This window comes from Hemiscyllium ocellatum, chromosome 28 (genome assembly GCF_020745735.1).
Source record: "Hemiscyllium ocellatum isolate sHemOce1 chromosome 28, sHemOce1.pat.X.cur, whole genome shotgun sequence".
Classification (NCBI taxonomy): domain Eukaryota; kingdom Metazoa; phylum Chordata; class Chondrichthyes; order Orectolobiformes; family Hemiscylliidae; genus Hemiscyllium; species Hemiscyllium ocellatum.
The window spans coordinates 5,844,388-6,421,103 of NC_083428.1; the positions used below are offsets into that span (position 1 = coordinate 5,844,388).

General features: G+C 44.7%; 4 protein-coding genes and 1 non-coding gene across 6 annotated transcripts; 1 reads left to right on the forward strand and 4 right to left on the reverse strand.

Moving 5' to 3' along the window:
- Positions 1-340: 340 nt before the first annotated feature.
- nr2c2ap (nuclear receptor 2C2-associated protein) lies at positions 341-24,182 on the reverse strand. Its single transcript, XM_060846420.1, has 5 exons — positions 24,138-24,182; positions 15,544-15,634; positions 7,861-7,966; positions 1,596-1,664; positions 341-1,014 (listed from the first exon to the last, which is right to left on the reverse strand). The coding sequence occupies exons 1-5, from the start codon at positions 24,173-24,175 to the stop codon at positions 893-895; spliced, it is 426 nt and encodes a 141-aa protein (XP_060702403.1). The 5' UTR covers positions 24,176-24,182; the 3' UTR covers positions 341-892.
- A 56,065-nt stretch (positions 24,183-80,247) lies between these two features.
- ncanb (neurocan b) lies at positions 80,248-354,554 on the forward strand. The gene is made up of 15 exons (XM_060846570.1): positions 80,248-80,431; positions 160,330-160,393; positions 162,881-162,960; positions 167,145-167,549; positions 177,687-177,861; positions 202,406-202,533; positions 207,959-208,252; positions 296,556-296,564; positions 314,806-314,813; positions 328,524-328,620; positions 333,682-333,795; positions 343,728-343,886; positions 346,092-346,174; positions 351,658-351,802; positions 354,361-354,554. The coding sequence occupies exons 1-15, from the start codon at positions 80,248-80,250 to the stop codon at positions 354,552-354,554; spliced, it is 2,139 nt and encodes a 712-aa protein (XP_060702553.1).
- Positions 308,689-308,802, reverse strand: LOC132829253 (U5 spliceosomal RNA). The gene has a single exon (XR_009646226.1). It is a non-coding gene; the product is annotated as a U5 spliceosomal RNA (small nuclear RNA).
- A 66,811-nt stretch (positions 354,555-421,365) lies between the features above and the next one.
- On the reverse strand, positions 421,366-427,997 carry hapln4 (hyaluronan and proteoglycan link protein 4). The gene is made up of 4 exons (XM_060846571.1): positions 427,990-427,997; positions 426,778-427,163; positions 423,905-424,207; positions 421,366-421,655 (listed from the first exon to the last, which is right to left on the reverse strand). Exons 1-4 carry the CDS (start codon positions 427,995-427,997, stop codon positions 421,366-421,368), a joined length of 987 nt encoding a protein of 328 aa, XP_060702554.1.
- A 51,899-nt stretch (positions 427,998-479,896) lies between these two features.
- Positions 479,897-505,285, reverse strand: LOC132828864 (COUP transcription factor 1-like). Of its 2 annotated transcripts, none has more exons than XM_060846035.1 (3): positions 504,575-505,285; positions 488,525-489,043; positions 479,897-481,313 (listed from the first exon to the last, which is right to left on the reverse strand). In XM_060846035.1, exons 1-3 carry the CDS (start codon positions 504,945-504,947, stop codon positions 481,039-481,041), a joined length of 1,167 nt encoding a protein of 388 aa, XP_060702018.1. In that variant the 5' UTR covers positions 504,948-505,285; the 3' UTR covers positions 479,897-481,038. The 2 variants fall into 2 exon arrangements, with proteins under 2 accessions (XP_060702018.1, XP_060702017.1); XM_060846034.1 differs by having other exon boundaries at positions 488,525-489,046.
- Positions 505,286-576,716: the final 71,431 nt, after the last annotated feature.

The following is a 576,716-nucleotide window of genomic DNA, read 5'->3' on the forward strand; positions in this document are numbered from 1 at the left end:
CAGATGTGACAACATTGAGAAATCAGAACTGATGAAAACACATCAGTAGTCATGACTGTGCAGTGTACTTCCAAGAACTCCACAGTAGTCTGATGGGTCTTTCAATTGGGCAGAGAGCTCCTGGACAATGATGATTCCTGGACATGCTTCAGAACATTAAAGCTTCTCACTGACTCCTGGAGAGGCCTAGAAGAAATTAGTCTCCAGATGATCTCTGAATGTATCTAGCAGCAATTAGCCCCTAACCGAGATATATCACTATAAATATAAATTGTCTTAAATTTACTCATAGAATTCACTGTGAGCTAAGTAGTCATAATGCAAATAGCCACATGTTTAATACCTGCTGTCAGAGAACTAAGCTATGAGGAAAGGTTAAAAACGAATGAATTCTTCAGTCCAAGAGGAGCAACTAAAAGTGGACTTTGCCTACAAAGATATACAAGATAACCAACTGCCTCTCTTTGCAATGTGAAGAAACAATAAGGAGCTTGTTGGTATGGGAGTTCTACAGCCTCTTGACCAATGGTCCACATCCAAAAACAAAATGAGCCTCAGGATTTCCTTAAGCTCTCTGATGTTTGGGGAACATTGCTGCTCAGGATATTTGCTGACAGTATACTGATCATTGAATACCAAAAGCAAATGAAAAGTCAGGTGTCCTAATTTATATTTTAAATACCAGTGATCGAGACATGTTTCCTGTAATTGTCTAATATAAAGTTCTTCAGCTCCTTCTCACTGATCCAAGGCAAGTTTCAGGCTGAATTAGCTGAAACCAGCGAATGCATTATGTTAGAGTTTATATATCATGAGGCACTGACAGGGTGTTTGGGAATTCCCAGTTCCAGCTGGTTTCTGGTTCTCCAGGCAGTGAGTATAATCAGATACATTACAATAATTTTTCACCGAGAACATCAAGATGATAGATAACAATTCTTCCGAAGAAATCTGTGCTTTCCTCAAAAATGATTTTTAATTTATCAGCAACGGATTCCTCATGGATGGAGAATCTGTGAGTCACAGATAAGGAAGAAAAATAATGTATTTGATGTAGAATAATTTAGAGAACAGCCTTCCTGTGTTCACAAAAGTAAACATTCATTCATTAAAAAGCAACCCTGGGGCTCAGCTGATGGATGAGTGGAGGAAAGCACTCTCCAGTGTTTTAAAATCACCCATAGGGCCGACCTTTAGACTGGGATGAAAAGAAATCTCTTAACTGGAAGGCTTGGGGATCTTTAAAATTCTTTATCCAAGAGAGCTGTGGATGCCCAGGGGCAGGTGCACTCAAGCCTTGGATTGGTTGATTTCTGGATTCTAAGGACGTCAAGGGAGTTGGGGAGTGTCTGGGAAGGTGGATTTGAGGTAGATGGTCAGTCATAGTCTTACTGAGTACTGCAGCAGGCTTGAAGAACTGTAAAGCCTCCCATTTCTTAAGTTTTTATTCATACTCACAGGGAAATTCACCTAGTGACCCAATGGAGTTCATTCTTCCTGTGATAGTCCTTGCCCTCACATATCTAAACACAAACAGATCTAACACAACAGTGTTGCTAAAGAAACTAATACTGCCTCAAAGTCTCTGAAGGATATCTGTAAGCAGTTTGTGTCTTCGGGGTAGAAGTCAGCTATTTTCACCAAATTGGATCCCTTTCTTCCACCTAAGAAACAGAAGTTAAATAAGTTTAGTCATGGAGTTGGTTGCAATATAAGCAAAACTATGGAAAACCGCAAGGTTATTCAGTTTTGCAGCATAAACAAATTTCAAGGTTGAGACTCTGGAGCAGTCTTGATCACTGCACTGTGGGAGCTGATGTCTTTCAAATGAGACATTAAATGGAGCTCCTATATCTGCCTGCTCAGTTGGCAGTAAATGATTCTGTGGCACTATTCTGAAAATAAGCAAGGAACCTATTAGTGTCCTGGCCAATATTTATCTCTCAATCAATATTAAAACAAATGTCTGGCCATTATCACATTGCTGTTTGTCAGAGTTTGCTTTGTGAAAATTGGTTGCTGCATTTCCTACATTACAAATAACTAAACTTCAAGAAGCATTTCAATGGCTTTTAAATACTTTGAGACATTTGGTGTTTATGAAAAGTGTCAGGTAAGTGCTTTTAGCACTGTGACATTTTCAACAACTTGCTCTGTGGATTCTTTTCACTCTAGTTATTAAAGGTGTTGAGAATTTTAGTACTATATGCAGTGTCTAAAGCTTTGTGATACATAACTCAGTGTTAAAACACTGGGATGTTCCTGCATTCCAGTAACAGGATGGGAGACGGGATTAGAGTGATGCTGGAAAAGCACAGTAGGTCAGGCAGCATCCGAGGAGCAGGAAAATCAACATTTCGGGCAAAAGCCCTTCATCAGGAATGAGGCTGGGAGCCTTGGGGATGGAGAGATAAATGGGAAGGGAGTGGCTCCCGAGGTTTTTGCCCGAAATGTCAATATTCCTGCTCCTCGGATGTTGCCTGACCTGCTGTGCTTTTCCAGCACCACTCTAATCTTGCCTCTAATCTCTAATCTCCAGTAAACTGCAGTACCCACTTTTGAGATTAGATTAGACTCCTTACAGTGTGGAAACAGGCCCTTTGGCCCAACAAGTCCACACCGACCCTCCGAAGAGTAACCCACCCCCATCTGACGAATGCACCTAACAACTATGGACAATTTAGCATGGCCAATTCACCTGACCTGCACACCTTTGGAAGGTGGGAGGAAACTAGAGTACTTGGAGGAAACTCACGCAGACACTCCACACAGACAGTTGCCTAAGGCTGGAATCGAACCTGAGACCCTGGAGCTGTGAGGCAGCAGTGCTGGCCACTGAGCCACTGTGCTGCCCTAACAGGATGGGGGAACCTACCTACAATCTGCATATCCAATTTCAATATATGGTTGTTTCTACTTTGTACAAAACAAATGAGAGCAACAGACTCCAATTGAACTGCGGTGATTGTAATGAGGTCAGCCAGGTGGACCTCCTAGAACATGAGTTCCCTGATTGGACCAGGTCAACAGCCCCAGAGAGCACTGGCTGCCAATATGTAAACAGGAGTGTGAGGGTTCTGCTCACTCCAGGACCCGCCTCTCAGCTAGCTGGGTCAGTGTCAGGTTATATGGAAGTGTAGATAAAGGGGGAGTTGGTGACTGGATACCAGCCTTCATGGGGTCGTTTCACTAAGATCTCTCTTCAAAATATGGTGCCTCAAAGTTTGGGAGAAGATTTGTAGCTCGGGTGCTCGTTGTTGTGGTTCTGTTCGCCGAGCTGGGAATTTATGTTGCAGACGTTTCGTCCCCTGTCTAGGTGACATCTTCAGTGCTTGGGAGCCTCTTGTGAAGCGCTTCTGTGATCTTTCCTCTGGCATTTGTAATGGTTTGAATCTGCCGCTTCCGGTTGTCACTAGACTATTATTCACTCGAGAGGAAGAAAAGGACAACCAACTCCCATTCCTAGATGTGATGGTACAGAGAACGGAGAATTCACCACAAAGGTATACAGGAAAGCCACACACACAGACCAAGTCCTGAACTACAAAAGCAACCACCCCAACACACACAAAAGAAGTTGCATCAAGACACTGTTAAAAAGGGCCACAACACACTGCAGTACACCAGAACTGCAAAAAGAGGAAGGAGAACACCTCTACAATGTATTCGCCAAAAACGGATACCCACGCAATTTCATCAACAGATGCCTTAGGGAAAGACAACGGAACAAGGACATGCTGCAAATGTTTGCTGGTCAAAGCACAGCAGGTTAGGCAGCATCTCAGGAATAGAGAATTCGACGTTTCGAGCATAAGCCCTTCATCAGGAATAAGAGAGAGAGCCAAGCAGGCTGAGATAAAAGGTAGGGAGGAGGGACTAGGGGGAGGGGCGATGGAGGTGGGATAGGTGGAAGGAGGTCAAGGTGAGGGTGATAGGCCGGAGTGGGGTGGGGGCGGAGAGGTCAGGAAGAGGATTGCAGGTTAGGAGGGCGGTGCTGAGTTGAGGGAACCGACTGAGACAAGGTGGGGGGAGGGGAAATGAGGAAGCTGGAGAAATCTGAATTCATACCTTGTGGTTGGAGGGTTCCCAGGCGGAAGATGAGGCGCTCCTTCTCCAGCCGTCGTGTAGTTGTGTTCTGCCGGTGGAGGAGTCCAAGGACCTGCATGTCCTCGGTGGAGTGGGAGGGGGAGTTAAAGTGTTGAGCCACGGGGTGATTGGGTTGGTTGGTTCGGGCGGCCCAGAGGTGTTCTCTGAAGCACACCTCCACACTCACTTCCCTCCAAGGCCCCAAGGGATCCTTCCATATCCGCCACAAGTTCACCTGTACCTCCACACACATCATCTATTGCATCCGCTGCACCCGATGTGGCCTCCTCTATATTGGTGAGACAGGCCGCTTACTTGCGGAACGCTTCAGAGAACACCTCTGGGCCGCCCGAACCAACCAACCCAATCACCCCGTGGCTCAACACTTTAACTCCCCCTCCCACTCCACCGAGGACATGCAGGTCCTTGGACTCCTCCACCGGCAGAACACAACTACACGACGGCTGGAGGAGGAGCGCCTCATCTTCCGCCTGGGAACCCTCCAACCACAAGGTATGAATTCAGATTTCTCCAGCTTCCTCATTTCCCCTCCCCCCACCTTGTCTCAGTCGGTTCCCTCAACTCAGCACCGCCCGCCTAACCTGCAATCCTCTTCCTGACCTCTCCGCCCCCACCCCACTCCGGCCTATCACCCTCACCTTGACCTCCTTCCACCTATCCCACCTCCATCGCCCCTCCCCCTAGTCCCTCCTCCCTACCTTTTATCTCAGCCTGCTTGGCTCTCTCTCTTATTCCTGATGAAGGGCTTATGCTCGAAACGTCGAATTCTCTATTCCTGAGATGCTGCCTAACCTGCTGTGCTTTGACCAGCAACACATTTGCAGCTGTGATCTCCAGCATCTGCAGACCTCATTTTTTACTCGAACAAGGACATGCCACAACCTAAAGGACTAGCCACACTACCATACATCAAGAACATTTCCGAACTGACAGCAGACTACTGCGACCACTAGGACTCATAACAGCACACAAACCAACAGCCACTCTCTGACAGCAACTCACCAGAACGAAGGACCCGATACCCAGCATGAGCAAAACCAATGTAGCGTACAAAATCCCATGCAAGGACTGCACAAAACACTACATAGGACAAACAGGAAGACAACTAACGATCTGCGTCCATGAACACCAACTAGCCACAAAATGACACAACCAGCTATCCTTAGTAGCCACACAGGCAATTGACAAGCAACATGAATTCGACTGGGATAACACTACTATTATAGGACAAGCCAAACAGAGAACAGCCGGGGAATTCCTAGAGGCATGGCACTCATCCACAGATTCAATCAATAAGCACATCGACCTGGACCCAATATACCGACCACTGCAACGGACAGCTGGAACTGACAACCGGAAGCGGCAGATTCAAACCATTACAAATGCCGGAGGAAAGATCACAGAAGCGCTTCACAGGAGGCTTCCAAGCACTGAGGATGTCACCTAGACAGGGGACGAAACGTCTGCAACACAAATTCCCATCTGGTGCCTTCTGATGGTGCAGAGGGTATATTCAGTGAGCAATAATACATGAAAAATTTACTAAAACAAGAGCTACATCTGTATTCTCAGGTGGCTGTGTAGAATCCTATGGGCTGGGACATTTTTCTTGATTAAAGGCATTAGGTGTACAAAATATGACAGCCAATTTCCCCTTCAATATTCTTTTTGAACTTGCAAAGCTGTGACGTAATTGATCCTTAGAATGAAGCCATTTTGCCCATTGAGACCATACTGCCTAGAGAACAATCCAATCAGTTCCATCATCACTACATGGTCTCTATAGGTCAGCAGATTTGTTTCCTTCAAGTTCCTATGTTATTTACCTTTGAAATTTGATTGCTTCCATTTGCACCACTCTCATAGAATCATAGAAATGATACAGCACAGAAGAGGGCCATTCAGCCCATCCTATCCATACTAACCTAAAGATACCCAGATGCTCTTTCTGATCCCATCTTCCTGCACATGGCACACAGCACTGCAGCTTACAGCACTTCAGGTGCAGATCCTGGTACATTTTATTTTAAAAATGAGTTTAGGGTTTCTGTCTGCACTACCAACTCAGACAGCGAAATTCAGACACCCACCACCGACTGCAAAAAACTGATTTCCTCACATGCCCTGTTTCAAGGAAAACAATCCCAACATTTCCAACCTCTCCTCATAGCTACAATTCTCTAGCCCTGGCAACATTCCAGTAAACTGTCTGTGTGGAGTTTGCATATTCTCCCCATATCTGCGTGGGTTTCCTCCAGGTGCTTCGGTTTCCTCCCACAGTCAAAGATGTGCAGGTTAGGTGAATTGGCCATGCTAAATTGCCCGTAGTGTTAGATGCATTAGTCAGGGGTTAATGTAGGGGAATGGGGCTGGGTGAGTTGCTCTTCGGAGGGTCGGTGTGGACTTGATGGGCTGAAGGGCCTGTTTCCACACGTTAGGGAATCTAATCTAATCTAATCTAACCTAAATCTTCTCTGTATTGTCTCCACAGCCATTACATTCTTCTTGTAATGTGGTGACCAGAATTGGACACAATACTCCAGTAGTCTCTCAGTGTCTTGTATAGTTTCATCATTAGATCCCTACTTTTGTATTCTATACCTCTGTCAATGAAGGAGAGCATTCCAAATGCCTCTTTTACAACCTTGTTTACCTGTACTGCTATCTTTCTGAACCTGTGCACTTGCACACTACAATTTCTCACTTCATCCAGCCCTCTCAGTGTATTTCTTTTTATTCTGTATTCCCTTTTACTGTTTGACCTCTCTAAAAGCACTAAACGACACTTATCAGAGTTGAACTCCAGCTGTCACTTTCCTGCCCACCCCACCAACACATCTGTATCATTTTGGAGCTTATAGCTATCCTCTACACTACATGGCCAATTTTTGTGTTGTCTGTAAATTTCCCAATTGTGGCCCCCAAGTTCAAGTCCAAATTGTTAATGTATAAAACAAACAGCAGGGTCGGAACACCAAGTCCTGTTTGAAGCAGCTTTCCATTTGCAAGGGCAGACATTGACCATCACCCTATGTTTCCTGTTTCTAAGCCAACTTGGGATCCAATATGCTACATTACCCTGTATCCCATGGGTATTTACATTTTAGACTAGTCTGTCAAATGCCTTACTAAGATCCACGTAGACAACATATACTGCACTTCCTGGGCAGCAAGTTCCAGATATGGTATAAACTAGCAAAGGGACCTCTATGTTTCTTTGACAAATTCTCTCAGAAAATTCTAAACACCTAGCTGAGCCCATCTACAGAATGACACAACACAGGAGGCTATTTATTTGTAATATCTCTGCCAGCTCTTTGAAAAATCTATCACACTGTTCTTTCCCCAATATTCTGTAAATTTTGGCTTCTCCAATCCATTTTCTGAGAAGTTATTGCTAAATTTGCTCCCATCGTCCTTTCAGACAGATTCCAGATCATAACCTGAACCCTTTGATTTCACTCCTGATTTTTCAGAAGAACAAGACCCAAGATAATTCAAGGTTTAATGTGTTGAGATATCAGATCTAAGGCAGGATGCTGACAGAGGATTCTACTGGGTTTCAGCAACTCAGGGTTAGAAATGCAGGTGGATCAAAGGAAAGGGTAAACTGGTGCGATTGCTGACAGTCCCTATCCAGGGCCCCATACCGTGATGTGAGGTTATGAAACAATGACAGAAAACAGGCCTTGTGGGATACTCAAATTTGTGAGAGACTGGGATGTGCCTATTTATGAGTAAGCCTGAATTTACCTTCGAGTCTGCATGACCTGCCTGTGAATCCACCTTGGAACTGCAGCTGTAATTCAGTCACCTTTACAGTCTGAGGGAACTCGAGCAACACCCACTGGGAGGGGCCCTGAGACATGGGGAGATAAAACACAGAAAGGATTACTGAAATTAACCACAAATATACACTGGGTCAGTTTGAGTCTGAAAGAGCAATGTATGTTAACAGTGCAGAGCTGGTAGAGAACAAACTGGAAATGTATCAGTTAAAGAAAGATTTACATTTCGATTGTACCTTTCGTCTTTTTGGGACGTCCCAAAGTAATTCACAAATAATTAAATAATTTCACAGTGCTGTAATCTAAGAGATGTTCACAGGCAATTTGGGTGAGACACGTCACATAAGAAGCAAACGACAGGCAAAAGTAGACATTGGGCCACTTCAAACTGATGCAGGAAGCCGAGTGAAGGGAGATAAGGAAATAGCTGGAGAACTTAATAAGTATTTTGTCAGTCTTCACAGTAGAAGACATGAGTAATATCCCAACAATTAAAGGGAGTCAGGGGGCTGAGTTGAGTATGGTTGCCATTACAAAAGAGAAAGTGCTAGAAAAGCTAAAAGGTCTTAAAATTGATAAATCTCCTGGCCCTGATGGGCTACATCCTAGAGTTCTGAGGGAGGTGGCTGAGGAAATAGCAGAGGCGTTAGGTGAGATCTTTCAAGTCACTGGAGTCAGGGAAAGTCCCGGATGATTGGAAGATCGCTGTTGTAATCCCCTTGTTCAAGAAAGGATCAAGTCAAAAAATGGAAAATTATAGGCCAATTAGCCTAACCTCGGCTGCTGGTAAAATTCTAGAATCCATCATTAAGGATGAGGTTTCTAAATTCTTGGAAGAGCAGGGTCGGATTAGAACAAGTCAACATGGATTTAGTAAGGGGAGGTCGTGCCTGACAAACTGTTGGAATTCTTTGAAGAGGTGACAAGAAGGTTAGACCAGGGAAACCCAAAAGGCCTTCGATAAGGTGCCACATGGAAGGCTGCTGAGCAAGGTGAGGGTCCATGGTGTTCGAGGTGAGCTACTGGTATGGATTGAGGATTGGCTGTCTGACAGAAGGCAGAGAGTTGGGATAAAAGGTTCTTTTTCGGAATGGCAGCTGGTGACAAGCGGTGTCCCGCAGGGTTCAGTGTTGGGGCTGCAGCTGTTCGCATTATATATTAATGATCTGGATGAGGGGACTGGGGGCATTCTAGCGAAGTTTGCCGATGATACGAAGTTAGGTGGACAGGTAGGTAGTACTGAGGAAGTGGGGAGGCTGCAGAAGGATCTAGACAGTTTGGGAGAGTGGTCCAGGAAATGGCTGATGGAATTCAATGTGAGCAAATGCAAGGTCTTGTACTTGGGAAAAAAGAATACAAGCATGGACTACTTTCGAAACGGTGAGAAAATTCGTAAAGCCAAAGTACAAAGGGATGTGGGAGTGCTAGTCGAGGATTCTCTAAAGGTAAACATGCAGGTTGAGTCCGTGATTAAGAAAGCGAATGCAATGTTGTCATTTATCTCAAGAGGGTTGGAATATAAAGCACCGTTGTGCTACTGAGACTTTAATAAAGCTCTGGTTAGGCCCCATTTGGAGTACTGTGTCCAGTTTTGGTCCCCACACCTCAGGAGGGACATACTGGCACTGGAGCGTGTCCAGCAGAGATTCACACAGATGATCCCTGGAATGGCAGGTCTAACATATGAGGAACGGCTGAGGATCCTGGGATTGTATTCATTGGAGTTTAGAAGATTAAGGGGAGATCTAATAGAAACTTATAAGATAACACATGGCTTGGAAAGGGTGGATGCTAGGAAATTGTTTCCGTTAGGTGAGGAGACTAGGACCCGTGGACACAGCCTTAGAATTAGAGGGGGTAAATTCAGAACAGAAATGCGGAGACATTTCTTCAGTCAGAGAGGGGTGGGCCTGTGGAATTCATTGCCGCAGAGTGCGGTGGAGGCCAGGACGCTAAATGTCTTCAAGGCAGAGATTGATAAATTCTATGATATCACAAGGAATTAAGGGCTACGAGGAGAATGCGGGTAAGTGGAGTTGAAATGCCCATCAGCCATGATTGAATGGCGGAGTGGCCTCAATGGGCCGAATGGCCTTACTTCCACTCCTATGTCTTATGGTCACCACAAACAACAAGCAACAATCAGAGAAAGATGATGCATTTTTCCTCACAATGGGCTGAGATGTTTGGGAACACTCTTTCTCAAAAATGTTAGGAGGATGTTGTTTGAAAATTTTAAGGCAGACATAGAAACATTCTTGATATAAGCAATGGGGTTAAAGGTTATCAAGGGATCGGTGGAATGTACAGCAATCAGATTAGCCATGATTTTATTGAATCAAGTTAGAGTGTTGCTGGAAATGCACAGTAGGTCAGGCAGTGTCCGAGGAGCAGGAAAATCGACATTTCGGGCAAAAGCCCTTCATCAGGAATGATTTTATTGAATGTTAGGACAGGCTTAAGGGGCTGAGTGGTTTACTCTTGCTCTTAAGTTGTATGTTTATAGGCTGAAGATAATTTGATTTTGATTATATTGGTTCAGTGACTGATGTTATATAGAAGATATTCTTGCAAAATTGCTGTATGACCTTTTACAGGATCTCAGATTAACATCTCTTCCAAAGGATGGCACCTCTAACAGTGCAGCACACCCTCAGTATTGCTCTTGAATGTCAAACTAGATATTGTGCACAAGCCTCTGGAGTGATACCTGGCTCTGCAAACTCCTGAGAACAGCTAGCGAGGCAATGGCTGACACTACATGGAATGACTCTTACAAATGATACTCCAAGATGACGCCAGAATAATCAGGTCTCTGAACCAAGTCGTTATGCTTTATTAAAGTTCCATATACCTGTCCAAATGGTGGCTAATATTTGGCCGGAGCTTGTCCGTTCCATCAGTTTCTTTTTCTTTTTGTTTCTCTTTTGTGTTTCTTTTTCTCTCTGTTTCTCCTTCTCGGTGATGTCCTGAACTCCTGGCCTCAGTGCAGACTTGGACTCTGTCACACTGCTCTTCCAGCCAAACATGGCTGTCTTTTGCCGGCCTGAAGTGGTCTCCTGGCCTGGTGTCTTCCCAGCCAGACGGTCTCTCGGCCCAGCGTGGTGGTCTCCACCGGCCCGTGGTTATCCTTCTGCCTGGCGTGGCCTCAGCATTAACTCCAGCCTCGAGATGATTTCAGAGCAGTCTCCCAACCTCAAGGTGAAGCCTGGTGTAGTCTGGAGGTAAAAACAATGACTGCAGATGCTGGAAACCAGATTCTGGATTAGTGGTGCTGGAAGAGCACAGAGTCAAGGCCCGTTGTGGACTGGCATTCCTTCACTATCGCTGGGAATTCCTTACCAACAACAATCTGAGGAAGCTTCTTCACCTCTCAGACTGCAGTGGCTCACCAGTACCTAACCCAGGGTGACAAGGTTGGGAAACAAATGACTCTGGCTGCAGCAGCCAATATTCCCTGAATGAACTAATTTAAAATAAAAGGAAGATGTTTAATAAAAGGATGAATGTGTGGTCCTCAGGTTTATTGAGTTAAGCTCCATATGCCAAGTCTTGCTGGAGGATTGTTCAGAATTGTGTCTTCCTAAGTTGCTCAGATGTGTGCCATGCCTTGGGCTGCACATCAATAAACCCGATTAATTATCAAACATATCAAGTTACTCACACCAACAAATCTTGGGTATTGAGTTAGGATTTGACATTTAGTGGGTGAACAGACTGCTCTTTCAAAATGCCTCAGGGTTAATTAAATTCAAAAAACAACAAAGCAACAAGAAACAACTGGTATGTGTGGGTGCCAAATATTAGCCACTGTTTGGACAGTTGTATGGAACTTTAATAAAGCATAACAACTTAGTTCAGAGACCTGATAAAAAAATACTGTCCCTGTCTTGCTATTTATTTTTCAATTTGAGGAAAATTGGCCCAGCTAAAAACATTATCTTTACAGCCTGTCTGGGCTTTTGTTATTTTAGTTACAGTCTAACTACTCATGATATAATTTGCTTTTCAGTTGAGACTTGAAGTGGGTGGAAGCTTGGCTGCTCTCTTGTGCCTCTCAGTGGCTGCTACGGAAACTGCAAAGTGCGCTGATCAGCTTCAGAATAAATCATAGAGAAGGTAGTAGTTTGGCTGATCATGGCTTTGCTGATAATTAATTATAGAGTAATACAGCATCAAAATAGACCCTTCAGCCTACAAGTCCATACTGACCATGTTCCCAAACTAGACTATTCCTATCTGTCTGTGCACAGCCTATATCCCTCCAAACCTTTCCTTCTCATGAACGTATTCAAATGTCTTCTAAATGTTACAACTGAACCTGTACCCACCACTCTCTCTGGCAGTTCATTCCACACATTCCACATCATGTCCTTTTTCAACCTTTCTCCTCTCACCATAAAAATATGCCTCCCTACGATTAAACTCTCCCAGCCTAGGAAAAAGACCCTTGTCATTCACCTTATCCATACTCCTCATGACTTTATAAATGTTAATAAGGTCGCCCCTCAACCTCCTACACTCCAGCAAAAAAAGTACCAGCCGTACTTTGAAAGAATTACCAAAAAGTTAGACTTACTGATCTACCCTTTCCCTATGGACATTAAATTGTTCTATCTTTTTCAATAACACATGTCCAATTTCTTTCCACATTTCACCATTGAAGCAGCCTTTACCATTTTTTCTGACAATACATTCCAAACTACAAGAACTCGTGTAAGAAATTAAATTCTCATTACCTCTGCTCAGGTTATTTTGCCAATTACCTCAAATATGCGTGCACACTTTGTATACTGGAACTCCTAACACTGAAAACTGCTTTCCTTTATTCATTCTTACAATATTCTTTGTAATTTTGAACACCTTTGTCAACTCTTCCCTAATTCTCATCTAAGGAGCTATGATAAGACACAGCATCAGAAAGTCACTTTGGTTCTCCCAACAGCACTATGCTCAACGTGTGAAGCGGGAGTGCTGCATGCAGTTGTCATTGACTCTGTCAACATCTAATGCCTATCTCTAATTGCCCTCAAGAAGATGGTGAGCCACCTTCTTGGTTCTTCCAGTCCACTTGGTGCAGTAAGCTTGTCAGCCTGGGAGCTCCAGCATTGATACGTGATTGGGAAGGAACAGCAATACAGTCTCAAGTCAGGCTGGCGTTTGTCTTGAAGGAGAACTTGGAGATAATGAAGTTACTTTGCGTCTGCTGCCCTTTTTGTTCCAGATGGCATATGTTATGAGTTTAGAACGGTACATGGAACGGTAGCATCTGGTACATGGAACACACTGCTGTCACCGTGCGCAGATTGTGGAGAAATTGTTGGAGCTGCTTTCATCCAGGAAAGAGGAGAGTATCCACACTCCTGACCTGTGCTTTGTAGATGGCTGAGAGATTTTGGAGACTCAGGAAGCAAGTTACTTACCTTGTAACTTCCAGTCTCTGAGTTTCTCTTGTATACAGCATATATAATATTTTACATTGTATAGCATTTATATATGGCTAGTCCAATTCAGTTTCTGTTTGATAGCAACACCTGGGATGTTGATTGTGGGTGGTTCAGTGATGTAATGCCACTGAATGCCATAGAATGATTAGATTCATTCCTGCAAGTGTGTGGCGCAAATGTTACTTGCAACGTCTCAGTACAAACGAGAATGCTGTTCAGGTTTTGCTGTCTATGGTGAAAGACCGCTTCAGTATCTCAGGATTTGCAATCAGTGCTCAATATTGTGTATCATCAGCAAACATGCCACTTCTGAGCTTATAGTGGATGGAAGGGCACTGATGAAGCAGCTGAAGATGATGGACAGAGTACACTGGAGCACTTCTGCAGCGATGTCCTTGAACTGAGATGATTGGCTTCCAATAACCATTTTCTGGATCAGTGGTGCTGGAAGAGCACAGCAGTTCAGGCAGCAGCCAACAAGCAGCGAAATCGATGTTTCGGGCAAAAGCCCTTCATCAGGAATAAAAGGGCTTTTGCCCGAAACGTCGATTTTGCTGCTCGTTGGATGCTGCCTGAACTGCTGTGCTCTTCCAGCACCACTGATCCAGAATCTGGTTTCCAGCATCTGCAGTCATTGTTTTTACCCTTTCAATAACCATTGCCAACCTCCTTTGTGCTGGTTATGACTCTGCTCGGATGCTGCCTGAACTGCTGTGCTTTTCCAGCACCACTCTAATCCAGAATCTGGTTTCCAGCATCTGTAGTCATTGTTTTTACCTTGTTATGACTCAACCCAGTGGAGAGTTTCCCCCCTGATTTACACTGATTCAATTCAGCTGCACTCAGTTAAATGCTGTTTTGACATCAAGAGCAGTTATTCCGACCTCACCGTTGGGATTCACCTTTAATCCAAGTTTGGGCCAAGGCTGTGATGATGCAGGAGCTGAGTGTGTCTGGCAGAATTGAAACTAAGCATCGATGAGGACATTATTGCTGATTAAGTTCTACTGAAAGCACTGTTGATGACCCTTTCCACCACTTTGCAGATGATTGAGAGAACACTGATGGGCAAGCATTTGACTTGATTGAATTTGCCCTGCTTTTTTATGGATAAGACATACCTGGGTGATTTTCCACACTGAATCATCCACTTGGCACTTCTGGCTAAAGAGAATTACAAATGCATGTTTTATATTTTGCAATGTTATGCTGGGTTTATCATCAAGGTGAATGGGAAATTTATGGAGCTTTCTCCTCCTGTTAGTTGTTTAATTGTTCACCACGATTCAGGATTAGATATGGCATAAGTGCACAGCTTTGGTCTGAATGTGTAGGATCAATGAGCCCTGTCTATTGCATGTTGTTTCCCCTGTTTGGCATGCATTGAATCTTGTGTTATAGCTTCACCACAAAGACACCTTTGATGCATGCTCCTGGAATACCCTGTTACTCTCCAATGATCCTGACTGAACCCCTAGCTTGATTATAATGGTGGGGGTGATAAGCTGGGCCATGAGGTTAGATATTGTGGTTGAATATAATTCTCATCCCATCTTTCAAAAGAAACATTAAACCAAGGCCCAGTTTGTCCTCTCAAGTCCCATGGGAGAGGAACAGGAGAATTACTCCCAGTATTCTGATGAACATTCATCCTCAATCAAGATCATGGAATTTTTAAGGTGAGAGGAAAAAAATTTAAAAAGAACATGAGGGGCAAACATTTTTTTTTTACACAGAGTGGTTTGTTTGTGGCATGAACTGCCAGAGGTAGTGATGGATGCAGTTACAGTTACAATATTTAAAAGACATTTGGATAAGTACAAGAATAGGAAAGGTTGGAGAGCTATGGGCCAAGCACTGTCAGGTGGGACTTGTTTAGTTTAGGATTATGGTCAGTGTGGACTGGATTAACCAAAGGGTCTGTTTCTGGGCTGTATGACTCTATTGTGATCTGATTATTATCACAATGTTTGTTTGTGGGAACTTGCTGTGTGCAAACTGGCTGCCATCTTTCCCACACTGCAACAATGACTGCATCTCAGAGGTTCTTAATAGGCTGTAAAGTGTTTAGGACATCCTAAGTTCTTAAACAGAACACAGAAATGTAAGTTTTGTTTTAGCTAAGTTCACAACAATTGACAACGCAATGTTGAACAGTCCCATGGGATTCCATTTCTTCCTGAGCCATCGTTAATTATTACCTGATCTGAATTCCAGCAGGTTTCCTCATTACGATCAAATAAGAACTTTTTTCCAAATTGCTTCACATCACGGTTAAGGACCGAACTCACTCTGTGGACAAACAAGAGACCTCAGGCTTGACAGAATTGTTCAAAAATGATAAAGGAAGGCTTGCATTTATATGAGATCTCTCATGACCTCAAGACACACCAAAGCACTCCACAGGCAATAACGTACTTTTGCAGCATGAAGTGAGATGGGACTGCAAGCTGCGAGGTTGCCCTAAAGAGGCTGGAAAGAGTTAGAGAGAGAGAGTAGATGAGTGGGTAACAAAGTGGCAAGTGAAATTTATTATGGGGACGTGCAAGGTTATTCACTTTGGTAGTAAAGACTGAAAGGCAAAATATTTTGTAAAACACGCAAAACTTGTAAATGTTGATGTTTATGAAGATGTAAGGAATGCAGATAGTTAGCATGCAGATATAGAAAGCAGTAAGCAATTGAGCTTTTTTCTAACGGGTTAGAACACAAGAATAAAGAAGTCTTGCTACAACGATACAGGGTTGTGGTAACACCACACTGTGCAGTTTTATTTCCATATTTAAGGAAGCCTTTACTTACTTTTTGAAGGCAATGCAGCAAAAATTCACTAGACTGGTTTCTGGAATGAGATGGTTATGCATTGGGCCTGTACTCTCTGGAGTTTAAATTAAGAGGTGGCCTCATTAAAACATTTAGATTTGGAAGGTATTCACTGACATCTTCAACCTCTCCCTCCTATAAGCTGAAGTCCCCACCTGCTTTAAGAAGACCACTGTCATCCCTTTACCAAAGAAAACACCTGCAATGTAATGTGCCTTACTGACTATCAGTCAGTAGCTCTGATCTCAACACTAGATACCTGATGAAGGAGCAGTGCACTAAAAATTACTCCTTCCAAGTAAATCTGTTGGACTACAACCTGGTGTTGTGTGATTTTTAACTTTGTCCACCCCAGTCCAGCACTGGCACCTCCACTCAATAATCATGAAGTGCTTCGAGAGGGTAGTCATGGCCCACATCAACTCCAGTCGCCCAGCCTGCCTAGATCCTCTGTAATCTCCCTACCAACATAACAGGTTCACAGTAGATGCCATATCCATAGCCCGGCCTTCATCCCTGGAACATCTGGACAACAAGGGCACCTATATCAGACTTCTGCTCAGGAGAAGATGGAGATTGTTTATGGAATTATACTTTGGATGCTCCAAAGGATATATTTGAGGTTCAGATAGGCAGATTTGTGGTCTCTCAGGCAATCAAATGATCGGGGGGCAGGAAAGAGAGAGTAAAGTTGAAACTGAAGATCAGGCACGATTGAACTGAATAGCAGGGCAGGTTCTGATAGAGAATAAAGGATAAAATTTTAAGAATGGGGCAAGAGCAGAGGGAATCTGGATTCCAGCACAATTGATTGAAGGTGGAAGGAAAGGTTGAGTGGTTAAAGAGGCTTTATTAGGAGGCATAGAATACAAGAGCAAAGAAGTAATGTTGAACGTGTACAAGACACTAGCTTGGTTTCAGCTGGAGTACTGCATCTAGATCAAGATGCCATTCTTTAGGAAGGGTGTGAAGGCTTTGGAGACGATGCAGAAAAGATTCATAACAATTGTTCCAGCATGAGGACATCAGTAATGATTCAAAGTTTGTGCGAAGATTTGTAGCTCGGGTGCTTGTTGTAGTGGTTCTGTTCGCTGAGCTGGAAGTTTTTGTTGCAAACGTTTCGTCCCCTGGCTAGGAGACATCATCAGTGCTGTGGAGCCTCCTGCGAAGCGCTTCTTTGATGTTTCTTCCGGCATTTATAGTGGTCTGTCCTTGCCGCTTCCGGGTGTCAGTTTCAGCTGTCCGCTGTAGTGATTGGTATATTGGGTCCAGGTCGATGTGTTTGTTGATGGAGTTTGTGGATGAATGCCATGCCTCTAGGAATTCCCTGGCTGTTCTCTGTCTGGCTTGCCCTATGATAGTAGTGTTTTCCCAGTCGAATTCATGTTGCTTGTTGTCTGCGTGTGTGGCTACTAGGGATAGCTGGTTGTGTCGTTTCGTGGCTAGTTGGTGTTCATGTATGCGGATTGTTAGCTGTCTTCCTGTTTGTCCTATATAGTGCTTTGTGCAGTCCTTGCATGGTATTTTATAAACTACATTAGTTTTGCTCATGTTGGGTATTGGCTCCTTTGTTCTAGTCAGTTGTTGTCTGAGCGTGGCTGTTGGTTTGTGTGCCGTTATGAGTCCTAGGGGTCGCAGTAGTCTGGCTGTCAGTTCTGAAACGCTCCTGATGTATGGTAGTGTGGCTAGTCCTTTTGGTTGTGGCATGTCCTCGTTCCATGGTCTATCTCTTAGGCATCTGTTGATAAAGTTGCGCGGGTATCCGTTTTTGGCGAATACCTTGTATAGGTGTTCCTCTTCCTCTTTTCGCAGTTCTGGTGTACTGCAGTGTGTTGTAGCTCTTTTGAATAGTGTCCTGATGCAGCTTCGTTTGTGTGTGTTGGGGTGGTTACTTTCATAGTTTAGGACTTGGTCTGTGTGTGTTGTTTTCCTGTGTACCCTTGTGGTGAATTCTCCGTTCGGTGTTCTCTGTACTATCACGTCTAGGAATGGGAGTTGGCTATCCTTTTCTACTTCTCTCGTGAATCGGATTCGTGTGAGTGTGGCGTTGATGATCCGGTGTGTTTTTTCTATTTCCGTGCTTTTGATGATTACGAAAGTGTCATCGACATATCTGACCCAGAGTTTGGGTTGAATTTGTGGTAGGGCTGTTTGTTCTAACCTTTGCATAACTGCCTCTGCTATGAGTCCCAAGATTGGTGATCCCATGGGTGTTCCATTGATTTATTCGTATATCTGATTGTTGAATGTAAAGTGTGTAGTGAGGCATAAGTCCAGTAGTTTAAGTATGCCGTCTTTGTTGATAGGTTCCGCCTCCTGTTTTCTGTTATGTACGTCCAGTAGGTTGGCTATTGTTTCTCTGGCTAGGGTTTTGTCAATCGAAGTGAACAGTGCCGTCACGTCGAATGAGATCATGGTTTCTTCTTTGTCTATGTGTGTATTCCTGATGGCGTCCAAGAATTCCTGTATTGATTGTATGGAGTGTTTGGATCCGCTGACCAGGTGTTTCAGTTTCTGTTGTAGTTCTTTGGCCAGTTTGTATGCTGGTGTCCCTGGTAGTGATACTATGGGTCTGAGTGGGATGTCTGGTTTGTGTACTTTGGGTAGTCCATAGAATCTGGGGGTGTTGTTGCTTTCAGGTTTCATTCTTCGTAGGTCCGCTTTGGTTATCTGTCCGTTTTTTTGTAGATTCCTTAGAGTGTTATTTATTCTATTGGTGAGTTGTGGTGTGGGGTCCGAATCCTTCATTTGGTAGGTGTTGGTGTCTGCTAGTAGGTGTTGTGCTTTTTTGATGTAGTCTGATTTATCTAGGATGACCGTCATTCTGCCTTTATCTGCTGGTAGTATGATTATGTTCTTATCATTTCTTAGTGCTTTCAGTGCTTCCCTCTCCTTGGTGTTGAGGTTATGTGTTTGTCTTTTTCTTATCATCATAGGTACGACCATTTGTCTCACTGTTTGTTGTGTCTCTTCAGACAGTCCATTGTTCCTGAGTGTGCATTCTAGTGCTGCTAGGAAGTCTGCTGTCTTGGCGTCCCTGTGGTTGTAGTTGATTCCCTTGGTCAGTATAGTTCTTTCCATGTCATGTGAGCTGTCTGTGGGAGAGGTTTTTAACCCAGGTGTGTGTTGTAGTGTCCTCTTTTTTGTGTGTTAGTTTGGCCAGTTTTTCTTTTAGTGCCGTTTTTTTGCGATGTGTTGTCCTGTTCTGTCCTATAGTGACAGCCTGTTCTATGGTCCGGGTCCGTTCATGATTAGCGGTCTTTGAAATTAACGACTTTTGGCGCGCAATTTCTTGTTTGTATTTGTGCAGTCGGTTGTGAGCGTCTGTGATCATTGCCTGGATCATCCTGAGTCCGTTCTGCTTGGCTGTTTCCCTGGCTTGTGGATTATTGACTGGTGGTCTGTACCTGACACATTGTGGAAGGATTTGATTCTTTCGGCATTCGTGTAGAAACCGGAGTTGTTCATATGTTGCGCTTAGGCGGTTAGCGCAGGATTCCCATTTCCTGGCTTGTCTCAGCGTCTCTCGCCCGTAAGTGTTCAAAGTTTGTGCGAAGATTTGTAGCTCGGGTGCTTGTTGTAGTGGTTCTGTTCGCCGAGCTGGAACACTTTGAACACTTACGGGCGAGAGACGCTGAGACAAGCCAGGAAATGGGAATCCTGCGCTAACCGCCTAAGCGCAACATATGAACAACTCCGGTTTCTACACGAATGCCGAAAGAATCAAATCCTTCCACAATGTGTCAGGTACAGACCACCAGTCAACAATCCACAAGCCAGGGAAACAGCCAAGCAGAACGGACTCAGGATGATCCAGGCAATGATCACAGACGCTCACAACCGACTGCACAAATACAAACAAGAAATTGCGCGCCAAAAGTCGTTAATTTCAAAGACCGCTAATCATGAATGGACCCGGACCATAGAACAGGCTGTCACTATAGGACAGAACAGGACAACACATCGCAAAAAAGCGGCACGAAAAGAAAAACTGGCCAAACTAACACACAAAAAAGAGGACACTACAACACACACCTGGGTTAAAAACCTCTCCCACAGACAGCTCACAGACATGGAAAGAACTATACTGACCAAGGGAATCAACTACAACCACAGGGACGCCAAGACAGCAGACTTCCTAGCTGCACTAGAATGCACACTCAGGAACAATGGACTGTCTGAATAGACACAACAAACAGTGAGACAAACGGTCGTACCTATGATGATAAGAAAAAGACAAACACATAACCTCAACACCAAGGAGAGGGAAGCACTGAAAGCACTAAGAAATGATAAGAACATAATCATACTACCAGCAGATAAAGGCAGAATGACTGTCATCCTAGATAAATCAGACTACATCAAAAAAGCACAACACCTACTAGCAGACACCAACACCTACCAAATGAAGGATTCGGACCCCACACCACAACTCATCAGTAGAATAAATAACACTCGAAGGAATCTACAAAAAAACGGACAGATAACCAAAGCGGACCTACGAAGAATGAAACCTGAAAGCAACAACACCCCCAGATTCTATGGACTACCCAAAGTACACAAACCAGACATCCCACTCAGACCCATAGTATCACTACCAGGGACACCAGCATACAAACTGGCCAAAGAACTACAACAGAAACTGAAACACCTGGTCAGCAGATCCAAACACTCCATACAATCAACACAGGAATTCTTGGACGCCATCAGGAATACACACATAGACAAAGAAGAAACCATGATCTCATTCGACGTGACGGCACTGTTCACTTCGATTGACAAAACCCTAGCCAGAGAAACAATAGCCAACCTACTGGATGTACATAACAGAAAACAGGAGGCGGAACCTATCAACAAAGATGGCATACTTAAACTACTGGACTTATGCCTCACTACACACTTTACATTCAACAATCAGATATACGAACAAATCAACGGAACACCCATGGGATCACCAATCTCGGGACTCATAGCAGAGGCAGTTATGCAAAGGTTAGAACAAACAGCCCTACCACAAATTCAACCCAAACTCTGGGTCAGATATGTCGATGACACTTTCGTAATCATCAAAAGCACGGAAATAGAAAAAACATACCAGATCATCAACGCCACACTCACAGGCATCCGATTCACGAGAGAAGTAGAAAAGGATAGCCAACTCCCATTCCTAGACGTGATAGTACAGAGAACACCGAACGGAGAATTCACCACAAGGGTACACAGGAAAACAACACACACAGACCAAGTCCTAAACTATGAAAGTAACCACCCCAACACACACAAACGAAGCTGCATCAGGACACTATTCAAAAGAGCTACAACACACCGCAGTACACCAGAACTGCGAAAAGAGGAAGAGGAACACCTATACAAGGTATTCGCCAAAAACGGATACCCGCGCAACTTTATCAACAGATGCCTTAAGAGATAGACCATGGAACGAGGACATGCCACAACCAAAAGGACTAGCCACACTACCATACATCAGGAGCGTATCAGAACTGACAGCCAGACTACTGCGACCCCTAGGACTCATAACGGCACACAAACCAACAGCCACGCTCAGACAACAACTGACTAGAACAAAGGAGCCAATACCCAACATGAGCAAAACTAATGTAGTTTATAAAATACCATGCAAGGACTGCACAAAGCACTATATAGGACAAACAGGAAGACAGCTAACAATCCGCATACATGAACACCAACTAGCCACGAAACGACACAACCAGTTATCCCTAGTGGCCACACACGCAGACAACAAGCAACATGAATTCGACTGGGAAAACACTACTATCATAGGGCAAGCCAGACAGAGAACAGCCAGGGAATTCCTAGAGGCATGGCATTCATCCACAAACTCCATCAACAAACACATCGACCTGGACCCAATATACCAATCACTACAGCGGACAGCTGAAACTGACACCCGGAAGCGGCAAGGACAGACCACTATAAATGCCGGAAGAAACATCAAAGAAGCGCTTCGCAGGAGGCTCCACAGCACTGATGATGTCTCCTAGCCAGGGGACGAAACGTTTGCAACAAAAACTTCCAGCTCGGCGAACAGAACCACTACACCAGTAATGAAACAGATTTGTAAAAAAAGGCAGAAAAGTGATCTATACAAGTAATTAAAGTTATGAGGGTTCTGGACAGAGTAGATAGGGGCAAAAAGTTCCTATTTGTGAAAGAATCAAGGATAAAGGGGCACACAAAAAAACAAAAGTCATATGATTTAAACAAAAAAGCTTTTTTCAAACAGAGAGTGGTTAGGGCCTGGAATATGCTGCCTGATAGTGTAGTCAAGGTAGGTTGCCTGGATAGGTGCACATCCAACAAAACTCAAGAAGCTTTACAACATCCAGGACAAAGCAGCCAGCTTGACTGGCACCATATCCACAAATATTCACTCCCTTCACCATGCATTGCACAAGTTCATCAAGTCTCCTTCGAAAGCACCTTCCCAAGCCATGACCACTATCATCTAGAAGGACAAGGGCAGCAGACACATGGGAACACCACAATCTGCAAGTTCCCCTTCAAGTCACACACCACCCCAACGTGGAAATATATTGCCATTCCTTCACTGTTTCTGTGTCAAAACTCTGGAACACCCTCCCTAACAGCATTAATAGTCTACCTATAACACATGGACTGCAGCTGTTCAGGAAGGCAGCTCACTACTACCTTCGAAAGAGCAACTAGAGATAGGCAGTACGTGCTGGCCAGCCTGCAAAGCCTGCAAAATAACAAAAACAAATTGAAGCTTCAAACGGGAAATCAGACCGTATTTTTGAAAAGGAAGAACGTGCAGAGCTATGGGGAGAATGCAAGGGAACGGCATTTAGAAAAAAGGTGCAGACATAATGGGCTGAATGACTATGGATAGGGATCTATATTGGGATGTGGTTGCTATGGGTTGGTATCTATATTTTGCGTCGTATTAATTCTGGAATCCATGAAGGGTCATAAAGTTTATATCTGTTTCTAATTCTATCGCTCTTATGCATTTAATCCTGGAGCCTTTTAACCTCAGCGTCAATGGTGACCACATACACACTTGCCCCAAGGAACAGCATCCAGATGAAGCCCCTCCAAGTGTAACCATGTTGTACCCTTCACATCGTTCCCCACAGCAGCCAGTCTTCCATAGCAACAAATGACAGCTTCCCTATAGATCCCAACCCACAGCAACCACAGGGATCCCCTATCCATAGCAGTCACATGGACTAGGCAAAAGCAGAGGCCTCCCCATAGCAACCACACAGGTCCATAGCAACAGGACACCTCTCCCCATAGCAGCCACACAAACCCATAGCAACCATAGACCCCTCCTCATAGAAACTGCATAGGTCCATAGCAACAGGACACCTCTCCCCATAGCAACCACACAGGTCCATAGCAACAAGACACCTCTCCCCATAGCAACCATATGAACCATAGCAACAGGACACTTCTCCCCACAGCAGCCACACAAACCCATAGCAACCATATAAACCATAGCAACAGGACACCTCTCCTCATAGCAACCATATGAACCATAGCAACAGGACACCTCTCCCCATAGCAACCACATGAACCATAGCAACAGGACACCTCTCCCCATAGCAACCACGTGAACCATAGCAACAGGACACCTCTCCCCATAGCAACCACTCAGGTCCATAGCAACAGGACGCCTCTCCCCATAGCAGCCACACGAACCCATAGCAACCATAGATTCCCTTCTCATAGCAACCGCATGCACCTATAGCAACAGGAGACCCGTTTCCTAGCAACAACTTGCATCTACGGCAACCATATGCACCGAAAGCATGAGGAGACACCTCACCATAGCAACCACGTTGGTCCATGGTAACCACATGGACCTTCGACTATAGCTTTCCCTCCATCCATCCCGCCCTCTCCAGTCTGGGACACTGCCCCGACCCTTCACCATCCCCGAGTGCCCCCTTTCCCACCTCCTCACCTGCTCCCCGTCTCCTCACACACCAACGACACCGCCATCTTGCCGGAAACTGAACCCTCACCTTCCGCTACCGTTCACGACAGTGCTGGCAACACCTTCACGACACTTTGGGCAAGCGCCGTAATGTGGATTGAAGCTGAGCCTGTCAATCAAACAAGGTGGAAGCCACAGGAAAACTTGGCATTATATCCTGACTTTAGTCAAATACTACAGAGAGGCAAGTGCTAGAGTTCAAACAACTAAAAATGTTTTAAATATGTACATGCAATGTTCCAATTATTATTACCAATTATTATTTGATGCAATGAGATTTTTTTGATTCTGTTTTGTAGTTGAGGGCAAAATGAACTAGGAACTTATGTTCAGAGTGACTTAATAGTGCCTCAAAATACCCTAAAGCATCTTACATTTCTTGAATTAAAATATAGTCACTGTTGCTATGGTAACAGGAGTATTAGCTAATTGTGCACAGCAAGGTTCTACAAATAACTTCCAGGTTAAAAAACACCCCGTCAATCAAGTTTCTCAGTATTGCCAGTCGAGGAATAAATGTTAGTTAGGGAGAGTGTTCCTGTTCTTTAAGTGGTGCCATGGGGTCATCTGCATCCAGGTAAAGGGGCAAATGGTTTTAAAAAACATAAGAACTAGGAGCAGGAATAGTCCACCTGGCCCTTCGAGCCAGCCCCACCATTCAGCAAGATCATGGCTGATCTTTTCATGACCTCAGCTCCACTTAGCCACCTCTCATGTAACCTTTAATTCCTTTACTGTTCAAAAAAAATCTTTAAGAGCACTTCATTCAAAAAGTACATCACATAAACTTTCCTGCAATTGTTGTACTGACTTAGTAGCAAAATTAAGCCCACACCTCAGACAGCGTGACTTATACCGGTACATTTCTGTACCTTTTTACTTAAAAAATGTTAAACTGGGACAAGCAGAAAAAAAAATGCATTTACGTAACACCAAGAGGAATTCCTGAAACATTTTACAGCCAATGAAATATTTTTTGAAATGAAGTCACTATTATAATGTGTGAGGTAGCCAATTTGCATACAGGAAGATCTGAAAAATAGGAATCTGATCATGTCCAGAGCTTTTGGTGAGTTTGATTGAGAGATAAACATTAGTGAGGACATCAAGGAGAACTGCTCCTCTTCGAAATAATGGCACATGGCTCTCAATGTCCACGTGAAAGGGCAGCACTCCATATTCCTGCTCCCACACTTCTTCATCCCAACACCCTCACAATCCTGGATCTTGACACAAGGTGAGATTGGAATGTTACAGTTGGGTGTTCTGTGTACCACCTCCTGATTGCCTGAGTTTTGCATTAAGGCCCAGGATGTTTTTGGGATGTTTCTTGGATCTTCCTTGACACAAGGATCAAGGGCCAATTGTATTCTTGCCTCTCAGTCAGCACATTATGCATTCAACTAGGTGAAAGTGAGCACTGCAGATGCTGGAGATTAGAGTCAAGAGTGTGGTGCTAGAAAAGCACAGCAGGCCAGGCAGCATCCGAGGAGCAGGAAAATCAATGTTTCATCGATTACAATGTACTTCCAGTGTAGTACTGAGGGAGTGCTGCACTGTCAGAGCTCCCCTTTTAAATCAGACACTAAACCAAGGTGGCACTTGCTTTCTCAGGTAGTTTTATTGTGCACAAATTGGTTGCTGCATTTCTGACATCATTGCAAGTGTGTTCACGTCAGTACTTTGCTGACTGTAAAGTGCTTTGGGATATTCTGGTAATGAGGTGTAAGATTGTCATTTTTAACTATAATGTTGCTTCAATTTTCCATTAAAAAATACAAATTGAATTTTGTTTTGTTAATGATGAGAAAAAGTTAGTGTCATTTGCTTACATCTGTGAACTTGAATGTCTAATTCGAATCCTTGTGAGTCAGAAGAAAATAGAGAGGGAGTTGCAAAATAGAGAGAAAAATGTTATGTTTCTTTCCTCATTCAAATTGATTTTTTTTAATGTCACAAGCAAGTTTGAAAGCAAGCAAAGCCTCGATGATCTAAACAGATAGGAAGGACGGGGAAGAATGGAGCAAATTTAATTCAGATTGAGTTCAACTTTTTAAATGTAAATATTAAACAGGTTAATTAGAACCGCTACAGTGTGAAAACAGGCCCTTCGGCCACAAGTCCACACCAACCCTCTGAGGAGTGACCCACCCAGACCCATTCCCCTGACTAAAAACCTACACTATAGGCAATTTAGCATGACCAATTCACCTAACCTGTACATCTTTGGATTGTGGGAGGAAACCCATGCAGACAAAGGGAGAACATGCAATCGCCCGAGGCTGGAATCGAACCCGGGTCCCTGGCACTATGAGTGTGTAGCAGTGCTAACCACTGAGCCACCGTGTTACCCCAAAGCATTATAACAAAAGAACCAAACGGTCAAGGGAAGCTGATCCAAATGAAATCAGATTGTCATCCTGATAAGAAGGCAATGTTATCATTGGATTATTAACCTGGAGACCTGGGTTCAAATCTTGCTATGGCAGACGAAATAGTTCGAATTCAATAAAAATCTGGAATCAGAAGTCCAATGAATAGATTTTGAATCACTTGTTGGAAAAACTCATCTGGTTTGCCATTGCCTTTAGGGAAGGAAACTGCCATTCTTACTTGTTCTGACTTACAAGTGACCCCAGACCCAAAGCAATGTGGTTGACTTTCAATCTCAATTAGGGATGAGCAATAACTGTTGGCCTAGCCAGCAAAACCCTCATCTGATGAATAAATGCAAAAGAAATTGCTGGTTTTGATGATCTACCAAATCGTAAAAAATTTCTTTTGTTCTAGTGAACATTCTCCCTCCCCAAAGACACCTAGGTGTGGGTGTAACCATAGAAGAATCAAAAAAAGGTGGCACTGGAAAAGCACAGTAGGTCAGGCAGCATCTGAGGAGTAGGAGAGTTGACATTTTGAGCATAAGCCCTTCATCAGGGATGTAACCATGGAAGAGTGGTAGACAGTCTAATGCTATGACCACCTCCCCCTCCCCAGCCCACTGCCTGGGCCTATTGAAGGTCACCTTAGCCAGGCTGAGGAGCAGGTCCATGAGGAGGCCCTCAAACCTGCCCATGTCAGACCCCTGTGGCCCTGGATGACAATCTGATTTCATTTTGATCAGCTTCCCTTGACCGTTTGGTTCTTTTGTTATAATGCTTTGGGGTAACACTGTGGCTTAGTGGTTAGCATTGCTACACACTCAGTGCCAGGGACCCGGGTTCGATTCCAGCCTCGGGCGACTGCATTTTCTCCCTTTGTCTGCATGGGTTCCCTCCAGATGCTCCGGTTTCCTCCCACAATCCAAAGATATACAGGTTAGGTGAATTGGCCATGCTAAATTGCCTAAACTCCCTGATATTTCAAAATCCACCTTCAAATACTTTCAGTGGTTTAGCCTCCATCATTCTGTGATAGAGAATCCCAGGCATTCATGAACTTCTGACCGAACTTCTTTTATATCTCAGTTTTAAATGAATATCCCCTTTATTCTGTAACTTGTCTCTGAGTTTGAGTTTTTCCCAGTAGTAGAAGCATGTTCTCAACATCCCTGTCAAGCCCTCTGAGAATCTTGTATGTTTCAATAATAGCACCCCTTAGTCTCCTAAACTGATGAATAAAGGCCTAACTTGTTTCGTAGCTCTTGATAAGTCAACCCCTTCATCCAAGGAATTAGCTTAGTGAATCTCTTTTGAACTGCCTCCAACATCAACACGCCCTTTTTTTAAATACAGGGACCAAAACTGCACACAGGTGCAGCTTCACCCCAATGCAGTATCGTTATAACAAAACTTATTTCTAAACTCCAATCTGCTTACAATAAAAGCCAAAATTACATTTCCAATTTTAAGTACTTGTTGCACCTGCATGCTAACTTTTTTGTGTTTCATTCAGAAGAACACCCAAACCTCTCTCTGTTTAAGTATTCACCTGTCTTTCAATTCCTCCGACCAAAGGGCATGACCTCAGACTTTCCTACATCAAACTCCACCTTCCATGTTGTTACCCCATCTCTCTAACTATTTATATCCCCTTGCAGATTCATTATGTCCTCATCACAACCCACCTTCCCATCTATTTTTATATCATAAGCAATTATGGATCCATTGCCCTCCTCCAGGTAATTAATATAGATGGTAAATAATTAAGAGCCTGGGTCTAATCCTTTTCACACCCCATTGCTTGCATGATTCCAATCGGAAAGAGACACAGAAAATCCCAACTCTGTCTGTGTTAACCAATCCTCAATCCAAGATGATTCATTGACCCCAACATTGTGAGCTCCTATCTTTTGCAATAATGTTTACAAGTGGTATCTTAACAAGTGCCTTCTGGATACAAGCCATCAGGTCCTGGCTGGTTTCAATTTTGGCTCAATAATTTGGTTATTATCTTGTCCCAAGTGGTAGAGACTGTTACAGGATCTTTCCTTCCATTACACCTTGCTTATCTGTTACCTTTGGGATGTTTATTGTATCCTTTAATCTAAATATTGGTTTCAATTATCTGCTATTACTCTGCTGCTCATTACTAATTTATCCAGTTGCATCCTCAAAGGGTCCACACTCACGTGGGGTCACAATGGGCTCAGGGTTGCACTAATACAATGGACCCTGGGGATTGGAGTTGGGATTTGTGAAGCAGACTCAATGGGTTGAATGGCCTGTATCTGATCCTATAACTGATGGTCTTCTACTGTCTAATACCAGTCTGAGGGTTGGGGGTGGTGTGAGAGTGCGGACTGAGCTGAGGAGGAACTTCTTCACCTGAAGGGGTGTGAACCTGTAGGACTCCCTACCCAGTGAAACAGTTGAGGCTGCCTCATTAGATGTTTTTAAGGTAAAGATAGATGGAGTTTTCAACAGTAAAGAAATTAAGGGTTATGGTGAGCACGTGGGTAAATGGAACTGAATCCATAATAGGATCAGTCAGACCTTACTGAATGGCATAGCAGCTTGAGGGGTCAGAAGGCCTACTCCTGTTCCTAGTTTGATGTTCTTATGATGGAAGTTTTAGAGAGAGCTGAGCAAGCAGGTGATGGGGATGTTCTGATTGAGTGGATAGTTGAAAGGGAAGAAGGGGGTGATAGTACTCAGACAGGACAAGACGAACAGGCATTAGTCAGATGAAGGCGACAGGATGAGAGTGTGACAGAGGGAAAAAGATGGCAAGAAAGCCTCTGGGACTGCATTTTCCTTGCAACCAGTACCAGCACTGCTCCCTCCAGCCCCAGCTCCAGCCCCAGCCCCAGCCCCATTAAACTTGGCTGCTTCCCACTAATGCAAGTACTTTCTGTATCCACATCAATGTTTAAGAATCTCTTGTACATGTACAAGAACACACTAATTATGGACCGTTCATATCCCAGTAACACCATGTGATGTTGTTCAATTGTTCAGCACACACCACATGCTGGAGCTACTTCCCTTTTTTTTCAAAACAGTTGCTATGGAAATGGATTGAAGACAAATCTACCATTTAGAAATGGAGGAACCTGAACTCCTGACACGTTGTGGAAGGATTTGATTCTTTCGGCATTCGTGTAGAAACCGGAGTTGTTCATATGTTGCGCTTAGGCGGTTAGCGCAGGATTCCCATTTCCTGGCTTGTCTCAGCGTCTCTCGCCCGTAAGTGTTCAAAGTGTTCCAGCTCGGCGAACAGAACCACTACAACAAGCACCCGAGCTACAAATCTTCGCACAAACTTTGAACACTAGATAATTAATCCAGAGACCCAAGTAATGTTCTAGGGACCTGGGTTTGAATCCTGTAGATCACGGAATTTGAAAACAATTAAAAGAATTGAATGGAATTAAGAGCCTAATGAAGACAATGAAACTGTTGTCAATTGTCAGGAAAAAATGCATCTAATTAAATCCTGTAGGGAAGGAAATCTGCCATCCGTACCTGGTCTGGCCTACGTGCCCTCTGGGCAATAAATGCTGGCTGCACGAGTGACACACACAAATCTCTCAAAACATAAGTGCTGAGTTGAAATGTGCAAGATTCTTAGAGCACGTGACAGGGTAGGTGCCAAAAGGATGTTTCCCCTTGTGGTACAGTTTAGGACCAGAGGATATAATCTCCAAATAAGGGATTGCACATTTAAGACAAAGTTGAGGAAGAATTTCTTCTCTCAGACAATTGTGATTTTTAAAAAAAAAGTTCACTGATGGGCTGTGGTGTGCTGGCTGGGCCAACATTTATTGCCCATCCCAGTTGCCCCTTGGGAAGGTGGTGGTGAGCTGCCTTCTTGAACTGCTACAGTCCATGTGCTGTAGGTGGGTCCACAATGCTGTTAGGAAAGGGAATTCTATCACTTACATCCAACAACCTTGACGGAATAGTGAAATATTTCCAAGTCAGGACGTTGAGTGGCTTGGAGAGGCCCTTGAAGGTGCTGGTGTTCCCAAGTATCGGTTGCCTTTGTCCATCCAGATGGAAACGGTCATGGGTTTGGAAGGTGCTGACTAAGGATCTTTGGTGAATTTCTGCAGTGCATCTTTTTTAGATTAGATTACTTACAGTGTGGAAATAGGCCCTTCGGCCCAACAAGTCCACACCGACCCGCCGAAGCGCAACCCACCCATACCCCTACATTTACCCCTTACCTAACACTACGGGCAATTTAGCGTGGCCAATTCACCTGACCCGCACATCTTTGGACTGTGGGAGGAAACCGGAGCACCCGGAGGAAACCCACGCAGACACGGGGAGAATGTGCAAACTCCACACAGTCAGTCGCCTGAGTCGGGAATTGAACTCTGGTCTCAGGCGCTGTGAGGCAGCAGTGCTAACCACTGTGCCACCGTGCCACCCACACGGTCTTGTACTATCTACTATCTTCTAGATAGTATACACTACTATTAATGAGTGTTGGTGGTGGAGGGAGTGGATGCTTGTTGCGATGGTGCCAATCAAGTGGGGGCTGCTTTGTCCTGGATGGTGTCAAGCTTCTTGAGTGTTGTTGGAGCTGCCCCCATCCAGGCAAGGGGGGAGTAATTCCATCACACTCCTGACTTGTGCCTTGTTAATTATGGACCAGACTTGGGGGAGTCAGGAGGGGAGTCACTTGCTGCAGTATTCTGAGCAGCTGACCTGCTGTTGTAGTTTGCGTGTTTTTGTGTGGTGAGTCCAGTTGAGTATCTGACCAATGGTGACCCCCGGTATGTTGACAGTGGGGGATTCAGTGGAATTTGTGATTTGTGGAATTCTTTACCTTAGCTGAGGCTGGTTTGTTAATATATTCGAGGCAGAGATAGGCAGGCTTTTAACCAGCAATGCAATCAAATGTTGTGGGAAAAGGCAGGAAAGTGGAGTTAATGATGTTCAGACCAGCCATGACCTCACTAAGTGGCAGAACAGGCTTGATGGGCTGAACAGCCTACGTCAGCTCACATGTATATGCTCCATTGTCTTTCTAGTGTGGGATATGGATCCACTTCTTTGTGACTCTGAGCTGGAAAAGTTAGCAACTGAGCCATAACTGCTATTGAATAACGGGCGAGGGGAGTCATTAGATGGGAGCGGTGCCAATTGCAGTGACAGTGGGAAGGACAGATGCGAAAAATGTGGAGAAGATTCACAAAAAACAGAATGAATCCCTGGCACGTAGAGGGTTAGTTCCAGAGACACAATAACTTGTCCTCTTGACGTTTGGAAAAGTCAGTCAGACAGACAGATGGCCTTTCCCCAGATCTCCAACATGTAAGTTAAGTAACTGAGCGAGATAGGGAGCCATGGGCTTGCAATCTGGAAAGACATGTAAAGTGTCAGGTTGACTGGGGAAGTCTTGAAAAAATGAGTTGACCTCAATTGCCTTCACTGAAGAACGACCCGCAGGCTGTGTGGGTAAAAAGTTGATCGATCGAAGACAGCAGTTTGCAGAGGAAGAAGCTGAGAGTGAGAAACCGAAATTGGGAAGTACTCCTTATTACTGCCTTGTACATCACTTCGCTTAAATTCACAACTGTCACGGGGGAACACAGTTCAACTGTTGGATGTTGTAGACTCTGTGACTAATTGATTGCAGGTTTCTGCACCTATTCCAGCTTGTTACTCTGTTAAACCTAGAGCAAGCCAGCCTGACCTTAATATTACGGTCAAGCCATTCAGCAGGCTGTCAAAAAACAATTCTTCATATAACAGATGGGGGGGAAGTTTGCAAGGCCATAGTCAAACAGCCAGGGTGTGGAAATAGTTGCTGAGCTACTTCAAAGAAGTAGCTGAAGAAGGGCTCATGCCCGAAAAGTTGACTCTCCTGCTCCTTGGATGCTGCCTGACCTGCTGCGCTTTTCCAGCAACACATTTTCAGCTCTGATCTCAAGCATCTGCAGTCCTCATTTTCTCCTAGCTACTTCAAAGAGCAAGCATAGAAGTGATGGACTGATTGGCCTCTTTCTGTAGTCTATAAGAATTCTGTCCTCAAAAAACCATTGAGGCTGGGGGGTCAATTGAATGTTTCAAGTCTTTGTGATTGCTAGGTCTTTGTTGGGTAAGGGCAATAAAAGTTACAGAGCTGATGCATCAAGACTGTGTTAAGGTACAGATAAGCATTATCTGATTGAGTAGACGCAAGAGGGCGAATGGCTTCCTCCTGTTCCTGCATTGTCTTCTTCAGAAAGTTCTGGTTGTATAAGACCATAAGACATAGGAGTGGAAGTAAGGCCATTCGGCCCATCGAGTCCGCTCCACCATTCTATCATGGCTGATGGGCATTTCAACTCCACTTACCCACATTCTCCCCATAGCCCTCAATTCCTTGTGACATCAAGAATTTATCAATTTCTGCCTTGAAGACATTTAGCGTCCCGGCCTCCACTGCACTCTGCAGCAATGAATTCCACAGGCCCACCACTCTCTGGTTGAAGAAATGTTCTGTTCTGAATTTACCCCCTCTAATTCTAAGGCTGTGTCCACGGGTCCTAGTCTCCTCGCCTAACAATTTCCTAGCGTCCACCCTTTCCAAGCCATGTATTATCTTGTAAGTTTCTATTAAATCTCCCCTTAATCATCTAAACTCCAATGAATACAATTCCTGCATCCTCAGCCGTTCCTCGTATGTTAGACCTACCATTCCAGGGATCATCCATGTGAATCTCTGCTGGACACGCTCCAGTGCCAGTATATCCTTCCTGAGGTGTGGGGACCAAAACTGGACACAGTACTCCAAATGAGGCCTAACCAGAGCTTTATAAAGTCTCAGTAGCACAACGGTGCTTTTATATTCCAACCCTCTTGAGATAAGTGACAACATTGCATTCGCTTTCTTAATCATGGATTCAACCTGCATGTTTACCTTTAGAGAATCCTCGACTAGCACTCCCAGATCCCTTTGTACTTTGGCTTTACGAATTTTCTCACCGTTTAGAAAGTAGTCCATGCTTTTATTCTTTTTTCCAAAGTGCAAGACCTCGCATTTGCTCACGTTGAATTCCATCAGCCATTTCCTGGACCACTCTCCCAAACTGTCTAGATCCTTCTGTAGCCTCCCCACTTCCTCAGTACTACCTGCCTGTCCACCTAACTTCGTATCATCGGCAAACTTCGCTAGAATGCCCCCAGTCCCTTCATCCAGATCATTAATATATCAAGGACAGCTGCCAATGCATATTATTCCTTCACACTGAACTTCCAAAGCATTCTTGCTCTTGTTTCCTCCTGTTCCCCATTTCAGGAGGATTGGACACTATTTCAGGGTGAGGCTCCATGAGAACCAGTAATTTGTGCTTGTTGTCTTCCTCTGTTCTTCATATCATAGAATCACAGAATTGTTATGGTGTCGCAGGAGACCATTCAGTCCATCGTGCCTGCAGGACATGGGAGCCTTATACGTGACAATAGAATATTTGTTCACGAGGCTGGCGAACGTGTTTGTTGAATAAAAAGTGAACAATATCTTTTCTCGAAGAATATTCACTAAGAATGTGTCAAAGGACTGACATCAGATGACATGGAACTGGAAACTGAATCTGTAGAGTTCTGACAGTTGTCTTTCTTACCACCTGTTCATAAAAACATAAAAAAATAGGAGCAGGAGAAGGCCCCTCGAGCCTGCTCCACCATTCAATAAGTGGACACTGCCCTTAATGCGGGCACCCGATCGACACAGACCACAACAGCCCAGAACTCCCAACCTCAAGTAATCCGGCAGCCTCAGCCTCCCAGCAGCGGGATTACAGGCGCGCGCCACAGCACCCATGAAGGGCTTATGCTCGAAACGTCGAATTCCCTATTCCTGAGATGCTGCCTAACCTGCTGGGCTTTAACCAGCAACACATTTTCAGCCACCATTCAATAAGATCATGGCTGATCTTTTCATGATAAACACAACTTACCCACCTGCTCACCGTAACCCCTAATACCCTTACTGCTCAAAAATCTACCTGTCTTTCCCTTAAAAACATTCAACGAGATAACTTCAACTGCTTCACTGTGCAGGGAATTCCACAGATTCACAACCCTTTAGGTGAAGAAGTTCCTCCTTAACTCAGTCCTAAACCTGCTCCCCCTTATTTTGAGGCTGTGCCCCCCAGTTTTAGTTTCACCCACCAGTGGAAACAACCTCCCTGCTTCTATCTTATCCATTCCCTTCATAATTTTATATGTTTCTATAAGAACTCTCCTCATTCCAAACAGTATAGTCCCAGTCTACTCAGTCTCCTTCATAAGCCAATCCTCTCAATTCTGGTCTCAACCTAGTGAACCTCCTCTGCATTCCCTCCAGTGCCAGTACACCCTTTCTCAAGTAAGGACTCTTTGCTTGTACTTAATAAAGTCTTTTAATGTTCATTCACCTGACTGTAGACCTCACCTCACTACAATAATCAAGTACACCATTCATTGAGTAGGTATATATCAGAAACCATGAACAGTTCTGCCCTCACCCTCACCCACCCACTTGCCCCACTTTACCCTTGGATTTTCAGGTCAACAGCAAATGCCCCAACATTAGTCTGTGAGTTTTCACCTCAGGACCCAAATGTCTCAGGGCCAACTGGATAGTCTACCCACAAAGGGAGCAGTGGCTCAGTGAGTTGCACTGTTGCTGTCCGAGTCAGAAGACTAGCTCTGGTCACCCAGTTATAGGAAGGATGTTATTAAGCTGGAGAGGGTTCAGCAGAGACTTACCAGGATGTCACTGTGTGGAAGGTTTGAATTATAAAGAAAGAATGGATGGACTGAGACTTTTTTCACTGGAGTGTAGGAGGTTGTGAGGTGACCTCATAGAAGTTTATAAAATAATGAAGGGTATTGATAAAGTTAATGGCAGGTGTCTTCCCTAGGATGGGGGTTTTCAAGACCTGGGGACACGTTTTTAAGGTGAGAGGAGAGAGATTAAAAAAAACGAGTAAATTGTTTATACAGAAGGTGGTTCATGTGTAGAATGAACTTTCTGAGGAAGTGGTGGACACAGGAATAATTACAACGTTTAAAAAACATTTGGATGGATACCTGAATAAGGAGGAATACGGGCCAGCAGCAGGCAAGTGGGACGAGTTTAGCTTGAGATTATGTTCAGCACAGACTGGGTGGATCGAAGGGTCTGTTTCCTTGCTATGTAAGTCTATGAGGGTTCAATCTCACTCCAGAGACATGAACACAACATGATTGACGTTATTTTGCAAATGGAAATATTGTACAGTAGTGCCCCTGGATTTGCAGGGGATATATTTCAAGATCTACCACAGAAGCCTGAAACCATAGATCGGAGGGAACCCATTCACTTAAATGGAAAAAGTACCTTCCCAGCAGCCCCCGGTCCCTGATTCTGGAATGTTCTATGTAATATGTAAGGGCCATGGTAAACCGCGGGTAACCGAAACTGTGGAAAACGACTCCGCGGATATGGCAGTCGCCCTGTATTAAGGCCCCACTTGCTCTCAAGAGGAGATAACACTCTCAAAACATTATTTAATGGTTCTTCTTTGTGTTCTATCCAGTGTTCACTCCTCAACCAGTGTTATATAACAAAGTGCTGTTTGGTGTGCACAAATTGACTGCCACATTATAAGGTTGCTGCAAAAATACTTCATTGGCCATGAAACACTTTGGAACATCCTGAGGCCTTGAAAAGCGTGAGATCAATGCAATTCCTTTGCTCAAGCCAAAAGGCGCTTTTAATTGGGCAGACTTTGACAACTGTTAACTTAAGTCAAAGCAAATGTTTTTTTTTAAAGTTCATTTATAACAGAAAGCAGAATTAATATAAATGCAGCAGAGCAGAAAGTCAGTTCTGAACACCGTAAATGTTGCAAGGCAACCTTTTCCATGGCAATAACCCTGAGATATAAAGTGTAACCAGTTTGAAGTGGTCACTGCAATTGTTTACTTTCATCATGGGTTTGAGGGAGACATTCCATTCAGGATTGTTGGAATTTAGTGAAATTTGACGAATGCAATTGAAGATTTGGTGGGGGTAATTGGAGGGAGAGAGGCTGTGGCAGTGCTGTCCTGGTAATTCAGATGTTCCCATGCTAATGGTGCAAAACTTGACCTACTCTTGGGAAATAAGGCAGGCCAGGTGACTGAGGTGCCAGTGGGGGAGCACTTTGGGGCCAGTGACCATAATTCTATTAGTTTTAAAATAGTGATGGAAAACGATAGACCATATCTAAAAGTTGAAGTTTTTAAATTGGAGAAAGGCCAATTTTGACAGTATTAGGCAAGAACGTTCAAAAGCTGATTGGGGACAGGTGTTTGCAGGTAAAGGGACGGCTGGGAAATGGGAAGCCTTCAGAAAAAAGATAACGAGAATCCAGAGACAGTACATTCCTGCCGGGGGAAAGGAAAGGCTGGTAGGTATAGGGAATGCTGGATGACTAGAGAAATTGAGAGTTTGGTTAAGAAAAAGAAGGAAGCATATGTCAGGTATAGACAAGATAGATCGCGTGAATCCTTAGAAGAGTATAAAGGCAGTAGGAGTATACTTAAGAGGGAAATCAGGAGGGGAAAAAGGGGACATGAGATAGCTTTGGCAAATAGAGTTAAGGAGAATCCAAAGGGTTTTTACAAATGCATTAAGGAGAAAAGGTAACTAGGGAGAGAATAGGGTCTCTCAAAGATCAGAAAGGTGGCCTTTGTGTGGAACCGCAAGAGATGGGGGAGATACTAAACGAGTATTTTGCATCAGTGTTTACTGTGGAGAAGGACATGGAAGATATAGAATGGAGGGAAATGGATGGAGATGGCAGGTAGGATTAGATTGGGTTGGGATAACTGGTCGGCATGGACGAGTTGGACCGAAGGGTCTGATTTGTGCTGTACGTCTCTATGACTTTATGACATCATGAAAGATGTTCATATTACAGAGGAGGGAGTGCAGGATGTCATGAAATGGATAAAAGTGGATAAATCCCCAGGACCTGATCAGGTGTACCCTAGAACTCTGTGGGAGGGAAGTGATTGCTGGGTCTCTTGTTGAGATATTTGTACAATCACAGTCACAGATGAGGTGCTGGAAGACTGGAGGTTGGCTGATATGGTGTCACTACTCAAGGAAGGTGGTAAGGTCAAGCCATGGAACTATAGACCAGTGTGCCAGACATCAGTAGTGAGCAGGTTGTTGGAGGGAATCCTGAGGGACAGGCTGTACATGTATTTGGAAAGGCAAGGACTGATTAGGGATAGTCAACCGGGTTTTGTGCGTGGGAAATCATGTCTCACAAAATTGATAGAGTTTTCTGAAGAAGTAACAAAGAAGATTGATGAGGGCAGAGCAGTAGATGTGATCTATATGGTTTTCAGTAAGGCGTTTGACAAGGTTCCCCATGGGAGACTGGTTAGCAAGATTAGATCTCATGGTATACAGGAGGAACTAGTCATTTGGATACAGAACTAGTTCAAATGTAGAAGACAGAGGGTGGGGGTGGAAGGTTGTTTTTCAGACTGGAAGCTTGTGACCAGTGGAGTGCCACAAGGATCGGTGCTGGGTCCACTATTTTTCGTCATTTACATAAATGATTTCGATATGAGCATAAGCGGTATGATTAGTAAGTTTACAGATGACACCAAAATTGGATGTGTAGTGGACAGCGAAGGAGGTTACCTCAGATTACAACGGGAACTTGATCAGATGGGCCAGTGGGCTGAGAAGTGGCAGATGGAGTTTAATTTTGATAAATGGGAGGTGCTGTATTTTGGGAAAGCAAATCTTAGCAGGACTTATACACTTAATGGTAAGGTCCTAGGGAGTGTTGCTGAACAAAGAGACCTTGGAGTGCAGGTTCATAGCTCCTTGAAAGTGGAGTCACAGGTAGATAGGATAGTGAAGAAGGCGTTTGGTATGCTTTCCTTTATTGGTCAGAATATTGAGTACAGGAGTTAGGATGTCATTTTGCGGCTGTACAGGACATTGGTTAGGCCACTGTTGGAATATTGCGTGCAATTCTGATCTCCTTTCTATCGGAAAGTTGTGAAACTTGAAAGGGTTCAGAAAAGATTGACAAGGATGTTGCCAGGATTGGAGGATTTGAGCTATAGGGAGAGGCTGAACAGGCTGGGGCTGTTTTCCCTGGAGTGTTGGAGACTGAGGGGTGACCTAATAGAAGTTTATAAAATCATGAAAGGCATGGATAGGGTAAATAGACAAAGATTTTCTCTGGGGTCAGGGAGTCCAGAACTAGAGGGCACAGGTTTAGGGTGAGAGGGGAAAGACATAAAAGAGACCTCAAGGGGAACTTTTTCACACAGAGAGTGGTATGTGTATGGAATGAGCTGCCAGAGGAAATGGTGGAGGCTGGTACAATTGCAACATTTAAAAGGCATCTGAATGGGTATATGAATAGAAGGGGTTTGGAGGGATATGGGCCGTGTGCTGGCAGGTGGGACTAGATTGGATTAGGATATCTGGTCGGCATGGATGAGTTGGACCGAAGGGTCTATTTCCGTGCTGTACATCTCTGTATCTCTATGACACTGGGGACAAATTGCATGATGGAATTAGTAACTCTGGAACTGAAAGCCAGTCACCATGATGGTCACCATGAAATCATCTTTCACTAATGACCTTTAGGGAAAAGTACTAACCATCCTAACCGTGTCTGGGTCGCCCCACCCTTTCTGTCCACAGATGCTGCCAGACCTGCTGAGCTTTTTCAGCAATTTCTGTTCTTGTTTCATTTCCTGTCTGGCCTACATACTCATCCAGATCCACAGCAACGAAGTTGACAACAGCACATGCATTTTTTCAAGCTAAAGAGCTATGTGGCCATCTGAAGGAACGCAAGTATATTCAAGCAATAGCATTGATCTTTCCTATGTCAATGTCACACCATGATGCGATCCTCCCTCCAGAGGTGGCGCTACAACATCTCTCGTAATGGGAGAGGTAGTTACAGCGTTAGAAGTTTACATCGAAGCTTCTGTTATAAATGTAGACGTAGGAATTACAATGCTGAATGTTGATGGGATTTTTACTCAAAGGGAACATATGGAAAAGTCGTTAATTATTCTATCCCTCGTCTCCTGAAAATGTCAACAAATGCTGAGGGATAATAAATCAAACACTGGTACTTACTCCAAACAGCTGTTCCTCATATCTGAGCCAGGTGAGCGTCAGTAAGTTCATTGACCAAGTAGGGGGTCATAGCCCAATTTGATTCTGACCCGAGACACCATCCCATCATGAATCATAGAATCCCCTCAGTGCAGGGGCAGACCACTTGGCCCATTAAGTCCACACTAACCCTCCAAAGAGCACCTCACCCACCCCTACCCTATTCTATACCTGTAGCCCTGAACTTCCCTTGGCAGGTGCACCTAGCCTGCACATCCCTGGACACTATGGGCAATTTAGCATGACCATCTAATCTGTAGATCTTTGGACTGTGGGAGGAAACCCACACAGACATGGGGAGAATTTGCAAACTTCAAACAGACGGTTGCCCGAGGGTGGAATTGAACCAGGGTCCCTGACGCTGTGAGGCAGCAATGCTAACCACTGAGCCACCCTACCACATGCTTTCTCAAATTGTGCTGGGTTCTAACAACTCGTATTCTCTACTTCAACCTCAGCATGGGTTCATTTTCACCACAAACCTTTGATCAATAAGAAATATTTTTAAAAAGAAGAATCACAGAAAACATGTGAAAATATATTTACAACAGTGTCTTATTTATTCAGATCACCATCCTTCTTCCGATCAATTCTTCCTTTGCAGAACCTGTCACATACCAGCTTTTCCTCTCTGTGTCTCACCTGCGCCGGTTCCAGCACCGCTCTCCAACTACAAACAGATTGGATTTTTGAGAGCGAGATTAATTATTCAGAAGGTTGTTGAGAAGGAAACCTCAGTGCAAAGTCACGAGCTGTTATACCATCTCAAATTCTTTCATTATGTCATCTTGTCAGAATTAGCAGTACTGTTCCAGCCTAGAACTCATGCCTGATACAAACTTCTCCGTACACTAGACATCTAAGTATTTCAATTAGATTCCAGGCAGTAGCTCACTCCTGGTTATCTGTTATTCAATATGTAACCTCCCCCACCTCCAGTTGAAACCCCTTGATCAGATTCTAGTCTGTAATTCACCATGAGGATTTTGTTATTCTATATATAAAACCCACAGATTATATTCCAGCCTGTACCTCACTCGTGTGTATCCATTATTCTGTATTAAACTTTTCTCCTGGCCAAATTGCCCCCCAATTGGTTCCGGTCCATAAATCTGGTTATGTGTTCTCTCATTTGTCAACTACCTGAGCACCCAGATTATATTTCAGCCTGTCATTCCTGACTTTCCATTGTTCTCCATAACCCCTCTCCACCCAAATCTCTCAATCACTTTGCAATCTGTAAGTCACTATTGGAAATTGATTCCTCTATAGGTAACCCTTGATTCGATTTCAGGCCGTGATTTACTCCTGGGTATCTGTAATTTTTTGTTGAGAGTGTGTTGCTGGAAAAGCACAGCAGGTCAGGCAGCATCCGAGGAGCAGGGGAGTCGACTTTTCGGGTTGGAGACCTTAATCAGGAATGAGGGGAATCGGTTCCGGTCTCGGGCTCCGGCCCCGGCTTGAAACGTTGATTCTCCTGCTCCTCGGATGCTGCCTGACCTGCTGTGCTTTTCCAGCAACACACTCTCGACTCTGATCTCCAACATCTGCACTCCTCAGGTCAGGTTGCCATTGCCTTACCACACCATAGGCAAGCTTTCTCATTACTGAGAGAGACAACTAGTAGTGATTTAATCTGAGGGTCTCCACATCTCAGGCAAGGGGAGAGGTTGAGAAGGAGAGTCCTTCATGGTGATCTCAGCCGACGTGGGAATTGAACCCATGCTGTCTGCATCACACTGTGTCACAAACCAACCTTCCAGCTAACTGAGCTAAACCGACCCCTATGTTATTCTGTGTGTAAACTACCAGAAACCTGTCAGTTGGTCCCTCATTTCTGGATATCTGGAATTTGTTTATTCCTATGTTGTAGCTTCTGTACCTCCAGAGCAGAGAGACTCTTGCTCGATGCACTTCCTCCATGAGGATGATCAGTCCTGTTGCATCTCACCAAATGGGCTGTTGCTATTTAACAACCAGGGTATCACAATGTAGCTTGTAGTGTCTTTGTATCATCCTCACCTCTTGCATTTTCACTTTGTCAAAACAGAGCCAATGTTTCAAGTTGATGGCCTGCTGATCAATTCCACACCAATGACACAGTTTCTCTTCCTGGAGTATCACAAGGGATCTACCTACTTTCACCTGAGAGGGTCTCAGTAAGACTGACCCTGGACTGCACTAGGAGCATTTGTCAGGAATATGGTTCCAAGGCTCTGCAGTGTGACTTGAAGCTACAATCCTCTGATTCCAAGGTGAAAGCAGTACTCACTTAGCCACACCTGCTAACACACAGTGAGGGTAAAGTCACTATAGTCCTACCACAACTTTGGGCTGCTCTCTCATTAGAGAGAGATGTCTGGTTCTTTAACCTGAGGGTCACCACATTTCAGGCAAGGGAAGATGTTAGCAAGGACGGTCTTTTACGGTAACCTTAACTGGTGTGGGAATTGAACCCATGCAGTTAGTTTCACTCTGTATCACAAACCAGCTGTCTAGCCAACTGAACTTTCCAATCCACAAGGATCAAAAATGGTTCCAGAGCAAAGGTTCCTGGATAACACCGTGGAGCAGGAATCTTGATGGGCTTTTCCTTTTAATTTCACAGGTGGCTCAGTGGTTAGCACCGCTACCTCACAGCGCCAGGGACCCAGGTTCAATTCCAGTCTTGGGTGCAAATGTGTTGCTGGTCAAAGCACAGCAGGCCAGGCAGCATCTCAGGATTAGATTAGACTTACAGTGTGGAAACAGGCCCTTCGGCCCAACAAGTCCACACCGACCCGCCGAAGCGCAACCCACCCATACATTTACCCCTTACCTAACACTACGGGCAATTTAGCTTGGCCAATTCACCTGACCCGCACATCTTTGTGACTGTGGGAGGAAACCGGAGCACCCGGAGGAAACCCACGCAGACACGGGGAGAACGTGCAAACTCCACACAGTCAGTCGCCTGAGTCGGGAATTGAACCCGGGTCTACAGGCGCTGTGAGGCAGCAGTGCTAACCACTGTGCCACCGTGCCGCCCACTAATAGAGAATAGAGAATTTGACGTTTCAAGCATAAGCCCTTCATCAGGGAACCTCCAGTCTTGGGTGACTGTCTGTGTGGAGTTTACACGTTTTCCCCGTGTCTTTGTGGGTTTCCTTTGGTTTCCTCTCAGAGTTCACAAAGATGTGCAGGTTAGGTGGGTTGACCATGCTGAATTGTCTCTAGTGTCTAAGGCTAGGTGGGTTATAGGGATAGAGTTTGGGTGGGATGCCCTTCAGAGAGTTGGTCTGCACTTGATGGGCCAAATGGTCCCTTTCTGCTTCGTAGAGATTTTATTAGCTTGTCTTCTTCACTGCCCCGTCTACATGTGATTCCACTTGCAGAGAACTGTGAGCCTGAACTGTAAGGTCCCTCTGCTCTACTTCATTCCTTAAGACCCGACCATTCACCATGAAACTTCTACCTTGATTTGACTTCACAAAATACAAGACTTCACACTTAGCTTTATTAAACTAAATTTGCCATTTCTTGGCCCACTTCTCCAGCTGATCAAGATCCTGCTGCAATTTCTGATAACCTTCCTCACTCCCAACGATATCTCCAGCAAACTTACTAATCATACCTTGGACATTCTCATCCAAATCATTGATTAGAGATAACAAACAGTAATGGGCCTAGCATGGACCCCTAAGCCACTCCGCTAGTCACAGGCCCCCAGTCCGATAAAGCATCCTTCCACTATTACTCTCTGCTTCCTATTATCAAGCCAAATGTCTCCTCCAGGCAGTTGGTAAACAGTTTTGCGTTCTCCCTGTGTGTTTTTTGGTAAAAGTAAGACAAAAGAATAGGGGGGGGGGGGCATGGTCGAGTTCACACAGCTAATTTTGGTTTGGCTTTCAGTGATTTGGCAGGTTTTGCTGACTGCTGGAGTTAGAAACTCAAATTCTCTGCTGTTTGAGTGAAGTCTTAGACAAAGAGACTTCCTCTTCAAAATCAAAAGGGGCAGATGTTTTCTAATGGATTTCTAACCACATGCAAAGGGGCAGCATATGAGAATAACAACCGTATTGTTGAAATGCCTTTGTCTAGTGTGTGTTTATGGGATGCTGCCGATAGTGGGACAATTAATCATTAGTGGGTAAAATTATCTTGTAAAGTATTTCAATAAAATTATGTCAATTCTTCTTTCTGATATACAGTCATAGAATGGTACAGTACAGAAACAGACCCTACGGTCCAACCAGACCATGCCAAACATTATCCTAAACTAGAGACAAGAGTGTGGTGCTGAAAAGACAGAGCAGGTCGGGCAGCATCTGAGGAACAAGAGAATCGATGTTTCGGGCATAAGCCCTTCATCAGGAATGCAATGGTTGTTTGGGCGTGGCAGTGCTGCCATCTGCTGGTCAATTCCATTTTTGGATCCAATGTCAAGGTCAGTTTCAGGAACTTGAGAACTCTCCCTTTGGAACTGGTTCAGTGAGAAATATTCAGGGAAGAAATTGGGAAATCCTGCTGTCCCAGCTAAACACGAAAATCTAATCAGGTTGTTTTTATTATTTCATGGGATGCAGGCATTGCTGACCCAGTTAGTTTTTGTTCCCCATTTCACATAGCCCTTGGAGAAGGTGGTATTTGTTGAAGTATTTGGGCTTATACCCGAAACATTGATTCTCCTGCTCCTCGGATGCTGCCTGACCTGCTGTGCTTTTCCAGCACCACACTGTCGACTCTGATCTCCAGCATCTGCAGTCCTCACTTTCTCCCAAACTAAACTAGTCCCACCTGCCTGCTCCTGGCCCATATTCCTCCAAACCTTTCCTATTCGTGTATCTGTCCAAATGTCTTTTGTTGTGAGAATAAAGTATGTTTTGATTAAAGCTTAGTATTGGACAAATTGAATCATATTTGTTAGTCAACACCTTACACTTGCCTTTTAAAAATATATACAAGTTACAGTCTAGATTTCCTCCATCATATGCTTAGGAGAGTCTGGTCTGGTCCATGACAAAGGTCAAAGATCTCCATTGATGTAAATAACTTAGCAACTTTCGCATTTCAGAAAGTTTTAATCAAAATGCAAATCTTTCTTTCAAATTTTACAAATCATGTAGCTGATGTTCAGCTTTTTCTACATTGACCAGCACCTTCCAAACCCATCACCTCTACCATCTGGATGGACAAAGGCAGCAGGTACATGGGAACACCACACCCATCAAAGCCGATCGCCATCCTAACTTGGAAATATATTGCTGTTCCTTCACTGCCGAAGGGTAAAAATCCTGGAATTCTCTTTCCTTGTGGCACTGTAAGTGTTCCTGCAATACATGGATTGCAGCACTTCAACAAATGCAGCTTCTCCAGGACTATGTGAAATGGGAAACATTAGCTAACCTGGTCAGCAATGTCTGCACCCTATGAAATAACAGAAATAAACCTGATTAGCTGAGACAGCAGGATTTCCCAATTTCTTCCCTGAATATTTCTCACTGAAGGTTTCCTCCGGGTGCTCCGGTTTCCTCCCACATTCCAAAGATGTGCAGGTCAGGTGAATTGGCCATGCTAAATTGACCGTAGTATAGGTGCATTAGTCAGGGGTAAACACTGGGGAATGGGACTGGATGGGTTGCTCTTCGGAGGGTCGGTGTGGACTTGTTGGGCTGAAGGGCCTGTTTCCACACTGTAGGGAATCTGGTCTAAAGCCGTTCCAGAGAGTTCAAGATCCTGAAACATTGGATCCAAAAATGGAACTGACCAGCAGATGGCAGCACTGCCACACCTGAAGAACCATTGCATTGTTCACAAAAATTAATTTAATTCATCCAAGGCTTTCACCTGAAAAATGTGCTTAAACTAATACCATTCTGTGTCATTTCAAAACATCCCCTTGTAAAAAAAGTATGCGATGAAGTCAAGGATTTTGTGAGAGCTGTTTGAAAGGAATTAATTCTGCTAGTCACAGAGTTTGGAACAAGGAGACAAAACATTAGAGCCAGAATCTTCAGCAAGGACATTAGAAAATATTTCTTCACACAAAGCATGGAATCATCTCCTTAAAAACTCAGCAAATGCTAACTCGGTTAATAACTTAAATTCTGAAATGGAAAGTTTTGCTGCACAAAAGTTACAGCCAGGCTGATTGGATGGAGTTGGCGACACTGCCATGATCTCACTGAATAGTGGAACAGATGGAGGGGCTGAGTGGCCTCTTACCTTTTCTGTGAGAAAGTGGAGTTTTTTTTTTTAACTTTTCATTCATGGGATGTGGATGTTGCTGGCTGGACCAGAGAGTTAAGGGTCAACATTGCTGTGGGTCTGGAGTCGTCAACTAACTTGTAAATAGAGTAGCAGGAAGATTTGACCCCACAATCATGGGTGTATAAGGAATATAATAGGGGGCTGAGTATGCAGCCTTGGGGGTTGAGGATTATGGTGGAAGAGGTCATTGGACTCTGTAGGATGATGTGTATTTGTATTTTCAGTTTTTGTCCTGAGAAGGTGTGCTAAACAGCAGGCCATTTGGTGTGGATGGACCCACAATGCTGTTTGGGAGGGAGTTCTACAGTTTTGACCCAGCGACAGTGTTGGAACAGCAATACATACTTCCAAGTCACAATAGTGAGGTGCCTGGGGGGAGCTTACAGGTGGTGGTGGTTCCATCTTGCTTCCCTTGTCCTTCTTGAAGGAAGTGGTTGTGCGTTTGGAAGGTACTGCCCAAGGAGCCTTGCTGAATTTCTGTAGCGTATCAGAGTGGTGGTGTTTGAGGGAACGAACATTTTTGGATGCTGTGATAATCAGATGTGATGCTTTGTTCGGGATGGTGTCAAGTTCTTCCTCCATGAGCTTTGCTAAATATTCCAATTCAAATATTTATCCAGTTTGAAAGTTATTGAATCTGCTGCCACCACCTGTTTGGTTGATTCACGATCCCTAGGAAGCACATTGACATGGCAGTGGTGTCCATACCTCTGAGTCAAAAGGCTTCTCCTCAGGTCCCACCAGCTCTAGCTGTGTTAACATGTCGGCACAGATTGATTCAAAATATCTGACCAATCTGTTCTGGAGGTGTGTAACAACATTTCTGATCAGGTTAATTTAAAAATATCTAGTTCTGCTCACATCAGCTCATTGTTTTTAAAACAAACTCCTCATTTCATCTTTTTTGTTTCTTTGCCAATATCTTCACTCAGTGCTGTCTGATTTTTACCCGCAATAAGCTAACCTTATTTTCACCCTTCTTTGCAGAAGGCTAGGATTTGCGGGCATTGCCTGATGGTTTATGTGATTCTGGAGTAGTTATGTGATTGCTGAACTAATATTCCAAAGGAACATAGCAGCTTCTGAATTTGTATTCAGTTTAAAACCTCTGGGATTAAAAAGCTCCCAGTGGCCGTGAATCTCTTGGATTGTTGTAAAAACACACGTCCTTTTGGAGAGAGAATGTGTCATCCTTAGCTGGTCTGGATCTATATCAGACTCTAGTCCCTGACGGAGAAGACTCATTACTGTACAATATTAGCTGAACAGCTTGGTGTGGCAATTCTGCTCATGACCTACTAGAGAAACTACAGAAAGTTGTGTGCACAGCCCAGACCATCCTGGAAGCCATCCTCCCATCCGTGGACTTCATCTACACTTCTTGTTGCCACAGAAAGGCAGCCAACATCATCAAAGACCCCTCCCACCCCAGTAATACTCTCTTCCAACCTCTTCTGTCAGGCAGAAGGTACAGAAGCCTAAACACAGCTATCAAGGAAAAAGTGAGGTCTGCAGATGCTGGAGATCAGAGCTGAAAATGTGTTGCTGGAAAAGCGCAGCAGGTCAGGCAGCATCCAAGGAACAGGAAATTCGACGTTTTGGGCATAAGCCCTTCATTCCTGATGAAGGGCTTATTCCCGAAACGTCGAATTTCCTGTTCCTTGGATGCTGCCTGACCTGCTGCGCTTTTCCAGCAACACATTTCCAGCTAAACACAGCTATCAACAGGTTCAAGAACAGCTTATTTCCTGCTGTTATTAGACTGATGAATGGACCTCTCTCATTTCAAATCTAATGTTGATCTTGCTTTTGTGTACCTTCTGTGTCGCTGTAAGCCTCACTCTGTCTAAACACCCTATGACCTGTATGTCCATTGTAATGAAGTTGAAGATGTGTACTGTACCTTTAAGAGAGAGTGAATCTGTTTTGTGCTGAGAGCTTGCAGGCACCTGTCATGTGACTGACGAGCAGTATCAGAGTGTACTGGTAAATTGAAAATAAGTAACATTTGGCTACTATGTCCACAACCATTCGAATTTAACTAATCAATTTAAATTATGCCTCACGGTACTAAAAACCAATCGAATTTGATTGTTACTGTTTTAACAACATTGAACCAATGAGACAATCCCATGTTTGGGGTATTAAAAAAACAGACATTTTGAAAGCTAGAGAGAGAGCAACCTGACATTGAGAGAGGAAGAACACAAATTGCCATTGAGAGACTGCCTGAAAAACATTCTCCATCAGAGGTAGCTTTTTCACATGAAACACTTTTGCAGCAAAAGACCAAAGATGGCCCAGGGAGATCTACAAACAAAGGAAGACAGACACTGGAGACAACAGCCACTGCCTGGTTTTGAAAAATAAGTTGCTGTAATTTTAAGAGGGGCTTTTATTGGATCAGTTTATTATTATAGAGTAGGAGGTAAATAACAAACATCGAAGAGAAAGGAGGCATAGAATTGTACATAGTTGTTGTTTAGTGTTCACTTTTAGAGTTAAAGAATAAAATTCATATTTTTTCTTTACATAGTGGAATTGGGTAGTTCTCTGTCACTCATACTTCAACAGATTACGAGGCGCAGTGAGCTTTTCCCTGTGTTTGGTTTAATTTAGCAGAAGGGTTTACTGCCCTGATGTAACATTTTGTATGATATGATCTTCCTTTACTGCTCGGAAACAAAACTTTTCACTGTACTTAGGTACATGTGGCTACAATAAATCAAACTAAATTGATGAATCTCCTGTTTACAAGAAAGCGCAGGAAGACTCCTTCAAGACAAGAAATGTTTCCTTCGAAAAGTGGCATCCCCCGTAATACATGACCATGAATGTGCCATCCTAGAGTTTATGCTCAAGACTGGGGAGTGTGTCTTAAACCCACAATCTCCTGACTCCGCCATTTGAGTAGTTGTCAGGTCAACCATCCTTCCATCAATTGAAAGCTTCAAATCTCATTCTGCTTGATCTTTATGCCTAAATCTTTTATTTTTAATTCACCCTTGGGATATGCCATCGCTAGTGAGACTGGGATTTATTGATGGAAAGTTCTGATGAAACGTCACCAGACTCAAAATGTTAACTCTGCTTTCTTCCCACGGATGCTGGCAGACTTGCTGAGTTTCTTCAGCGATTTCTGATTTTGTTTATTGTCCATTCATAGGTACCCTTGAGACGGTGGTGCTGAGATGCCATCTTGAACCATTGCAACCCTTCTCATGCAGGTAAACCCACAACGCTGTTAGACAGGGAGTCCCAAGACTTTGACCCAGTGACACTAAAGGGACGGTGATATATTTCCAAGTCAGGGTGATGAGTGGCTTGGAGGGGAACTTGCAAGAGTGGTGTTGACCTTGTAGCATTCATGGATTCAGAAGGTGCTGTAGAAGAAGCCTTGGTGTGTTATTGTAAATCGTACAAACTGCTGCCATTGTGTGTCAGTGACAGAGGGAGTGAATGTTGAAGGTGGTGAATGGAATGCAAGATAATTGAGCCACTTTGTCCTGGATGGAGTCCGCCTTATGGAGTGTTGTTGGAGCTGCACCCATCCTGGCAAATGGGGAGTATTCCATCACACTGCTGACCTGTGCCTTGTAGGTGGTGGACAGGTTTTGTAAAGGGGGAAGTCAATAGGTGAGTCACTTACTGCAGAACCTTCACCAGATCTCAATGGCAGTTAGGAACAGGTAAACAGTGACACCTTGCTACATGTCACTTTCCCAGTGACACTGACTGCCCATACAAAAAAAAAGTTCTTTGAAAAACATTCCCTGGTTTTGATCTTCATGTTGTTCTTCTCTTTGATCCTATGTTTCTAGTCAGTGGTGACCCTCAGGATGTTCTGGATCAGTGGTGCTGGAAGGGCACAGCAGTTCAGGCAGCATCCAACGAGCAGTGAAATCGACATTTCGGGCTTTTATTCCTGATGAAGGGCTTTTGCCCGAAACGTCGATTTCGCTGCTCCTCGGATGCTGCCCGAACTGCTGTGCTCTTCCAGCACCACTGATCCAGAATTTGGTGTCCAGCATCTGCAGTCATTGTTTTTACCCTCAGGATGTTGACAGTGGGTGAATTCAGCGATGGTCTATCACAGAGAGGTGGTTAGATCAAAACCTTTCCAACTGTGACTCCATTTCGAGCCCTGAAGATTGTCACACCCCCTCAGTGAATACTGAGAGAGTAGGCTGTGCTGTAGTGAAGGCATATACAGGCAAGGAGGTTTGCTATTGTAACTTGGTCTGAACTCCACAGTGGCTGTTACTAACTCAGATCTTGTGACCTTTAGCTTGCAATGCCACTTACGGTCTCGACCCCCAATTTTGGAAGTCGGTGGGATGTCTTCTCCCTTGATGTCAAAGCTGGTCCTGACTCCTGACTCCTGCACAGTGAATATTCAACACTCTCCCTTTCCCAGAGAACTCACCACAGATGGTCCCTTTCCTTTCACTCCACACTCTGTATCGAAGTCAAAACACGTCTTCCTCTCTGCTGCTTCTCACAGAAAGGAGCGAAAACCGGGAATTCTTTCCAGTTAAAAAAAAACCCTGCTCAATGAGGCTGGGGGAGTCAATTGAACATTTCAAAACTGAGATTGATGGATTTTTCAGCAGTGGAGCCAAAGCTCACACTTTAAGCGAACAAAATAATTCAGTGTTGGATGCTCTTTTCACTCTGGATTCACCATCGGCCTCACTCCCTTGGATTTAGTGCCAACATCCTGGCAGTGTGCCCCAGCTGGCAGCTTTGCATATTTCTGCTACTCAGAGAATGGAGCAGGGTAAAGTCAAACTGATTTCAATTTAGCACAGAAACGGCTTAAGGACCCTGGGGCTTCAACAGGGGCTGCAGTGAAAATTAAATCATTACAGTCTGTTTAGTAAGTCATTAGTCAGCTCTTTGCACTCCCTCCTTCTGTCTCTCCATGCCTTATTCTCTCTCTGTCTCTCTCTGTCTCTCTCTGTCTCTCTCTGTCTCTCTCAGAGTGGAGAATTTTCTCCAGCTAAGACTGAAAAGAATGGATTCTGTGACGACAATATTCTTGCAGGTCTCTATCTATCTCTCTGTGTGCAGAGAATTTGCAGTAATTACCAGTGATTAAGAATGGCCACAGACTGTGTTTGTGTGATGGGTGTTGTGTTATAGAAGTTATTCTGGATGAGGTACAAGTGCCATCTTAACTCGAGATTATTTAAAGGACTATTGGCTGGTAAAACCATCTCCAGCACAATACACCAGCAAACTCACCATGATATTCCCATCCGAATCTCAAAACCTCACCAGCAAACCCAGTGCTGAGGGCCTGGTTTTAACAGAAATTGACCAAGTATCAATATTGATTAGTTTCGTGGAGCCCCCAGTGAATTTTCTTGCGCTATGTTCCCAAACACGCCTCATTACTCAGGCACCAAATCTTTGTGGTGCCGTCTCCTCATTGTACCGTCCAGTTGGTACAGGTGGTCTCTTCTGGGTCCACCTGGGATTTCTGACACCAGTATCATCTTTAAAACCCAGTCAGGTATCCGGTCAAGCACTGGCCATCCACAGCCTTCCTGAGTAGTTCCTGCCAAGGGATCTAAGAATAAGGGGTGATCCATTCAGAACTAAGGTGAGGAAAGATTCTTTCAACTAGAGAGTTGTGAACCTATGGAATTCTGTCCCACAGGAAGCTTCTGGGGCTGGTTCGTTAGAAACATTCAAGAGGGAGCTGGATGTGGTCCTTGTGGGTAAACGGATCAAGGCATATGGAGAGAAATCAGGAGTGGGATTGCATGATAAGCCATGATCGTATTGCATGATGCAACAGACTCGAAGGGCTGAATGGTCTACGCCTGCTCCTATTTCCTATGTTTCTATATTTCTATGTCAGTTGCCCCAGCCATGTTGGGCGGAGGCAAATTGGCACCCGATATGCCGAAGGGGAATTGAGGGTCCTGGTGGACGTGGGAAATGTGTGGGCTTGGGTGTGTCCTGAGATTCCGGGTGCTTGATGCCCATGATAGAGGCTAGAGGTGCAAGTGGTGACCTAGTACCAGGTTTAACTTTCATGTTGGGAATGAACGACATCGAGTTTCTAACTCGAGGTGGCTGGGAGAATAGGAGACTGCATACCAGGGAGCGAGGTGAGCAGCATGGAAACAGACCCTTGGGTCCAACTCATCCATTCCAAACAGATACCCTAAACTAATTTAGTCCCATTTGCCAGCACATGGCCCATAGCACTAAGCCCTTCCAATTCATATACCCATCCAGATGCCTTTTAAACACAGTAATTGTACCGGCCTCCACCACTTCCTCTGGCAGCTCATTCCATAAGCCCACCACCCTCTGCTTGAAAACATTGCCCCTTAGGTCTCTTTTATATCTTTCCCCCTCACCCTAGACCTGTGCCCTCTAGTTCTGGACTCCCCCACCCCAGGGAAAAGACCTTTTCTATTTTCCCTATCCATGCTCCTCAAAATATTATAAACCTCTATAAGGTCACCCCTCAGCCTCCAATGCTCCAGGGAAAACAGCCCCAGCCTATTCAGCCTCTCCCTGTAGCTCAAACCCTCCAACCCTGGAACATCCTTGTAAATCCTTTCTGAACCCGTTTCAAGTTTCACAACATCCTTGTTTTACATAATAATGAGGACATTAGTGCATGAAAATACACCTCTCACTGCTTACTAGTGAGAATCTTGCCACTCCATCCAACATTTGATTATAAAATGGGACATTTTGTGCTCAGCATTGCGAATCTCCTCACTCCCCAAATCTCTCACGATTCTCCCAACTTTCTCACCTTTGTCAATGTCGCTCAGGGGTCAAAAATTGTGGCCTATCTCTCACTGTCCTTGACAAGGTAAGGGTGAGCTGCCTTCTTGAACCGCTGCAGTCACGTGCTGTAGGTAGATCCACAATGCCCTTGGGGATGGAGTCTAGGATTTTGACACTGAAGCAACAGTGAGGGAGTTCCCAGCCAGAATGAAGTGTGGCCTGAAGACGAGATGTCCCTTGGTGGTGTTCCCATGTTTTGGTAGAGGTTGTGGATTTGAAAAGCGCTGTTGAAGGAGGCTTGGCGTTTTGCCACAGAGTGTGGTGGTGGGCATACCGAAGAACTTTCAAAAGGTTCCCAATACCCACCAACTGTTTGTGGCTTCTCTGATGGACAGCAACTCACATGCCCTTGAGGAGCTGTGCAATTGTATAGGGTGGTGATGGAGGGTAGGAAATTAATATCCCAAGACAGGTCAGGAATGCAGGAGCTCACTAATTGCACCCTTACTCCCTAATGGGGTAAGGTTTTAATACCATGAATGGTGTAGGAATTATGACTGCCTTCCATTTTTAAAGGCATCTAGATTTGACCTAACCCTGCAAGGATCCAAGCCAGGATTGGCAGACAGCGCCAGTGCGTTGCTGAGAGGGATCTGCATTGTCGGAGATTTGGTCTTTCAAGATAAGACATTAAACCAAAGCCCTTTCTCTTCTTAAGTGAACACATCCCAAGGGGTAACTTTGAAGATCACCAGGGGAGTTGTTCCTGATCGATATTTGCCAATGCGTCTCCAGAAAAAAATAATTATCTGGTCATTACCACATTGCTGTGTGCAGGTGCTTGCTGCACAGACACTTTCAGCTTCTTTGCTCCATTGCAACAAGTACCGATTTGCAAAAAAAGGTACTGACCTCACCATAAAGCACTTTGGGACACGGTGTGGTTGTGAAAGATGCTCGGAAATTTTATTTGTTTTCTTTTTGTTTGGTTTTCTTCTTATAAAGAGCCGTGATTTGGACAAGCAGTCAGGGTCGCAGAATCAGACAGCTCAGAGAGGACCCCTTGGCCCACTGAGTCGGTGCTGACACACTACACTAATCCCCTTTTCAGTACATCGCCCACAGTCTTGGGTGTAATGACATTGCAGCTGCTCATCCACGTACCTTTTAACGGTTGTGTGCCTTCTGGCCTTTACTATCTACCCAGGGCTTTCCCACATTTGCAGTAGAATGTGCCATTCACACCCTTGAACCTGCAATGCCATTCAGTAAGATCACAGCTGACCTGATTGTAACCCCAAATCCACATTCCTGCCTTGCTCTGATAACCTGTTATCTCTCGATAACCAGCATCTGACTATACGAAGCCTCCTCCTGTGCCTTGCCTATGTCATGAACTACATGGACCACAAATGCTGGGTATCGCCCCGTCTCACTGAACGTTCCTCTCCAGCTCTGAGCAGATGCCCCAGGCACTGGTCAGGCAACTGAGCCGTCTGGCAATTAAAGAAGGGCCCAGAAATATAACAACCTGCAAACTAAATTTCAACAGCAGAAGAGCAAGCTTTGCTTACTCAGTAAATGAAAGCTCCAGAGTGCAGCATTTCTGAAAGTATAAACCCACAGCTTGTCTTTAATGAGATAAAATTGCAATTTCCGTGTAATGAGAAGGAGAAGTTCGGAGTCACCAAAAAAAAAGCAAGGTTTGCCCTTATCCAGAGTCTTTCAGAATAACCTAACAGCACTTTGTAACTCATCAAGTAGTTTCTGAAGTGTGGCTGCTGTTGTAATGCAGGAAGCACAGCAGCAGATTGGAATGCAGCAAAAACTGACAAAAAGAACCGATGCTGTGATGATATTTCGGGGATAAATATTGGTTCATTTCACTACAGAGAAAGCCTTGTTCTTCTCTGGTTTCCATCCTAAACCTAGTTAAAGAAGCTATCCCCTTATGGACAAGCCTTACTCAGGATCTGCTCAGATAAGGAGGAATGTGAAGGACACCTAAAGGCACTAAGGGCGCCCTTGTAAGAATGGAATCCAATGCTCAATTCATCGATTGCCAATTCTGACGTGCCACAGCAAGAAACCACAATGACCACCTCAGAAGACAGATACAGAATATGACCAATAGGGTCCCTACGGCGTTCAGTACTTCCCTGGAGCGGAGAAACTATGCCATTCAATTTGCAGCCTTCAATTTGTCATCGATAATGATGAACATCTTGACAAGGTCATCTCTGCACCTCCACTACTTCTCAACTTCAAACAGCTACCAAATCTTAAACAGACCATCGTTTGATTTCCTGAAGAAGGGCTTATGCCCTAAACGTCGAATCTCCTGTTCCTGCCTGACCTGCTGCGCTTTTTCAGCAACACATTTTCAGCATCGTTTGCAGCAAACTACCCAGCCTTCAGGACAACATTGACCACAACACCACACAATGCTGCCATGGCAACCACTGCAAGACATGTCAGATCATCGACATGGATGCTCCCATCACACGTGGGAACACCGCCCCTCACTGACAATGTTCTAATACACAAAAGAATGTGCTGCCTTTTTCTTTATTCATGCATGGGATCAGGGTGTCACTGGCCAGGCAGCATTTATTGCCCAGAGGGCAGTTTGGAGTCAACCACATTGCTGTGGGTCTGGAGTCACATGTGGGCCAGACCAGGTAAGGATAACATTAGTGAACCAGATGGATTTTTCCTGACAATCAACAATGGATTCACCGTCATTAGACTCTTAATTCCAGATTTTTAAAGTTGAATTTAAATTCCACCATCTGCTGTGGTGGGATTTGAAACCGGGAGCCCAGAACATTATCTGGGTTAGATTAGATTAGATTACTTACAGTGTGGAAACAGGCCCAACAAGTCCACACCGACCCGCCGAAGCGCAACCCACCCATACCCCTACATTTACCCCTTACCTAACACTACAGGCAATTTAGCATGGCCAATTCACCTGACCCGCACATCTTTGGACTGCAAACTCCACACAGACAGTCGCCTGAGGCGGGAATTGAACCCGGGTCTCTGGCGCTGTGAGGCAGCAGTGCTAACCACTGTGCCACCATGCCGCCCACATGGGTTGCTGGATTAACAGTCCAGTAGCAATACCACAAGACCATTGCTTCCCCCAACTCACCTTGCTGATTCCCATACCCTGAACTCTGGGGACAGCCACAGACATTCAGTGAGAATTCTTAGGGAAGAGTCCTCTCTCCACCCCTGCAACATAACCCCATAACTCCAGCACTGAAGTTCATTACTTGAACTCACCATGTATTGACTGAGACACTGTCACTGAGACGTGATTGAGGCTGGCTCTGGTGGCCCGAAGAAAGAGGGTGTCATGCCCATTTCTGAACAGTTCAGAACTCAAGCCCTCTCAGATTCTCTTAAGATGACTGTAAAGAAGTTAATTTCCTTATGCTAAGTGCTGGCTTGTTAGATATTTTGAGGAGGCGATTTACACTCTTTTTCTCCCTCACACTGATCTGATTAATGTTATTGTGGTGCATGAAGAAAATTTGATTGCAAACAGCCACAGGCAACAGCAAAGGAGAAGCTTGATTTAAACCGGCTGATTTTAAGCAAGATTTCATCGTATCAAATTGATCTCGAAACAAGGCTGATCTTTCAGACGGAGAACTAATTTATTACAGCCAACACTTCTTCAATATCTGCTACAGAACGCTAATTAATTTTTTATCTTTTCATTTATAGTGTGTGAAAACAATTTCTGGGAGAAAAGAACTCTCCAACTTCAGGGATGTGATGGCAAAGACAGTGCCGCTGTCATCTGATAGCATCACACTGACAGAAAAATTCCACAGACGCTTCATTCTTTGCTCAACTTCCCAAGAGAAATTTTTGTGATTTCTTTTTTTTTATTGAGTGACAAATGAGTGACTTTTTTTTATTTTGATGAGAAAGTGATGCAGGGGGAGGGGTGGAGCAAATGGATACATCTGTATTGTCATTATTGGGTCTCATTGAGAACACTGTATAGGAATAGGTTATTCAGCCCAACCACTCTGTGTCAGCTTCTGGGTTAGTGGTGCTGGAAGAGCACAGCAGTTCAGGCAGCATTATAGGAGTCGCAAAATCGACATTTCGGGCAAAAGCCCTTCATCAGGAATAAAGGCAGAGAGCCTGAAGTGTAGAGAGATAAGCTAGAGGAGGGTGGAGGTGGGGAGAAAGTAAAATAGAGTACAATGGGTGAGTTGGGGAGGGGATGAAGGTGATAGGTCGGGGAGGAGAGGGTGGAGTGGATAGGTGGACAAGTCCGGAAGAGCTTCAGGGCAGAGGAAATGACCTGGGAGTTGCAGTGGGAGAGGGACTCCCTGAGATTCTCGTAGAGAGAGGAGGAAAACCTCTTCAAGGCAGGCATCCTTGCAAGAGGATTCACACTAGGGTTAAAATCAACGAGGTAAAAACAATGTCTGCAGATGCTGGAAACCAGATTCTATCCCACCACCCTCGAGCATTTTCCTAATTTTTCCTTTAAGGTATATGCTGTGTTGGCTTCAATCACTCAGCAAGAGCAGAGATGCATTGTTGAGGTTATATAAGGCTCTTGTCAGATTACGTTTGGAATATTGTAAGCAGTTTTTGGCCCGGTATTTATGAAAGGCTGTGCTGGCCAGGGAGGAGGTCCAGAGGAGGTTTACAAGAATGATCCTGGGAATGAAGGGTTTGTCATATGAGGTTTGGTTTAAGACTCTAGGTCTGTGTGGCGTTTAGAAGGATGAAGCAGATCTGATTGAAGCTCACAGAATCTGAAGGGGCCTGGATAAAGTGGACATGGAGAAGATCTTTCCAGTAGTAGGAGAGACTAGGACTCAAGGGCACAGCCTCAGAGTGAAGGAACAACCCTTTCGAACTGAGATGAGGAGAAATTTCTTCAGCCGGAGCGTGGGGAATCTGTGGATCTCATTGCTGTAGAGGGCAAGTCATTGAGAATATTTAAGACAGAGATAGATAGGTTCTTGATTGGTAACAGGATCAAGGGTTACAGCGAGAAGGCAGGAGAATGGGGTTGAGAAACTCATCAGCCATGATTGAATGGTGGAGCAGACTCGATGGGCCGAATGACCTGGTTCTAGGTCTATATCTTATGGTCTCCTTTTCCATGTTCTTATCACACTCTGGATAAAAAACATTTCCCTGAATTCCCCATTGCATTTATTAGTGAATATTTGTGTTGATGGCCCTAATTTTGGTCTCTCCCACAAATAGAGTCATAGAGTCATAGAGATGTACAGCATGGAAACAGACCCTTCGGTCCAACCTGTCCATGCCGACCAGATATCCCAACCCAATCTAGTCCCACCTGCCAGCACCCGGCCCATATCCCTCCAAACCCTTCCTATTCATATACCCATCCAAATGCCTCTTAAATGTTGCAATTGTACCAGCCTCCACCACATCCTCTGGCAGCTCATTCCATACACGTACCACCCTCTGCGTGAAAAAGCTACCCCTTAGGTCTCTTTCATATCTTTCCCCTCTCACCCTAAACCTCTGCCCTCTAGTTCTGGACTCCCCAACCCCAGGGAAAAGACTTTGTCTATTTATCCTATCTATGCCCCTCAATTTTGTAAACCTCTATAAGGTCACCCCTCAGCCTCCACGCTCCAGGGAAAACAGCCCCAGCCTGTTCAGCCTCTCCCTGTAGCTCAGATCCACCAACCCTGGCAACATCCTTGTAAATCTTTTCTGAACCCTTTCAAGTTTCACAATGTCTTTCCAATAGGAAGGAGACCAGAATTGCACGCAATATTCCAACAGTGGCCTAACCAATCAAGTGTACAGCCGTAACTTGACCTCCCAACTCCTGTACTCAATACTCTGACCAATAAAGGAAAGCATACCAAACGCCTTCTTCCTTATCCTATCTACCTGTGACTCTACTTTCAAGGAGCTATGAACCTGCACTCCAGTGTCTATTTGTTCAGCAACACTCCCTAAGACCTTACCATTAAGTATATATGTCCTGCTAAGATTTGCTTTCCCAAAATGCAGCACTTTGTATTTATCAGAATTAAACTCCATCTGCCACTTCTCAGCCCATTGGCCCATCTGGTCCAGATCCTGTTGTAATCTGAGGAAACCCTCTTCGCTGTCCACTACACCTCCAATTTTGGTGTCGTCTGCAAACTTACTAACTGTATCTCTTATGCTCGCATCCAAATCATTTATGTAAATGACAAAAAGTAGAGGACCCACCACCGATCCTTGTGGCACTCCCCTGGTCACAGGCCTCCAGTCTGAAAAACAACCCTCCACCACCACCTTCTGTCTTCTACCTTTCAGCCAGTTCTGTATCCAAATGGCTAGTTCTCCCTTTATTCCATGCGATCTAATCTTGCTAATCAGTCTTCCATGGGGAACCTTGTCGAACGCCTTACTGAAGCCCATATAGATCACATCTACTGCTCAGCCCTCATCAATCTTCTTTGTTACTTCTTCAAAAAACTTAATCAAGTTTGTGAGACATGATTTCCCATGCACAAAGCCATGTTGACTATCCCTAATCAGTCCTTGCTTTTCCAAATACATGTACATCCTGTCCCTCAGGATTTCCTCCAACAGCTTGCCCACCACCGAGGTCAGGCTCACTGGTCTATAGTTCCCTGTATTGTCTTTACCGCCCTTCTTAAACAGTGGCACCACGTTTGCCAACCTCCAGTCTTCCGGCACCTCACCTGTGACTATCGATGATACAAATATCTCAGCAAGAGGCCCAGCAATCACTTCTCTAGCTTCCCACAGAGTTCTCGGGTACACCTGATCAGGTCGTGGGGATTTATCCACCTTTAACTGTTTCAAGACATCCAGCACTTCCTCCTCTATAATCTGGACATTTCGCAAGATGTCACCATCTATTTCCCTACAGTCTATATCTTCCATATCCTTTTCCACAGTAAATACTGATGCAAAACATTCATTTAGTATCTCCCCCATTTTCTGTGGCTCCACACAAAGGCTGCCTTGCTGATCTTTGAGGGGCCCTATTCTTTTTCTTAACCAAACCCTCAGTTCCTTTAATCATCCAGCATTCCCTACACCTACCAGCCTTCCCTTTCACCCTGACAGGAATATACTTTCTCTGGATTCTCGTTATCTCATTTCTGAAGGCTTCCCATTTTCCAGCCATCCCTTTACCTGCGAACATCTGCCCCCAATCAGCTTTCAAAACTTCTTGCCTAATATCGTCAAAATTGGCCTTTCTCCAATTTAGAACTTCAACTTTTAGATCTGGTCTATCCTTTTCCATCACTATTTTAAATCGAATAGAATTATGGTCACAGGCCCCAAAGTGCTCCCCCACTGACACCTCAGTCACCTGCCCTGCCTTATTTCCCAAGAGTAGGTCAAGTTTTGCATCTTATCTAGTAGGTACATCCACATACTGAATCAGAAAATTGTCTTGTACGCACTTCAGAAATTCCTCTCCATCTAAACCTTTAACGCTATGGCAGTCCCAGTTGATGTTTGGAAAGTTAAAATCCCCTATCATAACTACCCTATTATTCTTATAGATAGTTGGGATCTCCTTACAAATTTGTTTCTCAATTTCCCTCTGACTATTAGGGGGTCTATAATACAATCCCAGTAAGGTGATCATCCCTTTCTTATTTCCCAGTTCCACCCAAATAACTTCCCTGGATGTATTTCCGGGAATATCCTCCCTCAGCACAGCTGTAATGCTATCCCTTATCGAAAATGCAACTCCCCTCCTCTCTTGCCTTCCTTTCTATCCTTCCTAGAACATTAAGCTGCCAGTCCTGCCCATCCCTGAGCCAACACACGTTGGAGCATGTGACTGTATGAATTAGGCGCGGAAGTGAGCCATTTAACCCCTCAGCATCATGGCTGATCTCTCATAGACTATTCTGCATTCCCACCTCCCCCCAATAAACTATCATCTTCCCTTTCAAGAACCTATCCATCTGTACCTAACAAGTTAATTGATTGGTACCACATCCACAAGCATCCACTCTCTCTGATGTCCAGCAGCAGCAGTATGTGCTACCTACAAGATGCACTGCAGAAATTCACCAGGGATCGTTAGACACCACCTTCCAAATCCTCGACCACTTCCACCTAGTAGGACAAGGGTAGCACATACAGGGGTACACCGCCCCCTGGAAGTTCTCTTCCAAGACATTCACCATCCTGACTTGAACATATATCACTGTTACTTTCATGTTGCTGGGTCAAAATCCTGGAATTGCCTCCCCAATGGCATTGTGGGTCACCCTACAGCAGGTGGACTGCAGTAGCTCACCACCACCTTCTCAACGGCAACTAGGGACGGGCAATAAACGCTGGCCCAGCCAGCGACACCCACGTCCTGTGAGTGAATTTTAAGAAATACAAAGATGCTGCTTCCACTCCATTTGGAAGAGAATCCAAAGATTTTTGAGTCCACCCATTTTTTGTGTCAAAACTCAAGCAGGATTTTTGAGTCCCCTGCTCTCTGTCTTAAATGGGTGACCATTTATTTTTAAACCATGTTTTTAAACATCTCCTCCACGTTTGCTGTTACAAGCCCTTGCATTATTTTGAAGATACAGTGTGTTGCATCCTGAGTCACTGAGCTTTGCACCTCTGTCTGAAGCTCTAGCACTTTATCAAGGTTTTCTTGAGGTTACCATATGGGTGGCATGGTGGCACAGTGGTTAGCACTGCTGCCTCACAGCGCCTGAGACCCGGGTTCAATTCCCGACTCAGGCGACTGACTGTGTGGAGTTTGCACGTTCTCCCCGTGTCTGCGTGGGTTTCCTCCGGGTGCTCCGGTTTCCTCCCACAGTCCAAAGATGTGCAGGTCAGGTGAATTGGCCATGCTAAATTGCCCGTAGTGTTAGGTAAGGGGTAAATGTAGGGGTATGGGTGGGTTGCGCTTCGGCAGGTCGGTGTGGACTTGTTGGGCCGAAGGGCCTGTTTCCACACTGTAAGTCTAAACTAAATTAAACAAAACTAATCTAATCTCTTGTCAGATGCAGATTGAGTGTATATTTCTGTGGGTGCCTGTTAATGCATACTTAAAAATTGATATGTTTTTGAAGGAGAACAGGCTACTTCCTGACCAACAGTCATCCCCAAACCAGTATAACCAAAAAGCATTGATCTTGTTTTCGTTTATGGGAGCTTGCTGTGCACAAAATGGCTGCCACATCTCCCACATTGCAAAGGCGCCTACACTTCAGAAGTCTTTCATTGGATGTGTGGTGCCCTGGGAAGTTGAAAGGCACTATATAAATGCACATTTTTCATTTTGTTGCTTGTTTTATGTATTTCATACTTTCTAATCACCTGTCCAGAAATTAAATACTTGATCTCTCTATATCCCATTCGGGATGGGAGAGACATGACTTCATCCCTGCGTCAATGGCATGAACAAAAATGAAAAATAACATAAAATTTCTTCTTTAAGTGTAACTTCACTCTTGGTGAATGGTAGGGCAGTCAGAGATAAGTAACACAGAAAAAATGTTCTCGCAAAATCCTTCTGTGTGGGCCGCTCTGTACTCTTATGTGACAAAGAATTGGAAACATCAAAGGGTAAAAACCGAAAAATCTGTGGATGCTGGAAATCAGAAACAGAAGTTGCTGGTAAAGCTCAGCAGGTCCGGCTGCATCTGTGGAGAGAAATCAGAGTTTGGGTCCAGTGACCCTTCCTCAGAATTCAGAAAGGTATCTGAATATTATGCCTTACCTGTGCTAGATTAGCTGTACCCAGGAACACCTGCCTTCCTGACCCGGCCTAGCTGAGTCATGACTCCAGACCCGCACTAACACGGCTGAGTCAGAAATGCCCTCTGAGGAAGTCATATCAAATAAAGAGATGTGTTGTGAAGAGTATGCTGGAAGCACATGGTGTGTGTGTGGGGTGGGGGAGGGGTGGCATCCTACTGAAGGTAGGATCCTACTGATAAAGGCTGGGGTAACAAATATCAGCCGAATTTCTAGCAATAACCGCTCCTCCAGATTGAACATATGAGCAACAACCTATAAATGGCAAATCAATAAACATTTGCAATTTGGGATTCTGCGATGGCCCTTCTTTGATTTATTTTTCAATTTTCGTCTTTGCTTCTTTCTGATTTCTCTAATCTATTAACAGTCTCATTTAAACCTAGAGGCACAGGAGTGACTAATTAGTCTGAATCATTAAATTTCTGCTCTAATAGGAGCTTGCACAGAATGAGAGTTGACACCATAGAGTAATAGAGGTGTACAGCACGGAAACAGACCCTTCGGTCCAACCCGTCCATGCCGACCAGATATCTCAACCCAATTTAGTCCCACCTGCCAGCACCCGACCCATATCCCTCCAAACTCTTCCTATTCATATACTCATCCAAATGTCTCTTCAATGTTGCAATTGTACCAGCCTCCACCACATCCTCTGGCGGCTCATTCCACACATGTACCACCCTCTGCATGAAAAAGTTGCCCCTTAGGTCTCTTTTATATCTTTCCCCTCTCACCCTAAACCTGTGCCGTCTAGTTCTGGACTCCCCAACCCCAGGGAAAAGACTTTGCCTCTTTATCCTATCCATGCCCCTCATAATTTTGTAAACCTCTATAAGGTCACCCCTCAGCCTCCGACACTCCAGGGAAAACAGCCCCAGCCTGTTCAGCCTCTCCCTGTAGCTCAGACTCTCCAACCCTGGCAACATCCTTGTAAATCTTTTCTGAACCCTTGCAAGTTTCCCAACATCTTTCCAATAGGAAGGAGACCAGAATTGCACTCAATATTCCAACAGTGGCCTAACCAACCATGAACATCCTGAGTATTTTCTATCATTGTACAGGCACAGAACAAGATTTAACAGTCAAAATCATTTAGGGAGAAACTAGGCAAGTAGATGAGAGGAAAAGGAATAGGAAGATATGTTGATCGGGTGAGATGAACAAAGGTTGGGAGGGAATTCACATGAAGCATAAATGCCAGCATGGACTAGTTGGGCCGAATGGCCTGTCTTTGTGAGAAAACACTTTGTTACTGTTGTGACTGAGATGGGAGGAGTGCATGGTCTCTCTGGTCTCAATACTCCAAAACGTAAATGTTATTGTTTTACCAGTTATCAATATATCCAAAGATTTATTTTATCCATATCAGGCTCAGAATGAAAGCCCCCACCGCCCACACTTCTTTAATAAACAGCAATGTTATTGACTTATTGTGAAAATGGGACCTATTCAGGAAAGATATAAAGTGAATTAACACTACTTGAAATATGAGAGTATAAATATTTACCCTCTAAACATGCGTGCGCACACACACTCACTCATCAAAAAATAGCTTCATACGATCCCTACAGTGTGGAAGCAACCCTCTAACGTGCATCCCATCCAAATCCATCCTATCCCTGAAACACTGCATTTCCCATGACTAACCCACCTAACCTGCCCAATCATGGACAGTTTACTTGACCAATCCACCTAATCTGCACATCTTTGGACTGTGGGAAGAAAGGAGAAAGTGAGGTCTGCAGATGCTGGAGATCAGGGCTGAAAATGTGTTGCTGGAAAAGCGCAGCAGGTCAGGCAGCATCCAAGGAACGGGAGAGTCGACGTTTCGGGCATGAGCCCTTATTCAGGACTGTGGGAAGAAACCAGAGCATCCAGAGGAAACCCACACAGTCACAGGGGGAATGTGCAAACTCCACACAGTTGCCCAGAGCTGAAATAAAACAAAGGACTCTGGCGCTGTGGGGCAGCAGTGTTAACCACTGAGTCACAGTGCCAACCTTTGGCAAAAATTTGTTAGGTTTTGGAGGCAAAACGATATGATGTGGAATGTTCAGATGACTTAGTCTGGTGTTCTAGTATAAATGGACAGGTCACTAGATCGTATGGTTGTCTCTGGGATCTTTGCAGATGTAGTCATTGGGGAAATGTCAAGATAATCTTGCTCAAAGGCTCAACACAAGAACACTTTGATCAGTGTTTCACATCGACAAATAAGAAGGGACTTTTCAGAAACAGGAGAGCTGAGCTGGGAAGCTTCTTTTAAACAGCAGGCTGGTCTTCAAATCCAATTACATATGATATAATGTTTAAACTAACTAGCTCTTTGGCAGTCACAAGATATAAACAAGTGACTTCCAGCAAACAAATCCAATAACTAATATGTTTTCTAAGGAATGCTGTTTTTTCTAATTAAAAGGATTTTTAATGTTTTTGCAAAATTATAGAATTACAATAAAATGGAATAGCAATCTTATAGTATAACCACAGGAACAATAAACTAACTACTGTACTTTACAAAACATACGTAAAAAATCCAAAGAAAAACTACCCATACCCCAATTCAATAAATAATTAAACAGAATAAGTTAGATTAGATTAGATTGAATTAATTACACCACTCAGTGCAACTCCACTGAAGCTCCCCATCATTGGGAGCATCAGTTGGCATAGTGGTATTTATTCAGGATTCTTCCTCTCGGGGTCCCAGTCAGCCAGACTCAGTCCTTGTGGCTATACAAAGGCCCTTATCAAATAACTGATAAGTCTGCATCTATGTAATTCAATAAGGGCCGCCACATCTTATAAAAAGTTCCGTTTTCTAGTGCACCATACTTGTAAGGAGGTCTAGGGTACATGTTCCATAACTAACCAACATCATCTCAAAAGGTCTGGGGGATTATCCAAGATCCAGCTCATCAGAATGTTCTTCCTCGCACAATATGAAAGAATATTAAACAGTTTTTTCCCATGCTCATTGAAAGAAGGGAGATTCGGCAGGCCCAAGAGGTGGGATACCAGATCTATTTTGACTTTGGTTCCCAAGATCCCTTCCAAAACATTTGCTATAGCACCTCAATACCTGTGACTACAAGCAATGGGTGAGAGTACCAATGTCTGTTTTGTATTTGGAGCTCATTGAAAAGGATCCTTTTTTAAATTTCGCAAGCCACTCTTAATGCTGTATGACTTAAGAAATTCATGGTTTGGTTAAGAGAAAGAAGGAAGCATATGTCAAGTATAGACAGGATAGATTGAGTGAATCCTGAGAAGAGTATAAAGGCATTTGAGCATACTTAAGAGGGAAATCAGGAGGAAAAAAAGGGGACATGAGATAGCTTTGGCAAATAGAATTAAATAGAATCCAAAGGGCTTTTACAAATACATTAAGGACAAAAGGGTAACTAGGGAGAGAATAGGGCCCCTCAAAGATCAGAAAGGTGGCCTTTGGGTGGAGCCACAGAAAATGGGGAGATACTAACCAAGTATTTTGCTTCAGTATTTATTTGGAAAAGGACATGGAAGATATAGAAAGTCGGGAAATAGATGGCAACATCTTGAAAAAAGTTCATATTACAGAGGAGGAAGTGCTGGATGTCTTGAAACGCCTAAAGATGGATAAATCCCCAGGACCTGATCAGGTGTACCCTAGAACTCTGTGCAAAGCTAGGGAAGTGATTGCTGGGCCACTTGCTGAGATATTTCTATCATTGATAGTCACAGATGAGGTGCCGGAAGACTGGATGTTGGCTAACGTGGTGCCACTGTTTAAGAAAGATGGTAAGGACAAGCCAGGGAACTATAGACCAGTGAGCCTGATATCAGTGGTGGGCAAGTTATTGGAGGGAATCCTGAGGGACAGGATGTACATATATTTGGAAAGGCAAGGACTGTTTAGGGATAGTCAACGTGGATTTGTGCGTGGAAAATCATGTCTTACAAACTTGATTGAGTTTTTTGAAGAAGTAACAAAGAGGATTGATGAGGGCAGAGCGGTAGATGTGATTTATATGGACTTCAGTAAGGCATTCGACAAGTTTCCCCATGGGAGACTGGTTAGCAATATTAGATCTCATGGAATACAGGGAGAACTAACCATTTGGATACAGAACTGGCTCAAAGGTAGAAGACAGAGGATGTGGTGGAGGGTTGTTTTTCAGACTGGAGGCCTGTGACCAGGGGAGTGCCACAAGGATCGGTGCTGGGTCCTCTACTTTTCATCATTTATATAAATGATTTGGATGTGAGCATAAGAGGTATAGTTAGTAAGTTTGCAGATGGCGGCACGGTGGCACAGTGGTTAGCACTGCTGCCTCACAGCGCCTGTAGACACGGGTTCAATTCCCGACTCAGGCGACTGACTGTGTGGAGTTTGCACGTTCTCCCCGTGTCTGCGTGGGTTTCCTCCGGGTGCTCCGGTTTCCTCCCACAGTCCAAAGATGTGCGGGTCAGGTGAATTGGCCAAGCTAAATTGCCCGTAGTGTTAGGTAAGGGGTAAATGTAGGGGTATGGGTGGGTTGCGCTTCGGCGGGTCGGTGTGGACTTGTTGGGCCGAAGGGCCTGTTTCCACACTGTAAGTCTAATCTAAAATCTAATGATACCAAAATTGGATGTATAGTGGACAGCGAAGAGGGTTACCTCAGATTCCAACAGGATCTTGACCAGATGGGCCAATGGGCTGAGAAGTGGCAGATGGAGTTTAATTCAGATAAATGCGAGGTGCTGTATTTTGGGAAAGCAAATCTTAGCAGGACTTATACACTTAATGGTAAGGTCTTAGGGGGTGTTGGTGAACAAAGAGACCTTGGAGTGCAGGTTCATAGCTCCTTGAAAGTGGAGTTGCAGGGAGGTAGGATAGTGAAGAAGGCGTTTGGTATGCTTTCCTTTATTGGTCAGAGTATTGAGTACAGGAGTTGGGAGCTCATGTTGCGACTGTACAGGACATTGGTTAGGCCACTGTTGGAATATTGCGTGCAGTTCTGGTCTCCTTCCTTTCAGAAAGATGTTGTGAAACTTGAAAGAGTTCAGAAAAGATTTACAAGGATGTTGCCAGGGTTGGAAGTTTTGAGCTACAGGGAGAGGCTGAACAGGCTGGAGCTGTTTTTCCTGGAGTATCGGAGGCTGAGGGGTGATCTTATAGAGGTTTACAAAATTATGAGGGGCATGGATAGGATAAATAGACAAAGTTTTTTCTCTGGGGTTGGGGAGTCCAGAACTAGAGGGCATACGTTTAGCGTGAGAGGAGAAAGATATGAAAGAGACCTAAGAGGCAATTTTTATCATGCAGAGAGTGGTACGATATGGAATGAGCTGCCAGAGAAAGTGGTGGAGGCTAGTACAATGGCAACATTTAAAAGGTATCTGGATGGGTAAATGAATAGGAAGGGTTTGGAGGGATATGGGCTGGGTGTGGCAGATGGGACTAGATTGGGTTGGGATATCTGGTCGGCATGGACGAGTTGGACTGAAGGGTCTGTTTCCACGCTGTACATCCCTATGACTCTATGAGGCCCCTGTATAGAACCTTCAGTTGCATAACCTGCATTCTATGACATTCTCCCAAATGTCCTCCCATGCCTCTGACAAGATCCCTACTCCCAATTCCTGAGTCCAGATCCTGCAGAGCCGTTCAAAGTCTTTCGAGACACCACCTCCCAGTAAATGGGAGAAGAATGCTGTTTTAGAAAGTAAACAGGTTCCAATGTCTGAAGTGACCTTTATTTTTAAAAAAATCCAGCGGTTCACTTGAAATAATTAGTTTATTTCACAATCCTTCAAATCTTAAGTTCTCAACTGATTAAATGTGAAGCTTTCATAACATAATGTTATATTAAAAAGGCATGAGACCAAGTGGAGTCAAATGAAGATTTGGTTTATTTAGTGGCTGACAAGATCTCTAGATGTCAAAGAGTATTTTGAAGCCAGTAAAGTGCAGTCACTATTGCAGCATGGAAGCAATTTCTGAACCCCATGAACAGCAAGAAGATCATAACTCGATAAGATATATTAGTGATGTTGATTGAGACATTGGGGAAAATGTCCCTGTTCTTCATCCACTGAATCTTTTACTTTCACCTGAGGGAGTAGACATGCCTAAAATTTCAATGGAAAGATGTCATCCCCAGTCGTGTAGCACCTGGCCAGTGCTACACTGGCAGTATAAGCTTGAAGTCTGGCCTAAAGTCTCTGAGGTGGGATTTGAACCCAGGACTTCCTGAACCAAGAAGAAGTGAGAAGCCATCAAGATCTGACAAATGGGAGCTGGGTGCTCAGGGACAGCTATTGGCCAAAATCTGACAGGAAGTCCATGTTCTTTAAAACAGTATCTATGGCATCCATCTTAAAATGGAGAACAAGGTTACCTGAAATCAGTATGTCTGACAGCTGGAGTGTGGAGTGGTATTTTGTCATTAAGCCCCGTACTGAGGAGGTCAAGCCTCTATCTTTTCCAGGGACAGAGGTAACAGCGATGATGTTTATCAGTTATGCAGCCTCTTTGAGGTTTCTGCAACCACTAACAGAGCACATTGGCATAGCAGGGTCTCAGAAATGGACAATGCCACAGATGCAACAGGATAAACTCAGCAGTGAGCGACTGTGGTCTGAATTTACCCGACAGTGTCGACATGGGCGGAGGGAGAGGTTAGGGAATGGGGGAGTTTAATCTATCAATTAAGTGTGAGATCGGGAATCCATTTATTCCTAATCGTAGTGTCCTGAAGCATACAAGGAGGTCAGGCCTGATTGTACGATCCTTATTGAAGACTGTGTCGTATACTAAGTTGGAACAACATGGTAAATGAGTCACTGCTCTGGATAGAGCAGGCAGCCGGGCCCAGCTGGTGCAGTGCAAAGTTTCATCATTGGTAAAATATAAAAATAAAGTGCGTTCGAGCTAGTGATGAGAATAGCATTAACTCGTGACGTATTTGAGATGGAATATCACGCCACAAGTTGTTCAGGCCTGGAACTTGCTGCCTGGGAGTGTGGCGGAGGCAGGTTCAGCTGAGGTATGCAAGAGGGCGTTTGCTGATTATTTTAATAGAACCGGTGTGCAAGGGCTACAGGGAAGATGCCAGTTTCAGGCGTGGTGTTTGACCGAGACCGCGTTCTCCGTTTTAAGATGGATTCCATAGATACTGTTTTAAAGAAGAACGTGGATTTCCTGTCACATTTTGGTCAATAGTTGTCCCAGAGCACCCAGCTTCCATTTGTCAGATCTTGATGGCTTCTGTTTGGTTTAGAAAGTCCTGGGTTCAAATCCCACTTCAGAGGCTTTACTCCAGACTCCAAGCTGATACTGACACAAAGTCATAATGCTCGTGGGATAGCAGGTGCAGGCACAATGGGCTGAATGGTTTCCACCTGTGTTTGACCAATTCTGTCATCCTGTGATTCTGCAAATTGAAAGCAGCAACAGGACCAAGATGGGGGGGGGGGGGGGGGGGGGCGGAGGGGGGAGAAAGGTCTTTGCCCGCACATTTCCACAGTGGCCATGGGATTTTCTCATGGCTACCATTGAGACCATGAGGGGATTCTGCACCTACAGGCAGCACATTCAATCACACACTCCCCCGGAAACTGGTTTCGTCTGACTGCCTCCATCCCCGTTCCCCCTGTGGATGACCTCTCGGTAACCTCGGCTCAGTCAAGGCCTCAGCAGCTCCGACCAGTGAAGGGTCTAAGGGGATCGGCAGGAGGATTCAGGATGATGTGAGGAAAAGCCTTTTCACCCTGAGGCCTGTGGGTGTCTGGACTTTGCCACTTGATTAGATGCTGGGGATAGAAATCCTTGACGTGGAACCCGGACCTGAACAAATGAACATAAAAACAAGATGGGTTGAAAAGTGTGGCACTGGAAAAGCACAGCAGGTCAGGCAGCGTCCGAGGAGCAGGAAAGTTGACATTTTGGGCATAAATCCTTCATCATAAGCCCATCCCCGATGAAGGGCTTATGCCCGAAACGTCGACTCTCCTCCTCCTCAGATGCTGCCTGACCTGCTGTGCTTTTCCAGCACCACACTTTTCGACGCTGACTGTCCAGCACCTTCAGCCCTCACTTTCTCTCAGTCACAAAAACAAGATGAAACCACTCGGCCCTTTCAGCCTGCTCCCCCATTCAGTAAGGTCATGGCTGATCTGATTTTAATCCCAACTCTATGTTTGTCTTGATAATCTTTCATCCCCTTGGTCATCAGGAATCTCTCTACCTCAGACTTTAAGATATTTCAAGATTTCTGTATCCATAACTTTTTGAGGAAGGGAATCCCAAAGCCTCACACCCTCTGAAACAGTTTCTTTTCCCCCCATCTCTGTTTTAAATGGGCGAAGCCTTTGTTTTAAACTAAGACCTCTAGTTCTAGATTCTCCCACAAGAGGAAACATCCTTTTCACATTCACCCAGTCAAGGCCTCTCAGTTCTGAAGAAGAGTCACTGGACCCGAAATGTGCTTTCCCTCCACAGATGCTGCCAGATCTAGAATCATTGAACCTTTACAGCATGGATTCAGGCCATTCGGCCCGTCAAAGAGCATCCCACCCCATCCCTATAACCCTGCATTTTACATGGATATTCCACCTAGCCTGCACATCCTTGCGCATATAGGTAATTCACCATGGCCAATCCACCTAACCTGCACATCCCTGGACTGTGGGAGGAAACTGGAGCATCCAGAGGAAACCCACACAGAGACAATGTATAAACTCCAAACAGACAGTCACCTGAGGGTAGAATTGAACCTGGGTCCCTGGCACTATGAGGGAGCAGTGCTGACCACTGAGCTACTGCTGAGTTTTTTCCAGCAATTTCTGATTTTGCTTCTTCTATGTTTCAAATAGTTGCCTTTGACTCTTTAAGTTCCAGAGAATACAGGTTTGGCCTGTCTGGCTTTTCCTCACAAGGCAATCAGCTTTGTAACACCGTAACCTGCAAAGTTATGGACTGGGTGTTAGAGGATGTGATTAGAATTGGCTAGTTCATTTTCGGGTAGTGCTACAGTGAAGGGTTGAATGACTTCTTCCTGGGCCATAACCTTTCTATGATTCTGTAGATGATTGTAGAGTGTCTTCAGGTGACAATCCCCTCAGATGCTTGGATTGCGAGTTAAAATAATGAGACACTGAAGTCTTTAGGCTTCTTGAAGCAGAGCTGAGGCTCTGTTCCGTCCCATGCTCTCCTGATTTGGGGCTGTCAGTGTCACAGACCAGCATCTCTACTTCAGCAATGTTGGCTGAATATTGCGAGTGAGGTTAGCAATCGGATAATAACTGGACAGTTTGTTTCTCTGGTGTTGATGGACGAATATATGTCAGCTAGGGGATAACTCCCCTGCTTTTCTCCAAAGTATGCTGGGTGACTGACAGATCTCTCTCTGTTTGTTAATGGCATGTGGGCCCCACTGGCTAGACATTAGTATTCTGGACATTTATTTTCCAAAACATATCACCTTAAAAATGCTGATTATCTGCTCTTTATCACATTTAAATGAGCTTACTGTGAACAAATGGGTTCCAAATTTCATGCAATAGAACAGTGACTGCATTCCAAAACCATTTCATTGTTTAGAAAGCCATGTGGTCTATCACAAGGCCACAAAAGGTGCTACATAAATGCAAGATACTACCTACTCTGTCCCTGTTTTTCATGCATAGCTTCTCATTTAGATTAGATTCCCTACAGTACGGAAACAGGCCCTTCAGCCCAACAGGTCCACACCGACCCTCCGAAGAACAACCCACTCAGACCCATTCCCCTGACTAATGCACCCAACACCATGAGTAATTTCCCATGGCCAATCCCCCTGACCCGCACATCTTTGGACTGTGGGAGGAAACCGGAGCACCCGGAGGAAACCCACGCAGACACGGGGAGAATGTACAAACTCGACACAGACAGACGCCCAAGGCTGGGATGGAACCCGGGTTCCTGGCGCCATGAGGCAGCAGCACTAACTACTGAGACACGATACTGTCCATGGGCTTGCTTTAATAGATGGCAGGTGGGGGCTGAGGACAAAATTCATTCCCAACCATTGAGTGAGCTTTTCCCTTTCAGACTCCACCTGCCTGTTCTGTGTTTCCAGAATATTCTGCTTTCGATATTTTCTTCCCAGTAGGTGTCTGGTTTCTTCCACCAAGAAAACTGCTGAAAGTTGATGAGTTTTGAAATTGGTCCTGGAAAGATGATTAAAAGTAAAATTAGAAGAGTTCTGTTGCATTTTAGTTGAATTCTGCAATTCAGTCATATTATCATACATGAATATTGAGCAACGCTGGAAATTTAAAACATCTGCTGCCATTATATATTCATATTAATTCCTTTGATATTTTCCCTCTGAATAAATATCAATTTCTGTAGATGTTTCATCCTGCTTATTTGTAATCAAACATGATTTAAACTTATTTAGAAACACAGAAACATAGAAAATAGGAGCAGGAGTACACCACTCAGCCCTTTGACTCTGCGCTGCCACTCAATATGATCATGTACCAGTGTCTTGTACAGCTGATGCATGACCTCATGGCTCCAAAACTCAGTTCCTTACCAATAAACGCCAACACACCTAAAGCTTTCTCAACAACCCTATCACGTCAGTTTCTATTTGCATTCAATGTTCCCATCATGGCCGATTATCCAACCCAGTTCCCTGTTCCCACGTTCTCTCCCACACCTTTTGCTCTCTTTAGCCGAAGAGCTATATCTAACTCCTTTGTGAAGACATTCAATGCTTTTGGCCTTGACTGCTTTCTGTGCCAGAGAATTGCACAGGCTCATCACTCTCTCGGTGAAGAAATTTCTCCTCATCTCTGTTCAAGATGATCTGCCCTTTAACCGTAGACTGTGACCCTTGGCTCTGAACTCTCCGTTCATTAGGAATATCCTTTCTACATTTATCCTGTCTGGAAATTGAAAAAATAACTCAGCTTTCTATGAGATTCACCCTTATTCTTCTACACTCAAGTGGATATATTCCTAACCGATCCAGTATCTCTTTATATGTCAGTCCTGCCATCCCAGGCATCAGTGTGGTAACCCTTTGTTGCACTTTTCCATTGCCAGGACTTCCTCCCTCAGATAAGGAGGCCAAAACTGTGCACTGGATTCCAGGTGTGGTATCACCAAGGCCCTGGACCAATGTAACAAGAACCTGTTTTCTGTCAGTAAGTTAGCTCGCTGAGCTGGAAGGTTTGATTTCAGACATTTTGTCGCCATGACTAGGTAACATCATCAGTGAGGGTCTCTGGTGAAGCGCTGGTGGTATGTCCCGCCTCTCTATTTATAGGTCTTGGTTACTTATCAGGGTGGGTGATGTCATTTCCGGTTCTTTATTTCAGTCAAAGAAGGGCACCACTTTGACTGGGACAACACACACGTTCTAGGGCAAACGAAACAAAGACACGCATGAGAATTCTTAGAAACATAGTTAAAAATCACGTAACACCAGGTTATAGTCCAACAGGTTTATTTGGAAGCACTAACTTTCGGAGCACTGCTCCGACATTGGTTAATTGTGGAGAATAAAGATTGAAGGAGCAGTGCTCCAAAAGTTAGTGCTTCCAAATAAATCTGTTGGACTATAACCTGGTGTTGTGTGATTTTTAACTTTATCCACCCCAATGCAAAACTGGTGTCACCAAATCTTAGAAGCGTGGCATTCTAACCAGAACTCCATCAATAAACACATTGATTTAGATTCCCTTTTACCTTTCTTTGGTGTCAGTGTCATTGCTGGTGCTGCTTCTGTTACTGAGGCCAGTGCCAATATTAGTGCTTGTATTCATGCTGTGTCTGTACTATTGCATTTGGCCACTTTATGCCAGTATTCCAACTGGTGACCGTGCCAGCATTATTTGTAAATTGTAAACTAATTGAACATTGCTGGAAAAAAGGCAGATTTATTGGAAGCTTTTTGTCTCGAGCTCATCGGGATATTCACAAGAATACCAATAAAAAGAGGAACGACATTTACGATTCTGAATGAGAAGAGAACAGTGATAGGTTGGAAAGTAGGCTTTGATTGGTATAAGCATTGCGATGGAGAATGCACTGTGAGCATCGATTGTGTTTAACAGTGTGTGAGTGGTGAGAACTAACCGAGGATTCATTTGAGCACATAGACTGAGACACTCATTGAAATTCTAATGTGGTGGAGTTAGGAGGTGTATGCTTGAAATCGTTAACTCTGCAAATAAATGTTGAGAGTAAATATCGGATACAGTTCGACTCGGCTCAGGCTGGCTGTCTAGTAGAGAAATGCTGGTAATAGTGTTAATATTGGTGTGAGTGTTAATATTGGTGTGAGTGTTAATGATGAAGTTGGTAGCATTTGTAAAAAACTGGGACTCCTCTCGCAGCCAGTTCCTCTAATCCTATTTTCACTGCAAACTCTGATATTTCTCATCTCTGAGTACTTATTATTATTTCTTATTATTCTGATTAGCTTGGCTTCTACATCACACTCAGCAACAAATTCATTCTGAATAATTCTCAGTACGAAGGCATCTCTTTTAACCTTCTGCTTTATGCATCTGTTACTAATCCTCAGTTTAATGTTCCTTTGTTATACATTCATTGGCAATGGCTATAATCTTTCACCATTCCGTCATGCTGAACATCCATTACATTGGCCCCTTAAACCTTCCATACTGCTGTGTACACTGACGTAGCTCTCAAATTTGTTCTTAATTACCTCATCTAGTTTGCTGGATTGATATCCAGAAAGAATGCATTGTCTTATGAGGAGAGACTGGCTCAGGTGGTTAGCACTGCTGCCTCACAGCATCAGGGATCTGGGTTTGATTCCACCCTCAGGCGCTGTCTGTGGGAAGTTTGCGCATTCTCCCTGTGTCTGCATGGGTTTTTTGTGGGTGCTCCAGTTTCCTTCCACGGTCCAAAGATATGCAGGTTAGGTGGATTGGCCATGCAAAATTTCCCCTTGTGTCCAAAGAAGTGCAAGTTACGTAGATTAGCCGTGGAAAATGCAGGGTTATGGGGATAGGGTAGGGGATTGGGTCTGGGTGGGATGCTCTTCGGAGGGTCGGTGTGGACTCAATAGGCCGAATGGCCTGCTTCCACATTGTAGGGATTCTATGAGCGGGCTTTAGCAGTGTGAGGAGTGACTTGAATGAAGTGTATGAGATACTGAATGGTCCTGACCAGGTGGATGGGGAAAGGATCTTTCCTCTTGTGGGTGAATCCAGAACTGGGGAGCGCTGATTCAAAATTAGGAGTTGCCCTTTCAGGACAGAGATGAGGTGAGTTTTTTTCTGTCAGAGGGTGGTGTGACTTTGGAACTCTTTGCCTCAGAGAGTGGTGGAAGAAAGGTCATTAGATATTTCTAATGTGCAGACAGATAAATTCTTCTCAGGCCGGGTCACCAAAGGTTATTGAGGGGAGATAGGAATATGGAATATGGAATCCATTGTCTCATTGAATGAGCTGAAAGGACTACTTAACTTTATAATTCATGTGTTTGTATACATGTTTCTTTTCAATGAGCATAGGAACAATTCACCAGAATGGTTCTAAGGATGACAAAGTTCAGTGATGAGGATAGATTGAAGAAGTTAGGTTTTGTTCTCCCTGGAGATAAGAAGACTGAGAGGAGATCTGATAGACATTTTCTGAATCTTGATTGGGCTTGATAGATTAGATAGGAAGGAGCTGTTCACACTCATAAAAGTAACAGAAACCAGGGAGCACAAATGGAATAGAGAAGATAGAAGTAGGGAGGTTGTTTCCACTGGTGTGTGAAACTAGACCCAGGGGACATAGCCTCAAAATGAGGGGGAGCATGTTTAAGGCTGAGTTGAGGAGGAACTTCTCCATCCAAAGGTTTGTGAATCTGTGGAATTCCCTGCCCCTGCCCAGGGAAGCAGTTGAGGTTCCCTAATTGAATGTTTTTAAGGCAAAGATAAATAGATTTTCAACAGTAAAGGAATTAAAGGTTCTGGTGGGTGAGTGGGTAACTGGAGCTGAGACCTCGAAGAGATCAGCCATGATCTTATTAAATGGTGGAGCAGGTTCAAAGGTCCAGATGGCCTACTCCTGCTTTGTGTTCTTATGTTCACATGAGAAAGGACCAAGTATAATTGAAAAAGGAGCAAATGTGATGTCAAATGTACCTAAATATAATGAAAAGTTTTGTTTGTGAGCAGTACAGGCAGGTCATAGGAAGCAAGGACATACAGATCATATGATGAAAAAAAAACTTAGAGGCATACGGGTTACACTGGCCAGGATGTATGCGAGACAAGATCAACATTAACAAGATCAATATTATTTGCAGTTACAGAGCCCTTTCATCTCTCTAATAATGGCTGGGAAGAAGCTGTTCCTGAACCTGCTGGTGCGTGTGTTCAAGCTTCTGTATCTTCTGCCTGACAGAAGAGGTTGTAGGAGAGCATTACTGGGGTATGGTGGGTTTATCTTTTGAGGAGATTCTGAATTCTCTTGTTTATATGTTCTTTCTTTTTCTTAAAGCACCCCCACAAATGGCCAAACAGCGGTGGTGCTTATTTCTCCCCAGCAACCATGCTGTGTGTGTGTAGGTGCAGGACATAATATAGAAACATCGAGGACAGAAATCTTTAGCAATGGGTCTTTGATGATGTTGGCAGCCTTTCTGTGGCAGTGCGCTGTGTAAGTAGAGTCCATGGATGGAAGGTTGGCTTCTGCGATGGTCTGGGCTGTGCACACCACCTTCTGTAGTTTCTTACAGTCCTGGGCAGAGCAGTTACCGTACCAGGCTGTTATGTACCCAGACAGTATGTTCTCAATGGCGCACCTGTAGAAGTTGGTGAGGGTCCTGAATTTCCTGAGCTGCTTGAGGAAAAACAGGTAATGCTGTGCTTTCTTGACTGTCACAAATGTAATGCAAAATAAAAGTCTTTTTTTTGCACAGTGAGTAGTAAGGGAGTGGAATGCATTTGTTGGAAGTGTGATGGAGGTTGGTTCAATTGAGACATTTAAAAGGGCTTTGAATGGTGGTTGAGGCACACAGGGCACTTGCATTAATGCTGCCTGACCTGCTGTGCTTTTCCAGCACCACTCTGATCTGAACTCTGGTTTCCAGCATCTGCAGTCCTCACTTTTGCCTACTTGCATTTATTAGCCATGGCAGAGATCATAAGATCAGGGAAGACATGTTAGAGCTCTAGAGGACTTTGGTTTGGCCACAGCTGGAGTACTGATCTGGTGACCGCACTCGAGGAAGGATGCAATTGTATTGGAGGAGGTGCAGAGGAGATTCACCAGGATGTTGCCTGGGATGGAGCAGTTCAGGAAGAGGCTGGATAAGCTCGGATTGTTTTCTTTGGAGTGGAGAATGCTGATAGGGGCATGATTGAAGTGTGTCTAAGATTGAGAGGCATGGACAGAGTGAGTAGGAAACAGCTGTTCCCTGAGGTTGAAAGGTCAAAGACAAGGCGGTGTACTTTTATGGTGAAAGGCACAAAGTTTAGAGGGGAGTTGAGGAAAATAGACCTCACCTGGAGGCTGGTGAGAATCTGGAATGGATGGCTTGGGAGGGTAGTTGAGGAGCCTCACAATATTTAAAAAGTATAAATTTGGATGAGCAGTTGAAATGTCATAACTTTCAAGATGATAGACCAAGTGCTGGAAAGTGGATTAATGTGGATTCAGTGGAGGCTTTTTAGTATGTGCAGACTTGATGGGCCAAAGGGCCTTTTCTGTACTATAAGATTCTATAATTATTTGGATAGAAATAAAGTGCAAGGATATGGTAGAAGACCAGGAAATTGGCATTTGATAGTGATGCTCATTTAAAGAGCTGGTGCAGTTATAATAGGCTGAATGACTCCTTCTGCTCTGTAACCCTTCTGTGCTTCTATGAATCTGTATCACACTTCTCTCTAACTCCAATGCCCTTTCTGTAATGAGGATACTGAAGTTGAATGCTGTTCTTCATTCCTGTGTCAGTATGTTGTACAAACTCACTCTCATCTCCTTGGTGCTGCTGTTAGTGTCTTACACATACAATCCTCAGTCCCATCAGTCCTTTTGTTTAGAGTTATGTGCCTCCTGCAATCTTTACTTGGGCTGCGGGAGAAGCCAGTCAGCGGGAAATAGATTAAGCAATTCTCCCCCGGGACAACAGAGCAGATATTTCTCTGCATTGCTATCATCAGACACAGGCTAGGACTTATGCGCAGCCAGCAGAAATCGTGTGACGTGTTCCTGTAAAGAATTTTGTCAAAGCATAAACACTACAGTCTGGAAAAGAAATGGATGGTTTAATTGCATTGTTACTTAATGAAATGAAATTAGTTTCGGAGGTGTGGGCATCACTGGCAAAGCCAGCATTTATTCCCCATCCCACTTTGTCCCGTGAAGGTTTTAAGTTCTTTGTCCCTTGATCTGCAATGTCCTTTTCTAGTCTCTGTCTTGGATAACTTTTAGGAACAAAATGCAGAAGTGACATGTCAATACTGAAGAGATGCTGCAGTATTGGAGCTACCCTCTTTGACATGATTCTTGAACTCGGGTCCCAGTGACCTCTTGGCACGCGGTTAATATTTTGAAGGTGGGTGGGGATGGTTGGGGGGGGGGGTTACTCAGCAATTTTCCTGTCAGCGTTTACCCGTCAAACTTCACCACAAAATAAACAAGCCATCTGGTCATGACCACTCTGCTGTTATTCATGATGGAACATGAGTTGCAATGACGGTTGGTCATAGATAACAGGAGGATTAACCAGGTTGGGTCTTGTTGGTCTCATCAGAATGTGCAAGACATTATTCCAAACGATAACCTCGCTCAGTGGATCTCATCTTTTTTTCATTACGGCAATTAATTGCTTAACAAGAAGTTGAGGGAAACAATTAGCTACTTCCAATGTTCTTCTAAACTTGTAGTCGTTGGGTTTGAACTAGCTCGGCTAAACGTACCTGCCACAGGCTTGAAAGTGCTGGGAAGCTCAGCAGATTTGGCAGCATCTGTTTACATTTAGAGTTTGATATGACTCTTCTTCAAAACTGATTGGAAAATTGTATTTTCTTTTACCATTGGCATAGAAGGAAAAATTGTGAGTGGAACAGATGGTGCCCACTGCAAAAGACAGAGGGAGTACTTATGGTGGTAAAGGAGTGATTGAGATGTTAAATAGGCGTGAAAAGGAGAAAAGGGTCTACTCTGCTGAGAGCAAAGCCAACGAGACACAACCAATCACAGAGCTGGGGGCTTTGTTATAAAAATGGAGGACAAAGGTTTGAAGTTGTTGAGCTCAATGCTGAGTCCTGTTGAAGGTCATAAAGAGCCTTTACGGAAAATGCTATTCTGTTCCTCCCGTTTGCAATGAGCTTCATTTCAACAGTAGATCAGGCCCAAGAGGGAAATGTTAGCGTGTGAGTAAGCTCTTACTGAAATTGCAAACAACTGGAAGGGTCATATTTATGGATAGAGTGAACGTGTTCACAAAGCAGTCACCCCAGGCTGTGATTGGTCTTGCCAATTTAATGGAGACCGGAACACGAGCAGCAAATGCAGTAAGCTACATTGAAAGAATTGCAAGTGAAAAGTTACTTGACCTGGATGGTGGTTGGGAGCCTTGGATAGTGAGGAGAGAGTCGGTGAGTGGGGGCAAGTTTTACAGCTTGTGCTGGGAAGTGCCATGGGAGGGTGTAGGTGGTGAGGAAGCATTGGCAGTGATTAGAGGTGACCAAGGGTTCACAAAGGGAATGGTCCCTGTGCAATACTGACAGTGGAGGGCAGGGAAAGATGTATTTGATTTATGGCATCCTACTGGAGGTGGCACAAATGCCAGAGGATGATCCTTTGAATGCAGAGACTGCTGGGGTAGACGATGATGTCAATGGGAACCCTCTGTTGTCCTGGCAGCAAGGGGAAGGAATGAGGGCTGAAATGCTGGCGTTGGACATGGATGAGGCCCCTGTCAATCACAGTGGGTGGGTGGGTGGGGGAATCCTTTGTTAATGAGAAAGGGTGACATCTCAGAGGTAACCCGATGTCCAGGTGGCATAATCAGGACCAATACGACGGAGACGGAAGATCTGAGAGAATGAAGTGAAATCCTCGCAGAAACCAAAGATAGTTCGATTATTGTGGGAGAGATGTCCTGAAGTTTATTTACAACGCTTACAATTTCCAAGGCTACAGACACGTACACTTAGAGTCATAGAGATGTACAGTACTGAAACAGATCCTTCAGTCCAACTCGTCCATGCCGACCAGATATCCTAAATCAAACTATTCCCATTTGCCAGCACTTGGCCCATATACCACATAGTCTTGTGCTTACTGACTTGGCCCCATTAAACAGAGAGTGTGAGTGAGATGCATACCTTTACACAAGGACATCTGCTGTTGTAATATCATATAACTATCAAAGATACGGTCTCTCTGCTCTGGAATCTCCGTCAATATACAGCAGTAACCTTTTTGACCAGACTTTCCATCACATGCCCTAATATGGCTTTATGTGGTTTGGTGTCAATTATTTGCTGGATTATGCTCTTCGGGACACCTTGCTCTGTCATTGGCACTCTGTAAATGGAAGTTGTTGTTATTGTTACAACACTTGCACTCACATAGAAAGATATTCCCAATTGTCTGTGTGTTTATTGTCATCGCAATCTGTCATTGATCCAGATTTCACTCAGACCTATCAGCATGATGTAAAGCTGGGAAACTGCCTTTGCTGTGAAGGAATACAGAAGCAATAAATTTCATCTCAAAATCCCTCTTTATCAGAAAAATATAACTGTCCTTTTATCACTTTCCAACTGGTACTCCACAGAACTTGCTGTCATTTTAAGAATAATTCCAGATTCGAAGCAAATTCCCGGACAGAACAGAATTTGTGGACCTTGATGATGTGTTGGATTGGTTTTGGATTTGCATTTTTTTTCTTAGTGTTGAACGTTTGCTTGGGAACAAGCATTAAAACATTGCAGGTTTTTCTCTCTCTCTCTCTCTGTGTCTGTCTCAGCCCCGGAGTGTAGGTTGCCATGGTGATACAGTATCTGTTTAACTGCGGGACTGTGGGGGTTATCTACATATTCCTTCACTGTAATGAACAGAAAACCCAAAACGCTGTACAGAAAAAAAAGCCGAGAGAGTCTGGAAATGCCAACCATGCTTAACCCTGTCATAACCATCAGAAAATGCTGTCTGCATCCTCCAGCTGCTGCCTTGATTGACACACCGAGTGTTGTCTGAAATAAATTAGCGCTTATTACGTTTTGCTGCGATTAGTGATTCCTATTTTGCATTTTTGTAAGCTCCTGGTAAATGTTTAGCACAGTTTGCCCACGAATCAATCAACTAACAAACCCCCATTCCCCTCTTTACCTCCCCATCCCCCCCCCACCTCCCCATCCTCCTATCCCACACTCCCACCCCTATTTCCCATCTCCCACTCTCCCATCCCAGCCCCATTCTCCCCTTTCCACACTCCCACCCACCAGTTCCTGTTTCCCTTGCCCCATCCTTCCTTCCCACACTCCCACCCCTTACTTCCCATCTCCTATGCTCCTATCCCATCCCCATCCCCCCCTTTCCACATTCCCACCCATCATTTCCCTGACTTGCCCCCATCCTTCCTTCCCACTACCCCATTGTTGACCGTTTGACTGAAAGGAACATGCTGTTCCATGCTCCTGATGATCTCACACACATTCTAAACCATTTCCTCTTGGTTTTCTCTGCTGCAAGGGAAAGCAACCCAAATTTATCCAGCGTCTCTTCGTCGCTAAACTGCTCCACTCGAGACAACATCCTGGTGAATCTCTCCTGCACCCCCTCCCGTGCAATCACATCCTTCCTATAGTATGCAGACCAGAACGGCACACAGTACTCTGGAGCTAGCCAAGCAAGGCTCATGCTATCTAATGAATTTTCCAACCTTACAGGCGCTGGTTTCTGAATTTCTCCCTACTCCTTTTCCGGGGAGTGAGCTAGCTGTGGGGAGAAACTGGCTACCCTGGCACCACAGCATAGACTTTGAGTTACCTAGCCCTTTAAGTCTGCTCTTTCATTCAACGAGTCTGTGGTTAATATGTGATCATGTTAGAACATGTGAACTAACTCCATAAAATCCTCTTATCCCACATCCCTTAATACCTTTGGTTAACGAGAAATTATCACAGACCGGTTTGAAATTAATAATTGGTCAAGCATCAGTTATCGTCCAAACTTGGACAACTCTTTGAGCACAGAAGTGTTTTCAAATTCATTCTGGAAAGTTCTGTCTCTGATATTTAACAGACTGGGATAGTAAAACTGAAGAGAGACTGACTCAGTAAGGACTACCTTCACTTGTGTTTAGAACAATGAGGGGGAATCTTATCGAAACCCATGAAGTTCTAACAGGGCAAGACAGGAGTAAAAGCAGGAAGGACGTTCCCAGTGACAGGGGAATCTAGAACCAGGGGTTACAGTCTGAGGATACAGGGTAGATCATGTCAGACTGAGAAGAGGAGAAATTTCTTCAGCCAGAGAATGGAGAGCCAGAGAAAGCAGATGGGGCCAAACATTGAATGTTTTCATGAAGGCATTTGATACAGTTCTTAGGACTAAAGGGGTCAAAAGGTATGGGGAAAGAATGGGAATAAGACCAGAGTTGGATGATCAGCCATGAATGTCTTGAATAATGGAGCAGGCTTGAAGGGCCGATTGGCCGACTCTGCTACATTTTCTGTGTTTTTCATTTCTGTGACTATGCTCCCTGGCCTTAGAGTCTCCAACCAATGGAATCAGTTTCCCTCTACTTACCCTTGATATCTCAAAATCTTAAATAAATTCTTCCTTTTCAGCTTCTAAATTGCAGTGAATAAAAGCTTAGTTTGTTTAATCTCTCTCTGTAGCTTAACTGTTGAAAGCTGGATATCAATCTGGTTAATCTGCTTTATAAATGTGTTGCTGGAAAAGCGCAGCATGTCAGGCAGCATCCAAAGGAGCAGGAAAATTGACATTTCGGGCATAAGAAGGGTTATGCCCGAAATGTCGATTCTCCTGCACCTTGGATGCTGCCTGACCTGCTGCGCTTTTCCAGCAACACATTTATAAAGCAAATTAACCAGATTGATCGACATTTCGGGCATAAGAAGGGTTATGCCCGAAATGTCGATTCTCCTGTTCCTTGGATGCTGCCTGACCTGCTACACTTTTCCAGTAACACATTTTTCACCTCTGATCTCCAGCATCTGCAGTCCTCACTTTCTCCTAATCTGCTTTATAGTCCCTTAATGGCCAAATGTATCCTTTCCAGAGTATTGTGATGCCCAGAGCTGCTCACAGTTGCTGCTGCTGTTATCTGATTTGTGGTTTGTCTACTTTGAACTCTAGTCCTCTGGATAGGACAGTCAGCAACCATTATCCAGCTTTCTCCAAGTAACTGGTCTGATGATGCCTTGTCCACTGCCCATTGTTTGAACTCGTGCAGATACATGTGGATCCTACTTTTCCAGATGCCCAGAGCTTCATCTCTGGTAGCTACTCACAGTTTGACCCTTCAGTATGTTGTCTCTAGTATGTAGCACCTAGTTTGACTCTTCACCATGATCCTCAACTAGTGTTAGTTATTATCTCCTACTTTATGACACAAAGATGTCAACCATCTGGTTAGTGCTGTCATCTCTAGGTAGGAAGGCTGTGTTCTTTGAGTTCAATTCCAAAGCACATTCATCAAAGTTGATACTTAAGGGAATACTGAGAGAATACTGCACCGTCTGTCAGGTGAAAGGTTAAACTGAGGCTCTGACTGTTTTGTCAGGCGACAGTAGATGACTCCACAGAACCTTTTGAGCTAAATTACGACAGGTTTTGTCAGTAGCCCAAGTTGTCCCTCAGTCAATATCATTAAAATAGAAAATTTGACCATTATTCTGGAGGGGATTACACAAACTGGATTTCTCTGTAGAGAGGCAGCAGAGACTAGATGGGCCAAAGAGCTTCCAACAATGACTCCAGCACTCTATAACTTATCTCATTGCTGTTTGTGGGAACTTGCTGTGCACAAACTATGCAAGAGTGACCACACTTTGAAATTTGCATTCAGGCTCTGTGGGACTCCTTGAAGCCGGGGAATATGCTGTATAAATTCAAGCTTTTTTATGTGGTTTCTTCAGGTTCAATTTCCAGCCAATACTCATTCACATGCCTGAATTGTGCACTCCAGCAGCTGCCCCATGTGTTCGAGTTAAAAAATACATCAATAAGATTGTGCTAAGCATGGTTAGTCCTTGGTTGAGGCTCTTTCTTTTTAGATCTGAGATTGATAATTACTTACTCTTGCGTCTGAGTGGTTGATGTTGTTACTGATGAGTAACTATGCTCCTATTTAGTAAAGCTCCATCTGTCTGCATTGTTCAAATAAATCCAGCATCTGGCTTTGTGTTCTTGTTTTCCAGGTGATCCTTATTACTGTCTAACACTATTCCTGAGCAAATATAATCAGAAGCATCACTTCCCTCTATGAAGCGGAACACCATGGCTTCAAGATGCAGATTGACTTTTTTTTCTTGATGTTTATAATTGATTCAATGGCTCTTAATTTTTTCTGTTGTTGTTGCTGTTACTTTGGAGTTTTTGTTCCTCAGAATTGTTTCGTCAATCTTCCTAATCACAGGGCACGGTGCCAAAGTTAGCTCCATCAGGTTAAACCATCCCTCAGCAAACAGGGCAAATGCAATTTCAGCACACACTGAGTATAGGCTGGTACAATTACAACATTTACAGGGCATCTGGATGGGTATATGAATAGGAATGGTTTAGAGAGATAGGGGCCAAGTGCTGGAAAATGGGAGTAGATTAGGATATCTGGTTGGCATGGACAAGTTGGACTGAAGGGTCTGTTCCATGGTGTCATGGAAACAGACCCTTGGGAGGTCATGTTGTGGCTGTACAAGACATTGGTTAGGCTACTTTTGGAATGCTGCATTCAGTTCTGGTCTCCCTGTTATAGGAAAGATGTTGTGAAACTTGAAAGGGTTCAGAAAAGATCTAGGGTTGCCAGGGTTGGAGGGAGAGGCTGAATAGGCTGGGGCTGTTTTACCTGGAGTGTCGGAGGCTGAGAGGTGACCTTATGGAGGTTTATAAAACCACGAGGGGCATGATTATGGTGAATAACAAGCTCTTTTCCCTGGAGTTGGGAAGTTCAGAACTAAAGGGCATAGGTTTAAGGTGAGAGGGGAAAGGTTTATAAGGGACAACGTTTTCACACAGAGGGTGGTACGTGTATGGAACGAGCTGTCAGAGGAAGTGGTGGAGGCTGGTACAATTACAGCATTTAAAAGGCATTTGGGTGGGGATATGAATAGGATGGGTTTGGAGGGAAATGGCCCAAGTGCTGACAAATGGGACTAGATTAATTTAGGATATCTGGTTGTCATGGACAAGTTGGACTGAAGGGTCTGTTTCCGTACTCTATGACTCTATGACACTCTATCCAAGGCCCTCTTGAAGTAGTAGCCATGGAGATAACTAGCATGGCTTGTTGGTACCGAATGAATCCCCTAACCTTTCAGGCGCAGGTGTCTGATATTTGTCCTAAGCCTTTTCTTCAGAATGAATTGGAGTCTGTGACTGCTTTGGCTGCTCTACAGGGAAAGCTATTACTAACTTGGCAATGACTCACACTTGCCATTCTGTACAGATTCTTTCTTTAGCTCGGGTTAGTGGCCCAGGCATTTTATTTTAGGAAGTCTAGCTGAAGAATTAAAACCCATAGTCTGCGAGTGGAAATAAGGAGTAAATTAGCACACAACGGCAAGCTGAAGCCAAGTCTTCAGTGTCTCTAACCTCGATTCTATCTAAAACCAAAGCAGAAAATGCTTGAGAAAATCAGCAGGTCTGGCAGCACCTGTGGAGAGAGAAACAGTATGAACATTTCATGTACAATATGACACTTCAGACCTGAAAAAAGTTGGAGAGCTCTCATTCCCTCCAACAACAGCAGCCATACCTAGATGTCTGGAATTCTCTCCTTAAACTTTCTGCTTCATGACCGTCCTCTTCCCTGTAAGACCGTTCCTAATCTACCCTACCTAATTTACCAAGCCTCTAGTGACCACTCTGTCCCACATCTCACTGTCTGTTCCTCTCTAATGGAATCTATGTTCTGCTTTGGAGTGCTTTTCAGCACTAATTCAAATTGTAATGTTATCTCCTCTCTGGGAGAACACCATCACGCTATAGGCACAGATTCATTCACTGGTGAGCATTTATTTAACTGTGATCTTTGGAATGCAGAAGTGGGAAGAGCATTGATTAAATCTACAAAAACTGATTCTACTGAATGTTTCTGTGTGCATTGTCAATTTGCTGATACATTTAACTCTTCATATTGGTCACTAATCTCATGCTTTGTTTTAATTGATTTCCAATCCTAGTCATTCGAGTGAATCAATTTTCCATTCTTAAACTTCTTTCAGTTGTAAGTTTTTTCAAACAAACTAATTATGACAAAGACTGGACTTCATTGGTTGTGCATCACTTTGAAATACCCAGCAGTTCCTTCCATCCTATTGCGTTGTCTGTCAAGTGTTAACTCTACAGTGATGAAACATGCTATGTGCATTATTTTTCTTTCAGGACATTTTAAAATTTAAAATCTCCCCCTTTGTTTTTCTCGCACTTTTCTATCTCTCCCAACAGTAATGTATGCTTGGGATATTGCTGCTGCTGTCCAGGCTGTTCCTAAGAGGTTTCCACATTACTGTGGGTCTGGAATGGTATTTAGGCCAGACTGGGTAGAGGTAGCAGATTTTCTTCCCTAAAGGGCAGTCATGAGTTAGGTGGGTTTTTACAACAATTGGCAGCTTGCTGTTAGGCTTATATTTTGTTAAATTTTAATTTCATTATCTTTCCTGGCATGATCTGAACCTATATCCCCAAGATGTTAGCCTGGAATCCTGGACGACAAACCCACTGACATTACCCATCATGCCATTGCCTTCACATGGTCCCTTGGTATTCAGGTTTTGTATTTCTCTAATGCAAGACAGGGACACTGGTTCGTGGTTTGTTTTCTGCTGATAGAATGACAGACATCGAAGTTGGGACAAATTAATCTCCATGCTGTTCATTCAAAGTGTGAAACACTCTACGACTGTTGTGAGGAGGCACAAAGCTCAAGCACCTTCTTTCTGTAGCTGCCAATTGCTCGGAGCTGTAGATTGTTCGAACCTCTGAATCAGGGTTTCAAGGGCCTACTAAGGACACTTGAGCATGTCCTCCAAGCTGAAGCTTCAGTGCAGCACTTAAGGAGTGCTACAATGTTGGAAGTGCTGCCTTTCGGATGAGATATTAAACCAGGATCCCAAATGTCCTTTAAGATGGATCTTTGATGTGGGTGCCAATGTCTAAGTCATATTTATTGTTCATCTATAATTGACCCTGAGTAGGTGATGGTGAACTGCCTTCTGCTGCTATGGGGTGTAGTTACATCCACAGTGATGTTTAGGAAGCTAATTCCAGGAGTTTTGAACCAAAGCCCAGTGGGTGTGAGATGTCCCATGACACTATTTTGAACAACAGCAGGGAGTCCTCCTCGATGTCATTGTGAATAGTTTACCCTTAATAGCCGATATGAAAACAGATTAACTGTTGGTTATCATATTATTGCCTCTGAGACCTTGCTGTGCATAAGTTGGCCACGTTTCCAAAAGTACATCATTGGTGCAAGACACTTTAGCATATGGGAGATGCCATATTGCGATAAATTTTTATTAGGCATCTCCACACCGCTGTACCTGAACAGCTTGATTCCAAATTGTCTTATTTCTGAAGGAAAAACCCATGTCCAGTTTGTTGGAATGGCCTATTCTGGAATACAGTGTCCAGTTCTGGTTGCCCTGTTAAAGGAAGGATATTATTAAGCTGGAAGAGAGCGGAGAAACAATTTACCAGAATGTTGCCGGAAATGGAAGGTTTGAGTCATAAGGAGAGCTGGATACACTGGGACTTTTTTCACTGGAGATAGGAGATTGAGGAGTGATCTTGTAGAGGTTTATAAAATCATGAGGGGTATAGATAAGGTGAATAGCAAAGGTCACGTAGGGTGGGGTAGTTCAAGACTAAGTTTTGAGGTAAGAGGAGAAATATTTTAAAAAGTCCATGAGGGGCAATTTTTTTACACAGAGGATGGTTCAAGTGTGGAATGAACTTCCCGAGGAATTGGTAGATGCAGCTACAGCTACAATGTTTAAAAGACATTTGGATAGGTACATGAGTAGGAGAGGTTTGGAGGGACATGGGCCAAGCACAGGCAGGTGGGACTGTTTTCGTTTGGGATTATGGTTGGCATGGACTTGTTTCCGTGCTGCATGACTCTCTGATTCTGTAAAAAAAATTGAAGAAAAATTCCTTTGATTGTTCCTTAGATTTGACAGTGCAGGCCATTGCCGAGCTGTGAATGTACGTCTGGTGCATTGTCCACACTTTTCAATCTGAAAATCTCACACGAAATGAAGCTTTTCAAATGCTTTTGTGGGAAGAAAGCCAGAAATCAATTTAGTTTCTTGGTAATGAAGAGACCAGAAAGAATTATTAAATTTCTTCTTGACATTTTTCTTTTCAAACTCTCCTGAAACTGCAATCTCATGCTTGGTGAAGTGAGAAAAATGAGGCCTGATCCAATTAACTCAAGTTCGGGAGGGGAAAACTGAGTGAGGCTAGGATGTGGTCTATCAACCAGGGTTTTCCACCTGAACACCAGCCAGTGACCCACTCCCACCAGAAACATTTATGTACAAGTATCTAACAAGAAAAAGATTGGGTTTCTTCTAGAGGTTGAACACACCAGCATGACTGAAAGGTTTGTAGGGGCTGTTTTATTGAGGTGTCAGTAGTCTCACTTACCAGCCAGTGAGATAGTCACATAAATGCCAAATACCGCAGATGCTGGAAACCTGAAACAAACTCAGAAAATGGTGGAGAAACTCAGCAGGTCAGACACCATCTATGGAGAGAAAAACAGATAATGTTTTGAGATTGATGTACCTCTTATTCAGAACTGAAAGGTGTTGGAATTTTTTTCTAAACTTTTAAGGTGGGTGGGAGGGGGTGCAGAGGTTCAGTACCAAAGATATATGGATTATTAATCGTGGTGAAAGAGAATAAAAAGATGTTAAAAAAGGTCTAAATTAAGGTGTGGAAAGGAGACAATGGGTCCTGTATACTCCGGGCAAATAACATGAACAAGACAAGGCTGTGAGGAGGTGGGGCTAGGGGGTGAAAGAATGTAAGAAACATGGAGAACAGACAGTTTCTGAAGTTATGGAATTCAATATTAAAACCTCAAGGCTGTAGATGGAAGGTTTGTTTAAAGGACAATCTAATCAGGCAGTAGTGAGGCCACCAGCAGCCTTCACCTGAAATCAAGACCCCAGACCCACAGATGTGTTCTGACAAAAGGTCACTGTTTTTCTCTCTCTACTGATACCACCCAATTTAATGAGTATCTTTGACAATTTCTGTTTTTTATTCAGTAAATCCTACCTGTCACGAATTTCAGGTCTGTCAGAAACTAGGAATGCATGTTCTCAATGGTGCCGCTGGGGAAACCATGGCTACTGCTGTAAAGACAGGCACCTGGCTAGGCAAAGGCCAGCTTGGGGTGGGGATGGACATGAAGTTTTTAAACGATGGGACTCACAGAGAGATCAATGTAGACATGGAGTTGGCAGCAAGAGCAAGGGTGTGACTCTCAGCTGAATTCCCAATTCTCAATTCTCACAGTCCAGTTCCTTAATCAGCTAGTGAGTGCCTTTGATTCAGGGAGCTCCTTACCAGACCCCTCTCTCCCAGTGGGGCGGCACAGTGGTTCAGTGGTTAGCACTGCTGCCTCACAGTTCCATGGACTGGGGTTTGACTCCATTCATAAGTTCATAAAATATAGGCGTAGAATTAGGGCATTTAGCCCATCAAGTCTCCTCCACCGTTCAATCATGGCTGATATGCTCCTTACCCCCATTTTCCTGTCTTCTCTTCATACCCTTTTAACTCATTCTCAATTAAAAATCTGTATAATCCCTCCTTAAATCTACTCACTGTCCCAACATCCACCGCAGTTTGGGGTAGCGAATTCCACAGATTCACAATTTTTTGGGAGAAGTAATTCTTCTTCAACTCTGTTTTAAATTTGCACCCCCTTATTCTAAGACTATGACCTCTTGTCCTAGTTGGGTGAATGTCTGTGTGGACTTTGCACATTCTCCCTCTGTCTTTGTGGGTTTCCTCCAGGTGCACCAGTTTCCTCCCACAGTCCAAAGGATGTGCCAGATGGATGGGTTGGTCATGCTAAATGGCTCATAGAATGTGGAATGTGGATAAGGTGGCTAAGCCATGTAAATGCAGGGTTACAGGGACAGGGTAGGGGGTTGGGTCTGGGTGGGATGTTCTTTGGAGGACTTGATGGACTGAATGGCCTGCTTCCACACTACAGGCATTCTATGATTCTAGAGGTGACAGTTGGCTGCATGGTTTCAGCACGTCTTATGGTGACAGACCCAACTAAAGCTTCATTATTTCCAGTGGCAGCAAGACCCCCTAAGAAATGGTAATTAATTGGGCTCCTCAGAGTCCCAATTGCTGGTGGGATTGTAAAATTAACCATGGGTCTTCCCATGTGGAATGCAGAAACAGGACAGCAGTGGGGTCAAGCATGTTGCCACTTCACTTGATTAAATGCCCTTGTGTTGCCAAGCTCGTCACCAGAGAACTCTGAAGCTGTTTGGGACACTGGCTGCAGACAGTCAAATGACGGACTGGTCCATTGACAAAGTAACTTGCCAACACATACGCCTGCAGAATCTGTTATGATTTGTTATGACCACGACGCTCAAGACTATATTACAATCTGGGTCGAAAGTGTGGCATAGCGTGAAACGTCGATTCTCCTGCTCCTCAGATGCTGCCTGACCTGCTGAGCTTTTCCAGCACCACACTTTTTGACTCTGACTCTCCAGTATCTGCAGTGCTCACTTTCTCCTATATTACAGTTTGGATTCAAATGACAAGGTGAGAGTTCCAGAGGCGAGGTGAGAGTGACTGCCCAGACATCAAGGCAGTGATTGGCTAAGTGTGGCATCAGGGAATCCTACTAAACGTGAAGTGAATGGAAATCATGGCAGGATATATCGAAGGCACCAACAAACCAAGCTGTAGACCCAGACTAATCACACGGACACCCGTCATTGGCAGCAAGGCTTACACAACATAAAGGGATACAAAGTGAAGTCGAACAGAATCGTGGGCAACAGTCCATCCCTAACTGATCAGCTCAATGAATTCTATGCTCACTTTGTACAGAAGGTCAGTGAAATGATGTCACCTGTCCCAACATCCCCATATGCACCAGTACCCATGGTCACCACCATAGACATAGAATAGGTCTTCTTGAAAGTGAACTCCTGGAAAGTGACCAGCCCGGGTGGCTGTGCACTCAGATCCCTTGCAGACCAACTGATGGGAGTATTCACTAACATCTTCAAACTCTCCTTACTGCAATTTGAAGTCCACACCTGCTTCAAGGAGACCACTATCATCCCGGTGCCAAAGAAACAACATACAGTGTGCCTCAATGACTACCACCTGGTGGATTTGACCTCCATCATTATGAAGTGCTTTGAGAGGTTAGGCATGGCTCAGATCAGCTCCAGCCTCCCAGCCTGTCTTGATCCTTTGCAATTTCCCCTAACACCGCAACAGGTCCATGGCAGACACTATGGCCCTGTACTCATCCCTGGAACATCTGGATAACGATGATACCTATGTCAAGCTTCAAATCATCGACAACTGTTTCACTTCTAAAACCATAATTCCAAACAAATAATTCTAACATCTCCAAAACTCCAGGACATATGTCTCTGCTCCCCCGTCTGTAACTGGATTCTCAACTTCCTGACCAACAGACCGCAGTCAGTAAGAACATGTGACAGCACCTTCTCCACAATAATCCATAACACTAGTGCCCCTCAAGGCTGGGTTCTTGTCCCCCCTACTGTACTCCTTCTACAAACATGCCTGTATGGCCAAATTCAGTTCCAACTTCATTTCATTGAGTACAGGGGTTGGGAGGTCATGTTGCAGCTGTAGAGGACATTGGTTCTGCCACTATTGGAATACATTGTGTAATGCTGGTCTCTCTGCTATAGAAAAGTTGTTCTGAAACTTCAAAGGTTTCAGAAAAAAATTACAAGGATGTTGCCAGGTTTGGAGAGTTTGAGCTACAAGGAGAGGCTGGATTGACTGGGGCTATTTTCCTTGGAGTGTCAGATGTTGAGGGGGCGACCTAAAAGAGGTTTATAAAATCATGAGGAACATGGATAGGGTAAATAGACAAGGATGTTTCCCCAGAGTGGGTGAGTCCAGAACTAGAGGACATAGGTTTAAAGTGCGAGGTGAAAGATTTAAAAGAAACCTAATGGGCAACCTTTTCACGCAGAGGGTGGTACGTGTATGGAATGAGCTGCCAGAGGAAGTGGTGGAGGCTGGTACAATTACAACATTTAAAAGGCATCTGGTTGGTTATACGAATAGGAAGGGTTTAAAGGGATATGGGCCAAGTGCTGGCAAATGGGACTAGAGTAATTTAGGATATCTGGTTGACATGGACAAGTTGGACTGAAGGGTCTGTTTCTGTTTTGTACATTTCCATGACTCTGTGATTCTACATTTGTTGATGACACCACTGTTGTAGGTTGGATCTCAGACATCATTGAACCAGAATACAGGAAAGGTTGAGTGCTTAGGGACGTAGTGTAAAGACAACAATCTTTCCATCAATGTCAGCAAAATGAAGGAGCTGGTCATTGACTTCAGGAAGGGGAGTGGAGGGCATGGGCCTCTCTGCAGCAATGGAGCTGAGGTGAAGATGGTCAGAAAAGTCAAGTACCTGGAAGTGATGATCACCAACATTCTGTCCTGGTCCACCCACATTGATGTTACAATCAAGAAAGCAGAACAACATCTCTACTTCCTCAGGAGCCTAAGGACATTCAGCATGTCCATAAAGACTCTTACCAATCTTTATAGATGCACCGTAAAAAGCATCACAGCTTGGTGTGGTAACTGCTCTTCTCAAGACCATAAGAAATTACTGAGAATGGTGAGCACAGTCCAGCCCATCACACAAACCAGCCTTCCATCCATTGACTCTGTGTCTACACATCCCACTGCCTTGGGAAAGCAACCAACATAATCAAAGACCCCTCCCACCCGATTATACGCTCTTCACTCTCTTCCGTTGGGCAGAAGATATAAAGTTTTAATACAAATATGACCAGATTCAGGAAGAGCTCCTTCCCCGCTGTTATCAGACTTTTCAATGGCCCTCTCAAATGTTAACGTCGATCTCTCTCTCTCTAATCTCCTCCTCATCAGCTGTGACACTGCATTCTGCACTCTGTTCTGTCATTCTAATGCGCTTGGATAGTATGATCTGCCAGTTTGCACTGTACTTCGGCACACGTGACAGTAATAAATCAAATCAAACAAATCAAAAATCTCCACAGCTCACACAATGTGTTAAAAAAATCTAAAGGCATTGGCTTTGCTTGTGTAGGGAGTTTATTGACTGGAACAGTGGAAATGTTCTCTCCCCAGCCCTAGCCTTACCCTTTTTATAGTTTACCCTTAAAAGCAGATTAAATTTTGTAATCGTATTGCTGCGTTCTGTGCACAAATTGGCTGGATGTGTCAAAGTACACCATTGGCTGCAAGGTACATGAAAGATGCCATGTTATTGTCAATCTTTATTGGACACCTTCGCACCACTGCACCTGTTTAATGCAAATATCAATTCGCCAATTAACAACCTGTTTCTCGTCTCAACTTAGTTACTTGCTTTCACCACAGAGAGGAAGGTGGCCGCAGTTGTTGGAGGCCAATGATTTCAGCCAATGGACACGGTTGCAGGATTCCTTCAGCAAACTGTCCTCAGTGCAGTCTTCAGCTGCTCCATTAATGATCCTTCTCCATTATTAGGACAGAGGGGAACGTTCACTGACAATTGCACAATGTTCAGCTGCATTCATAATTTCTCAGATGGCATTGTCATGTCATCATGTAGCAGGACCTGGACAATATCCAGGCTTGGGCTGGTTATGTGGCAAGTAACATCTGTAATACACAAGTGCAGGTAATGACAGTCTCCGACAAGAAAGGATGTAACTATCTTCCCTTGACACTCAATAACATTATCATCATTGCATCCACCACTACCAACATCCTGGGTTGATCATTGACTAGAAACTGAATTGGATTAGCCACAGCGACTACAAGAGCAGAGGCTAGGGATTCTGTGGCGGGTAACTCACATGTGCCCTGAACATTATTTACAAAGCATGAGTCAGAAATTGATGGAAAACTCCCCCATTTAGGACAAAGCAACCCAGCTACAACCTTCAATGTTCACTCTCGTCAACATCGACACTCCATAGTGGGAATGAGTACCATCTACAAGATGCAATGCAGCAACTTTCATTGAGGCTCCACCTACTACAGCACCGTCTAAATCTGTCCCATCCACTACCCGGAAGGCCATGTTTAGCAGACGCATAGGAACACCAAGCCCATCAAATGCCCCCCCAAAACCACTCACCATCCTGACTTGGACCAACATCACTGCTCTTTCAGTGTTGCTGGGGTCAAAATCTTGGAACACCCTCTCAAACAGCACAGAGAGAAGCCCTACACCTCCCTGGATAGCGAGGGAGTACCACATTTCAGATATAACCTTGAAATGCGAGGACTCCTCGACCCACTCAGCTGAGAGACCCCAGGGTACTCTGCAAAAAGGAGGAGGGAGGTTAGCACCAATTTCCTGGAAAATGCTAAACCCTCAGACAAAGCTCAGGAAACACACCGTCGGGCCAGAGCTTCCTGGGAGCAAATTGGCTGACCAGGCCCCAGCATCGCAATAATGACCATCCTTCAAAAGGCACCTCACTGACTGTAAAGATGGTTGGGGGTGGGGTGGGGAGGTGGGAGAGCGTGGTGGTGGAGGGGAGAGGGGGATGCTGGTGACATTGGGGTGTTGGGAGGAAAGGCGCTATAGCAATGCAGTTTCATTTTCTTGCCCCAGGACGACGCTGGTTGAAGATTTTGGAGTATTTTCTTTTGTTCAAACTAAAAGCACCCCCCCCCCCCCCATCCAGGGAAAGAGTTTTGCCAGAGGACTGGTCGTGGGGGTAAGCGGAAGAGAGGGAGACTTGGGAGATGCTGTCCCGTCAACCCAGCCAGAATGGGTGGGGGTGGGGGTGGGGTGGGATCCCGAAAGAAGTGCGGGTGATGCTGGAAATCTGCAAACAAAGCCTGAAATTGCTGGAGAAATCCGTGCAGCTCAGGCAGAGTCCGTTGGGGAGCAATCTGAACCTGTCAGAACTACGGAGCGTTGTTCCAGTTTTCCAGCATCTCTCTTTGTGCTGGGGGGGAGTGGGTGGGTTGAGCTGTTGGAGCGCTCCAGACTCGAAGGGCCGAACGGTCGTCCTTGCGCGCTGAGCTGGAAGCTGGTGTTCAGTTAGAGGTGTCTCACACACCGCCGCGCTGCCAGGGAATCTAAGGTGGTCCCTGCCTCTCTCTCTGTCTCTCTCTGTATCTGAAAGTGAGACAGCGATCTATCCGATCCCCTCTCAAACCCTTCACTCTGTGTGTCTGTGTGAGAGGGGGAGCATTCCAAGATCCACTTTACTTTCTCTCCAAAATACATTTGCTTTTTGTGTTGCCGCGGGGAGGGGGGGAGCCAGGTTGTAAAAATTCCGAATCAAAGCCCAACATCTCGCGTTGTGGGGCAGGAGGCACTGAGACAGCGATCCGTTTGAGCACCGGATCAGCGTTGGAGAAATCCCCGGGATTCGGGATCTGTGGAGCCGACCGAGTGTGATCTTCTGCAGGTAATAGTGAAAGAAAATCAGATTTATTTCCATCGTTCCTTCTGTTGAATGAGATTTGCAGGAAAACAAAGGTGTAGAACAATGCCCAGTCAGGATAGAGAGAGAGAGAGCCAAATATCATTGTAGACCCAACCACTGACATTGACAGCCTCTGCTTAAAAGATCTGATTTCTAGAATGTTAATTGAATAGAGGGTCCCTTACAAAACGTGTCGGGATCGGTTAGTGTTCATTTTTATAAAGAGTTGTCAGAGATTGAGTTATGCCAATGCAGGGACAGTGATAGTGCGCACCGTATTATCAACTCTTCGGGTTACATTTTTCGTTCGGTTTTGGGCTGGCAGTTTTGTCAAGGGTTTGCTGTCGGGGGTGGAGGGGGGGTCTGCCTGATTCAGATCTCCAGACCTTCCCCCCCCACCCCCAGGGGCCATCCTCAACTGCGAGACGCCCGCCGGCTGCTCTCCTGAGTTACTGTGACCGTTTCTGAGGTTGACATCGCCTGATTGTGGACTCCAGCTCACCGGGAATGCAGGTTCCCCCCCCCCCCCCCCACCAGTGTCACCGTGTCAAGGGAAGGGGAGAAGCTGAGGTAGGGGCTGGGCAGAGAGGAATGAGAGAGAGTGATGGGGTGGGTGGGGGGGAGTGGGGGGAATGAATGAGACACAGGCGGAGAAGGAGAGAGAGAAATGTCAGCAGTGACAATGTGTAAAACATCAGAAATAAAAACCCAACAGGGGAACAGGAGGCGCTGGGGTCTCCCTCAGCTGGTAATATCCTAGAGGGGAAAAAACCATCATTGCCAGAGAGAGACCCTGAGAGCTACAGAAATAAAACAGAGCAGAGAGAGAGAAAGGGCTGTTTTCTCCTGGTGTCTGTCAGCCCTTCCACAGAAACTGGGTCCAGGCACCTAACAGCCTGGGAGTCCCCCTGTGACTGACAAAACTCCAGGAGGGATCAGACCAGGACCCCACAGCCCGGTTCCCAAATACACCACAGCGTCCTGGCCACACAGCTAGCAGCTCAGTGTGAGTGTGAGTGTGGCGAGATGGCACGTTCACCCGCGATTTCAATGAGGATTCAGAATGACCGGTGCAATGTGATAGCAGCGCAGCCTGAGGCCGTTCAGCCCGTCTCGCCTGTGAGAGCTCACTGTGAAAGCCTTCCAATCTCGATACTCCCCTCCCGTTCCATCGCTTTCCGCCTCATCCTCAAACATCCCCCCTTCACCTCCGCCCAAATCCTTTGCTATCATTGTTCAGCTTTCACCATCCACACACTGGGATACCTTCTCGAATAGTTTATTTATTTCTGGGTTAAAATCTGAAGGGAATGATGCTGAGGTATTTAATCATATTGCATTTAGCAGTAAGTTCGGACAATCTCTGTTATCAGCAGCCCCCCCCCCCCCCTGCAATGCTTATCTTAAGTCAATGGGGTGAGTGAAGGGCTTTTGCCCGACACGTCGATTTTCCTGCTCCTTGGATGCTGCCTGAACTGCTGCGCTTTTCCAGCACCACTGATCCAGAATCTGGTTTCCAGCATCTGCAGTCATTGTTTTTACCCCATTTAGCTCCCCACCCCAGAGACTCCCAGCCTCATTCTTGATGAAGGGCTTTTGCCCAAAATGTCCATTCTCCTGCTCCTGTCCTGCTGTGCTTTTCCAGCACCACTCTAACCTAGACTCTGATCTCCAGCATCTGCACTCATTGCTTTTGTCTAATGCTTATCTTAAACCAAGTAACCCTACTATTTTTGAGGAGATCTGGTGAAGCGTTCTCGACCTGAAATGTTACCCCTCTCTCCAGAGATGCTGCCAGACCTGCTGAGTATTCCCAATGCTTCCTGCTTTTCTTTCAGATTTCCAGCGTCCTCAGAGTTTTTTTTCTTTTGTCGTTCAGCAGTTGCCCTGGGCCTGTGTTTCTGTTCTCTGGGCAGGACTGATTAAACTGATTAAAAAGGAAGGGTGACAGACAGTGAGAGAGAACGTGATAGAGTGTGAGAGAGAGAGTGAGAGAGACAGAGAGACAGAAGGAAGGGAAAACGTGAATGAGACAAAGAGAGAGAAGGATAAAGAGAAGGAAGCAGAGGAATAGAGATGGGGAGAGGCTGTGATCTGTGATAGTGTCAGACAGAGGCAGAGAGAGAGAGAATAATAGAGGGAGACTGAGATGGAATCAGAGCAACAAAGACAGAGAGGAAAAAAGAGGGAGACAGAGCATAGAGAGGTGGGGAAACAGTAAAAAAGGGAGAGTGACAGAGAGAGAGAAGGATAGAGAGAGATGGGGAGAGAGACACAGAGCAAAAGGCAGAGACAGAGGCAGCGATAATGAAAGGGGGGAGAGAAAGAATCAGTAAGTGAGAACTGAACGGCTTCACATCAATCCCAGGCAGGAGATAGCTGATCATTTGGCTGTCTCCTTGCAGCTGCATTTCAAGGTAAATGTTTGAACTAATAACTTAAACGCTGAACATACCACCTAGCTGGTTCTGAAACTAGAATAGAGCCAAGATCAGGATTCTTCTGCACTCCATCAATTCAATGATTGTTATTGCTGTCCTGTTGCTCGAGAATCTCCCATGACATTGCTCAGGGTGAGCACATTGGCACTCCGTTTTAGCTTGACATTATACCACGCAGTTCCCAGTGCCTTCTCCTGATGCTCAGTAATGTTACATTCAGTGGTTGAACCTGAAATAAGGTAGAAAGGCATGATAAATGCCAGCTTTGTCAATCATGCCTAAACAATGGGATTGAAGAAACTTTCTTCTGTAAGGCAGAAAAAAATCAAGCAATTCCAAACAGGAGGTCACCTCGAGGCCAATTACTGTTGGTCATTCATTTCTCTTCCTTTGTTGAAAGAATCTTGGACTGTTTGCTTCTGAACATGTTGCTGTTTTACAAATAAGAAAGAAAGGCTTGCATTTATAAAGCACCACTAAAGACCAGGAGACATGCCTAAACACTTTACTGCCAATTAAATATATTTGAAGAGTATTGATGTAGTTGTGGCGTATGAAACCCAACAGCCATATTGCACACAGCAAGCTCCCACAAACAGCAATGAGATAACGACTGGTTAATGTTGATGCAATATTGATTGAAGGATAAATATAGACTAGAACTTTCAAGAGAACTTTCATACTCTACTTTGAATAGTCTTAGAGTTGTACAGCACAGGCCACAGCACATGGCCAACTAGGCCATGCCAAGTACATATCCTAAATTAATCTAGTCCCATTTGCCAGCATTTGGCCCATATCCCTCTAAACCTCTTCTTTTCATATAGCCATGCAGATGCCTTTTAAATGTTATAATTGTATCAGCCTCCACCACTTCCTCAGGCAACTTATTCCACACACGCATCACCCCCTGCATGAAAATGTTGCCATTTAATTCCCTTCTTAACCTTTCCCCTCTCACCTTAAACCTATGCCCTTTAATTTTGGACTCCTTCACCACCAGGAAAAGACCTTGGTTATTCACCCTATCTATGCCCCTCATAATTTTATAAACTTCTCTAAGGTCCCCCCTCAGCCTCTGGCGCTGCAGAAAAAACAGCCCCAGCCTGTTCAGCCTCTCCCTTTAGCTCAAACCCTCCAGCCCTGGCAACATCCTTGCAAATTGTTTCTGAACTCTTTCAAGTTTCATAACATCCTTCCTATAAAAGGGAGACCAGAATTGAACACAGTATTCCAAAAGTGGCCTAACCAAATCCTTGTACAGCTGCAACATGACCTCCCAACTCCTACGATCAATGCGCTGACAAATAAAGGCAGGTATGCCAAACATCTTCATTATTTTGTCCACGTGGGACTCCACTTTCAAGGAACTATGAATCTGCACTTCAAGGTCTCTTTGTATCATTGGATCCTTTATATTCACCTGAGAGGTTGGCAGGTTTACATTTAACTCTGGATTAGTGGTGCTGGAAGAGCACAGCAGTTCAGGCAGCATCCGAGGAGCAGTAAAATCGATGTTTCGGGCTAAAGCCCTTCATCAGGAATAAAGGCAGTGAGCCTGAAGTGTGGAGAGATAAGCTAGAGGAGGGTGGGGGTGGGGAGAAAGTAGCATAAAGTACAATGGGTGAGTGGGGCAAGGGATGAAGGTGATAGGTCAGGGAGGAGGGTGGAGTGGATAGGTGGAAAAGAACATAGATTCTGGATCAGTGGTGCTGGAAGAGCACAGCAGTTCAGGCAGCATCCAAAGTGCAGCGAAATTGACGTTTCGGGCAAAAGCCCTTCATCAGGAAGATAGATAGGCAGGTAGGACAAGTCATGGGGACAGTGCTGAGCTGAAAGTTTGGAACTAGGGTGAGGTGGGGGATGGGGAAATGAGGAAACTGTTGAAGTCCACATTGATGCCCTGGGGTTGAAGTGTTCCGAGGCGGAAGTTGAGGCGTTCTTCCTCCAGGCATCTGGTGGTGAGGAAGCGGCAGTGAAGGAGGCCCAGGACCTCCATGTCCTCGGCAGAGTGGGAGGGGGAGTTGAAATGTTGGGTCATGGGGCGGTGTGGTTGATTGATGCGGGTGTCCTGGAGATGTTCCCTAAAGTGCTCTGCTAGGAGGTGTCCAGTCTTCCCGATGTAGAGGAGACCGCATCGGGAGCAACGGATACAATAAATGATATTAGTGGATGTGCAGGTAAAACTTTGATGAATGTGGAAGGCTCCTTTAGGGCCTTGGATAGAGGTGAGGGAGGAGATGTGGGCGTAGGTTTTACAGTTCCTGCAGCAGCAGGGGAAAGTGCCAGGATGGGAGGGTGGGTTGTAGGGGGCCGTGGACCTGACTAGGTAGTCACGGAGGGAACAGTCTTTGCGGAAGGCGGAAAGGGGTGAGGAGGGAAATATATCCCTGGTGGTGGGGTCTTTTTGGAGGTGGCGGAAATGGCGGATGATTTGGTTTATGCGAAGGTTTGTAGGGTGGAAGGTGAGCACCATGGGCGTTCTGTCCTTGTTATGGTTGGAGGGGTGGGGTCTGAGGGCGGAGGTGCGGGATGTGGACGAGATGCATTGGAGGGCATCTTTAACCACGTGGGAAGGGAAATTGCGGTCTCTAAAGAAGGAGGCCATCTGGTGTGTTCTGTGGTGGAACTGGTCCTCCTGGGAGCAGATACAGCGGAGGCGGAGGAATTGGGAATACGGGATGGCATTTTTGCAGGAGGTAGGGTGGGAAGAGGTGTAATCCAGGTAGCTGTGAGAGTTGGTGGGCTTGTAAAAAATGTCAGTGTCAAGTTGGTCGTCATTAATGGAGATGGAGAGGTCCAGGAAGGGGAGGGAGGTGTCAGAGATGGTCCAGGTAAATTTAAGGTCAGGGTGGAATGTGTTGGTGAAAAGGCAAGGTAACATGTAGAGACAGGTTTCTTTTAATCAATAAAGAGAGCTTTTATTGTTATCTTACCAAGTTAGTTATTTTCTACATTGATGTACCCAATGTTCCTCACAATGATAGGTTGCATCCATTTATCAGTGATCCACATGAATGATCTGCAATGATCTCTCAGCCTCATGATCCTCAGCGGGAAGCCCGGCATGGCCTGGCGCCAGACCATGCTGTGGACTGGAAGCTAGGTGTCAGCGTGGTCTGTTTTACTGAGCATTTATTTCTGTAATGCCTGACATTTTATTTCTCCATTTTCGAAGATCTTTTAACTAAAGAAGCTGTGCCCAGGTACCCTTGTACCTAAGATGGTGGTGTTACTGGCAACGTATAAACTTTTCACTGTATTCATCCAGTATATGTGAATATAAAGGCTGATTCTGACAAGCAGAGGAAAAAAAACTTCAAGTCTAATTTTAGGAATTTCCCTGATGGCTGGCAGTGGGTAGGGTGGGCTATCTGAGCATTAGTGAAAGTTTTCCATTGATTGTAGGTCTATTTCTATGATACAGTTGCAGAGTTCCATTTAGATCCCAGTCAGTTTAGGCTACTAGACCCTAGAGATGATATAATGGCCTTGAAAGTGACACAGTCAAAATTAATCAAGATAATAAAAACCAAAAGAACTGAGGATACTCTAAATAAGAAACAAAAACCAGAAATTGCTGGAAAAGCTCAGCAGGCCTGGAAGTATCTGTGGAGAGAAATCAGAATTAATGTTTTGGGTCCAGTGAGCTGAAGAAAGGTCACTGGAATGGAAACGTTAACTCTGATTTCTCTCCACAGATGCCGCCAGACCGCTGAGCTTTTCCAGCAATTTTTGTTTTTGTTTCATCAAAATGATGCCAGGATCAAAGGGTTTAAATAACGAAGACAGGTTGCTTAGACAAGGCTTGAATTTCTGTGCATTTGGACAAGTAAAGGGTGACCCGATTGCATTGTTTAAGTTAATTAAGGAAGCTGACAGTTTAGTTAAAAACAATTTCCTCTGAGTTGGGAGTCTGGAACAAGGGAAGATAATCTTCAATTTGGAACCCTGTGAGTCAGCTGTGCTGTCCAAAGCAGTTCATCACATAACAGGCAGTGGAAATCAGGAATATTTTATTCATTCATGGGGTATGGGTACCTCTGTCTGGGCGAGCAATTATTGTCCGTCTCTCATGGCCATTTAGAAAGGGGTGCTGAAGAAGCTTCTGAGGCCGCTGCAGTCCATGTGGTGCACATACACCCACTGTCTGTTCAGGAGGATGCTCCAGGGCCTCGACCTAAAGATGAGGTCGAAACAGCGACCTTGTTCCAAATCAGGACAGAGCGTTGTGTTGGGGGCTTGGCAGTGCCTATGCCGTGGAAGAGGTTGTGTTCCCGTGTATCTGCTGCCCTCCTCCTTCCAGGGGGTAGAGGTTGCAGGTTTGGAAGATGCTGTTGAAGGGGTCAGCACTCTCTCCACTGAAAATGCAACTGTGGTCAATTAATAATTTAAAAACTGAGATTGATCGATTTATGTTTGAAAAGCTTATTAAGGATTATGAAGTTATTATAGAGATTGGTTATGATCTAATTGAATGATGGAACATGCTGAGGGGGCTGTATGACCAGCCCTTAGAACAAACAGGACGACAGGCATAAACCTATTATTTGCAAGATCTTTGCAAGTGTTTTATACTTTAGCCTCTCTGATACCTACAGATTAGGTCTATATAGACTCATTGTTGAAGAGGAAGTAATTGGAAGTTCCTGATGAAATGGATCTAGAGACTGAATTGAAACCTGACAAATATTTTGCTTTCATAACTTAGGAAAGTTGTCTGAGTGTCCTATTTTTGGCAAGGGGGCAATCAACATCTAGGTGTCTGTGAGTGGCCCAGATTGGGTTTATTCATTAAAGGTAAATGTTTTGAACATACCCTGCCCCTGGGACAATGTTCTGCACAGCAGGAATATGCTCATTCATCAAGAAGTTTAACAGCAGCCACTTGCATTAATACAGCATCTTTAACACATTAAAGCACTCAAACGAATTGCACAGTCACATATATCAGAGAAAATTTGATGTCAAGTCAGATAAGGGGGTTCACCAATAGCTACTGCAGAGTGGTAGGTTTTAAGGGATGCGAGAAAGGAAGAGAGAGAGATGCAGAATGGCAGAGATGCTTATGGAGGGAATTCCAATGAGTCAGTCAAAGGCATCACTATCAATGATGCTGGCAATTCAAATTAGGAAGGCTCAAGAATCCAGAATTAAATATAAAAATTGATTGTTTAGGATGGAAGGTGAGTTGCTTTGTGTGCTATTGGACAAAGAGTCAGAGAATTGTGCAGCATGAAAACAGACCCTTCAGTCCAACTTGTCCATACTGACCGTCCTAAATTAATCTAGTCCCATTTGTCAGCATTTAGCTCATATCCATCTAAACCTATACCTATCTAGATGCTTTTTAGATGTTGTAACTGTATCCATCTCCACCACTTCCTCTGGCAGCTCATTCCATACACGCACCACCCTCTATGTAAAAATGTTGCCCCTCAGATCCTTTTTAAATCTTTCCCATCAAATCTTAAACCTTTGCCCACCAGTTTTGGACTCATCTATCCTGGGGAAAGTGGAGAAAGATGAGTAACTGAATTGCTGTAAAATAATGGAAGGTGGCTATGTTTTCCTAAAATGTTTTCAGATGGGTGAGAAGTTCTCAACAGTACCTCTCAAGGGGAGTGGGGGGGAGGGGGCAATGCAATCCACAATCTGTAAAAGCTTTGCTAAGTGAACTTTTCCTCTACTTTGTCCAGGGGTTGGCAAGGTTTGTTATTGCAAATTACTTCACTTTGTGCCCTACCTACAAAGGGAAAAAGTTCAGGATTGCGAGACCTGAGGGAACTATGCTCAGTGCCCTCAGCCATCTGCTTGTGTCACAGCCAACAGAAACCAACTACAATTGCTTGTGTTACCTTATCTTTCACAGCCCAGTGTCTCCTGTGACTGTCTGGTCCAGCCATGACCAGCTGCTAGCTCGCTATTTTCTGTAGCTGTTCATTGGCAAGGCAGAGGTATCAAAGCAATAAAGGATTTGGAAATATTCCTTGGTTACTCCCAGAGACCTCCCTCAGAAGCTGCTGCATAGAATAGGTTTGATTCTGTGTCCTCAGTAATTGGAGGAAGATTCCATTCTTTATAGCATAATCAAAGGCAAGGAATGTTGGCAGAGGCACAAGGGACTCAGAAACAAGAAGGAAAATCATTTTTTTAAACATGCAAAATTTGCTTCTGTTGCATTTTTCTGCTGTGTAGAGTCAAACATTTTGTAACACACTGCAGAATCTGCAATCCCTTGCCATAATGGGTGGTCAGCCTTGCCTATAATTGGCCTCAGGTTGCTGTTGAATTGTAAAGAACTTGGGTAAAGCATGTTCTGAAACCCCATCAGCTCAGCCTCAACGACATAGCTCAACCCCAGACTCACCTTAATGCACCAACATCGCATTTCTGAAATTGCAAAATCAGTCACAAGTGAATGAGATTGTCAATTAGTGTCAAATTAAAGGGATTGAAACATGCTCAAAGCTCATTTCAGGCAGAGGCCGGTGACTAGACAAGCTTTTAGAGGGTGATCAAATCAATGTATTGAAGAGAAATAAAGGATTTGACAACAGAGAAAAAGGGGAAAATGTATGCACTTGCTGGGAATTAATCTAAAGACTATTAATATACATTGAAAGCAAAATATCACATGTAATGGAGATCTGAAATACAAACAGAGTAAATCAGCAGGTTTGGCAGCATCTGTGAAGAGAGAGAGAGAAACAAAGTTAAAGTGACTCTTCTTCAAGACAATATCAATAGAGATAGTCACTTATACAGTAAATCCAATTGATAATTCAGGAGAAACCTCTACATCCAGAGAATGACAGGGACTCACTGCCATAGAGAATTGTTGAAGTGAATAGTGTGCAGGCTTTTGATAGGGGGGCAAATGAGCACATGAAGCAGAAACGAGTCGACTTTGGATATGCTGACGGGATAAGAGAAAGGGGGGGTGAAAGGAGACATGGGCCATATGTGTGGCACAGTGGCTCAGTGGTTAGCACTGCTATCTCACAGTGCCAGAGACCCCGCTTTGCTTCCAGCCGTGCACTGCCTGTATGAAGTTTGCATGTTCTCCCCGTATCTGCATGGGTTTCCTCCAGGTGCTCTACTAACCTCCCACAATCCAAAGAAATGCAGGTTTGGTGGATTGGCCATGCTAAATTGACCACAGTGTCCAGCAATGTGCAATAGCCACCGGAAATACAAGGTGGTAGGGAAGGGGTGGGATGCCCTTTGGAGGTTTGGTGTAGACTTGATGGGTCGAATGGCCTGTTCCACACTGTTGGGATTCTATGGCCTGTTTCTGTAAACTCTATGTAATTAATTTAATCTTACTAGGTTGAATTTGAGGCCAGGTTTCAAAGTGAGAAGGCTGACACACTGTACCACAAGTCCCCTGAGTACTGTGCTTTGTCACAATCTTTCAGTGAAACCGTATACTTTCTGTCTCTCCCTCGCTCTTTCTCTGTACCTCCACACTTCAATGCTCAGTGAACAGCCAGTCCTTTGATCAGAGTCAGTTGTGCTATTAATAATTCTGACCATGTAGCCAGACACACTGTGAATTTCAAGCGGAAGAGAAAGAGACTCACCAGTCAAGTTATAGTTTTCAAAGAAGGCCCTACTTGTTGTTGAAAGGCCGACCTCATTCTCTGTTTGAAAAGGGAGATGACCTAGAGCTCATGGCACTTTTACCAAGGTGTCAGCTGACCAGGCCATGCTCTGCTGCCTCTTGGATTTGTAATCAACAAAAGAAGGTGCGATACACACTTCAGCATAACGATGCAGAGGTCAATATTGCTGATGAAGGGCTTATGCCTGAACCGTTGACTCTTCCTCTACTCAGATGCTGTCAGACTGGCTGTGCTTTTCCAGCACCACAGTCTTTGACTCTGACCTCAAGCATCTGCAGTCCTCACTTTCTCCTAGTCAATATTTTCACCCACCCCTTTCCAAATGGGGTTGAACCCTCCTCCAGGTGCAATTCCTCTCTAGTGGCCCCTCTGCACCCTCTGACAAATGGCCATACTTGACATGGGAAGTTGGACAGGTGGGCGGGAAGATGATGTTAAAAGCAGCGGACGGATAGCGTGGGCATCGAAAGGTGAAGGTTGACCCTGCCAGTTCACTGGGAAACATTGGGAATAACGCCACTTTGACAACAACCCCGATTGAGAAAGGTTAAAGGTTTCCCTTTCCATTACAGCCCTCAGGATGTTTCGGGATACTTTACAACAGGCAAATCGCTCACAACAAGGCCCAACAAATAGTGAGGGAGTGATTTGTGTTCAACGATAGTGTTGTAACACGAAAACAGACCCTTCAGTCTAAATGGTTCATGTTGACCAAGGTTCCCAAATGAAACCAGTCCCATTTGTTTGTGTTTGCTGATTGAGTGAGAAATAACGGCCCCTTTTCTTTTCTCTAATGGGTGTTGAGATATAATGACTTACAACACTCTGAGTAAATAAATTTCTCTTTACTTCAGTCTGAAATGGTTGGCCTATTATTCATAGAATCACAGAGAGTCATAAAGGCACACAGCATTGAAACAGGCCGTTTGGCCCATATCCCTCTAAACCTTTCATATCCATGTACCTGGTAAGTGTCTTTTCAATGTTGTAATTGTACCACCTCTACTACTTCCTCTGGCAGCTTATTCCATATGCACCACCCTCTGTGTGCAAAAGTTGCCTCTTGAGTCCGTTTTTAATCTTATCCCTTTCACCAGAAACCCACGCCCCTCAATTTCTGGATTCCCCTACCAAAGGGAAAAAACCTTTTCTATCCACCTTATCTATGCCCTGCATGATTTTATAAACCTCTAGATGTCACCCCTCAGTCTCTGATACTCCAGGGAAAAATGTCCCAGCTTATCGGGTTCTCTATATACCTCAAACCTTCCAGTCTTGTTAACATCCTTATAAAGCTTTCCAGTTTAATAGCATCCTTCCTATAGCAGGGTTACCAGAATTGTATGCAGTACCCCAAATGTGGCCTTACTAATATCTTGTACAGCTGTAATAATGACATCCCAACTCTTGTACTCAATGCTCTGATTGATGAAAGCAAGCCTTCTTCACCACTCTGTCTGCCTGTGATACCACTTTCAATGAATTATGGACCTGCACCCCTAGATCTCTCTGTTCAACAATATCCCCGGGGTCCCACCATTAGCTGTGAAAGTCCGGACTTGGTTTGTCTTACCAAATTGCAACACCTCACTTTATCTGAATTAAACTCCATTTGCCAGTTCTGCCATTCTGAGACCTATAATGCAAATTCTTGAGCTTCCAGCATCTAGTCTGGCAAACCCCTTAAGAATTTTTATCTGTTTCAGTAAGCTTACTGCACACTTTTCAAAATGCAGGGGAATATAGACCTTCTGTACTCAATGTCCTCTTGTAGGGCAGTTACTCTGCATAACAGCCTTCATTGCAATTCCTCTAAGGCATCTTTGTTGAACAATATACCTATCTCCATCCAGGAGAGACAATCTGTAATGGCTGATTCTATCTGACACTCCCTGCTTGAAACCAGAACATTGAAGCCAATTGTAATATTCTCACACCCTCCCTGGTGAATTTAATCAAAATGCAACTTGTATTTATATGGGACACTTAATGTAGTAAGACACCTTAGGTGCTTCAAATCAAACTTAATCAAGCAATGGGTTTAACATTGGCCCACATATTGACATCCTTCCACTTACGCATGGGATCTAGGCATTGCTGGCTGGGCCAGTGTTTATTACTTGTCACTAGTTGCCCTTGAGAAAGTGGGGGTGAGCTGTCTTCTTGAACCGCTGTAGTCCATGTGCTGTAGGTGGACCCACAGTATCATTAGGGAGGGAATGCTAGGATTTACATCAAGCCATAGCGAAGGAACGGTGATATATTTCCAAGTCAAGATGATGAGTAGCTTGGAGGGGAACTTGCAGGGGGCGGTGTTCCCATTTACCTGCTGCCCTTGTCCTTCTAGATAGAAGTGGGTATGAGCTTCAAAACTTCAAAGGATCCTAACTGAATTTCTGCAGTGCATCTTCTCGATGGTACACACTGCTGTCAGTGGTGGAGGGAGTGAATGTTTGTGGGCGTGGTGCTGATCAAGCAGATTGTGTTTTCCTGGATGTTGTTAGATCTTACAGCAGGTGATGAAATGCTTCAAAATGATCAAAAAGAAAGATTTTAGAGAGTATTTCTGAGAGTAACGAGAGACAGAGATGGAGACATTTCGTGAGAGAACCCAGAGCTCAGGGCCCAGGAACAACCTCCCATAGCACAGCAATAAAAGTTAAGAATTCATGATGGGGCCAGACTTCAGATGAATTGCAATAAAGTCTCAGAATTGTGATTGCGCTGTGCATTGCTCACGAGGACTTTGCCTCCAGCAATTGACCCAGCAAGGGAACAGGTGAGGCAATTTCATCTATTCAACTACAAATTCAAAAGATCGACTTCATCTGCAGACATATCCGGCCTGTCTCTCCTGGAGTTGTCATCAGTAATCATTTTGATGCCAAACTTTCCAGAAATTAATTAATTTATTCACGTCCAAGACTTAATTAGCTTTATTTTGGGTTCATTGGATCAGCACATAATCACAGAGTCCTCAAGGAAAGACTGTAACTGTAGGGTCTGCATCTTGACACACCATTTCTGAAAGCAGAGGACTTATATTGTCTCTACAAAAGAATGAATTTATCTAACACACAGTCTAACTGCATTTGCAGGCATGGGAGAGCTTACCTGAAACTCATCCTTGGAATATAGCCTCTAGCCAGGCTGGTGTTTATTGTTCTTCCCCGGTTGCCTGAGGCCTGTGAAATTGAACTGCTCCAGTTCATTTAATTAGAAACAAAAAAACAGCAGATGCTGGAATCTGAGGTAGACAGGCAGGAGGCTGGAAGAACACAGCAAGCCAGGCTACATCAGGTGGAGAAGTCAACATTTCAGGTTGACTTCTCCACCTGATGTGGAGAAGGGTGGAGCCCTTCCTCAGGACTGGAGGTGGGGGTAGGGAGAGCTGCAGATAAAAGAGGTGGAGGAGGAGGGTTTAGTTGGAGAAAGGGTGGAATGGTGAGGTGGTGAGAGGTGAACACAGGTGGAGGGTACGACCTGGCTGGGAGCTGGAAAGATGAGTCGGTCAGAGGAATAGAATGGTGAGTTCTCCAATTTCAAAAAACCTCCCTTCCCATCTCCCGACTCCCTCTACTCAGCTAAAGCCTTCCCCCATCCCGCTTTTATCTGCAGCTCCCCCTACCCCCAATCCCCATTCCTGAAGAAGTTTATACCCGAAACGTTGGCTTCTTCACCTTCTGATGCTGCCTGGCTTAGTGTGTTCTTCCAGTCTCCTGCCTGTCCATTCAGTGTATGTAGACCCAAAGAGCTGTGAGGGAGGGAGTTCCAGAATTTTGGCTCAAATACACTGAAGGAACTGTTTGCCGAGCCGGGAATTTGTGTTACAGACATTTCGTCCCCTGTGTGGGTGACATCCTCAGTGCTTGGGAGCCTCCTGTGAAGCGTTTCTGTGATGTTTCCTCCGGCATTTGTAGTGATTTGAATCTGCCGCTTCCGGTTGTCAGTTCCAGCTGTCCGCTGCAGTGGTCGGTATATTGGGTCCAGGTCGATGTGCTTGTTGATTGAATCTGTGGATGAGTGCCATGCCTCTAGGAATTCCCTGGCTGTTCTCTGTAAATTCCCGGCTCGGCGAACAGAACCACAACAACGAGCACCCGAGCTACAAATCTTCTCACAAACTTTGAACACTGAAGGAACATCGATATATTTCCAATCCTGAATGGTGAGTGGCTTGGATGGGAACTTGCAGCTGGTGGTGTTCCCATGTATCTGCTACTCTTCTCCTTTTAGGTGATGGAGATTTCAGATTTGAGAGATGCTGTTGACGCAGCAACTTAACTGTTCTCTATCTGATCAGTGGTGGGCGAGATGGAGAGAGAGAGACCTTCATGTCATGTGGTGGAGGAATGGAAAGCAAATCCTCATCTGTAGGAATATTTGAAACCCAAACCACCACATTTGTGAAATGCGCTTGAGTTACCTCTGATCAGTTAATGAAAGTAAAACCATCAGGGGCCTACATGTGATAAAAGGGGGAAGTGATGGCCTGGTGGCATTATTTTTAGACTATTAATCCCGAAACTCAGGTGATGTTCTTGGTCGCTGGGTTTGAGTCCCACCTCGGCAGTTGGTGTAATTTTCATTCAATAATGATCTGGAATTAAGAGTCTAATGACCATGAAATTGTTAATGAATTTTGGAAAGAAAACTTATCTAGTGTGCTATGGGACTGGTAATCAGCCATCCACACCTGGTCTCGTCGACATGTGACTCCAGACCCTCAGCAAAGTGGTTGATTCTTAACCTTTGGCCAATATAGGAATAGACAATTAATGATGATCTAGTCAGAGATGCCTGTAAATTAATTAAATGAAATAGGATACTGTGGACGATCGACACCATGAATGAATGAATGGTTTCATTCAGTCAAGGAAATGAAACCAGGGGATTCAATGGTTCTTGGGGTAGGGGAGGGGTCTGGGCATCTGGTTCACAGACGTTTTAAGTCCCTTCTAATTACCTTGTCCCAGGGACCACAGTTGGCATGTGAGCCTGGTGAATCAGTGATCATAGATTCTCACAATCATAAAGGACTAGAGGAGACCACTCGAGTCATTGGACTGAGTCCCTCGGTAAAAATGACATGAGAAAAGTTCTTTTTATGTGATTGTGATGAAGGCTTATGATATATTATCATTATCTTGGAAGCTTAAATTCTAAAGTAGACAGAACCATGTATAGTCGAGAGTGTGTTGCTGGAAAAGCACAGCAGGTCAGGCAGCATCCGTGGAGAAGGAAAATCGACGTTTTGGGCATCAGGATTCCTGATGAAGGGCTTATGCCCGAAACGTTGATTCTCCTGCTCCTCGGATGCTGCCTGACCTGCTGTGCTTTTCCAGCACCATATTCTTGACTCTGAGCTCCAGCATCTGCAGTCTTCACTTTCACCTCGAGTCATGTATAGCTTTACATTATTTTGTATTCCTCTACTGTATGTGGGTTAGGAAGGGAAGAACATAATTTTAATTTCATTCTTGAGTTCTGAGAGTGATGCAGTATTATTTGGAAACGTGTTCACATATATTTAAATGTTTGTTTTTACAAAAAAACAACCCTTGGTGTGAATAGTTCTCTCAATGGTGTCACTTCTTGACTTCCTGCCTCCAACCTCCCATAGTACATACTCTCAAATTGTTTCATACTGCTTTAGAAACCAGGGGGAGAAGAGTTAAAAAAAAATCAGACCGCTGCCTTGCAACAAGGTGACCTATGACTCAGAGACAAAGATGGCAAAACAAATTATTTTAGAGAGAAAGAAAAACAGAATAAATTACAACAATAAAGCTGTGATCCATCAAGCCAGGTTTGACTCTGGGATTTGACTTTTCAGTGATTGGTTTTAGCTGGGAGTATGACATGATGAGTCATAGTGATCCGGGACACACTGCCTGAGAGGGAGGGTAGAAGCAGATCCAACAGGGACTTTCAAAAGAGAACTGGATTAAATACTCAGGGGTCATAAACATTGTAGGCTATCGAGAAAGTACAGGGGCGAATGGAATAGACTGATGACTCTAATAATGAGTTAGCACAGGATAGTGGACTGAATTATCTCCTACTATGCTCTATTAGATATTCTCTAATCAATGCAATACTATAATACAGTGCAGCACAGGAATAGGACCTTTAGTCCATCAAATCTATGCTGATTCCTAATTAGAGTCATAGAGTCATAGAGATGTACAGCATGGAAACAGACCCTTTGGTCCAACCTGTCCATGCCAACCAGATATCCCAACCCAATCTAGTCCCACCTGCCAGCACCTGGCCCATATCCCTCCAAACCCTTCCTATTCATATACCCATCCAATTGCCTCTTAAGTGTTGCAATTGTACTAGCCTCCACCATATCCTCTGGCAGCTCATGCCATACACGTACCACCGTCTGCGTGAAAAAAATGCCCCTTAGGTCTCGTTTATATCTTTCCCCTCTCACCCTAAACCTATGCCCTCTAGTTCTGGACTCCCCAACCCCAGGGAAAAGACTTTGTCTATTTATCCTATCCGTGCCCCTCATAATTTTGTAAACCTCTATAAGGTCACCCCTTAGCCTCCGATGCTCCAGGGAAAACAGCCCCAGCCTGTTCAGCCTCTCCCTGTAGCTCAGATCCTCTAACCCTGGCAACATCCTTGCAAATCTTTTCTGAACCCTTTCAAGTTTCCCAGCATCTTTTTGATAGGAAGGAGAGCAGAGTTGAACGCAATATTCCAACAGTGGGCTAACCAATGTCCTGTACAGCTGCAACATGATCTTATTTAGAGCTGCTACTTATTGTCCATTTGTGGTTTCCATCCCTCTGTTAGTCCCCTGTTCATGTGTCAGAGATGTTATATACACCTTTAAAGTAGGTGGGAACTAACTCCATGCCTCCTGTTTCAGAGGTATGGACATTATCACTGCACAGTAGCCCTAAAATCAAGAGTCACTTCATCACCAGCAATTCATAGAATCATAGAATCCCTACAGTGTGGAAGCAGGCCATTTGTCCCATCGAGTCCACTCTGTCCCTTCTAAGACCATCCCACCCTGACCAATCCCCCCATCCTATCCCTGTAATCCTGCATTTCCCATGGCTATTCCCCCTACCCTGCACACTCTTTTAATGTGGCCCATCCACCTAACCTGCACACCTTTGATCTGTAATTCACGTCAATGTTTCTGCCTGGGTTCAAACCAGGGCCATTTCATGTGTGAAATGAATGCAATAACCACTATAGAAACAGAATATAATATTTGGCAAACTATCACTCGGGTCAAATTGATTTGTTTTCAATAAAATCATTCAGAGATGTCATTATGCAACTTTGGAGCGGGTGGGATCTGACCTTAGGTCTCCTAGCGTAGAGGTAGGGACACTACCACTGCACCACAAGAACCCCCCCTCTCTGCTGCATTATGCTGTTGTCCTATATCTATTCTAGCTGTTTGAAACAGCCATTCGCTAACCCACTGTTTCATCAATGGGCTAGTGGGATCAGGCCTCTCGTTGTTCAGCCATTGCCTGATGCACCAGTGCACAGTATGGCCTGGGTCACTAGCCGGTGACTGAGAAGGTGGAAAAGCCTTCCAACCCTGGTGTATTTTTTATATATTTATTCTGCGGTACACAAATGTCCCATACTGAAGAATCTGACTTTGCTTCAATGAATGGGCTCACTATTAAGAAGGCTCAACACAGAAGGAACACTTTGATTAATGATTTTGGAAGTTTATCTCAAGGCAATCATGCTTCTTGTTGAACTGTTCCCCAGTATAGATTAATTCTCTTATTTTTTGCATTCCAAGGTATATTGTGTGAAGCTTTCCTTAAGCATAACTCAATCGAACAGCAACATTTGAAGCAATTTCCTTGAGCTTATTTATTCCACATCAGATAAAAGGAATTGCTTTTTATAAAGAGTGTAATTTTGTGTTTCTGTCTGCATTCTGGGTTGTTAAGAGCTTCCTGTATTTTTCTGTCACAGACTCTTTTAAGAATTTGAGATGGAATTTTGATATTTGGAAATCGGTGCATTGTAGTGGGTGAGGAACCTGACAGGATGAGCTTTATGGGAGAAAGTGAGGACTGCAGATGCTGGAGATCAGAGCTGAAAATGTGTTGCTGGAAAAGCGCAGCAAGTCAGGCAGCATCCAAGGAACAGGAGATTCGACGTTTCTTGGATGCTGCCTGACCTGCTGTACTTTTCCAGCAACACATTTTCAGCTCAGAGTGAGCTTTATGGACAAGTTAAATCAGCTAGTCTCTAAGTGAGAATTGCCAACTTTGGTTGGACCTGATGAAGGGCTTTTGCCCGAAACGTCAGTTTTCCTGCTCCTCGGATGCTGCCTGACCTGCTGTGCTTTTCCAGCACCACACTAATCTAGACACTGTTTATGGAGGTGTCATTTCCTGACTCCCTGCCTCCAACCACCCTCCATCCCACACTCTCCCCATCATGCATGCCAAGCACACCCTGCCTTCATCCATTGCCAAACTTCTCTCCCACTCAGGGCGAGTTGCTAACACTAAATGGTGATGCTCCTGGAGATTTTGGCATGTGACCTCTCACTTCTTAACCCACCCCCCCTCCATCAATCAAACAACATATTTTCCAATCTCTGATGTTTATGCCATCAAGAAATAAATAACATGTCCAACTTTTAAAATTCTTTTTGATTTGAAATGCACCAACACATTTTCTCTGGGACGTTGCTCATTGTAGAGTCCAGGAGAATTGCTTCAGGGCATGACAAACAGATGAAGACCTTTGGAAGGTGCTGTGGGTTGGAGCTGGCTGGCTTGGGGAGTATGGAAGTGTGTACATTTGGGCATGATTGGGGTCAAATGTTGGGTAATATTGATGGATAAATGTCCCATCAATATTCCAGGAGGAATAGAGCTCAGATTCCACAGAGTAAAGTTAAATCAGAAAAATAATTCCCAAGTAATACTTGGAAATGTATGCACTAGATCTCCAGTTTAAACTATCTAGAGTCATGCATCGTTCACCAGTTTAACTAATCTTTCTTTCTGGGTTCCTCATGAATTCGAATGGTTCGCAGAGTTTTTCTGTGCTTTTTTTTAAATCGTTATTCCTGGGATATTTGTGATGAGTTCAAGAGAAGGATGGGAGAGGGAAATATCCAGATGAAGAAGTACACCTGAAGAGGCCACAGGGTTGGGGTGGGGGAAACAGGACAGTCGCAGACCCAATCTCTCAGGTAGGGTTCCAGAGGAATCTCAGCATTCAATAAGAGTCGTAGAATGCATACAGTGTGGAAGCAGGCCATTCGGCCCATTGACTCCACTGTGACCTTCCTCCCAGACCCACCACCTTACCAGTCAACCTCATATTTCCCATGGCTAATCCACCTGCATATCCCTTGACACTATAAGGCAATTTAGCATGGCCAGTCCATGTAACCTGCACACCTTTAGACTGTGAGAGGAAGCCAGCCATTCGGAGGAAGCCCACACAGACACTGGGAGAAAGTACAAACTCCACACAGACCATTACCCAGCTGACTTCTTTTTCATAGCATCATCAGAGCCACAAAAGGAGGCTATACAGTCCATGAGGTCCCTATTGGTAGTACGTGCAAACTCTGCACAGATAGTCACCCAAGGGTAGAATTAAACCCAGGTCGTTGGTGCTGTGGGGCAGCAGTGCTAACCACTGAGCCACCAAATCCCACAACTGAGTCATATCTTTCTGAGAGGAGGGACAAAAGGGCTAATCAAATGTTGTTGGGAGAAGGGATGCATTTTGAAGACTGGGTGGAGAAAGGAGTACAAACGAGTTTCTCCATTTAGCAACAATAGGTTTCAGAGAAGAACTGTTAGAATGATAGCAGGGATGAAATAGTTGGGAGTGTGAACTGATAACCAGTACAAGTGAGGACGTCTGGGGTGATAGGGTCTCTGGCCACAGTGAAAAATGGGATCAATCATCCATCTGCATCACCAAAGAAGTTTAAAGATTGAGAAAGAAACAGAAAAGGATTATAAGGATACAGTCAAGTTGCATCCAGAAAGAGAAAGAGAGAGATGGGGACAACAATTAGATTTAGAGACAGAGAAAAAAGACTGAGTGGGAATTCTTAAAAATCTCCAACAACAATGCACAACCTGAAGAAACGAGACTTTAAATTTTCACTTTCTGGGCTAAACAATGATAATCATGATCATGTTGTTAAGTGCTAATTATTGTCACTTGTTAAAATTTGGTGATCACTTTGGTGATTTTCATGGTTTTGTGTAAATGCAGCAACTTAATGAAAATCAACAGGGAGGCTCAGGGTAAGACAGCAGCATCTGCAAATTTGCAGATTCTTCCCACAAAAAATAGTGATGCATTAATAACAATTGCATATTGTTATTATTTTCCGAAACTCTGAATCAGTTTTCTTGTTATATAATGTATGTATCTATAAAGAAAAATGCTGATTACTGATGCAAGTCACAATCTTTGTTCAGTCTGAACTTGACAACTTCCTGGAATCCAGGTTGGACTTTGGGTTTTGAGATAAACATTTTAATCAGTGTGTGTTATGTATCATTCCATTTCTTGTTTGGATGGAAGGGGAAATTGGATGTAATGTATCTAACCCCGAGCTGTACCTGTCCTGATTGAGTTTTATGGCCAATGTTGGGGAGTTTTACATAATGTTTACTTATTGTTTACTTACAGTTTAAAAAAGTAGAGGGAGCTTTACTCTGTACCCAACTCCGTGCTGTACCTGTCCTCGGACTGTTTGATGGGGATAGTGTACAAAGAGTCTTACTTTCAGTTTAAAAGAGTAGAGGAAGCTTTCCTCTGTTTACAGCCAAGTGTTGTCACTGTCCTAGGACTGTTTGATGGGGTCAGTACTGAGAAACTGAAAATGTGTTGCTGGAAAGGCGCAGCAAGTCAGGCAGCATCCAAGGAGCAGGAGAATCGACGTTTTGGGCCCGAAACATCGATTCTCCTGCTCCTTGGATGCTGCCTGACCTGCTGCGCCTTTCCAGCAACACATTTTCAGCTCTGATCTCCAGCATCTGCAGTCCTCACTTTCTCTGTATTGAGAAAGCTTTACACAATATCTAACCCTGTGCTGTACCTGTCTCTTTGATTGGGACAGTGTACAGAGAGCCTTAATTTCAGTTTAAATGAGTAGAGAAAGCATTGTATTCAGTTTAAAAGAGTATTGGGATCTTTGTGCAGTGTCATACACGGTGATGTACCTGTCTTGGGAATGTTTGATGGGGTCAGTGTAGAAAGAGCTTAAATCTGTATCAACCACTGTGCTGTTCTTGCTCTGAGAGTGTTTGATGAGGACAGTGTAGAGGGGGCATTACACTATATCTAATTCTGTGCTGTACCTGTCCTGGGAATGTTTGATGGGGACAGTGTAGATTGAGTTTTACTCTGTATCTAGACCTGTGCTGCATCTGTCTTGGGATTGCTTGATGGGGACAGTGTAGAACGAACATTACTGTGGTCGAAATGTTTTAATTCCTAGGATGAACATTGCTCAATTCATTAAAGCAAAATGCACACCAACTGATCTCCAGAGTTGATATTAAATTCACCTGACGCAGACTTATAACTAGGCGAAAGTGAGGACTGCATATGCTGGAGATTAGAGTCTTTATAACTCCTGAATGAGTTCACTGCTGAAGATTCAAAGTCACACAATTACTTACACAACTTCAATATCTTGAAAGATCAAGGTGAGGAGATCATTGAGTCTGAGCTGGTACGAGAGCCAATACTGAGGCTGTGTGTGAAAAGCAGAATCCAAGATGAAGCAAGAAAAGACAAGTGGTACTGGGATTCTAAAGAACAAAGGAAGGTCTTTGGTAAAGGTAACCTTTAATTGTGAGAGTAATGTTGAGGGAATGCATCAAAGACTAGACTTCATGTTGTGTTCTGCTTCCCTGGAGTGGTACGACATAGAGTTTGAAGAAGAGGACAGCCTGAAACTTTGCAAGTGGAAGAAAGACTGAGAGAGTGGAGCAGGCAACTCCACTGGGTGCAATTATACTCCAGAAAGTGCCATTGCCTCACTCAAATAAAACAGGGCATGTTAGAAATCTGCAGAATGCCAATCTGCATCAAGGGACAAAAAAGAATTAGTTCATTCCTCAGGTCTGATTCCTTTCACTGAGACCCAAATACATTCTTCTATATATTTAATCAGATGCTGTCAGGATCTTCTGTGATGTAAGCTGTTGACGCTGCATCGCTCCTCGTTAACTGTGTTGGTCAAATCGTTCTCGACATTTTTTTTCCCAGCTGATGAAAAAAATAATTTGAGTAAAAGACAGAGATTGTGGAGAGGGTTGATGAGGGTGGAAGTGGAAAAAATCGAATCATAATTCATAAGTGCATTTTGAATTGCTAACAATTCCTTTTGTTTGATGTTTCTGTTATTCTGCAAAACGGTTACAAAGCAGAATCACAGAATTGTTACAGAACAGAAAGAGGCCATTGTGTCTGCGCCAGTTCTCTTACCTCGTGTCTATCTCCTGGTTTTTCTCAATGCCTTAACTAACATCCTCTCCGAGGCCATGCTGTGTAGGAGGTGAGCAAAAGCAAGGTCAACATGAGGTTTGAACTTAGACAAGTCCATTCAGCAGTCTGATAACAGTGGGGAAGAAGCTGTTCTTGTTGGGGTGTGTGTGTGTGTGTGTGTGTGTGTGTGTGTGTGTGTGTGTGTGTGTGTGTGTGTGTGTGTGTGTGTGTGTGTGTGTGTTCAAGTTTCTGTATCTTCTCCCTGATGATAGGGGTTGGAAGAGAGTTTAACAGGGATGGGAGGGGTCTTGGATGATGCAGGCATGTAGATGGAGTCCATTGATGGGAGATTGGCTGCTTGGAAGGGATCTGGGGAAAAGGAACATGGGTGGGTAAGATATCTTAAAATTAGATCCATCTGTTACAAGCATCACAAAAAAAAACAATGACAATTTGGTCACGTTGTAGGGGGCTGAGTCATATAAAAAAAGGAAAGCAGTAGAGGACAAAAGAATACTATTGTTCTCTTTGGTTGGTTGAGGGTGTAGGTTTGATATCCAGATGTTTCATTACTTGGCTAGGTAACATCATCAATGGTGACCTCCAAGTGAAGCGAAGCAGTTGTCTCCTCTTTGGTTGGTGTTGTTAATGTAGTGAAAATATTCCGAGGTGATTATAAAACAAACTTTGACTCTGGGAAAAGACCATAAGACATAGGAGCAGAAGAAACCCAGAGAGCGGTGAGTCTGGGGAAAGTGGTAGAGGGCAAAACATTAAGCGTTGTTAAGAGGGAAGTGATAAAGTGCTTGCGGCTAATGAAATCAAGGGATATAGGGGGCATGGATTAGAATATTGAGCTCCCCCTCCCCCTCAAACCCCCACCTCTAACCCATCTAACCCTCTAACTTGGCACTGCAAAAGATGTAAAACCTGCACCCATACCGCCCCCTCTCATCTCTGTCCTAGACCTCAAAGGATCCTTCCACATCTGGCAGAGATTACCTGCACATCCAAACACCTCATCCACTCTGTCCATTGCTCTCGATGTGTTCTCCTCTACATTGGGGAGACAGGACACCAACCTGTGGAATGTTTCAGAGGACATCTCCGTGCCATATGCACCAAGCAACCCCATCACCCTGTGGCCAACCACTTCAACTCCACCTCCCACTCCGCCAAGGACATGCAAGTCCTGGGCCTCCTCCACCGTCAAATCCTAGCCACCTGATGAGTGGAGGAAGGACACCTCATCTTCTGCCTTGGAACCCTCCAACCACATGGGATCAATGTTAATTTCACCAGTTTCTTTATCTCCCCTCTCCTTGTCTTATCCCAGATCCAACCTTCCAATTTGGTACCACACTCTTGAACTGTCCTACCTGTTCACCTTCCTTCCCACCTGTCCGCTCCACCTTCTGCTCTGACCTATCACCTTTACCCCCACCTTCAACTACCTACCACATTCCTGGCTAACTTCCTCCAGTCCCACCCCTCTCCCATTTATCTCTCAGCCCCCTTGCCCCTAACCTCTCCCAACATTCCTGATGAAGAGCTTACACTGACTGGCTGTTTTTCCAACACCATACTTTTGACTCTGACTCTCCAGCATCTGTGGTCCTCACTTTTTCCAATTGGTCTCGAGGATCAGCCATGGTCATATTGAATGGTGGAGGAGGCGTGAGGAGCCCCTATCGTCTATATTTCTATGCGATGTAGACCATTCAACCTCTCAAGTCTTCTCCATTATTCACGCACATCTGTAATCCTTAACTCTTCTTCCCTGCCCTTTCTCCAATAAGATCAAGAATCACATGACACCAGGTTATAGTCCAACAGGTTTATTTGAAATCACTAGTTTTTGGAGCACTGCTCCTTTATCAGGTGCTAGTGAGGGAGGAAGACTTTTTCAAATAAACCCATTGGACTATAACCTGGCATCGTGATATTAGGCCTTGTCCAATCCAGTCCAACACTGGCACCTCTTCCTCATTTTCTCCAATAACCCTTGATCCTCTTACTGTTTATAAATCTGTCTATCTCAGCCTTGAATATAATTAGCAACCCAACTTCTACAGCGCTCTGCAGTAAACGTAAAATTATGTTATTTTAAAAGAGTTAAAAAGAAAGGGGCAAAGCTTACTTTTTAAATAGGCTCCAATTGTAAACTAGGTTTAAAACTTGCGTGATGTGATCTTTCCAGAGAGAAAAATAAATCTGTCCTTAATTCACTTCTTTAAGGTGATCCCTCTTGTTAGAGGACTGTGTCCAGGCTGATATTTAGACCATTAACTTAATTTGCAAAGTCTTTTATTTTAATTCCTTTTCCTTCTCTAAACGAGTTGGACATTCTGCCCTCCACAGTTTCTCTGCACAGACTTGTTCCCTTGCTGAATGAAACAATGAGAACCATCTTCTTCTACTGAAATAAACCCTCACAAGAAAAAACAGTTTGAAGATTTTTCTAAGCCTCAGGTTTTTCTTATGCAGAAGTTGATTTTAGGATGGGAGAGAGGATGTTTCAATGAGGATACTGAAGGAAGGAGGAGAGAGCTGGAGAGGCTCAGCAAGTGAATTTGGAAACTTAAACATGGACATTTGAAAGTTCAACCATTAATGGGTGGATTGACTACAATCAGGGCAAGTGAGCAGAATTGAAGGAACACCAAGAGTCAGGTCTATAGACTGTAAGAAATGGGAACTGGAGTAGGCCCTTCAGCCCTTTAAGTGTGTTCCACCAATCAATAGGATCATGGCTGAATCAGCATTCCTCATGTCCACTTTTCTGCTGTTTCCTCATAATCCCTGATTCCCTAACAGATCAAAAATCCAGCTCCTTGTGAGGTTAGAGCATTTGACAGAGATAGGGATGGGGTAAGACCATGGAGGTGTTTGAAAATAAGGGGTAGAATTTGAAAATAGGACCGTGAAGGAAATACATGGGCACAGAATGAGACTATTTGACACTGTAAGGTGGTTCTACCACGTAATAAGATCACAGCTGATCTGAGTCTTATTTCCATTTCCCCAAGCTCTGCTTAATGTCCTGTGATAATTAGACTGAACAAAACTCTATCAATCTCAATCTTGAGATTACCACTTGATCTCTAGAATCTGTGGCACTTGGAGATGCCTAATTCTGACTCCCTTGGTGCAGAACAGATTGTTACTATCAATAAGAGGGATCAAAACCATTTTAATGAAGTGAAGTTTTAAAGACCGGGTAATACCTTTGGAAAGTGGAGTTAGCGAGATGCATTGGATCCAGGATAAAGATCTGGCAGATGTGTTTACTCAATATTTCACACCGCCTCCATCAAAGACAGCTGTGTAGAAAATAAATCAAGTTGTGGTTGAATTATAATTTACACGATATACCTCGGTTAATGAAGCAAGAATGGAAGCTGTAAAGGGGAATTGTGGTTTACATTACATAAGATTACATTAAATCAAAGGTCTGGAAACAATGCATTTCACTCAAGAGGTTTAAGCCAGGCATTAATGTTCCTCCATCCAAGTCTATTAGCATATCCTTGTCTTCTCTCCTTTGAGTTTCCCTTTAAACACATTTACATGATTCATGCTAACTACACACCTGAGTAATGAGCTCCACACTGTCACCATTCTCTGGGTCACTCTCTGTATATATTTTCTAATCTGCCTTTGGCAGACTGAGAAAGAGTATTTGAGGTGTGGCTAATGTTGTGCCTTTATTTAAAAAAGGCTGTAGGGAGAAGTCTGGGACCTACAAACATGTGACCCTGACATAGGTGTTGGAGGTGATTCAGAAAGATAGAATTTACATGCATTTGGAGAAGCAAGGGCTGATTAGGGATAGTCAGCATCTCACAAACTTGATTGAGCTTTTTGAGGAAATAACCCAAAAGATAGAATCCCCACAGTGTGGAAACAGGCCCTTTGGACTAACAAGTCCACACCAACCCTCTAAAGAGTAAACCACAGACCCATATTATCCAATATTTACCCCTGACTAATGCACCTAACCTACACATCCCTGAAACACTATGGGCAATTTAGCATGGTCAATTCACCTGACCTGCACATCTTTGGACTGTGGGAAGAAACCGGAGTGCCCAGAGGAAACCCACGCAGACATGGGGAGAATGTGCAAACTCCACACAGACAGTCACTTGAGTCTGGAATCAAACCCGGGTCCCAGGCGCTGTGAGGCAGCAGTGCTAACCATTGAGCCACGATGCCACCCAGATTATGAGGGTAGAGCAGCAATTGTTGTTTATATGGATTTTAGTAAAGCCTTTGACAAGATCCTACATAGTAGAATAATTAATAAATTATTAATAATTAATAATGGAATTCAGGGTGAGCATGCCAATTGCATGCAAAATTGTCTTAATGGCAGGAGATAGCAGTGGTGGAGGTTTTTTTTCAGACCGGAGGTCTGAGCTCAGCGGTGTTTCCCAGGGTTTGGTACTGGGTCCACTTCTGTTTATCATCCATATAAGCAATTTGGATGTGACTATCAAGACATGGTTAGTACATTCGAGGACGACATCAGTATTGGTGGTATAGGGGACACTTAAGAAGGTCATCTAAAATTACAAAGAAATCTTGATCTCGGGGACATTGGGCTGAGGCGTTTATTTTGGATAAATGTGAGATCTTGCATTTTGGCAAAACAAAGAAGGGTAGGACTTGTACAGTTAATGGTAGGTTCCCTCGGTAGTGTTGTAGAACAGAGAGATGTAGAGGTTCAGGTACAAAATTCTTTGAAATTTGCATCATGGGTGGACAGGGTGGTTAACAAGGCATTTAGCACACTTGTCAACATTGTTCACACTTTTTGAGTGTAGGAGTTAGAACATTATATTGAGGTTGTGCAGGACATTGGTGAGGCCTGATCTGGAGTACTGTGTGCAATTCTGATTGCCCTATTATAGGAAGGATACTATTAAAGTTTGGGAGAAGATTTGTAGCTCGGGTGCTCGTTGTTGTGGTTCTGTTCGCCGAGCTGGGAATTTATGTTGCAGACGTTTCGTCCCCTGTCTAGGTGACATCCTCAGTGCTTGGGAGCCTCCTGTGAAGCGCTTCTGTGATCTTTCCTCCGGCATTTATAGTGGTTTGTCTCTGCCGCTTCCGGTTGTCAGTTCCAGCTGTCCGCTGCAGTGGTCGGTATATTGGGTCCAGGTCGATGTGCTTATTGATTGAATCTGTGGATGAGTGCCATGCCTCTAGGAATTCCCCGGCTGTTCTCTGTTTGGCTTGTCCTATAATAGTAGTGTTGTCCCAGTCGATCTCATGTTGCTTGTCATCTGAGTGTGTGGCTACTAAGGATAGCTGATCATGTCGTTTCGTGGCTAGTTGGTGTTCATGGATGTGGACCGTTAGCTGTCTTCCTGTTTGTCCTATGTAGCGTTTTGTGAGGTCTTTGCATGGGATTCAATCAATAAGCACATCGACCTGGACCCAATATACCGGCCACTGCAGCGGACAGCTGGAACTGACAACCAGAAGCGGCAGAGACAAACCACTATAAATGCCGGAGGAAATATCACAGAAACGCTTCACAGGAGGCTCCCAAGCACTGAGGATGTCACCTAGACAGGGGACGAAACGTCTGCAACACAAATTTCCAGCTCGGCGAACAGGATATTATTAAATTGGAGAAGGTTCAAAAAAGCTTTACCAGGATGTTGCTGGGTATGGAAGGTTTCGGATATAAGAAGAGGCTGGATAGGCTGAGTCCTTTTTCACTGGAGCGTAGGAGGTTGAGCTTATAGAGGTTTATAAAATCATGAGGGCTATAGATAAGATGAATAACAGGGGTCCTTTCCCTAGGGTGGGGGAGTTCAAAACTATGGGACATATTTTTCAGGTGAGAGGAGAAAGTTTTAAAAAGGACATGAGGCGCAATGCTTTTAGACAGAGAATTGTTTGTGTGTGGAATGAACTACCAGAAGAAATGGTTGATGCAGGTACAGTCACAACATTTAAAAGACCTTTGGACAAGTATGAAATAGAAAGGTTTGGAGGGATATGAGCCAAATGCAGGCAAGTGGGACCAGTTTAGTTTGGGAAGATGGTCAGTGTGGACTAGTTGGATGGAAGGGTCTGTTTCCATGCTGTATGACTCTACAGCTCTCTGGTCAGAATCTCAAATCAGAGACGACGGTCCTGCTTACCAGGGCAGCAGTGATTCCAGTGCACATTAACCCTTCAGAGAAGTGGACATGCTACAGCAGTTATCTCAAAGTGTTGGAGAATTATGAATGGTGTCGTTGTACGATCCTCCAAAGCTGAGCTCAAGAATGGCGGACCAACAGCAGTGTGCTCTCCCTGTCAAAGGGTGTGGGCGTTAATCACTCACAAACACATTCTGCCAGGCAGAGCGGACTGTTCATGTGCCTGACACCAAACCCATAAATCAACCTGCTTTTTTTGGAACTCTGTGGACACTCTGGGCAGGACAACAGAAATACTTTTGGGATATTCCCAAAGCCTTCCTGAAATGATCAGACATTTTTGACTGAGTCACAAAGGATACTGGCCTGCAATGGGCCAATACGGTGAAGGCTTATTTGGGAAGGTGCCAAATATAATGCCAGGAGCATTATTCAAAGATGGCAGTGGAGCGAGTGTGCAAATCTCCAAATATTCCATCTCCCCAATCCCTCAAGCACCAGCTGGCCCCAGTTATGGTGGATTCTGGAGGTTCCACATGGGATTTATCAGCTATTTCAGAAGCCACTGAACTAGATTGGAAGCATCCTCAATCTTATGGGATCACCTAATAAGGAAAACCTTCTGAGTAAAGAAGTTCCTCTAGAATTTCCAATTACATTTTGTGGTGACTATTTGATATTGGGAAACAAACTATAAGGAAATAAACTTGCAGGGCTATGGGGACATAATGCAGGAATGGATATAATGGTTTAACCATACATCTTCAACCTTCTCAGCTGGAGAGAAAATTTTCGTCTATTGAGCCTCTCCTCATTGCTGAATCACTCCAGCTAAGCAATGTTCTGGCAAATCTCCTCTGCACCTTTCCAATCCCCTCACATTCTTCTCATTATGGTGCGGTGACCAGAACTGCACACAATATTCCATAAAGTATATATAAAGCTTTGTCATTAATCTCCTCGTTATTGTATTCAATGCGTTGCCTAATAAAATCTAGTATCCCATATGCTTTCTTATCCACCTTATTTATCTGTCCTGATGTCTTCTGGGATCCATGGCCATGCACATCAGTCTCCCCGATCCTCCATACTGTCTCAGGTCCTGTCATTCAGCATGCATTCCCTGGCCTCATTAGACGTCTCAAAATGTATCACCTCATAATTTTCAGGATTAGATTCCACTTGTCTCTGTACCAGCCCATCTGACCAGCCTGCAGAAATCTTCCTGAAGTGAAAGGCTTTCCACTTTGCTAATTACCACATCACCAATTTTCAAGTTATCTGGAAACGTATTGATCATGCCTCCTACACTCACGTCTTGGTCATTAATGTATGAGACAAACAGCAAGGGACCCAGCTCTGAACCCTGTGATATACCACTCCCCACAGACTCCCAGTTGCAAACAACCTTTGAACATCATGATTCATGGGTTCTTACCTTCTTGACCAGCCTGCCATCTAAGACCATGTCAAAAGCCTCACTGAAATCCACGTAGACTCCATCAACTTCATTACCCTCATCTATACACCTTCCCAAAAAATTAAGTTCTCCCTTTGACAATGCCAGTCTGACTATCCCTGATTGACCCTTGCCTTTGCAAGTCTCTTCTTCACCCCAGACTCAAAATGTTAGTTGTTTCTCTCTCCACAGATGATGCCAGACCTGCTGAGTTCCCCCAGCAGTCTCTGTGTTTATTTGAGATACATCTCATCTGGGCCTAGGCGTTTACTCACTTTTAAGCCCATTAAAACTGCTAATAACTCCTCCCTCTCAATGTTAATTGTTCAAGTACGTCATAGTTTCCCTTGCTGATTTTTATACCTACGTAATGTTTCCCTACAATGAATAACTAAATAAATGGTTGCTGATTATTGCTCATTGAAACTTCTTATCAATAATGCTCAAGAGTTAATGAAAACTCCAAAAAAATGGTCTTGGGAATGAAGGAATGGAAACATTAATTAGCTGCCTTTATAACAGTTTAGGTCAACATTAACACAAACACATAAACAAGGTCTAGAGATTTATTTGTCAGCTGTTTAAAATGTAGGCAAGGAGTGTGGGACCCCCTTATTAGGGCGCATGTGTCGTACTGGTGGTATCCCTTCCTCTGACCAGGTCCCGGTCTAATCTGTTCCAGAGGTGTGTCATTAGGAAGTATGCGGGACCATCATAAATCTCTGATGGTGTGATCTCTGATGGTGTACTCATAGTGTCCCCACCTCTGAGTGAGGAGGTCAGGGCCAAGTCCCACCTCATGCAGAGGTTTGTAAATAACATCCCTGAACAAGGTGATAAGAAAATATCAATGGAAACATCTCAAAGAGACCCTCACAGGTCAGGTTAGATTAACATTTCTGCTGTTTGAATGTGTCTGGAATTGCATTCTGTCATTTTAAGGTGGAGAACCAATAATGTTGATGTATCATTATTAAAGTGAAAATGAATTGACATTGAGACAACAGTGTGAAGTAAGGTATGGGATTTATATATTTGGGATTTTTGAGTTTTGAATAAGTGGCATATGAGATTTTTGTATGTTTGAAGGTGTTTAATGATTAACTTGTACATAATTCTGTCACCATGGTGATTTCTCTTAAAACACAGTATTAGAGAGGGACTTTCTAGAGAATGTGGGGCTTTATTTACAACTGGAGAGTTTATGGGTGAACAAAGTTAACGATATAATGCATTGAGCTTTCAGATAGAAGATTCTGGAATCTTTTGGGACTAGGGAAATATCGATAGCTTTGAAAAAGGACTTGCATTTATGTAGTACTTTGAAAAAAATATTTAATATTTTAAAGGACTTTACATCCAATGAAGTCATTCCAAAGAGTTTTTACCTTTACAGCAGTGACTATACTTTAAATACAATACTTTATTGGTTGTAAAGCATTCAATAATTTTGAGAAGGTGCTGTATAAAAACAATAAAAACAAATGGCACTGTGGCTCACAACGCCAGGGATCCAGGTTCGATTTCAGCCTCAGGCAACTGTCCGTGTGGAATTTGTACATTCTCCCCGTGTCTGTGTGCATTTCCTCTGGGTGCTCTGGTTTCCTCCTATAATCCAAAGAAATGCAGGTTAGGTGGATTGGCTCCAGGAAATTGCCAATACTGTCCAAGAATGTGCAGGTTGGGTGGATTAGCCATGGGAAATACAGGGTTATAGGATAGGGGGTGAGCATGCTCTTTGGAGGGTTGGTGTGGACTCGATGGGCTGAATGGCCCAGTAGGAATTTTGTGAATTCTTTCCTTTGACTTCTCATCAAAGGCCTCCAGAGTTTGAGCAGACATCCACTTTAATGTGACCTGTGATACAATGCAACTTGAAATTTTGGAATGCAGTCGGAACCCAGGGAGATCTGAGATCCTAGACATTACAAACACAATGAAATGTAGAACAAGTCTATGTATGATGTCTCAAAAAACAAGCATTGACAGGACTGTTGCAGATGGCACTCAAGAGGTTGACAGCTAGTGACAGTTTGTGAACAAGGTACAGGCAATAAATTTACATTGAGTTCATAGCCAGGAGCCAGGAATATAAATTCTAATGCAGGCTCGAGTCAGAAGTTGTTTTGCTTTGAAATGTACACTGGATTGTGCTGGTGTATAAATGCTATTACTCCCAGGAGGATGAATGGCCCAGATTATGATGATGCCCATTTACCTGGGTGTCCCTGGATGATGTGCCAGCTGTAGGCAGCAGGTGTCTGTGTCCTGATGAAGAATGTTAGCACAAGGTGGGTTTCGGGTGAGAGAAAATGTGGTGTTGGCTGAAATGCAGAATATTTCTTTGATGGGGAGAGATTGGGATGTGCAAAGTGATCCGGGTGTCCTTGTTTATAAGTCACTGAGGACTAGCATGCAGCAAGTGAATGGGAAGGCAAATGCTATGTTGCACAGAAACACAGAAAATAGGAGCAGGAGTAGGCCTTTCGGCCTTTTGAGTCTCTTCTACCATTCTATATGATCATGGCTGATCATCCAACTCATTCCCCTCTCCCTGCTTTCCTCCCATACCCTTTGATCGCTAAGAACTGTATCTGACCCCTTCTTGGAAATATTCAATAGTCTGCTCTCAACTGCTTTCTCAACAGAGAATTCCACAGACTCTCCATCCTTTGGCTAAAAATATTCTCCTCATCTCAGTCCTACATGACCTACTCTGTATCTCTTAGACTGTGACCCTTGGTTCTGGACTCTCCTTTCTGAGTTTACCCTGTCTAGTCCTGTTAAAGTTTTATAGGTTTCAATAAGACCCTCCCTCATTCTTCTAATGTCGGACTTCATTGCAAGAAGATTTGAGTTCAGGAGCAAAGATGTCTTGCTGCAGTTGTAAAGGGCTGAAAATGTGTTGCTGGAAAAGCGCAGCAGGTCAGGCAGCATCCAAGGAGCAGGAGATTCGACGTTTCGGGTATAAGCCCTTCATCAGGATTCCTGAAGAAGGGCTTATGCCCGAAACATTGAAGCTTCTGTTCCTTGCATGCTGCCTGACCTGCTGCGCTTTTCCAGCAACACATTTTTAGCTCTGATCTCGAGCATCTGCAGACCTCACTTTCTCCTTGCAGTTGTATAGGACCTGGTGATATCTCAACTGGAGTGATGTGTGCAGTTTACCTGAGGGAGGAGATATATTTGACCCGTAGTGCAATGGCGGTTCACCAGACTGAATCCTGGCAGGTGGGATTATTTTATAAGGAGAAATTGAGGAGACACTGCTTGCATTATCTAGAGATTAGAAGGATACGAGATGATCTCATTGAGTATATGTATGAAATAAAGACCTGGTGAGGACTTGTTTAGACAAAAACCTTGAAAGGAGATCAAAAGAATGTCTTGCATTTACACAGCACTATTTACAATTACTAAATATCTTAAAACACTTTACATCCAATGGATTAATTCCAAATAGTTTCCTACATCACTAACAGTAACTTCACTTTAAAAGAAAAACTAGAGATTATTGGGTATCTGTTTTGCTCCATTTTAAAAATCACACATATATTAATGATTTCCTGAAGCGCTAACTGCTGTGATAGAGAACAATGGAACTGGTGTTTAGCACGGCAGCGTGAGCAATGATTCAGGCTGAACCCACATCTGCCACTTATAGAACAAGCTTCAGCTGAAAGGCCAGTCACTTGGAACAAACAGGGAACAAGACTTATCTTTTAGGAAAGACGACCCAATCTACACTCTCAGACCTTTAATCCTACCACACTGAACATCTTCATTTGCTCCCTGACCTGCTTCAAAACTCATCCCTTGTGCCACACTCTCTGTGAGTGTTGTGTTGTCTAAATGATTCATCACTGGTGCCCTGCCCATGCTGAAGAGGGACAGGGAGAGAAACCATGGGCCTGACCAGGAGCTGCTTGTGGCCCCAGCCCTGTCTCCCTCCTTGCCTGCGTATAGAGGTCTCTCTCCTGAGCCAAGCACAGTGACCCCATTCTTGACCCGAGCTAAGTAGGTCAGATCCACCCCCACCAAACCTGAGCTCTGTGCGTACACTAAAGACCTGGGCTCTAGTTGTTGGACCCTGTCTAGGGTCTTGACATTATTTATCTAGTGACCTTCTTCAGAACTGGGCACTGGAATCAAAATGTTAACTCTGCTTTCTCTCTCCATAGATTTTGCCAGACCTGCTGAGTTTCTCCAGCAATTTCAGCTTTTGTTTCGGGATTCCAGCATCTGCAGTTCTTTGCTCATTTTAGTGATTGTCCCATTTATCCAGTGACTGACATCGGTTTCTGTAATAGGTTCCACCCTATTACAGACCTTTCTTTTTTCTCCTTTTCTTCAGTATTCCCCTTTTTGACTTTCTTCAAATCCATTTCATTTCTAACCCTCTTTCTCTCTCATTAAATATTCAGATTTCCATTCAGCCCAATGAGTCCACACCGACCCTCCAAAGAGCATCCCACCCAGACCCAGCCTTGCCTAACCTTTCTCTGTAACCAAGCATTTACCAGGTAACCCACCTAGCCTGCACATCCCTGGATGCAATGGGCAATTTAGCATGGCCAATCCACCTAACTTGCACATCTTTGGACTGTGGGTGGAAACCGGAGCACCCGGAGGAAACTCACGCAGACACGGGGAGAATGTGCAAACTCCACACAGACAGACACCCAAGGCTGGAATCGAACCTGGGTTCTTTTCCAAGGAGTCATCAAAGCCACAAAAGGAGACTATACTGTCCATGAGGTCCCTACTGGTTGTCGACAGAACAACCAAATCAATCCTGATCTCCTGCTCAATCCCTGTAACTCTGCAAAAATGTCCAGATTACAGTGGAGGAAGTGCTGGATGTCTTGAAATGGTTAAAGGTGGATAAATCCCCAGGATCTGATCAGGTGTACCCAAGAACTCTGTGGGAAGCTAGAGAAGTGATTGCTGGGCCTCTTGCTAAGATATTTATATCATCGATAGTCACAGGTGAGGTGCCAGAAGACTAGAGGTTGGCAAACCTGGTGCCATTGTTTAAGAAGGGTGGTAAAGACAAGCCAGGGAACTACAGGCTGGTGAGCCTGACCTCAGTGGTGGGCAAGTTGTTGGAGGGAATCCTGAGGGACAGGATGTACATGTATTTGGAAAGGCAAGGACTGATTTGGGATAGTCAACCTGACTTTTGTGCGTGGGAAATCATGTCTCACAAACTTGATTGAGTTTTTTGAAGAAGTAACAAAGAAGATTGATAAGGACAGAGCAGTAGATGTGATCTATATGGACTTCAGTAAGGCGTTTGACAAGGTTTCCCATGGGAGACTGATTAGCAAGGTTAGATCTCATGGAATAAAGGGAGAACTAGCCATTTGGATACAGAACTGGCTCAAAGGTAGAAGACAGAGGGTGGTGGTGGAGGATTGTTTTTCAGACTGGAGGCCTGTGACCAGTGGACTGCCACAAGGATTGGTGCTGGGTCCTGTACTTTTCATTATTTACATAAATGATTTGGATGCGAGCATAAGAGGTACAGTTAGTAAGTTTACAGATGACACCAAAATTGGAGGTGTAGTGGACAGCGAAGAGGGTTACCTCAGATTACAACAGGATCTGGATCAGATGGGCCAATGGGCTGAGAAGTAGCAGATGGAGTTTAATTCAGATAAATGCGAGGTGCTGCATTTTGGGAAAGCAAATCTTAGCAGGACTTAAATACTTAATGGTAAGGTCCTAGGGAGTGTTGCTGAACAAAGAGACCTTGGAGTGCAGGTTCATAGCTCCTTGAAAGTGGAGTCGCAGGTAGATAGGATAGTGAAGAAGGCGTTTGGTATGCTTTCCTTTATTAGTCAAGAGTATTGAGTACAGGAGGAGGTCATGTTGCGGCTGTGCAGGACATTGATTAGGCCACAGTGTGCAATTCTGGTCTCCTTCCTATCGGAAAGATGTTGTGAAACTTGAAATGGTTCAGAAAAGATTTACAAGGATGTTGCCGGGGTTGGAGGATTTGAGCTACAGGGAGGCTGAACAGGCTGGGGCTGTTTTCCTTGGAGCGTCGGAGGCTGAGGGGTGACCTTATAGAGGTTTACAAAATTATGAGGGGCATGTACAGAATAAATAGATAAAGCCTTTTCCCTGGGTTCGAGGAGTCCAGAACTAGAGGGCATAGGTTTAGGGTGAGAGGGGAAAGATATAAAAGAGACCTAAGGGGCAATTTTTTCACGCAGAGGTTGGTACGTGTATGGAATGAGCTGCCAGAGGATGTGGTGGAGGCTGGTACAATTGCAACATTTAAGAGGCATTTGGATGGGTATATGAATAGGAAGGGTTTGGAGGGATATGGGCCGGGTGCTGGCAGGTGGGACTAGATTGGGTTGGGATATCTGGTTGATGTGGACGGGTTGGACCGAAGGGTCTGTTTCCATGCTGTACATCTCTATGACTATGACTCTATGTTTATTTGCCTGTCCTATTCCTAACTGTGCACAGGAAGCTGGCTTAGACCTTATTCTGGTTGATAGGCTACTTTAGTTGTAGGCAATCATGAAAGCTGGTTCAAGAAATGAAACTGGGTTTCCTTCTGTCATAGGCATTGGAAAACCAGCAAGTTTCAATGTTCCTGTAGTATTGTGGACCAGGCAATACCACAGAAGTTTTGGATACTCCTATTCTATCATTTATAGACATTTTAGATAATTACAATAATAAATTATTCAAATTCAAACATATGAATTCAGAGCAGAAGTTGGCTATTTGACCCCTCAAGCCTGTCTGTCTCTCAATAGGATGAGACTGATCTGATATCCTCAACTCTACATTTTTATCTACCCGAGATAGCTTTTGTCCTCCTTGTTAGTCAGACATCCGTCTCTCTTCCATAAAACTATTCAAAAATATTTCACCATTGTCTGGAGATATTTTAAAGACTCACACCACTCTGTGAGAAAACATTTTTCCTCATATCCATGTTCAAGATGGAAAGACTTCTTATTTTTAAACATTGTCCACTAGTTCTCGATGCTGTTGATCACAAGATGATATAAATATATGTTTGTTCACCTTTCATTCTTCTAAATGCTATTGGGCACAGGCCTAATCAGTCCAACCCTTCACCATAATGTCCTGGGAAATTATAGTTGTGCTTGAATCCTGACAAATCCCTTTAATTTCAAATGTCCGTTGAGATTATACATAACGAATGGAAAAGGTTTTCATCCATTGGGAATCTGAGCAGTGCGAATGAATAAGAAGGCATTTGGTCCTTTGAGAATCTACAAAAGAGAAAAGAATGGGAGTGAATGGGAAAGGCTTTATTTTAATTGGGTAGCATGGTGACACAGTGGTTAGCATTGTTTCCTTATATTGCTCGGGTCGCAGGTTCAATTCCTGCCTTAGACAATTGTCTGTATGGAGTTTAGACATTCTCCCCATGACCGTGTGGGTTTCCTCTGTGTGCTCCAGTTTCCTCCCACAGTCCAAAGACAGGCAGGCTAGGTAGAGTAGCCAAAGGAAATGCAGGGTTATAGAGATAGGGTAGGATACTCTTTGAAGGTTTGGTGTGGACTCAACAGGCCAAAGGGCCTGCTTCCACACTGTAGAGCTTCTCTGAGCCTGTATGACAGGAGTGAATGGGAAAAGGTTTGTTTTACAGGGAATCTATAGAAAGAGAATAGATGGGAAATGGTTTGATTTCTTGGAATCATGAGGAGAAGAGTGAGAGTGAGATGTTTGAGTTTTTTGGGAACTTTCACAGCGGTGGGAAAGAGGATTAGCCAATTATGCGCATATAAAATAGTACAGAATTGGAAGAAGCTTGGTGTATTCAAATCCAGCACATTGTATGAGGTGCCCCCTTTCTCAAGTTTAGTGCTTTAAAATATCTGCTCTTGAGGAACTGCTTAGTGCCATTTCATCAGCAATACAAAAACTGATGGCTTTATTACTTTTGTGATTGGATGAAATAGTTCTCCTTCAGAGCTACAGGGTAAATCATTTTCCACTTTCGGCTGAAAAATGGCACCCAGGGCAATCTTCTCCTTGCTACTACACAATGCTTGCTCGTCCCCTTGGCGATTAATGCCATATTCTCAGCAAACGAAAACAGATTGCCACATTGAGTGGTGGTGCATTGAAATATTTCCCTCATTGCATGAAGAGCAAATGAGATTCTGTCAATAATCAGGATTGCAAACAGTTCAGCTATTATCTTCTGAAGCCTAAAAGCTTTTCAGGGAGACAACGCTGTCAGATGGCTGAACAGATAATTGAGGAGAAGTACAAACCACAATTATTTCATTTTATAAAATGTTAAGCGAGCTGAGACTGTTGCTGTTTGACAATTGTGGGTCTTCTTTTTTTCATTTACAGCATTCCAGTCTGGTTCTGCCCTTATTTTTACATAGTAACCAGGGGCCTAGTGTACTGTGTATTTGGGATGTGTGCAGATTTCAATCCCAGGAAGCCTGTGAAGTGCGGACGTGAAAAAAAAAATCATTTTCATAACATTTATTTGCTGGCGAGGCCAGCATTTATTGTAATTTTGATCAACCTTTTCAGAGATGATTTGAGACACCTTCAGAGCAAATGAGATTTAAAATCATAGAGTCATAGAGTCATACAGCATGGAAACAGACCCCTTGGTCCAACCCGTCCATGTTGACCATAACCCAAACTAAATTAGTCCCACCTGCCTACTCTGACCCATATCCCTCCAAACCTTTCCTATTCATGCACTTTTCCAAATGTCTTTTAAATGTTGTAATTCTGCCCACATCCACCACTTCCTCAAGAAGTTCATTCCCCATGCAAACCACCCTCTGTGTGAAAGATTTGTCCCTCATGGCTTTTTAAAATCTCTCTCCTCACACCTCAAAAGTAGTCTTGAAATCCTCCATTCTAGGGAAAAGATAACTACTATTAATGCCATCAATACCTCTCATTATTTTATAAATTTTATCAGGTCATCTCTCAACCTCCTACTCTCCAGTGAAAAAAGTCCCAGCCTATCCAGCCTTTCTTTATAACTCAAACCATCCATCCTCGGCAACATCCTGGGAAATGCCTTCTGAACCCTCTCCATCTTAATAATATTGTTCCGATAACTGGGTGACCAAAACTGGACACAGTATTTCAGAATATTGTGATTATGTGAATACTATGAATTCCAGAATACCTTACCCCAGAAAGAGTGACATGGTGGCTCAGCGGCTAGCACTGCTGCCTCACAACACCAGGGACCTGGATTCGTTTCCAGCCTCAGGCAACTGTCTGTGTGGAGTTAGCAATTTCTCCCCGTGTCTGTGTGGGTTTCCTCCCACAGTCCAAAGATGTGCAGGTTAGGTGAATTGGCCATGCTAAAATTGCTCATAGTGTTCAGGGATGTGTAGGTTAGGTGCATTAGTTTAGGGTAAATGTAGAATAATAGGTTTGGGGAATGGGTCTGGGTGTTTTAATCTTCAGAGGGTCAGTGTGGACTTGCTAGGCTGTAGGGATTCTATGATTTGGAATAGGCCTCACAGTATCCCATACAATCTCAACATACCTTCCCAACTCTGATACTCAAAGGACTGAGCAAATAAGGCAAATGTGCTGAACTCCTTTTAACCACCCTGTCCATATGTGACACAAACTTCAAAGAATTATGTATGTGAATCCCTAGCTCTCTCTGTTCCAAGAGGTCAACAACATGGAAACACGCCCTTTTTCCCAACCTGTTCATACCAAGCAGTTTTCACATTTATTGAAGTCCCATTTGCCTGTGTTTGGTCCATATCCCTCCATACCTATCCCATTCATGTAATTATCTAAAGGTTTCTTCAATGACAAAACTGTACTGACTTCCACCTCTACCTCTGGCAGTTCACTCACCACCCTCTTTGTGAAAACATTGCCTCGCTGGACTCTTGTATTTCTCTCCTCTCAGCGTAAAACTGTGCCCTCTCATTTTAGACTCTGCGTGAACACAGACCTTCTAACCTTGAGGTAGGGACACCACCATTGCATCTCAAAAACCAGGCCCAGCATTCATAACCTATCCCTAAACCCCTTAATTGCTCTAATTGGATCAGAGGCAGGAACAATGACTGAGATATAGCTTTCTAAACTAAAATTCATAGTGAGAGGTGATGGTCTGTTGGCATTATCGCTGGACTAGGGTCCTGGTTACCTGGTTTGGGTCTCACCATGTTGGATGGTGGAGTTTGGATTTAGTGCAGGTCTAGAATAGGGAGTCTAGGTAGCCTGTGAAACCATTCTTCAGGGAACCTACCTGGCTCACTGATGCTCTTTACGGTGAACTGTTGTCTTGGCCTGGATTGGCCAGCAGGTGGGTCTAAACCTCACAGCAATGTGATTGACACAAAAAAACTCATTAAGGGAATGTTGGTGTCAGTGGTTTGCTAGCATTTGTTGCTTGTCCTGAATTACCCTGAAGGAGGTGATGATGAGCTGCCTTCTTGAACCCCTGCAGTCCATGGGCTGTAGGTAGACCCACAATGTTGTTAAGGAGGGAATTCCAGGATCTGAACCCAGTAACAGTGAAGGAATGGTGATATATTTCCAACTCAGGATGCTGAGCGGCTTGGAGGGGAACTTGCAGGGGTGGTATTCCCATGTATCTACTGCCCTTATCCTTCTAGGTAGCAGTGGTTGTAGGTTTGGAAGTTGCTGTCTAAGGAGGCTTGGTGAATGTCTGCATGCATCTTGTAGATGGTACACACTGCTGCTACTGAATGTCGGTGGCGGAGGGAGTGAATATTTGTGGATATCGCGCCAATCAAAGAGGCTGCTTTGTCCTGGATGGCATCAAGCTTCTTGAGTGTTGTTGGTGACAAGTGGGGAGTATTCCATCACATTCCTGACTTGTGCCTTGTAGGTGATGGGCAGGTCTGGGGAGTCAGGAGGTGGGTAACTTGCTGCCAGGTTCCTACCTCTGACCTGATCTTGTTAGACACAGTCGTTGCCTGGCAGGAATGTTATTCGTCACTTGCCAAGCCTGGACCTGGTCCATGTCTTGTTGCATTTGGACATGGATTGCTTCAGTATTTGAGGAGTCATGAATGATGCTGAATGATCTTAAAGCAGTCCCTAAACTAAAACCTGAAAGAGGAAGGTGCACTCCAGTAGGCTGGCGTAGATGGGAGGTTAAAATAATTTGTACCTCAAACAGCTGCAATAAAGATGATTAACTAACCATTTATCTCATGACCATTCAAGTAAGCAAATTGGCTGCCGGTTTCTATCATTGCAGCGTTTCAAACAAATATTCTACCGGCTGTTTGCTGCATCAGGGTGTACTGAGGATATGAAAAGTGCTACATGAATGCAAATTTTGTTCTCCCTGTGTAATCCTTGGAGTTTGCCCCTCCATATACTGTTAGCAGACACACTGCCCACAGTATATGGCACCTTATGGAGTTCCCAGTCTGCAGATCCCATTCTCTAAAGCAGCCTAAAGAGAATTTGCAACTTTAATCTGACAGCGACAATTCAGCTGATGCAAAAGTGTAAAATAAAACATTAGTGTCCTGCTGACAGGCCACTGACTTGAAGTGCTAACTCTCTCCCCACAGACGTATCGCGATCTGCGAAGTACCTCTCTTCCTTTCTCATTTAAAAAGGAACTTGTATTTTCACAGCACCTTTCATTAGCTCAAGCCATCAATTGAACACTTTACAGTCATACAGTACGGAAACAGGCCCTTCGGTCCAACTCGTCCATGCCAACCAGATATCCTAACCTAATCTAGTCCCATTTGTCAACACATGGCCCATATCCCTCCAAACCCTTCCTATTCATATACCCATCCAGATAGCTTTCAAATGTTGCAATTGTACCAGCCTCCACCATTTCCTCTGGCAGCTCATTCCACACACGAACCACCCTCTGTGTGCAATGAAGTAGTTTTTAAAGTGTGGTCACTCCTGTTTCAGCATGGGAAGCATGACAGCCAATATGAGCACAGCAAGCTCCCACAACCAGTTAAAGAAACTAAACATCCAGATTATCCTAGTGTTTTATTGGGGGACATGCATTGGTCAGGACACTAAGGAAACTTTCCCTGTTCTTTTCTGTAATAGTGACTTGGATCTTACGCATTCACTGCTGAGGGTAGACAGGGCCCCAGTATTGAGTCTGACTTGAGTGACGGTACCGCTGACATCGTAGTGATCCCTCAGTACTGCGTGAGAGCATTGGCTGAGATTTTGTGCTCACATCTCGGAGGCCCATGAGGCCACACTCAATGCTGACTACATTTCACCGAACATTCTTTTCTGCTTCTCTATTCCAATTTCGGGTGTAGCCTATAGTCACTGATGTGAAAACAGAAATGTCAGACTCCAGTTCTGGCTGATGGAAAATGCATCCATTTGGATCAAAATTACTGAGAGTCGGCATAAAGATGCTTCTATTTGAAGGCATTAGGAAAAATTCTTAACTCAAGAAGATGCAAAGAAGATTGACATCTGTCCTGAGACGTAATAATTACAGGTGAAGTTCTTTGGAAGATGAAAGGCTGAGAGTTGACTTAATCAAGCTCATTAAAAGTCTGCAAAGCTTTGATCGGGTAGACACACAGATGAGGTTTCCACTTGTGAGGATGCCAGAAGTAGGGACTATATTTGTTGACAGACATGAGCAGACTATAAGAATTGGGGAGTTAGTACAGGAAGGAGAGGGTAGTTGGTGGTGGTGGGCAATAAATGCTGGTCTACCTACAGCAAATGGACTGCAGTGGTTCAAGAAGGCAGCTCACCCCCATCTTCACAACAGGCAACTTAGGACGGGGCAATCAAATGCTGGCCTCGCCAATGACACCCATATCCCATGAGTGAAGAAATGAATCAATAAGGCCAGCGATGCCCTTTTCCCATAAATGATTTCAAAAGGTCAGCTACGTTCATGTTAATTGGTGGAACATATTCCAATACAGGGTTCCACTCATAAGTCAATTTGTTCTCAAATGGGGACGCAATGCAGGACAACAAATGGCGAACCCTGTATTCTCAGACTGTGACCTCTGGTTCTAGACTTCCTGGATAGTTGGGAACATCCTTCCTGCATTTACCCTGTCTAGCCTTGTTCAAATTTGATAGGTTTCTATGTGAATTCCCCCTCCTAAACTTCAGCGACTATTGTCTGGACCAATTCCAGTCTTCCCTTGTACGTCATTCTGGAGAGGTTCTGCTCAACGACTTGAGATCCCATTCTTGGTGTCCTCCCTCACTGTCGCCACCTGCAGCTGGAGGTCCAGTAACAAACCACTTTACCCAGACAGAGGAGGGAGTGTGGGACTCACTACCACAAGGAGTGGCTGAAATGAATAGCATTGATGTATTAAAGTGGAAGCTTAGGTAAGCACAAGAGAGAGTGGGATAGAAATGAAGGCTGAATGCGTGAGCTGAAGAGGGGTGGGAGCCAAGAAGCTTGTGATGAATATATGGAGGAGTGAGGAAGAAGGTGGGAGGTAGTTCATGAGATGGCTCACCATTTTCAAGGGCATTGTGGATGGTCAATGAATACTGGCCAGAGAAAACAGCAAAGAATGGCCTGCTAATTCTATTTGATTCTGTGTAACATTCACTGACCTGTCAAAGATTAAGATGGAATAAACAAAGGCAGTTGACTGTTGCCTCTCACCATGAGCATGCTTGGCAATATTTAAAATTAAAAGCAGTCAGCAAAGATTGTAAACCCAGAGTTTGGTCTGGATATGGATTTAATTGTGCTACGTGCCCTGCATCTGGGATAGGTAGACTTTAATTAGGCAGTATTAAATTTCTTCCTAAAAATGTTTCCAGTAGTCTCTTCCCTCAGGCTAATGTACAATTCTGTCCCCACAACACCCACACCATCATGGCCACTCCTCCCAACAATGATTAGTTCAAGTTAAGGAACCACTTTTCTTGAGAAATAATAGCGTTAGTGCCAAAGTTTTCAAAGACTCTTTATTTTGAGTTGCTGGCAGGGTCTTCGAAGTTTGCTGCCAGGGAGCTGAGTGTTGTCTCTGTAACAGTGAGATGACACGCTGTCAGGATGTTGTGTACGGGTATTGCTCTGAAGTGTCAGGATACTGACTTCCCAACTGGATACCAAGTTACGACTCACAGCCTCGACAAACAGAGAGGTCCTCCTCCCTTTCAGTTCTTCAGCTTCCTTTCCTCTTCATCTGAAGGCAATGCAGAGCTAGTTACAACGCCACCACCAACAGAGATCTGACTGAGCAGGAGAGAGCCTGGGGATCAATTTCCAGCTCACCTCCACATCACACACACACACACACACACACACACACACACACACACACACACACATTACAGTCACCTGTTCCATATGCTCACACACACGACATACATACAACCAATACATGAGTCCATTACAGACACACATTTTAGGCAGGGAGAAAGTGAGGACTGCAGATGTTGGAAAAGCACAGCAGGTCAGGCAGCATCCGAGGAGCAGGAGAATTGACGTTTTGGGCATAAGCTCTTCATCAGGAATGAAGCTTGTGGGCCGGGATGGTGGTGGTTGGGTGGGGTGAGGTTGCTGAGAGATAAATGAGAGGGGTGATGGGTCTGGAGGGGGTGGATGCTACCTTCCCATAAGCTCTGCTTTTGCTCAAAACGTTGATTTTCCTGCACCTCAGATGCTGCCTGACCGGCTGTGCTTTTCCGGCACCACACTCTTCCACACATTTCACACACATACACAACAGGCACACACAAACACATGCACCGATTACACATACATCACACACACATAATACACACTAATTACACACACCCATTGTACACACACATAGTACACGTGCATAACACACACAATTACACACACAAATAACACGCATGCCTAGAACATACTCATCCATTACCTCCCTAAGGGCATTGTGGGTCTATCAGCAGCACATGTACGCAGCAGTCCGAGAAGGCAGCTCACTCCCACCTTCTCCAGGGTGACGAGGGACAGCAATAAATGCTGGCCCACATAGCGACACCAAAGTCCCACGAGTGAATGAAAACAACATACAAACGCCCATTACATACAATACCACACACACATAGAACATAGAACAGTACAGCAAAGGAACAGGCCCTTCGGCCCACAATGTTGTGCTGAATATGACAGCAAATTAAACTAATCCCTTCTGTTTGCTCTTTATCCTTATCCTTCCTTTCATTGCATATCTATGTGTTTATCTCAAAGTCCCTTAAACACCCTTATCGTATCTGCCTCCAGCACCATCCTTGGCAGCAGGTACCAGACTCCTACCCCTCTCTGTGGAAAAAAACCTGCCCCTCATACCTCCTTTGAACTTCCTCCTCCCACCTTAAATGCATGCCCCCCAGTTTTAGACATTTCAACTCTGACCATCAACTCCTTGCACACACAAACATTACATAACACACAGAATATACATACAAGACACACCCATTACATACATGTACATAACACACACAAACACAAATGGACTACACACTTGACACACAGTCACAGATGTGCATGCACTCCCATTATCAGAAATATGTAAACACAACTCCAACATTCTCCCCCATACAATGTCTCTCTCTCTCTCTCTCTCTCTCTCACACACACACACAATCTCACTCATGTACAAGTTTTCACATACACACACACACACACGCAGTCTTTCACAGTTACACATGGACACACACGCACACAAAATCTGACAAGTCATCTCTGTCACATATGCAGACATGTGCACACACACATACTCAGATGCATGCAGTCTCTCTCTCCCTCACGCACGCACACACACACACACACATACTCTGGCACATGTAGTCTCACACATGCAGAAATTCTCACATACACACACATGTTCTGACACATGCAATTTTTTCAGCTAGACACACACACACACAAATTCATGCAGTCTGTCTCTCACACACACACACACACACACACACACACACACACACACACACACACACACACACACACACACACTCTAACACAGGCAGTCTCACACATACAGAAATTCTCACAGGCACTCACATCAATACATCATTCCAACAAGCCTCAAAGTTAATCTACATCAGGCAGTCATTTAATGTGGATTTTCCATGTGGAAAACCCTATAAAAGTACATATTTTATGCAAGCATTTTGAGGTTTCCATCTGCTCTGGAGGTAGAGCTTGATTGGGAGTTAGGCATTTTCACTCGACCGTGGCATTTTGATGGAGTGGGAGTGTGTTCTGTTCCCAATAATACAGAATCGGATACTGTGGTTTGCCGATCTCTGGGAAGTTTGACTGTCCTTAGTCAAGATTTGGAGATGCTGGTGTTGGACTGGGGTGTGCAAAGTTAAAAATCATACAACACCAGGTTATAATCCAACAGGTTTAAGTGTGCTTCCAATTAAACCTGTTGGACTATAACCTGGCGTTGTGTGATTTTTAACTTTGTCCTTAGTCAAGGTAGCATTCCTTATAGCATTGCTGGATGGAAGCAAGCAATTGTGGCTCTTGCAAACTAAAAACAATTTGAATTTGATTGCTGCTTGGTGGAACTAAAGTGATGTTAAATCTTCATTAAAACACTGGATGGAAGAACTTCATAGCACTGTGTTAATGCTCAATTAGTAGCATTGGAGCACACCCACTGAGATGGGTTATTCTGTGTCAATTCTTTCTGGAGATGAACTGCGTTGTTCAGGATTCTTTCATTCCTCGGAATTTCTCTTTGCTTTCAACGTTTAATGTCCCATTAAATGAACCACTTTACCAGCGTCTCGTTCCATTTTCTCTTCTGAAGTTGCTGTCTCTCTCATCACCCTTTGGCAACTACCAACTCATCTGGGCAATTCAACTTCTGAAAGCATCAACAAATTTGCCCTCAGCTGATGCCAGCCTGTGGTAGAGGTTGAAGTCACACACTCCCCAAAATATGATTGCCCCTCCCTCCTTGGTAGTCGTACCCAAAATAGCTTTCCTAATCCCCTCTGTCTCAGCACCTTTAACTGGTAAGGACTTCCTCAAAGCCAACTCTCACCAATCAGTGTCTGTCTATCCTCCGTGAGTCATCTTAGGTAGTGACTCTGAGTGAGAAAGGAATTGAGTGGTAGGGAGAATGTAGGGTCACAGTGACTCCCAAAACTCTCAGGGAGATGGGACAATTGTATTTTTGGGAATAAATGTGACTCCAACCTCTACTACAGGTTGGCATCAGGCGAGGGAAAAATTGGTGAAGCCTTCATCAGCTGAATTACCTGCTGATTCCCTCTGCCTCATGACAGGCAGGAAGAATAGTTAGGTGGTAGATAAAGTCACCATAGTCCCTTTCAGTACGGAGACAACCTGGTGACTTTGTCCTGAAGGTCATGTCCCCTCAGGTGAGGGAAGAGGTCAAAAATACCTTCAAAGTAGTCTCAGCCAACGCAGGAATGGACCCTACGCAGCCGCTCTGCATTGCAAACCAGCCTTCCAGCCAACTGAGCTAACTGACCACCTCTCTGGAGACTGCACTCCTGCATTGTGGATAGTGTCTGGGGGTAGCTACACATCCCAGAAAGAGGAGCGATGATCTAGAGAAAAGGAAAGAGGAGAGGTTGAGATTGGAAGCTGATGATGACCATCCCCTTACAACAACAACTTCACATTTACAAAGCACCTTTTTACTGCTGAAAGAAGTTTGCAGAATGGGCATCACAGCAAAAAAGACTGTGCCATTCAAGGAGATTTTAGGACGGGGGACAAATGCTTGATGAGGTGAGTTTTAAGGAGTATCTTACAGGAGGCGAGAGTTGAAAAGGTGGAGAGGTTTAGAGAGATAATTCCCAAGCTTAGGGCTTTGAGAGTGACCAATGGCAGATTGAAGAGAAGGGGATACGGAAGAGGCCAGAGGTTGAAGGCGGTCAGAGGTGTGTTGGAGGGTAATGGGCCTGTCTCAGACTGGGGGTGAACTGAGCTGTTTGCCCTATACTTCTTGTCACAGAATGTTTGAAGTAACAGCAAAGCTGTCGCCACTGCTGTGCTCCCTGCCATTTTCTCTAGTTTGCTTTGGGAAGGTCAAAGTATGTGATCATTACTGAAGGAGCAGTTCTCTGTCGCTCTTCATTCACAGGGATTGACATCAAATTGGATTTCAGTTGCAAGGCAGTAGATCAAGTGCCGAGAATCATCAATATTTGATGGCTAGTCACTTTTAGCCAAGAAATACGAGCGCTGGTCTCTGCTGCAGGGAAAAAGAATTCAACAGCGGACAATACATTCTGTCTCAGAGAGAGAGAGAGAAAGAGAGAGAGTACTTCTTAATTGACTAGTCTGTGCGATGAATTTGTAAACGGCATCTTCTTCGGAAAGTACTTGCATTTAAGTAGCACCGTCCATGGTCTTAGCGCATCGCAGAATGTTTTATATCTGACAAAATGCTTTTTGAAACGTTGTTGCCACTGTAATGTACGAAACGCAGCAATCAATTTGTGAACAGCAAACTCCTCAAAGCAATGATGAAATAATCTCCAGGTGGCCTCTCCTTTAGCACTGAATCTGCATAACTATAAGATATAGGAGCAAACTTAGGCCATTCAGCCCATCAAATATGCTCTGCCACTCAATCATGCTGTTACATTTCTCAAACCCACTCATAGAATCCCAACAGTATGAAAGCTGGCCAATCGGCCCATCAAGTCTGCACCGCCCCTCCAAAGGAAGAACATCCCACCCAGACCCACCCCCTTCACTGTATCCCTGCATCTCTCATGATTAATCCACCTAGCCTGCACATCCCTGGTCACTATGGATAATTTAGCATGGCCAATCTACCTAACATCTTAGGATAGTGCGAGGAAACTGGAACACCCAGAGGACACCCATGTAGGCACATGGAGAGCATGCAAACTCCACACAAACAGTCATCAGAGGTCGGGATCGAACCCAGGCCCCTGGCACAGTGAGGCAGCAGTGCTAACCATGGAGGCAAAATGCCACCATTCTTCTGCTTTCTCCTTGCAATCCTTGACCCCCCTTACCAACCAAGAAACTACCTGTCTGTCTTAAAAACACCGAATGGCTTGGCCTCCACAGCCCTCAGTGATAGTGAATTCCACATAAAAACATCTCTGGCTGAAGAAATTCTTCCTCATGTTAGCTCTAAAGAGTCATCCTTTCAGCCTGAGGCTGTGTCCTTGGGTTCTAGTCTCTCCTACCAGTGGAAACATCTTCCTCACACCCACTCTATCCAGGGCTCTGAGTATTCTGTATATTTCAATCTGATGCTCCCTCATCCTTCTAAACTCCATTGAGCGCAGACCTAGAATTCTCAACTGCTCTTCATATGAGAAGCCCTTCATGTAAACCTCCTCTGGACGCCCCCTCCAATACAAGCACATCCTTCCTTAAATATGGAGGCCCAAAGTCCCTATAATATTCCCGAATGCAGTCTGACCAGAGTCTAATACGGCCTCAGCAGGACATTCTCTGCTCTTGTATTCTAGCCCTCTCGAAATGAATGCTCACACTGTATTTACCTTTGTAAGGGCCCAGTCTCTTATCTATGTGGCCTCTTTTTAAGATCCTTGATCTAAGTAAAGTTTGGGGTCTGACGTTTTGGTAAGGACTAAATTGAGAAACTGGGCAGTGATGAGTCATGTAGATGATAGGGTGAAGATTTTTCAACAGTACCAATAGCTGCTGGTTGAAGAGAAAAATTTTGCACAGAGCCTTATTCCTGATGAAGGGCTTATGCCGAAACACTGACTCTCCTGCTCCTCGGATGCTGCCTGACCTGCTGTGCTTTTCCAGCACTACACTCTCGACTCTGATCACCAGCAGCTGCAGTCCTCATTTTCTCCTCAAGGGGCTGAACGGCCTAACCTGCTACTTTTCCTTGTGGTCATATGTTTTTCTCTTATGGCAGAATCTACAACTAGGGGTCACTGTTCAAAAATCTGGGGTTGCCCTTTTAAAACAGAGATAAGGTGGATTTTTTTTCTCTCCCAGAGGGTCATGAGTCTTTGGAACTTTCTTCTTGAAAAGATGATGGAAGTAGAGTCCTGGAACATTCTGTGGCAGAGATAGATTGATTCTGGTTGAGGGCAATGGGGTGAAAGGTTATCAGGATAAGCAGGAGTGCAGGTTTTATGTTACAATCAGATTGGCAATGACCTCAACAGGGTAGGGATTAGGCCACTTTTGGAAAACTGTGTACATTTCTGGTCTCCCTGCTATTGGAACAATGTTATTAAACTTGAAAGGGTTCAGAAAAGATTTACAAGGATGTTGTCAGGGTTGGAGATTTGACTATAGCGAGAGGCTGAATAGGGTGGGGCTGTTTTCTCTGGGTGACCTTATAGAGGTTTATAAAATTGTTGGGGGCATGAATAGGACAAATGGACAAGGACTTTTTCCCAAGGGTGGGGGAGTCCAAAATGAAAGGGCATAGGTTTAGGGTGAGAGGGGAAAGATTTAAAAGGGACCTAAGGGGCAACTTTTTCACACAAAGGATGATGTGTGTATGGAATGAGCTGCCAGGGGAAGTGGTGGAGGCTGGTACAATTACAACATTTCAAAGGCATCTGGGTGGGTATATAAATAGGAAGCATTTGGAGGGATATGGGCCAAGTGCTGGCGAAGGAACTAGATTAACTTAGGATCTCTGGTCGACATGGATCGAAGATTCTGTTTCCGCGTTATACAATTCTATGACTCTATGACCTAATTGAATGGTGGACCAGGTTGGAGGGGCTGAATGGCGTGCTGCTGCTCCTATTTTGAGTGTTCGTATGGAGCATGAACAATGTCTGTCCTTCTCTCTTGGGCAATGCAAGACAATTTGCTGATAGGGTTGGATTCCAAACCTATTCCCTTGAGGTTAAAATAACATTATTGATTATGGGCACTTCAAAAGGGCAAGACAAAGGTGTGCAGTTTAGGTGAATTGGCCATGCTAAATTGCCTATGGTGTTCAGGGATGCATTAGTTAGGAGTAAATGTAGGGGAATAGGTTTGGGTGGGATACTCTTTGGAATGTTGGTGTGGACTTTTGGCCGAAGGGCCTGTTTACACACTGTAGGGATTCTATGATTGCAACAAGAACATGTCGTAATATTCAATGACACTGATAAGGAGACAGCCAGCTGAAAACAGACAGGCAAATATAATGTCTCAAGCACTCACATTCCTTAGTCTGGCCACCTGTCTCATCCAGCACTTGCAGTGCTTCTGTTTTCCCTGTACTGGGATCAACATTAATCTTCACTACTTTTTGTCTCACCTTGTCCAGTTTGGGTACCCTCTCTCTTGTTTATGGCATCTAATTGGATGACCATTCATCCATTAGGGCATGGTATTGATGCAAGTCAAGGTGAGGGTTTGGTTCAGTATAGAATCAAGTGATTGAACATTGAATATAGCTAATTCTGTTTGGTGGCTTAAAAAACTTCCAGCAGGACCTTCAGTCACTGACCGTAGCAGTAAAGTGGGTGGCACGGTGGCACAGTGGTTAGCACTGCTGCCTCACAGCGCCTGAGACCCGGGTTCTATTCCCGACTCAGGCGACTGACTGTGTGGAGTTTTCACGTTCTCCCCGTGTCTGCGTGGGTTTCCTCTGGGTGCTCCAGTTTCCTCCCACAGTCCAAAGATGTGCGGGTCAGGTGAATTGGCCATGCTAAATTACCCGTAGCATTAGATAATGGGGTAAATGTAGGGGTATGGGTGGGTTGTGCTTCGGCGGGTCGGTGTGGACTTGTTGGGCCGAAGGGCCTGTTTCCACACTGTAAGTAATCTAATCTAAAGTACCTTGTATTTGATTAACAATTGTTTTGACTGTAATACATGACCCCCAACTCCCACCTTGTCTAGAAAATTCTCTTGCCCATCAGGGTAGCATGGTGGCTCAGTGGTTAGCACTGCTGCCTCACAGCGCCAGGGACCTGGGTTCAATTCCATCCTCAGGTGACTGTTTGTGTGGAGTTGTCACACTCTCCAGATTTCCTCCAGGTGCTCCAGTTTCCTCCCATATCACAAAGATGTGCAGGTCAGCTGGAGTGGCCATGGGAAATGAAGAGTTACAGCGATGGGGTGGGTCTAGGCAGTATCTTCTTTGGAGAGTCAATGTAGACTCGATGGACTGAGTGGCCTGATTCCACATTGTAGGGATTCTATGATCAGAGGTCTGGTCTCAAGATTACCCGATTAGAGAAATCCAGTCTAATTTATCAGAATTCTCCCATTTTCAGAGGGATCATGTGTCTCTGTTAAGACTCAGTAACTTCATCTGTGAACCTTTCTTTGAGCTTGACTGAGAAAAGACTAGGTGGGGGGGGGGGGGGGGGGGGGGGGTGGAGTGGGGAGAGAGAAGCTTCATTACACCAACATCCAGAAAAATTTTCATTTATATAACAGCTTTCACATGGTGGAAGTGTCCCAAGGTGCTTCACAGTAATGTTATGAAACAACATTTGACACCAAGCCACACTGGAAGTAGAGAGTGACCTGTTAAAGGGGTGAAGATTGTCTTCAAGGGGGAAGGTGAGGTGTGGGGAGAGAATTCCAGGCTTTAGAGCTCTGGCAGCCTGAAGGCATGGCCAACACTGATGGAGTGATAGTCATCAAGACATTCCTGACTGATCACTGAGATCTGGGAGGCCATAGGACTGGAGGGAAGTGGAGGAAATGAAAGGAATTATAGAGTTAGGAGGGGTAGAATGATGAAGAAAATGAGAGAGATGGAGAGGGGGTACAGACTCATTTTTTTAATCTGATGTGTATCTTGTACCCAATTCCACTGGGTTCTCGACAATGGAAGAGAACGTAGACCAAGCGGACTCCTCTCATCTGTCCAGGAGCACTGCGCCTTCTATTCTAAACTGAGCTGAGGTTAACAATGATGAAACTGGGCACATCCTCTACATGCCAATGTGAACTGTTATGGAAGATAGTGACTTTCAAGGCTGTGGGAGCTTGCTGAGCACAGATTCGCAGGCCCGTTTGCCACACTCCTCCATTCCTACAGACTGACACCACTGGAATGAGGTTTGCTTTGTAGTTTGCTTGCAGTGCAACAGCAAATACAATCAGGCAAAGCAGCACTCTCACGTCCTAATCCCACTCTGAATGTCAGGGGAGACACTACAATTGGCTTCAGCATAAGTGCTGGTTCCCATTGAGCAACCTCAGCTACTCCCAGAGGCTTTGGATAAAGATAGGTTCGGGCTTGAATATGATGCAGACCACAGTCAACCATCCAGTCATAGAGTCATAGAGATGCACAGCACAGATACAGACCCTTTGGTCCAATTTATCCGATCCGACCAAATATCCTATATTAATCTAGTTCCATTTGCCAGCATTTGGCCCATATCCCTCTAAACTCTTCCTATTCATATACCCATCCAGATGCCTTTTAAATGTTATAATTGTACCAGCCTCCACCACTTTCCCTGGCAACTCATTCCATACATGCACCACCCTCTGTGTGATAAAGTTGCCCCTTAGGTCCCTTTCAAATCTTTCCCCTCTCATCTTAAACCTATGCTCTCTAGTTCTGAACTCCCCTAACCTGGGAGAAAGACCTTGTCTATTCACCATATTCATACCCCTATGATTTTATAAACCTCTATAAGGTCACTCTTCAACCTCTGATGCACCAAGGAAAATAGCCCTGGTCTATTCAGCCTCTCCCTATCGCTCAAACCCTGCAATCCCAGCAAAATCATTGTAAATCTTTTTTGGAAGCTTTCAAGTTGAACAACATCTTTCCAATAGGAAGGAGACCAGAACTGAATGCAGTATTCCAAAAGTGGCCTAACCAATGCCCTGTACAACCGCAACATGACCTCCCGACTCTTATAGTTGAAAATGTGTTGCTGGTTAAAGCACAGCAGGTTAGGCAGCATCCAAGGAACAGGAAATTTGACGTTTCGGGCATAAGCCCTTCATCCCGACTCTTATACTCAATTCACTGACCTATAAAGGCAAGCATTCCAAATGCCTTCTTCATTATCCTATATACATGCGACTCCACATTCAAGGAGCTATGAACCTGCATTCCAAGGTTTCTTTGTTTGGCAACACTCCTCAGGACCTTACCGTTGAGTATATTAGTTCTGCCCTGATTTGCCTTCCCAAAATGCAGCACCTCATACTGTCAACATTCACAATTGAGTGATTTAATGTCACGTGTACTAAAGTACAGTGAAAAGCTTTGTTTACAAGCAGCACAGGCAGATCATAGTAAGGAAGGACATACAAATCAACAGATTTAGACAAAGATCTACAGGTTACACTGCACAGGGCGGAAAAGAGAGATCAACCTTAATAAGATCAGCATTATTTGAAGTTAGAGAGTCCATTCAATAATCTAATAACAGCCGGGAAGAAGCTGTTCCTGAACCTGATGATGTGATCAAGGTTCATATTAGAAACAGCCATATGGTTATTGGATACGTGTGGGATTGGCTGTAAGTGAGGCAGCGGTGGAACAGTTTTATTGGAAATATCTCCAGGAAGCAGCTAAATGGCCTGTCTGCTCCAAATTGATGGAGGAACAGGGTCGCTCTCTCTTCACCACGAGATCTCCAATACCCCAATGAGCAGCTAAATCACGTGACATTGTAGGACAGAATTAGAATTGTGCTGTTTCCATCCATAAATCAAGTTCACGCCTTCCTGTCTTTCCCCATAGACATTGTTAAAATCTGGCAGTTTAAGGGCACTTTGTGTTTTAAAAACATTGGCTTTGCATGTTTAATTAGCTGGCACTGAGCATTGGGAGACTCTGGAAATTAGTTAGATTAAGACCCATTTCTTAAAATCTAGGGCCAACCCCCAGTTAAACATAGTCACTGGAATGTACTTCCTCACTCTCTCTCTGACTATGTTTGAACTAGAGATTCAAGTGACTAATATCAAGTTATCACTATCATTAAGTTTGACTTTGTAGCTGTCATTATGACCAGGTTATATACCTTTTCTTTTGGCAAGTAACATTTGTGCCACACAATTGCCAGGCAATGAACATCTTTAACCTGTCCCTTGACATTCAATAACATTACCATCACTGAATCGCCCACTATCAACATCCTGGTGGTGACCATTAACCAGAAACTGAACTAGACTAACCATATAAATCAGTGTCTCCAAGAGCAACTCAGAGGTTAGGAATTCTGCCTAGGAATCCAGTGACCTCCTGACTGCCCCCAAAGCCTGTCCCACCATCGACAAGGCACTAGTCAGGAGTGTGATGGAATATTCCTCACTTGCCTGGATGAGTGCAGCTCCAACAACACTCAAGAAGCTCAACACCATCCAGGACAAAGCAGACTGCTTGATTCAGTCATATCCAGAAACATCCATTCTGTCCACCACTGAAGCTCTGTATGAGGAGCGTGTTCCATCTCTAAGATGCACTGCAGAAATTCACCAATTTTCCATAGACAGCACCTTCCAAGCCCAGGACTATTTCCGCCTGGAAGGACCAAGGGCAGCAGACACATAAGGGCACCAGCCCCTGCAAGTTCCCCTCGAAGCCTCTCACCATCCTGACTGGAAATATATTTCCATTCCTTCACTGTTGCTGGATCAAAATCCTGGAATCTCCTTTACAGCATTATGGGTAAACCTACAGCAGGTGGACTGCAGCGGTTCAAGAAGTCAGCTCACCACCACCTTCTCAAGGGCAACTGGGGACGGGCATTAAATGCTGGCCCAGCCAGTGATGCCCAGGTCTCATGAGTGAATACAATAAAAGACCACCCATACCTTTGATTTTAAGGAGATCTTCTCCCCAACATAGAACATATGGCCATAAGATATAAGAGCAGAATTAAGTCACTTCTCTCAGAGTCTGACCTACCATTAGATTATGGCTTCGCAATCCCTTTCCCCCACCTTCTCCTGTAAACTTTGATCCCTGGAATATACAAGAAACCTGATGGGGTTAGGCACTGAACATCCTTGTGTCCCCTTGGAGGGTATTAGACTTGTCTACAAAATTGTGCGAGGGGCGGCTTTGTATAAATAATTCCTAACAAAGTCAAAACACAAAGTTCTCTGTGTAAACCTGAGGGCATCTGCTGCCTGTGTTGGAACTAGTAGTTATGTCTGCTCTCCTGACACCCCTATGCCCACTGACCTATTTCGATTCTCTGCTGAATAGTATCTTGATCTTCAAATTCACATCTTTGTCTGAAAATCCCTCCATTGTCTCACCATTCTGACTGTCTGGATTCTGCTTTAGCCCCAGTAACTCTCCAACATCTCCTTGCTCCTCCAGTTCTGGTCTCTTCCTCATCCGTATTTAATTTGCTTCCCTGACAGTGTCACTGCTGCCTGGGTCCAGTCCCTAAACCCCTCTGCCTTTCTAACTCTCTTCTTCAAAACACTATTGTAAACCCATCTTTTTGAATACGTTCTTTGGTCCTCTGCTTTCACGTCTCTTTTTGTGTGTGTTGGTACTAAATTTTGTCCGGCAGTCCCTGGTGAATGGGATTATTTTCCACACCAAAGAGGCAACAGAAATACGAGTTGTTGCTTGGAAGCAGGAAAGACTTGCATTTGGATAGCACCTTTTATCACCTCAGTTCCATCCAAAGCACTTTACAGTGAATGAAATGCTTAGAAAATGCAATTGCTGCTTTAATGTCTGCTACACAGCAGCAATTTGCACACAGCAAGCTCCCACAAGGAGCAAGGTCAGATAATCTGTTTCTCATTGTGTTGGTCAAATGGTAAGTATTGGCAAGGGTACTTAGGAGAAATTCTTTAAAATAGTACAGTGGAATCTTTCATGTCGGTCTAATGTCTCAGCTGAAAGGCTGTTCCTCTACAATGCGGAACTGGAATACTAGGATCGATACAGGAGTGGGACCCATCTTCTTCTGATTCTGAGTACTCAGTGCTAACTTCACGCAGCCATGGCTAATATGGCACAGGATGAGCCCATTCACCCCATCGTGACTGTACCAGCTTTTTGAAACAGGGGGTCCCACTCCCCTGTTCCTCTCCCAAAGTCCTACAAATTTCTTGTGTTGTGCATTGATGCAATTTCCTTCCCGAAAGTTATGATTCAATCCGTGCTCACTGTCCTCTCACTAAGAATTCCAAATCACAGTAATTCACTGTTCAATAAAATAAAAATCCTCATCCTGAAGGATAATTAAATGGAAGGTCTAGAATACTAGTTCTTTTCTACACAGAGTCACAAAGTCATTAGGGGAACAGAAGGAGGCCATTCACCCATCAAGTCCGTACTGGTTCCCATTGTCTGCTTAGTGACCCAAAATGTTCATTTTCCTCAATTGTCCGTCCAATTTCCTTTTGATATCATTATCATCTCTGCTTCCTCCCACCACACCCAACGTGTCACAATCTAGAGTCATAGAGTCCGACAGCACAGAGACAGGTCCTGTGGCCCGATCAAAATGGCCATCCACACTAACCCCATTTCCCTGCACTTGGCCCATATCCTTCTAACCTTTTCCTATCCATGTATTTGTCCAAATGTTTTTAAATGTTGTGACTGTACCCACCTCAACCACTTCTGCTGGCAGCTCATTCCATATGTGTACTGCCCTGCTGTGTGAAAACGTTGTCCCTCAGGTTCCTTTTTATTCTTTCCCCTCTAACCTTAAACTGATGCCCTCTAGTCCTTGATTCCCCAACCCTGGGAAAAGACTGAGTGCATTCACCTTATCCCTGCCTCTCATGATCTTATACTCATCGATAAGCTCCAGGTTCTTACCATTTGCTGCTTTAAAAAGAAAGATCTTCCTCATTTACCTGCCTGCATTTATTACCCAAAGCATTAAATTTAGGTGCCAATAGGAACAGCTCTGCTTCGTCTACCTTATCAAAATCTATCATGATACTCTACCTGTCAAAATCTATCATAATTCCCCACATTATCAAAATCTATCTCGTTCAAATCATCCCTCAATCTCCTTTGCTCAAAGCAGAACTAATATAACTGCTCTAACTGACCCCTGTGGCACTGCACTAGTTACAGGTTACCATTCTAAAAATGCCCTCTTTATCCCAACTCTCTGTCTTCTATTAGATAGCCAATCCTCCAAAGATGCAAATATATGACACCCAACACCAGGCGCTCTTGTCTTATTAAGTAGCATTGTGTGTGATACCTTATCAAACATCTTCTGGAAATCCAAACTGTTTGCATCCACTACTTCTTCTATACCTAACCTTCTTGTTACCCCCTCAAATTAGTCTAAAACACTTTCCAGACATGATTTCCCTTTATGAAATCTTGCTTACTCTGCGTGATTATTTTACATAATTAATGTTCACCTCGGCCTCTCTTTTTCCTTTCCATACATTTAAAGAAGCTCTTACTGTTCATTTTCATATTATTTCTTATTTTACCCCCATAGTTTATTTTCTCTTTCTCTTTCTCAGTCTTTTAGAATTAGAATTAGAGTCCCTACAGTGTAGAAACAGGCCCTTGCAGCCACACTTTCAAAGAATATTCTGGAAGCACTCCATGTTAGGTGGTGTTTAACACCAGGACCATGTTAAATAAACATCAACCAACACTTATTTTGTAATTTTTTTTTATATAAGTGAAAGAATAATTTGATGTAAGCAAATGCTGAGGGGATTCTTTGTAGATTTCTATTTGAATGAACTCCAAGCATAGTGGCTGCCATTAACACATCCAAAGTGTTAAGAACAGAGGTTCGACTCATTATTCACAATGGGGTACAGGTAAGATCTTATCAAACAGTACTCAGTCATGCTACACAAAAGGAAGATTTTGTAACTCTCTCCCACAAACTGCAGTGGATGTTAGATCATGGGTCGGCAATGGTCATATTCTGTGATCACTACATTATGAATCCAGTGACTCAGGCAACGTTCTGGGGACCTGTGTTTGAATCCTGTCATGACAGATATTGGAATTTGAATTTAGTTTTAAAAATCTGGAATTAAGATCGTAATGATGATCCGTTGTCAATTGTAGGGAATCCAATCTATTTAAAATAGAAACAGGCCCTTCGGCCCACCAAGTCAGCACCGAGCCACTGAAGATCAACCCACCCAGACCTATTCCCCTACCCTATATTTACCCCTGACTCATGCAGCTAACCTCCACATCCCCGAACCTGCACACCTTTGGATTGTGGGACCAAACTGGAGCAAACCCATGTATACACGGGAAGAATATGCAAGTCCCACACGGGCAGTCGCCCAAGAGTGGAATTGAACCTGGGTCCCTGGCACTGTGAGGCAGCAGTGCTAACCACTGAGCTACCATGCTGCCTGGCCCCCCTTCTTTTGTTGGCTTCTGAAAATTTACCAGTGTATTGTTAATCTTTTCTCATATGTTTTTCCTTTCAATTTGGTACTATTCTTCACTTCCTTGGTTTGCTCGAGTCACTTTTTCCTAAGTGAGCCCCTCAATAATCATTTGCTTCAATCCCTTCACTCTAAAACCCCTGTGGTACCGAAAGCAACTCTCCCACCCAGATCCACCTTATTCCCATAAACCCGGATTTCCAATGGCTAGTGTACCTAGCCTGCACACCTTTGGATGTAGGACTAAGCAGGAGTAGCTGCCAGATACCCATGCAGACATGGGGAGAATGTACAAACTCTACACGGACAGTCACCTGAGGCTGGGATCGAAACAAGGTACCTGGTGCTGTGAGGCAGCAGTGCTAACCACTGAGCCAAGAGAACAGCACACAAGCTATCAAGTTTGGCAATGAGTATTTGATCATCAGTGTGTACCTGTTCTGACAATTGACCATCCCACTTACACAGCTGGATGTACAGCTCAGTTGGCTGGATTGTGATGCAGAATAATGCCAACAGAGTGGGTTCAATCCCAATGCCGTCAGAAATCACCTTGAAAGAACTTCCTCCTCAACCTCCCCCTCACAGGAAGCGTGTTGACCCTCAGGATAAACATCAGGCTGTCCCTCTCTCTAATGAGGGAGTGGGACTCTGGTGACTGAAATAACTCCAGAAAGGCCAGCCTCCGTCACCAAATCTTGCTTTATTTACACGGGGAGAGTCCTTGACACTGATCAAGCTGTCAGAGTGAACAGAACCTCTGACACTCCTGTTTAAATCTGTCAGCCAGGGCTCCCTGATTGGACCAGGTTAACAGCCCCAATCAGGGAACTCAGATTCTATTATATCCACCTGCCTGACCTCATTACAATAACTACAGAGACGTAGGTTTTTCTCTTGAAAATAAAAGGTTTAATTCCTGCAGGGAACCCGTCCACCATCCCCCACCCTCCCTTAGGTCAGCTGATACACAGCTTAGCAAAATGTTGAACCTGCAAGTGGTTAAGATTTGGAACACTCTGTGGTGAATAGACTTCAACAGAGGAATTAAATAAATATTTAAGGGGGAGAAAAGAGATCATGGGAATGAAGAAGGGGAGAGAGATTGTTCTTTGGAAGATCCAATATAGATTGATTGGCTGAATGGCCTGCTTTAATGCAGTCCTGTTCTGTGATCCTATTGATAAGCTTTTGTTTGTGGTTTATTTGGTAGCTTTCTCTCGTTTCTGGGACACATGTTTCTGGGTTCCAGGCCCACTCCAGGACACAGTCACAAAACCTCAGAGGCTGGGGGTGTGTGGGAAAGGTGGGGGACAAGTGTGGGGGTGATGTGTAGGGGGTGGGGGAGGTGAGTGGAGTGGGGAATGTGAGGGACAGGTGTGGGGACGGTGGTGTGTGTGGGGAAAGTGGGACTGTGTGGGGATGGTGAGGGGGGTGTGTGGGGAAGGTGGGGGAGTGTGGGGAATGTGGGGGGCAGGTGTGGGTATAGTGGGGGTGTGTGGGGAAGGTGGGGGTGTGTGGGGATGGTGGGGGTGTTTGGGGAAGGTGGGGGCAGGTGTGTATAGTGGGGGGGGTGTGGGGAAGGTTGGGGTGTGTGGAGATGCTGGGGGTGTGTGGGGAAGGTTGGGGTGTGTGGAGATGCTGGGGGTGTGTGGGGAATGTGGGGGTGTGTGGGGAAGGTGGGGGTGTGTGGGGAAGGTGGGGGTGTGTGGGGAAAGTGGAGGTGTGTGGGGAAGGTGGGTGTGTGGGGAAGGTTGGGATGTGTAGGGAAAGTGGTGGTGTGTGGGGAAGGTGGGGGTGTGTGGGGAAGATGGGTGTGTGTGGGGAAGGTGGGTGTGTGGGGAAGGTGGGGGTGTGTGGGAAAGGTGTGGGTGTGTGGGTAAGGTGAGTGGAGGTATGGGTCATGGTCAGTGGGGTGATAATGTAGGGATGGAAGTGGAGAAGTGGGGTCCATCCAGTAAAGAGACCCACCTTTTCACCTGCTTCCCTCCTTGTGGACAATTCCAGTTTTCCCTTGGATGTAAGAGCAGGACAAAGGGACCAAATCTTAAAATTAAAACCAGACCATTCTCAGGGAGAAAATGGGAAACACTTCCTCACACAGATGATGGTATAAAGGATAGACTGGAATAGTTAGGTCATTATTTTGATCAGCACAGATGTGATGGGTCAAAGGGCACTTTTTTCCCATGCTGCACCTCTATAACTCTGACTCTAAGAATATAATTCTCTCTCATGAAAAGCAGAAGATATGAACTTAATTAACGTGTTAACAATTACAAATCTGAGGTTGATGGATTTTTATTGGACAATGGTATTAAGAAAAATGGAAACTATTTGAGAGAGGCAGTGATATATTGGCAATGAAACTGAACTCACGTTCGAGAGACCTCAAGGTATTCCCCTGGGGACATGATCCAAATTGTATCCTGGAAGTTGCTGGAATCCAAATTCAATTAGCAACCCTGGATTTAAAAGGTCATCTTAGAAATGGTAACCATCAAATCCAAAACAACGAATCACGGATGCTGGAAATCTGAAACAAGAACAGAAACTGCTGAAGAAACTCAGCAGGTCTGGCAGCATCTGTGGTGCGAAAACAGAGTTTATATTTTGGGTCCAGTAATTCTGCTTCTGAAGAAGGGTCACTGGGACCTGAAATGTTAACTCTGCTTCTCTCTCCACAGATGCTACCTGACCTGCTGGGTTTCTCCAGCAATTTCTGTTTTTGTTATAAAAATTCATCTGCTTCACTCATGCCCTTGAAGGAAGGACTGTGCGATCCTTATCTGCTGTGGTGTCCATCTGGTTCCTCTGGAGAGGTCTATCAAGCCATTCATTTTAATTTCAATTAAAGATGGACAACAAGTAATGTAATTATATATTATATTAGTAAGCTGGAGCGGGTTCAGAGGATGTTGCTGGGAATGGAGGTTTTGAGTTGTAAGGGGCGGTTGGATCGGCTGGGACTTTTTTCACTGGAGTGCAGGAGGTGACCATACAGAGGTTTATAAAATTATGAGGGGTAGGGAAGGTTGGGGGTGTGTGGGGAATGTGGGAGTGTGTGGGGAAGGTTGGTGTGTGGGTGGGGGGTGATTTCAAGACTATTTTTAAGGCAAGAGGACAAAGATTTTAAAAAGACATGGGGCAATATTTTTACATAGAGAGTGGATCATGTGTGGAATGAACTTCTGAGGAAGTGGTGGATGCACTTAAAGTTACAATGTTTAAAAGACATTTATACATGAATAAGCAAGTTTTGGAGGGAGATGGGTCAAGTGCAGTAGGTGGGACTAGTTTAGTTTGGGATTATGGTCGGCATGGACTGGTTGGATTGAAGGGTCTGTTCCTGTGCTGTGTGACTCTATAACAATTGTTGGTTTTGCTAACTTCTCAGTCCATCAAAGAATTAAAGAAACACACCTTTCCATCCCTTACCCATTACTACTGTTGGCTCAAAGGGCCAAATGGCCTATTCCTACGCCTATTGTCTATTGTCTACTTGCCAACTGCACCCCCATGAGAGAAAAGCAAATAGATGAAGCTAAGATACAGGTTGGCTGAGATCTCATTAAATGGTTTTGAGGGACTGAATGGCCTCCTCAGTTCAATGTTGTATCAGAACATTCCTGATGCTGCTTGACAGGCTGTGCTTTTCCAGCACCACACTTTTTGACAATGTTGCTGATAGTCCCGTGTAACTTAGCCCAGGGACAACTCCTATCAGTTCCCAGTTACTTATCCACAGCACAAAAAAGTATCCGAAATTTGGCAGTTTGATTTGGAAAGTCCTTAAGACTAGTTGGCAGGAGACCTGGGAATGTCAACAGTGATGGATTGGAGATTTTCTATTGAAGGTGCTGTTGGCACATGAAGGGTTGGAGTAAAGGCACTTTCTCTCTGTGCGACGGGAATTTTGTTTGTTGATTATTTCTGTGTGAAATGTACACTTCACTGGCAAGAGCCCTTTAAATGCTTTTCCAACCACCCTTGCCACGCTATTAATATGCCAATCGTACAACTTTCATTGTCAATTCTCCTGGTGTCTGCACATAAATCACTAGATTTATTCAATTCACTTTCACAAGTCACTGTGCTGGAATTGAACTCTAGAGTCTCGAGGTGATGGCTCCTGTACTGTGGCAATGTTGTGCCCTGACTGGGTTTTGTAGATGTGTTTCCCACAACAGCAGACAGGGGAAAACTGTTGCCAGTGAGGATCTAGAATGAGGACAGGGCACAGATTGAGTCAATTGACAAAAGAGCAATGCGCCATGGGGAGGACCACGCAGCGAGTGGTTGGGAAAGATCGCATGACAGTGTGGAGAAGCTGATTTAATCAAGGCTTTTAAGGTGGAATTGGGTCATTGTCTGAAAAAGGTAGGTGGGGAGGAACCTGAGAATGGCACATTCTTCATTTGGAGAGCCAGTGCACAAATGATAGGCTGAATTCTGCCCTCCATCAGTTCTCTGATTTCTCTGATTTTATTCAGACGATCCCAGTAAAGAGCAGAAGTGCCTTGCTTCCTTATTCCAACAAAGATACGACGGAGGCCGGTATCAAATAAAAACATTTGTTGCCTTATTCCTCCAACGTGATGCCCTATGATTTTTGGTCTTCCATGAACAATGCAAAGAGAATCATTCTGTCATTATTTCTGTATACTGTCCCTTCCTGTTGGGCTGAATGGCCTTTCACCCTCAGGTAGCAGGCCTCCCCATGTTAATGTTTCAACCTGCCCTCTAACCTGTACTCAAAAAGGCATTGATCCCTCCAGTAATACCCTAATTCTTCACCTATAACCCCCTTCCGATACCATTCCTAATCCAATCACCTGTCCTTCTCCAGGATCCGAGTGTAGATTTAGCACAACTTTGGCAGGACAGACATGATGGACTGAAGGGCCCTTCTATACTTACAATTCTATGAGTATCCTCTTGACGTCATTTCTAATCTTGCCCTTCCCTCCAATACATAGAAATATAGAAACATGGAAGATAGGAGCAGGAGGAGGCCATTTGCCCTTCGATCCTGCTCTGTCATTTATCACGGTCATGGCTGATTGTCCAACTCAATAGCCTCATCCTGCTTTCTCCCTGTAACCTTTGATCCCATTCGCCCCAAATGCTATATCTAGCCACCTCTTGAATACATTCAATATTCTTTACTCAGTGAGTAATAGGCACGTGGAACGCACTGCCTGCAACAGTAGTAGACTCGCCAACTTTAAGGGCATTTAATTGGTCATTGGATAAAGATATGGATGAAAATGGAATGGAACACCATGGGCCGAAAGGCCTGTGCTGTGCTGTCATGTTCTATGTTCTATACTAGCATCAACTACTTCCTGTGGTAATAAATTCCACAGGCCTCCCACTCTCTGGGTGAAGAAATGTAGCCTCATTTCCGTCCGAAACGGTCCATCCTGAATCCTCAGACTGTGCCCCTGGTTCTGGATACACCCACCATCCTCTCTACATCTGCCCTTTCTCGTCCTGTTAGAATTTTATAAGTCTCTATGAGATCCCTGCTCTTTTGTCTGAATTCCAGTGAAAACAATCCTAATCTAATCTACCTCTCCTCATTTGTCAGTCCCACCATCCCTGGAATCAGCCTGGGAAACCTACTGTCCCATTAGGAATGGCGACAGATTGCATCGCTACTTTGTGAACTCTTATTGTGACACAATGCATGTAGGTCATCAGAAATTGCTTGGTGTATACGTATATACTCCAATTTATTGTATAATCTGTAGTTGTGTTTTCAAATTCCACTCTCTGTACAGCCGTCTGAGATCCCCGCTCTCGTCCAATTACAGTGTCACATGTATTCCTGATTTGAAATGACTCCAGAATTAATCACCATATCTCCAGCTGCCCAGACCTTGAACTCTAAACTTTGCTTGACTTTCACCATTCAAGCAACTTGCTACTTATTTTCCCAAACATTGGGCATCCATTCTAATATCTTCTTCTCTGGTGATATAGATACAAGTGCGTGTGAGCGTGTGTGTGTGTGAGAGTGAGTACGTGTATGTGCGTGTGTGTGTGCATGTGAGTATGTGTGTGTGTGCGCATGTGTGTGTGTATACATGTGCGTTGTGTGTGTGAGTGTGTGTGTCTGTATATGCGCATATGTGTGTGTGCGTGCGAGTGTATACACGTGCGCGTGTGTGTATGCGCGCGTGTCTGTTTGTGAGTGTGTGTGAATATGTATGTGTATGCGTGCGCGCACGTGAATGTGAGTGTGTGAGTGTGTACATGTACATGCATGTGTGTATGTATGTGTGAGTGAGATTGTGCGTGTGTTTGTGTGTGTGCACGTGCATGCATGTGTGTATGTGTGAGAGTGTGTGTCTGTGTGTTTGCGTGCATCTGTATGTGTGGGTGTGTGTGTGAGTGTGTGAGTGAGAGTGTGTGTCTGTGTGGTTGTGTGCGTCTGTATGTGTGGGTGTGTGTGAGTGTGGGTGAGAGTGTGTGTCTGTGTGTTTGCGTGCGTCTGTATGTATGGATGTGTGTGTGTGTGCGCGCGCGTGTGCATGCAGTGAGTATAATTGAGCCTGGTCTGGGGTTTACTGCACAACATTAAACTTGGCCAAGATGGGTTCCTGGTTTCAATATGCTAATGGGATCAGGGTTGAAATAGTCCAATTTTTCATTTGACCTGGAGGACTGGTTTTCTTAAATATGGATTTCTGATTCTCTCAAGAGATCACGTAACTTTTGGATGGAAATATTGTGATGAACTGAGTAACACAGTGTTGTTGGACAGTCTGCATGGTCTTTTCCTGTTTGACATTGCCTCAAAATGATTCAGTTCCCACAGTGAAGTTATGACCAGCAAGCCGTTGTTGCAAGACTTTAAAATATTTATTGTGTGGTGTCTGTTTCACAGCTGTGGAGGTGGTGAGGGAGGAATGGGAGGGGAGACGGGGCAGGGCTAGTGAGAGCTAACTCACCGAAGTGAATGCCAGTTCTGTAAGCAACTCTTCATAGAACCCTTTAGGAATAATCACCAGAGGAATTTTCTCTTTCTTCTTTCAGGTTAAGCATGCTAATCGTGCCTCTTCACATTGGCTGGCTCTGTCTGTGCTTGGCTTCTGCTGCATCTCTACACGAGACAGGTAGGTTTATGACTTAGGCCTTTGGAGGATAAATTGCAAGCAATCAAAGGGATATTCAGTTCAATGCACACCTCTGATTAACTCAGACAATACTGGCACATTTCCATGGAGACAGGCAGATTGGCAAGGGTCCAGCCTTAAGAAAGAAACTGCATTTTTCTGTGGCATGTCTCTCAACCTCAGAATGGTCTTTATGGCTAATAAGATCCTTCTGAAATATGGACAGGACTGTAGTGCAGGAACTGCAGTAGTCAATTAGCTCAGAGCAAACTCCTACAGGCCAGGACAAACTAAATAATCACTTAATCCCTCGTTACAGCATAGTTATTTACCTGGATATGAAGAAACTCTACTTATCGGGGGAATCGCTAACAATTGGAGAGAGCAGGAGTGCATCAGTTCAGCTTTAATGTCTTGTCCAAAAAGATGGCATCTCTAGCAGTATTGCTTTCCCCCAGCACTGCACCACAGTATCAGCTTGCATCAGGGGATTTAATTCTCTGGATTTGGCACTGAACTTCCTCTGTCCTGAAGAGGAAAGGGCAGGGTTCTCCCTGGAGTCTCCTTTAAATGTTTGTCCCTTACTACCAGAGAAACCTTGAGCTGGTCATTACCACGTTGCTGTTTGTGGGAGCTTACTGTACACAAATTAACAGCTGCCTTTCCCAAATTACAACGGTGACCCCACTTCAAATCGTTATTCATTGGCCGTGAAGCGATTCGAATTGGCCCACTCTTGTGAAAGATGCTAAACAAATGCAAGTTTTCTCTTTTATGTAAACCTTTGATCAGGAGATTTTCTGAAGTTCCAGCAATTACCTACTGACAGATTAAAAAGTGAAACCGGTTCTGTTAATACTGAATTAAGTAGCCTTGAATATACGAAGAATTTATAAGTCTGTACAAAATCTAAAGATCCACAGAAAGGAACAGCCAAAGATTGGCATTAAAGCTTAAACGCTGATTATTCAGCCAAGGAAACTATCCACTCGATTCTAAGGTACAGTTTGAACTTTAGTGAAGCTAATAGGTTTGCCACAAGGAGTTAGCGTCAGTTATGAAAATGGACTAATCTGACAGGGATTATAATGAGCTGGATGACACTCCCCAAGATGATGCTGTTGGATCCTCAATGTCCGTTCCAGGATTGCAGTCTTATGACCTCTTGTACTTTCTGCCTTACACAATAATCACAAACCTCTCTGATTTCACAGCATTTTGCATTACGTTCCCTGATATTAAATTACATCGCAGCTCAATGCTTTAGCTCTTTAAACCTCAGTTAGCTTCAGTTGGCAGCTTGTCCATTCTGCCTTATCCCTGGTGAACAGTGAACTGTCCTGGCTTCCCTTGCTCAGTAACTGTGCAGCTTATCAACCTGTTAACTTGCTGATAAAGCATCGTATCAATTGGCATGTCTGAAGTTGGAGGAGACCACTGACCCTCTAGTTCCACAACGTCAAATAAAAATACTTTTTCAAGATGACCATTTAAATACTTTACCTATCTCATGATTTAAACAAGATCTATCAACTCGGTTTCTTAATCAACACCGTTACTGGTTTAATATCAAAACAAAGCCTACTCAATGAAGATGTAAAATTTGATTAACATACACAGTAATATCGAGTCAAAAAGTGTGGTGTTGGAAAAGCACAGCAGGTCAGGCAGCAACCAAGGAGCAGGAGAATCGTCATTTCAGGCATATGCCCTTCATCAGGAATGTGGAGGGGGATGCGAGTTGAGAGATAAATAAGGGGTGCTCATCCCCCTTCCCCCTCCATGTTCCTGATGAAGGATTTATGCCTGAAACGTTGACTCCCCTGCTTCTCGGATGCTGCCTGACCTGCTGTGCTTTTCCAGCGCCACCCTTTTTGACTCTGACTTCCCCAGCATCTGCAGTCCTCACTTGCTCCTATACACAGTAATATAGAAGTGTAACTGTATAGCCCTCTAAATATTTCCCAAAACTCACACCACAAGCACTCTTCAGAATAAGAGGGAGTAAAAAAAAAATTGTTTTGTAGACATTGGCTTTCTGAAAAAATAAACACTTTGGCTAATGGGTTATTCTTGAAGGCAAACAAATAAAGTGTTGAATGTTCTGATGTTGTTCTGATGTTCAGACAATGTGGTCAGGTCATGGTGTCTGAGAGGTCCTTGCAGATACAGCTTGATCAGGAAGTACATTTTTGAGATATTCATTCAATCGCTCTTTCAAGACATCAGTGTTTCCTCTGAGCTGATATAGAGGGTCTCTTTTCAGAAATGGGAGGGATCTACTGGGCAGCCTGTTCTTAGCAAGTTTTCCTCCAACTCCCCTTACTGTTAACAGCTTTCCCTCCACCTCAACCAGATGTAAACAAGAACATTCTCAAAGCCAGTCAATCTTCAAAACAGTCCCAGCAGAATCTCTATCAAAGCAAGCAGTTATCATCAATCATGTAATATCTAGGAAGCCTTATTAAAATTTCTCCAATCTTCACCATGACCTTTCAACAAACTCTTTTAAAGAAACCAATCCAGGTACGCTCACAAAATGTGAAATAAATCAATTTTCCACAATCCTTCAAACAATATTCAATATGAAGCAACTTCATAATACAATCAATGTCCAATTCCAGCTCATTCTTTAAAAAAATAATGGAATCTCTTTCCTGATATATTAGATCTGGATCTTAATTACATTTACCCACCTTTGTGTTATAACTTTTCCCTTACAAAAACCTATTCTTTAACAAATCAGTTGAGTTGGTCATGTGGAAACAGTGTTTTGAATTCACTCCTTCCAATATTTGTCAGTCTGTGCAGATATGATGAGCTGAATGCTCTTTGTAAAGTTGTAAAACTCTATGATTTCTTTGAAACTGTCTAGATTTAATTTGAAGATTCTGCCCTCTTGTTCTGATTTCCATCCCACCTGTCCCCAAAGAAAGACAAAATTAACATGTTTGAATTGTCTTTCTCATTGACTGAATCTCTGAAGCCAAACCATGGACTCCTCATATGCTGAGGCTAAGATGATTAATCCACCACTTAGTAACATCCAGCATTGTTCATGTCCTTCTGCAAGTACGAAAGAAATTTGTACTGAGGTCTCATTTGCTGGAAAACTCTGCAGGTCTGTGAAGAGAGAAAAACATAAATAACGTATTAGATCAGAACACTTCACGTTTGGAGGTTGACTGTGTAGGAGCACTGAAACTGTTTAGCAAGGACAATGATGGTTCAGTTTAAACATTTCAGTTAGATCACCCTCACCCAACCAAACTCAAAGAAACGCAAGACAGGTTTATTCTATCCTGGACCCATAAGGTAACCCTCCCAGACCAATACACCTTTCATGAGGCCCTGAACTGCAGGGGGTTGTGAGCTTCAACACTGTTCCTCCAGTTGGAGGCAGGTCCAAGGTCACCTGGAAACCATAGACATCTCCAGAGGATGGGCCACTGCCGTCATGCCAAGATCCTAGTGATAGTATCTTCGAAAGCTGGCAGGTGAATTCAAGGTGCTTTCCCTAACACCACATCCAACCCCACCCCCACTCCTCTAGCCTGCCCCCTCCCAGTTGGGGAGATAGTCTACTTTTAAATGACTGTTCTGGAGGAATGCTCAGGGCCAAGACTGCAGTAGCTTCAGGAGTGACAGAGGCAAGCCAGGAAGATGGGAGAGAATCCTGCATTTTAAAAATGTTGACCGTCTTGCTTAGTCTCGGGTGAAGGCTCACTTTCAGAATGTCTGACCAGGTGAAACCCATAAAATTCTAACAGGACTGGACAGTATAGATGTAGGAAGGAGCTTCCCAATGACTGGGAAGTGGAGAACCGGTGGTCACAGTCTAAGGATATAGGGTAAGCCATGTTGGACTGAGATGAGGAGAAATTCCTTCACACAGAGATGGTGAGCTTATGGAACTGACTACCACAGTAAGCAGTTGAGGTCAAAACATTGAATGTTTACAAGAAAAAGATACAAATATATTTTGGAGATAAATAGGCTGAAAGTTATGGGGAGAAAGCTGGAACAGGGAATTAAATTTGAAGAGGAGCCGTGATTGCATTGAATGGAGGGGTAGGTTCAAAGGGCTGAATGGCCTATTCCTAATCCCAGTTTCTATGTTTCCATGTTTTTTGTTCGATATGTAAATTGCCTTTCTTTTGGCCAAGTGTTTATTTCTCCTTCAGCACCTACAGGGGACGATGAGAAGATAGTGAACATAAAGAAGGTCCAACATCTGCCGGTGGTCAGGGGATTATCGGACTCAGCACTCCTTCCCTGTGTCTTCTCCGTGCTTCCAAACTCGGCCATTGACCCTTCATTGCTCCCTGACCCCCCGCGCATCAAGTGGACTAAAGTCTTGCTCGACGGTGGTAGCCGGAAGGAAATCCCTGTGCTGGTCGCCAAGAACAACACGGTGAAGTTAAACCCGGCCTATCAGGGCCGTGCCAGCCTGCCTGGCTATGGCCCCTACCACTACAATGCCAGCCTTGAGATTGTCTCTCTGCAAGCAAGCGACACAGGCATCTACCAGTGTGAAGTGGTTGTGGGGATTGATGATGAGCAAGACACAGTGCCTCTAGAGGTTCTGGGTAAGTGGAGGAAATGTAGTTAGGGCAGAGTTCTTTAATGGCATTTCGCCCATCTCTAATTGCCCTTGAACTGTGTTTTTGTTCATTCATCCATGGGATGAGGGCATCGCTGGGCCAGGCAGAATTTATTGCCCATTCCAAATAACCCAGAGGACAGTTAGGAGTCAACCACATTGGAGTCACATGTAGGCCAGACCAAGTAGGGATGACAGTTTCCTTCCCTGAAGGGTATGAGTAAACCAGATGGGTTTTTCAGACAATTGGCAATGGATTCATGGTCATCATTAGACCCTTAATTCCAGATTTTTATTGGATTCAGATTTCACCATCTGGCGTAACGGGATTTGAATCTGTGTCCCCAGAACATTACTTAGGTCTCTAGATTGACAGTCCAGCAATAATACCACTCGGCCATCACCTCTCCTCAATGGTTATCCATTTCAGAGGGCAGTTAAGAGTCAACTGCATTGCTGCAGATCTGAAGTCACAGTAGGCCAGACCAGGTCAGGGTGACAGACTTCTTTCCCTCAAAGACTTTAGTGAACCAAATGTCTTTGAACAACAAGTGATGATAATTTCGTGATCACCGTCACACATGGGTAGGTCTAAATCCAGCTTTTTAAAATCGACTTGGGATTCCTCTAGCTGCCAAGGTGGGATTTGGGCCTACAGGTTTCTATATTAAGAGTACAACGACATTACAGTGAAATGAGGGCAGAGGAGGTTCAACAGACTAGGATGGCAGGTTTGTTGGATGAGGAGAGATTGGGTCAACTTGTCCTGGAATCACTGGAGTTTTGAAGACTGAGAGGGGATCTTGCATAAACTTCTGACAGGACAGAAAGACTGCCTGCACAGATGCCATTTCCCCCAGATTGTGGTGTCCAGAACAAGGAGCCAAAATCTCAGGATACACAGTTAGCCATTTCGGACAGAGATGTAAAGAGACGTCTTCACTCTGATGGTGCTGGAACCTCCTGCCTTAGAAGGCTGTGGAAGCAAAGCACATTGAATATATTTTGAGAAATAGATACATTTCTAGAGGTTAAATATGTCAAGAGGGCATGGGGAGAGAGCAGGAATGTGGCGTTGAGATAGAGAATCAATCATGGTGGAATGGATTAATGGTCTAAATGGCTCCTATCTCAGTTCCCCACAATGCGCTACAAATATGTAGAACAAACCAGAGGCACTCCTTCAATAACAAACAAAAGAGCTCACATTTATCTAATGCCTTTCACAACCTCAGGATATCAGAAAGTGTTTTGTATTTGCAGTGTCCTCACTGTTGTAGATGAAGGTATGGGAATCGAGCTGTGTAGAGCTAACTCCCCGAAACAACAATGAGATAAAGTCCGAAGTCACATGACACCAGGTTATAGTCCAAGAGGTTTATTTGAAATCACAAGCTTTCAGAGCAGCACTGTCGGACTATAACCTGGTGTCATGTGACTTCTGAGTTTGTCCACCCCAGTCCGGCATCAATGAGACAATGATCACATCACATCTAGTGACATTAGTTGAGGATGAAATATTGACTAGGTCACTTCCCAAAATGCTTCAAAATCTCAACATGGGACTTAGCTTAACATAACACTCTAAGAGACAGCTCCTCTGACAGTGCAGCACTTCCTGACTACAGCAGTGGGACTGACAGTGTAGAACTTCTGCTCAGGTCTCATACCTAAAATCCCTCACTCAGACAGTGCTACTGGTGGAGCCATGTCTGCCACCCAGCCACGGTGTGGCTCACCACTGAAGACAATGAGCAGCTCCAAAAGGAACAGATAATGTCAACCTTGGCTTTAGGTGGGTTGGACAGGGAGGTGGGACACCAGGCAGCAAAGAGATCTTGGGGAAGAATAAATTCTTGCAAGCGATTCCAAAGCTGTAAAGATTCTTGAGAACTCAAGCCTTCCCTCGCCAACCAATTTGGGAAGCTGCCAATCTCCATTGCTCTCATCCTTAGAGGATCTCAGTAATGACCAGCCGAATTGGGGGGTTGCTCTCACACTCCTCCTGATGGCTGGCCCCAGAATAACATGATCATGTCCCTCTGCATCACTAAATGAATGGACCATTGACCTTAAAGTCTGGTCGAAGATTTGTAGCTCAGGTGTCCGTTGTTGTGGTTCTGTTCGCCGAGCTGGAAGTTTTTGCTGCAAACGTTTCGTTCCCTGGCTAGGGAACATCATCAGTGCTGTTGGAGCCTCCTGTGAAGCGCTGCTTTGATGTTTCTTCCGGTATTTATAGTGGTTTGTTCTTGCCGCTTCCGGGTGTCAGTTTCAGCTGTAGTGGTTTGTATTTGGGGTCCAGGTCCATGTGTCTGTTAATGGCATTCATCCACAAACTCCATTAACAGACACATGGACCTGGACCCCACATACAAACTACTACAGCTGAAACTGACACCCGGAAGCGGCAAGAACAAACCACTATAAATACCGGAAGAAACATCAAAGCAGCGCTTCACAGGAGGCTCCAATAGCACTGATGATGTTCCCTAGCCAGGGAACGAAACGTTTGCAGCAAAAACTTCCAGCTCGGCGAACAGAACCACAACAAGGGCCATTGACCTGATCAAAAATCCTTGTAGGTGCAGGATCCACAACACTGACAATTGCTCTGACACTCTGCCCAGTGGTGTCGTCAAGACTTGACTAGGCCCATCCATACACAGTTCAGTGAGGCGCCAATAATAGTAGACAATAAAGGTAAAGTCACCATAGTCATACCAGACCACAGCGCTGCTCTCCCAATAGAGAGAGATGCTTGCTGGTGGTTTAACCTGAGGGGCACTGTGTCTTGGACAAGGGGAAAGGTTGAGAAGGAAAGTCCTTCATGGCCAGTGCTGGGATTGAACCCATACTATGTCACAAATGAACTAACTACCCCCCCAGTAATTAATAACCCTGTGCTAAATTGGGGACTTTAAAGTCCTGACTAAAAATATTAAAACTCTGTAAAATTCTTCCCAGAGAAGGAGAGGTCAAAATGAATGACTGCTCGTGAAAAACCTCGTGAGGTGTAAGGGGAGCTGCCACTCCCACCCCCTTTATCTGCAGCTTCCCCCACACCCACCTCCAGTCCTGAAGAAGGGTTATACCCGGAACATTGACTTCTCCACCTCCTGATGCTGCCTGGCTCGCTGTGTTCTTCCAGCCTCCTGCCTGTCTGCCCTGGATTCCAGCAGCTGCTGTGTTTTGTCTCCATCGAAGATGAAGTGCCCCCACGCCCACCAACCCTCCACATTCCCTCTAACACTGACGCTCAATAACAGCAGTGTGTACCATCTACAAGATACATTGCAACAATTCACCAAAGCTCCATTGACAACATCTTCCATTTCCACAGTCTCTGCCTGGAGAAATAAAGTGGATGAGAACATCATCATCTTCAAGCTCCCCTTCAAGTCATTCACCATTGTGGCTCGGAAATATAGCGCCGTTCCTTCAGTGTCGCTGGATTAAAATCCTGGAACTCCTTCTCCAAGGGCATTGTCAATCTTCCCAGGGCAGGGGGACCGCAGCGGTTCAAGAAGGCAGCTCAGTGCCGCCTTCCAACGGGCATTTCTAAAGACGAGTGATGAGACCTGGACTCGGCAGCAATGCCAACATCTCATGAATGAATTTAAAATGTATTGCTCCCCTCCCTGTAGTCTTTGCTGTCTCTGTGAGGGGTAGAGGGGTGGAGAGCAGTGAAATTCGACAGAAAAACTGGGAACTTTGCTCCCTCTGTCTTCATCCACACAAGTCCTCATTCCCCCTATCCCTTCCCTATGCTCGCTGGTCTATGTTGATTCTGAACCTGGCAACACCTCGAGTTCAGATTTCACAGCCGGGTTTTCAAATCACTCCATCCTTTAATCTCCTCTGGGCCTGCTGAGGTGTCAGCACTGCTCTGAATCTGACACATCCCCAATTCTTACCACTCACAGTTAACGGCTCAAACCTCAAGCCCTGGAATTCCCCGGCAGCTTCCATCCTTTAATACCTACCTTCAAACCTACCTCTTTGACCAGATGTTTAATCACTGATCCCAAAACCTCTTCACCTGTCTTTGTGTAAATATTTTCTTGGTAACAGTCTTTTGAGGCACATCAAAGCCACCACATTCAAGGCACTAAGTAAATTCCAACACAAACAGAAATTGCTGAAAAAGCTCAGCAGATCTGGCAGCACCTGTGGAGAGAAATCAGAGTTAATGTTTCAGGTCCTCAGTTCTGAGGAGGGGTCACCGGACCTGCAACGTTAACTGTGATTTCTGTTCACGGATGCTGCCAGATCTGCTGAGCTTCTGCAGCAACGTCTGTTCTTGTTTCTGATTCACAGCATCTGCGGTTCTTCCAGATTTTACTAAACAAATACTGGTTCCTGTTTTTGCTCACTGACCGGTTGTTTGAGGTGGCACAGGGTTCGATCACTCAGCTCCAGACCCTGAGGAAAACGGTGAGCAGGAGAATCTTGCACACAGTCCAAAACTCCAGCAACTTCCACCGCACTGACTCGAAAGAGTTAACAGTGCTCAGTAACCATAGCGACCAGTAATAGTAACTCACAATAATAGGCTGGGCCACATTCATCTAAAGATTGCATGTTCTATCTGCCCTGATTGAATGACATGAGAAAATAATGTACACTTCAGAAGCATGAGTGGTTAATGACCTTCTTCCTAACACCTTGACATTAGATTACAGCTATGTGGTCCCTGCTTGGTGCCTGCTGTTATTTATAAAATATGGTTTCTGTTCTATGTGGGTGTTGTGATCGGCTCTCTATTGCAACTGACTGGCAGCTGCCAGTGTATTCTGTGGGTATGGGACATCGTGACGGGACTAATAAATGCCAGTCATTACTGCAACCACAACGAGAATTAACCTGCAGCTGGGTAGCAGTGGGTTCTGTGTCTCTGTGTTCAGGAACAAGAAGCCGGTACACTGCCTCACTTGTTGTTTAAATCCATCTCAGGATGACCCAAAGGGCGGTCATTATAGGTAACGTGGCACAGCAAGATCCCACAAATAGTACACTGATGGTGACTGGAGGATTTGCTTCGTTAAGAGAATAAAACTGACCGGCACCTGGGGAATACTCTTCCTCGGAGCGAGTTATTGCAGAAGCTGGAATCTGAACTGGAAACAATGAATGTTGGAGACCACAGCGGGTCAGGCAGAGTCCACGGGTGCTGTGATCTCCAGTATTTTTTATTTCCAGTAAACCCCTCCTGCTGATTTTCAAAATGGGTGCTGCTGGATTATGGTTTTCATATTTCTGCATCCACCTCCCCCAGCCCCGCCCCACCCCACACACCCAGAGTTCAGATAGGATTACAGCGCTGTCTCCGAACGTTCACGACCTGCCTTTATATAGCTCTTTGAACATAGTAACATGTTCAAGGTTTGCGTAAAGATTTATAGCTGGGATGTTTGTTGCCATGGTTGTGGGAATGTTCACCGAGCTGAGAAGTTGACTTGTAGACATTTTGTCCCTTGTCTAGGTGACATCTTCAGTGCTTTGGAGCCTCCTGTGAAGCGTTGCTGTACTGTGTCTTCTGGGATTTATTTGGTTCTTTTCCTGCTGCTTCTCGTTGCTGGTTCTGGTTGTTTACTGCACTGGCCGATATATTGGGTCTCAGTCTTTGTGCTTGATGATGGAGTCTGTGGATGAGTGCTGTGCTTTGAGGAAGTTCCTCTGTTTAGCTTGTTCTATGATGGTTGTGCTGTCTCAGTAGAATTTGTGGTCCTTGTCATCTGTGTGTGTGGCTACTAGAGACAGCTGGTCATGACGTTTCGTTGGTGTTTGTGGTTGCGGATTGCTATTTGTCTGCCTGTTTGCCTTTAGAGTGTTTCCTGTAGTCTCTGCATGGAATCCTGTAAATTACATCAGTCTTAACATGATAGGTATCGGGTCTTTTGTTCTGGTGAGTTGTTGTCTGAGCATGGCACTCATCCATGGGCTCCATCAGTCAACACATAGAGCTTGACCCAATATACCAGCCACTACAATGAACTACCGGAACCAGCAACCAGAAGCAGCAGGAACACAGGCAAATAAATTCCAGAAGACACAGTACAGGAGCGCTTCACAGGAACCTCCAAAGCTCTGAAGATGCCACCCAGACAGGGGACAAAACATCTGCAAATCAACTTCCTAGCTTGGCAAACATACCCACAACCACAGTAATACCATGTCCCAAGGCGCTCCAGGGGAGTGCTATCCAATTACATTTGACACTGAACTACATGAGAAATTGGAAATGATGATCAAAAGGTTTGGTCAAAGGACTTCTAAAAGGGAGAAGAGAGGGTGGAAGATTCAGGGCCAATGCACCAATGGTGGAACAATTAAGATCAGAGACATGAGGTTTAGTCTGGATTGTTTCCTCAAGATTCAGGAGAGGGACTGGAACTTGAGATTTCCAGCTTGCAAAGGATTTCTCCCATAAGGTTCTTTGCTGGTTGCTGTCCTCGTGTGTAGTAGTGTTGCAGGGACTTCCATGTGAGCATCTTCAGTATCGCTCAGGGTCCCACCCTGAGGGTGGATGGGTTTACAACTCGGTCAGACACTTCACTTTGAGAGCTCAATGAACCCTGGGTTCTCTCTGCAGCTTCACCTTGTGGGCAGGGGATCTCTAATGAGCCTCTGTCCACTATCTGCCTTCACCCCCTGCCTGTCCCCACTCTGCCTCTTCATCGTCATGACGTTTACCTGTCCCTGAGCCCTGCGCTATAGAATGGAATAGAGTAGCCTTTATTGTTCATATTTTACAGGTGCCACTTTCCCAGCAGCTCAGCTCAATCCCTCTCTATGAAGCAGACATACATCTCTCTCTCTCTCTCTTTCTGCAGGCATAGGCAGGTTTGAAAATCAATAAGAGGCTTGCTCTGTCCATTAGTTCCTTGCTCCCATGGATTTTTTCACTTTAACTGCTCTATTTGTTTCCATCAAACATTATGGTGTCACTGGTGAGAAAGGCCTAGCTGAAGGGGTGACAGCAGTCAAGTCCATTAAAAATTTCAGGAGAACAAGCCACTGTCACAAGAACCAGGAGCAGGAGGAGGCCATTCAGCCCCTCGATGCTGCTCTGCTATCTAACAGCATCATGGCTGATCTCACCTTGGTTTCAACTTCACTTTCCTGTCCATTCTCCATAACCCTTCAATCCGTTACTCATTAAAAATCCACCTGTCTCTTCCTTAAATTAATTCAATCTTCCAGTCTCCACCGCACTCCACGGGAGTGAATTCCACGGATTCATGACTGTTAGAGAGATGTAATTCCTTCTCATGCCTGTTGTGAGTCTGCCACTTCTTTTCCTAAACCTATCTCGTTCCAGACTGCCCTACATGAGGAAGCATCCTCTCCATGTCCCCATTTGTCAATCCCCTTTAGCGTCTTATACCCCTCAATAGATCTCCTCTCATTCTTTTAAGTTCCAGACAGTATAGGCCTAAGCTGCTCTTTCTCTCTTCATAAGACCAACCCCTCCTCTCTGGATTCAATTGGATGACCCTCCTCTGAACTGCCTCCAGTACAACTACATCCTTCCTCAAGTATGGAGATCAAAACCGTTAGCAATTCCTGTCACAGAAAAACCCCGAGGGTCTGATAATTATAACTTCCCACCTCCCAGAAACAGGCTCCCCGTTGTTAAATAAACAATTAAATACTCAAACCTTGATGGTGTTCTCAAGTCTAACCATTAACTGTGACACAAGAATTAATGGTTAACAATAATAAATTTCATTTCTGTAGTGCCTTTCATGTAAAGATTGTTAAAAAAAAGTCCCAGTGTGTTTCAAGCATGTGATGTCAGAGGAAAAGAAAATCTCACAGAGGGTGTCAGGAGATTCTGGGGCTGGGTAATTGGAAGCTCAGGCAAAGAGGTACCCCTTTAGAGTAACTTGAAACAGGAGAGAGCTGGAGACGTTTGGAGAGGGAATTCCAAAGAATCAATGCATGTTTATTTTAAACGGTCACTGAACAGCGAAAGCCAGTATCACCAGGTGACTCTACGCAGTGAGGGCGGCAGGCAATTCAACCAAATTAGGCATCATATCTCAGAGGTCATCAAGGTCACTGGCAGGAGAATAAACTTTGGTCAGACCACATGTGGATTCTGTTCATAGCACTGCAGTCCATACTATAAAGAAAGGACTGCGATGGGGATTGTAGAGTGTGTGTGTGTGTGTGTCTGTAGAGTATGAGATGTTAACAGAATAGTTGATGATGTATAATGATAATCTCAGTGTCACATGGTCATCTGGAAGTTCTAGAAGAGGGGAAGAAGCTCCAACAGAGTCTAGGACAATGTGTGTGTACACCAGGCAATACATCGAGAGTGCTAAGGAAAGCCCTTTCTTGAACTCACAAAGCAGTACCAGGGAGATTAAAGTCACTTAGTCTCCCTACAAGACTAAACCATGTAGGCCATAAACACTGGCATAGAGTCATAGCACAGAAACAGACCTCTCGGTCCATCTCATCCGTGATGACCAGATGTTCAGTATTAATCTTGTCCCATTTTCCAGGGTTTGGCCCATTCCTGATGATGGGCTCCGGCTTGAAATATCGATTTTACTTCTCCTCGGATGCTGCCTGACCTGCTGTGCTTTTCCAGCAGCACACTCTCAGCTTTGGCCCATATCCCTCTAAACCCTTCCTTATAATGTACCCATCCAGATGCTTTTTAAATGTTGTAATTGTACCAGCCTCTACCACTTCCTCTGTCAGCTCTTTCCATACATGCACCACCCTCTGAATGAACAAGTTGCTCCTCAGGAACCTTTTAAATCTTTCCCCTCTCACCTTAAACCTATGCCCTCTTGTCTGTTTAACCTATCCATGCCCCTCATGATTTTATAAACCTCTATCAGGTCACCCCTCAGTGTCCAACACTCCAGGGAAACCAGGCGCAGTCTACTCAGCCCAAACCCTTCAACCCTGGCACCATCTTTTCTGAACCCTTTCAAGTTTAACAACATCTTTCCTATAGCAGAGAGACCAGAACTAAACGCAGTATTCCAAAAATGGCCGAAACAATGTCCTGTACAGCTGTAACTTAACACCCAACTCCTATTCTTGATGCACTGACCAATAATGGCAAACAGACCAAATGCCTTTTCACTACCCTGTCTATCTGCTATTCCACTCTCAAGGAACTATGCACCTGTACCCTAGGGTCTCTATAGACCTGATGGGTCAAATGATCCCATTGTGTTGTTAATTCTATGTAACTTTACAATACATTGGAGAAGGTGTAAAGTAATATTCATAAGGATGGTAGCAGATCATATTTGGAGCAGTTGGACAGGCTGGGGACGATTTCTTAGAAAGACTGAGGGATGATGGAGGGAGTTAGTGGGATATAATGTTATGGGCAAGACCAAACCTCATGGCCATCAATATAGGATATGGAAATCGAAACAAGAATTCAGAAGAAATGTCTTTACCCAGAGTGGTGAGAATGTGGAACCTGCTCCCAAGGAGAGAGATTGAGACAGATAGTGTTTGGGAGATAAATGATTGGAAGGATATGTTGACAGAGGGGGATGAAGTGGGTGGGGTTGAGGGACAGGCTTGTACGGAGCATGAACACCAGAATGCACCTGTTGGGGCAATGGTTTGTTTCTGCATTGTGTGTGAGGATGTGGTCGTGACCATGTCACTGGGCTAGGAGGTCAGAGGTTCCAGCTTGAGGGGACATGGGTTCAAATCTCACCACAGTAGCTGGTGGAATTTAAATTTAATTATTAAAATCTGAAATGAAGAGCTGGCCCCATGGGAATTATCAGCAACTAGTCCACAATGCCCTTGGGGGAAGAGGATGATCAACAAATACTGACCTCACTAACATCACCCACACCCCGTACAGGAATAAAGGAATAAAACATTCTGGGTAACTCTAAGTTTATATTGCTCATTTCTTCCCAACTGGTGGATTTACCCACTGAGGGTTAATCCCCTGGTCAAACCTCCCTCTTCTTGAACTGATTAAAATGAAAGTCTGTCACCGCCCCCTCCCCCCAAACATGTGGTGAAATTCCCTGGGATTTTGTGTGGATAGTGTTTTAGTCAGAGTCTTTGCTTCCTCACCTCAGCTCTGTGTTCCGTTCCGTCTTCCTCTCTCCCACTCCAGGGGTGGTGTTCCATTACCGTGCCGCCAGCAACAGGTACTCCCTCACCTTTGAGGCTGCCTCACAGGCCTGTCTGGACAACTCAGCGAGGATCGCCAGTCCCCAGGAACTACTGGCTGCATTCCAGGACGGCTTCGACCACTGTGATGCTGGCTGGGTTTCTGATCAAACTGTCCGGTGAGCAATGAAAACTGCACACACACACACACACACTCACTCCTCACACACACTCACTCAATCCTCACATATACTCACACACTCACTCACTCCTCACACACACTCAATCAATCCTCACATACACTCACACACTCACTCACTCCTCACACACATTCACTCACTCCTCACACACACTCACTCCTCACAGACACACACACTCACTCACTCCTCACACACACTTACTCCTCACATAGACACGCACACTCACTCACTCCTCACACACACTCACTCACTCCTCACACACTCACTCCTCACATACTCACTCAATCCTCATATACACTCACACACACACTCACTCACTCCTCACACACACACTCTTCACACACACTCCACACACACACTCACTCCTCACACACTCACTCACTCCTCACACACACTTACTCACTCCTCACACACTCACTCCTCACATACTCACTCAATCCTCATATACACTCACACACACACTCACTCACTCCTCACACACACACTCTTCACACACACTCCACACACACACTCACTCCTCACACACTCACTCACTCCTCACACACACTTACTCCTCGCCTAGACACACACACTCACTCACTCCTCACACACTCACTCACTCCTCACACACACTTATTCCTCACATAGACACACACACTCACTCACTCCTCACACACACTCATTCCTCACATACACTCACACACTCACTCACTCCTCACACACTCACTCACTCCTCACATACTCACTCAATCCTCATATACACTCACACACTCACTCACTCACTCCTCACACACACACTCTTCACACACACTCCACACACACACACTCACTCACTCCTCACACACTCACTCACTCCTCACACACACTTACTCCTCGCATAGACACACACACTCACTCACTCCTCACACACTCACTCACTCCTCACACACACTCACTCACTCCTCACACACACTCATTCCTCACATACACTCACACACTCACTCACTCCTCACATATTCACTCAATCCTCATATACACTCACACACACATACTCACTCACTCCTCACACACACAATCTTCACACACACTCCACACACACACTCATTCACTCCTCACATACTCACTCACTCCTCTCACACACAACCTTCACACACACTCCACACACACACTCATTCACTCCTCACATACTCACTCACTCCTCTCACACACAACCTTCACACACACTCCACACACACACTCATTCACTCCTCACACACTCACTCACTCCTCATACACTCACTCACTCAATCCTCACACACATACACTCATACACTCACTCACTTACTGACACTCACACTCACTCACACTCTCATTCATTCACTCACTCACTCATACACTCACTCACTGACACTCACACACACTCACTCAGACAGACACATTCATAAAGTATAACAAACTAACAGAGACAGGTACACACAGACACACAGAAACACAAAATGACAGACACACACAGGTACATACAGACATAAAATAACACCCACCAAAACATACTGTAACAAAATCAGACAGAAACATATACACACAATAACATACACATGAACATGCACCCAGATCTAAACACACATGGACACATACACATGGATACACACAGATAAACAGTCACAAGGACGCAGACACACAGTTATGTTTTACCTGCTGATTATAGTTGTTATACTGAGCTAAACAGTATTAGAATAACGGCCTCTCAATATCAAAACAGCATGAAGAAAATTCAGGATTTGCTAAAAGGGCCATGTGTTCTTTTCTATAATACCCAGCTTCTACTTCTGCCTCTCCATCTCCTCCTTGTTCCCGGTTTCTCACTGTGTGTCCCTGGGATTTACTCCGTAGGACAGTGCTGAGAATTCCGGATTAGTGGTGCCGGAAGAGCACAGCAGTTCAGGCAGCATCCAAGGAGCAGCGAAATCGACGTATCGGGCAAAAGCCCTTCATCAGGAATAAAGGCAGTGAGCCTGAAGCGTGGAGAGATAAGCTAGAGGGGGGTGGGGGTGGGGAGAAAGTAGCAGAAGTACAATGGGTGAGTGGGGGAGGGGATGAAGGTGATAGGTCAGGGAGGAGAGGGTGGAGTGGATAGGTGGAAAGGGAGATAGGCAGGTAGGACAAGTCCGGACAAATCATGAGGACAGTGCTGAGCTGGAAGTTTCGAACTAGGGTGAGGTGGGAGAAGGGGAAATGAGGAAACTGTTGAAGTCCACATTGATGCCCTGGGACTGAAGTGTTCCGAGGCGGAAGATGAGGCGTTCTTCCTCCAAGCATCTGGTGGTGAGGGAGCAGCGGTGAAGGAGGCCCAGGACCTCCATGTCCTCAGCAGAATGGGAGGAGGAGTTGAAATGTTGGGCCACGGGGCGGTGTGGTTGATTGGTGCGGGTGTCCCGCAGATGTTCCCTAAAGTGCTCTGCTAGGAGGCACCCAGTCTTCCCAATGTAGAGGAGACCGCATCGGGAGCAACGGATACAATAAATGACATTAGTGGATGTGCAGGTAAAACTTTGATGGATGTGGAAGGCTCCTTTAGGTGAGGGAGGAGGTGTGGGCGCAGGTTTTACAGTTCCTGCGGTGGCAGGGGAAAGTGCCAGGATGGGAGGGTGGGTTATAGGGGGGTGTGGACCCGACCAGGTAGTCACGGAGGGAACGGTCTTTGCGGAAGGTGGAAAGGGGTGAGGAGGGATATATATCCCTGGTGGTGAGGTCTTTTTGGAGGTGGCGGAAATGTCGGCGGATGATTTGGTTTATGCGAAGGTTGGTAGGGTGGAAGGTGAGCACCAGGGGCGTTCTGTCCTTGTTACGGTTGGAGGGGTGTGGTCTGAGGGCGGAGGTACGGGATGTGGATGAAATGTGTTGGAGGGCATCTTTAATCATGTGGGAAAGGAAATTGCGGTCTCTAAAGAAGGAGGCCATCTGGTGTGTTCTGTAGTGGAACTGGTCTTCCTGGGAGCAGATATGGTGGAGGCGGAGGAATTGGGAATACGGGATGGCATTTTTGCAAGATCTAGGGTGGGAAGAGGTGTAATCCAGGTAGCTGTGAGAGTCGGTGGGTTTGTAAAAAATGTCAGTGTCAAGTCTGTCGTCATTAATGGAGATGGAGAGGTCCATGAAGGGGAGGAAGGTGTCAGAGATGGTCCAGGTAAATTTAAGGTCAGGGTGGAATGAGTTGGTGAAGTTTATGAATTGCTCAACCTCCTTGCGGGAGCACGAGGTGTCGCCAATGCAGTCATCAATGTAGCGGAGGAAGAGGTGGGGAGTAATTACGGAAGATCAACTGTTCTACGTAGCCAACAAAGAGACAGGCATAGCTGGGGCCTATACGGGTGCCCATGGTTACCCCTTTGGTCTTCCTGTCGGCTCTTTGTGTAGAGGGTGTCAGATGACAGCGTGATAACTGGACTTGGGTAGGGTCAAATAGTCAATAAAAGTTCAAGGTAGATAACTTGAATGCATTTCAAATTTGACAGCACAGTAAAACTAAAATTCATCGCTGAATAAAATGAAGTTGTTGGATCTGACTGATGAAGTGTAGACTGTTTTTCCAGATTCCATCCACAATGTCTGAGTCACAGGAATTCACAAGCACATTAAACATTTCTGTCAGGACATCAGACAGAGCACATATATTTGTATAGTGCTGCTCTCAACCGCCTGATGTTTCAAAGTACTATACAGCCAATGGAATTTTAAAAATTTGAAATCCAGTCTGAGAGTCGTACAGTATGGAGACAGGACCTTAGGTCAAACTAGTCCATGCCTGTCACTAAAGAATCCCACAAAAACAATGTGAAAATGATGGAATAATCTAATTTTGCCACAATGATAATTGAGGAGTAAATTGATGAGGGAGAATTCTCTTTGCCCTTTGTTGAATGAGTGCCCTGGAATCTTTTACATCTAACCAAGAGAGTGGATGGAGCCTCACTTTAAGGCCTTTACTGGAAGAGATTACCGCTGATTGTGCAGCAGTCCTCCAGTACTGCACTGGAGAGTCAGCAGTGATCTCTGTGCTCTAGCCCCAGATTGAGACCCTGGTGTCTCAGAGGCGAGAGTGCTACCCACAGGAATTACTAGAAGGAGTAGGCTGGTCAGTGTTTGAACCTGCTCTACCATTGGCTGGCTGCTCTGATTGTGATCAGCTCCACATTCCTGATTCTCCCCCAAACTCTCGTCAATCAAGCATTTTCCTAATGCAGCCTTGAATACGTTCAATGACCCGGACTCTGTTGCTCTCTGAGGAAATAAATTCCACAGTGTAACACCCTACTGAGAGAGAAAAAATAGCTTCTCCTCATGTTCACGAAGCCCCTGTGTTCTGGATTTCTCTGGAATGGGAAGCATTTTCTATGTTCTCCGGGGAGAACTCTGTCTGCTCTCTTGGTTGGATGTAATGGACTTCACAGGATTGATTCTTCTCCCAACACTCACTTTCCTGCTCTATCCACATCGCCCAAGATCCCTTTCGTGTGTAAAATCTGCCAGTCTTAGTCTTGGAAATAACTCAATGACTGAGCATGTACTGCTCTCTGAGATAGATCATTCCAAAGGTCCACATTGCTCTGTGAAAGGTTTTCTCCTTATCTCAGTCCCAAGCCGAGGTGGCCAATGCCTCTGGCCAAGTAGTTGAGAACCCCTGGCTACCGTTCTGGAGATGTGGGTTTGAATCCCACCATGGCGGATGGTGAAATGGCTGGAGTAAACTGTTAGCTTCATGGCAATCATGTGACCCTCGGCAATAGTGTTCAAAACCCTTCTGGTTCCTCTTAGGGAAGGAAATCTGTCATCCTTACCTAGCCTGGCCTACACACGACTCCAGACCCACACCAATATGGCTGACTCTTAACTGCCCTCTGGGTGATTAGAGGTGGTCAATAACTGTTGGCCCAGTCAGTGACATGCACATCCCATGTTTAAATAATAAATAAATAAATGAGACTCTTTATCGTGAGATTTGTGATCCTTAGTTTAAAACCCTTCACCCAGGGGGAACAGAGTCTCTGAAGTTAATTTGTCAAGTGTTTTTCTCTACACATCCTGGATGATCAGATTCCCTACAGTGTGGAAACAGGCCCTTCAGCCCTACGAGTCCACGCCGACCCTCCGAATAGTAACCCACTCAGAACCATTTCCTTCTGACTAATGCACCGAACACTATGGGCAATTTAGTGTGGCCAATTCACCTGACCTGCACATCTTTGGCATGTGGAAGGAAACTGGAGTACCCAGAGGAAACCCACGCAGACAGAGGGAGAATGTGCAAACTCCACACAGACAGGCACACGAGGCTGGAATCGAACCTGGGACCCTGGTGCTGTGAGGCAGCAGTGCTAACCACCGAGCCACCGTGCTGCTCGCTTTTTTTTTCCTAAAATTGATTCACAGAATTTAATTAATCTAGTGGGTGGCACAATGGCGCAGTGATTAGCATTGCTGCCTCACAGCACCAGGGTCCTAGGTTCGATTCCAGCCTTGGATGACTGTCTGTGTGGAGTTTGCACATTCGCCCCGTGTCTGCGTGGGTTTCCTCTGGGTGCTCCAGTTTCCTTCCACAGTCCAAAGATGTGTGAATTGGCCATGCTAAATTGCCTGTAGTGTTAGGTGCATTATTCAGAAGGATTACTGTTTGGAGGGTCGGTGTGGATTGGTTGGGCCAAAGGGCCTCTTTCCACACTCTAGGGAATCTAATCTAATGTACTAGGAACATTGAATCATGTCCCTTGCTGCACAATCCTTGAGGTTGCAGACACTGATTGTTAGGTTAGACTCCCTGATGTACCAGGCGATCTTCAGACACTGGAGAGCAGATTCCTTCAGCAGTTGCCCCGCACTGGCATGGTTCTGAGTTAGGTCAGGGTTTAAAGAAACGCGACTTGGGAAACAGCTCATCCCTGACTGCCATCATTGTATCCAGGTTTACTTCTGACATGGTGAAAAATCACTGTCTTTTCGATGAAATACAAAACCAGCTCAGGTGGATGTAAAACTGTCCAAAATTTATTTTGAAGAAGGACACAGAATCCCTATAGAGTGGAAGCAGACCATTTGACCCATTGCGTCCACACCAACCCTCTGAAGAGCATCCCACCCAGATCTACCCCTCCACCCCTACCCCAGCATCTCCCATGGGTAATCCACACAGCCTGCATGTCCCTGGATACGATGGGCAATTTCCCATGACCAATACGCCTAACCTGGACATTTTTGGACTGCGGGATGAAGCCAGAGCATATGGTGGAAACCCACGCAGACATAGTAAGAATGTGCAAACTCCACAGACAGTCACCCGAGGCTGGAACCGAACCTGGGTCCCTGGCGCTGTGAGGCAGCAGGGCTGCCCCTGGGAAGTTGTATTTATGAACCACATTAAGAATCCCCATTATCGGCAGGATGAGATTGCATTGGAGAGGGTGCAAAGGAGATTTACCAGGATGCTGCCTGGGCTGAAGAGTTTCAGTTATGAAGAGAGATTGAACAGACTGGTGTGGTTTTCCATAGACCAGAGGAAAGAAACTGAGAGGGGACATAGAGTCATAGAGGCATAAGCATGGAAACAGACCCTTTGGTTCAACTCGTCCATGCTGATCAGATACCCTAACGTAATGTAGTCCCTTTGCCAGCACTTGGCCCATGTCCCTCTAAACCCTTCCTATTCATATACCCATCCAGATGCTTTTTAAATGTTGCAATTGTACCAGCCTTCACCACTTCCTCTGGCAACTCATTCCATACACGTACCACCCTCTGCGTGAAAAAGTTGCCCCTTCTGTTCCTTTTCAAAACTTTACCCTCTCACCCTGAACCTATGCCCTCTAGTTTTGGACCCTTGTCTATTTACCCTATCATGCCCCTCACGATTTTATAAACCTTTCTAAGCCCCTCCGACTCTCCAGGGAAAACAACACCAGCTTATCCAGCCTCTCCCTGTAGCTCCCACATGTTTGAGGTGTATAACATTATGAGGGGCATAGACTGGGTAGATAGGAAGGAACATTCCCTTTGATGGAGGGATCAGTGACCCTGAGACATTGATTCAAGGTAAGGGGCAAAAGGTTTAGAGGAGATGTGAGGGAAATATTCCTTCACCCAGAGGGTAGTGGAAGTCTGGAACTCATCGCCTGTAAGGGTGATAGAGGTAGAAATGCTCAGAACATTTAAGAAGTATTTAGATGTACAGTTGCGATGCTGTATGTCTGAGAGTTGGAAAATGGGATTAGAATAGTTAGCTGATTGTTTTTAATCAGCACAGACTCAATGAGCTGAAGGACCTTTTTTAAGCTATGGATCCCTGTGACTCTAGAGTAAAGTCTATGTAGTCGAATCAGACCCTGGAGCTGCTCCGTCATGAGAGAAAGAGAGACAGACAGACATCTGATGGGTCACCACGCTCCACTGTGCAGTGGCACGGTGGCTCAGTGGTTCTCACTACTGCCTCACAGTGCCAGGGACCTGGGTTCAATTCTAGCCTCGGGTGACTATCTGTGTGGAGTTTGCACATTCTCCCTGTATCTGCGTGGGTTTCCTCCGGGTGCTCCAGTTTCCTCCCACAGTCCAAAGGTATGCAGGTTAGATGAATTGGCCATGCTAAATTGCCCATAGTGTTCAGGGATGGGTGAGTTAGATGCATTAGTCAGTCGAAATATAGTGTATTAGGGTAGGAAATGGGTCTGGGTGGGTAACTCTTCAAAGGGTTGGTGTGGACTTGTTGGGCCGAATGGCCTTTTTCGCACTGAAGGGATTCTATGATGATACCTCAGGTGAGGGGAGACATTGAGTAGGAGAATCCTTTATGGCAACATTAGTCAGTGCAGGAGTTGAACCCGTACTATTGGCATCACTGCCCAGAACTAAACCAACTACCACCTAATACAGCTAACGTAACCATTTATCTCTTTGCTCTGTATCCCAGAGAGAAAAAACAGTAATACTTGGAAATGAGCATACTGGTCAAACTGGAGCACTGTCCTGAGGTGAACAAGACAGCTCCTGCCAGTGTGTGTCTTTCGCAGGTTTTACTGGGAGCTTGCTTTGTGCCAGTCAGCTGTTCTTAAAATAGTGGTCACGCTTCAGAAAAATAATTAACCGGCTGCGATGCATTTTGGGATGTCCTGAGACAGTGAGAGGTGTTGGGGGCGGAATGGTGGCTCAGTGGTTAGCACTGATGCCTCACAGTGCCAGGGACCCAGGTTCGATTCTGGCATGGGGGGACAGTCTGTGTAGAGTTTGCGCATTCTCCCCATGTCTGCGTGGGTTTCCTCCGGGTGCTCCGGTTTCCTCCCACAGTCCAAAGATGTGCAGGTTAGGTGAATTGGCCATGCTAAATTGCCCATAGTGTTCACGGATGTGTAGGCTAGGTGCATTAGTCAGGGGTAAATATAGAGGAATGGGTCAGGGTGGGTTACTCTTCGGAGGGTCAGTATGGACCCGTGGGCTGAAGGGATTCTATGAACTTTCATCAATGCAAACTCCTTTCTCATGTGGATACTGAGAGGAGGCTAATGCAGAGAATGTGAAATGCCAACAATCCTGCCTTTTGGCTTGTGATAACAGCTCAGTGTGCCCAGCTCAGTGCATTGTCTTCCAAAACACTGGCATGGAAAATTCACCACTGAGTGCCAGGTTTGTATTGAGTTGCGTGGGTAATGGGATGCAGTGGGCATTGGGTGAGGTGGCATTGTCAGATGATCCTGGCAATGTGGGGCTGGACTTGCTCACATTGTTATTGACGGATGTTTGAGGCCAGATAGAACTGGGAGCAGATGATGGTTATATGTTAATTGAGGGTAATTGAACTTGATCGGGCAGTATATATCTATACATAAGGAATGAGTAATCAGTAATTAGTGTTGTTGGAGTTGATGGTGTGTGTGTTGGAATAAAACCAGGAGGGAAACACAAACTAGGCCAGGACTCAGTGCAGCCAGCATTTTAGCCTCTGGTGTTAAATTCTGCATGACTTGTAGATAGAGGCTGTGTCTTTTGCCAGGCTGGGCACCCCCTCACCAGCCCACAAAACCCCCAGGAGATACAGTGAAATAAATATTCAGCACAGACATTAGCTCTTCTTCCCTTTAGGGACTGTGTTGGAGCAACACTTCTTAGAGATCAGTTATAAATTCCAATTAAAATATAAACTTTGCTCACCTTCCTATTTAATGAAACTAATTAACAGGACAATGCAACAATTTACTCCAAATAAAAATACACAGTGTTAGAAATTGCCTCCCCACAATGCTGCTCATTTCCATCATGGTTTCAATTTTTAATCTTCTTTTGAACTCTCTGTTCTACAGTGAATTAGTTTTATTTAATTCCCCATTCTGCTGCACTCCTGCTGTTTGGTTTCTGCTTCTCCCTCTCTCATCTTCAGCACCGACTCACTGTAATTAATCCCAAACTGGACTTCACAATATCTCAGGCCTTTGGCTGGGTTTTGCCACATCAAACCTTGCAGAACAGAAACTTTCTTCATTCTTGATGTCTCTGCATCGTTATAGAGAGAGATGAAGCAGGCACCAATTAATCTTCACTGAGTTGACTATGGTTCTTCTCGGCTGATATCCAATTTGGATCCTGTTGGCTCAGCAAACAATGCTTTCATTGAGTCTTACTGTGAGGCAATGAGGAATTGTTGGCTGGACTGAGATCTGTCAGTGTCAACTCACGACCGTGTTCCTCTTTCCCTTTCAAGAGAACAGAAGCCGTTAGAAGGCAAAAGAAAGGAAGGCAAATCCTGGCAGTGCCACAAGGAAGGGTATTGGGCACTGACTGAACGTCTTTTCCAACTGAAAAGTCAATGTACAATGGTCTGAATGGCCTCTCTCTGTGCTGTGTCACTCTCAGTTGTCAGTGGACAGTGTTTTAAAATAGGGAGCAGGAGGTTTAGGGAGGATTTGAGGAAAAGTCTTTTCCACTCAGACGTTTGTGGATGCCTCAAACTCATGTCCTAAAAGGCTGGTAGAGGCAGGAATCCTCAAGAGATTTAAGATTTATTTAGATGAGTTGAAACACCACAGCACATAAAACCAAATGTTGGAAAATGGGATTAGATTAGTTCGATGTAGGCCAGACCACATAAGGAGGCAAAATCCTTAACCCTAAAGAACATTAATGAATCTGATGGGTTTCTAAAATAATAATTGATACTGTCATAATTAGTGAGACTGGATTTATATTCTATCATTTTTAATTAGTTTAGTTTAAATTCCAGAAGCTGCAGTAATGGGGTTTGAACCTGTCCCCATCAAACCTGGACCTCTGGATTATTAAACAAAAAGAAGAAGGTTCTGAAGGAGGGTCACTGGACCTGAAAAGTTAACTCTGCTTTCTCTCCACAGATGCTGCAAGACCCGCTGAGTTTTCCCAGCAATTTTTGATTTTGCCTCTGGATTGTTAGTCTAATGATACTACCACAATGCCTCCACCTCCCCACCCAGGCTTATCTTTTCTTCATTGGCGAGTGTTTCATTTTTGTATCTCATTCTCCACCTCCCGACAAGACAATTAACAACAACAACAATGTTTCTAAAACACCTTCAGTGAAATGTCCTGAGGTATTTATATGATCGGATATAATTCAAAACCAAGTCACTTAATGAGGCATTGGGTCAGGTGAGCAAAGACCTTGCTTTGAGTAGACAGCTTTCAGGAATTATTGGAAAGGGTAATGGGGAATCTGATAGGTTTACAACAGGAATTCCTCAAACTCATAGCCTCATGAAAATGCAGCTACCAAATGGTGAAGCAAATAAAATAGGAATGCTCCCTAAAGACAACTTAGCTGAGGGGGCATCGTTGAATTCCAACAGTGTGGAAGGAGGCCATTTGGCCCATCCACATTAACTGTCCTAAGAGTGTTGCGCCCAGACCCACCACCTCACCCTACCCCTGTAGTGTGCAGGCTAATTCACCCATCCTGCACACTATGGGAAATTTAGCATGGCTAATCTACCTGGACTGTGGAAGGAAATCCAAGCAGACACGCGAGAAAGTGCAAACTCCACAGTGAAATTGCTAAAGGAATGCAATATAAAAGAAAGGAAGTGTTGTTACAACTGGACAAGGTATTGGTGAGATCCCAACTGGAATATTGTGTGCAGTTTGGTCCTCTTACTTGAGGAAGGATGTAATTGTGTTGGAGACAGTTCCGAGATGGTTCATTCGATTAATTCCAGAAATGAAAGTCATGTCTTATGAGGAAAGGTTGAACAGTTTAGGCCTATACTTACTAGAGTTTAAGAGGATGAGAAGAGATCTAATTGAGGTATATTAAGGATTTGCCCCTCCCCTGAGCTGTTGTGATCTTCAGGTTAAACCATCTGCAGCTGTCTCTGTCTAAGAGAGAGCATAGAATCTCTACAATGTGGATGCAGGCCCATTGAGTCCACACCAAACCTCCAAAGAGCATCCTACCCAGATCTACCGTCCCACCCCCTTCCCTTGTAACCCTGCATATCCCATGACTAATCCATCTAGCCTGCACATCCCTGGGTACTATGGGTAATTGAGCATGGCCAATCCACCCTAACCTACACATCTTTGTTATGTGGGAGGAAACTGGAGTGCCTGGAGGCGACCATGCAGACACGGAAGAATGTGCAAACTCCACCCAGACAGTCACCCAAGGGCGTCCCTGGCACTGTGAGCCACCATGCCGCCCAGTGGTCTGGTAAGACTATGGCTTTATTAGATGCTAAATGAATTTGACAAAGTAGATGTAGAGTAATGTTTCCTCTTGGAACAATTCACAAACACACTTAGATCATTCATTAAAATGAACTTTCCTCCATCACTACTCCTTTTTGTGTTATTAATGGAATGGGGGCATCACTGGCTAAGCCAGTATTTATTATTCAGAAGGCAATTCAGAATCAATTGCATTGTTGTAGATCTGGAGTTACATGCAGGTCAGACTGAATAAAGAGGACAAATTTCCTCCCCTCAAGGACATAGAGTCACAGAATCCTACTGCCCTTTGCCCCAAACTGGTCCATGGAAACCAAAATGGCCAACCACACTCACCCCATTTCCCTGCACTTGGCCCATATCCTTCTAAACCTTTCCTTTCCATGTATTTGTCCAAATGCCTTTCAAATGTTGTTAATGTACCTGCCTCAACCGCATCTGCTGGCAGCTCACTCCATATGCCTACTGCCCTCTGTTTAAAAATGTTGCCCCTCAGGTTCCCTTTAATTCTTTCTCCTCTCACCCTAAACTGATGCCCTCTAGCCCAACCCTGGGAAAATACCGAGTGCATTCACCCTATCTGTGCCTCTCATGATCTTATACACTTCTTTAAGATACTCCCTCAGTCTCCTACGCTCTAAAGAAAAAGGTCTTAGCTTGTCCAACTGCTCTCTATAACTCAGATCGTTGAATCCTTGCAACATCCTTGTAGATTTCTTCTGCGCTCTTTCCAGTTTAATAACATCCTTCCTGTAGCAAGTTGACCAAAACTGAGCACAGTATTCCAAATGCAGCCTCACCAATGTCCTGTACAACTGCAACATAACTTCCCAACTTCTATACTCAGTGTTCTGACTGATGAAGGCCAGTATGCCAAAAGCCTTCTTCACTGCCATGTCTACCTGGGACTTCACTTTCAGAGAACCATGTACCTGAATTCCAAGGTCCTTCTATTCGACTACACTCGTTAAGGCCCTACCATTCACCATGAAATTTCTACCTTGATCTGATGCAAGACCTCACAATTATCTATATTAAACTCCATTTGTCATTTCTCAATCCACTTTCCCAGCTGACTGAGGTCCTGCTGCAATAACTGTCCACGATACCGCCTATTTCAATGTCACCTGCAAACTTGCTAATCATACCTTGTACATTCTCATCCAAATCATTGATCTAGATAAAAAAACAACAAGGGGCCCAGCATCGACCCTGAGGTACTCCACTAGTCACTGGCCTCCAGTCTGACAAACAGCTTTCCACTGTTACACTCTGCTTCCTCCCATCAAGCCAACTGTCTATCCAGTATGCCAGCTCCCCCTGGATTCCATGTGATCTAACCTTCCAATGCAGTCTGCTATGTGGAACCTTAGCAAAAGCCTTGCTGCAATCCATGTAGACTATGTCTACTGCCCTGCTCTCGTCAACCTTCCTGGTCACTTCATCAAGGAACTCTATCAAATTTTTGGGGCATGATTTCCCATGCACAAAGCCATGTTGACTGCTCCTAATCAAGCCCAATCTTTCCAAATGCATGTATATTTTATCCCTCAGAATCTTCTCAAGTAACGTCCCACCACAGATGTTAAGTTTTATTGGGCTATAGTTCCCAGGTTTTTCTTTGCAGCCCTTCTTGAATAAAGGCACAGCATTCGCTACCCTCCAGTCTACCGGTACCTTACCTGTGGCTAACGATGACACAAAAATATTAGCCAGGTCCCTTGCAATTTCTTCTCTAGCCGCTTGCAGTGTCCTTGCACATATCTGGTCAGGACCTGGAGACTTGTCACCTTCATACATTTTAATAGTCCAACACCTCCTCTACTGTGATGTCGACTGTCCCCAAGATATGATCACTAACTCACCTAACTTCCCAATTCTTCATGTCTTTCTCCACAGTAAACATAGAGGAGAAATATTCATTTAGGACCTCACCCACCTCCTGTGATTCCACACATCCATGTCCACTATGGTCCTTGAGGGGTCCTATTCTCTTCCTAGTGACTCTTTTTTCTTTAATATACTTAAAGAACCTCCTTGGATTCACCCTGATCTTCATAGCCAAAGCTATCTCATGGCTCCTTTTCGCCCTCCTGATTTCCTTCTTCAGTAAACTCCTGTATCCCCTTTTTACCTCCAGCGATTCCCTTGGTCCCAGCTGCCTGTATCTGAACCATATTTCCTTCTTGTTTCTGGTCAAAGCCTCAATATCTCATCATGCAGGATTCCTTATTCCTGCCAATCTTGCCTTTCACCCTCACAGGACCATTTCAACCTTGAACTCTAACTATCTCACTTTTGGAGGCCTCCCACTTGCCAGAGGTCTCTTTGCCTGCAAACAAACTCCTCCAATCAGCCCCTGCATGCTCCTGCTTAATTCCATCAAATTTCACCTTGCCCCAATTTAGAACTTGAATCTGTGGACCAGTTTTGTCCCTCTCCATAACTATCTTAAAATTAATAGAACTATGGTCACTGGTCTCAAAGTGTTCCCCCACTGTCACTTGTCCTGCCCTATTTCCCAAGAGTAGATTGTGTATTGCCCCTTCCTGAATGGGACCCTCTAGATACATGATTCAACTCGATGTATTTTCACAGAAGTCCAGCAGCTTGTTGGTCGCTATTACTAATGGTTCTTCAAGGTTGATTTTTGTTAAATGATTTTAAAATTCACAACTGTCAGGTTGAGACTCAAACACATTGCAATGGGGACTTGTCCAGATCTTAGCATCAATGAAACAACCACTATGTAACTTCTCCAACAGAGTGCCTTTTGATCATCCACCTGTCTCTCAGCAATCCTTTGGTAAATGGTTTGATTTTAACAGCGGGTGTCAGTCACAGAAGCAGCTGTTGTCATGTGCAAGAAGCATAGAAAATTAAGCAAGAAAAATGCAAAATTTCCCAATAAAGTCCCAGATTCCAAACAAGGACAAGCTGTTTTGTTTTCGCAAAGACAAAGTAAGTCATCTCGGAGAGTAGAGCTGAAAATGTGTTGCTGGAAAAGCACAGCAGGTCAGGCAGCATCCAAGGAGCAGGAGAATTGACGTTTCGGGCATGAGCCCTTCCTCAGGAATGATCTCCAGCATCTGCAGTCCTCACTTTCTCCATCTCGGAGAGTAAGCTGCTTTCATACTGCCTCATGATAAAGTTAAACATTGCCACCTCTCTAATCCAAACTTTTAGGATTGAGATTTTACCAGATTTTGGAGTTTTCTGGATTATGGAGTGATGTTAGAATTCCAAATGACAAGCGTGTGAAATGGAAAATGCCATATTAACCTGAAACATAATACATTGATAAACATTACAAAGAAAGAATAAAAATTGTTTTGCTCATCCAAATATTGTATCGCCTGCTCCCAAAGTATTTTACTAAACAGATGCTGTGAACTGTTTTGGAATTTAAAGAAAAATCCTGGAAAACTGGTAATTTTTGTATGACAACTTCCAGACCAGAGAGATTACTGCATATCACTTCCTTGAATTTTTGCAATAAAAGGATGAGAACCAAATTGGAAGTGTATATTTTTTGGCACTTTCAGTCTCCAATCATAACACTTGCTTCAAGCTAATGATAGCTTTGGAATGTGCAATTATGTAAAATTAATAGCAGGTTTGGGATGTGAAATGGCAGATAATTTGATTTCACCTCAATACCCTATAATCCTTACGAATACATCTCCCTCCCCACAAAAGAGTGATTCCAAATGTGCAATCACTTCTTTCAGTACTCAATAATTCTCTTACCTCTTTGTTTTGAAGGTGCAGCATTTTCTTAGGGATGTGCCCAGGGGATCATTTGTTTTTCCTCCATTTTCCATCTGTCAGAGTTCCCTGCATTGGAAGTTTGATCAAGTCCCTCTCCAGTGCTGGAGAGAAAATGTCTTGGCCTGTACTCTGCTGCATCCTGTGGGAGTGTCACATTGTTGGAACTGCTGGGCAACACTTTAAACGGAAACACCCATCTGCTCTCTCAGCTCTAAGTGTAAATAAATCTCATGGCATCATTGCATAGAAGAACACCCAGTTTTCCTTGATGCCCTGGGCTGTAATTTATCCTTATGTCAGGCCCTGGAAACGGATGATGTGGTCATGATAACATTGCAGTCTGTTGATTTTGCTGTGGACATATTCATTTTGCAACATTACAAATGTGACTATACTTCTGATGTACAAAAACAGAAACTCAGCAGGTCTGGCAGCATCTGTGGGAAGAAAGCAGAGTTAACTTTGTTGAGAACTGTGGGTGGCCAGGAGAGTGTGGTATTTACACTCAAGCCAAAATTGGAGGGGAGAGGGGTGGGGAGAGGTGAGTGGATATTACTTTTTATTAGCTACTGACCGTCCAAATGAAGAGTTACTGGACTCGAAATGTTAACTCTGCTTTCTTCCCACAGACACTGCCTGACTGTTGAATTTCTCCAGCAATTTCTGTTTTTGCTTCAGATTTCAGGCATCCACAATTCTTTGTTTTACTTCAAAGGTACAGACTTGGCTGTAAAGTGGGCTGGGACATGCTGAGGTTGTAGAAGGCTGGCTGGATATTACATGCACCCACCCGGTTGTGTTGTTGGTGGGGAAGGAGAGGGATGCATATAAAATCGGTCAGACAGCCAGTCCACTACCCTCACACCCACCCTGAAGCTCACCCTCCAACTCAGAGGGTGGACAGGTTCCAAGGTTGGCTTGGAAATAAATAAAGGATGGTCAACTAGGCTTGTTTGATGCTCAGTTAAGCCCAATATTATAGTGTTCACCCCATGAAAAGATTGGCAAATGTGAAAAATGGTGAGAATAAAGGGGTGCTGTCAGATGGAGATTGTAGATTATAGAATCCCTACAGTGTGGAAGTAGGCCATTCAGCCCATACTGCCCCCACTGAAGAGCAACACTCCCCCCCTCCCCCACCATCACCATAGCCTTGCATTTTCCATGGCTAATTTAAATATCCTTGGATGCTACTGGGCAATTTAACGTGGCCAATCCACATGACCTGCATATCTTTGGATTGTGGGAGGAAATCGTAGCACCCAGAGGAAGCCCATGCAGACACAGGGAGAATGCGCAAACTCCACACAGACAGTCACCCAAGACTGGAATCGAACCCAGCTCCCTGGCACTGTGAGGCAGCAGTGCTAACCACGGAGGTACATGACATCCAGAATCCCTCCACCCTGCCAGGTAGTACCCTCTTTATTCTGACCCACATATACATGAAATCCATTGTCCCATGTCCCTCACCATGGGGATGCTGTAGGTGCTGACCACTCCGGAGGGTGTGATATCCCATTTGCCCTCAACTGAGTGGTAGAAGTCCCGCTGTCCATCAGATGAGCTCAGCCACAATGATTTACATCTTGGGGGGGTAGACTTGCTGTTGGCCTGTTGGCATTTCTTCTGGGTGGGTGCCAGGTGAGGGGATGGCTGACATCTTCTGCATCCAGAACTTGTGCCCCAGCAGCTCTTATGGAAGGGGGTGATAGTGACTTAGTGGTCATGTCACTAGACCAAAGTAAGCCAGGACACTAGTCTAATGCTCTGGGGGCATTGGCCTGAACCTGACCACGATGAAATCTGAAATCAGTAAATCTGTAATCATGACCATGTTGATTATAATAAAAACACCATCTGGTTCGCTAATGTCCTTTGGGGAGGGAAGTCTGCTGTCCTGACCCAGTCTGGCCTACACGTGACTCCAGACCCACAGTATTGTGGCTGGCTTGAACTGACCTCTGGGCAATAAATGTTTTCTGAGACATGTCCATATCCCATAAATGTAAAAAAAAAGCCTCTGACTTTTGAGGGGAAATGGGGAAGGAAGGTTTAGTTTAATTTTATTGGTCTAAGGTTGTGCCACGTTGTTGTGTATATAATCGATAAAAACAATCCTGGATTCTTCTGTTCCATCACATATTGATGTTGAAAGTCTAGAAGTAAATGTAATCTTCAGTTCCTGGAGGCAGTCAGAGAGGTCGTGAGGTCACATATTTGGGTGGTTGGTTTACCCGAAACACGACTTGGGTAGTGTCTCCCACCCATCCTCCTCCTCTAACCAAAAGAAAAGCCCTGTGTGTCGGTTGATAAGGTGACAAGGTTTTCTTCTATGTTTCATTTTTCCAGCGGTCTGTTTAGGAATTTAGAATAGTGGGAATGGAGGTTAGGGCAGTTGAATTTTCCTCCTGCAGGATGTGGGAGGTAAGGGTCACCTCTAGTGTCCCTGCTGACTTCATTTGTGGGAAGTGCACCCAACTCTAGCTCCTTGAGAACCGCGTTAGGGAACTGGCGCTGGAGCTGGATGAACTTCGGATCATTTGGGAGGTGGAGGGGTTTATTGAGAGGAGTTACAGGGAGGTAGTTACTGTCAGGGGTAAGAAAGGGAACCGGCTGGCAGTACAGGGATATCCTGTGGTGGTTCCCCTCAGCAACAGGTTTTGGATACTGTTGGGGCAGACGACTTACCAGGAGTAAGTCATGGGGTACAGGCTCTGGCACAGGGTCTGTCCTTGTTGCTCACAGAAGAGCAGAGCTTTAGGCATTGGGAACTCCATAGTTAGGGGTACAGAGAGGAGGTTTTGTGGGAATGAGAGAGACTCGCGATTGGTGTGTTGCCTTCCAGATGTCAGGGTTCATGATATCTCTGATTTTGTTTTGGGATGCCTGAGGGGGGAGGGGGAGCAGCCCCAAGTCGTGGTCTACATGGGCACCAACAACATAGGTAGGAAGAAAGGTGGGGTTCTAAGGCAGAAATTCAGGGAGCTAGTGTGGAAGCTTAGAGCTAGAACAAACAGAGTTGTTATCTCTGGTTTTTTGCCTGTGCCACATGCTAGTGAAGTGAGGAACAGGGAGAGAGTGGAGCTGAACACGAGGCTACAGGGATGGTGCAGGAGGGAGTGTTTTGGATTCTTGGATAATTGGAAATCTAGCAAGTTTTGAGAAGATTTGTAGCTCAGGTTGAGGTGCTGGATGTAGGTTTGCTCACTAAGCTGCAAGGTTTATTTTCAGACATTTCGTCACCATTCTAGGTAACATCTTCTGTGAGCCTCCGGATGAAGCACTGCTGGTGTTTTCTGCTTTCTATTTGTATGTTTGGGTTTCCTTGGTTTGGTGAAGCCATTTCCTGTGGTGACATCATTTCCTATGGTGATGCCATTCCCTGTTCTTTTTCTCAGGGGGTGGTAGATGGTGTCCAAGTCAATGTGTTTGTTGATAGAGTTCCGGTTGGAATGCCATGCTTCTAGGAATTCTCTTGAGTGTCTCTGTTTGGCTTGTCCTAGGATGGATGTATTGTCCCAGTCGAAGTGGTGTTCTTCCTTATCTGTATGTAAGGATACTAGTGAAAGTGGGTCATGTCGTTTTGTGGCTAGTTGATGTTCATGTATCCTGGTGGCTAGATTTCTGCATGTTTGTCCAATGTAGTGTTTGTATAGTTCTTGCAAGGTATTTTGTAAATGACATTAGTTTTGCCTGTTGTCTGTATCGGGTCTTTCAAGCTGGTTTAGTGTGTTGGTGGGTTTGTGGGCTACCATGATGCAAAGAGGTCTGAGTGCTCCTGCAGTCACTTCCAGGATGACTTTGATGGAGGGGAGAGTGGGATTTTCTGGAGGGGAGTTTCTGGACGCGTTTTGTCTGCTTGTTTGGGTTTGTTGCTGAGAAATCGGCAGATTGTGTTCATTGGGTATTCATTCTATTTGAAAACACTGTGTATGTGATTTTTTTTAGATTAGATTACTTACAGTGTGGAAACAGGCCCTTCGGCCCAACAAGTCCACACCGACCCACCGAAGCGTAACCCACCCATTCCCCTACATTTACCCCTTACCTAACACTACGGGCAATTTAGCATGGCCAATTCACCTGACCCGCACATCTTTGGACTGTGGGAGGAAACCGGAGCACCTGGAGGAAACCCACGCAGACACGGGGAGAACGTGCAAACTCCACACAGTCAGTCGCCTGAGCTGAGGGTTTTGTTTTCACCCAGAGGCTGACGAAATCACTGCCTGGAAGGGTAATGATGTAGGAAACTTCACAACCTTTAAAAAGCACTTGGATGAGCACTTGAGGTGTCATGACATTGAAGGCTATGGGCCAAGTGGAACTAGTGTATATTTAATTTAGTTTTGGCAGTACACCCTCAATGGGCCAAAGGCCTTTTCTGTTCTGTCTACTGCAATGATTAACAGATACCCAGGAGTGAGTTACAGAGTGGACTCGAACTGGGGAAGTGGTGAAGTCATAAGGTGGGGGTTGGGGGTAGGATCAAGGAAAACCTTAAGGTCTTCTATAGGTATTTCAGGAATAAAAGAATGACTATAGTAAGATTAGGGCCAATCAAAGATAATAGTGGGAAGTTATGTGCGGAATCTGAGAACATAGGGGAAGCACCTAACGAATTTATTTTTGTAAGTATTCACATTGGAAAAGGGCAATGTTAATGGGAATATGGAGATAAAGGCTACAAGATTAGATGGGATAGTAGTTTAAAGTCTGGTTGAAGATTTGTAGCTCGGGTGTCCGTTGTTGTGGTTCTGTTCGCCGAGCTGGAAGTTTTTGCTGCAAACGTTTCGTTCCCTGGCTAGGGAACATCATCAGTGCTGTTGGAGCCTCCTGTGAAGCGCTGCTTTGACGTTTCTTCCGGTATTTATAGTGGTTTGTTCTTGCCGCTTCCGGGTGTCAGTTTCAGCTGTCGTAGTTTGTATGTGGGGTCCAGGTCGATGTGTCTGTTGATGCATGTTCTTGCCGCTTCCGGGTGTCAGTTTCAGCTGTAGTGGTTTGTATATGGGGTCCAGGTCTATGTGTCTGTTAATGGAGTTTGTGGATGAATGCCATGCCTCTAGGAATTCCCTGGCTGTTCTCTGTCTGGCTTGTCCTATGATGGTAGTGTTTTCCCAGTCAAATTCATGTTCCTGGTTGTGGAACATGGTCCAGGAACATGACTTTGACTGGGAAAACACTACCATCATAGGACAAGCCAGACAGAGAACAGCCAGGGAATTCCTAGAGGCATGGCATTCATCCACAAACTCCATTAACAGACAAGTGGACCTGGACCCCATATACAAACCACTACAGCTGAAACTGACACCCGGAAACGGCAAGAACATCCATCAACAGACACATCGACCTAGACCCCACATACAAACTACTACAGCTGAAACTGACAGCCGGAAGCGGCAAGAACAAACCACTATAAATACCGGAAGAAACATCAAAGCAGCGCTTCACAGGAGGCTCCAATAGCACTGATGATGTTCCCTAGCCAGGGAACGAAACGCTTGCAGCAAAAACTTCCAGCTCGGGATAGTAGTTGTCAAAGAGGAGGTTTTAGCAAGTTTGGAAGATCTGAAAATTGATAAGACCCTGGGCCAGATGGGAATTATCCTCATATTCTCTAGGAAGCCAGAGAGGAGATTGCAGAGCCTTTGGCTTTGATCTTTATGTCCTCATTTTCAACAGGAGTAGTGCCAGAAGACTGGAGGATAGCAAATGTGGTTCCCTTGTTTAAGGCGGGGAGTCAGGACAACCCTGATGATTATAGCCCAGTGAGCCTTACTTCGGTTGTGGGTAAGGTGTTGGGACAGGTTATAAGAGATAGGATTTATAATCATCTGGAAAGGAATAATTTGATTAGGGATAGTCAACACAGTTGAAGGGTAGACCATGCCTCATTAACCTTTCTGAGTTCTTCGAGAAGGTGACAAAGCAGGTGGATGAAGGTAAAGCAGTTGATGTTGTGTATATGGATTTCAGTAAGGCGTTTGATAAGGTTCCCCATGGTAGGCTATTGCACAAAATATGGAGTTTCGGGATTGAAGGTGATTTAGTGGTTTGGATCAGAAATTTGTCAGCTGAAAGAAGACAGAGGGTGGTGGTTGATGGGAAATGTTCATCCTGGAGCTCAGTTACCAGTGGTGTGCTGCAAAGATCTGTTTTGGGGCCATTGCTGTTTGTCATTTTTATAAATGATCTGGAGGTGGGCATAGAAGGTTGGGTTAGTAAATTTGCGGATGACATTAAGTTATGCAGAGTTGTGGATAGTGCTGAAGGATGTTGTGGGTTACAGAGATTATAGATAAGATGCAGAGCTGGGCTGAGAGGTGGCAAATGGAGTTTAATGCAGAAAAGTGTGAGGTAGTTCACTTTGGAAGAAGTAACAGGAATGCAGAGTCCTGGGCTAATGGTAAAATTCTTGGCAGTGCAGATGAACAGAGAGATCTCGGTGTCCAGGTGCTTAAATCTCTGAAAGTTGCCACTCAGATTGATAGGGTTGTTAAGAAAGCATTTGGTCTGTTGGCATTTATTGGTAGGGGGATTGAGTTTTGGAGCCATGAGGTCATGCTTCAGCTGTACAAGACACTGGTAAAGCTGCACCTAGAGTATTGCATACAGTTCTGGTCACCGCATTTTAGGAAGGATGTGGAAGCTTTGGAAAGGGTTCAGAGGAGATTTACTCAGATGTTGCCTGGTATGGAAGGGAGGTCTCATGAGGAAAGGCTGAGGGAACTGAGGTTGTTTTTGTTGGAGAGAAGAAGGTGACTTAATCTAGACATTTAAGATAATCAGGGGGTTAGATGGGGTGGACAGTAAGAGCCTTTTTCCTCGGATGGTGAAAGCTAACATGAGGGGACATAGCTTTAAATTGAGGGGTGATAAATTTAAGACAGATATCAGGGGTGGTTTCTTTATTCAGAAAGTAGTAGGGGCATGGAACGGCTTGCCTGCAACAGTAGCAGATATGCCGATGTTAAGGACATTTAAAGACATGGGGATTGGATACACATACAGGTAGTAATGGAAGGGTGTAGGTTAGATGGGCATCAGATCAATTTCACAGGTCAGCACAATATCGAGGACCGAAGGGCCTGTACTGTGCTGTTATGTTCGATGTTCTATGTTCTATGTTCATAAAAGCTCAGGTTTATCACCACAAGATTGAGGCTCAGACTGGATAAGGCAACCTTTGTCTGAAAGGCAACATTTGGTTTCTTAATTTATAAGGTGGAGGAGTTTTTAAAAAATTCATCCATGGGATGAGGGAGTCACTGGCTAGGCCAACATTTATTGCCCAGAGGACAGTTGAGAGTCAACCACATTGCTGTGGGTCTGGAGGCATATGTGGGCCAGACCAAGTAAAGATGGCAGTTTCTTTCCCGAAAGGTTGTGGGGTTGTCCCAACAATTAACAAAGGTTACATGGTCATCAAAGGTTTCACGGGTGGCACAGTGGTACAGTGGTTAGCACTGCTGCCTCACAGCGCCAGAGACCCGGGTTCAAATCCCGCCTCCTGTCTGTGTGGAGTTTGTGCATTCTCCCCGTGTCTGCGTGGGTTTTCTCCGGGTGCTCCGGTTTCCTCCCACAGTCTAAAGGTGAATTGGCCAAGCTAAATTGCCCTTGGTATTAGGTGTAGGGGAATGGGTCTGGGTGGGTTGCTCTTCGGAGGGTCGGTGTGGAATTGTTGGGCCGAAGGGCCTGTTTCCACACTGTAAGTAATCTAATCTAATTACAGACATTTATTGAATTCAAATTCCACCATCTGCTGTGGCAGGGTTAAAGTCCAGGTTCTCAGGATGTTACCTGGCTCTCTGGATTAACAGTCCAGCAATACTATCACTAGGCCATTCCTCCCCCAGGCTTCCTTTACATAATGTTCTGCCACATAAGAAAAAGGTTCTGTAAATATGGATTTAAATGGTCATGGTGTTCTTTATTCATGAAGGAAATACGCAGAGAAAAAATGAGGTACGAAGGTAAACTGGCCAAAAATATAAAGGAGGATAGTAAAAGCTTTTTTAGGTATGTGAAAGGCAAAAAAATGGTTAAGACTAAAATTGGGTCCTTGAAGACAGAAACAGGGGAATATATTACAGGGAACAAAGAAATGGCAGAAGAATTGAATTGGTACTTCAGATCTGTGTTCACTGGGGAAGACACAAGCAATCTCCCTGAGGTAACAGTGGCTGAAGGACCTGAACTTAAGCGAATTTATATTTGCCAGGAATTGGTGTTGGAGAGACTGTTAGGTCTGAAGGTTGATAAGTCCCCAGGTCTACATCCCAGGATACTGAAGGAGGTGGCTCGAGAAATCGTGGATGCATTGGTGATTATTTTCCAGAGTTCAATAGATTCAGGATCAGTTCCTGTGGATTGGAGGGTGGCTAATGTTGTACCACTTTGTGTAAAGGTGGCTTAGTGGTTGGCACTGCTGCCTCACAGCACCAGGGTCCCCAGTTCAATTCCAGCCTTGGGCGACTGTGTGGAGTTTGCACATTCTCCCCATGTCTGTGTGGGTTTTCTCCGGGTGTTCCGGTTTCGTCCCACACTCCAAAGAGGTGCAGGTCAGGTGAATTGGCCATGCTAAATTGTCCATTGTGTTAGGTACATTAGTCAGAGGGAAATGGGTCTGAGTGAGTTACTCTTTGAAGGGTCGTTGTGGACTGGTTGGGGCTGAAGGGCCTGTTTCCACACTGTAGCGAATCTAATCTAACCTAAGAAAAGGTTTCTTCATCCAAACCTACTCAGAAGTCTCTGTGCTGCCAACCTCACTGGAATCTTGTGAATACCTTCACGGAAACACCCGCACCATCCAAACCCACTCTCCCCACTCCTGCTCCTCACTACCAGTTGTCTCGAGAGAGAGCAAGTAAGACAATGGTGATTTTTATCATTGCTCAATAGCTGCCAACAGATCGGGCTAGGTGGTTGGAATGAATTTTCAAACCCGTTGTACTAAAACATGTGAGAGTTGACATGTGCTTTATACTTTATCAAGAAATGAACAGGTCCTGATCAATGTGGAACTGCACTGAGGTGAATTATGGAAGTTGAAGATTAAATTTGATCAATTTATCTTTGACAGATATCCGATTAGGTCACCAAGGCCTGGTTGCTATGGAGATAAATTTGAATACCCTGGCATCAGAACGTATGGAATTCGAGATCCTAGTGAGCAGTATGATGTCTACTGTTACATCAAAGAACTTAAAGGCAAGTCAGAGTTTTTGCTTAGTTCAAAAATGGTGAGAAATCAGGTCCAGGAGCTTGAATATAAAGCATTCCATTTAATTCTTCTGTGCACATTGACACCTCCGGCCTCCTGTCTTGTTTGTCTTTATTCGGACATTGGGTGTGGGCATCAGTGACAGGAACAGCATTTGTTTCTCATCCCTAACTGCCCTTGAATTAAGAAGCTTGTCAGGATCATTTCAGAGGAACAGTTAAAAATCAACAACAGTGTTATGAGTCTGGAATCACATGTAGACCAGACCAAGGTGGGGACAGGTCCTTCTCTTAAGAGCATTAATGAACCCAATGGGTTTTTACAACAATTGCTGCTGGATGTTATCGTTCCTGTTAGCAAGATCAGCTTTGTACTGCAGATTTATTGACTGAATTTAAGTTTCACCACTTGCTATGGTGGGATTTGAACTCATTTCTCCAATGCATTAGCCTGGGTTTCTGGATTACTTGCCAATGACATTCATACCACTACATCACTGTCTCCCCCAGGCACTGCAAATAATGCAGCCATTATTTTGATATTTTGGTCGGGAGATATTGCTACATGGATGTTAAGAAAAATAATTTAGTTATTGGGAAGGGAATGTGCTTGTTATTGGGTGTTGTACTTGGGGAGTGTTTGGAGCAATCAAGGAGAAAGATGCCAGAAAAGAGCAATAAAATCTGTCACTTTTATTTCCAATGTTCAATTCCTCTTATTTAGCCATTTCACACCTAACTTTGAGCTGTAATCACCTCCGTGCACTGCTGATCTTGTCTTTGAAGCTTAGACAAGCCACTTGTACATGCCAGCTGTTTGTTTTATAGAATTCCTATACTGAAGGAGGCCTTTCGGCCATCAAGTCCACTCCGAACAGTGTCCATCCCAGACCTATCTCCCCAACCTATCTTTAGAACCCTGCATTTCCTATGGCTAATCCACCTAGCCTGCACATCCCTGAACGTTATGGGCAACTAAGCATGACCAATCAACCCTAACGTGCACAGTTTAAGACTGTGGGAGGAAACCAGAGCACCCGGAGGAAACCCACGCAGACACGGGGGGAATGTGCAAACTCCACCCAGACAGTCACCTGAGGTTGGAATCAAACCTGGGTCCCTGATGCAGTGAGGCAGCAGTACTAGCCACTGAGCTGCCATTCTGCCCTGGATGGGACCTGGAAAGTGCTGTTGGACTGTACGTGTGGTGTGGTGACTTTAGTGGTTCCCCATTCCGACTGGGATAGTAAGTTGTTGTGAGACCTCCACTCTGTCTCATTACCAGACTGCTGACATCCATCTGCAGCTCTGTCTGAACAAGGCCAGGCTGAGTGTGAGATGACAAATGCTAACTATTACAGAGTAAAGGGGGACAAATTAAAATGCACCACATAGTGTTACTCAGATGAGAAAGAACTTTATTTACTTAGCACCTATCAAAATGGCAGGACAACACAAAGCATCTCACAGTCAGTGAAATACTTCTGAATAATGGTCAGCAGTGTAATATGAGCAACACCGTAGCAAATTTGTACACAGCAATTTCCCAGAAATAACACCGATAGCAACCGAGAAGCTGTTTTCCTCATGTTTATTGATGAATACGTATTGTCGGGGTGAACTCTCCATCTTCCTAATGGGGCAGTTTTTACATTTATCTTGTCCTGAGGGAGTACAAGGGACTTCAGCTTGACACCCTTTTCGATTGGTGACACTTCCCTTAACACTGCACTAGAGTGCGAGTCTAGATTATGGGGGATTTGCAGACTGCACCTTACTTGTAATCACAACTGCAGTGCAATGTGTTGTAGCTGTCCTGAGACAATTTGACTGACCAAGGTGCTGACCTGTCACTGGTCAGCTCACAGATAGACACCCACCATGTGAATGAGGGCCACCTCCTACCCCCTCTCAGTCTGGGGAAGTCAAATCCAAACAAGCAGCATGTGTTCACTCTTAAGCTTCAAGATAATGAAATGTTGATCAAAGACTCTCTGTATCATGTCAATTGGATCAGAGGGCTATGTGCCTTAGTGCACCCAATCACAGAAGCCTGATATTGGCTGAGAGTGATTTTCTTGACAAGAAATCATTTCACATCTGCCTGAAACTATCGGCCCTAAATAAATCTCATAATTACGTCTGATTGGTTGGAACATTCTCACTTCTCAGCAAAATGGTTACAGGATGAAGTTCCATTTCAAGGGCTTCAACCAAGACCCGAGGCTGGGGGAATGTTGCTCTGTCAGACACTTGGTAGGACATGGACAGGACATTATACGGAAGCCCTGTCCACACTAGTGATTCCATGAGGACAGTTTTGAAGAGGTATATGAGAGTCTTCCCAGTGTCTTGGTCAATGCTTATCCCACAACCGCTATCATTAAAACAGTTCATTTGCTTGTCATCCTTTTTATGTTTGTTGGATCTTTCTGTGTACAAATTGGCTGCTATGTTTTTCTACTGATTTTTATTCATTCATAGGACATGGGGCTGGCTTGCCAACATTTATTGCCAGTGTCTAGTTGCCCTTGAGAAGGTGGTGGTGAGCTGCCTTCTTGCACCTGAACATAGAACATTGAAAAGTACAGCACAGAGCAGGCCCTTTGGCCCACGATGTTGTGCAAGGGTTAATCCTAATGTAAAATAAAATAACTTAACCTACACACCCCTCAAATCATTGCTATCCATGTGCATATCCAGCAGTCGCTTAAATGTCCCTAATGACTCTGCTTCCACCACCACCGCTGGCAACGCATTCCATACATTCACAACTCTCTGCGTAAAGAACCTTCCTCTGACGTCCCCTCTATACCTTTTTCCTAATATCTTAAAGCTATGACCCCTCATACCATTCAATCCTGCCCTGAGGAAAGTCTCTGGATATTGGCTCTATCCATATCTCGATCAGGTCACCTCTCTTCCTTCTTCTCTCCGGAGAGAAAAGTCCGAGCTTAAAGTCCAAGATGTGGATGATTTGGAGAGAGTGTCGAAGAGATTAACCAAGATGTTGCCTGGTATGGGGCATTTTAGCTATGAAGAAAGGTTAGATAGACTGCATTTGTTTTCACTGGAGCGCAGGAGGTTGACGGGGGGGCGACCTAATAGACGTTTATAAGATTGTGAATGGCATGGATAGACCAGAAAGTACGAGGCTTTTTCCTAGGGTGGAGGGGTCAATTACACAGGTTCAAGGTGCAGGGAGGATGTTTAAAATAGACACGCGAGGCAAGTTTTTAACGCAAAGGCTGGTGAGTGCCTGGAATATGCTGCCAGAGGAGATACTGGAAGCAGAAACACTGCTAGCAGCATTCAAGAAACACCTGAACGAATACATGAATAGGAAAGGAACAGAGGATCCTGTAAGTGAAGACATTTTTAGTATGGAAGGGGAAAATGTGTCAACTCAGGCTTGGAGGGCTGAAGGGCCTGTGCCTGTGCTGTATTGTTCTTTGTTATTTGCTCATTGCAGTCCACCTTGTAGTCCGTATGCTGTTGATAGACCCTCATTGCTGTCAGGGAGATAATTCCAGAGTTTTGACCTAGCAACGCTGAAGGAACAATGGTATATTTTATTTCAAAGAAAGGTACAGAGGAAGGACAGTTAGTATTTTGGGTCTCATGACCCTTCTTCAGAACTGAAACATTAACTCTGCTTTGTCTCCATAGATGAGGTGCCGAAATAGCTCAGTTGGGAGAGTGTTAGACTGAAGATCTAAAGGTCCCTGGTTCAATCTTGGGTTTTTATCAGAAACTTTATGGGTGGAACGGTGGCACAGTGGTTAGCACTGCTGCCTCACAGCGCCAGAGACCTGTGTTCAATTCCCACCTCAGGCAACTGACTGTGTGGAGTTTGCACATTCTCCCCGTGTCTGCGTGGGTTACCTCCGGTTTCCTCCCACAGTCCAAAAATGTGCAGGCTAGGTGAATTGGCCATGCTAAATTGCCCGTAGTGTTAGGTGAAGGGGTAAATGTAGGGGAATGGGTCTGGGTGGGTTGCTCTTCAGAGGGTCGGTGTGGACTTGTTGGGCCAAAGGGCCTGTTTCCACACTGTAAATAATCTAATCTAATGATGTCCGTTTTTCCAGCAATTTCTGTTTTTGTTCCACCATCTGATATGGTGGGGTTTGAACTCAGGTCCCCTGGTTTGTCTGGGTCTCTGGAATTCTAATGTACTGACAATATCACTAGAATGACTCATCATTGCCTCCCTCATTACACCAGTGAGTACAATTCAGAAGTAATTAATTGGCTGCAAAAACCACGCTCTGGGGTGTCCTGATGTCATGAGAGTTGCAAGAGAAATTTCTTTCTCTTGTAAGCATGATTTAGTGTCATTAAGTCAGACAGTCATTATGGCCCAGGAACAGGTAATGAAGTTCATCAATTTCTGACTCAGTGTGGAAAGTTTTGACAATTGTTAGTGATTTCTGGGAATGAGATATTGTCAGGTTTTAATACAGGGACCTTGAATTTTATATGCAAAATTTCTTTATGTCTTCCAATGATGTCAAACAAGACATTCTGAGACATTCAATCCCCCTACCAAACCTGCAATTTGGGATTTTTAATTGGTTCACTTATGTGCATGGCATCATTGAAAGACTTCATACTTGTTAATCTGTACAACATGTTCTGTACAATCATCACTTTCCAGTGGCCTTCCTGTAGACCAGGTAAGTCAGTTCTCAACATCTTCACCAAGGCCGGAGTCCCAGCTTGGGTCCAGCCTGCTCAGCATTGATCAAATCCTGTAGTGATGGCAACAGGAACTGAGCCAGTGATTGCACAGTACAGTGATCTGATCTCAGTTGTCCCAAGCGAGAAGCCTTAACAGTAATTAAGGACATCTGTTTGCTTTTTTAAAGCATTGATCTTACATCCACCATGCTCTTACGGAGGGAATTCAAGGATGTTGTCCGAGCAATGATAATGGAACAGTGACATATTTCCGAGTCAGGAGGTTGAGTGCCATGGAAGGGAACATGTGGGTGGTTGTGGTGTTCTAACGAATCTGCTGCCCTTCTCCTCCTAGAAGGTAGAGGTCATGGGTTTGGAGGGTACAGTTGAAGGAACTAGGGCGAGCTGCTAAAGTACATCTTGTAGGCGATAAGACTGCAGCCACTCTGTAGCGAATAGAGTGAACATTTCCCCTGCAGAAAAAATTATTTTAATAACTCCCCTTTAAGAGAATTCCTTTGCTTTCCAATAACAGAAAATGAAAAAGAACATCAAGCTGTGACTCCATTAAGGGCTCACACACCAGACGGCCCGTGAGTGAAGACTGGGAGATGCCCGAAGGCCCATATCAGTCAGATAAAGTGGCTCTTGCGATGTACGAAGAGAATATCCTTCTATTATGTCAAGTATTAGTCGCTACAATGACTGACAACCCCTCTTCCTCTGTTCACAGGCAATGTATTTCATGAGACGACCACTCTGAAATTGAACCTGACTGAGGCTATGCATCAATGCCAGATGCAGGGAGCTGAACTAGCGACTGCTGGCCAACTGTACATGGCCTGGAGTCAGGGCTTCGATCAGTGCGACGCTGGCTGGCTGGCAGATGGCAGTGTGCGTTACCCCATTAACATTCCTCGAAGAAACTGCGGCGGAGATATGCCGGGCGTCAGGACGGTTTACCAACTCCCAAACAGGACGGGGTTTCCTGATGCTGGCTCAAAGTATGATGCCTACTGTTTCAGAGGTACGACTGTTACAGCAATACACTTGTTATATAGGTACGACCGTTACAGAGATATACTTATTATATAGATAGGACTGTTGTAAAGATACACTTGTTATATATGTACAACTGTTATAGAGACACTTGTTATATAGATAGGACTATTATAGAGATACACTTGTTATATAGGTACAACTGTTATAGAGACACTTGTTATATAGATAGGACTGTTCCAGAGATACACTTGTTATATAGATAGGACTATTATAGAGATACACTTGTTATATAGGTACAACTGTTATAGAGATACACTTGTTATGTAGGTACGACTGTTAAAGAGATACACTTGTTATATAGGTACACAGGGGCAACATTTTCACACAGAGGGTGGTACGAGTATGGAATGAGCTGCCAGAGGATGTGGTGGAAGCTGGTACAATTGCAATATTTAAGAGGCATTTGGATGGGTATATGAATAGGAAGGGTTTGGAGGGATAGGGGCCAGGTGCTGGCAGGTGGGACTAGATTGAGTTGGGATATCTGGTCAGCATGGATGGGTTGGACCGAAGGGTCAGTTTCAAGCTGTACATCTCTATGACTCTATGACTCTAACTGTTATGGAGATACACTTGTTATATAGGTAAGACTGTTATAGAGATACATTTGTTATATAGGTATGACTGTTACAGAGATACACTTAGATTACTTACAGTGTGGAAACAGGCCCTTTGGCCTAACAAGTCCACACCGACCCGCCAAAGCGCGGCCCACGCAGACCCATTCCCCTACATTTACCCCTTCACCTAACACTACGGGCAATTTAGCATGGCCAACTCACCTAACCTGCACATTTTTGGATTGTGGGAGGAAACTGGAGCACCAGGAGGAAACCCACACAGACACGGGGAGAATGTGCAAACTCCACACAGACAGTTGCCTGAGGTGGGAATTGAACCCGGCGCTCTGGCGCTGTGAGGCAGCAGTGCTAACCACTGTGCCACCGTACCGCCCACTTGTTATGTAGGTAGGACTGTTATAGAGATACATTTTTTCTATAGGTAGGACTGTTGTAGACATACACTTGTTATATAGGTAGGACTGTTATAGAGACGCTTGTTATATAGGTAAGACTGTTATGGAGATACACTTGTTATATAGGTACGACTGTTACAGAGATACACTTGTTACATAGGTAAGACTGTTATGGAGATACACTTATTATAAAGGTGCGACTGTTTTAGAGATATGAATCAAAAAGTGTGGTGCTGGAAAAGCACAGCCAGTAGGCAGCATCCGAGGAACAGGAGAGTCGGCGTTTCGAGCATAAGCCCTTCATCAAGAGCTTTGTCTTTGAATAGTCCTTCTCATAATACTGTCCCAATATTTGACACACTCTCAATTCCAATTCCACCAGTGCGGCACAGTGGCTCAGTGGTTAGTACTGCGGCCTACCAGCACTAGGGACCCAGTTTCGATTCCACCCTTGGGCGGCTGTCTGTGTTGAGGTTGCACATTCTCCCTGTGTCTGCGTGGGTGTGCACTGGTTTCCTCCCGCAGCCCAACGTTGTGCAGGGTAAGGTGGATTGGCCTTGCTCAATTTCCCATGGTGTCTAAGAAGGTGCAAGCTCGCTGGGTTAGGCAGGAGTTGCGGGTGCAGGGGTGGGTTTGGATGCTCTTCAGACAGTTGATAGGGACTCGATGGGCTGAATGGCCTGCTTTGACATTAGAGATTCTATGACTCTTTGATTCACTTTGGAAGAGTTCGAGTTCCACTTCATAGACTTTGAGCCAGCTGCAGGGCAACAATATTTCATTGTCAGAGATGCCATCTTCACAACAGTCTTAAACTGCAGCTCCATGAAGGTCACTATTGCCCTCACATTCCAGAGAGAAAGGAAGGGAGTTAAACCTGAGGGTCACCACACCTCAGGCATTGGGGGTAGTTTGACTTCAGTCAAAGTGGTGACCTCATGGTAACCTCAGCCAGTTCAGGAATTAAACTCTGCTGTTGGGATCTCATTTGCCATCCAACTAAGCTTTGCATCTTTGTTAACTTTTGAGGTGGATATTTAAGATCCTGTGCCACACTTAGACTAGAGGCAAGTGCATTTATCCATTAAACATCATTAGAAGAGATTATCTGGTCATTAACATATTGCTTACGGCAACTTGCTGGGAGCAACTTGGATTAAAGAAATGATTAAACCTCGTGAGTCGATAAAGTACTTTCTTGAATTAAGATGGGAAGTGCTGGAGAAACTCAGCAGTTCTGTGGAGAAAGAAACGGAATTAACCTTTTAAGTCCAGTGACCCTTCTTCAGAACTCATTTAAGTCCTTTCTTGAAATGCTTTAGAGAGTTCCAAGTTCATGAAATGTGCAATATTGATGCGAGCTAATCTATTTACTCAGATGTCCACAATGACTGGTGAAGCAAGTAGGGCGGTGTGGAATATTGTGGCTGCTGGAATTCTGAAATAAATGTAGACAATGCTGGAGAAGCTCAGTAGGTCTGGCAGCATCTGTGAAGAGAAAGAGAGAACAGAGTTAGTGTTTTGACTCTGGTCTGACTCTTCTTAAGAAATGAAAGATGTTGGAACAGAGGTTCTTTTTTGTACTTTTGATAGTGGCAGAGCAAGAGCCGGAGCACAGATGGTGTACAGACTCAGTCCAAAAGGCACAACAGTTGTTAATTGTGGGGAATGAAAAAGAGCAATGTACAAAGGGAGATATTAAAGTGTAAAAGGAAGAGGATTAGTCCTGTCTATTAAGTACAAGGTAAACAAGACACAAGCATGATAGATCTGTGGGTGAGGGGACAGGGGAGACAGAATGTAAGAAAAATGGAGAATGGACATAATTCAGTTAATTTCTGAAGTTATTGAATTCAATGCTGAGACAATGTAGAGTCCTTTAGTTGAAGTTATGTCATATTCTTAGCAAAGTGGAACATAAGATGCCATCCAACAATGGAGTCTATTCCACCCTTCAATCAAGTCATTGCTGATCTGTTTCTTAACTCCTTCAACACTCCTTGATCCATAAACTGTTAGTTATCCTCAAAATGAAACAAAAACTATAAAAGCTGGAAACCGGAAACAAACACAGGCAATGCTGGAGAAACTCAGCAGGTTTGGAAGTATCTGTGGAGAGAGAAACAGAGTTAACGTTTCAGATCCAGCAACCTTCTTCAAAACACAACAGACCCACTTTGAAAAAGGGTCATGGACGCAAAATGTTAACATTGTCTTTCTCTCCACAGAAGCTACCGGACCTGATGAGTTTCTCCAGCACTTTCTGTTTCTGTTTCCTTTAGTAATGTGGCCATATAAACATCCATCACTTTAATTTTTTAAAATTTCAGTTGGCTTCCAGCTTCAAAGATGTTGTCCGTAAAACATCAGAAGGGAATTAGGCCAATTAATGATCAAGTCTGCTCCACCATTCAATGAGATCATCTCAGATCTGATCATCCTCAATTCTGCTTTCTGCATTTTCTCCATTATATTTGATTCCCTTACTGAGTAAACATCTGTCTATCTCAGCCTTGAATATAGTTAATGACCTATTCCTCTACAACCCTCTGTGATAAAGCATTCCACAGATAATCATGGGGGAGGCATAGATAAGGTGAATAGCAAAGGTCTTTTCCTCAGGGTGGGGAAGTTCAAAACTGGAGGAAAGTGAGAGGAAAAAGATTTAGAAGGGACCTGTGGGACAATGTTTTCACGCAGAGGGTGATTTGTATGTGGAATGAGCTCCCAGAGGAAGTGGTAGATGCAGATACAGTTACAACATCTAAAAAACGTTTGGACAGGAACATGAATTTAACAAGGTTTAGAGGGATATGGACCAAATGCAGACAAATGGGACTAGATTAGTTTGGGAAACTTGGTCCAACTTGAACTAGTTGGACCGAAGGGTCTCTTTCCGTGCTGTTTGACTCTGTGACTCTATTCCCTGCTCGCTCATGGATACATAGCAAATGGGACCAGTTTAACTTGGGAAACATGGTTGGCATTGCTGAGTTACACCAGGGTCCGTTTCCGTGCTGTGTGACTCTATGATTCTAAATTCCTCCTCAACTCTGTCTTGGGTGGGCAATCCCTTATTCTGAGATGGTAACCTCTGTTCCTAGATTCTCCCACAAAGGGAAACAGCCTCTCACACTCACCCTGTCAATTCCCCAAAGAATCTTGTGTCTTTCAATAAGGTCGCCTCTCCTTCTTCGAAATGCCTAAAACTAAAGGCCCAACCTACTAAACATCTGCTTATAAGACAGTCCTCCAAACCTGGGATCATTCTAATGAACATTCCCTACACTGCCTGCAATGCTAGCTCAGGGGTGGCACGATGGCTCAGTGGTTAGCACTGCTGCCTCACAGCGCCAGCGATCCGGGTTTGATCCCAGCCTTAGGTGACTGCCTGTGTGGAGTTTGCATGTTCACCCCATGTCTGTGTGGATTTCCGCCAGGTGCTCTGGTTTCCTCTCACAGCCGTAAAGCTGAGGAGATCAGGAGGATTAGCCATGTTAAATGTAGTGTTACTGGGATGGGTTAAGGGCATGGGTCTGGATGGGATACTCTTTGGTGGGTCAGTGTGAACTTGATGGGCCAAATGGCCTTCTCCCGCACTGTAGGGATTGTATGATTCGATTTTTTCTCAGATAAAGGGTCCAAAGCTGTTCACTGTATTCCAGCTGTAGTCTGATGACTAAACTGATCACAGTTATTACTGGTAACATGTCACCAGAACATGTACCAGTTAAGTATATTGGATTATCTGAATCATCATGTACACCTGGAATGTTCTAGAATTTAGTGCAGCTGTGTTTTGTATACAGTGATGGATCTTGCTGCAAGTTCATTAATTGCGGACTGTTTATTAACTTTAAAGAAAATGCTTTCATCCTGTTGTACAAAACCACAACTGAGGAAAAGAGAACCAAGCCCTGTTTGGGCATTGGTACAGTTTAAAGCTGGGTTCGGTTTGCTAACCTTTCCTGATGCTGCTGGGCTCTCTGGGAATCAGAGATTACACTCTTGTACATTGCTATAAGTAGGTCCAGAGGTAAAGCTGCCATCGTCTGCCAAACCATTGGACTGTTCTCTTATTGGAGAGAAATAATCCATGGTGCCTGAGAGTCGCTGGAACTCGGGCAGGATGAAAAATTGAGATGCAGAGTCCTCAGCTGGTGCAGGAATTGAACCACTGCTGCTTTTTTTTCTCTATTTCAAAGGTTTATTTTATTCATAAGAAAGTCTTTATGTACCTGAACATACATAGCCACTATAGTAGTTCAGTTCTGTACAGTCTTTACATATGGAGAAGAAACAAACCCGAGGCATTTTTTAATTGTGCAAGATAATATTTACATGTATTTGAGGCACCAGGAGAGTCCAATAACTGAAACCGTATTAACTTGATTGTACATTGGCCGAGATGTTACTCTGCATTAGGCTTCAGACTGGTTTCACAGGCCAAAGGCCTGTACTGCGATGTCATGTTCTATGTTCTATTGCAAACTAGGCATCTGTGCTAACCAACCCCCCTTACAGAGAACTCTCCTTCTCAACCTCACCCCTTACTGGAGGTTTGGTGACCCTTAGGTTAAACCAGCCCCAGTCTGTCACGAGGTCAGCCAGGTGGACCTCATAGAATCTGAGAGACTGGGGCTGTTAGCCTGGTTCAATCAGGGAGCTCTGGTTGACAGACATAAACAGAAGTGTCAGGGGTTCTGTTCACTCTGAGAGCTGGTTCTGAGGAAGCTGGATCAGTGTCAAGGACTGTCCATGTGTAGATAAAGGGGGACTTGGTGATGGGATACCAGCCTCTCTGGAGTTATTTCAGTCATCCCTCTGTAGTGAGAGAGCAGCTGTATGGTTTAACAAGACTATAACAACTTCTACAAATCTAAAGGACTGATTAAGGGATCATTAAAAGAATTGGTTTTGATTTTCTTCAAAAGTTTGTCAGATATTACAAGAGATTGGAGGCTTTTTAATGACAGTCAAACATAGGCCAGGTAGTTCTTTCCATTCTGAAGAAGGGTCACTGGTCCTGAAACATTAACCCTGCTTCCCATCTTCACGGCTACCACCAGACCTGCTGAGTTTTTCCAGCAATTTCTGTTTCTGTAACTCGTTGTTTTCCTGATTGATATGATTGGTCCACCATGGCAATGCACATGTCAAGTCACCAGTCTAAGGGAGCGCGGTTCAGTTGGGAGTCACGTAGTGAACTCCTCCAGAAAATGTCCAACCAGAGTGGGTAACACTGACCTGGCTCAATGAGAACATCACTACTCTCAGCTCAAAGGGTTGGAAATGGCCACTGCTGTTCCATAACCTCTATGCATCGTAAGAACATAACAACCAGGAGCAGGAGTTGGCCATTCAGCCCCTCGAGGGTACCCTGTCATTTTGAATGATAATGGCTGATCTCACCTTGGCCTCAAACTGACCTTCCTGCCTGATCCCCATAACTCTTCAACCCTTTACTAATTAAAAATCTGTATTTATGTTTACTCAATGTCCTAACATCCACATGCTCTGGGGGAGTAAATTCCACAGACTCATGGCTTTTTCAGAAAAATAATATCTCATCGTCTCTGTTTTTAAGTTGCTACCCCTTATAGTAAAACTATGCTCTCTCTTTCTAGATTGGCTCAAATCAGGAAACATCCTCTCTGTTTGTCAATAATTTAGTATCTTATATACATCAATTAGGCCTTCTCGCATCCTTCTGCACTGCAGAGGGTATAGGCCTCAACTGTTTAATCATCGATCTCCAGTATCACTTGGAAAGACCCTTCAGGAGATTTTGAAGGCTGACACTCAATGATTCTCGCTTTTCCATTGCAGCCAATAGGGAAGTGTCCCGGTTGCCCTCTCCCTCCATCAGGAATCCAAAATGTAGCTGGGAATCTGTAACACAAACTCTATGCTGTCTGCCGATTCTTTTTGGCTTATTTAACATGCTGGGGGGGAGGGGGAGTCAGGGGGTGCGGTGTCGGGGGGAGGGGGGGGGCCTTACCCCAACGTGACTCCATATCAGGGTTCCAGGGATGGAACAAAAACAGAAATTGCTGGAAAAGCTCAGCAGGTCTGGCAGCAGCTGTGAAGAGAAATCAGAGTTAATGTTTCATGTCTGGTGACCCTTCAGTAAGGTAGGTTTGAGTGGGATGCTGTTTGGAGGGTCGGCGTGGACTCGATGGGCCGAATGGCCTACTTCCAAGTTGTAGGGATTCTATGGTTCTACCTGGTCTACAATGGGTGGCATGGGGGGGCTCAGTGGTAAGGAATGGTGCCCACAGCGCCAGGGACTTGGGTTTGATTTCACCCTGGGGCGGCCATCTGCGTGGATTCCCTCTGGGTGCTCCGGTTTCCTCCTGTGGCCCAAAGATGTGCAGGTTGGGTGGATTAGCCATCGGAAATGCAGGCTCCCAGGGATGGGATGCACTGCGGAGGGTCGGTGTGGACTCGATGGGCCGAATGGCCTGCTTTCACATTGTAGGGATTCTGCATTGTCTCAACTCTATTTTTCTTTATATGCTTCCTTTCACAAGAGTTGTCTGGAACTTACAGCACAGGAACCGAAAATTCGGCCCAGCCGATCTGTGATGGTATTTATCCTCCACTTGAGCCACATGCTGCCCTCCCTCATTGACCAGCCTGTCCTTCTGTCACTTTCTCGTTCATGTTTATCCAGCTTCTTCTTAAAGTGTATCTATGGCTTTAGCTCCAACTATTTCCTGCATTAGCAAATTTGATATTGTTTACACTTCCTGGAGAAAGAAATGTCTTCTGAATTCCTGATTGATTATATCAATGATCATCCCATGTTTTTCAACCTCACTCCCTCCCCAACCTTTGGGCAGAATCTTTGCGTCCCAATGGTGAGAAATTGGGGAGAATTGTGTGAGGTGGACAGTGAAGAGATTCCTGACTTTGGGAGCAAGAAACCCCACTGTCTAACCCAAAAGTGTTGAACAACAATTGGCATTGTCACTAGCGATCAGTAAGAAGCCTATTGCATGCATTAGCATTTCAGGGGAGGCAGTGGTCTAGCAGCATTGTCGCTACCCTATTAATCCAGAGACCTGGGAACATGGGTTGAAATCCTACCACAGCAGTTGGATGAACTTGAATTCAACGCAAAATCTGGAAATTAGAGTCTAATGATGATTATGACACCATTATCGATTGTTTGGAAAAACTCACCTGGTTCACTAACGTTCTTTCCGGAAGAAAATCTGTTGTCTTGACTAGTCTGGCCTACATGTGACCCCAGACCCACAGCAATGTGGTTGCCTATTAACTACACTCTGGGCAAAGAGAGATGGGTCATTGATGCTGGCCTAGTCAGGGACACATGCATCTCATTCATGCATTTTTAAAACTTCCCTGTGGAAATGTCATCCTACTGCATTGATTTCCCATTTTCCCATCCACCAGATAGGAACCATGGGCGGCCATTCTCAACATGAGTGTCAGAGCGGGTACCTGGCAACTCCAGACCTTTCCAACAGCTCGGGCCACACTCCACAGGCAGCTAGGGTACCTCCCCTCACCTTCAGCAGGACCTCTAGGTTCCATCACGAAAGCAAGGTGCCAATGGTCACCATGCTGTTCACCATGGGGTGGCAGGGTGGCTCAGTGGTCAGCACTTTTGCCTCACAGCACCAGGGACCCAAGTTTGTGTCCTGCCTTGGGTGATTATTTGTGTGGCGTTTGTACATTCTCCCTGTGGCTGTGTGGTTTTCCACCGGGTGCCTTTCATAATCCAAAGATGTGCAGGTTAGGTGGATTGGCCGTGGGAAATTACCTATAGTGTTCAGGGATGTGTAGCTTAGGTGCATTAGTCAGGGGTAAATGTAGAGTAATAGGGCAGGGGAATGGTTTGGGTGGGTTACTCTTTGGAAGGTCAGTGTGGACTTGTTGGGCTGAAGGATCTGTCTCCACACTATAGGGATTCTATGTTCTGGGGCAGGTTGACCAATTTTACCAGGACAGCTGTGCTTGGGGCCAGTGCTTGACAGGATGCATGGCTGGGATTTAAAGATGATGTTAGTGCCAGGAGTACCTGCCATTTCTGTCATGAGCAGTGCGGAGAGTGGGAGAATGTGAAGAGTGGGGAACCATGTAGATCCAGTGAGATTACATAAGATTTTGGGAAGATTACACAAGAAAGGGATTTTTGGATTTGGAGGGAGTGCAATGTAGGTTTATAAGAATGATACTTGGACTTAAGGGGTTAGGTTAGGAGGAGTAATTATACAAGTTAGGCCTGTTTTCTGTAGAGTTGGAAGACTAAGGGGTGATCTTGTCAAAGTCTTCAAGATATAAACAGGAAAAGACAGGGTAGATAAAGATAAACTATTTCCACTGTTTCGGGATTCTAGAACTAGGGGGCACAGTTTGAGAATTAGGGCCAGACAGATCAGGAGAGATATTAGGAAGCACTTCTACACACAGGGTGGGAGATGTTTGGGACTGTATTTCAACAAGGGCAGTGGATGCTGGATCTGTCGGTAATTTTAAATGTAAGATAATGTTTTGGTAAGGAAAGGTGCTAAGGGATAGGAGCCTAATGATGGTATGTGGTGTTAGACCATAAATCAGCCATATTCTCAATGAATGTGGAACAGGCTCGAGGGGTTGAATGGCCTGCTCCTGTTCTTATGTTCCTATTACTTGCTGGGGCTCATGGAGAGAAACCCTCTGATAAACTTGCCAAAAAATAACACGTTGCTGATTTTTGGTGAAATTCAGCTCTTTGTCCATCCTATCATACCTAATAATTTCTAAGACCTCACCAGGTCACCTCTCTATGTTTCCTTTTGAAAAGGAATGGGCCACAGCCTGTTCAACTTTTCCTGATTGGTGCAACCTTTCAGCTCTTCCCTACACACCAGCACTAGCTCTGAACTCAGACCAGCACTAGCTCTGAACTCAGACCAGCAGGATCCACATATCCTGAGCCATTTTACCTCCGTCCTCCCCACCTCCTGGAACACACTCTGGAACAGCTTATCTGCATTTTCCATCCAGACATTTAGTGGGAATGAGGAAAGGTTGTCTCCTCTTTTACATTGGGATGTTGAAGTGTCTTCCCTGTGTGAGATTGACAAAGAAAAGATGGGCATTGCTGGCTGAGCCAGCTTTTATTACCCAGAGGACAGTTAAAAGTCAATCACATCATGTTGATTCTGGTCTCATGCACTGACCAGGTAAGGACACCCTTCCCCAAAGGACGTTAGTGAACCAAATGGTTTTCTCCCCCAACAATGGAATCATGATCATCGTTTGACTCTTAATTCCAGATGTTTTTAAAATTGAACTCCATTTCCACCACCTACTCTTATGAGATTGTGAACCCATGTCCCCAGTCTCTGGGTTAATAGACCTAACAATAACAGCATCGCTGGCTAATAGTTGACACCAGAAGTGGAGAGACAGAAGGGGTGAAAGAGTGAGTATGGATCCTGAAGACAATCATCAAACTTGGCATGGTAACTCTGTTTTTCTCTCGCCTCAGACACTGCCAGACTTGCTGAATTTCTCTAGCACCTCCTAATTTCTCTTTAGATTTCTGACACCTGCAGTATTTTGCTTTTAATTATGTATATGTGTGGGAAGGGGGTCATGTTACTTTGACCTCTTGCACATTGGCTGTCTTCCACATTGCAATCAGCTGTTAGGGAGAGATGTAGTGGGTGAGGGCAGTGGGAATAGTGAGGATCATAGTGACATCAGACAGCTTGCCAGGAAGCTACAATTTGAACGTTTACGAGTGAGTAAGTGTAACCAACAGATCAAAGGCTTTGTTAATTGGCACAGTTAATCTTCCTGGCTGCTTATACGTTTAATCAAAGCAGCATTCTGAAACCCTGAGGCAAGAAAGATTACAACCGGCAGAAGCTTTCTCTTAATAATTCTTTGAAATATTTAATGTAGACTTGCATGCTCATTGTGCAGCGACATCAAGCAAGATGAGCTGTGTGTGGGGTGATGATATGGGACCCATCTTCCATATTGGCACGGGTCACTGTCAATCACTGGCACCATACCCTTGATTTTGACGTGTCTTGGTTGAGTTATCCGATGCCAGTACAAACTTGTTTGGTTGTTGTCAAAGTGTAGGATCCCATAGTATTTTATTTTAATGGAGATATCCTTCTGCAATTGGGCTCTTGTGTAGGTGCTATCACACCTCCCAGCTTCGGAGAGGTGAACGGAAAAAAAGATTCATGTTTATGTTGTGCCTTTCATGACTTTAACAGTGTCCAAAGTACCTTACCATCAAATATGTATCTCTGTGGTGTTGTCACTTGTACTTTCAGGAAATGCAGTCAGTTTATGTCGAGTAAGTTCCTCCAAGAGGAATATATTTAGAGTAATCTTCGTTGGGTGTTTGTTATATATAGGTTATGGAACTATAAACAAGGAACAAGATGAGGCCACTCAGCCCTTTGAGCCTGTTACCCCAGTCAATAAAATTGTGGCTGAGCTGACTTTAACCCAAGGTCTGCATTTCTCCATATCCCTGTAATCTTTCACCCCCTTGGCCAACGAGAATCCATCTCCCTCTGCCTTAAAAATATTTAAAGATTCTGCACCCACAGCCTTTTGACAAAGGGAATACTTAAAACTTACAACCCTCCTAAGACAAAAAAGGAAAACTTCCTCATCTCTATTTTAAATAGGTGACCACTTAATTTTAAACTATGAGCTCTAGTTCTAGATCCTTCCTCAGTTCACCTGGCGAAGGGGCAGTGCTCCGAAAGCTTGTGATTAAGTAAAATGTTAGACTATAACCTGGTGTCATGTGACTTCTGACCTTGTCCACCCCAGTCCAACACTGGCACCTCCACAAGTTTGGTTTCCTCTCACAGTCCAAAGATGTGTAGGTTAGGGTAAATTGGCCATGCTAAATTGTCCATAGTATTCAGGGATGTGTAGATTAGGTGCATTATTCAGGGTAAATGTAGGGAAATGGGTCTGGGTGGGATACTCTTTGGAGGATTGGTGTGGATTTGTTGGGCCAAATGGCCTGTTTCCACACTGTAGGGATTCTATGATATTTCAATTAAGTCACCTCTGATTCTTCTAAACTCCAGAGGGTACAGGTCTAGCCTTTTTTCTTAAGGCAATCATTCATTCCAGGTATTAATTTAGGAAATCTTCGCTGAGCTGATTCCAACTCTTTAATGTCCTTCCTTAAGGACATTGACTTGCACTGTATGCAGTACTCCAGATGTGATCTCACTAATACCCTGTATAACTATAGCATAACCTCCCTACTTTTGCATTCAATATTCCTCTTGTAACGAAATGTATTCTACTGGCTCTCCTGATTACTTGCTGCACCTGCACACTAACCTGTGATTCATGCACTAAAACAAATAGATTTCTCTGCATCTCAGAGCTCTGCAACTTCTCACCATTGAGATAATATGATGTTATTTATTCTTTCTGCCAAAATGGACAATTTCACATTTTCCCACATTATACTCCACTTGCCAGAACTTTGCCTACTCACATAGCCTATCTACATTCCTTTGTAGCTTCCTTATATCACTTCCACAACTCACTTTCCTACATCCTTGCATTATTAGCAACTTTAGCGGATAGAGTCACAGAGTCAACAGACCCTTTGGTTCAACTTGTCTGCCCTGATCAGACATCCCAATCTGACCTAGCCCCATTTGCCAGCATTTGACCCACATCCCTCAAAACCCTTCCTATTCATGTATCCATCCAGATGCCTTTTAAATGCTATATTGTACCTGCCACTGACTGCTCATTCCATACGTGCACCTCCCTCTGCATGGACAAATTTACCCCTCAGGTTCTTTTTAAGTCTTTTCCCTCTCACCTTAAACCTATGCCCTCTAGATTTGGACTCGCCTACCCTGAGAAAAAGATCTTGGCTAATCATCCTTTTATAAACCTCTATAGGGTCACCCTTCAGCCTCCGAAGCTCCAGGGTAAAAGTGCCCCAACCTATTCAGCCTCTCCATGTCGTTCAAACTCTTCAGGCTGAGCAACATCCTTGTAAATCTTTTCTGCACCCTCTCAAGTTTCACAACATCTTTCCTATAGAAGGGCAACCAGAATTGTACACAGTATTCTAAAAGTGGCCTTACCAATGTCCTGTACAGCCACAGCAAGACATCCCATGCTCAGTGTTCTGACAAATGAAAGCAAGCATGCCAAATGGCTTCTTCAACATCCTGATGAAGGGTTCCTGCCCGAAAAGTCGATTTTCCTACTCAGATGCTGCCTGACCGCCTGTGCTTTTCCAGCACCACTCTAATCTTGACTCTAATCTCCAGCATCTGCAGCACCCACTTTTGCCTTCTTCAACATCCTGTCTACCTGTGACTCTACTTTCAAGGAATAATGCATCACTAGTTCTCTTAGTTTGGCAACACTTTCCAGAGCCCTACCATTAACTGTAGAAATCTTGCCCTAGTTGACCTTACCAAAATGCAACACCTCACATTTATCTATATTAAACTCCGTTTGCCAATCCTCAGCCCATTGGCCCATCTGATTAAGGCACTCTGAGATAATCTTCTTCACTGTCCACTATCCACCTATTTTGTTGTCATCTGCAAACTGACAAATCATACTTCTTATATTCATATCCAAATCATTTATATAAATGATGAAGAACAGTGGACCCAGCACCGATCCCTGGGGCACACCGCTGTCACAGGCCTCCAGTCTGAAAAGCAGTCCTCCACCACCACCTTCTCTCTCCTACCTTCAAGCCAATTTTGTATCCAATTGGCTAGATCTCCTGGATCCCATGTGATCTAATCTTACTAAGCAGTCCATAATATGGAACCTTCTTGAATGCTTCGCTGAAGTCCACATAGACAATGCAAGTGTTCCAAATGGCTTCGAGGAGAAAGTGAGGACAGCAGATGCTGGAGATCAGAGCTGAAAATGTGTTGCTGGAAAAGCGCAGCAGGTCAGGCAGCATCCAAGGAACAGGAGAATCGGTGTTTCGGGCATAAGCCCTTCTTCAGGCTTATGCCCTTCTTCCCGAAGAAGGGCTTATGCCCGAAACATCGATTCTCCTGTTCCTTGGATGCTGCCTGACCTGCTGCGCTTTTCCAGCAACACATTTTCAGTTCCAAATGGCTTCTTCAACATCTTGAAGGTGCTGCCTTCATCAATCTTATTTGATATATCTTCAAAAAACTCAATTAAGTTAGTGAGACATGATTCCCCATGCACAAAGCCACTTTAATTATCTCTAATCAGTCCTTGCCTTTCCAAATGCTTATAAATCCTGTCCCTCAGAATCCCCTCCAACAACCTACCCACCACTGACATAAGGCTCTCAGGTCTACAGTTCTCTCACATTTTCTTACTGTCTTTCTTAAATAATGGTACAACAATAGCTACCCTCCAATATTCTAGCACCTCACCCGTGGCTGTTGATGGTACAAATATCGCTACTAGGGGCGCAGAAATCTCTTCCCTAGCTTCGTACAATGTTCTGGGAAACACCCGATCAGGTCCTGGGGATTTATCTACTTTTATATGTTTAATTCCTCCAGCACCTCCTCTTCTGTAATGTGGACACTTGTCAACACATCACTACTTATTTCCCCAAGCACTCTACCTCCCTGTCACTCTCCACAGTAGATACTGATGTGAAATATTTTTTAGTATCGCACCTATCTCCTGTGGTTCCATATATTGTGACAGTGCTGTCACTTTAATAAGGTCATTTTGTCCTTGGGTTTTTTTTAAGAGAAGGAGCTGAAAATGTGTTGCTGGAAAAGCACAGCAGGTCAGGCAGCATCCAAAGAACAGGAAATTCGACGTTGAGAGGTTGTAAAGGTAGAGGTGCCAAAATGTCTACTTTAACAATGGCATCAGAGTGGCCAGTTCTCCCAGTTCAGGTTTTTTCTAGTTTGATTTAGTTGTAACAGGGAGAAGCCTCTGCAGCGCAGACAAAGGTTCCAAGCTTCAGCAGATGCTTCTTGACTGACTGCTTTCTGGAATCTCTCCTGCCTGTAAGAACTTGTGTTTGAATGTACTTTTTCCCAATGGATGTGTTCTGGGGATGTAATGGGAATTGGAATAGCTCCTTAGTTCAGTTGCTGTGTTGCGTCAGGTAGGTTACCTTAAATTCTGTTTTCTTTTGTTCATGTTTCAACGGTAGTGTTTAAATCAACTCTGTTTTGTTTAAAGCTGAGTGGTTTGACCAGCTGCATCACACCTGGAATATCCACTTCATATCTGTCTTTAAAATAAGAAAAAGTTAGGGGGTCTGGGCTACCTTCTTAAAATATTTTGAGGGGTTCTGGCTTGGTCCATAACAACATAGGCAGCCACATTAATTTTTAAGGGACCTTATTCTCTCCCTTGTTACTATTTTGTCCTTAATGTACTTATAGAGTCTCTTTGGTGTCTCGTTAACTCTATTTGCTAAAGCTATCTCATGTTCCATTTTGTTTTCCTGATTTCTCTGCTACTGCCCTTATACTCCTCTAAGGGTTTACTTGATCCTAGCCATCGAGATCTGATATATGCCTCCTTCGTTTTTCTTGACAAGAACCTCAATTTCTCTAGTCATCCAGCATTCCTTACACCTACCAGCCTTGCCCTTCACACAAACAGGAACATACTGTCTCTGAACTCTCATTATCTCATTTTTAAAGGCCTCCCACATCCCAACTGTCCCTTTACTACAAATAGCCTCCCCCAATCAACCTTTGAAAGCTACTGTCTAATACCGTCAAAACTGGCTGATTTCCAGTTTAGAACTTTAACTTCTCGATCAGTTCTTTTCCATCACTATTTTAAAACTAATAGAATTGTGATCACTTGTCCCAAAGTGCTCCCTTAGTGACACCTCACTCACTTGCCCTGCCTTATTTCCCAACAGAAGGTAAGTTTTTCTCCTTCTCTAGTAGGTACATCCACGTATTGAATAAGAAAGTTTTCTTGTACACACTTAACAAATTCTTCCTCATCCAAGCCTTGAACACTATGACAGTCGATGTTTGTAAAATCCCCTACTATTTCAATCCTATTATTCTTACAGAAATCTGAGATCTCCTTATTTATTTGCTTCTCAATGTCTTGCTGACTGGGTGGGCGGCACGGTGGCACAGTGGTTAGCACTGCTGCCTCACAGAGCCAGGGACCTGGGTTCAATTCCCGACTCAGGCAACTGACTGTGTGGAGTTTGCACATCCTCCACGTGTCTGCGTGGGTTTCCTCTGGGTGCTCCGGTTTCCTCCCACAGTCCAAAGATGTGCAGGTTAGGTGAACTGGCCATGCTAAATTGCCCGTAGTGTTAGGTAAAGGGGTAAATGTAGGGGAATGGGTGGGTGGCAGGTTGGTGTGGACTTGTTGGGCTGAAGGGCCTGTTTCTACACTGTAAGTAATCTAATCTAAAAGACTATTGAGGGGCCTATAATACAATACCAGCAAGATGATCATCCCTTTCTTACTTCTCACTGGATGATCTTCCAGGAATATCGTCCCTAAGTACAGCAATAATGTTAACCCGAAACAAAAATGCCACATTTCCTCTACTCTTGCCTCCTTTTTAATCCGTTCCTATAACATCTATACCCTGGCACATTAAGCTGTCCCAGATGCTGCCTGACCTGCTGTGCTTTTCCAGCACCACTCTGATTTAAACTCTGGTTTCCAGCATCTGCAGTCCTTACTTTTGCCTACATTAAGCTGTCAGTCCTGTCCATTCCTGAGCCACATTTCTGTAATAGCTATGATATCTCAGACCTGTGTTCTAAAACATGCCCTACATTCGTCTGCCTTTCCTGTCAGGCCTCTTGTATTGAAGTAAATGCAATTTAATTTACTAGTCTTACCTTATTTTCTGCCATTCTGTTGTCTGACTTAACCATTAGACTTGCTCTGCTTATCTATTGTACCAGCCTTGGCTTTTCCTTATTTCTCACTATGGCTTTGGCTCCCCCCACGAGTGGCAGTAACAAATTTCCCTGCAAGGGTATTGGTCCCCTTCCAATTCAGATGGATCATGTCCACTTACACAGGTCAGTTCTATCCCCGAAGAGATCCCAACTCTCCAAAAGTATGAATCCTTGCCCTCTACACCAGCTCTTTGGCCATGCAATTCATTGTTTCCATTTGCTATTCTTAATCTCACTAGCACGTGGCACTGGTAACAGTCCAGACATTTCTACCCTTGAGGCCCTACTTTTTAAGCTGCTGCCTAGTTTCCGATATTCTTATGCACAGCCTCCTCTCTTTCCCTACCGATGTTGTTGGAACCAATGTGCATAATGATCTCCTGCTGGTCATTTTCCCCTTTCAGAATATTCTGCAGCCTCTCCAAGACATCCTTGATCTTGGCACCAATGATGCAACACACCATCCTGACGTCTCTCTATCAGCCACAGAAATGGCTCTCTTTGGTCCCTTCACCCCTTCGCCAGGGTATAGATGTTATAGGAACGGATTAAAAAGGAGGCAAGAGTAGAGGAAATGTGGCATTTTTGTTTCGGGATAACATTATTGCTGTACTTAGGGACGATATTCCTGGAAGATCATCCAGTGAGAAGTAAGAAAGGGATGATCATCTTGCTGGTATTGTATTATAGGCCCCTCAATAGTCTTTTAGATTAGATTGCTTATAGTGTAGAAACAGGCCCTTCAGCCCAACAAGTCCACACCAACCTGGAGTTGAGGCTCCAGCATTGACCACTCACGTCATTCTGCCAGGCTTTGTTAGGAAAGGAAATTGAGAAGAACTCCCCTCCCTTTACAAAATAGTGTCACAGGGTGTCTCACATACATCAGATGGGGAGGGGAAGGAGATCGGGCTTCAGTTTAGCAATTTGGCCGAAGGACAACACCTCCAACAGTGCAGTACACCTTCAGTCCTGCTCTGGTAGTGCTGGCACACTGTAATCCCTTAGTGAGGCTTCTACATGCTGACTCAGAAGTGAGAACACTGGGGGGCCACAGCTAATGTTCAAATGCCACTGAGCAAGGTCTTTAATGGAACAATTAATTGACTCTCTTTGACTTCAATGGTACATGGAGAATGAAAACTAAACTAAAAGGAAATGCTGCTGGAAGACTGACTTTCATATACGACAATCACCAGTGTCTTTTGTTCCCTTTAACATTTGACATCAGTTTCAGACCGAGTACTTTGTAAAGTTTATGCCAGTTTATCTTTATATTCTAATCCTGCAGGTTAACCACTTTGAATGAATGTGCAGTGCAAATTACTGATAGATTTTGCAAAATATTTAACCACAACAAAATGGAGGCTTTGAGGGTCTTGGTGCACATGGTAGTGTCCCTCTGATGAAGAAGGTCCAAGTTCATGCTCAGATTTGTGCCATAATGCATCAGAACATAGTGAGGGTGATACAAGAAGAAGTATCACATGGTGAGTAGTTAGGGTATGGAAAGCACTGCCTGCAAATGTGGTGGAGGCACTTTGATTGAGACATTCAACAGGAGTTAGATGGCTATTTGGATAAAAATGGTGTGCAGGGAAACGGGGAAGAGAGTAGGAGATTGGGCACTAGGTATTAGAACTAGTACAAGCACAGTGGACTGAATGGCCTCCTCCTACACTGTAGTAATTCTGTGAGCAGGCTGGTTAGAATAGCCTGGGCTGTCATCAGTCAGGATTGGAGGTTGATGTACAAAGGAAGGAAGTTAAGACCAAACCAATTAACTCTTCGTCCAATCATATTCGGTTAGCGCCAATAGTCACATATTCTCCTTTAGAGCCTCCAGTGAGTCACATCCAGTGCATCCCTCTCTGTCTTTCTCTCTGTCTCTGTCTCTCTCTAGTAAAAAGTGAGGTCTGCAGATGCTGGAGATCAGAGCTGAAATGTGTTGCTGGTCAAAGCACAGCAGGTCAGGCAGCATCCAAGGAACAGGAAATTCGACGTTTCGGGCCAGAGCCCGAACCCTAACCCTAACCCTAACCCTAACCCATTCCTGATGAAGGGCTCTGGCCCGAAACGTCGAATTTCCTGTTCCTTGGATGCTGCCTGACCTGCTGTGCTTTAACCAGCAACACATTTTGAGCTCTCTCTCTCTCTCTCCCCCCTGTCTTCATCCTGATCTGTTTCTCTTTGTCTCACCTGACTTACTCGCTTGGTACTCAATCATTCTTTGTGCGTGGACAGCGAGCAGAATGAATGTTTTGATTCAAGTGACTCTTCTTTAGAGCTGAGTTGGACTTGTGTTCTGAAGAACCGGTCACTGGACTTGAACCATTAACTCTGTTTCTCTCTCCACAGATGCTGCCTGACCTGCTGAGTTTCTCCAACTCTTTCTGGTTTTGCTTCATATTTTCAGCACCCGCAGTTCCTTTGTTTTATTTTTGTTCTTTGTGTGCATTTGGGAGATTCTTCCAGGAGAAGGATGCACCACGGGAAAGACTGAAGGCTCATGATGTTTCCTCTGGCATTTATAGTGATTTGTATCTGCTGCTTCCGGTTGTCAGTTCCAGCTGTCCGCTGCAGTGGCCGGTATATTGGGTCCAGGTCGGTGTGTTTATTGATTCAATCAATAAGCACATCGACCTGGACCCAATATAGCGGCCACTGCAGCGGACAGCTGGAACTGACAACCGGAAGCGGCAGATTCAAACCACTACAAATGCCGGAGGAAAGATCACAGAAGCGCTTCACAGGAGGCTCCCAAGCACTGAGGATGTCACTTAGACAGGGGACGAAACATCTGCAACACAAATTCCCAGCTCGGCGAACAGAACCACAACAACAACAAGCACAACTACTGAGATTTATGTAGCTCCTTTAACGAAATGAACCATCCCACGTGCTTCATGGGAGTGTTATAAGACAAAGAATGACATCAAATGGTCCTCCTGCTATCGGAAAGGTCTTATGAAACTTGAAAGGGTTCAGAAAGGATCTAGACTAGATTAGATTAGATTCCTGACAGCATGGAAACACATCGTTTGGCTCAAAGGTCAATACCAACCCTTTGAAGAGTAACCCACGCAGACCCATTTTCGTACATTTACTCCTGACTAATTTACAAGGATGTCAGGATGGAGGATTTGAGCTATAGGGAGAGGCTGAATAGGTTGGGGTTGTGTACCCTAGAACATCGGAGGCTGAGGGGTGACCTTATAGAGATTTACAAAATCACAAGGGGCATTGATAGGGTAAATAACCAAAGTCTTTTTCCTGGTGTAGGAGAACTGGAGGGCAAAAGTTTAAAGTGAGAGGGGAAAGATATGAAAGGGACATAAAGGGCAACTTTTTCACACAGAGGGTGGTGCATGTATGGAATGAACCGCCAGAGGAAGTGATGGAGGTTGGTATAATTGCAACATTTAAAAGGCATCTGGATGGGTATATGAATAGGAAGGGTTTAGAGGGATATGGATCAAATGCTGGCAAATAGGACTAGATTAATTTAGGATATCTGGTCAGCATGGACAAGTTGAACTGAAGGGTCATCCTATTGTACATTTCAATGACTTTACGACTCCATCAAGCTAGGTAAGGAGATAATCAGGTGACCAAAAACTTGTTCAAACATTTAGATTTTAAGGAGTGTCTTAAGGGAGGGAAGTAAGGTAGGGAGGGAATTCCAGAGCTTGGGGTCTGGGCAATTTGAGACACAAGCAACCTGATGGAACAACTGAAATTAGGGAAGTACAGGTACTAAAGGCCTGTACTGAAGGTGACATATATACAGATAAAGCCCTGCTCTGATTATCCCTCACCTTGAAGTGCACAGGTTCAGCCCACATCCTGCTGAGAAAAGAACTTGGAAAATGCATTTACTTAGTGCTGATGGTATTGTCACATATTGTCCTTTAGAGCCAGCAGTGAGTCAGTTCCAGTGCGTCTCTCTCTCTCTCTCTCTCTCTCTCTCTCTCTGTCTCCCCTGCCATTATCCAGTTCTTTCTCTCTTTGCCTCACTGACTCACCTGCCCTTCAAATTTGCAAATCGAACGTAATCAAATGATCAAATATCTCTGCATTTGCCATTCAAGCCACAGAAAAGTGCAAACCTGGTTTCACCACAGTCTTTAAATCATTGGGAACAGCTGTGTTTAGTAATAGGCCTGAGGTGAGTGTGAGCAGCGATGAGGGGTGGCTAATTAACTCAGGTTTGCAGCTTTGAAACCACATGTCTGTGGGAAACATAGAGACTCGAGAGATTTAATGGGGCAAAAAGATACTTTCAGAGACACAAAGGCAGTGGGCATGAGGCACAAGGCCATGAAGGGCAAGTGCAAGGTTACCTTGCTGACTCAGTAGCTAGAAACAGTTGCTATAAGTGATGGTCGTCACCTGCAAATTGACTGGAAATGCAGCTAGACACCTTAATTGGAAGGTGATAGGTGTAGGCATCCATTAAATTGCCCAGAGCAGAGGAATGGGATTAATTGGTTTGCAATACCTAGCACAGGCATTGAAAACCAAGCAGCTTTTCCAGGGATAACATTCTATGATGTTATTTGTTTGAATATGTCTTATAGTCACATAGATAATTTGGCCAGTTTTAGAATTGGATTCCTGACTGCTGCACCTCGCCCTGTGAGAGTGACCAAATGAACTATTCACCTTTACAACAACAGGATTTTGCAAGGCCCTGGTTAGACTACTTACTGAGTTCCGTGTTCAGTTTTGGTTACCACACCTTAAAAGGTGTGCAGCAAAGTTACCAGTTCTCCAAAGGTTAGGTTATGAGCATTCCTTTCATGGGATGTAGGCATCATTGACAAGATCAACATTTGTTGACCATCTCTCAAGCCCAGCTTCCTAGGGCCCTTCAGATGGATAACATTGCATTTGTCTGGAGTTATGTTATCATAGAATCCCTACAATGTGGAAACAGGCCATTCAGCCCACATTGATCCTCCAAAGGTCATTCCACCCAGAACCATCCCCTTACTCTATAACGCTGAATTTCCCATGGCTCAACTACCTACCTTACACATCTCTGGACACTATGGGAAATTTAGCATTGCCAATCCATGTAACCTGTGCAGGCTTAAACTGTGGGAGGAAACCAGAGCACCCAGAGAGAATGTACAAACTCCATACAGTCAGTTACCCAAGGGTGGAATTGAACCTGGGCCCCTCATGCTGTGAGGCAGCAGTGCTAACCACTGAACCACCGTGCCACCCAGATGACACCAGGTAAGGATGGATGGATTTCCTTCTCCAATGACTGTTAGTGAACTAAATCTGCTTTTAAACAAGGATTGTTCAGTGAGAAACTACATACATTTCAGATCTTTATTATCTGAATTTCTATCAGTTTCTGAGGTGGGATTGAAACTGTAGCTTCAGGTCATTAAACTGGATCTTTATCTTACTAGTCCCTCATCTTTACCAATAAATCCCCAAAATAAATTGTACAGCATGGAATTTCATACAATAGAATGGTATTCCCACAATTGTGGAAGGCAAAGGGGAGATTTGATTAAGGTTTTAGGGTTTAGAATGAATTTGATCAGGCAGTAAGTGGTTGGGGGTGAGAGTGGGGTGTGAGGTGAGAAAATCTCGGAAAAGGGAATAGAATAGAATCAGAATAGCTTTAATTGTCACATATACTTAATGAGTACAGTGATAGGTTTATACCTCACCAATTACAGTGCTGATGTAGATACAAAAGTACCTAGCTTCTTTAATTACAAGATCTTAGATCACAGAGAAATAAAATGTCTAGCATTACCGAAATAAACGTTCAGTTCAACAGACCACGCTGGCACCAAGCTTCCAGTCCGCACCAGGCCTTTGCTTTACACTGTGTTGGCAAAATGCCTATAGGAGGCTGGAAGGTCACCTCACCATACCAGGAGGCTCCTACGGGAGGAGGCAGCTGCGCCAGGCTGGGAGGTTGGCCTGGCAATGCCAGGACACCCCTGTGGGTGGCCAGGAGGTTGCCCTGCCAACACCAGAAGGCCCCTATGGGCAACTGGGAGATTGCCCTGCCAATGCCAGGAGGCCCCTGTGGGCGGCCGGTAGATTACCCCACCAATGCCAAGAGGCCCCTAGGGCTGGCCGGGAAGTTGCCTCGCCAACGCTAGGAAGCCCCTGTAGGTGGCCAGGAGGTTGGCCAGCCAATGCCAGGAGGCCCCTGTGGGCGGCCGGGAGATTACCCCACCAACGCCAAGAGGCTCCTACGGCTGGCCGGAGATCGCCTCGCTAATGCCAGGAGGCCCCTGTAGGCGGCTGGGAGATTGCCCTGCTGATGCCAGGAGGGTGGATACAACCTGTAAATCTGAGCCTCGTCAATCAGGAGAGATGTTATAAAACATTTCTTCACACAAAGGCTGTGGAACTCTGCCACCAAAAGCAGTAGATGTGAGCCCACTTAATTCTTTAAAATCTGAGATTAATGGATTTTTGCTCGACATGGGTATTAAAGGAATTGGATGCATGTGATTATATAGAGATAAGGTATAGCTATAAGATAGTAAGGTAATGGCAAGCTATGATCTCATTAACTGTGACAGAACAGGCCTGAGGTGCTGTATAGCACCTTCTGTTCATATATTCCCATTGAGTTCGTAATATCTTATTTTCTGACTCTGGTGTTTCCCAGTGATTTCCATATCTCAGCACTGCTGTCTGTTTTCCCATTTAATGCTCATCTCATCTTCATATGAGAATGGTTTTTGTGTGAAGTTGCAAGCTTACGGAAGCATTGCAAATTCTGTTCTATTTTCAGACATTGCTTCATCGAATGTCACGGAGCTTCACTGGTGTGTTTGTTGTTTCCTTTTTATTTCTACACCTCGCATTCTGCCTCTCGCTGGGGTTAAAAGCTTCATGTGGACAATTGATACAAAGGACTTTATCCAACCAGCTGATTGTCAAGATTTAAATGGAAAATCAATTCATTTGGAGTGTGGAAATTATTACCCAAATGGATTTGATTTAACTAAAGAGCTTGTGAGGTCCTTTCAGAGAGTAATTCAATGTGGTGTTGTAATATAGTTAGATATAACCCAGCAGAATTTTCCTACATGGTAGGGATTCTGGATTTGCAGAGTATTTTGTTTGATTCACTTGTGGGTTACAGGCATTGCTAGCTGGTCAACATTTATTGCCTGTCCCCAGCTGCCCTTGCTAAACCATTTCAAACAGCTGTTGAGAATCAACCACATTTCTGTGGATCTGGAGTCACATGTAGGCCAGACCAGTTCAGAAGGACATTAGCGAGCATGATGGTTTTTTAATGACAATGTTTCATGGTTATCATTAGATTCTTAAGTCCAGATTTTTTTTGTGTGTGGAATTCAAATTCCACCAACTGCTGCAGTGGGATTTGAACCCAGGCTTCTGAGTTGCTGAGTTTCTGGATTAACAGTCTACACCAGCCCAAGGCCTCCCCACATTTTGTAGTTGGTATACAATTCTGCCATTACGTGTTGGTGATGAGGGAGTGAATGTTGAAACTGATGATGGGGTGCCAATCGTCACTGATGTATCGTGGCAACAGTGTGTACAATTTACAAGATAACAGCATGTACCAACTACTGGATGAATTGCAATAGGCTCCTTAGGTAGCATCTTCCAAACCAGCAATGTCTACCATCAAGGACAGCAGATAGATGGGAATACCACCACCTACCAGTTTCCATCCAAGCCACTCACTATCGTTGACTTGGACAATGCTGCTCCTTCAAGTGTTGTTGGGCTATATTCTGAGGGTTAGGTTAGTGCTTGCAAAATTTTGATCCACTAATGATGAAGAAATTATCAATGCACCTCTAAGTTTTGAAAATGGTCAGTTTGGAGGGAAACGTGGAGGTGATGGTGCTCCCACTGCCTAGGACCTTCAAGGAGAGGTGATCTCATTGAAACATTCGGGTCTCTGACAGGGCGTGACCAGGTAGACACTGAGAGGTTGTTTCTCACTGGCTGGGGACTCAAGAACATGGGGACATGGGTTCAGGGTAAGGGGTCAGTCATTTAGGACTGAGATGAGGAGAAATTTCTTCACTCGAAGAGTTGTAAATCTTCACAACTCCACCCTGGGAGAGTTGTGGATGCTGAATCAATACCTAAGGCTGGTGTAAACAGACTCTTCCATGAATTGGGAGATATGGGGAGAGAATTGGAAGAGAGAGCAAATGAGACAAGAAGGCATAGGAGGTTTAGGCCAGTTAAAGCACAAGGGAGTTTGGCAAGATTGAGAGACATATATTTTAATGCATTTGAGTCTGACAACCAGGCAGATGAGTTGAGAGCACAAATTAAAACATGGGAATATGATGTCATTGCTGTTACTGACAAAGGGTTGGTGGGGGGGGGGGGGGGGGGGGTGTGTGTGGGGAGGCAGGATTGACAGCTCAATATTCCAGATTCTGGGCCTTAAGCTGAGACAGGGAAGGAGGTAAAAGGGTGTTGCAATATTGATCAGGAATCAATTACAGCAATAAGGAGGAATAACATCTTAGAAAGCTCCTCAACTGATGCCACATGGGTCGAACTTAAAAACTAAAAGGAGCAACGAGGTGGCTGGGCATGTCCTTTAGACATTCAAACAGTTTGAGAGAAATAGAAGAGCAGACATGAAGATAAATTGCAGAGCAGTGAAAAAGTAATAGGGTGGTGATTTCATCTTCCCAATATTAACTGGGACTGTCATGGTGTGAAAGGTTTAGAGGGAACAGAATTCTTAAAATACATCCAGGACAGCTGTTTAAGCGAGGACACAGACAGCCCTACAAGACAAGGGGCAATTCTGGACTTAATTTGAGTTAATGAAGCTGGGTTGAAATATCTGTGGGGGAATATTTTACAGACAGTGATCATAACTCTGTTAGATTCAAGATTGGACGAGGGAAAGGATGGGTCTGCAATCAAAGTTCAAAACTGGGCAAAGGCTGATTTTAATATGATTGGGTATAATTTGGCCAGAGTCTACTGGGAGCAGATACTTGCAGGCAAGTCTATGCCAGAACAGTGGGAAATAGAGAGTGTACAGGGCCAACATTTTCCAAGAAAGATAAAGGGTGGGAGCAACATGTCCAACGAACCTTGGATATCAAGATATACATGGGATTGGATAAAGAAATAAAGGGAAGCCTATGGCAGATATCAAAGGCTCAAAGAGCAGAAGCCCTGGAGGAACTTTGAATATATAAGACAGAACTTAAAACGGAAATTAGGAGATCATAAAAGATGGCATGAAAATAACGTGGAAGAATAATGGGCAGGTAAAATAGAGGATAAACCTAAGTTATTTTACAAATATATTAAAGGTAAAATGACAGCTAAAGAAAGAGTAGGGCCCATTAAGGAAACAGTGGTAATTTGTGAGTGGACTTGGTGGACGTAGCTGAATGAATACTTTGCATCAGTGTTCATTAGTGAGAGGACAATGTGGCGATAGAAATCAGGGAGAAGGTCTGTAACAGTAGAAATTAGCATAGACAGCGAGAAGGCTGTGAGTGGCCTGGAATGCTGTGAAGTAAATCTCCAGGGATGGATGGAACATCACAGGCTGTTAATGGGAGGAAATAGCGGGGTCACTAGCAATAAGTTTCAATTATCTCTGGCCACTGGAGAGATGCCATGGACTGAAGGAAGGACAGCCAATGTGGTACCACATTATTCAGGAAAGGAGCAAGGGATAAACCAGGTGCCCATGGACTAGTCAGCCTAACCTCAGTGGTCTATATCCCATGCCAGTACATCTCTTAAATCTGCGAACTAAAACTATACACTGTGCTCCAAATGGAACCTCATCAAGACTCTGTAAAGTTGCAATAAGACTTACCTATTTTTAAACTCTGAACACTTTGCAAAAAAGGGCAAAATGCCATTTACCTTCTAATTACTTGCTGCACCTGCATGCCAACATTTTGTTGGGAAGTGGAACAGGATTGATGGGCTGTGTGGTCTTTTTTTTTCATATTTCTCATGCTCTTATGTAACAGATGCCATGGATTTATGATCTTGAGCAAACAAACAATAGACTCCATTTTGGGGCCAGGTTTAGAGTTAACCGCACCAGTGTGGGAATGACCAAGAATGGGTAAAGACAATAGGTTTCCATCCCAAAAGACCATCAGTGAAGCAGTAGGGTTTTCTTTGACAAGCCAACGAATCAGAGCTGAATTTGCATGCTTCCTTCTGTCAGTAATATTATAAAAGTCATGAAGATGGGTCTAATGGGATAATTGATTCCTGATGGATCTTGATGTCAGTATGAATCAATGTCTTCAAGTGAGGAGTGGAAGAGATTGCTGAGAAGGTGCTTTCAAAGTTGGCATTAGGGTTGTTTTTAACACTGACATTTGCAATTTTGATTCACTGTACTGAAGACTCGATTTGACTCGTATTAACGTCACTGACAACGACAACATTGGGGGATGAATGGAGTTATCGAGGACCCCATTTTAGCTCAGAAAAGATACTTACATTTATGTTGCACCTCCCATGACCACTGGGTATCGAACAGTGTTGAAGGAGTTTATAAACTGCAGTCACTGTTGCATTATGGGAAATGCAGCAATCAATTTGTATTTAGCAAGATCCGACAGGTGTAATAATCTATTTTTGCGTTGTTGATTGAAGAATAAGAGAGCAGACAGAGTCTCTATTTACCCTAAGAATGACTGGGGGGAGTCAGGGTAGATTAAGGCAATAAAACTGAAAAGTGTGAATAGTTCCTTCTGGAATTGTGTCTCCCAATGTTAAGTTGCTTTGTTGATCTGATGCTGGGTCAACTGACCCAAGCTGACATTTGGGGAGGAGTCAGTCCAGGTCTCATCTCATAATGAGGATCCAATCTAGTTGTAATCCAGAACAACACTTGTTATGGAAACTGTGCCTCCCCCTTAATCCAGGTCTCACCCATAAGAGGAAGGACTTTGTGTCAGAAGGGTTTTAGTAGTCTCTGTGGGTTAGGAAGAGCGAGGTGTTTCTACAAGCCTCACAGGACGTTCTTTGATGACGTCTTCTGGAACCCTATTCCCTTAATTAATGCCAGATCCCCGAAAGTCTTCTGCTCCCAACCACTATCACAGGGGAAAACAGAGTCACCAGAACCGATGTGACCTCTCACCACCCACACTGTCCACTCCCAGCTGCCCACGTGCCAGTTAGATGGGCAGCTGCCAAGCCAGGCTCAGCTGGAACTGACCAAAGTGTAAGGAGCTGTAGCCTGACTGATGGGGCTCAGTGATAGGGTTCAGGTTTCCTTAATTCCTTCTCTCTTTGTAAACTGCTTCAGGAGCCCGGGTGATTCTCCCCTAACCTCTCCCTCACACATAAAATCAGGGCAGAGATTCCAGAGTCATAAGCCATCACTACTGAAGTTGTAGAAGCTACAATATTAATTTTTATTTTTTGAATTCCTAACCAGCTGGTGATGCACAGCCATCCACAAGGCAAAGGGTGAATCTTGAAGGAGCTTCTGCGTTTGAAAATTCAGAGCGACTGATCCCACAACTGTCTGCGGCACAGGGAGGGGACGAAAGTTCAAACACAGCGACGCCTATTTCAGGCAAGCTGTCCTTCAAAGAATGGCCCTTACTCTCTGGGACTGAACTCACTGAGCTGTCAAAGCAAGTGGAGGAACCACCATCCCATAATCTCACTGTCACACAGCAGACAGTGCAGGAACATCTGGAGCGACGCACCCCAACAGCTGATTCAGAGCAGCCCCATTTCTCTGGAAACGACTCTTCACTCTCCATTCACCCAGAGGAACACAACTTAAGCCCAACTGCCTCCAGCAATTTAGCCCCAGTCAACAGCAGGAACTCTTCTGGTAATCTGCTGGATGTGTTAAATGAGCTGGACATTTCTGAAGGAAGTGGACTGGACTATAGTGGTGACCACTTTGATAACTCAACCAAGGGAATGACCTTGGCTAGTTATACAAGCCCAACTGTGACAGCTGAGGAGCCAAAGGAGGAAGTGTCTCACAATTCCAGTGACCTGATTCAAGCAAGCCCAGCTCTCGTAGCACTTGACGTTGTGACCAGTGCATTTAATCCAAAAGAGAAAGCCAATGCAACACAAGGTCAAACATCTGAAAGACAGCCAACACAACAGCCAGAGTCCACTATTCTCAACAGAGCGTCTCCTGGCATTTCAACGCCTTCAGCTTCCTCTGATTCAGATGGATTCCATCTGCAAGCTGTTACTGTGAGTTTATTGGCTAAAGAGATGAAATCGGACATTGTTGTTATTGGTGAATCCAATGAGTTGCCTCCACCAGGGCCAGAGCCTATGTCCAAAAATGAGCTTGACACTGACTGGGAGTTCTTAGGGAAACAATTCTTGAAAAGCAAGGCAACTGAAGTTATGACGATTGAACTTTCCAACCAGCAACTTGATAATCTACCCATCATCGAACCTGAAACAACCGAGAGCACTATTAAAGACACAACTGTAGTTACAGAGCAAGTCTTAACCAGTGCATCACAAGCGTCGTTGTATATTCCGACTCCTTCTCACATTGTGACTGATCCAAAGGCATGGCTGCAAGGTGCCACAGGTAAGTACATTCTCAATCACATAGTTGTTGTTTGTTCTACTTGAACATTCAGTTTTGGACAACTCTGGCCAAGAATGAATAGAATAAGGGATGTTGGTACTTAGTGTGCCTTTCATAACAATTTAGGAAATATTGAATCATGAATATGCATGAATATTGGAAATAGCTTGAGGTACAATTATTGCATGTGTACACTGCCTTCAAATGAATTTAGCTTTAAGGTTACTGGGTGCTGTGAGTAAACAATACTGTGACTCTGCCTGCCAGTTACTCTATTGAGGCCTGCACACAGAAGTCAGTTAATCTGCCCTAATGATTGCTTCATAACTTGTGATGTGATTTACTGTTTTAATTAAACTAACCTACAGAGTTAATCAATCCAAGGCAATTGACTGAGTAGACCCTTACCATTAAGATGGCACAGTTTACACTTTGGGCAGCATAGGGCATTTATGGTGCAGTGGTAGTGCCCCTGTCTCTGGATCAGAAGGTATAGGTTCAAGTCCCACCTCCTCTAGAGGTGTATCTCTGAGCATGTTGATTAAGAATACCTGCACTGTGGATGGGATTGGCAATCTAGGTGCAGTTGAAATTGTACAAACGTTTCCTGAATAAGTTAAGCGTCAAGTTTCTCCCAACTTATTTTTATAACCATGACATCAAACCTGATGTGACTCTGCAATCAATCATAACTTTTGCTGTTGCATTGAAATATTTCCTGATATATTTAAGAGTACAGTTGTTTCTTCCGCGTAATTGAAAATGGGTTTACTGCAAAAAATGAATGATTTTGCTAAATCGCTGGTCTCTCACCTGTGGGTAACCTGATTTAAAATCAGTAGCATTCAAAGGAGTGATTCAGAACATTTATTAGAATCTCGCTGAAAAAAACAGGCATTTTCTAACATTTTTCCACTTGTGCTAATCAGGACAAAAACAAGAATACCAGAATTCAAACAATGATCATAATTTATACTACAGACGATAAGGATGCTGATTCGTCGGCAAGTTGACTCTGAGTGGCCAAGCTGTTGTTGTGGTGAAATTTGAATTACCCAGGAGTCTGGGGAGTCTCTATTTTCAACATATGATGTGGAGATGCAGGTGTTGGACTGGGCTGGACAAGGTCAAAGATCAAATGACACCAGATTATAGTCCACCAGGTTTATTTGATATGAAACCTATTGGACTGTAACCTGGAGTCGTTTGATTTTTGACCTTGTCCACCACTATATCAAATAAACCTGTTGGACTGTAGTCTGGAGTTGTTCCGTTTTCAATGTAGCACACCTTGGCCAATCAGAGTTGACTTTCCAAACAGTCAACAGGGAAATCTTGGGTTTCTAAAGAGGAAAGGCTTAGTCTGTACTTACTGGAATTCGGAAGAATGACAGGTGATCTCATTGAAACACATAAAATTCAAAGGAGACTTGGTGGAGGAGATGTTGTAAGATTATTTCCCCGTATAGGGAATTGAAAATTAGGGAGTACAATTTAAAAACGATGAATCTCTCATTTAAGATAGAGGTCACAAGGAATACCTTTGAAATTTGAGGCTGAGTTAGGCAGGTTTTGGATCTATAGGGAAATCCAGGGTAATGGGGGTTGAGTACAGCCAGATAGTAGAGTTAAGATCACCATCAGATCATCGAAGATCTTATTTAATGGTGAGGTAGGTGGCTGAATCACCTACTCCCATCTCTAAAATTGTAATGGGTATTACAAAGGGAGATAGATAGACCTGATGAGAGGGCAAAACTGTGTCAGATGGAGTTCAAAGTAAGCAAATATGAAGTTGTCCATTTTGGACTGGAAATGGATTGATCAGGGATTTTCCAGTTAAACACAGTGAATAATCAAAAAGGTCTTCATGTCTGTAAGTCTTCAATATATCATGAATTGGTGCAGAAAGTAATCAGGAACGCGAATGGAATGCTAACCCTTATATCTGGAGGATTGGAGTACAAGGGTGCAGAAGTTGTGCTGCAGTTAAACAAAACCCTGGTTAGTCTAAACCTAGAGTCTGTGAGCAGATCTGGGCACCACTCCTTAGGAAGGACATATTAACTTCAGAGGGTGTACAATGTAGGTTTACATGAATGTCAGCTGGACTTCAGGAGTTATGTTATGAGGAGAGATTATACTCAGAGAGTATTAAGGGTATGGAATGCTTTACCTACATCGGTAGTAGATTCGCCAAGTTTAAGTGCATTTAAGTTGTCATTGGACAGGCATATGGACGTACATGGAATAGTGTAGGTGGGATGGGCTTCAGATTAATATGACAGGGCGACACAACAGAGGGCCGAAGGGCCTGTACTGCGCTGTTCTATGTTAAATTAAGCCTGGTTTTAACTTGAATTTAAAAGGTTAAGGAGTGATCTGATCAAAGCATTCAAGATATTAACAGGAAAAAAAAACATGAATAGATTAAGATAAACTATTTCCACTGATTGGACATTTTAGAACTAGGGGCACAGTCTGAGATTTAAGGTCAGACTGTTCAGGAGAGATGTTAGGAAGCTCTTCAACACACACAGGCTGGTAGATGTTTGGAACCCTCTCCCACAAATGGCAGTGGGTGCTGGATCAGTTGTTAGTTTTTAATCTGAGACAGATGCATTTTTGTGGTTATGAGCTGAAGGCAGTTAGATTGAGTTAGGCCACAGGTCAGCCATGATATCATTACATGATGGAACAGGCTTGAGGGGATGATTGACGGACTCCTGGTCCTGTGTTCCTTTCTGTTTCTCTGTATCCGACACACAGTAGGCAATATTATTATTGCTGAAACTTGAACAACAATCTGCAGTTACATAGAACCTTTCATGCAACAAAGTGTCCCAAGGTCCCAACTGAGACAGTGAAGCTCATATGAGGTGAGTTTCTCCAGTGTATTGATCAATATTTACTTACCAACATGATCAATCAGCCTTTAATGTTATTGGTGTGTGAGAGAGCTTGCTGTGTGCCAAGTGGTTGCCTGTTTCCTATATTGTGACAACTGCAGTGCTGCTGGTGAGTTACACTTCCCTCAGGGAATCTGAGTTGCTGCGTATTCGTTCACCTGCATCAATAGTGATTCTAACTCCAACACACTTTCTCAAACACACACTGATCAGCAATCTCTCTCAATCTTACTTCCTGCCTTTGGTGTCCAATGGAAGGTGATTCTCAAACTGTTTGGCCAACCCACTATCCTCCCCAGGGGCTTCAGGTTCTGTAGCTGGACTCAAACCCAGGGCTTCTGGTTCAGAGCAGGGGCAGCACTCACTACAACATACCTGCCTCTCCTGAAAGCTGGTGCGACCTCCTTGATTTTTAAGGATCTGTAAATCTTTGTGGGGAACATCATTGAGAGAAGCAGTCTCTGATTTCCCTACCTCCATTGGCGGTTCCCATCTCTCACAATGTCAGTGCTAGAGGGTCTCCTACTGGTAATCATGGAAACTCTACAATGCAGAAATATGCATTGAATATGCACCGAACCTTCGAAAAGCATCATGCCCAGACCTAGCCCCGACCCCCTCCCTTGTAATCCTGCAATTACAATGCACCTAATCTGCACATCCCTGGACACTACGGGGCAAATTAGCATGGCCAATCCACCCTAACCTGCACATGCCTGGACACTACGGGGCAAATTACCATGGCCAATCCACCCTAACCTGCACATTCCTGGACACTACGGGGCAAATTAGCATGGTCAATCTAGCAACCTGCATATAGAATCATAGAGGTTTACAGTATGGAAACTGGCCCTTCAGCCCAACTTGTCCATGCCACCCAGGTTTTACATTAAACTAATCCCATTGCCTGTGTTTGGTCCATATCCCTCCATACCTATCCCATCCATATACCTGTCTAAATGTCTCTTAAATGATGAATTTGTATTCACCTCTGGCAGCCTTCTCCAGACACTCACCATTCTCTGTGTGAAAGAAATGCCCCTCTGCACCCTTTTGTATCTTTCCCCTCTCACCTTAAACCCATGTCCTCGAGTTTTAGACTCCCCTCTCATGGGCAAAAGCCTTTGGATTGTGGGAGAAGACCTGAGCACCTGGAAGAAACCCACACAGACACGGGGAGAATGTGCAAACTCCACGTAATCACCCAAGGTTGGAATCAGACACTTTGATCTGCGCTGTGATACTGTGATAGTGCTGACCACTAAGCCACCATGCTGCCCAATCTTGAGAGACCATCCACCATTCTTAATTGGACAGGGCTCCCAGAGGCACCTTCTTATAAAGCAACCCTCTGTTCCTCGATATAGCAGGCCAACATTCCTTCCCAGAACGGGATCAGCACCCAGGAACAGGCTTTGAATCCCCTTGAGTTCAATTACACGTTGGCATTTTCTGACCCTTTAAGCCATGTTGCAGAGGTCTATCGGCCTCCTTTACTCTAATCCAATAGTCACTCATTGGTACATCTATCACTGTAGTCGAAGAGTGTGGCGCTGGAAAAGCATTGCAGGTCAGGCAGCATCCAAGGAGCAGGAGAATCGATATTTCAAGCATAAGCCCTTCATCAGGAATGAGGCTTGTGGCCCAAGGGGGCTGAGAGATAAATGGGAAGGGAGGGTGGGGCTGGGGGAAGGTATCTGGGAATGCGATAGGTTGATGAAGGTGGGGTTGAAGGTGATAGATCAGAGAGGAGGGTGGAGCATCTATTTTTGTATTTAATCAACCTTTTACAGAAGGTAGCAATGGCTTAAAGTATCTCTTCAATCACAAGTACGTTCCTGAGACCATAAACATGCCTGAAAAGGGAGGCCTACACAAATATTTACACTTTAAAATTACTCATTTCTAAAAATACTCGAGTCATGACACCTCTGAATTCTACTCAGATTGCTGTGTTGTCAGAGTTTGAATTTTTTTCCAATGTAAGCCTGCAAATGAATAATAAAAAAACAATTATTGTCAAATTGATCCACCAAAGGCTTACGGATGACACAGATGCTTTTTCATGAGTGTCAGAGGATCCTCTCCGGGACTGAGCTTGCATCCTGGAGGGACGAAATAGAAACGGGGTTTATTTAATGGTCAGTGTCCTGTCTGGATGGTGGGGAATACTGATTAAAGCACAGGATTTTCACCATGGTCCCTGTCTTTGCATGAAAGCAGACTCCTTGCTCAATGCTCTCGGAGTGGGAGAACCCATCAGAGGTCCAATCAGCGGGTGGCATAGTGGCTAGCACTGCTGTATCACAGTGCCAGGGATCTGGGATCGATTCCATTTTTGGGAAACTGTGTGGAGTTTGCACATTCTCCCAATGTCTGTGTGGGTTTTCTCTGGGTGCTTGGTTTTTGTCCCATAGTCCAAAGGTGTGCAGGTTAGGTGGATTGGCTGTGCCAAGCTGCCCTTAATGTCCAGGGTTGTGCAGGCTAAGTGGATTGGCCGAGGGGAAGGCAGGGTTACAGGGTAGAGGAGTGGGTCTGAGTATTGATGAGGGGGCAGTGTGGAGTCGATGGGCTGAATAGCCTGCTTCCACACTGTAGCGATTTTACGAGGTCTTCAAGTTCGAGGTGGTCAGTCAACTGCAGAACAGGACATCGAACAGAGAAGGTGTTGCAACAAAAATCTGCTCTCTTGGCCGTTAAAAAAAATTCTGATAAAGGGAGAAATGGGAAAAGCAGCCAGGTCACCATTTTGGGAATTGGAAAGGATAAAGGAATGCCTGGGCAGGCAACTGAATGCCCACTTGCAGAATACCCTCCTGCTGAGCTGGGAAGCTAGAGATTGACCGGCAACACACTGGTTGGTCATAGAGTCATAGAGATGTACAACATAGAAAACGGCCCTTCAGCCCATCATGTTCGTGCCATGCAAAAACAGCCAGCTAATTATTCTAATCCCATCTTTTTATATAGAGTTACAGAATCATACATGATAGTAACAGACCCTTCGGCCCACCTTGTCCGTGCTGACAAGGTTTTCTAAACTGAACTAGCCCCACTTACCAGCCTTCGGCCCATATTCCTCTTAAGCCCTTCCTATTCATATACCCATTCAAATGCCTTTTAAATGTTGTAATTGTACCACCTCGACCACTTCCTGTGACAGCTTGCTCCATACACACACCAGATCCCTCAGATGGCCCCTCAGATCCCTTTTGAATCTTTTCCTTCTCATCTTAAATCTACACCCTCCAATTTTGGACCTGCCCACTCCCTATTTACCCTATCGATGCCCCTCATGATTTTATAAACTTCTTTAAGGCTACCTCTCAGCCTCCTATACTCCGGGGAAAACAGCCCCACCCTATTCAGCCTCTCCTTATAACTGAAAGCCTCCAGTCTCAGTGACATCCTGGTGTATCTTTTCTGCATCGTCTCCAATTTAATAACACATTTCCTGTAGAAACAAGTCCTAAAGGTACCATTAATTAGGCCCTGAATGAATCTGATTGCTTCTGTACCTTGCTGGGCCTGAAAATGCTCACCACTCCTCCCCACATCACAGTGGTCCTTGCCAAGTACAGTGGCTGCAATTAAACACACTGCCTTGCATGGCACATTTGGCAACCACTTACCCTCCCCCCAACCCTTCTGCCATCGTCAGTTCCTGCAAAGGGAGACATGGAGGTATGTGGCTGCAAAAATTCAGCTCTTGATCTCAGTTTGCTGACCCTTCTCTGCCCAGTGAGTAGGTCACATGGCCATCAGCTGGCCATAAGACTGGCTTTGGCCATGAGGCATGTTCTACTGTAACTGATGGCTTTAGCTGCTCCTGTCCTACAGTTTTCAGAAGGAGAGATGCAGAGAACTGGAAAGAGAACAACCAGAAGCCGTGGTTAATTTTCTTACGTGTCTATTATTCTCTGAACTTTACTTCTAATCATCATCACATCTCATGAACCAAAGCCAGCCAACATCGCCTCCTGATTGAAACCCCTCACCGAATGATTTTCCACAATAAAGTGAAGTCAATCATGACACGAAGCAGGAGAATTCACAGTAAATCACATGTAATGGGATCATGGTTCAAATCTGTAAATGTAGTTAAAAACCCAGTAAGGGAGCAGCATGATAAATGGCACAGCTATAATCCTGAATTTACAGAAAGGAAATGAGACAATGCCAGTCATAAATCTGCCTATGTCCTTTCCACAACCTAGATCTTGAACAGAAGATTCCCAGTTGTCAAACACTTTTAAGTCCTTCATGTTTAACAAATTAAGACGTTATCATTGAAAGAGAAATGGCCTAATCTTCAAATATGAAATCAAACGACTCCATTTCCTCAATAATTAATTGTCCATTGGGCTTTGTAGAGAAAGAGATTTAATGGGCTTAACTGACACACAGGGTAAATGACATCCTCACTTCATGGATTTATTCAACTCTTGTTTTCTGGATGAGCTGTTAACTCCAGCATTTGAAAATTCCTCAAAAGAACTAGAAACCAAATGCATGGGAAGGTTAGGGTTCATGAGAAGCCATACACCGTTCGAATGTTCACTTGATAAAATATACAATGTGACAAACAGTCTTGAGACAGAATACCCTAAGGTAGCTGGTGACTTCACCCAGGCCAAACTCAAGAATGTGCTACCAAAACACCACTAACAGATTTCGTATCCCACCAGAGGTCTGAACATTCCTGACCATTGCTATACAATCATCAAAGATACCCAGCACTCCATTGCTCATCCTCCTTTCGGAAAATCAGATCACAGCGCTGTGCCCCTTCTCCCAGCTTACAACCGCACATTGAATGTGAAGATCAAGTACAGAGAGCAGTGCAGTGCTGGTTGACGCAAAGGAAGGGTTTCTACGGGACTGCTTAGAGTCAGTGGATTGGTCCACATTTAAGAATCCAACAGCCAACCTAAACGAATATGCCACTACCGTCACAGATTTCACAAGTGAGTCAGCAGACTGTGTGTGAAAAAGTTAATCATAATGTTCCCCAACTGGAAGCCATGGGTGACCCGGGCAATCCACTCCCTGCTGATGTCCAGGTTTGAGGCATTCAAGTTGGGTGACCCTGACATATACAGGGACTCCAGGTACAACCTTCACAATCAGAGACACCAAGAGGCAATAGCAAACTTAGCTCGAGATGCAGACTAACCACACGGACACCCGTTCTTTGTGACAAGGATTACATGGTGCAACACATACAAAGCAAAGTCAAACAGAATCATGTGGGACAGGACATCTCTACTCAATGAACTCAGTGCACTGGAAACCAATTCTTGTTTCTCACAAAACTGCCACTTAAAAGTAACGTCAAAAAATAAAACAATTCCAAACGAAGGCTTTGATGAGGTGAGCTCTTGTCAGTCATGTCGATCTGGAGGTCACCAAATGCATGGAGAGTGTTTTTTTTACCAGAGCAGCATCCGGTCTGTTAGAGGCTCACATTCAGAATAGACAAATAGATTCACATCTCCCAGCCTGGGAATCTGAAGCAATGCTCAGCCATTCTAATAATGAGCTCTAAAGAACAGCTCAGCAAAATCTCAGAATTGTACACTTGCAGGTACAAACCATTTTGTTTTAGAATCCCATGATCCAATCAAGAAAATCCATGATGCAAATGTTAACTTTCTTCTGGTTCCACAATCCTTTCTGCCTTGGTACTGTCCGATAGGTTCTGTACTTCTTCCAATCAAAGATTCTGCAGAATCCACACCTTTCCTTCATTTGCACCATTCTCCTGCATCTGCTAGTCTTCCTACATCCATAATGTTACCGGGTTCTAGAGTCATTCCCACCAATGAAACACGTTGGGATTTGAACTTGTGTCCACAAAGCATCAGCCTATGATGTTATCATTGCCCCACTGATCTCCCCATGTTATTGTCTACAAATGCGCTTATCCAGCTTCCCCATCTCAAATGCATCCATGATGATTATTTCAATTTCTCCATCAAGAACAAAGAACAAAGAACAAAGAAAATTACTGCACAGGAACAGGCCCTTAGGTTCTCCAAGCTTGCATCGATCCATATCTTCTATCTAAATCTGTCATCTATTTTCTAAGGATCTGTATTCCTCTGCTCCCTGCCTATTCATGTACCTGCCTAGATACAACTTAAATGACACTATTGTTCTCACCTCTACCACTTCCACTGGCAAAGCGTTCCAGGCACCCACCACTCTCTGCGTAGAGAATGTTCCCCTAAACATTTCCCCTCTCACCTTGAACTCGTGACCCCTAGTAATTGAGTCCTCCACTCTGGGAAAAAGCTTCTTGCTATCTACCCTGTCTACACCTCTCATGATTTTGTAGGCCTCAATCAGGTCCCCCCTCAACCGCCTTCTTTCCAATGAAAATAACCCTAATCTACTCATATCTAGCACCCTCCATACCAGGCAACATCCTGGTGAACTTCCTCTGCACCCTCTCCAAAGCATCCACATCCTTCTGGTAATGTGGCGACCAGAACTGTATGCAGCGTTCCAAATGTGACTGAACCAAAGACTTATACAATTGTAATACAACCTGCCAACTCTTGTATTCAATACCCCATCCAATGAAGGAAAGCACACCTTGACCACTCTACTGACCTGCATTGCCACCTTTGGGAACAATGGACCTGAACACCCAGATCTCTCTGTATATCAATTTTCCCCAGGACTTTTCCATTTACCATATAGTTCACTCTGGAATTGCATCTTCCAAAATGCATCACCTCTGCCATTTCTCTGCCCAACTCTCCAATCTATCTGTATTTTTCTGCATTCTCTGACAGACCCCTTCACCAGCTGCTACTCCACCAATCTTAGTGTCATCTGCAAACTTGCTAATGAGGCAACTTACACATTCCTCCAAATCATTATATTTATCACAAACGACAGTAGTCCCAGTACAGATCCCTGTGGGACACCAGTGGTCACAGGTCTCCATTTTGAGAAGCTCCCTTCCACTACTACTCTCTGTCTCCTGTTGCCCCACCAGTTCTCTATCCATCTAGCTAGAACACCCCGGATCCTACGCGACTTCATCTTCTTCATCAGTCTACCATGGGGAACCTTATCAAGCGCCTTACAGAAGTCCATGTAAGTGACTTCGACAGCCCTTATTCTCATCAATCAATACTGTCACCTCTTCAAAGAATTCTATTAGGTTTGTAAGACATGACCTTCCCTGCACAAAACCTTACTGCCTATCACTGATAAGCCCGTTTTCTTCCAAATGGGTATATATCCTATCCATTAGTAACTTCTTCAGTAGCTTCCCTACCACTGACGTCAGGCTCACTGGTCTGTAATTACCTGGATTATCACTGCTACCTTTCTTAAACCAGGGGACAACATTAGCAATTCTCCAATCCTCTGGGACCTCTCCTTTTTTCAAGGATGCTGCAAAAATATCTGTTAAAATCCCAACTATTTCCTCTCTTGCTTCCCTCAGTAACCTGGGGTAGATCCCTGGGGACTTGTCCACCTTAATGCCTTTTAGAATACACAACACTTCCTCCCTCCTTACGCCAACTTGACCTAAAGTAATCAAACATCTATCCCTAACCTCAACATCGCCATGTCCCTCTCCTTGGTGAATACCAATGCAAAGTACTCATTAAGAATCTCACCCATTTTCTCTGACTCCACGCATATCTTTTCTCCTTTTTCCTTGAGTGGGCCAACCCTTTCCCTCATTACCCTCTCGCTCTTTATATATGAATAAATCCTGTTCGCTAAGGATATCTCATGACCCCTTTTAGCAGTCTTCATTCCTCGTTTCAAATTGGTCCTACATTCCTGATAGGCTTCCAAAGCTTTGTCTGTTTTCAGTCGCTGAGACCTTGTGTATGCTTCCTTTTTCCTCTTAGCTAGTCTCACAATTTCACCTGTCATCCATGGTTCCCTAATCTTGCCATTTCCATCCCTCATTTGCACAGGAATATATCTCTCCCAAACTCTAATCAACCTCTCTTTAAAAGCCTCTCACATATCGAATGTGGATTTCCATTCAAACAGCTGCTCCCAATCTACATTCCCCAGCTCCTGCCGAATTTTGGTATTGTTGGCCTTCTCCCAGTTTAGCCCTTCCTTTAGGACCACACCCGTGTTTATCCATGAGTATCCTACAACTTATGGAATTGTGATCACTATTCCCAAAGTAATCCCCCACTGAAGCTTCAACCACCTGGCCGGGCTCATTTCCTAACACCAGGTCCAGTATGACCCCTTCACGAGTTGGACTACTTGCATACTGGTAAGTGATTTCCTTTTCATCACTTGTCTTCATTTATATAGCACCTTTTAGCAAGGTGCTACACAGGAGCAAAAGTTCACCCATGAGGAGACATGAAATTAAATGACTGAAAAGTTCGTCAAAGGAGAATACTTAAAGTCGTGTCTTAAAGAAGGAGACACCGAAGTTTAGGGAGGGAGTTCAAAAGTGACGCCCTGTGGTGAGGAAATTAATATCAGGCATGTTCAAGAGTCCAAAAAATTTGAAATGGAAAAATGAGATGATTTATGGTTAATTTTAGCAAGAGTTAGATAGATATTTTTTCAACAAAGGAGCTTCACTTACATAGACATTCATTGACCACACCCAACTCTGTCCTCAAGGACAAGTGAGAGTTACACCCAAAATGTCGATTTCTCCACCTCCTGATGCTGCCTGTTCTTCCAGCCTCCTGCTTGTCAACTCTGTCCTGAGGCAGTTGGATCCTTAAAAAGGTATTGGAGAGCACTGGTATCTCAGAGCTTGTGCAATTGGAAGAGATAGCAACAACGTTTCTCTTCTAGCAGTTCACTGGCCATGGAGTTTAACCTGTGACCAAACACCCCACTGGGGTCCTCTAAAATGGGGATGCTTTTGTAGTCCAGCTGGAAGGATATCGACCAACCAGGAAATGCCTTTTTCCTCCAACAGCACATTGACTGACACGATCTGTGAAGAGAAATCAGAGTCAATGGGCATGAAACGTTAACTCTGATTTCTCTCCACAGATGGTGCCAGACCTGATGAGCTTTTCCAGCAATTTCTGTTTTTGTTTCTGGTTCACAGCATCCATGGTTCTTTCGGTGTTTATTTAGTATATTGATTGATTTTGGTTTTGATTTTATTCTCATGTATGTTCAAAGGACAGGAGAACAGTGAAAAGGTTATAATATTGCCATGCACAGCACCATCTTAGGTACGGGTACCTAGCAACAAAATCTTAAGAACAAGCTTGAACAAAAATGGTGGCTCAGTGGTTATCACTGCTGCCTGACAGCTCTAGGGGCACAGGTTCAATTCCAGCCTCAGACAACTGTCTGTGTGGAGTTTGCACATTTGTCCTGTATCTGTGCTGATTTCCTCCCACAATCCAATGACATGCAGGGTTAGGTGAATTGGCCATGCTAAATTGCCTCATGGTATCCAGGGATGCGTAGGTTAGTTGGATTGGCCATGCTAAATTGTCTCATGGTATCCAGGGATGTGTAGGTTAGTTGGATTGGCCATGCTAAACTGCCTCATGGTATCCAGGGATGCGTAGGTTAGTTGGATTGGCCATGGGAGGTGCAGGATTGATGAGGCAGGGTGTCATGTGTGGACTTGTTGGACTGAGTGGCCTGTTTCCACACTTTAGCGATTTAAAAATTAAATATTGCAATAACTATAGTATAGCATACAAAAATATGGTTTAAGGCTAGGCATTTGCAGATTGATCATCAACAGTTTAGTTCTCCTTATCAAAGCAATATTATAAACTGGCATTGGAAGCTATCCAGAATAGGATCACGAGATTAATACTGGCTATGAAGCGATTTGATTTGATTCATTTATTGTCACATATATTTAGTAAAAATATAGTGAAGAGTGTAGTTAAGTGTTGCCGCTCTCCAGTCTCATCTTAAAATATGGAAAATAAACAAAAACACAGAATACAGAGCCAGAAAAATAAAACTATAAAGTCCATCTTCTAGACTTACCTCAGTCGCGTGAGGGGTGCACTTTGGAACAGCACCTGCTTCTGGATCAGCCATGGGCTTGGATCCAGGCTTCCCTGCCCCGATGCCTCGAGACCCAGCGGCTACGCCGATGGCACTGTTATAGCCACACTTTGCCACGCTTCACAGTTACCACTCTCTGGTGCCATCCCACGTCAAGGAAGGCTGAAGGGCTTATGCCCGAAACGTCGAATCTCCTGCTCCTTGGATGCTGCCTGACCTGCTGCGCTTTTCCAGCACCAACTCTGTCACCCTGAGCTCATGCTGGGCCTACCACACTGATGCAGCCGCCACGAGGTCTGAGCTGGGACCAGACTCACCACCATCACAAAACCATAAGATATAGGAATAGAAATTAAGCCATTCGGCCCATCGAGTCTGCTCCACCATTCAATCATGGATGGTAGGTTTTTCAACCCCATTTTCCTGCCTTCTCCCTGTAACCTTTGATCCTCTTGGCAATCAAGAACTTACCCATCTCTGTTTTAAATGCACTAAATGATGGGGCCTCCACAGTTTTCTGTGGCAATAAATTCCACAGACTCATCGTGCTCTGGCTAAAGAAGTTTCTCTTTATCTCCGTTCTAAAGGATCTTCCCTTACTCTAAGGCTGTACCCTCGGGTCTGAATTTCTCAGGCACTCAGGCTTAGCCTTGGAGCCGGGGCCTTGGCTTACCAGGAGAGATTGAGAGGTTGAGAAGTTTGAGTCTGTACTCATCGGAGGTTAGAAGAATGAGAAGAGACTTTATTGAAACAAAGAAGGTTTCTAGGGAGCTTCATAGAATGGATACAGCAAGGTTATCTTCCCTTGTGGCTGAAAATGTGTTGCTGGTTAAAGCACAGCAGGTTAGGCAGCATCCAAGGAACAGGAAATTCGACGTTTCGGGCCAGAGCCCTTCATCAGGAATGAGGAGAGTGTGCCAGGCAGGCTAAGATAAAAGGTAGGGAGGAGGGACTTGGGGGAGGGGCGATGGAGATGTGATAGGTGGAAGGAGGTCAAGGTGAGGGTGATAGGCTGGAGTGGGGTGGGGGCGGAGAGGTCAGGAAGAAGATTGCAGGTCAGGAGGGCGGTGCTGAGTTGAGGGAACCGACTGAGACACGGTGGGGGGAGGGGAAATGAGGAAACTGGAGAAATCTGAGTTCATCCGTTGTGGTTGGAGGGTTCCCAGGCGGAAGATGAGGCGCTCCTCCTCCAGCCGTGGTGTTGTTATGTTCTGCCGATGGAGGAGTCCAAGGACCTGCATGTCCTCGGTGGATTGGGAGGGAGAGTTAAAGTGTTGAGCCACGGGGTGGTTGGGTTGGTTGGTCCGGGCATCCCAGAGGTGTTCTCTTCAGCGCCTCATCTTCCGCCTGGGAACTCTCCAACCACAAGGAATGAACTCAGATTTCTCCAGTTTCCTCATTTCCCCTCCCCCCACCTTGTCTCAGTCGGTTCCCTCAACTCAGCACCGCCCTCCTAACCTGCAATCTTCTTCCTGACCTCTCCGCCCCCACCCCACTCCAGCCTATCACCCTCACCTTGACCTCCTTCCACCTATCACATCTCCATCGCCCCTCCCCCAAGTCCCTCCTCCCTACCTTTTATCTTAGCCTGCTGGACACACTTTCCTCATTCCTGATGAAGGGCTCTGGCCCGAAACGTCGAATTTCCTGTTCCTTGGATGCTGCCTGACCTGCTGTGCTTTAACCAGCAACACATTTTCAGCTCTGATCTCCAGCATCTGCAGACCTCACTTTTTACTCGAAGATATCTTCCCTTGTCGGGCAATCTAGGACCAGAGAGCATAACCTCAGGTTATGGAGGTCACCTGCTTAAGACAGAGATGGGAGAGATTTGTTCTCTCAGAGAATTGTGTATTTGTAGAATGCTTACCAGGGGACACTGGGGAGGCTGGGTCATTAAGAATATTCAATATTGAGATAGAGAGATTTTAATTCAGAAAGGGAATCATGGGTAATGGGGATAAAACAGGAGAATGGAGTCAAGGGTTATCAGATCAGCCATGATCTTATTAAATGGCAGAGTAGAGTTGATGGGCTGAATGGCCTACTTTCTGTTTCCCGTGTCTTATGGTTTGGCCACGTTCCTGGTGCACTTCCATTGCCACTGAGTTCCAGAATGGAATGTGAAACTGGAATTGCTGGTTTGGATGGAAGGCACTACCCAGTGCACCATAAAAATTCCCGAAGGAGTGAAGCAACGAAAGGATATGAAGTTTAACATCGAGGTGTAGCTGAACTGGGCACCAATGTAAGTTGATGAGCAAAGGGGTGACTGGCAAATAGGATTTGAGTTGTATTGTTTGCAAGTTGGGATGCAGACATTAGAAAGCAGCATTCCTGTAAGTCTGTGCTGAAGGTACTCTGTCGAAGACAAATCTGTGACTCACACTCGATCTCACTCTGATGTCTGTGAATGTGTTACACCTCTCTTTAACCAGCCTTCAGCAACCTTCAGTCGATGAAGATGTAAATGAAATACATGCTGTCTATTTTTAGCTGCAGGGTCTCAGAAAGTCCCTTGATATTGAAAGGGAGCGGGATTCCCACTGTGACCAGAAGGCTCGGAGTGACTGAGTATATTTTTCATAGAATCATACAATGTCATGTTGGAACAGGAGTAGGCCATTCAGCCCCTCGTGTCTGGGCCACCACTCAATGGGATCATGGCTAATTTGTAGCTTGACTTCATATACCTGCGTTTGGCCCATACTCCTTAATACCATTACTTAACAAAAATCTACCTATCTCACGCTATTGGTGGAAGCCATTTCCAAACCTCTCCCACCCGTGATATGTGGAGGTACTTCCTAGCACCTCTCCTCAACGCCCGGGCCCTAATGTTTCGACTCAGATGGGCATGGCAGACAATGAGGTTGTTCAACCCCTCGCGCCTGGTGTTGGCTTCCTGCTAGTCCTGCTCTCCTGTCTTTTTTGCAGCAGCTCTGTAAATCTTTTCATTTCCATTAACTGTAAAGTCTCTTTTGAGAGTCCCAATTGAATCTGCCTCCACCCACCACAAGCTCAGCAAGTGCATCCCAGTTCCTGCATCAAGACCCTTCCCCCATCATTCACACTGGTTTCTCTGCTCTTCTCCTTAGACCAGAGCATCTAGTCCCCCAACATTTCATGAAAGGGAACAGCTTCCCCTATCTACTCTGTGCAGACCCCTCCTCGATCATATCTCCTCCCAGACCTCCTTAAGGAGATCAACCCTAGCTTTTCTGATTTGTATGATTGAAGTGCGTCATCGCAAAGAGTTTTCTCGGAGACATTTTCTGCACTGCCTCCAATACCTTTGCATCCCCTCCTCAGGTGCAGTGCTCAGAATAGGACACAATGGGCTGATGTGACATTTTTTTAGCTAAGTGTGAGCTGCCTTGAATTTTTTGGAGATTTTCTCACCAACGGGTTCAACAAGATGTCTCACCTTATCTTTCCAAACCCCCCCCTCAATAACTATGAACCATCTCCTCTCAAGTAATTCTATCCCCATTTGACAACACACTGTTCCTGGAATAATTCACCATTCACTGGGTATTTGCCAAAGGATCACCCAAACCATTTTTAAAAGGCCACAGTGCCTTCTGGATTTCTCTTGGCAATCTGGCACCTACAACGTGATGGTACAGCAGACACCAAGCCATACTGACAGTCCCTTGCATCTAAAGCCCCATTCTCACATCCAAGTCACCAGGTCTTTATTCACTAGGTACAGACACCCATCCATAGTTAGCCCTCTCCAACTCACTGCTCCTCTGTCCCCAGTGCCCACTGGACACCAGCATCTTTTTATGGTCCAGTAGGGCTTACATCAAATTCAGAAAAGCAATCAGACAATTCCAAACATCAGCGTTTACGGATAGCCACCAAATTGTAGATTGGAAGGAGTTACAGGTCTGGGAATGTGAATTTGAACACCCACAACTTACTCTTTAATGTGTCTGAACATTGAATGAGAATCAGATTGTGATTCTTCTCCCCCCTTCACCTCATACACTCATGTGTAAGCAATGGTCACTTAGGTGAGGTGTTTAAGGTTATATTCTTTACCTCAATTATCAGTAAAGTTATGACAGAAGCTGCAGATATTGACATGAAATCACCTTCTCCTGTCATCATCAATCACTCGCTAATGAATTTGGGATTGGGTCCTGAGGAATTTCCGTGTCTCTGGTCATGGGATCTGTGGGTTCTTGCAGCTAGAGAGTTTGATCCTGGAGCCACATCTCTGACTACACATTTATTGAGGTGTTCCAAGGAGGTGGAAGAGGTCCTTGACCTCAGGAGCGTTGGCTTTCCTTTCCCTGGTTCCTTTTACATGCTTTCCCTTGCCGAGCAGTGTTCTGAAAGAATTGTGTCCCTTCAGACGGAATTGCCTCCAAGTCAGTTTCTTCGATACACGGGTCACCTACACACTGCCATCTGTGTTACATTTCTCAAGAAATGCCTACTTTGTCCTTGTCTCATTCAGGTGTTTTCCTTGAGTTGGGTAAAGAAGGTTTTTGTTGGTAGTTGGAACTCAGGCATCCTAAGCGTGTGGCTGGTGCAACAGCCTCAATGTTGGTGCCATCTGCTGCTTCAAGGACGCTGATGCTGATATGCCTGTCCTCCTAGTTAATGCGGTGAATCCATCACAAACCGTATTGATGGTACTTCCTCATTGTGTCTAACCTGCAATCACTACCTTCAGACATGTAAAGATGAGATTCTTCAATGACCGTCACATCGGTGTTCACACCAAGATCCTTGTATCATGATCCAGGCTCTTTCCTGATGAAGGGTTTATGCCCAAAGTGTCAATTCTCCACCTCCTTGCATGCTGCCTAACCTGCTGTGCTTTTCCAGCACCACACTCTCAACCTGTGTATCAGGCAGTCATTGTTCTGATTCTCGATATAGCTCCAAAACTTGGACTGCCTATAGATACTACTTCAAGGTCCATAAAATGGAGCATCAATGCTGTTTACCACGCTCCCCCATTTCCGTTTTATATAAAAAAAGTCCTTTGCTATTTAAGGGCTGAATCTTACTTTCTTTGTACTAAGTGCAAGTTGCATTGAATTTTCTTGGAGGGCTTCTTGCAAGGAAGCCTGGCGAGTTTTCTCATCATACCTCACCAACTCACTGCGTTAACTAAATTCCACTGCTTATGTGTGTCTCATGGTGGATTTCCTCTCCAACTTGCCACATACCAATCCCTGAAAAACTCCCCACCCGGGACAAAACTATGCTATGATGTTCCAAACAGCAACTCAAGCTCCATTCAGTCCCTCCAGCCCGAATTGCTGCAGTTGTCATATCTCAAGATTAGATTAGATTAGACTTACAGTGTGGAAACAGGCCCTTCGGCCCAACAAGTCCACACCGACCCGCCGAAGCGCAACCCACCCATACCCCTACATTTACCCCTTACCTAACACTACGGGCAATTTAGCTTGGCCAATTCACCTGACCCGCACATCTTTGGACTGTGGGAGGAAACCGGAGCACCCGGAGGAAACCCACGCAGACACGGGGAGAACGTGCAAACTCCACACAGTCAGTCGCCTGAGTCGGGAATTGAACCCGGGTCTACAGGCGCTGTGAGGCAGCAGTGCTAACCACTGTGCCACCGTGCCGCCCACGGTGGGAGAAGATTTACAAAATCTTCAAAGGGGAACAGAGAATTCCACTGGGTCTTACTATATAGCACCATTCCCGTGTGAGGGAATTTTCTCTGTGACTGAACAGAGCTGTGTTAAAATGATAGATGATGTTGCTACAAAATCACTCCCAAAGCACTGCCTTTAACTGCAACTGAATCTAACAAATGCAGTTATTTGGGGGTTCATGAATATTGGAATCCTAGCTCTGTTCATAAATTGTAGCGATTTGTCCTGTTTCAGAATGACTACATAAAACATGTCTCTCTCAACTGCCTGATGCTGACGTTCACTGCAGTACAATCTATCTTTACCCATAGCCCAAGTACCTACACAACAATGGAACCTTAATCCATTCTCTCTCACTCCAATCCCACCCACAAAATAGTGGCACATTGATTAAGACTATATTTAATGGGCATGACTGAGATGGTTGAGGATGATACAAAAAATGATCAATGTAGTTGTTGATCAGGGCTAAAGCTATAAATATAGGAAGGTATCAATGGACTGGCAGAAAAATGGCAAATGGAATTGGATATGGGGAAGTGGGATGGGAGACAGCAAGTAAGTCAAGGGACTACAGAATGAATGGAGAATGTTAAACTGTAGAGGAACCATGGAAACTTGGAGCACATGTCCACTGATGGCAGCAGGGCAGGTGGTGAGAAAAGTTTCCAGGATTTTTTGCTTTACTAACTGAAGCTCAGAGTAGAAGAGCAGTGAGGTTTTATTAACATTTCCACATAGGATCAAGGCATCCCTGGCAAGTACAGAATCCCTAGCATTCGATTAACCGAATTTCGGATTATCTGAACAAGATCGCAAGGACCCGATGCTTGGCTAACTATATTATCCGGCATTCAATTAGCACCACCCGAGTCTTTCAGATAATCGAGGTTCCTCTGTATCGCCCACCCCAATTTGCCCAAAGGGTGGCTAAGTGTCAGTCACATTCAGGGCAGGCAGTGGTATTGAGGTAATGGTATTGGGTTGGTAATCCAGATTCCCAGGCTAATGTTTCAAGGACACAGGTTAGTATCTTACCAGAGCAGATGGTGAAATTTGAATTCAACTTTTTGAAAATGTGGAATTAAAAAGTTAGTGATGTACTTATTCTGTGAATTTCCATCTAGGGCACTAGTGCCCCTGGGGGAAGGAAAGATGTCTTCCTACTTAAACATAGAGTCATAGAGTCACACAGCACAGAAACAGACACTTCAGTCTAACCAGTCCAGGCTGAACGCAATCCCAAATCGAGCTAGTCCAACCTGCCTGCTCCTGATCAATATTCTGCAAACCTTTCTGATTCATGTAGGTAAAAACAATGACTGCAGATGCTGGAAACCAGAGTCTAGATTAGAGTGGTGCTAGAAAAGCACAGCAGGTTAGGCAGCATCCGAGGAGCAGGAAAATCGACATTTCACACAAAATCCCTTCATCAGGAATCCTGATGAAGGGCTTTTGCCCAAAACGTCGATTCTCCTGCTCCTCCGATGCTGCCTGACCTGCTGTTCTTTTCCAGCACCACTCTAATCTTTCCTATTCATGTGCTTATCCAAACGTCTTTTAAACATTGTAATTTTTCCCACGTCCACCCCTTCTTCAGGAAATTCATTCCACACAAGATCCACCATTGGCATAAAAAGTTTCCCCCTCGTGTCTTTTTTAAATCTCTTTTCTCTCACCATAACAATATGCCCCCTAGTTTTGAAATCCCCCTCCCAGGGAAAATACACCTCCCATTAACTCTATCTATAACCCTCGTTATTTTATAACTTCTACAAGGTCATGATTCCAGTCCCATAGCAATGTGGAAGGAGTCAACTACCGTCTGAGCAATAAATGCTGGGTTGTTCATGAGTGAATAGAGAAAGAGATTGCTTGTTGATCTGGAGTCACAGATAGGCCAAACCAGGTAAAAGTGAGCAATTTCTTTCCCTGAAGGTGGGATTTTATTTTATGAAATTGATGGTGGATACACAGTAGGTTAGCTTTTGATTCCGGTGGTTCATTAATTCAATGCAACAATATGTGGGATGGAGTGCAAATATTGGTTTTCATACAGTAACAATGTAGGGCAGATAGGGTGCCATGTTCCATTCACTGAAGCCTGGCAGTGAAGGACGGAATTACAGGCTTGTTTCACTTGCTTTTATAAACCTTTACTTAAAGAGACAGTTCCTTCCCTCGCCACCACCGAATCAGTCTACTCCCGTTTATAGAAACATAAGAAGCAGTTAGTGCATCCAAATAAAACACAGCTAATATAGGGGGTAGGGTAATGTGGGGGAGCAAGAGATATTTGCTCAATGAGGTATCAGTAGAACTGTTTCAGTAAATTAGATGGAGGCTTAAATGATATGAGAAATTTGAGCTGTCAACAGCTTCCATTCATACTGAGTAAGTGGTAAATGTTTTCAAAGGTGCTTCAGTTAACTGTGCTCCACCTCCTCTCCAGTTAACCCCATTGATGGTTGGAAGGTTACTGCTCCATGGCTCTTTTCACTGTGGTGCAGAGTGAGGAGACAGCCCCTGAAGTCTACCTCTGCTGTTGGTGCTCCTCAGACTGACACATTAACCACTTAGATAAACCTCTTGACCTGACAACCCCCAACTCCAGAGGCAGAATTTCGATTGATTGATCTATTGTTGTCACTTGTACCGAGATACAGTGAAAAGTGTTTTGTGTGTTATACAGGCAGATTGCACTATACAAAGTGCATCAGGGTAGCAGAACATAGTGCAGAATACAGTGTTACAGCTGCACAGAAGGTGCAGAGAGAGAGAGAGAGAGAGAGATCAACATTAACATTTGAAAGCCTGTTCAGAAGTCTGATAACAGCGGGGAAGAAGCTGTTCTTGAATCTGTTCATAAGTGTATTCAAACTTTTATACAACGAGACTCACAGATTTGGCTATGATCAAAGGTCATTTTAAAGCAAGAGGTTTTAATGGCTGACTTACACATGGAGAGAGAAAGAGAGGGAGAAAGCGATTGCTAGGTATGTGAACACTATTTAGCAATTCAAGATAATCATAGAATCACGGAATCATAGATGAGACTCTTTGGGCCATCAAATCTGATCCACCAAAATAATTACTAGCCACACTAGTCCCACTTTCCTGCACTAGGCCCATAACCTTGAATGTTATGACTCCTCAAGTGTTCATCTAAATGCCTTTTAACAGCTCTGAGACTTCCTATCCCAACTACCCTCCCAAACAGTGCATTCCAGATTGCCACCACCTTCTGGGTGAAAGTATTCTTCCTTAAATCCCACTAAACCTCCTGCCTTTCACTTTAAAATGATGCCCCCTTGTTATTGACCCTTCAACTAAAGGGTATAGCTGCTTTTCATCCACCTTGTCCATACCCCTCACAGTCTTACACCCCTCAATCAGGCTTTCCCTCAGTCTTCCGAAAGAAAACAACCCAAGCTTATCTCCATCATTAAATTGCTCCATCCCAGGCAGCACCCTGGTGAGTCTCCTCTGCACCCCCTTCTGTGTAGTCACACCCATCCTATAGTGGGGAGACCAGAACAGCACGCAGTACTCCAGCGGTGGCCTCACCAAAGTTCTGTACAACTCCAACATAATCTCCCTGCTCTTATAATCTACACATGATGAATAAAGGCAAGTGTTCGGTATGCAACTGGTCGTAATGCTATCAGGCCTTAGAGGAGGCTTCAATGATCATACAATGTAGGGGTAATGTCACTAGGCAGGTAATGTGGCACAAAAGAGAAAGTGAGGACTGCAGATGCTGGAGATCAGAGTCGAGAGTGTGGTGCTGGAAAAGCGCAGCAGGTCAGGCAGCATCCGAGTAGCAGGAGAATTGATGTTTTGGGCATGAGGTTCTTGATGAGGGGATTATGCCCGAAACATCGATTGTCCTGCTCCTCAGATGCTACCTGACCTACTGTGTTTTTCCAGCACCACACTCTCGACACTGGTAACCTAGTACCCCAAGCAGGTACTCAGTGAGACTATGGTTTCAGATCCCACCATAAAATTGAAGTCCCACTTCATAAATTTAAGACAATAAACCCTTCTGATGCCCCAGTGCTGCCTTTTAGATGAAATGTTTAAATGGAGGCCCTCTCTGACCAATAAGAGAAATCCTGGCCGCTGAATCAGAAGGTGCAGGTTCGAGTCCCACCTGATTCAGATGTGTGTCATAACGAGCCTGAACAGGATCATGAAAATAAAGATAATATCAATCTGATAACAAATTAATGAATTAAATTACAAGCAAATTCACACTGTAAGCGGTATATATTTTTAAGGGCTGTTCTGGTGCAGCAGTACTGTCTCTATCTCTGGACCAGAAGGGCTGGGTTCAAATCCTACCTGTCCCAGACGTTGTCTGTCCCTGACTGGATTGATTTTAAAGAAGTAGCTACATTATTGATATCCCGTATGTGAAAATAAAATTAAAAAAAGGAGTATTTCGAAGAAAGCAGCAGCAGCTCTCTCCTATTGTCCTGGTGAACATTTATCCTCAATCATCGCCATTAAATTGACTCATTATCATGCTGCTGTTTCAGAGGCCTTGCTGTGCCCAAATTGACTTGGATTGAGAAGGTTCTGTGTGACACCAGGTTGTCATCACAGTGGAAGATTTTTGAAAAGATAAATCTGAAGAAACTATTTCCACTGGTCAGTGGCGTATGGGCTCAAATTCAAAGTAATTGTTAACAGAATAAGGGACGGGTTGAGGCACTGATTTTTAACACAGAAAATTATAAGCACCTGGAATGCCTAATGAACCAGAAATGAGAGAGATTGCAGACTGCAGAACAGAGGGATCTGGGTGGCCTGGTACGTGAATCACAAAACCAATTATTGCAGCAAATGATTAAGAGGGTAAATGGAATGTTGCTGATTGCAGACGGACAGAATATATAATGATAGAAATATTTTGCTGTTGTCGTGCAGAATGTTGGGAAGGCTATATCTGGAGTACTGTGTATAGTTTAGAACTAATATAAGCCATAGAGTGCAATAAGAGGCCATTCAGCCCATTGAGTCTGCACTGGCCCATGAAGAACATCCCGACCACACCCACCCCAATATCCCTGTAACCCTGCACGGGGCATTTAATCATGGCTAACCTTGATTACACCGAACCTTACACTTTCTTTGCAAACTGTGAGTCAATTTATTTTTTTAAGTATGGTAACCCACCTGACCTGCACAGCTTTGGACTGTGGGAGGAAATCAGTGCACCAGAAACCAGAAGCCAGCTGCATACATAGACAGATTGCAGTACGTGCAAACTCCACATAGACAGATGCCAGAGGCCTGAGGCTGGAATTGAACCCGGGTACCTGGTGCTGTGAGGCAGCAGTGCTAACCACTGAACCACTGTGCTGCCCATTTTCCTTTTAAATAAATGACATAACCATGCCAGAAGCAGCTTTACGAAGGTTCAGTTCATTGATACCTGCGATGAGGGTCAGGGTTCACGTGTGATTGTGGGGCGGCACTGCTGCCTCACAGCGCCAGGGACCCGGATTTGATTCCAACCTCAGGCGATCACAGACATTCCCCCTGTGTCTGTGTGGGTTTCCTCCGGGTGCTCCAGTTTCCACCCACAATCCAAAAATGTGCAGGTTAGGTGAGTTGGCCATGCTAAATTGCCTGTAGTGTTAGGCGAGGGGGTAAATGTAGGGGAATGGGTCTGGGTGGGTTGCTCTTCGGAAGGTCAGTGTGGACTTGTTGGGCCGAAGGGCCTGTTTCCACAGTGTAGGGAATCTAATCTAATCTAAGTTAGGCCTGAGATGAGGAGAAGTCTCTGCACCCAGAGAGTGGTGAAATTCTCTGCCACAGAAAGCAGTTTAGGCGAAAACATTGAATGTTTTCAAGAAGGAGATAGTTTTAGGGTTAAAGGGATCAAAGAGTGTGGGAGAGAACGTGGGAGCAAGGGACTGAGTCGGATGATCAGACATGATCCTATCGAATGGCAGAGCAAGCTCAAAGGGCTGAATGGCCTATTCCTGCTCCCATTTTCAATGCGTCTTTGTATATTTGAATATAATTGTAACATTCAAGGTTTGTGCGAAGATTTGTAACTCGGGTGCTCGTTGTTGTGGTTCTGTTCGCCGAAATGGAAGTTCTTGTTGCAAACGTTTCGTCCCCTGGCTAGGCGACATCATCAGTGCTCTGGAGCCTCCTGCGAGGCGCTTCTTTGATGTATAGTGGTCTGTCCTTGCCACTTCCGGGTGTCAGTTTCAGCTGTCCGCTGTAGTGGTTGGTATATTGGGTCCAGGTCGATGTGTTTGTTGATGGAGTTTGTGGATGAATGCCATGCCTCTAGGAATTCCCTGGCTGTTCTCTGTCTGGCTTGCCCTATGATAGTAGTGTTTTCCCAGTCGAATTCATGTTGCTTGTTGTCTGCGTGTGTGGCTACTAGGGATAGCTGGTCGTGTCGTTTCGTGGCTAGTTGGTGTTCATGTATGCGGATTGTTAGCTGTCTTCCTGTTTGTCCTATATAGTGTTTTGTGCAGTCCTTGCACAATAAAAATACCATGCAAGGACTGCACAAAACACTATATAGGACAAACAGGAAGACAGCTAACAATCCGCATACATGAACACCAACTAGTCACGAAACGACACGACCAGCTATCCCTAGTAGCCACACACTCAGACAACAAGCAACATGAATTCAACTGGGAAAACACTACTATCATAGGGCAAGCCAGACAGAGAACAGCCAGGGAATTCCTAGAGGCATGGCATTCATCCACAAACTCCATCAACAAACACATCGACCTGGACCCAATATACCAACCACTACAGCGGACAGCTGAAACTGACACCCGGAAGCGGCAAGGACAGACCACTATAAATACTGGAAGAAACATCAAAGAAGCGCTTCGCAGGAGGCTCCAGAGCACTGATGATGTCGCCTAGCCAGGGGACGAAACGTTTGCAACAAGAACTTCCAGCTCAGCGAACAGAACCACAATAATTGTAACATACAATGGGGAGAGTTCCACAGAAACTGAAGCTTAAAGATATTTCCTGAGCTTGTCTTTTCCTTGACCACTCTGTCCTGAAATCAATTCTCACTGTAACCCTAAAACCGCACACCTGAATGTGCACATAGGTTTCCGTACAGGGAACAGAATTCGTATTGCCTTTTCTGCCTTGTTTTGTGGTACCCTCGTCCATGACTCAAAGGGTTTTGTGGGTTCAAGTTCCAGAACTCAACAACCCAGGCTGGCATTCCTAGTGCTGTGCTGAGAATGTTCTGGAATGAAGGAGATGCCACCTTTCAGGTAAAAAGCTCAAACCAATGCCCTTTCAAGATAAAATGTATAAGACCCTATGACACTCTTACAAAGGAACAGTTCCAAGAGGGAATGGGGCATTGTGGTGCTATCACTTGCTTTGAAATCCAGAGACCCAGGCTAACATTGTGGGACAGTGGGTTCAAATCCACTGACGGTGGCTGGTGCAGTTTAACTTCAATAAATAAATATTGATTTGAAAGCTAGTAGCAATGACTGTGAAACCATCATTAATTTCTAGAAAAGAGAGAGTGTTGCTTTTTATTTGTCATTTCTATGATATGCAACTGATACAGTAAAAAATGAGACAGCGTTCCTCCAGGACTGAGGATGCTAAATGGACAGCACAAACTACACAATTATACACGGCATAAAGTGCATAAGAAGTGCAAAACACGTAAGTTACAGTGTAACAGAGGAATGATAAATAATAGACATTTTTCTTGCAGTAATTCACAGTCATGCAGAGAGTTTCAGATGGGAAAGAGTACGATCATACTGTGTTAAGGAGATGATGGCTTGGGGGAAGAAAGTGTTGCACAGTCTGGCTGTGAGAGACTCCGGTATCTTCTGCCAGATGGCAGGAGGGAGGAGAGTTTGAGTGAGGGGTGTGTGGAGTCTTCCACAATACTCTTAGCTTTTCGGATACAGCATGTGGTGCAAAATGTCTGTAATAGAGGGGAGAGAGACCCCGATGATCCTCTCAGCTGTCCTCACTATCCGTTGTAGGGTCTTACAATTCAAGATGGTACAATTCCGGAATCTGACAATGACGCAGCAGCTCAGGGTACGCTCAAGGAACCCTCTGTTGAATGTGGTGAGGATGGGAGGGGGGTGTGGTTGGGAGGTGGGCTTTCCTCAGTCTGTGCAGGAAGTAGAGACACTGCTGGGCTTTCTTAGCTACAGAGCTGGTGTTGAGGGACCAGGTGAGATTCCCTATCAGGTGGAAGCCAAGGAATCCCGTGCTCTTCACGATCTTCACAGGTGAGCCGTCGATGTCCAGCGGAGAGTGATCACTCCTTGCCCCCCCCCGATGTTAACAACCATCTCTTTCATTCTGTCCACGTTCAGAGACAGATTGTTGGCTCTGCACCAGTCCGTAAGCTGCGGTGCCTCCTCTCTGTATGCTGACTCATCGTTTGTGCTGATGGGACCCACTACAGTCGTGTCATCAGCAAATTTGATGATGTGACTCGAGCTGTTGTGTGTCAGCATGGTGAACTCTATGGTAACTGTAGTGGACTGAGTACACAGCCTTGGGGGGCGCTTGTGCTCAGTGTGATGGCTTTGGAGATACTGTTCCCAATCCGGAATGACTAAAGTCTCCCAGTCAGGAAGTCCAGGATCCAGTGACAAAGGGAGGTATTTAGGTCCAGCAGACTCAGCTTTCCAATCAGGTGCTGAGGAATGATGGTGTTAAATGCAGAACTGAAGTCTATGAAGAGTAGTCTGTCAGCCAGGGCTCTCTAATTAGACCAGATTAACAACCCAGTGAAAGATTTCCAGCTGGCCAATGAGATCCACCTCGTTCCAATCTCTACAGGAAGCGACTCAATATGTAACTGCAGACCCAGAGAATTGTGGTTGACTCTTATTTGTCCTCTTGGGCAACTCAAGATAGGCAACAAATGCTGCCTATTACCACGAGACAAGTCTGCCATCCTTACCTGGTCAGGCCTATGTGTGACTCCAGACCCACAGCATTGGGGTTGACTCTTAATCACTGTCTGAAATGGCTGAGAAAGCTGTTAAATTCAGGGGCATTTAAAAAAAAAATGCTGTATAGTATGTGAACATTGCTGGGCAAGGAATTGAAACCATTTCAAAGGTCAGTTAAGACAATGTTGTGGTTCTGCTCGCCGAGCTGGAAGTTTTTGCTGCAAACGTTTCGTTCCCTGGCTAGGGAACATCATCAGTGCTGTTGGAGCCTCCTGTGAAGCGCTGCTTTGATGTTTCTTCCAGTATTTATATTGGTTTGTTCTTGCCGCTTCCGGGTGTCAGTTTCAGCTGCAGTGATTTGTATGTGGGGTCCAGGTCGATGTGTCTGTTGATGGATGTTCTTGCCGTTTCCGGGTGTCAGTTTCAGCTGTAGTGGTTTGTATATGGTGTCCAGGTCAATGTGTCTGTTGATGGAGTTTGGGGATGAATGCCATGCTTCTAGGAATTCTCTGGCTGTTCTCTGTCTGGCTTGTCCTATGATAGTGGTGTTTTCCCAGTCAAATTCATGTTGCTGGTTGTCTGAGTGTATGGCTACTAGAGATAGCTGGTCGTGTCGTTTTGTGGCTAGCTGATGTTCATGGATGCGGATTGTTAGCTGTCTTCCTGTTTGTCCTATATAGTGTTTTGTGCAGTCCTTGCATGGTATTTTGTAAACTATGTTAGTTTGGCTCATGCTGGGTATTGGGTCCTTTGTTCTAGTGAGTTGTTGTCTGAGCGTGGATGTTGGCTTGTGTGCTGTTATGAGTCCTAAGGGTCGCAGTAGTCTGGCTGTCAGTTTTGAGACGCTCCTGACGTATGGTAGAGTGGCTAGTCCTTTTGGTTGTGGCATGTCCTCGTTCCTCGGTCTATCTCTTAGGCATCTGGTGATAAAGTTGCGTGGGTATCCGTTTTTGGCGAATACCTTGTATAGATGTTCCTCTTCCTCTTTTCGCAGTTCTGGTGTACTGCAGTGTGTTGTGGCCCTTTTGAATAGTGTCCTGATGCAGCTTCGTTTGTGTGTGTTGGGGTGATTACTTTCATAGTTTAAGACTTGGTCTATGTGTGTTGGTTTCCTGTGTACCCTTGTGGTGAATTCTCCGTTGGGTGTTCTCTCTACTAACACGTCTAGGAATGGGAGTTGGCTATCCTTTTCTTCTTCTCGTGTGAATCGGATTCCTGTGAGTGTGGCGTTGATGATTCGGTGTGTTTTTTCTATATCTGTGTTTTTGATGATTACAGAGGTGTCATCAACATATCTGATCCAGAGTTTGGGTTGGATTTGTGGTATGGTTGTATGTTCTAACCTTTGCATAACTGCCTCTGCTATGAGTCCCGAGATTGGTGATCCCATGGGTGTTCCGTTGATTTGTTCGTATATCTGATTGTTGAATGTAAAGTGTGTGGTGAGGCACAGGTCCAGTAGTTTAAGTATGCCGTCCTTGTTGATAGGTTCGGCCTCCTGTGTTCTGTTATGTATGTCCAGTAGGTTGGCTATTGTTTCTCTGGCTAGGGTTTTGTCAATTGAAGTGAACAGTGCCGTCACGTCGAATGATACCATGGTTTCTTCTTTGTCTATGTGTGTATTCCTGATGACGTCCAAGAATTCCTGTGTTGATTGTATGGAGTGTTTGGATCCGCTGACTAGGTGTTTCAGTTTTTGTTGTAGTTCTTTGGCCAGTTTGTATGCTGGTGTCCCTGGTAGTGATACTATGGGTCTGAGTGGGATGTCTGGTTTGTGTACTTTGGGCAGTTATGCAAAAGTTAGAACATACAACCATACCACAAATCCAACCCAAACTCTGGATCAGATATGTTGATGACACCTTTGTAATCATCAAAAACACAGATATAGAAAAAACACACCGAATCATCAACGCCACACTCACAGGAATCCGATTCACACGAGAAGAAGAAAAGGATAGCCAACTCCCATTCCTAGACGTGTTAGTAGAGAGAACACCCAACGGAGAATTCACCACAAGGGTACACAGGAAACCAACACGCACAGACCAAGTCTTAAACTATGAAAGTAACCACCCCAACACACACAAACGAAGCTGCATCAGGACACTATTCAAAAGGGCCACAACACACTGCAGTACACCAGAACTGCGAAAAGAGGAAGAGGAACATCTATACAAGGTATTCGCCAAAAACAGATACCCACGCAACTTTATCACCAGATGCCTAAGAGATAGACCGAGGAACGAGGACATGCCACAACCAAAAGGACTAGCCACTCTACCATACGTCAGGAGCGTCTCAGAACTGACAGCCAGACTACTGCGACCCTTAGGACTCATAACAGCACACAAGCCAACATCCACGCTCAGACAACAACTCACTAGAACAAAGGACCCAATATCCAGCATGAGCCAAACTAACGTAGTTTACAAAATACCATGCAAGGACTGCACAAAACACTATATAGGACAAACAGGAAGACAGCTAACAATCCGCATCCATGAACATCAGCTAGCCACAAAGCGACATGACCAGCTATCTCTAGTAGCCATACACTCAGACAACCAGCAACATGAATTTGACTGGGAAAACACCACTATCATAGGACAAGCCAGACAGAGAACAGCCAGAGAATTCCTAGAAGCATGGCATTCATCCCCAAACTCCATCAACAGACACATTGACCTGGACACCATATACAAACCACTACAGCTGAAACTGACACCCGGAAACGGCAAGAACATCCATCAACAGACACATCGACCTGGACCCCACATACAAATCACTGCAGCTGAAACTGACACCCGGAAGCGGCAAGAACAAACCAATATAAATACTGGAAGAAACATCAAAGCAGCGCTTCACAGGAGGCTCCAACAGCACTGATGATGTTCCCTAGCCAGGGAACGAAACGTTTGCAGCAAAAAACTTCCAGCTCGGCGAGCAGAACCACAACAACGGATACCCGAGCTACAAATCTTCAATCAGATTTTAAAGTTAAGACAATGGTTGTAGAATAGTCATTAGACTGGCTTTTAATGACAGATTTGGAGGACTATGAGCCAAGTGCTGGTGGGTGAGACTAGATTAGTTTGGGATCATGTTTGGCATGGACTGGTTGGACCGAAGGGGCTATTTCTGTGCTGTATGCCTCTAAGACTGTACGGTCATTATCATGTTGCTGTTTGTGGGGGCTTGCTGTATGCAATGTGTTGTTGTGCTTGCTATGCTATGACAGAGACTGCACTTTAAAAGTTATAAAGAACTAGAATGTCTTGTGGTAGCAAAGGGTGCTACAGGAATGCAAGAGAAATTCTAATGAGTGACAGAAATATAAAGAAGAGGGAAAGAAAGGGGCTATGCTGACTGAGTCAGTGAGTGAGTACATGGACTAATTGGAGCAAGCAGTATGTTTTTGGCTCGTGCTATGTTGAGATCCCAGACAGCACAATCCTTTGATGCATCTTCCAGTCAGAACTGCCAGAGAGGGACCATTTTGAAAGCTGTTGCCATGGTTACCATCAAAATGGGAGCCATTTACGTTGGAGGTTGATGTCGAATTGTGAATTTAGAACTGCTGAACTGGAGAGAGGGCTTTAGGTAGAAGTAATTCTCATTTCTGTAATTGTAATGAATCTTCAGTGGTGTAATGAGATGAGATAGAAAGCGATGGAAATATGTGCTTACTGGAGCAGAGAGATCCTATTTCGTGAAGTGTAACTGATTTAACATCTACATATTAATTGTGACACAGTAGAAGTATTCACAACAAGTACAGCCCAATCTTACAGGGATAATGGATAGTGGCAGTTAAGTCAGATGACAAATTCCCAATACTTTATAGAATTGATTGGATGGACATCTTCTAGATGTGATGTTAAACTGAAACCCTATCGACTATACCCCTCACCCCTACCTTGAGAAGTGGTCATTATGGATCATAAAGCCTTATTTAAACAAAGAATAAGACAGCTAATACCCCTATCTAAGAGAGAATTAATTACATTGCTAAAGCATTGTACATTTGGAGGTCTTGTGCCTAGTGCCTAGCATTCCTATGTCTAAGAGAAAGTGAGGACTGCAGCTGCTGGAGATCAGAGATGAAAATGTGTTGCTGGAAAAGCGCAGCAGGTCAGGCAGCATCCAAGGAGCAGGAAAGTTGAAGTTTTGGGCTTAAGCCCTTCTTCAGGAATGAGGAAAGCGTGTCCAGCAGGCTAAGATAAAAGGTAGGGACAAGGCACTTGGGGGAGGGGCGTTGGGAGTGCAATAGGTGGAAGGAGGTCAAGGTAGGGGTGATAGGTCGAAGTGGGGGTGGGGGGAAGAGGTCAGGAAGAAGATTGCAGGTTAGGAACACCTTCTATCCCGACCTCAAATTTACCTGGACCGTCTCAGACACCTCCCTCCCCTTCCTAGACCTCTCCATTTCTATCTCAGGCGACCGAATGAACACGGACATTTACTATAAACCGACCGACTCCCACAGCTACCGAGACTACACCTCCACCCCCCTCGCCCCCTGCAAAAACACCATCCCATATTCCGAATTCCTTCGTCTCCGCCGCGTCCGCTCCCAGGAGGAATAGTTCCAATACCGAACAACCCAGATGGCCTCCTTCTTCAAAGACCGCAAGATCCCCCCGGATGTGATCGACGATGCCCTCCACCGCATCTCCCCCACTTCCCGCTCCTCCGCCCTTGAGCCCCATCCCTCCATTTGCCACCAGGACAGAACCCCACTGGTTCTCACCTACCACCCCACCAACCTCCATATACACCGTATCATCCTCAATCATTTCCGCCACCTCCAAACGGACCCCACCACCAGGGATATATTTCCCTCCCCTCCCCTATCAGTGTTCCGAACAGACCATTCCCTCCATGACTCCCTCGTCAGGTCCACACCCCCCACCAACCCAACCTCTACTCCCGGCACGTTCCCCTGCAACTGCAAGAAATGCAAAACTTGCGCCCACACCTCCCCCCTTACTTCTCTCCAAGGCCCCAAGTGATCCTTCCATAACCACCACAAATTCACCTGCACCTCCACAACATCATTTCCTGCATCCGCTGCACCCGATGTGGCTTCCTCTATATTGGGGAGACAGGCCGCCTACTTGTGGAACGTTTCAGGGAACACCTCTGGGACACCCGGACCAACCAACCCAAACACCCTGTGGCTCAACACTTCAACTCCCCCTCCCACTCCACCAAGGACATGCAGGTCCTTGGACTCCTCCATCGCCAGACTATAGCAACACAATGGCTGGAGGAAAAGCGCCTCATCTTCCGCCTAGGAACCCTCCAACCACAAGGGATGAACTCGGATTTCTCCAGTTTCCTAATTTCCCCTCCCCCTACCTTGCCTCAGTCAAATCCCTCGAACTCAGCACCGCCTTCCTAACCTGCAATCTTCTTCTTGACCTCTCCACCCCCACCCCACTCCGGCCCATCACCCTCACCTTGACCTCCTTCCATCTATCGCATTTCCAACGCCCCTCCCCCAAGTCCCTCCTCCCTACCTTTTATCTTAGCCTGCTGGACACACTCTCCTCATTCCTGAAGAAGGGCTCGTGCCCGAAACGTCGATTCTCCTGCTCCTTGGATGCTGCCTGACCTGCTGCGCTTTTCCAGCAACACATTTTCAGCTTCCTATTTCTAAGGCAAGTCCCACTCCAAGCCTTGATAAGGGTGGTACGTTGGCTCAGTGGTTAGCACTGCTACCTCACAGCACGAGGGACCTGGGTTTGATTTCAGCCTCGGGTGACTGTCTGTGTGGGTTTCCTGCAGGTGTTCTGGTTTTTTTTCCACAGTCCAAAGATGTGCAGGTCAGGTGAATTTCCCATCGTGTAGGCTAGCTGCATTAGTTAGGGGTAAATGTAGAGTAATAGGGTAGAGGAATGGCTCTGGGCGGGTTACTATTTGGAGGGTCGGTGTGGACTTGTTGGGCCAAATGGCCTGTTTCCACACTGTCGGGATTCTATTCAACATTTGATAGTTAAGGAAGGTGTTTATAAATCCCCATCAAACAAACCGAGCATTTACCTGAGGATGTTAAGAGCAGGTATGATTCCTTGTCGGCCATGAATTGCTTAGGGATTCTAGAACTAGGGGTCACCCATTTCAGACAGAGATGAGGATTGTTTCTCTGTGAGAGGATTGTGAGTCTTTGGAATTCCATTTCTTGAAAGGCACTGGATTGAGAATCTTTTAATGTGTTTTAAGGCAGACATAGATAGATTCTTGATTGCCAAGAGTGTGAAGATTATTGTGGGGTATATAGGAATGGAGAGTTGAGGTTAAAATCAGATCAGCCATGATGTTATTGAATGGTGGAGCAGGCTCAAAGGGCCGAGTGGCCTTATCTCGTTGCTTGTTCATATGGAGCATCTACCATTACTGTCCAGGCGCACATGTCAGTGTGTACGTTGTCATTGCAAAAGAGACACCTTGGAGAGGTGGACAGCAATTGGCCCAGTTAACTGGATGGCTGATGGGGATGGGATTGGTTCCAGCACCTCAGTGTACAATCCCTGTTCCAGTTGGGCAGCGTTTGCAGACCGATCTCCTTGCTTTACCTGTGGGAGCGATCATGGCAACTGTGGGCAGAGGCAGAGAGCTCAGAACTTACACCTTCAATTACCTCAACACACCCTAAAGTGTCTTTATCAACAATAAAGTAGTTCTGAAAATTGGTCACTGTTTTATGGATTGCAGTGGTCAATTTGAGCACAGCAAGCTCCCACAAGAAACGTAATATTCTGATTTTATACTGATGTTATTTTTAAGGTTGATTGAGGGATGAACATTGGCTGGGACACTGGCTCCTGCTGTCTGACAAAGTAATGCCATGTGATCTTTTACATCCATTTGGGAGGGCTGATGGAGCTTCATCAATGTCACAAAACACCTCCAACAGTGCAACCTGCATCTGGCTGGCCGTGTCCCTGTGCTTGGTTCTCTGAGTAGGAGTTAAACACTTGGCTCCCTGACTCAGAACCACAGAGTGCTATGGCTACAGCTTTAATGACAATAGAACAGACCCAATGATTGATGTGAACAAAATAAATGAATTGATTATTCATCTTGTTGCTAGATTGTGAAGCCTAGTTGGGCACCACAAGGTTTATTAAATCCAAATTATAACTAGTTAAAAATCACACAACGCCAGGTTATAGTCCAACAGGTTTAATTGGAAGCACTAGCTTTCGGAGCGACGCTCCTTCATCAGGTGATTGATCACCTTTGTACACCCCAGTCCAACACCGGCATCTCCAAATGAAAACTATTACTAGGCAGAGATGTCTCTAAGAGATGAGACCAAGGTCTCTTTATAATTCCAAGCTCTTCCTCCCTTTTCCTGACTGTATTAACCTTCTATATATTCAATATAAGTCCAGGCAAATACTGGATTGGTTTATCACCCATGTAGGTTAAATTGGAATACAGGAACATGAGGAGGCCATCAGTCTCTCAAACCCATTCTGCCATTAAATGAGATCATGACTTATATGTGGCCTTTGGCCTATATCCCTTAATGTGTTTGCTGAACAAAAATGGATCTATCTCAGTTTAAAATTAACAATTGACCCAGCATCCACTGCCAGTTGTGGAAGAGAGTTCCAAATTTCTCCCACCCTTTGTGTGTAGAAGTTCTTCCTAACATCTCTCCTGAACGATCTGGCCCTAACTCTCAGACTATGCCTCTAGTTCTGGGATCCCCAAACAGTAGAAATAGTTTATCTTTATCTACTCAGTCTTTTCCAGTTAATATCTTGAACACTTCAATCAGATCATCCCTTGACCTTCTAAATCCTGGAGAAAACAGGCCTAATTTGTATAATCTCTCTTGATAATTTAGCCCCTGAAGTCCAGGTATCATTCTTGTTAACCTTCATAGTACTTGCTTCAAGGGATTTTTGCCTGCGAAGATTTGTCCATCAAATTGTGGGGAAATGGAAGACAGGATAAACAAGCAAAGGTCCCCATTCCACACAAAGTTTATCCTCAGCTTTCTGAAAGGGATGGTGAACTTTTTAACCAATTGGATCAGATAGGCATAGGTTAAACTTAGTTTTGTTCATCTTTTGGAGCAGTTCAAATTTCACAGGTGCAGAGGACATGAGCAGAGTGACAGAGCAAGAACTGGAATATATATCCGTGAGAAGGAGCCACAGGAGAGGTAGAAATTGGCACTGATATTATCTCAGGAAGGTTTCCTGTCAGCTGGGGCCCAGTGGGAAGCTCTCACCTCTGAGTCAGTAGGTTTTCAGTTCAAATATCCTGTGTGGCACTAAATCCTAGCTGACATACGCACAGTAGCATTTAGGGGATGTTACATAGCCTGGTATGCCATCGTTTGGGAGAGATGTTAAAGCAAGTTCATCGCTGTCCACCAACATAGAGTTAAAAGATCCAACAAAATAATTGCAATGGAGAGAATCTGACCATCTATCCTTAATATTCACCCTAACCATTGCTGAATCTGCTACAAGCAACATCCTGGAGGGTCATCATTGACTGAAAACTGAACTGGACCAAGCTGTGAATACTGTAATGAAAAGAGCTGGGAAATCTGCAGCGGTTAAGTCACCCCCTGACTCCTCAAGGCCTGTCCACTATCCAGAAGACATAACTCAGGAGTGGGATGGAATAAACTCCACTTGCCTGGATGGGTTCAGCTCCAACAACACTCAAGCAACTTGATACCATCCAGGACAAAGCAGCCCGCTTGATTGGCATCCCATCTTCCATTTAATCATTGACTTCCTCCACCACTGATGCACAGGGCCAGCAGTGTGTACCTGTTACAAGATGCACTGCAGCACAGGAACAGAAGTAGGCCATTCGGCCCATTAAACCTGCTCTAGCAGAGAAGACTGACTGAGTTTGACCAATCTCTTTTCATACGACTATCTCCCCATCCTGAGAATAAGTTTGGTGAACCTTTGTTACACCCCCCTTGATGGCACTAATATCCATCCTGAGATAAAGAGACCAAAACTGGATACAGGTTGTTCTGCTATAACACGTGTTTCATTCATGTGAATTCGCTATAACACAATTAACGAATTGGAGGTCACTGTTTCTATACTGTGAACTTTTAAAGCATGTATTGGTTATAATGCAAGCCCGGCCCCATTAGTTTAAATGGTGTTGCTATGATGCGGTTTTCTTATAACACGAGATTGCACAAGAACGGAACTACTGTGTTATAGCAGAACCGACTGTACAGTACTCCAGGTGCAGTCTAACCAAGCTTCTACACAGCTGTAGCAAGATTTGACGACTCCTGTTCTCAAATCCTCTTGTGTTTAAGGCTAACCTTCCATTAGCCTTCTTAACAGCTCCATGTTAGCCTCCAGTGACTTATTGACAAGGACCTTTGGTGCATCTATACTTTCCAACGTTTCACCATTTAAAAAATAACCCACTGCACCTCTGCTGCTCCTGCGTACTGTTAGGTCGGGGTAATTCAGTACTGGGGTGCCTTAGGTTGGGGTTAAACAATGTGCTATTAGTACTACAGCAGACATTGTTTAACCCCAACCTAAGGCACCCCAGTACTGAATTACCCCGACACCCCAACAGTACGTAGATCATCTCACATTGTTCCACATTCTGCCACATTCCCGCTCAATCATTAAGTCTGAAAATTCTTCCTGAAGCTGTTTTGCCACTTCCACAGATCACCCACATTCCCACTGAACTTTGTATCATCTCCAAATTTGGAAATTTTACAATTGATTCTAGCATCCAAATCATTGATGTATATTGTGAACAGTTGGAGTCCAAGCAATGATCCTTGCCGTACCCAGTAGTCACAATCTGCCAACACAAGAATGATCTATTTGTTCCAAATCTCTTGTTTGTTTCTGTTAGTCAATCCTTCATTCATGCCAGTCCATTACCTCCTATCCCCTATGCTAACCAACCTTCTGAGGGGGATCTTAACAAAAACCTTCTGCAACTTCAAGTATATTATGTTCATTAAATTCCCATCAGCAATTTTGTTAGCAAAACCCTCAAAAATCTTCCACATTGCCAAACATGATTTTCATTCACAAATCCAAGCTGATTGGGCACAATCAGATCACCTTTATCAAACTGTCCATTTATCCTTTACGGAAGATTCTGGCATTTTCTCTCCAGTTGGTATAAGGCCAGTGGGTTTCTGACTTCTGTTTTGCCCATTTAGAGTCATAGACTCATAGAGATGTACAGCATGGAAACAGACCCTTCGGTCCAACCTCTCCATACTGACCAGATATCCCAACCCAGTCTAGTCCCACCTGCCAGCACCTGGCCCATATCCCTCCAAACCCTTCCTATTCATATACCCATCCAAATGCCTCTTAAATGTTGCAATTGTACCAGCTTCCACCACATCCTCTGGCAGCTCATTCCATACACGTACCACCCTCTGCGTGAAAAAGTTGCCCCTTAGGTCTCTTTTATATCTTTCCCCTCTCACCCTAAACTTATGCCCTCTAGTTCTGGACTCCCCAACCCCAGGGAAAAGACTTTGTCTATTTACCCTATCCATGCCCCTCATAATTTTGTAAACCTCTATAAGGTCACCCTCAGCCTCCGACGCTCCAGGAAAAAAAGCCTCAGCCTGTTCAGCCTCTCCCTGTAGCTCAGATCCTCCAACCCTGGCAACATCCTTGTAAATCTTTTCTGAACCCTTTCAAGTTTCACAACATCTTTCCGATAGGAAGACCAGAATTGCACACAATATTCCAACAGTGGCCTAACCAATGTCCTGTACAGCCGCAACATGACCTCCCAACTCCTGTACTCAATACTCTGACCAATAAAGGAAAGCAACCCAAACGCCTTCTTCACTTTCCTATCTACCTGTGACCCCACTTTCAAGGAGCTATGAACCTGCACTCCAAGGTCTCTTTGTTCAGCAACACTCCCTAGGACCTTACCATTAAGTGTATAAGTCCTGCTAAGATTTGCTTTCCCAAAATACAGCACCTCGCATTTATCTGAATTAAACTCCATCTGCCACTTCTCAACCCATTGGCCCATCTGTCAAGATCCTGTTGTAATCTGAGGTAACCCTCTTTGCTGTCCACTACACCTCCAATTTTGATGTCATCTGTAAACTTACTAACTGTACCTCTTATGCTCGCATCCAAATCATTTATGTAAATGACACAAAGTAGAGGGCCCAGCACTGATCCTTGTGGCACTTCCATTGGTCACAGGCCTCCAGTCTGAAAAACAACCCTCCACCACCACCCTCTGTCTTCTACCTTTGAGCCAGTTCTGTATCCAAATGGCTAGTTCTCCTTGTATTCCATGAGATCTAACCTTGCTAAAGAGTAAAAAATGAGGTCTGCAGATGCTGGAGATCACAGCTGCAAATGTGTTGCTGGTCAAAGCACAGCAGGTTAGGCAGCATCTCAGGAATAGAGAATTCGACGTTTCGAGCATAAGCCCTTCAGGGCTTATGCTCGAAACGTCGAATTCTCTATTCCTGAGATGCTGCCTAACCTGCTGTGCTTTGACCAGCAACACATTTGCAGATCTAACCTTGCTAATCAGTCTCCCATGGGGAACCTTGTTGAACACCCATTGTGTGGGTGACCTTTGCAATCTTCGAATTTGCAGGAATCATTCCAAATTTCTATGGAATTTTGGAATCTCTATAGCCAGTTCCTTCAGCATTCTGAGATGTAGACTATCAAGTCCTAGGGATTCTCACCTGTCACTTGGATCTCTAATTCCGGTTGATTTCTTAGACCTTCCTCAGTGAACTGCAACAATTCACTGAGGCTCCCTAGATAGCACCTGCTGACCCTTAGAAAAAGACAAAGGCAGAGTACACCAATGTTCTTTAGGTGCATACTTAAGGAAAATAGTTGATCCTGACGATCTGGGTTTTGCAAAATTTGACAGTGTTACTGGACATTCTGTTAAATTTGAGCTGATAACAACAAATGGTGGAGATCACAGCCAGTCTGGCAGCATCTGTGGAGAGAGAGCAAGTTAACGTTTCGAGTCTGGAAGACTCTCTGTCAGCTCTGATGCTGCGTGACTTGCTGTGATCTCCAATATTTTTATATTCTCTGTATAGATTCCAGCATCTGCAGTAACTTGCTCCTGGTAAATGTAAGCTTCATTCCTGGGCTGAGGACCAGTTGCCATTGACTGAAGCAACAAACATTGTAGAGCTGGGATTCTGCCGCGTGTAACTGGAGTTACTGTAAAAATTCTAAAAATGCTACAAGTTACTCAACAATTCAAGCGGTGCCAGACAGTTGAAAAAGATCACGACAACAATCTTTACTTTTGGGCCTCTACTCATATCCCAATTTCAAATTGCTTTGGAGAGTGACTACCCTCCAAGAGACCAAAGGAGTAGCCAATGAATAGCAGGACATAAGGTTACTGGAAGGAACAGAGAGAGGCTTGTCCATAGATCCATGAAGGCAGCAGGCTAGGTTAATAGGGTTGTTAAGAAGGCTTGTGGGACTCTTGCTTTTATTCAGTTGAAGCATAGATTGTAAAAGCAGAGAGGTTATGTCAGAGTGTACAGCACTTTTGGTCTGGCTGAATTACTGTGTGCAAGTTTGGCCTCCATACCATCAGCAGGATGTGATTGCGCTGGAGGGTGTGCCATGGAGATTCACCAGGATGTTGTCTGGAGTGGAGAACTTTAGCGATGAAGAGACGCTGGATAAGCCCAGGTTGTTTTCTTTGGAGCAGAGAAGGTAGGGGATGGGGCGGGGAGGGGGTGCGGGGTGCTCCTGACAGAGGTTTGTAAGATGATGAGGGACAGGATGAATGAAAAACACTTGTTTACCTTCGTTGAAGGTTCAATAATAAGGGGACATAATTTTAAGGTGAAAGGCAGAAGGTTTAGAGGGGGTTTATGTTCCTGTTAGAGTGATAGGTAAGGCTGGTAGGATTAAGGAACAATAGTGAATAAAGGTATTGACATTCTCATAGAATCCCTACAGTGTGGAAATAGGCCATTCGGTCCAACAAGTCCACACTGACCCCTCCAAAAGGCAACCCACCCAGACCCATTCCCCTCTATTTACCCCTGACTAATGTACCTAACCTACACATTCCTGAACACTGTGGGCAATTTAGAATGGCCAATCCACCTAACCTTCACATCTTTGGATTGTGGGAAGAAACCGGAGCACCCAGAGAAAACCCACACAGACACAGGGAGAATATGGATTAGTGGTGCTGGAAAAGCACAGCCGTTCAGGCAGTATCCGAGGAGCAGTAAAATCGATGTTTTGGGCAAAAGCCCTTCATCAGGAATACAGGCAGAGTGCCTGCAGGGTGGAGAGATAAATGAGAGGAGGGTGGGGGTGGGGAGAAAGTAGCATAGAGTACAATAGGTGAGTGGGGGAGGGGATGAAGGTGATAGGTCAGGGAGGAGAGGGTGGAGTGGATAGGTGGAAAAGAAGATAGGCAGGTAGGACAAGTCCAGACAAGTCATGGGGACAGTGCTGAGCTGGAGTTTGAGACTCAGGTGAGGTGGGGGAAGGGGAAATGAGGAAACTGTTGAAGTCCACATTGATGCCCTGGGGTTGATGTGTTCCGAGGCGGGTGGTAAGGGAGTGGCGGTGAAGGAGGCCCAGGACCTCCATGTCCTCAGCAGAGTGGGAGGGGGGAGTTGAAATGTTGGGCCACAGGGCAGTGTGGTTGATTGGTGCGGGTGTCCCGGAGATGTTCCCTAAAGCTCTCTGCTAGGAGGCGTTCAGTCTCCCCAGTGTAGAGGAGACCGCATTGGGAGCAACGGATACAATAAATGATATTGGTGGATGTGCAGGTGAAAGTTTGATGGATGTGGAAGGCTCCTTTAGGGCCTTGGATGGGGGTGAAGGAGGAGGTGTAGGCACAGGTTTTGCAATTCCTGTGGTGGCAGGGGAAGGTGCTAGGATGGGAGGGTGGGTTGTATGAGTCGGTCGGTCCCACAGCTACCTAGATTACACTTCTTCCCACCCTATCTCCTGCAAAAATGCCATCCCGTATTCCCAATTCCTCCGCCTCCGCCATATCTGCTCCTAGGAGGACCAGTTTCACCACAGAACACATCAGATGGTCTCTTTCTTTAGAGACCGCAATTTCCCTTCCCATGTGATTAAAAATGCCCTCCAACGCATCTCGTCCACATCCCGCACCTCCGCCCTCAGACCCCACCCCTCCAACCATAACAAGGACAGATCGCCCCTGGTGCTCACTTTCCACCCTACCAACCTTCGCAAAAACCAAATCATCCACTGACATTTCCGCCACCTCCAAACGGACCGCCAAGGATATATTTCCCTCCCCACCCCTTTCTGCCTTCTGCAAAGACCATTCCCTCCATGACTATCGAGTTGGGTCCACGCCCCCCTACAACCCACCCTCCCGTCCTAGCATCTTTCCCCTGCCACCGCAGTAATTGCAAAACCTGTACCCACACCTCCTCCCTCACCTCTATCCAAGGCCCTAAAGGAGCCTTCCACATCCATTAAAGTTGCACCTGCACATCCACTAATATCATTTATTGTATCCGTTGCTCCCGATGCGGTCTCCTCTACATTGGGGAGACCGGACGCCCTCTAGCCGAGCGCTTTAGGGAACATCTCTGGGACACCCGCACCAATCAACCACACCGCCCTGTGGCCCAACATTTCAACTCCCCCTCCCGCTCTGCCGAGGACATGGAGGTCCTGGCCCTCCTTCACCGCTGCTCCCTCACCACCAGACGCCTGGAGGAAGAACGCCTCACCTTCCGCCTCGGAACACTTCAACGCCAGGGCATCAATGTGGACTTCAACAGTTTCCTCATTTCCCCGCCCCCCCCACCTCACCCTAGTTCCAAACTTCCAGCTCAGCACTGTCCCCATGACTTGTCCGGACTTGTCCTACCTGCCTATCTCCTTTTCCACCTATCCACTCCACCCTCCTCCCTGACTTATCACCTTCATCCCCTCCCCCATTCACCTATTGTACTCTACGCTATTCCTCCCCACCCCCCACCCTCCTCTCATTTATTTCTCCACCCTTCAGGCACTCTGCCTGTATTCCTGATGAAGGGCTTTTGCCCAAAACATCGATTTCGCTGCTCGTTGGATGCTGCATGAACTGCTGTGATTTTCAAGCACCACTGATCCAGAATCTGGTTTCCAGCATCTGTAGTCATTGTTTTTACCGCAGGGAGAACGTGCGAACTCCACACAGACAGTCACCTGAGGGTGGAATCAAACCCAGGTCCATGGCATTGTAATCAGCAGTGCTAACCACTGAACCACCATGCTGCTGGACTAATTCTGGTCAAGAATGAAAGGGAATCATTTTTTGATATGGACAATAACGTTCAAATGAATCTCTTGAATAGTATAAAGAGTGCAAAGGAAGATCAGGAAGGCAAATATGCAATAGCTTTGGCCTGTGAGATTAAAGAGATTCTACAAGTACGTTAAAAGTAAGAGAGCAACTAGAGAGAGAGTAGGGCCCCTTAAAGATCAAAGTGGTGGTTTTTGTGTTGAACCTTATGAGATGGGAGAGATAATAAATGAATATTTTGCATCAGTTTTTACTGTGGAGAAAGAAATGGAGGCGAGAGAACGCAGGGAAATCAATATTGATATTTTGAACAGTTCACATTGCAAAAGAGGATGTGCTGGAGCACTTGGAAAATGTAATGGTGGATAAATCTCTGGGACCTGATCTAATGTATTCCAGGACTTTGTGGGAAGTTAGGGAGGAAATTCCGGGGCCCTTTTCAGAAATATTTGTATTATCTACAACTACAGGTCAGGTGCCAGATGATTGGAGAGAGGTTAACTTTGTGCCTTTGTTTAAAAAGTTATGGAGGGAGAAGCCTGAGAACTACAGACCTGTGAGTCTGACTTCGGCGGAGGGTAACTATAGATTGTGAGTCTGACTTCGGCGCGAGTAAGTTGTTGAAAGTGAATCTGAAAGTTAGGATTTACATGCATTTGGAGAGGCAAGGAATGATTGGGGCAGACAGCATGGCATTGTGCGAGGGAAATCATATCTCACAAACTTGACTTGAGTTTTTTGAGGAAGTAACCAAAAAGATTGATGAGGGCAGAGTGGTAGACGTGTTTACTTGGACTTTGACAAAGTTCCACGTGGTAGAATAATTAGTAAAGTTAGATCATATGGGATTCAGTGTGAACTTGCCAATTGGATTTAAAGTTGGCTTAATGGCAGGAAACAGAGAGTAATGATGGACGGCTGTTTTTCGGACTGGAGACGTATGACCAGTGATGTTCCGCAGGGATGAGTGCTGGGTCCACTTCTGTTTATCATTTAAATAAATGATTTAGATGAGAATTTCAAAGGCTTTGTTAGTAAGTTGGTGGTGTAGTGGACAGAGAAGAAGGTTATCTAAGATTACAGAGGGATCTTGATCAACTGGGTCAATATGCTGAGGACTAGCAGATGGAGTTTAATTGGAAATATTGCATTTTGCTAAAACAAATAAGGGTACGACTTATATGGTTAAAAGTAGAACCTTGGGTAGCGTTGTACAACAGAGAGACTGAGAGGTTCAGGTACATAATTCTTGGAAGTTTGTGTCACATGTAGACAGCATGGTTAAGAAAGCATTTAGCACGTTTGCCTTCATTGCTCAGATCCTTGAGTACAGGAGTTGGGAAGCCATGTTAGATTGTACAGGATATTGGTGAGGCCTCTTCTGGAATACTGTGTCCAGTTATGGTTGCCATGTTATAGGAAGGATATTATTCAACTGGAGAGGGTTCAGAAGAGATTTGCTTCGATGTTGCTGGGAATAGAAGGTTTGAGTTATAGAGAGAGGCTGGATAAGTGGGACTTATTTCACTGGAGCATAAGAAGTTGAGGAGTGATCTTATAGAGGTTTATAAAATCATAAGGGATATAGATAAGATGAGTGATGGATGTCTTTTCACCAGGGTGCTGCAGGAACAAAGAGTTGTCAGCTAGCCTCCTGGACATACTGTGGAAAACTAAAAGAATAAATAATCTGTTGAGATTATCTACAATGATATGAAAATGGTTTCGTGTGTCCACAGAGAAGAAACGGCCAGAAAACCACATTCCACAAGAACAGAAAGGTAACCCACACAGTGAGCTAGTATGATATTGAAAAGTAGCCAGGCCAAAGGACCAGCGAGATCACATTATTTTAGCAGCAACAGCATTCCACAATCACAATTTTGAGTGTTTGACAAAAGCCAAATCCTTGCTTCTCCTCAGGATGATTATTGGAAAAGATACACCAGGGACCTTTTGACATTGCCAGGGTATAGCCAGGGTTCAGTGAGCAGTGTGGTAGCCAGAGATATCAAAAGCTAGCTCATTGTGAAATCAGCAATTAGACAGCACTGTTGAGTCTAGAAAATACTCCTGTCATCACTGAAGGCAGATCAGAAGAAATGTCTGTGAGATGAAGAAAATACTGAGAACGAGAAGGAGCAGTACAACCCACTTGAGCAGATCCTTCAATCTTCCATTGCTTATCTCCAAACAACTAAACAGTCAATACCAGTGCTCGAGGTAATGTTGAGTGAGGAGCGGTCTTTCAGGAACATTTCTGTGAGCCCTAAAAAAGTTTACTTCTTCAGTCCGAGAAACCACAGTGGGTTATTGAAGACATCTAGCCTCACCAACAACTCAGGGGTCATGAGGTGAATATGGCACTCTGGGAGCCAGGCCAACATCCACAGAGAAAGAACAAAGTTAAGAAGAAGAAACTGTCTGGTCTAAGCTTCCAGGAAACTGCAAAACAAAGCCTACCTCTTCCAATTAAAATGTGATTGTTCGATCCAGAGATCCAGGTACTGCAAGGAAGACATGTTTTGTTTTATTTCAACAGAGGAACTGTCTTTCTGGGAGGGAGTTCAGGAAATGGAGGTTCTCCATCTCAGGTAATGGAGCAGCAATAATGCGAACAAAGAAGAATGTTATTTGGAAGGATATCTGAGATAGCATAGATCTTCCAGTGGAGGTAGGGTCAACAGATGAGGCCCTGAGTTAACAGTCCACTAGCAAGAAATCTACCATTCTTCAAACTCAGGGTGGAATGCATTTTGTGAGGCCTTCAAACTGCCTTCATCTGTGAAATCTGAACTTTGGAAGGGAAATCTTATAGTGGTAAATGTAACGCGTTTATTAGCATTGTATAATGGGTTAACTATGGGGAAAAAAGGCTGTGGGCAAGACGCATAAGGTCATGGTTCTGAAGAGGTTAAACGTCTTGTTACATGAACCCTACCCATTGTACTGATATCGCCCCCAGTCTTTGGGGGATAAATGGAGACTGAGGTGAATTTCACATTCTTTAAAACATTTTTCAGAGAATGTAGGTACTGCTTTTGGTGGGAGAAGATGTATTTATACCACCTCCCTATGGTCCTAGTATCTGCACCTGCCAATAATAGTGTAACATTTTGCTATTAGGCAATAAACTTTGTTATCTAAGGACTGTGTTTCCTCTGTAGACGCTCTGCAGTGGTATACCATCTACCACTCAGTTTTAGATAGGTTTGAGATAAAGCAAAGGCAAAGGAAGATTGGAAGCAGTGAACTACCTGAAACAACCCTCACCCATTACCACATCCTGGGAAAGGTGGCAAATATGACAAGCTAACAGGACTGGTCATCAGAAAAACACCCGTGCTATCACCTTCTCAGTGCAGTGGTGGATGGGTAATGGATGCTGGGTCAGCCAGTGATGCCTAAATCCCTGAACAAAGTTTTAAAAAGGTGAAATTTTCCTTAGTTTTCATTTGCCTCTCAGTAACCATCAGTTAATGGTCATTATCGCATTACATAGAGTCATAGAGATGTACAGCATGGAAACAGACCCTACGGTCCAACCCGTCCATGCCACCCAGATATCCCAACCCAACATAGTCCCACCTGCCAACATCCGGCCCATATCCCTCCAAACCCTTCCTATCCATATACCCATCCAAATGTCTCTTAAATGTTGCAATTGTACCAGCCTCCACCACATCCTCTGGCAGCTCATTCCATACACGTACCATCCTCTGCGTGAAAAAATTGCCCCTTACGTCTCTTTTATATCTTTCCCCTCTCACCCTAAACCTACGTCCTCTAGTTCTGGACTCCCCGACCTCAGGGAAAAAAACTTTGCCTATTTATCATATCCATGCCCCTCATAATTTTGTAAACCTCTATAAGGTCACTCCTCAGCCTCCGACGGTCCAGGGAAAACAGCCCCAGCTTGTTCAGCCTCTCCCTGTAGCTCAGATCCTCCAACCCTGGCAACATCCTTGTAAATCTTTTCTGAACCCTTTCCAGTTTCACAGCATCTTTCTGATAGGAAGGATACCAGAATTGCACACAATATTCCAACAGTGGCCTAACCAATGTCTTATACAGCCGCAACATGACCTCTCAACCCCTGTACTCAATACTCTGACCAATTAAGGAAAGCATACCAAATGCTTTCTTCACTATCCTATCTACCTGCGACTCCACTTTCAAGGAGCTATGAACCTGCACTCCAAGCTCACTTTGTTTAGCAACACACCCTAGGACCTTAGCATTAAGTGTATACGTCCTGCTAAGACTTGCTTTCCCAAAATGCAGCACCTCGCATTTATCTGAATTAGACTCCATCTGCCACTTCTCAGCCCATTGGCCCATCTGGTCCAGATCCTCTTCGCTGTCCACTATACCTCCAATTTTGGTGTCAACTGCAAACTTACTAACTGTACCTCTCATGCTCGCATCCAAATCATTTATGTAAATGATAAAAAGTAGAGGGCCCAGCAGCGATCCTAGTGGCATCTCCACTGGTCACAGGCCTCCAGTCTGAAAAACAACCCTCCACCACTACCTTCTGTATTCTACCTTTGAGCCAGTTCTGTATCCAAATGGCTAGTTCTCCCTTTATTCCATGAGATCTAACCTTGCTAATCAGTCTCCCATGGGGAACCTTGTCGAACGTCTTACTGAAGTCCATATAGATCACATCTACTGCTCTGCCCTCATCAATCTTCTTTGTTACTTCTTCAAAAAACTCAATCAAGTTTGTGAGACATGATTTCCCACGCACAAAGCCATGTTGACTATCCCGAATCAGTCCTTGCCATTCTAAATACATGTACATCCTGTCCCTCAGGATTACCTCCAACAACTTGCCCGCCACCGAGGTCAGGCTCACCAGTCTGTAGTTCTCTGGCTTTTCTTTACTGCCCTTCTTAAACAGTGCACTACATTTGCCAACCTCCAGTACGGTTTGTGATGGCTTGCTGTGCAGAAATGGGGCTACCGTGTCTCACGAGGACAATAAGTATGATTCAGAAAGGACTACACTGGCTATAATACTCATTGTGTCATCCTGAGGTCATGAAAGAAGCTATACAAATGCAGTATGTCTTCTTTCTGTATTTGCCTGGAAAACATTTGCCTGACCCTCATTTTAACAGAAGGTATCATCAGCAGATGCTTCAACCATCTGCACTAAAATAACAGAGGACAGAGCTTGATGCGAGGGTGTTTCAGATTTGTATGAAGCTATCACTAACCACAGTCTCTACATTGATCTGTCTGTGTGTGACTGTAAAAACCTCCATTACAATCCCTTAGCAACTCATATGATTCACAAAGAACTTGCAGTTCACCAGCTTAAAAAAACGAAGTTGATCCTATGGGACTTAATTAACTTCCAAATCCCTTCAACTCTGAGCACAAATCTCATCAGTGGCTTCACTCTTGTACAGTTGGGTTGTCCAATGGAACAGTTCAGGTGAACCTACTAAAGGGAAAGCATCCTCATTATTGTACAAAACATATTCCCATTGATAGAGGAAGAAGTAAACTTTGTCCAGAATGCAAGCTATTAGCAGCAGATGCCTCTGTTTTATTTTTGTAGCAATTATAGAATATCTGAATCAGCAGGAATTCTTGTTCAGCAAGATGGATGTCAATTTACACTGTTCCTTTAATGTGGCATAACTTCCCGAAGTCCTACACAGAACCATTATCAAACAACAAATTTGACAGCATCCCATATCAGCAGCCATTAGGGTACATGACTCCATGACAGCTGAGAAGTGGCATAGAATCCATACAGAGTGGAAACAGGCCATTTGGCCCAACAAGTCCACACCAACCCTCCAAAGAGTATCCCACCTAGACCCAATCCCCTACATTTCCCATGACTAATACACCTACCCTACACATTCCTGGATACCACCGGCAATTTAGCATAGCCAATTCACCTAACTTACACACCTTTGGACTGTGAGAGGAAACTCACACAGACACGGGGAGAATGTGCAATCTCCACACAGTCACCTGAGGCTGGAATTGAACCTGGGTCCCTGGCGCTGAGGCAGCAGTGCTAACCATTGAGCCACTGTGCTGCCCTTAAAGGCATCTAAAAGGAGAAAACAGATACCAAGGGTCTTATCTCAGAGAGAATTTCAGGGCCTGGAGTCCAGACACCTGAAGGTATCGCCAATGAAAGGTAGAGCAATGAAAGTCTAGGCTGCACAGGGGACCAGGGTGGACAGAGAGCTGTGGGCCTGGAAGAAACTCCAGACCCAGGGATGAATGAGGTCACAGAAGGATTTGAAAACAAGGGTGAGAATTTCAAAATCAAGGACCAGGAGACAATCTAGGACAGGGACCATGCATTGATGCTTGAATGGGATTTGATTTGAGCTAAGATAAAGGCAGCAGTGTTTTAGATGACCTTAGGTTTTCCAGTGTGGAGTAAGGGAGCTCGGCCAGTAGGGACCTTTCTGGAATCTGGTCATGTCTAGAGTTGAATGGTGTGGTGACTCAGTGGTTGGCAATGCTGCCTCACAGTACCAGGATCTGGCTTTGATCCTAGCCATGAGTGACTGTCTGTGTGGAGTTTGCACATTCTCCCTGTGTCTGTGCGGATCCCCTCCGGATGCTCCGGTTTCCTCCCACAGTCCAAAGATGTGCAGGTCAGGTGGATTGACCATGCCAAGTTGCCTGTAGTGTCCAGGGATATGCAGACTAGGTGGATTAGCCATGGGAAATGCAGGCTTATAGGGTAGGGGTAGGTAGGAGAAAGTGAGGACTGCAGATGCTGGAGACCAGAGTTGAAAAATGTGGTGCTGGAAAAACACAGCAGGCCAGGCAGCATCCGAGGAGCAGGAGAATCGGCATTTCGGGCATAAGCCCTTCTTCAGGATTCCTGAGGAAGGGCTTATGCCCGAAACGTCGATTCTCCTGCTCCTCGGATGCTGCCTGGCCTGCTGTGTTTTTCCAGCACCACATTTTTCAACTTATAGGGTAGGGGCGTGTGGCTAGGGGGGATTGGTCTTCAGAGGATCAGTGTGGACTCAGTGGCCTAATGGCGTGCTTCCACCCTGTAGGGATTCTATGATTTTAGAGGTAACACTGATGTGAGCTTACAGCAGCAGAGGGAGGCGGCGATGAGCAACTAAGGCAGGTGGAAACAGGTGACTGTGGTGGTGCATCTGATGATATGATGTGTATGCCCCTTTAAAAAGGCATGTCCTAAACTACTGTCCACCGTCATCCACGTTGACAGAGTGCAATGTATCAGTCCCATGTCTTGAGAGTTGTCTGAAGCAGCAGTGACCGAGACCAGATATACTGTACATAATCTCCCCGTGAACATTATCCGTATTTATCTTATCGTCAAATTGTTATTTCTCCAATCCTTGTGTTTGATGGGTAGTTCTACATCAGAAACAAAATAATGGAAAGGTTCTAGGATCGGAAATTCTGCTCCAAAATCTGTATTTAGCTCTTTGTGGGAATTGACTGGGTTGACTGGTGAAGCCTCCTGACCCCGGCAGGAATTACTCCTCGTTGCCTGGGTGCTCAAAATATTTGCGACCAGAAGGAAGTGGCAGGTGGGAAGCGAGAGTTATTGGCAGGAAGACAGAATTGGTTCTTTGGGTAAAATTGTGATGAGGACCTTTTGGGCAGGGCCTCCCATTTGGAAAAGTGATGGGTTCAGGAATTATAAGAGCCTAAACGTTTCTAGTGAGGCCTAAGGATGACTCTTGCTGATCCAGACTCTACATTAGAGTGGTGCTGGAAAAGCACAGCCAGTCAGGCAGCATCCGAGGAGCAGGAAAATCGACGTTTCGGGCAAAAATCCTTCATCAGGAATTCCTGATGAAGGGCTTTTGCCTGAAATGTCGATTTTCCTGCCCCTTGGATGCTGCCTGACCTGCTGTGCTTTTCCAGCACCACTTTAATGTAGACTCTGATTTCCAGTATCTGCAGTCCTCACTTCTGCTGTCTTGCGGCTCCAGACCCCACATGGAATTAATTTTTAAGAATGTGAAAGCATACCTAATTCTCTGGCGAACCTCACTTTGAAGGCCTCTGGAGTTACAAGTGAGGATCTCAGATAAAAACCTGATGATGTCAATAGGGGCTGGTCTGTAGCATCTTGCTGTTCAGATTGTTGCCTAGAGACTAAGTTAAATGTGAACTCTGCGGTAAGGGAGGGAATGTGATAATCAACAATCCCTGGTGATTTTAATATCTCTCCCATCTGTTTGTTATCAGAGGGAAAGTCTTAAAATAATCCCCTTTACTGTGAGTATTGGAAAGATATACCTCAATGTCTGAGTAGTCAAAACTGAAAAGAATTGTTCTGTTATATTGAACCTAGTGGTCAATATTTCTTCATATGAGGTTTGGCTTTATTAAATTATTAAAAGACGTTCAATTCTGGATATATTGCTTGTTTAATGAGGCAGATGGGAAATAAAACTCATAATAGTTATCCTGGTAAGTATACAGTTCTGAGTGATAGCTGCTCAGGAATGTATCAATGATTACCCTTTGGTGTCCACCACCCTCTGATCTCAATCTAGGCTGTCAACTCTGATTGGACATATTCCTGGAGGGTTTACCAAATCATCATTAAGTCTCAAACAAGCTTTTCTTTCCAACAATGAATCTATCAATGGGTCCACCATAAATGGAAAAATAACATAACTTCTCACTTATTCTCTGATTTTATTAATAATTTGTTTGAAATAAGTTCTCTGATTCTAGAGTTGCTTGCAGCAGCTCCTGAGAAAATTATTCTTCAATTTGTGGAGAGTCCAAGACGATGCTAGACGTTCGGTAGCCCTTTTTCCAAAGATGATGTTGGGGAGCTGGTGTTGGACTGGGGTGGTCAAAGTTAAAAATCACGCAACACCAGGTTATAGTCCAACAGTTTTATTTGGAAGTACAAGCTTTTGGAGCGCTGCTCCTTCATCACATGGACAACCACCCAATGAAGGAGCAGGGCGCTCCGAAAGCTAGTGCTTTCAATTAAACCGGATGGATTATAACCTGGTGTTGTGTGATTTTTAAGTTTCCTAAGATGGACACATTCCCCTCAACTCCTGATGGGATTGGACTGTGTAGTGATTAGAATTTGGGCCAGAGTGGTCTCATTGACTAATGGGATTCCTGATTGGGTTTGTTAACCGGGGCCAATCAGGGAGCCATAGAGTCATAGAGTCATAGAGATGTACAGCATAGAAACAGACCCTTCGGTCCAACTCGTCCACGCCAACCAGATATCCCAACCCAATCTAGTCCCACCTGCCAGCACCCGGCCCATATCCCTCCAAACCCTTCCTATTCATATTCCCATCCATATGCCTCTTAAATGTTGCAATTGTACCAGCCTCCACCACATCCTCTGGCAGCTCATTCCATACACGTACCACCCTCTGCGTGAAAAAGTTGCCCCTTAGATCTCTTTTATATCTTTCCCCTCTCACCCTAAACCTATGCCCTCTAGTTCTGGACTTTCCGACCCCAGGGAAAAAGCTTTGTCTATTTATCCTATCCATGCCCCTCATAATTTTGTAAACCTCTATAAGGTCACCCCTCAGCCTCCGACGCTCCAGGGAAAACAGCCCCAGCCTGTTTAGCCTCTCCCTGTAGCTCAGATCCTCCAACCCTGGCAACATCCTTGTAAATCTTTTCTGAACCCTTTCAAGTTTCACAACATCTTTCCAATAGGAAGGAGACCAGAATTGCACACAATATTCCAACAGTGGCCTAACCAACGTCCTGTACAGCTGCAACATGACCTCCCAACTCCTGTACTCAATACTCTGACCAATAAAGGAAAGCATATCAAGTGCCTTCTTCACTATCCTATCTACCTGCGACTCCACTTTCAAGGAGCTATGAACCTGCTCTCCAAGGTCCCTTTGTTCAGCAACACTCCCTAGGACCTTACCATTAAGTGTATAAGTCCTGCTAAGATTTGCTTTCCCAAAATACAGCACCTCGCATTTATCTGAATTAAACTCCATCTGCCACTTCTCAGCCCATTGGCCCATCTGGTCCAGATCCTGTTGTAGTCTGAGGTAACCCTCTTTGCTGTCCACTACACCTCCAATTTTAGTGTCATCTGCAAACTTATTAGCTGTACCTCTTACACTCGCATCCAAATCATTTATGTAAATGACAAAAAGTAGAGGGCCCAGCACCAATCCTTGTGGCATTCCACTGGTCATAGGCCTCCAGTCTGAAAAACAACCCTCCACCACCACTTTCTGTCTTCTACCTTTGAGCCAGTTCTGTATCCAAATGGCTAGTTCTCCCTATATTCCATGAGATCTAACCTTGCTAATCAATCTTCCATGGGGAACCTTGTCGAACGCCTTACTGAAGTCCATATAGCCTTGCTGATTTGATCTCTCCCAACCAAGTGGACTGTTCATAAAATCCTAAATGCATGTACCTACAGTTCACTGTGCTTTTGATTGCTAACTAACTTAAAATAATGGAGAAAGGGCAACTAGAACTGGACACAGAACCCCAGAAGAGGCTTCACCAACCTCAATAATGGCAAAGTCAATGTAGTAAGGGTGGAGGTGAGTCATATTCTTAAATTGTTGTGGTCTGAACTGAAGGTCCTTTTACAATGCTGTTAGGTAAGGGTGCTCTGAAGTCTGAATCCAGTGACGATAATACTAGATACATAATTCCATTGTAAAAACTCACCAAAGCTCCCTTGACAGCACTTTCAAAATGCACCACACTCTACCATCTAGAAGGATAAAGGCAGCAGATACATGGGAGCACCACCACTTGCAAGTTCCCCTCCAAGACACTCACTGTCTTGACTTTGAAATATATTGATGTTCCTTCAAAGCTGCTGAGTCAAAATCCGGGAACTCCCTTCCCAACAGCAATGTGGATGTCGATATACCTCATGAACTATGGTGGTTCAAGAAGGCAGCTCATCACCAAAGGTATCCTCTACCCACCCAGGTCTCATACCATCTGTGAATAATAAAGAAAAAGACGTGTTTTATCTCCATTAGTGTATGATTTGGAGAAGAACACGAAGTCAATGAAATTCCCATGCAGTTAATGCTCATTAGAGGTAGAGGTTGTGGATTGGGAGATTCTGTTGATGAAAGTATCCAACTTTTAAGGAATTGGAATTTTAAGGTTTGATTCTTGCATGGGTCAGTTCAAAATTAACTTTGGTTCATGTTTCCCACCTACAGGACAACCTGGAAGAGAAAGTTCCTCTGTCCACCTCACCAATGAGAAGGATGGGGAGCAAGTCATCACACCACTCAGTGGGAATGATCAGGATGGTTCAAAATTCAAAAGGGCTCATGAGGAGCTTTGGCTGCGAGAGAGACAAAGTCATAAAACCGAGAAACCATCTTTGACAGAAACAACTGAAATAGCCACAGTCAGAAACGAAGAGAGCAATTCTTCAACCCAAGAGTTGGAAAGTTCCAGAAATATTGCCACAGTGACAAACAACTCAAGCACCAGTACTGTAGGTAGAACTTACTTAGAAATGGTCACTGAAGCTTCTGGAGATGTGGTTCCCAGAGAGGATAAAGAATATCTTTCAGCAGTGACTAAGCACACAAATATGTACAGGAAATTGGGAATCTATGGTCAACACCAAGAAGGAAATAATTCTCAATCTTCAAATATTAGCAACGAGGCATGGGAAGAGCAAACTGCTGTTTCATTGCTGCTACCAAACATCAGCAGGCACAGAATTCCTCCTGAGGAGAATAGAACTACAGGCAGTGATGAGGGTGAGAAGCCATTGGCTGTGGTAGGTGTTACACATGGGCTGAAGGACCTTCAGCCTCACACTGTCACAGATTACCCGGGTGGAGAATTCTCTGAGCTGTCCTCAGTTCCAGTGAGACCCTGGACAGGGTATGTAGGCCTCCTTCAAGAGGGAACTGGCACCTTGGCAACTGGTGACCTTGGAGGAAGTGGCGATGGAGAAACGATTTTCCTAAACCAGCACCAGGCCGGTTCAGATGCTGCAGAGAATCATTCGGGAACTCTATCTGGACATGAGAGTGACCCAGAAGAAAGACAGACTTCAGCAGACAGTGTGCCAGACCCCCTCAAAGCTTCTGAGGAGGAACTCCAAGAGAGGACATTGGCTTTTGAGGGACACGTTAAACATTCAACACAGCCCACTCTGCATTCCACAGCACTCATTGACACCTCAGTGCCAAAAGACAATGAAGAACATCTGACAGAAGAAACAGAGCTGACATATTTCATAATGCCAGAGAGGGAGACAGAGTCCCTGAATGGGTTGAATGGAAGTCAGCCACTTGGCAAACAAATGCCCAGCACTGTTCAGTCTTCTTTAGTGAATACAACAGATGGAAATGAAACAAGCAGTCAGCCACCTACAAAGAAACTGATGCCTTCAAATGAAATTGAGCAAACGATGAATAAACTGTCTGAAACAGAAAGAGAAGATATTATATCAGTGACGGGTGCCTCAGGAATTGGATTATTATTACACAGAGAAAAATTCCCTGAGGCCCACAGAGACCACTCAAAATCAGTAACATTTGCTTCTGGCAGTGCAGTGCTTGCTACTACATCTACTGAGGTAGGACAGGGGCCATTACACTCAACAACGTCAAATGTTGTTAGGAATACAGAGATAGTGTTGACAAGTGTAACAGGAATGGTTGACAGGAAAGAAGGCACAGGAGTATCTGGCCTGAGTCCAACAGCCAAGTCAACTGCACACGTTGTCAAGGAAACTGAGGAAGCAATACCTGCAGTTACAATGTCATCCATTACTCAAGATTCACATGCAGAATTGGAGCTTCCCAGAACAGTAGCCATCACAGCAGAACAGTCAATGGTGCCAACTGTCTTAGGCACAGTCGGATTAGCAGAGGAGGAATTGCAGAGATTGGAGAGGCCAGAGAGAGCTGGTGAAGACACTGCTTTCACAGAAAGCCCAGCACTGTTCACTTCCATTCCCTTTCCCACCCCGTTGCACGATCTGAACTTGTCTCATCATGAATCCATGACTGTTGATGAAAGCATGGAGCACATGATTCCGTCTGTGCCTCACGATGCTGAAACTCTACCCTCAGAAACGCGGATATCTTCACCATATGAAGAAGCTGATGGATCGGGGGGAGCAGAGCAGATATTAGTCACCACTGACCAAATGTCTGAAGATCCGACCGGGTCAGCCTTGGAGCAAGAGAAAGAAAGTTCAGCAGTAACTCCATCCATTGTTAGCCTCAATGACTTGGACGAAGGACTGGTCTTTCCAATAACAGGTGAGGCTGAATGTATTTATTCATTTATTCACTGTCACTAGCAACAGATATAAATGCTGGGCCAAATATCAGACTCCAGCTAAAATATTGTGTCTATTTCTGAACAACTTCTGTGGAAAGAGAAGGGGCCTTAGAAAGGGTTTGGTCTATTAGGAGTCAATGCAGTAAGGGTGGATGGAAAGGGCTTTCTCTGGTGAAATTCTGTATCATGAGAATAAGGTTTGTTCTTCCTGAATTGTGGAAGGTGCTAGCAAGCACTGCCTGCAGGTACGGTGGAGGCATTCAAGAGGGACTTTGGATGATTATTTGGATAGAAAGGGTGTGTAGGGATATGGGGAAAAGGCAGGAGATTGGCACTGGGGGATAGAACCAATGCTGGCAGAATGGGCTGAATGGCCTTATTCTGCATTGTTACAATGTGAATCTTTGTAATGGGCATGGTTTGGAAAAGCAGTCAGACTCACTACGATGCACTATTCGTTCAGCTGCAATATTGCATCCAGTGCTAATCGCAACATATTAGAGAAAACAAAACAAAAAGAGAGAACTCTGGATACTGGCAATCAGAAAGAGAAACAGAAGTTGCTGGAGAAGCTCAGCAGGTCTAGCAGCATCTATGGAGAGAAATCAGAGTTAACATTTTCGGTTGAGTGATCCTTCTTCAGAACTCCTTTCCTGTCCTGACATTAGGGAGGATGTCTAGGCTGTGGAGAAGAGTATAGAAGAGAATTACTTAGGGCTCTTGTGGTACTGTGGTAGTGAGTTTGTGGGGTCAGAAGGTCTGGGTTCAAGTTCCGCCTGTGATGGAGGTGTTGAATGATGAGTACAAGCAGGTTGATTCGAACATGTAGGAGAGAATTACTAGATTCCATCCGTTACCTTAATGCTGTTACCTTGCACTAATGATGCGACCGCCATAGTGTTTCCTGATTTATTCTATCACAGGGCAGGTTAAGAGCGTAAGGAAAGAAGTAGCAGATGGAATATGAAGTGGGAAATTGTGAGGCTTTACACTTTGGTTGGAGGAATAAGGAGGTAAACTATTTTCTAAATGGGGAACTGGCTTCAGAAATCTGAAGCACAAAGAAACTTGGTTCTCGTTCAGGATCCTCCTCAGGTTAATATGCAAATTCAGTGAGGAAGGCAAATGCAATGCTAGCATTCCTTTTGAGAGGGCTAGAATACCAGACAGAGATGTACTGCTGAGCCTGTATAAGGCTATGGTCAGACTATATTTGGAATATTGTGAGCAGTTTTGGTGCCATATCGAAGGAAGGCTGCACCTTGAAGGGGGTCCAGAGGAGGTTTATAAGAATGATCCTGGGGATGGGGCTTGTCATACGAGGAGCGATTGAGGTCTCTGGATCTGTACTCCATAGGGTTTAAAAGGATGAGGGGGGGGATCTGACTGAAACTTACAGAATACTGAGGGGGGTGGACATGGAGACAATGTTTCCACTCGCAGGAGAGACTAGGACCTGAGGGCACAGCCTCAGAGTGAAGGGACAACTCTTTAGAACTGAGAAGAGGAGGAATTTCTTCAGCCAAAGGGTGGAACTCATTGCTACAGAGGACTGTGGAAACCAAGTCATTGAATGTATTTAAGACAGGTTCTTGATTACTAAGGGGATCAAGGGTTACAGGGAGAAGGGAGGAGAATGGCGTTGGGAAATGTATCAGCCATGATTGAATGGTGAAGCACATCCAATGGGGGCCAAATAGCCTAATACCGCCCCTATATCTTGTGGTCTTACTATAATCATATGGTCTATCAGAACCTATCAGGATGTGAAAATAGTAATGGTATTGCCCCTCATTGTTCCCTCATTAATGCCTTAAGAAATTGGAACAGGAGTAGGCCATTCGGTCCCTTGAGCCTGCTTTGATAGGATCATGGTTGATCTGGCATTCTTTACACCCACTTTCATGCCTTTTCCCTGAATCCTTGACCCCCTGACCGATCAAGAATCTCTCTATCTCAGCCTTAGATAAGCACAAGGACTCTGCACTCATAGCTCTCTGAATCCCAAAGACTCTGAACTCCATGAGAGAAGAATTTCCTCCTCATCTCAGTTTTAAATTGCCATCCCTTTATTCTGAGGCTACGCGCTCTCGTCCAAGATTCTCTCATAAGGGGACACATCCTCTCAGCATTTACCCTGTCAAGCCCCTTAACAATCCGATATGTTTCAATGAGATCACCTCTCAGTCTTCTAAACTCCAGTGAGTAGAGTCCCAACCTGTGCAGCCTTTGATCACAAGACCAGCCCTCCTTACTGGGGATCATCCTGGTGATCCTTCTCAGTGATTATGTACTGAGACTACACAGATTGGTGTTGTCCTCTGGGAATCTCTCTGATCTTGGGGTGATGGGGTGGTACAATGGCTCAGTGGTTAGCACTGCTGCCTCACAGCGCCAGGGACTGAGTTCAATTCCAGCCTCGGGTGTCTGTCTATGTTGAGTTTGCACATTCTCCCCGTGTTTGCGAGGGCTTCCTCCAGGTGTTCCAGTTTCCTCGCACTATCCAAAGATGTGCACTTTAGGTGAATTGGTCATGCTCATTCAGGGATGTGTAGGTTAGGAGCATTGGGGTAAATGCAGTATGGGGTAGGAGAATGGGTCTAGGTGGGTTACTGTTCGGAAGGTCATTGTGGACTTGTCGGGCTAAAGGGCCTGTTCCCAGAATGAAGGGGTTCAATGATTCTTGGTACATAGCTATATTCCCAAGTCCCTGATAGTTCTCCCATGCATTGCTTAAATTCATTAATCCATACAGCAATGGAGGAGGCCATTCAGCCCAGCATAGCTGTGTAAGCACTTTGAAAGAGCAACTCAAGCAGCTAAACTCATAAAACTGGTTGAAACAAGCAGCAGAAGAATAACTCATAGCAAAGTGCCCATTGGTTCCTCCTCCCATCAGTTCCTATTTCCCATTGAGCCGGGACATCTTGCTGTGCAATTTAATTTCAAACCAGAGACAGAAATATCTGGGAGGGGCCGGAGAAGCAGCTGGTTCGCTTGCTCCTCTGCCGCTATGTGCAGTGACCCGACAAGGGTGAGCCTGTCCTGGCGATGAAGCACTGCGCAGCGCCACATTAATGCAGGGTCAGACTGTCATCATAACGTGTGGTGAGAGGAGGGGAAATGCCACCCTCTGTAGCGTCCAGCTGTTAATGGCAGAGCCAGAACTCCAAAGTGGGCAAGACCATGACAGCAGGCAAGCCCCCAGGCTGAGGCCTGATAATGCCCCAGATCCAGACCAGGGAGGGGGGGGGGGTGGTCGGGGGGTTTGGGGGTATGAAGACAAGGCCACCTTGGGATGCAGGATGGGGAGAGGGAGGTCTGCCCGGGTTTAAACTATCGGCTGGTCTGGGGCAACCGGGCAAGGAATGCCCTCCAAAGATTGGAGCCCCTTCATTCTGCAATTTTACAAACTGGTAAAAGCATGGGCTACTCACTACCTGCCCATGCCAAGCATGTTATGGTATCAGCAGTGCAATATTGGGGTCAGTCCTTAATTATTTATTTAGAAACAGTGGAGATGCTGCCAATTTCGTTGCCAGTGCACTGAGCTCAGAGGTACAGGGGAAGGTGACAGTTTGGGCTCCCACCCCATTTACACATGGCCCCTCCTGAGACAATCCAAGAATCATAGAATCCCTCCAGTGTGGAAGCAGGCCACTCAGCCCATCAAGTCCGCACTGACCCTCCAAACAGTATCCCACTTCCCTATAACCCTGCATTTCCCATGGTTAATCTACCTAGTCTGCAGATCCCTGGACACTATGGGGCAATTTAGCATGGCCAATCCACCCTAACCTGAACATCTTTGGACTGCGGGAGGAAACAGGCGCACTCAGAGGAGACCAACCCAGACACGAGGAGAATGTGCACACTCCAGACAGACAGTCGCCCTAGGTTAGAATTGAACCCAGGTGCCTGGCGCAGTGAGGCAACAGTGCTAACCACTGTGCCACCATACCACCCCCGAAATTACTCCATGGAGCATATAATATCCAGCCCCAGAGAAATGAGACAGCAAAATGTGACTGAGAATCAGGACATCCGTGAATCCGTTGAAACCCCTAATTTGCCAGCTCAGTCTCTTTGATCTCTGTTGTCAATCTCACAATTTAATTTTCACAGGATTAAGAGGTTTCAAACGCTTTTTCTTTCAGCCATTGATTCTTCAAAGAGTCTTGACAGTTTTATAGTGAAAAGGAGGCATTTTAAGAAATTGGAAAGTTATCACATACCATCTTTGTGTTTTACAAATTACAGTGCTGCTGTTGTGTTCTCTGCTTTTGTAAAGGGTATGGTGCATGAGCATGGAAATGCCATAGTTTGGCGTTGAGGGGATATGAGCTGTCATCAGGGCTGAATGGGGAGGAGCATGGTTTGGTGTGGGGGAGGTGCTGGAGCGGGCATAAGGCTGGTGGGGATGTAGGATATAATCTCGCAGTGGAACAGTAGGCAATATATTGGTGAGTGGGGTATAGTCTGGGTGAATGAAGGGCTATACTGATGGGTCCATGGTATTAGGTCGAATGGATAGGGCATGGGGACAGCAAGAGTGGGTAAGGGATATGTGAAGGGTGAGGACTTTATGGCTTTTTTATTTTGTTAAATTAGTACAGAACTCAACTACTCACAAACATACTTCCTCTATCAATGTTCAAACCTGCTGTCACTGAGCCATCATGTCTTAAGTTGCCTTACTTTTTTTTTAACCCTCTTTTTAGTCTTTATAATGTCCTGCATGGTGGGTCAAAGCCTTTCATCCAGTTGGTGTCATGAGCAAAAATGGTTCTGTGTACTTTAAGACTTGAACATACAGCCTGAAATTCTCAGAACCTCTTGTCCTCACTCTACTGAAGTTTGCAGGATTTCAGAAACCAAGATTGTTGTCACATAGTACGTTATTAAGAAGAAGGGATACTGTCTCTGTACTAATGACCAAGAGACCAGGCTAATGTTCTAGTGACATGGGTCTTGTAGCAGGGCAGGTGGTGACATTTGAATATAATACAATCAAAGGGTCAGCTCAATGTTTAGCACTGCTGCGTCACAGCACTAGGGTCCCAGGTTCGATTCCACCCTTGGGTTGCCGTCTGTGTGGAGTTTGTACATTTTCCGTGTGTCTGTGTTGATTTCCTCTGAGTGCTCTGGTTTCCTCCCACATTCCAAAGATGTACAGGTGAGGTGGGTTAGCTATGAGAAATGCAGGGTTACAGGAATGGGGTGGGTCTGGGTGGGATGCTCTTCAGAGGGTCGGTGTAGACTCGATGGGCAAAATGGACTGTTTCCATGCTGTAAGGATTCTAGAATTAAATGAATTTATTCTAATGGTGACTACTGAGAAAGCAAACCAATCCAGTAAATTAATGTCCCTTTAGGGAGGGAAATCTGCCATCCTTACCTGGTCTGGTCGACATGTAACTCCAGACCCACAGCAATGAGGTTGACTTTTAACTGCCCTGTGAAATGACTCACTTGCAACGTTGACTTCTCCACCTCCTGATGCTGCCTGGCTTGCTGTGTTCTTCCAGCCTCCTGCTTGTCAACCTTGGATTCCAGCAACAGCAATTTGTTTGTCTCTAACCTTGAAATGACCCAGCAATCCATTCTGTTCTTGGGCAATTGGGCAGCAAATACTGGCCTTGCAAATGATGCCCAAAACCCTTATAAGAATAAAGAAAAAAAAACTCTACAAGGGCTTGTCCTTGTTAGAAATGGATTTGATATTCATGGATCTGTGCACTCGTGAGGTTGACCCTGGATATGATTTTCTCTCTACCATTGTCCCTATGGAATGCACAGTACTTGTGGATCCATTGGGATGGATAGGAGATTTCCATTCTATTACTATCCACAGGAGAGCCAAGCCCCATTCCCCAAACAGAAATAGAGTATAAAGGCAGGGAGGTGTTGCTGCAACTGTGCAATGCATTAGTGAGACTGTACGTGGAGTATCGCAAACTGGGTTGGTCCCCTTACTTGAGGAGGGATTAGATTAGATCACTTACAGTGTGGAAACAGGCCCTTCAGCTGAACAAGTCCACACTGACCCGCCGAAACGCAACCCACACATACCCCTACATTTACCCCTTACCTAGCACTACGGGCAATTTAGCATGGCCGATTCACCTGACCCGCACATCTTTGGACTGTGGGAGGAAACCGGAGCACTCGGAGGAAACCCACGCAGACACGGGGAGAATGTGCAAACTCCACACAGAGTCACCTGAGGCGGGAATTCAACCCGGGTCTCTGGCGCTGTGAGGCAGCAGTGCTAACCACTGTGCCACTGTGCCGCCCACATTGGGGACAGTTCAGAGAAGGTTCACTCGATTGATTCAGAGAGGAAGCGTTGGTTTTATGAAGAGAGATTGAGCAGATTAAGTCGAGAATGAGAGGACATCTAATTGAAGTGTACAAGATACTAAAGGAGTTGACAAATTGGACACAGAGAGGATGTTTCCCACTGTGGGCACTCTGGAACAAGAGATCATAGAATTGGGTAGAATTCACCGCTGCAGAGTGTGGTGGATGCTGGGAGATTGAGTAAATTTAAGAAGGAGATAGATGGATTTTAATAAGTAACTGGTTGAAGGTCATGGAGAGAGGGCACGAAGTGGAGTTGAGGCTGAGATGAGAACAGCCATGATGGTATTAAATGGCAGAGCAGGCTCGATGGGCTGAATGGCCTCCTCCTGCTCTGAGTTTTTGTGTTCTTATGAGACATTCTGGTTTCATTCTCCCTCCCAGACATGAGTGCTATAGTAATTCTCAGTAAAGCTTAGCCCCTCACAACTTACCCTTCTGTGACCAGCCTTCAAGATCTCTGCACCAATTCTGGCATCTTACAGATTTCGGATTTTCATTGCTGCACCTTTGATGGGGCTGTGCCTTCAGCTGTTTGGTTTCTAGCATTGAAATCCCTTCTCTGCCTCTCAGTGCTCCTTTAGACCTTCCTGAAGACCTCTGTGTATGACCACCCTTCCAGAAGCCTGTCCTAATACCTCTTCAGGCTGAGTTATTCCAGCGTTGTCTGTGTTTGTTTCTGATATCTTGCTTGCTTCAGTGCTTGATAATACCCTTGTGTTTGGTGGTGGGTGCCTGGAACACGTTGCCAACAGAGGTGGTAGAGGCTGGCATAATGGTGTCATTTAAGGTGTATCTTGACAGATAAATGAATGGACAGGGAGCAGAGAGATACAGAGCCCTGGAAAATAGGCGGCAGGTTTAGATAGAGGATCTGGACCGGTACAGGCTTGGAGGGCCGAAGGGCCTGCTCCTGTGCTTTAATTTTCTTTATTCTTTTTTTGAAGCACCTTGGGATGTCTTACGCCTGAAAAGGTGCTATGTAAAGGCAGGCAGTTGTAGATCCATGTCTTCACGATTACTTGATTTAAAAAAAATGCCTTCAACAAATTGATGTGACAGAAATTGACTGCCAAGCAATTCAAACAAGGCCTCGTGATTAATAGCGGTGAGAAACCCTCACCAAGGTCAGTCAAAGAGAAATTCTCCGGGCCATCTTTCTCCAGGACTTCCATCCCTCAGCCTTGCCCATCTGTCTATCAATGCAGGCCTGGATATTTAATGTCATTTTGTTCATGACCCTCAGGCCTGTTGTCCATTGAATGCTCTCAGGTTCCTTATGAGACTTGCTGTCAAGCTGTGATAGATGCAGGGCAATTATAATGTAAATCAGAAGAGATGGCAGATACGGTGGGAATGAGAGGAAAGACGTTGGCTTCTAATGCATTTATGAACTTTTACATAAATCTACGCCGCATTCCCTGTTTCGACAACCTCAGTCTTTTTCCTGCTCCTCCAAACACAATCAAGCCACAATTGGTTCAGTGTTTGCAGAGCAAGAATAAGTTTTAAAATGATCTTATCACCGATGAAAGAGGAATGTAATTATTTCGGTGTCTGACACCTTAATTTGCCGTGAAGAAATAGATGTCACAGGGACACCCGGCTTGTGCGTTACAATGGAAAGCAAACAGTGCACCGTGAGCAGTGAAACCACACAGGAATACAATATTTCACACCGACTTCAAACATCAGGAGAAAGAGGAGCGAAGATTGCAGCGACCAACACGCTGTGGCATCTAATACAAAAGGGTAATATTGACATTTTCATAAACCCAAGGGTGGACTCTTCAGCTCCCTTGAGTTGGCGAGTAGGGCGAATCATGACATTAGTTGGCTCCAGAGAAAAAACTCCCCTCTTCTCCCCAATCCTGTACAGACAAGAAAATCCATGGGTGACTTTCGGGATGTTTTTCTGATCCAGTCCAGACATGTTATTACATAGAATATGGAACAGTACAGCAGAGGAACGGGGCCCTTCGGCCCATCATGTTGTGCTGAATACAATACCAAATTAACCTATTCCCTTCTGCCTGCCCTTGGTCCATGTTGCTCCAGTCCATGTATATCCATGTGCTTATCTGAACGTTCCTTAAACCCCCCTATCAGACCTGTCTCCAACTCCACCCCTGCCAGACTCTGGGTAAAAAACATAACCCTCACATCTCCTTTGAACTTTCTCCCTCTCACCTTAAATACATGCCCCCTGGTTTTAGACATTACAACTCTGGGAAATAGATTCTGACCGTCAAACCCATCAATGCATAATTTTATAGACTTCTATCAAGTCTCCCCTCAGCCTCTGCCGCTCCAGAGAAAACAACCAGAGATTTTCTAGCCTCTCCTTCCACCTCATACCCTCTAATCCAGGCAGCATCCTGGGAAAACCTCTTCTGCACCCTCTCCAAATCCTTCCTGTAATGCAGTGACCAGAATTGAACACAATACTTTAAAAGTAGTCGAACCAAAATCTTATAACACATCTTTGGAGCAAGTGGGGCTCAAATCTGGGCCTCCTGGCTTAGAGGTAGGGACGCTACCGTTGCATTACCACACCCCTCAAATGGGTGATTTTTTTTAACATGCCAGCATTTAAGTCCCTTAATTAATGGCCATAAGAGGCTTTGACTTACCACCTCCTCAGTCACCTGCCTCCCTCATGGATAAGAAGGATGGCTATTTCCTCAATCTGTTTTCCAGGCTGGCGTGGGCCTGTAAATGATCCAAACTGGGAACAGTCATGGTGGGCAAATGGACTGGCCTCTGAAGGTTATTTCCCATCCTTGCCTCTCACCTTCCGGACTCCTTTCTTCTGATGAACACCACAAGGTTGGGATAAGTTGAGAAACCAGTTAAGAATGATCAGAAAAAGATAGAAGTTGGGGTATGAGAGAAAGTCAGCAAGGAGAGGTGATTGTCTAGTGGTATTATCACTGGACTGTTACGTCACACTGTAAATTTTTGCTATAAATTCTGCGTCTTACAATTGTGTCCTCCACTATCACCTGATGAAGGCGCATTGCTCCGAAAGCTAGTGTGCTTCCAATTAAACCTATTGGACTATAACCTGGTGTTGTGTGATTTTTAACTTTGTTCACCCCAGTCCAACACCGGCATCTCCAATTCAGTCACCTAGACCTTATGTATGCTTCATTTTCTCTCCTAACTAGTCTTATAATTTCACCTGTCATCAATGGTTCCCTAATCTTGCCATTTCTATCCCTCACTTTCACAGGAACATGTCTCTCCTGAACTCTAATCAACTCTCTTTAAAAGCCTTCCACATATCAAATGTGGATTTACCTTCAAACAGCTGCTCCCAATCCACATTCCCCAGTGTCTGCCCAATCTCGGTATAGTTGACCTTCCCCCAATTTTGTACTCTTCCTTTAGGACCACTCTCGTCTTTGTCCATGAGTATTCTAAAACTGAATGAATTGTAATCACTATTCCTAAAGTAATCCCCTACTGAAACCTCAACCACCTGGCCGGGCTCATTCCCCAACATCAGGTCCGTTATGACCCCTTCCTGAGTTGGACTATTTACACACTGCTCTAGAAAACCCTCCTGTATGATCCTTCCAAGTTATGCTCCATCTATACCTCTAACACTAAGTAAATCCCAGTCAATGTTAGGAAAATTAAAATCTCCTATCACCCTCACCCTGTTGCTCCCACATCTTTCCATAACCTGTTACATGTTTGTACCTCTATCTCATGTTCGCTATTGGGAGACCTATAGTACAGCCCCAACATTGTTACCACACCCTTCCTATTTCTGAGCTCTGCCCATATTGCCTCACTACTGGAGTCCTCCATAGTGCCCTCCTTTAACACAGCTGTGATCTGCTCTCTTATAAGGTGACCTTATAGAGGTTTATAAAACCATGAAAGACATGGATAGGGTAAATAGACAAGGTATTTTTCCTTAGGTGGGTGTGGCCAAAATTAGGGGTCATAGGTTTCAGGTGAGAAGGGAAAGATTTAAAAAGGACCCGAGGGGTAACTTCAGAGGGTGCTGTGTGTAAGGAACATGAGAAAGTGGTGGAGGCTGGTACAATTATAATATTTAAAGGCATCTGGCTGGGTAAATGAATAGGAAGGAATTAGAGAGATATGGACCAAATGCTGGGAAATGGGACTAGATCAGATTGGGATGGCTACTTAGCATGGATGAATTGGACCAAAGAGCCTGTTTCGATGTTGTATGACTTCATAACTCTATGATATATTGTGGGGTTGGGTTGAGGGGTGGGTCTGGGCAGTATGCTTTTCGAAGGGTCAGTGCAGACTCAATGGGCAGAATGGCCTCTATCTGCACTCTAGAGATGCTATGATTCTAACTATAAGCTGACAGGTAAGGCATTCGACAAGGTTCCCCATAGGAGACTGATTAGCAAGGTTAGATCTCACGGAATACAGGGAGAGCTAGCCATTTGGATATAGAACTGTCTCAAAGGTAGAGACAGAGGGAGGTGGTGGAGGGTTGTTTTTCAGACTGGAGGCCTGTGACCTGTGGAATGCCACAAAGATTGGTGCTGGGTCCACTACTTTTCGTCATTTATATAAATGATTTGGATGCGAGCATATAGTTAGTAAGTTTGCAGATGACACCAAAATTGGAGGTGTAGTGGACAGCGAAGAAGGTTACCTCAGATTACAATGGGATCTTGATCAGATGGGCCAATGGGCTGAGAAGTGGCAGATGAAGTTTCATTTAGATGAATGCAAGGTGTTGCATTTTGGGAAAGCAAATCTTAGCAGGACTTAGACACTTAATGGTAAGGTCCTCGTGTGTGTTGCTGAACAAAGAGACCTCAAAGCATAGGTTCATAGCTCCTTGAAAGTAGAGTCTCAGGAAGATAGGATAATGAAGAGGGCATTTGGTATGCTTTCCTTTATTGGTTAGAATATTGAGTACAAGAGTTGGGAGGTCATATTGCGGCTGGACAGGACATTGATTAGGCCACTTTTGGAATATTGCGTGCAGTTCTGGTCTCCTTCCTATCGGAAAGAAGTTGTGAAACTTGAAAGGGTTCAGAAAAGATTTACAAGGATGTTGCCAGGGTTGGAGGATCTGAGCTACAGGGAGAGGTTGAACAGGCTGGGGCTGTTTTCCCTGGAGCGTCAGAGGCTGAGGGGTGACCTTATAGAGGTTTACAAAATTATGAGGGGCATGGATAGGGTAAATAGGCAAAGCCTTTTCCCTGGGGTCGGGGAGTCCAGAACTAGAGGACATAGGTTTAGGGTGAGAGGGGAAAGATATAAAAGAGTCCTATGGGGCACCATTTTCACTCAGAGCGTGTTACATGTATGGAATGAGCTGCTAGAGGAAATCATGAAGGCTGGTAAATTGCAACATTTAAAAGGCATCTAAATGGTTGTTTGAATAGAAAGGGTTTGGAGGGATATGGGCCAGGTACTGGCAGGTGGGACTAGATTGGGTTGGGATATCTGGTCAGCATGGATGGGTCGGACTGAAGGGTCTGTTTCCATGCTGTACACCTCTATGACTCTGTGACTCGAAGTCTTTGTGCCTGATACATCCTGCAACTAAGTAGAAGTAGCTGTTGAGGTGGTGGATAAATTAGGCATGATTTTCCAAAATCCTGTCGCTCCTGGAACAGGCCTATTGGATTGTAAACTGCAGGTATGGCAACTTTGTTTAGGAATGGAAGGGGATAAAAACACCAGAAAGCAGTTAGTCTAACATCCATCATTGCTGGGAAGTACTGTTTATTATTGAAATAGTAGCTGGACATTTAAAAAAATCGTAACACATTCAGACGGAGTCAATTTGATTTGAAGAAGGGGAAATTTATTAGTTTGTTGAGGATATAACAAATAGCATGAATAAAGAGGAACTCATGGACATGGTGTGTTTATATTTCTAAGGGCATTCAATGGAATCTCTCACTCAAAGGTACAGTATCAGAGCTCATGGTGTTGGGGTGATACATGAGCATGGATAGAAGATTGACTGAGAGGAAACAGACTGCTGAATTGAAAGGAAATTTTCAGTGCTGCAGGGATTAATGCTGGGGTCTTAATTGTCGAAAAATCTATGTTAATGACTTGGATGCAGATGCAGATCGAGTTGTAGCCTATTTTGCTGAAGATGCAAAGCTAGGTAGGAAAGCAACTTGTCAGGAAGACACAAAGTCGACAAGTAAGGGACAGAGATAGGTGCAGTAACTGGGCAAAAGCTTCGACAGAATATAATATTGGATAATGGATGGTTAGCAGAAAGAATAGAAAAGTAGAGTATTAGTTAAACAGAGAGACATTGAGAATGCTATGGTATAGAGGGATCTGTGTGTCCTTGTACATGAATCACAAATGCTAGCATTCTACGAACAAATAACTAGGAATGCAAATGATTGCAAAGAGGAAGGGGTACAGAGTCATAGAATCCTTATGGTATAGAAGCAGACCATTCCGCTCATCAAGCCCACACCAACCTTCTGAAGAGTTGCCTACCCAGACCCATCCCTCCTATCCTGTGCCTGTAATCCTGCATTTTCCATGGTTAATCAATCTACTTGCACATCCTTGGACTCTGGGAGGAAATCGGAGCGCCCAGAGGAAACCCACGCGGACACAGGGAGAACATGCAAACTCCACACAGACAGTCACCCAAAGCTGAAATTGAGCCAGTTCCCCTGGTGTTGTGAGGCAGCGATGCTAACCACTGAGCCACCATGCTGCCCCCAATGTGAATTTCTTCTACAATTGTATAAGGGCAATGGCACCTGGAGTACTATGTACACGTTTGGTCTCCTTACTTATGGAGGGATATATTTCAATGGAAGTTGTTCAGAGGTTCATTGGGATGATTGTTGGGATGAAGAGGCTGTGTTATAAGGAAAGGCAGACTGGAGTTTAGGGAAATGAGAAATGATCTTACTAAAACAGATAAGATTCTGAGTGCGCCTGACAGGGGAGGATGCTTTTAGGGAAATCTAAAACACCAGGCCAAGTTTAAAAATAAGCATTCTTCCATTTTAGGATGGAGACACGGAATATATATTTCTCTTTTGTGACATAAATATTTGGAATTCTCTTCTGCTGAGAGTTGTGGAGACTGGGTCATTGTATATCGTCAAGACTGATCAGACAGATTTGTGATTGACAGGAGAGTCTAGGGATGTGAGAGGACAAGCGGGAAAGGGGATCCAAGCCACAATAGGGTCAGCCATGATCGTACTGACTAGGTGAGCAGGTGCAAGATTTGAATGGCCTCCTGTTGCTCTTGTTTTTGAGATCTTAAGAAGGACAAATACATCATTTAAATGGAAACACCACCCTTTCTGGTTTCTCTTCTGAGTCAAACATCATTAAATAGCAGAGGTTAAAATGTTTGTTAACGGAGTCCAATCGTTTACTCTTCTAGTCAGAGTAATATTGCTTATTTGCACATCAAAAACTCTAACTCCACTGGTTCCTTGCTCCCCATATTTATGCATCTGGTTCCCACCCAATTAACCCTAAATTAGTAGCCATTCATCACTCATTCCCGAGGTCCATTTAGTCTCAGGTATCCCTGACAGACTTCACTAGATGACAACAATCTTCATCTTGACATATATTGCTGTTCCTTCATTCTCACTCTGTCAAAATTGGAGGACTCCCTCTACAGGAACATAGGAACAGGAGGAGGCCATTCTGCCTCTTGAGCTTGTTCTGTCATTTAGTGAAATCATGGCTGAACTGTGACCAAACTCTATACAGCTGCCTTTGGACCATGTCTCTTAATATTTTTGCTTAGCAAAAATGTATCTATCTTAGATTTAAAATTAATGACTGATCTAGCATCAACAAAAATTTCAAATCATTACCACCTTATGTGTATTGAAGTGCTTCCTAACATCTCTCCTGAACAGTCTGGCCCTCATTCTCAGACTATCCCCCTAGTTCCAAAATCCCCAACCAGTGGGAATAGTTGATCTTTATTCACCCTGTCTTTTTCTGTTTTCCTTCCTAACATTGCATAGGGAGTATCTTCATCAATGGGATTGCAATGATTCAAGAAGGAAGCTCATAAACCCTTGTGATAGGTATTTAGAGATGAGCGATAATGGAGATTTTGTGAGATATGCGTACCTCATGAGTAAACAAGTAAAAACATGCAAAGATGAGTTGAGAGGCTAAGCATTTGAGATTCTGGAAATGGTTTAGTTGCAGTAGACAATAGAATGAGGAGGTTTGGGAAAATGTGAATGTGGATTCAGGGGAGGAACATATAGTACAAGTTATCTGGAACTCTGATGGACTGACAGCAGAAGCTGTAAATGAGCATTAGACAGGTTTTAATCTATTTTGATGGTGCCTTTTGAAATAACTCCCTGGAGGTCGGTGTCCCGTCACCAAGTCCCCCTTTATTTACACGGGGAGAGTCATTGACCCTGATCTCGCTCCCTCAGAGCCAGCTCTCAGAGTGAACAGAACCTCTGACACTCCTGTTTTTTTTTTCTTTTTTTCCTACAAAAGCAGGGCCACAAAAAATTGATTCAAACTCTGAGTGTTCCTCTCCACGGAAATCTTTAGTAAAAGGCGAAAGATTTATACGATCTGAAGAGAAACCAAAGTATACTGACACTCCTGTTTATATCTGTCAGCCAGAGCTCCCTGATTGGACCAGGTTAACACCCCCCAATCAGGGAGCTCACATTCTGTGAGATCCACCTGGCTGACCTCACTACAATCACTACACATTTCACAACCTCAGGCAGCCCAAAATTCCTTCCAGCCAATAAAGTCCCTTTTGATGTGTAACCAATGTGGTAATTCAGGAAACACAGTAACTAACTTGTGCAAAGTCCCCAAAACAGCAATGTGCAATTATGTGGAAAGACATAATTTGTGTTCTGATGTTGACAGATAAGCAGAGGCCAGGGAGCACCTCTCACTTTTCTTTATGTACTGACTTTGTTGCTTTTATATCAATCCAAAAGATGTTTGATTTCAAGTTCCATCTGAAAGATATCAACTCCCGCACTGCAGCTCTCCCAAGGCAGCTGTGGAAGTGTCAGCTCTGATTATGTGAGCACGTCTCTGGGGTGTGTACACCCGATCTTCATGAATCAGAGATGACAGAGCTCCTCAGCACTTATCTGAGGTGGGCATTTGTCCATACAAGATAGATTGTAATGGAGAGCGTGTGTGTGAGAGAGGGAAAGAGAGAGAGAGAGAGAGAGAGAGATTAGAAAGGGGTATGGAAAATAGATTGCTTTTCAGAAAATAAACTATCTTTGTGTTTCCTGACTACAGAACGTGAAGATCAGGTGCAACATTCAGCTCATTGTAATTATGGAAATGCTGAGTGCCAGCGTGTGAACTAGTGGAATTGCAAGGGTGGGGGAGGAGAAGGCTGGGAGGGGTGGGGTGGGAGGTGGGAGGTGGGGAGATTCCATTCGCCTTTAGCTGCCAAATTTCCCCTAATGAGCAGATATAAATGTGAACAGGGAGGAGAATGTGGCACCACTCAGAATGCCACCTCTCCTTCACAATCTATTGAGGTGCCCATTCTCTCCATGGGATTCATGGTATATTGATGACTCATTAACCAGATGAGTGCCATTGCAGCAACTGCAAATATTTAGCACCTTGTTAAAACAATATTAAAAGGAATGCAAACTTTCACTGGGAAACCAACCGCTGAAGCGTTGCCCTTTTTTTGCCATTAGTTATCATTTTGCATTCTTTATGAATGAGATGCCAAAGGTTTATTAAAGATAGAGCAAATGAGTTTTATGGAAACCTTTTATAATAGCTACTGGGGCTTGTTAAACATGAAACTTGAGCAAAATATATTCTTTGGACAAGCTCAGCGAGATTGATTAAACAAACAGCAGTTCTACAGTGTAACATTACACATCTGCTCCTGCAGCCCTTGTGTGTACACGCTGTAATCACTGTGAAATTTTGTAGGCATGCTGCTCAGCTTATTAAGTCCTTTGAGCACTCTCTGATGGTTTCGTTTGGGTGAAGAGACATTCGAACTGGTGCCAGAAGATCCCAGTTACAAAGCTTGTGCTATTATCACAGACACCATCAGGCAGTTAGGTTGAGACAATTTAACCGGAGTACCCTGGGCTAGGAAGGGAAATTCAGTCTGGGCCTCCAAATCTGATTAATATCCCTGTCCATAAAGTGCCTTCTGGGGCTAGATACAGAATACTTTCAGAGGCTATCAAACAAAGGTAGATGCAGAGTATCAACTAATATCCGTTTTCTCACTCAGCTTGTATTTTTCCCCATCCCATAACCTGACTAACTCTTGCACAGAATAAAGGTTTCTCCTTTCAGTCTCCAAAAAAAAGATTATTCCAAGCGTCAATTCTGGTTTGATGTCAGCTGGAACTCAGGATTGCCCTCAATGGATTCAGGCTCCTCTCTGGAGCCTCAAGGAGTTCCTCTTGGCTAGCGCTCCCAGCACCGTGCAGTCTTGAGTGAGTGCTGCACTGTCAGAGATCCTATCTTTCAAATCAGGTGACCATGAAGAATATGGGTGGTCTGGTTGCTATCCTCCTGATGCTGCCTGGCCTGCTGTGTTCTTCCGACCTCCTGCTTGTCTACCTTGGATTCCAGCATCTGCAGTGTCCTTGTCTCAAACGATATTTATCAAAATCGAAGCTGGAAAGGAAGATTCCGAGAGTGCCAAAAATCAAAGAGGATGGAGTTAACTCAGCGTAGGAGCAAATTACTGCAGATGCTGGAATCTGGAGATCCCCGCGGGTCAGGCAGCATCCGTGGAGAGAGAGCAAGTGAATGTTTAGAGTCTCAATAAGTCTTCATCAGAGGGAGTTAACTCAAGCGGTGGAGTGAAGGATAAATGTGAGGCCAGATCTGATGTAATGTTGGAGACCAAAGAGGAATGTGAATGAGAAGATGAGAATTTTAAAATTGATGGACAAGGATTTTGATCATGCTCACTATCAGTCTCCACTAGTAACTAAAAGATACAATTTTCTTTATTCACTTGGGAAGCATAGACATCACTGGTTGGATCAGCATTTGTAACTCGTCCTTTATGAAGGTGGTGGTGAGCTGTCTTCTTGAACCACTGCAGTCCATGTGCTGCAGGTAGATCCAGAATGACCTTATAGTGAGGGAGCTCCAGAGTTTGGACCCAGTGACGGTGAAGGAACGGTGATATCTTTCCAACTCAGGACGGTGAGTGGCTTGGAAGGGAACTTGCAGGTGGTGGTGTTCCCATGTATCTGCTGCCTTTGTTCTTCTAGATGGAAGTGGTCAAGGGTTTAGAAGATGCTGTCTCAGAATCACTGGTGAATTTCTACACTACATCTTGTAGGTAGTGCACACTGCTGCTACTGAGCACTGGTTGTGGATGTGGCACCAATCTAGTGGGCTGCTTTGTCCTGGATGGTGTCAAACTTCTTGAGTGTTGTTGGAACTGCACCCATCCAGACAAGTGGGGAGTATTCCATCACGCTGCTGACTTGTGCCTTGTAGATGGTGCATAGACTTTGGGGAGTCAGGAGGTGAGTTGATTGCTGCAGTATCCCTAGCCTCTGACTTGCTCTTGTAGTTGCTGTGTTTACGTGATGAGTCCAGTTAAGTTTCTGGTCAGTGGTAACTCCCAGTATGGTGATAGTGGGGGATTCATTGATGCTAACACCATCGAATGCCAAGGGGTAGTGATTAGATTGCCTCTTATTGGAGATAGTCACTGCCTGGCTTTTGCGTGGTGCATCTATTATTTGCCATTTTTTCAGCCCAAGTCTGAATATTGTTCAAATCTTGTTTAATTTGAATATGGACTGCTTCAGTGTCTGAGAAATTGTGAACGGTGCTGAACATTGTGCAATCATTGTCAAATATTCCCACTTCTGACCTTATGATGCTGGGAAGGTCATTGAAGAAGCAGCTGAAGATGGTTCAGATGAGGACACTACCCCGAGGAACTCCTGCAGAAATGTCCTGGAATTGAGATAACTGACCGTCAACAATAACCACAACCATCTTCCTATGTGCCAGGTATGACTCCAACTACCAGAGAGTTTGCCCCCTGATACCCATTGATTTCAGTTTTGCCAGGGCTCCTTGATGCCACACTTGGTTGAATGCAGCCTTAATATCAAGGGCTGTCACTCTCACCTCCCTCTGGAATTCAGCTATTTGTCCATGTTTGAACCAAGGCTGTAATGAGGTCAGGAGCTAAGTGGCCCTGGGGGAACCCAAACTGGGCGTCACTGAGCAGATTATTGCCAAGCAGATGATGCTTGATAGCACTGTTGATGACGCCTTCCATCACTTTACTGATGATCAAGAGGAAACTGATGGAGTGGTAATTGGCCAGACTGGATTTATCCTTCTTTTTTCTGTACAGACCATAACTGGGCATTGTAGGGTAGATGCCAGTTTTGTAACTGTACTGGAACAACTTGGCTAGGGGAGCAACAAGTTCTGGAGCACAAGTCCTCAGTACTATTTCCAGAATGTTGTCAGAACCCGTAGCCTTTGCAGTATCCAGTGACTCCAGCTGTTTCTTGATATCATGTGGAGTGAATTGAATTGGCTGAAGCCTGGTATCTGTGATGCTGAGGACCACTGAAGGAGGGCGAGATAGATCAAAAAACTTAGCACTTCTGGCTGAAAATTGCCACTAATGCTTCATCCTTATCTTTTGTGCTGATGTGTTCATCTCTTCCATCATTGAGGATGGGGATATTTGTGGAGCCGCCTCCTCCAGCGAGTTGTTTAATTCCCCACCACTATTCATGGCTGGATGTGGCTGCAGAGCTTAGATCTGATCTGCTGGTGGTAGGATCACTCAGCTCTGTTATCACTTGCTGCTTATTCTGTTTGGCATGCAGGTAGTCCCATTTGGTAGCTTCTCCAGGTTAACACTAAATTTTTAGCTATGCTTCGTACTACTCCTGGCATGCCCTCCTGCACCCTCAATTGATCCCTTGGCTTGATGGTAATGGTTGAGTGGGGGATATGCTGGGCCATGACGCTACAGACTGTGCTGGAGTACAATTCTGCTGCTGTTGATGGCCTACAGTGCCTCATGGATGTCCAGTCTTGAATTGCTAGATCTGTGTGAAGTCTGTCCCATTTGGCACTGTGATAGTGCCACACAACATGCTGGAGGGTATTCTCAACGTGAAGGTGGAACTTTGTTTCCACAAGGACTGTGCGGTGGCCAATCTTACCAGTACTGTCATGGACAGATACATCTGCAGATTGGTAAGGATGAGGTCAAGTATGATTTTTCCCTGACTACCTGCTACCAGTCTCGGACCTGACCAGCTCAATCAGTAATGCAGCTGTCGAGCCACTCTTAGTGGTGGACAGTGAAATCCCCCAGTCAGAGTATAGTTTGCACCCTTGCCACCCTCAGTGCTTCCTCCAAATGGTTGTTCAACATAGATGTGGGAGGTGGGTCTGGAGTCACGTGTAGGCCAGACCAAGGAAGGACGGCAGATTTTGCTCCCTTAAGGACATGATTGAACCACACTGGCTTTCCCCTACTCATCACCCCCCCCCCACCCCCCCCACCCCCCACCCTCCCCCGGCAATGCTTTCATGGTCATCATTAGACTCTTAATTCTAGATTTTAATTGAATTCAAATTTTATTGTCTGCTATGGTGGGTTTTAAACCCATGCCCGCAGGACATTAGTGTGGGATTCGTGATTACCAATCCAGTGACATTATCTCAATGCTACCTTCCCCCATTAAGCTTTTTGATGTCCTTTTCTAAAAGATAGGACTTCAGTCATGAGTGTGGCAAGAATGTGGGACTTATTGCTGCTCAAAATGGTTGAGGTCAGAATTCACATGACACCAGGTTAAGTCCAACAGGTTCGTTTGAAATCACAAGCTTTCAGAGCGTAGCCCCTCGATCAGTTAAAGTAGTTGGGGCATGGTTAGGCATGGTGTCTCTACCAGGGGGCATTGGGAATGAAGGTGGGAAGAGTTCATATTAGAAGTTACTTGTGTGTAATATCAACACTAGCGTGAATCCGAATGGCCAGCTTTCTGTGCTAATGTCTCTGACATTCTTTGTAGCCCAAGAATTTAATAGAAGATTAATGTTCAAAGAATGAATTGAATACTGCACTGAGTGTAGGCGTCTGACGGTCATTCTTTCATTTAAATGAAAGACCATCTTCATTCAGTCGTGTGTTGAATGCTCCTCAGGTGATGAGTTATCATTTGTAGAAGTGAAGCTGTAACTCACTGTCACCCTGTGAAATGTCTTAACTTTATGGGAAAGTTGTGACCTTAATATCTGTGAGATGAACAGGGAATTCGTAATGGGGAACATTAAGACCTGCAGTTTATTGTAAGAAAGACAATTGTACCAACCCTTCAGGGACTGCAAATCTCCTCAGAAAGATAAGGAGAAAATCAAATGTCTGGATTTATCAACTGGTATTAGACTGCTAGAGGTTTGCTGCAAATTAATGACAAAGACCAGCCTGAAATTGCATTACTGTGAGAAACTGCATTCTGCTTTACTTCCACCAGTCCCTGACCAATCCACATCTCCCAGTCACTGAACCTTGGTATGAGGAGGGGATGGCTCTGATTGTGTTTTCGAATGTTGTAATTGAGGGGAAGGGTGCAAGGTAGGGGTGGGAGTTCAGGGGTGAGGGGAATTTGGGTGGGGTAGGGTTGGGGACCCATTGGAGAACTGATGCAAAGGGATTATGGCCTGGCGGCATTACAGCTGGATTATTAACCCAGAGACCAGGGCAGGGTTCAGGGGACCCTGGGTTTAAATCCTGCCATGGCAGATGATGCAATTTGAATTCACTAAAGTTCGAATGATAACCACAAAACTTTTGCCAATTCCTTGGAGGGAAACCTTCTGGATAGCTAATGTCCTTCAGAGGAGGAAACTGCCACCCCTACCTGGTCTGGTGTACATGTGACTCCAGACTCACAGCAATGTGGTTGATTCCTAACTTTCATCTGGGCAATTAGGGATGGGGGAATCAAGGCTGACCTTGCCAGCAATGCACCCTAGAAAATAAACAAGCCCTTTGTGCCTGGCCCACCATTCACTGTGATCATGACAGAGGAAACTTCAACACAACCTTCCGGTCTGCTGTCCAAACTCCCTGAGAGACGAGGAATCTATCTATCCCAACTGGCCGTATTCAGTAATGCAGCAAGGTGGCTCAGTAGTTATCACTGCTACCTCACAGCACCCAGGGACTTGGGTCCAATTCCAGTCTTGGGTGACTGTCTGTGTGGAGTTTGCACATTGTCCCCGTGTCTGCATGGGTTTCCTCCCATTGTCCAAAGATGTGCACACTAGGCGGAATGGCAATGCTAAATTGCCTGTGGTGTTCAGGGATATGCAGGCTAGGTGATTAGCCATGGGGACTGCAAGGTTACTGGGATAGGCAAGGAGGCTGCAAAATGGAATTGGACAGGTTGGGAGAGTGGGCAACGAAGTGGCAGCTGGAGTACAACGTGGGAAAGTGCGAGGTTGTGCACTTTGGTTGGAAGAATAGAGGCATGGACTATTCTCTAAATGGGGAGAAAATTCAAAAGTCTGAAGTGCAAAGAGACTTGGGAGTTCTAGTCTATGATTCTCTCAAAGTAAACTTGCAGGTTGAGTCAGTAGTCAGGAAGGCAAATGCAATGATGGCATTTATTTAAGAAGGACTTGAATATAAAAACAGGGAGGTCCTTCTGAGGCTGTGGTCAGACCACATTTGGAGCATTGTGTGCAGTTTTGGGCCCCATATCTTAGGAAGGATGGACTGGTCCTGGAGAAGGTCCAGAGGAGGTTCATGAGAATTATCTCAGGAATAAAAGATTTATGTATGAGAAATGTTTGAGGACGCTGGGTCTATACTCGATAGCATTTAGAAGAATGAGGGGAGATCTTATTGAAACTTACAGAATAATGAACAGCCTGGACAGAGAGGATGTTGGAAAGATGTTCCCATTGGCAGGGGAAACTAGGACCCGAGGACACAGCCTTAGAGTAAGACCTTTTGAACGGAGATAGGGAGAAACCTCTTCAGCCACAGAGTGGGGAATCAATGGAATTCACTGCCACAGAAGGCTGTGGAGTCCAGGTCATTGAGTATATTTAAGATTGAGATGGATAGGTTCTTGATTGTCAAGGCGATCAAGGGAAACGAAGAGAAACTTATCAGCCTTGATTGAAAGACAGGGCAGACTCAATGGGCTGAATGGCCTAATTTCTGTTCCTATGTCTTATTGTCTTATGGATAGGTAGGGGTAGGATTCTGCTTGGAGGGGCGATATGGACTCAATGTTCCAAATGACCTGCTTCCACACTGCAGGGATTTTATTCTATGATAAGCTTCCAATTATTCCCAAACTCCTGAGTGAAGAACTTCCTCCTCATCTCAGCCCTAAATGATCACCCTTTATCCTGAGTCTGTGCCCCATGTTCTTGATTCTGCAGTTAAGAGGAGACCACTTCTTAGTATCTACCCCTTTGTAATTTTCAATGAAATCACCTCCCATTTGTGGGAAGCTGGAGTCAATAGACACATGGACCAACAGATTCAAGGACAGCTTCTTCCCCGCTGTTATTAGGTTGCTGAGTGGGCCTCTCAACTTTCAAATCTAATACTGATCTTGCTTTTTGAGAACCTTCTTTGCAGCTGTAGCTTTGTATCTCTCGCTCTGTTAATCACCCTGTGATCTTTGTGCTGCCCGCAAAAAAAAGATCCATTATTCTGAGGTGCTCATGACAATAATCAATCAAATCAGTAAAGTCATCAACACTGAGAGTACTGCTATCTCATGAGAGAGAGAGAGATGACTGGTTGTGAGTTTAATCTGAGAGTCACCCTGCCTCAGGCGAGCGCAGCGGTTGAGGAGAGTCCTTCATGGTAACTCCAGCCAGTGCAGGAACTGAACCCACGTTGTTGGCAGCATTCTGCTTCACAAAGCAGCCATCCCAGCTGACAGCCTCCTGACCGTGATGTAGTGGTAATGCCACTGGGTTTGTAATATTCTGGGGACACACGTTCGAATTCCACTGTGGCAGATGGTGAAACTTGAATTCAGTAAAAACCTGGAATTAAAAAATAAGCTAATATAATCATGAGCATTATAAACCACTGTCAATTATCATTTAAAAACTTTTGAATGAAAGCAAATTGAAGCAGATTTTGGAAATCTTAAACACACATGGAGAATACTGGAAAAGCTCAGCATCTGTGGAGAGAGAAACAAAGTTAATGTTTTGGATCCAGTGACTCTTCTTCTGAATGTCCTGAAGGAGTCATGTTGATCTAACACTAATTGTGTTTCTCTCGCCACATATGCTGCTGGACCTTCTGAGTTTCTCCAGCATTCTCTGCATTTGTGTCATTAGAATTCCATATGGTGCCCTTTAGGGAAAGCAATCAGCCATCATTACCTGGTCTGACCTGCCTGTACATGACTCCAGACCCACAATAAGGAGGTCATGTTGCAGCTGTACAGGACATTGGTTAGGCCACGTCTGGAATGTTGTGTGCAATTCTGGTCTAGGAAGTTGCTTTAGGAAGGATGTTGTGAAACTTGAATGGGTTCAGAAAAGATTTACAAGGATGTTGCAGGGTTGGAGGGTTTGAGCTACAGGGAGTGACTGAATAGGCTGGAGCTGTTTTCCGTGGAGCTTCGGAAGGCTGAGGTTTATAAAATCATGAAGGGGCATGGATAGGATAAATAGAGAAGGTTTTTTCCCCGGGGTGGGGGAGTCAATGAACTAAAGGGCATAGGTTTAGGGTGAGAGGAGAAAGATATAAAAGAGATCTAAGGGGCAACTTTTACACACAGAGGGTGGTATGTGTATGGAATGAGCTGCCAGAGGAAGTGGTGGAGGCTGGTACAATTACCGCATTTAAAATGTATCTAGATGGGTATAGGAATAGGAAGGGTTTAGAGGGAAATGGACCAAGTGCTGGCAAATGGGACTAGATTAGGTTAGGATATCTGGTCAGCATGGACAAGTTGGACTGAAGGATCTGTTTCCGTGGTGTACGTTTATGACTTTTTATGATTGACTTTTTACTGTCGTCTGGGCAATTCGGGATAAACGCTGACCCAGCAGCGATAAGTGCATCCCATGGATGAATAAAAAAACCTCCATGATTTACCAAAGAGCGTAGGCCCAGTGTGCTCAGCCTCACATCATGGGAAAACCCTGCATTCTCAAGTTTGAAACGAATGGATTAAGTCTTGCACCAGTCAAGTTTCTTTGTTGAGTTAATTGTTACTTCTTCAGTTATGCTGACACCTCAGGTTTGAGCTGTAACACGGTGTGTGGCACCGAGATTGGCATCCTGCGTGAACCCATTGCAGCCAAAATATCAAGGTGTTGTGAAGATCTTTTAACTTGCCAGTTGTTACCAGTTTGTTGCCAGCGAGACAGATGGCTTTGTAACAGAACCGTTTCCAACTAATAAGATGTGACTAATGGTTTGAAAATTAAATGCAGATGGGCCCTGCTTGAGATAGCTCTGTAGGTTTCATTAATTATAAATTACCCCTCTGCACTTATTCCTTTTCCGAATGAAGATGCCAACACATCATTTTCTAAATTTGAACAGGATCCTTTCTTATTGCTGTATTTGCAATGAGCATCATGTAAGGTATGTCCAAGTGAATCTGCATCAGAGATCAAACAAAGAGTTGGATCGCCCCACCCCCTTCACCAAACCAACAATCCATTATTGCTTTGAGACAATGAGGAGTGCAGGTGCTGGAATCCTGATGAGAGGTTGACAAAGCACAGCAAGTCATACAGCATCTGAGGAGCAGGAGTGTCAATGTTTCAAGTTGAAACCCTTCATCAGGGCTGGGAAGGGGAAAGGGAGCTCAGAAGTAAATAGACGGGGGAGGGGAGGATAGGGCTGGAGGAGGGGTAGGTTGGATACTGGATGCAGGCAGCGGGTTATTGTGATTGATCAGTGGGAAGGGTGGAGCAGATTGTGAGTGGGAAGATAGACCGTCAGGTCAGGGAGGTGGGAAGGACAGGGAAAGGCTGGATATGGGATAAAGCTGGGGGAGGAGCATCTCTGAAGCTGGTGAAGTTGATGTTGAGGCCATTGAGATGTAACCTCCCCAGATGTCCATTTTCCCACTCACCTGTCTGCTCCACTCTTCCCACTGACCAATCACAATAACCCCCGGCCTGCGTCCACCAACCCACCTACCCTTCTCCCAACCCCACTACCTCCTTCTATCTATTTACTACTGGGCTCCCTTCCCTTTCCCCAGTCCTGATGAAGGGTTTTGGGCTGAAACATTGACTTTCCTGCTCCTCGGGTACTGTCTGACCTGCTGTGCTTTTCCAGCTTCACATCGTTTGGTTTTATTGCTGCTGTTTTTTCGAAGTTCTAAATAGGCCTCACTAAGGGGTCAGCCATGGGTTTGTAAAACAGGACCTGACAGGCCAGCACAGGCATGATGGCTGAATGGCCTTCGGACTGTGCTGTCTGACTCTGAGAATCAGAAACCAAACTAAACTCCTTTTATTGTCAGTCATCGTCAGCATGCAGGCCTCTCCTCCTGCTCCTTCTAATTCCTGCCTTGAATCATTCGGCTTTCTGGCACCATGTTCCCTTCAGAGAGAATTCAGTTGAAAGGTCCAGTGAAGGGGCAGAGGCTGCTGGTCATCTCTGCTCTCAGTAGCTGCTGGCTTGCCTGTCGTGGAGACTTTCTCTCTGAGCTGAAGGGACCAGCTTTAATAGACCGTTAGCAACATATGACTCTGGGGTCAGTCGGATTCCATCATTGGATAGTGATGGAATGAGGGCCATATGTTTTGTCCTTAAAACTGAGATTTACAGGCAAGATCAGAGTGGTGCTGGAAAAGCACAGCAGGTCAGGCAGCATCCGAGGAGCAGGAAAATCGCGTTTCGGACAAAAGCCCTTCATCAGGAATGAGGCTGGGAACCTTGGGGGTTGAGAGATTTACAGGCATCAGTGGCCCCATCTGCTAATTACCGTGAGCTAAGGGGTTGGGGGGGGGGTGGTGGCGGGGAGGAATGTCGGTTAGCTCAGTTGGCTGGATAACTGGTTTGCGATGCTGAGTAATGCCAACAGCGTGGGTTCAATTCCTGTACCAGCTTGGGTTACCATGAAGGATTCTCCTTCTTAACCTCTTTTCCTCACCCTCAGGTTGAACCATCACCTGTTGCCTCTTTAATAAGACAGCAGTTCTTAGGTCTGTGGCAAATTTACCCTCACTGTTAGTAAGCAGGTGTGGCTAAGTGAGTACCTCTCTCACCCCAAGTCAGATAATTGTAGATTCAAGTCCCATTCCAGAGCTTGATGCTCAGGTGTGCAGTGGAACCCCGTCCACGCTCACCCCTGTCCAGACGGAATTTCACATTGGCTCCAAGGTCCCGTACTTCCCGCGGGAACCTGTGCCCCACAACCTGAGCTGCCTCCGGAATTTTAATTTTGCCCCTTTTAGGGACATAAAAGGGCGGGCCCTGTATCGACTACTGCTGCACACCGTCCACCTCTTCTTCCTCATCCACCACCCGGACACGCCTTGGCGTGCCCATTTACCACTGGGCAGTGGGGATCTCCAGTGGAGGGCTCTCTACGCAGGAGTCCTCCCCCTTTCTCTTGGGGATCTGGGGTGGAGGGTGCTGCATGCAGCAGTCCCCTGCAACCGCAGATTGTGGTGGTTCACGGTCTCCCAGCCCAACTGCTGTTGAGTCCATAGACCATGTATATATTGGGTGTGGGTGCTTGCCTTTTTGATTTTTTACAAAACCTTCTTCTCTGTTTTTGGTTGCACTTCAGTCCCACGCTCCTGATCTTCAGGCACCAGGTATGGAGGGGTGAGGGCAGGTCTGAGGATCTCCTCGTGGGTCTGCTCCTGGGCCTGGTCAAACTGGCCATAAGCAGGTCCAGGCAGCGGGCCGTGGAGGGGTCGTTAGGGCCGACTGCCTGCCCCTCTTCTGCGGTTACGTTAGAGCCCGGGTGTCCTTGGAGAAGGAGCATGCGATGTCCACCAACACCCTGGAACTGTTCAGGGAGAGGTGGGCACCACAGGGTATGGAGTGTATTATTTCCTCCTCCAATTATATTTTGATTTAATCCCTGCCCTCCCCTTCACTGTTTGATCACACAGCATTGCCCTTTGATGTGAAGGGCACTGCTTGTCAATGGCCACTTGGGTGTTTCCTTTCTTTCTGGTGGTGGGAAATAAAGAATTGTACATCTTGTGTAAAAGCGAAAAAGAAGAAAGAGTAAAAATAAACAGGAGATTCAGAGTCTCCTCGGTTCAGGGACAGACTCTGAGCTGGCTGGTTACAGCCCATGTACTGTGCACATGTAAATAAAGAGTGACTTAGTGACAGGATAGCTGCCTCTGTGCCGTTGTTTCTGTAGTGAAGAGAGCTGTAGAGACTTGATCATGAAGAAAATTCCAGACTGAGGTAAGCAGATGTTTAATCAGCAAGGGGAATCAATGGTTGTGTGGAAAGGTCAGGAAAGCCGAGTTGGTTATTGGATCAGCCGTGATCTCATTGAATGGCAGAGCAGACCTGTAGAGTCATAAAGTCACAGAGCTGTACAGCATGGAAACAAACCCTTCGGTCCAACTCGCCCATGCTGACCAGATATCCTAAATTAATCTGGCCTCATTTGCCAGCAATTGGCCCATTTCCCTCTAAACCCTTCCTATTCATGTACTCATCCAGATGCCTTTTCAATGTTGTAATTGTACCAGCTTCCACCACTTCCTCTAGCAGCTCATTCCATACATGTACTGCCCTTTGCATGAAAGAATTGCCCCTTAAATCCCTTTTAAAGTTTTCACCTGTCACCCTAAACCTATTCCCTCCAGCTCTGGACTCCCCCAGCCCAGGAAAAAGACGGCGCGGTGGTCCAGTGGTTAGCACTGTTGCCTCACAGCGCCAGAGACCCGGGTTCAATTCCCGCCTCAGGCGACTGGCTGTGTGGAGTTTGCACGTTCTCCCCGTGTCTGCGTGGGTTTCCTCCGGGTGCTCCGGTTTCCTCCCACAGTCCAAAGGTGTGCGGGTTAGGTGAATTGGCCATGCTAAATTGCCCGTAGTGTTAGGTAAGGGGTAAATGTAGGGGTATGGGTGGGTTGCGCTTCAGCGAGTCGGCGAAGGGCCTGTTTCCACACTGTAAGTAATCTAATCTAATAATGGCCTACTCCTGTTCCAATGCCTTAGGTTTCTAAACACGAATGCTGTAGGCAAGCTGAATATTTTCTATTTTGGACCTCCAGAATTTGTTATATATTTTCCTTTTGTAATAAAGTGCTACCTAGTGTCACAATTACATTTACCCCTCAACTGGGGAAGTGGCAAATGGTGATAATATCACTGGACTAGGAATCCAGAATACCAGCCCAATGTTCTGAGGACTTAAGACTCAGATTCCCTTGTGGCAGATGGTGAAATTTCACTTCAAGAAAAAAAGGTTCAGAATAATTCTCTGGAATATTGGCGCCTCCACTAAGTTGAGAGTAGATCCAACCTCTGTAACCATTGTCAGTTGTCATTAAAAACCCATCTGTCTCACAAATTACCTTCAGGGAAAGAAATCTGCCATATTTAACTGGTCTGGCTTATGTGTGATGCCAGACCAACAGCAATGTGGTTTTCCCTTAACTGCCCTCTGGGCAATTAAAGATAGACTATAAATGCTGGGGGACCCATGAACAAATTAAACAAAAACATGGTGTGAGAGTTTAAATAGACATTTATATTATTGTTGGTCATGAAAGTAGTTAGTTTGGAAGTTCAGACTAGAACTGTTTGGTTAAAACCCTGAGGTGGTTATTGAAACTGTGAAAGTCTAAACTCAGTTGTTTGTAGATTGGAGGAAGAGGCTGTCAGATTCTCGAGAGTGGAAAATGAAGGTCCAGCTAGGTCAAACCTATCAATGTGAGATCTTGCTGTGGCTGAATTGGCCTCCTTTAAAACAGTGACTGTAATTCAAATACATTTCAAAGGCTCTGAAGGGCTTTAGAGCATCTCCTGGGCATGAATGGTCCTGGAAACACTCAGCTTCTGCCTTGCTTTCTGAAACATCGTTTCGAAAGGTTGTTCTTGGACCAGTGCCAATTCAGTTGATCTCAGCAGAGGCTGCTGCTGGGATTACCCTCCATGTCTTTGAGGTACGGAGAGGAAAATCAGCCAGTGTCCTTATTCCTTGTGGATGGGTGACCAGGGATACATCAGGTGGAATCCACTGGGAATGTGTATGAATCAATAAGAGTGTGAGCCAGGGCTGCATTTTTGCTTCCATATTCACATGCAGCATGTTTGTATGTGTGCAGCCATCATCATGTGTACATGTCAGGCAGTGCGTGCAGTGAACACATCTTTAACAAGAACACACTGTGTATTTTTAAACACATCAGCCTTATGGAACAAGCCTGTCACAGTCGGAACTGTGATAATTACACAATTAACAGTCAAGTTACCTGCATGTTGTTCTGATAATGCTATTCGGAGTTTGTTCTGTGCCTGCTGTACAGATGTGGCTCTAGCTCCTTGATACCGAGAAGCAGAGAGTATGCTACTGGCATACTTGTGCCTCTTTCACATTTTAAGGAGGGCTGGAATATTGAACATGGGCCAGCAGGGGTTATGCTGCTTTTGTTTTGCACAATAGGTTTCATTGCAATGGCTCCTCACAGGCCTGAACAGCTGAATCCTTTCATGGCTGAATACCTGAATCTCTGGAGCTTCCAGTTAATCTGCAGCAATAACAAGTGCACAGTTGGTAAATGGATCAAGATCAATGCCCATCACTCAACGACTTCCTCAGTGCACCTCTTAATGACATCAATTCTACTGTGCACATAAAATGTACTTTCTGCATTTGTAATTATCTGTTGTTTCAAAATGTAATGTTTTGTTTGGCCTGAAATTGTCAATATTGAGGAAATCTATAAAGTTAATATATAATGCTCAGGAGAACATCCCTGACGTTCACTATTAAAGGGAGAAGGACATGCATTTTCACACTGCCTTTCAGGACAACTTCACATGGATTGTATTTTACATCCTAAATCTCTTTTTCTGCTTTATTTGTGTCAGCATCACAGACTAATCACTGCATTCTGCTAACATTGATGTCACTCGTGCTGATAAACCAGACATGAGCTACTGAAATTATAGACCGCTGAAATTAAAGCTTTTAAGTGGAAATAATCGAAAGATGGGTCTTGAAGATTTGAAGTAATGGGCTGCGACTATTTTCTTTGGCATCTTCAATGTTTCAGTGTGACAGTGTCAATGGGATGCAGGTTTAGGGTTAGGAATAGTGAGTGAATGGATAAGCTGTGGAACTGACTCCCTCAGAAGCTATTAATATTGCATTGTTCGAAGGCAAATTTTTCAGATCTCTTTCAGCAAGTAATGTTTTGGGATATTAATAATTCGAGACGTTACAAGTGGCCAAGGTATTTGTTGGAGAAACAGAAAGCTGTGGAATTTTGATTTCTACAATGACATCACATGGCATCCATACAGCCTGGAGGCCATTCAGTCCTTTGGAACTATGTTAAGATCAAGCTGATTAGTTCCACTCCCCATGTATCCAATCAATAATTTTCCACACCCCTATCACATTGATCTTTTGGCATTGCACCCATTGGAAGAAAGGTCTTCCAGTCAAAAGAAAGATTGTCAACATCGTGCTTTACTGTGAATTTGTGACTGATTGGCAATAGAGAAGCTGTTTGAGGTGTCTCCCCTGCATTTAGATAGTGCCTTTAACATAATTCAACATCCAAAGGTAAATTAGATGCAGATAATCATGATCTGTCAGTGATACACGGGAGGAGATATTAAGGACCCAAACCTTGGCTCCAACTCCTCTGTTCTTCATTCCCAAGCCAGATCTCATCTCTCCACCTTCTCCTTCAACCTTTACTGGCCAGACACTTGGGAATCATAGGATCCCTACAGTACGGAAGCAGGCCATTCAGCCCATCGAGTCCACCCTGACCCTCTCCGTACCTCAATTGTGTCTTAATTGAGGAGCAAGAGATAGCAAGACAGGGCGGGTTAGAGAGTGAATTACTGAGTCGGGAATTGGGTTAACTGAAAACATGGTCACCACTGGTGGAGCGATTAAAATCAGGGATGTGCAAAATGCCAGAATGAGAGGAGAGCTTGGAGAGTTGTCGTGTCAGAGGAGATTACAGAAGCATGAACAGATGTGGGGGGATTTGAAAACAAGGATGAAAATTTTCAAATTGAGATGTTACCTGATCAGAAGCTAATAAACGACAGCGTGCAAGGGAGTGATGGGTAAACGGGACTTGATGTGAGTAAGAATATGGACAGAGAGTTTTTAGGTGACACCCAGACATTTCAATCCATCTCAAAGGCAGAATGTGGGGATGCATTAGATAGAAGTAACAAAAACAAACAAATGAAGGTTTTGTCAGCAGATGAGCTGAGGGCACTGTGCCCTTTCCATACACAACAATTGCCATGCTGACACTATGCCAAAGCATTCACTTCTGGTCCCTCCAGCTGCTGCCAAGCACAGGCCTCAGAGGTCTACACAGCAATGGAGAAGGGAACCCCAGACAGGGGGAGGGTAGGACAGACGTGAAAGTCAATCTGCCAATCTCCCTTCCCACCTATCTGCTCCACCCTCCCCTCTGACCTATCACCTCCACCCCCACCCCCATTCACCTATTGTACTCTTTGCTACCTTCCTCCACCCTCACCTCCGACCTATCACCTCCACCCCACCCCCATTCACCTATTGTACTCTTTGCTACCTTCCTCCACCCTCACCTCTGACCTACCACCTCCATCCCCACCCCATTCAACTTTTGTGCTCTTTGCTACCTTCTCTCCACTCCCCCTCCCCCATTTATCTCTCCACTCTGGAGGTTTCCTGCCTCTATTCCTGATTAAGGGCTTTTGCCCAAAACGCCGATTTTCCTGCTCCTCGGAAGCTGCCTGACCTGCTGGGCTTTTCCAGCACCACTCTGATCTAAACTCTGGTTTCCAGCATCTGCAGTCCTCACTTTTGCCAAGATGTGAAAGTCAGCAATCTCAGTGACAATGTAGACTCGTCAATAAAAGGTCAAATATCAAACTAAGCCTGGTTAAACCTCAGAAGGCTGCAGCCACTAGCGAGGGAATGGATTTTTCATTGGGAGCAGGCACAATGACTTTGTCTTCCAAATATTTAATGGGAAATAATTTCTACTCATCCAGTCCTGGGTGTGGATAGGAAGTCTGATATTTCAAAGTGAAAGAGAAGAGGGGCCAGGAGATATATCCTTGGGACACTCCAGAGTGGACGGAGCGAGGAGTTGGAAAGGAAGCCAATGCAGGTGGTTCAAGGAGAATAGTTCAGGACTAAAATCCATGGATGTGAGATGAGGGAACAAGAAGCTGTTTCCTGTTTCACTGTCGATTTTATTTGAAAATACCGACAAGTTAATTACAGTCAGCATTATTTGGTTAGGATATAGATAATAGTCTTTTTTGTTTATATATTGAGTGAGGTAGAGAAGGGTGTCTTCACTTTAGGATATGCTCATAGTTCTACAGCTTTAGGATAAGGAATGGGAGATTGAAAACAGAGATGAGAAGGAATTACTTCTCTCTAATGGTCATGAAGCCGTAGATTTCACTCCCTCAGAGTGCATTGGATAGTAGGACACTAAATCAATTTAAAGAGGAGATAGACATTTTTAATTAGTACCAGGTTGAAGGGTTATGGAGACTGGGCAGGAAAGTGGAGTTGAGGCTGAGATGAGATCAGCCAGGATGGTATTAAATGGCGGAGCAGGCCCAAGGGGCTGAATGGCCTCATCTTGGTTCGTATCTTCTCTCACGCTTTTGGATAACATGAAGGATGGGCAGCAGGTCAAAGTGAAAGAGAAGAGGGGCCAGGAGATATATCCTTGGGACACTCCAGAGTGGACGGAGCGAGGAGTTGGAAAGGAAGCCAATGCAGGTGGTTCAAGGAGAATAGTTCAGGACTAAAATCCATGGATGTGAGATGAGGGAACAAGAAGCTGCCTCTTCCTGTTTCACTGTCGATTTTATTTGAAAATACTGACAAGTTAATTACAGTCAGCATTATTTGGTTAGGATACAGATAATAGTCTTTTTTGTTTATAGAAACTTACTTGGTCATCAGTTGGTTCCCTTGTGTTTAAATCAATACTAAATGCATTATGTTTAATGATTTCATTCCTATTAGGATTAATTAACATGTTTGAACTGCATAAATTCAACATCATTTGCAATCAATTGTGAGTGTTCATTTCATGCATTTTTCATGACCAGCACTCCTCTGATCTATCCTCTCCTCGTTCTCCTCAGCTCCAACTACTCTGATCTTCATTCCCAAGCCAAATCTCATCTCTCCATCTTCTCCTTCAACCTTTCCTGGCCAGACACTTGGGAATCATAGGATCCCTACAGTACGGAAGCAAGGCATTCGGCCCATCGAGTCCACACTGACCCTCCAAAGAGCATCACACCCAGACCCAACCTATCCCAGTAATCTTATATTCTCCATGGCTAACCCACCCAGCCTGAACAATTAGCATGGCAATTTAGCATGGCCAATCCATCTAACCTGCACATCTTTAGATTGTGGGAGGAAACCGGAGCACCCAGAGGAAATCCACGCAGATAGAGGGAGAGTATGCCAACTCCACATAGACAGTTGCCCAAGGGTGGAATTAAACTCGGGTCCCTGAAGCTGTGAGGCAGCAGTGCTAACCACTGAGCCACCATGTTGTCTTTGCTTCCCATAATTTTTTCCATCCTCTCACAATCTGGGCTTTTAACCTCCAATAATATTTTTGATTTCCAATGGCCCTGAAGACCAAGGTTGGGTCATGTAATTGAAAGTGTGGTAACTGAGGAGGCATTTGACCCTGGTTATAGAGGTAGCAAGGCAGAGGGGCTTTCAGGGAGACCGGTGGCGGGAGGGGGGAAGGGGGGAGGGGGGAGTTGGGGGGTGGTGAAAGTCTGGGAAGCGCAGAGGTGAAGGATCAGAGGGGAAATATGAGTCACAGATCAGAACAGACAAGAACAGAAATGGACTCTTGCTTACAGTCTTCATCATACAACAAAGTCATCAATTTTCAGTTCTGAATCGAAAGTGCTCAGGTGTTCCCAGTGAACCAGCCAACAATATTTGTCAAGTAAGAGGATGGTAAGACTGATGGGTTGACTTTCAGATATCATTGTGAGCCATACTAATCCCACCAGGTTCAACTCTCACCTCTTCTCTGACAGTGCTCTGCTTCTCACTAACTAGTTATCCTTTTGTTTCCCTGACATCCAGAGGGGTCAAACCCTTGCCAGACAAACCCGTGCCTACATGAGGGAACCTGTGTATCCAACAGGACCGTCTACACCTGCAACTGTGTTCCGGGATTTACTGGAGAAAACTGTGAGATAGGTGAGGCACTGAGTGAAACATGGGAGTGGGCAACTTGCAACGTATCGTTAAACATCAACACTTTCCCTGCAACTACATGCCACTCAGTGGTTTGGAGTCCGATTTCTTGCCTTAAGACATTGCCATTGCAGAGTTATTTCCAAAATCTTGATTACTTCTGTAAAGTATCCCCACCAGGATATGAAACAAGGGCTCAATATTTAATGACCTTATCCTGAACTTGTCTCTCCTCTCCTCAGAACATTGAATTGGGCTCAGAGTAAAACTTTATGAGAAGGTTTTGTGATGCAGTGGTAGTATCCCTATCTCTGAAAGCCTCGACTCAAGTCCCACCAGCCTCAGAGATGTGTCATAGCAAATCCAAACGGGTTGACTAAAATAACTAAAGCTTCTTGAATATGTCCTGCATTATGTTACCCAGATATTTCCAAGAACCTTAAATCTGTGTCATTTGATTGCTGGCCCTTTCTATGGGCAAGGCGAGAGTGAGGACTGCAGATGCTGGAGATTAGAGTCAAGATCACAGTGGTGCTGGAAAAGCACAGCAGGTTAGGCAGCATCCGAGGAGCAGGAAAATCGATGTTTCCTGATGAAGGGCTTTTGCCCAAAACACGATTTTCCTGCTCCTTGGATGCTGCCGAACCTGCTGTGCTTTTCCAGCAACATTCTAATCCTTCCGATGGGCAGATGTGTTTTTACTTGTTTACTTTGTCAGAACCCTTTATAAAACTCTTGACCACAGTCTCGAAGTGTATAATTCTACCACCAACCATAGAACTGGCAGGATAGCATTCCATGTTTCTACAATCATCTGTATTTGGGGAATAAGAAACAGAAGAGGGTATTTAACCCTTATTCAGTCTAATCATAGCTGACCTTTGACTGAATTCTATGCTCCCACCTATGCTCCATATCCCTAAATCCCTTCGTGAACAAGAATCTGACAAAAATTAATTATTGTCTCTTGGTGAAGAGAATTATAAATTTCTGTCACTCTCATGTGTCAAAGACTGATCTTTGTTCCATTCCTTAATGGAACGATTACAATGGGTCTGTAGTCCAGACCAGGTAAGAATGGAAGATTTCCTTCTCTAACAGACATTGAGTCATAAAGTCAGAGAGATGTACAGCATGGAAACAGACTCTTTGGTCCAACTCGTCCATGCCGACCAGATATTCTAAATTAATCTAGTCCCATCTGTCAGCATTTGGCCCATATCTATTCATATACCCATCCAAATGCCTTTTAAATGTTGTAATTGTACCAGCCTCCACCACTTCCTCTGGCAGCTCATTCCATACACGTACCACCCTCTGTGTGAAAAGGTTGCCCATTAGGTCCCTTTTAAATCTTTTCCCCATCACCTTAAACCTATGTCCTCTAGTTTTGGACTCCCCCACCCCAGGAAAAAGACCTTGGCTATTCATCCTATCCATGCACCTCATGATTTTATAAACCTCTTTAAGGTTACTCCTCGGCCTCTGACGCTCCAGGAAAGCAGCCCCAGCATATTCAGCCTCTCCCTGTAGCTCAACACCCCCTCAACCCTCCTCAAATCCTTGTAAATCTTTTCTGAACCCTTTCAAGTTTATCAACATCCTTCCTATTGCAGGGAGACCAGCATTGAATGCCATATTCCAAAAGTGGCCGAACCAATGTCTACATGACCTCCCGATTCCTATACTCAATGTGCTGCCTGATGAAGACATGAGTCAATCAGATGAGATTTTACAATGATTAATAATGGTTTCATGGTCGCCATCACTGAGATTAGATTTGTATTTGGGATTTGTCAATTGACCACTACAAGTTACGGTGGTGAGATTCTAACCTCAGTCTCCATAGCTAGGCCTCTATTTCACTAGTCCAGTGACACTACCATCCCTCTTGCCTTCTAGACAATGTAACAGCACAATGAAAGCAAAATACTGCAGATGCTGGAAATCTGAAACAAAAACAGGAAGTTCTGGAGAGACTCAACAGGTCTGGCAGCATCTGTGGGGACAGAAGCAGAGTTAACATTTTGAACCCATTATGACTCTTCCTTAGAAAGTTCTTTGGCATACCTTTACACCTGAGTTACTTTGTGGTGTGTACTCCACATTTCTGTTAACACAATACCAAAGAAAGCTGAGGGAATTCCCAGTCAAGATCAGAGTGGTGCTAGAAAAGCACAGCAGGTCAGGCAGCATTCGAGGAGCAGGAAAATCGACGTTTCGGGCAAAAGCCCTTCATCAGGAATGAGCCCTGCCTGATGAAGGGCTCCTGCCCGAAATGTCGATTTTCCTGCTCCTCGGATGCTGCCTGACCTGCTGTGCTTTTCCAGCACCAATTTAATCTTGATTCTAATCTCCAGCATCAGCAGTCCTCACTCTCGCCTGAGGGAAATTTCAGCCTATCTTCCATCATATGAATTTTTTTCAGAATTTCATCACAATTACTCAGATAACTGTGAGTAGCAGCACAAAGCATCACTCAAATTACTGGCCTTCCTTTACTCCTTGTTTACTTTTAACGTCTTTCTGCTGCTTCCCTGAGATAATCTCTCTGCACCATCAGCAGCTTTTTGCCTCTGTGCAACTTGTTAAAAGCTTCATTTTCAGGCTGTTAAACCCATTATCTGCTCCTGAAGCCTGTTCCAATGACTCCTAACTTATAAAGTGCTCTCTTCATTTATTTTAGATGCTCAGAGAAAAAGAACCCAAAGTTTTAGCTCCTTCGCTTGTGTAGGGGGAAGAAAAAGGAAATGGCATTTGCAAAGCTTTTTTTTAAATGATTTCCAGAAGGCTCAGTGTACTTTCAACTAATGCAGTATTTTTTGATGCATTGTCACTGCTGTAATGTAGGAAATATAGCACTTAAGATGCACGTAGTAAACTACCACAGGCAACAATGTGATAATGAACAGACAATGTATTTGATCAGTGATTGAAATTGAGAGATAATTATTGACGAGGATACTGGTGATAACTGTTCTTTGAAATAATGCTTCTGCATCCATTTGACGTGGTCCGTGCTTCAATATCTCATGTGAGACACAGCACCTCTGGCAGTGCAGCACTCCCTTGGTATTGCACTGGATTCCTGTACTCAAATCTCAGGGCTATCACCTGAAACCACTAACTGACTCCGAGAAGGGCAGAGATGTACCCATTGAAGTTTTTGTGAAGATCTGTAGCTGGTTGGATTCGTCGTTGGTCTGTTTGCTGGGCTGGTAGGTTTGTTGGCAGATGGTGCAGCCCCTTTCCGGGTAACATCCTCAGCGATGTGTTGCCTCCCGTGAAGCGCTGCCGTACGGTTCCTGTTTGAATTGATGTGGTTCTGTTTGAGCTGTTTCCGGTTGGTGCCTGGGTCTGGTTTTCCATTGAAGTGGTTTGTATATTGGCTCCAGGTCAATGTGTTTGTTGATGGAGTCCGAGGGTGAGTACCATGCTTCCAGGAATTCCCTTCCTGTTCTTGGCTTGGCCCATCCTGACTTCGTTGTGTTGTCCCAGTCCAACTTGTGGTCCTTGTTGCCCTTGTGTATGGATTCCAGGGAGAGCTGGCCATGTTGTTTAGTTGCTAGTTGGTGTTCATGGATGTGGGTCACTAGCTGTCTGCCTGTTTGTCCTACATAGTGATTAGTGCAGTCACTGCATGAAATGGGAAACTGGTGAGTGGCTGAGTGTGGCTGTCGGTCTGTGTGCTGTCAACATCCCTAGTGGTTGGAGCAGTCTGGTGGTCAGTTCTGAGATGTTTTTAATGTTTGGGAGAGTAGCCAGTGTTTTGGTGGGTGTCTTGTCTTCTTGGCATTGCTTATCCGCCAGGTATCTGCAGGTGAAGCTGTGGGGGACGAATGTAATTTACAAAAATCCCATGCAGTGACTGCACTAATCACTGTGTAGGACAAACAGGCAGACAGCCAGTGACCCACATCCATGAACACCAACTAGCAACTAAACAACATGGTCAGCTCTCCCTGGAATCCATACACAAGGGCAACAAGAACCACAAGTTGGCATGGGACAACACAACGATCTCAGGATGGGCCAAACCAAGAACAGGAAGGGATTTCCTGGAAGCAGGGCACTCACCCTTGGGCTCCAACAACAAACATTTAATTGTAAAAAGGCTAGTGCGGCCGCACTTGGAATATTGTGTACAGTTCTGGTCTCCCCATTACAGAAAGGATGTGGAAACACTGGAAAAGGTGCAGAGGAGATTTACCAGGATGTTGCCTGGTCTGGAGGGAAGGTTTTATGAGGAAAGGCTAGGGTCTGTTCTCATTGGAGAGAAGAAGGCTAAGAGGGGATTTGACAGAGACATACAAGATGTTCAGGGAATTATATAGGATAGACAGTAAAAGTCTTTTTCCCAGGATGATGATGTCAGCTTGTCCAAAGGGGCATAGCTACAAATTGAGGGGTGATAGATTCAAGGCAGATGTCAGAGGCAGGTTCTTTATTCAGAGAGTGGTAAGGGTGTGGAATGCCCTCCCTGCCAATATAGTTAACTCAGCCACATTAGGGAGATTTAAACAATCCTTGGATAAGCACATGGATGATGATGAGATAGTGTAGGGGGATGTGCTTAGATTAGTTCACAGGTTGATGCAACATTGAAGGCCAAAGGGCCTGTACTGCGCTGTAATGTTCGATGTTCTATGTTCGAACACATTGACCTGGAGCGGATATACAAACCACTTCAATGGAAACCAGACCCAGAACCAACCAGAAACAGCTCAGACAGAATCACATTAATTGAAAGAGGAAGCATACAGCCCAGCTTCATAGGAGGTAAACATCACTGAAGATGTTACCCAGAAAGGGAATGCCAACAAACCTACCAGCTCAGCAATCAGATCAACAATGAACGTACTCATTAAAATACTGTTTCAGAGAAAAAGAGGAGTCAGTCCTGGTGAAAGATTCTGACCTGAAACGTTGACTCCCCTGCTCCTCTGATGCTGCTGTGCTCTTTTCCAGCTCCACTCTTTATCCACTCTGACGCTCCTGCATCTGCCCTTCTCGCTATCTCCCATTAAGATACTGACAACCTACTGCAATGGTTTTATTTTCCAGATATTGATGAGTGCCAATCCAGTCCCTGTGAAAATGGTGCAACCTGTGTCGATGGAATCAATTCCTTCACTTGTCTCTGTTTACCGAGCTACGCTGGCGGGTTGTGTGAGGAAGGTAAGGCACTTTTCCAACCAATCACATACTTCCATGGCAATCCCTCCCTGAAGCTTCATATTGTGGAAAACCTGACCTGTACTGACAGTAAGGAGGTCAGCCAGGCGGACCTCAGAGAATATGAGTCGGAGCATATTACTGCAGATGGTGGAGTCTGTATGGAAGACAGCAATTACTGGAGATCACAGCCAGTCAGACAGCATCCACGGAGAGAGAGCAAGCTAACATTTTAGTTATGATGAAGAGAGATCTCAATTTGAAATGTTAGCTTGCTTCCTCTCCGTGGATGCTGCCTGACCTGCTGTGATCTCCAGAATTTGTTTTTCTAATAGAATATGAGTTCTCGGATTGGGGCTGCTAATCTGCTCCAATCAGGGAGCTCTGGTTGACAGATATAAACAAGAGTGTCAGAAGTTCTGTTCACTCTGAGAGCTGGCTCTGTGTTAGAGTCCAGGTCATGTATTGCATACGTGTAAATAAAGGGTAACGTGGTGATGGGATACCAACCTTTGTGGAGTTATTTCATGACCAAATGGTGCTTGAGTCCCATTTCCATTGTGTTTTTTAAAATCAAATCCCCATGTTGACTGCCACCTCTAGATTCTGTTGAAATCCCTTGTTTAATATCTCCGTGCTCTCTGGACTGACATCTCCTCTATTACTGCTCCCAGAAACCCAAGGCCATTCAAAACTCTGCTTCAGTGTTGGAACTTGTGTGGAGTCCCATTCGTCTGTCACCCCATTGAGTCGCTGCTCACCTCTGCCTCACCCTTGTGTTCAATCCCTTATGGTCTTGGCTGTCTCTCTGTTGCTGTAAACAGCCCCCAAAACAAAACCCAGGGGCAATAAAAACAGCAAAATGCTGAAGAAACTCAGCAGGTCTGGCAGCACCTGTGAAGAGAGAAGTAGAGTTAACATTTTGAGTTCTGGTATGACTTGTCCAGAACTCATCTGTATTTCACTCATATTTCCTTTGCTTGTTTACTTTGCATGTTCAGTGTTATAAATCAAAAACTTAGGAGGATGTCAAGTGGACGGGGATCGAAGGTTGCAGCTTTTGGGTGCACTACAGCCTTGGAACATGGAGAAGGAATTAGAAGCCCATTGGTGATATAGTTAAAAATCTCCCAACACCAGGTTACTGACCAACAGGTTTATTTGGAAGTACACGCTTACGGAACACTGCCGCTTCGTCAGGTAGCTAGTGGGGCAGGATCATAAGATACAGAATTCATAGCACAAGATCATAGTGTCATGCAACTGATGAGATATATTGAACAAACCTAGATTGCTATTAAGTTTTTCATCTTTTAGAATGAGTTGCGGATTTGAATAAACCTGTTGGACTATAACCTCATGTTGTGTGATTTTTAACTTTTTCCACCCCAGTCCAACACCAGCGCCTCCTCATATTGGTGGTGGACATTCCTGGGGCAGAAGGTTGTGATGAAAGTCTTATCCCATTGCAGATTCTCCACAGGAGATACCTAAATCCAGACAAGGGGATGGGAAGACACGTCCCAGAATAGTTACAGCACAGAAGGAGGCCATTTGGCCCATTGGGGCTCTCTAAATGAGCAATTCAACTGGCGTCATCCTAATGCATTCTTTCCATCACCATCTATATTCTCCATTTTGAAAGTCTGCCTCCACCATACTTACAGGCAGCACCTTCCAGACCCTAACCCCTCTCCACTTGACAAAGCATTTTGCTCGGGTCCCTTCTACTACTTTTCCAAGGACTTTAAATCTCATTCTGGAGCTTATTATGAGGGTGAGCTGTTTCGCCCTAATGCCCTACTCTGTCTGGATTTCTTATGATTTAAAATCCCTCTTTCGAATCTCCTCTCAAACTCCCGTTCTCCAAGTCAATCTCAAAGTCTCAGACCTGGTTAGCTCCCAGATCCGTCAGGTCCTCAGTGAGGAAGCTCCTGGCTTCCCTGGGCTCACGCAGAGTAGGAGTTGAAAACCCAGGTGGCAACAAACCTCACAATCTCACTGATCCTTTTATATCTTCAACATGTCTCTTTAGGTTGATCTGGTCATTGTCTGGGCCTCAGTCAGTGATAGACTTGGTGAGTTTATGTTGGGAAACAGGTTTTTCTGACGCCACCTGACCCGAACTTGCTGCTTTCTTGGTTAAATTTCCCAACCCAACATTGGAATAAAAGAACGACAATCCTTTGTTTGCATAGCACTTTTTGTTACCTCAGGATGTCCTCTCAGGACTTTAGAATGTTGTTTGCATCAGAAATCGCTGAGAATTAGACTGTGTAAGGCACTATTCCTGACTCCTCAGATACCAAAGCAGTCCATGTCTGAACATGGCCACATCTAGGCTTGGGCTGATTGCTGGCAAAGCCTAGATTAGAGTGGAGCTGGAAAAGCACCACTCCTGATGAAGGGCTTTTGCCCAAAACATCGATTTTCCTGCTCCTCAGATGCTGCCTGACCTGCTGTGCTTTTCCAGCACCACTCTATTCGAGACTCTGATTTCCAGCATCTGCAGTCCTCACTTTTGCCTGCCTGATACCTGGCAAATAACATTCTCTCCGCACAAGTGACCATTTCCAGCAAGAGAGAATCTAATCATTGTCCTCTGAGATTCAACGGTATTGCCATCTGTAAATTTCCCACTGTCAACATCCTGGGGGCTATCATTGACTAGAAACTGAACTGGACCAGCTATGTATGAACTGTGGCCACAAGAACTGGTCAAAGGCTGGGATTTCTGTGAAGGTTAACTTACCTCCTGACTCCCTAAAACCTGTCCACCATTTACAAAGGACATGACAGGATTGTGATGGAATACTCCCCCCTTGTATGGATAGTGCAGTTCAAATCACAGTCAAGAAGCTTGACACCATCCAGGACTGGGATTGTGATTGGCACCACGTTTAACAGCTTCAATGTTTGTTCCATCCATTACAGGGTTTACTATTGAGTCCACAAGAAGATCAGCCGCAATCCTATTGAATGGCTGATCTTGATCGCCTACTCCTGCTCCTAGTTCCTCTGGTCTTATCTACAAGTTGCATTCGAATAACTCGCCAATGTCCCTTCAACACAATTCTATAATCTATCTAGAAAGGCAAGGGCATCAGGATTAATATTCTAATTGCATCAAGCTCCATCCACTCTGATTCTGTCTCACAGTCTTTGAATGAAAGTACTTGATGTTAGCACAAGTATATAAAGGGAGCAGATGTATTCTGTGCAGCTGCCTCAGTAATTATCTCTCGTAAATTTATGTAAATTTTTCCTACTGCCATCACAATAAGTGATCTTGTTACATAAAACAAGTGCCTCTTCTGTTTAGACTCACCAGTGGCTATTGCTGTGCCACATAATTAGACAGGCCCTAGACTTGGCATAGAGAAATGAGGGAGGGCTCTTGTGGTGTGGTGGGTAGTGTCCCTACCTCTGCACCAGGAGGCTTGAGTTCAAGTCTCACTTGCTCCACAGGCGTGTGTAAGATGTCTGAACGGGTTGATCTTGTGGGTGAGGGATTGGCGGCAGGAGATGACACAAACCAGAATACCACAGGCTGACAACGTAGTGCCAAAGAATGTGGCATATAGCTACCAGTGTCGTAGAGTCATAGAGATGTACAGCATGGAAACAGACCCTTCTGTCCAACTCGACCATGCTTGTCAGATATCCTAAACTAATCGAGTCCCATTTGCCAGCATTTGACCCATTTCCCTCTCAAACCTTCCTATTCATATTCTCATCCAAATGCCTTTTAAATGTTGTAATTGTACCAGCCTCCACCACTTCCTCTGGCAGCAAATTCCATACACGTACCACCCTCTGTGTTAAAACATTGCCCCTTAGGTCCCTTTCAAATCTTTCCCCTTTAACCTTAAACCTATGCCCTCTAGTTCTGGATTCCCCGACCCCAGGGAAAAGACTTTGTCTATTTATCCTATCCATGCTCCTCATAATTTTGTAAATCTCTATAAGGTCACCCCTCAGCCTCCACACTCCAGAGAAAACAGCCCCAGCCTGTTCAGTCTCTCCCTGTTGCTCAAACCCTCCAAACCTGGTAACATCCTTGTAAATCTTTTCTGAACCCTTTCAAGTTTCACAACATTCTTTCCTATGACAGGGAGGTGGAGGGGGTGGGGTCGGGTGGAGGGTGTTGGTTATAATTTTTAATCAACCTGTTCAGAGATGTTATGACATACCTCTGGTGCAGGTGAACCTGAAACTGGATCTACTAGCTCAAAGGAAAGGACACTACCACCATGCTACGAGATATGAAGAATACCAGAGCTGCTGCAGCTGCAGCGAACAGGCTGATCCAGTGATGCTGACAGTGCAGCACTCCATCAGCACTGTCCTGGCTATGTCAGCTTAGATTGTAAACTCTGGCCTCTGGAGTGGTCCTCGAACCCCTGGCTCAGAGAGGAATGAGCCAAGGCTGTACCGTTTTGCTTTGTTGGCGTCAGTTGGAGTCAGTGAGGAAGGGTTAATGTGAAGAGTAATCCTGGCGGGGACTGCCACACACTACAGCTGCAGCAGCTAATGGAGCGTGAGGCATCAATTACAGAACTGGGTTTTAAGGATAGTGGAAGCAGCAGTTAGAAATGAGATAGTCTGTCATCTCATTGAGAAAGTGCTAGAGCGTGACTACACAACTGCTTAGGCTGGGGGAAACTGATTACTGATTGCAGAGATACTGTCCCCGGTAGCCTGCGGGTAGGAGAGAATGGGGACAGAAATGTCAGTGTCGGGAGAGAGCGAGAGAGAGACAAACAGAAGCATAGGAACAAGAGGAAACCATTCAGCCCTTTAAGCCTTGAAATAACTCCCATCACCACGCCACCCTTTAGTTACACGGGGAGAGCCCTTGACATTGATCCAACTTCTTCAGAGGCAGCTCTGAGGGGGTATAGAACCTCTGACACTCCTGTTTATATCTGTTAGCCAGGACTGCCTGATTGGACCAGGTTAACAGCTTCAACCAGGGAACTCATATTCTATGAGGTCCACTTGGCTGACCTTGTTCCAATCGCTACGTCAGTATCCACCAATACTCTGAAAACCTTTAGAGAGATGACAGCCCTCGGCCTCTCCAATACCATTTTGATTTCCTCCCTTCCCATAACTCCTCACCTTTTTTTGTGATTTCTTTTTGTTATGGTGACACTGCCCCTAGTGGGCAGTGCTGTTAATTGTTGATTGTTTCGTTGATTAATTGTTTGTAACTTGTTACTAGTGTAATTAGTCAAATGGGTGGGTCTTCAAAAAAAAAGAGCTGAATTTTTCATGTAGTGTCCATCATAATGTGTGTTTCTTCGAAGTGTGGTCACTGTTGTAATGTAGGGAATGCGACAGGAAACAGGGAACTCAGATTCTATGACCCCCACTTGGCTGACCTTGTTACAATGACAACAAACCTGCATTGCTATTTGAAGTGATCACGGCAAATCTCTGTCCTGACCTTAGTTCTGTGTCTCTTTACCTCCTGTTCTGCCAGCGTAAGGATTGAGACATGATGTAGGCAGAAGCAAGAAATGGCGTGAGGTAGACACAGAGAGAGGCCAAGGGATGGAAACCTTTGCAGTGAAGGGTAGGGGAAAACGAGATGAAGGAGGGAAAGAAAATAACTGACGAATGGATGAATGAGACAGAGAGAGTGAGGAAAGGAAAATAAAACAAGTGAAAGATCAGGAATAAACAGTTGAAGGAAATGTTGAGTCAGTGAGGACACACATGGCTGAAGATTGTCAGTGTATGGCAGTTAGACGAACAGATTAATGGTAAAATCAAGGACTGCAGATGCTGGAAACCAGAATCTAGATTAGAGTGGTGCTGGAAAAGCACAGCACGTCAGGCAGCATCCATGAAGCAGTAAAATCGATGTTTCAAGCAAAAGCCCTTCATCAGGAATACAGGCAGAGAGCCTGAAGGGTGGAGAGATAAATGAGAGGAGGGTGGGGGTGGGGAGAAAGTAGTATAGAGTACAATAGGTGAGTGGGGGAGGGGATCAAGGTGATAGGTCAGGGAGGAGAGGGTGGAGTGGAAAGGTGGAAAAGACGATAGGCAGGTAGGACAAGTCATGGGGACAGTGCTGAGCTGGGGTGAGGTGGGGGAAGGGGAAATGAGGAAACTGTTGAAGTCCACATTGATGCCCTGGGGTTGAAGTGTTTCGAGGTGAAAGATGAGGCGTTCTTCCTCCAGGCGTCAGGTGGTAAGGGAGCAGCGGTGAAGGAGGCCCAGGACCACAGATTAATGGTTTGAGAGATTCTAGATCTTCCTCTGACACAACTCCTTTAGTGAATTAGTTTCATCAGGATAGCTCACAGGTCATTGGGATCAGTGCAGTCCTCACTAATGAACAGTCTGCCCCTTTCCAGCTCTATGTTTTTTTAAAAAGAAATTCCTTTTTATCCAAATCAACATGTTCAGAGATGTTATTACTCATCTCTGGGGCAGATGGGACTTGAACCAGGGCCTCCCAGGCTGGGAATAGGAGCACTACAACTGTGCCACAAAAAGGTCTATCCCTTTCTGCCTCTACTTCTGACCTATAAATAATATCCAGCTGTTCTCGCGCTGCTTGGGAATATGGGACTGAAAATGGCCACAGGCTGTGTGGAGTGGAGGAATTAGAATTGCTCTGAAGCTTACATCTTGACCATGAAGATGTCGCATTTGCATTAAACCCCAAATGGTTCACTCTGCTTCCAAGAAGGAAAGCTGCTGTCCTTGCTTAGCATGGGCCTAGACGTGACTCCTGTCCCACACCATGCTGGCTGACTCTCAACAGAAAGTGCACTCCCCAGCATGTCACCTCGCTATATCTAACCAGCTCCAGTAGTTCAAGAATTAGAGCCGCAGGCATCTTCTGGCACAGGGAATGGGCGATACCCATTGCTGAAAAATCAGCGATAGAGGAATGGGAGTGAAGAGGAGAGAGTGAGAAAAAACACACACCTTGAAAAGTCAGTCCATGGACTGAGCGCTTATCATTCGGAATGGATTTCCTTGGGGAATTGATAGGCCAATCAGATTGCGATGGAAAGGGAGCCTGGTTGGAACATGTACAGTTCGTTCTGCTATAGCACGACAGTTATGTTCCTTGTGCTGTAGAAGATCCCGCTAGGGAAGACCCGCTATACCTGTTCAGTAGAACATTCGCGTTATGTGCACAACGTCCACAATTCACCAATCACGTAATAGCCAATTTGCGCTGACGAAACACGCGTTCTAGCAGAGTGACCTGTAACTCAGAAAGTATGACCCCAGAGAGTTCTGTAGATTATCTAAGCTGGCACTGTAAACTTCTGAGCCAGTACATCATAGGGGTGAAAATGTTAATAGCTTTCTCCTAGGAAACTGCAAGCAGTCAGCTCATCTTATAGCCTATTACAGAACCTATTAACAAACACTTATCATCACTCTAAAGGTCAGCCGGTTTATAGCAGAGATACACAAACAGAATGTGCAACACACTCTCCCACCGTCCTTCAGTAAATATTCACAGTGTGTTGGTTAGAAATGAGGTATCAGTCCTTCTTCCCCAATCAAACAGAAGCTGATTTAGCTTATTCTTGTTTTATGTACTGTGTTCTGCAAACAACTCAACTGATCAATACACGAGGGACAGTGACTGAATGAAGAATGGCTTCTCCTTGCATGGCAATAACTCTTAATGCTGTGTTTATCCTTGACACGTCATCATTTATGCCTTGCCATTGCACTCTTGATTTTAGAATTCTCTCTCCTCATTCTTCCCAGCATTTTGTCTTCCTAAATTCTTGCCCATTTTGTTATAGCCTGAAACTATTCCACCCCACCCTCCCCTCCCAACCCCTTACAGTTGCTCTTCCATCAATTTGTTTTAGGATGCACTACCCAGTCCTGTTTTCCTGTTATCACTTACTATGGTAAGTTGTGATTTGGAGATGCCGGTGTTGGACTGGGGTGTACAAAGTTAAAAATCACACAACACCAGGTTATAGTCCAACAGGTTTAATTGGAAGCACACTAGCTTTCGGGGCGACGCTCCTTCATCAGGTGATTGTGGAGGGCTCGATCGTAACACAGAATTTATAGCAAAAATTTGCAGTGTGATGTAACTGAAATCATACATTGAAAAATTGATTGTCTGTTAAGTCTTTCATCTGTTAGAATACAGTGATAGTTTCACTTCTTTCATGTGTAAATCACAAAACCTTTTATTAAAAGTTGCATTCTCGGGTTAGTTGTTAACAATGGTGATAGCTAGACAATATGTTGAAGGTGTTAGCCCCCTGTGTTCTCTGTCTATGACCTGATGTTTAGATTGATTCTAATCTAAAAAGTGAGATAACAGAGTTTGACATAAATTCATGCAGTTTTTGAGCTCAGAGTTCTACATGAATGTATGCAGTTTTTGAGTAAAGTGCAATGTAACTCTGCAAGTACAAATTCACCCCACAAAATATATGTGTGCATGTGGGTCTTTGTCTGTCTGTGTGTGTGTGTGTCTATCTGGGTACGGCACAACAATCAACAGACAGGAGGATTCCCTCCCAGTTGGGGAACACTTCCAGTGGTCCAGGACATTCAGCCTCGGATCTTCGGGTGACCATCCTCCAAGGTGGACTTCGGGACAGGCAGTAGAGGAAAGTGGCCGAGCAGAGGCTGATAGCTAAGTTCGGTACCCATAGGGAGGGCCTCAACCGGGACCTTGGGTTCATGTCACATTACAGGTGACCACCATTGCACTACACACACACACTCTCACATACACATACACACACTCTCACATACACATGGATACAGGTACACATAGACGCGCACACAGACACCCACACCCACCCTTATAGACACACACACTCCCACACTCACACATGCACCCCCCTCACAGACTTAAGACACTCTGCACTCACTACACACACACACACACACACACACACACACACACTTTCTCACACTCACAACCCCCACCCCAGACAGACAGACAGACACACACACACAGACAGACAAAGACCCACATGCACACATATATTGTGTGGGGTGAATTTGTACTTGCAGAGTTATATTGCAATTTGCTCAAAAACTGCATACATTCATGTAGAACTCTGAGCTCAAGAACTGCATGAATTTATGTCAAACTCTGTTATCTCACTTTTTAGATTAGAATCAATCTAAACATTAGGTCATAGACAGAGAACACAGGGGGCCAACACCTTCAACATATTGTCTAGCTATCACCATTGTTAACAACTAACCCGAGAATGCAACTTTTAAAAAAAGGTTTTGTGATTTACACATGAAAGAAGTGAAACTATCACTGTATTCTAACAGATGAAAGACTTAACAGACAATCAATTTTTCAATGTATGATTTCAGTTACATCACACTGCAAATTTTTGCTATAAATTCTGTGTTACGATCAAGCCCTCCACAATCACCTGATGAAGGAGCGTCGCTCCGAAAGCTAGTGTGCTTCCAATTAAACCTGTTGGACTATAACCTGGTGTTGTGTGATTTTTAACATTGTAAGTTGTTATGTCAACATTTTCCCATTTAGTTTGCTTTGACAGCCATCATGGTGTATTTACATGCTCTGGACACTAGGTGGCTCTGCACAGCAAATTGTCTTCCTGGTCTGCCATTGCCTTGTCAAGGACAAATGGAGGGAGGGGGTGCATTGGTTGGCATTGGTTTGTGATGCAGAGTGATACCAACAGCATGGGTTCGATTCCTATACCCAGCTGAGGTAACCATGAAATAGTCTCCTTCACAATCTCTCCCTTTGTCTGAGGCAGGATGACCCTCAGGTTAAACCACCACCAGTTGTCTATTGAGAGAGTGGATCCATGGTCTGGTAAGACTACGGTGACATTACCCAAAAACCTACCCATCAACTGCGAATGGGCGAGACCACATTGAAATTCTCTGCTAATGGATTTGAATTCTTCCTTTGTCATCAGATACGGAGGGATGTGATCACAACTGGCAAAAGTTCCTGGGCCATTGCTATCGATACTTCTCCCACAGGCGCCTGTGGGAGAACGCAGAGAAGGATTGCCGAGGGCATGGGGCACATCTTGTCAGCATTCACTCAGCTGAGGAGAAGGAGTTCTTAAACAGTGAGTCTCCCAAAGTCAAGGTGTTATTACTGGTGGGTGGCGTCACGACATTGGGTACAGGGTTTCCAACTTGTCAGAAACACCCTGCAGCCTCGAGGAATTCATGAGCCACCTTCAGGCTCATCATGTGAGGAAACTCTGGGTAAAAAGCCCAGGTGGGACACAAAGAAAATATTTTGCGCTTTTGTTGAACAACTAGAAAGCGACTGGTGAAAATTGGAATGTCTATTTCACTGAGGTGACGTGGGTTGGACAGGTATGGACAAGATGGCAACTGGAATACAAGAATACCCCAAACAGAGTTGTTCCACAGCCATACGGACCAATAAGAGTTCTGTTAATATTTCAGAAACCCAGGTGTTTCCAAAGCCACAAGGCTGTCAGGGTAAGAAAACTGGTGAAGTGAACAAAAAAACAAATTTCATGGCTTTGAACCATTAAATCATAGAGTCAGAGGGAGGCCATTTGGCCCTTTACACCTGAGATCAATGTCGCTTTTAATGTCTCTTCAAGAAAGGAAATCTGCCATGCTTTATCTGGTCTGGCCTACATGTGACTCCAACCCCAATGGTTTGACTCTGAACTATCCCCAATAATGGCCACTCAGTCCAGGGATGGGCAGCGATTTCTGGTCTTGATGTGCTGTATTCCATGAAAAATAAAGAAAAGATTGTTTTGTTCCAGAAAGCAAGTTGGTAAAGGATGAATCACGAATCAATCTTTAGACACTTCTATAAATATTTATTTTGGAGCTTCACATTATAAGCATCAGGCTCTGTATCCAACAAGCACGATTTTATTCTTAATTCTGTCCATTTGGTTATGGTCCCAGTGATTTCACATCTAATGTCCATGACCTACATAGAATTAATCACAATTCAGATAGCAATAGAGCGATGAAATTGGTGCAGCCCCCCTGCTGACTCCCTATGGCCCTGCAATGTTTTCATTATCAAAATCTGTGTCTAATTCCATTTTGAAAGTAACTATTGAATGTGTTTCTTTTGTACAGCTCACCCAGATCAAAGCAACAAGTTGAGTTTAACAAAAAAAATTCTCTTGATCGTCTTTCTTTTTATTTTTTTGCCAAGTGCTTGAATTAATGATACCAAACTTCAGATTTTACGGACGGTAGGTTGTTAAAGGGTGGAAAATTTGACGGGGATGGAGAACTGCAGAACGTTGAGACTGCAGATGCTGGAGAGTCAAAAAATGTGCTGCTGGAAAAGCCCAGCAGGTCAGGCAGCATCCAAGGAGCAGGAGAGTCGATGTTTCGGGCATAAGTCCCTCATCAGGAATGACGAAGGACTTATGCCCGATACGCCGACTCTCCTGCTCCTCGGATGCTGCCTGACCTGCTGTGCTTTTTCAGTGGCACACTTTTTAACTCCAGAACTTTGTCAGATTTTTGGAGGAAAAAATGAATTAAAGTTGGGGACAAAGTGACCGAGAGATTAAACGTAGGAAGGAGAGTGACTGGTTTCACTGAGCTATGATAGTGTTGGAGATGGAGGTCTGGCTAAGTTTTGTGAATGGAACATGGGTGTCACTGGTAAGTAAAAAGTGAGGTCTGCAGATGCTGGAGATCACGGCTGAAAACGTGTTGCTGGTCAAAGCACAGCAGGTCAGGCAGCATCCAAGGAACAGGAAACTCGACGTTTCGGGCCAGACCCCTTCATCAGGGCTCTGGCCCGAAACGTCGAGTTTCCTGTTCCTTGGATGCTGCCTGACCTGCTGTGCTTTGACCAGCAACACATTTTCAGCTGTCACTGGTAAGACCTGGATTTGTTGCACATCCCTAAATGCCCTTGAATTGAATGGCTGAGCCATTTCAAAGGCAGTTAAGAGTCAATAACACCGGAGTCCGGAGTCACGTGTAGACCAGAAAATTACTTTGCCAATAGGTATGAATGAACCAGATGTAACCATGTATGGTAATGCCTGTTAGCTTCACAATTGCCATTATCTAGTCAACTTTCAATTTTAAGAAATGAATTGAATTTCCATCAGCCACCACTGTGGGATTTGAACTCATGTTCCCATGATATTAGCTCCAACAATACTGGCACAGTTACATTACCATATCAGTACACGTCCTGTGCTTAGCCAATCTGGCATTTGCCTCTGAAAATATGAAGTTTATAACAAAACAGGCTTAGAATGATGTTCTTAGTTCTTGAAGTTCTGTGTCTGCCTCAATTGTAGGTCTGGGTCGGGAGTACGCTTGGATTGGCCTGAATGATAGGACGATTGAGGAGGATTTCCAATGGACTGATGGCTCTTCATTGGTAAGTCAAGATATGATCGACTGAGATCAGCTTTAGTCAAAGCCTCCTTGATTGTTGGCACAATGAGAAATTGAGAACGGAGGACTGGGCAGAAAGGGATGAAGATGGTGATTTGAGTTGCAATGTTTCTATCATCTGCAGACACAAGCAAAAGTCAAAGATGACAAGGCCATTTGGTTCATCCAAGTTTATGCTTTGGTCTTGGCTCACTGGTAGCCCACTGACGTTTGTGTCTGCTTATCACAGAATCCCTACAGTGTGGAAACAGACTATTAGACCCAACAAGTTCACACCGACCCTCCAACAAGTAATCCCCCTAAACCCATTCCCCAACCCTATTTCCGGTGCATTTTTTTCAAGGGAAGGTAGACAGATAAGAGAACTGGAAGTGACATTACCCACCTTAAGAAACCAAGACCTATAAATAGAGAGGCGGGACATACCACCAGCACTTCACTAGAGACTCTCACTGATGATACTCCCTAGTCATGGTGACAAAATGTCTGAAAGCAAACCTTCCAACTCAGCAAACTAACTGACATACTTATATTTTGGGAATTTGTAAATAGGTGTAAATGTCCAGAGTAATGGAGGGGGAGTTAGACCATAGGGTCATTGGAGCAGAAGTAGGCCATTCAGCCCATTGAGCCTGCTCTGCCTTCAATGAGATCAAGGCTGATCTGATGATCCTCAACTCCACTTTCCTACCTTTTCCCCATAATCCTTGGTTTCCCTTCTCCTCCTTAAACAGCTGTCTATCTCAGCCTTGATTATACTTATTGAACCAGCCTCCACAGCCCTCTGTGGTAAAGATTTCTACAGATTCACTCCCCTCTGAGAGAAGAAATTCCTTCTCAGCTCTGCCTTAAATGTGAGACCTTTTGTTTTGAGATTATGCCCTCTTGACCTGGATTTTCCCACAAGGAGAAACAATTTCTCCACAGTTACACTGTCCAATCCCCTGAGAATCTTCAATGTTTCAATAAGGTCGCCTCTCATTCTTCTGAATTTCCAATGGGTACAAACCCCATCCACTCAACCTGACCCCTTAAGGCAGACTCTCCATACCTCAGCCTAGGTTCAGCTGAGAGCACCTTCTCTGAACTGCCTCCAATGTCAAATATCTTTCCTTTCATAAGTGGTCCAGACTGTTCACAATATTCTGCCTTTGGTCTGAGTTGTGCTTTCTATAGTTTTAGTAAGATTAGATTACTTACAGTGTGGAAACAGGCCCTTCGGCCCAACAAGTCCACACCGACCCGCCGAAGCGCAACCCACCCATACCCCTGCATTTACCCCTTACCTAACACTACGGGCAATTTAGCTTGGCCAATTCACCTGACCCGCACATCTTTGGACTGTGGGAGGAAACCGGAGCACCCGGAGGAAACCCACGCAGACATGGGGAGAACGTGCAAACTCCACACAGTCAGTCGCCTGAGGCGGGAATTGAACCCGGGTCTCTGGTGCTGTGAGGCAGCAGTGCTAACCACTGTGCCACCGTGCTGCCCGTAAAACCTCCCTACTTTTATATTCCATTTCCTTTGAAATAAAGACCAACATTCTACTTGCCGTCTGTGTTAGCTGCTGAACGTCGACACTAGCTTTCTGTGTTTCTTGGACCAGGGCTCTCAAATCCCTTTGTTCTGTAGCTTTCTGCAGTATTTCCTCCAATAAAATAATATTCAGCTCCTCTATTCTTCCTGCCGAATGCATAAGCTCACATTTCTCCACGTTATGTTCTATTCATCTCCTCACTATCCTATCTGCACCTCTGTGTAGGCTCCTTGTGTCATCATCACCACTTGCCTTCCCACCTATGTTTGTGTCATTCTCAAACATGGCAATCATACATTCACTTTCCAAGTCATTAGTATATTGTAAATCAATGTGGTGCCAGCATTGATCCCTTGGGCACTCCATAAGTCAACAGTTGTCATCTTAACCCTCTATCTTGTATTTGATGGCCAATCATCTATCCATGTTAATATGGACCATCTGTCCAAGGGCACACACTGTAAAAAATTGGTTTGTCGGTCTTACTGAGGTGAGGGTGATTTCCCAGTTAGAAGCTTCCACTGGTATTATCAAATAATTACAGGTTTCACTTCAGTCCCCTCCATTAACTTGCCTCTATCCCAGCCTCAGAGAAACAGCATCCACTGGAATGATCTTTTGTCCATTGCCCATATGAGTCATTCTGTGGCTACTCTGAATAAGATTGACAATGGGCACCCAGTCAAGGAGAGGGGAGAACCTCACTAGGAACTCATTCATCTATCTCTGAAAGTTTTTTAATGTGAGAAGTATCCTTGCCATGGATAGTGACCCTTGGTAAGAACGTGAGTGTGGGGTCTTCATGTGGGGAGGCTGCTGTACCACTATCACATGATTCGCATTGACCAGGAAACTCTCCCGCTCTCACGGGCTGCCGTTGGCACATTGGCTGAATTTGCAGGTTGGTAATGAACCGGTCTGGCCAAATCATGAACGCATCTCCACAACCTCCGAGTCTGGAGTGGATCTTAATCTAGTGTTTTTAGCTTCAAGGCAGTGACACTGCACACTGTGCCTCAAGGTCTCCAGAAATGGAGTTACAGACTGATCCAAACCATTGGGTTCCATTGGATTTGGAGTCAGATCCCAAAGCTAGGGGACCTGTACAAACACACCAGCCAATTCCAGTTTTCCATGAGGTTGCAATAGGTGAGGTTTGCAGATGGATATTCCTGGATCTGTGCACACTCATGTTCCAGAGACACCCACACGTGTTCTCTGCTTGTTTCTACAGGGTTGGTCATTTGGGTATTTCTATCTTGGAATTAAGTTAAATCTTGGGTCACAATGGACAGAGTGCAAATGTGAGGGGCCTATTGACTGTTTTGTGAATCTCTGCAGCCTTGTATTTCTGAAAATAAAAATCACAGGTTTCCCTGAAAGTGGAAAGGTTTTGAAATACTTGCTTTGGTTGTCAGCTGAGTGAAGCTGAGCTCCTGAGGATATTTCCTGACTACGGATCATATCGATTTTCACCTTAGCTTTGATGTCTCTGATCACAGAACGAGGTTGGATGGGAGCTGGAAGGGATCTGACACTTCAGGGAACTGTTCGACCTCATGCTTGAACACAGCGTTAGGGCAGGAGTGAGACATGACCAGCTTCTTTATGTTCTTTGTGCACAATTTGTTAAAAGAATCACGTAGCACTCAAACCAGAGGGGAACCACATGATTGTTCATCTTACATTCCCAGACCAGGGACTGAAACAGAACATTTTCAACAAAATAAAAACTGAAACAACTGTGGATGCTGTAAATCAGAAGCAAGAACAGAGATCGCGGGAAGCCTCTGGCTTCCTCTGTTCAGAACTGAGGAAAGGTCACTTGACCCGAAACGTGAACTCTGATTTCTCTGCATAGTGCCGCTAGATCTGCTGAGCTTTTCCAGTGATTTCTGTTCTTGCTTTTTCTTCAACAGATTGTTTTTCCCTCACTGTCCAGTTATCACCACAATTTATTTTCTTCATTCCACCCTACCAACAACAATGAGAAATATGACCAGGTGTCGACCACCTGATGTCCCCAGCCTGCACTGCCATGCAGGAAGGCAATGGCTGATCTATGTTTGTCCTAATTTCACCTGCCTGCCTGTCTCCATAACCCCGACTCCATTGTCGTTCAAAGATCTGTCCATCTCAGCCTTGAATATATTCCATGACCCTTACTCCACTGCTCTCCCTTTCCTCAGGGGCTGCTGTGATTCTATGATATGCCCCAGTCTGTGACCCCTTTCTCTGCCCCAAAGCACAAAAAGGAAAACTTCCGTTCCTCCATAGCGTCCTTGCTATGTGTAAACCAGGGTCAGAAGAAGTCACCTAAGAGGAAACTGCAAATTCCCCAGCAACCCCCACAGCAATTTCCTTCCTTCATTCCACTGAAAGTGCCAGTACTGGCTGAATGGGGTGTTTCAGGTTACTTTGTAACTGCAAACCCTAATCCTCAAGGTCATCTTCAACATTACAGATCAAGAAGCATGCTTCAGTTAACCCACTCTCATCATTGTCGGGCATAAGGACAGGGGTGGCCCTTCATCCCATCCAGCATGTTCTATTATCCAATTAGATCATGGCTAATTTGTGTACTGATGCCATCGACTGCCCTCACGCTGTAACTCTCCGTACCTTTACCTAAGAAACCCCAGCTATCCCTGTTTTGGAATTGTCAATGAATATCCCATCCCCTGCAACAGGCAGCATCACTGCCACCCACCAGGTTCCAGAACATTTTGGGGGGAAACAGTTCCAGCTTTCCACTACCCTTTGTGTAACCAGGTGGTGATGCTACTGGGCTAGTAATCCAGAGCCCCAGGCCAATGTTTAGGGGACGTGAGTTCGAATCCTACTAAAGAGTAAAAAGTGAGGTCTGCAGATGCTGAAGATCATAGCTGAAAATGTGTTGCTGGTTAAAGCACAGCAGGTCAGGCAGCATCCAAGGAACAGAAAATTCGACGTTTCGGGCCAGAGCCCTTCATCAGGAATCATCACGAATCCTACTAAAGGCAGGTGCTGATATTTGAATTTAATAAAATTCTGGAAGTAAAATCCGCTTTAATCAGGACCATTGCCATAAAACCCTACTTGGTTCACTGATGTCCCACCTGGTCTGGCCTCCATGTGACTCCAGACCCACAGCAACATGGTTGCTTCTTGCCTGCCCTCTGGAATTGCCTCACAAATCATTCCGATGTGTCAGTGTTACCTGGGTCCCAAACAAGTTCGAATTTTACTTTGTGTTCTGGACTCCACCCTATCAGCACCGCCTACCCAACAGCCAGGTCACCTCTCTGCCCCATCAATCTGAACCACGCGGCTCAAATCACCCGTTCATCTTCTTTACTACAGGCCTAATCTAAATGACCTGTCCTTATGGGATCCCCGTGTATTTGATAATGATCAGAAGTAGGAACCTTGGGCAATTTTCCTCTCTTACTTAGAAAGTAGGAGCTAAAGTAGGCAATTCAACCCTTTGATCCTGCTCCACTGTTCCATATGATCATGAAAGATCATCCAACTAAATACCCTGTTTCGGCTTTCTCTGATCCCTTTGACGCTAAGAACTATATCAAACTCCTTCTTGAAAACTTCAATGTTTTTGGCTTCAAACACTTCCCATGGCACAGAATTTCACAGGCTCAATACTTCCTGAGTAAAATAAGTGACTCCTCACCTCAGTCCTAAATGGCCTACTCTGTATCCTTGGACAGTGCACCCCTGGTTCTGGACTCCCCAGTCACGGGGAATGAAGGACTCTTTGTAGCGAAGATTGTGTTACAATGGCTTCCAGGGCTGAGATCTGCCATCTTGGTCTAAACAAGGGTCGAACTTGGACGTTTCCTGGCCTGTGCGTTGAGTCATTAATAACTGAGATTGAGAGTTGCGGATCCACAATTTTAACTAATTTTCATCTTTTTTCTCATCTCTCCAAGCAATATGAAAACTGGAGGGAAAATCAACCAGACAGTTTCTTTGCTGGAGGAGAGGACTGTGTGGTCACTATCAAACATGAAAATGGGAAGTGGAATGATGTACCGTGTAACTATAACCTGCCCTACATCTGTAAGAAGGGAACAGGTAAAGGAAGAGAAGTCTATGTAATGTATTGAACCATGGCCTTCCAAGGGAACGAGTGATGTCCTGTGGGTTATGGAGAATACGCCTTTAATGAGCTTCACAATGTGTTGTAGTATATCAAGAGCATTTCTTCATGATCTTTGCAAAGAGCATTACTCTAGACAGTGGTAAGAGCACCAAAGAAATGTTGCAGTAGCCCCCTGGCAATTTACCCAACCTCAATCTCAGTAAATCCCCATACTGGACATCCCCAATGTTCCCACTGTTGAAAGATAGTTTCTTCCAAGGCACCTAAGTGAAGGATCAAGATTGGGAAATGTAAGGTGAAGGCTGTGGCTCAGTTTGTCACAGACTTGCCTCTGTATCAAAGTGTTGAGGGTTTGAGTCCCACTCTGGAGTTTTGACCTAGAATTTAGGCAGCAGGTCTTGTGGGGTGTTGTCCCTCTCTTCAGGTGAATACAGAAGACCTCAAATATTTGAAGAAGACCAGGGTTTTCCTTGTGGCACCCTGGTCAATAATTCATCGATTCATACACAGCAGAAAAGGCCCTTTGGCCCATTGAGTCTGCACCAACAAATGCAACCACTAAAGGCGTGCTCGTCACAGTTTCCTGCACATGTTCCATATTCCTGAAAGTAATGTTATTTGAAGTGTTCTTCCAAAGATTTTTTTAAAGGTCATCAAGTGTCCGGCCTCCACTACCTGCCCAGGTACTGCATTCCTGATTGCCACCACTTGCTGAGTGAAATCGTTTTTCCCCCAAATCCCCTCTGAGTCTCCTGCCCCTTACTCTAAAACTATGTCCCCTCGTGATTGACCCCTCAACCAACAGGGAAAGCTGCTCTGTGTTCATCCTGTCTATACCCCTCATGATCCTATATATCTAATGATCCCTCAATTAACACCAAAGCAGATTTGTGACTGTTTATCTTGTTGCTATTTGTGGCATTTTACCTTGTGCAAATTCACTTTCATATTTCAATACAATAGTGACTGACTTCAGAAAGTAATTCACTGGTTATAAAGTGCTTCAGAATGTATATAATGAAGTAATTAGTGTATTCAGGAAAAACGTTCTGGAGGAGGTACTCAATAACTAGAAGACAGAGATTTAAAATAATTAGCAAAGGAGTTCGAGAAGATTTTGTTTAACGCAGCGAGTTGTGACAATGTGGAGCACACTGCCTGAAAGGGTGGTCAGTATTGAATGCTACTGTTTGTGGTCAGCCCATGAGTGGTTTTCTCCACTAACAAGATACTGCTGAAAGGACGTCTCACTGACAGCATAACTGAGTAACATGGCATATAGGTTTCAGTGCCAGTGTGATGCCAGGTACTGAGGTTGTACAACCCAGCAACTGGTGATCCTATCAAGCATGTCCCTTTAACCGTTCACAGTGGGCAGCAGATGATTGAGGTAACACACCTCAGAACACCATGCCCAACATTACACTTCATTCTGCTGCTGAACAGCGTTCACTAACATGCCCTCTTGTGGGGCATTCTAGGACAAGAGGTCATAGTTTTAGGATAAGGGGGAGCAAATTTAAAACAGAGTTGAGGAGAAACTACTTCTCCCAAAGGGTTGTGAATCTGTGGAATTCACTTCCCCAAAATGTGGTGGATGTTGGGACAGTAAGTAATTTTAAGGAGGAGTTAGACAGATGTTTGATTGGTGATAGGTTGAAGGGTTATGGGGAAAAGGCAGGAAAATGGGGGTAAGGAGCATATCAGCCGTGATCGAATGGTAGAGCAGACTTGAAGGGCCGAATAGCCTAATGCTGCTCCTATAGCTTATGACCTTATGAACTAACTAATCCTGACTGCACTAAGAATTGCACCAGAAACCTATTTACAATTATCTCTCAGGGACATGCCTGCTAGGAACTACATATATTCCTGTACAGGATTCTGTTCTGTTCATGGAGAGTAATTTGTTGATAAGTTGCACCTTTATCAGTGATTGCTTTTCTCATCATAATCTTCTGACCATTCAGGGTCTACCTGTTTTGTCTGAGTTTAATCAGCTTAGATTGGCAGTTAGTAGTTCTTGCTAAATCTTCACGGTTCAACCAATCAGCTCCTTCCTCTCATGCTGTATAAACTGGTGCTCCATGGCTAAGTTTGGTTTTCTTGCATTTCAGTCCTGATGAGTGCAATTCGAAAAGCTTTGACTTTATGTTTTTTACTAGCAATATTCAAGTTTTTTCTCAGTAAGAACTTCAATATTTGAAGTGTGATTAATGTAGAAAGCAGATTCAATGGTAACTTCCAAAAGGGAAGTAATGAAAAAGGAAAATTACTCAAGATCAAAGTGAGAAAGAGAAACCAACGACATATAGCAGACACACAATGGGCCAAATGGCTTCTTTCATTGCTGTAAGATATTTTGAGCCCACAATTTTAGCGAAAGCAAGGAATGGTCATTATGTTTTGAAACATCAGGGATGAAGTGGCACAGGAAATAACAACAAATATTCAGTTTTTGAATTTGATTCAAATCATAAATGAAAACCCACTGGGCTACATAGGAATAACTCTCTTCCTTTTCTGTCAGTGCTGTGTGGTCCGCCCCCAGTTTTGGAACATGCTGTGACACTTGGAAGGAAGAAAGCTCGTTACGAGATCCACTCGCTGGTCAGGTACCAGTGTGAGGATGGTCTTATCCAACGTCACATCCCGACCATCAAATGTCACAGCAATGGGAAGTGGGACAAGCCGAAAATCCTCTGTCTTAACCGTGAGTGTTGAACAACTGCTGGCCTTTGCTGGGGTAGAGTTTACCATGGTGTTGATTGGAGGGTACCCTGCATTAATGGAGGGGGGGGGGGGGGTGAGGGGAGGGAGGGAGGTGGATTTGGGGTCTGAGAGTTCAGAACACAACATCTGCAGGAGACCACAAGAGGAGGTAGTTAGGTGCTGGCTGCTCCGAGCCTTATTGGGAAATAAGAGGCAGACACTTGGTCTGCAGGGTTTTTCAGGAACCTTTCCTGAACTCTGCGTTAGTATAGGTGGAAAATCTGTGAGAGAAACAGTGTCAATGGCCATTCTCAGATGCCTTTCTGAAGGTCAGCTTTTTTAATTCATTCATGAGATGAGGGTGTTGCTGGCCAGGCAGCATTTATTGTCCATCCCTAATTGCCCAGGGGGCAGTTGGGAATCAACCACATTGTTGTGGGTCTGGAGTCACATGTCGGCCAGACCAGGTAAGGATGGCAATTTCCTTCCCTAAAGGACATTAGTGAACCAGATGGGATTTTCCTGACCCTTGACAATGATTTCATGGTCATCATTAGACTCTTAACTCCAAATATTAATTGAATTCAAATTCCACCATTTGCCATGGTGAGATTCAAACCCAGAATAATTGACTCCAGAATATTACCTGGGTGTCTGAATTAACAGTCAATGGATAATAGACAATAATAGACAATAGGGGCAGGAGTAGGCCATTCTGCCCTTTGAGCCAGCACCACCATTCATTATGATCATGGCTGATCATCCTCAATCAGTATCCTGTTCCTGCCTTATCCCCATAACCCTTGATTCCACTATCCTTAAGAGCTCTATCCAACTCTTTCTTGAAAGTATTCAGAGACTGGGCCTCCACAGCCTTCTGGGGCAGAGCATTCCATACACCCCCCACTCTCTGGGTGAAGAAGCTTCTCCTCAACTCTGTTCTAAATGGCCTACCCCTTATTTTTAAACTGTGTCCTCTGGTTCGGGACTCACCCATCAGCGGAATCATGCTTCCTGCCTCCAGAGTGTCCAATCCTTTAATAATCTTATATGTCTCAATCAGACCCCCCTCAGCCTTCTAAACTCAAGGTTATACAAGCCCAGTCAGTCCAATCTTTCAGCATAAGATAGTCCCGCCGTTCCAGGAATTGACCTCGTGAACCTACGCTGCACTCAATCAATAGCCAGAATGTCTTCCCTCAAATCTGGAGACCAAAACTGTGTACAATATTCCAGGTGCGGTCTCACCAGGGCCCTGTACAGCTGCAGAAGGACCTCTTTGCTTCTATATTCAATTCCTCTTGTTATGAAGGCCAGCATGCTATTAGCTTTCTTCACTGCCTGCTGTACCTGCATGCTTGCTTTCATTGACTGATGTACAGGAACACTGAGGTCTCTTTGTACTGCCCCTTTACCTAACTTGATTCCATTGAGGTAGTAATCTGCCTTCCTGTTCTTGCCACGAAAGTGGATAACCATACATTTATCCACATTAAACTGCATCTGCCATGCATCTGACCAATCACCTAGCCTGTCCAGGTCACCCTGTATTCTCCTAACATCCTCCTCACATTTCACCCTGCCACCCAGCTTTGGGTCATGAGCAAATTTTAATACCTTCATCCATATCATTAATGTATATTGTAAAAAGCTGCGGTCCCAGTACTGATCCCTGCGGTACCCCACTGGTCACCGCCTGCCATTCCAAAAGGGAGCTGTTTCTCACTACTCTTTGTTTCCTGTCAGCCAACCAATTTTCAATCCATGTCAGTATTTTGCCTCCAATACCATGTGCCCTAATTTTGCTCACTAATCTCCTATGTGGGACTTTATCAAAAGCTTTCTGAAAGTCCAGGTACACTACATCCACTTGATCTCCCTTGTCCATCTTCAGAGTTACATCCTCAAAAAATTCCAGAAGATTAGTCAAGCATGATTTCCCCTTCATAAATCCATGCTGACTCTGTCCTATCCTGTTACTGCTATCCAGATGAGTCATAATTTCATCCTTTATAATAGACTCCAGCATCTTTCCCACCACTGAAGTCAGACTAACTGGTCTATAATTCTCTGTTTTCTCTCTCCCTCCTTTCTTAAAAAGTGGGACAACATTAGCCACCCTCCAATCTGCAGGAACTGATCCTGAATCTATAGAACATTGGAAAATAATCACCAACGCATCCACGATTTCTACAGCCACCTCCTTCAGTACCCTGGGATGCAGACCATCGGGTCCCGGGGACTTATCAGCCTTCAGACCTAACAGTTTCTCCAACATCATTTCCTGCCTAATATAAATTCCCTTCAGTTCAAATCCTTCAGCCACTATTACATCTGGGAGATTGCTCGTGTCTTCCCCAGTGAAGACAGACCTAAAGTACCAATTCAACTCTGCTGCCATTTTTTTGTTCCCCGTAATAAATTCACCTGTTTCTGTCTTCAAGGGTGGAGCAGGTCAGGCAGCATCCAAGGAGCAGGAGAGTCGACGTTTTGGGCATAAGCCCTTCTTCAGGAAGGCCCGAAACGTCGACTCTCCTGCTCCTTGGGTGCTGCCTGACCTGCTGCACTTTTCCAGCAACACATTTTCAGCTCTGATCTCCAGCATCTGCAGTCCTCACTTTCTCCTCTGTCTTCAAGGGCCCAATTTTAGCATTTTTTTTTTCTTTTCACGTACCTAAAAAACCTTTACTATCCTCCTTTATGTTTTTGGCCGGTTTACCTTCATACATTATTTTTTCTTTGCATATTTCCTTTTTAGTCATCCTCTGTTGTTCTTTAAAAGGTTCCCAGTCCTCTGATTTCCCACTCATCTTTGCTATGTTATACTTTTTCCCTTTTGTCTTTATATGGCCCTTAACTTCCCTCCTGAAAATGTGTTGCTGGTTAAAGCACAGCAGGTCAGGCAGCATCCAAGGAACAGGAAATTCGACGTTTCGGGCACAAGCCCTTCATCAGGAATGAGAAAATTCGACGTTTCGGGCACAGGCCTTCACTCATCAGCCACAGCCACCCCTGCCTCCCCTTCAGATCTTTCTTCCTTTTTGGAATGAACTGATGCTGCATCTTCTGCATTATACCCAGAAATACCTGCCATTGTTGTTCCACTGCCATCCCTGCTAGGGGATTGCACCATTGAGCTTTGGCCAGCTCCTCCCTCATAGCTCCAAAGTTCCCTTTATTCAACTGAAATATTGTCACTCCTGATTCTACCCTCTCCCTTTCAAACTGCAGATTAAAGCTTATTGTATTGTGGTCACTACCTCCTAATGGCTCCTTTACTTTGAGGTCCCTGATCAAATCCATTTTGTTACACAACACCAGATCCAGAATTGCTTTCTCCCTGGTAGGCTCCAGCACCAGCTGTTCTAAGAATCCATCTCGGAGGCATTCCACAAACTCTCTTTCTTGGGGTCCAGTACCATCCTGATTCTCCCAGTCTACCTGCATGTTGAAATCCCCCAATACAACGGTAGTAATATCTTTACGACAGTCCAATTTCAGCTCCTTATTAAAATTACACACTACAGCCAGGCTACTGTTTGGGGGCCTGTAGATAACTCCCATTAGGGTCTTTCTACCTGTAGAATTTCTCAGCTCTATCCATACTGACTCTACATCTCCTGATTCAAGATCCCCCGCGCAAAGGGCTGAATATCATTCCTTACCAACAGGGCCACCCCACCCCCTCTGCCCGTCAGTCTGTCCTTACGATAGCACGTATAGCCTTGAATATTCATTTCCCAGGCCCTGTCCACTTGAAGCCACGTCTCAGTTATCCCCACAACATCGTATCTGCCAATTTCCAAATGAGCCTCAAGCTCATCCATCTTATTTCTAATGCTTCGTGTATTCATATATAATATTTTAAATTTGTTACTCCCCTCACCCTTTCCTATCAATCCCTATTTCACCTGACCTTACGGCATTATCCTGTTTTGAGTTTTCTGTTCCATTGATTCCGTTGTCTTTCTTGCCTTCTCTTGTTCTAACTTTCCCTTTAACTTCCTTCTTAAATTTCCAGTTTGTCCCCTCCCCTCGCTATTTAGTTTAAACACAGCTGTGTTGCAGTGGCAAATCTACCTGCCAGAATGCTGTTCCCTCACCTATTAAGGTGCAACCGACCCTCTTGTATAATTTATCCTTACCGCTAAACACACCCCAGTGATCCAAGAATTTAAATCCTTGCTTCCTGCACCAGTTCCCCAGCCACAGGTTCAAGTCCATTATCTCCTTGTTTCTGTCCTCTCCAGCCTGAGGAACTGGAAGCAAACCGGAGATAACCACCCTGGACGTCCTGATTTTCAGCCTACTTCTGAGTTCTCCGAAGTCCCGCTGTAGTATGTTCCTCCTCTTTTTCCCGACATCATTTGTGCCAATATGCACCACCACCTCTGGCTCTTCACTTTCGTCCTTGAGGATTTCCTGCACTCTGTCTGCGATGTCCTTAATCCTGGCACCAGGAAGGCAACACACCATTCTCAAATCCCGCCTGTTGCTGCAGAAACCCCTTTCAGTCCCTCTCACTATGGAGTCCCCTATTACTGCTGGCTTCGAGGTAAGTACTTAAATAACATCCACTCACCTTCCCAACAGCCTCTGCGCTCCGACTTCACTTCCGCCCAGCTCCCGCCGTTCTCTGCTGCAAAGAAAACAGTCCAATGATAATACCAACAGGCCTTTGCCTATCCTAATATGCCCCAGAGGCTGCAGTGGGTGATCAGGAGAACATGCAAGCAACCCTCAGGTCACTTATGGTAGCTTTACATATTGCAGGAATATCAATGCGGGAATACATTTCAGCCTCCTCACAAACCACAGCTAAAGAAATAAATGTGTGCATTAATCATAGGGAGAGAATATATTTCCATTTCTTAATCCAAAACAGGCATTTGGTTTTTCAGATGTAAATTTCCACATCCTCTTCATTAACTTTCTTTTACACACAAGCAAGGCTCTCTCTTTGGGAGTCCTATTGTCTGTCTGTCATTGACTCTCTTGCTGTCTCTCTGCCTACCTTACTCTCTGTATCTGTTGCTCTCTGTATGTCTCACCTCTGTAACTCTACTCTTTGTATTGCTCACTCAGTATCTCTTGCTCTCTGTAACGCTCACTCTCTGCATCTCTCGCTCTCTGTATCTCTTGCTCTCTATATCACTGACTCTCTGTATCTCTGACTGTCAGTATTGCTCACTCTCTGTATCTCTCGCCCTCCGTATCGCTCACTCTCTATATCTCTCGCTCTTTGCATCTCTCACTCTCTGTATCACTCATTCTCTATATCTCTCAATCTTTATATCTCTTGCTCTCTGCATCTCTCACTCTCTGTTTCTCTTGCTCTCCGTATCACTCATTCTCTATATCTCTCACTCTCTGTATCACTCATTCTCTGTGTCTCTTGCTCTCTGTATTGCTCACTCTTGGTATCTCTCACTGTCAGTATTGCTCACTTTCTATATTTCACATTCTCTATATCTTGACACCTCTGTATCTTGTGCTCACTGCCTATCTGGATCTCACAATCTTTGTATCTTGCACTCTCCAAATCTCTTGCTGTCTGTATCTCTTGCTTTCTATATCTCTTTTTCTCTGTAACTCTCTCTCTTTGTAGTTTTCATTCTCCACCTATCTCACTCTCTGTATTTCTGACTGTCTGTATCACTCCATGAGGTGAAACTCGCAGGGAGTAATGTTGCCATTCATTTGCTGCCCTTGTCCTTCCCAATTGTAGAAATCTAACAGATGCTATTAGGCAAAGGAGACTTGCCAAGTTGCTGTAGTGCATCTTGTAAATGGTACACACTGCTACCAGTATGCATTGGATTGTGGACAGAGTGAATGTTGAAAGTGGTGGATAGGGTCACCAAACAAACAGGCTTCTCTGTTCTGAACGGTGTTGAGCTTCCTGAATGTTGTTGGAGCTGCATTAATCTAGACGAGTGGAGAGTACTCCATCACCTGCCTGACTTGTGTCTTGTAGATGGTGGACAGGCTTTGGGGAGACAGGATGCAAGTTACTCCCTCCAAAATTCCCTGCCTCTTACCTGGATGTGATCCAAGGAGATTTGGAGATGAAAGCTGAACCTTCTTCCCTAGGACCATAGAATTAAGCAATTCATTTCCCCACCAGTCCTTGCTCAATAATCTCCAAAATTAATAAGACTCAGGCCCAATATGTCCCATTGTCCGTACCTTTTTAATTCTATCCAACTGAATGCTATGTCCCTCAGTGAAAATTAACCCATCCACCATCTTTTATTCTTTAATAAGGCAAGTCTGAAGTGAAGAGAAATAGGAATTCCAACTGGGGATAAATATTTAATTGGGGATGCAAATGTGCGCAATTGCAACTTGTAAAGTTTTAAAGCTGCCTCATTTAGCATCTGTGGAAGAGCAGCCTGCTGAGAAACTCTGTCTTGACTTGTTCAGAAACAGGAATGTGAAACCCTAATTGCTTCCTGTCGATTCTGTGATGAATGGGAACCTGCCATATTTTGCAGCTGCCTTGTGCTGAGTCACTCAGTTCCCAGTCAGATGGATAATCAAACTGGGAGTCCCGATACCTCCCGCATTGTGTGTGGTGACCACTGTCAGGCCACTTATGTTAGATTAGTTTATTTACAGTGTGGAAACAGGCCCTTCGGCCCAACAAGTCCACACTGACTCACATCCCACCCATACCCCTACATTTACCCCTTACCTAACCTAACCCCATGACCAATGCACCTGACCTGCACATCTTTGGACTGTGGGAGAAAACCAGAGCACTCAGAGGAAACCCACGCAGACACGGGGAGAATGTGCAAACTCCACACAGTCAGTTGCCTGAGGCAGGAACTGAACCCGGGTCTCTGGCGCTGTGAGGCAGCAGTGCTAACCACCGTGCCACCGATACTGTGGCTTACTCCCAACTGCTATCAATTGCTTCGCCAATACTACCAGAAACTGGTGATGCTCTCTCTCTCTCTATAACATTGCTGTTAGTGGGAGTGTGCTGTGTGCAAATTGGTTGCTGTGTTTCCCACTTTAGAATAGTGATCGTAGTCTGAAAGTACAGGTGACCCCCCGTATCCACGAAATCATTTTCCATGGATTCAGTTACCCACAGTTTACCGCAGTCTGAACATATTACATGGAACCTTCCAGAACCAGGGACCAAAGGGCTGCTGGGAAGGTAAATTTCCCATTGAATGAATGGGTTCATTCCTATCTGTGGTTTTGGGCTTCCCCGGTAGGTCTTGGAATGCATTCCTCCACCCTCCCACCCAAGGCACAGGGGGACCACTGAACTTCATCAGTTATGACATGCTCTGGTCCTATGAATAAATCTAGTATTGGGAAAAGTTTAAGGGAGGTGATGGTCTCATGTTAACATCGCCAACTGCTAACCCAAAACTTCAGGTAATGTTCTAGGGACCCGCGGCAAATAGTGGAAGTTGAATTCAATAAATAAATCTGGAATTAAGAGTCGAATGCTCTCTATAAAACCACTGTCAATTGTAGGAAAAACCCATCTGGTTCACTAATGTCCTTTAGGGAGGGAAACTACCATTCTCACCTGGTCTGGTCTACATATGACTCCAATGTGGTTGACTCTTAACTGTCCTCTGGGCAATTAGGGATGAGCAATAAATGCTGGCTCAGCCAATGGTGCACTCATCTTGTGAATGAATACAAAAAGCCTTAGTGTCCAGATTCAGACATCACCGTGTAGCTTGGGACCAACTTGTTTGGGGGTTCCTGCTTACTACCTACAAGGCCATGTCCCAGCAGTCTCTTGTTATAAGTGCTCAAGGTACTTCATCTGTGTTTTCTAACAACGTATATTCCACCTCAGCATCTGTCCCGTCAAGCTCGAAATTTCAATTAGATCACCTCTCAGGCTTGTAAACACCTTATGATGTAGAACCCCTACAGTGCATAAAGAGGCTATTTGGCCCATCGAATCTGCACTCACCTTCAGAAGATCATCCCATTCTGACTCCTAACCCTGCATTTTCCATGGCTAACCCACCTAGCCTTCTCATCCCTGGACACTAAGGGTAATTTAGTGCAGCCAATCCACCTGACCTGCACATCTTTGGACTCCAGGTCATTCAGTCTCTGCTCATTGAATAGCCCATGTCCTAGGAATTTAGCCAAGTGAATTTTCATTGCAAATATCAAAGAGGCAGGTCAAAGGCCTGGGGCCAGGTGTCATTGCTCTTACTTCTTCCCATCGTACTGTTTCCTGGAGCCATCTGAGAGAGTGGGCACGAGGCCTAGTGTTGGACATCTGCTAATTCCTCAGCTTGAGTAACCATAACAACCCATCCTGTATACACATTGGTCCACTTACTGACTTCTCCCTGTGGTTAAAATGTTAACAAGAAGGGTGGGCATGGAGAAATAGTTCCTCTGGTGCAGGAGAGTCAAGAGCAAAGAGACATAATCTCAAATTCAGAGCTTCTCTGTTCAGGAGGGATCAACTTTATCACAGATCACATCCTGAAACAGTGGAATTCTCTGCTCCTCATGGTTGTGGACGGCTGAGTGACAATTGTAGCTTTGAAGGCTGAGATTGGCAGGTTTTCACTCAGTAAGGGTATCAAGGCGTATAGAGTAGACCTCCTCTGACTGAACAGCACAGTCGGACAGGTTTGAGGGTTGAATGATTTCCTCTGGGTCCCTGTTTCCTTATTTCCAGCTTTACATTGTACACTGTGTATTGCAGTCTGCATTTGAAAACCAAGCCCCTTGGATCCCTCATGGAGCAAAGGACACAAGATCATTTTAAGATTTGGGAAGAATCATCTCAAATGAATGTGAATTGTGTGATACATTTCAGTGAAACATGCAGTAATTAGAGGGCTTCGGTTTCTCAGTCATAGTACTCAGGAGAATGAACCTTAAACTATCCCAGTGTTCAAACTGAGACAATAAAGTCAGGTTTCATATGAGCCACTTGTTGGTTTTGTGTCTTTGGCAGTTATCACTCACCATTCCAATCTCAGGCATTCACTGTACGTTTTTGCAGAAAGTCAATTGAACAAAGGCTGAATTTTTAATCTATGCGGCTGATGATTAGTTGAAACTCCCAGCTGGCTGGGGGTTTCTCTTTGCATTGAGTCTCAAGATGTGATACCACTGGCAAAGCCAGCATTTAATGCCCATCCCTAACTGCCTAAGTACAACGGATAGCCTCAATCAGAAGTAGCTCACTTCAGACTGAGATGAAGTAGAATTTCTTCATTCAGAGAGTGATGAAGCTTTGGCCCTCTCTAACCACTGAGGGGACAGGCTCAATCCTGGAGTACCTTCAAGACAGACATCAATAGATTTCTAAATGTTAAAGGGAGCACAAGGATGGTGAATGCTTGGAACTCCCTTCCACAACTGGCAGTGGATGCTAGATCAGTTGTTAATTTTAAATCTAAGAGAAATGCATTTTGTTTAGTAAAGCTGTTAAGGGATATTGGGATAAAGCCAGATGATCTCATTAAATGGTGGGACAGACTCAAAGGGCTGAATGGGCCTACTCCTGCTCTTATTTTCATATAAAAGGTGATAGTACAGGAAAATAGTGTTGAGGTAGAATGAATTCTGAGGAAGGGCTCATGTCTGAAACGTCGATTCTCCTGCTCCTTGGATGCTGCCTGACCTGCTGCGCTTTTCCAGCAACACATTTTCAGCTCTGATCTCCAACATCTGCAGTCCTCACTTTCTCCTTGAGGTAGAATGGTCTAACAACAGCAGAGCAGGCTGAAGGGGCTGAATGGCCTGCTCCTGCTCCTATATGCCTAATCCTCATGTTCAGTCATTTCAAGTTCCAGTTGATAGTCAACCAGACTCCGTGTGAAACCGGAGGCACATATAGATGCAGGCGCGATAAGATTAGTGGGCTTCTGTTCCCTGTATGAATACTGTGAACCATTTAGGTTTTTACAGCAATGTGAAACCCCCACAGTCAGTTTTGCTAACACCAGCTTTATTCTCAAGTAAAACAGTTCAACGTTGATACATGATTTGTGAATATTTTTGTGAGGAGATTGAGTGGACACTTAGTTGTAATGATGGGTGAACCCTGTAGGAAGTTAAGGTTCAGGATTATTATGAAAAAGGTAGAGGGATGGTGAAAACAAGGCCTATTTATACACACATTTTATTAGGTCACAGACTCAATAATAAAAGTGTTTTAACTGAGCCAGAAGCAGCTGCAACATTATTTCGAGAATTAATCCAACTCCTTGAAATGGAGAGAAATCCAGCAATGTGGGGAAAGGCAGACAAATGGAATTAGAGTGAGTAGACAGCAGTTGGGAGAGACGTGAAACTTCTTGGAAATAATTCTACTCTTTGGTCCACTTCTAATTTCAGTTTTCTCTCTCATCCTTTGCTCTCCAGCCACATCCGGTAACCGCAGATCACGAAGGCATCAGCATAAATCCAGCAGGAAAGACAAGCGAAAGCACAAAAGGAACCTGGAGTTGCACCAACTGGATATGAAGCCCTTTTACTGAGCAGACCAGAGAGCCTGCCAGAGTTACCAGGGGGGGATCAGGATTGCCACTTCACATACTGAAATCTTACAAAATGTTTCATTTCGAACACTACCCCTTCAGGGGAAGGAAGGGGTAGATTTTTTTAGTTTCCGAGAATTCTGTCACGTATTTTTCTAAAAAAATATTGTGGGGCTTAAAGATAAACCTTTTCGACTGACAGGCAGTGGTTGTGAAATAAGAACAGTGATTAAGGTCACTGAAGTAACAGCAAACTTTTAATCTCAATTGTAAACGAAAGACTATCCCGTAAACTTTTACTATTGGAAAAGGCACAATAGTACTTCCTGTTAACTGATTTACTAGATTATAAATGAGGTTGGTTTAACAAAACAGACACTAGATTGATTATAGGCCCTGTTCGACACTTCCCCATGTAACTGCACTGTGCCATGCTAGTAACAGAAACATTAATGTATTTGCCATACTCTTTCTGAACTTGTTAAACTCTGTTAATTGAAAACAGGTTAACACTTGCATTAAATAACAGACAGAGAGATTTTGTACAAATGCTTTATTGGGTTTTGTTACTGGCAAATGCTCCAGTTAAAGCCAATTCCTAAAGGAAATGTCAGTGGCTTGATTTTCAATTGGGGGGGTTAATTGTCCATGTCAAGGATTAATCACAGTTGAGCCTTGTCCTGTGTGGAGAACATCCAAACACCCACTTCCCCAACGGAACTCAATGGAATAGTCAGTGGCATCAGCTCCTACTGAGCCCAGGAGTCACTAACTCAGCACTGACCACTAGTTAAAACTCGAAATCTCCTGATTTTGTGTGGGCCAATCATATATTTATCCATCAAGCCATTGAAAGAAAGTTCTTTCTTTCATTGCTAGTCATGGAAAGTAAGGATTGGACTCTAGTCAGAGAGGAAGGGATGTTAATAGGATCCCGAGAAATAGGCAGATGTTCTGCTCAGTGACATTGAGCTTAGCATTTATTCATCTTGCAGCTTTGTGGATTTACCCTCATGACCACAGGTAAAGGTACGTTTTTGTTTTTGATATTTGGAATGTTAATTAGGCATTGTTTCCTACATAGGATCTGAGGTTTTCCCAGACAGGGAGACTGTGGAGTCAAAGAAAAGCATAAGAGGTGCCCACTCTGCCCATTGAGTAACTCATGTGTTTTGCAAGCCCAATTTAACTAATTCCATTCCTCAGTCCTTTGCAGGTATCCTTGCAAACACTTTCCCATCCTTCACTGACCTGACTTCCTTTCGAAAGTCACGATCACATCTGCCTCCTACTACCCTTTCGCGATGCCAGGTCATGGTCAATCTAATCACATGATGCATCACATTGACCGCACTTTGTTCAAGTCAGTGAATAGCTAGTTCTGCCATCCCACTCAGGCAGAGCTGAGCTTCGGAATGTGGTTGCTCCGAATTTGCCAACTCCGCTCTTCCAAGATGTTAAATCACGTGACCGCCTGCCTCCCAGCATTCCGCCCCAAGTCTTCTCCCATTGGCCCCCATTGAGAAAACAACAATCACCCGACTGGATAATTCTTGATTGTCACTCAGGATGCAGCTAGCAAATAGGGCTTTTGTGGTACAGAGGTAGTGTCACTATCTCTGAGGCAGGAGGTCTTTTACCTGTCACAGAAGTGTGTCACAACACAACTGAACAGTTTGATTGGAATGTGTACGGGAATGTGCTGGTGTGCTTTTGGGACTCTTGTACAGATATTGGTGAAGAGTTCCAGGTTCAAGTCCCACTTGCTTCACAGGTGTGTCACAGTGCTTCTGAACAACTTGATTAAAAATTCTTTCAGCCAACAAACAAAAAAGTTCTAACAAAAATCACGCAATTCTTTAACATTGGTTTTGATACCGTTCTCCTATTGCAGTTGATTTGGTTTGATTTGTTATTGTCACATGTACCGAAGTACAGTGAAAGGTTTTGTTTTACAGGCAGATCCTGCAGGGTTGGCAACTCTTGAGCTTGGAGGTCTGCAGATGCTGGAGATAAGAGATGAGAATGTGTTTCAGGAAAAGCACAGCAGGTCAGGCAGCATTTTGCTGGAAAAGCACAGCAGGTCAGGCAGCATGACCTGCCTGACATACTGTGCTTTTCCAGCAACGCACTCTCAACTCTTGAGCTTGGGTGGCAGGACCATACGAACCTTGTCCCAGGTCCCTACTTTCCAAGCCAAATCTTCATGCCTGCCTTCAGAATCCAGGTTCACCATTCGTTAGTCAACAAGCACAGTAACTAGTTAATGGCAGGTTCATAGTCAGTGCTGGGTAAAAACAATGACTGTAGATGCTGGAAACCAGATTCTGGATTAGTGGTGCTGGAAGAGCGCAGCAGTTCAGGCAGCATCCGAGGAGCAGTAAAATCGACGTTTCGGGCAAAAGTCCTTCAGTATTCCTGATGAAGGGCTTTTCCCTGAAACGTCGATTTTATTGCTCCTCGGATGCTGCCTGACCTGCTGTGCTCTTCCAGCAGCACTAATCCAGGATCATAGTCAGTGCTTACTGCTTTCACTCTGTCAGATTGCAGACTGATGTTTAAACACAATGGGACCACTGCCCTATGTTTGTTCATGCTCCTTCACCCTGAATTTTACACTGGACACAGACCTCAGAAGTTACTGGTCCAGATCTCAGACTCGGGTGTAGAGTTTTGCGGAATATGTTTCTCTAACGTGGATTTCTCCCCCTTCGCCCCGTTCCAAAAGCTTTCTTATGATTAAGAATGATTCATTTTGGGAAGTCAGATGGGCTGTTGGCTTTTATTTCAAAGGGAATGGAATAAAAAAAAGGGAAGTCAATTACACATGATACACGTAATACTAGCCAAACCACAATTAGAACACTGAGACCAATTTTGGTCCCCTTACATAAGGAAAGAAATTATTACATTAAGTACAGAGAAGATTCACTGGGCTGCTATAGGGTTTGGAGGGACTGTCTGATGAAGAGACTTTGTGTAGTTTGGGCCTGTACATATTCGCGTTTAGAAGAATGTGAGGTGACTTTAAAGACAGTAAAGATTCTTAGGACTCTTGGGCTGATGTGGAGAGGTTGTTTACCCCTTTGGGAGAGTCTAGGAACAGAGGGCATCATCTCAGAATAAGGCGTCACTTATTAGAGACAGAGATGAGGATAGGGTAATGAATCATTACCATCGAGGGTTGTAGAGACCGTGTCATTAAGTATATTCATGGTTGGAATAGATGGATGTTTAATCAGTAAGGGAATCAAGGGTTATGGGAAAAGGTTGGAAAATAGAGTTGAGGATCATCAGATTAGCCATGATCTCATTGAATAGTGGAGACGATGCATTGAAACATGGAAACCAGGAGCAAGAATAGGCCATTCGGCCCTTCGAGCCTGCTCCACTATTCTATCTATCTCAGTACAATATTCCTGCTTTCTCCCTAGACTTCCAATGCCTTTAAAACCGGAAAATGTATCTATCTCTTCCTTGAATATATTCCGTGACTTAGCCTCCACAGGTTCATGAATCTTTAAATGAAGAAAAATGTTCCCATCTCTGTCCTCAATGGGTTACCCTGGATCCTGAGACTCTGCTCCCTGGTTCTAGAGGTCCAATCCGGGCAATTACCCACTCTGCGTCTAGTTTGTGCAGCCCTGTTTGAATTTTATTTTGCTCAATGAATACATGGCCCAATTTGTTCCTATGTTTGCGAGTTTTGGGAGGATTTATTGCTCCAATGTGTTGACGTCCCATATGACTATTATCAGCTGAAAGGATTTTTTTTAAGGTGAATAGTCAAGGTCTTTTCCCCAGGGTAGGGGAGTCTAAACTGAGAGGGTATAAGTTTAAGGTGAAAGGGGAAGATTTAAGAGCAACCTGAGGAGTAATGTTTTCACACAGAGGAGTGTGTGTGGAATGAACTGCCACAATACCATTGTGATATTTAAAAGACATTTGGGCAGGATAGGAAAGGTTTCAAGGGATCTGGGCTAAATGCAGGCAAATAGGATGATTCAGTTTAGGAAACCTGGTCAGCATGGACAGGTTGGGCCAAAGGGCCTGTTTCCATGCTGTACGACTCTGACTCTATGACTCTATTCCAGAAAAAGATAAATATTTCCAACCAGAACCACCTTTAAAATGGGAATCTTACTTCTCTGATTTGACACCTGCTGATTATTTTTGAGTTTAAGCAGAAAAAGATGGTAACTGTAGTCAGTAAGACAGGGCTCTGGGGGAGAGGGGTTACTGAGTAATGCTGTAATTAACCAGAATGCAGCAGTCTGTACTTTTTCCACTGAATAGGAAATGAGAGGCTGTTCCACCATGCAACAGTTTACCTTCATAGAAACCCTACAGTATGGAAGCAGGCCATTCAGCCCATTGAGTCCTCACCACCCCTCTGAACAGCATCCCACCGAAACCCAGTCCCTCACTTTATCCCTGTAACCTTGCATTTCCCATGGCTAATTTAGCCAGAACATCCCTAGACACTATGGGACAATTTAGCATGGCCAATCCACCCTAACCTGTACATCTTTGGATTCTGGAAAAGCCTGGGTAGACACAGGGAGACCGTGCAAACTCCACACAGACCGTTACTCGAGAGTGGAATCGAACCTGGGTCCCTGCAACTGTGAGGCAGCAATGCTAACCACTGAGCCAATCTGCAATCTTTGGGTTTCCACCTCCTCTGGCCAGGGAACTGCATCACTGGTCACCTCCGCCATTGCTCCCCGTCCCTGATACCCACTGACTGGTCCTCCCTCCCCATCCTCACAGCCCATTAACTTCTTCCTGGTCATCTTTACCTTTAATTTATTTCTACCCTCCAATAGTTCCATGTCATCCATTCAGCCTTGTGAGCTGTTCGTTTAAAGTATTTCTACTTCAGGTTAGGTGTTCAGATTGTTTTCTCTGACTGTGTTGAGCCTGACTTGCTGAGTTGAGATGTGGGCAGGAGGCTGAGGTGGGGACACTCTCACCTCTGAGACTGGATTGCTGAGTTTACAGCAGCATCAGGGCACACACGAACTCTGGCCTTACTGTCAGCTCCAGGAACGAGGGGGCACGCCAATGCACGCTTGGAGCTGCTGTCTTTCAGATGGAACTTTAAATCAAAGCCTGGCTTTGGGTAGTTGGGTATAAACTAGCCTTAGAGGAGGAAGTGGGGACTGCAGATGCTGGAGATCAGAGCTGAAAATGTGTTGCTGGAAAAGCGCAGCAGGTCAGGCAGCATCCAAGGAGGATGCTGCCTGACCTGCTGCGCTTTTCCAGCAACACATTTTCAGCTATAAACTAACCTTTAGCATTAATGGGAAAAAAAATCAGGGAATTCTCCCCGTTGTCCTGATCAATATGTATTCCTAAACCATCATGCGAAAGAAAGCAGATGAACAGATAATGATCTGATTTCTGTTGTGGAAATTGTGCGTGGAATGTGCATCATTGGCTGGAAGGTGCTTTCGGATGTCCTGACATTGTGAAAGTTGCTACATAAATGAAAACCTCCTTCATGTTTAAATTTCTGAGTTTGTCTGAGCCTCTTACGTCAGCCTGTTCTGGCTGCGGGTTCCACCTTTTCTTTCCGACTTCACTCTGCATTCGGGTCTCCATATGTTGGATTAATGTTATGCTTTTCTACTAAGAAGCAAGATGTCCCTAGTCTGCTGAACTGTGCTGTGTCTGATCAACAACCCGAAAGGACCAGCACATTGAGGCCTTTTGATTTCTGAGCGTGATGATCGCAGTTAATTTGTATCAACTCCATCTCCCCAACTTCACTTAATACACCTGTCGAAGCAACAAAACCTCCCTATCTCAGGTTTGCAACAGTCTATTGATCTCCCTGCCACCCCCAGCCTCAAAGACATAGAACATGGAATTGTACAGCACAGGAATGGGCCCTTCGGCCCACAATGTTGTGCTGAACACGACTCCAAAATAAACTAATCCCTTCTGCCTGCCCTTGGTCCATATCCCTCCATTCCACGTATATTCATGTGTTTATCTAAAAGCCCCTTAAATGCCCCTAACATATCTGCCTCCACCTCCACCCCTGGCAGTGCATTCCAGACACCTACCACACTCTTTGTAAAAAACATGCCCCTCACATCTCCTTTGAATTTGCCGCCTCTCATCATAAATGCATGCCCCTTAGTATTAGACGTTTCAACTCTGGGAAAATGACTCTGACTGTGAAACCATATCTATGCGTCTCATAAATTTTATAGACTTCTATCAAGTCTCCCCTCAGCCTTCGCCACTCCAGAGAAAACAACCCAAGTTTTTCCAGTCTCTCCTTATAACTCATACCCTCTGACCCAGGCAGCATCCTGGTAACCTCTTTTACACCCTCTCTAATTCCTTCCTGTAATGTGGCGACTAGAATTGAACGTAATACTCGAAGCGCATCCTCACCAAAGTCTGATAAAGCTGCAACATGACATCGTGACTCTTGTACTCAATTCCATGACCAATAAAGCCAAATATGCTGGGGGTGGCATGGTGGCTCAGTGGTTAGCACTACTGCTTCACAGCGGCAGGGACCAGGGTTCAATTCCCACCCTTGGGTGACTGTCTGTGTGGAGTTTGCACGTTCTCCCCGTGTCTGCATGGGTTTCTTTGGGTGCTCCGGTTTCCTCCCACAGTCCAAAGATGTGCAGGTTCGGTAAATTTGACCATGCTAAATTGCCTGTAGTGTTAGATGCATTAGTCAGGGGTGAAAGTCGGGGAATGCGTCTGGGCTGGTTGCTCTTCAGAGGGTCAGTGTGGACTTGTTGGGCCTATTTCCACACTGTAGGGAATCTAATCATATGTCTTCTTTCCCACCCTATCTACTTGCATAGTCACTTTCAGAGAGCTGTGGACTTGAAGGAGAGAGTTTTAGATTGTCACTCCTGTTCTGTGCAGAGTGAAGTGCTTCCTGACACCACCCCTGAATAGACTGCTGTGAATCTCAGTTCTTGTTTCTCACCTGCTACTCGCAGCCATCTGCCTCCTTCCCTCCAGGTGATGTACAAAGAGATTGAAGAACTGTTATCAGAGTTTTGAATGGACCTTTTTCATGGTAGTTCTGCTCTCTCTCTCTCTCAGCAGCTGTAACATTACATCCTGCACTCTGTTCTGTTACCCTGGTGCACTTGTACAGTATAATCTGCCAGTAAAGCACATAAGACAACACTTTTTTCACTGTACCTTGGTGCACATGACAATAATAAATCAAATCAAATCAAAGTAGGTTCTCCCAATTTATCAACTCCTTCTCTGAACTTCAACTCCTCAAATTGCTCTGTCGCTTAATCTTCACTGTTGAAGACAGGGGAGGCAAAGGCCTAGTGGTACAACCACTAGTCTATTAATCAAAAAAAACCCAGCTGATGTTCTGGGGCCTCAGGTTCAAATCCTGCCATTGGCAGATGGTAGAATTTGAACTCAATAAAGAATCTGAAATTAAGGGTCTAATGAAGACTGAATTGTTGAATGACAGGGGAAACCCCATCTGGTTCGCTAATGTCCTTAAGGGAAGGAAACTGCCATCCTTACCTAGTGTGGCCTATATGTGACTCCAGACCCACAGCAATATGGTTGACTCTTAATGGCCCCCTGGGTAATTCGGGCTGGGCAGTATATGCTGGTCAGCAATGCCCTCATCCTATGAAAGAATAAAAAAGGTATATTTTGTCTCTGGTTTTGTACAGGTCTGTGCTTCCCTTTCCAGCTGGTTGTTGGTTTCCCTGTGATCTTTGACGCTCCCTTCCAGCAATCAGGACACATGGTAATGTCCGTGCCACCTGAAACCCGCAGCTTTGACCCCAGTCACAATGCTCCAGGATTCCTCCTGCTGCCAATCGCTGGCTTTACTGTAGCTGTTACTGCTCACTGAATCACAGAATTGTTACAGCACAGAAGGAGGCCATTCAGCCCATCATGCCTGCACTATCTCTTCAAATAAGCATCATTTACTTGTGCCACTCTCCAGCTACATGCCCATACCCTTTGCAGGCTATTTCCATCCAAATGCTCCTCCTGAGTGCCTCTGTTGAACCTGCGCCCCCCACATTTCCAGGCATTGCATTCCAGACCCTAACTACTCGCCGAATGTAAATGTTTTTCTCACATTCCCCTTGCTTCATTCACACATTACTTCAAATCTATGCCTGCTTGTTCTTGTTCCTTTCTATCTACTCTGTCCAGCCTGCTCATGATTTTGAAAACCTTTATCAGGTCTCCTCTCAGCCACCTTCTCTCCAAGGAGATCAGTCCTACCTCCTTCAGCTTACCCTCATTGGTGAGGTTTCTCATTCCTGGAACTCTATGTGTAAATCACTCTCCAATGCAATTCCTTTGATTTGATGGGTACACGTGACCATAAATCAAACTAAGTACAGTGAAAAGCTTTGTTTGCAAGCAGTTCATAGTAAGCAAGAGATCATAGGGTGAAAGAAAATTTGAGTAAAAAGTGAGGTCTGCAGATGCTGGAGATCAGAGCTGAAAATGTGTTGCTGGTTAAAGTGCAGCAGGTCAGGCAGCATCCAAGGAACAGGAAATTCGACGTTTCGGGCACAAGCCCTTCATCAGGAATGAGGAAAGTGTGTCCAGCAGGCTAAGATAAAAGGTAGGAAGCTTTTGGATCTTTGATGATATTGACAGGCTTTCTGCAGCAGTGAGCCATGGGATGGTCTGGGCTATGCACACAACTTCCTGTAGTTTCTTATGGTCCTGGGCAGAGCAGTTACCGTACCAGGCTGTTATGCACCTGGACAATATGCTTTCAATGGTGCATCTGGAGAAATTGGTGAGGGTCCTTCTGAACATGCTGAATTTCCTGAGCTGCCTGAGGAAGAGGAGGCTTTGTTGTACCTTTTTGACTGTTGCATCTATGTGGGAAGTCCAGGGACAGGTTGTCAGTTATCATTACTCTGAGGAACTTAATGTTCCCAACCCTCCCCATTGATGTAGGTGGGGGTGTGTTCTCCTCCTTTGTTTCAGTAAAATTAAACACAAGAGATTCTGGTTTGTCCCTATCTCCCAACACTGTGCTGAGACTAACAAAAGTGCTGGGATGTGGGTTAGCTGATACGATGGGAGTAGGAGCCAGGATTGGGGAAATTAGGAGGATATGAAGATGAAGTGGGATGAAGAAGATATAGAACGAGGCTTATGAGGAGCATAAAGACCAGAATGCATCGGTTGGGCCAAATGGCCTGTGAATGGAATAGTGTCAACAAAGAATCAAGAAGTTCCCCTTTAAAGGGAAAAACTAATAGACCATTAACATTGTAAAAAACAGCAGAAACCTATCAAATGATACACTAATACGAGAGGCTGGTTAGCTCAGTTGGCTGGTAGGCTGGTTTGCACAGCAGAGTAGTATCGACAGTCTGGGTTGAATTCCCACATCCAGCTGAGGTTACTGTGCAACCTCACCCTCACACGAGGCGTGATGACCCTCAGGTCAAACTCACCCCCGGTCACCTCTCCATACTGAGAGAATGAGACGATGGTGACTGGATTTACCATCTTGACTGTGCTCTCCAGTCCCTGCAGGAGCCAAGGAAGGCCAAAGGTTGGAGAGCTGCAGGGAAAACAGAAATTGCTGGAGAAACTCAGTCGGTCGGGCAGAATCTGTGGAGGGAAACATTTGACGGAGTGACCCATCTTCAGAAACCAGGGAGGTGGCAGTTCTCTCTCCCTCTCTCTTCCCCTCCCCCCGCCCCCCCAATCCAGGGAACAGTACCACTGTACCACGAGGTAGTCTTTGATGTGCCTCCCTCGGCACCCTCAATCTCATCCTCTACTCCCCCCACTGAAGGCAGCTGGAGACACCTACAATCCTGTTCTGTGTATTTTGAGCTATGTATAATAGGATGAGAGATGCGATCGGAGACAGGAACAGTGAGGTTGTTTCCACTGGCGGGTGAAACTACAACTAGGGGACACAGCCCCAAAATAAGGAGGAGCAGACTTAGGAATGAGTTGAGGAGGAACGTCTCCACCCAACAAGTTGTGAATCTGTGGAATTCGCAGCCCCGGTGAAGCAGTTGAGGCTGTCTCGCTGAATGTTTTTAAGGTAGAGTTGAATAGTGAAGGAATTAAGGGTTAAGGTGAGCAAGTGGGTAAGTAGAGCTAAGTTCACAAAAGGATCAGCCACGATCTTATTGAATGGTGGAGCAGGGACAGTTAGCCTCCTCCTGCTCCTAATTCTTATGTCCTTCTGTTATGTGCTTAAACTCATTTTGTGTTTTGCATAAACAGGTTCCATTTAGTGAATGCCGATGAGGGTTATAAATCACGGGTATGAAGCAGGTACTGATTCTCCTCATGCCCCAGGCTGCCTTGCCTTCAATGTTCTGATACCTCACAAAATCTCACTTTAAGATAAGCCGGAAAATGGTTGTGAGCAGTTGGACTTTCTAACCGCCTGACGTTGCTCAGAGATGCCAAGTCGGTCATTCAGTGGAAGTTGAGTGTGTGGAGGAAGGAGAAAATGATACAAAGATACTTTAATAAGGTAACATGAAGGGAGGTTGATGTGGAACATAAAGACCGGCACTGATCAGATGGGCTGATTGGCCTATTTCTGGTTTGTATGTTCTGTACTTGGAACAATGGACTGAAATCAATGAATCCTGTTTATATGTTTTTAATTTATTCTTTATTTACTAGAGGTCATTTTCTAAACAATATTGCACATGTTGGATAAGAGCCCAGGCTTGTTCCCCTGTTGTTTGTTACTGAGTAACTTCAGTAATGGTAAAGGGGTGGTCAAAGACAGGTTAATGACACTATTCCCAATGACACTTACTGAAAGGGGATAAGGGGGCTCGGTTGAGGTTTGCTTGTGATGCCAACTCATGGTTGATTAGCCAGGCAAACACTGACTGATTCCTCCCCCTCCCCCACACTTGAAGAAAAGTAATCTTGTTGAGGCACTGGTGGGCAGTCAGTGCTGGGTTAAGGAAAGGGTGAGAAAGGGTTCTACTTCAATGATGAGTAAGTAGGCATCCCTTAATATGTGAAGCCCTAGTTTGGGCTTCATGGTGGCTCAGTGGTTAGCACTGCTGCCTCACAGCATCAGGTTCCAGGTTTGATTCCACCCTCGGGCGACTGACTGTGTGGAGTTTGCACATTCTCCCCGTGTCTGCGTGGGTTTCCTCTGAGTGCTACAGTTTCCTCCCACAATTAGCAGGTTAGAGTGAATTGGTCATGCTAAATTGCCCATAGTCAGGGGTAGATGTGGTGAATGGGTCTGGGTGGGTTACTCTTCAGAGGGTCGGTGTGGACCTGTTGGGCTGAAGGACCTGTTTCCATACTATAGGGAATCTAATCTAAAGGAAAAACTACTGCAGTTGCAGGAAATCTGAAATAAAAACAGGAAATACCGCAGAAATCCAGTAGGTCTGCCATTATCTCTGCAGAGAGAAACAGAGCCATCGTTGTGAGTCCAGTATTGAGTATTCTTTGGACTGGAGGAGCCCAATTCTTCTGGCAGGATTAGGGTTGGGCCACCAAGTGGAATCAGCAAGATTAGTGAAATTCTTAACAGGCCTGATTGGGCTGTTGGTTGCTCAGGGACATTTGAGTAGCTGCCAGACTGAAAGGATTCTCCCATTCGGCCTGGGTACATGAATACCAACATTCTCCGTTTCCCAGGTAACTAAACTGAGCTTGTCCTGAAGCTTCCATAAGACCATTTTGGAGGAGCAGACTTAAGCCTTCCGGCCTGTTGAGTCTCCTTCATCATCTGATCATGGCTGGTATGTTTCCCAATCCCATTCTCTTGCCTTCTCCCCGTAACCCCTGATCCACTTACTAATCAAGAACCAACCTATCTCTGTCTTAAGGACACGCAGTGACTTGGCCTCCACAGCCCTCTACATCAATGAGTTCCAAAGATTCACCACCCCCTGGCTTCTAGTCGGTTCTCCCTACACTCTGGGAGACTGTACCCCTTGGTCCTAGTCTCTCCTACTTGTGGAAACATCTTTTCCACGTCTACTCTATCCAGGCCTCTCAGTATTCTGTAAGTTTCAATCAGATTCCCACTTTGCTCCCCACCCACCATCACCACAACACCCCACCCCAACCCCCCAACCAACACCTCCCTCCCCCCGCCCCCCCACCTCCTCACCACCTCCAACGACATCCTTCTGAAACTACTAAAGATAGTAATTAATCTTCAGGACAAACTGGCAAGAAAAGGAATGTGATTGGTGTTGAAAACTGGATTTTACTTGAATGTTCTTTGAACTGTTTAAATGATCAATTATGAAGAACTATGGAACGTCGGGGATGAGATCACAGCATGAAGATCTTCAAGAATACAGGCAGCTGTCAGCAGTGACCCCCCTCCTTCCCTGACCCCTGAGTCCCCTCTCCCTAATTACTAGCCATTCATCAAAGCCCCTTCTTCACCTTCCCCCTCCCGTATCCCACAGTCACTCATAAATCTGATCAGGAATTTGGGAGGAATTCCTTTGCCCAAAGATCAGTGAAAAAGTGGAATTAATTGGGGCAGTCACTGGTTAAAGAGTTTGATGATGATACATTGAATGGGAAACCAGAGAAGCAGACAAGGGTTAGCATTGGAAAAGACTGGAAAACTGCGTTGCTGGGATACAATGAAGAGAGAGTGGGAAGAGTCTCATGAGGAATAGGAACAGCAGGTGGACCGAATGGCCTGTTTCTGCACTGTAAATGCTTTGTAAGACGTTAAAATGGAAGAGTGCTGTAAACTGGGGTCACTGGTGTCATCACAAGACGAGAATTCTATTTGTAAAGTCCTTCTCAGCAAATCAATGAACCTACATTTCACGAAATAACGTAAATTCAAGGTCGAGACTTTGAAGCTGAGTATTTATTGCAGCGACTGATGGTTGCCATGGCAACTCCGTCTCATACAACCACCAGCCAGACGTTTCTTTACTTTACAGCAGTTGCTGTCATCCTGTGTCCTACTGGCCGACTTACTCTTCTCCCTAGACCCCTCACTACATCCCTTCCTCCCTCGTCCTGCCAGCTCTCCCCCATTGTCTCCTATGACTATCTCGCTGGAAGCCAGTCTATTGCCCTCCCCATTTCCCACATGCCTTGCTCCCCCCAGTTTTCCATCCAAAGTCTCTCTGCCTCGGGAATATGTGGAGTGAGAGACAAGGAGAGAAGCAAACATAGAAATTTAGCACCTGGGCTCCATCTGCAAATGTGGATGTCAAGTCAATAACTGTGACCATTGATCTAAAAGTGACCAAATACCTTGGACAATTGATGAGTAATCAATGAGCTCCAGTACAGGTACATTATTGTTGACATTCCAATCACCTAAGAGAGAACAAAAATCTCCTTGCTCCTTTAATCAGTTCACACCTATGGAAAGTCGATACCATATTCAGTTTAGATGGGCAGAAGTATTTTCTAAAGGATCTCTTGATACTAATCAGTATTCAAACCAACCAGAGTGTCCAAATGAACAAGAAATATGGGTGCGCGAATTAGCTGCCCTACGTGACAATGATGACAATATTTTGAAAGTACTTCATTGGCTATGAAGCACCTTTGGGGTTCCCTGAGGTCACACAGTCTTACAAGCCCTTCCTTCCTGGATATTGGAGAGTGAATTAATCAAGGATGTTGCGTTTTACGGCACTTGTTTTTGGTTGTCTGGGTGGGTTGAGGTTTCCATGGAATGAGGGGTCGTGTCAATTGTTGCTTTAATTCTGTTCCTAGAAACTCGTGAGAAGGAAATTCTAACAATTAGCAACCAACAGGCACACAACCAGTGTGAGAGGGAAAGAAAAACAGTTTTATCTTAGTCGAGTCTAAAATGGAGACTGTAGTGTTTCCTGGATCATCCCTAACATAGAAAGCACAGTCTGATCCAAAACCCAATGGTTTAAAGCCTGACTGATGACCCAAATTCTAAAGTCCCACATCTCTTGTAGCTTGGTGACTACTGAAGAATGGGTTCGCGTGTTATGTTCATGTCGATGGGAAATTCCCATAAGTTGTGTGTGTGTATCACAACAGGTTTGTCCCAAATGGAGAGCATTTTCTGAAATTCACCGAACACACACTTTAAGGGTTGCTCTGAATTGGGAAAAATATTGATCCTCATTTCTGTTATTTTTTGGAGTGTTATTGCATTGTAGTGTTAATATTTCCAGGTGTGTTTGTGTTAGTCAGTGTGCTGTGAATAATCTGCATTCTGGGAACCTTGTGTTTTTATGTACTGAACTTTGGTTGTTAGAATAAACGATTTTTAAAAATGGAAACTGTCTTTTCTTTCCAACTCTATGTGCTTGTTCAGATTTAGATTTAGGTTTAGCTTTAGACTTTTTTTTGTCCTGTGTACTCAGGCGCTGGATACAGTGACAAATCGACAATGTCACTACAGATGGCACCATCTTAGGTACAAGGTACCTAGGTACAAAATCTTCATTAAAGAAGTAGAACATTAACGATATAAGTTACAAAAAGGTTCAGCAGTACAGTCTTCTCAGTATAAAAGTGGAAAACAAAATTAAAAGGTCATACATTAAGCCATGGGCCTGCAAATGCTCTGTGTTGGGTTTTACCCAAGAGAACTGGCTTTCCCCTATGCTGAGCATGTTCACCCATGCTGGGCTAAGACCTGCCCATAATTGCCTGCCTCCTTTGCCAATGCTGCCCCATCTTATGTGAGGGGGCAGGGCCCAGTGCAGCTGGCAGAATTTAAATTCAATTTAATAAATCTGGAATATAAATCTAGGCTCAGCGATAAAGACCATGATACTCCCCAACAGTTGTGGCAACAAATGCTTGTATTGCCAGCAATGCCCACATCCCAGGGAAAGAAAAAAGACAAATAAGAGAAATGGATAAGGAGGTAATGGCTGGAGCCCCAAAATCACGTCACCTAAAAGGAGGCCATTTGGCCCATCATTGTCAGAGACAGAAAAACTGCAGATACTGGAATCCAAAGTAGACAAACAGGAGGCTGGAAGAACACAGCAAGCCAGGCAGCATCAGGAGATGGAGAAGTCAATGTTTCGGGAATTAACCTTTCTCCAGCACCCTGGAGAGAGCAGAGTTGTACACGTGGCTGCAGGGATGGTGCAGGAGAGATGGTTTTGGATTCTTGAATAATTGGAGCTCATTCTGGGGAAGGTGGGACCTCTACAAACGGGATGGTTTTCACCGGAACCAGAGGGGTACCAATATCCTAGGGGGAAAATTGTTAATGTTCTTTGGGGAGTTTAAACGAATGCGGCAGGGGGATGGGAACCTGAATTGTAGCTCCAGTGTACAGGAAGTTGAGGGTAGTGAGTTAAAAATCACTCAACACCAGGTTATACTCCAACAGGTTTAATTGGAAGCACACTAGCTTTCGGAGCGTTGCTCCTTCATCAGGTGGTAGTGTCCTGATGAAGGAGCGTCGCTCTGAAAGCTAGTGTGCTTCTAATTAAACCTGTTGGACTATAATCTGGTGTTGTGTGATTTTTAAATTTGTTCACCCCAGTCCAACACCGGCATCTCCAAATCATGAGGGTAGTGAGGTCAGGGATAGATTCACAAGGTCATGTGAGGGCACCGGCAATCAGGATGTTGGTTTGAAATGTGTGTACTTCAATGCCAGGAGCATCCGGAATAAGGTGGGTGAACCTGCAGCATGGGTTGGTACCTGGGATTTCGATGTTGTGGCCATTTCAGAGACATGGCTAGAACAGGGAAAGGAGTGATTGTTGCAGGTTCAGGGATTTAGATGTTTCAGTAAGAACAGAGAAGATGGTAAAAGAGATGGGGGTGTGGCATTGTTAGTCAAGGATAGTATTACAGCAGCTGAGAGAATGTTTGAGGACCCATCCACTGAGGTAGTTTGGACTGAGGTTAGAAACAGGAAAAGAGAGGTAACCCTGTTGGGAGTTTTCTATAGGCTTCCAAATTGTTCCAGGGATGTAAAGGAAAGGATATCAAAGATGATTCTCGATAGGAGCGATAGTAACAGGGCAGTTGTTACCGGGGACTTTAACTTCCCCAATGTTGGCTGGAAATACTATAGTTCAAATTGTTTAGATGGGTCAGTTTTTGTTCAAAGAATGAAGGAGGGTTTTCTGAAGTATGTAGACAGGCCAACAAGGGGAGATGCCATATTGGATTTGGTACTGGGGAATGAACCCGGCCAAGTGTTAGATTTGGAGATAGGTGAGCACTTTGCCGATAGTGACCACAACTTAGTTGTATTTACCATAGCAGTGGGCAGGGATAGGTATATACCTCAGAGAAAGAGGTATAACTGGGGGAAAGGCAATTATAGTGTGATTAGGGAAGATTAGGATGCATAGAATGCGGAAGGAAACTGCAAGGGATGGACACTCTTGAAATGTGGAGCTTATTCAAGGAACAGCTACTGCAGGTCCTTGATAAGTATCTACCTATCAGGCAGGGAGGTAGTTGTCGAAAGAGGGAGCTCTGGTTTATTAAAGAGGTTGAAGCTCCTGTCAAGAGGAATAAGAAGGCTTCTGAGAAGATGAGGTACGCAAACACAAGTGTCATGACGTACTGATGTTCTACCTGTCCCCAGTTTTGTGAAGGATGGGACTGCTCGTGCTGCCGTGGAACATGCCCAGCCCAGACCCTGCCATGAACCGCCGAGAGACCAGGCCCAGCGTTTTTGATCTTACTTCAGATTTCTAAAATTGGATTTATATTTTACTTCTGAGTGAGATAATCCCATCTGAATCTCTGAGATTTGCAAAATTAATCTTAATTTGAAACAAAAGGATGAATTTATAGACTCATTTCTTATGTAGAACATAGATCATAGAATGTTACAGCGCAGTACAGGCCATTCGGCCCTTGATGTTGGGCCGACCTGTGAAATTGATCTGATTTAGGTCAAGAGTGTGTTGCTGGAAAAGCACAGCAGGTCAGGCAGTATCCAAGGAGCAGGAGAATCAATGTTTCGGGCAAAAGCCCTTCATCAGGAATAGAGCCTGGTGAAGGGCTTTTGCCCGAAACATCGATTTTCCTGCTCCTCAGATGCTGCTTGAGCTGCTGTGCTTTTCCAGCACCACTCTAAGGTAGTGGAGGCTGGATACCTGACAACCTTTAAAAGAAATTGCCTATCTTTGACACCGAGCTGAGGTGGGCGATGGCTCAGGTGACTGCAGTCCTTTGTCATGTGCACCTCCTGTTCACCCACATCAATCCAGTAGGATCCCCTTCCTGCAGAAGCTCCTATTGACCGGCATTCCTTCCCCCACCTTCTTCACAGTCATCCTGACCATGTTCCAGACAACTGGCCTGGAACACGAGCACCTAAGGGGGTGATTGCTCTGGTTAGCTGTACACCGAATTGATGTGAGGGCAATGCCAGCATAAAGATCCACCAATAACAGCTCAGCTCAACTGGCTCCCAATTATCGTGAAATCCTCTGATGAATTGGTGGAATGAACTGCCAGAAGCAGTGGTAGATGCAGGTAGACTTACAATATTTAAAAGACACTCAGACAGGTACATGAATAGAAAAGATTTAGAAGGATATGGACCACACACAGGCAAGTGAGTAGATTTAGTTTGGGAAACTTGGTTGGCATGGACGAGTTGATCAAAGGGTCTACTTCTGTGCTTTACGACCCTCTGACTTGCAAATCAGAGCTTACACTTGGTATGAGCCAAAAGGCTGTGAGCTGTGGCTTGGAAAGAGTTAATAAACATAAGCTTTTGATGACCAGGGAGTGTGTGGCAGAAGTTTGAAGTTATACTGCTTTCAATTGGAAATGAGTCATTGGAAAGGGACCAGGTATGAATCCACGCCCTAAACCACGGTGGCACAGTGGTTAGCACTGCTGCCTCACAGCGCCTGTAGACCCGGGTTCAGTTCCCGACTCAGGCGACTGACTGTGTGGAGTTTGCACGTTCTCCCCGTGTCTGCGTGGGTTTCCTCCGGGTGCTCCGGTTTCCTCCCACAGTCACAAAGATGTGCGGGTCAGGTGAATTGGCCAAGCTAAATTGCCCGTAGTGTTAGGTAAGGGGTAAATGTAGGGGTATGGGTGGGTTGCGCTTCGGCGGGTCGGTGTGGACTTGTTGGGCCGAAGGGCCTGTTTCCACACTGTAAGTCTAATCTAAACTGAATGGAAAGTAAGTACTAACATACACCTGTAAAGTCCTGTCTGGTTAGGTATTATTTATAAGGTAAGTGAAGTTCCCTGAGTTACTGCATGAGAATGTCTCTTGTAGTCATATTGGTTAAAGTTTCCAGTGAATAAATTAATATTGGAATTTGAGTTTAGTTGAAAAGACCCTTAGAACCTGCTGTGAACAAAACTAAGGTTAAACCACAGTTGGAGTGCAATGTTGACCACACTTGGATTACGGTGTTCAGTACCAGTCACAGCACCTTCCAAAAAGTATACTAACTTTTGTCTGAGTGTGTGAAGGTTTAAATTAATTACGGACACCAGAAGTTAAATTAAAAGGGGTAATTGGGTTTGTATTCCCCAGAATTTAGAAGATTAAGGAATGATTCCACTGATGTTTTCATGGTATAAGGGAAAGCAGTAAAGTGAATAACAATAAACTGATATCAAATCTCAGTACGGTGGATGCTGGAAATCAAATTAAAAATGAAAATATTGGATGTGCACAACAGGCCTGATGAAATCTGTGGTGAGAGAATATTTTTAAGGACAAAATATTTGGTGCAAGATTCATTAATCTGAACACTGGTGGAAGCTTGTGCCTTCCCTTTGGAGAATTTTGTCATTAAAATCAATTCTAATTAAAATTAATTGATCATTAGGTGGCCTCAATCCAAATCTGATTATTATCGCACCGCTGTTTGTGCTGGGAGTTTGCTGCGCAGAAATTGGCTGCTACCCTACCTGAATTACAACAGTCACTAAACTGTGAAAGTATTTCATTGGTTATAAAGCACCTTGAGACATCGGATGACTGATTATAAAAAGAACGAAAGAAATGTAGGTCATTAATTTTTATGATTGCGAGGAATCCTAGGGAAATTCCATCCAAGACCTGCAATATTATTTTACTGAACTTGCGCTATGTATTCTACTCATTGTGGAACCCCCTATTTAATGATGGTTCAGCAAAGTGCTTCAATGCTTTCTTTCGTCTCCACAATATTTTTCTCTCCCACCTGGATAAGATGTGGTTTAGCACAAAACTAAATGGCATGTTCTCATTTCAATCAACAATGGAATTTGTGCGGAGTATGATGGGTATGGGAAATTTTCACTGGAATAAAAGTGGCTGGTAGGTCAATACAGATCCTGAAACCTAGGCTGTTTGTGAGGACAACATTTTTCTATAATACTGGAGTAGATCACTGCCGGTTATAGTCATGTCGGTTTTAGTGATGGTAGCGATTTGAGATGATGATTTAATAGCACAATAGAAGGTGAGGAGTGTACTAGAGCACATTGTTAAAGTTGATTTCTCTTTTCCAACCAGATTGATATCAAATCTGGTGACATAAAAGAAACTGGATCAATAACTGCTGAGAAAAGGGGTTGAGTTATTAGAAATATTGATAAATCTGGCTCATACAAACCTTGTGAAGAGAGTATGGAGACTCTGGATCAGTTTGTAAAAGTCAATAACAACATATCACATTTATACAGCACCTTTAACATGGTCAAACATCCCAAGGCACTTCATAGGAGCGACCAAATAAATTTGACACCAAGTGATACAACAGGATATTAGGCAGAACACAGGATATAAGAAATACTTTTAAAGGGGAGTTTTTAAAAAATTCATTCATGGGATGTGTGCATCACTGGGTCTGCTCCATGCTCCTCTCTGACCTATCACCTTCTTCCACCTATCGTATTCTCAATTACCTTTACCCTACCGCCACCGCGCCCCCCCCCACCCCCCATTCATCTCTCAGTCCCCGGCCCACAAGCCTCATTTCCTGATGAATGGCTTATGCCCGAAGCGTCAACTCTCCTGCTCCTCGGATGCTGCCTGTGCTTTTCCAGCAATACACTCTCAACTCTGATCTCCAGCAGCTGCAGTCCTCACTTTCTCCATCACTGGCTAGGCCAGTAATTATAGCCCATCCCTAAATACCTCAAGGGCAGTTAAGAGTAAACTACATTACTGTTGGTCTGGTGACACATGTAGGCCAGACCAGGTAAGGACAACAGATTTCCTTCCCTAAAATACATCAGTGAACCAGATGGGCTTTTCTGACAATCAACAATGGTCTCATGGTGATCATTAAACTAGATTTCCTTAAAATCCTATTCACATTCCAACACCTGCCATTGCTGATTCCAAACCCTAGGTCCCTAGACATTACTTGTGTCTCTGGATTAATAGTTTAGTTATCATACCATGAGGCCACAGCCTAGAGAGGGGACAAATTTAGGGAGGAAATTCCAGAATTTGGGGCCTCAACAGCTGAAGGCATGTCAGCAATTAAACTGTGCAAGAGGCCAGAATTGAAGGGATGCAGACCTTTTGGGCTGGAGGAGATTGGTAAGTCCTGTAGAGATTTGAAAGCAAGATTTTAAATTAGAAGTATTATTTGAGGCACGCTCAGAGTCTGTGCAGGAACAATGGACTTGATGGACTGAATGGCCTCAACGTGTTCTATGTTAAAGCACTGTGTGACTATCTGAAAATGGCAACCACTGAATGGGTCCAGTTAGATGACCATTGTAACATTGACAATAAGATACTGATCAGCTGTGGAGTTATGTTGGGTAGACAGACAGGAGGCTGGAAGAACACAGCAAGCCAGGCAGCATCAGTGGGTGGAGAAGGATAACACCTGAAACATTGACTTCTGCACCTCCTCATGCTGCCTGGCTTGCTGTGTTCTTCCAGCCTCCTGCTTCTGTACTTTGGATTCCCAGTATCTGCAGTTTTTTTTGCCTCTAACCAAGTTATGTTGGGAACAAATGGGAGGGAAGTGTATCACAATCTCAGTGATTCTATTTTTAAACTCAAAAGCCTCTTAAGACATCAAGCAAAGTTCAGGGGAAGAAAAGAAATGGAGCTAGACTTTCGGTGATGCTGTGCCTGGTTCTCTTACAGACAACGTGTGACTTGAGGTCCAATATAGCAGGTGGATAGCCCACAATGAACATCGAAAGATCCACAGGGAGAGCTGGTACTGATACACTATACACTATATGAAAGCCTTGTTGAATGTGTAGATGAGGGGAACTTAGATTTGTCACCAAACTAGCATGGTGGCCCTTGAACCTTCCCCCAAACCATCTTGTGGTAGATTTCTCTGGAAAGTGATTGAAATATCAGGCTGGTTAATCCTTCTTTCTATCACTGCTATCCCCCTCTCTCCATGCCCTCAATCTCGGGAAAGCTGACAGCTGATACCTTACAGAAAGGATGAGGTACAGAAGAGATTCATGAGGATGATACCAGATTGTAACTGCACTGTCACCTCTCCAGTCCGGAATGCTTGTCACCAAGTCATTGCTGGATTTCGGAATCTTCTTGATTATGCAATAATGCTGGAATGCTTAATCCCAAATTAGCATAAAAACAAAACAATAAGTCTATTCTCTACATAAGCCCTCCCTCCCCTCTTTGTCTCATCCTATCAGCTTTATTTTCTGTAAAGGGCTCTCTCATGTGTTAAATTGTATTCATAATATTAACCTCATCCATAGTCTCACCACTCTCTGGAAAGAATAGGTTTCCTTGAACTCCCTATTCGATTTATTAGCTATTCGTGCCCCTTAGTTCTGTTATCTTACCAGAGAAATATTCTTCCATATATCTACACTGCAGAATCTCTTGACTGTCTTAACAACCTCTGTCAGCTTACCCTTTCTATCTTCTCCTTCCTGTTTCTCCTTCAGCCTTTGCCTGTTCTATTTTCTCTGATGCACTATGACCACTTCAGCCCAGTTGTTCAGAAACACCAGCTGTCCAGAAATTACTTCAGCAAACTGAAACATTTTCTTGATGTCATCAGCATCATTTTAATACCAAAGCCTGCTTTCTTTTTATGTGTGTAGGCTTTTTTGGGTTGGCTTTCTCACCAACCCAAGAAAACCTAAACACATAAAAAGAAAGCAGGCCATGCCACTAGTGCTTCATCTGGAGGCTCACTGATGATGTGACCTAGCATGGTGACGAAACCTCTGAAAACCAACCTTCCAGCTCAGCGAGCAAACCTATATCTAGAACTCTATCTTATGTTTTCACTTCCAAAGTATGGTATTAAAATGATGCTGATGACATCAAGAAAATGTTTCAGTTTGCTGAAGTAATTTCTGGACAGCTGGTGTTTCTGAACAACTAGGCTGAAGTGGTCATAGTGCATCAGAGAAAATAGAACAGGCAAAGGCTGAAGGAGAAACAGGAAGGAGAAGATAGAAAGGGTAAGCTGACAGAGGTTGTTAAGATGGTCAAGAGATTCTGCAGTGCAGATATATGGAAGAATATTTCTCTGGTAAGATAACAGAACTAAGGGGCACGAATAGCTAATAAATCGAATAGGGAGTTCAAGGAAACCTATTCTTTCCAGAGAGTGGTGAGACTATGGATGAGGTTAATATTATGAATACAATTTAACACATGAGAGAGCCCTTTACAGAAAATAAAGCTGATAGGATGAGACAAAGAGGGGAGGGAGGGCTTATGTAGAGAATAGACTTATCGTTTTGTTTTTATGCTAATTTTATTTTTATATTCTTGTTGTTTTATTAGCATTCTCTCAGGAGAATATTTAAACATTCATAGGATACGCTGACTGGGCCAGTATTTATTGCCCTGTCCCTAATTGCCCTGTGTGTAACAGTCAGCCACATAGCTGTGGGTCTGGAGTCACATGTAGGCCAGACCAGGTAAGGACAGCAGATTACCCTCCCTGAAGGAAGTGAATCAGATGGGCGCTAACATGAAATGACAATGGTTACTCGGTCGTTATTTGGCTGACTTTGGATTCTAGACTTTTATCAAATTCAGATTTCACCATCTGCTGTGCCCGAAGAATATTGTGATGTGGAGGTGCCGGTGTTGGACTGGGGTGAACAAAGTCAGAGGTCACACCACACCAGATTATAGCCCAAAAGGTTTATTTGAAATCACAAGCTTGCGGAACACTGCTCCTTTGTTCTGATGAAGGGGCAGCGTTTTGAAAGCTTGTGATTTCAAATAAACTTGTTGGGCTATAACCTGGTGTCATGTGACTCATGACTGGAAGTATTTATCTGGATTTCAGGATTACTAGTCCAGAGACATTAATCTATGGCAACACCTCCCCATACTGTCTCATCTTTCAGTTGATCAAAACACTTGCCTCATTAATTGTGCCATTTGGAAGTGGGTTGGGATCTGTACTGTCTAACTGCTGGAGGAATCCAGTGTAGGATTGATCCAATTTTAAATGGAGCACATTTGCACATGGAAGGGTCAGACAGCAGCTGGACCTGATGGTGAGATCCTAATGGACCCTGATTAAATACAGGGGCAAAATCTTGTAATTACATTCCCCTGATTTCTAATTCCTAAAGCAATCTCACTGAGGCTTGGGTTAGCTGTTCTTTGCACAGGTCTCTTGGGTGAATATTGAGTTGGTTTTGTGCGGTTTTTACCAATCAATAAACATTGAACACATCAACAATATAAATGCTGAGTTTGTCACATTGGACTGAGAGAGCCACCTGTGACATTGTACCTAACTCCAATTCCAATTGATCTTTTCACAAACGTCATTCCAATGTTGACCTTGGAGGGTGAAAGTGACAGAAATACTCTCACCCTGACCTGTTTGAGGTTTCTTTTGTTATCCAAATTGAATGATATATAAATAACTTCACTCTAGTTCAGAATAAAAGGTTATTCGCTTCTTTTGTCAGTCATTTTAAATCTGTTCCATCTTGTCCTCGATTCTTTTTGTGAGTGGGAAGAGTTTCGATTCAATTCAGCTCACTCAGGACTTTAAAAATTTCCAGCAGCACTCCTTTACCTTTCTCTCCAAGGAGAATTGTCCAACTTCTTCAATTTATCCTCATAACGAAGTTTCTCATTCCGGGAGCCATTCTTGTAAACTGTTTCTGCACTCACTGCAATGTGTTCCCAGCTTCCCTATAAAGTGGCGCCCAGCACTGTACACAATACTCCAAGTGATATCTAGCAAATATCTTATTAAAGTTCTACATCACCTCCTTGTTCCTGGACTCAATCCACGATTACCAAAGCTGAGGAAAATGTTCTTATAAATGGTACTGAGGTCAAGAGCATCAAGTTCCAATGAGTGAAAAATCTGTCCTGGTCCATCGATGTCGATGCTAAAGTCAAGAAAGCACATCAATACCTCTACTTCCTCAGGTGGCTAAGGAAAATTGACATGTCCACAATTTTTATAGACACATCATAGAAACTATCCCATCCAGATGCATCACAGCTTGGTACAGCAACTATTCTTTCCAAGACTGCAAAATTCTATAGAGAATAGAGAACACAGCCCAGTCCATCTCACAAACTAACCCTCCATCCATTGACTCCATCTATACTTCCAGCTGCCTCAGGAAAGCAACTGACATTGTCAAACACCTTTCCCATCCTGGCTGTGCTCTCTTCTACTCTGTTCCATCGGGCAGAAGCTAATGTTTGAAAACACACACCTACAGATTCAGAAACAGTTTCTTCCCTGTTAACACACTTATGAATGGACCTCCCATCTGCTAGAGGTGATATTTCTCTGCACATTCTTTGTAGCTGTAATACTATATTCTGCATTCTGTTCAGTTACCCTGGTGTACTTGTGTAAGGTACAATACGTCTGGATTGCATGTGAAAGCACACTTTCCACTGTATTTCAGTACATACAACAATAATAAATCAAATCAAATCACCTGTCCTGTCATCCTTAAGGATCTGTGCACATATATACCCAGCTCCCTCTGCTCCTGCACCCACTTTTTAATTTTACCCCCACTTTAGTGTTGTCTTTCAATATTCTTCCGATCAAATTGCATCACCTCACATTTCTCTGTGTTGAACTTTAGCTGCCACCTATCTGCCTACTCCTCCATGTTTATGTGCTTTCAGAGTTTCCTCCTCTGACACCACATCCTGGGCAGCATCTTCCTCCTGGTAAAGACAGATGCAAAGTATTCATTTCACATCTCAGACCCGCCCCTTGCCTCCGTTTGTTAGTCCGTTTTCTAGTCTCTCATTAGCCCAACATCCTCTCCTTTTACCTCTTAACTATTTATGTGCCTGTAGACGACTTTGAGATACTCCTTTATGTTAGCTGCCTGTCTTTTCTCATCATTCCACATATTTGTTTTCTCACCTCCCCTCTGAAGCTTCTGTATTTGTCTTGGTTCTCAGTTGTCATTTTCTACCTGACGTGTGTCTTGTGCATATTTTGTTCCTTCTTTCTCTTTAGTTTATATCTCCTTTGTCACTGAGGGAGCTCTGGAATTTGCTGCTCTAGCTTTCCTGGTTGAGGGAATATTACTTCAGCTGTATTTGAGCCATCTGCTCGTTGACGGTAACCCACTATTCAGATACAGTTTTTCCCATCGCCCTCTTGTTTCAGTCAGTGCTGAGCCATTGCCCCATTGACATATCTTTTCACCAACTCAAATCAAAAAAACTTCATTTATATAATGCCGTCCCAAAGCACTTTTTAATACAGCCAAGCAAGAATCCTGAAATGGAATCATCGCTCTCACGTGGAAGCAGAGCAGACGATGTTTACACCACAATCTCCCTCAAAGAACAATAAGTAACATGTCCAGATAATCGTTTTTTTTTTATAAAGTTGGTTTGAGAGAGAAATATTTCCCTGGAGACTGGAGAGAACCTCCATGCTGCTTGTGTGAATTAATGGGGTTTGATCTCTGCATCTGAGTTAGTTGGAAATGGTTTTCTGTTCCTTCAATTCCGGGAAGGTTTTATGGAAAGGAGGACTGTCTTTTTTTTTTAAATTAATAATATTTTTAAACTTAATTGTCCATTTTGCCACAATTGACTGTTGCTTCTGCTTTCTTGATAGGGTTGATCTGATGAAATTGGTAAATCAGATTTATAAGTCTCAGCACATTGTTTTATGCTTTGTCCTTTCCGAAACCATTCCATTAATCAAATCGGACAGTTTATACGCTGCTGCTGTTAGTGTTTTGTGAGTTTAATGCAATAGAATTCAACCAGATAATCAGAACTGCTCCCAAGTAAAAACCGAAATAAACTGTGGATGCCATAAATTAGAAAGATATCCAGAAATTGCTGGAAAAGCTCAGCAGGTCTGGCAACATCTGTGGATAGAAATCAGAGTTTGGGTTTTTTTCAGATTAGGTTCCCTACAGTGTGGAAACAGGCCCTTCGGCCCAACCAGTCCACATTAACCCTCCGAAGAGTAACCCACCCAGACCCATTTTCCTCTGACTAATGCACCTAACACTATGGGCAATTTAGCATGGCCAATTCAACTGATCTGCACATCTTTGGACTGTCGGAGAAAACTGGAATACCTGGAGGAAACCCACGCAGATATGTGGAGAACGTGCAAGCTCCACACAGAGAGTCACGCGGGGCTGGAATTGAACCTGGGACCCTAGTGCTGTGAGGCAGCGGTGCTAAACACTGAGCTACCACACGAGTGACCCTTGCTCAGTTCTTCCCCAATTCTGAGGAAGGGTCACTCAACCTGAAACGTTAACATAGAACATAGAACATAGAAGGATACAGTGCAGTACAGGCCCTTCGGCCCTCGATGTTGCGCCGACCGAGTCCTACCTAACCTATACTAGCCCAATAACTTCCAAATGCCTATCCAATGCCCGCTTAAATGAACATAAAGAAGGAGAGTTCACCACTGATACGGGCAGGGCATTCCATGAACTCACAACCCGCTGTGTGAAGAATCTACCCCTAACATCTGTCCTATACCTACCACCCCTTAATTTAAGGCTATGTCCCCTAGTAACACCTGACTCCATTAGCGGTAAAAGGTTCTTAGTATCTACCCTATCTAAACCCCTAATCATCTTATACACTTCTATCAGATCTCCCCTAAACCTTCTCTTCTCCAATGAGAACAGCCCCAAGTGCCTCAGCCTTTCCTCATAAGATTTTCCTACCATTCCAGGCAACATCCTGGTAAACCTCCTCTGCACTCGTTCTAAAGCTTCCACATCCTTCCTATAGTATGGCGACCAAAACTGCACACAATACTCCAGAGGAGGCCTCACCAGAGTCTTATACAACTGCAACATGACCTCAGGACTCCGGAACTCAATTCCTCTGCCAATAAAGCCCAGTACACCATATGCCTTCCTCACAGCACTATTTACCTTATTTAACTCTTATTTCTCTCCACAGATGCTGCCAGACCTGCTGAGCTTTTCCAACAATTTCAGAATTACTACCAGTTGTTCACTGAGTTAGCCTTTGGTGGGAAGCTGACATGATTCTGAGAGGTATTTTCCTCCACACTTTCCAATCTGGAGACACGATATAGGATGGAACCAACACTCACTTCGAAAACATCTCTGCCAATTCCACAAAGACAGTAGTGAGAGAGTAGCCAAAGTCTGATGGAAATCGATTTCATAATTCATTCTTGAGATGTGGGCATCATTGGCAACACTGGCATTTATTGGCCAGTTGTCGCTTGGTAACAGTGAGATTTGTGGTTCAACTGTTTGTTTGACAGCTGCACCAGGAGTTACGTGTAGCGAAGGGCAGTAGCTTTCCTTCTTTGAGGGAGATGAATGAAATTATTAGGTTCCTAATAATGGTTGGACAATTCTATTGTTAGTCACCAAGGCTCCTTCGACAGTGCATTCCAAATCCACACCTTCTCATCTCAAGAAAAACAAGGGCAGCAGGTGTTTGGGAGCACCATCATCTGCAGCTCCCCACTAAGCCATGCACCGTCCTGAACTTGGAACTATATCGTTGTTCCTTCACTGTAGCTGTGCCAAAATCATGGAAACTCCTCCCAAACAGCATCATCCCTACACCTCAAGATGACAACTGTAACCCTATGCAGGTGGAGTAAGCCCTTCACCAAGAGAGTGGGGAGCCTGCGGAATTCTTTGCCAGAGAAAGCGATTGAGGCTCAAACCTAGAATGTTTTTGAGAAGGAGTTAGATATAATTCTTAGGACCAAAGGGGATGGAGAGAAAGTGGGAACAAGGGACTGAGTTGGTTAAGCAGTGGCAGATCAGGCCTGAAGAGTCAAATTGTATACTCATGCTCCTATTTTCAGTGTTTTGAACCTTCTCCTGGAACTGGCAATAAAATACTGGCCCAAACAGCAGCTGCTCGAATGATATATTGGATAAAACACACAGGAGAAAAACTGGAAGGATAGCTATCCAACATCTGGTGACTCAGTCTGTTCAAGGGAGATGGTGGTGGAAGTTAGAAAGCTAACTACCAAATGCTCCCTATTGTAGCATTTAGCATAGTCTGAAGACATCCCAATTTGCTTCATTATGGCTCAGGTACCTTCAAAGTGTGGCCACTATTGCAATGTAGGAAAGGCAGGAGCCAGTTTACAAGTACCAAGACCTGACAATAATGAAATCAACACATAATCTATTTAGATTAGATTACTTTTTTTTAGATTAGATTATTTACAGTGTGGAAATAGGCCCTTCGGCCCAACAAGTCCACACCGACCCGCCGAAGCGCAACCCACCCATACCCCAACATTTACACCTTACCTAACACTACGGGCAATTTAGCATGGCCAATTCACCTGACCCGCACATCTTTGGACTGTGGGAGGAAACCGGAGCACCTGGAGGAAACCCACGCAGACACGGGGAGAACGTGCAAACTCCACACAGTCAGTCGCCTGAGTCGGGAATTGAACCCGGGTCTCAGGCGCTGTGAGACAGCAGTGCTAACCACTGTGCCATCTCTACCTGGAGAGTCAGGAGCTGAGGTGTGACTTTATCGAGGTTTATAAAATCATGAGGAGCTCGTATAGGTGAATAGCCGAGATCTTTTCCCTGGGTAGGGGAGTCCAAAGCTAGAGGGCATAGCTTTAAGGGGAGAGAGAAATGAATTAAAAGGGACCAAAGGGGTAACTTTTTCACATAAAGGCTGGTGCGTGTATGGAATGAGCTGCCAGAGGAAGTGGTGGAGGCTGGTACAATTACAGCACTTAAAAGGCATCTGGATGGGTATATGAATAGGTAGGGTTTAGAGGGATGTGGGCCAAATGCTGGCAAATGGGACTAGGTTAATTTGGGTTATCTGGTTGGCATCCACAAGTTGGACTGAAGCGTCTGTTTCTGTGTTGTACATTTCTAAGAGTCTATGACTTAGTGATACTGTTCAAACACTGGATAATGGGTCTAGGTCTCAGATCTGAATTCTCTTTTGCTCCTCATAGAAAATGAGATGATGAACTTGCCTCACATGGACAGACAGTAATTGATTTTATGAAAATAAAGATTCTGTTAGACAAAGAGACATCAAAAGCGCTTCTAAATTGCCTCTCCAATTCTGGACGGTGCCACTAATAGCCTCTCAGCTGCATCATGTAAGTAAGAAGTTGGTGTAATGTGGTTGATTAAATATTAATGCTATGCAGAGTGAGCACCGCATCTCATTAGATCTCCACCACCCCTGATGTTCTGTGGGATGCAAATATATGTGCATGAATTTACATTGTTTAACCAAATGCTCAGGCGAGCATCCCTTCCATTCAGCAGTCAGCTGCTAGTATTTATCTGAAGCTGTAATGGGATACACTTTAAGGAATTTGGAACAACATATTATTTTGAGGATTAAGTGGACAGGATAGATTGTTTTACAATGTGAAAAGGGGTGAGAAAATAATTTCTTGAGAGCTGAGGTTTTTAAGATTCCAACGCTGATTCTAGCTCAAATGATGAGCAAACACATTGAAGCATCCGATGTTTGAGGCAAGATTACAACTTATTGAGGAGAGGTTTGTGTTTTAAAGTCCCCCTGGTTTTCCATTCTCTTTGCCTTTATATTCCACCTTCTTGACTGCTAGCCATTTCAACTCCTTGTCCCCCAAAGACATGTCCACCCTGGGCCTCCTCCACCATCAAAATAAGGCCACATGCAAACTGGAGGAAGAACACCTCACCTTCACTTTGGGAGCTTGCAACTAACGTAGAATTAGGCCTTAATGTAGAATTCACCAGCTTCTAAATCTCCCCACACCCTCCCCCACCTCATCCCAGACCCAGCCATCCCTCTCCACCCTGCCCCCTGAACCTAATCTAACCTAGCCTGTCCATCTTCCTTCCCACCTATCCGCTCCACCCTTCCTATTGACGAATCACATCACCTCCTACCTGTACCCACCTATCGCCATCCCACCCACCTTTCCCCCCAGCCCCACTCCCCGCCCCATTTATTTCTCAGCCCCCTCCCCTAATGTGTGATGAAAGGTTATGACCTGAAACATCGACTTCCCTTCTCCTCGGATGCTGCTTGACATGCTGTGCTTTATCCAGCTCCACACTTTATCCACTCAGTTTCACCAGACCAACAAGTAATGTTCCTTGACAGGGAATTGTATTCCCTGGAACTTTGGGATCCTCTTCTTGGGAAGAATGCATTGACCTTGGGTTGGGAGCAATACACATACTCCAGAAAGACCTCAGAGCTGGAAGGGTTAAATGAAGAAGCTGGGTTACACAGTTTGAGCTTGTGTACCCTCCCAATCAGAAGATGAAGTGATCATCCCTTTGTCTTGAAATTAAAAGCTAACCCCAGTAATGATGACCATGAATTCATTGTCGTTAAAATCCCATCTGGTTCACTACTGTCCTTTTTTGGTCAGGCCTACTTTTGACTCTAGACCCACAGCAATGGCCTTGACTCTTCAGTGTCCTCTGAAATGGCCTGAACAAGCTATTCAGTTTAAGGGCAGTTAGAGATGCGTAAAAATTGCTGGCCTAACCAGTGATGGTCTCTTCCCATGGAAGATTGGCTGTAAATCATTGAAACCCTACAGTCTGGAAACAGGTCCTATGGCCCAACAAGTCCACACCAACCCTCCAAACAGCAACCCACCCAGACCAATTCCCTTATATTTACCCCTGACTAATGCAACTAGGCTGCACATCCCTTCGACACTATGAGCAATTGAGCACGGCCAATCCACCCTAACCTGCACATCTTTGGATTGTGGGAGAAAACTGGAGTACTCAGATGAAACCCATGCAGACACGGGGAGGATGTGCAAACTCCACACACCCAGTCGCCTGAGGATGGGAACGAACCCAGGACCCTAGCGCTCTGAAGTACCAGTGCTAACCTCTGGGCCACTGTGCTGCATTTCCCACTGACCAATCATAATCGTCTTCTAGCCGCATCCACCAATTGGATGAGGAGTTTCACATGGTTAATGGGTCAAGAAAAATATTTCCTTTGGTGGGGAGAGGGCAGGAGAAGTTGCACAAGTTGGTGTTGGTGCCTCCTGTGAGAACAAGCTTCTTTTCTGGAGGCCACACCAAGCAATGAGCAAAAACCCTGGGGCAGAGCCTGGTCCTTCTGGTCCCCTCTGGGGCGGTACGGTGACTCAGTGGTTAGCACGGTTGCGTCACAGCGCCAGGGGCTAGGGTTCAATTCCACCCTTGGGTAACTGTCTGTGTGGAGTTTGCACATTCTCCCTATGTCTGCATTGGTTTCCTCCCACAATCCAAAGATGCAGAGGGTCAGTGGATTACCATGGTAAAAATTATCCCACCGTGCCCATGTGCAGCGATGTGCAGGTAAAATGCGGGGTTATAGGGATAAGGTTGGGATCTGAGTGGATTCTCTTCACAGAGGGTCGGTACAGGCCCAATGGGCTGAATGGCCTCTATCCATAATGCAAGGATTCCATGATTCTTCATTGTTCTTCATTGCTCAGCATCACCACTGAGGAGGCTCCCAGCTGCGGTCTAACATCACTGACAGAGCTAGTAGTGTGATGGTGGTGAGGGAGCAGGCGGGATTGTGGGGTAAGGATTGTGCGAGAGGAGGGTGGTGAGGGGAGTCAGCAGTGAAGGCATGGGGAAGGGAGAAGAGTACTGTTGCCTTTCCACAAGTGAAGAATTGAACACAAGAAAGCCCATGCAGAAACTGACAATGGTCCTCTGCAAGTGTTGAAAAGTGAGGCACTGGATTAGAACAGCAGGGCAGGCAGCATCCGAGGAGCAGGAGAGTCAATGCTTTGGGCATAAGCCCTTCCTCAGGAGCATTCCTGAGGAAAAGCTTGTGCCCAAATCATTGACTCTCCTGCTCCTCTGATGCTGTCTGACCTGCTGTGCTTTCCCAGCAACACACTTTTCGACTCCAACTGTTCAGCATCTGCAGTCCTCAGTTTTTCCTAATGGTCCACTGCAAGGCAAGTCCCCAGTCCAATGTTATGAGCAGTGGGATGATGCCCTTCCATTCAAAGTTAATTGCCCTCAGAAGAGGTTCAATTGGTTCACAAACCATTCCCAGCACAAACTTTAATTGGGCAGGAAGAGGAGTATCACTAGACCACATCAATAAATAATCCCCATAACCAAACTGATCATTATCTTAAATTTAGACATTGGGCAGGAAACTCCCATTTAAGGGTCTCCTCCCATAGCCAGTGGCTTCTGACCAAGGATTTTGACGCTATGAGACAGGAAGTTGCAAAAGTTGATTGGAACAGACTGTTTGCGAATAAAGTGACAACTGGCAAGTGGGAGGCTTCTTAAAGTGTGATAATGAGATTTCAGAGCCATAATGTTCCTGAGTGAAGCGTAAAGCTGATAAGGGTAGGGAACAATGGATGAGTAGAGATATTGAGGCTCTAGTCAAGAACAAGAAGGAGGCATATATCAGATGTAGACAACTGGAATCAAGTGAATCTATTAAAGAGTATAAGGGCATTCTTAAGTAGGAGATCAGGAGGGCGAAAAGGACAGCCTTGTCGATAAGGTTAAGGTTAAGGATAACCTACAAGTACATTAAGGGAAAAAGAGCAACTAGAGAGAGAATAGGGTCCCTTAAAGATCAATGTGTCTGTCTATGTGTGGAACGACAGGAAATGGGAGGGATTCTAGACGAGTAATTTGCTTCAGTATTTACTGAAGAGAAAGACATAGAAGCTAGTGAACTGGATGGGTCATTGAATAAGAAGAGTTTAGAGGGATATAGCCAAATGTTGGTAAATAGGACAAGGCCAGACTGGGATGGCAGGTCGGAGCAGATGGGTTGGACCAAAGGGTCTGCTTCTGTGTTGTATGAATCTATGATTCTATGACTCTATTGACGTTTTAAAAACAGCTCAGAAGAGGAAATATTGGAACATAAAGGTAGATCCAGGACCTGATCAAGTTTATCCCCCAGGATATTGTGGGAATTTGGGGAAGAAATTGTAGGGCCCTTAGCAGAGATATTTGTATCATTTATAGCCATGGGTGAGGTGCTGTAAGACTGCAGGATGGCTAATTTTGGGTCTTTATTTTAGAAAGGCTGTAAGGAGAAGCCTGGGAACTATTGACTGGTGTGGCTGAAATCAGCAGTGGGTAAGCTGTTGGAGGGGGTTCTGAGATGGGATTTACATGCATTTAAGGAGGCAAAGATTGATTATGGATAGTCAGTGGGAAATCGTGTCATACAAATTTGATTGAACTTTTCAAGGATGTGACCAAGTACATAGATGAGGGCAGAGTGGTGGACATTGCCTCCATGGACTTTAGTAAGGCCTTTGACATGGTTCTGCATGGTCTACTGGTTAATAAGGGATTCAGGGAGAGTTTGTCAATTGGATACAAAATTGGTTTGGCGGTAGTGACAGAGGGTGATGTTGGAGGATTATTTTTCAGACTGGAGACCTAGAGAGCAGTTTTGGGTCCACTGCTGTTTGTCATTTTTATAAACAATTTGGATGAGAATATTGGAAGCATGGTTATCTGAGATTACAAAGAGATCTTGATCAACTTTTCAATAGAATAAATGAGTTTGAGGGGGGATCTGATTGAGGTTTATAAAATCATGAAGGGTATAGACAGGGTGGATAGAGACCAGCTTTTTCCCAGGGTGAAGGATTCAATAACGAGAGGTCACGCTTTCAAGGTGAGAGGTGGAAAGTTCAAGGGGGATACACGCGGCAAGTACTTCACACAGAGGGTGGTGAGTGTTTGGAACGCGTTGCCAGCAGAGGTGGTTGAGGCAGGCATGGTAGATTCATTTAAGATGCATCTGGACAGATGCATGAGTAGGTGGGGAGCAGAGGGATACAGATGCCTAGGAATTGACCGACAGGTTTAGACAGTACGTTTGGATTGACTCAGGCTTGGAGGGCCGAAGGGCCTGTTCCTGGGCTGTAAATTTTCTTTGTTCTTTGTAATTGAGCCAGTGGGCTGAGGAGTGGCAGATGGGGTTTAATTTTGGATAAATGTGAATTGTTTAGTTTTGGTAAAACAAACAAGGACAGGACTTACACAGTTAATGGGAGGGCCCCAGGGAGTGTTGTTGAACAGAGAGACCTAAGGATTCAGCTGCATAGTTCCTTGAAAGTTTCAGCGCAGGTAGACAGGATGGTAAAGAAAGCACTTAGGCTAGATTCCCTACAGTGTGGAAACAAGCCCTTCGGCCTAACAAGTCCACACCAACCCTCCAAAGAGCAACCCACCCAGACCCATTCCCCTACATTTACCCTTGACTAATGCACCTGACACTATGGGCAACTTAGCATGGCCAATTCACCTAACCTGCACATCTTTGGATTGTGGGAGAAAACTGGAGCACCCGGAGAAAACCCACACAGACACGGAGAGAATGTGCAAACTCCACACAGTCAGTCACCCGAAGCTGGAATTGAGCCCAGGCCATCTGGTGATGTGTGGCAGCAGCGCTAACCACTGAGCCACCGTGTCACCCATTTGGTGCACTTCCCTTCATTGCTGTATTGAGTATAAGAGTTGGGACATCACATTGCCATTGTAAGAGACGTTGGTGAGGCCACTTTTGGAGTACTGTGAACAGTTCTGGTCACCCCGCTACAGGAAAGTTATTGTTAAGTTGGTGAGAGGGAAGATTTATGGTGATGTTACCAGGACTGGATAGGCTTGCAGTTTATTCACTGGAGCATAAGAGATTGAGGGGTGATGTTATAGAAGTTTGTAAAATCATAAAGAGTATAGATAAGGTGAATGGCAGATGTCTTTTCCCTAGGGCAGTGTATTTCAAGACTATGGGCATATTTGTAAGGTGAGAGGAGAAAGAGTTTAAAAAGACATGAGTCTTCCAAAAAAAAACTCAAACTAGATTTCCATTCCAGATTTATCGATTGAATTAATATGCCCCCTACCAGTTAGCTTGTGTGTCTGGGTTAATCATCCAATGACATTAACATTGTGTTACTCTCTCTTCCCCCCAAAACTAATGATCTATGTAGCAACTTTCCCCTCCGAGTCACATAAACAGAGATTTGAGCAAGTGACCAAATTATCCAAAGTCATTGGCATCAAAAAGTGTGCTTTGAAGGTGCAGCAAGCTGTCCAGAGGCAGAGGGGTTTAGGACATCAATTCCAGAGCTTCAGTTCAGTTGAGGAATGTCTGCTCGTGATAGATTGCTGAAAATCAGAACGTGGGATCAACAGGAATTGAAGGAATGCAGAGATCTCGAAGGGTTGCAGGAATAGAGGTAGGAAATATCCGTAAACAAGAATGATAATAGTATATAAGCTGGGGCCACTGGCTAGAAAACAGTAACATCAGTCTCAGTTGGCACATGAAATTGCTTCTTCAGTGCTTTGTTGGTTGCATTGCTCAGTCACAATATATATTAAACTATCCACCAGCGATGATAAAGTAAGCCTAACTGTGCTTGTGTGAAGATGCTGAGGGACTCCTAAGCTCTGTTTGGATCCTCATACAACAAAGGATAAATCAAAGCAGGCATAGTAGGAACAGGGATGGAAAGTTGGGATAGGGATGGGAGAAAATTCCCCATGTTCCCACAGCTGGCACAGCTGCCTCACAGCACCAGGGACCCAACTTTGATTCCACCCTCGGGTGACTGTCTGTGTGGGATTTGCACATTCTCCCAGTGTCTGCGTGGGTTTCCTCCGGGTGCTCCAGTTCCCTCCCATTGTCCAAAGATGTGTGGGCTAATTGGATTGGCCATGTTAAATTGCCCCTAGTATCCAGGAATGTGCAGGTGGGGTTGTGGGGAAAGGGTTGGGTGGGATGCTCTTTCGAGGGTTGGTGCAGATCAATGGGCCAAATGGCCTTTATCTGTACTGTAGGGGTTACATGACTTGTTCTGCCATCTTGTGACCTGCTGCTAATTGGTTTGTGGGTATGAATGAATGTGCACTTCAACGTTTAAGAATGATGCCCACCAGAGTCCAATATCCTTCACATACAAGGTCTGGACTTCTACATCGAGTCTTGCAATTAAATAACACCTTTCAAAATTTGAGGATGTCCCAAAGAAAATGTAGAAAGGTTAAAATTATGGGTTCGACCCCAGCCTCGGGTGATTGACTGTGTGGATTTTGAATATTCTCCCAGTGTCTGTGTGGGTTTCCTCTGGGTGCTCCAGTTTCCTCCCACAGTCCAAAGATGTGCAGGTTAGGTGAATTGGCCAGGCTAAATTGGCTATAGTGTTGGGTGCATTAGTCAGGGGTAAATGTAGGGAAAATGAGTCTGGGGGGGGCTTACTCTTCAGAGGGTCGGTGTGGACTGGTCGGGCCGAAGGGCCTGTTTCCACACTGTAGGGAATCTAATCTAATCTAATCTAATCTGGATGTATTTTACCGTTGTCTTACGTGAAGGCTAGTGTCATGGTATCTGGCTCCTGTGTTCAGCTCTGAGACAGAGCTCGCCATTTAATCACATTCATTGATTCAGTAAAGCACCGAAGGAAGTCACTCATTCATCAAATCTTTGTCGGCGCTCTCAAAAAGCAATCCTCTTAGTCCTGTAGCTCGTGTTTCCCTTAAACCCCTGCAAATTTTAGTCAGTAAAGGAATCACCGGCTATGGGGAAAACTCAGGAAAATGGAGTTGAGGATTATCAGATCAGTCATTATCTCAATAAATTGTACAATAGACTTAATTCTTGCTCAAGTATTTATCCGATTCCCCTTTATAGACTAATGTTGAATTTATATCCAACAACCTCCAGGCAGCACATTCCAAGTGCTAATCACCTTGGTATAATAAGGTTTATCCACATGTAACCTCACTCTGTGTCCTCTGGAAGGCTATTGGGAACCCCTTTTCTTTCCTCGATTCCATCAAGCCTATTCTAGCTTTCACTGGTAAACAACCCAGCTTCTGCAGACTCTGCATATAACTGTCATCTCATCCCTTAAACCGTTCTAATGAACCTCTTCTGTACCATCTCCGAAACCATCCTGGCCTCTCTAACGACCACCCCAATGCGCACTATTCTCATTGTCTATTGAACCATTCCCTTTTTCAAAGGTTTATCTCATTTCTCAGCTCAACACACATCACTATCACCTGAGGCAAGAGGGAAAAGAAGCACCAGGCAGGTAATTCCCGGGTAATTAAGTCGAGAGGAGATGGTGGAATCTTGTTGACAAGGTGATAACACATGAAAGATTAGATTTCAAACTAGCAAGGCTATGGTACCAGGAGAATAACTGCACTTGGCACGTGATAAAGTGAGCACCAATGAACATCAGCAATTGCACATACTGCTGGAGGATTCCAGTTAAATTGTTAATGAAATGAAGAGTCATTTTCTTGCACTAGACTCTGTTTGGCTCAGATAAGTTTTCAATATTTACTAACCAACCTTTGTACATGATGTGTCACAGGGCTGGTGCAGATAGCACTTGAACCCAGGCCTCTCAGTTACAAGGTCAGGACACTACCACTGTGCCACAAGAACCCCTCAGCACCTGTTTTCAGTTGCCCTGATTAGGGCATGGTCTGATGGCTCAGTGGTTAGCACTGCTGCCTCACGGCGCCTGGGACCCGCAGTCGGTTCCAGCCTCGGGGTGACTGTGCGGAGTTTGCACACTCTCCCCGTGTCTGCGTGGATTTCCTTCATGTGCTCTGGTTTCCTCCCACAATCCAAAGGATGTGCAGGTTAGGTAGATTGGCCATGCCAAATTACCGTAGCGTCCAGGGATGTGTAGGCTAGGTGAGTTAGCCATGTGAAGTGTGGGTTTATGGTTAGGGGGGATTGATCTGGGGTGGCGGGAAGCTCTTCCGAGGGTTGGTGCGGACTTGATGGGCTGAATGGCCTACTTCCGCAGTGTAATGATTGTTTGATAGTACAGTCTGTATGGGTAACACTCACTCACTGATTTGTATTTCTCATTTATGTGGTCCACTGTTTTCACTTAACATTGTCCTACTGACCCTCAAATTCCTTTATCTGTGGAATTCCTTGCCCAATGAAGCAGTTGAAGCTACTTTGTCGAATGTTTTTAAGGCAAAGATAGATTGTTGAACAGTAAAGGGGTTAAGGGTTATGGTGAGCGGATGAGTAACTGGAGCTGAGGCCATGATCAGCCATGATCTTACTGAATGGTGGAGCAGGCTCAAGGGGCCAGATGGCCTACTCCTGCTCCTAGGTCTTATGTTCTAATGTTCTTTATCATCTGCTCTCATCCACTGCACTCCCTCTGCCTCATGGTAATGGTTACAAACTCCTCCAATCCTACAATCTTCTGAGGTCTCTCTGTGATCCTCCAATTCTGACGTCTTGCACTTCCTCCAATGTTCATAGCTGTGGTATTGATGGTTGTCCCTTTAGTTGTCCAGACACTAAACTGTGGAAATCTTTCTGCCACGTTGCTGTCTCTACCTTCCCTTCCCTCCTTTTTTAAAATGTTCTTTAAAATCTTTGACGCGGTTTTGGCTGCCTGACTGAAATCTCTCTGCGGCATGGAGTCAAATTCTATCTTGCGAATATTCAAGGCACTATATGATTGCAGGCTACAGTTGTTATCTGCTGCCTCCCTTGCAGGCATGGAGATAATCTCTGACAAGCTTTGCTGTGAAGCAGAGATGCTGGCTTTTCTGTTCCATATTCAGGCTGTAATGGGTCTAAGGATAATGTGCCTAGGGAGGTTAACACATCAGTGAAATACAGCTGGAGACTCTGGATGGACGAGGTGGAGAGGAAAAGACCATAGTCTGACTCAACACAGTTTTACCCTTGGTTAATTAATCCTCGCTGGAAATGAAAGGTTGTGAAAGGAAGCTGCTGACACACACAAATTGCACAGGACTTCCACAGGCAGCACGGAGAAATACCTGACAATGCATTTTTGTCAGAAAACTGCACATCGCTCATTGATGGAGAGCTGTTGGTGGGAGACAGTTAGTGATTAATAAAGAGTTGCAGTCAGGGCAATTGGCAGAAATGCCAGAGGTAAGAGATGAAGAGAACACAGTGAATCATCCTGAGGGGAATATGCTGCTGGAAAGGATGGTACAGGGAATTGTAAAAGAAAGCTTTTGTCTTCTTTTAAAAAGCAAGAGTTTAATCAAAGATAAAGAGGTAAATTGTATTTTGGGTGCTTCCTGACTCAGGTGGTGACGTACTCTCAGTACTGTCCCGCAGACATCAAATTTCTTAACCCCTGTTCATGAAGAAAGTGCTGTTCTCTGGATGGTGAATTGATTTAACCCTTGATTTGATTTATTGTAGTCACATGTACCTAAATACAGTGAAAAGCTTTGTTTTTTGAGCGGTACAGGTGATCGTAGAAAACATGGGCATACAGATCATAGTTACAAATCACACAACACCAGGTTATAGTCCAACAGGTTTATTTGGAAGCACTAGCTTTCAGAGGTTGTGGAGTATAAGATCGTAGGACACAGAATTTATAGCAAAAGTTTAGTGTATGGTATAACTGAAATTATATATTGAAAAAGACCTAGATTGTTTGTTAAGTCTCATCTTTTAGAATGGGCATGTTAGTTTCAGTTCTTTCATATGTAAATTCCAGAACTTTCTTAAAGTTACATTCTCAACATTAACATTAAGTGCCATGTTGGCTCAGATAATGCATTGAAGGTGTGAGGTGCCCTGTGTGAGACTGTCTGTGCCCCAATGTTCAGACTGATGCTAATCTAAAAAAGGGATTTACAGAATCTTACATGGATTCATGCAGTTTCTGAGCAAAATGTAATTCTGCAAGTACAAATTCACCCCACAAATTTATATATGTGTGTGTGTGTGTGTGTGTGCACGTGTGTGTGTGTGTGTGTGTGTGTAAAGGGCAATAGGTCTGTAGGAAGGTGCATGTGTGTGCATATGAGAGAGAGCTTGTGTATGAGAAAGTGTCTACGTGAGTGTATGGATCTGTAGGTGTGTGTGTGTGTGCGCGGTGTAGTGCAATGGGGTCACCTGTAGTGTGCCATGAACTCAAGGCCCCAGTTGTGGCCCTCTCCATGGGTACCGAACTTGGCTATCAGCCTCTGCTTGGCCACTTTGCACTGTTGCCTGTCCTGATGTCTGCCTTGGAGGATGGTCACCCAATGTCAAACGTCCCAGACATTGAGAATAACTCTCCTTTGTGTTTGAATTTGTGTGATCTTTAACATCAAGCCTGGGAACTGGCTCTTTCCTTCCATTCGATCATGGAAGGATCCTGACCAGGATCTCCCCCTTGTCACAGTTAGAAAGGTAGATCCTTTAAAGATCAGGTCCAGCATTAATTGAGAGCAGGTAATCCTCATGACATCGCTGAGCTGACAGATTAGAAAATATCAAAATCTTTGTTCACAACCAAAAGACAGGGCTATTATGATAACATTCTGGATTAGTGATGCTGGAAGAGCACAGCAGTTCAGGCAGCATCCAAGGTGCAGCAAAATCGACATTTCGGGCAAAAGCCCTTCATCAGGAATAAAGGCAGTGAGCCTGAAGCGTGGAGAGATAAGCTAGAGGAGGGTGGGGGTGGGGAGAAAGTAGCATAGAGTACAATGGGTGAGTGGGGGAGAGGATGAAGGTGATAGGTCAGGGAGGAGAGGGTGGAGTGGATAGGTGGAAAAGGAGATAGGCAGGTAGGACAAGTCCGGACAAGTCATGGGGACAGTGCTGAGCTGGAAGTTTGGAACTGGAGTGAGGTGGGGGAAGGGGAAATGAGGAAACTGTTGAAGTCCACATTGATGCCCTGGGGCTGAAGTGTTCCGAGGTGGAAGATGAGGCGTTCTTCCTCCAGGTGTCTGGTGGTGAAGGAGCGGTGGTGAAGGAGGCCCAGGACCTCCATGTCCTCGGCAGAGTGGGAGGGGAGTTGAAATGTTGGGCCACGGGGTGGTGTGGTTGATTGGTGCGGGTGTCCCAGAGATGTTCCCTAAAGTGCTCTGCTAGGAGGCGCCCAGTCTCCCCAGTGTAGAGGGGACCGCATTGGGAGCAACGAATACAATCAATGATATTAGTGGATGTGCAGGTAAAACTTTGATGGATGTGGAAGGCTCCTTTAGGGCCTTGGATAGAGGTGAGGGAGGAGGTGTGGGCACAGGTTTTACAGTTCCTGCGGTGGCAGGGGGAAGGTGCCAGGATGGGAGGGTGGGTTGTAGGGGGGCGTGGACCTGACCAGGTAGTCACGGAGGGAATGGTTTTTGCAGAAGGTGGAAAGGGGTGGGGAGGGAAATATGTCCCTGGGGGTGGGGTTTTTGTGGAGGTGGCGGAAATGTCGGCGGATGATTTGGTTTATGCGAAGGTTTGTAGGGTGGAAGGTGAGCATCAGGGGCATTCTGTCCTTGTTACGGTTGGAGGGGTGTGGTCTGAGGGCGGAGGTGCGGGATGCGGACGAGATGCGTTGGAGGGCATCTTTAACTACGTGGGAAGGGAAATTGCGGTCTCTAAAGAAGGAGGCCATCTGGTGTGTTCTGTGGTGGAACTGGTCCTCCTGGGAGCAGATACGGCGGAGGCGGAGGAATTGGGAATACGGGATGGCATTTTTGAAGAGGTAGGGTGGGAAGAGGTGTAATCCAGGTAGCTGTGGGAGTCGGTGGGTTTGTAAAAAATGTCAGTGTCAAGTCGGTCGTCATTAATGGAGATGGAGAGGTCCAGGAAGGGGAGGGAGGTGTCAGAGATGGTCCAGGTAAATTTAAGGTCAGGGTGGAATGTGTTGGTGAAGTTGATGAATTGCTCAACCTCCTCGCGGGAGCATGAGGTGGCATCAATGCAGTTATCAATGTAGCAGAGGAACAGGTGGGGAGTGGTGCTGGTGTAATTACGGAAGATCAATTGTTCGCCGCTGTTATGATAGCATCTCTACCACTAGTCCAGGAGTCCAAGTTGATAGGCCCTTGCCTGAAATGTCGATTTTCCTGCTCCTCGGATGCTGCCTGACCTGCTGTGCTTTTCCACAGTAATAACACAGTCAGTTCTACTATAAAGCGTCTTTTGTTAATGTGAATTGGCTGTAACGCGGTGCATAAGGAACGTAGTTTCTAAAATGTGAATTTGTAAAACTTGTGTTGACTATAATGCAATTAGATCACCAACAACTTTAAGTGTTATTTGTATTGTGAGATTTTTATGTAGTGCGAGATTGCAGGAACGCGACTATCACATTTTAGAAGAAATTACTTGTACATCTGAAGAGGCAATATTGTGGTAGTGTCCCTACCTCTAGGCCAGGAGTCCTGGGTTCAAATCCCACCTACACCAGAGGTGTGTAATAACATCTCTCAACAGGCTGACTGGAAAATGTATAAAGCCAAAATAACCGATTTCTGCCTCTGATGTAAATTGTTATCTGAATTTAGTGATTTGGTAGTTGGTAGAAAAAATCCCAAAAGGACTGATTTTGCCTTTTGGGAGAGTGAGGCTGGAATACAGTAACTCCATCACTGACATCATTCTGATTTAACCCCTCTCTTGTTTTCCCAACTATTTGAATATTTTTATGGTTGCAAAGAACCTTGCCAGGCAGTGTTTGTTAATTGTTACTATTTAGTTTAACTGTTAATTTGGTGATGGGTTTTCAAAAACTAAAGAATTGATTTCACCTTTAAGAGAGAGATGGGCACTGTAGGGGCTGGTAGGTAATATTCCCTCCTAGGACACTGCTTTAATGCAACACCCTCCCTCTCTTCTCTAACCCTTCTGTTATTTTTGTGATGTTGTTCAAGAAAGTATGTTCCTGTCAGGGTGAAAGGGAAGGCTGGTAGGTATAGGGAATGCTGGATGACTAAAGAAATTGAGGGTTTGGTTAAGAAAAAGAAGGAAGCATATGTCAGGTATAGACAGGATAGATCGAGGGAATCCTTAGAAGAGTATAAAGGAAATAGGAGTATACTTAAGAGGGAAATCAGGAGGGCAAAACGGGGACATGAGATAGCGTTGGCAAATAGAGTTAAGGAGAATCCAAAGGGTTTTTATAAATACATTAAGGATAAAAGGGTAACTAGGGAGAGAATAGGGCCCCTCTAAAGATCAGCAAGGCGGCCTTCGTGTGGAGCCGCAGAAAATCGGGGAGATATTAAATGAGTATTTTGCATCAGTATTTACTGTGGAAAAGGATATGGAAGATGTAGTCTGTTGTGAAATAGATGGTGACATCTTGCAAAATGTCCAGATTACAGAGGAGTAAGTGCTAGATGCCTTGAACCGGTTAAAAGTGGATAAATCCCCAGGATCTGATCAGGTGTACCTGAGAACTTTGTGGGAAGCAAGAGAAGTGATTGCTGGGCCTCTTGCTGAGATATTTGTATCATCGATAGTCACAGGTGAGGTGCCAGAAGACTAGAGGTTGGCTAACATGGTGCCACTGTTTAAGAAGGGCAGTAAGGACAAGTCAGGGAACTACAGACCGGTGAGCCTGATGTTGGTGGTGGGCAAATTGTTGGAGGGAATCCTGAGGGACAGCATGTACATGTATTTGGAAAGGCAAGGACTGATTCGGGAGAATCAACATGGCTTTGTGCATGGGAAATCATGTTTCACAAACTTGATTGAATTTTTTGAGGAAGTAATGAAGAAGATTGATGAGGGCAGAGCAGTACATGTGATCTATATGGACTTCAGTAAGGTGTTCGACGAGGTTCCCCATGGGAGACTGGTTAGCAAGGTTAGATCTCATGGAATGCAGAGAGAACTAGCCATTTGGATACAGAACTGGCTCAAAGGTAGAAGACAGAGAGTGGTGGGGGAGGGTTGTTTTTCAGACTGGAGGCCTGTGACCAGTGGAGTGCCACAAGGATTGGTGCTGGGTCCTCTAAGTTTTGTTATTTACATAAATGATTTGGAGGCGAGCTTAATAAGTACGGTTAGTAAGTTTGCAAATGGCACCAAAATTGGAGGTGTAGTGGACAGCAAAGAAAGTTACCTCAGATCACAACAGGATCTTGACCAGATGGGCCAATGAGCTGAGAATTGGCAGATGGAGTTTAATTCAGATAAATGTGAGGTGCTGCATTTTGGGAAAGCAAATCTTAGCAGGATTTATACACTTAATGGTAAGGTCCTCAGGAGTGAAGCTGAACAAAGAGACCTTGAAGTGCAGATTCATAGCTCCTTGAAAGTGGAGTTGCAGGTAGATAGGATAATGAAGAATGCGTTTGGTATGCTTTCCTTTATTGGTCAGAGTATTGAGTACAGGAGTTGGGAGGTCATGTTATGGCTGTACAGGACATTGGTTAGGCCACTGTTGGAATATTGCGTGCAATTCTAGTCTCCTTCTTACCGGAAAGATGTTGTGAAACTTGAAAAGGTTCAGAAAAGATTTACAAGGCTATTGCCAGGTTTGGAGGATTTGAGCTATAGAGGGAGGCTGAACAAGCTGGGGCTGTTTTCCCTGGAGAGTCGGAGGCTGAGGGGGTGACCTTATAGAGGTTTACAAAATTATGAGGGGCATGGGTAAATAGGCAAACATTTTTCCCTGGGGTCAGGGAGTCCAGAACTAGAGGGCATGAGTTTAGGGTGAGAGGGGAAAGATATAAAGGAGACCTAAGGGGCAACTTTTCACACAGAGAATGGTATGCGTATGGAATGAGCTGCCAGAGGAAGTGGTGGAGACTGGTACAATTGCAACATTTAAGAGGCATTTGGATGGGTATATGAATAAGAAGGGTTTGGAGGGATATGGGCCGGGTGCTGGCAGGTGGGACTAGATTGGGTTGGGATAGCTGGTCGGCATGGATGGGTTGGACCGAAGGGTCTGTTTCCATGCTGTACATCTCTATGACTATGATTTGTTTAAAACAGAACAGCTGCTTTTGCAGAGGGTCCTGCTGGACAGAGGTAGTGACCCTCCCTTTGAGCAAAAAAGGCCTGGGTTCAAATCCTACCTGCTCCGGTGGTGTGGTGTAACACTTCTGAACAGAGTGGCTAAAAATAGTTTAAGAGCAGATTTCCTTGCGGGGTATCTGAAATAACTCCACAAATGTTAATCTCAGGTCACCAAGTCCCCCTTTATTTACAGGTGGAGAATCTTTGACGCTGATCCAGCTCCCTCAGAGGCAGCTCTCAGAGTGAACCGAACATCTGACATTCCTGTTTATATCTGTCAGCCAGGGCTCCCTGATTGGACCAATCAGAGAACTCATATTCTATGAGGTCCACTTGGCTGACCTTGTTAGAATCGCTACGTCAGTATCCACCAATACTCTGAAAACCTTTAGAGAGATGACAGCTCTCGGCCTCTCCAATACCATTTTGATTTCCTCCCTTCCCCTAACTCCTCACCTTTTTTTGTGATTTCTTTTTGTTATGGTGACACTGCCCCTAGTGGGCAGTGCTGTTAATTGTTGATCGTTTAATTGATTCATTTTTTTGTAATTTGTTGCTAGTTTAATTACTCAAATTACTTCAAAAATAAATAGCTGAATTCTTCATATGGTGTCCATCATAATATGGGACGGCACGGTGGTACAGTTCTTTTTCTCTGCGCTTTGCTTCTCTGTAGGCTTGAGCCTAGTGATGATAGTTACCTTTCCTTTTCAGTTGAATGTTAGAAGCCTCCTACTTTCAAGCTGTCTAAGCTTCACTTCTCTTTTTTTTCTCTCTCTCTCACCTTCTACACCGTGTGGGCGGCACGGTGGCACAGTGGTTAGCACTGCTGCCTCACAGCGCCAGAGACCTGGGTTCAATTCCCGCCTCAGGCGACTGACTGTGTGGGGTTTGCACGTTCTCCCCGTGTCTGGGTGGGTTTCCTCCGGGTGCTCCGGTTTCCTCCCACAGTCCAAAGATGTGCGGGTCAGGTGAATTGGTCATGCTAAATTGCCCGTAGTGTTAGGTAAGGGGTAAATGTAGGGGTATGGGTGGGTTGCGCTTCGGCGGGTTGGTGTGGACTTGTTGGGCCGAAGGGCCTGTTTCCACACTGTAAGTAATCTAATCTAATAATGTGTGTTTCTTTGAAGTGTGGTCATTGTAGTAATGTAGGGAATGTGACAGGAAACATGCACACATCAAGATCCCACAAGATGGTGACCAGGCCATCTTACTTTGGAGTGTTTATGGATCAGCCTTCCTGCTCTACTTTGGAATATTGGTCATGGGATATTTTACATTCACCTGAGAATGTGTTCTAAGGTTAATGCTTTGTCTGAAATCTGGCAGTGTTGCACTGCCTTAGTACCACACCGGCAGTGTCACCATGGACGTCCTACGTGATCTCAGTGTGAGCTTTGGACTTCAACCTTCCTGGAACTGGCTGAGGGAGAGGGGGGAAGAGAGAGAAAAATGTGTACAAGATTCTTGTACACTGTTTGTTCAGGAAAACTGAGTTGGTGAACGTTGGATGCAAATGGAAACTGACTTGATTGTGATGCTCTTCACAGTCAAATAGTCTCCTGTGCCATCCATTGTCCCATTGTGCTTGTGCAGAGTGACCATTTGGGGGATATGGTGATATACTGAGCAGCTGCACCCCAGGGATTGTTTGCAAGAGTCCTTAACTGTTTGCTGGAGACATTGATGGTCTAGATGTGAATGTAAGAGATAGAGTCAGAAAGATCCCAGTTGACATAACAGCAACAGTGGTAAACAGCAACAAAGAAAGCTAAGTCTTCAGGTATAGGTGGGCTGGATAGTGGCAAATGGAATTTAAGGTGGGAAAGTGAGGTGATGCAATTTTCTGGGAGTACTCAGAAGAACACAATGAATGGTTGGACCCTAGGACTAAGAGGATCAGGAGATTAATGTGCATTTCCTTGAAGGCAACAGGATGGGGTTGTTAAGAAAGCATTTGGGATAATTGCCTTTATTGGTTGAGATATTGAGGTTATGACAGAGCTTCAGTTACACCACAGCTGAAATACAGCATGCAGCTCTGGTCACCACACTATAGGAAGGGTGTGATTGGATGAGAGAGGGTGCAGAGGAGATTCATCGGGATGTTGCCTGAGCTGTAGTGATTCCACTCTGAAGAGAGACTGGACAGGCTGGAGGAGAGAAGATTGAGGGGCAACCTCGTTACAAAGTCATGAGGGGCATTGGCGAGGTGGAAGGGAATTATCTTTTTCCCTTAATGGTGGAGTCAATTACCAGGGGGCATGGATTTAAGGAAAGGGACTGGAGGTTTTGAGGGATTGGAGGAGAATTTGTTTTTCACTTGTGGATATTTGAAACTCACTGTCTGAAAGGGTGGTTGAAATAGCAACACTCACGACATTTAAGTATTTACATCAACCATGGGCCAAGTGCTGAGGAATGGGACTAGAGTAGGAGGATGCTTCATGATTGCAATGGACATGATGGCCCAATGGGCATTTTGTTACCACACTGAAACACTGTATGACACTTGACTTTAAGTGGCTACTTAATTTGCCAACAGTGGAGAGAGAGAGAGAGAGACCTTACATTTACAACCAACTGGAGTAGACACCATCAACTTGACTGTACATATAGAACTTTTTATTTTACATAGCATTTGAACCAACCACCCTCTATTTATTGGCATCCAATAGCTATTCCCCGTTTTACAGAAATGTATATCATGCATTTCAGAATCTTCAATATATTTAATATTCATTTACATAATAAATAGATTTTAACAATATATTAAGATGAGGCCATCATCTAATAAAATAAATATTTGCATTTTTATAGTGCCTTTATGACCTCACTATGTTCCATGACATTTTACAGCTGCCAGCATGCTTCTAAAATGTAGTCATTATTGTAAAATGAGAAACAGCAGCCAGTTTGCATATGGATATCTCCCACAAACAGCAATGAGATAATGACCATGTTAACTGTCCGGGTTGATGTTGGTCTGACAAAATTAGACAGGGTAGATACAGGAAGGATGTTCCTGACGATTAGTGCACCTAGACCTAGGGTAACGGGGTACAGAGTAGGCCATTCAGGACTGAGGTGAGCTTCTTCCAGAGTGTGGGAAGCCTTTAAGGAGTTAGACATTGTTCTTACGGCTAACAGGGATCAAAGGGCATGAGGGAGAAAGCAAGATCAGGGGACTGAGTTGGATGATGCCCCATGATTATAATGAATTCAGAAGTCACACGACGGGTTTATTTGAAAGCACAAGCTTTTGGAGCGCTTACCCTTCAACAGGACAAAGGGGCAGTGCTCTGCAAGGTTGTGATTTCAAGTGAACCTTTTGGTCTATAACTGGTGTCATGTCACTTCTGACTTTGTCCACCCCAGTCCAATACCGGAATCTCCACATCATCAGAACGAATGGCAGAGCAAGCTTGAAGGGCTGAATGGCCTACTCCTGTTGTCTATGTTTCTAAGGTTGAGAGATGACTATTCTCTGGGATTCTGGAGATAGTTCCCGTACTCTTCTTTGATCTAATGCCATGGCATCTTTCACATTCAGATATTAACATCTCATCCTCCCTCTGACTCCCTCAGCAAGATGGTGTGAAGTGTTGCCCTAGATTGTTATGCTTAATCTTCCAGGGTGAACCTGAAACCTTCGAGGGTCCTGGTGTGACCCTGAGATGACATGCAAATGGCACAACAAATCAATGCAAGTATATCAGAGTCACTTAAGGTCTACCCAGAATTGAACTGGCAGAAGCCCAACTCAAGATCAGACCCCAGTCTTCTCCTTTCACACCTAGCCCTGACCCAAGCATGAATGGTTTCTCCTTTCCCCAAGACCAATGTGTTGAGATGAAGGTTTCTCACCCAGTCTGTGGTCCCAACCAACTCTTTTCCGCTTTCCTGAGTCTTTTCTCTTTTTTTTGACACATGTTCTAGAAAGGATTTGGAAGGGACAGAGGTGGTTTGTTTAATACCAATTATACCATCATGAGGGTGACCTTGTGGTCTTAACTCATTGGACAAAGATCTGATTTCATAGCTTTTCTATCGCACAGCAAGAGGCCGCTCAGCCCATTATGACTGTCCCAGCCCAGAGTAGAAAATAGCAGTTATCCATTTAGTCCCTCAGCTGTAACCTTGCAGGTTCAAGTGCTTCAGGTACAGATCTGGGTTCCCTTTTAGAAATCATTTCTTCATGTTCTATCTTAAATCCCTCCTTAAATCTATGTCCCTTATTAATTGACGTTTCTGTGCTTTGGAAAATGGGAATTTCATGCCTAATTCTCTCGCAGCTTCTCATAATTTTGTCCACCTCAATTAAGTGTGCAGGTCAGGTAAATTGGTCATGCTAAATTGCTCAATAGTGATAGGTGCATTAGTAGGGGAATGGGTCTGGGTGGGTTACTCTTCGGAGGGTCAGTGTGGACTTGTTGGGCCGAAGGGCCTGTTTCCGCACTGTAGGGAATCTAATCTAATCTAATCAGCCTCTTTGGGTACCCCAGCCTACCAGCTCTTTCCTCACAGTTACAGTTATCAAGCCCTGGCGATATTCATTATATTTGTCTCCAAAATCAATCATTTTGCAAGCAGAATCTATTTAAAGTAACTGCCTCTTGTTTGCCAAAGAAAATTTCTTTTGACGTCCGACCACACTGGATATGATCTCATGAGATGAGTTTGTTATCGAAAGTTGCCTTGACAGACAGCCCTGCCCAATTCCTATTCCACTCTCCAGCTCTGATCCTCTGTCTTTGAGCAATTATTCTGCCCTGAAACCTCTTTCACTTGTCTCCACTTCAAAGAGAAATATCTCATCTCATCTTTTCTCCCATCGAAAACCAGGGGGACGCACTTGATTGGCTTGATTCCTATGTTTTTGTCAAAAAAAACTCAAGTTTTCTCTTCAAAACAGAACTGTCACTGGCTACCCACAACACAGTGAACATGCTGCTCCACCACACTGACCCAGTCCAGGACTGGGAAAATCATGGACACAGCAATGTTTACCCTTCCCTTTACTGGGAGACACTGTTAATGAAATTTGATGACTACAGAAGCAATTCTTTTTCCTGCACATAATCCATGAAACATTTCCTGTTCACCCACATTCCCTGAAGGTTAGCCCCATGATAAATATTGCTACAAACATTCTATCCGAATTGTACAATGTTCCTAATTTTGGAGTTCCTTGTGTAAATATAACAATAAAATATTATATCTTTTTCAAATTTATATTATTCTATTCAGCCCCACCTTCACAACATAGAAAAAATTCAGAGCATTAATCATGTCTCTTCATTCATTTTGCTGTAATATTATATACTCACAGACCCCTTAGTCAGCACCTTCCAAATGTATAACCTCTATCATCTCAAAGGGCAAGGGCAGCAGATACATGGGAACACCATGTGACAGTGACAGTTCTGGTTTGAACAAAAACTTGAGGTTTTTTTTGACAAAACCATAGGAATAAAGCCAATCAAATACATCCCCCTGATTTCCAATGGGAGAAAAGATGAGATGAGATATTTCTCTTTGAAGTAGAGACAAGTGAAAGAGGTTTCAGGGTAGAATAATTGCTTGAAGACTGTTGAGACAGATCTTCTGTCCCCGTGTTCGTTTGGAGGAGAGAGACACCGGGTCTGATTAAAAGTATAAACAGGTTTAATGAGAGAGAATCGTACACAGTACAGTGAGGTGTCTAGCTCACTGGAGAAGGCGCGTTCTGCCTATAATTTTAATTTGTCTATCCTTTTGTTCTCTCACATTCCAGAGTTACATCCTTATTTGGTAAAATGCAGAATTTTAGTATGTCATTGGTTCTCACCTGATAACATTCTATTACCTCAGTTTGAGCTACGTGCATTTAGACACGGCTCCAATGTCCTGTTATCTCTCACCCTCCCTGGGGCCTCTTCAGGCTATGCCATCAGCTTTTCAGTCTGTTCTTAGTGTAACATAATGGCTTACTGTTGTCTAGTGAAGCTAACAAGTTCCAGACTTGCTAATACTATCTTACGTGAGCACTACCTAACAATAAAGTTTCTTACACTACCTAACCTTAATAATGGATCCCAACAAGACAGAGGATCAGAGGTGGAGAGTGGAATAGGAATTGGTCTCCTACATACCACTCACCATCCTAACTGGGAATACATCACCGTTCCTTCACTGACGCTGGGTCAAAATCCTGGAGCACACCTGCTTGTGGCACTGTGGGAGTCCAAACACGAGCTGCCTCAGTTCATGAAAGCATCTCACTACCTCCTTAGGCAGGGGCTGCTAGGGAAGTGCAATAAATGTTGGTCCAGCCAGTGACACCCACATCCCATTAACAAGTAAGGAAAACCACCAGCTTCCCCGTCCAATATTCTTTTGCAGGGTAGAAAAAAATGGATAGTAGAAGTCTAATTTCTGAATAGGCTAAGGAAGGAGATCACTTTGATCTTTGTTCACACCAAGCACCCCCAGGTCATATCTACAGACCATTAGGTGCAGTGAAGCCTTCCCTGCTTCCATAATGTACCTTGATCCCAAGATGAACAGGGCTAATATTTTAGGAATATATGTTCAAATCCCATGTGAGTAGATTAGATTACAGTGTGGAAACAGGCCCTTCGGCCCAACAAGTCCACACCGACCCTCCAAAGAGCAACCCATAGAGACCCATTTCCCTTTGAATCATGCACCTAACACTACGGGCAATTTAGCATGGCCAATTCACTTTTCCTGCACATCTTTTGACTGTGCGAGGAAATCGGAGCACCCGGAGGAAACCCACACAGACACAGGGAGAATGTGCAAACTCCACACAGACAGTCACTCAAGGCTGGAATCGAACCTGGTTCTGTGAGGTAGCAGTGCTAACCATAGAGCCACCCCAAAATGCAAGAAGGCCCCAGGGTGAATCAAACTTACAACACCTGATTTACAAGGCCAGTGCTCTAACCACTGGCTATAGAGCCACCAATAAAAAAACTGCTCAAGTGTAGGGAAGGTGCTTGTATAAAAGGGGCACCCAGATTCGGGCTGGGGACCTCTTGATCTGCAGTCAAATGCTCTACCACTGAACTACATGTAAAAGCAATGACAAACCCTGACAACAGCACATCCTTACCAACTTGGCTAGTAGGGGGGAATTGAACACACGGCCTTGGCGTTATTAGCACCAAGCTCTAACCACCTGAGCTAACCAACTCACTAATTGGTTGAATTCAATTTCAATTAAGATAACATGAAATAGAATGTTTGTGTCAGTAATGGTGACCTGAAACCATTATCAATTGTTATATAAATCCATCCCCAATGTCTTTTAGGGAAGGAAACTAATGTCTTGTGGTCTGACCTACATGTGACTCCAGACCCACAGCAATGTGGTTGACTGTTAACTGCTGTCTGGGCAATTAGGGATGGGCAATAAATACTGGCCTAGCCAGAGACACCCTCATACAATGAAAGCATCATGAGAAAAATCCCTTGTTTCTTGCCCTACCCCACCAATGGCTCTCTCTCTGAGTAAATCAGCCAGTGGCTGATGGGTCAGAGGCTTTGCCTGTGTGTAGGAGTCACACTCAATGTGGATAAGTTTTGGTTTCTGCATAAAATGCACCTCTGCACCTGCAGCTACAGACTCGAGAGATTTCCATCCCATCAGTCGGGGGAGGGGGGGAGCTGGTATTCAAACCCTGACACTATGAACTTCGACTGACTGAACTGGTCCTCACCCTGAACAACTTCTCTTTCCAATCCTCCCACTTCCTCCAAACTAAAGGAGTTGCCATGGGCACCCGCATGGGCCCCAGCTATGCCTGTCTCTTCGTAGGATATGTGGAACAATCCATCTTCCGCAACTACACTAGCACCACCCCCCACCTTTTCCTCCGCTACATCGATGACTGTATCGGCGCTGCCTCGTGCTCCCACGAGGAGGTTGAACAGTTTATCAACTTTACCAACACCTTCCATCCCGACCTCAAATTCACCTGGACTGTCTCAGACTCCTCCCTCCCCTTCCTAGGCCTTTCCATTTCTATCTCGGGCGACCGATTTAACACAGACATCTACTATAAGCCGACTGACTCCCACAGCTACCTAGACTACACCTCCACCCACCCTGCCCCCTGTAAAAACGCCATCCCATATTCCCAATTCCTTCGTCTCCGCCGCATCTGCTCCCAGGAGGACCAGTTCCAACACCGCACAGCCCAGATGGCCTCCTTCTTCAAGGACTGCAGATTCCCCCCCAGACGTGATCGACGATGCCCTCCACCGCATCTCCTCCACTTCCCGCTCCTCCGCCCTTGAGCCCCGCCCCTCCAACCGCCACCAAGACAGAACCCCACTGGTTCTCACCTACCACCCCACCAACCTCCGTATACAACGTATCATCCGCCGTCATTTCCGCCACCTCCAAACGGACCCCACCACCAGGGATATATTTCCCTCCCCTCCCCTATCAGTGTTCCGCAAAGACCACTCCCTTCGTGACTCCCTCGTCAGGTCCACACCCCCCACCAACCCAACCTCCACTCCCGGCACCTTCCCCTGCAACCGCAGGAAATGCAAAACTTGCGCCCACACCTCCTCCCTTACTTCTCTCCAAGGCCCCAAGGGATCCTTCCATATCCGCCACAAGTTCACCTGTACCTCCACACACATCATTTACTGCATCCGCTGCACCAGATGTGGCCTCCTCTATACTGGGGAGACGGGCCGCCTACTTGCGGATTGCTTCAGGGAACACCTCTGGGACACCCGGACCAACCAACCCAACCACCCCGCGGCTCAACACTTCAACTCTCCCTCCCACTCCACCGAGGACATGCAGGTCCTTGGACTCCTCCATCGCCAGAACATAATAACACGACGGTTGGAGGAAGAGCGCCTCATCTTCCGCCTGGGAACCCTCCAACCACAAGGGATGAACTCAGATTTCTCCAGTTTCCTCATTTCCCCTCCCCCCACCTTGTCTCAGTCGATTCCCTTGAACTCAGCACCGCCCTCCTAACCTGCAATCTTCTTCCTGACCTCTCCGCCCCCACCCCACTCCGGTCTATCACCCTCACCTTGACCTCCTTCCACCTATCACATCTCCATCGCCCCTCCCCCAAGTCCCTCCTCCCTACCTTTTATCTTAGCCTGCCTGGCACACTCTCCTCATTCCTGATGAAGGGCTCTGGCCCGAAACGTCGAATTTCCTGTTCCTTGGATGCTGCCTGACCTGCTGTGCTTTAACCAGCAACACATTTTCAACGAAAAGTAATGAGACCTGTATCCTCTACTCAGTTCTCTGGACCCACCTTGCCTTTCCTGGAGCTGCTAGGTACAATTCGTTAGAGGCAAGTTACCACCTGATGACCCCTACACTCAAGACCAGACAAGAATTTAATTTAGGAGCAAATTACTACAGATTCAGGAATCTGTACTGAAATCACCAAATACTGGAGATCACAACGGGTCAGACAGTGTCCATGGCGATAGAGCAAGCTAACGTTTCAGCTCTGATGAAGAGTCATCTAGACATTAGCTTGCTTTGTCTCCGGCCCGCAGTGATTACAAGAATTTAACTTCCCCAAAACTGTTTTGCCTTCACTGAGCTAAAGTCTGGCTCTCCCTACTGGTACGCACCGGCTGCTATTTGGCTACTTGAGATAGGTTAGCCCAGTCTAATCCTCTCAACAGCTTATGCCTGTCCATCTGCACCTGACTGGGCAGCTGATTGGATGGCAATCTGGAACAGTTCCAATGCTTATCTGAGGTCATCTCGCTCGTATACCTGAGGGGGATCAGAACAGTCACAGACCAATGGATTTTTCACTGTGCCACCTAGTCCATATTAGTCAGTCACTACACACAGACAGTACGTGCAAAATTGAATATTACTATTTGATATCCCTCTGGTTAAACTTTCAGCAGAGATTTTACTGCAAACAGGTGCCCCCTGTTCATAGCAAACAACAAACACAGAGGATGCTGGAGAAACTCAGCAGGTCTACGGAGAGAGAAACAAAGTTAATGTTTCATGCCCAGTGTAAGTCCTCAGAATTGTTATTTTTACAGTTCCTGAGTCTCCCTCTCCAGTTCTGAGGAAAGGTCACACTGGATTTGAAACATTCATTCTGTTTCTGTCTGTCTCCATCAATGCTGCCAGATTTGCTGAGTTTCTCCAGCAATTTCTGAGCAGGTAAAGGCAATTCACTTTAAGGTACATTAAACTCCAGCCCACTGAGTGGCTAATTACAGACTGAATTTGTAGCATAGATACTTTACTGCTCCCTCTGAAATGATGGCGTTTAAACATTTTGAAAATTTCACATGATGTTTTTAACAGCATGCACTATTTATGAAGAATAAATAGAAACTAGAAGCGCCCTGATATTTTTAAGATATGATGGTATATTTTACATTCCTATAACTGTAGCCTGAGATTGCATAGGGAAGTGGCTCATTCCTCAATCAGATACAACTTTTGCTTTCAAACCTTTGTTATTCTGCCCAAACACCTTTCTCCCCTTCCAACTCTCACTCTCTTTCTCCCTCTCCCACTCTCAGTGTCACTTCCTCTCATTCTCACCCTCTCACTCTCTCCTACTCTCATTTTCACCCTCCATCTTTCAATCCCACTCTCACTTGCACTCTCTTTCACTCCCTCTCCCATTCTCACTCTCTCTAACTCTCCACCTATCACTGACCCTTCTGTTTCTCACTCTCTCTCTTTTTGTCTCCCTCTCCCTCTCTCTGTCTCTCTCTGTCTCCTTCTCACTCCCTCGCTTTCTGTATCCCACTTCCCTGCTCTCTCTTCCATTCACTCTTTATCTCACCTCCTCTCTCTCCCTCCCTCCTTTCTCTCGCTCTCCCTCTCTCTCCCTCTCTCTCCCATTCATTCTCCCCCTCTCTCCTTCTCTCTCCCTCTTCTCTCTCTCTCCCTCTCTCTCCCCCATTCTCTCTCTCCCATTCACTCTCCCCATCTCTCTCTTTCTCTTTCTCTCTCCCTCTCTCTCTCCCCCTTTCACTCTCCCCCTTTCTCTCTCTCATTCTCTCTCTCTCACACATTCACTTTCGCCCCCTTCTCTCTCCCTCTGACCTCCTCTTTCTCTCTTCCATTCAATCTCCCCCTCTCTCTACCTCTCCTCCCTCCCTGTCTCCTTCTTCCTCTCACCCCTCCCTGTCTCCCTCTCTCTCTCCCTCTCTTTCATTCCTTCTTTTTGAAACAGTAGACCCCGTAGAGCCGTCGCTTCTTGTCGGGGAAGCCGAAGCTGCGGACCCCGGGTTCCTTGCCGCCACACTTGTCCCGTGGGTTGACGATGGGGTAGCGGACACTGCCATCCTGTAACCAGCCAGCCTGGCAGCGGTCCAGTAACTGCAGCTTCCAGGCTGCATACAGCTGACCCACCTTGGCAATGGTCACCCCGTGTTTCTCACACGCCTTCACCGCCTCTGCATAGTTCAGCTTCCGATAGGTCCTCAGGAAATAAACTTTACCTTCACCAGAAACAAGCACAAACATTACAAAGTCTCATTAACGTGTCTGAATAAACCATCCTTCATAGTTCTTGTACAGTCTCAGACTTTTTGGAGTCACAGTACGTGGAAGAATGAATTGCAATCGTATAGCGCCTATCATGAGGCTGTCTCCCACTGCCTTTTTTAGGGAAAATAACAGCCAATTTGAACACAGCAAGCTCCCACAGACAGCTATGTGATAATGAGTCAATTATTTATAGAGTCATAGAGATGTACAGCATGAAAACAGACCATTCAGTCCAACCTGTCCATGCTGACCGGTTATTATAACCTAATCTAGTCCCATTTGCCAGCACCCGGCCCATATCGCTCCAAATACTTCCTATTCATAAACCCATCCAGATGTCTTACAAATGTTGTCATTGTACCAGCCTCCACCACTTCCTCTGGCAGCTCATTCCATACACGTACCACCCTCTGCGTGAAAACGTTGCCCCTTAGGTCCCTTTAAAATCTTTCCCCTCTCGCCTTAAACCTATGTCCTCTAGTTCTGGGCTCCCCCGACCCCAGGGAAAAGACTTTGCCTATTAATCCTATCCAGGCTCCTCGTGATTTTATAAACCCCTATAAGGTCACCCCTCAGTCTCCGACACGCCAGGGAAAACAGCCCCAGCCTGTTCAAGCTCTCCCTATAGCTCAAACCCTCCAACCCTGGCAACATGCTTATAAATAGAGTTATAGAGTCATAAAGATGTACAACATGGAAACAGACCCTTTGGTTCCAACTCATCCATGCCGACCAGATATCCCAACCCAATCTAGTCCCACCTGCCAGCACCCGGACCATATTCCTCCAAACCCTTCCTATTCATATACCCATCCAAATGCCTCTTAAATGTTGCAATTGTACCAGCTTCCACCTCTGGCAGCTCATTCCATACCTGTACCACCCTCTGTATGAAAATGTTGCCCCTTAGGTCTCTTTATATCTTTCCCCATTCACCCTAAACCTATGCCCCTCTAGTTCTGGACTCCCTATTTTATTGAGGTGAGGGCTGAAGGACTAGTATTGAGAGCTCACAAGGAGACGATCCAGTTGGAAATTGTAATATTTGACTGTTGGCATTCTCCTGGAAGGGCTGGACAAGGGCATAGCTTAACATGACAACCAACAGCCTAGTGCTTTTGACAATGCAGCACTCCCTCAGTGCCAGCCTACATCATACACTCAGCATTCTGGACTTAACCTCATAACATTCTACACCCAGAAGGCGAGAGTTCCACCTGGAGTGTGAAGGGTTAATACTAAAATATGTAAAGATTTTACATCAGTCTACAGTGATGGAGGAGATCATGACAGCCTCCTGCTAAACTAATAAATAGCTTGAAGAATGTTTAATAACATTTTGACTTATACCAATAGCTGACCTTACAGCAACCTGTACCTCTCCTGGGACCAAGATGACAGCCCCCATTGCAGGTTTCTTGAACAAAGTGAATGTAAATCCTCCTTGAATTGTTTGCGTCACATTTCACCGACATGTGGCAGGCACTGGGACCTTTGGTGAAGTACTGTGCAGAGAGTAGTTTTGACTACTGAAGAGATGGGAGGCTACACGGGACATAGACAGGACAGACAGGAAGGAACTTTTCCCCTTGGTGGGGGGATCAATATTTGGGGGCATATAACATTAAAAAAAAACATTTGGACGGGTACATGGATAAGAAAGGTTTAGAAGGATATGGGCCAAATGCAGGCGACTGGGACTAGTTCAGTTTCGGAAGTCTGGTCAGCATGGACAGGTTGGGCCAAAGGGCTTGTTTCCGTGCTGTATGGCTCGAAGACTTCTCCAAGACCCACTGTAATGCTAATAGAGTTCCCACAAGGCACAACTAAATGCCCAACACTGCGGCTCATTAGATTAATGATAGGACTTTAGTGTCATGGGTTAGTAACTGTGTTTATTTTCCCTTTCACATGGCACCACTGGCAAGACCCATTCCTAACTGAGAGACCATTGTAGGGGGACAGTCAAGGAGGCTACTGTGGGTCTGCAGTCACACAGACTGGGTAATCACAGCAGATTCCCTTCCACGAAAGGACATTAATGAAATAAATTGTTTTGTTTTAACAGCAATTGCTGATTGTTTCACAGACATCATTACAGAGACTAATCTTCTAACTCCTGATTTGTTAACTGAATTTGAATTCCATCCGTTGCCATGGTCGGGGGGTTAGGCCTATATCCCATAGTATGACCTCTCACCTTTCAGGTTGGAGGTGAAACAGAAAGCATCATATCGCTCATCATCTTTGTGGCGGTAGCCGTAGTTCCGAATGCCAGCGGTCTGCTCCGATCTGCCACACTGAAGTCGGGGCTTGGAAATCGGGTACTGGACCGATCCATCATCCAGCCAGCCTGCGTTACACCAATCCAATCCCTTCAGCCATGCCTCGTGCAGCTGCTCATAAGAGGCCAATATCCCATCCTGCTCCTCACACGCCTTCTTAGCATCTTCAAAGTTTAACGTGTAACGCCCCAGCCTTGGATGGTAAGGAAACACCACACCTTTAATTGAATTAAAGGCACCATTATACAGGAGGTAGGAACAGAGGGAAGGGTATTGGGTACTTTGGATTGCCTGGGCAGGGGACTTCAATATTTAACTACAAGGAATCTCCCTACAGCATACACTTGAAATCCCCTCAGAACATATATGTCATAGAATGGTCAGGGATTGCCTATATACGCATCCCCACCTGAATTTCATTGTCAAATTGACAGGTAATTCCCTATCACCCAGGGCTCATTTTTAACCTTCTCCCTCGAAGGAAAATCTATAAATGTGCAAATGACACATGCCGTTGTGACTTTATTTTATTAACCCGTGAGACATAAGCATTGTTGGCTGGATCAGGATTTATTGCCCATGAGAAAGTGTTGTTAGGGTGAACTGCTGCAGTCTACATGCTGCAGTTGGATCCATAATGCCCTTGTGGAAATAAGTTTAGCATTTTAAACTAAAGGAACAGTGATATATTTCCAAATCAGGATGCTGAGCCCCTTAGAGGGGAGCTTGCAGGTAGTGGTGTTCTAACCTATTTGCTGTCCTTGTCCTTCTAGAAGGAAGTGGTTGAGGGTTTGGAAGGTGCTGTCTCTAGATTCTGTGGCAGTGCATTTTGTAGACAGCACACGCTGCTGCTGCTGAGCATCGGAGATGGAGGGAGTGAATGTTCGGGGATGTGGTGCCAATCAAATTGGGGCTGCTTTGGCACAGATCTTCTTAAGTGTTATTGGAGCTGCGCCCATCCAGGCAAGTGGGGAGTATTTCATCACACTCCTGGCATGTGCCTTATAGATGGTGGACAGGCTTTGGGGGGTCAGGAGGTGAGTTACTTGCTGTGGTTTACTCCTAGCCTCTGATTTGCTCTTGTAGCCTTTGTGTTCATATGAAGAGTCCAGTTGTGTTTCTGGTCAGTGCTAACCCCCAGGATGTTGATAGCGGGCAATTCAGTGATGGTGTAATGTCATTGAATATCAAGGATTGGTTGTTAGATGATCTCTGATTGGAGATAGCCATGGTTTGGCATTTGTGTGGCATGAATGTTATTACCAATTGTGTACACCTCAGAATGGAACAGGATTGCATCAGTGTGTTAACTTCCCAGAATTCCTGCCTCTTTTTCCTTTGTCATTGCTCTGGGCCACGAACCAATTCTAACCCCCACGGTATCTGGGGCAGGGGTCGGCAGTGTCATACGACGTATACCTCAATTGGCTGACAGCAATGGAAGCTTTGAGACCCTCACAGATCAATTAGCCCAGGGCTGGATGTAATGTATGAGAAACAACAACTTGGGCCCACCACTTGGTTCTTTAGAAAGTGTAATGAAACATTGAACTGTGTCAGTAACTGGACCACAGATTGGGTTAATTGAGGTTTGCGTGAATGAGTTCAATTGAATTGGCAAATGATGTTTGTCACTCTGCTGTTTAAGGAAGGTGAGAGAGGGAAACCCGGAATTACAGACCAGGCAACCTAACTCCTGTTGTCTATAATTAAAAGTAGATGACTGAACACACTTTGAAGTTTTGCAGCTGATCATGGATTTGTAAAGGGTAGGCTGCGATTAATGAATTTGTTTTAGCCTTTTGAAGAAGTGCCTGAAATACTGGAGAGGGGAACGTTACAGAAAAAAGCAAAACACAGATGCTGTAAATCTGAAATAATAAAAACAAAGAAATAATAAAAACAAAGAAAAACTCAGCAGGTCTGGCAGCATCTGTGGAGAGAAAGAGAAAGAGTTAATGCTACAAAATCCGATCAAGTCTGCAGAACAGAGGACAGTCAGACTCTATTATGAGTATCTTTGGATGTTATCGCGATGAACATCCTGAAGTCATTTGCTGAAGTCATTGTTAGCTCACATTGAAGCTCATGGAATTGACAGCCACTTTTTGAATTGGTTTGTACAGTTGTCTCCCAGATCAAATCCCTTAATCATTTTAAACACTCTGATTAGATCACAGCTCAATCTTCGGAACTTGTAATTACTTCTGCTGGTTGAATAGTCTGGGATGAGGGGGGGGTGTTAATGAAAATTTGGAGCCAAATCTTTCCAGTTTGGGAACCCCTATTGTGTACAAGGAGTGGGTAGACAATTGGAACTCGATTGTGTAAATGACAATTGATAATAAATCGATGGTTAGTTTTATATCTGATTGATAGATTCCTGTTGAATGAGATGTTCACAAACCATCCTGGCTTGGAGTAGTACTGCCAACCCTCAGTGTGGCTGGGTCAAAATAATGGCACTTCCTCAAGCATTGTGGATCTATCTTCTGAATGGGCCTCAGTGATTCAAGAAGACAGCTCACCACCCACCTACTTGAGGACAACTGGGGACGGGCAATAAATGCTGACTCAGCCATAGCCCACAAATGAATGAGCAAAGCTGGATATATGCAGTCAGGTCACATGTTAACGCATTATCTCATTGAAGGGTAACACAGGTCGAAGGACTGAATGGCCCCTTCATGTTCCTTTGATTTTATATCCCTATCCTTTTAGTCTGTGGTTTGGACTAAAGAACAGTAAGAATAAATATCAGTCACATGGAATTGAAATAAAGGTGTACCTTCCAGGTTCAGTTTGACAATTCCTGTATCATCCTCAAGCTCATCTATGACCTCACATTCATACCGTCCGTAATCCTGCAGGGTCACGTCCTGCATGATGAGGGATGCATCGCCATCTCCATCGCCTTGTAACCACACCCTGCCCTTGTATATCCCAAAGGCTTTCTGGATCCTGCCCAATGCCACAAAGACGTCGCTGCTTTGCAATGTGTCTGATTCCTTGGTCCACTTGATGCGGATCTTCTCGGGGTCCTGGCTCTCTGGCTCATAGTGGTACCTGCAGGGCAGGATGATGGAACCTCCACGGTGAGTGAGCACTTTCCCTGGGGCAGTCTGAACCACCACGAGGCCACTCTCATCTCCTGCAGATACATGGATCACAACTCTTCATGTCAGTTGGCAAACAGACTAAACACAGAGAAGAGAGGCAGGAGGAGGCCATTCAGCCCTTCCACTCGCCTCCAGTTTCAACATGCTCCTCAAACTCAGTTCTTTACTCCCACTTTTGCCCCATCCCCTCTGATCCCTTTAGCCCTAAGAACAGTTTCTAACACCTTCTTGAAAACATTCTGTGTTTTTACCTCAACGACCCTCTGCAGCTGAGAATTCCACAGGCTCAACACTCTCTGGGTGAAAAAATTTCTGAATCATAAAAGGCCTACCCTTTAAACTGTGACATCTGGACTCCCTGATCATTGGAACATCTTTCCTACATTTACGCTGAGAAAAATTCTTGGGAATTAAAGACTGCAAATACAATTAACCGAAGAATATGAGAATACCTAATCAGAGCTCAAAGTGCAGTATACATTATCAGGACAGGCTGACACTCCCCACAATGTGGAATCAGGCCATTCAGACCATCAAGTCCATGTAGACCTGTTGAAGGGTATCCCATTTAGACCCACCCCCCCTATCCCTTTAACCCTGCACTTTCCATGGTTAATCCAACTAGCCTACACATCTCTGAACACTATGGGCAATTTAGAATAGCCAATCCACCCAAACTGCACATCCTTGGACTGTGGAAGGGAACCCAGACAGGCATGGGGACAATGAGCAAACTCCACACCAACAGTAGCCCGAGCCACCATCCACCCCTAAACTGAGGGAGTGCTGCGCTCTGTATAAAGGGGCTTTGTCTGCCCTCTCAGGTAGCTATAGATGATCCCACAGCCACCACTTCCAAAGGCAAGCAAGGCAGTGCTTACCTAGACATTATCGATCCTTCAATCAACATCAGGAGACAGTAAATGATTGTGTCATCAACACATCACTGTTTGTGGGATCTTGCTGTGCACAGTTTGGTTACTGCAATTGGCTGCATTAGAATACCTCAGAAAGTAGGTCATTGGCTGCAAGGTGTTTTGTGATATTGTGAGGTTGTTAGGAAGTCCTATACAGTATAAATGCCATTCTATTCCTCCCCTCCCCCAATGAATAATTTATTTTTGACTTGTTGCCAAATTGGGAACACTGATTCTCTCCCGTCCCATTAATCTGCGAATTTTCCGCCAATTTGGCAAGACACCAGGCATCATGGTCATTTCCCATTGCTGTTGAATCGTACATTAAGAATCTTACATGTAGTACCTTTGCTTAAATGAAGAATAATACATCTCAGGAGGAATTATAAGGCAGCCATCAGATTATGGGGTTAAGAGGATATCATTAATCACCCACGCTAAAATCAAGATGTTTCTCGTTACCTGACCTGGGATTTCAGCCCTGAAATTAATTTTGATGTCTTTACTCATTATTTCAGATGCTATTACGGTCCATGGTTTGTTGATATTTTGATCAGATTTTTAAAATGAGTAGTAACTGACAGAACCAGTGCAATGGAAAGCTCTCCATTGTGTAGAAAGATAAAAGTAAAGTTGCTTGAATCTTACTAGATCGTAGGAGAGACACAACTGGTGGTGTTTTAACCTCGGAGTTAGTACAGCTCAGGTGAGGGGAGAAGATGAGAAGGAGAGTTCTTCGTGGTCACCTGAGCCAGTGCAGGAATTGAACCCACACTGTTCATGTTACACTGCATGACAAAGCAGCCATCCAGCCAACTCACCCTAACTCAAGCCCTCCAACCCTGGCACCATCCATGTAAAAATCTTTTCTGAACCCTTTCAAGTTTAACAACATCTTTTCTTTGGCAGGGGGATGACCAGAACTGAGTTCAGTATTCTAAAGGTGGCTTAACCAATGTCCTGTACAGCCACAACATGACATCCCAACTCCAGTACTCAATGATATGAGCAATGAAGGCAAGTTATACCAAACACCTTCTTCCCAACCCTGTCTACCTGTGACTTTTCTTTCAAGGAACAATGAACCCGCAACCCAAGGTCCCTTTGTTTAGCAACACTCCCCAGGGCCCTACCATTAAGTGTATGAACCCTGCCATGGTTTGCCTTACCAAAATGTAGCACCTCACATTTACCTACATTAAACTCCATCTGCCACACCAGGGGCCCATTGGCCATCTAATCAATGTTCGTCAGCTCAATTGACTGCGTGGTTAGTTTGTGATACATAGTGAACACCAACAGTATGGGTTCTAACCCTGTCCCAGCCTGACATTGTGTGACGTGTGGTCACCCTCAGGTTAATCCACTATTGATTGTCTCTCTCATCAGGGGGAGCTGTCTTCTGGAACTATGGTGACATTACTGCTACTAGAATTAGCTGGTCCCAGAAATGGTGACTATCACTGGTTACTGTAAAAACTCACCAGGTTTATTCCTATCTTTTTGGTTAGTCAGTTCTCCTTACCTGGTCTAGCCTACATGTGACTCCAGACCCTTGTGAAGAGGATGTTAGGAGATTACAGGGTGACCTGGACAAGTTAGGTGAGTGGGCAGATGCATGGCAGATGCAGTTTAATGTGGATAAATGTATGGTTATCCACTTTGGTGGCAAGAACAGAAAGGCAGATTACTACCTCAATGGAATCAATTTAGGTAAAGGGGCAGTACAGAGAGATCTGGGTGTTCTTGTACACCAGTCAATGAAGGCAAGCATGCAGGTACAGCAGGTAGTGAAGAAGGCTAATAGCATGCTGGCCTTCATAACAAGAGGAATTGAGTATAGAAGCAAAGAGGTGCTTCTGCAGCTGTACAGGACCCTGGTGAGACCACACCTGTGTGCAGTTCTGGTCTCCAAATTTGAGGAAAGACATTCTGGCTATTGAGGGAGTGCAGCGTAGGTTCACGAGGTCAATTCCTGGAATGGTGGGATTACCTTACACTGAAAAACTGAAGCGACTGGGTTTGTATACCCTTGAGTTTAGAATTCTGAGAGGGGATCTGATTGAGACATATAAGATTATGAAAAGATTGGACACTCTGGCAGCAGGAAACATGTTTCCGCTGATGGGTGAGTGCCAAACCAGAGGACACAGCTTAAAAATACGGGGTAGACCATTTAGGACAGAGATGAGGAGAAACTTCTTCACCCAGAGAATGATGGCTGTGTGGAATGCTCTGCCCCAGAGGGCAGTGGAGGCCCAGTCTTTGGATTCATTTAAGAAAGAGTTGGATAGACCTCTCAAAGATAGTGGAATCAAGGGTTATGGAGATAAGGCAGGAAGAGGATACTAATTAGGAATGATCAGCCATGATCATATTGAATGGCGGTGCAGGCTCGAAGGGCTGAATGGCCTACTCCTGCACCTATTGTCTATTGCCAGTGTAGTTGACCTTGACCTGAAATGGCTGAGTGTGTTGATGGATGACAAATGCTGGCTTTGCCAATGAGTCCATGTCCCATGGGAGTGTGAAGATTAAAAACTTGATCATTAATGACAGGGAGCAAGTACCTTTGGCTCTGGAAGGGGAAAAGCCAGCAAGGCATCATGTCAGATTGCTGTCCAGAGATATCAACTGCAGATATATTGATAGATAAATTCTCAGACAAAGACACCCACCCCATCATTGCCTCAAAACTCCACAGGAGATGGCATCAGGTTTGTTTTTCCCATTCACAGAATGTGGGGATCACAGGCTGGGCCAGAATTCATCGCCCCTCCCTAACTGCCCAGGAGAAGGTGCTGGCAGAGATCTACCTTCTTGAATCACCACAGATTGTATTTTAGGTTTTTTTGAGACTTTCTAGCTATTGATACAATCGAATGGTTTGCAAGGTCATTTCAGAGTCAACCACATTGCGGTGGGTCTGGAGTCACATGTAGGCCAGACCAGGCAAGGATAGCAGATTTCCCTCTCTAAAGGACATTAGTGAACCAGATGGGTACTTAGAACCATTGTTTCAAGGTTATCATTTGACTTTTAATTCTGTGCTAAATGGGATTTGAACCCAGGTTCTGAGTTCTACTGGATTACTAGACCACCAATAATACCACCATGTGATCACTTCACTATCAGGCTGCATGTAATTAACAAATGAATCACCAGTGAGAAAATACAGCAGCAGGCCATTCAGCCCATTTAATCAGATCTCCAATCATGGCTGATCTGTCCCTCTATAACATTTACCTGTTTTTCACTGTTCCCTAACGACCCAACAAAAAGCTATTGCTCTTACTCCAGAAAATTGTCATATAATTGGAACTTAACTGCCAGCTGAGCTGAATGGCCTTTTCCCTGATATTAATGCTGTAAAATGCCAAATAATAGTGTCCCTGAAATTCTGGTCTAGTGTATCCCCATATGAAGTAGCTGCAGCATTGTCTTCAGCTGCCTGAGCTCTGGAAATCCCACCTTAAACATCTCTGCCTCTCTAGACAAAAGATGGAAAATTATAGGCCAATTAGCCTAACACCGGTTGTTGGTAAAATTCTAGAATCCATCATTAAGGATGAGGTTTCTAAATTCTTGAGAGAGCAGAGTCGGATTAGATCAAGTCAACATGGATTTAGTAAGGGGGGATCATGCCTGACAAACCTTTTGGAATTCTTTGAAGAGGTGGCAAATAGGTTAGACCAGGGAAACCCAGAGGATGTGGTTGATCTAGACTTCCAAAAGGCCTTTGATAAGTTGCCAATGGGAGGCTGCTGGGCAAGGTGAGGGCCCATGGTGTTCGAGGTGAGCTACTGGTATGGATTGAGGATTGGCTGTCTGACAGAAGGCAGAGAGTTGGGATAAAAGGTTCTTTTTCGGAATGGCAGCCGGTGACAAGCGGTGTCCTGCAGGGTTCAGTGTTGGGGCCACAGCTGTTCGCATTATATATTAATGATCTGGACGAAGGGACTGGGGGCATTCTAGCGAAGTTTGCCGATGATATGAAGTTAGGTGGACAGGCAGGTAGCACTGAGGAAGTGGGGAGGCTACAGAAGGATCTAGACAGTTTGGGAGAGTGGTCCAGGAAATGGCTGATGGAATTCAATGTGAGCAAATGCGAGGTCTTGCACTTTAGAAAAAAGAATAAAAGCATGGACTACTTTCTAAACGGTGAGAAAACTCGGAAAGCCAAAGTACAAAGGGATCTGGGAGTGCTAGTCGAGGATTCTCTAAAGGTAAACATGCAGGTTAAGTCCATGATTAAGAAAGCGAATGCAATGTTGTCATTTATCTCAAGAGGGTTGGAATATAAAAGCACCGTTGTGCTACTGAGACTTTATAAAGCTCTGGTTAGGCCCCATTTGGAGTACTGTGTCCAGTTTTGGTCCCCACACCTCAGGAAGGGCATACTGGCACTGGAGCGTGTCCAGCGGAGATTCACACGGATGATCCCTGGAATGGTAGGTCTAACATACTAGGAATGGCTGAGGATCCTGGAGTTGTATTCATTGGAGTTTGGAAGATTAAGGGGAGATCTAATAGAAACGTATATGACTTGGAAAGTGTGGACGCTAGGAAATTGTATCCATTAGGCGAGGATACTAGGACCCGTGGACACAGCCTGAGAATTAGAGGGGGGTAAATTCAGAACAGAAATGCGGAGACATTTCTTCAGCCAGAGAGTGGTGGGCCTGTGGAATTCATTGCCGCAGAGTGCAGTGGAGGCCGGGACGCTAAATGTCTTCAAGGCAGAGATTGATAAATTCTTGATGTCACAAGGAATTAAGGGCTACGGGGAGAATGCTGGTAATTGGAATTGAAATGCCCATCAGCCATGATTGAATGGCGGAGTGGACTCGATGGGCCGAATGGCCTTACTTCCACTCCTATGTCTTATGGTCTTATGGTCTATCTCTCTCCTCTGTTAAGATTCTCCTTAAATCTTTGCTCTTTTTGGTCCCTAGCTCTAATATCTTCCCGAGCGGCTAGATGCCTGGTTATGTTTGTAAACCACTTTGAGAAATTTTGCAACGTAAGAGGTGCTGTATACCATGAAGATTTAATATCTCAGAAGTGGAGATCAGTGACAGGTTACCCAAGCTGCGGTCATTCAGATCTGAGATTTTTGAAAGAGCTGCAGTTCAGAAGCAGAGCGAGTGCCATTTCCCCCCTCACACAGCATCATGCAGAAGCCAAAAACTCTTACGAGCTTCATTTCTGTCTCACCTGACACATGCACGCTCTGTCTGGTTCCGATGTCATTGTTCATGAGAGAGAAGGCCGGACTCAGAAACATCAAGAGAATGATGTGGCAGCAAAGCCAGTTTCTCCAGGAAAGCTGAAGAAATAACAGATATTTTAATTTTAATCCCTGAAGATCTTTCAGGACAGAATCGTTTAGGTGGCTGTTTTTGACGAGTGCAGATTCGATGGGCTGAAGAGCCTTTTGTCTGTGCTGTGCACTTTCAAATCTATGATATGGTGAAAGGACTTATTGTACTCATTCCCTGTGCCTGCTCTGGGCATAAGAAACAAGGAAACACGTAGAATTCTAAACTCCCTGAACAAATGGGGCTGGGGGTGTGCAGCATTCATAATGATAGAGTTTTAAACCACAAAGGCTGTTAAACTGTGGTGGTATAATAGTAACGTCAATTGCTTAGTAACCTGGAGGGTCCATATAAATGCTCTCAGGGGCATGGGTTCAAATCCCATCACAGCACTTTGTGGAATTTAAATTAATCATAGAAGAATCCCCATAATGTGGGACCATTTGGCCCATTGAATCCATGCCAACCCTCTAAGAGCATTCCACCCAGACTCACCCCATCTACTCTATCCCTGCAACCCTCCACTTCCCAAGGGTAACCCACCTAGCCTGTGCACCCTAACCTGCCCATCTTTGGACTGTGGGAAGAAACTGGAGCACCCAGAGGAAACCCACACACAGCAACGGGGAGAATGTCACACAGACAGGCCTGTAAGGGTGGAATTGAACCCAGGTCCCTGGTGCTGTGAGGCAGCAGTGCTAACCACTGAGCCACCGTGTTGCCCAAATTAATAAAATCTGGGATTGAAAGCTACCAGGACATCTATTATTGTAAAATACCTGTCTGGTTCACTGATGTCCTTGAGGGTAGAGATGCCATTCTGAACTGCTGTCACTCAAATCCAGGAACGACAGCCAATCTGCAAGTGCCCTTTGAAGTAGCCCCAGAAGCCCATCAATGCAAGGATAATTTGGGAGGAACAACAAATGCTGGATTTCCCCAGAGCCTTTGGAGGTTCTTGTTAGAAGCTGTTATGAAAACTGAACCTCAGGGGTGTATTGACTGGCTCGAGTTAGCTCGCTGGGATCAAAGAGTTTCATTTGGAGTGGGATGGGGGATGAATTAAAGGCTGTGGGATGAAGGGAATTTAACTGCAACAGAAGCACAAGAGAAAGGATAATGGACCTGACACTTCCAGCGCAAACAGTACTCACTTCCTGTAAAGTGCCCATTCTCACACTCCCCATGTGTCAGAGCTGACTGTCATAGTTGACCCACCCCACTCCTACCTGTCACACTCCGACTTGTCACTCACTGATATCTCACATTCTGACCCCTCACACATCATGTCATTGCAGGCCTATACATTCAATGATGTACTTTTGCAGTGTTGTAATAACCTGATGTAACACATGGCTGCGCTGTCCAGTCATGTGGCATGCTAACATTGATAAAAAGATATTCACAGTCATGGAGGGAGTGTTCAAGTCCTGGTCTCGTTCCCAGCAAAACTTTCAATTTCTTCACACTGCAAGGAAAGGCCATGAAGATCCCAGAGACAGTGATCAGCTGAAGCCTCAAACTTGCACATAGCAATGAGAATCATAAAGCAGATGTTCCCAGTAAGGGTGGCGTTTCCCATGCAAATGAATGTTTTAAGTTCAATTTGTTACCATTTCCAGATTTCCAGGATCTTTCCATCTCCTCCCTTCGAGCTGTCAGGCATGGAATACTGAAATCTGCACTGGCTGTTTCTAATTATTTTTATTTAATCTTGATATTTAATAATTTCATTTTTAATTAAAGATTCTAATTTCTCCTCCACCACAGATGTTCAGCCACTGGTCTGTAATTAGTTAAGTGGCAGTTTCCCTTTTTTTTTGAACGTACTGATGATACTGGCTTCTCTCCAATCCTTTGGTACATTTCCATTCGTAATGCAACCCCAGATTATCATTTTTGCAACATCTGCAGTTTCTCCTGCCTTTTGCTTCCTGCTCTTCAGATCTATCCCATCAAGTCCCAGCAATTTTGTCTTCTTTGGCCCACTAACTAACTATTTGCAAAATCTTCCTTCCCACCTGCTGTGTGCTAATCTGGAAATTACTCCATAAAACTCACTACCTTTAGAGGAATACCATGTCTTACTAATTATATGCAACCTCTCTCAGTCTCGCAGCCCTCTGAGATAGCCTCAAACTCAGCACATTCAGTTCATCGCTTCTGTACCAACCAACAAAGTTCTGACCATACCAATCCCATGTTAATCTTGGTCTATAGCCCTGGAGACTATGGCAGTATAAGTGTATATCCAAATTGTGCATCAATGCTATGATGATTTCTGACTCGGTCAGTCTGTCAGACACTGAGTTCCAGTTCCTCCCGCCCCAAGGGTGAAAATAATTTCTTCCTAATTTTGGAATGGCTTTGGAATACAGATCTGGAATTTGAATTTGGAATATGAATTCTGCTATAATGCACATTTCGTCAACACAAATTCACTGCAACACGATTAACAATTGAGGGCGCTGTTTCAAGAGCGTAAACTTTTAATACATGCGTTGGCTTTAACGTGATTACATTGCCAACACCTTAAGCACTGGTTCTAAAGCACAATTTCTGTACACTGCGGGGTTGAACCAGAACACAACCATCATCTTATAGAAGAACTGACTGTACTAGGTTCAATTCTGGTCTCCCTGCTATGCTCGAAAGGGTTCAGAACAGATTTAAAAGCATGTTGTTAGGACTTGAGCTATAGGGAGAGGCTGAATAGGCTGTTTTCTCTGGAACGTTGAAGATTGAGAGGTGATCTTATAGAGGTTTATAGGATCATGAGGGACATGGATAAGACGAATAGCTAAGGTATTTTTTCCCAAGATCTTTTTATTTTCCAGGGGAGTCCAAAACTTGAGGGCATAGGTTTAAGGTGAGAAGAGCAAGTTTTAAAAAGGACCTAAGAGACACCTTTTTCATGCAGAGGGTGGTGAGTGTATGGAATGAGCTGCCAGAGGAAGTGGTGGAGGCTGGTACAATTACAACATTTAAAAGGCATCTGGATGGGTATAACAATAGGAAGGATTGAGAGGGATATGGGCCAAGTGCTGGCAGATTGGTTTGGGATATCTGGTTGGCGTGGAACAAGTTGAGCTGAAGGGTCTGTTTCTATGCTGTATGACTTTATGACTCTAATTCCCCTCTTACCTTTAAATCTATGACCCCCTGGCTATTGAGCCCTCCACTAATGGAAAAAGTGCCTCCCTTTCCACCTTATCTATATTCTCCGGTATCCCATTGTGGATCTACCTCTAGTATGTTGACTGCAACAGTTCAAGGAGGCACCATCTCCTGCAGGTCAAGCAGGGACAGCCAATAAATGCTGGCCCAGCCATGAATGAATAGAAATACAAGCCCACCTTAAATATCCACTTCCTCCACCACTGGGACTCAGTGGCAGCAGTGGACACCATTTACAAACTATACTGCAGTAACTCCTTCAACAGCACCTGCCATCTCTACCACTTAGAACAGTGTTCCCCAAATCTTTTTCCAGCCATCATTCCTTCACAGATAAAAAACTGCAAGGACCAGTCGGCGAGAATTGATCAAGTGGAAAGGAAATGAAGAAGACCTGTGAGAGCAGGCAGATACTGGAGAAAAGACCTCGGGTTTCAGGGCAGGGCGCAGAGCTCAATGGAGGGCCATTTCTACCTTGGAGCTCACAACTCCAAAATCTCAGCTCACCATCTCACTTGGGCTCCCAATCTCTACTTCGAATCCTACATGGACAAGGGCAACAGATATATGGGAACACCATCCCTTGAAAGTGCCTCCCCAAGCCTAACTTGGAAATAAACGCCATTCCTTCGGTGTCACTGCGTCAAAATCCTGGAATTCTCTCCCTAAGGGCATATGTGGGCATCCCTTACACCTCAAAATGTTGCAGTGGTTCAAGAAGGCAGCTCACTATTACTTTCTCCAGGGTCACTTAGGATGGGCAGTAAATGCAACATCCACCTAGATTTCCTACAGTGTGGGAGCAAGCCACTTGGCCTATCAAGTCCACACCAATCCTCCAAAGAGCATTCCATTCAAACCCATCTCATAGCCTATAACCTTGCATTTCCCGTGGCTAACTCACCGACACTATGGGGCAATTTAGCATGGCTAATCCACCTAACCTGCACATCTTTGGACTGTGGGAGGAAACCGGAGAACTCAGAGAAAACCCACACGGACACAAGGAGAATGTGCAAACTCCACACAGACAGTCACCTGAGGCTGGAATCGAACCTCTGTCCCGGGTGCCACTGAGATTACTCTGAAGGTTTAATAAAAAATGTGAAGTTCAGATAGAAGAACTGTTATGATTATCATTAAGGAATGCCAAACTACCTGATGGGCCGAACTCCTGGCCCATTGAGTTTGTTACATCAGGGCTTCTTGAAGGAGGGCTGCTGGCGTGGGGTGGGGATGCCCCACTGGGCGAGTCACAGTCAGAAAAATTTCGGAAAGAGTGCTCTGTATCCCAATTCTCCTCCTCTTGGAAGATGCTTCCTAAAACCTACTTATTCCTAGACATAACCCAATGTCGAATATTGTCGGATGATGCTCCTGGAATATTTCACTATGTTAAAATATTTTATAACTTGAAGTTACTGCTAAAGTTAAAGTACCTTTCAAAAAAAAAACAGAGAGCTGATTTTTAATGCCTGGCAATTTTATTTCTCCAGTGTGGCTTTAACCATGGCAATTTCAGGGTCATTCTGGAGTCTAACATCTTTAACTGGGGTGTTACATCTTGCTGATTGGATAACAGAACACTGTACTGTACATACTCAGCAGGTCAGGCAGCAGCTGTGGTGTGAGAAACAGGGTTAATGTTTCAGGTCAATGATTCTTCATCAGGCCTCATTGAAGACAGATCTTGTTTTATTCAAGGTAAAACAAAAATGCATTTGCAGGATCTAGGCTCCCAGTTGATGGTTTGTCTTCCAACTGGCTTTCCTGCCTGGACAATCTGGATTTGATGCGCCAAATGGAACTTTAAGTGAACTTATTGATCAAGCTGCAAGGTCTCCTTGTGTATTTGTGCACGTATAAGAGTGACTGTACCTGGGCACGTGTGTGAGAGTGAGTGTGTGTGTGAGAGAGTGTGAGTACATCTCTGAGTGCACATGTGTGTGAGAACATGTGAGTGTGAGTACGTGTGTGTGAATGTGAGAGCATGCGAGTGTATGAGAGTGTGTGTGTCTGTGTATGTGTGTGAGATTGAGTGTGTGTGTGTGTGTCTTATGTGTGTGAGAGTGAGTGTAAGTATATCTCTGTGTGTCTGTGTGTGACAGAGGGAGTATATCTGTGTGTGTGTGTCTGTGCGTGAGTGTGAGCATGTGTGAGAGAAAGTATATCTGTGTGTGTCATTGTGTGTGAGAGAGAGTATATGTGTGTGTGAGAGTGTGTGTGTGTAGCGTGTGTGTGTGCCTTTGTGTGTGTGTGTGTGTGTAGCGTTTGTGTCTGTGCCTGTGTGTGAGTGTGTGTGTGTGTGTGTGGGTGTGAGTGTGTGGGTGTGGGTGTGTGTGTGTGTATGTATGTGTATGTGTCTGTGCCTGTGTGTGTGTGTATGTATGTTTATGTGTCTGTGCCTGTGTGTGAGTTTGTGTGTATGGGTGTGGGTGTGTGTGTATCTGAGCCTGTGTGTGTGTGTGGGTGTGGGTGTGTCTGTGTATGTGTGCAAGAGTGAGCGTGTGTGTGTCTTATGTGTGTGAGAGTGAATGTAAGCATATCTCTGTGTGTCTGTATGTGACAGAGGGAGTATATCTGTGTGTGTGTGTGTGTGTCTGTGCGTGAGTGTGAGCATGTGTGAGAGAGAGTATATCTGTGTGTGTCATTGTGTGTGAGAGTGTGTTGTGTGTGTGTGTGTGTGTGTGTGTGTGTGCCTGTGCCTGTGTGTCTGTCTCCTGAACTATTTGCAGTTCACATTGGTTCACAGTGACACATGAAGCTGTGTGTCTGAAACACGGCCATGTCTTTAATGATCTCACAGACAGCTGCACTTTCCTAAAGGGTAGCTGAATGTATTTGCTGATTTATATGGTATTTTCCATCTCTCTGATCGACAGGATGATAGAAAGGATTGACTAATCACAGAGCTTGGCATGACTTCCTGTTTTCAAATCCCACTCTCTGCTCTTTCTGAGGATCTGACTCAGAAGTGGTGGTGAGATCATAGGAGCACCTCCCATCGAGTTTTACCTTGTGTTTTTGGACAGTCTGTCTGAGGTGAACACAAAGACCACTATCTCGCCCCCTCCTTCGGCTGGCTCTGTTTCGAAGAGGAACTGGCCAATTCCCTGCTGTATCCTGATCAATATTTATCCCTCACCCGATATCAGATAATCTGATCATAGGCACATTGCTGTTTCCAGGAACTTTCCTGTGTGTAGACTGGTTGCTGTGTTCCCTACCTCACAGCGGGGGCTCGGCTTCAGAATGTACTACAGTGGCTGTAAAGTGCTTTGAGGTGTCTGGTGGCAGCGAGGGTGCTATGGAAATGCACAGTGTTTTCTTTCTTGCAACAAACTCACTGGAACAACCAAGCTGGAGAAACTCAGCAGGTCCAGCACAATCTGTGTGGAGAAATCACTGTCTAATGTCTTTCTGCCAAAGTACAGGTGGTGATGGCTAGCACGAGGGGCATAGCTTTAAATTGAGGGGTGACAGATATAGAACAGATGTCAGAGGTAGTTTCTTTACTCAGAGAGTAGGAGGGGCATGGAACACACTGCTTGCAACAAGGGCATTAAATGGTCATTAGATAAACATACGTAGAAAATAGAATAGTGCAGGATAGATTGGCTTCAGATTGGTTCCACAGCTCGGCACAACATCGAGGGCCGAAGGGCCTGTACTGTGCTATAATGTTCTATGTTTCTATGTACAATGGGGTCCGTTCAGTTATGAGACCCTCCTGGTGCCTCGATTTTTACGTAAATATTGTCCTGCGTCAGTTTTTTTCTGCAATTGCAGGCAATGCCACATTCCAATGTTCATTTGCTCTTCGCGTGCAGAGACTGTATAGAACTGCTTTGTAGAGTCAAAGAGTGATACAGAACCAGACCATTTGGCCTGACTTGTCCATGCTGACCAGATTTCCCAAACTAAGCTAGTCCCATTTGCCTGCATTTGGCCCAGAAACCCTTCCTATTCATGTACCTGTCCAAACGTCATTTAAATATTGTAACTGTATCCACCACTTCCCCTGGCAGTTCATTCCACACACAAACCACCCTCTGTGTGAAAAATCTGCCCCTCAGGTCCCTTTTAAATCTTTCTCTTGTCAGAGAAAATATGATCCCTCGTTTTGATCTCCCCGACACTTGGGAAAAGACCTTTGCAATTCACCTTATATATGCCTCTCCTGATTTTATAAACCTCTATAAGGTCACCCCTCTCAACCTCCTATACTCCAGGGAAAAAAGTACCAGCCTCTCTAGCCTCTCCTTCTAACATGAACCCTCCAGTCCTGGTAACCTCCTGGTAAATCTTTTATGAACCCTCCCTCTCCAGTTTAATAATATCCTTCCTATAGCAGGGTGACCAGAACTGATTTATTATGTCACACGTACCGCAATACAGTGAGAAGTATTGTTTTGAGTTCAGTACAGGCAGATTAGAACATAAAAAGGCAATTGAGGAATACAACGTTACAGCTGCAAAACAGATGCACAAAAAGCACGATCAACATTAGGTTTGAAATTTGAGAGGTCTGTTCAGATCTAATAACAGCAGGGAAGAAATATTCCAAAATGGGCCACACCAATGTCCCGGACTGTGAATGGACACAAAGATTTTTTATGAATAATATGTATTATTGTAATAAAAAGATCTGTGGAGAGAAAGTGGTTAACATGTTGACCCTTCTTCAGAACTAGAAGCAGCTTGGGAAAAGTAGTATTGAAGCTGATGAAGCAGTGTTGTAGGAAAGGAGGGAGCAGGGAGCTACAGGCACAGTGCTGACTTCCTGCTTTCAGTTAAACAGTTAACACCTTCATGGCCTCAACAGTATAGATCAAAAAGAATCTGCATTCGAGCCCTCGCTGCCAATTAAATTAGCACTGTGATTTGCCATCGGTGGCTCAGTGGTTAGCACTGCTGCCTCACAGCACCAGGGTCCCAGGTTCAATTCCAGCCCTGGGTAACTGTCTGTGTGGAGTTTGCACATTCTCCCTGTGTCTGTGTGGGTTTCCTCCAGGTGCTCCGGTTTCCTCCCATAATCCAAAGTTGTGGATGCTATATTGGTCATGCTAAATTGCCCATTGTGTTAGGTGCATTAATCAGAGGTGAGTGGGTCTGGATGGGTTACTGTTCGGAGGGTCGGTGTGGACTGGTTGGGCCGAAGGGCCTGTTTCCACACTGTAGGGAATCTAATCTAAAATAATCTAAAAACTCAGATGTTTCAGCAAAGGACTTTTGAAACAATCGGTTCAATAAAAGCTGTTATGGAATTATTGTGATGGATGGCACGGGAACAATTATGGACAAAAAGGAAAGTTTAGAAATTCATGGATTTACATCAGCTACTGGTCAGACTGAGAACGGTCCCAGTTACAGCATTGTGATGAGATATTGAATCTGCCAACTTTGCCAATTTGGGAAGGGCATAACATGGTGAGTAATCATGGTGCTGCTGTCTCCAGAGCATAAGTTTCAGCCTTGGTTGAATTTTCCCTGGGGAAGAGAGAAGAGAAAGGATTTTGTTTCTCTCATTATTGCTGAATCTTTTGAAAGACAGAACTTGCATTTATATAGCACCTCTCATGACCTCCAGTGTTGCCTAAAAACAAAACCTTTGCTTTGAGATGTAGTCACTGCTATAAACATGGCAACCAATTTATGCATGGTAAGATTGCACAAATGAGACTGCTGCATTTTGGAGGTGCAATGTTATGCTGAGACCTTGCTTTCTCTTGTCGCTGAATGTGAAATACAGACGATAGGAGTAGGAGTAGGTCATTCGGCCCTTCGAGTCTGCTCTGCCATGCTATCGGATCACGGCTGATCATCCAACTCAGTCCGCTGTTCTTACTTTCTCTCCTAGAATCTTTGACCTCTCTAGCCCTAAGAACTATTTCTGACTATATTTTAAAGACCACATTGTCTAATCTTGGAGAAGGGTAACTCCTTTACTAATGCATTGAAACATTGGCCTGGATTATGTGATCACGACTCTCCATTGGACCTTGGACCCACAAACTCTGGCTCTCGTTGTTGAACTGTAAGTGGGCAAGAGGGGAAAGAGGATAGGAAAAGACGTCATTCTCCATTTGATTAGCGAAGGAGCCCATTTGTGGCTAAGCCTGTATTCCCAATGTGGCAGGTACAACAGCTGGCATTCAGTAATCTCTCTGGTCCATCGATGCCAGCTGACCTTATGGATGCAGCTGGTCCCATGGCTTGGTGCTATATCGAAACCCCTTGCTCCACAGCCCACTGCACTGTCTTACTGTGGCCACCACTTGGCATCTTCTGGCTGGGGTACAATTGAAATTGATAGCCTTGCCATGTGGCAGTCACAGGTAGTGCCCTGCAAAGGTGAGAATTTGACTCACTCAGGATACCTGAGTTGGGGGAGTCATAGAGTCATAGAGACGTACAGTGCAGAATCAGACCCTTCGTTCCAACATGTCCATGCTGACCAGATATCTTAACCTATTCTAATCCTGTTTGCCAGCATTTGGTCCATATCCCTCTAAATCCTTCCTATTCGTATACCCATCCAGATGTCTTTTAAATGCTGTAATTGTACCAGCCTTCACCACTTCCTCTGGCAGCTCATTCCATACACGCACCACTCTCTGTGTGAAACAATTGCCCCTTATGTCCCTTTTATATCTTTCCCTCTCACCCTAAACCTATGCCCTCTAGTTCAGGACTCCACCACCCCTGGAAAGAGACTTTGTCTATTTTATCCCATTCATGCCCCTCACGATTTTATAAACCTCTATGAGGGTCACCCCTCAGCCTCCAATGCTCCAGGGAAAACAGCCCCAGCCTGTTCAGCCTCTCCATTTGCTCAAACCTTCCAACCCTGGCAGCATCCTTGTAAAAATGTCTCCTGCAGCCAACTCTCCCTCTTCTACAGAACCCTCTCACTACTTGAAGGAAAAATTCGATTACAGAAAATGAACCACACAGCAGCAGGCCATTCAGCCCAACTGGCCCATGCTGGTGTTTATGATCCAAATGAGCCTCTTGCCACCCTGAAGATTCCTGAAGAAGGGCTTATGCCCGAAACGTCGAATCTCCTGCTCCTTGGATGCTGCCTGACCTGCTGCGCTTTTTCAGCAACACATTTTCATCTCTTACCACCCTGCACCAGCATGGCTTTCTATTCCTCTTTTTCATGCATTAATCTCCTTAGATGCGTCTTTTTTATTCCTCTCAAACACTCCCTGGCGTAGTAGGGTCCACTCTCTCACCATTCTCTGGATAAACAGCTCCCTCCTGGACTCCCAATTGGATTTATTAATGAATATAGAACATAGAACATAGAACATAGAAAAATACAGCGCAGTACAGGCCCTTCGGCCCTCGATGTTGCGCCGACTGATGCCTACCTAACCTACACTAGCCCAATAACCTCCATATGCTTATCCAATGCCCGCTTGAATGACCATAAAGAGGGAGAGTCCACCACTGCTACTGGCAGGGCATTCCATGAACTCACAACTCGCTGAGTAAAGAATCTACCCCTAACATCTGTCCTATACCAACTTCCCCTTAATTTAAAGCTGTGTCCCCTAGTAACAGCTGACTCCATACGCGGAAAAAGGTTCTCACTGTCAACCCTATCTAAACCCCTAATCATCTTGTACACCTCTATCAAATCTCCCCTAAACCTTCTTTTCTCCAATGAGAACAGCCCCAATTGCCTCAGCCTTTCCTCATACGATCTTCCTACCATGCCAGGCAACATCCTGGTAAACCTCCTCTGCACCCGTTCCAGTCCTCCACATCCTTCCTATAGTTATGGCAACCAAAACTGCACACAATACTCCAGATGAGGCCGCACCAGAGTCTTATACAACTGCAACATGACCTCAGGACTCTGGAACTCAATTCCTCTACCAATAAAGCCCAGTATGCCATATGCCTTCTTCATGGCACTATTTACCTGGGTGGCAACTTTCAGAGATCTGTGTACATGGACACCAAGATCCCTCTGCTCATCCACACCACCAAGTAGCCTACCATTAGCCCAGTAATCCATCGTCTTGTTACTCCTACCAAAGTGAATGACTTCACAGCTACATTAAACTCCATTTGCCACCTTTCTGCCCAGCTCTGCAACTTATCTTACACTGGTGGCCATAGCTCTGCTCATGCCAACCGGCCAATTGGGAACATCGTCTCGAACAAAGCAGTTGTGTTGCTCAGTTGTTGTGTCCCAACTGTGGGCCTGAAACTCTGAATCAGACTCCCACTCCTGGATTTGTTGCCTTGGAAAGTGCATTCATGAATGATGGGGTCAAGCAAGTGGATTGTCCGCCTCATAGCGGGATGTGAGAGAGGGAGAGATACTGGGTCAGCCGTCCTGGAGAAGGCAATAGCAAACCACTACTGGACAGGGACTGAAAACCTGGATCCTTCCAATCCAGCTCCATGACCCAACCCTTGGAGAGGAGGATGAGAGGATGGACGGACAGACAGGTGTCCACCCTATCAGACACTTCCTTCATCTCACAGATCTCCATCAAAGTGTGAGCCGTCAGTCTGCACTTTACTAAGAAAAGGAGTCCCAGGCTAGTCAATAAAAAGCTCTGAACAAGAGTCACAGAAACAGGAAGGAGTGCAGATGCTGGAAGCCAGAGTTAACAGATGCGAGACTGGAAAAGCACAGCAGGTCAGACAGCATCTGAGGAGCAGGCAAGTCAACGTTCCGAGCTGAAACACTTCGTCAGGACTGGGAAGGGGTTTTGGCTTCAAACATTGACATTCCTGCTCCTCGGATGATGCCTGACCTGCTCTGCTCTTCCAACTTCACATCTATTGACTTTGAAAACGAGACATATTGGACCAGTGTTCTCTCTCCACAGATGCTGCCAGACCTACAGAGTTTCTCGGAATTTGTTTCAGATTTCCAGCACCCACAGCATTTTGTTTTTACACCAGCTGGTACAATCTACTGCTGTCTGTAACCAATCACAATGGAGCCAGCCCATCTCTCAGTCTGAAATGAGACTCTTGGCATTACAAGGAGCTATACTGAGGAGCTTCAATGTTCACACTGATGAAGGGTCAATGGATGCAAAACGTTAAATCTGCTTTCTCTCCACAGATGCTGCCAGACATGCTGAGTTTCTCCAGAAATTTCTGTTTTTATTTCAATTTTTACACCACACTGGGTTGATTAATATAATCATGATGGTCATGGTCAACACAAAGGTGGGATGTCAGGTAAAGGATGGGATGGGGGATGGAATAAGGGACATTACAGTAGACCTGATCATTCCTACACTAGATGGGTTGGGGGGTTGGGGGGAGAAGGAGAGGAGGACTGGTTTAATATCCAGCAGGGATTCTTCACCAAATCTAAGTCCACCACATTCTAACAGGAAAGGCAGGGATGGAGATTGGGATCCATCTTGCACCCCTCCCCCATCCTTTCCCAAAGAGGGTGCCAACAGCAGTTGGCTTTGCACATGCCGATCTGGCCCCTGGGGCAGGGCTTGGGCAGGACAGGGGATCTGCAGAATAGGACATCCAGCAAGGATCTGCCCAGATCCCAGGAAGGGGGAGGGATCCAAAAAAAAACCAATGACCCAGGAATAGAAATGGGAGCAGGCAAGAGCTGGAATTAACGGCACAAAAGGAGGCTGCACCTTTTAGCAAGAGCCCAGCAACACTTCAGGATAGGAATGCAGACAGAGGCACAGTTTGAGAAGGACTGCAGTGTCTGCTTATGCAGCTTGTCAAGGTTATTGTTACTGTGCCCTGTCAGATGATTAATGCACCAAAACGGTCTCACAGACTGTAAATATAGACAGCAGGAACTTACCATCTCCCCTTTCAACTGCAAACACAGTAGAACAGCAGGTACAATCAGAGAAACTTAAATGGATCTCAACCATGAGCCCGTCTGGTTAAGAGGTTCTGCAGACTCTCTCTCTCTCTCTCGCCTCTTTCTACTTCACACTCTCCCTCTCTGTCTCAATCGCCAAATGCTGACGTGAAATTAAAGGTCTAATCGGAGCTTTTCTCACAGTCAGCAAACCTGCCAAGCTGAGGTAGGAAACAGCTCATTATTAAAGCAGAAAATGGTGCAGTGTTGAGAGGGGGAGAGAGAGAGCAGCCGCAAGGAACAGAGACACGGGTAGATTCTGAGCTTGTGTTCAGCTCAGGATTTCTGCGACTGAGTTCAGCTGTAGTTGCTAAAGTGCTGGATAATGAGCACATGCAGAGCTCCAAGCAGAGGATTGGGTTTGTGTTCTATTAGCCCAAGGTGTGTTACAGCATAATGCACTGTAACGCACTGTCTTGTTATGACAAACGATCAGAACTCTGAAGTATTTATAAACCTTTCTTTCTGCTTTTAATTCCAGGATGAGTTTTTTTTAAAGAGAACCACCACAGTTATAAAGAGAAACCTGTGGATTTAACGCCAGAGACTGTCTTCCTATGTGAAGCCAATGCAGCTGTGAAGAGTCAGAGAAATTTCAAACATTGAGTGCCTTATGAAGAAGAAATAATGAGGGGTTGGCAACACCCCCTCCACATTCCCCTCCCTTTTCCACCCTGTCTCTCTGTACATGGCCATGTCTGACAGACACACTTGCTTCATCCTCCAATTAAAAGCTGACTGTAACACCAGGCTGTGTCTGTTCTTGGCCAGATGTCTTAGCAGGAGGACTAGAATGCTGTGAGAGCTACAAAATTGATAACAGTCACTTAAACACCCCTGCACTGCAGGTTAATCAAAGGATTTTTTCAAACTCTCACTCTGAGTGCTGCCAGTCACTCTCACTCTCAAAGGCACTAGGGCAAAGGAATTTCAATCAGCTTCAAAACCAAGCATCTCACAATTGACTGCTCATCTGTCAATGTCAATGCAATTGATATATCTAGTAATAGCCACAAAGTCTTCATATCTGCCCTTCACGCATAATTCAGAGCCTGGGAAGGGATCAAGTTAACTTTCATCACAACCAACCAGGGGGCTAGGTGAATAACTGAGGGGAGCCTGTACACCCCCCTCCTCACCTTGGAACTTTATGGTCTAGGGTATTCAATCATAACAAATTTGGGAATTTCATTCCAGGTATTGGTTGTAACAGATCTGAATGTATTACAGAGTAACATACTGTCTGGAAAGTGTTACAAAGTAATACTGTATCTGGAGTGTGTTACCGAGTGAGTGATACACTGCCTGGAATGAGTTACAGAGTAATGCTCTGTCTGGATTTGGAGAGGCCGGTGTTGGATTGGGGGATACAAAGTTAAAAATCACACAACACTACGTTACAGGTTTAATTGGAAGTACACTAGCTTTCGGAGCGCTGCTTCTTCATCAGGTAGTTGTGGAGGACACAATTGTAAGAGACAGAATTTATAGCAAAAGTTTACAGGGTGATGTAACTGAAATTATACATTAAAAATACCTTGATTGTTAAGTCTCTCATCTGTTAGAATGACCATGATAGTTTCTTTCATGTGTAAATCACAAAACATTTTTAAAAAAGTTACATTCTCAGGTAAACTGTAACAATTGGTGTCAGCCCAGATAAGATGTTGAGATGTTGAAGGTATTAGCCCCTGTGTTCCCTGTCTTGCCATAATGTTTAGACTGATTCTAATCTAAAAAGAAAGTTCACAGAGTCTTACATAGATTCATGCAGTTTTTGAGCAAAGTATAATGTAACTCTGCAAGTACAAATTCACCCCACAAAATATATGTGTGCATGTGTGTGTGTGTGTGTGTGTGTGTGTGTGTGGCTTTGTGAGACTCTGTGAGAGAGTGTGTAAATGTGCGTGTGAGTGTAAAGGAGTCTAAGTCTGTGACAGGGTGCATGTGTGAGTTTGGGAGTGTGTGTGTCTGCAGGAGTGTGTGTGAATGTTTGTGTGCATGTCTGTGTATAGGTGTGTCTGTGTGTATGTGTGTGAATAGGAGTGTGTGTGTGTGTGTCTGGGGTGGGGGGTTATGAGTGTCTGTGAGAGAGACTGTAATGTGTGTGAGTGTAAAAGGGGGTCTAAGTCTGTGAGAGTGTGTGTGTGTGTGTGTATAGCGCAATGAGGTCACCTGTAGTGTGACATGAACCCAAGGTCCCAGTTGAGGCCCTCCCTATGGATACCGAACTTGGCTAACAGCCTCTGCTTGGCCTCTTTTCGCTGGTGCCTGTCCTGAAGTCCGCCTTGGAGGATGGTCACCCGAAGGTCCGAGGTTGAACGTTCTGGACCGCTGAAGTGTTCCCCAACTGGGAGGGAACCCTTCTGTCTGTTGATTGTTGTGCAGTGCCCATTCATTCATTGCCGTAGCCTCTGCTTGGTTTCCCCAATGTACCATGCCTCAGGGCATCCTTGCCTGCAGTGTATAAGATAGACAACGTTGGCTGAGTCACATGAGTACCTGCCACGTATATGGCGGGAGGTGTCCCCATGTATAATGGTGGTATCCATGTCCACACTCTGGATGCTTTGTCTGGAGTGTGACAATTGGAGTGTACAGGATTACGGAATAACACGGAGTACAGAGTGAGTTACTCTGTCACTCTGTACAGTAACACACTGTCTGGATCATAAATCTGGTAAAACCATAAGAAATAAGAACAGGAGCCGACAGTTGGGCTGCTCGGATTTGCTACGCCACTTGATAGGATCATGACTAATCTGACATTCCTGCTGTCTCCCCGTAACCCTCAATTCCCCAACTGATCAAGAATCTATCTCCCTCAGTCTTAAAAATACACAAGGACTTTGCACCCAAACCCCGCTCCCCCGTCCCAGCTCTCTGCGGCAAGGAGTTCCAAAGATACACAACCCTCTGAGAGAAGATTGTCCTCCACACCTCAGTCTTATATTGGTGCCCCTTTATTCTGAGACTACACCCTCTGGTCCTAGACTCTCTCACGAAGGGAAATGTCCTCTTAGCGTTGACCCTGCCAATGGTTTGCCCAAAACATTGATTCTCCTGCTCCTTAGAAGCCACCTGACCTGTTGTGCTTTACAGCATCACACTTTCAACATTGATCTTGTCAAGCCCCTTAAGGCATGTTTCAATGTGATTGCCTCTCACTCTTCTGAACTCCAGTGAGTAGAGTCCCAACCTGTTTAGTCTTTGATCATGGCACAATCCCTCCGTACCATTGATCCCAGTGTGTTACAAGAATCACCCACTGACTGGAGTAAGTTACAGAGAAATGCACTGACTAGTTTGCTTTTGTCATGAGCAGACTTATGTAAACATCTTGCTTAATCAAAATGATTAACAAGTGTAGTGAAAAGCTGAGACCTGGGACAGAACCCTAGGAGACATGCCCCAGTGCCATCTTGCCAATTTGATACAAACCAGCTATTCCTGCTCTCTCTGCCCACACAATTCTCCACCCATGTCATAAGGCCACCTCCAGTTGCAGGCTGATTATTGCCAGCAGTTTCCAACTGGAAGACTATAAAATACAGGTAATGTCTTAGTTACCTCTGATCAAGACAGAGATACAACCAGGTTCATGAGACAGAGACAACTCGCTGACTCTATCTCTTTAAGCAGCAATAGCTTTCTCTCAAGTGTTCAGTCTGAAGACAATCCTTTTTCTGATTTTGTAATTTTCAGGTTCTTTTCAAGTCTTTCCCAAAACTGTTGGTACCATGTATACCAGACTAGAAGGAAGGAGGCAATCAGACATCATTGCAGGAGAGTGCAAAGTGAAGGAGTTTTCATTTCCCATCAGAAACCTCGCCATTCCAATTCAACAGTCAACACTTATCCTTAAAAACAACTATCCATGCCAACTCTGACCCAGGAGAAAGTGAGGACTGCAGATGCTGGAGATCAGAGTTAAAAGTGATGAAGAGCTTAAGCATCAATTCCCCTGCTCCTCGGATGCTACCTGACCTGCTGTGCTTTTCCAGCAGCACAATTTTCAACTCTGGCCTAACCAGCCAACACCGTCTTCTCATTCTGTAGAAACTATTATGAGTGAGGAAAGAAAAGCTTCAATTCTAGTCTCTTTTTAGTGACGTTTAAGTTCTGTACTAACAAGCATCTTTATTGACTATGAAGCACTTTGGATATTGCCATGGTGTGAAGAGGTGCAATAGAAATGCAAGGCTGTGTTTCTTTCAAATAATATTGCAACTCTGCCAGCATTTCATTGGGTTGCTCACTTTCATAGCTTTGTGTAGTCTCTTGGACACATGAAAATAAAAGTGTGATTCTCCCTCCATGACCAGGGGCCTCCTTGTGAGGTTTCTTGATTCTTTATTCCAGCAGCTAACAGCCAGAGCTCAGCAGAAAACCATCAATAATATAAAGCATATCCTGTCACCCTGTCAAACAATGGGCTGTTTTGCTGCTGAAATCTTAAAATTAAAAATCATGGAAACTCTTGGGAGGCCATTTGGTCCATCCTGTCTGTGCACACCTTTGGAGAGTTGGATGGAAGCAGACTAGACATTAACGGTAAATATTTTCACGTAGTCAGCAGACTGTCTCCACTGCAATCTGATCCAATGCAGCTAAAATATCACAGTCAGAAGTCATGTGACACCAGGTTATAGTCCAACAGGTTTATTTGAAATCACAAGCTTTAAGAACGCTCAAGTGTCACCTGACAAAGGAACAACGCTCCAAAAACTTGTGATTTCAAATAAACCTGTTGGACTATACCCGGGTGTCATGTGACTTCTGATCTCGTTCTGATCAGTCAACACTGGCACCTCCACATCATCTATAAGATCGTAAAACAAAGGAGTGGAAGTAGGTCATTCAGCCCATCGAGTCCACGAGAGCACGGCTGACCTGATAATCCTCAACTCCACTTTCCTGCTTTTACCACCGTTCCCCTTCATTCCCCACCTGATTAAAAATCTGTCCACCTCAGCCTTGAATATATTTGATGACCCAATCTCAACAGCTTCATAGGATTAAAAAATTCCTCGGATCGACTCCCCTCTCAGAGAAGGAATTTCTTGTCATCTCCGCCTTAAGTGTTCAATCCCTTCCTCTGAGAGTACGCCATCTGGCCATAGCCTGTCCCACAAATGGAAGCAACAGTTTCACATCTCCCCTTGTCAAACCCCCAAGAATCCAGTGTGTTCCACTCAGGTCACCTGTCAGTCTCCTAAACTCCAATGAACATAAGCCCAACCTACTCAACCTCTCCTCATGAGACAGACCTGCCAGACCAAGTATCAGTCTTGTGAACCTTCTCTGTCATGTTCCAATGCTGGCGTAACTTTCCTTCGATGATGGGTCAAGAACTGCTCCAGTTATGATCTGACTCATGCCTTGTATAGTTTTAGGAAAGCTGAAAATGTGTTGCTGGAAAAGCGCAGCAGATCAGGCAGCATCCAAGGAACAGGAAATTCGACGTTTCGGACATAAGCCCTTCTTCAGGCTTATGCCCGAAACGCCGAATCTCCTGCTCCTTGGATGCTTGACCTGCTGCGCTTTTCCAGCAACACATTTTCAGCTCTGATCTCCAGCATCTGCAGTCCTCACTTTCTCCTCAATAGTTTTAGAAAAACCTCCCTCTTTTTGTACTCACTCCATTCCCTTTGAAGTAAAGGCCAACGCTTCATTTGTCTTCTCTGTTACCTGATCAACTTGGATGCTAGCTTTTTATGATTCATGCAGGACACCGAAATTCCTCTGTGCTGTAGCTATCCTTTATGATCAACAGACATTTACCACATAGATGAAGGACTTATGCCTGAAACATCGACTCTCCTGCTTCTAGGATGCTGCCTGACCTGTTGTGCTTTTCCAGCGCCACCCATTTCAAATCTGCCATTCTACGCTACCTATGGTAAGCCACTAACAGTCCCCTGCTAACAGCTATTTAGCCTTCTAGCAAGATCATTACCCACTTCTTTGTCTGTCCAACTGTTCTTCTCTCTCTTTGGGCTCTATCCCCACCTATCGTTTACTCCTGACACCCTCCCTTATCATATGAACCAATATTTTCCTAGCCACCAGCAGTTCTGAGGGAGGGTCACTGGACCTGAAACATTAACTGATTTCTTTCTACAGATGCTGCCAGACCTGCTGAACTTTTCAAAGATCAACATTATTTTGAAAGTAAGGAGGAGCGATGGGATTTAGGACCACTGCCTCGGATTAACATCCCTCTAAGGAGCCAGCAACTCAGAGAGTGTAGCACTCCCTCAGTACTGGCCCTGGGTGTCATTCTTAATGAGTTAACGAGGAGGAAGATTGGAAACAGTGAGGGTAATAAGGGGGGAAGGGCAATTAGCCATAAATCTGTAATTAGCAAGTGATAAAGCAGCACTATTGCTCACTGTACTGGCCTTGGCAGAGTGACAGCAATTCTTAGATGCTCTGTTGGCCTCCTGCAATATGCAAGCTCAAGGTTTAAACATGTCGGGGTCCATTTCCTGAGGCTTGTCGATTAAATGGCATTCTTATCTGCCCATCTTGCCGCTCAGCACTAATCCCCACGGCTGTCTCAAAGACCATCACTGTTAACTGCCCAGCTGATGCGACTTTAATTGAAGTCAGCAAGAAGTCATTTGCTGGCTATCACTGCAGGGGAAATAATGAAAGCTATTTACAAGCAATTTCTGTGTAGTTTTGAAGTATCATATTTCTTTCTATCCCCGCCCCTCCCCCCGTCCCCTGAAGCTGATGGACCAGTAACACTGGAGGCTGGTGCTGTTTATCCAGTAACTCACTGACCATGAGCAGAGCACACTGTCTAGCCACAAGAGACACACTCTTCGAGTCAATGCTTTCGTAACCGAATGTTTTCTCCCTCATAGAGATGCCTGCATTGATACACACAGAGAAACAGGAATGCCATCATATACACCCACACTGATATATACACATTCACACAAACACACACTCAAATATTTATACCCTCACATACAGATTCACATACATGGGCAAAATATACACAATGCACATGATATGCACAGACTCATTTATGTGAACTAATGTAAACAATACACACCCACACAGTCATATACACATAGGCAAATACCCACACAGTCATATACACATAAGCAAATACCCACTCCTGAAGTAGGGCTCATGCCCGAAACGTCAATTCTCCTGCTCCTTGGATGCTGCTTGACCTACTGCGTTTTTCCAGCAACACATTTTCAGCAAATACCCAAACAGTCATATACACATAGGCACACACCCACACAGTCATATACACATAGGCACAAACCCACACACAGTCATATACACATAGGCACACACCCACACACAGTCATATACACATAGGCACACACCCACACAGTCAGATACATATAGGCACACACCCACACACAGTCATATACACATAGGCACACACCCACACAGTCAGATACATATAGGCACACATCCACACACAGTCATATACACATAGGCACACACCCACACAGTCAGATACACATAGGCACACACCCACACAAACATATACACATAGGCACACACCCACACACAGTCATATACACATAGGCACACACCCACACAGTCATATACACATAGGCACAAACCCACACACAGTCATATAAACAAAGGCACACACCCACACACAGTCATATACACATAGGCACACACCCACACAGTCAGATACATATAGGCACACACCCACACACAGTCATATACACATAGGCACACACCCACACAGTCAGATACATATAGGCACACATCCACACACAGTCATATACACATAGGCACACACCCACACAGTCAGATACACATAGGCACAAACCCACACACACACATAGGCACACACCCACACACAGTCATATACACATAGGCACACACCCACACAGTCAGATACATATAGGCACACACCCACACACAGTCATATACACATAGGCACACACCCACACAGTCAGATACATATAGGCACACATCCACACACAGTCATATACACATAGGCACACACCCACACAGTCAGATACACATAGGCACACACCCACACAAACATATACACATAGGCACACACCCACACACAGTCATATACACATAGGCACACACCCACACAGTCATATACACATAGGCACAAACCCACACACAGTCATATAAACAAAGGCACACACCCACACACAGTCATATACACATAGGCACACACCCACACAGTCAGATACATATAGGCACACACCCACACACAGTCATATACACATAGGCACACACCCACACAGTCAGATACATATAGGCACACATCCACACACAGTCATATACACATAGGCACACACCCACACAGTCAGATACACATAGGCACACACCCACACATTTTTCACCATCCGTATTTTCACCATCCCTCCAGACCTCCCCCTCTCTGAGGATGAAAGATTAGTCCTCAGCAGAGGCCTCACCTTCATCCCCCTACGCTCCCGGATTAACGAATTCATTGAACAATTCTTCCGCCGCCTTCGCCTCCGTGCCTACTTCTTCAACCAGGACTCCCGCCCACCCTCTGACGACCCCTTCTCCCGCCTCTGACACACCCCATCCACCTGGACACCCCGTGCTGGCCTGTTACCCAACCTCGATCTCTTCATAGCCAACTGCCGCCGCGACATTGACCACCCCTCTCACCCACTCCAACCTCTCACCCTCGCAACGTGCAGCCCTCTACTCCCTCCGCTCCAACCCCAACCTCACTATCAAACCGGCAGACAAGGGAGGCGGGGTGGTAGTTTGGCGCACCGACCTTTACGCTGCTGAGGCTAAACGCCAGCTCGCGGACACCTCCTCCTACTGCCCCCTTGACCATGACCCCACCTCCCACCACCAAACCATCATCTCCCAGACCATCCATAACCTCATCACCTCAGGGAATCTCCCATCCACCGCCTCCAACCTCATAGTCCCACAACCCCGCACCGCTCGTTTCTACCTCATGCCCAAAATCCACAAACCTGACAGCCCCGGCCGACCCATTGTCTCAGCCTGCTCCTGCCCCACTGAACTCATCTCCCAATACCTCGACACGGTCCTGTCCCCCTTAGTCCAAGAACTCCCCACCTATGTTCGGGACACCACCCACGCCCTCCACCTCCTGCATGATTTTTGCTTCCCCGGCCCTCAATACCTTATCTTCACGATGGACATCCAGTCCCTGCACACCTCCATCCCCCATCATGAAGGCCTCAAAGCCCTCCGCTTCTTCCCTTCCCGCCGAACCAACCAGTACCCTTCCACTGACACCCTCCTTCGACTGACTGAAATGGTCCTCACTCTGAACAACTTCTCTTTCCAATCCTCCCATTTCCTCCAAACTAAAGGAGTAGCCATGGGCACCCGCATGGGCCCCAGCTATGCCTGCCTCTTCATTGGTTATGTGGAACAGTCCATCTTCTGCAGCTACGCTGGCACCACCCACCACCCACCACCTTTTCCTCCGCTACATTGATGACTGTATCGGCGCTACCTCGTGCTCCCACGAGGAGGTTGAACAGTTCATCCACTTTACTAACACCTTCCACCCCGACCTCAAATTTACCTGAACCGTCTCAGACTCCTCCCTCCCCTTCCTAGACCTATCCATTTCTATCTTGGGCGACCGACTCAACACGGACGTTTACTATAAACCGACTGACTTCCACAGCTACCTAGACTACACTTCTTCCCACCCTGCCTTCTGTAAAAACGCCATCCCATATTCCCAATTCCTTCGCCTTTGTCGCATCTGCTCCCAGGAGGAACAGTTCCAATACCATGGGCGGCACGGTGGCACAGTGGTTAGCACTGCTGCCTCACAGCACCTGAGACCCGGGTTCAATTCCCGACTCAGGTGACTGACTGTGTGGAGTTTGCACGTTCTCCCCGTGTCTGCGTGGGTTTCCTCCGGGTGCTCCGGTTTCCTCCCACAGTCACAAAGATGTGCGGGTCAGGTGAATTGGCCATGCTAAATTGCCCGTAGTGTTAGGTAAGGGATAAATGTAGGGGTATGGGTGGGTTTCGCTTCGGCGGGTCGGTGTGGACTTGTTGGGCCGAAGGGCCTGTTTCCACACTGTAAGTCTAATCTAATCTAAAAAACCATACAATCCAGATGGCCTCCTTCTTCAAAGACCGCAATTTCCCCCCAGACGTGATCGACGATGCTCTCCACCGCATCTCCTCCACTTCCCGCTCCTCCGCCCTTGAGCCCCGCCCCTCCAATCGCCACCAGGACAGAACCCCACTGGTCCTCACCTACCACCCCACCAACCTCCAGATACATCGTATCATCCTTCGTCATTTCTGCCACTTCCAAACAGATCCCACCACCAGGGTTATATTTCCGTCCCCACCTCTATCAGTGTTCCGGAAAGACCACTCCCTCCGTGATTCCCTCGTAAGGTCCACAACCCCCACCAACCCAACCTCCACTCCCGGCGCCTTCCCCTGCAACCGCAAGAAATGCAAAACTTGCACCCACACCTCCCCCCTCACTTCCCTCCAAGGCCCCAAGGGATCCTTTCATATCCATCAGGAATTCACCTGTACCTCCACACACATCATTTACTGCACGTGCTGCACCCGATGTGGCCTCCTCTACATTGGGGAGACAGGCCGCCTACTTGTGGAACGTTTCAGAGAACACCTTTGGGACACCCGGACCAACCAACCCAACCGCCCCAAGGCTGAACACTTTAACTCCCCCTCCCACTCCGCCAAGGACATGCAGGTCCTTGGCCTCCTCCATCGCCATACCATAACAACACGACGGTTGGAGGAAGAGCGCCTCATCTTCAGCCTAGGAACCCTCCAACCAAAGGGATGAATGCAGATTTCTCCAGCTTTCTCATTTCCCCTCCCCCCACCTTACCTCAGTCCCAACCCTCAGACTCATAACCGCCTTCTTGACCTGCAATCTTCTTCCCGACCTTTCAGCCCCCACCCCCTCTCCAGCCTATCCTCCAGCCCAATGCCCCTCCCCCAAGTCCCTACTCCCTACCTTTTATCTTAGTCTGCTTGGCACACCCTCCTTATACCTAATGAAGGGCTTATGCCCAAAACGTCGATTCTGCTGCTCCTTTGATGCTGCCTGACCTGCTGCGCTTTTCCAGCAACACATTTTTAAGCACACACCCACACAGTCATATACACATAGGCACAAACCCACACACAGTCACATACACATAGGCACACACGCACACACAGTCAGATACACATAGGCACAAACCCACACACAGTCAGAAAACACAGACACAAACCCACACAGTCAAATACACATAGGCACACACCCACACACAGTCATATACACATAGGCACACAACCACACAGTGAGATACAAAACGCACATACCCACACAGTCATGTACACATAGGTACATATCCACACATAGTCATATATACATGGGCACACACCCACACAGTCATTTTCTCATAGGTACAAGCCCACACACAGTGATATACACATAGGCACACACCCACAGAGTCATATACACATGGGCACACACCCACACAGTCATATACACATAGGCACAAACCCACACAGTCGTATACACATAGGCACAAACCCACACACAGTTATATACACATAGGCACACTCGCACACAGTCATATACACATAGGCACACACCCAGACAGTCAGATGCACATAGGCACAAATGCACACACACAGTCATATACACATTGGCACAAACTCACACACAGCCATATACACATGGGCACACACCCACACACAGTCAGATACACATAGGCACAAACCCACACACAGTCAGAAAACACAGACACAAACTCACACAGTCAAATACACATAGGCACACACCCACACACAGTCATATACACATAGGCACACAACCACACTGTGAGATACAAAACGCACATACCCACACAGTCATGTACACATAGGTACATATCCACACATAGTCATATATACATGGGCACACACCCACACAGTCATTTTCTCATAGGTACAAACCCACACACAGTGATATACACATAGGCACACACCCACAGAGTCATATACACATGGGCACACACCCACACAGTCATATACACATAGGCACAAACCCACACACAGTCATATACACACACTCATACATACAGAGGGACACACTCATAAATGCCAAGGGATATGCACACTCAAACAAACACAGAGAAACTTGCACACTCATATACAAGTAAGCACACTCACATACTCATATACCCAAAGGGACACAGTTACATACACACAGGTACAGTCACAAAATTTTATGCAGGTACATAGTTTTATATACACACACACACACACATGCACACACACACAGTCATATACACACAGCAACACACACACACACACACACACACACTCATATACATGCGAAGACACATATTCATGTACACAGGCTCACTCATATACTCATACACAAACAGAGACATGCAAAATACATCCCCCCACACACAAATCCTCACACACAACCCGACAAATACAAACTCACAAAGTACTTTGATTTCCTTGGTTTTGGAACAATGGTGGAGTTTTATTAAATAAACCCTGTACCTGTGAAGTGTATGTCATGTATGACCAAACTAACACATGGTTCAGACAGTGACACTGTAGCAACATCAATGACTAGTCAGTGATTGCAATTGGACAATGAGACAGCAAATAGAAGCCCCAAATTCCCCCTAAGGTGGATGTGAAAGATCCCATGTACATAAGGACAGTTGTTCCCAGTATTCTGGGCTATTATCCTTTGACAGGCAGGAAAAATCAACATTTCAGGCAAAAGTCCTTCATTATGAAGGGTTGATTCCTGATGAAGGGCTTTTGTCCGAAACATCGATTTTTCCTGCTCCTCTGTTGCTGCCTGACATGCCGTGCTTTTCCAGCACCACTCTAATCTTGACTCTAACCTCCAGCATCCACACTCCTCACTTCTGCCTATCACTCACCTTCCACCCTACAAACCTTCGCATAAACCAAATCATCTGTCGACATTTCAGTCACCTCTAAAAAGACCCTACCACCAGGGATATATTTCCTCCCTCACCTCTATCCAAGGCCCTAAAGGAGCCTTCCACATCCATCAAAGTTTTACCTGCACATCCACTAATGTCATTTATTGTATCCGTTGCTCCCGATGCGGTCTCCTCTACATTGGGGAGACTGGGCACCTCCTAGCAGAGCGCTTTAGGGAACATCTCCGGGAGACCCGCACCAATCAACCACACCGCCCTGTGGCCCAACATTTCAACTCCTCCTCCCACTCTGCTGAGGACATGGAGGTCCTGGTCCTCCTTCACCGCCGCTCCCTCACCACCAGACGCCTGGAGGAAGAACGCCTCATCTTCCGCCTCGGAACACTTCAATCCCAGGGCATCAATGTGGACTTCAACAGTTTACTCATTTCCCCTTCTCCCACCTCACCCTAGTTCCAAACTTCCAGCTCAGCACTGTCCCCATGACTTGTCCAGACTTGTCCGACCTGCCTAGCTCCTTTTCCACCTATCCACTCCACCCTCTCCTCCCTGACCTATCACCTTCATCCCCTCCCCCACTCACCCATTGTACTCTCTGCTACTTTCTCCCCACCCCCACCCTCCTTTAGCTTATCTCTCCACGCTTCAGGCTCACTGCCTTTATTCCTGATGAAGGGCTTTTGCCCGAAACGTCGATTTTGCTGCACTTTGGATGCTGCCTGAACTGCTGTGCTCTTCCAGCACCACTAATCAGGAATTAGAAACCAAATGCTTCTCACTATTTGTGACACAGAGTCATAGTCATAGAGATGTACAGCATGGAAACAGACCCTTCAGTTCAACTCATCCATGCTGACCAGATATCCTAACCTAATCTAGTCCCATTTGCCAACACTTGGTCCATATCCCTCTAAACCCTTCCTATTCATATACCCATCCAGATGCTTTTAAATGTTTTCATTGTACCAGCCTCCACCACATCCCCTGGCAGCTCATTCCATACACACACCAGCCTTTTGGTGAAAACGTTGTCCCTTAGGTTCTTTTTATATCTTTCCCCTCTCACTCTTTAGTTCTGGACTCCCCCACCCCGGAGAAAATACTTGTCTATTTATCCTATCGATGCCCTTCGTGATTTTATAAACGTCTGTAAGGTCACCCCCTCAGCCTCCGACGCTCCAGGGAAAACAGCCCCAGCCTGTTCAGCCTCTCCCTATAGCTCAAGCCCTCCAAACCTGGCAACATCCTTGTAAATCTTGTCTGAACCCTTTCAAATTTTGCAACATCCTTCCGATAGGAAGGAGACCAGAATTGCACGCAATATTCCAACAGTGGCCTAACCAGCCACATCATGACCTCCCACCTCCCATCTCCCATAATCAATGCTCTGACCAATAAAGGAAAGCATACCAAATGCTTTCTCCACTTCTTGCTGTTTATAAAATGACAGTCACATTTTCCACATTACAGTAGTGAGTACTCTTCAAAGGAACCTGTCGGGTTAAAGTGGAAAGAACAGGGACAGTGTACTCAGACAGACAAGATGGGCTAAAAGGCCTCCTCTTCTACTATCTCAGTCGATGACTCTAGTTCATTCGCTGTAATGTCTTTTAGGGAGTACTGAGGGATTGAACCGTTCTTTTAGAAATGTGCGGCTTTTGTCCCTAACAGTTAGGATTCTCTGAAGATTAAACACTGACTGAATGCCTTTGTTTCTGTGTAGACTCTGTGCAGGCACTGAAACAGGTTGGTCTACAGCACCATCGTGTGGATCAATGGCTGAGGCACCACATACTCCACGTCAAAAGGAAGCTGACTGCTACTGAGTTTCCGATGGCTAGGCAGTGGTTATTCCAGTCTCGATGGGATTTGTGTATAGAGACCCTGTGACATCGCCATCGGAGCACATTCCAAACAAATTCCCTGGAGATTGAATTTTCTGCTGGGCAGTCCCTCCAGGTCTGGAATCCTGTCCACTTCAATCAGAGATTGTTCTGATGAAACAGAGTGAAATAGTTACTCAGGAGTTAAGACTATTAACCACAGATTCAGTTATTCAACTGACACCTCACTTATCTAACTAAGACCCACACTCCCCCACAAACCCCTTACATACACATACAGACCCCATAAACAGCCCCTCCGCAGACCATATACACACCTCCCCATATACCCCTTACATACCCCGCAATAGACCCCTTACACATCCCCAACAGATCCCATACACAGCCCCCACAGACCAGATACAGAACCCCCACATGCTCCTTACACATGCCTCACATACCTCCATAGACCCCTTACACACCCCACAGGGCCCTGACACAACCCCCACACACAGATGCCTTACACGCATTCCACAAACCCCTTTAAGAAATAAAGTTATTAATTTTTACTTTAAATAGTTCTCGGCCTCTTGAATTTTCACAGATTACTGTGCAGGTTAAATCACCCACAGACCCCTTATCCACCCTCTACAGATGCCTTACACACCCGCATAAACCCCTTACCCACCCCTCACAGACCTCTTACCCACCCCTCACAAACCCCTTACCCACCCCTCACAAACCCCTTACCCAGCCCCCACAGACCTCTTACCCACCCCTCACAAACCCCTTACCCACCCCTCACAAACCCCTTACCCAGCCCCCTCAGACCTCTTACCCACCCCTCACAAACCCCTTACCCACCCTCCACAGACCCCTTACATGCACCCCCTACAGACCCCTTACCCACCCTCCACAGTTGACTTTTACACCCCCACAGACCCCTTACACATTGCCCCACATACTTCTTATACAATACCCCCAAAGACCCATACCCAACCTCCCACAGACCCATTACATTACAAACCCTTTACACACTGTCCCGCAAACCCCTTATACATCCCCCACAGCTTCATTACATACCCCCTACAGACTCCTTTCATGCCCCCCCCAACAGACTCTGATCCCCCATCCCGCTGGACCTGTCCTAATTAAACCCCAACCTCCACTGATTGGGTCCATCCACCCACTACCCAACCCCCACCTCCCTGGATATATCCTAATTCAACACCCACCCCCACCAGACAAGGACACCTCCCCCATGCTCCGCGAAACCTGACCCAAACCCCCACCCCACCCTCACTGGGACCAGAGAAGATCCCCACCCCCACACATACACCCAGCAACCCCACCCTGCCTTTCCTGGCCCTGAGCTAATCCTCTACCCCCTGCTGTACCTAGCCCTGGCAGTCCCAACTCAAACCTCCTGGAGCTGATCATCCCTCAACCCCCCCAAAGCCTGACACCCATCCTTCCCCACCCCACTGCTCCCAATCACCCTGAACCACCATAAACATTGCATGACTAACCTGGCCCACCTGAACTCCAGCAGCTGCCCCCGTCCCATTAGATACCACGAAGAAAGTGAGGACCGCAGATGCTGAAGAGTCAGAGTTGAAAAGTGTGGTTCTGGAAAAACACAGCCGGTCAGGCAGCATCCGAGGAGCAGGAGAGTCGACGTTTCAGGCATAAGTCCTTCATCACACCTTGCCCAGGTAGTACCCTACTCATCTGGTACCTTCACCCTATACATCCAGTACATTTCACAACCTCAGTTGGCACAACCATAGCATTAATCAGCCAATAAAGCATTTATTGAAGTGGAGTCACTAATCTAGAGGTAAAAGATAAATTCACCATTGTCTTACCAGACCTATAGGACTGCTCTCTCATTAAACTGGTGGTGGTGTTGACCTGAGGCAAGGGGTAAGGGAGACAAGAAGAATGCCTTGTGGTAAACTTGGCTGGTGCAAGAATTGAGCCCTCACTGTTGGTAATTGCTCTGCATTGCAAGCCAGCCATCCATCCAGCCAACTGAGCTAACCATTTCTTGAAGCAGGACCTAGAGCCTAAATTACCTGCTGACACTGACACTGAATTACAGAAGTGTTATGGTGCTGAAGGAGGCCATTCAGCCCCTGTGCCTGCACTGGCTCATTAAGTGAGCATCATTATCTTGTTTCCTGATGAAGGGCTCTTGCCCGAAACATCGATTCTCCTGCTCCTGAGATGCTGCCTGACCTGCTGTGTTTCTGCAGCAACACACTCTCGACTCGTTATTACATTGTACCAACCTCCTGCTTTCCCCCCATACCCTTGCACATTGTTTCTGTGCAAATAATCCTCCAACGCTCTCTTGAATGACCCAGGTGATATGCTCATGTGAAGTGTTTGATTAAGCTTGTCTGATGACAGATCTTAACACAATGTTTGATTTCATTAGCCTGAGGATGAGCTGGTGAGTATGACTGACGCTTGACTCTCTGCGAGAAAATCCTGGAAAGGAGTCTGGACATGACATTTCTAGCTATGACTACATACAGACTGAAAGTTTTGTAAAACTTGCAGATGTTTTAAGTCATGTAAATAAACTGAATTTCGAATTATATCTTCATGAATCTGAAATATAGCAATGGAATCCAAATGTGCATCTCAAAGAGCCAAAACATAATACTTTTGCACCTGTCCCTGTAATGTTTCTTGTATCGATTCCTCAATTATTTCAGCTCAATGAGTCCCACCACATGCATCCTGTGTGACTCAGTCACAATGGCTGATTGCTCACCAGAGTTTAGAAGAATGAAAGATGATCTTATTGAAACATATCGGGTTCTTACAGGACTTGACAAGGTAAATGTTGAGAGAATGCTCCCCGTTATGAGAGAGTCGAGGACCAAAGCAGATAGTCTCAGAATAAGGGGCACTAATTTCAGACTGAGATGAGGAGGAATTTCTTTCAGAGGGTTGTGAGTCTTTGAGACTCCTTTCCACAGAGAGTATCGGAGTACCTCTAGGAAAATTAACAAAAAGTGAAATTCACAATTGATCTTGGAGGAACCTGTTTGGGAGAGGTCACAGCACAGAAACTGATAAGTGAACAGTTTTTAAGTATGGCCTTGCTGTAAGTCTGCAGTAGTGAGTAGAGTGGGGTCTTTCTTGATTATATGTTTTATTGTGATATGTACATCCCTTGATTAAACTTAAAAATATAAGCCATAAGTATTAAGTTAGCCTGGAGTAGAATTTTGTAGAGGAATAAGACAGTGCTATTTTCTGGGTTTGCAGAATAGAAGAAGCAACAATGGCCTTCAGGAGAGTGATATGCTCTTCATGTCAGATGTGGGAGTTCAGGGAGAGTTTACGCGTTACTGAGGATTATATCTGCAATAAATGCCATTGGTTGCACATCCTATCAGATCGAATGGATTGGTTGGAGCGATAGTTAGAGGCAATGAGGAATTTACAAGAGCAAGGGAGTGTGATGGATGGCAGTTACAGGAAGGGGGAAAAGTTGCAGGTACAGACACTTCAGGAAAGGTAAGAGAGGTAGGCAGGTAATGCAGGAGTCTTCTGTGGCTATCCCCATTTCAAGCAAGTATGCTGTTTCAGAAAATGTAGGGAGTGATGGATTCTCAGGGGAATGTAGCACGAACTGCCAAGTTTCTGGTATCGAGACGGGCTCTAATGTAATGAGGGGTACGTCGAGTTCCAAGAGATCTATTGTGTCTGGGGACTCTCTAGTCAGGGGCATAGACAGACATTTCTGCAGCCAGCAGCGAAAAATCAGAATGGTGTGTTGCCTTCCTGGTGCCAGGATCAAGGATGTCTCAGAGAGGGTGCAGAATGTTCTCAAGGAGGAGAGGGGCCAGCAAGAGGTCATTGTCCACATTGGAGCCAATGACATAGGAAGAGAAAAAGATGAGATTCGGAAGGGAGATTACAAAGACTTAGGCAGGAATTTAAAAAGGAGGTCCTCGAGAGTAGTAATATCTGAATTACTCCCAGTGCTACGAGTTAGTGAGGGCAGGAATAAGAGGATAGAGCAGATGAATGCATGGCTGAGGAGCTGGTGTATGGGAGAAGGATTCACATTTTTGGATCATTGGAATCTTTTCTGAGCTAGAGGTGACCTGTACAAAAAGGACGGATTTCACCTAAATTGGAAGGGAACTAATATACTGACAGGGAGATTTGCTAGAGCTGCTCGGGAGGATTTAAACGAGTAAGGTGGGGGTTGTGGGTAAGGTGGGGAGGATGGTGAGAGACCAAGGGAGATAGTGAGGAAAGAGATCAATCTGAAACTGGTACAGTTGAGAAAAGAAGCAAGTCAAACAGTCAGGGCAGGCAGGGACAAAGCAGAGAACAAGGTAGGACTGATAAATTAAACTGTATTTATTTCAATGCAAGAGACCAAACAGGGAAGGCAGATGAACTCAGCGCATGGCTAGGAACATGGGACTAGGATATCATAGCAATTATGGAAACATGGCTCCGGGATGAACGGGACTGGCAGCTTAATGTTCCAGGATACAAATGCTACAGGAAGGACAGAAAGGGAGGTAAGAGAGGAGGGGGAGTGGCATTTTTGTTAAGGGATAGCATTACAGCTGTACTGAGGGAGAATATTCCTGGAAATACTTCCAGGGAAGTTATTTGGGTCGAACTGAGAAATAAGAAAGGGATGATCACCTTATTGGGATTGTATTATCGACCCTGTAATAGTCATGGGCAGTTGAGAAACAAATTTGTAAGGAGATCTCAGTTATCTGTAAGAATAATAGGGTGGTTATGGTGGGGGATTTTAACTTTACAAATATAGACTGGGACTGCCATGGTGTTAAGGGTTGGGATGGAGAGAAATTTGTTAAGTGTGTACAAGAAAATTTTTTGATTCAGTATGTGGATGTACCTACTACAGAAGGTGCAAAACCTGACCTATTCTTGGGAAATAAGGCAGGGCAGGTGACTGAGGTGTCAGTGGGGGAGCACTTTGGGACCAGTGACCATAATTCTACAGTTTTCAAATAGTGTTGGAAAAGGGTAGACCAGATCTAAAAGTTGAAGTTCTAAATTGGAGGAAGGCTGATTTTGACAGTATTAAGCAAGAACTTTCAAAAACTGATTGGGGGCAGATGTTTGCAGGTAAAGGGACGGCTGGAAAATGGGAAGCCTTCAAAAATGAGATAATGAGAATCCAGAGAAAGTATATTCCTGTCAGGGTGAAAGGAGAGGCTGGTCGGTATCGGGAATGCTGGATGACTAAAGAAATTGAGGGTTTGGTTAAGAAAAAGAAGGAAGCATATGTCAGGTACAGACAGGATAGATCGAGTGAATCCTTTGAGTATAAAGGAAGTAGGAGTATACTTAAGAGGGAAATCAGGAGGGCAAAAAGGGGACATGAGATAGGGTTGGCAAATAGAATTAAGGAGAATCCAAAGGGATTTTACAAATACATTAAGGATGAAAGGGTAAATATGGAGAAAATACTGCCCCTCAAAGATCAGCAAGGAAGCCTTTGTGTGGAGCCACAGAAAATCGGCGAGATACTAAACAAGAATCTTGCGTCAGTATTTACTGTGGAGAAGAACATGGAAATTATACAATGTGGCAAAATAGATGGTGACTCTTGAAAAATGTCCATATTACAGAGGAGGAAATGTTGGATGCCGTGAAACGTATAAAAGTGAATAAGTCCCCAGGACCAGATCAGGAGTACCCGAGAACTCTGTGGGAAGCTAGAGAAGTGATTGTTGGGCTCCATGCTGAGATATTTATATCATTAATAGTCACAGGTGAGGTGCCAGAAGACTGAAGGTTGGCAAACGTGGTGCCACTGTTTAAGAAGGGTGGTAAGGACAAGTCAGGGAACTATAGACCAGTGAGCCTGATGTTGGTGGTGGGCAAGTTGTTGGAGGGAATCCTGAGGGACAGGATGTACATCTATTTGGAAAGGCAAGAACTGATTAGGGATAGTAAATGTGGCTTTGTGCATGGGAAATCATGTCTCACAAACTCACTTGAGTTTTTTGAAGAAGTAACAAAGACGGTTGATGAGGGCAGAGCAGTAAATGTGATCTACATGGACTTCAGTAAGGGCTTCAACAAGGTTTCCCATGGGAGACTGGTTAGCAAGGTTAGATTTCATGGAATACAGGGAGAACTAACCATTTGGATACAGAACAGGCTCAAAGGTAGAAGACAGAGAGTGGTGGTGGAGGGTTCTTTTTCAGACTGGAGGCCTGTGACCAGGGGAGTGCCACAAGGATCAATGCTGGAACCACAACTTTTCATCATGATTTGGATGTGAACATAGGAAGTGTAGTTAGTAAGTTTTCAGATTACACCAAACTTGGATATATAGTGGACAGTGGAGAAGGTTAACTCAGATTACAATGGAATCTTGGTCAGATGGGCCAATGGGCTGAGAAGTGGCAGATGGAACTTAATTCAGATAAATGTGAGGTGCTGCATTTTGGGAAAGCAAACCTTAGCAGGTCTTATACACTTAATGGTAAGGTCCTAGGGAGTGTTGCTGAACAAAGAGACCTTGGAGTGCAGGTTCATAGCTCCTTGAAAGTGGAGTCACAGGTAGAAAGGATAATGAAGAAGGCATTTGGTATGCTTTCCTTTATTGGTCAGAGTATTGAGTACAGGAGTTGGGAGGTCATGTTGGGGCTGTACAGGACATTGGTTAGGCCATTGTTGGAATATTGCATGCAATTCTGGTCTCCTTCCTGTTGGAAAGATGTTGTAAAACTTGAAAGGGTTCAGAAAAGATCTACAAGGATGTTGCCAGGGTTGGAGGATTTGAGCTATAGGGAGGGGCTGAACAGGCTGGGGCTGTTTTCCCTGGAGCGTCGGAGTCTGGAGGTGGGTGACCATATGGAGGTTTATAAAATTATGAGGGGCATGGATAGGGTAAATACACAAGGTCTTTTCCCTGGGTTGGGGGAGTCCAGAACTAGAGGGCATAGGTTTAGGGTTACAGGGGAAAGATATAAAAGAGACCTGGGGCAACTTTTTCACACAGAGGGTGGTACGTATATGGAATGAGATGCCAGAGGAATTGGTGGAGGCTAATACAATTGCAATATTTAAAAGGCATCAGCTTTGGTATATGAACAGGAAAGCTTTGGAGGGATATGGGTCGGGTGCTGGCAATTGGGACTAGTTGGGCTGGGATAGCTGGTCGGCATGGATGATTTGGACCGAAGGGTCTGTTTCTGCATTGTACATCTCTATGACTCCATGGCTCTGTGGGGGCAGAGTCCATGTGTACATTTAAGGCTGAGATCAATAGATTTTTGGTTAGTTGGGGAAACAAGGATTGTGGGGAAAAGGCATGAAAGTGGACAAAAGGAATGTTGGACCAGGTATAAACCCAGTGAATGGCAGAACAGGCTGAGGGTCCAAATGGATTACTTCTCATCCTATTTCTTATGGTCTTATGGTCATTAGTGATTTGTTATTTGTTCTGCCAAATTCATAGGAACATGACTCACTGACTGCATGCCTCACAAAAGAAATCATGATGTTGTTCGATGTTCCAATCAGAACATTGTCCACAGACACTGTTCTCCTGCATGAAAGTTACAATGTGGTTGTCAATGTTAGAGTTTGTGCTTGATCAAATATTCAGGTTCTCTGGTGCTTTTGCAATAAAGCTATTTGCTTTTCAAATGACCACGTGGTTTGGTAACAAAATATTAATGCTGTTTGTCAGTTGTAAAGACTGTTTCTTTTTTGAACCAATGGTCTAAAATGAATAGTTGAATTTAGAATTCAGATGGAAAGTGTGAAGGTAAAATCTCATCCCAAGGTCTTTGTTTAAACAAGGGAGACTGCAATATGATGAGGGAGGAGTTGGCTAAATAGACTGGAAGCAAAAAACTTTGTGGTGGGACAGTTGACGAATAGTTGAGGAATTTCAAAGCAAATTTTCACAGGGTTCAGTGAAAGTATATATCAGCGAAAAGGAAGGACTGTAGGAAATGGGGCAATCTGCCGTGGGTATCTAAAGTCATAAGGGAGGCTATCAAATTGAAAGAGAAGGCATACAAAGTGACCAAGATCAACGGGAAACTCGAGGATTGGGAAAACTTTAAAAGTCAACAGAAATCCACAAAAAGAGCGATAATGAAAAGTAAGATAGATTATGAGAAAAAAAAACTAATACAGAATGTAAAGACAGAAAGCAAAAGTTTCAACAAATATATAAAACAACAAAGAGTGGCTAAAGTGAACATTAGTCCTTCAGAGGATGAGAAGGGGCATTTAGTTATAGGATATGATGAAATGGCCGAGGCATTGATCGGTATTTCGTGTCGGTCTTCACAGTGGGAGGACACTAATAACATGTCAGTAAATGACAAAGAGACGAAGGTAGGTGAGGACCTGGAAACAATCATTATCATGGAAAAGGATAAGGAGCTAAGGACAGACAAGTCTCCTGGCCCTGATGGAATGCATCCCAGGTTACTAAACGAGGTGGTGGGGGAAATAACAAGCGCACATGTGGTAATTTCACTGGAGTCTGGAGCAGTTCCAGCAGATTGGAAAACAGCAAATATGATACCACTGTTTAAAAAGGGAGGGAGACAAAAGGTGGGGAATTATAGACCAGTTAGTTTAACCTTTGTAGTGGGGAAGATGCTTGAGTCTATTATCAAGGAATTCCTATGGGAAAGATGTTGTGAAACTTGAAAGGGTTCAGAAAAGATTTACAAGGATGTTGCCAGGGTTGGAGGATTTGAGCTAGAGGGAGAGGCTGAACAGGCTGGGGCTGTTTTCTCTGGAGCGTCAGAGACTGAGGGGTGACCTTATAGAGATTTACAAAATTATGAGGGGCATGGAAAGGATAAATAGGCAAAGTCTTTTCCCTGGGATCGGGGAGCCCAGAACTAGAGGGCATAGGTTCAGAGTTAGTGGGGAAAGATATAAAAGAGACCTGCGGGGCAACTTTTTCACATAGAGGGTGGTACGTGTATGGAATGAGCTGCCAGAGGAAGTGGTGGAGGCTGGTACAATTGCAATATTGAAGAGGCATTTGGATGGGTATATGAATAGGAAGGGTTTGGAGGGATATGGGCCGGGTACTGGCAGGTGGGACTAGATTGGGTTGGGATATCTGGTCGGCATGGATGGGTTGGACCGAAGGGTCCGTTTCCATGCTGTACATCTCTATGAGTCTATGATTCTATAAATAGCAAGGCATCTAGGTAGAAACTGTCCTGTTGTGCCGATGCAGCATCGGTTCATGAAGGGCAGGTCATGCTTAATTACTCTTTTGGAATTCGATGAAGACATCATGAGCACGGTGGACAATGGGGCCCAGTAGATGTGGTGTACCTAGATTTCCAAAAGGTATTCAGCGAGGTGGTGCACTAAAGGCTGCTGCATAAGACAAAGATGCATGGCATTATGGGTAAAGTATTAGCATGGCTAGAGGATTGGTTAAGCAACAGGGAGCAAAGAGTGGGGATAAATGAGGGCTATTCAGGTTGGCGATCAGTAATTAGGGATCAATTATTCACAATTCACATCAATGATTTGGAGTTGGGGACCACGTGTAGTGTGTCAAAGTTTGTGGATGACACTAAGCTGAGTGGTACAGCAAAGTGTGCAAAGGACAGTGAAACTTTGCAGAAGGACATAGATAGTTTAAGGGAGTGGGCAAAGGTCTGGTATGTGGAGTAGAATGTTAATAAATGTGAAGCCATCCATTTTCAGTGGGAGTAACAGTTAAAAAGAGTGTTACTTGAATGGTCAGACATTGCAGCGTGATGCTGTGCAGAGGGACCTGGGTGGCCTTGTGCATGAATCACAGAGAGTTGGTCTGCAGGTGCAACAGGTAATTAGGAAGGCAAGTGGAATTTGGTTCTCTGTTGCCAAAGGGATTGAGTTTAATAGCAGGGAGGTTATGGTGTAGCTGAATCTGGTGCTGGTGAGGCCTCACCTGGAGAACTGAGAGCAGTTTGGTCTCCTTCCTTGAGAAAGGATGTGCTGGCACTGGAGGGGGTGCAGAGGAGGTTCACTGGGTTGATTCTGAAGTTGAGGTTGTTGGCTTCTGAGGAGAGGCTGAGTAGACTGGGATTATATTCATTAGAATTTAGAAGAATTAGGGGTGAACCTTATAGAATTAGAATAGCCTTAAAATTATGAAGGAAATAGATAAGAGTGAGGTAGAGAGAATGTTTTCACTGGTGGGTGAAACTAGGACAACAGGGTATAGACTCAAAGTTAGAGGAAGCAGATTTTGGGCTGAATTGAGAAGGAACTTCTTCACCCAGAGGGTTGTGAATCTATGGAATTCCCTGCCCAGTGAAGTAAGTGAGGCTTCCTCAGTAAATGTTTTTAAAGCTAAGGTAGATCATTTTTTGAACAGTAAAGGAATTAAGGGTTATGGTGAGAGGGCGGGTAAGTGGAGCTGAGGCCACGAAAAATCAGCCATGATCTTATTAAATGGCAAAGCATGCTTGAAGGGTCAGATGGTCTACTCCTGCTTATAACACTTATGTTTTTGTGAAATGAGAAAGAACTGTTTTGATATACAGGGTTTTACTAAGGTGGTTGCGTGATTTGAACATCAGCAATTTGATACCTACTGTGAACGCTATCTCTGTAGCTATGGGTCCCAGCAATGTGCTGACAAACTGGAGCTCAGGGCTTATTTACAAAGTGAAATTGGTTGGTGAGAACCAGGAGCCAGTTATCAATGACAAAGATCATCTGCCTGTCAACAACAGGGATTGGCTGTCAGCTAGCTGAACAGCTTGGGTTGTGAACAAGATAAACAGAAGCTAGACAAACTCTGGAGAAAAAGAAAACACAGACCTGCAGCAGTGAAAAGCACTCTGTCTCTTAATACTCTTCAGTAAGTCACTTTAAAACTGAATAAAATCAGCTTACTAACAGTTGCTGCATGTTGCAACTTTGAATTAAATAAGTCAGGGGCCTTTCACAAGGAAAACAGCCACCCTGTGCCTTTTACAAACCAGTGGAAGCACTCAGTGAAAAGTAAATCGATGAGATACCAAGCTAACTGATCTTCATCATAGAATCCTTACAGTGTGGAGGCAGGCCATTCAGCTGTCAAGTCCATACTGACCCACCTCCATATCCTATCCTTGTAACCCTGTATTTTCTATGGCTAATCCACCTGACCTCCGCACCTTTGGATTGTGGGAGGAAATGGGAGCACCCAGGAAAATTTAATGCAGATACAGGGAGAATGTGCAAACTCCACACAGTCGCCTCAGGCTGGTATTGAACCTGTGTCCCTGACACTATGAGGGCAGCAGTGCTAATCACTGAGACCAATCTTGTGATCAAAGACTATAGAACTTCTCAATTTTTCAAGTGTTCTGTCTGCCCATGTGTTTTTTCCCCACTTACATTTGTCTCTGGGTGTGTATATGTGTGTGTTTGTGTGTCTGTGTGTTTGTACATGTGTATGCATGTGTGTGTGTGTGTAAATGCACATGTGTGTCTGTATGCATGTGTGTGTTTGTGTGTCTGTGTGTGCATGAATGACTACACATATGTGTCTGTGTGTGCATGTGTATGTTTGTGTGCGCGTAAGGGGGAATTTTTAAAGGGGAGAGTGAGCTTAGAGTTTTCTTTAGTAGTGTTACGTCATCTGCTCATAATTGTACCTGCAGCTAGAATCTAATTAGCTGTAATAAATAGTGGTTCTTTATAAGCATAGAAACCTGGATTTCTATTAACCTGGATCTGAAAATCATGTAGTTTGAGAATTTGCAGATTTATTTTACAACCTTTACCTTCTGTGATAACACTGAGATTAGTCGGACTTGATTTCCAGTGCATGACCTCACTGAGCTTGATAAACTAATGGCACGAAGATTAACACGTTCATCAATGCAACAAATAGAACTCACTGGGGCACCATGACAACATTGTAAAGACCAGTAAAGGCCAGTGACCATGCCTCAGTAATAAGGTGCCACTGGTGAAGGGTCATCAATCTGAAATATCAACTTTGTTTCTCTCTCCAAAGGTGCTGCCAGACCAGCTGAGTATTCCTAGCATCTTCTGTTTTTATTTTGGATTTCCAGCATCTGCATTTTTTTGCTTGGAACCCCAATGTCAAAAGGTGATGCCTTGTGCTAGTTCCTTGACCAACGGTGACCCTGTGAAACCATTTTTCCAGCCGTCATTTCCGCAAAAGTGAACCTGGACTATAAAGGAGTCGAGGGTCTGATAATGAAACTTGATCCGAAAATAGAAATTGAAATGTGATTTCTAGCTTATTCAAAAATCCAGTCTCTTCCATGTAAGGATTCTTGGGGTTGTGTGGTCCTTAATGTGGACAAGTCTTAGCACTAACTGTCAGCCGAGCTGAATTCTTTCAACAGCACCTTCTTGGTGTAATTACTTCTGAAACGGGAAATGAGAATGAGTTTAATTATTGTTTTATAAAGGATGATTTGAAAAGGTCAAACTCCTTAGATTTAAATGTTTGTACGTGTCGAACAGCATCTTCTGATCTGAGCAAAGCAGCTGTGACATTTCAGCTCTATAGATCATGCCGTTTCTTTAATTAAAATAAAACACGTTAACAACAAACGGAAATTGAGTAAGAGTGTGAGAAGCAGGGCGAGACTGCAGGTTGTCTACAATATTCTTCACCCGGTGAGCGAGACCTGCCAACGTCACTTCACCAACGAGCAGGTGGCTGAGGTGTTCTTTACATTAGTGTCATGGCTTGGCCCTGCCTCTGGAGTTCAGTTCCCTGTGTAACTGTGGGAAGGTTGTACACTGATAGTAACACCTCAGTTGATGGCCTCTCTGTTCATCTGGCCCCACTATCATAATACGATTGAACAATTCAATGGTCATTTGGTTTAGTGACCATTGAGAATGTGACAAGGTGACCAATTCTGTCATCTGGTGTGGTGTGGTGTCACAAAAATCATGTGATCTGCTGTCCAAATGGCCATAAAGTCCCTACAGTGTGGAAGCAGGCCATTTGGCCCATTCAGTCCACACCAACCCTTCAAAGCACATCCCACCCAGACCCAGCTCCATACCCTATCCCTGTAACCCTGCATTTCCCATGGCTAATCCACCTAGCCTGCATATCCCCAGACACAATGGGCAATTTAGCACAGCCAAATGATCTAATCTCCACATCTTTGGACGGTGAGAGGAAATCAAAGCACCCGGGTTGGCTGGGGGGAGGGGGTGGAGAAGGGGTGGATCCCACACGGACACCGGGAGAATGTGCAAACACCACACAAACAGTTGCCTGAGGGTGGGATCGGACCCAGGTCCCTGGCGTTGTGAGGCAGCATTGAGACACCGCATTGCACCTGGAAGGAGGGTAGGTGATTGATGAAGCAGCTGAAGATGGTTGGGCCTAGGACAATATTCTGAAAAACCTCTGCGGAGATGTCCTGGAGCTGAGGTGACTGACCTCCAACAACCATAAACATTTTACTATGTGCCGGGTATGATTCCAACAAGCGGGAAGTTTGCCGCCTGACACCTATTGACTCCAGTTTTGCTTGGGCTTCATGATGCCACACTTGGTCAAATGCAGCCTTAATGTCAAGGGCTGTCACTCTCACCTCCCCTCTGGAATTCAGCTCTTTCATCCATGTTTGAATCAAGGCTGCAATGAGGTCAGGAGCTGAGTGGCCCTGGGGGAACCCAAACTGGCATCACTGAGCAGGTGCTGCTTGATAGCACTGTTAATGGTCCCTTCCAGTACTTTACTGATGCTGGTGAGTAGACTGATGGGGTGGTAATTGGCCAGGTTGGATTTGTTCTGCTTTTAGAGTACAAGTCATAACTGGGAATCTTTCCACATTGTAGGGTAGTGTTGTAACTGTACTGGAACAGCTTGGCTAGGGGAAATGACAAGTTCTGGAGCGCAAGTCTTCAGTACTATTGCCAAACTGTTGTCAGGGCCAGTAGACTTTGCAGTATCCAGTGTCTCCTACTGTTCCTTGATATCACTTGGAGTGAATTGAATTGGATGAAGACTGGTCTCTGTGATGCTGGAGACCACTGGAGGAGGATGAGATGGATCATCCACCCGGCACTTCTGGCTGATGAGTGCTGTGAAAGCTTCAGCCTTATGTTTTACACTGATCTGCTGGGCTCTTCCATCATTGAGGATGAGGATATTTGTGGAGCCTCCTCCTCCAGTAAGTTGGTTAATTGTCCACCACCATTCACAGCTGGATATGGCAGGACTGCAGAGCTTAGATCTAATTGGTTGGTTATGGGATTGCTTAGCTCTGTTTTCACTTGCTCCTTGTGCTATTCGGCATTCGAATAGCCCTGTTTGGTGGCTTCACCAGGTTGGCACCTCATCTTCATATGTGTCTGGTGCTGCTCCCGGCATGCCCTCCTGCACTCTCCATTGAACCAGGATTGATCCACTGGCTTGATGGTAATGGTTGAGTGGGGGATATGCCGGGCCATGAGGTTACAGATAGTGCTGGAGTTGATGGCCCAGAGTGCCTCATAGATGCCCAGTCTTGAGTTGCTAGGTCTGTTCGAAGTCTGTCTCATTTAGTACGGTGATAGTGCCACACAACACAATGGAGGGTATTCTCAATGTGAAGGTGGGACTTTGTCTCCACAAGGACTGTGTGGTGATCATTCTTACTGATACTGTCATTGACAGATGCATCTGCAGTCGGCTGATTGGCAAGGATGAGATTAAGTATGTTTTCCGGTCACCACCTTCCACAGAGCCAGTCTAACAGTTATGTCCTTTCGGATCTGACCAGCTCAATCAGTAATACTGCTGCTGCGCCACTCTTGGTGGTGGACAGTGAAATTCCCCACCCAGAGTATATCCTGCACCCTTTCCACCCTCAGTGCTTCCTCCAGATATTGTTCAATTTCGAGGAGCACTGATTCATCAGCCAAGGGACTTGGTACTCAGCAGGATGTCTCCTTGCCTGTGTTTAACCTGAAGTCCGAGTGAATGTTGAAGGAGCTCCCTCCAAATATATCCCACTGTGCCTCACCTTTGCTGGGTCTGTCCTGTTGGTGGGACAGGACATATCCAGGGGTGGTGATGGTGGGGTCTCGGACAGTGTCTGTCAGGCATGATTCCGTGAAGTGTGATTATGTTAGGCTGTTGCTTGACTAGTCTGTGGGACAGCTCTCTCAATTTTGGCAGGATGTTAGTGAGGATGACCTTGCAGGGTGAACAGGGCTGTTTCTGCCGTTGTTTTTTCCAGGGCCTAGCTCAATGCCAGTGGGCTGTCTGGTTACATTTTCTCGTTGAAACTTTGGAACGTTTGAGACAACCAAATGGCTTACTTTTAAAGGGCATTCTTGTGGTGGAGCAGTACTGTATCTAATGCCAGATCGAGAGGCCCAGGTTCAAGTCTCACCTAGTCCAGAGCTTAGATTAGATTACTTACAGTGTGGAAACAGGCCCTTCGGCCCAACAAGTCCACACCGACCCGCCGAAGCGCAACCCACCCATACCCTTACATTTACCCCTTACCTAACACTACGGGCAATTTAGCATGGCCAATTCACCTGACCCGCACATCTTTGGACTGTGGGAGGAAACCGGAGCACCCGGAGGAAACCCACGCAGACACGGGGAGTACGTGCAAACTCCACACAGTCAGTCGCCTGAGTCGGGAAATGAACCCGGGTCTCAGGCGCTGTGAGGCAGCAGTGCTAACCACTGTGCCACCGTGCCACCCACAGCTGTGAAATAACATCTCTGAACAGGCTGATGAGAAAAATTGGTTAATATAACGTATGTTTATAGGACACAGTCTGGGCAGAGTTAGAATATCCCAAAAGGAGAAAGAGTCTTGAGAGCTCATGAACATACAAAGACAGATTAGTCCTTACATCTTGTAACTATATGTCAGAGCCTGATATATCGATGACAGGAGAGATGTAGAAAGGTTGTTTCCCCTTGTGGGAGAGCCTGGTACCAGAGCCCATAATCTCAGAATCAGTGGCTACACATTTAAGGTGGAGATGAGGAGGAATTTCTTCTCAAGAGGTTTGTGGATCTGTGGAATTCTTTCCTGCAGAGGGCTGTTGAGGGTCATTAAATCAGAATCCAATTTAATCAGGATTCAAGGATTACGGGGAAAAGGTAGGAAAGTCAAGGATTGTCACATCAGCTATGATCTCATTGAAGGGGGTAGCAGACTCGATGGTCTGAATGGCGTTTGCATCTTATTGCATTAAATGATGAAGAGGCTTGATGGGCTGAATGGACTACTCCTGTTACTTGGTCATGAATAATAATCGCTGCTGCAAATGTGTTGCTGGTCAAAGCACAGCAGGTTAGGCAGCATCTCAGGAATAGAGAATTCGACGTTTCGAGCATAAGCCCTTCATCAGGAATAAGCTGTAGAGGGAGGAAGAGAGCTTCTTCAAGGAAGGCATCCTTGTAAGAGGATTCGCAGTAGGTTAAAATCTACGAGTAAAAAATGAGGTCTGCAGATGCTGGAGATCACAGCTGCAAATGTGTTGCTGGTCAAAGCACAGCAGGTTAGGCAGCATCTCAGGAATAGAGAATTCGACGTTTCGAGCATAAGCCCGTGTCTGCGTGGGTTTCCTCTGAGTGCTCCGGTTTCCTCCCACAGTCCAAAGCTGTGCAAGTTAGGTGAATTGGCCATGCTAAATTGCCCATTGTGTCAGGTGCATTAGTCAAAGGGAAATGGGTCTGGGTGGGTTACTCTTCGGCGGGTTATTCCTGATGAAGGGCTTATGCTCGAAACGTCAAATTCTCTATTCCTGAGATGCTGCCTAACCTGCTGTGCTTTGACCAGCAACACATTTGCAGCTGTGATCTCCAGCATGAATAATAATCAAAATGTTAATGTGAGATTTAAAAGAAACCATTCAGCAAGGTGTAATTTAAGAGTTTTTGCAGTGAGACCAACACTAAATAAAAATGCAAATTTTCATCAGTTCAGAAAATTTGACTGTGTGGAGTTTGCACGTTCTCCCCGTGTCTGCGTGGGTTTCCTCTGAGTGCTCCGGTTTCCTCCCACAGTCCAAAGCTGTGCAAGTTAGGTGAATTGGCCATGCTAAATTGCCCATTGTGTCAGGTGCATTAGTCAAAGGGAAATGGGTCTGGGTGGGTTACTCTTCGGCGGGTCGGTGTGGACTGGTTGGGCCGAAGGGCCTGTTTCCACACTGTAGGGAATCTAATTAGAATGCCTCAACAGTGCCCCCTCTGGAGATGCACAGAATTACTGGCAGCAGAATTTGTTTTTGATATTTTAAGAGAGTAGGAATTAGGAGCAGGAATGAGCTGTACAGTCCTATCAGACTGCTTTACCGTGCAATAAAAACCTTGGCTACATGGACAGGATGTCAACTTCATTTCCCTGCCTGCCCCCCCAATATTTCTTGACTCGCTCTGTTATCCATCAAAAATCTATCTAACTTTTATCAGTTAATAAATTCAATAGGAGAAAGTGAGGATTGCAGATGCTGGAGGTCAGAGTCAGGAATGTGGTGCTGGAAAAGCACAGCAGGTCAGGTAGCATCAGAGGAGCAGGAGAATCAACATTTTGGGGGTAAGCCCTTTGTCAGGAAATTCAATAGCCAACCTCCACTGCTTCTGGGGAAGTCATTCCAAATAGTAACAACACCCTCCGAGAAAAAATATGGCAGCTTCATATTAAAAAGGGAGATCTCTTGTGCTTAAACTGTGACTGCTAATTCTAGTCTCCCTCACAAGAGGAAACATCCTCCTGTTATCCATAATATCAAGACCCCTCAGGATCTTGCACATTTCAACAAGATAATCTCTTATTTTGCCAAAGTCCAAGGGCTATAGGCATAAACAGTTTCTTCATAAGCCCTGCATTCCAGCAATGTGTTGAAAGAACCTTCTCTGAACTCTTTCTAACATGATCATATAAGGAAACAGGCTGTACACAATATTCCAAATGTGGCCTATACAGCTGCAGTTAAACTACTCCATGTTCATATTTTTCTATTCCCTTTGCAAGAAACAATCCACTTGTTTTCCTAACAACTTTGTGCATCTGCCTACTAACATTCTGTGATTAAATCATAGGTCAATGTGAGGCAATCATTATTCTTGCACCATCACTTTTGATCAAGTAAAGATGAGGCAGATTAACATTTCCACCATCATGGACAGTAGATTCCAGGTCAGTGCTTCCTGATGAGGCTTTTTAATGACAGGAAGTGGTTTTTGCCTTGCATCCATCTCCCTCCTGTTGACAGTGTTGAGATTTTTGAATTTTTCCACTCAATATGTAAATCACAGGGCATGGATAACATTTATTGCTCATCTCCAATTGTCTTCGAAGTAGGTGACTTCCTTTTCAGAGGTTAGTTAAGGGTTAACTATATTGCTGTGAGTCTGTAGATCCCACTTGGAGGGGTGAGATTTCCTTTCTACAAAGTGAACCTTATGGGTCTTTACACCAATTGACAACAGCTTCATGGCAACCACCTTAACTTTGAATTCCAGACTTATTAATTGAATTTAAATACCACCAGATACCACAGTGGGATTTTAACCCATGTCCCTGGAGTATCTGTCCGGGCTGCTCGATTACCCCGTTACGTTACTACCTCCCCCAGGTATCAGGAACTGTTTCTGCTGACAGCTGTTAGCTGCACACACATAGGAATCCATTCTCTTTCTCCCTCTCCTGGCCCTGACAAGTAGAGGTGGGCAAGTCAAAAGACTCAAAATATTTTATTGCAACAAGACAGTCAGTTAAATCAGGAGGCTATGTCACACAAACTAGAAGGTACAGTTAAAGGATACACTCACAATGAATATGATGCTATTGTTCAATATCAGGACTAGATTTTGAAAGGTGACTCTGAAAGGAGCTTCAGGAGGATGTGAGCTGTAGGAGATGCAAGCAATTTGACCAGAATTCTGAAATATTACAGCACAGAAAAAATAGGCATCCTTCCCACCTCAACTGACTAGTATGGGGTCTTAATGTGAATCTATTTCATTGCTTCTTCCTTAGCATTGCTTTCATTTTGAAATACTTCTCCAATTGCTTTTTAAACAATGCTGCAATCTCAATCCTTTGTTTCCTTCTTCTAATGTCTGGGTGTGTACGTGGGAATTGTGAAGTGCTCCTCAAGGTTGGCAGGGGCAGGTTGGGACAATGAGGAGGGAAGTGACAATGTGACATCCTCCACCTTGGAGTGCGTTATGAATTAAAGACTGAGTAATCTAGTCCCCTTCCAACACTGCTCTCAAACGTCACCAAACGTGTGCACAACCAAACACTGCCCACTTCTTTAACATGCAGCCAGAACTTCTTAATTATGTGATTCCACTGAAGGCGAGACTTGCCCATTTGTTAAATCAAATCGCTGCATGAAATCTGATGCCTCTACCTTCCCAGTGGTTCTCTCATTTTGGATCAGGAGCCTCCAGGACCTCTGTCCACTCAACCAATCCTCATGAGTGAAGGAAGACGGTGACTTGGGTAGACAGCGCCGGGGTCAATCCTACACTCAATTGGGTCTGGATACCTTCTCCTGAAGCCAGAGGACAGTCTTCAGGCTGAATATTTCCCTCATCCCAACCTGGGGTTGGTGTGGGTATGGGGCGGCCGGGGGGGGGGGGCACACAATTCACAAGCACCTCTGCCTGTAACATCTCATCATCCAGGAACAGCGACTATTCCATGAAACATTATCACATTTTGGCGTAATGTCTTTTCGCAAACAAAAAAAAAGCAAAGTACTCATTTAAATACTGCATCCCAGGATCTAGTTAGTGCCTGAAGTCAATTGATCCAGTTTAATCTCACGTATGCTAGATGGCATACTTGGCAGCGCCCAGTAACAGTCTAGTTGGAGCCCGTTAGGAATCAGGCTCATCATTGAGTTGGCATGTAAGGCCAGTTGAAGGAACCTCCAGACAGGAGCATGTCTCTGATTAGGGTCTCGATGGGTGTCTTGCCCACCAGCCTCATGAAGAAGAGTTGTCCAATGAGGGAGGCCGGCACTGCCCGTAATGCCGGGAGTCGTAAGAGCAGCTTACCAAAGCGCTGGGGCTGCGGAGGGTACTGACATCGTACATACTCAGCCAGCGACTCCTGAACCTTCTCCTGCAAGCTCTCAATGTGTGCAGGCTCGGAGAGACCGGAGGCGTCTGGCAGAGAGAAGAGGAGAAAGAGACATGTTTGAGTTCAGAAACAGTTTTCTACATCACAAAATGAACCAACAGTAGAGTCTGTGATAGGGTGGAGGGTAGGTAAGTATTTCACAAATTCCTCTCTTTGTGCTTTCAATTTCATAGAATCCCCACGGCGCAGAAGCAGCCTGAAGGCCCTCTGAAGGACATTTCACCAGATCCAACCCTACCCCTGTATTTTCCCATAGCTAACCCAACTAGCCTGCACAGCCCGAGACACTAAGGGGCAATTTATCATGGCTAATCCACCTAACCTGCACGCTTGCGGATTGTGGGAGGAAATCCACACAGACGTGGGAGAACGTGCAAACCCAACATAGGTAGTTGCCCGAGGTTGGAATTTTACCCAGGTCCCTGGCACTGAGAGGCAGCGGCGCTAGCCACTGAGCCACCACATAGCTGTCATCCAAAAGCGCAGGCAATGTGCCATTCACACCTTCTCCAGACACTGTTGATAAATATAATGGTGCTGAAAGGGTTAACGGTGAAGCTGCTACTGAAGGTTAAGCAATGGCTTGGTCATTGAGTGGGTTGGCGACACAGTGAGATTCAGCCTTTAGGTTCCATATTTAACTTACACCTTTCCACTTTGTGCCAGGTCATGGGTGATTTTGTGGGCTGCAGGAGACCGTTTTCCATGTTTACTTGTGATTATTTTACAGCCCCTGATTAGACTTTTGTTATAAGAAAGGGACCACTTTTGAAAGGTTGATTAAACTTCAATGATACCCTCAAGCACTCATTGGTGAAATGCAGCACTCCCAGAGACAGCTGGGAATCACTGGCCCATGATGTGGAGGAGGAGGAGCATCCAGGAAGGAGTTGAGAACCTCGAGACTCACAGTCAAGAAGAAATGGAAGCCTGGCAAAGGAACACGCTGCCACACCAACTCCCACCCACCCCCTTCCCATGACCACCTTCAGATCCCAGTGTAACGGAGCCTGCGGCAGCCACATCAATCTGTACAGCCACCTATGGACTCATCCTGAGAGTGGGAGGGAATCATCCTCGGCTATGAGGGACCACCGATGAAGATGCTTCAGTCCCATGCGCCTGATCTTTGGGAATCCAGCACAGGGGTGAAGATGGGCATCTTGGGTTTCCACTAGGGCCTGGCCAAGGTGGTCATAAATAGGTCCTGATACCACCATGGATTGGAGATGAGTAGTTGAGTGCAATCTGCCCCAGGATGTTGTTGGAGACAGCACATGCGGTGCTTGGCCTTCCACAATGGATGGGGAGCCCATCATCCCCTCTCAAAACCACATCTTATTCTCAATTCCCTTTGCCATTTTGACATTTGTCAGAGGCTATCAATCTTGATTTACTTTTAATTGGATGGGTTGGTTGTATTTAATATAGAAGAAAAGAGATTGGTGGCAATTCCCTACCCAATAGGGAAGCAATGGTCCCTTGGTATTATCACTAGACTATTAATCCAGACACTCAACAATGCCCTGGGGGCCCAGGTTCAATTCCCACCAGGGTGGGATTTGAATTCAGTTTATGAGGAAATATCTGATAATCGTTGTTGAAACAACCCATCTGGTTCACTAATGTCCTTTAGGGAAATAAATCTGCCATCTGTACTTGGGCTGACCTACATGTGACTCCAGACCCACAACAATGTGGTTGACTCTTAACTGCCCTCTGGGCAATAAATGCTGACCTAGCCAGCAACGCCCTCATCATGTGAACAAATTTTAAAACAACTACAAGCTCCCAGTGTTTGGGGCCACAACTTACAACAAAAACAGCGTGTTCCTTTCCTTGTCTCATTACCATTCCATGTCTCATTTCCATTCCATCTGGGCCTTGCACCATAAAACCTTTTGTCATTTAAGGATGGCAGTAGTGTAATGGTGACCATTAGCATTCCAAGACTCCTGGCCAATGTTCTGGGAAAATGGGTTCAAATCCCATCTGAGCAGATGGTGAAACTTGAATTCAGTAAATTCTGGAACAATGAGCTGGCTCAATCGCCAGTCGGAAAAGTTACCACAATTTTACCAGACCATTGGGCTGCTCTCTCATTACAAACAGACGCCTGGTGGTGATTTAACCCGAAGGTCACCACACCTCAGGCAAGAGGAGAGGTTGAGAAGGAGGGTCCTTCATGGTGACCCCAGCTGGTGCAGGATTTGAATCTTTGCTGGCCCACTCTGCATCACAAACCAGCCATCCAATCGACTCAGCTAACCAACTCCTTCCCCCCTCCATACAGGCATAGGAATCAGGCCACTCAGCCCCCGGGCCCACTGTACCATTCAATATGATCGTCACTGATTGGATTACTCCACATTCTGGCCTATCCCGATAACATTTCACTCCTTGTTTATTAAGAATGTATCCATCATTGCCTTAAAAATGATCACAGACTCTGCTTTTGAAGAAAGTTGTGACATATGCATCTATTGGTCATGAGACGATCATTTATTCTCAGGATGGGTGTGATGTTGACACGTAGACATTCCCAGCTGCTCACAGCGAACAATCATTTTTTCAATTGGCTTTACATGGGAACTGGTTCACTCAGACATTCCCCAGTGCTGCGAAGAATCAACCAAAACTAGAAAAGGGTTGCTCAGCATGGACTCGGACTCCCAGCCTCCTGCCTCACCCCAGGCCCCAACTCCCGGCCTACCACTCCCGTCCCCCCACCCCAGGGCCCCTGACTCTGTCTGGAGGTTTCATCACATGACCTCAGTCCCACTGTCCTGCTATTGGTCAACCTGTATATCTATCCTGAAGATGACAGCCTTCCGACAGCCAATTAGGGAGTGAGTAGAACTTCCAGTCATTTCCTGACTGTTAGTATTCCTTCCCCATAGTTGGATAGCAAATAAACAGAACTATTCAGTGGAAATTATAAAGCAATTTTCCTGAATGTCTTGATGCTTTTTTTCTTTGGGATGTTCTCTCACCCGTGGTTCGGATTAGGATTTGATTGGTTAGGGGGTCAGGCTTTAACTTCTGGGTTCTGCCTCCAGGTCATTCCCAAGACTGGAGTGACTTGTTGGCCTGACTAAGTAGTGAGTCCATAAATGAATCAGAATCATATGAGGATTAGTAGTCGTATTACAGAGGCCGAAAGATAGGTGATCCACTGGAATGAATTCAAATTGCACCATGCTGCATAGTTGAAAATGTGTTGCTGGAAAAGCGCAGCAGGTCAGGCAGCATCCAAGGAACAGGAGAATCGACGTTTCGGGCATAAGCCCTTCATCAGGAATCGGGTTATGCCCGAAACGTTGAATTTCCTGTTCCTTGGATGCTGCCTGACCTGCTGCGCTTTTCCAGCAACACATTTTCAGCTCTGATCTCCAGCATCTGCTGACCTCACTTTCTCCTCCATGCTGCATAGTGCCAACCTGGTAGTGACACTACACAGTTACGTCTGGAGCAGGGGAACCTCACAATATCACCCCTTTGCTGCTGTCTTTAAGGATTCTAGTACCTCTCCTTCCTCTGACAGGGCCATACGCAGTGTCCTGCACCTCTGCTGACTGACCACAACATACAAGCTGGGTGGAAATGGTCTGTGTTGCACCTCACGATGATCTGTTCAATTGCTCACCATGAAGCTCAGTGTCCTGAATGGAGCAAAAAATGTTGAGGGCTGAACAACCTCAGTAAGGCTGGTCTGTGCTAAAGAGGTTCAGGACCAGCCAGGGCCCATTCACCTCCACCCCCTGGGCCCTCAGTACAAACCTTTTAAAAACTCATGCATGGATTCGGGGCGAGGCCAGCATTTATTGCCCAATCCTAATTGCCCAGAGAGCAGTTAAGGGTCAACCCCATTGCTGTGGGTCTGGTGTTACATGTAGGCCAGACCAGGTAAGGATGGCAGTTTCCTCTCTCCCAGATAGTCTCAATGCTCACTTTGTGCAGAATTTTGGCAGAGGTAACACCTATTCCGACAAGTCCTGACGAACCTATCCCAACAGTCACTGCATCAGAGACCAGATCAGTTTCCCTTCATGTGAACCCAAGGAAAGCGATGGGACCAGATGGAGTACCAGGCCGTGCACTCATGGCATGTGCAGATCAACTGGCAGAGGTCTTCTCGGACATCTTCGACCTTTCCCTGCAGCAGGCCGCTGTCCCGGCCTGTTTCAAGAGGCCAACATCATCCCTGTTTCTAAGGAGGCTCATGCAGCATGTCTCAATGACTACCACCCAGTGGCCCTTACCTCAGTGGTCATGAAGTGCTTTGAAAAGCTGGTCATGGCATTAATCAACTTCAGCCTCCCCACTACTCTTGACCCACTCCAACTTGCCTATTGGACCAATACCTGATGAAGGGCTTTTGCCCGAAACGTCGATTTTCCTGCTCCTCAGATGCTGCCTGAACTGCTGTGCTCTTCCAGCACCACTAATCCAGAATCTGGTTTCTAGCATCTGCAGTCATTGTTTTTTCCTATTGGACCAATAGATCCACGTCAGATGTCATATCACTTGCCCTTCACTCCTCCTCAGCTATTCTTGGTGTCAAGATGTTCTATGTAAGAATCCTACTCATTGAAGACTGAACTGTAGTCAACACTATTTCCCCTCGAGACGGATGACTAAACCTAGTGATCTTGGACTAAGCCCCACTCTCTGCAACTGGATCTTCAGTTTCCTGACCCACAGGCCACAATCAGTGAAGGTTGGGGACAATATTTCATACTCAACACTGGAGCCGCGCCCCACCCCAGGGGTGTGTACTCAGCCCCCTAATATACTCACTGTATACCCACGACTGTATCGCCAAATACCAGACTAATGCTATTTATAAGTTCGCTGATGACACCACCTTAGATTGTCGAAACTCAGATGGCGATGAAACAGAATACTGACGGGAGATGCAAGACCTGGAAAAAATGGTGTACTGAGAACAACCTAGCTCTCAATGCTGGCAAAACCAAGGAACTCATTGCTTATTTTCGGCGGGATGTTACTCATACCCCCCCTACACTAACAGCACAGAGGTGGAATGAGTGGAGAGTGTCAAGCTCCTGGGAGTGGTCATCAACAACAAGCTTTCTTGGACCCTTCATGTGGACGCACTGGTTACAAAGGCCCAATGTCTCTTCTTCCTCAGGCAGCTGAGGACATTTGGCATGATGTTGAATATCCTTGCCAACTTTTATAGGTGTGCCATCGAGAGCATTCTGTCTGGATGTATCACTACCTGGTCTGGGAACCGTACCATTCAAGATCAGAGACTGTTACATAAAGTGGTGAACTCAGCCCGGACAATCACAAAGGCCAACCTCCCATCTATGGAATCCATCTACCAGGCCCGCTGTCCAGGAAAGGCCGCCAGCATTCTCAAAGATCCATCCCACCCTGGCAATGTTTTTCTACAACCTCTACCATCGGGGAGAAGGTACAGAAGCCTGAACATACGCACCAGCCGGTTTCGTAACAGTTTCTATCCTACTGTTGTTAGAATACTGAATGGACTCATGAACTCTTAGCATTTACCTGTACCTGTGTTTTTGTTTTTGCCATTATTTACCTATTATTTGTTTATCTATGCTATTTAACTCTGTTATCTGCCTGTATTGCTTGTAACTCAAGGCTTTTCACTCTGCCTTGGTACACGTGACAATAAATTCAATTCAATTCAAGATATCAGTGAACCAGATGGGTTTTTCTGACAATTGGCAATGGAGTTGTGGTCATCATCAGACTCTTAATTCCAGATTTTTAAAAACTGAATTGAAATTCTACCATAGCAGGATTCAGACTTGAGTCCCCAGAACATTATCTGCACCTCTGGATTAACACTCCAATGATAATACCTCTAAGGCTATCACCTTGTCCTTATGCCCTTGTGGACAGACACAATCAGTAATTGCACCTTCCTGCTGAGAGTTCCCCTCTACAGATGGAGTGGTGGACTCATCAACTGAAACTCAACAAATGAGGACACTGTTGTAGGGCTCTGAGTCGTGAACTCTCTGAAAGAGGTGAAATAACGGGGACTAGGTTCCTGGACCAACAATTCAGGAAGCTGAAACCACCTGGTGTAAAAAAAATAAGCAGAAAGAGTTGGAGAAACTCAACAGGTCTGGCAGCATCTGTGGAGAGAGAAACAGAGTTAACATTTCTTCAGATTTCACATTTCCAGCACCTGCAGTATTCTGTCTGCCTCCCCTTCTCTCCCTATCTGGGCTCCACCTCCAGCTGTCCACTCACTCCATTACCAACCCTCTGTCCCCCATCACCAGCATCAATACCATCCTCCTTGCTACTCCCAGTTCTGAAGGGTCTCAGGACTTGAGATGTTAACTCTGTTTTTCTCTCTCCATAGATGCTGCCAGATCTGCTGAATTTCTCTAGCAATTACTGTTTCTGTTTGTTTCAGATCACCAGCATGTCCTTTGTTTTATTACGTCTGCTGCGTTTTGCTTTTGTTTGAAACAGATTTGAAACTGGTACCGAGTTCAGATTTGAGCACAGCAGCTGAGCAAACTCAGTGAATTAATCAAAAGTATAAAGCTAGTGTCAGTAACAACAAACGCGGAACTTGTGGACTGTTGTAAGTCAGTTACAGAATAAAATATGCTGTCCTTTCCCAGTTTACCCTCAGTTACAGAATAAAATATGCTGTCCTTTCCCAGTTTACCCTCAGTTACAGAATAAAATATGCTGTCCTTTCCCAGTTTACCCTCCAGACCCTCAGCAATGTGAGTTTTTCTCGGAAATGGTCCAGCAGTCCGTTCATTTGTATTCAAGCAGGTGACTCGCCAACACTTTCTCAAGGCTAGTTAAGAATTGCTAATACAGGTTGGTCTTGTTAATGATGTCCACCGCCCATGAATGAAGATGATGAAAAATGCAGTATTTAATGGCAATTATTGAGGCCAGTTTCTTATTGCTTACATATCTCCACTTTAAAAATCAACCCTGTCATGAGGGATTGTGAACTCTCATCATCTCTAAGTGATGATGTGGATGAGCCGGTGTTGTACTGGGGTGTATAAAAATAAAAATCACAACACCAGGTTATAGTCCAACAGGTTTATTTGGAAGCACACTAGCTTTCGGAGCGACGCTCCTTCATCAAGTGATTGGACTGTAACCTGGTGTTGTGTGGTTTTTAACCATCTCCAAGTGGCTCATACAGAATCCTGAGCGTCACAACAACACAGCAGTCCCTCTGATCGATACTAACCTGGCGTGTACAGGGCAATGGCCTTCAGGCAACTGTACTCTGCAGAGTCGACCTGCAAAACCTTGAGCTTCTCCACCTGGTCCTGGAAGATTCGGATCTGGTCCATGAAGCTAACCACTCGATCCGCAGACATCTGCGTGGAGTGGAGGCCAGCGGCTGCCAGGAGGGGAGCCATGTGAAGGGGGAGGGACGACTGGGCAGCATTCAACACAAACAGCTCACTCCAGCTCAGCCGCAGCAGTGCCACCTGGTCGGAGATCTGTAGCTCATGGAAGAACGGGACGTTCCTGGCCCACTCCACGGCGCTGAACAGCAGCCTGGCTGCCAGCTCACAGATGTTGTCAATGCTCATGAGGTTGTACTGGCTGCAGTGGGTACTGAAGCGAGACGTGGGGTACGGCTCTGCTCTCAGCAGCAGGGAGATAAGTCCCGAGATATTGCCTCCATTCAGGTGGTCTCCCCCAGACAGCGAGAGCTCCCCGGGGCTGGCCTGCGCTGGTGGAATCCTGCCACGCTGGACTGCTAATGGACACAAAACATAAGAAATCAATTAGGATCAAAGTGATGGAGAAGTGACCAACGGCCAGAGGGAAACACAGAAATAGCTGTGTAAATATTGTGATGACTGTGGTCTGACCAATGGCTACTGCTCAGCCAATATCACAAAAAGTTGGCTCATCTGAATGTTGCTGTTATCAGAGCTTTTGGGAGCTTGTTGTGTACAAATTGACTTCCAGATTTCCTACAACAGTGAGTTCAGTTCGCTCCTATTCCTCGAGCTTTAAAAGGTGATAAAGAAATGCAAGTTCTTTCATATTGTCCTGATAGTACAGTTACCCACCACCCAACTCCCAAAGTCTATCCACCATCTACAAGGCACAAGTCAGGAGTGTTGGGGATTACTCCCCACTTGCCCAGGTGGATACACTTCCAACAACACTAAGTAGCCCATTCAATTGATACTTCATTCAATACCATCAGTATTCACTGCATCCATTACCAATGCACAGTTGCAGCAGTGTGCGCCATCTTCAAGATGCACTGCCAAAAGTCACCAATGCTTCTTCAATATCACCTTGCAAACCTGTGCCCTGTATCACCTGGAATGACCAGGACAGCAGATACATAGGAACACCACCCTCTGCAAATTCCCTTCTAAGGCGAAAGTGGCTACTGCAGATGCTGGAGGTTAGTCAAGATTAGAGTGATGCTGGAAAAGCACAGCAGGTCAGGCAGCATCCAAGGAGCAGGAAAATCAACGTTTCAGGCATGAGCTCTTAATTCCCTTCCAAGCCACGCACCAGCCTGCCTTGGAAATATATCACCAATCACCAGCCAATCTCGTGCCATACGGCAATATTGCATCCAATTGGAGGCATCTAACTTTAGGAATGGTGTATGAAAGGGAATAGATCCGGCTGAGAGGAACTTCAGTTGTGAGGACAGACTGGAGAAGCACAGGTTGCTCTTCTTTGGAAAAGTTCAGAAGAGACTGGATACAGGCATTCGGAATCAGGAGGAATCCGCACAGACCAAGTAGGGAGCAATAACTTCTGTCAGTGGAAGGAACGAGAAGCCGAGGGCATTAACTTTTTTAAATTCTAAGAGGCAAAAGCAACATCACTGTGGTATAGCAACAAGCTGGAATCTGAAAGGCACTACCATAGAAACAATGGAAGCAAATTGAAAAGGGAATTGGACCAGTATCTGAAGAGAGAGAGAAGTCTACAAGGTTAAACAGAAAGGCAGAGGACTGGAACAAGATAAATTACTTTTACTGTAGATGCACCAAATAGCTTTCTTCTTTGCTGTAATCTGTCAATGATTCCAAAAAATCTGACAATGCAGCCAAATTTAGGGTGTCTATGAGCTGGGGTGAAGTGCATGGGCGGCACGGTGGCACAGTGGTTGAGACCCGGGTTCAATTCCCGCCTCAGGCGACTGACTGTGTGGAGTTTGCACGCTCTCCCTGTGTCTGCGTGGGTTTCCTCCGGGTGCTCCGGTTTCCTCCCACAGTCCAAAGATGTGCGGGTCAGGTGAAATGGCCATGCTAAATTGTCTGTAGTGTTAGGTAAAAGGGGTAAATGTAGGTGTATATGTGGGCCGCGCTTTGGCGGGTCGGTGTGGACTTGTTGGGCCGAAGGGCCCGTTTCCACACTGTAAGTCTAATCTAAAGTACTGAATAATACCTTTGTATGATCATTATTTGAACAAAAAGGTATTTAAAAATGAAAGTAAGTTTTTGGCTTTAGTCCTGCAATTTTTTATTCTTGAAAATGTCAGAAATTAGTTTTGAACAGCAAGATCAAACAGCATTTCCAAGAAAACATGTGATTTAAGCTGGACGATGAGAAAAGCCAGCTGGGGAGATAATTTCAGAAATGCCTGCTCAGTGGAGGTTTTTCTCAATGATCTACAAAACTGAGGGGCCAGGAACCAGAGGGGAGTTGCACTACCAAAGAAAGTAACTCAGCCAACAGAAGGGCAATTGAGTTTGACAGCATTCAGGTCATTAGTGAGGGGAAGAAGTCTTAATCTCTTTTAGCAGGCTTAATGATTTTTCTTAAAGTTCAGTGAGAAATGTTAACGAGTTAGCATGTCTCTAGGTGTCTCAGGAAGGGATAGGGAGAATCACATCTGGCGAATTTGCAAAAGGCACTGAAAGAAAGCACTTGTGACCATTGTTTGTGAAGTAAGAGAGCACAAGGTGAATTTAGGAGGGATACCTCAGTGGGACTGAGCGTCCATAAAGAACTCTGCTGGGAATATGGTCAAAACTCTATTTTTGCTGTTTCTAATGAAATCATTCCAAACTGATGATATTTATGACTTAGTAATTTTAGCTTTTTTGTATGTGTAATAATTTTTTTTGTTAAAAGTACATTGACAGACTGTTGTGAATATGTTCTGTTATTGCATGGCATATCAAACTAGGCCTCACTCTGGGATCTGACTTGTCCAGTACTACCATCAGCTGGGACCATAACCTTTGCTATAGAAACAAGCACAATGTTTGTTGTGTGATGCCATTCCTTGACTGCTGAGATGATGTTAAGTTGATAAAAAGATCGACAAAATACCCTGGCCAATCAGCTGAGAATAAAAGAAAGACAAGGCATGGAAACCATGTGATTTCAGCTCATGCTTGGACCAGTTTGCTTGAGGTCACATGACTGGGTTGATGGCTACAGACGGTCAGAACATATTTTATTTCAGTTGGGGGGAGCAACTGAAAAATAGATTGCACAGCGGATCTTTCCAATTCCTGAAGCATCTTTGTGGTGAATCCAGTGTGAAACTTGACAATCTTCCCAAAGTGTAGCTGGAAGACTTCTCAGTACTATGTTTCCTGCGCAAGCTGGGTCTATCAAAATCTCTGAGACATCTGCCATGTCCGAGCATGCCACAGTGTCAGACCAATAGCCATCCGAACATTCTGTCTCTATATTTTTGTTTCTGTCAAGAACTTAGCATGATCTTCCAGAGTGGATTTCTCTGAGAGAAATCTAATGTTTTTGTCCATTTTATTTGTTGTGCGCTTGTATCTGGGATAATTAAAAGGTAAACTTTTTTTTTAAAAAAGATACATGATGCAAACTGTGGGATTTATGTGTACAATATTTTTGGTACTCGCTGTAAGCTTGGATTTCATGTTTTGCGTTAGCAAGCAGTGGAGTTTTCTCTGTATCTGAAGTTGGTAATTAGCTTTTAAATATTTCTGTAACGACAGCAATTTCTTTTAAAAATTGTGTTCAAAGCCTGACTGTAGAGTGAACTCTCGTAAATTTTTGGTTATTTTAGATTGTTTGTGACCAGCATAGAATGTCTGGAATATTTTTTCCCTCAGTTTAAAGGAACTGTGCTTAGCTGAAAAGAAACTTTTCATTTCAGTTTTGACTCTGAGTGAGTTAATTCTGAGAGACAGGATGGGATATAAAGGAGTGCTCGAAGGAAGGGAATGGTAGAGATGATGAATTAGACTACACTTGGAATGAAGAGTTTGTGTTAGTCCCAGACCAGGAATATTGCATGCAATTCTGGCCTCCATCCTATTGAGAAGATGTTGGGAAACTTGACAGGGTTCAGACAAGATTTACAAGGATGTTGCCAGGGTTGGGGGTTTGAACTATAGGGAGAGGCTGAATAGGCTGGGGCTGTTTTCCCTGGAGTGTCAGAGGCGGAGGGGTTACCGTATAGTGGTTTATAAAATCATGAGGGGCATGGATAGGGTAAGTAGACAAGGTCTTTTCCCTGGGTGGGGGAGTCCAGAACTAGAAGTTTAGGGTGAAACGGGAAAGATATAAAAAAGGTTTAAGGGGTGACGTTTTCACACAGAGGGTGGTACGTGTATGGAATGAGCTGCCAGAGGAAGTGGTAGAGGCTGGTACAATTGCAACATTTAAAAGGCATGTGGGTGGGTATATGAATAGGAAGGGTTTACAGGGAAATGGGCCAAGTGCTGGCAAATGGGACTAGATTGGGTTGGAACATCTGGTGGCATGGATGAATTGGACCGGAGGGTCTGTTTCCATTCTGTACATCTTTCTATCAGAACAGTTAGGATTAAAACCTTAAAACAGAAAATCCTGTACACTAAAGGTCAGGTGTGTGATAGAAAGAACAAAGAACAATATAGCACAGAAACAGGCCCTTCGGCCCTCTAAACCTACGCACATGCTTATGTTTTACCCTTCCATTCTAAAACTGATTTCACTTACAGGATCCTTATTCCCTTCCTATTCATGTGTGTGTCCAGGTGTTTCTTGAATTGTCAGTCTTTTGTTTAAAGCTATCCCCAGTTCTAGTTTTGAAGTTGAAGTCACAAGTGACTCAAACCTACCAAAGCAGTAGATAGTTAGGGATCCCTCCAATTTTCTTAATAGTTGTACAGATCTCGGAGGCCTGCACATGGCATTGAACTGCTTACAACTTCTGGATCATGCCAATTATCAGTCACGGAACATTGGAGCAGCCGCACGTGTGCAGTGAGGGGGGAACGTCGATTCTGGTGCGAGTATTATACACGTGGTATTTGGGTGCTGTATCAGGACAGGTATTCAGGGTACTGCACAAAAGCTGTTTGTTTCTTTTTGATTTAAAACAGAATGTTTTGTAATTAGTGGGTTTATAGTTTTACTGTGTTTAAAATCTTTGAATTTGTATTGTAATTAGGGAGTTTGGATTATTCTCTTTTATCTTCACTCCTTTTGTAATAAACTTCACTTTATTGTTAAAGCAAAACACACAGCATTGCAGGCAATGTCTCAGCAACAGATCACTTTCTTCAAAATAAAAACATGATTTATCAAGCCAGATTCTTGACTGGAAGTAAACATGTCCAGTAATAACTTCTGCAAGAAAACCTGAAGTTAAGTGCTAACCTAATGGTGACCATGAAATCACCGTTGAACTTAGTGAAAATCCACCTGGTTCACTCGTGTCCTTTAGAGAAGGACATCTGCCATCCTTAACTGGTCTGGCCAACACATAACTCCATAAGAACCAGGAGCAGGATGAGGCCATTGACCCCATCAAGTCTGCTCCACCATTTAATACATCATGGCTAATCTCATTTCAGTCTCAACATCACTTTAACTCTTAACTAATTAAAAATCTGTCCATCTCAGAGATGGACAACATGGAAACAGACCTTTCAGTCTAACTCATTCATTCAAAGCAGATATCCAAAATTCATCTCGTCCATTTGCCAGCATGCGGCCCATATCCCTCTAAACTCTTCCTATTTATGTACCCATCCAGATGCCTTTTCAGCATTGTCATTGTACCAGCCTCCACCACTTCCTCTAGCAGCTCATTCCATACACGTACCACCCTGTGCAAGAAAAAGTTGCCCTTTAAGTCCCTTTTAAATCTTTCTCCTATCACCTTAAACCTGTGCTGTCTAGTTCAGGATTCTGGGTAATCCAAGATGGAGGACAGGGGGAAAAAAAAAGTTTTTCTGGATCTCCTTGAAATTATTCAGTGTCCTAGTGTAGACTGCACTTGGGGAGGGGGAGGGGGAGGGGGAGGGGGAGGGGGAGGGGGAGGGGGAGGGGGAGGGGGAGGGGGAGGGGTGAATTCCACGGAGAGAAATAATTCCTCCTTATTTCTGTTTTAAATCTGCCAACCCATATTTTAAAACCAAGATGCCTTATTCCAGATTGGCCCACAAGGGAAAACATCTGCTCTACATTTGGCAATGCAGCTGACTCTTAACCGCTCTCTGAAATGGCTGAACAAGCCACTCAGTTCAAGGGCAAACACAGATGGGCAACAAATGGCAGGTCTAGCCAGTGACACCCTTGCTAAAATAAATAAAACTCCACGGGAGTGTTGTCAAACAAAATTTGACTCATCTTTTTCAATGTGACTATGCTCGGGCTGGTCGGATTGAACCAGGTTGACAAGAGGCAACTGTTTGTTTGTGCAAAGCTCTTCCAAAGCCTCCATCCCCCGCTCTCCTCCTTCGGCCACGGAAGGAGATGTTCAGCCAGATCACCAAGAGCTTGGTCAGTGAGGCAGGTTGTAAGGTGTGGCTTAAAAGAGGAGGAAGCATTAGCGAAGCAGACACATTTTGGGAACGGCTTGTGAGAGTTTATTATCAACAAACAAGCATCAGTGTGACTCTCATCACCTTGGGTTGAATCCGGGGAATGCAAGACCACCGATGAGGGGATGTGAATTAAAACTCATTACTCCAGATCTCCATCCTCAATAACCCATCTCGGGCTTCCTGCAGGATGCAAGACTGCGGATATAAAGCTGGGTGTTAATGAGGTTGGGATTGGGAAAGGCAAAGGTCTCTAAGCTCAATTTCCCCTCCTGTACTGTACAGGAAATCCCAACACTCTGCTAATCAGTGGTAACAGAGACTATATGCTCTCAACCACAATGTTAGGATGAAGCTGCACTCAGAAAAAGGGGCAAGTCCACTAAAGATTAATGTAAGAACGAGGAGCAGGAGTAGGCCATCTGGCCCATTGAGCCTGCTCGGCTATTCAATAAGATCATGGCTGATCTTTTCATAGACTCAGCTCCAGTTACCTCCCCCCTCACCATAACCCTTAATTCCTTTATTGTTCAAAAATCTATCCATCTTTGCCTTAAAAACAAAACAAAAAAAAGCCTCGACTGTTTCACTGGGCAGAGAATTCCACAGATTGACACAGATGGAGATGAGGAGGAATTTCTTCACTCAATGTGCTAGACTTTTGAAATTCTCAATTCCAGATGGCTTTAGAGAGAGTGCACATCCAGGAAAAATCTTCATCGGGTTAAAATCTTGAAATGCTAGGGCTGTACGTAGCCCTTAATCAAAGATATGTTCTTAAAAAGATAAATTTCACAGAGCCAAAACATCTGCAGGTGTAAATTCAGTTGCAAGTGCTGAGGAATGTAAAATTAGCAATGTCACAGAAATGCAAGAGAGACAGTGACTTGAGATAATAAGATGGCTGGTTGTCCATCTCCCTCCCCTCATCATTATACACAAAATAAAGAGGCTATAAAGGCAGCTTTGGCAATGTTAATAGATTGTGGTGGACCAGATGTGTCTAGCATGCTGCTGTGGAAGTCACACCCTCATAACAATCAGAAAGCACTCATGCACTGCAGGTAAAGCAAAGATCACATTCTCTTATGCCGAGTGCTCTACAAACTAGTTAAAATGGAATCAGGACAAAATAACTTCAACCAGCTATAAAATCAAGATCAAAAATTTAACTGCTAATGACCAGAATAACCCATAATAGCCACAGAGCACTTGGTGAACAATTCAGAGACTATTCCATATGATTTTTTGTTTTACTTTTTGGGCTAACTTCTTAATTCCACTCATGTTCGTGTGTTTTCCTAATATTTCTCCTCAGGCTTTGAGCGTGACTGACCATCTTAAATTATTTGTCACCTTAATTCTTAGCATACTCAGGACTATTTAGCAAATATTGTCCAATCTCAAAATGACACCTAATGTTGGACACTGTATTTTCAGTTTTGTAAACACAGGCTGGTTCGATACAGCTACTATCATGCTTATTGCGAACTGACAAAAGGACTTGCTGTTTGATGAAATCACGTAGTCTTTGGTACGTATAGACTACAAAACCTGCAACACACAAGCAGTGAAACTGATATACCACATTTGTGTGACAGGCAGAAAAGGTTTAATGGCGATGTTCTGTTCATGACAAACTCCACTCTTGTTGCTCCTACACAGCAGCAGCATGAGACAACTAGCTTTACCCTGTTGCTCAAAGGTTTGAGATACCTGACCCTTCCAGGGCACTCTGTTGTAGGCTGTGCACTTTCGCTACTTGTGGATTTGTATGATGTACAGCAAGAAATGAACTGACCAGGGTCACTATTATCTCACAGGATGGTTTGGACATTACCTACTTCAGCATCAGATTTACAAGAGTTGAAAAAGGCTCTGGAAAAGCACAGCAGGTCAGGCAGTGTCTGAGGAGAATCAACATTTCAGGCATAAACCTCTGCAGTCCTCACTTTCTCCAGGTTTGTATATGAGCCTTATTTATGAAGTTTCCTGGAAGTTTATTGTGTGTATAAGAGTGGAAATGTACATTGAGCAGTAGAGGAAGGATAGCTGTAGACAGCAGTAAAGAACCCTTGGCCAATTTCTCATTTAGTACACTTGAGTGCTCTCTTTAAAAGGTGAATTTGAGTGTTGTATGGACCTCATTAAGATGCATAAAGATATTCTTACGTGCAGCCTGTGCGTTAAAAGAGAGCAAAGCATTAGCTATGCAATGGAAAATGTTCGGGCTAATAGGTTAGGCATCCCTCCATCGGAGATCCATTTCTTGTGGAAACTGATATAGATCTTAGCCTCAATAGGAACCCACAGCCGTACCATTTATTTGGATGTACATGGTGTCATTAAAACTGAATTGGTCTGAATGGTAGAACCTTGTAAACAGGGCCCAAGATATCCAGTCACTGTGCAAACTTGATGTTGAAATAGGGCAAATACTGCAGGATGACGTTACCCAGATCCGATCAATTCTTGCTGCATCACGTAAACTCAAAGATCCTAAAGCCCTGAAAACTGCCTAGTCTACCTCAGACTGCCCTGGACGGGTAAGGTATCTTGATGCTTAGAGCGACGGGTGAAGCTAGCGGTTTCATGCTGCTACTTGAACACTAGTGATGTTCACAACTAACTACACACTGCTGCCCAATGGTTTGCCTGTCATACAAATAAGTCATGTGGGATATGAATTTCAATGTGGGTGTAATGCCAGGTTTGTAGGCAGTTTGGGGAATTGTATCAAATAATATGTACCTTCAGCTGATTGCAACAGCTAAGGTACTGGTTGTATCTAGCTTAAACTGAAGACAGGGTGTCCAACATTAGATGTGACTCTGATTTGACAACAGTTGCTAAATAATCCTGAGTGTGAGAAGAATACATTTGGCAACTCACTTGCAATGCACGGCATTTGTGTACACTGGTAGCTACGTATATTAGCACAGGGCACTGTTCATTGCAGATAGCAAGAACACGTACACCCTGTGTCTGTTTCAATTTAACAAAATGGGCAATGGCCATTCGCTGGATCATTATGCAGGGAAACGTCTTGACCAATCAGAACCAACTTGTCTGGTTTAAACTGAAGTAAAGATTGGCAGTTCACCGTCAGTCATCATCCAACTGCTGCATTCACCATGGCAACAATCCTACCAATCAGAACAACTGCCAACAAATTAACACACTCTGCCCTTTGTACAAAATGTTCCCCTGTCCATCAGTACTCTTGTGAAATTTCTGATGAGTGCAAAACAAAAAACTTTGACAAAATGTGTTTTTTCCCCAGTGATATACAGGCTCTCTACCACCATATGACTAGATTTTGTGATAATGAGGATATGGGGATAGTGGAGAAAATGTGGTTGAAGTGGATATCTGCATGAATGGTGTAGCAGGCATGATGGGCTGAATGGCCTACTCCTGCTTTTATATTCCATGGTCCTGATGACTGTGAGCCAATTGGGTGCATGGTCCTTTCTTGGGTAGACTTGGATTAGAAAGCACTTCCTTCTGCTATCCCACAACCAATAGGTTGGGTCCTAGTGTGGTGCTGAGACAGTTTCCCTACGCCTGAACCAAGAGATCTGGGTTCAAGTCCCATCAGCTGCAAAGGTCTGAAATAACATCTCTGAACAGGTTGATTAGGAAAATAGGTAAAAAGCTAAGAGAAAGTACAAAAGTTGAAAACAGGAAGAGAGTAGCCAGGAGATGGAGTGAGTTACCCCACAATCCTCTGAGGGGGTATGATGCTAAGCAGAAGAACTGCCCAGAACAAAATCTTGCAAATGGAACATCCTATTTGGGAAAGTAGCAGTGGCAATTAATCAAAGAGAATATTTAACTTTGTTTTTAAGGCAGCTTTCTTTTAAGAAGCATTCAACTGAATCAGGTTATGTAAAAATTTAAAAAGGTTCTTCAAAGTAAAACAAAGCTTGACCCCTCTTCACCTTTGATCAAATTAATAATTAACTTCATTCGCTTTCAGAAGTATTTAATTTCCTTTCAGAGGTTACACCAGCCTGAAAGCCAATGGCCTCAGTACAGGCAGGGAGTTAGTTTACTTTATTGAATCTCATTCTCAGGCTTTCCATTTGGAAATGAAAACAAATTGAATTCAAATTTCTGTTAAAAGTTTATGGGTTTATTTTCAATCCTGTCGGATTGTCAAATATTTAATTTATTTTTTAAAATATTGAGGCCGGCCAAGAGTGTCTAATTGTTATGTTTTGTGTCAGCAACATATATCCCCAGGTCAGGTACCAGCATTGATTAGATACAGAGTACAACTTCCTCTACACTGTCCCCCATCAAACACTCCCAGGACAGGGACAGCAGGGGTTAGATACAGAGGAAAGCTCCCTCTACACTGTCCCCCATCAAACACTCCCAGGACAGGGACAGCACGGGGTTAGCTACAGAGTAAAGCTCTCTCTACACTGTCCCCCATCAAACACTCCTAGGGCAGGGACAGCACGGGGTTAGATACAGAGGAAAGCTCCCTCTACACTGTCCCCCATCAAACACTCCCAGGGCAGGGACAGCACGGGGTTAGATACAGAGGAAAGCTTTCACTTTAAAAGAGTAGAGTAAGTAAAGCTCTGCTGCACTGTCCCAGGGCAGCTACAACTCATCCGATTCCTCGGTTGATATCGCTACTTTAGCTCCCTTCTTGTACAGCCCACCAGCACACTCCGAGTTATTGGACTCACCGAGAATTATAGAATCTCTACAATACAGATAGTGGCCATTTGGCCCATTGAGAATGTACCACCCCATCCTTACCCGCATCCACCATCCCCATAACCTCAGATTTCCCATGACCAATCCACCTAACCCACACATCCCTGGACACTATGGGCAACGTCACATGGCCAATCCACCCTAACCTGCACATCTTTGGACCATGGGAGGAAACCGGAGCACCCGGAGGAAACCCACGCAGACACAGGGAGAATGAGCAAACTCCACACAGAGTCACTTGAGGTTCGAATTGAATCCGAGCACCCGATGCTGAGAGACAGCGGTGCTAACCCCTGAGCTACCAGACAGAAAGCACCCACAAAACATGTACGATGTGAGTGAATGTTCCCCAACAATTTCAAAGAAGGGGGAGCAATTGCAGAATGGAAGAACCTAAAAATCGTCAGATTGATCCTTCCAGGTGTCAGTAATTCTCAATTCTGTCTGAGCAAAGTTCACGTACATAAAACCCATGTAATATAAAACTCCAGCAGTGATGTGAGAACTTATAATAATCCTCTTAAGGTCAAAATAGCAGCCTCATGCCCTGTGTCTGGAATGGTGAGTTGGTATCAGGTTTCTACATCCTGTGAGAGAAATGGGAGCTGAGAGAGGAATCCAACAATAAAGGGAGAACAGAAAGAATAAAAACAGGTTAAAATGTTAAAACAAAAACTGTGGCAGCGAAAAGAAAAAGAATACAATGGTAAGAGAGAGAATGAAAGTGAAAGAGAGAACATAAAAGGAGAGAAAGAAATAAAAGTAAAAGAGAAAGTGAGAGACATAAAGAAAGAAAGGAAGCAGTGATGTAGTGACCTATGACATTTGGACTCGTACCTCTTTAAAATATGCTAACTCCCGAGAGCAAGCTGAACAATCTCTCCCCTTTACTCATCGTAAGTAATGGTTTAACAGACTTAATATCCAACCTAAATCCCACATCTTAAATAAGTTTAAACAGAAAGGGGTCACATCCTGTGACACAGACCACTCTGTGTGAAGCATGGACTTAGGAATTTTTCTGTAATTTACACTCCTGCAGAAAGCATGTGGCTGATAGATTAGTGGCTGGATTTTGGTCAGGAGACTGTGGATGGAGGGGCGGGTACAGGCTGCTCTGAGGTCAATGGCACATTGACCCCTGAGAGAGCTGAAGGCCCCAGGGAACGCTGACAATCAAGCTTTGCAGGCGTGAATGCACCCAGTGTTACAACACAGTTTGTGAGTGACTGAGAGAGAATGTGTGTGTCTGTTGTGTGATGTTTGTGTCATTGAGCGTGTCTGTGTATGTGATTCTATATTTGTGTTTATGTGACTGATTGCATGAATGAATCTGCCTGTGTATGCATGATTGAGTATAAGTTTGAGTGATTGAATTCACGCATGTATGTGTGTGATCGAGTGTGCATGTGGGTGAGTGCATCTTTGTGAGTGTGATTGAGTGTGTGTCAGTGTGCCTGATTGAGTGTGTGTGTGCAACTGAGTGTAGTGAGTGTGATGGAGTGTCAGTATATGACTGTGTGTAAATGTTTGTGATTGAGTGTATGCATCAGTGCGTGCAATTGAGTGTGAGCGTGTCAATGCATCTGATTGTATGTCTGTGTGTAAATGCTTGTGAGATTGAGTGTGTGCTCCTGTGTGGGTGTGCATAAATGCTTGCGATTGTGTGTGTGTGGCAGTACATGATTAAGCATATGTAACAATACATAAAATTGAGTGTGTCAGTGCGTGTGATGGAGTGTGTGTGTCTCAGTGCGTGAGATTGAGAGTGTGTATCTCAATGTGCTTGATTGAGTGTTAGTATAAGCTTGGCAGTGCATGTAGTTGAGTGTGTGTGTCAGTGTATGTCATGGAAGGCGGCCCAGTACAAGTCAGCTTCTGTGTGAAAGGGACAATTAATGTTCCGTTTTTTTAAGCAACTTCAGTCAGAGGGGCCTTTTGTAGCTTTGAATTAGCAGGAATGATCAGAGGGAAAGAAAAACATTTTAATGGAACTTGGAGAAAAAGTGAAATATCTAATGATGGGCTGATGCAGCCTGGAAGAAGCAAAGATGGAACTGAGGCAGACAGAGTCGGAGAAATTAAGTAGAAGATCTGGAAGAAATCCAGAAAACAAAGAACAGACACAGGAACGAGTAAAATATTCAGACTGATAATCCACTTCCTCAAGACAGCTGATATTCCAATAAAAAACACAGGAGAGACAAAGGCAAGAAAGAAGCAAAATTAGATTTATAAGGAAAGAGAGGAATGAGAAGAAGGACAAGACAGGGGAAGGTTTTGATGGTCAATACAGATAAAATACAGAGGAGAGTACGCTGAAGAGAGAAAGGAGGGAGAGATGACAGAGACAGAGACTTCTGAATGAGGGTGTGAAGAGAGCAGGGTCAACAGTGTCACATTGTGAAGAGTAAGCCATGTTCCAACTTGCTGAGGACAAAAGCAAACCACAAGATGAGTACAGGTACGGGAGTGGATTACTGCTGAACTGTTTACTCCACCCAATCAGCTGAATACAGCTACTTTAAGATACTATTGATAATAATATTTTAGTAATTATTAAAGAAAAGTTTCTCTTGCAATCAAGGTCAAAATACACAACAAGCCTCTAATCTAACATCAATATAGAATGTTGGGATCTTATTTGTAGGCTATTCCTTGGAGAATTGCCCTCCACCTCCTTGTCCAACTGGCAATCCTTCTCAGCAAAAATTTTGATGTGACATTTAATGGGGAGTGTCTTCACAGTGAAGCAGGGACTTACTTCACCCGCTGCCCACACACACAGATACACAGTTACAAGAAGCACACGGATATATACAGGCACACGCAGATCCACACGGACATTAACAAGTATGCAATGGCACATGCACGCACCAAAACTGTAATGTTCGATTTTTGTAATCCTCAAAGACTGACGCCAATGATCAAGTTTGATGGAAAGAAGTGGCTCAGCCAAATTAATCCTGCACAATCCAAACCTAAAACCAAGCAACTGTTTGTAGCTTTGCATCAAAGCTATTGTGTGTTTTACATTAAATCCTGTTATCCCTGCAATATTTATTGACTCACTTACTTTAATATCTTGGAAGATGTTCCTTCCTTCCCTATCAAATATATCCAAACATTACACATAAATATATAATCGGCTTTGACATTGTTAATATTTACATCAAATCACTCAATCAGGAGAGTGATGCTAAAGTCAAAATGATGTGACACAGCAGCTAACTATGTTCGACAATTTTACCTAGCACTCTAAACATATCCAACTTCAGTCCTCCTTTAAATTATATGTTTGTTCATAAAGAAGGACTTTCAGAATCAGGATTTGTCCACTCCATGTTTGATTTGGTCTTAGCTGCTCCGCCTCTGCCGCCAATTCACTTTGGAAAAGGCCCCAACAACTCTGATATCTCCAGTAATATATCTATGTCTCGCCGAGACAGGTTACCACCTGTACCAAGTGTTTGCATGAGTTTTGTGGACTCAGTCAAGCCTGTAAGAGGGGGACAAGGGCTCACTTACTGTGAGAGAAATGCAAAATACTACAGACCCTACAAACAAGAAGAAAAAACAAAATGTTGGAAATACTCATCAAATCAAGCAACTGTTGTGGAGAAAAAAAAAATTCATGTTTCAATTCAATGGTGACCTTTCATCTGAATTTTAAGATGAAAGGCTATCGAGTTAAATGTTAATTGTTTCACTCCACAGAAGCCAACTGACCTGCTGAGTATTTCCAGCAGTTTCTGATTTCATGTTTGCTATGTGACACTTTGTCCACAGCACCTGCAAAGTTTGGCTTGTTGGAGATGTGTGTACTCCGAGTAACTCCTCATGCACCATCTCCCGTTATATTATCTATACTTCAGCCAGCCTCCCCATGCACACTCTAATTTCCCCTTTTATGCTATTCCAGTCCCAGTAGCAGAGGGAGCTTCTCCTCCACCATGGGGTCTCTTCACTGTAATCAGCCTGAAGAGACAGAGAGGGGGAGAGGTGGGGGGGAGAGAGAGAGAGAGAGAGTGTTTCTTGTGGTTGGTAAACTGCAGGTGACTGTCTCTTCCCTGACGGTCTCCAAAGCCTGGTGAGCAGACAGGACTGACACTGGAACACAAAGGACAGGCGATATTGTCCAGGATCCCTCCTCTCTCTACAACAATACCATCTCCCCCCAACACACACAAGTGCTCACACATGCAGACACCTGCCCTCACACAAGCACCCAAAAGCACACACTTGTATAAACTTGTATAGACACAAACATTTGCACAGATTCACATAAACACACAGATGTACACTTACAAATGCAAAAACTTAAATGCACACTCACAACAAACACAGATGCACACGCTTACACGTAGATGCATACAATTACTCACAACTAAATACAGATGCACTCTCACAAACATACAGATGCACACTCACAACAAACACATACACAGATGCACACACTCCTAAATACATACACAGATGCACACAATTACACACCCACCTAAATTACACGCACTTATACATACGCACAGATGCACACACATAAACACACGCGGATGCACAGTTACACACACACCTACATGCACACGCAAACACATGAACTAATACAAATACTGGTCACACACACATTTAAATGCACCCAGTTGCTTACACGCAGGTATAATAACATACTAGTGTGAGGTTACTGAAGTCGGACCCTAGTTTGACAAGGAGCCCACCCCTCCGGGATGTCCTGTGGTCTCCTTCTGAGAGGAGCGGGCACCTACCTTCTCGCTTCATGCCCACTTTGAAGCACTTTCGGAGGCGGCAGTACTGGCACTGGTTCCTGTGGTGCTGGTCAATCTGACAGTCCCGGTTTGACCTGCAGGTGTAGGAGAGGTTCCTCCGGATACTCCTCTTGAAGAAGCTCTTGCATCCCTCGCAGGTGAACTGGCCGTAGTGTTTGCCGCTGGCCCGGTCCCCGCACACCACACAGTCCACCTGGACCGCCTGGTCCCCCAGCTCCGGCTCACTGCCGCCGGTCTGAGAGGAGGATGGAGCCGGGCTCTCCGAGGATTCCTCGCCGCCGCCGCCCCCGTTGTGGGGGTACAGTTTGGGTTCGTCCCGGGATTCTCCCCAGTCGCTGGAAGCCATCGCCATGACCCCCTCCCTCCCTCCCTGCCCTCCTTCACCGGGAGAAAGGGATCGGGAAAGAGTTTGTGAAAAGGAAATAGAGTCAAAAAAGCTGGGGGTGTTGGAGGGAGGAGGTGCCCCGGGAGGGAAGGGGGAGCGCTTTGGGGAGGAGGGGGACAGTATGAGGGGGGTTGCCAGGCCCTCCCCTGGTCAGTGGCTCAGCGCCGGCAGCGGGAGCCTCTCCTCTCCTCTCGGCCTCCCCTTCCTGCGCATCGTGATCCCGGCTCCAGAGCGAGCGACCAGCCGCCGGCTCCCCGCGGGGTCCGCTTCCCGGCCCCGAGGGCTCTCCCTCTCCTTCCCCCCCCCCCCCCCCCCCTTCACCCCCTACCCCCGGGACTCAACAGACCGCAATCACTTCGCGACCAAACCCGGCCCGGCTCCCCTGCCCATCTCTCCCGGCCCCGGGGGACTAGAGCGACGGACAATACACTCAGACAAAAATACACTCCGCCAAACTCCCAAAGTTTGTTTTGGTGGAGATTTCCTTCTCCCCCCTCTCTCTCTCCCCCCTCCCCTCTCCCTCTCCCCTCTCCCTCTCTTAAAACCCCCAATCCGCACTTTTTCGTGAAGATTTTTCTTCTGTCTCTTTCCCCTTCCTTAAAACTTCCCCACCTTTTCGTAGAGAATTTCTTTCTCCCCTTCTCTCTCTCTCCCCCCTTCCTTAAACACCCCACCTCTCCACCTTTCGTAAAAATTTTCCTTTTCCTCCCTCTCTCTTTCACCCTTTCCTTAACCCCCCCAACTTTTCGTAAAGATGTTCCTTCTCCCCCCTCCTCAAAACTCCTCACCCCACACCTTTTAATAAAGATATTCCTTTTCCCCCTCCTCTGTCTCTCTCTCTCTCCCTCTCCCTCCCCTCCTTCCTTAAAACCTCTCACCTTTTCGGTTCCTCAGAAGGGAAAATCTTCCCCCTCTCTCCAGCCAAAAACAAAATCCAACCTGGGCGACTGGGATTGTATTGGGAGGGAGGGAGACTGAACAAGGAAGAGACTAGGCAAAAGTTACTGGGAGGAGGGGGGGGGGGGGAATAAATTGAAAGATTCTAAACTGGAGGATGGGAATGAGGGAGGGAGAAAGAGGGCGAAGATTCAGCAAAAGTTACTGACACAGTAGGGAGGGATTGGAATAAAGGGTAAAAAAAAATCCTAGCTTTAGGATGGGAGGGAGACGGTGGTTGAAAGACTCGGCAAAAAGTTACTGACAGGGAGTTGGAGGGGGGGGGAGGAAGCAGTGTGTGGAATAAAAGATAATGGGGGGGTGGTGGGAGTTGGAGAGAGGGAGGGCGGAGGGAGAGGTCTACAAGAGGTTATGAGGGCGATTTGGGTGAATGGAAGAGAGCTGGGAGTCAGTGACTGCGTGTGTAGCGATTTGACAGAGCGATAGAAACTGAGCGGTTACTAGGGAAACGACTGCCTTAAAAGGAGCGTGGTGTCCAGGGAGCCAAGAGTGGGAAATGTTGCTTGTATACAATAGAGTTCCACTTCTGCTCTCCAAGTAAAGGCGTGCAGGCCTTGTTCACCCCCCAGGGGAGAGAGAGAGAGAGAGAGGGGAAGAAAGAATGATTGCACAAACTTTACAAAAGTCACTTTGAATAGATAGCAGAGCCATAGCAACAGAGTTCAAAATGAGACAAAAAAAATGAGTGGGTGAGATTTCTGGCGACCACAATAGAAGAGGATAGAAATCGTGACCACACACAGTCAGACAGGAAGCAGAGGCTACATAGACCATTTGCAACTTCCAAGATAATTGTCAGCGAAAAAAAAGATACTTTGCGGATTTTGGTTTGGTTCCTGGATTGTCCGGAAGGTGCCCGTTCCTCCAGGGGGAGGTACAGAGGCGGTTTGACACTGGATACCACTAGGGTTTGAGTTAATAGGGTTTGTTAAAATTAGAGGTATTTAGGATTAGGGTAATTTCTAGTTCGTTGAGGTTAGGATAATTTAGTGGTTTGGTTAGTATGTTTCATTAGGGTTAAGGTTAATAGGGCTATGAAGGGCTCAGAAATTTAGCGTTGGGGTTATTTAGGATTAAGCGAAAGTGAGGACTGCAGATGCTGGAAATTGGAAAAGTACAGCATCCGAGGAGCAGGAAAATCGACATTTCGGGCAGAAGCCCTTCATCAGGAGTGAGGGTAGGAGCCTCCAGGGTGGAGAGATAAATGGGAGGGGGTGGGGCTGTGGAGAAAGTAGCCAATAATACAATAGGTGGATGGGCGTGGGGACGAAGGTGATAGGTCGGAGAGGAGGGTGGAGTGGTTTGGTGGGAATGAAGATTGGCAGGTAAGACAGTTCATGAGGCAGTAAGGCAGTGCTGAGCTGGAAGGTTGGAACTGGGGTAATGAGGGTGCGAATGAGGAAACTGATGAAGTCCACATTGATGCCCTGGGGTTGAAGCGTTCCGAGGCAGAAGATTATTTAGGATTAAGGTTATTTCCAGTTCGTTGAGGGTAGGATTATTTTGGTTTATGCCAAGATTACAGTGGTGCTGGAAAAGCACAGCAGGCCAGGTAGCATCCAAGGAGCAGGAAAATCAACCTTTCCGGCAAAAGCCCTTCATCAGGAATTCATCAGCCATTCCTGATGAAGAGCTCCTGCCCGAAACATCGATTTTCCTGCTCCTCGGATGCTGCCTGACTTGCTGTGCTTTTCCAGCACCACTCTAATCTCCAGCATCTGCGGTCCTCACTCCCACCTTATTTAGGTTTATGATTACTAGAGTTCATTACGATTAGAGTTATTTAAGGTTAATGTTACTCGGGCTAATTGGGGCTCAGATGTTTAGCTTTGGGATTATTTAGAATTAGGGTTATTTCAGGTTTAGTTAAGATTCCCTACTTTGTTGGAATTGGCATTATCTAGGGATAGGGTTACTGGAGTTAGTTAGGGTTAAGGTTTGGTTCATTAGGATTAGGACTATTTTGGGTTCATGTTATTGGGATTAATTAGGGTTTGGGTTTTGTGGGGTTTACGGTTAGATTTATTTAGGATGAAGGTTGTTTCAAGTTTATTGGGGTTAGAATTGTTTTGGTTCAGGGTTACTGGAGTTAATTCAGGTTAAAGCTGGTGGGATTTGAGTGACTAGATTCCGGGTTTTGATTAGTAGGGTTCATTAGGGTTAGGGTGATTTTGGCGTTTGTTGGGGTGAGGATTATTTAGGTTTACTAGCGTTAGGGTTATTTGGTATTAAGTTTATTTATGGCTAATTAAAGTTTGTGTTACTGGGGTTCGTTGGGGACAAGCCCAAAATGGTTTCCCTGGATACCGCTGACCCGTCTTTGTGATCCATTCTAAACCACCTCCATTCCAAACAGCTGCTAACTCTGATTGGCCAGCAAACCTTGGTCATCTCCACCCTCCAGGTCCCACGCCACAGCTGATTTCTTACCTCAGTCCTATTTGTCTGCCTTGTTTCTCTTCCTCTAAGGGAGGAAACCCATCTCTGTTTTAAAGGCAACTTCTTCCTGATGTCCTAGACACTTCTTCTTCAATAAACATCTGGTCCTGATCACATGGGACCTTGCTGAACATACAATGGCTGCCCTGTTTCCTATTCTACAATCTCTGTTTTATTCTGGAATGGGTTAACACATTCTTTGCTTCTCATGAACTGATTGGTAGACAGACAGGAGGCTGGAAGAACAAAGCAAGCCAGGCAGCATCGGGAGGCTGGACAAGTTGACATTTTGGATATAACCCTTCTCCATCTCCTGACGCTGCCTGGCTTGCTGTGTTCGTCCAACCACTTGCCTGTCTACCTTTGATTCCAGCATCTGCAGTTTTTTTTTGTCTTCCTCATGAACTGATTGGCTCTCTAGGCTATTTGAGAGGACAGAGTCAAAAAGTGTGGTGCTGGAAAAGCGCAGCCAGTCAGGCGGCATCTGAAGAGCAGGAGAGTCAATGTTTCGAGCATAAGCTCTTCATCAGGAATGTCATATGATGAAGGGCTTATGCTTGAAACGTCAACTCCCCGGCTCCTCGGATGCTGCCTGCCCTGCTGTACTTTTCCAGCACCACATTTACTGACTCTGATCTCCAGCATCTGCAGTCATCCTGTTTCAGAGGACAGTTAAGAGCCAACGAGATCACTATGGATCTAGAGTCACACGTAGGCCTGACTGGGTAAGGATGGCAGATTTCTGTCCTTCAAGGAAGTGAATCAAATGGGTTATTTTTTTACAATTGACTGTGTTACCTGGTCACCACGAGACATGCTTTTCATTCCAAATTTTACTGAATTGAATTTTCATCATCTGCCTTATGGGATTTGAACCCATGTTCCCAGATTATTATCCTGGGATTCTGGTGTATCAGTCCACATATATGTGATTATATGAGGTAAGAGAGGGAGTAAGACATCTGACCTCTTGAGTCCGCTCTGCCGTTCAATAAAATCATGGCTGATCTTATTATTCCACATTTCCCCCGATAGCCTTTCATCCCCTTGCTAGTTAAGAGTCTGGCTAATATTGCCTTGAAAATAAGTCCAAAGAATTTGCTTCCACCACTTTCCAAAGGCTCATCCTCGCTGCAAAAATTTCCTTAATCTGCCTTAAATGGGTGACTCCTGATTTTTAAATGGCGTCCTCTCATTCTAGATTCTCTCGCAAGAGGAAACATCCTTTCCAAATCCCTGCCAACCTGTTTCTATCAAGTTATCTCCAATTCTTTTAAACTCGAGGTGGAGGTGGGCCAGTGTTGGACTGGGGTGGACAAAGTCAGAAGTTGCACATCACCAGGATATAGTCCGACAGGTTTATCTGAAATTTGAAAGTGAAGTGTGACCTGATGAAGGAGCTGCGCACCAAAAACCTGTGATTTCAAATAAACCTGTTGGACTGTAACCTGGTGTTGTGTGACTTCTGATATCTTTTAAATTCCAGTAGGGACAAACCTAGACTGTCAAATCTTATCTTGTAAGCCAATCCACCCATTGCAGGTCTAGTAATACCTTCTCTGATCTATTTCCAACAGATTTACATCTTTCCATAAATGAGGAGATTAATATTGTACATAATACTTGAGATGTGGCCTCACCAATACCCTGTGTACCTGGAAAATAACATTCCTGTTTTATTAAATTCCCCTCACGATAAACAATAACATCCTATTGGTTTTCCTAATTACCTGCTTGGACTACATACTAGTCTTTTGCGAGTCATGTACTCAGACACAGGATCATTCTGCATCTCAGAGCCCTGCAGTCTCTCACCATTGAGATAAGACAGTTTAAATATAATTCTTCCTGCCAAAATGGAAAGTTACACATTTTTCTGCATTACAGCAATGATTACATTTCAAAGGCATATGTTTGACTGCGAACCAGTGAAGGTACCAGGGTTGGACACGGATGGATATGCTCAGAAGTCACACCCCACCAGGTTCGAACTCAGCAGGTTTATTTGAAGTCACAAGCTTCTAAAGCTCTGCCCCTTCTCCAGGTCACACTTCACCTGATGAAGGAGCAGTTCACTCCGAAAACTTGTGATTTCAAATAAACCTGTTGAACTATAACCTGTTGTGATGTGTGATGTCTGACCTTCAACATCCTGAATAATACGATAAAAATGTAATTTTAAAACTAATATTCACAACTTGAAAAATGGTATCACTTAAAGGTACAGGGCACGTATGTTACAGTCTGCAAACATGAAAACCACTGGGCTTGAAATAGAAAAGTTAGGATGGAGTTTGAAGTTATTTTTTTGATCTCAGGTTGTAGCTGCTGGAGACACATGGGATGCAGTGCTGCAGATGCATGAGGCCCAGTTGTTTCAATGTCAGAATGATTGAGGCGGCTGCCAAGTTAATGAAGAGTCTGTGGATGAATGTATCTGTCATGAGCTCAAAAAAGGATGAATGGTGGCCAGGATATTAATGCCTGTTCTGGGCAAAAGTGACCAGTGGGCCAAGGAATGGCAGGCAGAGTTTAATTCAGCTCAATGTGAGGTGTTGCATTTTGGTACGACAGGACTTACACAGTTCATGGTCAGGCTCTGGGGAGTGTTATCATACAGAGACACTGGGGGTGAATAGTTCCTTAAAAGTGGTATCACAGGCAATCAGGGGGGTGAAGGAGGAATTTGGTACGCTTGACTTCATCAGACATTGCATTGAGTACAGGAGTTGGGATGTCACGCTGCAGCTGATATTGGTGAGACCACTTCTGGAGTACTACGTACAATTCTAGTCGCCCTGCTACAGGAAGGAGGGACAACTTAACTGGAACAATTGTGAAAGGATGTTACCGAGACTGGAGGATGGGTTATAAGGAGAGGCTGTATAAACTGGGATCTTTTTTCCCTGGAGCATAGGAGGCTGAGGGGTGACCTTATAGAGGTAAGAGAATCATGAGGGGCATGGATCGCCAAGGTCTTCACCCCAGGGTGGGGAAGTCCAAAACTAGAGGGCGTAGGTTTAAGGTGAGAGGGGAAAGAGGGGCAGGCACACTAGATTCATTTAAGATGCGTCTGGACAAATGCATGAGTAGGTGGGGAACAGAGGGATACAGATGTTTAAGAATTGACCGACAGGTTTAGACAGTACATTTTGGATTGGTTCAGGCTTGGAGGACCGAAGGGCCTGTTCCTGGGATGTATTTAAAAGGGACCTAAGGGGCAACTGTTTCACATAGAGGCTGGTGTGTGTATGGAATGAGCTGCCAGAGGAAGTGGTTGAGGTGGGTACAGCTACAACATATAAGAGATATTTGGACAAGTACATGGAAAAGGAAAGGTAAAGAGGGATATCGGCCAAATGCAGGCAAAATCAACTAGTTCAGTTTAGGAAACCTGGTCAGCATTGACATGTTGGGCCGAAGGGTCTGTTTCCATGCTGTATGATGCATTGGGCAGTGCACTGATGCCTTTAATACTGATAGCTGCAAATCCCACGGAAAAGCTAATTCAGGTGATCGCTTGATCACGCTGGTTGACAACGAGGCCTCATTGAGGTTCTGTTGGGAGAACTTTCTACTCATCTTTCCAAAGCAAATGATATTTCAGAAGAGAATTTTAACTCTGTTTGCCAGTCAGATAGCAAATTTAAAATTAGTGAAGCTTTAATTGACAATTAGCGAGTTTTGAGAAGATTTGTAGCTCAGGTTGAGGTTCTGGATGTACGTTTCCTCGATGAGCTGGAAGGTTCATTTTCAGACATTTCGTCACCATACTAGGTAACATCTTCAGTGAGTCTCCAGACGAAGCACTGCTGTTGATTCCTGCTTTTATTTATATATTTGAGTTTCCTTTGGCTGGTTATGTCATTTCCTGTGGTGACATCATTTCCTGTGGTGATGTCATTTCCTTTTCTTTTTCTCAGGGGGTGGTAAATGGGATCCAAGTCAATGCTTTTGTTGATAGAGTTCTGGTTGGAATGCCATGCTTCTAGGAATTCCCATGCGTGTCTCTGTTTGGCTTGTCCTAAGATGGATGTGTTGTCCTAGTCATAGTGGTGTCCTTCCTTATCCGTATGTAAGGATATTAATGAGAGTGGGTCATGTCGTTTTGTGGTTAGTTAATGTTCATGTATCCTGGTGGCTAGTTTTCTGCCTGTTTGTCCAATGTAGTGTTTGTTACAGTTCTTGCAATGTATTTTGTAGATGACGTTAGTTTTGCTTGTTGCCTCTATAGGGTCTTTCAAGTTCATTAGCTGCTGTTTTATTGTATTAGTGGGTTTTGTGGGCTACCGTGATGCCAAGGGGTCTGAGTAGTCTGGCAGTCATTTCTGAGATGTCTTTGATTGACAATCTTAGAAAAATGTATTGCAAGATCCTGGGGAATCTTTGAGAAAGTGCCTGTAATTGCATCGCTTTTTAAAATAGCTAGCAGAGACATAAAGGGCCAAATGGCCTCCTTCTGTGCTGATTCTGTAATCTGTGTCCCACAGTTTTGGTAATCATTGACTTTAGTTGTTTAATATAAGTTTATATTAATGGGGGCAGGAACCCACAGGCATTTTAAGGGCCTACCCAGTGACATTCCCATGAAAACCGCTGTGATAAAAGTTCACAATATTTCATTATTATTTGAGAACGTAGATTCTAAAATGGATGAAAAATGGATTTTAATTTTCAGTTCTGTGATGGCCAACTTTGTTCTTTTTAAAAGGGTCAGAATATCTTTGGATTGGGTAATTAGGCAAAGTCTTTTCCCTGGGGTCGGGGAGTGCAGAACTAGAGGGCAGAGGTTTAGGGTGAGAGGGGAAAGATATAAAAGAGACCTAAGGGGCAACGTTTTTACACACAGGGTGGTACTGGTATGGAATGAGCTGCCAGAGGAAGTGGTGGAGGTTGGTACAATTGCAACATTTAAGAGGCACCTGGATGGGTATATGAATAGGAAGGGTTTGGAGGGATATGAACCGGGTGCTGGTAGGTGGAACTAGATTGGGTTGGGATATCTGGGTGGCATGGACGAATTGGACTGAAGGGTGTGTTTCCATGCTGTACATCTCTATAACTCTATGTGATTTCAGCGAATTACTATGGCATTTGCTGATTGAAAGTTATCAACTCAGAGCAAGAGGGAAGGGGAGATGCAAAATGGGGGAGGAGGAGTCGAAGCGGGTTCATTCAAAGAGAAGCCGGCAGCAGACGTTCTGTTAGTAGTGGTTTCCAAAGAGTCAGATTGGGTGGCATGGTGGCGCAGTGGTTAGCACCGCTGCCTCACAGTGCCAGGGACCTGGGTTTGATTCCAACCTTGGGTGTCTGTTTGTGTGGAGTTTGCATATTCTCCCCGTGTCTGTGTGGGTTTTCTCCGGGTGCTCTGGTTTACTCCCACAACCCAAAGATGTGCAGGTCAGGTGAATTGGCCATGCTAAATTGCCCATAGTGTTAGGTGCATTAGTCAGAGGGAAATGGGTCTGGGTGGGTTACTCTTCGGAGGGTCGGTGTGGACTTGTTGGGCCGAAGGGCCTGTTTCCACACTGTAGGGAATCTGATCTAATCTAGTCTAATCTTAAAGAAATTGCGTCTTGCTGAAAAAGAAATCTCTGGAAGCTGAAAGCTGTGGAGAGCAAGGCTGTTGAAGACATGAGTTTTAGGGAATTATGGTCAAAAAGTGTGGTGCTGGAAAAGCACAGCAGGTCAGACAGCATCCAAGGAGCAGGACAGTCGATGTTTCAAGTATAAGCTCTTCATCAGGAATGTGGAGGAGGGGGCCAAGGTGGCTGAGAGATAAGTGGGAGGCGGTTGGGGCTGGGAATGTGATAGGTCGGGGCGGAGGGTAGAGCGGACAGATGGGCAGGTCAAGAGGGCGGTGCCGTGTTAGAGGGTTAGATCTGGGATAAGGTGGGGGAGGGGAGATGAGGAAACTGGTGAAATTGACATTGAGCCCAGGAGCTTTTCGAGCACCACATGTTTTGACTGTGATCTCCAGCATCTGCAGTCCTCACTTTCTCATTTTAGGAATCTCTATTAAGCAGTAATAGTGAGCTGAGTCAGTAGCTTTTTTTAAAGGACTTTAGGAAAAACATTAATTACAGAAAATGGGAATGTTTATAAACTTGCTGAAAGGGAAACTGCTTTCAGCCATGCCAGTGGGTAAAAAGCTGTAGTGCGGAGATAGGAATGACCCTTCACTAATGTTTGAATGTATAGAATGTTATTGCTGGGCGTGAATTAATCGAATCTTTCATTTTGATATTTGTAATGAGCTTGTTCCACTATTTCTTGTACAGTGTAATAGGATTCAAGCTTTTTTTACTTTTGTTCTATAAAAGTTTTATTATTTTGTTAAAAGTACATTGGCAGCCTCTTGTGAATATTTTCAGTGACTGAGTTCCAGGGTCAGCAAAAGTAAGCGTGGTGGTCTGTCAAGATGTTAAGGAGTTGCTCCAAGTTTATTTTTAAATCAACCTGTTCAGCGATGTTATGACACACCCATAAAGCAGGTAGGACTAGAACCCAATACACTTGGCTCAGCAATACAGGGACGCTACCACTGTATCACAGGAGCCCTCTCACTCTCCATTCTGAATTGTCCAGTACTGCCATCCACTGGGATCATGACTCTGCTCAACAGAGTGAAACCATCAGGAAAGAAGAACAACAACATAAATTTATATAGCAATAGTTATGTAATAAAACTCCAGAAAGTTCTTCAGGGAGACAACATCAATCAAAATTTGACACCGAACCAAATAAAGCGATATTAGGACAGCAGGGCTCAGTCAAAGAGTTGGAATTTAAGCCCGGCTTCAAAGGGGGAAAGGGGTGGGGGGAGGTGGGGTGGGGAAGGGGGCAAGGCAAGGTGGTTTGATAGGTGGACAAATTTGGCAGAGGGGGATTTCAGAGGTCATGGCCCAGGCAGCTGAATGCCAATGATAGAGCAATGAAAAATCAGAGTTGCACAGGAACTTGGAATTGGGGGAGGCTGGTGGAGGGAACTAATGGGGCTGAAGGAAGTTAAGGAAACATGGTAGGTAGCAACAGCATGATGGAGAGAGGGTAGAATTTCAATATAAAAAGAAAATGTTCCAATCATGTTGTCGCCAGGCCAACTTATCCTGGAATCCCTACAGCTTATGCCCGAAACATTGAATTTCCTGTTCCTTGGATGCTGCCTGACCTGCTGCGCTTTTCCAGCAACACATTTTCAGCATTTGGCCCATTGAGTCACTCTGACCTTCCGAAGAGCATCCCACTCAAACCCATATCCCTATCCTATCCCCATAATCCTGAATTTCCCACGGCCAATCCACCTAACCTGCATATCCATTTACATTGAACACAGGGAATAATAAAGTGTACAGGGGCAGAATTTCAGAGTTTACCATGAGTGACAAAGCAGTAACTTATAGTGAAGTAGATTCTAGATTTAGATTTCAGTTTTATTGTCAGATGGGGGCGGCACGGTGGCACAGTGGTTAGCACTGCTGCCTCACAGCACCAGGGACCTGGGTTCAATTCCCGCCTCAGGCGACTGACTGTGTGGAGTTTGCACATTCTCCCCGTGTCTGTGTGGGTTTCCTCCGGGTGCTCCGGTTTCCTCCCACAGTCCAAAGATGTGCGGGTCAGGTGAATTGGCCATGCTAAATTGCCCGTAGTGTTAGGTAAGGGGTATGGGTGGGTTGCGCTTCGGCGGGTCGGTGTGGACTTGTTGGGCCGAAGGGCCTGTTTCCACACTGTGAGTAATCTAATCTAATCTAATGTACTCAAGTATAGGAGTACAGTGAAAAGTGTATAATGTTGTCACATGTGATGCCATCTTGGGTGTAAGATACCGAGCTGCAAAAAGACTGAGGTACAAAATAATACGATAAATGAGAATTAAAGCGTTAAACAATTACTTCACAAAAAAGTAGAAAAATAAAGATAGTTAATATTAAAGTCTTTCATATTTTAAACTAGAAAAATAAAGATAGTATTGGGGGCAGGATATGGGGGTTTGTTACTGGGTTGGTGATGGGGTGTAGGGGCACAGACGTGGGGGTGAAAAACAAACAAAATACCAAAAAAAAATGCTGCTGGAAATTTGAAACAAAAATCACTGAACAATCCTGTACTGAAGCAGGGTCACGGTACACGGAGCATTAACTCTTGATTTATCTCCAGGGGTGAAAATAGGGTACCTCAGTGAAGATGGGGCACATTAACAGAAGGAGATAAAGGACGAAATGCTTTGGCTGCAATTTTCCAGGAAGCTTCAATGATCAAAGTGTGTGAGGGACCTTATTGGGAAGATGATCTGTGCTGTGAGAGGACCAGAGTAAACTCACCTCCTGAGGGGCTGGTCTAATAGATCAATGCAGTCTGTTCAAACTGGTGCGGTCCTAACGAATGATTAATAATGTGGAGAGAGATCAGCTCCCACCACTGGGAGATTCACAGAGCAATCAAAACAGAGAGAGAGAGGGGGAGATTGGGAAAGACTGGGTGTCAATCAAACTGCTGAGGAGCTGGCAACAGTCAAATGCACTGGGCTGGGCGAGAGAGTCTGTACTTGCAATTCAAACACTCTAAACAGCATCTCCAACATCTGAAATCACTTCAGGGCCTTGAAAGTGTAACACATACATCCCCTTTTTTAAATGAGGGTTTATCAACATGGGCCCTTTTTCATTGCAGGGATTCTGCTTATTATAGAACCTCCTCCATATATGATTTGGAGATGCCGGTGTTGGACTGGGGTGGACAAAGTTAAAAATCCCACCACACCAGGTTATAGTCCAACAGATTTATTTGGAAGCACTAGCTTTCGGAGCACTGCTCCACCTGATGAAGGAGCGGCGCTCTGAAAGCTAGTGCTTCCAATTAAACCTGTTGGACTGTAACGTGGTGTTGTGTGATTTTTTTAACTCCTTTATGGAGAGTGCTTTGTTGTTTTAAAGTTACAGGGGCCAGCAAGTGGACCTCTTAAAGGCACAGACCACTTCTACATGGGGAAGGGACAGGTCAAAAACATTAGGACTCCTTGTGAAGATTAGGAAGCAGAGTGCACAGGTTTAGGGTGAGAGGGGAAATATTTAAAAGGGACCTAAAGTGGGGGAGGGGGTGTGTGGTAGGGGAGCGACTATTTCGTGAAGAGGGTGGTGCGTGTATGGAATGAGCTGCCTGAGGAAGTGGTGGAGACTGGTACAATTACAACATTTAAAAACCACCTGGATGGGTAAATGAATAAGAAAGATTTAGAGGGATAGGGGCCAAGTGCTGGCAAATGGGACTAGATTAATTCAGGATAGCTGGTTGACATGGACGTGTTGGGCCGTAGGGTCTGTTTCCGTGTGGTACATCTCTATCACTCTGTTCTTGTCAAGAGTGGGAGAGAATATGTCCTTATCAGAACTCCTCTTAAAGAGGGAGAACACCCCTTTTTTTTGCATTCAGCAAGTCTCATTGCGATGACCATTTTGGAAGAGGGTTTTGCGATCTTTGCTAGGGCAGGGCTTTATCTTGGGGAAGGGAGGGAGTCATTCAAAATAAAGTGGCATTCAGCTTCTGATGCCTGTCCAGTGCAGCCCTTGATTCCCTGAAGGAGCTGAAGAGAAGATCAGATCTGATTGCGATGCCACCCCAGTCGAATAGGCTCACGGGACCATTGCCTTCTGAATGATTATTCGGGAGGAGACGCCGGGAAGCCCTAATCCCCAGCAAGGAAATGGGAGAGGGATCTTGCTTTTCTATAAAATGAAAGCAAACTGAATCTCACGTGAAGGGTTAAAGACTCTCGCTGCCTAATCCAATAATTATAACATCAGTGTCAAGAGGCGCTTTCTGTTTGACACGTTGCAAGTTTACTGGGTGAGGGCTGAGGGGGGATGGTGAGACGGTGACCTTTCATCTTCCACCTCTGGCATTTGTGACCCTTGAGCTGTGTCCTGCATGATCCCTCATGACCACGGGAATAACATTTGACCTTGTTTAGTCTGCTGCCTGAGCCAGAAACGTGAGAAAGGACAAAAGGGGAGAGATGTTGGGACCCAGACAGTTATTAAACTGACAAAAGGGCTTCAGTGGCAGCACCTGTTGTGGTGCTCACCCCAGCAGCTCGGTGTCAGTAGATCGAACGTCAATCTAATTTAACACCTAACATCTGGATGCTACTAATCCAGACCACACGAAATATAGAATTCTTGCTTCTCAACTAAACCGTGGCAATTCTTTTGTCCTGGAGAGCATCTGCAGTGACAGTGTCTGGCTGCCTCAGGGCTATGAGAAATGGAGAATTTACTGTGTTTCCACACTTGGTAAAATTAGATTCCAGATAGCTGAGTGTATCATTTTTTGATAATACAACCCCAACCCCCACCTTATGACTTCACCACTTCCCCAGTTCGAGTCCACTCTGTAACTCACTCCTGGGTATCTGTTAATCATTGCAGTAGACAGAACAGAAAAGGCCTTTGGCCCATTGAGGATGTACTGCCAAAACTAAATTAAATATACACTAGTTCCACTTGGCCCATAGCCTTCAATGTTATGACACCTCAAGTGCTCATCCAAGTGCTTTTTAAAAGTTGTGAATTTTCCTACATCATTACCCTTCCAGGCAGTGATTTCGTCAGCCGCTGGGTGAAAACAAAACTCTCAACTCAGGCCATTGTCTGTGTGGAGTTTGCACATTCTCCCCGTGTCTGCGTGGGTTTCCTCCGGGTGCTCCGGTTTCCTCTCACAGTCCAAAGATGTGCGAGTCAGGTGAATTGGCCATGCTAAATTGCCCGTAGTGTTAGGTGTAGGGGTATGGGTGGGTTGCGCTTCAGCGGGTCGGTGTGGACTTGTTGGTCCAAAGGGCCTGTTTCCACACTGTACAGAATCTAATCTAAAAAAAAACTCCCCTCTAAACCTCCTCCCTTTCGCCTTAAAAGCATACCCCTATGTTATTGACCCTTCAACTAAGGGGAACAGCTGCTTTCTATTTACCCTGTCCATGCCCCTCATCATCTTATGAGCCTGTATCGGGATCCTCCCAACTTTCTAAAGAAAATAACCCAAGCTTATCCAGCTTCTCTTCATAGCTAAGTTGCTCCATCACAGGCAACATCCTTGTGAATCTCCTCTGTAGTGCAATCACATCCCTCCTATAGTCCCTGAGCACCTGAATTAGATTCTAGCCTGTAAGTAACTCTTGGGTATCTGTTATTCCATATATAAACCCCCTGAACCCCTTGATTAGATTTCAATCTTTCACTAACTCCTAGGTATCTGTTATTCCATATATAAACCCCTTAATTCCTTGATTAGATTTCAGTCTGTAACTCAATCCTGGGTATGTTATTCTGTATATAAACCACCCTGAACCCTTTGATTAGATTCCAGTCTGTAACTAACTCCAGGTATCTGTTATTCTACAATAAACCTCCTAAACCCTTTGATTAGATTTCAGTCTGTAACTCAGTCCTGGGTATCTGTTATTCTGAATATAAACCACCCTGAACCCCCTCAATTAGATCGCAGTCTGTAACTCACTACCAGGGATCAGTCATTCTATGCATAAATCCCACCAAAGCCCTTGATTACATTACCTCTTTCCCAGATATCTGTTATTCTACATATAAACCTCTAAAGCTCTTTGATTAGATTACAGTCTGTAACTCACTCAGAGTATGTTATTCTGCAAATACTGTAATTCCCAGTCTCCAATACTGAGGTTTTCAATTAGATTCCAGTCTGTAACTCACTCGTGGGTATCTGTTATTCTATGTATAAACCCCTTCTATTAGATTTCAATCTGTAACTCACTCACTATTATTTTATATCACTGAACTGGTGTAAGACCGAAGGAAGCCATTCACTCTATTGTTTCTGCACCAGCTTTGAGAGCATTTTGACTTTGTGCAAATCTCCTGCCTTTTCCCCATGACCTTGCACAATGTTTGTATTTAAATAATCATCTAATTCCCCTTTTGAACGTCTGAATTCACCTTTACTAGCAAACCTTCAGGCAAGGATTTGCAAACGTGAGCCACTTGCTGGGTGAAAAAGTTGTTTTTCATCTCACATTTGCTTTTTTTTGCAAAACACTTTAAAACTGTGCCCTCGGGTCTGGAATATATAAACCTCCTGGGACTCTTCAATTAGATTCCAGTCTGTAACTCACTCCTGGGAATTAGCTTTCCTATATATAAAACACCCCTAGGATGCTTCAGTTAAATTCCAGTCTGTAACTCTCTCCTGATTTTCCGTTATTTATGAACAATCCGCCCAAATCTATCCAATCAATAACTTTTTCCTCAATTTCCTTATTTTGTACAAAACTACCTGCTATTCTCTGATGTTCACTTTCCTTCCCCACTTTACCCTTTCATTTTTTGCCCCCGATGTTTGAGATTTATTCACCCTGCGGGTTGGTGTTTTGGAAGCAGAGGTGTCTGTTCTATGACCACTGAGCTAGCAAGAGCAAGTTTGACGAGTCTCTCATTCTCTGGCAGCAGACAGCTGAATAACAGCTCCCACCTGACAGGACTGAAACTGCGATTGATTATAAATAGATTTCTAATTCCTGAACATATTTATAAATCAAATTGTCAAACTTGCAGTTTTTTGTTGGCAGTGTACTTACAACTGAAAGAAACAGTACATCTTAATGAATTTTCAATAAATCATTTGTTGCAGTAAAGTCAATTTTAATGGCCTCTATTTGACTGGGGGCAGGGTGAAGTTTGACTGAAAGTCACACCCCTCCACCACCCCTATCCAAATCACTGAGATCCTCCAAATCTGATTCTAATTGCTCAACATTGGTGACAATACTTTCAACTGCTGGGGCCTTAAGTTCTTAAATTCCCTTCGTTAAATCTCTTTGCCTGCAATGATTTGTTTCTTAAATCTTCCCACTTGCACCAAGTTCTTGGTCAGCTGTCCAGACCGTTCCCATTATATCAATGTATATTTGGTAATCGTGTCTGTGAAACACATTGAGAGGTTTTACTCATGTAAAGGCAACATAAAAATGCCAGTTGTTGTTGTAAGCATCACCCTCATGCTCTCTTACTCCCTCATGGAGGATTTGCGCCAGTTTTGAATTGTGTAATTTGGAGGCAACGTTTAGATGGTGCTTTCCACAGTCCCAAGACATCCGAATGCACATCACAGTCAGAGTGAGTTTCTTTGAAGTGCAGTTACTGTTGTAATAGGCTAGTTCTCTCATTAGTGAGAGATGGCTGTTGGTAGTTTAGCCTGAGAGTCACCATGCCTCAGGCGAGGAGAGAGGTTGAGAAGGAGAGTATTTCTTAGTAACTTCAGCCGGTGTGGGAATTCATCCCACACTCTTACCTGCTGAGGAGGTGGGATAGTGTTGGTTAGTTCACTTGGCAGGCCAGCTGGTTTGCTAAGCAGAATAATGCCAACTGTGTGATACTGACTGAGGTGACCATGACAGGCTTTCCTTCTCAAACTCTGAGGTGTGGTGAGCCTTGGGTTAAACCACCACCAGTTGTCACTCTCTAAGGTCTGGTAGGAGTACGGAGACCTCACATTTACTATTGTAAAGAAGCAATTGTGATGGCCATTCTGGGTCAGTGACTTCTCACAAATAGCTATGCTGCAATGATCAAATAATCTGTTTCTGTGATGTTGATTGAGGGTTAATTATTAACTAAGATACTGGAGAGTACACCCTTGCTCCTCTGCATTGGGATATTTAATGTTGTCTTGGAGCTGAACCTTGGTTTCATGCCTCATTAGAAAGATGACATCTATGACAGAGCAGCACTCTTTGACACTGGAGTGTCAGCCTGGAGTTCGTGTTCACATCTTGGAGTGGGAGTTGAACCCACAACCTTCTGAACTGTCTGTTTACTTTGAGCACGCTGTGCCTAATTTGTGGAGGTGTCAGCTTTGACTCAGTAGCTGCCTCTGAGTCAGGCGTTCTGGGTTTTAGTCCAAGTGCACAGCACAACATCAGGGCTGACATTTCCCAGTGCAGTGCTGAGCAGGTGCTGCACGGTCACAGATGCTGCCTTCCGCAATGAAGTGCTAAACTCAATCTCAATGTGAACACAAAAGCTGCCACAGCCACAACTTCAAATGAGATGGGAGGAGTTATTCTTACCATCCACCCCAAAGTTTATCCCTCGTCAACATCCCTACAGGTGTCGTGGTCAATCGTTTTGTTTGTGGGATCTTGCTGTGCACAAAATGGCTGCTGTGCTTCCTTCATCATGATATTGAATACTTCAACACTTCAAAAAACAATTTTATTGGCAGGCAATGTTTGGTGATGTTTTGTTGTTAAAGGAGCTACGTAATTCCAAGGCTTTATTTATTCTCTCATGTCAAAGCCACCTTTTCCAAACTGATCACTGCCTCAGTCAGGTAGGCCTGACCTTCCAGAGGTTTGTAAAGACAGCACAAAGCATTTAAACTGACAGCGTGTTTCCCAATCTGACTGCCAAATGGGAAAAGAAACATCATCGATCTCAGCTTGTCCAAACCTGGCCCAAGGTCTACGCATGAACCCCGTGTCTATCAGAGTGGAACGAGGGGTCAATGGAAACACGGCCTAGTTTGTCTAATTCTCGAGCCCTCCCTGTGCCAGGACTGGTTCACATATTTACACAATGAGCTAACAGCGACAGACTAACTTTTACATTGAAAAAAAATTCAAAGTGAGGAGTTTGTGATCATATTTTTCCTTTTGCAAATTGTTTTGTGATTTTGGGTGTGATTATAACTGGCAGAGGGTTTAACCACAGGCAGTGTTGGCACAGCCAACCATCAGTGTTACAGAAAAAAAAACATCTCAACGAACAGCATGAGGAAATGTGCCAATACCCCACGATGAAAATGATAAAAATGAAGCAGGCGTTTGACAAGAGAACTTGCCAAAAAGCTGCCACTGCTTCATTAGAATGTGCACTGCCACAGCTCCCAGGACTTTACACAACTCAGGAACCTTCTATCCTGGGAAAGTGGTTCTCAACATGAAGAGGTTGCGAGCGACTGAGAAATGGGGGATGGGTCAAATCCTTGGAGTTAAGGACTGCTGGAAACCGGAAAGAAGAATCTAGAAACTTGCAATCAAACATGTTTACGTTTCAATTTTCTTGCAATGGAGCAGGACTAGTTTAAGAAGATGAGAAGTAGGTTCCTCGTAAATGAGCTCTCAGCCGAAGGTGCTGTTGTGAAATGCCTTGCGATATTTGATAATGGTAAAAGGGCTACAAAAATTGTTGTTGTTATTTTGTTTCTTTAATTTTCTTCCTATTTACCTTGGGACAGGAGGAGGCCATATAATTCCTCAAGCTGTTCCGTAATTACATTAGATCATGTCTGTTGTGTGCTTCAGTCCCATTTTCCCCAATATCACCGACTTAAAGGAAGTTGTATTGTTCAGGCTTTAATAAAAACCAACTAATATTTGTAACAATTGAAATGAGATCAGCCAGGTGGATGTCATAGAGTGTGAGTTCCCTGACTGAGACTGTTAATGTGGCTCGAAAAGAATCTTGATGAAGGTATTATGCCCGAAATGTCGATTCTCCTGCCCCTCGGATGCTCTCTGATCGGCTGTCCTTTTCCAGAACCACATACTTGCCTCTTATTCTCCAGCATTTGCAGTCCTCACGTTCTCCTGGCTGCTGGTCCAATCAGGGAGCCCTGGCTGACAGCTATAACCAGAAAATTGTCCCCCTCCAACTCTATTTTGATTTAGTCCCTGCCCTCCCTTTCAAAAAAGGAAAAACAAAACAAAAATGACCAGAAACTTGTAACTATAGTGATTGTAATGGGGTCAGCCAGTTGGACCAGTTTAAGACGCCCAGTCCGGGAGCCCTGGCTGACAGATATAAACAGGAGTGTCAGGGGTTCTGCTCAATGTCGGAGCCAGCTGTGAACTAACTGGGTCAGTCTCATGTGCTATGAATCTGTAAATAAAGGATGACTTGGTGATGGCATACGGGCCTCTGTGGGGTTATTTCAATAAAATCAAAGCATCTTTGGAAGGACACTGGACAGGTGACCAGGAGTGGGTGAGGGGTATGATTTTAGATTGCATTACTAAGGATGAGATTATGGAGTAATTAGAAGCACACAGAAAATAGGGTGGAGTCAGCATGGCTTCCTCAAGGGTAGGTCATGCCTGACAAATCTGATAGAATTGCTAAGCTGGTGGTAGAGCGGTGGCTTCAGTGACGTAGTATCCAGGGGACCCCAGCACAATGGTCTGGGCACACTGATTCAAAGCCCACCACAGCAGCTAATGGAATTCCAGTCAGGGAAACGGCAGATGGATTTTAATCTGGAGACGTGTAAGGTGATGCATTTTGTGAAGTTAAATGCAAAAGGAAAGTGTACATTAAATGGCAGGACCCTTAGGAGCATTGATGGATCTTGGAGTCCAAGGTCATAACTCTTTGAAAATGGCAACGCAAGACAATAAGGTGATTAAGGCGTATGGTACGTTTGCCTTCATTGGTTGGGGCACTGAGTATAAAAATTGGCAAGGCATGTTGCAGGTGTATAAATCTTTAGTTAGGCTACTTTTATAGTCTTGTGTACAGTTCTGGTCACTGCAATCATAAAAAGGATCTGGAGGTTTTGGAGAGAGTGCAAAAGAGGTTTACCAGGAAGTTTCATGAATTGGAGCGTATTAGTTACAAGGAGAGGTTGGTCAAACTTGGATTGTTTTCACTAGAGCATCAGAGGCTGAGGGACGACCTGATAGAAGTGTATAACAGGTAGGTGAATTGACCGTGCTAAATTGCCCATTGGTGTCAGAGGTGTATAGGTTAGGTGCATTAGTTAGGGGAAACGTAGAGTGATAGAGTAGGGGAATGGGTCTGGGTAGGATACGCTTCAGAGGGTCAGGCTGGGCCGAATGGCCTGTTTCCACACTGTTGGGATTCTATGAAAAGGGCATGGATAGGCTGGATAGTTAGAATCTCTTTCCTGTGGTGGAAATGTCAAATACTAGGGCACAAAGGTAGAAAGTGAGAGAGGGAAAGTTTAAAGGAGAAATGCAAGGCAACGTTTTTTACACAGAGGGTGGTAGGTGCCTGGAAAGTGCTGCCAGGAAAGGTGGTAGAAGCAGATATGATTGCAAGCTATCAGAGGCATTTAGATAGACACATCAAAAGGCAGAGAACAGATGGCTATGGGACATGTGCAGGCAGATGGGATTAGCTTGGAATGGCATCATGGTTGGCATGGAAATAGTGGGCTAAGGGGCGGTTCCTGTGCTGTACTGTTCAATGTAATTCTTGGAGGAAGTAATGAGCAAGTTAGACAAAGGAGAGCCAGTGGATGTGATCTACTTCAATTGCCAGAAAGTCTTTGACAAGGTGCTGCACAGGAGACTGCTAAATAAGATAGGAGCCCAGTATTAGGGACAAGGTACTGGCATGGATAGAGGATTGGATGACTGGCAGCAGGCATGGAGTGAGAATAAAAAGGTCTTTTTCAGATGGCAGCCAGTGACGAGTGAAGTTCCACAGGGGTCAGTGTTGGGGCCACAACTATTCACATCACACGTTAACGATCTGGATGGAAAACTGAGGGCAATGTAAGGTTTGCAGATGACACAAAGATAGTTGAAGGAGCAGGTAGTGTTGAGGAAGTGGGGAAGCTGCAGAAGGACTTGAACAGGTTAGGAGAATAAGAAAAGAAGTGGCAGCTGAAATACAACGTGGGAAAGTAAGAGGTTACTCATGTTGGCAGAAAGAAAAGAGGCATTAAATACTTTCTAAATGGGGAAAGGCTTGTAGGTAACGTTCATCCTTTGGATGAGAGTGGCAGGTCTTTAAACTTTGTGAGGAGCTGATGAAAGGAGTTGGGTATATTGTGAGCAGTTTTGGGGCCTTGGAGGGGGTCAAGAATGATTCCAGGGATGAAGGTGTTGTTGAGGACTCTGGGTCTGTACTTGATGGAGTTTAGAAGAATAAGGGGTGGGATTTGATTGAAACTTACAGAATACTGAGAGACTTGGATAGTGCGGACATGGAGGAGATATTTCCACTAGTAGGAGAGATGAGTACCCAGGGCACAGCCTGAGAGTGAAGGGATGGAGAAGTGAGATGAGGAGAAATTCCTTCAGCCAGAGGGTGGTAAATCTGAGGAACTCACTTGCTGCAGGAGACAGTTGAGGCCAAGTCATTGAGTGCATGAGATAGAGATGGATAGTTCTGGATTAGTAAGGGGATCAAAGGTTGCAGGGAGAAGGAGCATGGGGTTGAGACACACATCAGCCATGACCAAATGGCGGAACAGATTTCAATGACCAAATGGCGCAACTCTGTTCCTATATCCTGCAGTCCTATAGTCTCATCTGCTGTTACAGAGAGTGAACACTGGACAAAACCTTCTCAAATCAACTGAAGCAAATTTAAAGTTTACACTAATGACTCTTTAAATGATGGAATAGATTTTCTGCATTCATGCCTGCATCTGATTGCTCATAAAAAGTTACAGACATGTTTACTGGTTTTGGACATCTTCCCGGTGAATATCATCTTGAAGTAGATGAGAGAGTGAGACCAACTCAGCATCAGCTGAGGAGAGATCCAGCTGCCCTCAAGGCCAGCCTGAGGAGTTGGAAAAGAGGGGAGTAATCACGCAAGTGATTCCTACTGACTAGGACCTGCCAATGGAGCATTCTTTACCATCCTGGATGCAGGGAATGGATACTGGGATTGGATGGAAGCAGCAGTCTCCTCCACTCTGGACACTCTTTCACAGATACAGATGACTGCTGTTTTGCTCTAGAGAATGTCGAGACTGACAGCATGGGTCAGAAAATAATCTCCCCAGAGTGGAAGCTATTGTAGATGATTTTCGTGGAGTGGAAGCTGTTGTGGATGATTTGATGGTCTATGGATATAGAATACTGTGGAAGTAACGATCGCAGACCACAGTCAGAATCTAGTGAGACTTTTAGAAATAGCTCACCTTACCTTGGAGCTAACCAAAAAAAAATCTGCAATTGAAAATGAACAAAGTACATAGTTAATGGGATGCTGCCTGGCCTGCTGTGCTTTGACCAGCAACACATTTGCAGCTGTGATCTCCAGCATCTGCAGACCTCATTTTTTACTGACAGCAAAAGGAATTCACTCGGATTCTGATAAGGTGAGAGCTGTAGTGAAACATACAGCACCCAATCGATGTGAAAGCAGTGTGTTGATTTTTTGGATTTGTGTGAAGCACTGTGTGAAGTGCTGTCATTAGAATGTGAACATCTGTGGAGCTCACTTACAGGATGTGTCGTGGTACTGGGCTCCAGAACGTGAAGCAGCCTTCACTCATTGTGCTGACAATGTGAGTGATGACGTCACCCTGCAAGGTGATGTGGGAAGGACAGTAAATTGCAGATGCACTTAGGACACTCATGATTAGATACTTGACAAACAGTCAACAACAACTTGCATCTGTATCTTTAGAAGATCGAAATACTTGAAAGATTATGTATGCGATGCACGTGCAGTGGTAGGCAAAAGTCGGACTGACTAGAACCAAGTTTTTTTTTATTGTGATGAAATTCCTTTAAGGATCACGTACTTTGAATAACTTTAGTGCATATGTTGTTTTTAACAATGCGACTTGCCATCGTCATGTGAGCTATGATGTGGTCACTTTCCAGATGGAGGCATGAACGCAGAATCATCCCAGCACATGGAATGCTGGTTATCCTGTAGTTTTTAACCCTGTTGCCAATGGGCACATGACTCTCGATCTCCCTTGACCAGTCCCTCATGATTCTGAATACCACCATCAAATCTCATTTATCTTACAGCGTGTCATCATTAGCAATGAAAGTCAGATTATTAAAAATACCAGAATCAAACAGCACTGAATGTATGTGTGAGTCAGAAAGAGAGAGAGTGTGTATGTGTGTAAGAGAGAAAGTGCACGTATATATGTGAGAGAGAGAGTGCGTGTGTGTGTACATACAGTATATGCATACATTTGTACAGCAAAGCCATGTTTTAGAGTCATAAAGGTCTCCAGCACAGAAAAAGCCTCTTCAGTCCATCATGTCCGCACCAGTCAAAAACAGCCACCTGACTATTCTAATCCCATTTTCCTGAACTTGACCGATAACCCTATAGGAGAAAGTGAGGACTGCAGATGATGGAGATCAGAGCTGAAAATGTGTTGCTGGAAAAGCACAGCAGGTCAGGCAGTATCCGAGGAACAGGAGAATCGACGTTTCGGGCATGATCCCTTCTTCAGGAATGAGGAAAGTGTGCTAAGATAAAAGGCGGGGGGAGGGACTTGGGGGAGTGGTGTTGGAAATGCGATAGGTGGAAGGAGGTTAAGGTGAGGGTGATAGGCCGGAGTGGGGATGGGGGCGGAGAGGTCAGGAAGAAGATTGCAGGTTAGGAAGGTGGTGCTGAGTTCGAGGGTTGGGACTGAGACAAGGTGGGGGGAGGGGAAATGAGGAAACTGGAGAAATCTGAGTTTATCCCTTGTGGTTGGAGAGTTCCTAGGCGGAAGATGAGGTGCTCTTCCTCCAGCTGCCGTGTATGCCTTGACAATGGAAGTGCACCTCTAAATGCTTCTTCGATGTTACAGGCAGTGAGTTTCAAATTCCTGCCATCCTCTGAGTGAAAAAAGATTTCCTCAAATTTCCTCTAAACCTTCTGCCCCTTACCTTAACTCTGTGACCTTGGTCTTTGATCCCGCCATGAAGGGGAAGAGTTTCTTCCGGTCTACCCACTCATGCCCAATGCGTAACCACTTGGTAATCCTGGCTCTGTTCAGCACTCTGAAGTATGCACAGTGCCATTATCCAGGCTGCTGGTGGTTGCCGTAGCCAGACCAAGTGATGGTGTCGGTTCATCAGAGCTCTGCTGTAGTTCTCAACTCTCATCATTTACCTGCAGTGACTATCCAGATGGTAACTATTGGCTATTTAAAAATGGAAAATCAGAAGGAGAGGGTTGAGTGAGGAATCTGGGACAGGTTTGGAAAGCAAGAGGCCCATGATTTCTGTCATGTTCCATGGATCCCTACAGTGTGGAAACAGGCCATTCAGCCCTTTGAGTCCACACCAGCACCCTCCGAAGACTCTAACCCAGACTCAAACTCCTACCCTATAACCCTGCATTTCCAATGGCTAACCCACTTAGCCTGCACATCCCTGAACACTATGGTCAATTTAGCCTGGCCATCTAACCTGTACATCTTTGGACTGTGGGAGGAAACCCACACAGACACGGGGAGAACATGCAAACTCCACACAGATGGTTGCCTGAGGCTGGGATCGAACCTGGATCCCTGGCAGTGTGAGGCAACAGTGTTAACCACTGAGCCACCGTGCTGCCCCAAATGCTTTACTTGCTTTACATTTCATAATGTGAGTACAGGTAGTTCTTTTATAACACAATGGTTGTGTTCTTGTGCAGCTTTGCATTATAGAAAAACCATGTTTTAGAAACAGCGCTTAAAGTGTTGGCGACGTAATTGCGTTACAGCCAATGCATATTTAAGACTTCGCACTTTTGAAAAAATATCTCCAATTCACCAATTGTGTTATAGTGAATTTGTGTAAATGGAACACACATTATAGCAGAACGACCTGTATAGTGAATGTGATAATGTGAATCTCTACTCACTGTGTTTGTTTAAGTAAACCTGCATGAACTGTTATAACCAGGGATGGAGGATACACAATTGCTCGGGTCCCACTCCTCCACATAACACAACATAAAATCAAAATATATTTCCCAGTTACTGAGATGGATAATTAAAAAGCTGATCTAAATCAGGTCTTAAATAAAAGGCTGGGTTGACATTTTTCTTTAATAAATGTAATTATTGATTTATTATCAAGACATAACCTACTCCATGAAGATGTAACAAATAGTTAACACAGATACCTAGTAAAATGATACTATGAATGGTCATCTCTCTAACTAACCCAAAGCACACATTCTTCAGAAAAAAAAGCAAAATAAAACCTGAATTTATGTCTGCAGGGATTCACTTAAAAAACACTTTCTGATCATCATGATTATTCTTTAAGGCAGAAAGGATATGATGCCACCGTTTCCAAGTCTGTCATTCCAATGTTATGGCATGTGTTGTCAAATCACCAAACACCCAGAATTGTCTCTGGAGTCTTGGCAGACACAGCTTGCTCAGGAAAAAAAAACAATATTGACAAATTCTGTCACTCTTCCAGAAGAATACATGGGTTTCACATTAAACAGAACAAGGGATTTCTTTTCAGAAACAAGATAGATCAGCTGGGCAACCCAACCACACAGTGTTCTTGTTCCTCAAATGAGGAACAAATAATCAAGGCCCATTTAAGAGACGGTCCCGATTCAAACAGCCCCAGTAGAGAGTACAGTAAAGCAAGCAGTAGTTGCCAGTAATAATAAATCAAAGAAGTCTTGTTACAAAAGACAGTGACTCACCAATGACGTTTTATTGAAAAGAAACCACTGCAAGTATTTTCACAAAACTTAAAATCAATCCATGAAGTCTTCAAAAGTTAAAAGCCTCCAAATAATATCAACAATGAGACATCTTCATAACAGAACTCAAAGAAAAGTAAACAAATACCACAAAACTATGAGAAGCTTTTCTATTACCATGAGTGCAGACATTCTGTGGCTTCAGACACATTCTTTTTGTAAATAAACTCTTTGTAAATAAAGAAACTGGATGCATTGTTCGGAGATGTGCCAAATGACCAATGTGTCTCCCAATGTGGATGACCCTTGCCTGACCCTGATCCACTCTCACTTGTTCTGGTTCCCCTTCTCCTGTGAGAGATAAGGGAGAGTTTTAATGATTGCGTTGAACGGTCTTGGCTTTACGGCCTCCTATAGCTGGTAAATGGCGAATGGAAAGGGAGGGGGGGACGGGGTGAGGGGTTGAGGCTGGTATCATTGGTAGACGTGTGAGGATTGGATGGTGTCTCTGAATGCTTGACGCTGGGCACCGTGTCAGGGGGCGTGGTTCTCTGTGAGGGGCTCACTGAGCAGAACGAGAAGTTGTTTCCAAGCTAAAACAGAAAATGTGCTGGAGAAACTCAGCAGGTCTGGCAGAATCTGTGGAGGGAGAAACGGAGTTAATGTCTTCAGTCTAATACGATTGTTTCTCTCTTCACAGATGCCACCAAACTTGCAGAGTTTCTCCAGCACTTCCTTGTGGATTTCTTGCATCTGCAGTATTTTGCTGTTGTTTGGGAGGTTATAGGACCATAGAATCCCTACGGTATGGGAGCAGACCATTCCTCCCATTGGGTCCACACTGCCCCTCTGAAGAGCATCCCACCCAGACCCACCACCTCCTTGTAACCCTGCATTTTCCATGGCCAATCTACCTAACCTGCATATCCTGGACTGTGAGAGGAAACTAAAGCTCCCAGAGGAAGAAAGTGCAAGCTTCACACAGACAGGCGCCTGAGGGTTGAATCAAATCCGGGTCCCTGTCGCTGTGAGGCAGCAGTGCTAACCACTGAGCCACTGTACCGCCTATAGGATGGTCATTTGAAGTTGCATTCACTGACCTTGACCAGCCACAAGATTTCATTGAATGCTTTATGCAGTCTGCTGTCAGGTTGTCAGTCTGGATTTCAGGAGTTGGTCATCCTGGCCAGCTACTTGATTGCTGAGCCTCGGAAAGATGGCTTTCCTCATCCTGGCAATCTCCAGTCACTGCATCCGGGAGGTTCATAGCATTGTTCCAGCACGGCACGGGACATTCAGCCAACCCTGCCTACATCAGCTCGCCAAATCCGTCATTTACTCAGTACCATTCTCCTGTGTTCTCCTCGTAACACTGCTCATTCCTCCTCTTCGGTTAATGTTTCAATTTCCTTTTGGAAGCCTTGATTGACTCTGCCTTCACCACACTCTCAGATGGCACATTCCAGATCTGAACTACTCGCTGTGTTCTTCCTCATGTCTCCAAAAGATTTTCCTCACGCCTCCAAACTCCTTCTCTGACCAATTACCTTAACCATCTACCTTCTGATTTGCAATCCTTCTGCCAATGGTAACAGTTTCTTGAACCTACTCTGTGTAGAATCTTATGATTTTGATCATATCTCCTCTTTGCCTTCTCTTTTCTGAGGAATGCCGACTCGGTTTCTCCAATCTATTGATGCCACTGAAATTCCTCATCCCAGGATCCATTCTTACCAATCCCTCCTGCTGTCCCTCTAACACCTTCGCATCTTTCATAAAGTTTAGCAGCCAGACCTTCCAGCTAACTCTCAATCCAGCATTATATACAAGTCAGTCAAAAAGGCCTCAAAATGTAAACTGTTTCTCTCTCCACAGATGCTGCTAGACCTGCTGAGTTTCTCCAGCAAATTCTGTTTTGCTTCAAATCTTTAGCATCTTTAGTTCTTTGTTTTATTTTGATGTTTAACCCCTTTGCTCTTGTACTCTACCCTTATTATAAATTTTGATAAGGCTTTGTGTCCCCCTCGCCTAAGAATCAGTCACCTTAAAGACATCTAGCAGTACATCTCCCCCCCCCCACCACTCATGTGTACACACACACACACACGAACCAACATATATACACACAAGACATACACTCACAGATAAGCACACACAGACACATACACACAGACACACATATACACACACATGTTTGCTATTGGTCCTCCTGCTGACCATTCAGAGACTCAGAATTAAATGTTGCACTCAGCTGAACACCACAATCATCCAAACTGAAAAGCAGTACGAAGTTTGTGTTCTTTCAGCATCAATGGGACTTCACACAAGTACTCACTGACCAAGCATTGGTCACAGCAAACCATTCAACAGTCCTGTACGAGCGAGTTTACAGCTGCTATGCATTTATGGGCATGTAGAGGTTTTGGAGGAATGCGTGAGTTTCTTTCTGCAGTTTCTCTGAGTGTGTGTGTGTTTGTATGAGAGAGAAAATGTGTGAGTGTGTGTGTCTGTGTGTGAGAGAGACAATGTATGAGAGTATGTCTGTGTAGAGGGGGAGTGGGAATGTGTGTGTGAGTGTGTGTGCGTCTGTGTGTGTGAGAGAGAGAATGTGTGAGAGTGTGTGTGAGGGAGAGAGTGAGCGTGTGTGTGTCTGTGTTGTGCGTGTGTGTGTGTGTCTGTGTGTGGGGGAGGGAATATGTGTGAGAGTGTGAGTGAGGGAGAGAGTGTGAGTGTGTGTGTGAGGGAGAGAGTGTGTGTGAGTGTGTGTGTGTGAGAGTGTGTGTGCATCTGTGTGTGTGAGGGAGAGAGTGTGTGTGCATTTGTGTGTGTGTGAGAGAGAAAGTGTGTGTGTGTGTGTGTGTGTGAGAGGGAGAGTGTGTGTGCGTCTGTGTGTGTGAGGGAGAGAGTGTGTGTGAGTCTGTGTGTGTGAGGGAGAGAGTGCGTGTGTGTGTGTCTGTGTGTGAGGGAGAGAGTGTGTGTGTGCCTGTGTGTGTGAAGGAGAGAGTGTGTGCGCGTCTGTGTGTGTGAATGAGAGAGTGTGTGCGTGCGTCTGTGTGTGTGTGTGTATGTGTGTGAGGGAGAGAGTGTGTGTGCACCTGTGTGTGTGTGAAGGAGAGAGTGTGTGCGTGCCTGTGTGTGTGAATGAGAGAGTGTGTGTGTGCGTCTGTGTGTGTGTGTGTGTGTGTGTGAGAGAGAGGGAGAGAGTGTGTGTGCGCCTGTGTGTGTGTGAAGGAGAGAGTGTGTGCGCGTCTGTGTGTGTGTGAGAGAGAGAGTGTGTGCTTCTGTGTGTGTGAGGGAGAGTGTGTGTGTGTGTATGAGAGAGAGTGTGTGTCTGTGTGTGTGAGGGAGAAAGTGTGTGTGAGTGTGTGTGTGAGAGAGAGAATGTGTGCATCTGTGTGTGTGAGAGAGAGAGTGCGTGAATGTGTGTGTGTGAGAGAGTATGTGTGAGTGTGTGCATGAGAGAGAGTGAGCGTGTGTGTGTGTGTCTGTCTTGTGAGTGTGTGTGTCTGTGTGTGTGGAGGAGGGAATATGTGTAAGAGTGCGTGTGTGGGAGAGAGTGGGCGTGTGTGTGTGTGTCTGTGTTGTGAGTGTGTGTGTGTGGGAGTGAGTATGTGTGTGTGAGGGAAAGAGTGTGTGCGTCCGTGAGAGTGAGAGAGAGAGTGTGTGTGTGAGAGTGTGTGTGTGAGGGAGAGAATGTGTGAGTGTGTGTGTGTGTGCGAGAGAGAGTGTGTGCGCGAGTGTATGTGTGCGTCTGTGTGTTTGTGAGGGAGAGAGTGTGTGTGAGTGTGTGCGTGTGTGAGAGAGAGTGAGTGTGTGCGTCTGTGTGTGCATGAGGGAGAGGGTGTGTGTGAGTGTGTGTGAGAGAGAGTGTGAGAGTGTGAGTGTGTGTGTGTGGGGGGGGGAGGGAATATGTGTGAGAGTGTGTGTGTGAGAGAGAGAATGTGAGTGTGAGTGTGTGTGTGTGTGGGTGGGAGGGAATATGTGTGAGAGTGTGTGTGTGTGAGAGAGAGAGTGTGAGTGTGTCTGTTAGTGTGGGGGAGGGAATATGTGTGAGAATGTGTGTGTGAGGGAGTTAGTGTGTGTGTGTCTGTGTGTGTGAGAGAGTGGGTGAGTATGTGTGTGAGAGAGAGTGTGTGTGCGTCTGTGTGTGTGAGGGAGAGTGTTTGTGAGTGTGTGTGTGTGAGGGAGGGAATGTGTGTGCGTCTGTGTGTGTGAGAGAGAGTGTGTGTGAGTGTCTGTGTGTGTGTGTGAGGGAGGGATTGTGTGCGCGTCTGTGTGTGTGTGAGGGAGAGAGTGTGTGTGCGTCTGTGTGTGTGAGAAAGAGAGAGTGTGTGCGTCTGTGTGTGTGTGAGGGAGGGATTGTGTGTGAGTGTGTGTGTGTGTGAGGGAGAAAGTGTGTGTGCGCAAATGTGTGTGTATAAAGTTTTTTCTCTGTGTCTGTAGCTCGAGTTTTTGATTCTCTGCATATGACTGTGTACAGATTATAGATATTCACACATCAGGAATGGAAAATGAGAGAGAGTGAAATGACTGCCCTGCTGGGCTGCGATGTGACATTGAGGGCCGAGGTGATGCTTGTCTATTCATGCAGTGAGCGCAGGCTGATACTTTCACATGAGGTAATATGCCAATAATATACTATCAGTAACTCACCAGGGTAGCACTTTGTCCGTGAGCAATCCTGTTTGTTCACAAAACATTGGCTTCTCTGATTCTTTAGTTTGAATTTTTCAAAGTGTCAATTGTGGAGTCATCGCGATGACTGTCCAAATCAACAAAAGGGCCGTGCTCTGCTCTTTTAATCATTTCTACTTTCTTCTGATCACTTCAACATACGCAGGCTCCATCTGCCAGTCCCAACACCCTCGTATCAACTCAATCTATTAACTCAAATCCCTGAGAAATATGTCGGAAAGGTGAAAAATTGGAAAGCATTAGCACACCATGATTCCCTTATGGATATTATTATCAGTTCATTTATAAATCTTGGAAAAGGTTAACTCTTCATCGTCACTAACACACAGCGACCAGAGGAAATCTTCTCTTGTGTCCACAGTAACATTAACTCTCTTTCTCTCTCTCTCCCTCACACACCCATTCAGAGGAACATTAATCTCTGAATGATGCTGGTTGTGTGGAATCTTTTAACTCCGTCCTCCCTGCAGTACCTTTCTGAATACCTCCTTGTGTTCCTTCAGGAAAGTTAGTGACTCTCACCTGTTTTATTGATGGACTAGACGCACTGATTTTGCTGATCTCTTAGAGCAATATCACAGTGTTATCACAGCGATATTACAGTGACATTACAGTGATATTACAGCAATGTTAGTGATATCACAGTGATATTACAGTGACATGACAGCGATATCACAGTGTTATCACAGCGATATTACAGCAATATCACAGTGATATCATAGCGCTATTACAGTGATATCACAGCGATATTATAGCAATATTACAGCGATATTACAGTGTTATTACAGCGATATTACAGAGACATTACAGTGCTATCACGGCAATATTACAGCAATATCATAGCGTTATTACAGTGATATCACAGCGATATTACAGCAATATTACAATGATATTACAGTGTTATCACAGCGATATTACAGTGACATTACAGTGCTTTCACAGCAATATCACAGCGATATCACAGTGATATCATAGCACTATTACAGTGATTTCACAGCAATATTACAGCGATATTACAGTGATATCACAGCGATAGTACAGTGATATTACAGTGATATCACAGCGACATTACAGTGATATCACAGCGATAGTACAGTGATATTACAGTGATATCACAGCGATATCACAGCGACATTACAGTGATATCACAGCAATATTACAGCAATATCACAGTGATATTACAGTGATATCACAGCGATATTACAATGATATTACAACAATATTACAGCAATATCACAGTGATAACACAGCGATATCACAGTGATATTAGTGATATTACGGTGATATTACAGTGATATCACAGCAATATTACAGTGATATTACAGTGATATCACAGTGATATCACAGTGATATTACAGCGATATTACAGTGATATTACAGCGATATAACAGTGATATTACAATGATAATATACGATAGCTGGTCGTGTCGTTTCGTGGCTAGTTGGTGTTCATAGATGTGGATTGTTAGCTGTCTTCCTGTTTGTCCAATGTAGTGTTTTGTGCCACTAGCCACGAAACGACACGGCCAGCTATCCTTAGTAGCCACACATGCAGATGACAAGCAACATGAATTCGACTGGGACAACTCTACTATTATAGGACAAGCCAAACAGAGAACAGCCAGGGAATTCCTCGAGGCATGGCGCTCATCCACAGATTCTATCAATAAGCACATCGACCTGGACCCAATATACTGGCCACTGCAGCAGACAGCAACTGACAACTGGAAACGGCAGAGACAAGCCACTATAAATGCCGGAGGAAACATCACAGAAGCGCTTCACAGGAGGGTCCCAAGCACTGAGGATGTCACCTAGAAAGGGGACGAAACGTTTGCAACAAAATCTCCCAGCTTAGAGAACAGAACCACAACATATTACAATGATATTACAGTGATATCCCAATGATATCATAGTGATATCATAGCAATATTACAGCGATATTGCAGCAATATCACAGCGTTATTACAGTGATATCACAGTGATATCACAGCAATATTATAGTGATATCACAGTGATATTACAGTGACATCACAGTGATATTACAGTGACATTACAGTGATATTACAGTGATATCACAGCGATATTGCAGTGACGTTACAGCGATATTACAGTGATATCACAGCGATATTGCAGTGACATTACAGTGACATTACAGCGATATTACAGTGATATTATAGCGATATCGCAGCAATATCACAACGATATTACAGTGATATTACAGCGATATTACAGCAATATCACAGCGTTATTACAGTGGTATCACAGTGATATCACAGCGATATTACAGTGATATCACAGTGATATTACAGTGACATTACAGTGATATTACAGTGATATCACAGCGATATTGCAGTGATATCACAGCGATATCACAGCAATATCACAATGATATTACAGTGATATTACAGCGATATTACAGTGATATCACAATGATATCACAGCGATATTACAGTGATTTCACAGCAATATTGCAGCAATATCACAGTGATATTACAGTGATATCACAGCAATATATACAGTGATATTACAGTGATATCACAGTGATACTACAGCAATATTACAGTTATATCACAGCAATATCATAGTGATATCACAGTGATATTACAGCAATATCATAACGATATTACAGCGATATTACAGTGATTTCACAGCGATATCATAGTGATATTACAGCGATTACACAGCGATATTGCAGCAATATCATAACGATATTACAATGATATCACAGCGATATATACAATGATATTACAGTGATAGCACAGCGATATTACAGCAATATGACAGGGATATTACAGTGATATTACAGCAATATTACAGTGATATCACAATGATATTACAGCGATATTGCAGTGCTATTACAGCAATATTACAGTGATATCGCAACAATATCACCGTGATATTACAGTGATATCACAGCAATATTAAAGTGATATTACAGTGATATCACAGCAATATTATAGCAATATCAGTGATGTCACAGCAATATCGTAGCAATATTACAGCGATATTACATGATATCACCACGATATCACCGCGATATTACAGTGATACCACAGCGATGTTACAGTGATATCACAGTGATATTGCAGTGATATCACCGTGATATCACAGTGATATGACAGTGATATCATGGTGATATCACAGTGATATTACAGAGGTATCACAGTGATATCACAGAGGTATCACAGTGATATCACTGTGATATTACAGTGTTGTTTGTGGAATAAATATTGATGAGCAAATTACGGAGACTGTCTTCAAACAGATAACCTTTCCATCCACATTAGAGGTTACAAGTGCCCCGATTAATCATCTGATCTGAGAGACAGCATTTCTGACAGCGCAGCACTTCCACACTATTGCACTGGCTCAGTTTTCAATGTTCATGTCCTAGAGTCAGATTTGAACCCAGAGCAGAGAGGTGAGAGTGTTTCCACACAAGCCCTGTCTCACACTGAAAGCTGGGGAGCATGGGAGAAATAACTCCACAGGAGCCGGTATTCCCTCACCAAGTCACTCTTTATTTGATTTGATTTATTGTTGTACCTGAGTACAGTGAAAAGTTTTGTTTAGTGTGCAGTACAGGCAAATCATAACATACAAAGTTCATAGGGTGATAGAACAGAGTGAGGGATACAAAGCTACAGCTGCAAAAATCAAGATCAACATTAGATTTGAAATTTGAGAGGTCTGTTCAGAAATCTAATAACAGTGGGGAAGAAGCTGTTCTTGAATCTGTTAGTCCGTGTGTTTAAGCTTTTGTGTCTTCTGCCTGATGGAAGATGTTGGAAGAGATTATAACCGGGGTGGGAGGGGTCTTTGATATTGTTGGCTACCTTTCCAAGGTAGTGAGGAGTGTAGACAGAGTCAATGGATGGAAGGTTGGTTTGACAGAAGGACTGGGCTGTGCTTCTTATGCTGAAAATGTGTTGCTGAAAAAGCGCAGAAGGTCAGGCAGCATCCAGGGAACAGGAGATTCGACGTTTCGGGCACGACCCCTTCTTCAGGAATGTGCTTCTTATGGTCCTGGACAGAGCAGTTGTCGTACGAAGGTGTGATACATCAGAATAGAATGCATTCTATGGTGCATCTATAAGAGTCTTTACAGACATGCTGAATTTCCTTAGCCTCCTGAGGAAGTGGAGGTGTTGTTGTGCTTTCTTGAACTTAGCGTCAGTGTCATTGGACCAGGGCATTTGTTGGTGACCAACACTCATGGGGATTTGATGCTCTTGACCATCTCCACCTCAGCCCCATTGATACAGACGGGGTGTTCCCGCCACTTCACCTCCTGAAGTCAATAGACAATAGGTGCAGGAGTAGACCATTCTGCCCTTTGAGCCTGCACCACCATTCAATATGATCATGGCTGATCATCCTTAATCAGTATCCTATTCCTGCCTTATCTCCATAACCCTTGATTCCACTATCCTTGAGAACTCTATCCAACTCTATCTTAAATGAATCCAGAGACTGGGCCTCCACTGCCCTCTGGGGCAGAGCATTCCACACAGCCACCACTCTCTGGGTGAAGATGTTTCTCCTCATCTCTGTCCTAAATGGTCTACCCCGTATTTTTAAGCTGTGTCCTCTGGTTCGGTACTCACCCATCAGTGGAAACATGTTTCCTGCTGCCAGAGTGTCCAATCCTTTCATCATCTTATATGTCTCAATCAGATCCCCTCTCAGTCTTCTAAACTCAAGGGTATACAAGCCCAGTCGCTCCAGTCTTTCAGCGTAAGGTAGTCCCACCATTCCAGGAATTGACTTCGTGAACCTACGCTGCACTCCCTCAATAGCCAGAATGTCTTTCCTTAAATTTGGAGACCAGAACTTCACACAGTACTCCAGGTGTGGTCTCACCAGGGCCCTGTACGGCTGCAGAAGAACCTCTTTGCTTCTATACTCAACCCCTCTTGTTATGAAGGCCAGCATGCTATTAGCCTTCTTCACTACCTGCTGTACCTGCATGCTTGCCTTCATTGACTGGTGTACAAGAACACCCAGATCTCTTTGTACTGCCCTTTACCTAAATTAATTCCATTGAGGTAGTAATCTGCCTTCCTGTTTCTTGCCACCAAAGTGGATAACCATACAGTTACCCACATTAAACAGCATCTGCCATACATCTGACCACTCACCTAACCTGTCCAGGTCACCCTGTAATCTCCTAACATCCTCCTCACATTTCACCCTGCCACCCAGCTTAGTATCATCAGCAAATTTGCTAATGTTATTACTAATACCATCTTCTATATCATTAATATACATTGTAAAAAGCTGCGGTCCCAGCACTGATCCCTGTGGTATCCCACTGGTCACTGCCTGCCATTTCGAAATGGAGCCGTTTATCACTACTCTTTGTTTCCTGTCAGCCAACCAACTTTCAATCCAAGTTAGTACTTTGCCCCCAATACCATGTGCCCTAATTTTGCTCACTAACCTCCATGTGGGACTTTATCAAAAGCTTTCTGAAAGTCCAGGTACACTACATCTACTGGATCTCCCTCATCCATCTTCAGAGTTACATCCTCAAAAAATTCCAGAAGATTAGTCAAGCATGATTTCCCCTTCATAAATCCATGCTTACTCTGACCTATCCTGTTACTACTATCCAGACGTGTCGTACTTTCATCCTTTATAATAGACTTCAGCATCTTTCCCACCACTGAGGTATAATTTCCTGCTTTCTCTCTCCCACCTTTCTTAAAAAGTGGTACAACATTAGCCACCCTCCAATCCGCAGGAACTGATCCCGAATCTATCGAATTCTGGAAAATAATCACCAACGCATCCACGATTTCTCGAGCCACCTCCTTCAGTACCCTGGGATGTAGACCATCAGGCCCCGGGGACTTATCAACCTTCAGACCTAACAATCTCTCCAACACCAATTCCTGGCAAATATAAATTCCCTTCAGTTCAGGTCCTTCAGCCACTGTTACCTCAGGGAGATTGCTTGTGTCTTTCCCAGTGAACACAGATCTGAAGTACCAATTCAATTCTTCTGTCATTTCTTTGTTCCCTGTAATATATTCCCCTGTTTCTGTCTTCAAGGGCCCAATTTTAGTCTTAACCATTTTTTTGCCTTTCACATACCTAAAAAAGCTTTTACTATCCTCCTTTATATTAGTGGCCAGTTTACCTTCGTACCTCATTTTTTCTCTGCGTATTTCCTCCTTAGTAATCCTCTGTTGTTCTTTAAAAGCTTCCCAGTCCTCTGTTTTCCCACTTATCTTTGTTATGTTATACTTTTTCTCTTTTAACTCTATATGTTTCTTAACTTCCCTCATCAGCCATGGCCACCCATGCCTCCTCTTAGGATCTTTCTTCCTTTTTGGAATGAACTGATGCTGCATCTTCTGCATTATACACAGAAATATCTGCCATTGTTCCTCCACTGTCATCCCTGCTAAGGTATTGCACCATTGTGCTTTGGCCAGCTCCTCCCTTATAGCTCCATAGTTCCCTTTATTCAACTGAAATATTGTCACTTCCGATTGTACCCTCTCCCTCTCAAATTGCAGATTGAAGCTTATTTTATTATGGTCACTACTTCCCAATGGCTCCTTCACTTCGAGGTCCCTAATCAATTCTGGTTCGTTGCACAATACCAGATCCAGAATTGCCTTTTCCCTGGTAGGCTCCAGCACCAGCTGCTCTAAGAATCCATCTCGGAGGCACTCCACAAAGTCTCTTTCTTGAGCTCCACTACCATCTTTTGTTTTGCTGACATTGAGGGAGAGATTGTTATCTTTACACAGCACTACCAAGCACTCTATCGCTGTCCTGTACTCTGTGTTTGATATCCAGCCTATAATACTGGTCTCATCAGCAAACTTGTAGATGGAGTTAGCATGAAATTTGGCCACATGGTCATATGTATAGTAAGGGGTGAGAACGCAGCCTTGTTGGGCCCCGAGATGGGGATTGGCGTGGAGGAGGTGCTGTTGTCTATCCTCACTGATTGTGGTCTGTGGGTCAGGAAGCTGAGGATCCAGTTGCAGAGGGCGGAGCAGACACCGAGGTCACGGAGTTTGGGGATTATAGTGTTGAAGGTGGAGCTGTAGTCAATAGGCAGGAGTCTGGCGTAGGTATCCTTGTTATGCAGGTGTTCCAGGAATGATAGCACCTGCCGTGGACATGTTGTGACGGTAAGTGAATCGCAAGGGATTGAGTTCATAACTAACCTCTCGAAGCACTCCATAATGATGGAGGTCAGGGTCATCTGACTTTGACATTACATGCCTAGTTTTCAGGAGGCAATGTATTTCCTGGTTCATCCATGGTTTCCAGTTGGGAATATATGGATTGACACATTTGCTAATGCAATCCATGATGGTGGTGGCATACCCATCTAGACTGGCCACTGAATTTTTGAATATGGATGAGCCCACTGATTCCAAGCAGTCCTGCAGAAGCTTTTCCACTGCCTAAGACCAGCTTTCTGTACGGGATCCACACGGTTAACCTTCTGCTGGGTAGGATGTGAGGAGGAGCACAGTGATGTGATGTGGATGGGGTATGGAGCAGTAGGCAGCTTTTATGATTGTGTAGCAGTGGTCCAGGCCCACTGATAGGGCAGGAGACAGGTTAATGGTGTTTTGGCAACACCCTCTTGAGGGTGGTCTGGTTGAAGTCACGATAAATAAGGCCTCAGGGTATTCTGTTTCAAGACTACTTGTCAAGTTGTATACTTCATCAAATACACCATCCACTTCCCATGGGGTGGCAATGGTAGACTGCTGTCAGGATAACAGAAGTGAACTCGTGTGGGAGGTCGTATGGACAGCATCTAACTGTGAGATATTCTAGGGGAGCAGTAACTGGCCACATCTGAGCACCAGGAGATGTTGATTAGGAAGCAGACCCCCTCCCACCCTTTGTCTCCCTGAGGGCACTGTATGGTCCATGTGATGTATTGAGACACTCTCAGGTTGTAAGGCACAGTCAGGTATAGCAAGAGTAAGCAGTGTCTCTGTAAAATATAGCACACAGCAATCACTCAGTTTCCTCTGGAGGACAAGTCTAGCTTTACGTTCATCCATTTTATTCTCAATGGCTTAGACGTTGGCCAGGGGTACACTGGGAAGAAGGGACTTGAAACCACATTGTTTCAGTCCAACCTGCAGGTCAGTGCATCTCCCACAATCCCTGCCATCGGTGATGGATGTCAACTGCTCTGGGAGGTAAGTGAGCTTTGACACTGATCCAGCTCCCTCAGTGGCAGCTCTCATAGTGAACAGAACCCCTGACACTCCTGTTTATATCTGTCAGCCAGGGCTCCCTGATTAACCCAGGTTAACAGCCCTAGTCAGGGAACTCAGATTCTATGAGGTCCAACTGGCTGACCTTGTTACAATCCCTCCCTAGGTCCAAGGACATAGACTGGTTCTTACCTTTTTAGCTCATTCCGGGGTGGTTTAGCATTGGGTTATATTCCTCCGACTCTGCCTTGGATAGCTCGTTTCTTGTGCCTGCTGTGTCTCAGAAGAAATTAATTCTATTCATGCGGCAAAGGCATCAAGGTGGCACCGGGTCCATCTCAGATTCCGAGGTTTCTTCAATGCTGGACAGAGAGGGAGAGCCATGGGCTCGGGAACAATCGGAAAGGCTGGGGCATGTTTTACTCTCGCAGTGTTTGTGAGTTTGCAGCTTTCATGTGGTCCACGTGCTTGTTCAGGACTGTCACACCTACTCAAACCTTATATGTCACTGGGCCTGACAGCACGCTGACCACACCCCTTACTCATGCAGGGCTATTCCCATGATTCCTGCATCAAACTTGACCCCCTCAAGTGTCTCTGTTGCTTAGCAGAGTCTGGTGTCTGGTTAGGGTGCTCCTGATGTCATTTCACCCTCTGCCCCAGGTCTGGGAAGATCAGATTTAACCTGGTGCAGAGTCTTCTCCCCTTTAGCAACTCAGCTGGAGCTATCCCTGTGTTTGCCTGAGGGGTGGTCCTCCAATCAAATAGAAACTGGGACAGTTTGATATCGAGTGAAGCTGTAGGCTGGTTCTTTAAGGCTGCCTTCAAAGTTTGGACAGCCCTTCCTGCCTGACCATTGGATAATGGATGATATGGAGCCGTACGTATATGACAAATACCATGCCACTTTAGGAAAAACTTAACTCTGTTACCAACACTTCCAGGAGCCTGTGTATTGCAAAAGATGGTTGCAGTTTATCTATCATCGCCCCCATGTGTGATGAATGAACTCTGTGCATGTCCAGCCATTTTGAGTCCACAATGACCAGGAATGTTGGTCCAGCCTTGTTGACATGTAACCGAGTCCAGGGTTTACCCAGCCATTCCCAGGAACGGGGTTTGGGGGGTGGGGGGAGGGTTACGGAGAGGGTTGTGGGGGAGCTGCAGACACTAATTTCTGCCAGCACTGCTCCACCAATGTTAGCATCGAATCCTGGCCACCAGACATAACCTCTCACCAACATTCTCATTGTGGAAACCCCCAGGTGACCCTGGTGGAGTTCAGTCAGCACCTGGTAGTGATCTTTACTCAGGACAATCCCTCTTGCTCCCCATGATTATACACCAACCTCGACTGCCATCGGATCTCTCTGAGTCCAAAAAGTCAAACCAAAGGTCCTTTGGTTTGCCCCATTACCACCAGCTGTTTCAGTTTGCCCAGGATCAGATCTTACTGTGTCTGAAGTCTGATAGCGCCAGTGTGGCTGGAAGTGTATCCAGAAAATGTCAAACCATTTCAGTCTCTTCCCGTGGCAGTACCACCCAGGGTGTATCTGGCAACTGGAGGTGGCTCACTGTATTCGTATTTGTTACTGGACAATGTTCCAACTTGTAATTACACACACACACACAGAGTTAGGGTCAGCCACTGAATTCAGCCTGAAACTATGGGCAGCACTGCCTTGTTTTAATCAAGTAGGACCCTAGCATGGTTTGTGGTGCATCATTATTACAAAGTTACATCTATAAAGGTATTGTGGGAACTTTCTGACTCCAAATATGACTGCCAAGCCTTCCTTCTCTATCTGGGCTCTGCATTAGCCATACACTGTTGGGTGTTCCTCTCCATTGGGCCAGCTGTGAGCTACCCCAATGTCATACAGGGTGGCATCTCACCTGAGATCACCAACACCTGAAAGAATGATTGTTGTTTCTTCACTTCCCTGAAAGCTATGCCTTGGCTATGTGACTGTTTCCAAGATTTACCCTTTTTCAGGAGATGTTGCTAAGATGCCAGGATGGAGGCCAGCTTACGTATGAACTTTTTGTAATAATTCAGCAGCACGAGGAAAGCCCTAAACTCTGGTACAGATGTGGGAGCCTCTGATCGCTCTCACATTATCTTCTAATGGGTGCACCCTGGTTTTGTCTGTAGCCCAACTAGGTCACTTGGGGTGCCTGGGACACACATTTTATCCATCTAAGGCATACACCTGGCTGGGTGAAACATCTGAAGACAATGTCCAAGTTTTCTCAAGTGCTTCTTATTGATCTGCCCTGTTATTAGCACCTTTAGAAAAACATATACATAAATGCTGACCTGCTGTAGACTTTATAAAATGTTCTCCATCATCTGCTGAAAAATTGCACAGGCTGATGATACCTCAAATATATTGGTACAAACCCTAATTGGCCAGAGGGCACTTAAGAGTCAACCATGTTCAGACCAAGTTAAAAATCGCACAACACCAGGTTATAGTCCAACAGGTTTAATTGGAAGCACACTAGCTTTCAGAGCGACGCTCCTTCATCAGGTGATTGTGGAGGGCTCAATCGTAACACAGAATTTATAGCAAAAATTTGCATTGTGATGTAACTGAAATTGTACATTGAAAAATTGATTGTCTGTTAAGCCATTCACTCTGCAAATTTTTGCTATAAATTCTGTGTTACGATCGAGCTGCCTCACAGCGCCGGAGACCTGGGCTCAATTCCCGACTCAGGTGACTGACTGTGTGGAGTTTGCACATTCTCCCTGTGTCTGTGTGGGTTTCCTCCGGGTGCTCCGGTTTCCTCCCACAGTCCAAAGATGTGCGGGTCAGGTGAATTGGCCATGCTAAATTGCCCGTAGTGTTAGGTAAGGGGTAAATGTAGGGGTATGGGTGGGTTGCACTTTGGCGGGTCGGTGTGGACTTGTTGGGCCGAAGGGCCTGTTTCCACACTGTAAGTAATCTAATCTAATCTAATCTAATCACCTGATGAAGGAGCGTCGCTCCAAAAGCTAGTGTGCTTCCAAATAAACCTGTTGGACTATAACCTGGTGTTGTGCGATTTTTAACTTTGTCCACCCCAGTCCAACACCGACATCTCCAAATCATGTTCAGACCAAGTTAGGATGGCAGATTTCTTTTCCTAACTTACATCGGCGAACCAAATCGTTTTCTTCCCCGAAAATTGGCAACGGATTCATGGTCATCATGAGAATCTTAATGCCAGATTGCCATTGAATTCAAATTCGACCAACTGCCTTGATGGGATTTGAACCCAGAGTCCCCTGGACATTGCTGGTGTCACTGGATAAATAGTCTCATGATAAAACCATTTGGCCATCACCTCGCCTGGCCCTGAGCGAAACCAATAAAATTTGATCAGGTCTGGACCAGTTAGATGTAGGAAGGATGTTTCCAATGGTGGGGGAGTCTAGAATCAGGGGTCATAGTTTAAGGATAAGGATAAAACTTTTAGGAATAAACTGAGGGGGAATTACTTCATCCAGAGAATGGAATTCATGATCACAGGAAATGGTTGAAGCCAAAACATTGAATGCTTTCAAGAAGGAGGTAGATGTAATTCTTGTGGCTAAAGGGATCAAGGAATGTGGTGGGAGGGCAGGATTAGGGTATTGAACTCAGTGAGCAGCCACGATCATATTGAATAGCAGAGCAGGCTCGAGGGGCTGAATGGTCTTCTCCAGCTCCTCTCTTCCAAGTTTCTATGGGAGGGAGAAGATGTTGGCTCTTAACTTGGCAAGGTGGAGAAGGTCACTGATGTTCTTCCTACCACACTGGATATCTCTCCACATGGCTGAGACTGCAGAGGAACCAGGAGAAAAGATAACATTCAAACCATGATAAAGGCCATTCGGCCCATTGGCGCCACTCCTACAATAGCAAAAACACCAAATTTACTTTAACACAATGCTCTTCATATAAGTGCTAATGAGCAAAATTTGACATGAGGGTGGTTAGTAGGGCAAGAGACAGATTTGCCAATTGTGATTGGATCCCAATCCTGGAGGTTTTATCACATGACTTGCCCTCTCTCTCCATTCATTGGCCAAAGCATGTCCATCCTTGTGATGCATTGCCATTCTCACCAATCAGAAAGCCAAAAGACTTGTTACCAAGTTGTTTGATGTTGGCTGTCTGCCATATGGCCTTGTCTCTTGTGTATTTTATATATTTTATGTTTACTTGAGAGAAATGTTCAACTAAACAAAATTATTTTTTAAATGACCCTGTAATTTTTTTCCTGGGTTACAGACAGCAGTATCTTGGAGATTTGCCTCCAATACCTGGTTCCCTGGTCTACTCCTGGAGTCTTTGACACCCCATCAGGTGTTTGGAAAAGCTTCGTTAAAAGAGTTTGTAAAAGCTTTGGTAACGCGTAGATTTTATTGCAGATAAAAAGGAGGAGAGAAAGAGAAAAGATGAGGGATGAAATCCCAGAACCTCAAGCCCAGGTATAGCTCACGACACAGATGTCAATGATGAGCGAGTGCAATCAGATCTGCTTAAGAACCCAATATTAAACTAATGTAGAGATCTCGAGACAGCTGTAGAGCTGGAAGATGTTATAGAGGTAGACAGGGGTGTGGCTTATAGAGTCTAAAAAACAAAGATGGAAAGGATGAAATCAAAAGTATATCAACTCTGGAAAAAGGTATGTGAGGCAGTCAAGGGGTAGATTTAGAATGGCTGAAAATGTGTTGCTGGTCAAAGCACAGCAGGCCAGGCAGCATCTCAGGAATAGGGAATTCGACGTTTCGAGCTCCTGATGAAGGGCTTATGCTCGAAACGTCGAATTCCCTATTCCTGAGATGCTGCCTGGCCTGCTGTGCTTTAACCAGCAACACATTTTCAGCTGTGATCTCCAGCATCTGCAGACCTCATTTTTTACTCGTAGATTTAGAATGGACTTAGTCTGGTCTGCCTGTCCGCCCAAGTTATATAGACAGATTAATGATGAGAACAATTCTATGGTGATCAGTTTTGGTCCCTGTATCTCAATCAGGACCTCAATGCATCAGGGAGAGTAAAGATAAGAAGATAGGTACAAGATAGATCCAAGTCTCGGAGGATACAAATGATTAAATTCACTCATAAAAAAGATATTTAGAGTAATGGAAGTTTCAGAAGAGCAGGTTTCGCAGTTCCAGAGAGTACACGTGGAGTTGGACTGCTGGAGAGTGGAACTGATTCCTGTGTATTAATAACTGTAACAGTTACATGAAAGAAGGTGTTCCATCCTGAATCTCTCTCTGTCTATTAACTGTTGAGAAAGGGGATTTTGTGGTGACACAGAGATATTAACACAAGTTTGTTTATTTCCACTGGTTTCTGGATTCATAGGATCCATGAAATTAAAAAAGCAGAATGAGGCCATTTGGCCCTCTGCACTTGGACTGGTTCAGAAAGAGCTGTCCAGCCAAATCTCACTTGCCAGCACCTGGTCTGTAGCCCTGTAGGTTATGGTACTTCAAGCACATGTACGAGTGTTTTTCACAAGCTGAAAGTTTCTCTACTTCCACCTGTTCAGGCAGTGAGTTCCCTGCAGGACATCTTTTAGACATCTACTGTACCCAGTTATTGACCTTTCTGCTTGTCCTTTGTAGCACCCCATCCAGACACAGGATCACAGAATTGTTGCTGGAAAGTCAGAGGCCATTCAGCCCATCATGCCTGCACCAGCACATTATTACCTAATGCCAATCTCTTGCCAATTTCCCAAAACCCCTGCAAATTATGTTTATCTAAATAACCTTCCAATGCCCTCTTGGATGTTTTAATAAAACCTGCACCAACCACACCTCTAGGCAGTACATTCCACATCCTAACTACTCACTGTGTGAACACCGTTCTCTCACACCACCTTTGCTTTTTGTGCTGCTTATTTTAAATCTATGCCTCTTCTTGTTCTACCTTTTACAAATGAGAACAGCTTCTCCCTATCTACTCTATTAAGCCCACTCATAAGAACATGAGAACGCAGAACAGGAGTCGGCCATCTGGCTCCTTGAGCCTGCTCCACCATTCAATAAGATCATGGCTGACCCTTTCGAGGACTCAGCTCCAGTTATCTGCCATCTCACCATAACCCTGAATTCCTTTACTGTTCAAAGATCTATCTTTACCTTCAAAACATTCAATGAGGCAGCTTCAACTGCTTCGCTGGGCAGGGAATTCCACAGATTCACAACCCTTTGGGTGAAGATGTTCCTCCTCAGCCCAGCCCTGAATCTGCTCCCTTTTATTTTGAATATATACCCTTTAGTTCTAGTTTCACCCACCAGTGGAAACAACCTCCCTGCTTCTATCTTACCTATTCCCTCGTGAAAACCTCTATTAGGTCTCCTCTTAGCCATCTGTCCAACGAGTGCAGTCTGGATGGCACAGTGGTTAGCACTGCTGCCTTATAGCACCAGAGATCCAGGTTCAATTCCTGCCTCAGGCTGGAATTGTGGAGTTTGCACATTCTCCCTGTGTCTGTGTGGGTTTGCTCTAGTTTCCTCCCACATATTGGTACAAACCCTAAGATGTGCAGGTTAGGTGAATTAGCCATGTTAAATTGCCTGTAGTGTTAGGTATAGTTGGTGTGGACTTGTTGGGCTATAGGGCCTGTTTCCAACTATAAGTAATCTTAAAAAAAAAATTTTTAAATCTATTCTTATGGCTAAGGTTTCTCATCCCTGGAACCATTCTTGGAAACCGTTTCTGCACTCTTTCCAATGCTTTCACATCCTCCCAATAATGTGGCACCCAGAAACATACACAATATTCCATCTGAGGCCTGACAAGTGTGAGGCGATGCTGATCCTTTAACAGGCCTGTGCTGTCCTTTTGTTTCAGGAGTGCTGTCTAGGGCAGAGTTGCTGAAATGTCTGGCTTGATCTACTTGAAGAAGCTTTCAAGTTTTTAAAACAACACTTGCACAATGAAAGGAGAGTGGCCAGTTCTCCCAGCTCAGCGTTACTCTGGTTTGGTTTGGTTTGGGCTTTGGCAGTCTGGCTGTTCAGAGAAAGCAGTCAGTCAGTTTGTTTGAGGCTGCTGGTCCAAAAACAGTTACATAGAAGACGGTGTTCCATCCTGAATCTCTCTGACATCCCTCTCTCCCTGTGTTTGATTTTACCTTTTTTTTAACCAAGGGGTGTTTATGGGGGTTGCTGCAAGGATTTGGAACAGCATCATTAAGTTGGGTTAGAATCGATTGGGTTTTCAGGTAAGTTATATTATTCTATTTTCTGTTTTCTTTTGTTCATGTACAAATAAATTCTGTTTTGTTTAAAACTAGCTGCATCACTCCTGATACATACACTCTACACCTGCTTAAAACAATTAGAAAACTTTGGAGATGGGCAACCTTCTTGAAATGTTTGAAGGTGGTCTGGCCTGGTCTGGCCAAGTGTCTTATAGGTTCTAACTTCTACAGTTCTCTCCTTAAAATTCTTCATTTCTTCACTTCTTTCTCCTCCGTTAAGTCATTTCTTGCTGTTGGACCAAGCTTTTGACCATGTGTCCCAATATCTTCTTTGTTGACTTGTTCCAATGTTGGTCTGACTAAACTCCTGTGTAGTGCCTGTGATCATTTAATGTGCTGTATTAGTGTGAGTTACTGTTGATGAATTGTAAATCCAGTTTGGCCTTTGACACTGAGATGTTTCAGGTACAAGTGCCTGCTGCTATTTGTTCCAATCTGTGTTACCCGAAGATCATTTACACTGAAATCTATCTTTGCTTCTTCAGCCCATCTGCATCATCCATCCCAGTCCATTCTGGGTTTCCCTCACACACTAATCGCTTGTGGCTGTTTATCTTGAACAATATTACCACCAGCGAGGATGGGACAGTGCTCAGAGTCTGTGCTTCTGAGGATCAAGTGGCAAACAGGCAGCAAGTCTTATTGTAGTGCAGCTGAGGAATTGCTATAAGGAGATCGGCTAAGGGACGATAAATGACATGAAGAAACATTTTGTAAAGCAGCAGTTGTGAATAGATGGAATACACGGTCTGGAAGTGATGTGACAGCAGAATCAATGACTTTCAAAGTGGAACTGATGAGTGTAAGAATCAAGAATCCACAAGATATAATTTGTTTAGGATGGTATAGAAGTCTTCTGGAAATAGCTAACGTAACGTTGGTTTTCTCTCTCAATGCACTCTGAATATTGAGGTCAAAATGGATACCTGGGAGTCTTCTGACTTCCCATTTCACTCCTTATCGATGCAAGTGTTTAGAAAGGGCCAGGAAATTGCCCTCAGCTTAAAGTATATTAAAAAAGCTGATCTCAAACTGACTGATGCACAGGGAGGTGGACAAGGGGTGACCACCTTGGGGACTTGGGTGTCAATTCTTGGTTAGAAACGCTGGAGGAAGTCACTGAGTCCAGGTAAGCTACCACCAACTCCATCATCATCATTAAGGTGTGCTCAGAGACTGGGGGTAGTCCTCAGGCAGCAACCTTCTTCATTTAGAAGATGGACCAAGGAAGATGAAGAGATATCAGGGAACGGGTTCCTAACATATCAATGAGACTGCAAGGGGCTGCCATCTCAAGCTACTGAGATTGACTGCTCTACATTCCTGATGAAGGGTTTTCACCTGAAATGTCGATTTTTCCTGCTCCTCAGATGTTGCCTGACGTGCTGTGCTTTTCCAGCACCACTTTACTCTTGCTGTACATCAGACATCCATTTGTCTGCTGGTATCAATGCAGTGTCTGTAATTGTCATGGGCTTTGTATACTTATCCTATCTGTGGGGCTATTGGATCATATCTAGATGACTGTTTCTTAATAGATGTAAATAAACTACTTTAAAATTATTTATGTATTATTGATAGTCTATCTGTGGCTACCCATCCCAAAATCTTACAGGGGGAATATTTGCAGAGATGAATACAGTAGAGTGACACTTATTGGAAAGCTCTTTCAAAAGGCCAGCACAGACCTGATGGGCCAGATGGCCTCCTGCTTTGCTGCTGTGAGTGGAGCCATCTTTATAAACATCATTTGATTTTGTCTTTCTCTCAGCTTATGTTGGACTCACTCGGGTATCTGCAAACATTCGGTAATCGCAGAGTAATAACTGCCAGAGCAGACGCCATTATGTCTGGCCACCTGAGCTTCATAATTGAGACGTTACAGGAGGATGACCTTGGTCACCTGCTCTTTGACATTTGAGCTCTGACACTTGACCTCTCAGAGCTCAAGAGCAGCCATTTGACGTTTGCAAAATGAATTGTAGGCAGTCTAGCCATTTAATAGCTTTGAGGATATTTGGGTTTTAATCACCTCAGGTTTGGGACCAGATTCACCTTTGACCCTGTGTCCTGTTGTCTTCCAGATGAAAAATGGGAGCTCCTTTCAATTTCACAAAAACCCAGATGTCTGTTCGATAATGTGATCAATCAGGATGAATATTCACCCTGAATAATCATGAGATAGCAAAGAGTGCAGCATTTTCCATTTTGTCTGTCAGCCTGAAGCAGGTCAATATTAATTAATGTTTTGAGCCTTACTTACATCATCTCAAAGCTGCAAGGTCCCTCTCTGCTGAGTTTATTTTCTTGTCTGTTTGAAATTGACTTCAATGTTCCCCCAGTGATGGCTCAGTCACTCAGTATCATGTCTAGTGTCAAAATCTGCCAAATAAAAAGGCAGACTTGCATTTATATGACAACGCCAGATGTCTTCCAGTGATTTTCAGGCAGCCGAATTCTTCTTAACATGTTATAACATGGGGATACAGTAATATGGAGATTTTAAGAACCCTTTGGCCCATCCTGTTTCTGCCAGTCACTGAGTTCCTATCTACTCTGATCCTAACGCTCAGGCTGAAGAGCGTATGCTTGTAACGTCATCTCTCCTGCTCCTCGGATGCTGCCTGACCTGTTGTGCTTTATCAGTGTCACTCTTTTTGACTCTGATCCCCAGATGCTGCAGTCCACACTTTTTCTGTAGCCGTGTATGTTGTTCAGATGCTGATCTAAATACTTCTGAAATGTTGTGAGTGTTCCCACCTCTATCACCCAGTCAGGTAGTGAGTTCCAGTTATCCCCCACCTTACCCTATATCCATGCTCCCCGGTTACTGATGCCTGAGCGAGCAGGAAAGCTTTCTTCCTATCTATCCTCTGAGTACCCTTCGTAACGATGTACACCTCAACCCAGTCACCTCTCAGCCTTCTCTCTCCTAGGACAACAACCCCAGCCTGTCTAGTTTCTCTTCTGAATCTCTCCAGCCCGGGCAATATCCAGGAGGGTCTCCCTCTCTCCAGTGCAGTCACATCCTTCTATAATGTGGGGAGTAGAACTGCCTACAGTCCTCCAGTTGTGGCTTAACTAACATTATCCACGGTTCCAGCATAGGCTCCTTGTTATGGAACTTAAGATTGCAATTAATAAAGGCAACTAGCCCTTGTGCCCTCTTAACTGCATTGACCACCTGTCCTGCTGCCTGCAGGATTTATAGACATGTCCACCAGCCAGGTCCTTCAATCGTCTGTATCTCCTTGGATCTTCCCATTCATTTGTACTCCCTTACCTTGGTGGTTCTTCCAAAATGCATTACGTCACACATTTCAGGAGTAAATTCCATCTGCCACTGCTCTGCCCATCTGACCAGTCTGTCTATATTGTCCGATGATATAAGGATTTCCTCCTCATTTTGAACATGCCACCACCACAATGTTTGGGTCATTTACGAACTAACCGATGACATCCCCTACATACATGTCTTGATCATTAATGGAGCTAGCATTGCTCCCTGTGGTACAACAGTAGACATAGGCTTCCAAATGACAAAACCAACCTCTGTCTGTCACCGTTAGCCTCCCACTAATGCAGAGATTGCAAACATTGAGGTTCTGCTTTTTCAAGCTGCTCCCGAACCCCCTAAATCCTTGCCGCTGGAGCTCACCCCTCTTTGTATCTACATCGTTGGTCCCAATGTGAACCCTTCCCTTTCAGAATGCTTTGCAGCCATTCAGAGATAGTCTGGCCCTGGGGAGATAATACACCATCTGGGGGTTGGTGGGGGGGGGGTGGATGGAAATCTGCAGCCACAGAAGTGCCTGCCTATATCCGTCGGTACAGAGACCCTGTCACCAATGTTCTCCCTCTCTTTCTGCCCCCACCTTGTGCAGCTGGGCTCTGACTGCACTCCCCAGAGCAACCCTTCACCCTCCTCCTTTTCCAACTCAAGAAAACTGCTCTTCAAGTGTTTCCCTGTCTTTCCTAGCTGCCTGCCTCCCTTCTCCTGGATGCTAATCACCAATTCCTTCCCTACCTGCTCTTCCCTAAGCTGTGGGGTGACTGTGCCCAAACATGTGCTGCCTGCATAACTCTCAGACTCCCACATGCACTGCTGTATCTCCCGGAGAGATTCGATCTCCAAACCCCAGTCCTCAGGCACGTCCTGCTGAGGGGGTGGTACCTGCAGCATCCAGGATTTCCCACATACTGCAAGTTCTGCACCACAGACACCTCAGCACTCTTGCTCAGCCTTTGATTAAAACACGGTTCACCTAAAATCAGCCAAGTCAAAAATTATCTACATTTTTAAAAGTTAGAATCCCCCACCTTCCTTTAACGCAGCTTTCAAGTGCAGGAGAACAGTAGCTCAGTGGTTAGCAATGCTACCTTGTACAGCCAGGGACCTGGGTTCAATTCTACCCTTGGATACCTGTATTTGTGGAGTTTGCACATTCTTCCTGTGTCTGTGTGCGAGCTCTGATTCCTCCTGCTGTCCAAAGACCTGCAGGTTAGGTTGGCTTGGCCGTGCTAAAGTGCCCAGGGGTGTGCAGGCTGGGTAAGTTAGCCATGGAAAATACAGGGTGGGTCTGGATAAGGTGCACATTTGAGTGGTCAGTGTAGACTTGATGGGTCAAAAGGTCTACTTCCACGCTGTAGGGATTCTATGAAAACAACTTCTGCACTACCTCCCAATCAGAACTCTACTTTGCAATGAGGTCTTTTCAAATTCTGGTGGATTTTTCCATTGATTGGATCTTCAGGCTTTTATGGAGAGGTTGTGCTGCTTTGCTTCACTCCCACATTTACTCGACTTGTGCCACCTCCAAATTCTACAGCTGGAGGGGGTTTCAAACCCATGTTCCCTTTGGAATACCAGTCCACTGTTTACCCTCTCCCCAGGACTTACAGTAATTAGTTGCACACAGTAAGTTATTCTATACAGCACTGGGCTGTGTTGTCACCACATATTTTTTCGACTGCTGGCTAAAAACAATTAATAAAGATATTGCTTTACACCAAGGAAGCTGGGGAAGAATAAGTTTGCAGTTTTGGAAATAAGTTACAAGAACACATTCAGAGTTGCATCCTCAATGCTACCTTTTTTCGAGCAGTGGGGGAGAAGTCTAATACCTGTAAGTGTGTGTTCACGATAGCTTCACCCAGAGACAGGCTTTCAATTGGTTTTCCAATTTTTGTAAGCTCAAGAGAGCTCAGCATAGTAACAAGCATCTGATTGGTTTGTGGTCAGGTGATTACGTGTGTTGACAGGGGTGGCCTAGTCTAGTGGACTGCTTTTGTAAAATATTTTGTTAAATCCAAACCTAGAATCACAGGGTGGAGATTTGGAGATTTTTCACTTGTTTCAATAAGTTTCAGCTCTTCGTCTTAAATCTGTAATTGTCTCTGTGATCAAATAAAGTCACCATAGTCTCACTAGACCAGACAGCTGCTCTCTCATTAGACAGAGTTAACTGGGGGTGGTTTCACCTGAGAGTCACCAGATCTCAAGCAAAAAGGAAGGTTGAGCAGGAGAGCCCTTCATAGTAAGCCCCACTGGTGTGGGAATTGAACCCGCATTGTTGGTATCACAAGCTAGGCGTCCAACCAACCTGAAGAAGGGCTTATGCCCGAAACGTCGAATCCCCTGTTCCTTGGATGCTGCCTGACCTGCTGCGCTTTTCCAGCAACACATTTTCAGCTCTGATCTCCAGCATCTGCGGACCTTACTTTCTCGTCCAACCAACCCAAGGTAACTGACCCTCAGGTGGCCTTAAAACAACACAATTCTTTCCCCTCATTCGCTCTATGGAAGAGTCTCTTTCATGTGAATTCCACTGTACTTTCTTGTGTCTTCCACATGGTGGCAGTGTCACAACCACAATGTCTGGATCTCTCAAGGAAGCTTTTGTCAATTCTTTGTGCTCTTCGAGAAATCATCACCTGAGGCAAATTAAACCTGAACCAGTCCGACCCGCTCTACAATGTCTGTCATCGGTGTTGTCAAAAGATGTTAGATTCATCGATTAACTGAAGACATGTCAACAATGATAAAACCACAACAACAGTAACAAATTTAATAGCAACTTTTTTAACGTTAAACATCACATAACACCAGGTTATAGTCCAACAGGTTTATTTCAATAAATCAAATAAACCTGTTGAACTATAAACTGGTGTGGTGTGATTTTTAACTTTATACACTCCAATCCAACACTGGCATCTCCAAATCATAACTTTTTTAAAAGAACAAAAAGTTCCAAAGTTCCTCATGGGATCTCTTTCAAAAGCCCAGGAGGTGATGGCCTAGTGGTATTATCATTGGATTGTTAGTCAAAAGACCAGGTAATGTCCTGGGGGTGCTGGTTCATAACCCTGACACAACAGATAGTGGAATTTGAAATCACTGGAAGTATGATGATGATTATGAAACCAGTTTTGGAGGGAAAACCTGTCGCCTTCATTAATTCCCTGATCTGGTCTACATGTGACTCCAGACCCACAGCAATGGGGTTGACTCTTAACAGCACTTAGGGATTGGCTGGCCAGCAACTCCCTCATCTCATGGATGAAGTCACATAAGGAGGTAGTCTCATGGCAGCCATGTGAACTGGCCAAGCAAGACCGTCAATGTTTTGTTTTTAAGTTCGAGTTGTTGATGGGACATGGGCGTCTCTGAGTGGGCCAACATTTATTGCCCACCTCCCATTACCCTTGAGGAGGTGGTGGGTGGTGAACTGCCTTCTTGTCCTTGGGGTGTTGCTACCCTGACAGTCTGTGGGAAAGGAAGCTTCAAAAGGACCACCAATTGTTTAAAGGGATGAGACGCCAAGCTCTGGCTTGGAGAGTGTGGGTGGTCGGTAAATACCGATCCGGCTGCTCGCAGCCTGAGAGTACATTAACAAGATCCTGGATTGAGACTAGCTAACCTGATTTTACATTTTACAGCTGTGTTTTATCCTCTTGATATTTATATTAATTTCACAGTACATCGATAATTAATTACTCCGACATTAAACATGATAACCGCAGTTAAATATCACTTCACAAGCTGCAATAAGTGGTACATTCCAAAAGGTATTTGAATGTTAATTAGCTCATAATAAAAATAAACTCTCTTTTTTCCCCTCAGTTATTTCACTTTCCACAACACATAGGAGCAGAAGCAGGCCATTCAGCCCATCGAATCTGCTATCTAATGAGATTATAGCTGATCTGATAATCCTCAACTCCATTTTCCTACCATATCCTCATGAATGATGGAATGTTTTCATTGAGAGACAGAGATAAATCATTCCCTTTGTTGAGTGGGTCAATATTTAATGGTCACAGATTTCAAATCATTGGCAAAATATCTGAATGGACATAAGGAAATCCCTTCCCCTCCTCAGAGAGCTGTCATGGAGGAGGAAGCTGATTCCATCGATAATTCTAAAAGGAGGACCTTGGTTAGGCCACTTTTGGAATACTCTGGTCTCCCTTCAGTCCAACTCGTCTAAGCCAATCAGATATCCTGAATTAATCTAGTCCCATTTGCCAGCATCTGCCCATATCCCTCTAAACCCGTCCTATTTATACCCATCCAGATGCTTTTTAAATGTTGCAATTGTCCCAGCTTCCACCACTCCCTCTGGCAGCTCATTCCATATCCGTACCACCCTCTACATGAAAAAGTTGCCCCTTAGGTCTCTTTTATATCTTTCCCCTCTCACCTTAAACCTATGCGCTATAATTCTGGATTTGCCGACCCCAGAGAAAAGATCTTGTCTATTTATCCTATCCGTGTCCCTTATGATTTTATAAACCTCTATAAGGTCACTCCTCAGCCTCCGACGCTCCAGGGAAAATAGCCTCAGCCTATTTAACCTCTCCCTATAGCTCACACCCTCCAACTCTGGCAACATTCTTGTAAATCTTTTCAGCACCTTTTCACATTTAACAACATCCTTCCAATAGAAGGGTGACCAGAATTGCACACAGTATTCTAAAAGTCATGATGTGGAGGTGCCAGAGTTTGACTGGGGTGGAAAAAGTTAAAAATCACACAACACCAACAGGTTATAGTCCAACAGGTTTATTTGGGAGCACTAGCTTTTGGAGCAACGCTCCTTCATCAGGTGGACAACCACCTGATGAAGGAGTGGTGCTGCGAAAGCTAGTGCTTCCAAATAAACCTGTTAGATTATTACCTGGTGTTGTATGATTTTTAACTTTATTCTAAAAATGGTCTCACTGATGTCCTGTGCAGCTGCAACATGACATCCTAACTCCTGTCCTCAATAGGCTGACCAAAACATGCCACCTTCATCACCCTGTCTACTTGCAATTCCACTTTCAAGGAATTATATACCTGAACCCATCGGTCCATAAGTTCGGCAATATTCCCCTGGGCCTGACCATTAACTGTATAAGTTCTGCCCTGCTTTGCTTTTGCAAAATGCAACACCTCACATTTATCAAAATTAAATGTCACTCACCACTCCTCGACCCATCTGTCCATCTGCTGGTCTTGTACTCGGAGATAATTTTCTTCATTGTCCAATACACCATTTACTTTGGTGACATCTGCAAACTTAATAACCATGCCTCCTGTATTTACATCCCAATCACTTATACCTATTCAGGCAAGTGGGGAGTACTCCATCACACTCCTGACTTGCCCTTGAAGATGGTGGACAGGCTCTAGATAGTTAACATGGGAGGCACTTGCTGCACAATTCTGGTCTCTGACCTGCTCTTGTAGCCACAGTAGCCATAAGACTAGTCCTGAAAATGTGTTGCTGGAAAAGCGCAGCAGGTCAGGCAGCATCAAGGAGCAGGAGAATCGACGTTTCGGGCATTAGCCCTTCTTCAGGAATGAGAAGAGTGTGCCAAGCAGGCTAAGATAAAAGGTAGGGAGGAGGAACTTAGGGGAAGGAGCGTTGGAAATGCGATAGGTGGAAGGAGGTTAAGGTGAGGGTGATAGGTCGGAGTGGGGTGGGGGCGGAGAGGTCAGGAAGAAGATTGCAGGTTAGGAAGGTGATGCTGAGTTCGAGGGTTGGGACTGAGACAAGGTGGGGGGAGGGGAAATGAGGAAACTGGAGAAATCTGAGTTCATCCCGTGTGGTTGAAGGGTTCCTAGGTGGAAGATGAGGCGCTCTTCCTCCAGCCGTCGTGTTGCTATGGTCTGGCGATGGAGGAGTCCCTCTGCCCAAAAGACTAGTCCTGTTGAGTTTCTTGTCCAAGGTAACAGCAGGATGTTGACAGTGAGGGTTTCAGTGATGGCAATGGCACTGTATGTCAAGGCCCATTGGTTTTATTCTCTCTTTGAGATGGTCATTGTCTGGCATTTCTGTGACATGAATCCATGTGATTGACCCTGATTTGCCAGTGAGAAGAGTAAACTGTAAGGTCCAGGTACATAAATTTAGTTTATATTTGAGTTTGGAGAGTTGGTGAATCATCCATTAAGGAGTTTAAAATGACAGAGTCTCAGAAATTTTAACCTTCAGATTTCCAATTCAAACTCCAAATTAGACCCTGAAGTCTCAGGACTGTGTGTCATTTGGAAAACTGCCTTGAATCATGCAACAAGATGTGAGTCTTCAGCATTGTTCTGAAGAAGGATCACTGGACCCAAAACATTTTCTCTCCACAAATGCTGCCAGACCGGAACTGAACTGAATTTTATTAGATTTACTGTCACATGGATGTAGATGACTTCAGTGGGAAGTTTACAAGTCACCACCTATTGCACCATCTTAAGTACAAAGATACTTAGACACAGATCCTTCAGTACTACTGAGATTTTCCAGCAATGTCTGTTTTTGTTTCAGATCTTCAGTATCTGCTGGTCTTTATTTATATTAAGGTACGGTAGTGGTGAATTGAGTTAATAATCCAGAGTCCCAGGCTGATTCTTTGAGGAGGTGACCAAGCATGTGGATGAGGGTAGAGCAGTGGATGTAGTGTACATGGATTTTAGTAAGGCATTTGATAAGGTTCCCCATGGTAGGCTTATGCGGAAAGTCAGGAGGCATGGGATAGAGGGAAATTTGGCCAATTGGATAGAAAACTGGCTAACGGGTCGAAGTCAGAGAGTGGTGGTGGATGGTAAATATTCAGCCTGGAGCCCAGTTACAAGTGGAGTTCCGCAGGGATCAGTTCTGGGTCCTCTGCTGTTTGTAATTTTTATTAATGACTTGGATGAGGGAGTCGAAGGGTGGGTCAGTAAATTTGCAGATGATACGAAGATTGATGGAGTTGTGGACAGTGAGGAGGGCTGTTGTCGGCTGCAAAGGGACTTAGATATGATGCAGAGCTGGGCTGAGGAGTGGCAGATGGAGTTCAACCCTGCCAAGTGTGAGGTTGTCCATTTTGGAAGAACAAATAAGAATGCGGAATACAGGGTTAACGGTAGGGTTCTTAGTCAGGTGGAGGAACAGAGGGATCTTGGGGTCTATGTACATAGATCTTTGAAAGTTGCCACTCAGGTGGATAGAGCTTGTAAGAAGGCCTATGGTGTATTAGCGTTCATTAGCAGAGGGATTGAATTCAAGAGTCGTGAAGTGATGTTGCAGCTGTACAGGACTTTGGTTAGGCCACATTTGGAGTACTGTGTGCAGTTCTGGTCGCTTCACTTTAGAAAAGATGTGGAAGCTTTGGAGAGGGTGTAGAGAAGATTTACCAGGATGTTGCCTGGAATGGAGAATATGTCGTACGAGGATAGGTTGAGAGTTCTCGGCCTTTTCTCGTTGGAACGGTGAAGGATGAGGGGTGACTTGATAGAGGTTTATAGATGATCAGAGGAATAGATAGAGTAGACAGTCAGAAACTTTTTCCCCGGGTACAACAGAGTGTTACAAGGGAACATAAATTTAAGGTGAAGGGTGGAAGGTATAGGGGAGATGTCAGGGGTGGGTTCTTTACCCAGAGAGTGGTGGGGGCATGGAATGCGCTGCCTGTGGGAGTGGTAGAGTCAGAATCATTGGCGACCTTTAAGCGGCAATTGGATAGGTACATGGATGGGTGCTTAATCTAGGATAGATGTTCGGCACAACATCGTGGGCCGAAGGGCCTGTTCTGTGCTGTATTGTTCTATGTTCTATGTTCTATGTTCTATGTTCTATGATTCTGGGGATATGGCTTCGAATCCTATAATAGCTGAGAGTGAAACTTCAATTCAATAAAATCAGAAATCTAATATTGACACCTAATGCTGACCATATAACCACAGTCCTTTATCATTTTAAAAGAAATTCAACAGGTTCATGAATGTCCTGGAGGGAGAGAAATCTACCATCTTCACCTGGTCTGGCCTCGTTTAATAGAAACCTACTTCTCATCTTCTTAAACTAGTCCTGCTCCATTGCAAGAGAGTCGAAACGTAAACATGTTTGATTGCAAGTTTCTAGATTCTTCTTTCCGGTTTCCAGCAGTCCTTAACTCCAAGGATTTGACCCATCCCCCATTTCTCAGTCGCTCGCAACCTCTTGATGTTGAGAACCACTTTCCCAGGATAGAAGGTTCCTGAGTTGTGTAAAGTCCTGGGAGCTGTGGCAGTGCACATTCTAATGAAGCAGTGGCAGCTTTTTGGCAAGTTCTCTTGTCAAACGCCTGCTTCATTTTTATCATTTTCATCGTGGGGTATTGGCACATTTCCTCATGCTGTTCGTTGAGATGTTTTTTTTCTGTAACACTGATGGTTGGCTGTGCCAACACTGCCTGTGGTTAAACCCTCTGCCAGTTATAATCACACCCAAAATCACAAAACAATTTGCAAAAGGAAAAATATGATCACAAACTCCTCACTTTGAATTTTTTTTCAATGTAAAAGTTAGTCTGTCGCTGTTAGCTCATTGTGTAAATATGTGAACCAGTCCTGGCACAGGGAGGGCTCGAGAATTAGACAAACTAGGCCGTGTTTCCATTGACCCCTTGTTCCACTCTGATAGACACGGGGTTCATGCGTATACCTTGGGCCAGGTTTGGACAAGCTGAGATCGATGATGTTTCTTTTCCCATCCGGCAGTCAGATTGGGAAACACGCTGTCAGTTTAAATGCTTTGTGCTGTCTTTACAAACCTCTGGAAGGTCAGGCCTACCTGACTGAGGCAGTGATCAGTTTGGAAAAGGTGGCTTTGACATGAGAGAATAAATAAAGCCTTGGAATTACGTAGCTCCTTTAACAACAAAACATCACCAAACATTGCCTGCCAATAAATTGTTTTTTGAAGTGTTGTCAATATCATGATGAAGGAAGCACAGCAGCCATTTTGTGCACAGCAAGATCCCACAAACAAAATGATTGACCACGACGCCTGTAGGGATGTTGACGAGGGATAAACTTTGGGGTGGATGGTAAGGATAACTCCTCCCATCTCATTTGAAGTTGTGGCTGTGGCAGCTTTTGTGTTCACATTGAGATTGAGTTTAGCACTTCATTGCGGAAGGCAGCATCTGTGACCGTGCAGCACCTGCTCAGCACTGCACTGGGAAATGTCAGCCCTGATGTTGTGCTGTGCACTTGGACTAAAACCCAGAATGCCTGACTCAGAGGCAGCTACTGAGTCAAAGCTGACACCTCCACAAATTAGGCACAGCGTGCTCAAAGTAAACAGACAGTTCAGAAGGTTGTGGGTTCAACTCCAGGTTGGGCCAGGTTTGGACAAGCTGAGATCGATGATGCTCCTTTTCCCAAAGGGCAGTCAGATTGGGAAACACACTGTCAGTTTAAATGCTATGTGCTGTCTTTACAAACCTCCAAAAGGTCAGGGCTACCTGACCGGGTCAGCTACACTGACCTGAATTTAATAGAGGAGTCTCAGGTGCCATCAGGGCATCTGGAACCTGGAAGGAATAGACAGGAAAACTGGCATACTGGCCTGATTCACCTTGTACACTGTAAATGTGGAACCTGCATGACCAGTATATTTCTTTCCAATTCCCACCATCTCATACTGACTTCTCCCTTTGGGAAGTTAACAGGGTTCTCAAAGGGCTCAGCTGACCACCATTACTGACTGGCTGACCAATGATCAGAACTGACCCATGGATCCCAACCAATAACATGACAGGAGTGGGATTCAGTGCAGGAATATCAGCATCAGCTGATGGAAGGTGGTGCCACTTAGAGCTGGTAGGATTTCAGGATTCTGACCCATCTCAGTGAAAGAACGGCCGTATAGCCACAGGATGGTGGGTGGCTTGGAGGGGAACTTGCAACTGTCTGGTGGCTTGCGCCTCCTGCTGGAGCTGTGAATTGGTGGGTTCTGCACCAGGGAATTGTCTTTCTGTTTTCACCTCCTACACTGTACTTGGATGTAGCATTGTTACTGAATGTTTAAGAGCCCTTGCCTTCACTCTGGGATATTAATGTCCCTCTGGCCCCTTAGCTCTCCAATTATTGTTTATTGTTTATCCACCTTCCAGAGCTGCCCACCTCTTCTCAAAGTATTTGCTTCTCTCGCTGAAGCCCTGGAAGTCAGATGATGAATGAGGTGTTGTGTGAAATGCATCCATTTTTAATGGACACATTTCTGAAGGCAGTGTTCCCCATGTGTCTTCCATTAGATTCACAAAGCACTGGAACATCCGGCTGTGAACAGTTTGAGTCGACAATCACGGGTTTGACTGAGGCCTAAGTGAGCTTCCAGCTGCCTGTGGTCAGCACTGTTCCCAATTTGTCATCAGTAACACTCCCCGCTCCCACCATGAGTCCCAAGTCCAGAACTACAGGTCACAGTCCAAGGATAATGGGTAAGCCATTCAGGACTGAAATGAGGAAGAAGTTTTTCAGTTGTGAACTTGTGGAATTCTCTCCCACAGGAAGCTGTTGGGACCAGTTCATTAGATATATTCAAGAGGGAGCTGGACATGGCCCTTGCAGTTAAAGGTGGGGGTGGGGAGAAAGCAGGAATGGGATATTGAGATTGCATGGTCAGCCATGATCATATTGAATGCTGGGTCAGGTTCGAAGCTCCGAATGGCCTACTCCTGCTCCTATTTTCTATGTTTCTATATTTGATCATAGCAGATATGTTTCTCAGCCTCATTCCCCTGCCTTCTCCCCATAAACCTCAATCCTCTTACTAATCAAGAACCTTTTTCTCTCTGTCTTAAATACAATCAATGACTTGGCTTCCACAGCCCTCTGTGGCAGAGTTCCACTGAGTCACCACCCTCTGTCAGGACTGAGATGCAAGGAGCTGGGAGGTCATATTGTGGCTGTATGGGACATTGGTTAGGCCACTTTTGGAATACTGCATTCAATCCTGATCTCCCTGCTCTAGGGCAGATGTTGTGGAACCTGAACGGGTTCAGAAAATATAAACAAGGATGTTGCCAGGGTTGGAGGGTTTGAGCTATAGGCAGAGGCTGAACAGGCTGGGGCTGTTTTGCCCGGAGCGTCGGAGGTTGAGGGGTGACCTTACAGAAGGTTTTAAAATCATGAGGGGCGTGGATAGGATAATTAGATAAAGTCTTTCCTCTTGGGTAGGAGAATCCAAAACTAAAGGGCGTAGGTTTAAGGTAAGATGGGAAAAATTTAAAAGGGATTTAAAGGGCAATGTTTTCATACCAGAGGGTGGCACGTGTATGGAATGAGCTGCCAAAGGAAGTGGTGGAGGCTGGTACAATTACAACATTTAAAAGACATCTGGATGGATATAGGAATAGGAAAGGTTGAGAGGGATACGGGCCTGGTACTGGCAAATGGGACTAGATTAATTTAGGATATCTGGTCAGCATGGACGAGTTGGACTGAAAGGTCTGTTTCCATGCTGTACATTCCTATGACTCTACAAATCCTCACGGGTTACTCTCTGTCACTGCCCGCCATGTTTTCCATCTTCCCTGGCTTCAATAAATTCTACTCAATAGAAATGTGTTTGTGTCAATGTTGTCCCAGACTGTCTACTCATTGACTTGGGTGGGATTGGAGTTTACTCATGAGTAAAGGTTGGATGGACAAGTTGGGTTAAAGGGCCAGTTTTCATAAACCTCTAAGATAGGCTGGACCACATCCATTGAAGGTAAGGAGAAGGGTAATGATCTTATTAAGATGTGTAACATCGAGAGGGTGGATACTGACAGGATGTTTTCACTTGTGAGATAGACTGGGACTAGTGGACACATTTTAAAAATGGGGAGCCTCCCATTTAAGATGGGGTGAGGAGAAGTGGTTTCTCTGACCTTTGGCAGTCTCTTGCTACAGGGTGATGGAGTAATTGAATATTTTAAAGGTGAAATTACAACCCTTGTCAGTCAAGAATCTAAAGACATCTGTGATAAATGATGAGTTAGGGCCTTAATCAAATCAGCCGTTCTCTTATTGAGTGTTCTTAACTTGTATGTAATATTATAACCCAGGGTGAATTAGGCAACTGTTCATTATTAAATGTTGCTTCCCTTTGAAGCACTGTGCTGGCTTCTACCCCCCAGTGATGCGTGTACCAAAGAAGCAATGATGATGTCATGTCTTTTTTTAATCTTTTCACAAAAATTATGGAATCAATTGACATTTAGACACAGCTAGGATCCTTTAGTGTGGACAATTATATCTTCTCTGTTTGATTTTCTGGACTTTAGCTCCAGACTTAGCTCAGCACTGTCCTCCGACTCCTTTAAACTGATATTATCGTTAAACTGCAGCTGCAGCCTAACCTTCATTGATCAACCTAACTTGATTGCAATTAAATATCTTATTTTGTTTCTTTAAGCTTGTATTAACGTTGCCAATGAATATATGAACATTTTTGTAGAAACCTTTAAGACTGAAATGTGTAGGTCTCTGCCATATGTTTTTTTATTATTGTCATTTTAAAAAAGAATTGCACCACTTAGTGTATTGTATTTTTGCTGAAGTGTAAAAGAAGATTCTGGTAATTATTTCACCGAGCCCTCATTCAGACGAGCAACTTCCTTTAGTCTCATTTGGTATTTGTTCTGAATCAGCAACAAGGAATTCCATCAGCCATCATCCAACTGCCCTTTACTTGTGAACGACAAATAATCTGACTAACTCATCATTTTATTCCTTACCTTGATGGAATAGTTAAAGGACTCTTGGCAGACCAGAATTTACCAATACTTTCACAAGAGACAACAAGCATGGGTGATCACTGGAGAGGATGTGATGTAAGAGGAAGTGACATCAGTGCTGGTGATGTCAAGGGGAAAGTGATGTCATGACATCAGGTGATGTAATGGAGATCATGTGATTCTGTGGGTGAGTGACATCATGGATATGTAATGGCATTTGGCCATGTGAAGCCATGAAGACATGTGATGTCATGAACAGGTGATGGTCATGGGGTAGGTGATGGTCATTTGATAATCTGATGTAATTGGATCAGGTAATGCCAAGAGGCAGGTGCTGTCTCAGGATAGATGATGTCATGGGCCAGGTGATGTCATTGTGTTATTGGGGCATGGAGCTTCATGTGAACTTTCCAATGATTACTCTCCTCCGGCCCAAAGCAAAACAATGAACAAAAAGAACACCAGGAATACATAAATCAGGAAGGGCACTCAAGCTTAGCAACAGTAATGATTGCAGCCAAACAGAAACATCACCTACATTGTACAAAGCATTGGGAAACATTGCTGATTGTGAAGGAGAATAAAGGGAAGCAGATTGTCTGATTGAGGGATGGTGAAAGGACAGTGACACTCTGATACTTTTGGTTTGGAGCGAAATCCTGAAAAGATCGACATGTATCCCACCTGGTAAACCTTCTCTGGACTGACTGCAATGCTGGTGTAACTTTCCTTAGATAAGGGGCCCAACACTGTTCATGGTATTCCATGGTGCTCAAGGTCTGATCAGTGCCTTGTATAGTTTTAGTGAGACCTCTGTACTTTTATTTTGTTTACCTCCTCTATTACCTGCTGAATGTTGATGCTAGCTTTTTGTAATCTACGCATGAGGACTTTCAAATCTCTCTGTGCTACAGCATTCTGCAGTCTTTCTCTGTTTAATAATGTCCAACTCCTTCCTCTATCCTTCCTGCCAAAATGCACTTTGTTTTTATTCATTCCTGGGGTGAGAGTGTCGCTGGCTGGGCCAGCATTTATTGCCCAACTCTAATCGCTCAGAGGCCAGTTAAGAGTCAAGCACGTTGCTGTGGGTCTGAGTCACATGCAGGCCAGACTGGGTGACGTTGACAGATTTCCTTCCTTGAAGGACATTAGTGAACCAGATGGGGTTTTTTTCTGTCAATTGACAATGAATATATGGTCACCATTATACTCTTGATTCCAGATTTTTTTTTGTTGCATTTAAATTCCATCATCTGCAATGGCAGGATTTGAAACCCCTACCCCCCGAACATTATCTGGATCTCTAGATTAACAGTCCAGCAATGAGAATACTGGGCCGTCCCCTCCCCAACATTACTGTTTTCTATTCCATTTATGAAGTTTCCTTAGAGAGCAGATGAGATTGAGAGGGGACATGATTGAGATGGACAAAACTATGAGAGGGACATAATAGGGTGGACAGGAAGATGTGGAGGGGCTAATGACCAAGGGGCAGAAGTATTTTATTTTAGATTTAGATTAGATTAGATTCTGCAAACAGGCCCTTCGGCCCAACCAGTCCGCATCGACCCTAAGAAAAGTAACCCACCCAGACCCATTTCCCTACCTAACACTATGGGCAATTTAGCATGGCCAATTCACCTGACCTGAACATCTTTGGACTGTGGGAGGAAACCGGTGCACCCAGAGAAAACCCACACAGAATGTGCAAACTCCACACAGACAGTTGCCCAAGCTTGGAATTGAACCTAGGACCCTGTGGGGCAGCATTGCTGAGCACTGAGCCACCGTGCCGTCCTAAGGTAAAGGGTGGGAGGTTTAGGGGAGATGTGAGGGAGAACTATTTCACCCAGAGAGTGGTGGGAATCTGCAGCTCCCTGCCTGTAAGGGTGGGAGAGGCAGAAACCCTTATCACATTGAAGAAATAATTAGATGTGCACTTGTGATGTCAAGCTGTTCAAGAATATGGGCCAAATACTGGGAAATGGGATTGGAATAGTCAGGTGGTAATTTTTGACGAGTACAGACGTGATGGGCTGAAGAACCATTTTTTAATGCTGTGGATCTCCACGACTACATGATTCCAAAATACATCTCCTGGCTCTTTTTGAAGTGAGTCAAAGAGTGTGGTGCTCTAAAAGCACAGCCGGTCCGGTCAGTCAGCGTCCACGGTGCAGGAAAATCGACCTTTCAGGCATAAACCCTTCAAGAGGAGTGAGGTTTATGGGTCATGGAGGCTGAGGAATAAATGGGAGGGCAATGGGGCTGGTGGGGGGGGTGGAGGTCGCTGGGAATGTGATAGGTAGATGAAGGTGGGAGGGTGATGGTGATAGGTCAGAAAGGAGGGTGGAGAGATAGGTGGGAAGGAAGATGGACAGGTGGGACAGTTCAAGAGGGCAGTGCCGAGTTGGAAGGTTGGGACTGGGATAAGCCGGGTGGGGGGACAATCCAATGACAGCCCAATATGCCAAATATAATTGTTCCTCATGAGAGCAAACTGATCTTCATTGGCTGGTGCCCTCTACATGAAAGGAAAGGTGACCGAAGAAGGTAGATTCATGATCAGTCTGGAATTAAGGGTTACAGGGAAAGGACAGGAATGTGGATATGTGGGATGTTGGATCAGCCATGATTCCATTAAATTGAGGGGCTGAATGGCCTACTCCTGTTACTATTTCATTTGAGTTTATGGAAATAGATCTAGCTGTGATTGGCGGACAGCTGGGACTGTCAGTAATGGACACTTTCTCATTATGGAGGCATCCTTCTAAGAAACTCGAAAGACGACTCTCCATTTCTGCTCCATGAACCATTCCAAGACACGGGGAGCACTTGGCCGACTCGGTTGCCTCTCTCCAGTTCTCTCTCAGAGAGAGCTCGCTGCTCCTTCAACCATTTCCACAGCTTCAGGGTGAAAAGGCGTGCAGAGAGTGGGTAAACACTCGGTCTCTCCCGCACAGTGCGGCGTTCGGTTTCCATTTGTCACCTCGTGCTTGAGAGGGAAGTGGAGAGCACCTGAAATGGGAAACACAGTGAAACTGCTGACCCTGCTTTGTGTTTGTTTCAGTGCTATCTTTGTGAACCAGGTCGGGCTGTGGATGATAATGACGAGTGCAGTAGCCTGTGGGATCATTCTGTTTGCCTTGTACAGGACATGTGACCCTGTTAAAGCTGGACATGTTACTGCACCTGACCAGGTGAGTCCAACCAACAGTGACAAGGCTGAAGGAGGCTACGCAGGGAAGAGGATTGCAGTCGTACTTTCATCAGAGAGGGCCTTGTATTTATCCATCAGCCCGTCCGCATTCAGCACAGACTTCCTTCACCTCAGGCCCGGTTTGTTAGGTAAGAGGTAATGGGTCAAGGGGTAAGGTGGGGAGAGGATGAGAGAGGACCGTTCCATGAATTTCATCTTCTGAGGGCTGGCAGCTGCATGATGGGCTGAATGGATTCTATGCTGCAACAGATCAATGGATCTATTGTCAATTCAAGCCCACTTTCAACTTGAACCTCCCCTTTAGACCTTTACAAAAAGTTGTGGCAAAGGATGCTGCCCTGAGTGTGACCTGGGACAAGGACATTACAAATCACGGATTCTGCACCTAAAATGGGAGTGTGTGTGTGTGTGTGTGTGTGTGTGTGTGTGTGTGTGTGTGTGTGTGTGTGTGTGTGTGTGTGTGTGTGTGTGTGTGTGTGTGTGTGTCTATATTTGAAGATGTACGTTTGAATGTCTGTATCAAAGTGTGTGTATGTGTGAATCTGTGTGTGAATTTCTGTGTGAATGTGTGTGTGTGTGTGTGTGTGTGAATGTGTCCACATTGTATGTATATCTGTGTGTGAATGTTTGTGTTTGTAGATGAGAATGAGTATGTGAACATGTATGTAAATGTGTGTTGTAAATATGTGTGTCTATGCATGTGCGCGCGCAAGTGTGTGTGTATAAAGTTTTTTCTCTGTGTGTCTGTAGCTCGAGTTTTTGATTCTCTGCATATGATTGTGTACAGATTATAGATATTCACACATCAGGAATGGAAAATGAGAGAGAGTGAAATGACTGCCCTGCTGGGCTGCGATGTGACATTGAGGGCCGAGGTGATGCTTGTCTATTCATGCAGTGAGCGCAGGCTGATACTTTCACATGAGGTAATATGCCAATAATATACTATCAGTAACTCACCAGGGTAGCACTTTGTCCGTGAGCAATCCTGTTTGTTCACAAAACATTGGCTTCTCTGATTCTTTAGTTTGAATTTTTCAAAGTGTCAATTGTGGAGTCATCGCGATGACTGTCCAAATCAACAAAAGGGCCGTGCCCTGCTCTTTTAATCATTTCTACTTCCTTCTGATCACTTCAACATACGCAGGCTCCATCTGCCAGTCCCAACACCCTCGTATCAACTCAATCTATTAACTCAAATCCCTGAGAAATATGTCGGAAAGGTGAAAAATTGGAAAGCATTAGCACACCATGATTCCCTTATGGATATTATTATCAGTTCATTTATAAATCTTGGAAAAGGTTAACTCTTCATCGTCACTAACACACAGCGACCAGAGGAAATCTTCCCTTGTGTCCACAGTAACACACACACACACACACACACAGACACCTGCACACACACCTGCGCGCGCGCACACACACACTCTCTCTCTTTCTCTGAATGTTGCGGGTTGTATAGAATCTGTAACTCCCTCCTCCCTGCAGAATACCTCCTTGTGTTCCTTCAGTAAAGTTGGTGTCTCACCTGTTTTGTTGGTGCACTGATTCTGCTGATCTCTGGGAACAAATATTATACCAGTTCACAGATATTAGTTGTAGATATTACATCCAGAAATTGCTGCATTCCTTGCCAGACTGTTCCAGCCTGGGATTTGCCTGACAATGTGGAAAAAACAAGACAAATTCAATCCAGCTTATTACTGCTCCATTGGTAAAGTGACGGATGGGATTGGGGAAGGTGAAGCATTTCCCCCATGTGGTATCAACAATCTCCATCAAGCTAGAGGTCAGTGGGAATCAGTGGGGGAAATGATTGGATTCATACCTGGCCAAAAGGAAGATGGTTATGGTTCAGAGAACATCACAGCTCAGTACAGGCCCTTTGACCCTCAATGTTGTGCTGCCCAGTGAAACCAACCTGAAGCCCATCTAACCCACACTATTCTATTTTCATCCATATGTTTATCCAATGACCATTTAAATGCCCTTAAAGTTGGCCAGTCTACTAGTGTAGGAAAAAGTGAGGTCTGCAGATGCTGGAGCTATTCCTGATGAAGGGCTTATGCCCGAAACGTCGAATTTCCTGTTCCTTGGATGCTGCCTGACCTGCTGCGCTTTTCCAGCAACACATTTTCAGCCCCAGTCTACTAGTGTTGCAGGCAGTGCATTCCATGCCCCTCCTCCTCTCTGAGTAAAGAAACTACCTCTTGCATCTGCCCTATATCTATCAGCCCTCAATTTAAAGCTATGCCCCCTTGTGCTTGCCATCACCATCTGAGGAGAAAGGATCTCACTGTCTGCCCTATCTAACCCTCTGATCGTATTACATGCTGCTGTTAAGTGGCCCCTTCACCTTCTTCTCTCTAACGAAAACAGTCTCAAGTCCTTCAGCCTTTCCTCATAAGACTTCCCTCCAGACCAGGCAACATCCTGGTAAATCTCTGCATGCTTTCCAATGCCTCCTCATCCTTCCTATAATGCAGTGACCAGGACTCTATGCAATACACCAAGTGCAGCACCAGAGTTTTGTACAGCTGCAACATGACCTCATGGCTCCGAAACGCAATACCTCTCCCAATACAAACTAACACACCGTATGCCTTCTTAACAACCCTATCAATCTGGGTGGCACCTTTCAGAGATCTATGTACATGGACACCGAGATCCCTCTGCTCATCTACACTGCAAAGAATCTTACCATTAGCTCAGTACTCTGCGTTCCTGTAACTCCTTCCAAAGTGAATCACCTCACACATTTCTGCATTAAACTCTGCAGCTTATCTATGTCCCTCTGTAACCTGCCACATCCTTCCACACAGTTCACAATTCCACTGACCTTAGTGTCATCTGCAAATTTACTAACCCTTCCTTCTATGCCCTCATCCAGATCACTTATGAAAATGACAAACAGCAGTTACCCCAGTACAGATCCTTGTGGTATACCACTCAGTACTGAACTCCAGGATGAACGTTTCCCATCAACTACCACCTCTATCTTCTTACAGCTAGCCAACTTTGGATCCGAACTATTAAATCACCCTCAATCCCATTCCTCTGTATTTTCTGCAATAGCTTACCATGGGGAGCCTTATCAAACACCTTACTGAAGTTCATATGCACCACATCAACAGCTTTACCCTTATCCACCTGTTTGGTCACCTTCTCAAAGAACTCAATAAGGTTTGAGAGGCACGACCTACCCTTCACAAAACCGTGTTGACTATTCCTAATCAATGTATTCCTTTATCGGTGATTATAAATCCTGTCCCTTACAATCTTTTCCAACACTGACCCCACAATCAAAATAAGGCTCACTGGTCTATAATTACCAGGGTTGTCTCCACTCCCCTTCTCGAACAAGGGGACAACATTTGCTATCCTCCAGTCTTCTGGCACTATTCCTGAAGACAATGACGACACAAAGATCAAAGCCAAAGGCTCTGCAATTTCCTCCCTGGCTTCCCAGAGAATCCAAGGACAAATCCCATCCAGCCCAGGAGACTTGTTGGACGTCAGTCACCTTAGCCTCAGGGTATCTCTGCAGGAGCTCTTCAGGGTAGTGTCCTGGGCCCAACCATCTCCAACTGCTTCTCCAATGGCCTTTCCTCCAACATAAGGTTAGAAATAGGGATGTTCACTGATGACTGCACAATGTTCAGCACCATCCACAAATTGTTGTGTGCGATACTGAGCAAGGCTGTAGGAGTACACTGTCACTCTCATCCCATGGCCCTATGGGGCACAACATAAAATAAAAATCATTTTTCCAGGTACCGAGCTGGCAAATTAAATCTGTTACCTTTGTCAGAGGATTTTAAATTAAAGACCTATCAACCTGGTTTCTTCAACACAATTATTGATAATGATCAAAGCAAAACTTAGTCAATGAAGGAACAGTAACTGGTTAATGTATACAGTCAGTAACACTATAGAAGTATAAATGCTAATTTATATTCTCTAAATATACCAGACACACAAACACACAAATACACAGACACGCACTCACACGGACACACATAGACAGAGACACACACACACACACACACAACTCTTACACTGAAGGTCTGTGTACAGTGTAAAGTTGGCTAACACCATTTTCAGCATTGACATCTGATATCTGATGTCACTGCTGCCTCTGAGGTCCATACAGAAGAGAAGAATATTAGCGGGAACACAGTTAAGGAGTGCAATGAAATACTATCCACTTGCCAGTCCTGACAGCACTCGAGAAGCTCAATAACTGTATCTGTGACACACCAGCGTCTGTTTGCCTGGGAAGTGTGAAGGTGCGGTAGTCATGTGACAAGATCCTGTAGCTAAAATGACAGTCGGTTAGACACGTGACGATTTAAAGTTATGTATTGTGGACAGTTGTCGTCGCCAGATCGTAGGAAAGATGAAAATATGTTAGAGAGAGTGCAGAAGCGATTTACAAAAATAGTTCCAGGAATGAGAACCTACAGTGATGGGGATAGATTGAAGAGGTGGGAATGTTCTCCCTGGAGAGAAGGTAGCTGAGAGAAGGCCTCTCATGTACAGGCTGGACAGAGTAGATGAGGAGAAGCTGTTTCCACTCGTGAAACATACGAGAATGAGAAGGACACAGATATAAAATGATGTGCAAATGAAGCAGAGGCAAAGTGAGAGAAATAATTTACACAGATTGAGTTATTGAGTTAGGGTGTGGAATGCAGTGCCTGGAAATGTGGTGGAGGCAGGTTCAACTGAGGCATTTGAGAGGGGCATGGGATGGTGTTTTGGATAGAAATGGTGAGTGTGGGTATGGGGGAAAGGCAGGAGATTGGCACTGGGTTATGCTGGCAAAAGTGAGGATTGCAGATGCTGGAAACCAGAGTCTAGATTAGAGCGGTGCTGGAAAAGCACAGCAGGTCAGGCAACATCCGAGGAGCAGAAAAATCAACGTTTCAGGCAAAAGCCCATTCCGTCGATTTTCCTGCTCCTCAGATGCTGTCTGACCTGCTGTGCTTTTCCAGCACCGCTCTAATCTAGACACTGGGTAATGCAGGTCTAATTGTCCAAATGGCTCTGCTCCACATTGTAAATATTCCCTGATTCTCTGTGATACAAACAGGACAAATAAATACCTTGATTGGCACAAAACCACCACCTCCAACACTCACATCCCTCAGCACCAATACACAGTATGCCATCTGTAAGAAACACTTCAGCAACTTGCCAAGCCCCCTTCTTCAGAGCTCCCAGCAAACCCACAACCTCGGGCATCATTTACATCACAGCACCACCCCTGGGAGGTTTCCCTCCCACTCAGACCTGAGCCTGATTTGGAATTACATCGCTGCTACTTTCACTGTCACAGGGCAAAACCCTGGTGCTCCCTTGCAATGTGGGAGTCTTTATATGGAGACGGACTGCAGCAGTTCAAGCGGAAACTCACCCCCAACTGTTCATGGGTAATTAGGACAGGGCAAGAAACTCTGAACTTGCCAATGCCACTCACTCCCCGCCAACATCAGAAAGGAACCCCACCTGGGCCTCTGTCACTGAGAGACATAATGTATAAATATCTGCTGCTATCTGTCTATTATGCAGGACTTATTGAAATCCATCGTCCCTTCCTCAGCCCACTCACTATCATCCCTTTGGGGGGATTGTACTCACACACTGAACTCTCATTCCTGGAACAATATTAGCAACAACCAGCAGGGGGCAGTGGCACACAGTCCGTGTCTCCAAGGATCTGATGAGGAACAGGTGGAATGTGTTATTGTTGGACTGTTTAATGAAACTTTGAATAAACTTTTGAGGTGATTGACCAAAGAACCAACGGCAATGTGATGAACAGATGTTTTTAACTGATCAGGTTATGATCATCTGGAGTGCTCTGATTTGATTTGATTTGATATTTTGTAGAGAAAGTGAGGACTGCAGATGCTGGAGATGAAGGGCTTATGCCCGAAACATTGGTTTTCCTGTTCCTCGGATGCTGCCTGACCTGCTGTGTTTTTCCAATGCCACACTCTCGACTTTGATTTATTGTAGTCACATGTACCTAAGTACAGTGAAAAGCTTTGTTTTGTGAGGGATACAGGCAGCTCATACCACACAAGGACATGCAGATCATAGGGCGCTTAGACAGAGCGAGGAATACAGGGTAACAGCTGCACAGGAGGTGTGCAAAAGTGAGATTGACATTAGATTTGAAATTTGATAGGTCCATTCAGAAGTCTATTAACAACAAGGAAGAAGCTGTTCTCAAATCTGTTAGCACATGTGTTCAGCTTTTGTATCTTCTGCCCGATGGAAGAGGTTGGAAGAGATTATAACCGGGGTGGGAGGGGCCTTTGATGATGTTGGCTGCTTTCCGCAGCAACAAGTCATGTAGATGGAGTCAATGGATGGAAGGTTGGCTTTCGGGATGGTCTGGGCTGGGTTTACTACTCTCTGCCTTTGAAAAGCTAGTGGTGGCAGATTCAACAGTGACGTAATGGGCTGAATGGCCTCTGTCTACACCTTCTGCAAATCATTGACTTTCAAAGAGGAATTGAAGGGGGAAGTTTCGCAGGGA

What these genes read in the sequence shown, in the direction of transcription:
- nr2c2ap (XM_060846420.1), bottom strand. Translation starts at nt 24,175, where the DNA reads ATGGCGGTGTCGTTGGTGTGTGAGGAGACGGGGAGCAG. An exon ending in CAGGTCATGCAGACTCGAAG is followed by an intron (nt 1,665 to 7,860) that starts GTAAATTCAGGC and finishes TCTGTTTCTTAG; the next exon opens with GTGGAAGAAAGGGATCCAAT. An exon ending in AGACACAAACTGCTTACAGA is followed by an intron (nt 1,015 to 1,595) that starts TATCCTTCAGAG and finishes CTGTGACTCACA; the next exon opens with GATTCTCCATCCATGAGGAA.
- ncanb (XM_060846570.1), top strand. Translation starts at nt 80,248, where the DNA reads ATGTATTTGATTTATGGCATCCTACTGGAGGTGGCACAAATGCCAGAG. An exon ending in TGCATCTCTACACGAGACAG is followed by an intron (nt 162,961 to 167,144) that starts GTAGGTTTATGA and finishes TTTCTCCTTCAG; the next exon opens with CACCTACAGGGGACGATGAG. An exon ending in GGAGAAGGAGTTCTTAAACA is followed by an intron (nt 343,887 to 346,091) that starts GTGAGTCTCCCA and finishes CCTCAATTGTAG; the next exon opens with GTCTGGGTCGGGAGTACGCT.
- hapln4 (XM_060846571.1), bottom strand. An exon ending in TGTCAAACTGAACCTGGAAG is followed by an intron (nt 424,208 to 426,777) that starts GTACACCTTTAT and finishes ATTCAATTAAAG; the next exon opens with GTGTGGTGTTTCCTTACCAT. An exon ending in TTTCACCTCCAACCTGAAAG is followed by an intron (nt 421,656 to 423,904) that starts GTGAGAGGTCAT and finishes TTTCTGGTGAAG; the next exon opens with GTAAAGTTTATTTCCTGAGG.
- LOC132828864 (XM_060846034.1), bottom strand. Translation starts at nt 504,947, where the DNA reads ATGGCGATGGCTTCCAGCGACTGGGGAGAATCCCGGGACGAACCCAAA. An exon ending in AGTGGGCATGAAGCGAGAAG is followed by an intron (nt 489,047 to 504,574) that starts GTAGGTGCCCGC and finishes TGTGTCCATTAG; the next exon opens with CAGTCCAGCGTGGCAGGATT. An exon ending in CATTGCCCTGTACACGCCAG is followed by an intron (nt 481,314 to 488,524) that starts GTTAGTATCGAT and finishes TCTCTCTGCCAG; the next exon opens with ACGCCTCCGGTCTCTCCGAG.